Here is a 576,716-nt window from a genome sequence, read left to right on the forward strand (position 1 = left end):
GTATGTAGTTTCCAACGTATCCAATATAATAAGATTATATGAAATTTTATCAAACTTTTTGCTAATTTGAAGCTAGTTCTTTTACAATTTTTAGTATCTTCTAGTTTATACATATATATATATATATATATATGTATATATATATATATGTATGTATATATATGAAAAAAAAATACAATGTACATATATATGTACACATTAAAATAATTAAAAAGAGCGACGAGTCTACTACAGAAACGTGATAAAGGAAGATTCCTTCGTATTCTTTAGATGGTAAAGCTTTATCAACAGAATCGTTATTCTATTCTTAATAAAGTGCAAAAGTAAGTTTACAGAGTGTGCAGTGGTTTCCCCATAAAAAAAAGGAAGCATAAAATCGGCGATTCCGAATTTTTTCTGAAATTAGAAAAAAGTTCCTTATTACCTAGAAATAATTGACATATATTTGATCTTTATTCTATTTCATCCTTGCGTTAGTTCTTTGATCGCGATTGTCGAAGATATATTTTAAATAGAGTATCGCACACGAGTGTATGTATTCTTATGCGGTAGTCAATGATGATAGACATCATTCTGCATCTTATATGCATGTGTTTTAACTACCGATGAGTCAATAGTTTTAACACCTAATATCAATGTACGTATGGTTCATCAGTTGTAGGAATAAAAGGAAGCGATAATATCAACACAGTCGTGAAACAAAGTTTCGCAACTTTTTAATCAAATTTCTGTTATGTTGCACATGTAACGATGAATCTTATAAATTATTCAATGTGTCGACATTGGAAATATTAAATACATCTTGTTATACTCTAAATACTACGATACCTCCAAAAATAATTTAAAACAATTTACAAAGATATAAGTACGTGTTTATCAATTTATTTCAATTAATTATCATCGCAAAACAATCTTAATCCTGTGATGAAATTTCTTTAATAGAAATTTTCATTTCTTTCCCGGAAACAAATACGATCTTTTACCAATCGATATTTTATCACGCGATATTTTTATTATAGTTACAACTGCATATGCAAATAAGATATCTGTAAAAACCAAATACATACGTATATGCTTGTACATGCATGATTAACGAGTAAATAATTTTAAAAATTTCATCAAAGCACTACTAATTTCCGAATCGATGCCCTTTCTCTCAGTCATGAACGGATCTAAATTTCTAATACTGTAATACGAGAGACAACCTGTCCTCTCTCTTGATACGTATGCGTCTTTCGCATTGCATGCCTGTGTTTGGCTCCTTTGTGTGGGTGTGACATGGAACGCGGTTACGAACGAACGAATGTTGTGCACACGCGCAAAATATGTAAGTACATATATGCATGTAGATAGTTTTCTCTGTTCAGGGCTCGCAATAAGGGTAGAAGCGTAGAGGGCAACGCAACGCTGGCGGAAGGTTGCTCTCAAAGGTGGGGGGCGTACCAGGGGCTGGAGGTGGAAAAGAAGGAACGATTGGTAAAGTTCTGTTGATACAAGTGCTAACGCGGCATGACTGATAGTGTGTGTGTGTGCGCGCGCGTGTGTCTCTCCAGTAACTCTCACTCGAGAGGAGGAGAGCCTGGGCAAATATATGTAGCGAAGTGCTAAGAAAAAGAGGGGAAAAAGGTGTGGTTGTCACTGTCACTATACTGTATAAACACACGCCACGATCAACGACCATTTCGATTTTGCGTGCATAATTCCAGTGGACGTCACAATATGGCTGATCAGGTCGTAGCAAGCCGTGCATGGGTATCTGTGCGTGTGTGTGTGCGCGCCGCGCGCGCTCGCGTGTCTACATACTTGATGCTTACATATACGTACACGTAGCGATCCCGAATTTGTCGTTAACGATGTTATTTCATTTATGACAATGGCTCTTACTGAAAACCATTAAGCAACTGATTACTCGTTTACCCTCGTGATTCATTGGAATAAGATACTAAAATTAAGAGCAATAGGATACCGATACCGAAATCCTAATTTCTTCATAAGGTGAAACCGTAGAAAGACCGACTGTCCTTCGATTTTCATGATTTTTGGATATATCGTGGAAATTAACATTTTGAACAACTTTTTCCTATACGTGTAAAGGCTGTACAGACATAGTTTCCGAGATATTGGCGATACAGTGGCGGTACCACTACAGCGAACTGTCTCTATAGTTGTACGCCTATGACATCGTATACGTATAGCGTTATTTGCTGCGGCCGTCGTGTGGCGGTCGGATAAAATAGTTCCAAACTCAGATCTAATTCTTATCTTTTGTTTATAGTTTACATAACTTTTTGAATCAGGTGTCGCTTTATTATTTATATATCAACGAATACATTGCCATAGATGCAAAGCTATAAGCAGAGTTCTCTGTAGTGGTACCGGTAGTTCTTCGCCGATATCTTGGAAACCAAGCGAGTTCAACCCTTATACGCGTAGGAGACAGTCGTTGAAAACATCGATTTTTACGACATGTTCAAAAATGATGGAAATCAGAGTCTGATCGATGTTTTGCAGTTTCACCGTGCATAGGAAAGCATATTCTGTCTATAACGTTAGGCTGTCGTATTTTTAAGTGAAATTCTTTCAAGGGCTTTTGATTTAGTTCGACGTTGATAGTAAAATTTAATTTTAGATGGAAATTTTTAATTTCCATGATTGTTATTTCTATCCGATATGATATTTTTAAAGGCTCTTTATTTCGATGATCGATAATTCTTAATTTTGTTGATTGTTACCTTTTGTTAATTAGAGAGCATTGATATATCGAAGAATACTTAATATTTCCTCCTCCCCCCTCTTCTTAAGGTACTAAATAATCGGTATACGCAATATACGTTGCATACATACGCAAAACTGTTGTACAGGTACCTACTTAACTAATTATTTAAGTATCGTTCAAATTTTTGTCTTATGGTAAGAAATACAAACAATATAGACAACTAATAGGTTGTTTTTTGTTTTATCTCTATAGATTCGACAACAAGTAATTTGTAAATTAATAAAAATTGAGTTAATTTGCGCAGTACATATAAAAAGAAAGGATCCAATCGATATCACAGAAATATCAATTAAAATCTTTAATATGAAAGTTCAAATAGCAGATGATCACGATTATTCCTTTGCAATGTTAGCTTTACCGATTCAGCTGCATGAATTTATACGTCTGCTTATTTTGTACTTAATTGTTCATCGGTAGATAAAAATTTCTCGTTTTTCTTTCGTGCGTTAATATTACAAATTCAGGTAATAGTATTTATATTCGTATTATAAAGTTATTCCGTTAACGTTTGCTTATATTATTGAAAAGCGATTCAACGAGGTGCCGTTAGTCCGTTTCCTTAGATCTATATTTAATGACGTGCAAATAAATTTAATAATCTTGTTACAGGCCAGTAATGAAACGGCGTATTTAAACATTAAGAATGTATCGTGTTGCAGCCTACCTCCATTAAAGTAACTTTCATTAAAATAAGGATGTAATACGATGTACTCAATAATATCTTGTTGTATGAAATTTAATAAAACGACAAAATGTACAATTCTTTAGAAATTTAAAGAACTTATACTTGAAACATTTTACACTTAAAAATCGATCCAACGATAACCGTGATTTTAGAGTTATATGCAAACAAACAAACAAACAAACAAACAAACAAACAAACAAACGATAAACTCAAGGAATCAGACGAAGCGTTTGAATTCTTTTATCAGGGAAGAAATATTACGACTGGGCAATACGCACGTCCTTATACGACAATATCATCGTCAATTTTAACTTGCTTATATCGTCGTATCTCCGTCGAATTCATCGCCATTAGTCGCTTGTCACAGAGAAGTATATTAGAAAGTAGAGGCTTTTAACTACGTCCCTGAGTTTTACACGTCTTATCCTTCGGTTATGTAAATATCAGGTAGGTTCTAAGTTCAAAGATAGCGAACGAAAGGTTTAGTTTTAAGAAGAAGCGAGAGTAACCGAGTTGCAAACAGGCAAAAGATCAAACGTAACTTGTATCGATAGAGACTATTTCTATAACGTAATATATGATTCGTTTCCAAGAATGTGACAATACGTACCGTGAAATGAACGATATTCGATAACTCGAAGAAGTCTACCAAAATCGTAAGATTTTAAAAACATTGGCGACATCTTTCTAATTTCGAACGTATTTCGCCGGTAACTATGTAAATACTTGATTATTCCACGATACTTAAAATACGAGTCGTCCAGTTTCACAGGAACACGTTGATCATCTTCGATAAACACTTTTCAATCCTAAACTCGTCATTTTTGTTATCAGAATGAAAGGAAAATCCAATAGCCGGGGAAAAAATTGCTTCTCTCGGTCTAAAAACGAAATCTAATTTCGAAAGCGAACGGTGGCACTCGACGAAAGATCGTGAAGCGAGTCGACGAACCCACGCAGTCGAAGAACCAAGTATCTGTTCGGCAAGCTACGTTCCTGGCTACTAGTCTATACGCATACAGGCGTACACGCATACACGACGAACTAACAGAGAAACGTTCTATTGGGATAGGTAGCGATGCGGCTCTAGTCGGAGGAACATAGAGCGAGCGAGGGAGGAAACTCGGAGCGGCGAACACGGACGGGGACGATGGCGGCGCGACGGTTCGTAGCAGCAGGGAATACAAAAGGTGGCGGTGGTGGGAGTACTAGGTTGGGGGCTCTAACTCGATGGTAGGGAAGGACGGAAAGCGGCGAATGGGTCGGGGGAGGGAGAGGGGAAACGTCGGTGGTGGTGGCGGCTGCGTCGGGTATCCGGCCGGGGCAGTAGTCGGCGGTGATTCGAACGATGGTGAGACGAACGAGCGAGAGCGAGGGGGAGAGAGAGAGAGCGAGAAAAACGGATGGAATGAAAAGGCAGTCAGGTTAGCCGTGCGACGGTGGGAGAGGCCAGGGACGAGGCAAGGCGAGCGATTTAGCTGCTGCTGGTTCGGCGAGCCCACGAGTTGGAGCGCCGTGAGAGTAGCCGAGGTCCTGTTGGCCGTGCCTGCAGCGGGAGAGGCGTCATGAAAGCGCGCCAGTCGACCGAGTGCACCTCAACTCGGACGAAATCGCGTATTCGTCGTCGTTGAAGCTACCTTGCCTCTCGATTTCTGCTTTCGTGGCGAGGATTCGACTCGTGGGCCTGCTGCTCCTGGCTGTCACGAGTCCCCTTCGCTCCGTACAGTCTCGTTTCACAGTGCGGAATCTCGTTTCGCTGGTTGCTAGTTCGTTTTCACGCAGCGAGAATCCGGGATACGGCGACGGATGCGCGTCGGTCGACGATGAAACGTATTCGATTTCGTTATTCCCGAGTCGTGTATACTGGTATCGCGGAGAATTTCACCGTTTAACAGTGTGTGGTGCGTGTTGTGCGCGACGGATTGATCACGTATGTTTTGGTCTACCTTTGACATCGACGGCCGTCGAGTCGTTGAAGCAGGACAACAGGTTCCTGTCCGACAAAGAAAAGAGCACGTACGTGCCATGGTTTTCGCGGTTTTCTCGTTTTCGTACGATATTCCTTGGATACCTATATCGAACGGTAGTTGTTATTGACATATCGATTTTGTTGGTACGGTGCGCTCGTGTTCTCTGACACGTCGTGAATCGAGTCGAATCGGAAAGAAATATGAAAACCCGTTTATATCAATCAGCAGACACGCCTATATCGGACGAAGGTATAAAACGTTCTTCGAGTTTCACATTTGATAACCACTCGACACCGTTCCCTAGCTGGCGTCTTTCACCTTGACGTTGAAACATTGAACGTACTGCCACGTTTCGGCTGATATTCTCATCATCGACCGGAATCCACAGTGACAACCGTGTGAAATTAACCAAACGATTTTGACGCACCACGTTCTTTCGTCGTTCCAACGATCGTATCTTCGATTACAGCAACATACGCGGAAACGTTACCTTTCGAATTTCGAAAAAGTTCCCATTTTTCGTCGTACGTCTCAACTCGATCAATCTCGTTTGGAAATACGATTCGACTGGAAATAGAAAAAGCGAGTGATAAGGAGAGAAACGAAGTCACGCTGGACTGGCTCGAAGATCCATTCAAATTCGTTCGGCGTTCTGTGACGTTCGTTATTTACATAATTGTACGACGTTAACGCAAGTTGTTTGATAGACGAGAAGGGAAACGCGATAGCACAAACGAGCTAAATAATTTTAGCCATTCGTATTTTCATATCGTTAGCATTTTCTTTTCACAAAGTGAAATTACCTCGTCGTACATTCCATTTACTTTTAAAAGAAAGTATTCGATAGAAGAAAGCGTAAAAATAAACATTCTGATTGAATAAAAATTCATAATCGAATAATACTTTTCGTCGTAAGAGAAAGAAAAGAAAACGGAGAAAGAGAGGAAGGAAAATATCGAAGGAAATTACAATTTGTTTCGAGCAACTAGATTGCTAGGGAATATCGAGACAATCTCGCGATTAATAACGACGTCACCTCAGATTTTGTAACGCTCGGTTCGTTACGTTGTCGTTGTCTCGGATGCAGAGGGTAGCATCCCTCCGGGTCGTTATTCCATTGCACGCGTTGAAGGGCTCGGAACTAGAAGCAATAGGAGCGCGGCGAGGAAGAAGAGGAGAAAGAAGAGGAGCAGGTGGAGGAGGAGGAGGAGGAGGAAGAGGAGGAGGAGCAGGAGAAGGAGGAAGAGAAGAAGAAGGATGAGGCGGAGTCTTATCTAGTTGGTACTGTTTCACGTTGCACGTTTCTCGAAGAGAAGAAACGATAATGCACGATCTCGTTATCGAACGTTACATGCCTGTTGTCGACCAAAGCATTTATCCGTGTGGTTGGTGCTAATTCGATCGGTCGTTTGATCGAAACGGCATGTCGTTGGTGCGATCGTGGTTCACCGATTTTCTATACTCGACGTTTCATTCTCTTGGATTTGTAAACAAATCAACGAATACAACTTGCCAAAGTAGGGAAGACAGAGACCTGGTTGCTGGTTGATCCAAAGTTATGTTCTATAGCGCGGAGAGACGAAGCAATCCGTTCGTAAGAGACAATCTCCTCGGACGTTGATTAGAAAAGATTCGGTTAACCGCGTAACGATCGTTGTAAAGCGAACGATAGAAAACGTATGGGAAGTAGCGGAGCCAAGAGGCAAGAGGCAAGAGGCAAGAGGCAAGAGGCAAGAGGCACGGATTCGTGACACACGGCGACACGTGGTTATCGTGTACCGTTTGCAACGTTCCTACGTAGAGCGTGTAGAGCGAGCTAGCCGGAACAACGACAGAGGGGCGAGGACAGAAGGAGTGGAGCGTTCCGGTTAGCCAAACTCGAGTCAGCTTGCCGATGGATATGGCAGCTGTCGTTCCCCTGGTTCTTTTTCCACGATTCCATCTCGCTCGACAAGCCTATCGTCGGCATCGTGCTACCCGCGAATCGAGCGAACAGGTATCGTCGCGAGGTGTTGTCCAGGCTGGGATACGCGATTCCTCGTGATAGCAGGTACGCGGCTTGCGAATCGCGGCAATCCACGGTGCGTCGTCGATCGATCGACGGACACCAGACGAGCGTTGCTCGCGCGCATTCTTAGTGACGGTCAAAGTGTTTGCCGACAGTGTGCGTGATATCGTGAGTTTCGGTGAATCGATCGTCGCGAGCAAGTAGGCCAGAGAAGAAGAGAAAGGGGGAGAATACCGTCGATCGAAAGAAGAAAGCTTCGAACTGCGAACAGAGGATCGAGAATCGCGCGTAACTCTGTATATCTTGATAACTGTGCTCTATGATTTCGTTAAGGATGAAGGACGTGGCCGTCGATTCTCCGCGACCGATTTCCAGGCTTCGCGGCAACCTTCTTCTGCTTCTGACGTTACTCGCAGAGGTGAGTAGGATGGGTAAAATTGGGGTTGGCCGATCGTACGAATCTAGGACGCGTCGTTCGAACGCCTTTCCGTCACAGAATCCGCGCGTACGGCACAGGTTCTGTACGTACACGAGATCAAAGTTCTTTGGAAGCGTAAACTTTTAGTCCGATTCCTTGACGAAGCAACTGCCTGCCGTGACTGTCGCAACCACGGAAACTCTACTTTTCCATCTTTTCCAATTTTCACGTTGCTATTCGTCGTACCGATCTGCGACGAATCGTTTTTGAGATTCTTTCTTTCCTCTTTGAAACTATATTCTATGAAATTATTCTTATTTTTCATCTAGAGTTTAAAGCTACCTTTGCAACGTATACATAGAAGCAGTATACGCGTAAGCACCATCGAAGTGATAATATCAGCGAAATTCTACGAGTCATCGATGGTAATAGGTTCTTCTTCCTGACCAGATAGAATGGCTAGATTCTGATGGAAATTTACGTATTACCAGTTATTCCATTACTTTGTTCGACTTGTTGTTTTCTTGTTGTTGTTTTCTTAAAGTATAAAAGTAAACGATCGATGAAAAATTGTGAAATTTATCTGAAAATTATTCGAATCTCTGTTATATTTATTATAAATTCTTCTTTTTTATTTCCTAATCATTGTACCGATTCGATCGTCGGTATCGAACTGTTAGTTTACTGTTATCTAATTTCCAATGAAGTAGGTCATAATCGTCTGCTAAATTTTCGTGCAGCATATGTAACAGTGTGGTAAAGTTAGCGTTATTCGAGCTATCCGAGTCAAGTAATTTTCCTTTATCTTTAAACTTTATTTTAAACTATTTAAATCTACGCAGTTTAAGAGTAGGTCGATTTTGGCTATAAAGAGCAAAGGGTGAAACTGCTTAACGTCGACGATCCCTCCTCGTCCAACGCAAACGAGTTTGTCTTGATAATATATATCATGAACATGATAATAAGAACAACAACGTCGACGATAATGGTAATAATAATAACAATAATAAATATTCTCGGCTGTTGTTATTATAATTCAGTAGCGCGTGCGTATTACTTAACTTCTCCAAGTGGTTTTCTCGTTTATTTCACTAGTTGTCTCGTATAACATCTTCTCGCTGTCTCGGATAAGCTAACCATAGCAGTTATCCGAATCGTTTTGTCGTTTTTCATATTTTTTTTTTATTTTAAGTTTGTTATATGTTTCGTTCGATCGTATCTATCCTCGTTGGATGTAAACCGCGCGTTATTTCCTCACGCCCTTTCGTTATTACATCGAAGTGTTTGCAATACGCAACGAATTTGATTATTCTGTGCGAACGTTGCAGACGTTGAATTTTAAGATGTCGAAGTTTAAGCGCATTCGTAGAAGGTTCGTCCGTGGCCAAGCGTTTCGATACTTTCGTCGGCTACCGTAGATGGACGCGCGCATCGCGTTTTCAGAAGAGAATAATGTTTTTGCTATCAAATAATTTCGACCAAATATTTTTCCACCGTTTTCCAGAACAAAATTAGCAGCGGATTTGTCGGTTGAAAAGTTGCCCAACTCGATAGTAGATTTCACGAGTTTCGCGATAGATGCGAATCGGATCTCGTCTCGAGCTGTGGTCAGCGAGATCGGTGAAGGGGAACGCACGGTCGGTATCTAGTCTTCTTTTGCTCGGCTGATTTGTGTCTCCGGGTTGCGAAACTCGGTTGACTTTCCCAACGTGAGAGAACGTCGCCTCGTATCCGGTGCGATGCCCACTGACCTTTGATTTTCAACGATCCGTTCGACCACGCGAACCTTGTTTATCCAAACGTTGATGTATGCGTTTCAACGTCTCGACACGCTGGATTTCCGCCGGTTTTGAAACGTTTCGTATCGCGGAAGTTGCGAATTGCGAAATTGCCACCGGAATAATTTTGCGTTTGCCGCGATTTTTAATTTTGCTTGGCGATTTTATTGAATGCTTCTTGTGCAAACTCGTGTGGCTCCCCATATCCAGGCATATTGCTTGCGACCGCTCGCTCGTATCAACGTAATTGCGATTCGTATCCGATCTTATCCGGTGGCATTCGATGTTTTAGAGTTTGATAAGGCTGCGGGTTTCGTTTATGGTTTGGCTAAGCGAGTTCCGCGAGTTGTTCGATTTAAAAAGATCGAGATAAGAATAGGAAAGCGCGTGGCTTTTGGAGGGCTTGTTACATGATTATTCTTCTTTTTCATTTATTTATAGTTGCGTCAATTAGTGGCTTTCGGTCATTAACGACACGAAAGAATGAAAACTTACGATTACATATTACCGTACAATTTAATTGCATTTTACGTAATTTACTAGTTTTTGTATTCGTTTAACTCGCTTTTTTTTGTATTAAATTGTTGTTTATAAGCAGAATATTCCTGTTTCGAAGGTAACGCACCGAAAGTAGCTTTTATTTCGTCTTACGATGAAATAGGTCGCTTTCAACTAATTTCTATTTTACTTGTCTGTTTTAAGCAAATAATAAATACCTTGGATTTTACATCTCGTGCTTTGAATATATCTCAGTTGTAAACGATATAACCGAATTATCTTAGAACGTAATATTTGTTTCAATATCGTATATGCGTATCGTTGTCACATCGAACAAACGAACAAACGAACAAACGAACAAATAATATTTGTTCTTAGAATCGTTTTAATTTTCATTATTTTTCCATTGTACGTGTCTGAATTTGCATGCACGACGCGATGCACGACGATAACGTACATATTCGTAAGACTGTAAAGAAATCGGTATTTCTGACGCAGTTCGTATAATAGTAATCGGAATTTACTCGAAGATATCAGGATATCAACGTCAGAAAACTTTTATTCAAGTGCCTTAAATATCTCGAGTGATCATTTTTATCGACTTACCCTCTACGTATACGTATCTCTTATTATCGATAATAGGGAAAATTTAGTCTAGAAGGGTAAATACGATGGTGAACGTGACGTGTTTCTCAAAGTCATGCGTTTCCAGATTTCGAGCTCATCCATGTCTTTTTAAACCGGACTCTACGTACGCTGTTATTTATCATCACGGCGTTATATCGTAGCTAAGGTTTAGAGCAACTCAAAGATTTATTTATAATACCGTGATATTCACGTGACGTTGAATACGAAGAACTCGGAAACGTTTGATAATAGCTGCGAATAATTCGATGACTACGATAGGCAGATGGAGGAAGGAAAACTTATTTCGACGAACGTTCGAAACGATGATCATCCACTTTTCCTGTAACTTGCAGTTTTAACGCGTTCTCGAATATTTTCAAACGTTGTAGAAATATCATGATAAACTGTTTGTTCGATTACGCTGCTCGGAAACAGACTTAAAGTTGTAAGATCAGGCAAACGCGCAGCCTATCGAATAACAGACCGATCCGACGTTTTCCGAGTTTCTAACATTTTGGTATCGAAGATCACGCGAATATCATCTTATTACGAACTTGTGCCAACCTCGGCTATACCTGTATAACCTAAGCACGATGATAAAAGTATACAGGCTCTCGTGCTTAAAGGCTTAAAAGAATCATCGTCGACCTTGAAATAACGAAAAATACGACTTTGAGGATAATTTCACGATTACTATCGTATTTGCGATGTTAATCGAACGCCATGTCAAATAACGCTCTTCCTCTGACATTTCTTCACGTGCTCGATAATGAGTCGGATATTTAAGGTACTCGAGCCGGCTAGGGGCCCCTGCGCGTGTCCAGGTGTCTGCATACATACATACATACGTACATGCATGCATACAAACATACTAAGGCATTAGCAGTATCTAGGGACCTATATATATATATGTTCGTTAAATTATTCTTAATACCTCGAGACATTGCAAGACATTAAAGAGTTGTTTGAAGTATATTTCTTGGAATTATTTTCTTGCGATTAGCAAATAATATATATATAGGAAAGTAGAAAAATGCAAAATAATATTGTGCAAACGCTTTTATTTACCGATTAACGAGTACCGTGAAAACGAACAAAGTACGTAGAATATCGTTGGAATAAATGAAAGTTCAAGCACGAAGGATTACTAGGTGTCTCACGGTTTATCGACTAAAGGAAAGTTTCTTCAGCGAAAGTACTGTTCTGCGAGACTCGTGGCGAATGAAATCGCCATTCGTTCGATCGGACAACGCCCATTTCGATTGTTTTTAAACACCAAGATATTGTTTATCGTTTTCGAATGTCGTTTCGTGTAGAAAATCGATGGTTGAGCGCCGAGCTGCTGGAAACTACTCTAGGTTATTCGCGTATGCTGGTGCACGGTAACTAGGCTAAGTGAAAGTGAATAAAGCAACGATCGGCATAAACGCGATGCAAAGCGAATACCCGGGGTGCGGACAGTGCGCGTCGAAGGGCAGAAAAAATAGTAGAATTTTCGTCGGTTTTACAGTATATCGAAACGTTAGAACGCTGTTACTATTGCGAGAGATAGAGGTAGATTCGTGATATTTAACGTAATAGAACTTTACCAAATTTATATGCTACACGACAAAGTCGATAGTCATTTTACCGTATAGTGTATTATTCGTTGAACGTTATCTTTACACCACTTTAACATTCTATTATAAACTATAGCAGGATGTACATTAGCAGTGAAAATGTGCGAGGTAAATGTGTCCTTTCAATTATTATACCTTTTATAATTACCTGCCAGATCAAAGAAAGGTTATCTTAGTGATTGTTAAATATTCGGACAATCGTAAATATTCGAAACGTAATCGACTTGATCGTGTATTTGGTCCGGCTTTCAGTTTGAAGATTTAAATATTTCGGCGAAATAATGGACGAAAAGTTACATCTCCGAACTACTTCCTCATCGTAACATCGTTCTTTGAACGTAAATTTTGTTCGTAGTCGTCATAAACGTTTATACTTTCTTTTAATTTTGTTTCGACGAATCAGGCGCATATTTTCGATTTGCTTGAAAATAAAGTTAAAAAATTTAATCATCCCCTTTTTACTTCTGTTGTACAAAGTGAATAGACTTCACGTTCTTTTACTTGCCATATTTAAGATAAATTTATTTAATTTATTAGTTATTATTACGTTTTTGCGCGTGTGAAATACCATCGATGTACTGCAATAACATAAATAACATAGATGAAAGATTTATAAGCTTTAATAGGAAAATGTAGATTTTGAACGAAGAAAACGATCCATGGTGGTCTGGAATGCAAGTAATAAAATAATAATTAACTCGAGACTATGCGATAAAACCGATAAAGCAAAGGCCATCTGTTTCAATTTATTGGAACGAGTTGGCCTTATGGACAAACGAGTAACTTCTTTCTGTTTTTCTCGTTCATACGTAATTAAATACGACTCTAACGATTTTCATATATAAATCGATCTTTAGATCGATCGCGATAATTAACGATCGGAAACGTTCATAACTGTGATACTTTCGAATCGTGTACGAAAATGTTATAAAATTGGAAAATTTCTAATATTTTGCGTCGATGGTATTTCGAAAGGACCGCTTTCGTTAATTTTCCATTGAATTCGTGAAATCGAATGGCAAAACGATATGGATCGAATGGAACGCAAATTGAAATGTTATTAAGCTTCGGTTAATTACGTACATGTTCTCTTATACGTATATAATGTTTATATAAAATAAAACGTCTATTATATAAACATAAATATGGACGTTGTATGATCGATATTAATATATTTTCTACTCTTTTAAACTTCAAAACTTGGCGATGAATCTCAACATCGAGAAATCTTTAAACAAGTAGATAAATTGAGAAACGAAAGGGAAGACCAAAGGGAAAGATCGTGATAAGCAATTTATTCGGTAGCGTAGTGACATTTTTCGATCGTCGATCGTTACGATATTATTTTTGTACTTTTATATACCTTATATACCTTTGGATCTAAAAAATTCCTTCGTCAAGCTAATTTGTCCTAAATCCTAATCACCGGTCGTAAATGAGCGACGTCGAAATAAAAAAATTAATAAAATCGTCGATTTTTACCTCATGCGTGCGCTTACAAATACTAGCGCGCGCTAAATACAATAAATCCAGAAAATGCATATTTACCGTTATTGAATCTGTTTTAAACAAACGCGAAGGATAATTTTCTTCGGCAAAAGGCAAGAAATACGCGTAGCGAAGAAGGATACGAGCTTTTCAGATTCTTTCGGCTAAATAAGGAAAGATTTATCGCATGGAAGTAGACGATCATGTGGAAGCAGAGGTGTATAATGGGATATCGTCTTGGCAGCGTTCTACACGAAGAAAGATCACGTTAGAAACGTATAATACCTCGCTGGACCATATATACATACTTTCTCTTGGAGTAACTTGCTGCATCTTAGAGCAGATGCTCGGAGAAGAACTACCTACAGGCTTCGAGCCGTGGATAAATGTTTTCTCTCGCCTTCTTTTCCTCGAAACGTCGCGTAGATCAAGATGTTGCGTCAGTTATTATTCGCATATTCGTTTCCTCTTCCACGGTGTCGTTTCGATATTTTTTCACGAACGGGGACAGGTTGGTCGATGCAAAAGCGATTCCGCTCATGTTCGCGAGCTAGCATGCGAATTGTTTGCGGTATTTTCGCTAGACGTGATGGGATTGAGAGAAAGCCGTGACATTATTGGCCCAGAATTCGGGGCTCATGACCGCGTGCTAATTTAAGTACTTGCTGCGAGGACCCTGTCCGTCCAATGGATGGCAAATAACTGTGACGTATCGAGTTGTCGGCTTCAAATTGTGCGCGTTGCGTTATATACGCTTACCGTTTGCTGCCCGTTGCTCGTTGCTCGCTGCTCGCTGCTTACTGCTTACGATGTGTTACGTCGCCGCGTGGACGTTTCGTTGGTTAATATACCGCGAAAGACTTCCGTCAGCACCGTGTTTCTCATCGATATCGACCCGTCATCGAGCTAACAATAAAATTGTGTCTTTGAAAACATCTTGAGAAAACTTTTCATTGATAATACGTGGCGTCACGATACTTTATTCCTACTGTTTTAGATCTACCAGGTTTCAACACCTACTTTCTCATCCAACGATGAATTTTTCGATAATGCGAACCCTTTGTCGCTCGCAGGTAGCTCGATCCTCGTTGAAGTAAAAACATGCTCGTTCCCTCGATGAATCGATCTGATTTATCGTAAACGTTGCTCGGGGGCGGAATGATGTCTTTTGCTGCTTGTGCATGATATTGTGACACGATACGAAGCTAGAATGCTTCGACAGATGAGTGACAGAGTACTTTGCAAGTCGGATGGAAATTTGTGAAACTATATGACAGTCTGTTTGTGACACGTAGTAGCAAGATAATTAGAAATAGACGTTTCTCAATTTAATGCGTTTATTAGCACTTTCGAGAAATTAGACGGCAATGTAAAATATCAAATAAACACTCGTTGGTAGAGATAGCGGTGGTGAAAAATAGGAAAAACTTTCAGAACGATATAACCTGAAAATAAGACTTGAAACAAAGTTATTTGAAAAGATATAAAAATTCCGTTAGTTTTCATGGTCATTGAGTAGACATGTATTTAGTTGGAAGAATAATCATCAAGATTAAAGTCGATACAAGACGAAACAATTATAGTCACGATCGTTTACGCTTTTACGATATTTATTTTACTTAATTTTGTTTTTCGATTCGCTTCCACGAGGCTTTTATACGGTTATGCGTATAAAAGCAATCAGTTGCGCTCTCATAATTTTCTAATGGTCAGAGACATTGTCTCTGAAGTAAATGAGAAGAATAACGACGCGAAAATTAGAAAGATAAACAAATAGATAAACGAAATATGTAGGTTATGCTTTGACGTAAAAATCGATTCTAATTTTCTTTGATAATTTGCGGAATATTATTATTTTTATAGGTTGTTATTTCACAGATATTGGCAGTTGAATCGTTATTTCGCTATTTTATCGTCGTTGTTTGCGCTTATTACCAAACTGCAAATTCTTACGAAAAACGTTCTGTTTGTAAAGGGAAAATAAAATATAATAAAATCGAACGTACAATGTGCGATAAACGAACGAAGCACGCGTGTCGAATTATTCGGTGAACGTTTGATAGGGAAACGGTTAATGCTTTAAAAGAGTGGTACAACGAGTGCTCTGATTTAGCCTGGCACGTTATCGGCTCGGAATTGTAACGATATCGAGATGGCCGTATTACGAGTAATGAGCGTGCACGTGACAAGCAATCAGTTTGCATTTAGTACGACGACAACGCGTGTACGCTGTGCTCTTTATTCGTTGGTTCGCGTGTCGTGTAAAAGTTTTGCAACCTGGCAGTTGGATAGCGATGCAGAAATTCACGCGTATGCGCGCTCGACGTTCGTCGTTCATCGTGCAACGTTAAATACGCATTGTTTTCCCATGTTATTCGATCGATACGTTACTGCATCCGAACGAATAAAAATTACATTTTTACGAAATTGTATATTAAATTCTTCTTAACTGTACGTGCGTATAAGATATTAAAAGAACAAAAAGAACAGAAGCGTTTAGAAGCGATATTTTAAACATTTATCGTATCGTAAGTAGGACGATTTTTCATGGAATTTTTTATATTCGTATTCTCTCTCTCTCTTTGATTACTACGGAAAGGCAGAGATTTAAATCGTCGTATCTGTCGTTTAGAAATCTTAGGAAATTATCGAAAGAAAAAGGAAGGGCAAGTTTTTCGTTATCGTTTTACATTATACTTACTCGCAATTATCGTGTTTACAATATCGGCAATAATATCCGAAATATCCGTTTCCTTTTCTCAGTATGACCTTATATCGTTAATCGTTATTACTTTATTGTCATTATTATCATCATTATTATCGTCGTTATTACTGTACCTAGGTAGGATTTTGTTGGCGATTATAGGAGGAGGACGTTGTAATTCAGCAAAATTGTTCACTCTTCTTCGAAACGTAAGAATCGATCGTTGGTACAAAGATATCGTGATAAAGCAACTGAGGAAATATGCTGGCCGTAAGTCGAGCTCGGCCAAGCACCGGAACTTGGGTCGGGCAGCATAGCGGCGCTCGAAAACGCGTGCAAGGGCAAGTGCAGAGGCAAGTGCAGAGGCTGCGTGCGGTTGCCTGTGATCGCTCGTCGCTCTGCTACGTGTGTCTTGCATCCGGATGCGAGCTCGGAGTACATCCTGGTCTAGCCAGAGAGGATGCGGCCGCGTGCACAACGAAAATAGAGCAGACGGGAGAAATAAACGAGCAAACTACTCGACGCACCGCGTCGTACCGGGACCTCGCGCGTATCGCGTTGTCACGAGATCGAGCTACTTACGTGCCACGCGAATAACTTTCGAGGAAAAGAAACGCGCGATCTCGAAAGAAACTCGAACGGCGCGAAGCAAAATTTTAATCGCAAATTGTACGCGTTTCCTTCGATGCGAATCGAGTTTTCTCCGTGTAGGTGTCGTGTGTGAGATTCGAGTACCAGCGAAATAAAAAGCGATTCTTTAGCGACGGAGAATATCAATTTCAATGTAAATTTCAACGAATACGGTGAAAAACGTTATATTTAGTATTTTATATTTGTTTTATAAGATAGAGCTACGATTAAGTAAATTCCAACTATTGGCCCGTTCCGTACGTAATACGGTCCAGATATCGATCGATATCGAATTGGTTTTCACGTACTGGATAATAACGACCACATCTTTTTTTATCTTTTTACCTCGAGTTCCCCATTTGAATTTCATGAAATTTCGACGCTAACAATTTTCGTTGTTTCGAACTCGACACACCGGATAACCCAAGAGTAGTTTATCGTACAAATAAATTTCAAGTAATTTTTTGTCATTTATTCTCGCTGTGATTCTGTAAAGCAAATGGTAAACCGTGAAAGTGCATACCGTACGAGTGACAAACGTTGTTCGATAATTGGATGGTAAAATTAACGATTAACCGCGTTCTTTGTTCCGTCTATGCTTGTGCCACTTACATCGTCGTTCACGAGTCGATCGGGACGTCTGCTAGTTTCGTATGGAACGTAGTAACGGATCTAGATGGTGAAAGGAAAGATTTATCGATCGAGATTATTTCGCGATAACGATCCAAAATACGTGCTAAAGATATCGAAGAGTCAAAATAACGAACAACGAATTCAGGCCTCTATGTTGACGAAGCGCGCGGTGAAAGTACGCGCACACACGGGCGAATATTTGCGCACGTTTCGTTCGTTCTTCGATCCAAGTACCACGACTAAGGAAACTTTTAACCGATTAGTTACGAAATTCAGAGGAATTTCCCAAAATTTGAATCTCGTGGAATCATTTATTACGGACGATAATAATGACGTCGAAGCAATGGAAAATCAGTTTTACCGCTTGTATGTTTCTCATCGTACTCTATCTTTTGAAACGTCTACAAAGCTAATAATTTCGAGCGAAACGTTTTAAAGAGTACGTAAAATTCCTATCCGAGATATTTTTTGGTTAATGATTCCACGTCGAATAATTTAAACGATATAAATCGAGTTTAAGCAACTGAAATAATTTAAACAGAATCGATGAAACGTTTATTGGATTAGGAAAATTAGAAATCCAGCGCTGAATGAGACGCATCCTAGTCGTTCCAAGTGGATGATAAAAGAGTCGTTTAAACGTGGATACATAACGCAGGCGTGAGAAAAAAGAACGATTAAAAGATCTCTGGTTCGGACCACCAGTCGGCTACTTTTCTTTTACACCCTGTGACATCAGAGTTCCGGGATCCTTTTGACGCACGTGGTGCATCATTTGCATTTTTATCGCTCGTCGTTTGATATCTACTTTTGCGCGCGGAATACCCGCACGAGTGAAAAAAATTGGACGATTTTCCACGCGTGGGAATATTCTGCAATGGGAATTTCTAATTGCAGATTTTTAAGAAGCGGTCGTCGATCTGAACGATAACGCGGAACATGTTTGCGTTGAAACGAGACAATATCGAAATCGAAAAATGGAGAAGCTACGCGAGTAGACAAATGCAATGGAAAGCTTTGTAGAGATATTCGATTCGATTTCATTGGAGCGTATGCGATATCGAGCGCGAAAAGAAAACTCGACGGGTACGAAGCTAACATTTTTCGATAGAAAAAGCCGATGGATCTTAATTTAGATAGCATGTATTCCATCTATGTATTCGAAATTCAAATTTTACTTGTAGCGTTTCGTCGGCGTAATTTTTCATTTTGAAAAGCGCAAACTTTTTCGGTGATCGAGATAGGCGGTTGCATCCTGTTCCTGGAACTGGACGTTCGAAACGGTTTACCAATGCAACGTGCATCGCAATCGAACTTTGGTCGAACATCGGTCCTTTACTGTTTGGCCATTCGTTCGACGGTGTCGTGGATCGTGCGATAGAAACTTTAATATTTCATTGGTATTTCAATCTAATACGCGTCGGTCTATCGACGCGTTGACTTTCGTGTCTCTGCTTTAATCGGATATAAATCACCTTTCGATCACGGAGACGCGGAAAAACTGACGGAGATATCAGCTTCGTAAATGTTCTAACGAATGTAACGTAACTAAAGTGAAGAAGAATCTTTTTTCTACTCTATCGTAATTTAATGCCTACGTTTCTCTCTACGTACGATGCATTCGCACTCGTACGATCGGTACTCTCGCCAGTCCAGAAAGGTTAAGACGTTGTTCGACGTTTCTGGTCGTCTGCGCGCGTTCCTTTGTTACGAACAGCTTGCTCGGTTCTCAAGGGGACTGCCTTTCACTAATCTGCATCTGACGTGTCGGCAGACGATTTTTGTTTTTAAAGCCACGACGTTTGACGTCAAACGTCAAGCGTAAAATTGTCAAACGGAAAAGGGTAAATTTCAACGCACCGCGTACGATCTCTGGTCGCGTACGACAGAAAAATGGCGTTTCGATGTTTGGTGTTTGCGTGGATTAAAAGCGTTTTATGACTGGTCGAAGAACCGTTCTCCGCCGCCTCCGCTCTTTCGAGATATGTGTGCGTGTGTGTCTGCAAAGTTCCGTTACGCTGCGCATAATTACGCGAGTCCAACTCAGACATCTAGAAACGCGTTTTGCGTGGGTACAATAGCTAGAAACATCGAGCTAACTATGTAGCCAGCGATATCGAATCTAACGACGTCTATCGGAAGAGACGCGAGGGAACGCGGGTACCTTGCACGGCGATCTCTTGAAACCGATACTTGCACGTTCAGGTGAAAATCGTATTGGCGTTTCTTATTTGACGCGTGTACGACGGGAGACGGAGAAAAGTTTGCAGCAAAGGCTGAAACTTTGCATGGAAACTTTTGAAAGAAGATAGCCGAACGTTAAGGTGAAAATTGCATGGATATTTTTACGTGTGTGCGAAAGGAAAATGCGAGATACGAAATATGGATACATACGTTGCACGAAAACCTTTTATAAAAGATACTGGAACGTTGAAGCGAAAATTTCGCTCGTATTATTTGTTTAGCGCGTACTTGCGAAAGAGAGAAAAAGGGTAAAAAATTTGCGAGAAATACGAATGCTTTATACGTTTATACCTTGAAAAAGAGGAGAAACGAAAACAAAGGGAACAGAACGAAATTGATGAAAAATAGAAATAATAGGAGTGAGAAAATCCTAAAACGCGTATATTTTACACGGGTAGCGTTCACAGAAAACGTCCTTAAACGTTGATATTCAAATTTCCTGGCTATCGAATAAAAGAAAATACGAACGTTGATCCGAAATCGACGAAGATACTCGCTTCCAAAAGAGCTTGCAGAAATGGAAGAGAAACGAATAATGGTGCAGATTTGTTGGATAGAACTGTATTCGAGGCGACTATTACGACTATTACGTAGAAACGCAAATTTATACGTTTAGCGAGGTGAACGAAGAAATGGAAATCCTAAATAATTCACTCGTTTTACCGACCTTTTGTTCGTTTTTCCAATCGGTTGTGAAAGAGGTACGAAGAGAGATTAATTTATTGTAAAATCGAACAACAACTTCCGCTTATCGTATGTATTCGATGTTTTAACCACAGAGTCGACTAGCAACCATAAAATGTGATAACCTAAGCGAAGGTGCGAGAAAAAAGTTGGGAAGGGACGGTCATCCGTAAACGAGCAAATTTCACGCGATCTTTTGCAAATAGCACTTTGGTCGAACGTAATTATCGTTCGCGTATAAGTTGGATTTCCCAAGAACGTAGATACGTCTGTCGTTGGCGCTGTTTCCGGGAGGTAGAGCGCATCCAGGATCTTTCATCGATGACTTATATTCTTATAAATACTTATAAATACTCTCGTATTTTCTCGCATCTAATATTATCGAATGGACAAATTAAAAAGTATCCATCCAGTAATACGAATAGAAAATAATTTAGTTACAAGAGACTTTATATTTTACAAGTTACATTACGAACAATGGGTTCCAGTCTAGATTTAATATTATTTTCTCTTAGACACGTACGTTTTCGATAAATACACGCAGATAGAACAGACGATGGAATATGCAGTGAATTTTTCAATTTTCACGCTTGGTCCTTTCTAATATAACGATACTAATAATAACGATACTTAATTACTTATTTCCTACTCTACCATACATGCTTTAAACATCCTTTGAGTCTAATAATAATAATAATAACAATTTTTCGTTGTTTCCACTTGCTCTTCTCTTTAAAAAAAAATTTCGATATATGTAAGTTGTTTCGAAACCACAATTACATATCAAAAATATGATGTTGCTGCAACTACGAATATCTTACGATCTTAGGATCTTACGAATAACCGAAATATCTTTGTTTGGAAATCAATTAACCAACTACTGTGAAAAATTTTCGCAGTTGGTGCGCTTGGAGAGTTGCATGCTCGTAGGGGCGATTACGTAAATCTTTAATTACGCATAGCCAAAAGTTACAGGAGCGCGCGCGCGCACGCACATACCGTCATCGGTCAAAGTGGAACGCGCGGTGTACCAAACGCGTTTGGAAACCGTTTGCTTCTTGCATCGCGTTGCTCCTTTTCCGATTAATTATGTCACGGTTTCGTCACGGTTTCTATTTTTCGCTCAAGTAAATCGCTTTCGTCTCACGAATCGACGTGAATTTTCCTGCTTTTTCTTTTCTCTTTTGTAACGTAATTGCTCACTGTACAGCGATGTGTAAATAATTTCTAACGATAATAATTCGATATTCGGTTAAACGAGAAAATTTTGAACTAATAACGCTTGGTAGGAAGAAAATAGCGATACCGTGTGTATGAAACATTTATGACGATCGATCGCCGTTTTTGAATTTCCGTTCTTTTATTCAAACGTATATAAATAAGATCGTTCGATTGCTCCTTTTTTCTCCATATATCAACGTTTCTAGTTAATTTATTAAAACGTTAAATTATTTTTTATTTCGATAAGACGATCGGACTTTGCAAACTATGTATTTTCTATATATTTTTCATCGAGTTTTAAAGGAAATTCTCTATTTTTTCCGTGTTAATCAACGCCTACTTAACGAAATATCTAAATCTTGCCTGACCTTCCTCTTCCAGGGCTCGCAAATGGCTTGCGAACTTTCGTTCGAAACGCTGTTACTGGCATACACCCCACCGTTCCGATAAATATCCACACGCTTTGATATATCGCGGCACGAAACGTAAACTCTGCCACCGTACATAATAATTAATTAATTATCAATGGCTGGAATAAAGCGATTGGTGGAACGAAAAGATGATAAATTCAAAGAAATAATAAACCAAATAAAATAAATCCATGTAACGTCTATTTCAAATACCACGTAGCTACTATTTCTTACAGCGCTTAAGGAAAAATCTTCTTTACCGATGATTTGAAAATTACACGATCTCGAGATAAAGAGTTTCCCACGCAACAAGGTACCGAGGCATCGTGATTTTATTATCTCATATTATCTCATAGCTTGCAAAATAATGGCCGTTTAAAATGGCTGCAGATCCTTCTTATTCGTAATTTCGTTATTAAATTAATAGATTGCGAACGGAGCAGGTATCGTACCGAGCTGTATAATTAAAAACTAGAAATCGATTCGCATAGTAATAATAATACAGTAATACGGTAATAATAACTCAAAGGATAGGCAAATTGTCAGTTGCCTAAAATTTAAAGCTTCGACCCTGTTCGAAAAATAACAGACGACGTGGAAAAAGCGATTTGGAACGTGACTAATAAACTCGAATAAATGGAGATTTCCCGCAGTTTTAGTTCGATCGTTTCTCTTTTGTTCTTTCTTTTTTTCCTGTTTCCTTTTTTGCAGAATTCATCGATTGCGTAAAACGTCGTATTACACAAGTTAGCAGAAACGTATCGAGCATCTGGTAAACAGGAAGTCGGATCGTTAAGCACACGCAGATCTTATCCGACGATTACCGGTTGGATTCAGCTATTGTCAGGATATTGCATCGTCGGATTAGATCGTTTCGCGGAAGGATGGTCGTTGCTGGCAGTTTCGCGGATAGTCTCTTGTGCATTAAATCGATCGAAGCTGCGATTTTCTTTTATTTGCGAGTGTTGCGATTTTGGTTACCTGGAATCGCTATGTTATTACGCATATGCCTTTGCATATGCCTGTACGGTATAACGATAAAATCTTAAGAAACTTTAACTTAAAGATAATTGTACATGTACGTTTTTTATACAGATGCATGCAGGTCTTTCCATGCAGAAGGACAAAACTTTCCTTCGTAATATTTCATTGCGGGGATATGGATTATTTTAATTATTTTACTTATTATTTAAATTATCGCGGGGATATGAATTTTCATTTTAACTTTAGTCCTAATTTTGCTCGAAATTTCAGCGTTATTTATCGGATGTTGAAGAGTATACTTTTATTAAGCCCCAATTACGTACGCAAGTGATTTACCGTAAAAATAATTCTTCGTTTTTAACAAGAACGATTATCATTATCTAATTCTCTACGCGTAAACTATTGTAACTGTCGTTACCTGGTTTCGATGCTTTTAATCTCAAAGCACTTGAATTATTCGTATTTTGCACATATAGTAGTATCGTGAAACGAATGCTCGTTTATTTTATTTAGCTATATATAAATGTTAACGGTTACTTTTTCTATTTACTATTTTCGTTAACTGAATCGTTAAATTAATAATACAGATACATCGACTCTTTTGGTTGGGTCGATCGTAACTCGAATATAGTTTGTATCTTTGAAACAAACGAAACAACACCTAAAGAAATCTCTAAGCGTTCCTAAGAAAAGGAACAGTTACATTCTATGTTCGAGAGACTGGCGATTAAGCGATTAAACGACGATGTAACTCGTCTTTGTCGGTTAACAGATCGAAGAATGAATTTTGGTTTAATCGTTTCCAATGGAACGGTAATAGCTAGTGATACTATTTAAGAAAAGCGGTTAATCTATTATTTTTCTTATTCCTACGATCGATCGGTAGAAATTATTTCTTTCGTGCGTAGTCACATAAAAAGACGCGCACGCACGCACGTATACAGAGTGTTTTATAGTTAAGCCAACATTTAGTCAAGCCAATAATAGAAATACATGCTTGAAATTCTAAATGTTTCTTGTTGGAGATACCTTATCGAACATACTGTAGCATTTTAGTCGTTTAACGTACGCATATTCCACGAGTTAAGTGACAAATTACAGTGAATGAGCGAACGTTATCTCATTTTGTTTGATTTCTATGTTAGCTGCACCATTCGTACGACAAGAACGTTTACGACAGGTATTTAAAAATTATACCTGTTGCTTAATAACCAACATTTGTGACACGAGCGTTTACGTGAAAAATAAATAAAGAAAAGTTTTAAAAGTTTCATTTACATTTTTTATTACTATTTCTTTCTTTATCTAGATTCTACGATTACGTAACATTTAAAGAGATATTTATAGCGCTATGATAAACCATTTTCCTAGAAACAAGAAATCTTTTTTATGTTTCGGATTCGCGTAGCGATCCCTTTTCGAATATCTGTTATTTCGATACGTATTTTATACTTTAAAACGATATATTTTATCTGTACTTTCCAATATTCTACTTTCGTATCGCATTTATATGTTATTTTCCTGCATATTTCTCGATGGATCAATAAAATTTATAAAATGAAAGAGATACAATTTGATATATCTCGGAATAAAGATAACGTATGTTAATTTTCTTCAATTTAAACAAGGTATCTTATGAGATAACCGAATGAAAGTAACTCTTCGTATTTTTTCTTCGTCGAATTCATAAGGTTCGTAGCAGATTCGTAACACGGCTATGACCAATGAACGATCGATAGTACCGAGGAGTGTTTGTCACGGGAAATGCGCGTGACAACGATCTTAACGATTATTTAGGATCGCCGTCCAATTCGTTACAAATTTTAACTTTCTTACGATTTTTACGATTAAGATTTTAACGGGCGATTTTTGTAAATTTTCCTGAGCCACGACGATCTATATCGTTTGATCCGGAAAAATGCACAAAAATTTTCCGCGTCGATTAAAACGTGTCGATTTGCAATATTTTTCAAAATTGATCTTTCAAAAATTAGAAAAAGAAAAGAAAAGAAAGGATACGCATCGCCCAGCGAAGATCGCAAAATTATAAAAAGTGACTTTCTTTTTCTTTCTATTTTTTCTTTCTTTCTTTTTTTTTGTTTTTTCGTCCTTTCGACGAGAACGAGAAAGAAGGAGGAACAATCGAGTTGGTCGCGTACACTTTTTCCATTCGATTAGTAAAATTTTCACGAAGGTAAGGACTTTCTCTCTGAAATTCGATTCAAAGGGACCGTGCTGCTCGTTTTTCTCGAGAATGTTTGTCTTTGACAAACCCAAGACCTTTCGGTTTACGCCATTAGGTATTCCACGCAGGGACGCCACGTATAGTTTATTTAGAGATTCGGGACTCATCCGTGAACGGAAAACCGGAGCGGAACAAAACGAGTATACACGGAATTCCTGTAACGGCGACGAATATTCGTTCGTGAAACTAGAGTCTGAGCGAATTAGAGTCTATCGGTAGAATTTGTTTGATTAAAATATCGATGATAGTTGGGAATCGTAGCAGCCTCGCCGATCGTCGATCATTTTCCGATACGTTGTAGAGATTAACGTTTCGAGTTACGTTTCCTTTACGCGTAACTGCCTCGCTTTCGCCTTAGCCTTCGAGATACATGCTCGAAAAACATTGTCGGCGTTACTTTATCCGGCCGTCGTAAGCGTGCTGGCAAACAACGCGAATTATAAACAGAATTCAGCGTAACGATATCGACGGTTTTTCGCGAATATCCGGCAAACTAAGGCCGAGCGGCGGTTATACGTATAGGAAAAAGTTGCCACTGAATCATGCCCCCGATGGCATATTCGAAAGTCGTCGAAATCGAACGATTACCACTCGCAGAAGCGGTGGATGTCGTACGATTTTTCAATCGAGTCGTAAAATAAATCCGTGCATCGATTGCGCAACGTGGATCGGCGAGCGTGACCTTCGTTCGGCCAAACGATGTACGTATGTAACATACCTGTGACTTACGTAACTCGTTAACGATATATAGAAACGACGCCGAGCGTTATATACGCAAAGCGTTGTTACGAGTACGTCGCTTCCTGCCTGCAGGCGTACGAAGAAGAAAACGAGAAGAAAACGCGTTGTACTCGGGCCACGTGTTTGCGATCGAAAGCGTGTAAGTCGAACGGCGACAAAAACCGCGACCGATTCGGCCGCGTTAATACGGACTTGCCCATGGCAGACGCTCTTCTTCGCTGGTCGTGGACATTGAAAGCGAACACGGAGAAAGCCTACGTGTACGTTGCACATAGGTTAAAAGTAAACGGGCCTTGATAGATCGTTTCATCGATCAGCCGATAATATCTGTCTCGTTGGATCTAATAGTTTCTCAAAACGATCGTTCGTTCGTTCTCGCGATTTCTCTTATCTCTGCTGTTTCTATCAAATATTTCATATTACACGATATAAACTATAAATTGTTTCGATAGTTTCGAGAATATGTAGCAAGGAGTTGTCTTAGTTACTCGCTGTCCTTTGGTAGAACAAGATTAATTTATATCGGTTTTATGTGGAAACGTTGTTAAAGTCGGAAGGAAGAGAACTTTGATCGCACCACTGTTCCACGAGGGTTATTTGCGCTTGAGTTTACAGGTGCTGTTCCACGTTATTGGAACTTGTGTCAAAGTCTCGAGAACTAGTTGGTGCGAGTTAAGAGGTAATCGTTCGAAGCGAGCGTTCTCGCGTGCCTTGGCATTCCTTTCACGATAATCGCGCTAGATATTTTCCGAATATGTACCGCGAAAATATCCTACGCTATAGAGTTAGATCATACGTAGGTGGAATACAGAAAAACGCCGGACGGCGGATTTTGCAAAGAAAGAGTGATAATCGATAAGTAAAAGGGATCTAACGAAAAAACGTTGCTGGAGAGGGTGAAGAATTTCTATTTCGACGACAGTGGAATGTACGTTACCTGCTCCACGAGAGTACTAGGCGTACGCGAGCCTTCTCGATCGTGACTTCTTTAATGGGTGAATCGTTGAAATTGTTGGAAAACGTGAAACGATTTTCTGAATAATTCTCTCGACGTTATACGTGGGACTTTTATGTACGTACGTACGTGTGATACGCTGTCAGGGATACGGTATTTTTTTCAACGTTTAATTTCGAAAGTGAAAGTTTTGATTTTAGCATTGTAATAAATCGTAGAATTGGAAATTTGTCGTTCATATAACGATAATAATTACATTGGTCGCAGAAAATTGTACAAAGGAACTAAAAGATGCACTTTGGTAAAATTGAAAAATGGCAAATCAAGAACGATTACGCGAAATAGGAACATTCCGTTTAGATATCGATTGAAATATATCGAAGGAAAGGCAAAAGGAGATCGAAAAAAACAGTCAGAATCAACGATACTCGAAACTTACAAATAAGAAATAGAAATAAAGGGCTATCGTAAACGTTAACGGTATGCCTCGATGGTAAACGTCGATTCGAATACAGAGAAAGCAGTAAAATATATCGACGAGACGTCAATAGAGATGTACGAGGATTCTTGCAGAGATATTCTCACGTTTTTACGTCTCGTACGAGTCCACGAGTCAGAATCAGAATCAATGACATTCGGTACCGATGGTGGTGGCGATACTTACGCCTGACGGAATACGAACGTGAATTCTCGTGGTATTTTTAGTACTCGCCGACTGGTGAGCTGGCAGCTAACGTATAGATTGTTGCACCCCTGCTCCATTATGATTTATCTCGTTAAACGGCACGGCGAACGCGTCTCTATTTACGCCGAGTCGTCGCATCGTGCTCGGTCGCGAGTTGCGACGACCGTCTATCCGTCTGTCTCTCTTTCTGTACAGGACAAGATAGACGGTGTACGAGCTGCTTTGGAATTTCGCGCGACACATCGCATCGGTATACACGTAACGTTCGCTGCACCATCTAATCCTCGTACTCCAGCGTGTTCGGTGTTGGAGGCATTCGTGCGCGTTAGACACCACTCGCCAACTCATCCCTGAGAATAAACGACTCGCGGTTTTTTTAACGAATCGAACGAATCGAACGAATCGGAGACTGACGGAGAAAAGAAAATTCCGCTAGGTCGTCGAGAACGTAATTTATCCTTTTCGTTGGTACCGTTCCATCGATATTGGGAAAATTGAGCAGCTCGTAACGAAGACGGTCTCGGTGAAATTTTTCAGGCTTTTTGGATACTAACGTATTCCGCTAACCAGAGGAGAGGCTTATAACGCGATAGGATCGATACCGTGAGAATCATCTTAGGCTTAGCAGAAGGAATCTGCATAAACATTTCCCACTACTGGGTAAATACGAACGAAATACGACGAATACTTTGTTAGAAAAGACCGAAAAAAGGTTTTTCTAATTTTCGTTAGAATGCCGACGATCGAAATTCCAGTTTATTCGTAGGTGATATTTTATTTGCTAGGAACGCGTACATCTTCGTCTTAAGCGTTGTAACTCTATACGTTCGTTAAACTCCGAAACATCCCTCTCATTTACCTCTTAGAATTCAGCAATTTACATACGCGCGAGATGTCGCGCGTTGATTCGTACAGTTAGTATTCGTTAAGCACGACACGAGTCACGCGCGCTACGTCACGTTTGCTTGCGATTCTAAATCAATACAGGGTCGTCTAAATTCCTAATGTAATCGTGTTGTTGCATCGCGACAAGCGAACCGATACACGTAAAACGACGTTAGCCTGCTTTTGTGCTACTCGAACGTATTTGAAATATTTGATACATCGACAAAGTCAAGTCGATTCGCTTAATTCGAATTCACATTGTAGAACAATGCCTTTCGTCTGTCCGCTTTTGAAAGCGTCGAGACGAGCGATGGCTACGTCGTAGCGGTGGTTTTCGCATTAAACGAGCTTGACGTTTAATTTCAAAATAAGAGAGTACAGTACCTAATAAATTTTCCTTAAACCTAGTAAATAGATCAACAGAGAGAGATTTTTTTATATCAAATTCGATGTAGGTGCATTCGCTTTTGCATATAAGATTTGGATAAAACTTATCGAGTTTCGGTGATAAAAAGATTTGGAGTTTACGCGTACTCGATAATTTCCATTTCATCCGATACGGTGCAAAAACACGTTCCTCCTGTTTAGAATAGAGTAACGATATCTTCTATAGCGTGACGATATCGTAGACTAATCGCAAGTCGCGTCGATTGTTTCGAGGGAGAATCAAAATATTTTACTTTTCGAGGATTTAACGAGGAAATACGAATTCATCGACGTTGATCTTAGATATGGAGATCGATCGTATTGTATATCTTAATTTTTGCTCGATCAGCAAATCGCTGTTACGTCGCGTCCTCTTTGCATCCGTTCGATATTTCATTTTACTACAGTTTAATGCCATATTCGTTCAAGAGGGCGGCATACACTCGACGATATCTTTGACGAGGTGGCGAAATCCGATCAATTTCGTTCACGGGCACCCTATTTATCGATTATCGTTACGATTAAATATTTATCGTGCGTTACAGTTAAATTTACAATATCGTTACGTTTAGACCCATTTCTCTTTCTAAAAACCAGAGATTGGCATCTAATTTATCAAATGGTAACGCGACGACTTACGTTGAAATAATTATTACGCACGACTATTGTGATGTTGTGATCGCGTGTTACATAAGGCGAAATCGTAGCATTTCTGTGTCGCGATATTGCGTATCTGGATCGTGATACAGAGACACCCGACCAGACGAGGCCACCAGTCAATGGCAAAGAGGCATAAACCTTTGTGGTATTTATAGTATACATTTATAGTATCATAGTGAACGCTCATATTCTTTGCTACTGGATAAGTTATACAGCAGAAGTCTGATTATTATCCGAGTTTCATTCTATTCATAGCAGGACGATCCCGGGTAGCCGAGGCCGTTCCAAGAATCGAATCGTACCGTCGAAATCTCGTTAACGAAAGAATCGAGTATGGTGCTTACATACACACATATAGGTTTTTTTTTTATATTTTCATCCGCATTTTGGAAAGCAATATCGATCCTAACCTTTTCTTTTAAATTCGACTCTGAAAGATCTGGAAATAATGCTAGAAATCTTTGGATCGATCGGAGCCACGAGATAATAATTTGATCGAACCGAGAGAGGACCGGTGATAGCTAAATCTACGTTGGCGTCGCGTTTCAACGACAAACACCCCCATAATCAGCGGCAACGTACGCGCGTAAAATAATTCCCGGCAAATTCCGTTCCAACCCTGTCCGAATGAAATTCTCCGTCGGTTTCCCACGCGCGTATATACACGCGCACGTACACACACGTACGTACAGACGCCATATGCCGTTGTACATCCCGATTCATAAGTACCAGCACATTCGCGAAAAATTGGGTGAAACCAGAGTATCGGCACAGTTATAAACAGATTGTACAAACGTTTGAAAATGTACGGTGTACGTTGTACTTGTTGTCGTTGTAGCATTTCGTACTTTTGTACGACTAGAAAAAAATTCGTACTACGAGATTAAATAGGCTTAAAAGTACTGCGAAATATCGTGGGATGTTGCCGATAGGATACCGATGCAATCTAAAACGTTTTGCGTACATACGGTATAATATAAAACGAAGGTACAAAGTATTTCTCGTACAATATTATTTACCGTATAACGCGCATAATATATCGATGAAAAATGTCTATAAGCGCGCAAATACTAGCACGAATTATCGCGCCGTGTATATTTTCTAACTCGTGTATACATCTTTTTTTTTCGGATTCATTTCAAATTTTACCAACACAATACGAAATGTTTTACATCACGCGTTGTTACACTTTGCGTAATACACGCGTAAAAGTTATACCGATACGTGTAGCTGGTTTCGTTCAAAGCGGTAAACCTTCTTCTACGGTATTTATGAACGGGAGTGTACATATGGCACGACCCAGCGATGGGTTATTTCGCTGTTCTTCGTACAATTAGGAATTCCTGTCGTCGTTGGCGACGACGCGTTCGTCGACGCGCGCCCAAGCGCCAGATGAAAAGACCTACGACGAGGAAAAGGGAGCGCGCGAGCTGGCGGATTCTGTGGGAAACGGAGAGGCGAAGCGAAGGAGGGATCGATATGTAGCGACCTGAACGTCGCGGCTGGATCTAGGAAAAGCGGCTCGAGATTTGCACGCGCGCCATCGTCGCGACGGAGACAATTTTTCGAAATTGGTAAAGAAGAACTTGGAAAACTTGTTGCGCCAATAGGCGATAATTTATCGGAGCAGGCTGTCGGAATCGGTGAATCCCGATAAGTTAGAAAATTGAAATTACCGATATGGTTGAGAATGTTGCGTTGATGCTGTTCGAACGATGACGACAACTTGAACGGTAGAACGTTGGAGACGAGTCGATAGAGTGAGAGAGACAAGGACCGTTTATATCGTTTCTCAGAAATCTCGAAGGGAAGAGGAATCTCGATTGCTTGTCGTGTGCAAACTCGTACGTCAAACGACGAACTCAGGACCTATCCTACCACGAAATTTTCGGCTTTTCGTTTCATATATAAGCAGCCGAGATTACGAAAATCTCAACCCAATAACCAAACGACGCTATGAGAGTTGCTCGAACGAACGAATCGCTCCCTGTGACGTTGAAATACGGTACAGTTTCCTTTCGTTCCTTCGCTGAAACGGAGGAGGTACCGACGACGGATAGAACGATCAAATCGATATCGTTTTTCTTTTATATATATATATATATTATTCGCTGTCCGCTGTAAGCTGTCGCGTTACGGTTGAGTAACGGCATTATAAATTTGCGGTGCGCCTCTTTCCCACGTCTGTTTCACCGCTTCCGGCATACCGTGAACACTGTACAGTATACACTGTACATCGTAAGTATGTACCAGCGATAGCACTCTATCGAAATTCATAGTTACGAGCATCGTCGAGCATTTTTAAATTATTATTAGGTCGTCCGAAAAGTTTCTTTCGTTTTATAAGGAAATAATGGATGCACAACATTTTCCCTTCTATATTATTTTATCGAATTACGTACGATCCATTCTATCGAGATAAAGATTACAACGTTCGACAGATTAGTTTTCATGTTTGTACGAAAATGTACGTCGTTGTAAAAGACGCGTCTGTAAAAGAAAGACACTTTTCGAACAACCTAATAGGTAAGAGAATTTCGTTTCTACGATCGATCTTTATCGATCCGTACGTACAACTATCGATTACCCTCTTTAACGCATTACAGACCAAATTGCCACCCGCTATTACCGATTTTTCTTATTTATAGTAATTTTCGATTTTTCATTTTCTCGGCCGTTCGTACAAATACGTACGATTGTCAAAGGTGTTGATCGATTCTTTTTAGGTCACGTATTCGGCGGATCTCGCGATCGAGATACCAGGAAACTTGAGTCAAGGCGGTTCCTGGTATCGTTTAGACTACAGTCCTGCCGTTGGTTATCCGCCACCGAATACCACCATAGCCGCTACCGACATCGGTGATGTGATCAAATTCAAGGACGGACTTCCAGGCACTAGATACGAATTTTGGTTATACTATAGTAATAGTACGCTTCACGATTGGCTGACATGGACTGCGTCGATAACTACAGGTATCGTAAATTTTACTCGCGATACGCGTTTCAGACGAAACCTATCGTTCGAGTTGTTCGGACCAGGCGGAGTCTACTTTCACTGAAACTGCAGAAAACTTATCTCCTCCCTGATTTCGATGACTTTGAAGTACATTATAAAAATCGACGTAACGAACGAGTTGTTCTTATATTAATCTATATTATTTATATATAATCCTACGAATAATCGGCGGTCGGAATTAGTTTCCGGGATATTCAGAAAAAACTGTCGATATCGTTATAGCAAATTCCGAACGCGAACATTTTTCCTTCCTTCTTACTCACCTCTCTCTCTCTCTCTCTTTCTCCCTCTCTCGGGTCTCCTATGCTATGTCTCTATGCTTCCCCCGGGATTCCATTACCGCTGTCTTTTTTTTTTCTCTCTTTTCTTTAATTTACTTTACTCTATCGAAATTCCCTCGTCCGTCAACTCCTTCTCCGTACGCTGTTTCTCTCTTTTCCTTCCTTACTCTTTCTTCGTAATTTCGTAATTGTAAAGTGTTTGTATGATCTAATTTAATCCGATCCAATCTGATGTAATCTAACGTAATGTAACGATAATTAGTCGATAGAGCGTAAACATTTTTCAATACTTGAAATTAGTCTGGTCTACTTCTGGAATTCTATAATTCTCGTATAAAATTATCTAAATAGACGTTGCATCGAAAGTATCATGGGATATCGATTAAAACTCCTAACGAGATCGACTTTTAATCGCGTTCTTACTTTGCCCTCTGCTCGGTGTCGCGAATTACTCGCGATAACCGGAGAGGGCAGGAGGTATCGAGTGAAAACGAATACCGTTTTTGTTGAGAAACGTTTGTTTTGCAGCCCCGGATCCGCCATCGAACCTGACGGTCTCGGTGCGAAACGGAAAGACGGCGATAGTTTATTGGGCGCCACCAGCCCAAGGCAATTATTCCGGTTTTCGGTTAAGGGTGCAAAGTTTCAGCGATACCGGAAATCCAAAAACCAGCGTCATTCCTGCGGACGCGGTTCCCTACGTGCTACGTGATCTCATTCCTGGGGCTACGTATTCTCTGCAGCTTTTCACCGTATTAGACACCAAAGAAAGCGTGGCGTACACCAGCAGGAATTTCACCACTAGTGAGTCGATCAAATTACACGCGCGCGCTTCGTTACGCTTCCGCTCCGCGAGATTACAAATTATTTCCATGCGATCATTTCCTTACGAAACAACCAACGACAGTTTCGCCTATAGATAACATGTTTCTTTTATTCTTATAGAACCCAACACACCGGGCAAGTTTATCGTGTGGTTCAGGAACGAGACGACTTTGCTAGTCCTCTGGCAACCGCCCTATCCTGCTGGCATTTACACCCATTACAAAGTTAGTATAGATCCCGCCGATGCCATAGAATCCGTTCTTTACGTGGAGAAAGAGGGAGAACCTCCTGGACCTGCACAGGCTGCTTTCAAAGGACTCGTGCCTGGTAAGATATTTACTCAAATAATTTAACGTAGCGCGAAGAAAATTTGTTCGTAATGTCGCGATTAAATCGTTTTCGAGGCAACGAAATGCGTTCACGTAATTCGCGTTATAAAATATTTCACTCGCACGTTTCAATGGATCGTCGTGTACCATACTTGCCCAGAATTCGCGAATATCGGAATTTCTAGTTTCTCGAATATCTGTCAAATAGTTGTTTCGTTGCTGTTCGATTTTCTGTCTTTCGCTTCGCGCTTACGTCTCTAATTTCAAACTAACGTTACGGATCGTAACTTGTCGTTTTCACATGCTATTTCTGGTCATCGCAGGCAGAGCTTACAATATCTCCGTTCAAACGGTGTCAGAGGACGAAACCTCCGCTCCCACGACTGCACAGTATCGAACGGTGCCATTACGTCCTCTCAACGTTACGTTCGACAAGTCTTCCATAACGTCCACCTCCTTTCGCGTTTTCTGGAATCGCCCCGAAGGAAACTCCGAATTTGACAAGTATCAGATATCTTTGGGAGGCAACAGAAGACTAGCGCCGGTCACCAGGAACAGAGACGACGAGAGCAAATGGGAATTCAAAGACTTGGAGCCGGGCAAAACTTACCAGGTGGTTGTGAAGACGGTCTCGGGCAAGGTTACCAGTTGGCCAGCTAACGGAGACGTTACTTTAAGTAAGTTTTCCTACTTTCTATTTCGTTGTCGACAACTTTCTTCCTATTTCGTTCTGAATTTGCACGAAATTACGAAAAGTTTCCCATATAAATAAGTTTCTATTTCATCTTTTCCCAATCCTCTGTATAGATGTACAGACGTACAGAGTGTATACGCGTACGTGTACAGTCGGTGTTCGAGTAGGAAATAATTTATAAGTATCATTTGAAAATTAAGATGCGTGTTGCTAGTGAGAAAAGTTATTCAACGCCTTGGTATCGAACCTTTTGTACATTTTCCAATTTTTTTTTTAACCCTACCCATACGAACGTGATAGTCGTGTTATATCGTACGCTGTAGAAATTGTTTATATAACACGCACGATACACTTGGCGAATGCGTTTCTCTAAGCGTTGAAATATTTTTCAGAGTCGTTATAGATTTTGTTACGTTCGATGGAGCGTAAAGTGTAAAATACGTAGGCGACGATACGCGGTGTCGAGTCGGGCGGCTACGGACTAAGTGGTCGACTAAGTGGTCGACCGACGAAAAATTTTAACAAGTCGCTTTGCGTGGATGCAAATTTGCTCAACCGATGATCGATTGGCGAGAAGTAGAACTCGGTTCACCCGTTCGTAGTCGTTCTTAAGACGCAACGCGCAAGTGACAACGTGCGACCTATAGTACGACCTATCGTAGATAAAACGCTATAAAACGTTATTACGGCACTGATATGCAATTACGGTTGAAAATAATTTTGTTGGTGGGTGAGCAGATAGATAGCCTAATTTCCACGTACCCGTACGGACCTTCTCGTAGGACCGTTTTAACTTTCTGGGCGTTCGATGTCAAAGGCAAAGGAGAAAAAATTAACCAGATGTATATCGTAATTCTAAAGCGAATTATAACGGATCGGACGGCGACTCGATGAAATTTCTATTATTAGTAATCTAGCGTAGAGTTTATAGCGACTTGCTCTCTTGGTTACCAATCCTTGTTTATTTCGTTGCCGCACAAATGCATTGTCTCGTTGCTGTCGATAATAATCATCGTACGGTCGAACGGTCTTCGCTTTTCATTATTTTGCAAACAGCGAATGACAGGATTTTTCTTAAATAAATCGACAAATGCAGTAGATTCCTCGATATATCGGTCTTTAAAATATTTCAACTTTAATATCTCTAGAACCGTTGCCCGTACGGGATCTTCGCACTGTCATCGACGAAAAAACTGGCATGGTCGAAGTTTCTTGGCATCCTGAAAATTCAAGTACTCAGGATAGCTATAAGCTTCAGTATCACGAAGTGGAAACTACGATCGGCGGCGATAGCAATATGTTAACAACTGATAAGACCAAGGCAAGTATTTATCTTACTTTTATTTTAACAAATGTACGATTCGATGAATTAAGATTTCGTTTATCGCATAGGAACGTACGTTTCCATAATTTACAATGTGACTCGTATCTTAAATATTTTGCGATGATATTGGAAGAATGTTAAAGGAAACAAACGTGTCTATCGAGTCAGGGTTGCGTTTCGTTGTATGCATAGTGATGGATTCCTATGAAAAGGATGTCGTCATTCGTTAGGGTATCGACAGAGAGGCATAACGGCACTAATGGTTTCTCGTGTTTATCGAAAACCGTCGGAAATTTGAAAAACGTCGGCATTTTGACGAATTGATCGATAAGCTCGATGATCTCGATGATTCGTTTTAACAATAATCAACGTTTCGAACAACTTTCTCTTCTGCACGTTACCGCTTTCGTGTTTCGAGATATTTGGAAAAATATGTCGGTGCCAATACGGCGAATTCCGTCTGTAATTTTATCGTGCGGCCGTAACAGCGTACGCGTCGGTATTGATTGCCAGCCGCCTAAGACCGCGATCATAGAGAAGCGCGAAAGCGGCAGAGCGGTAGAGGAAGCGACGGCTGACCGACAGAAAATAAAATCAAACCTATAGATTAAGAAGCGACGAGCGGCGGTTACGTGTCGAAGAAAAAGTAGTCTAAAATCATATAGCCGACGACGCATCTCGTAAATCATCGAAATCCAAGATGATTGGATCTTTCGAAACGACTAGCGAAAATATTCACGATATACGCGCTACGAAGTATCGCGCTGTATAATTTTTTGCATGTACGTCATGCAAATATATACGTGTTAAAAGACTTGAAAGGCATTTGAAGTTTAAAAATAAAAAACTGTAATTTCAAGCTGATACCGATTTACGTACGTACATATACGTAGATACGTAACAAAGTATTAAATATCTTTATTTTATAAAATATGAGGGAATTTGAAATTCAAATTGCTTTAATTCTTTTTTTCAATTTCTTTAATTTCCAATCTTCCAACGATACTTTCGTATCGAAGGATAAAACCGTGGTAACTAAAACTCAATCGATTAAAAGACGGCCCATTCAACAAGTTAATAGTTGATTGGTAATTTTGTATATTTGTTTCAACTAATATTCACGTAATATCGTATAATTATTTGTTTTCAGGTTACGTTAGAAGCTTTATTACCCGGCAGAAACTATTCGATAATCGTTCAGGCGATTAGCAACAAAATCGAGTCAAACGAGACTGTGTTATACCAAGTCACACGACCCTCGAGTCCCATAATCGAGGATTTGAGGCCAACCGAGATGGGATTGAATATCTCGTGGAAGAGCGACGTTAATTCGAGACAGGAGAAATTTGAAGTAACGCACAATAGGAACGATACCGGGGAGAGCGCGACTACGTTAACCACGGAATCTCATATAGTCCTGGAAGACCTTTATCCTGGTGCAGCGTACGAAGTTAAAGTTTTCGCCATTAGCCATGGTCTGAGGAGCGAACCACACGATTATCTTCAAGCCGTTTGTAAATATGATATCACGTGAAAATTCTCACCTAAATTGAAATTCTCGAAATCGTTAAATTTAAATAATTAATAATTTTAAAAATTATAAAATCGGGTTATGCAACAAGCATTAAGACGCTAATGAGCAAGATTTTAAGATTTTACGATTCGTTGCATTTTTTTTCCAATATTCCAACAAATTTTAACGCGTTTAACGTTTCACGCTACAAGAATATGGAATAAAAAAATATAAATCGCGTTTAAAATTATAAAGCTCGCCTTCATAGCGTTTTCCAAGGTTATTGCAAGATGAAATAAATATCGGTACAACGTTTGTTTCAAATATTTTTACGTATCGTTCGTACTCTTCGACATATTTACACGTTTCCAGATAAAACCGACGCACGCTATACGAATATTTACATTTCTCAAATTATTTAACGATTACCCGTGAAAACAAATTTTCACATATTGGAACGATTAATATCGTACTAGTAAAGCCTGTACGATATCCCGCGAAACTTAACATCGAAAAACGAGCAAGCTTATTGCGTAACCTGATATATGCGTTAAGCGTAAAAATAAGTTAAACTTTTGTTTTATTCGTAGAAAGAAGTTACACAGAGATTCGTTCCGTTTACGAAATATTCCTTATCGATGCATAGAGCATTCCGTTTTTAACGCCATGACGATCGACTAGCTTCAACATTTATTCAAAAAATCGGCAAGATATAGTTTTTGTTACGGTGTTCTGCTATGATTAGAAAGAACGTCGAGTCTCGTTATATCCTCGTGCAATAATAGATTGCGAAACATTCTTATGTTCGTGTATAAAGAGATTATACGGATAGATTATATATATAGATTTATATAAGTATAAGATACTATACAGTGATGATCAAAAGTATTGTCACGCGGACTAGTTTATCGCGTAAAGCTCCGAGAGTTCGTAAAGCACACGATACTTTAAACTTTTGTTTTCGTCAAATATACGATGTAGGGGATAAAAAGAGGTAGACGTCTGTTTTGCTTCTTAAACTTAAATTTCTGTTCTTTTCTCTCTATCGATCGCAAAGCTGCTCTGCGATCGATTCTTTCGAGAATTTGATGTTTTGACAGAGATAGTGTATTGTAATGATATTTTGCAGAAACGTTGTATACGCGATCGTAAGCTTTTCAACTTTGCAGAAGATTTTGTAGGAAAATACAGTACCTGCCGATATTTTTGTTCATCGCTGTACATCTCTAAAAGATGTACAATACTCGAATGTTACTTTTCTCTTGTGGTAATTGACACGATTGTTCGATCGCAGTGCCCCACCCACCAAAGAATTTAAGTATCGAGAAGGTAACGAGCAACACGGTTGTCGTGCATTGGGAGGCACCAACCGATTCGTTGTATTCCGAATTTTCGATACGATATCGAACGGAGGATGATCCGAGATGGGTAAAATTGCCCAGCGTTCGAGAAACGGAAGCGGAAGTGGCGGACATGACCCCAGGAGAGAAATACACGATTCAAGTGAATACCGTGAGTTACGGAGTCGAAAGTCTCTATCCCCTTCAAGTGAATCATACAGTTCGTAAGTAAATAACAAAATTGTACATTAACTTTATATTAAATAACTTTAATACCGTTGAATTTTGTTCTTGAATTTATGTTTTCTGTTTTCTCTCGCGAGTCGATAAAATTTAAATAGTTGCGATTCTATCGCAATCATTGCCATCGTTGAATTGTACAATTTTTAAACTACGAAGATTTGAATAAACTACGCGTTTCGAAACATTATTCGTGTTATTAATCTTTTTTGCAAATAAAGTAAGAAGTTATATGTTTGAAGAGATTGAGATTGAAATATCCATCGAAGAAAAGAGTTGTTCGAACAAAGAATCGTCGTATGCGTTAATAGAAGCAAACAACCTTTACTTAGTCTTATTTGGTAAAAGCAAAGAAACGTTGTACGAAACGTTCTGGAATTTCATCGATAGTATAACGAGACACGACTATCGCGATTGCATCGACAAAATTTGAAACAGACCCGAAAATATATATAAAGGTAAGTAATTTATCGCGGACGTATACCTGGTGAAACGTTAGTACGCTGCAAAAAATAGTGGTCTTAAAGGCGTAATTAGCGCCAAAGATAGTCTGGCCAGATATTATTGTAAATACCCTTTACCGATACGATCGAATACGACGATTCGTGATTTTTTGCCAAGTACACGTTTACGACAAATATGTTGAAACTTTGACGTATATTTTCAAATTCTATTGAAATTGTAACGATACGGTCGTGATAGTCGTGTTTCGCTACAGCGTTTACAACGCAACGATTTACGCGATCAAAAGTTTTCAATATGTTGAAATACTTTGACGAGCCGCTACATCATATTTCTTTTCTGTAATCCGCAAACGCTTCGATCGGAAGCGTTAATTTTCTTGTTTCTCTGATAATTGAAAAACTATATCCTGTTTCAGGACCCAATCCGGTACTTAACGTCACACCGATCATCGATTCAACGAACGTGACTCTAGAATGGCCAAGACCGGAGGGTAGAATCGAAACTTACGTGATAAGATGGTGGCCAGTCGAAAACCCTCAAGACATACGTAGCAAAAACGTGACAGAGAGCAACGACGTGACTAGCGTTCTTTTCGAAGAAAATTCAGTGCAAAGGGTGCTTGTTAGCGATCTGATGCCAGGTGTTCAATATTCCTTTGTAATCTACACGGTCTCTTATAATCTATTCAGTGATATCACCAATCTAACGACTAGAACAAGTAAGTCTTATTATTCGTTTGTTCTCACAGCGATCCTCGTGTAATTTAACTAATGGCTACGTTTCTCTTTTTCGATGGATTGTCCAACTATTTCACCGAAATAGTAAAAATTTGCTTTATCACGAGTACTAACCCTATACTTGAATCAATACCATTCATGGTTATTTCGTTACTAATCGCGTGTGTGCCGCGTGATACAGTGACACCTTTAAATCCATTTGTCACACATGCAAACACCTTGGAAACAATCTTATTCCGTAAAATGATTTATCATCGTTGACATAACGCGTACATATAATTTCGTGTAATTGGAAAATGCATTGTTTTATCTCTGTTTAACCGAAATCCTACGATATATAACACGTTTAAATTACTTTATCTGTTTTAATTTGAAGCATTTAATTAAAAACCTATCGTACATAACGATCTAATTTTACAACATTTCGAACATAGATATCGTAAATACAGTAAGAAATTCTGATTACGCGTATAAGAGAAAGATGGAAAGATCTTGTATCTGTTGTGGTTGACTTCGTTCAATTTGTCTTTCGTTGAGAAAAACCAATCGTATATATTTCAAATATAAGAAGGAAATTTAAAATGTTTGGGAATTGTATTGAAAATGTAAAAGAGTAAATCTGTTCGAAGTCGATCTAAATAAAGAGAAACGTGATTAAAACTGCGGTAAAAAAGAAAGTTCCCTATAAAAGAAAACAGAAAAAAGAAAAGAAAAGAAAAAAAAAAAAAAGAAAAAAACACGAGTCTATCGAATTCAGTGCCGCTGATCCAATCGGAAGTCGTTGTGGTGGTCGATCAGGATCAGCCCGACTCGTTAACATTGAGATACACACGGACCCCCGTTCAGTCATCCAAGTTCGATTTGTATCGATTTCGGATTAGCGACGAGAACAACACTACGAAGGAGCGGATGGTCGACGACATCGACACCAAGGTGACGTTCACGGGCCTTATACCTGGTAAACTATACAACGTCACAGTTTGGACTGTCAGCGATAACGTGGAGAGCAGACCTTTGCTTAGGCAGGATCGACTTTGTGAGTATTTTGCCTGTGGAGAAGCATCTTCATGTATTTCACTGTGATTAGACTTTTTCGATGCACGAGCGTAAAAGTAAATTCAGGCAGTGGTGAATACGCGAGATTTAAAAATTGGAAAAGTTAATTGCGATTCGAAAAGCGACCAGGGTCAAGAAGTTTAGCTGTAGTGGCAAATGTAATTATAAAATTAAAAAAGAAAAAAAAAAAGAAAAGAAAACGACGATTCACTGATTTTTATTCGAAAACGACCAAAGTCGAACAATTTCGTTTCATTTCAAATAAAATTGTAAAATTGAACATTTTTTTATGAAAATTAACATTTGTGATTATATTTTGTATTGTAGGAAGAAGAGGTTTAGTATTAATTTGCCGATAGGTACGTTTAAACGCCAAGGTTTGAATCAATTTACCCAGTTAACACAGGTTAATTGCGTGAAGCCTCTACTTATCGTTTCGTAACGGAACTCGATATTAAGATACTATATTCGTTTGAAACGTTCATTGCGCAGCTTGTGTTAATAATGCTTATTGAAGCGTACATCGAGACGGTACGAGCTCCAATGAAACTCCACTTAAGAACGTGGTGCTTTTCTCTTCGTCGAAGTTCAACTTGCCGATAATGCTCGAAATCATACGCGAGTGTAATTAACCAACGAGAGTAAAGAAATAACGATTTAAACGAACTTCTTCGAAGTAACTGTGTTATCTTCCTCGTAAGTCGTTTCAAGCGCACTTTACTCTGAAAATGTGTTGGCAAAGTAGTATTTCGGCATTGTATTCTTCAATGGTTAAGTCGTTGCGATGCAAAGATAAGAACCCGAAGAATTAATGGTAATTGTTCGAGAATAATCTCCTTTCCTTATGAAAGATAACAAAATCAGAGAGGCGAATCGTTGTTAAGAAATCGAGATGGACCGCGTTTTAAAGATGTACGACGCGTCGTCAACTTAAACGTACAATATTTCTTTCATCCTGGATAATTCACGATTCGTTGTCCAACGAATTTATGGTTTAAAGAACACCGTACGGAGTAAAAGTTTCGCTACGTACGCGATGGAAAAATTAATAGAAAGTAAGAATTTAAAAAAAAGTCAGCTTCGACTCTTGTTATCTTAGAAAATCTATCGATAGTTGTAGCCTTGAAATTAGCAAACTCGTCATAGAGTTAATAGTAAGCGAGTTAGCGAGAGATATGCCTAACGGCGCCTATCGCGATATCGTACAAAGTAAAAGAAAAGTTTCGAGATTATCGTCTATTTGTCGTCTGTTTATTTTAGGCGATTAAAGAAAACAATTACCATTGTTTGTATCGTAAAGTACCGATCTTACTTGTAGTTTACGTCTCTCCAAAACACTTGAAATTCCGTTTTGCGCGTAATATAAATGGGTAAATTACTGACAAACATGGTTGCTTTTGTTGGTAACTTGGCGAAATCTATTTTCAGATCCCGAACCAGTCACATCCATTCAAGCGATAGAGGTGAATGATACAAGAATTACGTTAACCTGGGATATTCCGCGTGGACAGTACGACGCTTTCGAAGTTCAATATATAAACACGGAGGAAAATTATATTCAAAATGTGACGAGCACCAATTTAATAACCATCTCCGATTTGAAGCCGCACAGAAATTATACTTTTACGTTGGTAGTACGTTCCGGTACGGCGTCCTCTTATTTGAGAATATCGAATCCTGTGAGCGCAAGTTTTACAACGAGCGAATCTTATCCTGGCAAGGTGGAAAAGTTTCATCCTACGGATATTCAGCCTAGCGACATTAGTTTCGAGTGGTCGTTACCTAGTCAGGAACAAAATGGAATCATTAGAAAATATACGATCACGTATGGGCTGGAGGTAAGCATATTTTTGTTATCGATATAAATATTTTAACGATACGCTCTAGCGTCGATACTACGCGTGCTTTGCGTCAACAAATGGTAAATAGATCGTGAAACATCGTATACCGCGCTTATTATCCGTATGTAGGATGCCTCGTACGAACGGGACAAATTGTAACTGCGAAACAGTGAAAGATAGAAAAAGAACTTTATTATAATATAATTGATCCGATAATTAAAATTTAGTAGGCGGGAACAAGTCATCGGACGCTTTTTCCTAAGATATAGACATAATAATTCCATTTTTCTTATAATACGAGTAGTCGATAATTACCAATTTTCTTTTATAATTACGATATACCTACGCTAAATGTGCTAATCGTAAATGTAAGTGTCAAAGGATTTACGAATAACGGAATTAATTATCGTCTACTCTTACATCTCCACTCTATCTTTCGATTAGTTTGATCGAACCACCGGGCAAAAACTACCTTGCACGTTATAAATTTCTATTATCGGATAAATCAAAATAAAGCAACTGTAACAAAACGAAGATTTACTTTGTCGCAACTGCGAAGTAGGATTCGCGAGAACGTGGCGTTTCGGGTAATTTACATTACACAAGAACGAGTATTAGCATCGAGTTAATCGTGATTCACGCACTTTCCCCACCACGCGTTCGACATATGGCGCACATAAACGAGAACGTCTGGTAATATTTAAAATTTAAAAAGGAAACGAAGGAAACAAGATTCGATTGAAATTAGATGCGGCATTTTAAAACAGTATTTTAATTAGCTCGCGCGAAGAATAGCGATCGAATTAAATTAACACGTTGTTTCTTATTACTGTCATTAGGGTTCGACTCATACTCAAATGCAGGACTTCAGGCCAAACGAATATCGCGGCATCGTTAAGTCTCTCATACCTGGAAAAACGTACATCTTTCGGATTCAAGCGCAAACGAGGATCGGCTTTGGTCCCGAAGCGGTGTGGAAGCAGAAAATGCCGATTCTGGCACCGCCGAAACCGTCCACCCAAGTAGTGCCAACCGAAGTTTGCAGGAGCAGTACCACGATACAAATACGGTTCCGAAAGAACTATTTCAGCGAGCAGAACGGTGCGGTTACGTCTTACACGATCATCGTGGCTGAAGATGACAGCAAGAACGCCTCTGGTTTGGAAATGCCCAGCTGGAGAGACGTCCAGGCGTACAGCATCTGGCCACCGTATCAGGTAAGAATATTCGAGTAATTTTCCGATATTTAAGAATATCTCTATTCTAGGTACAGATATTATTCCGTTAGGTTTCGTCGAATCGACGTTCGAAAGTCTATAATAATTTCTGTGGAAACGAATTATCGAACGGTGACCAAAGTAACGACCTAATTAATAAGTTGCGTATTTTGTACGTACACGAATATAAATTCCAACAGTTTAGAGCTCCGTATTCGACTGGTCCGTGGTCAGATCCTTTGGACAACCATCCAACGTCTCTGTTCCTTGGCAAAGCGACGTCTGCTCGTTTGTCATCTGTAAGCTATGTCCTCTAAGCAGTCGTATAATCAACGTCTCGTAGCTCGGCGTCTTCCACTCCACCGGCTATCTACTTTCCGAACGATCGGTCAAGCACCCTGCCCTTGATCGTGAGCCCTCGGCCCAGTAGTAAATTACGCTAAGGCTAAATAACGGCCGGTTACTATCGTACATAATACGGATTATATATGCCGTAATATCGTTGAGCAAACGCGTTGTCGTTAACTTACGTATTTACCTTATTCGGGTCGAACGTACGGATTGCTTCGATCTGTAATTAACTAGAAATGCTTTTAATCGCTTTGTCTACGATTTTTCTACGTTAAACGAAGCAATTGGAAACGGTAAAGACGTAAATAATAAACGAAAGCGATAGGAATATCGTATCATTTTCTAACGCGGTTCTTCGATCCAAGTACCGCGCAAACGAATATCAACGTAATAGAAGGAAATGCAAATGCCATCGAGAAGACATATACTCGTCGGTTACGTCAAGCTTTTTTCATTGCAAATCGAACGACGAGATGCGATGCGTCATCGACACGGCGAATGATATTGCAATCGAGATGTAAAATAATTAATGCAGCGCGTTACAACTCGTTGGCTTGCAAGATCACGAACAAACAACGCGAACGACCAAGAAATACGTAGACTCAAGACCACGCATAAACAATTAGCGTTTCTGCGATCGTTGCATTATGTGTTATACGTATATGTGTCGTATGTGCGTCTTGGCGTGCAACAGTCGATGGGCGAGCGTGCGTGTTTCTAGTTGTCGTTAAAGAGACGAAGAGTTAACGAGGCCGAAACAAATTGCGCCGAAACGAAATATTCGAACGTTGTAATGGTGAAACGCGTAGGAATGAAATAGGTAGCATCTTTGTGCTACGTAGAAATCAGGGAAATACAATCGTAAGAAATATCGTGCGAATTGACTTTATTTGACAGTTGAGTTCTACCGATAGCGATCGTCGTATAATCGTCGTATAATCGTTGTAAATAAGATGAAAAACGCGGTTGTTAATAACAAGTCTGATCTCGAACACGACGTTAATCCTGAAAAGTATAGTTCATTCGTAAAAGTTTCTCAGATTAAACGTTTCCGCGTGAAAAAAGATTTCAACTAAAAATGCAACTTTTTTCTTTGACACGATATACGTCCCATATTACGTATAGTCGAGTTTTACTTACGATGGAGTTGAAGCATTTTTCTTTCGGTTTGTGCGTTTGTCGAATGTGTCTTTTTCCTTTTTGATGGAATACGGATAAATGAACGTTGACGTACGATTACTCCAGTTATACTATGGATGTTCTAAAAAATTTGATCGTGAACACAAGAAAAATAATTACGCAGGTAATAATCGTTCTTTTGCCGTCAGTCGTTACATAGGGCGTGTAATTATATCGTTATACGGTATACAGGGTGGACAGGGGAATCGTACAAGTAATGTCTCCGCCTAAATGTCTCTTCTTCCTAAATTCCACCTAAATGTTCTTTCCGGGACTTTTGTAGTTATCCGTGTTCAGATATGTAAAATAACACGATGTTGAAACGATTTTGAACTTTGAAAATTAAAGTTTTACGCGAAAGCTATATCTAGTAGCTGTAGGGATACTTTATGGATAGTGATTGCTGTCGCGATACCGACGATCCCTGAGAATCCGAAGTCCTGATCGTTTCCGATGTCGACGAATCGTTTACGATTAACTGCTAAACTTCGTTTCGGAGCACTACTCTCCTTACTTTTTTGCAGTACCTGATAGTAGTCGGGATTCGTTGGCTCAAAATCTACCATAGAAGATAGACCGTTAGAACGTTAGTCCTTGTTGACGCTATGAACGTTATCGCTGTAGTATTGGTATATTTCTCTGGCCACGATCTATCCGGCGTTCGTAAATCAGAATCACGATAAACGTGATCGAATTAGCAAGACGTTTACGCGATTCGATGCTTGTTTGATTCGCAGGTGATGGAACCTTACTATCCTTTCAAAAACGGTTCCGTGGAGGATTTCACGATCGGTAGCGAGAATTGCGACAACAAGATCGGATACTGTAACGGGCCATTGAAGTCAGGATCCACGTACAGAGTAAAAGTTCGAGCGTTCACCGCGCCGGACAAATTCACGGACACCAGTTACAGTTTTCCAATTCAAACAGGTGAGAATGTTAGGAGATTCTTTTAATTTACGGAACGACAACGCGTCAAAGACACAGTCTTTACGCTTCGCAAGCATTCCGGATACGTCATTTTGCCTCCTTCGTTAAGAACGTATTTTTCTTCCACTTTGTCTCGCGTACAGTCTTGTTTCAAATTCGACATCTAGATTAAAAGTCCTTTCCATGGGACCCTGCTCGTTATAACATAGCTATATAGGAAGCTCGCTAAATTCATGCCTCGCTATTTCATGCGCATGTCTGCTCAAGGATTGCTGCTGGCAGGTAAAGTAATAGAGATAAACAAGGTTATTACGAATAATTAATTATAAATTTACGATCCATTACAATTCTAAATTAACAATCTAAATTAATAAGACGCGGTTCCTTTATTACCTTTTATTAATTTCTGTTAATTCACACGCCTTCTATTTCGCCATATTGATTTTGCCATTTCCATTTCTAAATCTCTTTAGAATGGTTAACGTATTTGATATTTTGATTACGAAAACGTAGAAACAATGGTATTGTATTTTCTGTAGTACGCGATTCAAATTCCGCACGATAAAAACCAAACGTACATCGTGCAATTATAAGCACTTATACACGGCACTTATAAACTTAACGTGTTAGACCGAAACCATTCGATAAACAGAGTTTTCGATTGATATTTTGTCGTATTCGAAACAGATAAGGACAATACGGCCATCATAGTTGGGGTCACGGTTCCGATAGTACTCTTATTGACCTTATTGGGCATTGGACTGCTGGTGAGGCGAAGAAGAAGTCAAGGACGTAAAACGACTGAAACGAGGACCACCGACAACTTGTCTTTGCCGGATAGCGTGATCGATACTAGGCAAGTAGGATCGCAAGTTTTAGGTATTTCGATGAAATCGGTCGTCAATTACGAGCAAAGATTCGTTTTAAATTTCTATATTTTCTATATGCGAATTAGAGGGATAATGTCCTGTCGAGCTTAATACAAATTGATATGTATCGTTTGTACCGTACCACGTAATAACGATCGACTTCTCGATTTAATTTTATCGATGATAAAGGAAAGAACAAAGGCAGGAAGCGAGGATACGAGTTAAAATATATCGGCAAACTGGCCAATTCTAATTCTGTAATCGAGCAGTTGCGGCGTACGAAACTTAAGACGATCCTCGACATTTTACGAAAACTACTATTTATCTGGACTATCGAAAACCGTTTGTTCCAGTGTTTCGTAATGTATCTCGATCGGAGAAGAAAAAAAAAGATCGAGTTAATTTGAAGAGCGTTTCATGTTCGATTTATGGAATTTATTCGTTAAATTGTCAAGCGAAAGTAACGCGAATCGATCATAAGCGATAATTGAATCTCTTCCTTACAGTCGGCCGATTAAGATAGAAGATTTTTCGGAACATTATCGCACGATGTCGGCGGATTCTGATTTCCGTTTTTCGGAAGAATTCGAAGAACTGAAGCACGTCGGAAGAGATCAACCGTGCACAGCTGCAGATTTACCGTGCAACAGGCCAAAGAATCGTTTCACAAATATTTTACCTTACGACCACAGCAGATTTAAGCTGCAACCTGTAGACGACGAAGAGGGTTCTGATTATATTAACGCCAATTACGTTCCCGTAAGTTTGAACTTTTCTGTCGCATTTGGAATTTTCAAATTTTAAGGATTCGCGTGCTTGGGAAGATTATCGATGAAAATTGTATTTAAAATCACGATGGCTTGTAAATAGCTATATCGATACTTGCGACGTTACGACTGGAGTGAACAAAGACTCAGGATCTAGTGGATAAAACGAAACCAACGCAATGAAAACAAAGAACGAACGATATGTCGACTTTCGGTATATCATGGCTCATTTTTCAACGACCAGCAAACTCATCGCGCCCGGCCTAAGGATTCATCGATATCTTTGTCGTTTTCCTATCTTGTATTTTCATATTAAAAATAGATAGTATATCTTAGCGTTACTCTTTGAAAAATCGATAAAGTTGAGCGAAAATATAAGATTTGAAGTAATATAGGTATATTTTGTGCACCAGGGTCACAATTCTCCAAGAGAATTTATCGTCACGCAAGGACCTTTACACTCGACTCGCGACGATTTCTGGAGAATGGTGTGGGAAAGTAACAGCAGAGCCATCGTGATGTTAACAAGGTGTATCGAAAAGGGCAGAGAAAAATGTGATCACTATTGGCCTATGGATACCCATCCTGTTTATTACGGAGACATTTGCGTCACGATATTAAACGAAACGCACTACCCTGATTGGAGTATCACGGAATTCATGTTGTGCAGAGTAAGGAAACATCTGTTATTCCTATAAAATTCTGTCTATATCACATCGCGTATGAAAATAGAAAAGAAGAAAGGATCGCGTATATTTTTACAAAGATATACCATTATGCCTGTTTAGTATCTTCGACTCTTCGTGCTTGCTTGCTTCATCCTTGTGAAAACACGCAAAGTTACGCGTTTCTAGGTTTTGCGATATTCTTGCCGATTCTTATCTAGGCTAAAAATAAAAAGACTATCCAAGACCGTATTATCGTTCCACGTTCCTCAAAGATAATGTTTTTACAACGATATGTAATTTGTAAAACGAAAGCGATCGACTCGTTAAAATAGGACGAAATGATATTATACGTACATGTATATAGGCGATTCCTTGCGAGATAAAATAAATATTTGTTAAAAAATGATAGTCCCGCTACGGAAACCTAAGAAAAATAAGAAATACAAGATGTATGTGTTTCATCGAGGTACACATCCGTATACTTTTTAAGCGATCGATATAGTTACCGAATCTACGGACAAGTAACGTGAAAATGTCGTAATCGTGTACCCGGTTTGATCATCGCAACGACGATTAAAACACGTATATCTTGCTTTCTTTATCTCTTTAGCTTTGCGTAGTCGGTTATTATTTTTGTCAAATGTCTATTTTGTTTGCTTCTTTTTAGAAAAATAACGCTTTTCGATACTGTACGAATACCTATAGAAAAAAGGGAAAGAGAAAAAAGGAGGAAAAGAAAAATAGGTAAACGTTTCTTCGACAGGGAGACGTGAAGAGGGTCATTCAGCACTTCCATTTCACAACGTGGCCAGACTTCGGTGTTCCAAGTCCGCCTCAAACGTTAGCCAGATTCGTTCGGGCGTTCAGAGAGAGAGTTAGGCCGGATCAAAGGCCTATCGTCGTCCACTGCAGCGCAGGGGTTGGTCGCAGTGGCACGTTCATCACGTTGGACAGAATACTTCAACAGATCTTGGTATCGAAGTACGTCGATATCTTTGGAATAGTCTGGGCAATGAGAAAGGAGCGTGTTTGGATGGTCCAAACGGAACAACAGTACATTTGCATACATCAGTGTCTTCTGGCAGTGCTGGAAGGTCAAGATATGACAGGACCACCACGGGAGATTCACGACAACCAAGGTTTCGAAGGTGAGTTTCGATTTTTCGGTTTCATAATTTAGTAATCTTAGCGAATTCGAGGAAGAAGCTTCGTTCTTTGCGAGATAAGCAGGGATGTGCGCGTGTTGACGACTCTTCGACACTCGTGATTAACGTAAATCAGTTGTGAATCGACTGGAATAAAGTTCGCGTATGCCTACGAACATTAGCTACGAATCAACTGAAAAAGATTCATACGTATATACCGTCGGTTTAGATCAACTCTCTAAAGCGTTACAAATATTTTCTATGACGAAGAGCGTTCGGAATCCTAACAGAATTTGGAGAATAAGCGTACACACATCCCTAGCCACAATACGATATACTTCGAGCATCGAGTATACCACGTGTTCGTGTTATATTTTATACGTTAATGGAAACGATGCTCGAAGATCCGCGAAGTAAAGAGTTACTTCTTAGAATGGAAATTTAAGTTAACGATGTTCGAATCAGGGAAAAATGCGAGAATGTTGATGATAAAAGTTTGCTCGTCCTATCTCCTAAATATAATTCACCTTTGTAAATGCTATTTACTTTATGAGTACATTTTTTCATATATATAATGAATAAAAGTACGAGATTTTTTAATATATGTACATGGTATATATGTATGTTAAAAACTCAGGTACATTTTATCTTAAAGTATCACAAGTAAATGTGCAGGAGAGAAATTCATTGAAACGTAACTTTGGATATTTCTTACTTTACTTTTTTGTTGGACAACCGATGCATTTTTCTCTTTTGCGTGAGTTAAATCGTTACAAACGGAGAACAGTAGTGCATGAGTGATTCGCAATGGACGAAACATCTACCAAAGTGCGAGATACGCGCTTTGGGGGAGAAAGTGAATCCATAATTTTAAAATTCCCATCGTAATTCTTCGTCTCTTAATCTCGGTAATTTACGAACTCGAGTTTTCATCGATTTTTAATATTTTTAATGTCAGAAATTACTGAAATTACATTAGCCACGAATATGTTCGCTGCCGCTCGTAAGTATGTGGACGCTGCTTGAACGGTCGATTTCTACTAATATAGATAGACGAATATTACTAAAGTATATGATTTAATGGCGAACTAACGATCAAAAGTAATATTTATGGCCGTGCAAGCGAATTACGAGTTCAGTATGTACGTTTCAACTTGCATCTAAAGAAAATATTCGTTATATCGCGTAGGATTTAATTTGGAACAGGCTTCTTTATCTTGTATACAGCCGAGGATAATGAATCGTTTAAATAAGAGAACCGCGTAACCGTGTAACAACAATGTGTAATCAGAGAAGTTAAGTTACAGATACCAGTTTTTTAATTAACGTTACCCTGTCGTAATGTTCTACGACAGCTTTAACAAACGATTAGATCGTTCTTAATCTTATAATTAAATTAGATTTTAGCGAATGCAAGCAAGCGTTCGCAAACTTTTGAGCGGTAGCTCGAATTAGCATATAAATAGTATTTTAGTGACAAACAAGATATAAAAAGAAGGAAATTGTTAACGATTCGGGTATGAATCGTAAGAGGCTTGGTGGTGGTGACGGTGACGGTGTAGTAGTGGTTTTGACTTTTATGGTTTCTTTAACGTTGGAGAACAAAAAGAAAAAAGAAGAAAAAAAGAAAAAAAGGAAAAGAAAAGATATATTCGGTTTTGTGTCACGTGCAAAAGTGTTTGTTGCTTTTGGTAAATCGTATCACATCCGTACGTAGTGAATCACTTCCCTTCTCCAACCTCGTAATCCCTTTGAATCCAGGCAAGAATCGAAGCTCCGTTGAAAACACAAAGAGTTCTGCTGAGGATGAAAAGGAAAGGTGACCCTCGAACTGCGATTCCGGCGTCGATGGTAATTTCGATCCTCGCTTATTTCATTTTCGACCTGTTTTCTATTTCTTTGTTGTACAGCGTGTTGCATGCGATGACTAGTCTTACCCATGCACGTGGCATGAAAGCTAATCGATAGAAAGTGGCACGTACGTTTCGAAGGTACAGACAACAACGACGTCGATCGATATACGATCCATTTCAAGAGTAAACATCATAGACTAGTTGATACGAAAGCGTCGATGTATCGACGTAAATTCATAGCGAAAGCATGTAACCAGAGATCTTTTTTATATTTCGTAGACTTTAAAAAATTGCATCTGCTATAGTTTCGATTTCTAATAATCGTGAGCTTGAATAGCAAACAACAAAATCGTTTTGTTTTATTCCTTTACAGTTTCACCAAATTCACAAAAGACAATCTAATCTTCTTTCTTCGCGCAGTTTGATTTCGATCGACGCTATTCCTTGCCATCTTTTTCTTCAATTTGTAATCGCGATTTTATCCTATTAGCTTTAATCGGTTTCATTGGACCGTTTCCTTTTAAATTATAAAAAAAAATTATACGAAAGCTACCTCGTGCGAAATAAAATGGCGACAACGATCGAGCTTTGGAAATTTTCTTCGATTCGTTGAATCATGGAAATTCTTTTCAATGTTCGAAATTATCGTTTCGTGCGCGTCATATAAATTTATCACGTTTCGCTGACAGACAGATAATTTGTAACGTTGAACAGTTGATTTCAAGTCTGAAGAAAAAAAAATCTATTCGTAAACGACTTATTATTCGTAAAGGAACGGATCTTTTACGTTTTCTCGGGGATCTGTATCGTGTAAAGAGAAAAATAGCGAATAGAATCGCTAAAACGTCTACGAGTTAAATATTTGTTGCGACGTAAAATTTTTACGGAGAAGAAACTGTAAAATTATCTGTCGACCTAGCAAACAAGCAGAATTTTTTCCATCAATGACCAAAGCGTTCAACGGTGAGAAATAAGCTTGCTGTTTTCAAATTTCCAATAATTGGTACGTATAATCATCATTTAACGATATTACGGACGATCGCTGTAGCAAATTGTACGTGACTAATAAATCGGTAATGAAACGTAGCGCGATGGAAGGAGCTAACGTTATCTCTCATTTGTGTAACAAAGCCCACTCCCCCCTGTCACGATATTACATTAATTTGCTTTATTATTCGATTAAACAGCTTTACGATTTGTTTCTATGATCGCAAACAGCATGATCTTTTATTCGATTTAAGCATTTAAGCATTTAAGTTTGGAATCGAGTAAAATTAATCAAACGTTTCATTCTCGTTCTCGTGTATTTTTACAGACGACGAAGGAATAGCGGAATCAGGAATGTGATGTTCGGATACCTCGTCTCATGCAGGAACACGAGGATATTTTAGAGGTATTTTGAAGAGGTGCAGCGCACCGTACGAAGAATAGTATTACGATGATACGTACGTAACGTGTTGTCTAAAGCGTGACGATGGTAACGAAAGCGAGGGTGTAAAAGCGAAGAATAATCGTCGACCGGATGGTTTTCGTTCGGTTCGTTTCGATCGATGGTTGATAGTTATGAAAGTAATGCGACCGCACGAAGCCATACGGTGCTTGTAAACGTGCTCCAAAGGAGAAATCTGATTAATCAGCGCTGGACGTTAAAAGAAGGACGATGCGTGTTTCCTTCTTTAGCGACGACTCGCGACTTTGCTCGGTAAAAGCGTGGTCGAAGATGTTTCGCGCGAATGGCAAATCCGTTTATATCGCGTAAACGGATAATAATCGCCTGTTTACGTCGAACTTTCACGGTGAGAACGTTGGTCGACCGAGCGAAAGTATCAACGATTCGATGTCGCTGATGTTTCACGAACCACCGTCCAAACATCGGAGCGATGGATGCGTCTTAATCGATCGATGCGAAGGAAAACGCGATCCCTATTTTTCGCGTGGTAGACGACGATGTGGTTTACCTTTGTCCGATCGTACTCGACACGTTCGTTTCGCGAGCCACGTGAAAAGAGGAATTTCGTTTCTTCGGCAAGACGTTGGAAGACGTTGAAAGCAACTAGCCGAGGAATCGAATTACGACGACCGAGGTCGAAAATGGACAAGGACGCTGAAAGGGCCGCTCCAACGAACGACGATGGAATTCTCTGAAATTTTTCACACGTAGAGATCTATTCGTAACGCGCATAGGAGATTCGATCGAAAGCAGCTGTACACGTATAGCTTTAAAAATGGATCGTTTTATCGAAACATACTAAATCGAAAGTAGACTAAAAGAGAATAGGAAATGCGGCAACGACGGTGTTATTTTTCAAGGATTGTTTCAAAGACGGTATGTTTCGGCAACAAGTATTCGCAACGAGAGAACGTACGGCGAAGTAGCATCGTAACGAATTCTTACAGATCGCCACGTACGTTCGATCGTTGATCTGTCTCACCGTGTAAATATAAATCGATGTTTTATTTTCCACTCGATTAGACGATTTTGGCGTATTCGATCTCGATGTCTCGCCGAGAGAACGTTTCTGCCTCGATTTTCATGTCGATGCGATCGATGCTCGTGTTTAAAGTACCTATCGCGATGTAGATAAGTCCAGGTTGCATATCTTAAGGATTGTAAGATGCGTATCCCGCATTGGGTTGCCACCGTTTCGATCGAGACGTTCGGTTCGCAACAAATCGATTTTCCTAAGAAAAGTGACAAATGCTGGAAAACACCGAGAAATCCTACGTTCTTTTCGTTTATGCGTTTTATAGATGGATTCCGCTTATTATTCAATTTTATTTTTATCTTATTCCGCGTATAATTAAACAAATTAGACGCAACTTTCTCTAATGTAATTATCGCTTTTATAGAAACACGTAGATTCGTCATTTAGTTCGAGTCGTAAGATATAATCGAAAAATCAATTTTTCCAAAATATTTTTACGGATTTTCAATCTTATTTTCAAACGAACCTTTATTTAACATTTAGATATTCTCTCATTTTGTTTTTTCGTTTTTTTTTGTTTTTTTTTTCGTTTTCGTTTGTTTCCACTTGTATAAATTATTCTCCGTTGATCAATAAACTTTTACTATTATTTATCTACACACGCTTTACGACGATCCGTGAAACTATGATAAATACGTGGCATCTATCATCGAATCTTTTGCTCGTTTCTCCAACACTAAAACAAAATTCTAAAGTTACGTTGTAAATTGAAATATGACTTGTTGGGAACCCGACGAGAATTGGCTCTGCGAACAACGACTGCCGATTCAAATCGTGAGTGGCAACTATCCGTCCAAGGGCTGTAGTAGAGACGCAAATTAAACCTAAAACATTACCTAGAATGAAAAAAAAAGGGAAGGTCGGAAACGCGAGAGAGAAGAAGGATTTCCTTTTTTTTTTCATGATAGGAAAAAGACACGTCAGTGGGAACAAGAAACTCGCATCTTCGTAGAAATCATATCACTTTTCACAAGAATCATTCGACGATCCGTATAATATACATATTTACATATTAACAGTCGATTCGAAACGACGATAGCGTAGATCGTTCGTTCTTTGACATCGTCGTCAACGTCTCGTGCCGTTTATTATTAATGTGAGACTAATTTGTTGAAGGAAAAGAAGGAAAAGAATGAAAAGAATGAAAAGAATAAAAAGAAAGAAAAGAAAAGGAAAGAAGGTAAACCAAACGACCATCGAACTGTGAACAAGTCTCTTCTATGCGAGAGTTTCAAGAACAAAACTTTATACGATTTAGACGATTGATAGCGCTACGATTTAGAGAATATCAACAGCCAAACGTCCGAGGAAAAACGTCAAATCTATGACTCGTTATTAATTTCACTTACCATCGAACCGAATGGAAATGTGTACGCATTAGGCGTAGTGACAAGTACATTTACTTACTTATTTCTAAAAGGATCGCCAAGTATTACTAGTTTTATACGAAATTCATCTGATCAAAGACTAACCTATTTATCCTGTTTCTTTATACATATACGTATACCTTTCATTACACGTCAATTCAAATACACGTATTTCGTATCTTTTTTTAACGATTCTTACGATATTTTTCGATATTAGCGATAGAAAATCCTTAGTTACCAGTAACGATCGAGTAAGTAGGAAACGTTGAACGACGACGCGTTTAAAGGTAGAGTACTTAGAGTGGGATTCGCTCGATGCTACAAAGTCGTGTACTTAATTTTCTATTTACAGGTGAGGCAAAAGGTAGGCGTGATCGGTAAATTTTTAGATGTTTAAGAGCAACGGGAAAGTCGATTACCTGCTTTCCCCGTAGTTAACGATTTCCCCGTAATGGCTTCCCCGTAACGATTTCCCCGTGATGGTTTCCCCGTAACGGGGAAAGAAAAGAACCGACAAAGGGATTGAAATTCACTGCCCATATGTATTTTTGGAGAAACATTTTTATATCGCTTAAGCACGTATGTAGAACGATTCGTAAAACACGCGATCGTACTCGTATCAGAGAGAAAAATGTCCGATCGACTCCATGTTCTTTTATCGATCGTTCGGTGTGCCCTCGATGTTTTACATCTTTCGCGTGCACGCGTTTCTCTATCTTTCGATTTCGCGTAAATGCCTGTGGCTTAAACGCTATCCAAATTCTTTATCGCCTAAACGGAATACAAATTGTAAGGAAGTAGTTTAAAATGATATAATTTAATTCAACTTGCACGATAACTTATCGACTGATAATATCGATGAACCGTTGTAAACAACAACGAGTAAATGAATTACCATTCGAGCTGCTTTATTAGTAAATATTAGGAAATTTAACGAGTTACGCGTTGCAGATTATAGACTCGTTTTCTACGATCTTACGATTTACGTCGCATAGAATAAGAGCGTAATAGCGTAAAATTTCGTTTCTCTTTTTATCAAATTTGTCATTACCGTAACGAAAGAGGCTTTTTATCGGTTCCGATCATTTGTAACCTTTGACTCGTTAAATTTCGTTAATAGCGTCGCTTGAATCGCGCAAGAAGCTCCTGAATCGCAAGTCGCGTACTATACAACGATATCGGTTGATCGATAATTAAGAAAATTGCCAATTGATTGCCAAATGCGTTAGAGTATTACAAAGCGACAAGACCGACGTGTACGTATATAGTCGAATCTTATTCCGAGCTTGTCTCCTTTGTAACAAACGTTTCGTCGCTTCGAATATCCTAAGATGTGGTAAATATAACTATACTCGCTTATATTTAGCAGACTCACGCGCATAGGCTAACAGATCGATAAGGAAGAGATCGATCGGACAACTGCAGTTTCCAATCCATCGAACTTACTTCTTTGCTATACGTATCGTATATGTATAACGCTATGCTGTACATTTGCGCGCATATATTATCAACCGTATCATCGATGTTTCTCGTGTAAGTGAATAATCGTCGAGTATCGATTAGATCGGTTTTTCAGTTTCAACGTTTCGATCGACGGATCTTGTTAATACGATCACGGGAATAGGAAATAATTCTACGATTTATATGTCTTTTCTTTCCTTAAATCTGGAAACCGATGCAATTTTGTTGATCGTGAGACGCAGGTTCTATAACGCGTTTCAATTGGTTTCCTCGTTGAAAAAGTACTTGGATAGTTTTAACAGGATGCTCGTAATGTCGTCGATTTACGACGATCGTGGATAATTTTCAGTAAAATTTATCGATCAATGTTTAAACGAACCTTTCCCATTTTTATAAGTATGCTGTCGTTAAATTTCGCTCTCTGTCTGTTTCTCTCTCTCTCTCTCTCTCTCTCTCTTATTAGGCTCGTTTCTTATGGGAACATCGTAATTTTCACATTTCGGTAAAATTTTAATGTGATAACATTATCGATATACAGAGCAATCTTCGTGTAAATATGGTAAGATAAAAGTCGAAGCAAAGGATGTTATTTTGTTTTTTCTTAGGATATCGGAAAATCTGTAGCGTAATAATTATTTCTATGTATTAAACTAAATACATTTACATTACATTACATGTGCTAAAAATTAATTAGGCAATTATTTGAAAAATAAATTTGATTAACTTGTACAGTAATTATTATACGCAATCTTTTATTAAAGATTATTGGCTATATGTATGTATGTATGTATGTATGTACATATATATATATTTGCACTCCGACTCAAAGGAGATATCGTATCGCTTGTGAAAAAGATTACGCGCTTCGTTACTGTTAACAATTTCAAACTAAATGTCGGTGTATTGCTTTCGTTGTATCAGCTTCGGAAAAGTTGTGAATCGGTTTCGTCCGTTCGGGTTGTCAGTATATTTGCAACGAGTATAATGCACGAGCAATTGAAAAATTCGGTCATTGTCCTTGCAAATGTGTAGATACCACCGTCGCGATGTAATGTAAGAACGATCTATGTATATGTGGTAAGCTCTCGATTACTCCATACTAAAGCGTTTAGCGTTTCGTTGTTATATTGCGTTATATCGTATTATTTTTGTACGAGAGAAAGAAGGAAAAATCGTTGGATAAATTTTGTCCGTTTAATTGGACAAGCTTTACCGTTTCAAAAGTATCAAAATGTAAATACCGCGCTTGCGTGAATTCTAGAAATATGCAACTTAATTTTTATTTATCCTAATTGATATTTTCACTTAAATAGATTTACTTGTAAAAGGGCAAAATTTATCGAACGACTCGACGAAAATAAATAAGAATTTCATTGGAACAAAATTCATAGACCCGTCAAATATTTCTATATACTGAGATTGATCAGAGGATCGACGCTACGAGATGTAAGTTTTTCGAAACATCTCGTAACGATATTTCCAAGACATATCACGACAGGTAAGAAAGGAGAGCGGTACTGGCCATCAATCGAATTGAAATTATTTTCGTTTTTACGGTGCTCGATACCAATGGTATTGTAATCTACGTCGGAAGAAAACATCTTTCTCGATATATTTAACATGTTGGTAGAGAATCGGTCAAGGGACACCGGCTAACCATTGAGAAGATCGAGCACAGGGATATCCGGTGTGAAAATTGCGTTGTCATTCGATACAATGAATGTGTTATTCTGTGATAAATCGTAACTGTCGGCCGAGTATGCAAGATTCTATGCACGTGAGTTGGAAAGATGTTTTGGTTTACACGGATGATCAATTAGAAATAATGTTCGATCGATCATCGATTCGTGCCAATTACTTTTTAGTCGATCGATAAATATCCAAGTGTGTACGGTGTAAGAGAACGACGCGGTTGTATAATAAATATGATACGATAACGCGCATTATCGCTGCTGTACATAGTATGATAATTAAGGATGGAAAGATATATATATATATATGTACGTTTATATTTTTTAAACGGCGCGCACAAATCACAGATCCGTTAGATACCATGAAACGTGCTTAAATAACGGTGTCCGCGATCAAGTCGAAGGTGTTAGACGATGTATAGCTAGTCTATTGAAATTACGTTACCATTCAAGACGAAACTGTAAAAGAATCGCTAAAATTTCTCAGACAAACCGATCTTTTCGAACGAAGATCATAAAAGGCAAGCTAAAAACAGATCCCTTATGGTTGTAACTAAACTTATTATTGACGAATCGATATTATAAACGAATTAAAGGATTCACACGATGCTCGAGTATCGGCTTTCATGGTAATAACGTTGTCTTTCTTTCGAATTTATCGTTTCTAGAACGCAGCTGCATCCAAGTAAATTTATATTTTATTCTTGAATGGGTGATTCGTCGTTAAATCGTCGAAACGAACGATTTGCTTGTACAGAAATATTGGTTAAAAACGTATACCTTGGTAATATACTAATTCTATTTTGTCGTAATATGTATTTTTATACATATTATAACATAAACCTATTAAACTCTTTGCCTTATCGCATTTTAAGTCACGCACGATCCAATTCGTACTTTTAATCTGGAATCCGTTGTCGCGTCTATTTACTAATTAGCGCGACATCGACTAATTATTTTCCACGATTAGTTATCGATTAATTAATAATTAACGATAAATGTATTTATTTTCGATAAAACTGTACATTATTACGTCGTTGTCGATATTATGGCAGCGAATAGCTGAGACTCGCGTAAGTAGCTACTAAGAAATCGTAAGGCAAGGGGTTAAATAAGAAAGGAATACAGGTTAAATAAAAGTTTGATCGAAGCAACGTACGAAATATGAAACTTTTGTTGCGTGGGAACGAAGTATATGTTTAGATATGAAAATTCGCAGAGTTTCATCGAGCACGTGCCGCTATAACGTTTTCCTTTTGAAGCAGTAGTGGCGAGATTCGCGTGCGCAAAAAGGAAATTACCTAAGCTACGTAGGTCTACGTTTTTTCTTTTGTAAATATAGAATTTTGTACCAGCTGCCAGAACAGCCGATCCTTAGGGATGATTTTACGAATCATCGACCCGTGCGATTTCTTTTGAGATTCGTAAAACTATCTCGCGATAATTTCGTCGTAATGCTACCAGCAAAACGCGTTAATCCGTATCTAAAAAATGGTACAGCGTGCGGAGTACGAAGGGACACCGGTTGTCTCGCAGAAACAAAACGAAAGACGAAATATGCGTACGTAATAAATATGGTTCTTCCAATAAACCAAAGTTTCTTTCTTTCCTTAGTTTTTCCAATAAATATACATGGTCGTTCCGCGAGTGGACGATAAAAGTCGTTTCTCCGAAATGATTTTCCGATTCTAAGTCTCTCTTTAAACTCATTTTAAGCTTAAATATGCTTTAAATGCGCTTGCTTTCGTGCTTTCGAGAGGGTCACTGCAGGGCCGATTATCGTAAGATAATTTCGCTTTGCCGATCTTTGCCGATCTATTTGGACGTCGTTGTTCTTAGTATGTCGCGTTTATCGTTACTCTTTCTTTAGAGCGATAACCGGAAACGGAGGAATTTCCTCGATTTGGACTGTGAAAGAGAAACCGAAAGAGAACATTTTTTGATGCGTTAATTTGAAATCGTATTAGTTACAAAGGGACGTTGCTGAATGTTATTACGTCGCTAAGCAAAAAATTTGCACAGCTGTTCTTAAAATTCAACGACCTGCCGAGACCGATACGAACCTGAATTCGGAAATTTAGGTTCGATCGATGGGAACGTTGATAGGGAAAGCTATTTTCTTTCGATGAAATTACACGAATTTGGAACGTGTTGGAATTCTTTGATCGACTCGTTGGTCGGACGATCTTGGTCTTGTTCTAAACATGTAACGAGATGAAAGAATATGCGCGATAAACGCACGCTCGAGTAATTTCGATGCAAAGATAAGAATGAAAACTTCGGTCTACATCGGTCTGAATTAATACCGATATGCTAAAAAATGCTACGTGTTGAAATACGAGTAAAGTAAACTTCGTTCTATCGTTTTCTTTTCTTTTCTTTATTCTACAGTCACGTTCACGCGTATCGAAACGATTTCCATAATATATAATGCATTCGCAACGTGCCGATTGATTTTCAATAACGCTAAAGCTCGAACACCGAACGAGAACAAAAATTTTTACTCGTCGATTCTGTGTTACGATTATACGGATAAATGAATTCGTCTTTTTTCTTCCTTTTTCTAAATGCACCATACTCGATCGTTTCGTTTCACGCGCCGTCGTATCTGAAAAATACGAACGAAAGTGAATTCCGTTACTGTACGAGTTAAATAGGACGACGCTGCAACGAATCTAGAAACGTTTAACGTCGATTGTAATTACTACCGCGTAATCGTAATATAACGAACGAAGCGTTAATTACCATCATTTTTTATCGCGTATCGATACTTCGAAGGCGGCGACTTAAATCGAATATTCGAAATTTGACAATTTTTGCGGCGATTCGGTGACTCGCGTCTGTGGCGATGAAGAGGACGTTGACGAAGATAAATTAACCGTTCTTGAATTTAATGGCACTTTTGGAGGTAACGAGCTTATTTTCTCCCGTGTCTTCAAGTTAGGCTCCAGCGTGGCATTTCCACTTTGCGGTCGTCCTGAACATCGAAAATCTACGTAAATACCGCGTAGATAGGCGTGATTTACGATTTTTACCGCGAATTTTTACATTTCTTATATTTTTACGAATATATGTTAAAAGTTTGCGGCTCTTCTTTTACTTTCCTCTCAACTGATTCAGCATCCTTGAAAAAATGCCCGGTGCGTTTTCATCTATATGCTTTTTGTCATCGTTGTCCTCGTTGTTAGGATTGCGACGCAGGATGCGGCTCAGAGAGCCAGCTCGAGGATGGAACATTTTTTTCGGCGAGCCATCTTTATCCACCAGCTTCAGCATTCTACCTAAAGAGTTGCTCTTCTCTTTTTTTGCTGCGTCCTCGCTTTCCATAGTTTTAGCCGGATTCTGAGAAAAAACATTTGAAATATCATTTAAAATCACTCGATCGTTTTATATGTTAACGGATAAACAAATACATAATGAGCGATATTTGTGATCGGAAGTGCGTTATAAAAAAGAGGATTTAAGGAAGTTGTAGAGACGACGGCTTTGATTTTACGATAGCTATTTTTATACGCGTAAACTGCAACGTTATTTCTGAAAATCGCTCGTTTACTTCGTATTTGTTGTACTTGTAGTTTTATAACTACGACGACGAGTCTCGTGTTAATAGTCTCGTTGTTACACTCGAATCGATCATTCGGCTCGTTAAAAAAAAGTCGAGGCCCGTCTTCGATAGGGAACTAGGAACGAACGATTTTCTAGTACGAATTTACGTCAAATTTCCAAACATGTAACTCCTTTTCTGCCCAATTATTTTTCACCGTTCCCCTTTCGTTAAATTTCTATCTGCTCCTTTCTATCCGATATTTTTTTGCAGCGTCGAGTTGCTTACGATATCGCTGTCGATATCGAGGCATGGTTTATCCATGGTCACAGGTGTTTGGGAGCGCTGCTTAAACATTTTCCCCATTCGATTAAGCGTAGCAGTCTTCAATTTTCTGGCATCTTGTCTGACAGTCTCGGTCCTTGACAGTCTTTGCGTCAACTCCGCAGACCCATCCTTCTTTTTCGAAACGCTTTTGTCTTCGTCCGAACCTAAGCAAACAAATTAAACCGGTCAAGTTGATTTACTTTCAGATTTTCCAACGGATACGTGTTTTTTCCTCGACAGGCCGTACAACCTGCTGGGCACGCTTAATTTTAAGGTACGCTCAGCCACCTCGGAAGGCGAGTTAACGCTCCCGCTAAAAGTAAAGTATTTCGTACTTTGCTTTGCATCGTTGAAATTTTTTTGTTACCGTACGTTGGAACGAATCACTGATAGATTTTACCACGCCGGATAAAGTATATACAATTTAACCACTCGATATTAAACGAGCGAAGATAAACTGGTGTACTACGAGACAAATCACTCGATACGTTTTGCTCGTTTCCTTCGTCGGAGTGTTAAACTCCTCGTCGTGCTTAGAACCCTTACGAGGCTGATTCTTAGCCGAGCTCGTCGATTGTTTGGATCAATGGTTAAGATTAATTCAAAGTTAACGCTCAACGTCAAACTTTTCACTTCGATCTCGCTATCACCACGTTTGTTCGATTATCTATTTACACCTGCTGATTTTCCCTTTCACGCGTAATCGTTCTTTTCTTGAAAAGCCTAACGTTCTCCTTTCGCGATAAACGATTGACAGCTACTTCCGTGTAAATTAGTTTACTTACTCGATGTGGCCCGCAACACGATCGATCGCGAATCCTTAATTGCATCCTGTTGCGTGGAAGAACGATTCGTCGAACCGTGAGATTCATCCAAACCAGTTGCTCCTGCCGTAGCCTGTTAAATTAAGCCTCGTCTTTTTATTTCGTTTCTTAGTTGCGCGGTCACACGATAAAAATTTTTATCATTTTAAACGACCTTCGAAATTCTTTTAACGAATCTTTCAATGATTCAGGTTTTATCTCTATACCGGCAAATGGAAGCCACGGTAGTTCTCTTGCAACCGGCACGATTGAAAGTTAAATTACGATAGTTTCGAAAGATAGTATCGTAAAGTAGCGTTATAGAAACGAATAGGAATAAATTGAAAGTCTGTAGCTCGTGATGTTTAACGCGATGAAAATACAAGATGGAGACATAGTTGATATTACGGCGTTGAGATTTGTACTGTTTGATAACGAGAGTGGAAGAGGAGAAAAAAGCAAGATGAAGGCGCGATCGACGTGGAGAAAGAAACGACTTACCGATTTCTGTGCTTTTACTCCTTTCTGAGCACCGTCGTTCATTTTTCGTTCGTTTCTTTAACCAACGAACAGAACGCGAATCCGTGAAAGTAATCGAAAAGGATTGAAACGTGGTTGCGTTTGTTTTTTCCTCGCTTGACTTTTTGATTGACGATGCGCGTCGTTCATGCCTCCGCTTCCGTCTCTCCGATCTTGGTTTTCAACCTCGAGATTTTCTTCAGAGCTTAAACATTCGCCAACAATACGTTAACGTTTCCATTCTCTCAGTGCAAATTCACGAAACGTGCACGAAAACGTGGTTCAACGTTGTCGTCTCACGACATTCTATCGGTAAAAAGTAATTATACCTCGTCAGAATCGATGTACGAGCGTTTTCCTTTTTCATCCCTGACCAGCAATGGCGGAATGACCGTTCGTTGTTTCGCGAGCTGAAAACGTAGTAGATGCTATTGAATATATTTGCATTATTAAGGCTTTTTCGCGTCAAGAATATTTATATTGCTCGGATCGCAAGAACTTTCGTTACCGTATCTAAGCTACATTCCCGTCCATGTGAATTAACATTTTTTATTTTATTCCTGTGTACACGAAATAGCAGATTAGATGGAATTGTATTTAAGAAAGGGGAATTTTTATAGAAATAATTCGCTAGTAGTCGGAATACTAGTCCTCCTCTTACATCGTTTCCAGAGTAACTAATCTTTCTTGTCTCTCGATCAGCCGATGGAACACGTTTTTGCCATTTGTTTCCAAAATATCTCTCTGTACACGGCAATACGCTTTGTTCGATACTCGAAGAATGAAATTAGAAATCAAGTTACCATCACCACCTCTATGAGTACTGCCGTAAGACGGGTTCACTTGCCAAAGCGAATATACTTGCGTGAAATTGTCTCTTATCGTTCGTCAAAAATGTGGGGTGAAATATTAATGTATAAAATAAGGTGTTCAAATATTTGAAAGCTTCGATACATAAAAAATAAAATTAGATAATATATTATTCGGCAAATAATATATATCCTGGAATGGAGGCGCCGGGTATCGATCCCGGTACCTCTCGCATGCTAAGCGAGCGCTCTACCATCTGAGCTACGCCCCCCATGGAGATATAATTTTTATTTTATAATTTTCTGATCATTATTTTCTTTTATACAAGTTATAAAGCTCAGAGTCGCGTAACCGTAATTTATCAAAGGTTTCGATATATCTATGCCGGTATTCAACGGCAAGACACGAGATCAAGCAACCGCAAGAAGACGCTTTCATCTTACATCGCTACGTTCGTTTGTAGCTGTAACGCACGGTTCGCTACTGTTCCTTAGACAGGTTCACGTTATTTTAAAACGAACGCTGCATGGACGCTTACCGTCAGTTCTCGGCAGTTCTATTCCTAATACGCGTCACAATGTAGGTATAATGTGGACAGTGAGTCCTAGATTGCATCGTTCCTATATTTACGATCATGCAAGCATTAGCAATGTCATGTTTGATCTTGATAGAACGGTGACTTTTAGAATATGTGTATGCCGAAGAGTATACAAATCTCAACGATAACTGTAAAAGCAAAGTATACAGGCATTTGAACAACTATGAAAATTCATTGACATTGGTCGATGCTTCCGTGATTCGCCCAGCAACAACTTGTTTACGGCGAGACGAACGACAATTTCGGTAATTTCTTCGTCGATATAAATTTTAATTCCGCTAAAATATTAACAAGCCCGGTATTAATAAGTATCCGTCGCAATATTGTCAAAATAATAACGTACATATAGTACAATCGGTTGTTACGAATTTTTAGACGTAATTTTTCCGAAAACGAAATATCTTTGATTTATCTTTTCACAAGTAATTCACCGTTGTCGTTCTATACTGTCTGTTCCGAAACACATTCTATAGTGGAACAAATGAATCGTCCATAGATGTAATTTTGTTACCATTCAATTATTGTTTTATTATCATGTATTTATTAAATTACTTTTGTTAGTTTTTGTAATCCACATCGAGGAAAAACAACTTTTGTATGTTATCCCCTATATAAATATTAAACGATCGAAATTATTTTATTTCAAACAATTTTCCCATGAACGAATCTGTTTATATATGTAAAAAAATCTTTCAAATAGAACATAGATACTTTGAAGCAATACGCTTTCATGGAAATTTCTAAGAATAAACGTATATAGTATAGTAAATAAATAAATACTTGACAAAGTTTTTAATGTTTCGACGAATTAGTATGGCGTAAATGCACTAAATTCTCACCAGGGGGATACGTTTCTCGCTTGCGAAAAGGGCACTGGCGTACGATAAATTTCAACGTAACAACAGTATCTATACTTCTGTTCCCCTTCAAATAACGCATAAATCTTTCGCCTTTTACTAAAGATTTCCGTGGAGGGGAACACTCGATAAGTTTATAACTTAATTTTTGTTATACCCGACATTCGTCGGGTAATTATTAATTCAAAGCATAATTAGTTAAATGATTGTTAGTGCAAAAAGTGTATATACATATATATACATGATTTTCTGCGCAGATAAACAATTTAGTACAAATGTAGTCAAAAGAGACTCGTGTATATATTTTTGAATATTTTGAGTATTTTGAATTTTGGCTATAGAAAGTGACGGCTTTGCTTAAGGATACAGCGAAGATAAGGAAACCAGTAAATAGGAAATACGTAATTGTTATTTTAATCGTACCCACTGTTAGTCAGGAGAGAGTTTTTTCGAGTAAAAACTTATCAATCGCATAGGGAAAATAATTAAAATTTATAACGACAATTACATAAAAAAAAAAAAAAAACGGGCTCGTCCGGGATTTGAACCCGGGACCTCTCGCACCCTAAGCGAGAATCATACCCCTAGACCAACGAGCCGTTATGTACACAGGTTGATCGATTAAATATTATAAGCGTCAACGGATATATTGCAATATTAATAATAATGAAATAGTTGCACAATTAATTGTAAATTCGGTTTGACTTCGGAGCTGACTTCGTGTCGTCGAACATATCATTATTGGCTTTCTTGTTTGTCATCTGATAGTTTTAGGTTCAATAGTTTTAATATATATATATATATATAAATATATAATATATATTAATATATTAATATATTATTATATATTAATATATTATATATTAATATATATATATTAATATATTAATATATATATATATATATATATATATATATATATATATATATATATATATATATATATATATAATTTTCCTTAGATAAACAAAATTGACTCTCGTATATCGTCCACCGTGGCATCTACCTAAAAAAATCGCACCCTTTAAATCACGTTAAATTACGTCCGCTTCGAAACCATCCAATTTTTATTTGAAACATTTAGCGGTAAAAACATTACTCGCGTAATAATCGGAGCGATTACAGTTACGGGCTCGAAAATGCTGCATTCGTGTTCGTATCGTTGGAACATTTGTAATGCAACGACGAAACCTTTTTATTTCAAACCTTTTGGTGATCAAAATTTTATTGACACATTTGTGAGATTTTCCTGATTAAAGTGAAACTAAACACGCATATGTGTATGATATTGTTATAAAATTTTATAGCGAATTTTATATAAATGTACGTAGATATACCGTCGCATCGCCCAATTTTATCTCTGTATTTTGTGAAAGTTTCACCTCTAAATGTTAAGGTTCAGTACAGCTACAGCGACGTTCTGAAAAAATATTCTCATTGATAAATGTCTCGGTTGATAATTGATATGGATTAAAAATCTTTCTCTGTACGTTCGTATATAAATAACGGTCTTTATGCCGATTCGCTACGATAGAAATTAGAGGAATTGTTTCATCTTCCTTGAAAGAAAGAACGTATCTATTCTGCGGAGTCGTTTTCCCACGATAATTTTAAAGAGATTACTTCGTTCCAAAGTGTGGATGACGGAGTAAAATTCTCAAAGAATAGGAAGAGCACCCTCGCTTGCTGCTCGAAGCTTGTTGCTCAACTTGTCAAAGCTGTAGAGATTATCTTCTACGGATAAACTTTTGGAATAAATAAATAGCTTTATGCAAAAACTAACAAAAGCTTTGAGCTGAAATTTATCAGGCTCTTTTATCACTACGAAGACCATATTTTACCAAAATTTTAAAGTCACAAAGTTGTTTAAATATCTATGAACAACAAAGAAACGGAAAAAGGTTTATTTCGATGGTTTTCATATTTTTCTTTTTTTACATGTCAACATGTGGTCCGATTTTAACTTTACAGGACTCGTTTTATAGATATTTCTATGTGCGAAAAATCCGCTTTTCAAACCTGTATGTTTTTTTTTTTTAACAATGCTGCTCAACTTTTCAACAAAGTTTCAAACGCGTACGTTTCATTTTTAACGATCTTTCAAATCATTTTGTGCACAAGAGTCGCTGTTTACAAAAACCAACACCAGAACGAAAACACAAAAAATTGTAAAAACCACGACACACGATACAGTATGGCTACGTCGTACCGTCGCGTATCGGTACCTTTGCCCAACACACCTTACTCTAATTCATTGTTTATTGTGAATTTCAAAAGTGTATCAAAACAAAAAAAAAACAAATCTTGGCAAAATAAACGATTATAAAAAAAAAAAAACGTCGCTGTTTACAATTCTTTCCGACACGCCGCGGCACACAAAGGGTCTTGTCCCTAAGCGTAAACCCCATCAGGTAGATTTATAAATACTTTTTTTTTAGACAGTTGTGATATATTTGAGTCGATATATTTTTTAAATGTTGCTATTTATAGTGATTAAAATATTAAAAAAGTGTGAAAACAAGTGGCGCCGTGGCTTAGTTGGTTAAAGCGCCTGTCTAGTAAACAGGAGATCGAGGGTTCGAATCCCTCCGGAGCCTAAATCAACAAAACCCTGATCCTCGCATAGAGTTTTAAGAGGGGGGTTGGGTTTATTTTTTTTTTTTGTTAACGTAACATCGAAACTGTCAATATTTACGTAATTACATATTTTAGAAATATCGATGAACTTTAAGCGAAATACATCATCGTAACTAAGAAATTTCTAGACGTATAAATGTAGGAAAGAAACGAAATTCCAATAACAACCATATTCAAACGTCATTGGAGATGAAATAAATTCGAGATAATAATATGTGATAAATTTGTATTTTCATGTGTACACGGACAGTGGACAATCTCCTGGTCTCGACGGTGCTTAAAAGACTAGATTGCGTGCCGAAAGCACGATGTATGGCGTAACCATATTGCAAAAGCAATAACGAAACGTATCGTTTACCGATGGCAGTTTAATTTTGTTCCGTCCTATAATTCCAAAGCTGTTCGTTTCAATTCATACGATTATTGCATTCGAAGTTGAAATAAAATTCCTTCGAAGCAGATTCCTTATAAAACGAAAGAACGGTTTTAGCGTTTTAGCGTCGTTCACCGTTCTACTTTAACGCGTGGACGTTTGAAAATCATGTTTATTTCTTATAATTCTGATATTCTTCGTGTACCTATGTTTATAAATAACGTTATATACGACGAAGGCATATATAGTCACGCCACTACCTATTGTTAGCAGGGAAAATGCAGCCTATCTGTACACTCTGTATAATGTATTACATTTCTTTTCGTCTATACTCGTCGAACTTAATCTCTTCGTACATAGTATACTATACTTAAGGTCTACTTACAAGCATTCGCACGACTCGCTTCATCTCTCACAGTTATATTCGACTTTCGCGTTACTCAATTACATCGATCATTCAACATCGATTGGAATGGTATCTACAATGCGGATGATACAAAAGTATGTGGTACTCTGCGCACAATTGTTCGCATTATGTATCGTTAGATTAAACGTTACATGCGCTAGGTACGATTTACAAATGTTCAAACGGAACGGAAAATTTAATTGCAACTAATTTGCGTTGCGATTTCAGACTCGAAGAATCTATACGATACGCGCTAAAGAATGTTCGATTAATGTGGAACCTAAAATTAATTTTCCCCGAGAATAGAATAGAATGTAATTTCATATTTGTATGTTAAAAATTTACTTCGACGACGTATTAAATCAACGTACGAGATATAATATCGTTACATCACGTCAATTAAGATTATGTAAGGCGTAAAACTTTATTTCAAGCATCATCCTCTCTGGATATAATGTTCACATTTGCGAATCACGAATTCATCAATATGCAAGTACATTTTCCTTATTCGGCAGTTATCCAACATACGTATATCTTTCGATTACTTTCGTAATTCAACCGTACCGTTTAAGCATTATACACAGGCAAATAAAAAATTAGATCTTCACACCGAAAATATTGGTTTTAGTACGAGGGTGACTCAAATATAAACGAGACTTTTGTTTCTGAGCGCGTAAATTTAAAGGGAGCGAGCGGCCGCTTCTAGTGTGCATTGGTTGGGATGTCAGGAGTGGGGAGAGCAGGCCGTTGTCCAGTTCAGACACGTTTGGCGGTAGTATTCAAGATGTCAGAGCAACAAGTACACCTCTCAGTTGCGCAACGCATTATTATTAAATTTCTCACACATGAAGGCGTCAAACCAATAGAAATTCTGCAAAGATTGACTGCACAGTTCGGGGATCAGACACTGTCAAGGGCTCGCGTGTTTGCCTGGCATAAGAAGTTCAAGGAAGGACGTGAACTGGTTGAAAATGTGGAACATGATCGTCGTCCTCGAACCAGCATTACGGAGGAGAACATTCGCACAATAAATGCTGCTTATTACTGTGAGCTTTTGAGGGAGGCAAAGGTTGCTTATCGTTCGAAAAGGCGTAACCAACCGATTCGAGACGTCATTCTCCTCCACGACAACGCCAGGCCTCATACAGCAGCTCTAACCTGCACAACATTAGAGGAAATAAGGTGGACTCCACTTGATCATCCTCCCTACAGTCCTGACCTATCGCCCTGCGATTTCCATCTCTTCGGACCGCTTAAAGAAGCACTAGGAGGACAACGATTCCAAGACGACGCGGCGGTGGAGGCCTTTGTGCGCAATTGGCTTCTGACACAGCACTCTTCTTTTTACGATGCTGGGATCAAAAATCTCCCAATCCGCTGGGAAAAATGCATTTCCAAAGCAGGAGACTATGTTGAAAAATAATATGTGCTTGGCTATGTTATTTCACTGAATAAAATTATTTTAAAAATAAAGTCTCGTTTATATTTGAGTCACCCTCGTATCTATATCGATCGAACGTATTTTATTCCTTTTAGTTTGCATTACGAACGTTTACAGTTCCGTAGCTTGCTTAAACGTCTTGTATATTTAATCGATCGTTGTTAGTTCTACTAATGCACGTTTATGCGATATAAAATAGACGTTTTTTGGTCGTCGCGACAGATCGATTCAATTTTTTCTACGATGTATCTTGCAATTGGTACGAGGAATAAATCGTGGAATAAGTTTCGACATATTTAAACGTATGGCCAATTATTTGCTAGATATGTATGACGTCAAGTAACTTTTTACATAATTTACATTATTACACCGTCAAAGCAAACTATTTGAAAGGTGGAACTGCACGAATGCCTACTGGTCAACACGTAACGAAAGACAGACGATAATTGACTTTTCTAACAACGGTTCTTTACGATCAAACAAGAACGCGGACATTTGATATGTTCTGGTGGACATTCTTCGTTAAAATCTGTTACTCGAACGTTAAATGCTATACAATTGGGCAACGAATCGTGTCTAAGTGCTTAATATCGTGATTTTTCACAGATAATTATCCGTCGGACGTCTTGAATATTTACACAGAAGAGATACAAATATTTCTTAACAGAATTTCACATTAGAGATTAATTACGAATAAAAGTGGTACGATAAATTAGAATTTAATGAAATATTTTATCTAACGTTCCGTAATAATTCTTACTCTCACAATTGGTCAATGTCACGTAATTAGTTTAGTCGTCTAGCACGTTTCACACCGTATTCGCTGTTGGCAAAATTTACTCGTTTATTCGATCGTCGAATCGTATTCTGATTTAAAGTTACGTTTGAAGATTAACTCGAACCAAACAAACGAGAAAACTAAACTAAAAACACGTTAATTATTTTGAATAGGAAATTTTAACGCAGAACTTAGAATTGTCAAGCGATAATTATATTAAGCGCGCAGCCGATAAAGAAGCGTTAATGATATTTATCGATATCTCCGTAAGGATGAAAATAACGTATTGTTCGAGAATTATCGAATAAACGGTAATAGTTTTAAAGAAACATTCGCGCGCTCGGATATGTTTCGCGTCGTTGGATAATAAAAAGATCGTAAATTCGTTTCCCCTCGGTTCTTTCACGATCGCTGTAGAATGCGTGTGCGGAGAATCTGAAATCGGACTACCACATTGTCCGTGACATTATCAACGATCCTTTCATCCTGTCTCGCGATCCTTGCGATATTATTTCTTACGTTGATCGCTAAAATCCCATAAACGGCTTTATTTTTGTCCCCCTCCTCCTTTTTGAGTACGTCGCGTTTACGAATTGACGCATCGAACGCGAAACGATCCATCATCCGATTCATAAACACGTGGTCGCTCGATGAGTGAAAATCGTATGTACATAATATGTGAAACGTAGAACCGTTATGTCGACATCTTTATGAAAAACTATAAACCTTTGTTTCAATCGTCTAAAAGTATGCAGTTTAAGCGACGATAAACGATTACTTGCCAAAGTTGAAGTGTTTCTATGTCTGAACAGGCTCGACACATGGAACTCGTGTACGTAGAGAGGCTCACGAAAGTATTTGTAGGCTCATAGAATCCTTTCATCGATGTATTATGTATTACGTAGGTGAAGATGTAGGAGGAAAATATTTGGAAATTTCATTAGCGATGTAACGAGGCTCGACCGTCGTGACCGCGATTAATATGATATAATAGCGATTACAAGATATTTAATGCAAGCGTACGACGCTTCGTAAAGATCGGCAAAGTGTCTGAACACGGTCAATTATTCATTGTATCAATATCGGGCAACGTTCGATGAGATCATTTTTAGCGTTAATTACACGTTTCAGACGGTTTATTTATGCTATTATTTCCTACTAATTATTTACTAAGCGTACGCTCGCGATAAACTTCTTGTAGCTCTTATCCACACGGCAATAGTTGTCACGGTAACGATGTCTCGTTGCGGTACTAATGAAACTTCGAAAAGTTTTCTACAATGCCTATAACGTGTTTATACCTTCGCGAGCAACTCTATATTTTTCAACTGGCGTCGTTGAAACATTAAAACACTATTTCTTTCGGAAAATTGATCAATTTTCATGCTACTGTCGCATTAATTCGCAAATAAAATTGCAGATATACAAAGATAACGACGATTGCTTTTCCACGTAACAACGAATTTTCACGTAAGTTGTCGGTCGTTGAACGATACGTTGTTACGAAACGAAACGAACGATACGAAAGTTACGAATAAATTAGAGTTGATAGGTTTTTTTAACTCGTCAGATCGAATTTTAGTCGGTACGTTCGGTTTACGGTTATTTTGAACGATAAGCTTCGTTATACATTCGAAATACGACAAAACCGATAAGTGCGCGGAGCGAAAATTCCACTTTGTAATTTATTTATGCGATATGATCGAGTTCGAAATAAAGGATAAAAGAAATCTTGTATTTGGCATTAAGAAATATTGGTTTTAAAATTGCCATAAACCTTTGGTCCTTGAGCTACGACAAACGTATAGTAAATAATCGAAGTCTAGTATTGTCGAAGGACTTTTTAAACGTGTTTCGTATTTCATCGAAAGAAACAATTCTTTTTATTTCCGAAACACGTTGCGCATTTCCATAAACAGGGAACAAATTTTCCTGATTTTACAAATATTTTTCGACGTTATTCCGTCATATTACGTAACGGATAAACTTTCTCAAATATCTATCGACGTTTCACGATGCGTGAATATAAACAAACTTTTCTATTTACGCACTGATGTAATCATTATACCGGTATATGCGTTCAATTTCGACGTATTCTAAGTACATACATCTATAATCTTTGTATTTAAATGTGTTTTAATTCTAAAGCCTATAAGCTTCACGCTCTTTCGTACATTTTAATAAAATCTCTATGTTAGTGTATCGCTTGATTAAATCTATAAGTTTCAATTTACATTCCACTCGTATTAGATTTATAGACTATATAGTAAAGTTAATGGCGTTTCTTTTTTGTTATTTGAGACTGCTTAATGTCCCCGTTATTACAAAACTTTCACGTAGTTATGTATACGTGTATAGTGTATATCCTTGAAATTGTTCAAATCTGTTTTTTCACCTGACATCGAACGTTTCAAATTTTAGTTAGTTGATCCTTCCTAACTGTAAAGAAATTTCTTTCCTTCGCGAAGAAAGATTAATCGTTATCTTGGAAAACACTAGCGTAATTTTCACGGATAGCTTACGGAGAAATTACAATCGAGGGACTGTACAGTTTTTCCTGCGCGCTGTTTCACACGGAGATTCCATCTTCGATTGATCCATGATTTTTATGGGCCACGCGAGGTGTGATTCAGTTTCGGCCATCTTTCGTTATTCGATTATTTAATGCAGTTCAAGAGCGTCGAAACGATGCTCTCAGTCTTTGGATAATACTATATCTAACGTACTACGTACAGCTATATTATATACATATATACGAATATACGATTACCTATACAAATACATATATATATATATATATATATAATCATATATAATATGCGGTCGTATATGCATATGCATATGTATATGTATATGTATATGTATATATACACGAATGCATATCGATAATCGTTTTGTTCGATACACATTGTCCTTGGTATAAATACGAATCACTGGAGGCTTCCACCGAGGCTGTTGGTGCTAGTTGTCGAGCGCTCGTTACTACGTATTCGCAAAATCGGTTACACCAGATTTCTATATCTTGTCGATCTTCCTCGAAACTAAAACGATCGAAACGAAAAGTTTGATCTATCGTAACTTAACGTTCTTTTTTTTTTTAATTACGCAGCAATAAACAGTTTGCAATATCGTTGTCACGAGAGATATAACTTTAAGCAACAGATAGAGGTAAAAATTAGATATTCGTAAATAAGAGTAAGAGTAAAGCGCTATATATGTTGTAATTCCTTCTTTCGAAATATAATCGTGGTAGATAGTTTCGAAATTTTAGACGAAATCTTTGCCCTTTGCCATCTTACACACGCTCTGCGAGAAAATCTATGTGACTCCGTGTATCTCTTACTTTATTATTATCTTCGTTTTCCTTTGTTCGATTATCTTTACCGCGTCTGTCTACACTGCGACGAATATAAGAAAGAGCAAGCGAAATATAAAGATAAATTAAACAAAGTTTTCTAATTTAACGCGAATTAACGTGAAACACGGCGAACGAAGAACGGCTACCGCGATCTTAATCTCGTTGTAAAACGTTAACGCAACTGACTACGCGAAGATTAAGAACGAAATTTGACATTGACTACTATCTCGAAGTATAGCGTACCATTGAGCACGATCCAGGCTCGCTACATAACGCACCTGTAAATTCAATCGCAGCACAGGATCTTCTCGTGTTCCCTTACTTATTGCTCGCTACGTGACGTTCTCCGCGATAAAAGAATCTTTCCATCCGCTTAATCTACGCGATTACGGTTTACGAACAACTTACGACAGCTAATATCGTTACACAATAATAATGGTACTAATCGTAATAGAGTATGTCGTCTTATAATACAGGTATGATGGGTGGTCAGCGCGATTTAATTTATCGTGATTTAATTTATCCTCGGTATGGAGTCCCTGAGCGATGGATTTTTAAGTGGATTTACAAATTGTCGATGGGTCGCGATCGAAAGAAGGATTTGATGATAATGTGCTGGCACGGTGGGGGCCGCTCTTCAAGCCGGATGTAGCGTTCTTAACTGCGGACGATGGTAGAGGTAAACGGTGAATGTGACCAAAGCGAAAATCAAGCTGAAAGAGTCCTTGTTCGACGCCGCGGCGGAATCTTCGTAATCATCCTCTTCGTTTCCGCTGGTTTCTTTGCGTCCTCGTAACTTTAGATCTGCAAGAGGAAATCACGATATCGTTACGGCGGCGTGTACAAATCGATTCGACGAAAATAGTTTAACGCAAGGTGTTTCTTCGTTTATTTCCGATTCAGTGAAGAGAACGGAGGAACGAGAGAGAAAGCAAGAGTAGATTTAGCGAGTAATACGATAACAAGAAATTTAGTTATGCGCACGCAGTGACCTAGTGGCCAAGTTTCTGGGCGAAACGCGAAATATCGTATCGAAACGCGCCTTTGCTTCAAAAATGAGAAAATTCGAAAATATTCGAGAGAACGCGCAGAGGAGAGTCTTTGAATACGACGTAATTGCCAGCAATATAACGACACGTTATTTTCTTAATTGGATTCATTAACATTAACGAAAAGAACAACGTTTATTTGTAGAACCGAATGAAACGTCGTTTTTCTCATTTCTCTCAATGTAAAAAGAGAAACACGTATTTCGACTGTTATTAGTTTTATAGCAGATACGAACGAGATACGAGTATATACACGTGTACATGTATATTCCATTCGATATATCGTATAATATCAAACGTACGTAATTAATAATGATAATCGTTATAGAGATGGATTTTATACGAAATATTTGAGACAATTTACCTCTTTCTTTCAGCATGTCTTGGTTTCCTTCGAAAATATCGTTTCTCGAATTGTGCCTTAATTTCCCTGTAACAATATCGATGTTTATCAGATAAATCGTATGGAATCGTGACATCTTATCGAGATACGAGAATTTAAACGATCCTGTAAACACGGCACGGCATTTACCGTTACAGATCGTAATATAAATACTTGACAGGGGAAAAAACTTGAAATATCTTTTCCAACTTTTTTTCTCCGCAATTGCTTCCTTTATCGTCTTATCATCTTTCTGTCTTTTTCAACCTTTCAACATATTCTGCGTTCCATACTCTAGTTTGTCGTCCATTTCTCCTCGAAGAAGAACAAATAGGCGAAAGAGAAAAAGGAATCGTTGCATTTTTATCCGGTTTTTTTCAAGTAAACAGCTTGAACCAGAGTTGACGTTAAATACGAATGAAAATGGAAAATGGAAAACCGTGGTTGCCTTTTCGCTGCAACCGGAAAATCGATCGGACGTTTTGTCGAAGTTCAAATCTAAGTTCGTTTGTCACTGTGAAAAATGCATCTTAGAGCTGTGTATTTTCTCGAGTAACGAGGGAAGAAGTTAAGAACAGGAGGTCGTTGCGAAACGACAGGATAAACTAACGTAGATCGACGCAACGATCGAGAAATAATTGGCAGGTTCCTTTGTGCCTTGATAAAGATTCTCGCTAAATTCTCACTCATCCCTGTTTAAAACTTTCGTGTATTCTCTTTCATCTTGTTCGATTCACTCGTATTTCTTTTCGTTCGTTTTAATATCTTTATCCGCGCGAGTCGAATAAAATAAAGTCGAATAAAAGAAGGTCGAAGAATAAAGAAAATACAAGTTCGTTGGCATTTTCCAAAAAAGATACGCTTTGCCTTAAATTTTACCACTTTTCTGTTCTAAACGCTAAACAAAATGATCGGCCATGTTTTTGTGCGAAAAATCAGTAAACGCTATAGAGTATCCGAACGAAAAGCAGTTAAATGTCTCTATTGTGTCTCTAACGATATCGCAAACGTTTAAACCGCAACGCGAATAATTTTGCAGGAGGAAAGAAAATTTATTTTTTATATTAATCCATTTTATCCATCGGATGTACGTATCGATTATGATTTTCAGATGATGTTGAATATAAAAATTGGAAACGGTGGTAGGACCATGCGCGCTGTTTTTGTTTGTAATTTATCTCTTTATAAATACTCAAAGCGATAGCTATCGGCACCGATACAACGTTTTAAAGCGAGCAATCGCCGATCGCTATTCTCTTCCAATTGCTTCTGGCATCAGCAGAAATTCTAATTGGGAGATTTCATTGTCTCGTGGCAAGAGCTAACGCGATTAACCTTTTCGAGGGCTTCATCTATGCGCGAGTACGTTTTTCATGTTTTTATAAAGATGGTGAACGAATAGCGCAGAAATAATCTTAAAAAACTGGCCTCTGCACGACTACCTCCGCCACGTTTCAGCTCCATCGATTTTTTGGGTTTTATACGAGAAAAGCAAAAAGCAACTTTTATCGCCTTTATAAGTCTTTTCACATATGCATGTTGACGAAAAGTGTATCGCAAAAGATACAGGTATATTCATCCACTGTTTCATCTAGTCTCGTTATTCGTATCGCTGGTTTTTCCTATCGCGTCTAATGCCAAACATCCCTATAAATAGATTCAGATTCAGGATTCAGGATTCAGAATTCGCAATTCAGATTTCAGGCCTAATTATATAGAATTATTTTTAGGCCGTTATCTTTCAGAAATCTAAAATTTTTCACGTTTTCCAAATTATCTAACTATCTAAATCGATCTTCATGTTTTCTATAAAACCAGCGAGTGTTCCGGCGCTTAGGAATCCAATCTAAATAAAGTAAAATGGTAAACGAAATATTCCATTTTTCAATTCCAAGAAAGAGATTCTACCACAAAGCATATTTTTATCGAAAGAAAATAATTGCAAGCGTCGAATGTACATAGGCTACGTTTGTGTTACGCAACGATTGACTTTTTCCCCGTCTATATATATATATATCTTCGTAGGCCAAAGAGATATGGTAAAATGTATTTAACGCCTATAGACGTTCATAGAATAAGGATTTTTTAGTCTTTGCTTTGCGGAAGAAGCTACCAAAAGACGTTTACCGACGATAGTCTAGCATCGATCGCGGAATCGAAGCTCGGCTTAGACATCGAACGTTTAATAGTTGAATACCAGCGCGTCACATTTCATTCTCGTGATTTTGTTCGTTGGTAATACTGCGATATTTGCTCTAAATCCCGAAGCAGGTACTCGCGCAGAGAAGAGTGGACAGAGTTCAATAAAGTTGACCTATGGCTCGAAACGGCTCTATAAATCTTCCATCGAACGCAACGTCGCCTCTCAATCTGTTAGCATCAAAATATTTTGCATATATCGATTTCCGGCCTTCGAGTGTACACGCAAATGTGGCTGGACACTGAGCCAATAATAAATCCTGGATTTTTCATTACAATAGAACAGAGAGAGAGAGAGAGAGTATTCGTGAAATGGAAAAGTGAATGGCGCCCCTTGTTAAGAAACATGCCTATCAAGTATTAAATTCAAATCGATCGAAGAAATTAATAGAGACGTCGACGCTAAAATTATTTTATGCGTTTTCCGTTCGATGAAATTAATCATCCGAATATTAATAAAAGAATTTCAATCTTAACGAGTGATCGATCGATCAAGTATAAATATCCAAAAAATATTCGTAATTAGTAACATTACATTTTTTCGATCGATATACATAAATATATACGCGTATATACCCTTAGATAGTACGTAATTTACAGATAAATGGACGACGTTGACTAAATATAATAATTTAGTAATAAATTTACATCGATTTACGATGGATTACAACTTGAATATTAACTAGGAAAAACAATGAGCTTTTACTCCCTGTGTAATTATATCAAATAGCGTTCTCAAGAGGTTATTTAAACATACCCGAATTATAAATCATCCAGCAGGTACGAGATTATGAAAATGAAGAAATCCTTCCATTGTTCATTTTTCAAAGAAAATCCCTGAGAAAATGTAAATGTGGTATAAATGAAAAGAAGCTCCGTACGGAACTGGTTCAAAGGGAAAGAAGATAATAGACGTAAAGGTATATCGGATGATATAGCTGAGGGAGGTTGCATATGTGTGTGTATATATATATATATATATATGATGTAATATTATAAATTTATGTAAATTTAAATGTACAAAAATGCACAGAATGCACAATAATATACAATTATATATAAAGTATCCAAGGTAAGATTTTTTATAATATTTAGAGACTGAAACTAATCTGTGTTTGGATTTTACTATTTTTTAATCGATCGCGTTTGTAAAAATATGTATTTGCGCGAACATCCGCAGCCTAGTAATTCTACATTAAGATACGATTAACTGCAAAGTATTTTGATACAACGTTCGTACGTACTCCTCCGTATTTAAAATTTTTACCAATAAAATATGACTTCGACTATGATGGAACGTACGATGAAAAGTTGAAGCACGCGCAAACTATTTTAACGAGTCGGAAATTTTTGTGTTCGCGTTATATACAAAATAAAAATTCCAAAATATTTTAATTTCAAATATTTAATACGGGCTATTACCATTATATGTACAGTGATTATTTCTACATCTTTCAGTTAGAACTATTTTTCTCGATGTTTTCGATATTAGTTGGAACGATATTCGAAATATTTGAAAATCAAACTTAAAAGTATAATTTTCAATACCGTATAGTATTTCTTTGTACGATCAAAATTTTATGCAGTCATGCTTCCTCGTATTTGCGCATATTTATATTTCTTTCGAATATTCCAGTATTATGAAGTGCTGAAAAAAATATTCTCTGCAGGAGGTAGTTTAAAAAACACGGCCGAATTTAGTTGCTCCGGATAGAAATCGCGAATAATGTTGTCCAAAGTTGTTCAGAAACTAGAATGATATATTATATATGAAACATATATGAAACTAGAATGATACTGAATGGCATTCATCAACTAGAAGATAGAATGGGCAACTATTCGTACGCACTGTTCAAGCTGATGACTATTGACACTATTGACGATAATTTGTTGCAAATACCAAAACCATCGATTTACGAATATTTCAGTTACACGAGAGTGCAGTTCATCCGTTACACAAGTTTTATTATTATCGAGAAACGAACGAACACCTTTCACTAAAATTTTCGATATTAGTTGAAACGGTATATTTGAAATATTTCAAACCGAAGCTTAAAAATTGATTTGGCAAGTTTTATTACTATTTAATACAGCTACGTGGTAGCTATATGTTATCTTCGGGCAAGGTACACGTATAAAAAGTTATTGTTAGATTTTTCTAAAAGAACGCTACGGATAGAAATATACGGAAATATACCACGGATACGTTAAAAAAGCGAAAGAAAGAAATTTTTCCATCGAATATTTTATTCTTCGTTTACGATTTACCTTCCGCCATCGTACTAAATTAATCCAATTTTTCCTCTATCCCATGAATTTCGAACATTAGATAGCATTTTATTTTGAACGCTGCGCGAATTCTGGCAATAGCTTTGGAATTATTTATTAGAGGGAAAATTGAGAAGATTGATTATATCATAACTTTTTCAACATCGAATATCCACAAGATATATTTTAAATGTAAATATAAAAAGGTATAACGGAGAGAATCGACGTTTTATCGAAGAGTATAAAATTTGGATGAAGAAGCTATTATAAACCACGTAAGAATTTATAATTCATATAAGATAGAACGTTGAATATTCGTAGGATTTTCGGAAATTTGCTCGTGTATTGAAAAACGAACTGGAAGTTTAGCAAAAGCCTGGCATTCTGCTCGTAGGGAAAAGGGTTTGATGAACAAGGTGTAAGTTCAAAATGGCATTCAACCGTGGCTTTTTATAGAGGCGTTCTTCTAAACGTCTAGCTTCTCTGAAACGGGTTCTATCGACTTTTGTACGTCTTTTTCGCAACCAGCTGCCTGTCGAAAGCAAATGAGATGGTGAGCTTGTAAATCTGACACGGCGGTTCCTATTCATTCACGATTTCACACAGAAATGGTTCCGTCTCGACTTGAAAAACGAGCGTCGTGATCATGTTGAACCTGAACTGTCCTTGGAGAGACTTTCAAGAGTTACACGTATAGATCTCTGTGAATTTTTCGCAGCAAAATCCGACTTTGCCAACGTTTGTATTTCAGAGAAACTTAACGCGTAAACATCAAGTAAAATAATTTTTAAGCTCGGACGAACCGTTTTATACTAGGTTCGTCAAAGTGTCCTGTCACTTTTATTCCCTTAAAGTCTGTATCTCTACGGATTGATCTATCAAAGTATCGAATATATTTCCTCAAAATTTCGTCACATAGTTTCGTAAGGATTTTCTTGTCTCCAATTGCAAATACAACGTGCGCTTCGTCATAGAACGGTTGAGCGATGAAATTTCAACAACGGATGATTTGTTCAGCGATATTAGGTGCTTCGCTTTTATCTATAGCTTGTACTTTCATCGTTAAGATAGGGATACAGACTTGACTGCGATTTGTGGAAATCTCCTAACAGAAACGTAAATATAATAAGGTAATAGAATTTTTCGATCGATCTAATATATGAAAGAAGCGTTATATTTTGACGCGTCCTCTCCAAGGTTTTACGATATCGCTGATATTTGCCTCGGTTTGGTTCAAGTGTTACAACGCCGTACATTTGGAACGAAATAGGCGTATATCTGCAAAGTCGCGCTTCGTGGCTTTAAAGCAAACAATAGGGTCAGGAGATACAGCGATAGAGTGACCAAACAATATCGTGGGATTTATCCTTCGATAGCCTTAAACGGCCAATTCAATTTACACAGAGGATACTAGTACGTTTTATACAGGTACGAAGGATACTGACATCGGACTGTATACCAACGGTTAACAAAATCGATATCGAAGGTGACGCCAGTGGAGTACACGTTGGACGGATATAAAAGTGTCGATTTGTTTACCAGAAATCGACAAAGCTTAGTAACACGACTGCTAACTGACAAACGATCGTCGATCGGCATCTGACTATGGTCGAATAACCTCGTTCCTTTGCTTCCACGATAAACGAATCGGACGTAGTCGAAACATATTTTAGTATTAAATCGGTAAGCGATGCGAATTAGGTAAATAGAAGCGCGTTTCCGCTGAGTTTGACAGTTACGCAACGTGAAACGAAACGTAGCTATAACTGCTTCGCGCGAATATTTTATTCTATATCATAATCATATTGTTACGTGCGAAATAAGTAGTTTCACGCGAGTTACGAAAAAGATGTTGGTAATATTTATACATACTGTCGTATGTTCGTCGCTGTATATCATTCTGTATATCATGAACTGTATATCATCAAAAAACGCGTGAAAAGTTCGAAATGTTCGAGAAACTTGTAATAAAAATGTATTTAGACTGTAAATGTATACTGGTATTTTATCCAACGAAGTTGTCACTGTGATATTACGCGAGACAAATACGAACGCTGAAATTCCTTTGATATCTTTGTTCTTCCGCAAGCGTTCGATCAACGTCAAACGCGAAGAAATAAACAAACAGAAAAAAGAAATTTAACCGAGTTGCTCGGTTCATTGGAGTTGGCGAAAAAACGAAATGTTACCGCGCCCGTGCATGGTAAACGTAATAAAGTTGGGTCGACAAAGTTCGGACAATTTCGGACCAGTTATTACCTTACAAAACTAATCCACGTGGATTCGATCCACATTACCGCTGGTGATGCTATCCTGTGGCTCATCAGAGGAAAGGCAATTTTATTTTCGAAACTGACACGCGATTATCCCAGGGCGAAATAAGCTTTGATGGGGGCCACGTCGGTGAAAGCAAGGGACTCGTGTCTAGCTTTTGTAGAGGTTGTGATTCAAGAGAATATCCGTTGAGTGGATTGGCATGCACAAACCAGACACTCGATCTAATTAATCAGCGACCCGTTATTTCATCGCAAGTACGTTACGCTGCATCATTCGGAAAGTACTACTCGACACAAAGCGAGCAATAACACAGCCAGCGATTTCTGGCTTGCGTGTCGAGCATAAAAAATAAAGCACCACCGCGGACGATCTGGATTCCCTGAGACTGAAAAAAAAAAAAAAAAAAAAAAAAAAGAAAAAAAAAGGAAAAAATAACACGGAAGGAAGGAAGAAAAAAAAAAGCAAAATACCGAACGGAATAACAAATAGATTTCGAAATCGTTAATCCACCGAGTGTTGCCTTCCGTGATAAAAATGCAATATTATTTGGGAAATGTATCGCGCGTGGAAGGTCGTGCGACAAAAGGGATATCGAGGTATAAGATATACGTACGTGTCTTTTTTATTACAACAAAATTGCAAACCTCCGCATTTTTAAGACTGGTAGTTCCATGTCCGAAGCAAATTTTAACGAAGTAAATAACTGTATAATATTCTGTACCAATAAATATCGTTTAAAGCAACATTTCGAACCAATTATATATTTTAATCAATCGTAACGTGAGAACGGTAAAATTACTGCAATCGAGGTAAAAATTATCGAGCTTGTCGAAAGAGTTCGCAAAGTAACAATTTATTGGAATTTGAATATTATCAGAGATTGGTGATAAGAAATCCCATTTGCGTTTCAAATTGTGTCGTGATTATGTTTGAACCAACTAATGCATTAACACCACTCCAAATTGATTCTATTCCCTAACCAACTATTTGGATTACTGATAATTTGTTCCTGATTTAAAGGCATGTTTGTACGTGTACATGTATTAATACAGCGAGCCTAATGCTCGGAAATAGTTCGAGTAATTAATAAACGTAACGTTTAGTGGTACGTTTATTAAGTTATATAAACTTTGAATAAAATTTCGCTGAGATAAATTTTTCTAAATCGATTTAGTGGCAAATTTGCAGCAAGGATAATTTCTAAATCTATGTCACATACATTTGGAATTGGCCCTGGATCTGTGTAAAAAAACTACTTTGATCTTATTATCGTACCATCTTACAAACTATGATTCTCAAATAAATAATATTCGTGGCGAAGAAAAATAAAATGTAAACTAGGGATTTACCTTTGTATTTTGTATTACTACCAGTAGAGTTCGAAGATGTTATTGCTAAAACATATGGAAAAGATACATTATAATTACTTATTTTATACTAAAAAAAAAAATATATATATATATATATATATATATATATATATATATATATATACAGCCAGATACGATGATTGGATCAGACGAAACGTCTTATTGTTAGACACATATATGGCTATATATTGGTTATTTAGAATATGTACGTTAAGATATTCGGGTCCTAATATTTTAAGGCGTAACGAGTATAAACAACAACGGAGAATTTTCTAAAAACATACAAGATTGAATTTTAGAGAATAGAATTTTGTTGTATAAACGTTATACGTTTCGTTGTATAAATAAATTCAGAAGATTTTATCTCTTTTCGTAGAATTTAAAGGTCTCGTGTAACTATGACTTTAAATAAAAAGAGCTATTTGTCGCGATAGGATACGAATATTATAAAATAACGATATAAAATATGAAAGATCATATAATATTCTTCGATATCAACTGACTAAACGATGTGTACTGGATGATCGAAAACTAAGTTTCACGACCGCCGGATCGACGGAGAATACTTTCGACGGTATAATTCTGTAATTTCTAATAAAAAGCACGATAACTTTAAAATTGTAGTAAAAAAAGATAAAATTTGTTATCGTGATATTCCGGTGAAGCAACGAAATCTGCTTTTTAGAAGAAACGTGTTGAGAACACGGAGAGATTATTCTGATAAAATTTTATATCACGACAAAGCTACCGTTACGAGGTATTTAAAGAGTTTAACAAAAGGCTTCAACTAGGAAGTAATTTTCGATGAGTTTCCTTAAGCGTGGTTGTTTTAACGAGACGAGCCGTCCGCTCGTCTTACTATAGGCTGAAAAATCGCCTGCAAAATCCAGAAAAGTGTATCGACATTTTTTATTCATATACCGTTTAATATTGAAATAATTTTCTACTTTATTAGCAATAAAATCGCTTCTATTCGTAGAAATAACGCGATCCTTTCGTCGTTTTAAAAAATATAGTTGTCGAAAGAAAATTAAAGCGCCGTTGAGACGATACATACTTTTAAGTAAAGATTTGTCGCAAGTTTCGTAAAATTTTCTTTCTGTATACAGGCAGCGTTGTACGAACGTTGGAAAAATACTCGATTATACTCACGATAAACTTTGATGGTGCCATCGGTGTCTCCTAATGCATTTCTAGAGACACACTTGTACGATCCAAAATCGGATGGACTGACGGAACTTATCGTTAATTTCATATGAACTTTATACGCGTTGTCCAATAGTATAGGCTCGTATTTCCCTCCTGAAAGAAATTACAATCCTGTCAATTCGTGAATCGATGTCGACGTTAATTACTATTGAAATTATATCGCTTTATTATTTTGACACGTTATTAAAATAGAGGTCTACATACACCTGACGCGGATAATATTTTTCATTCGGCATTAAATAAAGAATATATTAATAAATTTTATTCGAAGGAATATTTATTCGGTACTTATGCAAAACTTTATTGCAGTTTAATGAAACATATTTCCCGAAGTATTATATTAAAATTTGAAATTGCAGTATTTTGCGAATCGTATAAAATATTTTACAAAATATTACATAAATATCGAAATTCCGATTACGACCACTATTACATTTAAAATTATTAAATCGAATAGGTAATTTTATTACATATAAATCGATATATCGATTAGGATGAAGCAAAGTAGGGTAACAATTACATATATGTAGAAGACGTTATGACGTTAAATGTGTACGCATCAACGAAACACGATTAAATGGAATAAAATTTGTAATTTGCTTTAACGAGATAACTATCACGCGTCGGAAACGAATTTAGTAAAATATCGATAATATTGTAAATTTTATTAATACTATGGATAAAAAGAAAAGGAACTTTGTAATCTTAACAAGGTGCAAATTCACGTATCCTCTCAAAGGGATTCAAATTGCCTTCGATAACATAGTACGTTAGACGATCAAAATCAAATTTTTAATAAGCAAAATCTAGCGTATCGTCTTCTGGAATGGCGAGTGTCGTGCGTGTTACGGTTTCGTATCTAACGAGTATTTCGTCGCTGTGTATCAAACATGTTCGGTTGCAATTAAAAGCTTTCGTTTTTTTGCGAAACAACCCGTTTAGATTTCTAGACGGTCATGAAATAAAACATCTACACATCGTAATTTACAGAGAAAAGTTCAGTTCTTTAATTGGTGGGCGTTAAAACTATGGAAAAGCGAAATGTATTTAAACGACTGATATTTTTTGCCGCTTGGCACCGCTTATAAAAACTGTTTACAGGATAGTTATCTCGCACATTTACGGCATAGCAGTTTCTTTAAGTCGCGAAAACAGCATAGTAAAATGTTGATTCTGCGTTGAAAGAAATTTAGTAGCAAATTATGCTTTGTACATTTCATTCGTTACTCTACATTTTCCTTAATTTGCGCTTTCATTCTCATTCTACGCAGTTCGGCGCGACCGTGCGTTCCTTTTCCTTATGTTATTACGTTCGATAGTAAATATCGAGTCAATTTACGAATCGAATATGATCGATCATCATCGGCAAATTATAATCATAAAATCGGCAGGTTAGTTCCATTTCTAACAAAACAGTGGCGCCTCGTAGCCACGTCGTCGTTTTAAAACGACGACAAGTCCTGACGATCGATCTGATAGATAATAAATAACTCTTCGTTCGCCGTTTTTTTACGGAAATGGTCGTGTACCGTGCAAAACGAGTATAGAAATTTCAGCGTCTTTCGAACGAACGTCACAATAGTTCAATCAGTTTGAAAGATGGGCCAGCTTATTTTAGTATTCGTCGTGCAGCAGTCTAAGTTAACGTGATTTCTGTTTAGATCGACACCATTCAGAGACGTTTCCGTTCTCCGACTCGTAAGATTCGAGATTCTATCGAACGATGGTAGCTATCTTACGCGAATAGAAAGGCTACGTGGATGCAAAGCGAAATAATGAAAGGAAAGTACGATTGCGAGGTGAATAACTACCGGGAATGTCCACGATTCAGTTTCGAATGGTTAAAAACAGTTTGCTATTTGCGAATCTCTTTGAGAATCTTGAATGAATCTTACGTTTACCGAGCCGGATAACCGAATCCTACAATCGCGATGACGATGCCTCGATCCATGCTTCGATAAGCACGAACGATCATTTTCCGAGAATAAGCTAAATATTTTCTGCTAAGTAATGATTATTATCATCGTTCGCGTTCGAATTATCGTAGCAGCGTCAATTTTCGTCCGTATAAAGAATAAATAAAGCGAAAATCGACGAGATGCTACGGAAAAATTACGTGGAAAGCCGTAGATAAAAATTTTAAAGCGCAAGTAATAGAAAGAAAAGGAAAGAGACGAATTTCTTATTCGTTCCAATGGTAAGTTCCAAGGTAAAATATCGATTGAATTACTGTAATAGCTGTAATTACAGCGAGAGGCATTTAGGCTTTTGGAATATTTCGATTTTTGAATTATTCGATATACGATTCCTATGTTCCTATGTTTGAAATTCACATTTACGCAAGAAAATATTAAGCAAGGAGTAAATGTACATTGACAAAAATTGCTCGTACTTGTATTGAATCGAATTCACTTAACAAGGAGATTAGTTCAACGCTGTTAGCGTTATCGGTACCTGGCAAATTAAAATGTATCGTGCTTAAATCTCTCGATCTTTTATCCTCGGTTCTTCGTCGACTTTAAAAAATGCGCAGTAAAAAAAAAAAAAAAAAAAGAAAATGCGACGCATCATCGAGCATAACGACGGTGGAAATTATGTAGCAACCAGATTGTGGCATCGAAATTCACGTTGCAAGTACTATTATTGCCTTCGATACAGATGCAAATATCAACAAGGTTATCGACGTAATAACGACAGCGGAAAAGGCCACACGTTGACGCTTCGGTCTTCGTATACATACACGCATCCTCGACTCTTCTCATAAATGCCAGATGAAATCACGTTATACTTCTAACGTTCTGCTTCGATTCTCATGCATTATTCAAAAGCTAATTCTGTTCGAACAACCGACTGAAAGCTAAATCAGACGAAACATTTGGTTAGGCGCGTGATGTATCAATCGGATAAACGCATTAGACGGTCGATTCGGTTTTTCGATCGACGCATCGATCCATATACATGTAAAGAGCTTTCCAAGTCGATTGTAAAGTCGCAGAGAATATTTCAAAGTATTGGGAAATTATATGCGACGTAAAGTGTCCGTCTAGAGCGAAGATGGAATTAAACGATAATTATCGCGTAACAATCTACTAATAATATCTAATAATATCTATTCGGTTACAATTTTCTAATTCTATATCGATGATCAAATTTCTGCTAATTCGTAGAATTTAATTTCCTTTATTATTAAATTTATCGTCGTTATAGAACAAGATTCATCGATACTGATAGTTTGTAACTGGCTAATTGTAAATTTACGCCGATAATATTATTTCAATTGTGCAAGTTAGGGTCCACATACATATCTGCATATACAGTAAATAAGAAAAACATAGACCGACGATCATTTATCCAAATTTTTTTCATCGAAAACCATGACGTTAACATATTTTTTGAAGTCGACACATTTGTATGATTCGGTTTTTATTTCATAATACTTGTCTCGTGTTTATCGTAGCCGACATAGATCGACTCTCGTTAATACCGAAATTCTAGCAAAACCAACGGTTCAAAACATTCAGAGTATACTGGAAAAATACAAAAAATTGGCGTAATTCAAATGGACGAGCGGAAAATCGATCGAGTATCCGACGATGGAAGTGGCAATTGAAAGAAAATAAATTTCGGCCAGCATGGAGGTTGCTGACGCATGACCTTACACACAGTTAGGAAAGGATGGACTTGCAAAATGTATTTGACGGAAACCACTAAACGAGCGGAGATCGTGATACGAGGAAAATACGAGGATCTGAAAGGAAAGGTGGATCGATGAAGAGTACTAAAGCTGCCTTTTATAGCTGCCCTGACATAAAGCGGAGTCGAACGTTTATATTCGCGCTTCCTTCCACGCGTGTTTATGCGTTTGGTACGAAGCTTTCGTTATTCAAAGGTCTCGTTACAACCAATTACTCTCTTTTCCTTCTTTTTCTTCTTTTGCTTCTTCTTCTTCTTCCTCTTCCTCTTCCTCTTCCTCTTGGAAGATAAATGCAAGAAGAGTGTACGCGGATACGCTATTACACCTTGGAAAGACCAGGTTGAAGGCTATCGGAAGTTTTGCATAAACGACCGTTGGAGAAAATAAACGGTGAATCATTGTTTTAATCTACCTTGCGGAACTATCTCGTCCTTATCCCTTGTCCAATAATTGATGGATTTAGGATAAGCCTCCGAGTGGCACTCCAGAGTCAACTGTTGTCCCTCCTGAGCGCCCACCAATTGATTCTGCACCGAAATCATGGGTGGAACTGGAAGAAGAAAGACAGATCTCGCCATCGCGTAAATAAACGTTTGCTTTTCCCTTCGTGTTCGCTTGGCTTTTGCATTTTATCGCTGTGGCTGATAAATTGCCGTCGAATAATAGAAAGCACGATATAACGATAAAACGACATGATTCAAGATTTTTTGCTAGTTAATCGTGTCCAAAATAGAGAATAAGAATTTGGGAAAGTCCCTTTTAAATTTTTTCGCTATGGTAGTTTTAAAATAAGAGAGATCTTTTGATATCGAAATTAATAATCCGTTAAGCGGACTGTCCTTTTCATATATACATGCTTAATCGTGGAATTAAAAGATAACGAAGTCAGATTAATTTCGATCAAGTCGGTCTTAATCCTTGCAAATATATATATGGAACGAGTTAATTTTACGTGAAAGACACGTAAAAAGATAAATGGTTTCCAAGCAAAGAAATTATTGTATCCAAGAATTTCGGAATCTCAGTGACGAGTTAACGCGTCTTATCGGATTATTAGACTAATAAGATATGCAGTTGAACAGCTAAATGCTTTGCCTACTTTAATCATTAAATATATTTTTCTTCTAATATGAGTATGATAATATTAATTACGATATTGCATGATATATATTGCACAAGTGGAGATAAAGATAGTTTTATATTATATGGCACGTGTTTTTTAGCAAATAATTACTTGTCTTATATTATATTGTATTGATGTACGTTGCTCGATGTACGTACAGTAGCGGACAAAAGTTTAAGACGATGATTTGTAAACCGGATTACAAACATCTTATACGCATATTGTTCTTCTATTCGGTTTGTCTCTTTGGAATAACGTAGCTGTATGTTTGACCTTCGTAACCTCAGACAGTCAGTTGTTAAATACAAACAATGTAGGAGTTACAACAGTTAGTTACCGCCTAGCACTTGGAAACAGTGGACATTAGTTTAAGACGATCTGTGTAAAACGTGAGTACGAGTACAGTTTTTGAACATTTTGATTCTGGAATGTCAAAATCATTGTTTAGTGTACCTTTTATTGCTTAAAATTCATTTAGGTAGGAAGAGACTATGGGTAAATCAAAGAATTTACTTGAAAACGAAAGGGAACAAATCGTAAGGCTGCGAAAGCAAAGTAAAACCTTCACCGAAATAGCAAATATAGTGAACAGGTCAGAAACAGCTTGTAAACAAGCTTGGTATAAATGTTTAAAGACAGGCATGTATTGCGATCAACCGAAAAACGGAAGACCACGGAAAACAACACCGAAAATGGATCGCCGGATTCATCGATTGAGCGAAAAGGATCGTTTTCGTAGTGCAAATAATATTGCTGCGGAGATAAACTATGAAAACGATACACAAATTAGTGCTAGAACTGTTAGGAGAAGATTAGAAGACTTTAACTTAAGAGGACGAAAACCCCAAAAGAAACCACTGCTGAGTTCTAGGAATCGAAAAAGACGACTTGCATTTGCTAAAGCTCATAAGCATTGGACAAGTGAAGATTGGCAAAAGGTATTGTTTTCTGACGAATCGAAATTCAATCGCGTCTGTTCTGACGGGATACGGTACGTTAGACGTCGAATTGGCGAAAGTTTGAAAACACAGTGCGTTTTAAAAACTCTTAAACATGGTGGTGGCAACGTTATGGTGTGGGCGTGTTTTTCTCGAAGCGGCCCTGGTCCGATATGTCGTATCAATGGAATTATGGACCGTTTTCAATACAAGGACATACTCAAGAACACAATGTTACCTTTTGCACGCAACAATATGAGTGATGATTTTATTTTTCAAAATGATAATGATCCGAAGCACACGGCTCGGGTTGTGAAACAGTTTTTTCAAGAAGAAAATATCACCGTGCTGCCGTGGCCGTCGCAATCACCAGACATTAACCCAATCGAGAATTTGTGAAGCATCATAAAAAAGACAGTACAAGGTTATAAACCGAAAAATTTAAATGAACTTTACTCTACGATTGAAACAGCCTGGAATAATATTACGGTAGATTAATATAAAAAATTAATAGATTCTATGCCAAGAAGATGTACCGAAGGGATAAGAAATAACGGATATTGAACAAAATATTGAATTTAAACAAAAATTGTGTATATTTTTTAACCAAAAATTAATATTTTTTGTATAGTCTTAAACTTTTGACCGACGAAATATTATACAGATTTCGTTCCTTTTTTATAACTTAGCTATTGAGCAAAATATCAAAATGAAATTTTTTTTCTAAGTGTACAAACAAATGTACAATTAGTTAATACCAAAAGTAGAACACCGTATTTATATTTTTTATGGAAAGTAAATCAATTATTTATTTCTTCCATTTCGTCTTAAACTTTTGTCCGCTACTGTATATACGTCTTACGATAGCGAAAGAATCAAAGGAGATTTTAATTGGCTATTGATAATATTAGTACTTAGTAATATAGTACTTACATTGAACAGTCAGCATAATTCTTTTACTAACTGATGGTGGCACGCCATTGGACGCGATGCAAAGGTAGAAGCCCATATGTAACCGATTTACTTTAGAAATATTAAAATTTGGTCCTTCGACACTCTGCACTGTAAAATAAATTTTAACGATAGTTAAGCTTAACTCGTTCAAGCTCACGCTTGGTAAACGGTGTAAATCTAATCTTTATATGCAAATTGTCCATTTTACAATATAACGTTTTCTAACGTTACTTAAAATTCAAATATTTTAAGATAAGCTGTCGTATAAAATTATATTTTATCCAATAAAAGTCAACGTTGCTTTCGTCATAAGTATTCGCACGTTTTTGCGTTTTACTTTATACAATAAATTTGATAAAATGTTACTAATACGATTTCTTTTGTTCTTATCGCATAAAAAAAGAACCGAAACCGGCAATGCCCTATTCCCTGTGAGTTGGACATTAAAAAATAATAAGTATTCCGGAAGCGAAAGGGCTGAAGCACGGAAAAGGGAGAAAGAAGTCGTCGATATCGGTAGAGATGAAATTATCCATGAAAATGTAGTAATATGGAAGTAGTGGCGGATGGTATTGCGAGCTAACTGCAAAAATTTCCAATTAAAAGAAAAGTCATCCGAAGAGACAATCATACCACACAAAAACTGCGTAAAGTACCTAGGCATAAACATAGATGACAAACTAAATTACAAACAACACATAGAAACCCAACTCGCCAAGGCCAATAAAGCATTCTGGAGAGCAAAGAGACTATTTTACTCGAAACACCTCAAGAATAATGTAAAAACATTATGCTACCAAGCTCTAATTAGACCAATTATAACATACGGTTGCCCAATCTGGTACAACATACCAGCATCGCTAATGGAGAGAATCCGCGTTTTCGAAAGAAAATGCATTAGAGCTTGCCAAAATGCGTACAGATCCGAACAGAGCGGATACAAAAAATATATAAAAAACAAAAAAATCTACGACCTAGCCAACATTCACCGCATTGACTGTCACATACTAAAACTAGCAAGAAATCATTTCGCACAAGCGTCAAAAATAAAAGAAAACAGCCTAATCTTCAGCGGCTTATACCCAAACGTACTATATTACAAAAACACAATGAAAACAGGCTACATCCCCCCAGAAGCATTCCTATACCTAGACGAAAAAAATTACCTCCAAGACCAAAACAATATCCCGATAATTTTCCACATAAAAAGAAAAATAGGGATAAAAACGATACTCTACGAGGAAAACCTAAACGGACTGACTGCAGACACCAGGTGGAGGTACAACATGGCCCTCCCCCAAAAAGACACTAAAGACAAACACAGAAGAAACACAAAAAAATATTGGTGGATTCCAAACCCATAAGAAAATATAAGTGAAAACTACCAATTCGGCAAAAAAAAAAAAAAACCATTACTACCACCGTATAACCTAGATGTAAGTACTGTAAATATGTAAATACTATAATCATTGTAAATAATATAATTTAACACCCCCCTCCCCTTCCCACTCATCCCCCCCCCCCAAAATCCCACAACGCATAAAAGTAATACACCGAGGAGTCCTGTTTTGCGGCCAAGTTTCAGGACAAAATACAACACACACAAGAATACACAAAAATCACGCACCAATGCGACTTAAACCCAAAAAAACAAAAAAATAAACGCAAAAACCTAAAACCCACGACACATATTAGACCATGGCTACGTCGTACCGACGCGTATCGGTACTTTTGCCTAATCCACCCTACAACCGAAATTCATTGTTTATTGTGAATAACATACACATGTAATACTCATCTTCTTGGACAATAAACGTTATAAAAAAAAAAAAAAAAAAAATATTGCGAGCTAAAGTACCACTCCCTTGATATTTTTTTTTATTCTTACTACAGTGTCTCGTTAGTAGAACATTTTGGAAAAATTTGATCAGAAAATGCTGGAACACAGTGTACACGGCAAAAGAAACGAATATTTACATATAACGTATCTCTTCTTGAAATTGATATTTACGTACGCTATTTTCGATTAAACAGATTTCACATATAGAGTGGCGTGATACTGCTCGTTGAAGCTTCCTGAATGTACGCCTTTTTTTCCGGGAAGTTTCGGTGAAGTTACACTTTCAGACAGTTTGGTATACGAGCATGAAGTTTTTGAAATGGGCTAGAACAACTTTTTCAGCGTCAGTATATTTCCCGGCAGTACTACCTGCAATACGATGAAAACTACGTCGAAATTTTCTCCTATAATTTGTTTTGCAAAGTAATCAAAAGCATAGCTGAGTTCACAAATTTTCTCCCCAATTTTAATATAATTTTTAAAGTCACATTTTTTTTTTTTTGCAATTTCACAGAGTATTAATTTTTATTCAAGGCGATAGATTACATTGAAAAGTGTAAACTGTATCGTGAATAATATACATATATACACATATCAAATGTCAAATGTTTTTAACGGAACGTCATCGAACGTAAAGTAGCGCAAAACTTCAAATTCGCAATCGAACACTGAAAGGTTTTGGAAAATTCGTCTGTTTGAAAAAACAATCTTTTCTCTTAACTTTTTTTTTCTCTTGCTTTACATATCGTACAAATAGAATATATTATATACATTTATCGTATAAAATCTAATTTAACGATATCTTGTGGATTATACGATTTTGATAAACTTTCATTCGTGTACAGAAGACATAAAAAAATAATAATTCAAATGTTTTTTCTTACGTTTATCATCTAATACCTGATTACTTGATCTTTTTATTTAACGTTAGTCTTTGTTCGTTTATCGATTTATATCGAATATATTATATCGTATAAAATTAATTTATTTCTTTGTTTTGCTATTTCTGCGTTCGGCAAAGTTGTTCCTCTGACGGAACGCGAACAATCGTTTAAAGTCTAAATCTCGCGTGTTGCGCTACTAGAAAATTAGTTTCGACAGCTATATAAAATGAAATTTTTCGTTCATATGGTCAAAGGCCAAACGGATATTTGCAGGAAACAGACAACCGGCAGTAACACAGTTTTGGTGTTGTCTTGTCCAGCTACAGGTCGGCAAATTCAGTTTACTTATCCGAAAGTCTGGGTAGTCTACGTACGTCGTGTAACCACGATTAAATCTAGTGGAATATTTGTGCCCGGCTAACAAACTGAACGACGTCAAATACGAAAGAACGAAAACTGCCCGAAACCTAACGAGTAACCAGTTACCAGCCCTTCGTTACATCTCTTACAAAACAAATGGCAATTAATCGGTCACGCGGCCTACACGTTTAAAACGTTTTATCATCGAATTTCGTTACGACGAAATTTTCAGAGCGATATCCGAGTACGGTTTCCGAATTTGATTCGTCCGAATTCGATTCATTCGAATTTATCGACGACTCGAAGACAGACAGTTTACATGATTGCGATTCATACAGTAAAAGTTGGCCGACTTTCTTCGCTGCTTATCGTTTTTCGTTTACATGACAGGAGCTCACGTTCAGATAAGTGAATTAACCGGCATAAAATTTCAATTAATCTGGTATTAACTAAAATTTTGTTGCGACAAATGTCGTTCAAACGGATAGAGTTCTACTGTAAACACGCGTTATAATACGATATCGGATTTATTTAAACATTGTAACGTCCGAAATTTTCTGCAACGATAGGTATGTGTTCGCTATCGTCCCATGTATCTGGAAATATGATGGCGATGTTATTGTTGGCAGATTATGAAATGTGGTGGAATATGGAACAAAGTGAAACAACAAAATAAAATAACAAAAAGGATAAAAGGGACAGAAGCAGGAGAAGTTTTTTAAAATCTAAAAGCGCACGAAACAATATAAAAACTTCTTTACTATAAAACTTGATTAAGTATTTGTTCAAAAAATTTGTTGTAACAACGTTTCTCTGTTGGTGAGGTAAAAGTAAAGTAAACGTTAACGAATTAAACGTAAAATATAAAATGCAAAATGCAAAGTGTAAAACGGAAAGTAAATTATAAAGTAAATAAGATGGAGGAAAATTACTTTTATTAAATTATTTTTATGAAACGAAAGCTTACGAACAATATATCCAAACTTATTCGCGAGAAAATTAAAAATAACGTATTCTTTCTTCCGCTCTGTATGATATCGTCCGTATGACGATAATGAGTTGAGAAAGAATGCCATTTATGTACATTTATATTGATGAAGCGTCAATTATCCAAAAATAAAATGGATACGTGAAATGTTTAAATTTTCAATAAAAACTCTAAAGACTTTATATCACAAACACAAATATAATGTCGCGAATAATATTGGATTCTTTTTGCGAAGTATCTATTAGTGCTAGCAGCGTGTAGAAAACGATATTTCACTTTGCCTCGGTGTTTCCCTTTGTCCCGGTTCTGTCTACTTTAGTTTTGAGCTAAATAAATAGTATTTTCAAACAACATTTACAGACCGACGTAAATAGCAAACAGCGTAAATATTGCGATAAAAGCTTTAACACGATATGCGTATTTACTTTACTTTTTACGAGGAACCTTATTTCAATCGTCTTCCAATTAAATAGATCATAATTCTCGAAAATCATTTCTCCAATCGAAACAAATCCTTCGTATAGCCAAATAATCTATTGAAATCTTGAAGAATAAAACAATAGTATACAGCCTTGATCCTTGATCTTGTTGATAGCGGGCGATCTATTGTACGACGATCGAGATGGATCTTGCGAGCAGAGAGAACATAAGTCGTAGATAATAAAATAAAATTAGGGGACGAGTCATCGATAGCTACGATCGAATACATACTTATCGCGTAATCTCTGATCGCCGTATCGGTCGCGGACAGGAGTTGGAAAGGAGAAGAAACGACGAGGTCCTACTAAATATACGTTATACTAGGTAAACATTATTGTCTTAATTTATCTCGTAAGTTACTAGTACTTGTCTCATATTTTTATTTGAATAATTGAAATTATAGAAGCGAGCGTTTTGTTGCTTTGTATTTGATTAACGAAAGTGAAACGTTTAAGAATTTCGCTTCTGACAGAAACGTATCGCCGATCGCTCGTTGATCGTCGTTTAAGACACGAAAGATGAAATTACATAGCGGGCAAGGTGGTCGCGTTTAAACAAACGTCGGTCTCAACCCGTTCGGTGTTTCATTGTCGGACGCAAAAGTCAGCCACGCGAAACTCAGTACGCATAGCAATCTGCCGGTGTTTGCCAATTTCAATGCAAATATAGCAGATCTTCCCCACCTATGCAAACGTATCACCAGCCTCTAACCTATTGGCCTTGCTCGAACGCGGTGTGTTTGCTCTCACTGGAGATTACAAGACTCGGTTACAGCGAATCTGGCGAATATGCTTCTGCAGCTTAACACCGATACTTGAAAATCTTCGGTTTGCTCATACGAAGTGAAAGTTGTTACATGATTGCACGATTACACGATCACACGATTACACGAAACGTAATGTTTGTGACGCATACCGATACTCGTGGATAAACGTTCGAGTATAATACACGATATCGCTGTCGTGCATACTTTGATCATTTTTGTACGCGATGTAATTGAACGCGCAACTAAGTCGCAAAAATGTTGGCTTTCAAATAATTAAATCGAATGGAATAGCCGACGATAGATAATGAGTTTTATCGTTAACGATAAATTCTCACTTTTGTCGCATTCTTCCTTTTTCTTTACCCGAGAGTCAATTTGATTCTCCACCGAGAGATTACTTTGCAGAGCACTGTGCATTCTTTGTTACGACTTTTCGAAACTTTGTTTCAACGGTTTTAAAAAAATTAATAAACGATAGAGTAGAGAAAGTAAAGTAAAGCAGAGTAGAGAAGGAATTATGAAAATTGTTAGAAATTGTGAGCTTTTAAACAATCAAGATCATCGATGTTACGAAGAAACAGAGAAAACTGTATCGATCTTGCATTTGTTGCGTCGTTTGCGATATTACTTTTGTTCGTGGATGAATTTGAAACTATTTAAAATGTATTTTTTGAATTATTGGTAAACACAAACTCTGATAAGGATTAAGACCGACCTTTTCGTCCATTTGCCAAGGGTATTAATTGGCCATCCTCGCGTCGCCAGGTGATGTTAGGTCCCGGTGATCCCGTCGCTTCGCAGTGCAAAGTCACTTTGCTGCCTTCTGGTACCACCATGTCCGTGCTCGTCGAATAGTCCAGAATATTTGGAGGAACTTGAAAAAATAAAGTTAGATAGAACTGTCACGCGTGTACTATTGTATCTGCATCGTATAATAGAAATTAAAATAGTTTATCGAATATTGAAAGGAACGTGGCGAATGCGAAGAAAAATCCTCGGCTGAGAGCGATATATAACGATACATGCAATTATTGGAAGAAGCAATTTAGAACGTTCATCCATTTAATACGTTGCGCGTTAGAACTAATACTAGGAATTTACAAACTGAAATATAGAGATAATAGCACTTTTGTTATCCTTTCCGATTTATATCGATAATGATTATTTAAAGAAAACTTTTGACTCTTTTCTTCGACTCTTTAAACGAATAATTTACTTTTGGACAGAAAAATGACGCGACGTAAAGAGTAAATTAATAGTTGCTCATAAATTAATAGTTAATAATTGCTTTTGTAAACCCTTCCGGAGAGCTACAAATGTTACATTAAAAATAATTAAATTCTCTGGATCGATGCACTATTTTTAATAATAATACGCGCGTTAAATGCGACGATAACTTGGAAATCTTTTGACTTTGAAATAGCTGCCGCGCTTATAATATCGTAGCTTCTCTCTAGTTGCAAAATACGTCTGACAATAAACGATCCGTTTCCCTTTGCGACCTATTTCTCACTGCTATGCATTATATCCCTCTTTTCCACTCTGACAACTTACACGTTGCCAAGTCATATCCTGTTTTCAGTGCGCGTCATATCACAAATTGCGTTGAAGAAAAAATTTCCCCGATTAACCGAAGATTATAGTTTTATCGCTAATTTTGTTTCAGCCCCTTGAATTATATATGACAATCTATTTCCTCTGAAAAGATAAAAGACTAACTTTTCTTACAAAAATGTATTCGTTATCCGAATATGGCAATAAAGTAATTTTATATGTAGAAGATGATATAAAAGTTGCAAGTTTACTTGATATAAACCAAACCAAATAACGTTTAACCGAGTATCTTACGAATTTCAATACGTTTGCTTCACATTGCATTAAACAACGACGAAATTCCTGCACAGCAAGAGTCAAGTTTCAGGAATTTTAATTTCCATATCATTTTCCGTAACAGTCGCGCGATCTGTTCACGCGATTGGGATATTTTACAGAATGCACGACTTTATTACGTATTTATTACTTTATCACGTAAATTAAAATTGGTTATATGTATATTTTTAACGCGAAAAGGTTGTTAGATTTTTGACACGGTTTACGATGTAGTCGGGATCGTGATGTACGGGATAGATATTTCTGATCGTGTTGTTTTGATACCGTGCGTGGACGGCGCTTGGTATCGTTTAGGGATTTTTTTTAGAGTTTCGCGCCTAGCTCTTAATCCCCTGATTACGTATGCATCGTAAAGCGGAAATTCCAAAGGGTCAGTTTGTAACGGTGAAAGTTTGGAGAATTTCTCCGCCGCGATATCTCTAAAAAGTAGCCGCTACTCATCACCGCGGAAAATCGCCTCCCTCTCTCTCACCCCTAGATAGAAGCTCGTGGGAAGGGAGAAAGCGACCTATACAAGACACGCTGATTGGTAATTTGATTTCATGAAAACTAGCCAATCAACGTGTATTAATAATTAATAAGGCAACGTCAAGCGGAACGAGGACTTGCCGGGACAGAGAGAAACAAAGTTGTGCGATATAAAACATTTACGTAAAATTCTCCGTGATAATATCGTTTAACGAAGATATTAAGAAAAATAAATTTTTCCACGTGTATATAGACTTGTATCGACGATAACATTGCACGAAAAACATTTATCTTCTTGTACAAGATAATCCGTGGAAAAAATACATTTACGTCGTGATAAAAAGTTTTAATAAAAATGTATAATTAATTTCTAATAATTAATACCAGAAGTTTCATCCAAATTTAAAAGCAACGATTGTCTCTAACAAACGTGTATGTTTGAAGAGGTTAATAATTAAAAGTTACGTTCGACCGATAAAAGTAAATGTATCGTATTTATCCTGGTTATGTTAAAATTTTTAAAAGTTTAAAAAGATCCCTGCAATAATTTAGAACAACTAGTTAAAAATGTCGCGTTTAAAATTATTTTGTTTATTCGCAGCGAGTATTCTTTGTATGTTCGTGGAACAGAAAATTGTCATCTCTGTGATATTCACGACAAAAGAAATCGGAATTTCGGTCAAAGAGTAAGCGCACAACGCGTGCGCGCGCGCACAGAAGGCTTCTTGGAATATTCGTGCCATTCAGACTGACGTATCCTTTTAAATCTACGTGCAGACATATATCCAAGATAAGAAGTACGAACTTGCGATTACGTTTGCTTCGTAATTCGGTTTCCAATAGTTACGATACCTATAGAAACGTAGCGAGTTTCATTTAGAATCGTACGAGTCGATCTATGGAACAGCTGCGAGTTTATCACTTAAACGAATAAATTTCTTTCATATTACGGAAAGCTTCTTTTGTCTCGATGCTCGTAATTTCGCCTACAGAGAATTCAGATTTATTAGCATCGCTATCTTAATTTCAAGCAGTCGTAAATTATTCTTTATAATTCCGAGCCACGATTCTACCATCGCATTCCACGTCTCCACCTTTGTCGAGTACCGACATTGTGCCGGGGAGAACGTTTGATACTTTTACAAGCGCAGTTTCTGGCTTTGTATTGTACATTTTGTATCGTTTCTCGTAACGGGGTCAGCAGGTGTTTTGCGGAAATAAAATTGCAACCTGTTTTCAGTTTACGAAACATAAATTCAGATTTATCAGTGGTAATGATCTGTTACGTCGGATCATAAACATCCGTGTCTACGTGATTCGTTTTACGATATTGGACGATGTATCGTCGGTAAAACGTTTAGCATTATCGCGATAATAGTAACGGTACTTCTGTATTTTACCAATTTATCTCATCGTTAAATAGATGACAATTTTTAGAATAATAGGACTCGTTTCGTGCACGAAGAAATTAGCCTTTTATAAACTGAATTCTTTTTACGCGACTGTATAAAAATATATATGAGGTAAAACCAGTAAATACGAATCTCTAGATATATGCGTATAAACGATAAATTCGCAATTTTCAAAGATCGTATAACGAAAGAAACGGTCGCCAAATGTACAAAGTCGTCCGGTCCACGTTTATTTCTGCAAGTTGACATCACGCTGACCTCGTGCCATCCAACATCGCATTAGGTCATGCGTGACGTTCCGCATACAAGGGGATCTGAATCTCCATCGCCTCTGTTCTTGCGTGACTACGTGTTCGTATTTAATCGAGAATTATTAATTAATACAGGAGAGAATGTTTTCTTTCCGCGTTTGAAGAGCCATACAAACGAGTTCATAAAATCGTAACACCTTTCAGCCTTGTATCTACGTAATCATCGTACACGCGGAGATTTGCTTGCTATTACGTAAATTTATGTGATTCGTGTATGTATCGCGTAAGGAGCGGGCTTAACCAAAAAAACAAAAAAAGAAAGAAAAGAAAATATAGGAACGTAGAACTAGTAACCTGATACAGCACATTCCGAGGGAAGAGTAAATTTGAAAGTATAGAAACGCGTAAAACTAGCAACTTGATACGGCACATGTCAAGGGAAGAATAAATCTAAAAATATAGAAGCGCGTAGAACTAGTAAGCTAATACGGCGAATTTCCGGAATAAGTTAGAAAAATAAATTGAAAGGATAAATTAAAATAAATATAAAGTATATGTATATATTGTACATTAAAGATTAATTATTTATAAAAATTTAATATTATTCCGTGGTATTTATAATTTATAATATCGAAACGTTCGTACAAGTAAGAAAGACGTCGTACAGAATAGTAAAATAGATTTTTATGAATTATTTGTCAATTATATCTGGCGTCCATACAGACTCGTTGACGTTAATAATTATAATATTACAGCTATTATAATACAGTTTGATAATTTTAGTTATTTACGTAATATTTAAACGAATAAACACGTTTCTGGTTATACAGTGATTACTATACATTACTGTACTATATGCTGTACGATATATACGTACATATAAGGTATTACGTATGAGATGTATCATGTAAGCGTATTATATAGAGTAAAAACGAAAATTGTAAAGTCAATATCGCGTTGAAATACTATGATAAAGCGTAATCTTCGCTTTCTCGTTTCTTTTCATCGTCCACGTTATTATCGTGTCGTACTACTTGGCCAGACATCAATTTTGTTATCACCCAGCGGTACTGTTTAGCACCGGAGCGTCATAAGCTTGGAGCGAACACGTGTCAGCCTCGCTACGTAAAACGAAACACAACGAGATTCATAAAATGACAAACGGGGAAATCAATCGGTGTTCCATTCGGTGGCCGGAAATTCGTGTTCGCGTGTACATACGGTCGACGTTGCCGTATTTTCGAAGCAATAAATCTATCCCTCTCTCATTCGCATTCCGTTTACGGAACGAGTTTCACCGGTTGTCGTAACACTTAACGCAACAATAACGTGCCCCCGAGTTACACTCAACGCCGTCCACGCCGGCTAAGTATATCTGTTCAGCCATAAATTCTACTACGTCGTACGCGCATTCGTTCATACAGCACGTATATTACACGGACGGGAGTAAAATACACGGCGGATAACTCGGTGCATTCGCGTAAGCGAAGAGACCGTACGATACGCGTAATAAAGAGGGGAACGGTAACGGTAACCGACGCAGCTACGACATCAACGGAAACAAAATCGTAACGGATCCCGGTGAATCTCCTCTGGCCCCGAGACTTCCAGTTGGAACAATTAAAATCCGGCTCTTTTAACTTGACCTCCGTGTGTCTCCTGTACAACAAGGTGACTCTTCAAACCCCAAACGCACCGCCGTTTACTTTTGTCGACGACAGAAACGGGCTTCGCATTTAGGTTGCCATTTGCGCAACCGAGAGTTTCTACGTTGGATCGTTTCCATGTACAGAACTTGTTCATAGACAGACAAGTCCTTTATGTCCTACCGTTCTTTTTTTTTTTTTTCTTTACATTTCTACGGAATTTGTAGGATTCGGCGGTTCGTATTTTTTGCTGGCGATTAACCGCCGTGGTTAAATTAAACGAGATGCGTTTAAATTCTTTGGTGTACTTTACGAAGAAATATTTTTCTTTACTTTTATATCGCGTTATATACATATAGAGTAGCATATAGAGCAGCATCTAGATAAAAATAGGAAGCCGAATAGGTGGCTGTTATTAGTAGGCCGCAGTTATTTATGCAAATTCATATTTTTACGACTGCAGCTAAACGGATGGAATCTAACTAATGTAATTAGAGATTTGTTTGATATATTAGATATAGCGATATAACGACGAGTAATTCGCTTTGGATGTTTCATACGTACATACGTTCTTCTATATCGTGTGTGCCGATAGATCTTTATGCGCCGAAGATTAGTTTTCGTTTAACGCAGAATGCTTCGACGGGTTATAATTTACTTACGCGAGGCATTTAAATACTTTTAACGATCGAATAGCAACTTGAAACTGGTAGTAGTTAGCGAACGATCGTTTCCGAGGAATTTAGAGGAAAACAAAACACGCTTTGTCTATTATTATCGATTAAGCCGTATAGCTAGACGGTTCGAGACAAAGAAACAAGAACGAATTAACGTAAAAGTGAATTCACCGATTTGAACAATTTGAAAGCGGATTCAGCATTAAAAATGTAATAGGTCGGAAGGCAATTTTCTCTGGGATCCATCTAAAGCGAAAGCGCACGCTCGCGTATCATAGACGGATATACGATATTATAAATACACATGCATCGAGCAACTAGATATCTCGCTATCTTTCATTCGCCTATGTCGATTACAGGCGCGCTGACTCTCTCCTCCGTTCTTTCTTTCCAGCTTGTTTTTCCTCCCACAGCGTCGAATAAACGCGTCCCTGGCGAGTAATGTCTTACCGGATTCGCCTACATGCGAATCGGCCGGAAGCTAGTGTGGTTAGCAGGGAAAGGAGAGAACAGGTGGAGGGCGAAGGGTTGTTCGGGGGATGAAGTCGATTTTATTCCGCCCTACGGCCGGAACTCGATTTGCGGTTGAGTACCCGTATGGGTGATGCTGAATTGGCGGGTCAAAGCCACCCGGTTAGTCTATCGATGCCCTCCCCCACTTGTACGCTATCCCCGTTCACTCTGCCGTTCTACCACTCTCTTCTTCCCCGCTTTCGTTTCCCTCGCAGTGCTCACGAAACGTCCATACGCTCGTTTCAGCTCGCACGCTTACCCTCTAACCTTACGGTGACGTACACGCGCTGTTTGAAACCCGGTGGCTACCTAACACCTGCTAACTCGATGCGATCGAATTAGATACGGAGACACGCGGTACTCCGTCGAAATGACGAAAGCCAACGCGCGAAGGAAGCGTGTTCGAGATTAATGTACAGCTTCGCGTTTAGTTTCCTGATACTACCTCTGATCCCGCCATGCCAGTCGTAACGACAGCTTCGTGATATTTACTCGCAGTTTGAACCTTCTATTTAGATCCCGGCAGCGAGATTGGTTTTTCGAGATGGTGTGATGCTTTCATCGTCAAAGATTAAGCGAGAATGACGTTTACAAGTCGTTGCTTTGGCACACGGAAGTCCGCGTTTTCAACTACTGGAAATAGCACGATGGTATACTTTGTGTTCACTTTTTTTCGCGTCTCTAGCTTGTATTTAGGTGGACTTATGTGAATCCATGGCCGATTATCGAGCCAATTTCGTTTAATAATAATTTTAACAAAAGTATTGGTTAATATACAGTTTTTTTAGTTTAATATAATATCGAAAAATTTAAATCCTGATTATTTACCACCGTTTACACCTCGAACGACTTTGACTATGATAATTCCCTATTTCCACTATTTAAATTTAGTCGCGAAATGCTATTGTTTTAGAAGCGACAAAATTGGTTAGCCAGTTGGATAGAACGATAACAGGAAAATATAGCGTAGCTACAATTTCGGACTGTAAATATGAAATATTCGCATAGTCCAGTATTGATACAGATGATGAAGCATTTGAAAGCTAAAGCGTTAATTTCGAAGGAGGTTAAAGCGGGATGTAACGGCAAAATGTAACTAAAAAATTAGAATTTACTTCCCTCTTAAATATTTCCGCAGCATTATTAACGAAGATAAGCGTGTAATCGATTAATTAAGTACAAACGATTTAAATAGAAAATCGAAAATTTTATTTATCAGAGCTTTTATTTATTTAGCAGACAGAATGTAGAACATAGACATTCTACGGCAAGCTAAACGATAAATAGCTTTTATCGAAAAAGATCAACCAACTGAATCGATCTGAATCTGTTTCGTTTATTTCATTTCTCTTTCGTTTTCGATATGACGGTACGTACAGTCGTTTCGCCGAAGACACTTTATATTCCATTTTCGCTATGGATTAAAGTGAATTCGATGGAGAGTGAAAAGGTAGACGAGATACGACACCAAAAGTGCCATCGATATGGTATTTTTGGCTATATTTGGCTTCGCGATAGTTTTATTAACATCAAGCGAAGTAGCTACATAACGTTAAGATTCTTATTTGCTTTTTATCAACCGAGTATTAGACGTAGCGGTATGGTGATTACGCTGCCCTGTTAGAAATGAAATTAAAAAAAAAACAAAGTGATTTGTTTATAAAGTTTCAAAGAGAGATCGAGCGATTCGATTACGATAAACTAGTTGAGCAGACCACTTGCGAGACTTGATTCGTAATGGCGAAGTAAGATTCGCGATAAAGATAGACTCCAGGGAAATTAGACTATCTGCTCTAAACAAAAACGTAAATCAGAATCTGTGTTGCCCTATATTCGATCGTTATTCGACGATCGAAAGAAACATAATACAGCGATACTTAACTTTGCAAAAAAATGTTTGAAATTCGTTACGTTGGCGTGGTGCTAGAATACGTCAAACGGTTTAATACGTACAAGCATCGAGTAACGTACAGTCGTAGATGTAAAATCTTTAATTACGCGTGCGATAAATTACCGTATGTCTCAGAGTCGAATAATCCAAGTTCGTCGATACGATGTACGAGTAAAACTAACCAAAAGACGTAACTATTGTACGTGTAACATCTAAGAAGTTTAGAACTGCTTGTACGTAATCCATATTTGACGACCTCTCTTTCTCTTGGGACTTAATGTAACGTTTTATATGCATCGTAATATCGGGACTGTTCTCGAATTTAATTAACAGTTGATGGAATTTTCTTTGAGAAGGATTTGCTCGATATATCTCACGAAGGAACATCTTTGAAACTGTGCTGTATCCTTGAAACGAAGCTGATGACAAGGGCGAAAAGCAGAGCACGATCCGCGTATAATTTATAATCGTTAACAAGGGAATTTTTCTCCGGCCATTATCCCTTTTGTCTAGGGGGCGAGGTAGGTCTGTTAGTTCGAAAGCAACTTCTTGCATCCTGCATCAATCTGAATCTGGCTCGTTTATTCTGTGCCGTGCTTCCATCGCTTCTACACTCGCCGGAATTCACCCTTTTCCAGCGTAACCGAGGCGGTAGCTTCGTGAAACGTCCTTCCTACCGATCACACTGACATTTCGTGCCAGCCCGGCTACGATTGAAACCAGATGGTTGAAAAAGAGCCGTTCACCGAACGATCACCGCACCCCGAGCCTGGCTTAATTTCGATGCGTAAAGCGAACGATCGTTCGATACTTTCGCGTGCGCCACTGGACATGGCATGTACAAAAATAAAGGATTCGTTATTGAGTCCGAACGATATTGTAACCTGTGCAGCGGACTAGCACGCGGGACAGCGTCTAATAAATTTCCCTCGAATAAAGGGTCCGAGTTAAGTTCCGTTCACGAGGAAGCTAGCAACGACGCAAGAAAAAAGTAATAGCTTTTTATAGAACAGCCGTTTCTTTCCATTATCAAAATTAGACGGTTGGTGTACATACGACTGATTAGCTTGATTGCACGCGATAACAGAAAATTTGACAAGTTATTACTCACCGATAAAAGTTTGGTAGCTTTTACTGGATGGTATCGTTCGCATGTGATATTCCTTTTCGTAATTACCTAATTGATTATGTTTGGCTAAAAGTATATGTACACGATCTTTTTCCACGGTATATTCAACATGTCCGTTTCTCATATTTTAAAATATCTAATATGGAAAAAACTCTTCTCTTCGATTTGACTAAATCGTTAACTGCAAATTTCATGTATCTTACTGTTGCTGTTGCTGTTGTTGTTGTTATCGTTATTCGAAGCCGCATCAACTGCAAGGTTATTAATCGCAGACACGCGAGACTTATAGTTTTCGGTGGATTCCGAATCGCTGGAAACCAGTAGAAACCGTGCTGAAATAAACACGATACAACTACGAATATAAATGAAGTCGCAGAGATGCCGACTGAAAGCCGACTGAGACTAGGAATTCGGATGAAAGACCCTCCGGTAATTATTAAAATGGTATTTGTAAAATGTTAGCTTTTAGTTTCATTCTCTTTTGCGTCTCTTATTGAAATAGATAAATCTATGTACGTTTGATTCTCTACCCAATTTCCATATACATACAGATATAACGTAGTAAAATATAAATTTAAGTAAAACACGAGTGTCTCGAGATACGAATGAGACGATATGAGACGTATAGAAGAGAGCCATTTAGTCGTAGATTATGAACATAGTGACATAAATAACCGTCATGTGGAAGGAATGCTTCGGCCGTAAATAAAGCTTCGTTACGTAAAGAGCGACGTGTTCGATTTTTATTTATGAGCAAATATAACATTTGGATAAAACATTATTACGGTTGGATCTAAATCTTGATACAAGAACAAAAAACGTGACTCTTGGTTAATTTGAAAAGATATTTCTAAACGTCGTTGGTAAAAATTCGTTCGGTCGAAAACTATGTGTAATCGTCTTTTCTTTTATAAACGTAGAACAACGGAATATTTGTAATTGCACGCGATAGCGCGATAGTTGGCCGAATTTTTTATTTCTGTCATAAAGGTAAGAAAGGTTCTTTGACAATTTGAACGCAGTATGACGTGAATAATATTCGTCGTAATATTAAAATTAACAAATTACCATCCAGTTTTGAATTTTCAAACGAAAAATCGTTTCTTTCTATTTGCTGTTACTTACCTGTATACCTATGCGAGAACCACTTGCAATCACGGAAAAAGGAACTACATTCTCGGCAGAGCTAAACTCTATTGCGGGCAGAATACAGAAACGAAGCACTTTATCACATATAAAATATGCAACTTACAAGTTTGATGCTACCAGCAAGCTGGATATTCCCACAAGAAGATTACAAAAGTGACAAGAGCAAGTTAGTAGTTTCTATATTTCGCGAACAACTAGTTTGTAAAAAAATTTCGCACAACGTGAAATTTGCATCTATTATGGAACTAAATTAATTGTTTTTAAGGGAACTTGAAAGATTAATCAACCGCGTTATAAATCGTAAATGAATGAAATAAAATTCACCGTGCTAAATAATCGTACGATATTTTAGATCGTTTCTCCGTTTTCCGTAATTCCGTAATTTATCATTTCTAGTGTAATCTGAATTTTCACAGCGTGTTTCGAAATCATGGAATAATTACTCTAAAATTCGTCGAAAATTTTTCGCTGAACATTGTGCTTCCACAAACAAAACTGTTGCTGCTTTTAATCAGAACTTTGTTGTCTCGACACTTGCAATTTCATATCCAGCCTGAATATTCATAAACTTAAATTCGTTACGCGGCGCAAAAAGGCGTTTTACGTGTTATTTCTTTGTCGAAACGTTAAAACGAAAATAAAAATTCAATGACGCGTTTTCAAGAACAATACGCGAAGCTCTTTCTTTGCAGCGTTATCAGTTTGCGTTGCATTAAATCTGCGAATCGATACGACGGTATAATACGACGTGTAACTCAACGTTAGCTTTGATTTTAAACAGCTTAATTATACCCTCTGCGATATTATGAATAATTCTGGATGTTAAGAGTTAATGGTAATTAGCTGTTAATAATTATAAATAAAATAACAAACTGGATGATAATGTGTGATTAAATATACAATAAAGAAGAAAAATACGGCATTAGCTGTCAGCAAAGGATGATATAAATACACTAGGTGGCGAAAAGTGATCAAAGTTTGCGGCAGAATTATAAATATTTGGAAATATCGGAGCCATACGTTTAATACGATAATGGAGGTTTTATACGATTGGAGAGCAGCAAACGATCGTAATATTCTAAAATAAACTGTGATTTAAAAGTAGACGTTACGAATTAAAAGCCACCCTCTTTTATACGAAATACCGATAATCGTCTTTTATTCGTTTAAATGGAAAGAATGGAGAATTTACTTTGGAAGGAGTATCAAGCAATCCGTGTGATTAATTTTCGGTATATCGCTTAGTTAGCAACGATGAAAACATTCGATCACGTTCGCTGAAAATGTTGGGTAGCCACGCGTTCTTCCTTTACCCTGATCTCAAGCACTCGCACCGCTTCTTTCGCGTATCTTTAACAGGCAGGACTACCCGCTGGAAGAGAAAGAATATACCGATCAGAGTGGCAGACAATTAACATTTTCCGGTATTTTTTCACGCGCGTAGCTGTATTCATCGAATATCTCGATTCAATTTTGCAACGTGTTTTAACACACTGCCTCTAGAATAGGTTATTTATCTTGATAGAGCGATGTGAGTCAACGATCTCGAATGTTGCGACTACATAGAGCAGAACTGAATATCCATCAGGAAACAAACAGTATATATACGATGTAAGTTCGCATAGTAGTAGTTCACTGATTTTCCCTGTCACTACGATTATACGTTTATACGTGTGTAGTAGGTAATAATACGTTCAGGCAAATGAATTCAATTGGCAGAACTTTAATCGGCCGCTAATTTAAATTTCGTTGCAATAAACGGTGCTCTGTCGTAATTGACTTAGCTAAAAGATATTACTAATTTTTACGTCAATGTGCGGTTGCAACGATCGATATGTCGCAACCTTTATATCGTTCGATACATTAGCATTAGCACGATCGTTCGATCAATCTGACCGTCATATCGAAAGTATTAACGAATCTTTTTTTATATTTTCGATAAAAACGTTCGAGCGCGCATGAATTGCTCGATTTTCGATCGCGCATCTATCAAACAAAAAGATAACGTTTACAAAAAAGTGATCGAAGCTACGCATCGTTCAAAGGGTCATTATAAAATCGGTCACTGACCGTTTTAGTCGTGACAACTTTGGAAATTTTGTCCATCTTCGAAATCGATCTCTTGCACGGTCGATTCGTAGGAGCAAATAAACGCACAAAGGATTATCGGCGCAACGCGATGTATCGATGTTAAACGTTACATCGCAGAGAGAAATACTGGGACTGGGGACTGGGGACAGTGATTTTGTGTGGATACGCGTGCGTGTCGGGCCGCGCGTATATCCAATCAGCGCGGACTCGCTCGTTGAAAAATATTGAAACCTATGGCCGCAGAGAGAAAGCTCCTTTCTCACGTGTCGTAGAACAAATTGGATTTATAAATAAATCGTAGCCCATTTATTTTCGCCGCACAAAAGCTTCGATGCTTGCGTACCGGTACGCCAAATAAACGATTAAAACGTACGTATGACCGCTTGAACGTAGCGTTTGCGGATTACCCCGACACGTGTAAGCTAGTGTCTCTCTGTGGCTAGGCTATATTCGGAAAAGCAGACACCGCAGTTCATCGCGATTAACGCGCGTATCATGCTGGCACGCACGCACATAATGACTCATACACGCCGCTCGTCATACACTTGTTCTAACGGTGATAAAAAACGCTTTATTCACCGACAACTCGCTTTGACCTCCTTTGTTCTTCTACTTTTTTCGTCACAACTCTCTTTCATTTAACGTCACGAACAATACAGTCGCTTTGTACTTCGCAACGAAGTCATCCCTGAATTTCAATCGCTTTCGTTCGCCAGACGAGCTTCGATATTACGATTTCCCGATTAATTCGTCACAGGGGTTCGAAGTATTTCGAATGCCGAGTTACATCTTCGATAAATATAAGACGCACCTATATGTATATGAAGAGTTAAAAACACGTGGAAGCGAAGACATTATATATGTGAAAATGAATTTTCATCCTTACGGGCTGCTGGGTCATGCGACTGCGTAGAATTCTTTATTAACGATTGGGAATAGGCTGACGATCTCGCCACTCTCTCAATGCGTTGCTGATATACTTAATTGATAAATGACTAGCAAAATAAATCGACCGATAAAACGGCTTGATTTCGACGTTCGACAAACGCGATCGAACAATTATTGTACAAACGTTATCTCTGTACCAGCAGATTATTCTTAACAACGTACTATTGTCATCAATGATTAACAAAGGATCAGATATTAAAAATGTTGATGTGAAATGCGAATGTAAATGACGATACCAGGTAGTACGTTTCTGATTCGTATCAAAAAGTGTGATCTAGAAATTCTCTGCAATAGCGAAAGGCTAATCTGATTTGTCGCGTGATCATGCAGGCACGCGCGTCATAGGCAGATGAATGGTATTTTCGCGATATACGGATATAGAATGAGAGTTATTTCAACGTAAACGAAGCATTGTGTTTATAGATAATATTACAAATTTCCAATCATCGATACGAATGCAATTTCCAATCGTATTATCGAATTACCAAGTAGTTGCCACTTCATAATTCGATTCTACAACGGTTATTCGTACAATCGATCATCCTGCCTTTTCAAAATTCATTCTGCAGGTATATGGCGTTCTTTAGACTATGATCTCCCCACCGAATCTATGAAACGTGCAGAGAGTGGAGTTTTTCAAAATGGAATAGTTTGATTTATATTAATTTCCGGTATACGGTCGCGTCGAAAGGTAAGTTAACGCTGCCGCTAAAAGTTGCAACGTAAGATCGTCGAGTGACTTTCCAAGACGATCGTAGTAGCATGAAAAATTGTCAAACTCGATTTTTGCGAGAACGAAATCTCGAAGCGAACAAATTTTATTCTATATTTTCGACTTATTCGTTCACGTCGAATTACCTTCTACTCGGTTGTACAACCGGCTACGAAACACCCTGTATATCGTTGTTTATTCGTTGATTGGTTAATTTTTTACTCATTCCAGCGGACGAGTAGCTTAAAAAGATAAAAAGAATCGAAAACATTATTTTTCGATCTTTTCGAATTTGAATCGCTGTGAATGCTTATCGTTTAAACTCGTTTGCTTTCATTAATCAACGTCGATCCCAATTAATTATCTATTTAATTAACCCGTAGGACATATGTCCAACCAAGGATTTTATTAATACAAGTCGAAGACAGCTTATATCGCCGATTGATTACTCGGTTGTGTACGTGTATACGTGATGTCTATTTTGACGTTTAATTTCCTGGTTAAGGAGAAACCTTACGTGACAACGGACTGTCGGTTAATTAGCACGTTCGAGCTTACCGTGACTTCGTGAATAATTCAAAGTGTCTTGCGTTGCATTCGCGGCCTATCGAGTGTGCCGATAGGTTACTCACGACGTCTACATCTTGCGCGTTCGAATAAGCTCGTTTGAGCGACTATTACCTGCTAGAATAGATCAGTTTATAGAGTCGTCAAAAGGTTGGATCGATTTCGACGTGTACACCTGCGGTACGTCGTGCTCCCTAATCATCGTTGTTGTATTTGGCGAATACAGAATACTGTGTCAGTTTTACACAGAGTACGGGATACCGCGTCATCCAGTGCTTAATTAGATGCGACGATGAAGCGTGAATTGGTCGTAACTGGGAGTTTAATAACGAGATACAAGGCGAAAATAAGACGAAACGAAGCGAAGAGAAGGAAAAGATGGCCGAGATAATGGATTATTGTTATGCATGGTAAGTTGCTTGCTGGACAGAAAGGGAATAAAATGGATCGCATGTGAAAGATAGATTCGACAAGTGCGATTTATATTATATTAAATCATCTTCTAACAGCGTCGAGCAAACCTGTACACGCTTTATCAAACTTTCAAGAATATTCACGTTGATTCAGGTACACTTAAAAGACAACGTCGTATGTTTTTGCGCTCCGTTATCTCCAAGGATATAAAAACTGTAAAAGGCTGTTTGCAGGATTTCGAAAAATAACGTACAACGTTAACTCCCACGTATCGTCCTCGTATTGGTTGTAACGCAATATTACGCGTATCCGAATCAACGCGAACGCTCTTGAAAATTTGTTCATGTACGTGCTTTAAGCAGATACAGTACAGTAGATCGCATTCGATTATTGTCTTTCTAATACAAAACTAAATCAGAGAGTGAATATGCATAAAAATGGTGCAACTTGGTTTCTTTTACGAATTACAAAAGTTTGCAATTTTCTCGATTCGATAAGTTAGAATAAATATTCAGTTGCGATACTAAATGTCTCCGTGTATTTCATATATGCAGGTTTTTCGAATTCTTCGAACAGGGAGTGCTGGAACAAATCAGTTACAAGCGCAATGGAAAACTTTCGATTCTTGATTTTTTGATTGAAGCGTTTCTGATTCGTTAGATGACACGATGACACGAATACAAAAAAATCCACCATGGTTTTAACCGAGTAAGCTGTACGGTCATTTTGGTTATTTTGGTTTCCCTGGTGTCTGTCAGTTCCATGGAATTTTTATGGAAATAGACAGTGACTCTGTGAAATAAATCAAATCTATCAAGCAAAATGGGTGAAACCGAAGCACTTCCGAAATTTATACGCCCTTATACTATGATATGGTTCGACGAGTTTCCCGCCCAACAGACTAACGAGTCTACTCTTATTAGTAATCCAGTGCTGTGACTAGAAGTATCCCACATCACCGTGTTGCGAACTTCATCGTCGCACACTCGTACTAACACACTTATACCTCATGATATACTGAGATTTTTGATTTTTGAATTGGGAACATGCCATCGAAATTACGAAGAACATCATTCAATGGCTATAGAATTGCGTCGATTAATGCGGAGATGGAAATATTAATTAAAACCCAACGTTTGAAATATCACCGAAATTACCGAGTCGGTAAATTGGATAATTTATTCTTCGAATAAAGTCTTGTCATAAATTACAAGCTTATATGTTTTGTAGAATTAATTATTTCGATATGAAATAATATTTGGATACTTAAATACGAATGTTCCCACACAATATTATGGTGTAATACGTGTAATAATTAGGAAAGTTCATACTAGATTCCGACATATGAAATGTCTCATCGTGTTATAACAATTTTTTAATTAATTATTACTTATCGTGAATACGTAGCGATGACGTTTATTTATCTGGAAACTCGTTCCTGCTTTCTGTACCGTGAGGTGCATTTTACCGCGAATTGTATATTCAAGCAGTTTCTTCACTGGCCAGACAAGTAGAACGAAGAGATCTGCCATTTTTTCGAAGAGAGAGGGAAGAGGAAGACGTAGACCGTTTTATTATGTACAGTAGCGGACAAAAGTTTAAGACGAAATGGAAGAAATAAATAATTGATTTACTTTCCATAAAAAATATAAATACGGTGTTCTACTTTTGGTATTAACTAATTGTACATTTGTTTGTACACTTAGAAAAAAAATTTCATTTTGATATTTTGCTCAATAGCTAAGTTATAAAAAAGGAACGAAATCTGTATAATATTTCGTCGGTCAAAAGTTTAAGACTATACAAAAAATATTAATTTTTGGTTAAAAAATATACACAATTTTTGTTTAAATTCAATATTTTGTTCAATATCCGTTATTTCTTATCCCTTCGGTACATCTTCTTGGCATAGAATCTATTAATTTTTTATATTAATCTACCGTAATATTATTCCAGGCTGTTTCAATCGTAGAGTAAAGTTCATTTAAATTTTTCGGTTTATAACCTTGTACTGTCTTTTTTATGATGCTTCACAAATTCTCGATTGGGTTAATGTCTGGTGATTGCGACGGCCACGGCAGCACGGTGATATTTTCTTCTTGAAAAAACTGTTTCACAACCCGAGCCGTGTGCTTCGGATCATTATCATTTTGAAAAATAAAATCATCACTCATATTGTTGCGTGCAAAAGGTAACATTGTGTTCTTGAGTATGTCCTTGTATTGAAAACGGTCCATAATTCCATTGATACGACATATCGGACCAGGGCCGCTTCGAGAAAAACACGCCCACACCATAACGTTGCCACCACCATGTTTAAGAGTTTTTAAAACGCACTGTGTTTTCAAACTTTCGCCAATTCGACGTCTAACGTACCGTACCCCGTCAGAAGAGACGCGACTGAATTTCGATTCGTCAGAAAACAATACCTTTTGCCAATCTTCACTTGTCCAATGCTTATGAGCTTTAGCAAATGCAAGTCGTCTTTTTCGATTCCTAGAACTCAGCAGTGGTTTCTTTTGGGGTTTTCGTCCTCTTAAGTTAAAGTCTTCTAATCTTCTCCTAACAGTTCTAGCACTAATTTGTGTATCGTTTTCATAGTTTATCTCCGCAGCAATATTATTTGCACTACGAAAACGATCCTTTTCGCTCAATCGATGAATCCGGCGATCCATTTTCGGTGTTGTTTTCCGTGGTCTTCCGTTTTTCGGTTGATCGCAATACATGCCTGTCTTTAAACATTTATACCAAGCTTGTTTACAAGCTGTTTCTGACCTGTTCACTATATTTGCTATTTCGGTGAAGGTTTTACTTTGCTTTCGCAGCCTTACGATTTGTTCCCTTTCGTTTTCAAGTAAATTCTTTGATTTACCCATAGTCTCTTCCTACCTAAATGAATTTTAAGCAATAAAAGGTACACTAAACAATGATTTTGACATTCCAGAATCAAAATGTTCAAAAACTGTACTCGTACTCACGTTTTACACAGATCGTCTTAAACTAATGTCCACTGTTTCCAAGTGCTAGGCGGTAACTAACTGTTGTAACTCCTACATTGTTTGTATTTAACAACTGACTGTCTGAGGTTACGAAGGTCAAACATACAGCTACGTTATTCCAAAGAGACAAACCGAATAGAAGAACAATATGCGTATAAGATGTTTGTAATCCGGTTTACAAATCATCGTCTTAAACTTTTGTCCGCTACTGTATTTGGTGGTATGTATATTTCGTTGCTGTGGGTTGTGGCTGGATAACGAGGAAAATCTCTCCCCCCCCTCCCGCCATCACTCTCTCTCTCTCTCTCTCTCTCTCTCTCTCTAGTTACTCCTCGGTTCCCATTCGTTTTTTCGTTCTTTCTTTCGTTTTTTGCTCTCAGACATTGCTTGTGTTTTCTGTGACGACTTCTGGACAATTTTCTCCACCGGAAGATATTTTCCGTCACGGTCCGTTGCTATCTTGTTATCTGCTAAGGAAGCAGACGAAAAATGGAGAAACACGAAAATAAGAAGGCGGAGGGGAAGGCAAAAGGCCAACGGAAAAAGGGGGAGGAAAAGCAGTTAGAAAAGAATACAAAGGAAGGAAAAGCAGTCAGGAAAAGGGACGGGTGACGGTGGAGAGGTAAAAATGCGATTGGAACGGCGATGTGGCGGAGGAAACGCGAAAAGTTCGACACCCAAAACGAGCATCGAGTTCAGGGAACGATATATCACTTCGCTGAGACACACGATCTGCAGGACAATTCAACGACCCAATCGAAATTGTTCGACTGCTGGCAATACGTAGCCAGGATGCATGGGGTTCCGAGTGTGTTTACTTACTTGGTACATAAAGCACAAGCTTGACTGCCTCTCGTATAGATCACTAAATGCGTCATATCCCTGCAGGCTACGTAGGAACGTTCGAAACAACCATAAGATCTCGACAGCTCGATAAAATTGACCTAGTACGGTAACATAGATTTATAACTTTGTTAATACCACAAGATTATTGCACATTCTTAATGTTCCTTTTCATAGTTTTGTTTAAGAACGTTAATTTGCATTATAACGGGTAAACAGGTATACGTACGTAACTGTGCAGATTGTTAGAAACGAGTGCTGGAAATTATTCCTCGAAACGATAAATGAAACGTAATGTCTGTATCTAGATAAAATCTTTAATTCGTATAATTTTGAGTTGTGTAATGGTTGGAATTCTAAAATAAGGTATCATCTTGTATACGTGAAGGGTAAAGACGTTTACAGGAATATTTTACTCGCTTTTAGAAACTGTTATCCTGCTTCGCGTATTCGCGTATATTATTTTAAATATTATTTTCAAGCTATATCATATATAATATCGCGTAAAAAGATCGATAAATTATGCCGGTATGCGTATCTTTTTACTTAATCTTATCGTAGTAGGTACGTTTAAACGCGGATTTTGACTTGACTGTGAAATTTGAAGTTGGCTGTTAAAAATTACAAAAATTATAAGAATTAGACATCTTTTATAATACACGCGCAAAGATTAATAGCATGTTTTCCCAATTACCATGTAACTAATAAAACGAGATAAGATAACGCGTTAGATAGATGCTAAATTCTTCAAACTTTGTATTTCGCGGTATGCGTTATACGGTACAAGAGCGACACAAATGCGTAACTATTATTTTAATTAGATTCGTTGGTATATATAGAATTTTTTGTCCGGTGAATAGTCGGATTACATTTTTGCGTAAAATGCTTAACTTGGAACCGGCGCTAGCGAGTACACTTTGCTCTATATAAAAAAGCTATTAATTATACTTGACAATGAAAGAGTTGTTTTCTTTCAAACTGTAGGTAGTGTTAGGCGTTGTTTTATCTATCCTTTTTGTCTATCTATACGCAACGCTACGATCAAAGAAAGTTTATCGCGATATATTAGTCCGTTTAGAAGCGACGAGGGAACATCGTTTGGCAAACGTATTAGCAGGAAATTCAAGAGAAAAGAAGCAGATACACAAAGAGCGTAGTTTAAGCGCGTCAGGTAGCACAGGCTCCATTGAGTACGCGAAGAAATCTCGAAGATAGGGTTCACGGTGGATTTACGGCGTGACGGTCGCTGGCGAAGCGTGATATTTGCACCTTTAAAACGAGTAATCCACGGGTTCTTCACGGCTGATTACTTGGCCGTACGGCGGAGAATCGGATGGTTTTCTTGGTTGCTCTAGTAGCGTTCCAGATTGCGCGCATTTCGCGATATTAGAGGAAAAGTAATGGCACTGAGTGGCAACGCGGAAGGAGGCTGCCTTCTCTGGCTAAAAGTACCACGGGAAGAGGTTGGATCAACAGCTCGAAAGATGAGAAGAAGTGGTTAACGTGCAGCTTAACCCTCCCCGAGCCACGTAATGAATAACAACGGCATGAAGTGTTTGCCACGGGCAACAAGGAAGAACTTTCCAGCAAACTCTCTTCTCTCTCTCTCTCTTTCTCCTCTGTTTACAACGTTTAATTAGGGTGTTTCAATTGGGACAAGCACGATGCCCACTACAGCACAATGTGTAGAATAATTCGTTTAATAATGCGCTTTGCGCTTTGACCCTCGGCTTCTCGTAGTACGAAAACGCTCTTCTACGGTACTGTCTAGCTAATATAACTCAGAAAACTAAGGAACTATAATTACTGCACATTGATCGTCGAATATTTTGGGATATCGATGGGAAGGTTTTTTGCTTTGACACGTAGAATAACGATTATTTTTCTATTGTACCAACTACATGAATAGGTTGTTTAAAGCAGTAAGGTACGTTCGCGACCTGAATAAGTTTTTGGTCTCTTTACGATGATTGTGAGCAAGCAACGCAAAAATAAACTTCAAAAGATTCTTTGTTTACTATATACATGCAATAAACATATTCGAACATAGTAGGTACTCGGCTAAGAATACGAGGCAAGGTAGCAATTACGACGTAAATTTATCAAGTAACAAAAATACATTTAGCTTGATAATTGTAAAGCAAATTCAGCTACAGCGCGAATTTTTGTAATGTTCTCCGTCGAGCGCGTATAAACGTTCGTAGATCTTGGCGCATACGTGTATGTTTGCAGGTCTGAAATACAGTTAACGGTAATTGCGTTGTTACGTTCGATTGATATTTTACTTGTGGTTCTTTGGGTAGGCGATGAAACTCCGGTATAAGCAGTTCGATATAATTCACCTGCACGACAGTTTCAAGTTACAACGATGATCGTTTAATTTTGTTTCTTAACATTATCCTATACAATTAACACGCGTAGGTATGATACGATACGAAGGTATGAAATTTACGATGTTATACATATTTGACAGTTTCTATGAGTGTTTTTTTGCTACATCATGCAACGGTTATAATATATCTTATCGAACAAACGCATACGCGATACTGGTCATTATGAAATTAACATCGAAGAATTACCCTAGAAAATACGTTCTCCTATGTATCCGATAAAAAGTAAAAATATAGAGAAACCAATAATCTCGGTCTGAAAAGAGAGCAAGTGCCATAAACGTTATTCTATGTTCCGTGTGTAAAAGAATGTTGTTATAAATTATGCAGAAGTATGGATATTTAATATTTTTGCTGTAGAGAAATTCACTGGTTTGCCTTTGGTGATCGAGCCGATACTTCAAAGAACGGATACTTTGTGCAATTTTAATGGTTCATTTCACTGTATCGTATGTGAGAGGCATATGTAATATTTACATGGCACGATATAGCGTACTTGCAATAAAATCAGTTCGACAGTCTCGCTTTTGCACACTTTATATTCGCGGGTAAAGATACTGACGAAACTAGAATGGACTTGCAAAGCGTACAGCGGAAAGTTGCGAACTTCTTTACCAAATAGGTTACAGGGGGTAAGAAATTCCGCTAACTTAAGATCATTTGAACTCTCGTGTGTAAAATTCAACGAGACGTTTCACGTGAAAGAAATTTTAATGCGCAATTTGTTTCGAGAGAAAGTCAAGCGTTTCGGTGAAAATACATATACATATGGAAACTACGACGCTCCTTTAATCGTATACAAAATAAGTTTACTCTGTTTACCTTGCTTTATATGAAATTTCTTCGCCGACAATTCCGCGCAAAATATTTTCAAACGATCTTGTCAGCGATTACAGCTTTTAACAGAAATTCTTAATACGCGACATATGACGCGACTTTCTAGCGAAACGTATCCAGTATACCTTATAAAACTATTTTTATAAATTTTACGTTGCCAGATCATGCTATGAATTGTGTTAGAGTACTAGAAAATAAAATTATAATATCGTGAAATACGTATTTGTTATATCTGTGTTAACCGTTAAAGTAATTATTAATACGCGTTATAGTAATTGTTTATACGATATTACAATTCCACGCATCAAGTTATATCAATCGTAATGTTGCGTCGCGAATCCGAACGTTAGTCGTTTGGTAGTTTACGACTTTAAGGTAGGAAAAAATTACTTTTCGTGGACTGTACGATTACCAAAGATGTTTAGGTACAACGGAGGATCGTGCGTTGTTGTGAATTAAGTTGAACGAACACTACCAAATACAAAGTGTCTTGAATCTAAACTCTTATTCCCCTTCGCACGAGAGTAAAATGCACGAAAATTCTTTCCTCCGTAGAAAGATCAAAGGCAGATCGAAACTCCGAATTGTTCGTAAGTTCTAGAAAATTAGTAGTTCTTTTGGCAAGTTTTTTGTTTCATCTTTTTGGTCAAAGATATCTAAAGTATACAAATTAAAGTTACGACATTTAATAACCGAAAGAAATCTGAAATATTTAGATGCGATTTCTTCAACTATATTCGTGCAAATATGAAATTGTATAAACATCCTTAGTCAAGAGATAATGATAATAGTTAACAATTGTGCAAAGTTGCGTGGCAAGTGGCAGAAGCGTAATTAACTATGTTACCGATGCGTCCGCCTGAAAGTGTTAATTTTCCAACAAATATTTTAATGAGTAAAGTTGGCGACTCGATGGTTTAGCGTATTATTTTAAAGGAATCCGCACGCGAATTGGAAACAAGTGCTTGAACACGAATCTACAAATTTTGCTGATAAACCGGTGAGAGTCACAAGGTGAGTGGAGGCGAGTGGAGGCGAGCGGAGAACAGGGCACCCCGTTCGAAACTCAAAGCCAAGTTTCTTTAACGATGAAACCAATGAAAGCAGTACCTGTTAGCATTATAATCTGTTCGTGAGTGCAGTCGAGCAGCAATACATCGTCGAATCTTTGCGCGTCTACGAGCGTCTATACGCGCACAGCACGGTGAATTATCTCGATAGCGAAAAGCGCTGGAAGAAGAAGTAGTTTGTTTCTCCATTGGCGTAATATGTTATGGCAAATAACATGTTATTATCAGAACCTACGATTGAATCGTTTTGTCATAAATGAAGATTCCTAGAGAAAAACACGAACGAGAAGATACACGTTTCTTGACTTCGATGTCACCTTACCATTAAAAACAAGACAATTTCAATATGGCATATAGATTGGAAAAGAAAACAAAAAGAATGTGGTATGGAAGCCAAATGTATAATAATCCAGCAGTATTTTAATACCTTCGATATTCTAATATTATGATGTAACATATCTTAACAATCTCGAAGAGAATAAAAAAGCACGTGTTTATCTCGAAAATCATATGTAAAGACAATTTTGTAATGTGAATGTTAAAGCTACTTTGCTGTGATAAGTAGCAAAATGATTATCTCCGTTTCACGAAATTTTTTAAATCTTCGCATCGATAAAGTCCAGCAGTAATTTTAGCATCGGTAAAATCCGTCAACGCACGAACGTGTTATAAAATTTTAGCGTTCTTTTAATAGTTTATCGATTCTCTCCACAACTTTGATTTCTATAATTTCTCGTTCAAATAATACGAGTTCAACTTTCATTGTCTACCATGCTATATGTTGAAAGAAAATTAATAGCAGACTATACTCTGCTCACTTACCCTGACATTTGTCGTTCCATGTTTGGTCTTGGTTCTTTCTCCGTTCTACGTAATTTTACGGTTACGTGTTTTTCCTTTGTATCGTTAAAATTATATTTTATCGAGTAATTTTCATATAAAACACAAGCAATAATTAAGTATTTGAACGATCGAAAAATAGAAGTAAATTTTATTCGACTATTACAAAAGTACGAACAGACGATAATTTCCCTCGAAAACGGTTCTAGTATATATAAAATATAAAACGTTACGGATACCAATAATTGCGTGAAATTGATTAGAACATGTTCGCATCTAGTATAATATTTACATAACGACTTGATCGATTTACGGGTTACTATACTTATACCGTGAAAGTTGCGGTTGGAAAATTACCGCTTGGAAAGCAACCAACTCGCATATACCATACGCGATATACGTATGTAGGTGTTAACAACGCATTAAATGAGTTAGAAACATTTATCGGTACTTGTCAAATTATATCGCGACTAGTTACAACAATTATTGATTGCGCGAACATTATCCGAATAAAAGAATTTCAAGTATAATTTATAAATATCTTCGAGTCAGATTTATTTAAGTTAGATATTTCAAACTTTTATACGAAGTATCCCTAGCTATAATTAAAGATATCTCACGAATCGTTCATGTTCTTTTTTTTTTATATATTTTACCTTAACATCTTTCGACGTAGAACGTTCCGAAGAATCCACATATTTAAAAAAGATATATATCGTTTCATTAAAAAGAACAAAGTTCGTCTCCGTATGTCCTCTACTCCTCTGATAAAAAAGCTAATCACTTGAAATTATGTTCTCCCTCGGAACGATCCAAATTTTATTTGAAATATATCTCGTTAAATCACTGTTTGCGCGATAACCGAAATGGCTGCAATTACGTGACCCACCCTGTATACGATGGGTCCGCTCGTAGTTGCATCCGATTATTGTCAACAGCACAATAGCAATGTCGTCTTTGGTCTCGTTTTGATCAGGAAAATCGCATCGATGCGTCATTGGAATCTTTGTTCACGAAAGATTTCAAATAAAGAAGTTTCGTCGTTGCATTAATGTCGTTGTCTCACCGATACGAAAGCGAAAGGGGAAGCGGAATACACTGTGTGGTTACTGGGTAACTGGAAATACTTTTGAAAGAAATTTCTTTAACGAGTATGCGCTGATTATTGCCACGATCATCGAACAACATTATACATACGAGGGTGACTCAAATATAAACGAGACTTTATTTTTAAAATAATTTTATTCAGTGAAATAACATAGCCAAGCACATATTATTTTTCAACATAGTCTCCTGCTTTGGAAATGCATTTTTCCCAGCGGATTGGGAGATTTTTGATCCCAGCATCGTAAAAAGAAGAGTGCTGTGTCAGAAGCCAATTGCGCACAAAGGCCTCCACCGCCGCGTCGTCTTGGAATCGTTGTCCTCCTAGTGCTTCTTTAAGCGGTCCGAAGAGATGGAAATCGCAGGGCGATAGGTCAGGACTGTAGGGAGGATGATCAAGTGGAGTCCACCTTATTTCCTCTAATGTTGTGCAGGTTAGAGCTGCTGTATGAGGCCTGGCGTTGTCGTGGAGGAGAATGACGTCTCGAATCGGTTGGTTACGCCTTTTCGAACGATAAGCAACCTTTGCCTCCCTCAAAAGCTCACAGTAATAAGCAGCATTTATTGTGCGAATGTTCTCCTCCGTAATGCTGGTTCGAGGACGACGATCATGTTCCACATTTTCAACCAGTTCACGTCCTTCCTTGAACTTCTTATGCCAGGCAAACACGCGAGCCCTTGACAGTGTCTGATCCCCGAACTGTGCAGTCAATCTTTGCAGAATTTCTATTGGTTTGACGCCTTCATGTGTGAGAAATTTAATAATAATGCGTTGCGCAACTGAGAGGTGTACTTGTTGCTCTGACATCTTGAATACTACCGCCAAACGTGTCTGAACTGGACAACGGCCTGCTCTCCCCACTCCTGACATCCCAACCAATGCACACTAGAAGCGGCCGCTCGCTCCCTTTAAATTTACGCGCTCAGAAACAAAAGTCTCGTTTATATTTGATTCACCCTCGTACTTGTACGAAAGAATACGAAAACTTAGATTTCGAAAATTCAGAACGATCATTCGATTCTTGATAATTTATCGTTCGGTGCACGTTTAAGTGCACGCTACCGTTCTTCGTGACCTACTAAACAAGAAACTTGATAATTTGTTAGAACGTTTCGATTATTATGATTATTATTTGAAAAATGAAAACGAATAGAGCGAAAACGGTTGAATACAACACTGGAAAAATGATTTCACGAAATTGTAGTTTGTCACGATGAGGTAAAATTAAATAAAATGCTCTCGGTTGACTGGGGTTCGGATTCGTGGCCAAAGGTCTCGCGGCATGGTTCAAGTTCCGGTTGATTATCGGCCGGCATTTCTGCAACTCGATTTATTCGCAGTTACGTTGTGCTTATTTCAACGTGGTTCTGGTGGTTCGGTATCTACCTAGAGCTGTAGCTCCCACATGTTTAACCATTTACAAACTCGTCTTTACTCGCTCCGCGTGTGAACGTTTACATTCATACTGGGATATTAAAGTGGCTAAAATCTCTAGAGCGAAAATAAAAGTATGCGTGTACAAGTTGCAAAAAGCGGACGCAAATAACCCTGACGGTTGACGCGTCTTTAGATAATTTAAGAGAAACTAAGATATTCGCGATACTGACAATGACGTCTTTGTCAATTTATATTTTATACGGTTAATGAATTGAATATCAATAAATTCCATCAGTGACAAGCCGGTGGTACTTTACGATCGCTTAATCAACCAGAAGAGAAAGTAAAATTTCGTTCCGTTTACGACACGTAGTTGACCCAAAGCAAACATTGTTGAAACAAACGTTCAAATTACAATTATATCACTTCCCTCTCTATCCGTTGATATTATGCACGACTACCCATCAACGAAGAGAAAACGATGGTTAATTCTCCCTATTCCTTACAAACCAAACTAAATCTACGCGAACCGTGCAAGATCAAGCTGCGAAACCAACGTCAAATCAGGAAACAGCCAAAGGGAGTCTCGTGAAAAAATCCGATGGCACATTCGATGATTACACTAGTCCCGTTACGTAGACGATTTATTAAGCTGCTGCGGCAAGGTTGCTCGAATCTCGGTTTATTTCTTATCATACGAATCGTACAGTTTCACGAAAAGCAGTTTAAGCGATGTACACGACATGACGTGGACGATTTCACGAGGAAGATAAAGTTCTATAAGTAGTTGGGTCCGTCGTAGCCAGCACGCAGACGATTTCGTAGCTCGAATAAGGCTCGCATTTCCGAAGAAGGAACCGACTAAAAGGAGGAGAGAAAGAAAGAGAAAGAGAGAGAGAGAGAGCAAAAGACTCGTAGAATTATATTGCCGTAGATAGGATGCAAGAGACCGCCGCATCTCGAGAATACCAATTTGATTTCGCTAGGAACGCCGGAAACGCAGCCGGAAGCTCGTAAAGTATACAACCAACGTGGTCAACGAACCTTACGTCTTGCCGTTGCAGACTACCGGAAGTACTGTCCGTTACGAAAGGGTCGAGCCGGAGGCGAAGGTACTTAAGGAACGAACGATGACGCATCCCGAGTCCTTTTTCAGCCACTGATGTGGTCGTAAGAAGGATCATGCACGTTGCTCGACTTTTTGTCTCGACTCGACCATTTTACTAGAATTCGCTAATGAATGCTGACCTTATTACCAACTTATACAAGGTTCTCTTTGTCTACCAAGTAATAGTTCGGTCGATTTTGGAATTCAGCAACTTTTGTGCTCGTTGGTTCGATTAGTTGTAATTTGAGAGTAATTAATACAGAGTTAGTTTAGTTCCGAACTTACAAGTTTGATTATTATTGGCAAATGTTACAACATCGAATTGCTTGTGCGAGAGCCTTTCAGAAGTCAGACTATAAATTAACTTTACTTTTCGTTAATTTCGTTACACGAAAAAAAAGCCAATTGACGCATATAATACTACAAGGTTCGAGAAACAAACGACTTAATTCCGCAAGTCCATTTATCGCACAGAAATGACAACATATATAATAGTAAATTTTGAGGTAAGCATTTGGACGAATAGAATCGTTCAAAATGGTCCCTGAACGGCTCGTATTATAGCGATATAATGGATTTTGTAATACATACACTTTCGAGAATAGAAATTTTGTTTAAGAATAAATATATCTTTATAATTGCGTAGCACTTCCTTTAGTGAATTTTTATATGTTTCATATTAAATCGATATAAGAACGAATAGCTCGTCGAGTTCTTTACGTTAAACGGAAGATAAGCGTGTATGTGTATTTCTCTTCAGCAACCAACCTCGGTCCCTGTTCCTCGAGAAACACGTACAACACTCGAAATTTTTCATTTTCGTAACATTCGTATTTTTGACTCGTAAGATGCGTGGCAAACAAATATCTTGAATCGAGTTTACCTAATCGAATCGTATTCACCCCGGTTATGCAATCATTCGTAAGTCTAAAGGCAAATATCGGGTAATTTGTTTAAATTTCTCTCGCGTCTCGTTGTTCGTTTAAAGATAAAAATAACGACGTTGGCGGCAAATGTTTGACCAAAAATCGTGTTACGCGTGTACGGGTCATTAACTTTATTCGCTTCAAATATCTTGCTCTCTAGCCATAACAAAATCATTAGCGTTGCATCGCAGCCTCCTTTATGGGATAGAATTCTGCAAAAAGAAAACAACCTTTTAGCGAAACAATGTTCAAACGTTAGTACGTCCAGGATCCTCGTTATCCATCGAGTCGTCTATTAATCTGACGGTGTTATACGCTGAGATTCGCAAATGATAAATGTCAAATGTTCTCTCCACGCAGCTATAACGTTATGACATCGTTCGTTACATACGGTGTACCTTAAGAACGGAAATTTCTATCTGTATAAATAACGTCGAAAACGGCGCGTGCGGAGAATTTAGATCAACGATCCGAAGGAGCCACGCGACCGGACCTTTTCGTCGCATCCATTTTCCACCGAGAGTTCGATTTAAATGCTTCCCGAGTATACTTAAAACCACATTCGTAACGTTTCGCTGAAACTCGTTATACGCGATAGACAGAAGTAAGTCATTTACATTAGTGAAACAGAAAATCGGTTTCCACTTTAACGGAATTGATTTGCAGTTTGACGTTGGTCGAGCGTTTTTAAGTCGTTTCGTTTAATGCTACGAATCTAAACGTTTGCGCGTTTTAAATACAAGAATTTGGTACATTCAATTTTTCCAGTTGGATTACATTTTAATTTATGTGCTTTATACGAACGCCTGTTTTCATACTCGGTTAGTAGTTATTTGAAAAGATTGAAATTCGAGAAACTATAGCGTTCTTTTTATAGTAAATATATGTATACAATTACAATTGTCATTCGCTACTATTTCAAAGTATTTTATATTTTCATTGAACAACGAAGTATTCTATGCTCTACTACCTCCGTTCTTTTTTTTTTTTTTTTCTTTGGTATTTCGAACATCGCACAATGTACAAAAACAAACGTGATATATTAAACGGTAATTTAAAGTAATCCGTATCTATCGTAAGAAAACGCGAAGCTTGGAACGCTCGGTGCGATCGTCTGGTTTTCGTCATTCCCGATTCTAGCAAATTTAAGGTCGGTGTTACACCAGCGATGTATCACGACGCTGCGTCGCGTGGTTTGCGTTTTAGAAATGCAGTCGCGCACGAGCGTCGTGGCACCATTTGGCGTTGCGTGAAATGGTCAACTAAAATTCCGTCTTACGTTTCTTTCTTATCCACGTTAACATAATGATACAAACGCGATTAAACTTAATCGATTTTTATCGAAATTATTACATTTTTATGACCAATTTCAACGGAAGAATCAACGGAAACTTAAAAATGAAAAAATTCACGGCTCAGTTAGGAATGGGAAGACGTTACCGTCGAAGTGAACAGAGTATCGATTATGATTCGATAATTCTTTACGATCTGCCAATAGTAAGAATGGTACGTGTTTATGTCAGCAGAATTAACTGAATCGCGTTTAATTAAGGTACGTCTGCCAACAACGTCGATAACTCGATGACTCACCGGAAAATGTTTTCAAATTCCAATTATTGAATCTCGTTGAAGTTCTGTTTACGAGCACACGCTTAACATTATGTACTCGAATTCGTGTATAATCTGCGACTTCATAGACATATCCAACCCCCGTGATTGCAATTTCCCGTAAATGCTCTTAAACCATTTAATTTGTGGCTTTTCACTTTTCGAATAGGAGTTGTAACATAGAGACGTTATTGTATTATTTTAGACAGTTTGTTCTCTATTACGATAACTTGCGTCTATGTTGTTTAAGTTGCTTTTGAACGAATTAAACTTTGAACGAATTCTCGAAGACAGAAGGTATAACATTTGAGAATTTTCTGCATAATTTTCTAATTTTATGCGAATGAGAGATCGTAATCGAAATACTCGAATCGATGGTAAAACGAAAACAATTGAAACGATCTCTCGGTAGATGGTTAAAAATAGTTAAAAATAGTCGGATAGAAATTGCGCGCCTAAATATATTTTCTCGAGAAGACGAATTAACGAAACGTAGCAAGGCTTTTACAATTAGTAATGATACTGAATTGTAATAAAAAATATATATATAATTTAGCTACAGTGACCAATATACATAGTTACCGTGAAGATTTAGACCGCTTAGAAGCACGATTTATGGAAGATAAGCGACGATAATTAATTTTTCAACGATAATTATTTCTTCTTCTATCGTGTCGCAAGGACAGAATTCGAATAAATTCATATTCTAAATAAAAAGAAATCATCTTGTACAGATCGGTGTGATAAATCTCGTTTATCATATATTGTATTATTAGGAAACATATTTTTCAAACCGTTAAGTACCACGCTCTACAAGTACTTCAAGTACACGTGTATAATGAGCGATTGAAAAGAAAGTTTCTTTTATAATTCGACAAACTTCGATCCTGATGGTTAAAGAAGATACACATACATATATGTATAGAAACTATTTATTAGATGACATAATACGCATAACGTAGAAAAACATAGGTAAAAGATATGCAAAATAGAGCACTCGTATTACCGATACTTGGAAAACGAGTCTAACATTTAAATGTAATTTAATTCTTAGTTGTATTCGGCATTACCTAATTCTTCCTTTCACAAATGTATTTATCTTACGATATTGGAGCACGCTGTTCGTACTTTTACGATACTTTTACAGTACAGAAGAGTCATTATATTTATAATAACATGCATATCGTAACCCACATATACGACGCGAACAAAAAAGGTAAAGAGAGCGCGGCATGGAACACGTTTACGACTGCGACTATAAAATAAGTTTTCATACTACTATGCAACGTTCTTCTGTATAAATTATCTATGTAAACCCTTCGCGTGGCCGGATTTTTCATGTGAAGTTTGAAAACTTTTTAGCTAATCGAATTGGTCATTCTGGAAAGAGCATCGTGTGCGTTTATAGGGTAAAAATGAAAGAGTCGGGGCAAGGGTGCCGATACGAGGGCCGAGGGAATTAAAAGAACGAAACATACGGAGGAAGAAGGGAGAGCGCTCGTATTGGCGAAAGGGCGTACACGAGGTTTCATTTCCGAGAAGGGCTGTAAAGATTGCTCGCGTGCAACCTTCTATATTATAGAGAGTTACATATTTCTCGCAAACTCGCGACTATATTGCTCCATAATAATAAGGTTAATGTCTTGCAAATTAAGTAGAGAAGCGAAAGGTCTTTTACGTGGCTTTACGTCCGTTTAAACTGCCGAAGCCTGATGTTTGTCGACGATGCACGATTAGCGCGATACGGCATCGAGACGACGCTCGTTTAATTTTAGCCAAACGAGATTCATAGATTACGATATACATAGGTGTGTAGATATATTCTATATATGTTATTCCGGTAGAAATCGCAGGAAATCCCGTGTTTCTTTAAATGCTTGAATTTGTAAATTTTATTAGATTCGTAAACGCGCAACGTTGTTCAGCTTCTTTAGCGTTAAATTAAATTTGTTCCTTATTAGAAATTCTTGCAGCGAGTATCCACCAAATATAGAGCTTCTAAGTAATAATCGTTAAACGGTGGTTTCGAATTTTATCGTATAATTTAAACGTTTAACGTAGAACGCTGAGATTTCTTGCGTATATTTTGTTGTGTCCAAATTAAATTTTCAATACGTTAAGGAATAGGTGAAAAAGTGGTGTTAAACAACGGGTTAAAAGATCGTTTACTAAAAAAGATTATAATAAAACGTCCGAATGTCGTTTCACTAGTCAATTACGTACGAATATGTATTAATGAAGCGCAACTGATTCATCGTACACGAGCGACAAATCATTCCTGTAAAGAGATGGGAATAGGGTTTGCCACAGAACGAGATTCTCACGGCTTGTCAGACTTGATTAAGATATTGCGAATTACATCCGTATATCGCTGTGTAACGTTCGCGTGACATAATCGTTGTAATAGCTGTTCCGGATACGACTGATAAGTGCGTGATACACTCTCCTTTCGATAGAAATTCATACGCGTACAGAAGATGATCGGCGAGAACGAACAGACGATTGTTAATTTCCCCGCTAAATTTGAACTTGCTGTATATCAAGTCTACCAGCTACCATGAATCGTTACGTATAATATTAGTTATTTGTTTTGTCACTCTGTGATATAATCCATTCTATGCACTACGGTTTGGTCTTTCTATAAAAAAAAAGGTCACTGTTAAGAATTATTTTATTCTTTGATTTTAACCTTTCACTGCTTGCAATTTCACTCTCGGATTTCACTGTTTTACTTTAAAAATATTACGCTTTTTGATATATAAAAAAAAAGGAAACAAATAAATAAAGGCGATAAAAGTACGAGTAAATTTTTGAAACAAAGTTCGCCGTGTGATAAATATTTCTCAGATAAAGATTTATTTGGGTATAATATTGTTTTGTATTTTTTCTGTAGTAATGATGGCAAATAAATCAATAATGGAAATGAAAGCAATTTATCACGATGAGATTGATCTACCGTCATGTCGCTCGTACAAATTGTCATAATACGATATCACGGTGAAAAAAGAATTATTAGCCAAAACCAGAGAGAAGAATATGCTTCTCGTGTTTCAATGGAAATTAATAAAAGTGGAAAGAATTAAAGGATCGTGTGTTACTTACCGACAACTTGCAGGTAACCGGTTTGACTTTTCATTGGATCCGTATTAATCTGACACATGTACCAACCCCTGTCAGATTCTTTTACCTCTCGTATGTGGAGAAACCACGTGCGATGATCGCTATGAGAAACGGCTATTCGATGGTTTTTCGTGATAACGTGACTAGCTATCGTTAATATCGTTTGGGTATCTACCCGCAGCCATGCTACCTGTAACAAATTGAAAGTTTTCGCTACAGTATCCAACAGGATAATCGTATTTCTAATTTTCAATTTAACATCGCAAACAAGCTGTATAATAGATGAGTTTAACGCCATATTACTCAACTTAGTTTGAAATAAAAATATAGATACGCAGGTATATGTTCTTTAATCACACAATGCCATAGAAAGTTGAAACGCTTGCGACGTAGAAAGGTATTTCGTTACGAATCGAATTGCGGATATTTACGCATCTATGCGAAATTTCAAGTAACTACGATGCACGAAAATGTAACAATAAATATAACTATCTAATTTTATGAAATGCGACGCGATAAATATAACCAGGTATTTAATTCCGATCTCCGACAAAAATTGGTAAATTAAACGAGAAATTTCAATTAAATTTTGACATTTTTACGTAATTACTTTTCGCTAAACTGCGAATGTTTATAATTGATGGAATATTTAATTGCACAAAAGTGTAAAGAATGTGCATAATATACGAAAAATGTACAGAATTTCAATAACGAAGTTCGAGATTCGATTATATTATAATAATATTTCGAGCGCGAAATAAATCTCTATTTAGGTTCCGTTTCTCTAGGTGTATTTAGAAAAAATATAAATTTAGATAAACATCGATACGATACATTAAAAATTCCATCGTATTTTTTACCACCACCGTTATATCTATAAACTATAGATCCATAGATAACGCCACAGTTACTTTAAACATATACCTAAGTATTTCTACACCTGCATTCTACGATGATCTAATGCGTCAAGGACCCTACGTTATATTTTTCCGTCGCTGATATATCGATTTCATGAGCGGTAATTTGAGAAGAACGTGATTCTAGAATGTCCCTGGATACGTTTTCGGTCGAAGGAACTTCCGGTAGACTCGCGGTCTAGTCAGGCGAAAAAAATTGCAGCAGCAAAGAAAAGTAAATATTCTGCTTGTTGGCTGCACTTTGGCGCTGGTCGGCAAAGAAACGGCGAAAAAGGAGAGAGGGGCGGGGAATGGGAACGCTAAAAAGGCTACGCGAGAGCGCATGCAGCTGCAAAAGCGTAACCGTTGGCTTGCAGTAAATCAACCTGTTAAGAAAATGTGATCTGTTTGTAAAAAAGCGCAAGATACGGGAAGACTATTCACAACGGGGACCAACACCCCATTGAAGTTATATTCCGGCTGCGAAACGTTGAATCGTCCGTACGCGTACCTGTATTTTCGATTCACCCCTTTGTGCTACGATTACCAACATGTGATCACGCTTATTTCCACGCTTATGTGCACACGAGCTTTACTATTGGCTCGGGCAATATTTTCGTTTACGGCGCGTTCATTCGCCTTCAAAGGCGAAGGATAATGGAATTGCTGTTTCGTCGGGTAAACATTTATCCGGTGGGATATCTCTTAGTCCTGTAATTTTTACAGCGACGTGCCTCTGACTTTTGCCTATGGCACGCAACTGCGAGGCTTGGCAACTCTTTCTGTTTTCCTCCGGAAATATCGCGACTTTCTTACCTCCAGTGTAATGTTTGTTCGAGAATGAGCCGTTTCTATGGTAATTTTGCGAATATTAAATAGTCACAATTTTTTAAAAGCGGAGTAACGAGTACTGTATAATTTTTACAAATCTTGTTAAGTAAATATAATTATCGTTGATCGACAGATAAACAAAGAATTGAAATAAACGATAAACGATAACGTCGCGCGTAAAGCAACTATTTTTTCGGCTAAAACTTCGCTCTACACGTTTATTGAAAATTTGACATATCGTTTCGATACATTTTATATCAGATGCCTATGAAAATACGTAGAATATAAAGAAAGACGTTAAACGGTAATCTGGAGCGTATATGTTCCTTGCCTTGCATTTCTAAGTTTTACAAAAATTGCAGTTAGAATACTTTTTAAATGAATTAGCTTCAGTCTCAAACGCGTAATATGCACGAGTGGAAAGTTGGCTAACGAAACGGTCAACGAGAGACGGACCGTTATACATACTATAAACCAATTATATCTGAATTTAGCAAATTTTCGAACCTCGGTGATCAAGTACTCGCTTTAGTACTTTTTTTTTTTTATGAAGAAGAAAGAAAAAAGAAGAAACGCATCGATCGATATTAGTATATAAAGAAACATACATGCTTTTTAAATTAAATTGCACGTATATCTCTTTACGTACATCTCGTATACTGTTTAATTTAAAAAAAGAAGAAAAACAGAGGTCACCGTTAAACGTTTCCACTGCCATAACAGCCTCATAATACCATAATACGGTACGATGCACTACGCGAAACCACTCAATTTTGCCTCATAAAATTTTCCTCCATCTATCATTTTGAAGCTATGGTTTGGCCCAGTTGTGAGAAACGCTGTATATTTGACTGCATTGAAAGAGAATTATTTATTTTAAATTTCTGTTGAATAATGGAATGCTGAATTCATTATCTGGACAATTATTGCTCTTAGTCGGACATTAATTGCAGCAATTGAATGGAACATCCGTAAATGGTCAATAAAGAAAGGTATCGTTCTTCGATAAAACAGTATTAGCCCTCGTGTATCGACAAAGAGTCTGCAGACACTATTGGTCTTTAACTGGAACATTCTGTTCCATCTGTTTCATTCAGTGGACACAGTATCGTTCAATTATCATTTCTGCTAGTACTTAACAAAATCGTTTAACACGATCATTGCTAATCGAACGTTCATCGTTTATTGTACGTTAATCGCTAAATAATTTTCATGCGAAATTAATTACGAGGAGTCCTTTCAAAATTTTGCGATCCATTTAATAAATTTTCCATTTATTAGGATTCAGCGAATAAATATCTTGATTTTAAAAAATTTTTAATTATATGGATATACGAAACAAGTTACACTCGTTGATAACGTTTATCCTGAAACGATATCCAATTACACAACGAATTAATAAAAAGTGGGTGGTATTCACGTCGGAACGCAAGTAACTTTATTAAAAAGAATTGATAGTTTCAAATTAGCTTCGAATGAATTGCTAATAACGTCTAATAATAATCAGATTTTTAATAAATGGAAAATTTCCTTTTAGCTTTGGATACATGTGCGAGATTCGCAACGGTAATCTTAAACGTGATGAATGACATTAAACGTTCAAAGAGACTATTCCGTGTCGAATATTGCGCGAATACTTTATCCCGAATATCTCTAAATACGCGTTGAAAGTTTCATCGATCAAACGAAGCGAACAAGGCGAACAAAGCAAATCGATTTTAATTTTTCATTTCATTTGTTTATATCCGTCGAAGAATAAACTTTATTTCTATAACTGAAATTTATATAATAGTTGGCTAATTCTTCGTACTGACTAGAATTTCTCGTTCATATAATAGGAGTTCGCGTTCAGATTAGTAGATTCAATTGGCAGAAGCACAGTTAATCAAGCATTAATTAGAATTTCGTAATAAATAGAGATTAGATAAATGGAATTCTATCGTATCTCTGATGCTTTTGCTCGGTATGTTCGTGTATTATGATTCTACGTGAAGTACTTGTAATATTCATTTACGAAAGTATCGTTTAAGAATTACTTTTTATTAAACCTATTCGAAACGAAACCTATTTAAAACCTTAAAAAATTGTTATGTATCTTCAAAGATAAACCTCAAAGATATTACGCAAACATTAATGGCAATTTTTTCTTAAAGCGTTACGTACATGCGCCATCCTCTACTGTATCTTAAATAATACATCTCCATCCATCGTGTCAATATTTTATGCTTCTACGTGAAATATTTAACGCTTCGACGTAGGGCTCCCATTTCGTTCGAATTGTACATTTACTTGATAACGCTTGTAATAACACGTGTCATTCGCTCAATTCGTTTCTTGACTCGTCGATGTAAAATGGAAATATCGACGTGTTCGAAGCGTCGTTTCATTTTGAGAAAGAATTTGTCGTTGATTCGCTATTCGTAAAACCTGCTATTCTCGATAAATACGTAAAATTTGTATAGTAACAGGCATTAAAGGTTCGAGATATCCGATAGTCGTTGCGCATATGGCGAGAATCTGTTTTGCACGATAGCGTACCTAGACGAAGAGGATGCAGGAGTCGGACACTTTCCGAACATACATTGGCAAAGAAATGCCCGATTCTCTACAAACGTCTTTGAATACTATTAAATTGGCGAAATAAACGTTCGGTTTCTCGTCGCTCGACTTCAACGGTGTCTGCGTTATTTGCAGGGGCGGAGACCGCGTCGGAAAGAGACTGCAGCAAGTGCCGAGCATTAAAAATAACAATGACGCATAGTTGTGGACGGTCGAGGACGGTTGTCTCCGTAAATTACAGAAATTCGCAAGAGAAGCCGTAAATACTTGGTTATCATACTTGGCGGAAGCATGGAGGGGTATTATACCTACATTCGCGTACATCGTGGCCAGAGATGGCGCCAAGCGTGGATATGGCTTCACCGTTTCCATTCATCGGACTGGATATCAAATGCAATAGTTCATGCCGCGCTTCCGACTAGGTGGTCGACCAGTCCTCGACCTCTACCTCCTAATCCAACCACCCACCGTTTCACACCGGTCTCTGGCAGATTTACAGGCGGAGAGGTTTGATATCTGCATCCGAGAGTCCCGGACTAGTTCCACCTGTCCTGGATCTCTGTATACTTTCCGTCAACTTGCGCTTCCGTGAGGGCACCTTCCAAGATGAATCAACCGAGTAAGTCCCTCCGCTAATCGGACGGATCTTTCGTCCCGTGTTTTCGCTTCTATAACGTGCTGTGGTACGTTTGACGAACGATATCCTGTTCGACTTTGTCGAAGCGCGGTATCTTGACACGTAAATAAGCAAACGAGTAACGATACCAACGATACAGTCTTGACATTACTCGTTCGTGGACAGGTTGTAACAACGAGTTATTTAATATTTCTTACTATTATTAGAAACAGGCGTCGCTGCTGAAATTAATGCTAACTTTTATCGAATTTACGTAATAATATTCTCTTGTCCATATGTTTATGATACCGCTTTAATCCTAGTTATTCGTATATGCTATACTTAGTTAAAAAGCAGGGTGGTTCTGTTATAGTTCTGTCAATAGCAGTGCTTTCAATAATACGCTTCCACCAGTGTTCAATTCGCTTATTATACGAATTTTCATACGCGTAAATATATTTTAAGGTAAACGCTACTCGAAGTTAGTTTTACAATCGTACAACACGTACGTACGACGAAGAAGGAGAAATAAAAAGAGAAAATTCTCTGTCAGAACATAGTTAGGACGTACAGGACAAGTTTCCGAACTTTCGTGACGTTTACAACTTTAAGAGAACGACGTACCTTCGTTACCAGATTATAACTTAGACATTGTCTAAAATCTGTTTTAATATAGATATTCGATACGCGTAGATGCCATAGCTGCATAAATTCGATTTTACAACTCGCACGGAACATCAATCCTTGACTTATAGAGATTCGTATTTTTAATATCGTCACGGACAATTGCGATCCTTTAAATTCCTTGATATTCTATTTATCGAATCAAATAATTTATTATTATTAGTTATAAAAGTTAATTTAATTATTTTATTCGCGGAGTTTATTTGTTCACGATAGAAGATACACAAATACCGAAGCTTATAATATTCTCGATTACATTATGGCAGTGAAATAAGAATTCAAACTCTGCTCACGAACGATCACAAGGATTTTCGGTAATTTTCGTTCACGTCGTTACACTTGTAAAATAATCGAATATAAAGTAATTTTCTCTATAATATAATACAATAAGTAACATCTGACAAGCGTTGCAAAATAAATATTGTTAACACTCGACCATTTCTTGCCTTGTTACACCGATAAAATATACGGGCAATGCGTGGCTGTTAAACCCCGGGACAGCCTCCATACAGGTTCATAACGTAAGATATCAGATGGAATAAAATTTGTTAAAGATTCGCGGTAAATGTAGCGAATAACGAGCGTTCTAATACGATGTTAATCGTCGACTGTGTAGGCACTAAAATTAATCGAGATGCGCCGTTCGTTCGTATCGAAGATCTTTAATTCTGCCGGTTACATCGTTTACCATTTCAACTACTCATTTCCACGGGACACAGAAGCGTGTCGTAGCCGACGACTTCCACTCCGCGAGTCTTTCGAGCTTTCTCGGCGTCCGGAACACAGATCACCAGACATTCGCCTCAATTTCCACTTCTCAATTTCCGTTTCTCGTTCGAACTTCTTGACAGGTCACTTGGCCGTCGATAGATAAGTAACAGCGGTGGAAGACAAGGGCCAACTTCGATCGACGGCCAGATAACAGCTTCGAATTTCTCTGCCTTCGTGATTATGCCCTATCCCTTAACCCTCCAACATCGGGCTAGCTTCGTAAGACTAATTTTTTGAAAACGTGGCCGACTAGTTTTAGAACTGTGGCTTCGATCGCTTCAACGCGAGTCGTATCTTTTGTTCGAAGGGAATTCGACAAATTCGTGTATCAGGGAATGAAAGATATAAAACATAGATCGAGAATGTGACGTATATCTGGTAAATTCGTAGGTTACCGTGAGCAATCTTAAAGACACCTCGAGTATCAAAGGAACGATAGACCGAGTACCAAAAGTTTGATATAAACGGATACGTCAAAGAATACAGGAAATTTTGAAAAGTAATGATGTTTTGGAATACTTTGAAGAATATCTCGATACTTTACTGTAACGCTAGTTGACGTTTTATGTAAAATAATTATGCAACGATTACACGTTATAACGTGTAAACATTTATAACGTACTACGTCTTGTTACTTCTCGACTACTTGGGTAAATGAAACAAAGTAAAACAAAATTGATAAAGTAATTTCAATCTCGAAGCAACTTTAGAGCATTTATTATCGTACAGTGAACTAGAAAATTATTCGCAAATTCAGGTTACAAAAGTATCGATATATTTTACGAAAGGTATCGTTCTCGCTTTGTTACTTCAGCATAGTTCTAGTACAATTCGTTGCTTCGTAAGTACAAATCATCGTTTTCTTTATAATTTAGTTAGTTCGGAATCTTAATTATCTATTTCTAAATAACAAGTATTGAAAAGTCCTTTGCGTCGTTTTATCATTTAAACAATTTCTAATATATCTTTGAAAATGATTCTGCGCAAATAATTTCGTAACTCAATGTACATATATCGCGCTGCATATCGCTATACAGTACCGTAATTGTTACTCTTATCGCGTCGTAATTTTCGCTGTGCGACGATTTCTTCCTTTCGTATTCTCGAGTAACGTTTCGAGTGCGAGCTATTTGTTTACATGTCCGTTCGACATGAGTAAGAAAATCGAGTCGACGTTTAAGATTGAAACGTCCTGTGCATCGAAACAGCAGTTTGAGTGGCAGAAACGAATTTTGAATCGAAGCTTTCATCAGACTAGTAAACGTTTCACTTCGTTCCGTCTGTATTGAAATAAAGTTAGCAAAACCCTAACCGCCGAGCGAGCTGTCCCAGCCTTCCCGCCCTCAACTTTTCCAGGGTCGATTCGCGTTCACGGGAACCACTCTTAAGTTGTTCGATAACTATACCGAGCTACTTTGAAACTTGCCGCTGCCGTAACTTCATTAACGACAGGTAAATGCTTCGTATTGCCTGGTTACATTTTCAAATATTAAAAGGAAAACGGAGGGAAAAAGGGGGAAGAAAATATGAAATTTCTCTTCCTTAGATCCTGCGGAGATTAAAATACGTGTTTTTAATCCCTACGGCCGTCAATTTGTCTCTATCGATTCAATCGGCTTTAGTTCGTGGAATCGATAATGGTCGAAATAACGCTGTCGATGGAATAAAATTTCTGCCGGTAAGGGAAAAGCGAAGAAGAAAGTATCCGTTCTAATTTACGTGTAATTTCACGTGTTAACATGTTATAATATCGATATGTTCGCTATGTCTGTGATAAACGTAGCATCTCTTATATTACGCACGATCAGTTCGATCGTATAAACAGAATCACTGGAGATCGTAAAACACGAATGAAAATTTGGAGAGCGGTAAAAGGAAGAGTGGTGGCATTGCAAATGTTTGTCGTGCAATTAATCAGAATGGATAATACGCGAGATCCGCTGTAACTTGTCATAATGACGAGCATATTAAGTTAATTATGGTCTTCAAAGTAATCTACGGCTGGCAGAGCATTAACCACGATCCCGGGGGAATCTCCCGAAATGTCAGTACGAAATGTCATACAAGTGTGGCGTTGGTAATCCTCGTCACCGCTTATCCTTTGCCTCTTCAACAAACCCCGAGTCAAAGGTTCCTTTACGTATTCCCGTTCCAGTTATGCACAAAACGATGAAGATCAAATAGAGACGATGTACCGATTCATGATCAGAACGTACGACATTTACGTTACACGAATCCATGTCGAAATTATAATTTCATTTATATTATATTTAAAATATGACCTGATTAAACGTATATTATAAAATTGCGATCGCCAAGTAGATCGTTGAATAAAAGCAGCGAAATTTAATGATATTGTTAGATCGATGAATTTATTAAAACGTGATTACAGAATCTGTATCTTATTTTTATCTTTATATCGTAATTAACATAGTTATCGTAATTCTACTACCGTTAAATTCGTCTAGGTTCGATAATTATTCGGGAATTGAAAAAATTACCGATAAAATTTACAGCTTCGTTAGAATCTCCATTCTCCTGGTAGATTCGGCACCAAAGTTTCCTTCGCATTCTCTTCCTCCAATTGTGCACAAAGGAATAGAGATCGAACTTGGTCCGCTATATAAATACTAGCATACTGAAACGTAGAATTCTAGAGAACTACGTTTCAAACAAATTTATTATCAGCGGCTGAAGATCTCCGTTCCGAATGATGAACGAACGTTTACTTTGAAATTCATTTCTCGGGACGTGGTTCAAATCAAATATATTTTATGCGTGCAGCACGCTAGATATTCCAACGTACGTGGTACACAATGAATGAAGGTAATTCTTCTCCGAAAGCTAAATAAAAGAGGCAGAGAGGCAAAAATTTCTGCGCGAACCGTCGTCTCGAAGAAGATCAATTTTTAAGATTTATAGAAGACGCAGTATTCTATCTTTAACTTTGCAGACTGTCGTGCGCGTTTTCGCGTTCTACGTAAAAATTACGGAATTATAATGCGAATGTTTTTAAGCTAAGTGTACGATAGAATATCTTAGAAACTTTTATCGATTTTAGCGTAAGACTTTTTCAATCTTTTCAAACTGTTTGGAAAAATTAAAAAAAAAGAGAAAAAAAAGAAAACTACAAAATTTACGTAGAAGCATATTTACCGTATAAAAATTTACCTTACGCTTAAAGAGATGTAGATATATTTAAAATATATTCAAAAAGAATGTATAAGCAAAAGCTCTTTCATTATTACCGTCTTACTATGCGTTATTATGCATAAAACAATGTATCTATATCGAGCAAAGTAATTTTTCTTCCCCCGAGCCATTCGTGTTTTACTTTAAAAAAAATTTCCCGTTAGTTTACTCTTTGTTCGGAAATCTGTTAAAATATATCTTTTACTACTGTTTCTGTATTTAATTTGATCCGTGGTTGCGAATATTTTACTTTTAACGCAAGATACAGTTCCTGGTCTTTGAGATTGTCGGTAATCGCATTTACGATCGATGATGAAACGTTCCCAGGAATGCACACTAAAAATCCAAGTAAGTAAGAAAGTGATTCGAGTGCATCGTACGAGCCAATATTCTGTCCAGTTTGTACCGTCTTATGCGCGGTAATGTGCACGTCTTGGATCTACGGCTTAACTGCTGTACGTACAAAGAAAGTCGTAAAAAATGTTATCTCGGTAAACGAGATAGTAAAGCACTACCGTCGTGTATTTAATGTTTTCGTTACTTTACATCATCTTTACGTCCCTCTCCCCTTAACTTTACGTCTCCTAACTGCTTCGTTTCTTTGAATAGAAAGAATCGTTCGCACGAGAGCAAGTAATTTTTGATCGAACCGAGCCGGTCACCAGGCTCCAACGCGCGACGAGACAATAAACAAGCTGCTTCGAGTTTTGTATTAAATTTTTTGTCACTTTTGTGGTAGCGTACTATTTTTTATCATTATTATTTATTGTTATTCCTGATAACAGATTGTAATTTAACAGTGTACGACGTTAAAAACAAAAATTTTGTCCTATAAAAATGAAACGTACGGCCTGATAGTTTTTCCAATCATCGTACGCCACTTTTGTACTTTAGAAGTCGACGAGCTATGACTTCTATCACGAAAGTATGCATTCTGAACAAGCAAGAAATACGACGTTGTCGCATCACGCGTGTACCCCGCTTTAGGACGCGGCTATACATCACGGCTTGTTTGTTTGGTGTGCCGTCGATCGGTTTTGTCGCTGTACGACATGCAGCTAGGCCGTAGCTTGCACAACGAAGAACCGGTACAAAAGACGGGGTTAAATTGCGAAGATCGATAAAATTGCGAGTATACTATTATCACTGGTATTAGATCGATGAGAGAGATATAGTTGAGGCGCGATCGTTTTGATTAAATTAGTAAATCTTTTGCCGCGAATGCGCGTACAGGTACGTGTAGGCATTGGCACTTTACACCGTATTCGTTAAGTGTTCGCAACGATATAATATTATTTTATCTCTTTATTTGGTATTTAAACTGCATCCTTGTTCGGAAGAAAAATTTGCCTCGTTCTAGAGAGTTTAATTAACTCGCCTTTATTTCATGTAATAAAATACGCAGACAAGTACATATACTTTTCTTGATGAGATTATCATATTAGAGTTATTTTTCAACCTCCTAGTGTAAAAATTTTATATCAGGTTGCTTATTTAGTTCGTATTTACTATGTACCGCTAAATATCTCTCCCAACGTAGAAATATCGTTTAACGGTTCGTACCGTTTACAGTCGAATTTCCCAGTGCTCGGTAATTGCATCGTGCATTATTTATTATTATTTGTATGCAAACACGTATATATATATCAGTGTAACAATATTTATGTATTTTAATTTTAGTACATTTTTCTAAATTCTATATTTTACGTAATTGCTTAGCTTTATATGCATTTTCATACAGCGCTCCGTTCCAAGGAACAAAAACGCCAGGTTTTCCGTAGGTAGCTTTATAACGCTCGCGTTTGTAACACACAAGAAGATGGTAGGTGGGAGTCGTGGGATTTTATCATTAAGGACGATTTTACTCATCGCCTGTAATAATGCCCTTTTTATTTTCTTTATTCACCGCGCTCTCGATAAATTTATCGCGAACAAGTTACTCCGAGTTAACTCGGACGAGAACAAAGTACAGTATAATTGCCTAACACATCGCAAACGCGTTCAGTGGATAGAAACTTGTTACGTACACGAAACATTGCGAAATCTTATCGGTACCGTAACAAGACGCGATCGTCTTGATTATATTGGCAAAGTTTAAAACAAATCTGAAAAAAAATATATATATACAAGTTATAAAATATTCATCGGAAGCATACACTTGGCAAGATCACCAAATTACTTCAACGGACAATTATTTATTATTTATTATCACTGACTATCGATCGTTGGCAGACACGTGTCACAGACAGTGCGCATTTGTCTTCCGTGGAAAATCTGTAGACAACGCAAGACAAAATCCCCGATTCCACACTCCGCGGATGAAAACCTAATCCTGCACTGACGGACAATTGTCCGTAGACGTATATCCGCGGTTAATGGAAAGACATCCAAGGATGGAAAATAAGAGACAACGTCTGGGGATATACGTTGGAAGAACGTGCGATCGGACAACACGCGCAGTTCGATTTAATCTTTAATAGTTTTTACGCTGACAAGCTTGCCGACCCTTTTTTTCGGCAACGATCTAATAAAATTTCCAAATCACTTTTCACCATCCTTACAAAGTTTCTAAATCCTCTTCCAGATTTATCTTAAGACTGTCTTCTAGATTTATTTCTCATAGCATCACGGCACACTTTCACGAGTACGTACTAGACTAAACGACATTGTTTTCGAATAACCTGCGTACGTTGTCCATAGACTGTCGACGTACAACGCTATACGTAGACTGTCTAATGACAATGTCCGTCGGCGTAGAGGAGACTCGAGGCTTTAGGTTACGGTTATACTTGATGCGTATTATCTTGGAAATTACAGCCGAACGATGGTAACACGTATAGGTAAAAGTTGTTCAAAGTGTTAGTGACGATATGTTCAAGGTTATTGAAATCCCCTTTCTCTATAATTATTGCCGAATAAATAATTATTGCCGACGAATAGCGTACTAAGATATAAGAATAACAAGTTCGTATAGCCGATATCGTATATCATATCGTATTATATCATACCTTAGTACGCAGCCATAGAATAACTGTTAAGCATTTAATCTTGTTATGGGTTTCCGTTGCAAATAAATAAAGTAAAAATAACTTGTACGGTCTCGTACATTTTACGCGACGACGTGCGTACGCGTCTTCATCTTCTAGAAACTCAAGGTAAAAAGCAAAATAAGAAGGAAATGACGAATCAAATGATCAAACGGAAGACGATAAATATTTCTGAGAACGTTGTCCCATTATTGCCACGCCGTTTTTAATATAAATATTATTATTATTAAACGCTACGAAACGAATGACATTGTCGTTAGCATAGGAGAAAGAAAGTGAAACTATTCGATCTTTTACCTACTTTATAAGTAGCTTCTTTCTTCATTCGCTTTCGATAAACTCCTCTTCGATAAACATTCGCGTTATTTCGCTTATACGCCATTCTAGGAAGGATAAGGATCAGCTGATTTCTCCGCTAATGTTCGATCTAAATGCATATTTGTCCCACGAGACTCGAAACAAAATTCCATTGTATTCGTAATTACCGCTACTACGGAATATATCCTTTTTCTGTATTTCTACGATAACTACGGTTTGATTAAACATGCTGTACGACGACAAACGAACAAAGCGAAACGATTTTCGTCGTTTCTTCCTTTTTCCTTAATTTGCATTTTTGCGAAAAAGAAGAGAAAAGGAAGAAAGCGGATAGAAATTGAACGATAGAAGGAAAACAAAGATTTAGCTGGTAGATTCGAAATTTTGGAGGTCTCTAACGAAACACTGTTTACGCGTAACGTCTATTATTGGAGAAAAAGTTTAACGTTTTAAATTTATACGCGGTATTTTTATTCGATCAACTACGTAAAACTGTTCGAGGATCGTTTTCGCTGTCGTTTAAACGCTTTACATTTTTTTTTAATAATTATCTAAAAATCTCATTGCTCTACGAGCAATTTTTATTGCGATATCGTACGAATCATATGTACTTGCACAGCTATAATTTTTATCGGGTAAAATTGCTCAGGACGTTCTTCTTTGTCCTTATAGCAGCTGCGCTCTAGAAAAGTTTGTCGCGCGTTAACTCGTTGGTTCCCTCTTCCTTCTTCCTTCTTTCTTTCCTTCTTTCTTATCGTCGTTTAATCGAAAGAAAGATCATAAATAATTTCTATAAAAGTCACTTTTAACGCTAGATTTGTCCCAATCCAGTTAACTACCGTTACTTGAATATTTTCAAAAATTTCTATTCCTATGGGGCACGATCGCTTCGCAAAAACGCAGAATGCGAGATTTCTCAAGTTTCCATTAATTATTACACGAGTTTTAATTACACTAAGTGAATCGTGACACTGAGGTTCCAAGTATCTTTCGCTCGATATTCGCCAGGACGACTTTTACAGCGACGGGTAAAGGCGATATTCTGCGAGTATTAGACGTTTCAAATATTTACTTTTCTGGCCGCCAGTGGAGCGTGCCACGATTACGGTATTAATCTTCCGTTTATCGCGTGGCACGTCAAAGCGTTCAACGAATTCTCGGTAATTTTTTTGTTTCGCCTGGCTGCGCCTCAATCGCTTGGAAATTAGCGAGTTGAATTACGCGTTCACGAGGCGAACCTCTCGACGTTACGTAAAACTCGCGTTAGTCCGATGGAGCTTACTCGTCCCAAAGAAACTCGTTGCGGAAAACTTTCGAGTTCGTTAGCAACCGACTAGCCGGCATCCCGGTTACATTCTAGCAGTTTGCATAGTTTATGTCTTAACATCCCGTTAACGACCATAATATTGATACATTTTTTCTTATTTCTCGATGAAATAGTTTAAAACGCAAGAAAGTTTCCACCTCATTGTCGATGCTCGTAGTTCCGCGAATCTGAGAAATGTTTGACGTCGAAGTAAAAATTTGCACGATTCTACGCCAACTATAGATACTTCTTCAACTTTCTCGGAGAATCAATCTCGCGAACAAAGAGAGATACGCGTACTACCAGTCGACAGTGTACGTGCTCTACTCGAAACATTCTAAATTTATTTCCAAGTGTTTTTCCTTTTATAAGAAATAACAAACTTGGTAAATAGTTAATCGATTCGAAATACGCGGTAGATTTATGGAATCGTGATGTAGAATATCTAATAGATATAACTATAGCGAAGGATTCAATGATATTTAAATATTAACTTAAAACAATAAGTAAGTTGTACGACAAATACAAACCGAAGGAACATTTTTTCTTATATAATCGACGAGATCTTTATCACGATATTGTACGTATAAATTCTTTATATGTGGAGATCTAGTCTAAGGTCCCGAACAAAAAGATCGATAATTTCACTTTATTTCGCTTTTCTTCAAATATTTTATATTTACGTACGAACGGAGATACAAATAGAAGTGCGTCGCACTTGATCCGTTAATTATCTCTCAGACCGGATGAAAAATTTAAATTAATTTTCGGCTCGACGGAACTTTTCTGCCGCTTTTACCGTAACCGAATCGATTTTGCAAAACGGAAATTGTTTCAAAGCGATCTTGAATCAACGAGCTGCGAGAGTCGAGACGCGTTGGATAACAAGCAGTGTTTTCTTCGATGTTTCGGGTACATGTATGTATTACGGCGGAGTAAGTACCGGTATTGTCAGACCAAGGAGACTTTGTACCTACTGCGAGGTAGAACGGGCAACCGGTTGGTCATAGGTTCTCCCAGGGTTTACGTTTCTGCCAGAGAGGTATCGTCGTGCTTTGAATTTTAATTGCCAAGCGTAGGGCTGTCCGTGGGCCCGGACGTTCAGCGAACAGAGAGCGTTAACTACGATCTTGCTTAATTCAGGAACGTTCAGCGATTCTATTCCGTAGAAGTTGGTTCCTTGGTTGTCGTTTGCTTATCGTTTGCTAATCGTTCGCCGTTCAAAGTTGTTTCGTCCCGAGACTTTTCAATGGATTTAGTTCGCTCCAACGACGCTCTCTTCCGATCATGACTATCAAGTCGATAGAAGCAATTTTTGTTACTCTTCCTCTCCGGAACCCTTTCAAGTACTGGTTTTTCTAGTTCATGTTTTTAATATTTATTTATATTTATTTATATGTCGGGTAATCGTTAGGGGCGTTTAATGAATCTTCACCAGTGTTGTTCATGGTTGTCGCACAGATATTTATTACACAAGTATGGCTGATACAAGATTGACAATCGGACGCGGTAGCTGGACGCTAATGACAATGGCCCTAGGTTCGATATAGCGAATCCACGGTCAACGGGATAACGAATATACTTTGCTTCAAAGTCTAAGTCGGACTCAACTTACTACTCGTGATACTAGGAACGCTTGATTGACTCTTAGCTAATCGGATTGCCAGAAAAGAATGACTTTCCGTCGCGACGACACTGCAGAGGAAAACTATGATGGGGTGTGCCTAAGGGCACGAGATCATCGGATTCGTCAAAGAAAGCCTCCACTCGGAGGGTGAGGGAAATAGGCGCTGCTGTTAATTGGTCAATTTCTATGTTGGCGGTTGGAAAAGGATGCTAGCCGCCCTAGAGAGAGAGTTCCTAGCAGGCAACGTCGTACGTGACCAAATCAGGCTTTCCCATAACTTCCCGCAATAGGTGACAGATTTACAGGCTGATAGAATAAAGACTGTTTGTCAATCTGAAGGACTTTAGTTAACTAGGTCCTAAGATTTGTAACGGTTCCTCAGGCTATCTGAACATAAACTGTAAACGATGCATCGGCATCTGGCGATCATCTGGCCCAAAGAATGGGGTCTGTGTGTGGCGAGCTGCGGGGCTGTTGGAAAGTCTTATTATCAAGTGTTTGTACTGCCAATTCTTTAAAGGAAAGCTATGTTACTTTATATCTCTGTTAGGTGGAACGTTCATCCCGTGACCGTGGCTACGCTCGGCGACCGGTTGTCGCCTCGAGCCTAAACTCATTGTCTCAAGTTACGAATGACTGTGTCTGGGTTATTTCGTAAATGCTACAGTATTGAGGCTTTTCCAAATAATTCCAACGGGGGGGCCCGGTGTCCTTTCATCTCCGACATATATATATGTTCGTAGGGCATCCAGCATATTCATTGTCTTTTAGCTATGACACTTTTAAGTTATTTCAGTTGGTTTTGCGTGATTTTTGGCAGCGATCAATACAGAAGAAGATAAATAACCTATGGACGAGTATTTGACGATCGTTGTATTTATGGTAGTTATCTGTAACTTGTTTTAAAGTTTTATCGAATTTACGTTTATTGTTACATGCGGCGTAAATGATGAAACTGAAATGATCTACGCGAAACGCTTGACCGTTATCGCGATACATCGAAGGATTTAAAAATTAAACAAGAATTTAGTCGATTTACCGTTATTTATCGTTCTTATATCGTTTCAATTATTTTATTTTTCTAATAAAGTCTAAAGAGCGAGCGTTTTTTTTATGTTTTTAATTGTTTCTCGTATAACCTGTTTTAACCTGAATTAACCTTGAAGAAGTTCTACCATTAAAACGACATTTAAGCTGGTGGAAAATTTATAGTTGCGGTTAATGGAAATATATCGAGCGAAACGATTAAAAATCAGTCTAATGGGAGAATCGATGCAAGGAACGTACGTTGAAAAGCGATATTTATAACCGTGATCTAAAAAAAGTGAAAAGTCAAGCGGGAAGAAAATAAGTTGGAGAGCTTTCATAAAATAATCGAGGCTATATTTAAAAGTTGTGCGTACGTTTACGATTGAAAGGAATTTGATATTTAAGATACTTCGCTTGAAATTCAACTGACTCGATAAATCCTTTTCCTTGGCAACGATTTCGCGCAAACGAACGCTTCGGTAGAGAATTTAAATAAATTTTCAATTAAAATTCGCAAATACGATTCATTTGTTTTTCCATTTTTATTCGGTCGAATCACTACCGTGTATATAATCAAATTGTCGCAAGGAATCGCATTTCCTTTTACAATTGCGCGTAACGTTTGTGCAACGGTCGTGGTGCGCGGTTTTTTTTTTCAATGTTTGGTTAATTCCATTGTAATCGATTCAGAACTAGATTTGTACCGTAGATTCTATTGTCGGTTTACGACGCATCAGATTGCCCCAAATCAATCCCTATTTGCAAACATCGTCTTCGTTCTAGCTCACCCCGAAGGCCATTCGATTCATTGGTTTTCGGGCCACGGATTAATCATGGCTCTCTGTAAGCAGTGATGCATCTGTTAATCCGAGACCCTCTCACTCGATTCAATCATTTCTCTAGCTCGATCTATCGTGCCGTTATATAATGACACTCCTCCGCCTCTGCTGGATTAAACGCACAAACTGTTAAACCGGATAACCGTTTAAAATAGTTTCCGGTCAACTTGAACGCATATTTCCCGATTTCGATTATAGCATCCGTATTTGATAGAAATGGCGCACTAACGAAATAATCGACTTTCATTTTAATCGCGTTTTCAATTTTCATTTAACGGTTGTTGTATTTCTGAGTTATCCCGACTCTGTGTACATATTTATACACCTATCGTATTCTTTTCTCTCATTTTCTCTCATTTTCAAACGTTTGAAAACAACGGGTATATAAATAGGAGAATATCAGATTCGATCTCATTGAATTTTTAGTCATGTATCGATCGAAATAAAAATTTGGAAGCCTGTTGTAATCGTTAACAAGCTATTTTCTAAGAGAAGCATAGCTATAGACTCTGTTGTCGAAAGAAGACCTTACTGTACGAAGCCGAATTAGACGATAACGATAAGAAACAAAGCAACTCTTAGCGTATGAGAGTATATGTCACACGATGTTCGATCGCGTACGACGAAGCAAACACATCGATTATCGTATTTGATAATTTTGTTTCCCCACGTAATAAACATTTCTGGCAGAAAATGGTATGGAAATGCTTTTTCGATTTGACAAAAAAGTAATCGAATTGTAGAGTTTTCATTGTCGACGGATGATATTTCCGCTGTCATTAAATAGTATAAAGAATTGGGAAAAATATGATTTTCGTTGATTTCCGACGTTGATTTTTCCGTCACCTGTTGGCTGAAGCGAAGTGAATTTAATACGAAATAGTTGAAGAAGAAAATAAGCGATAGATACAGACATAAATCTTTACTTAATGTTAGTTTAGACTTGGATTTTATGTTGATTTAACTAACACGTTGGTCTGTATAATCGATGTTGTTGATCTATTTGTAATGTTCAAAACACATATTTAATAGTAATGTCAAACGCAAAGACGGTCTCGGTATGCAACTGATCGACGACGTATGGAATTTCGGAATTGTTCTTCCACGAAAAACGGGAAAGGAGATTTATCGTGCGTTTCTTACCTAGGTGGTACGTACTAGGTTTCGATAAGGTATTTATTAATATAAATTTCTATAATTCAAAAGGAAAGCAAAAATAAATTGTTCGAAGAAACAATTCGATAAATACATTTATACGCTATGCAAATGTTATTGGAGCGGAATCTCTGACGACATTTACCATGTTAAATGTTTCGAAATTGAAAATGTCGGATTACGATTGAATGTGTGCCGATATTTTCCAATTTTCACACGGACGTGACTTTAAACGGACATAGTTTTTAAATTTCAGATAAAAATAGAGAATGAAATCGTGCTTGCTTGCGAGCGTACACTTACACGGAAACAAGATATTCGCGGCACAGTATCGTTGCCTTAATTTATATTTTTGGTGCGTTAAAGTTTATTTGCACACATCGACTGTGCGATACTAAATGCACCACTGTTGATTAATAATAATCGAGAGAGAAAGAAGGGCTTGACCGATAGCTGTCGTAGTAGCAGCTTACACATATACGTACAGTAACGTACAAAGTACACAAGAACGCTAAATTTTCTAAATAATATTTGTAACATCGTCGTCTTCTTCCGTTTTTTGATTTACAGAATTGACATTTATTTGAGACAATTACGACGTTTGAATTTTCTAAATCCGACGTAGTATCGTATAACTTATTCGAACGCGGAAACGAATAATATCGATATCGATTTCCGAATCGTTCTTCGATATATTTCGAATAATTTGAAGACTATTTGTAGAAGGACGATTACACAGGCTGCTACGAGGTTCCATCGTACACCGTGTTCCGTCGATAAATGACTGCTTATGAGCGAACCATTCGGGAACCTGGTGTTAGAGAAAAAGAGTAGTTTGGTCTGTATGCATCGAAGCTCTTTCGTTAGATGAAATAAAAATTTTTTCCATTTCAAAGGCATGAATTGCGCTCGAACCACTGTGCGAATGCATTTTCACGTGATTGGGGAGAAAAATGTAGGTAGAATCCAATCTGAAACGTATTCTGCTGCATCGAAGAGTGAAAAGTTAAAAAATCACGCAGCATTGACACCGAGAACATTTAAAAGCAATTATCTCTCGAATAGAGAAATTACGATAAAATAATTTGTAAAAAATGACACCTCGTTATACGAATATGTATATGGTCGTTCACCAAATAGCGAGTCACCTAAGAGTTGAAATATTGTAATTTCAGTTGAAATATTTTCGATACCGTTAATCCTATCGGGAAATGTTCCAGTCGAATAAAAGTTGAATGGGTCGAGGGCGGGGAGAAGGGGCTGCAGTCATATTTCCACGTTGTTAGTTTTTCTGTAAGCGAGCGCGTAAAGATCGCTCTTTGTCTTTTTTTAATGGAATAATATATTTTTTAATACGTTGACCGATGCAACTCGAGATCCTCTATAAAACGAAGAAGAGAATGTTAAATCCGCGCTATTATTTGTTTCATTCCGAAGATGATGTACGGCGATTGTTTATGAAAATCGATAAATCTTAATATCATGGAAATGGGAATGTACGATTTAAAGCTTAAATTCGGTGCGGTAGATTTTGACAATTTTATAACGATAGCGTGTAGGCGATTAACTTGTGTCGAAAACTTTGTGTTCGAGTTACGTACGATGCTCTGACGAATAGCTATCGCAAATGCGATGTAAACTAGTTAAAATGTTAACATTTCCAATACTTTAGTTTCTGATTTGCGATATCGATTAGAGACGATCGCTATCGATGTTTAACCGAAATTGCTAACATTTTCACCGCGTATTGCACCTATATATATGGACGAAATGATACTAGAGAGGCGTTGTTATCTGTAGATCGTGATGCTGCCAGATTTCCGGCATAGTTGCAACCGTTATCCGTCATCTTAATGCATAACCGGAAGACCGAGGGACGCACCGGCGCGGCTTATAAACGGCGCGATTATTCCAACCTAGCTACTCCTCCTTCTCTTCCCCTTTACAATGTCTCATCCCTTAGCCACGATAACCTATTCCTCTCGTCCAGAAGAATGTAACGCCGTTTGCAGGTTAGACCGTCGACCTTTCTAAATACATCCATTTGAATTTCATGGAACGCGACTCGATCGGACGAATACCCTTCGATATCTTTCCCTCTTACTATAATCTACCAAATGAAATCGACGTTGAAATGTAAAATATCACGTACTCTTCTATCGTGAAAATAGAATTTACTTTGCTGCGCGTACATTTCTTTCGCCGTCTCATTCTGTCGTCTTTGAAAAAGGGAAAATTCCGCGGAAAGATCGTGCGAATTCTGCGAAGATGGTGTCGACGGTTGTTCCTCGAAATTAACTTGCTGGTCAAGTGGAATTAATTATTTTTATCAATTAATTAGAAAAGATAACGTACACGAAACGAGTTTATTCGTGCGCTCGAATACCACGATAGAAACTGAACTCGCTAGACGGAATAGTTCGTAACGAGTTATTCGATTCAAATGCAACTATCGGTTGCGATCTATACTGACGATTAAGCAAGTATCAGCCACTGTGCAAGCATATCGAGACAGCGTCCGAAATATTCAGGATAACGCAATGATCGTACGTGATAAAATGCGATAGATAATGCGGAAGAAAAGGAAAATGTTGCAACTGTAGTGGAAACTTATTCGTCTCATTCTGTGTCAGATTTTCGCTTTCTTTCGATTACCGAGAAACGCTATTTACACGGAACGCCAGAAAACGCCTAAACTATTTCGAAATTGTACCGAATGCGAGAAAATTGCTTTGCCGTTTTTAATAATATATTGAAAAATTTATTCGAAGAGACGTGCAACGACTTCTATATACGTTGCAAAGTATAGTACTTTACGAAGGAAGATAATACATCGTTTGGAAGAATAGAAGCTGTTTTCAAAAAGCGAATTTGTGCAAGACTCGTTTCGTACCACGAATTTAACGTGTCCGCTTTAAACGTGGAAACGCGATGATGGAGCTTTCGTACAATATGTGAAACTAGTTGAAACAGCTGGAGATCGTATTAGTCGGCTTTATGGCATCTGGTGTAAAAGGCAAGTTAGTTACAGCGAATGTCCGATTGTACGAAAGAGACTCGCGTGAATATTTTAGGTAATTTTCGTTTTACAGTGGAATTTTATAATAACTTTGTTATATCTGTATTAAATGGAATATGAAATTGTTTGAAATCACGGAGAACCGTGTGCCAGATCAAAAACATTTGAGAGAAAATCGGACGATAACAGCGTTTAAGAGAAATACACACCTCTGGGCAACGGTGTCGCAGCGTTTCAAATTTCAAACATACGTATATAAAAAAACAGCGGATTTTCCATGTGCAAATTTAAATCGTGGTTGGCCTCTTACTTTGCGCGACCAAGCAAAGAAAAACGTGATAAAAAAAAGAGGTATTCAACGGGTCAAACATTTCTTGGAACGGAGTTTTCCTTAAATTAACTGAACCTCTTTTACAGCATGCCCGGCGTGTCCGACGCTTTATAGCGTTACCAAAGGAAGCCAAGCATTCGTAATTTTCCATCCGGACTCTCCTTTTGCCGAACGAGATTCATCGCAAGGAAACTTTTTCTTGTCCCCTTTAAAATAAAGCCAATTAACGTTTTACACTGAAAGTCGATGTCATTTTTAAAAATAAACGTTCCGACTCTTTATGAAACGTAATTGTTTCTGGAAGCAACTCCACCGGTGTCCATCGGGGAAAGGAATCGGCCAAGAGCCAAGACAAGAAATCGAGAAGACTTCACGGTAACGGATCTTCGCCGTTTCCTTGATATTTCATCTCGCTTGAATCGAAGTCCGTTACTTAAAACCGACTGCTGATATTTTCAAACGTAGTCGGGACTCGTCTGGCGGCCAGCGGATGGTCGAGATAGGTATTACTAAAAGTACTCGGAAGCAAAAAGCAATCTAGAGCATAGACATCCAGAAAGGTTGTTTAACCCGTTGACCTCGTTAAACGGCCACGAAAAAGTTAAGTGAATTTCTCTCTGTTTCTTCGTCGCTTTTTCCACCTTCTCCCCCCTCCCCCCCTCTTTCCATTTCTTTCTCCTCTCTTGTCCTTCTATCTCCGACTATCTTTCAAGCTTCAAGGGCTGCCTCTTGCTCGCCAAAGCGAAGCAGTTAGTTAATTAATTAACAAAATTACGTGGACGGATAAAAACGAATACTCGTCGTTGTCGTCGTCGCCGTCGCCGTCGCTTGGAAAGTTGCAAGTAGACAGGCAGACGTCGATCTCGCTCGGTCTATATCGTATGGAATTTCGAGGGCCGATCGAATCGAGTCGAGTGGCTCGAACGAAAATGTTCGTCGGCAGTAACGGCTGCTAATTGTAAGATGGGATACGAAAGGGCAAGAATATCGTCTCGATGGAATCCGATAAGATTCGAGTGTTTGCCGTTTCGGGAACACAACTAGTCGATCTTAGTTAACCCGAGCCTGGCTGAGACTGCCAATCCGGATTAACGGCCATCTATAAATTACGGATCTTCGAATATCTTTGGCAATGATAGGTTGGCGCCGCCATTAACGCAAACGGGCCGACGGTTCAGCTCGACGGAGTTGCGGTTCCCGCTTGATTTCCATGGCCGCTTGAAACTTGGATTGCTCTTTGCTAGATTACGGAAGTTTAGCTGCATTGTTGCACCGTTCCTTCTTATTTTAGCTCGCGCTACAAATTTCCCCCCCAAACAATACGGTATGTATAAGTTAGACACTGACAGAAATTTAATTTTCCTAAGTAGTCGATCGAAATTCATCGAACGGCTAAAGTTTCTTTTATTATCTAAAAGAACCATGGATCGATGATCATTACCAAAATGAAGAAAGAAATGTGAAAAAAATTAGACTTTTTTTTATTGTTAAATTAATGGTTGTCAAGCTAGTTAGGTACGTCTTGACCAAGAACGTAGTGACAGTTTTTAGCCTCGTTGACAATTTTTCAAGCGGCATTTGGTTGATAAAAGGCATTATCAGCGCCGAAACTATGCTGCCATTTAAGGTAACTTAAAGCAATTTAGATATCCGTTATCTCGAAGGACATACGCGGAGACAAAACGGCCAACCAGAAATTTCACGGTAATTTTTTCCGTACTTATTCGTGAGTCGTTCGTCCAAGCTTGCCATAAGATGTGCGTGCATGCAACGAGAAACAAAGCAGCATTCTGAACAAATTCTAGTAAATTTTACTAAATTTTAGTATCGATTTGCTATCAAATTCAAAAGATGGAAAAGTTGTAACGTTATGTTATAGAAAATTAAGTAAATTTCCTTTCTGTCGATAATCGATATTGTTCTGAATGTGCTAGCTTAAAAAAAAAAAAAAAATTTCGTCATCGACGACACTTTAATAATTAACATTACGATACGCTAGAGAATAAGTTTGATAAATTTCTTAAAACAATCTTCAAAACGATTGTCTTGTTTAGTAAAAATTCGTTATAAAGTAATATAAGAATACGTAGAATCAATTGTATTCGGAGACTCACTTTGTATTCTGCTAAATCTTGAACCACGCAAGATAAAATTGCTTCCCTTCCAACCGGTGCAGTTACGTTGGTAATTGGTTCCTTGAAATTTGGATCTAAAAAATAAGAAAAGTCGAAGGATTAACGTTTCGCTAAAGCAACAATTAGAATAAAATATAGATCAAAATTACCAGAAATTACTGATATATCGATACTTGTTATTAGCCACCCGACATTCTCATTCTGATAAGCTACGTGTTCGTCGCATTTTTCGGCAAACTAATTATATTTTCCACTAAAAACTAAATAGGTATTTAGCTGGAAAATTTTTATACAAAATGGGTTATTTAACAATTAACCTGCTACCACAATCGTCCGGAGAATAAGGCTCTAACATCTATTATCCAAGGAAATGTAGTACGAAAACAACTGCAAAATCTTACTTGCGTGTACCTGAATTTTAAGAACAAAGCCGCTCATCTTATGAAATAGTTTAGTGTTCGCTTAACTTGTATATTAGTCGAATATGTTGTCGAATATGGTCTCTTGCAATCGTTACTCGATATTTAAGGGGTTTCGTGTAAGATCGTGTTAAAACTTTTTATTTAAAATATTTATCGAGTAAATATAAGATCATCCAGAATTTCTTCCATAAAGGAAATAAACACGACGAAGATAAAATTGGACCGCGAGGTTTCCAATTTTGGTGCAGAAATTCTGTTCGATTTACGCAGAATCTTCATCTGGTTATGACTGGTTACTTGACACCCACAAGGTTTTCTTTAGCAAAATAAGAAAAAGAAAAACAAAAAAATGTGTCGAGTTCGACTTTATGTCTACCATTTTCTGATATCTATGCTATAATTATAACTTATAATTCGTTCGACGATATAGGTGTAATATTCGACGTACTACGAAATAATTTCCTCGTGGCCGTTCGGATCGCCTCGAATCGCGTGAAAAAAGAAATCAAAATTACGATATGCTATCCTCATTTATGCGAGGTGAAATTACTGAAAAAAATAAAATTATATACGCGATCCGACAAAGGTACGTCATGAATGTAATGGAGAAAATATATGGATCAGAAATAACCCGGTCATCGCTGCTCGGTTAGTTTGCCATTCGATACCTACCTAAACATGCAAAGCTTTTCAGTTAAGTACTGCTTGAAAATCGATCGTTGTCGTCGATCTATGCGAGCATGCGACAGACGTGAAATATAATGCAAAAAATCAGTGAGCAACCTTCGGTCAAAATAGAATGGTCAAAGATGCAATAAGCTTTCATAAAGGTAATGCGACTACCCGTTCTAAACTTACTGCTGGATTGTTTCCAGAGAATATGAAATAGGACAGTCTGTCATGTTCTTCCGTCAATTAATCTTAAAGCCTTCATTAGAATTTCATGGAAACACAAATATCAGGCCGTGCGTCTACAACCTAGTTGTACAATTTGCAAATTACGTTCCACGGTATGATATTAACGATTTTTGTGGCATCAATCATATTACGGTTAGATTTAGTTTAAACCTAAGACTATATATGTTTTAATTATAAACTCGTCAATAATACATTTCGCTACATCGCGTTTCAGCTTGAGTATATCCAGTTTAAATATCGTTTAAATGTTTTTATTCGATACTCGAACTTTAGTTACGAGGAACATTCGAGTCGATTAATTAAATATAACTACTATAAAATTGACGTATTTTCTTCCAAATATCTACCTAGATCAAAATCGACCGATATTCCTGATTACGTGCGATCAAGGATCTAGCTAAACCAACCACACGTTTATCAATAAATATCGCATTGACGGTACATATCTTAGTTGAGAAATTGATCAAGCTTGAAATTTCAACGGTAGGTATATTGTAGCGACGATCGCAGGACGCCCTTAGATATCATAATGTTTCTACTTGAAAATCCCCTATTCTTTTACGCGTTTTCTTCTTTTTGCTAAGGATAAAGTATCACATTTACATTGGCAAGGATCAAATTGACATCAATTTCCTTTTCTTAACTCTTTTTTCGTTAATTCAATGATGGTGAAAATTTTTAGTTGACATACAGTAATGACCAATGGTGTTGAAATTTTTCTTTAAATCGAATTTTCTTGAAATCAATCGAAATGCCTGTACAAAGCGAACACTATGAAGTTAATACGAAGTTAATAAGGATTCGGAATAATGCCAACAAAATGGGCTGTAAAGCCGAGTACGCCCTACGCGATTCATTGGTATCGTGCATTAGGAGGAAATATCGTCGATCAAAGGTCATTCGCTCCCTAGGCGGATACACGGCCAGTTACACGGAGATTATTTGCCAAGGGCATAAAACAGCGAAGGGCGTCGTTAAGGGCATCGAAAGGAGAGCAACCACAACCATAGAACGCATAACGTAGATGGCATAGTAATGGGAACATAGGGGAACCATAATTCCATTGTACGTGCCTATCCATCCAAGCTGCTTGCGGGGGGTAACTCTCGCGGGAAATTCGAGCGTATTAAAAGTCTCGATCTAGGCCGGTTTGATAGATCGGCTGTCTCGAAATGGTTACCGATGCCAGCGTCGTTTTAGATCGCATCCCCTAAAGAATACGTTCATGTAGTTGGAAATCCGCTCTTTTTCTTGCTTTTCACTTATTTTTATCAATCAGGTTATTTCCTTTATAGAGACTACTTGGAATTCTGCTTTTTCCATTAGGTAGAGCATGGAACACGAGTAAACATCGAGTAATCACGTAGAATAAAGTAGACTTTATGAGTTTGCTGGTGATCCAGAAAACTATTTGTCAAGAACAATGTCTCGAGTAATTTCATACATTTTCGTCCACGAGTCGATCGATACAACGAAACATACGTTCAATAAAATAGGATAGTAATAAAATATTGCAAACGTAATACGATTTTTCTCTATTTTCCTTACAATACGGACAATTGATAAGTACCAATATCCTAGGTGCGCTAAGAAGAAGCCTCCAATGACGTATGGACAGTAGTGTAAAAAATATTAGCGATATTACCTTTAACGCTATACTAGATACTTTCTCGTAACGTGGCAAAGTCATACTCTTGAAACGATGAGAAATACAGGAAAATTTTATTTAATAAAATTCGATGGCTTTGAGTGGCGCATCGTGTGGTATGAAAGTAGGGGGAGCGTTATAAACATTTCGCTTGTATCGTTTTACGTTCCAAACGTTCTTTTTCATCCGTGTAAAAAGGTACTCACGGTCTTTAGTTAATATTTAATACACAGATATTTAACAAAAAGATATCAATGTCAATTAAATTTTGTTTCGTAAACAATTTCTTATTCGGAAAATTGGATATTACTGTATCAATAAATTCAACAAAGAGATCTCGGTGGTTTTCTATAAAATAGCGAATATGGCCGCATCGATTCGAACGAACTACCGCTACGTGTCACGTGTGTCAAGTAATTTAACATATTTTCGGTGCCAGTGATGTACGGACTTTGTTAACTGACAAGTGAATAAGTGTTCTCGTTAAAGTGCAGAAAATGTAATAAACTAGCTTCGTATATCTCACGGGAGAAACGTTTTTGCCTATATCAGAGCGAAACAATGAAAGCTTTTAACGTGTCAAAATATGCAAAATTATTGTTAAAGATACGATATCTCGTTCAAAACATACGATATTTTATACAATAAATTTCAATTTTACACGTCACTTTATTTAAAACCAAAGAATTTCCAAAAATTAATTTTCGATTACGTTTGGCCATGCAATTTGCGATATGAAAGATATAAAGCAAAAATATCTAACATAAACGACTTTTACTAAATATTTTAACAAATTTTATTTTGAAAATTACTCGGTTCGTTCATTTCTAGAACAAGAATATTTGATTTAATATCGCGCAATGAAGTTTACATTCTCGATATCAATATAATTTAATTGTAATTTGATAAAACATACATCGATTATGTTTATAATAATAGTAGCGCTTCAAGTCAATTTTCACGATCAAAACGATGCAAAATCCAGTTGTCATTTTTTATAGAATTTTCATTCTCACTGAACGAAATATTAATGAAACGCTTGTACGTTTATTGGACGTGGGAAAAAGAAGCGGAACACGGCGACGGTAGTAACTGATAATAAAAGTGCTATTTAAAACGCCATCAATGCTATGAATCGTTTACGTTACTTTCGAACCGTGCATTTCGTTTTCTAATTCGTATTACATTTAAAGCGTTAATCGAATAAAAGTGGTGCAGCGTGTTCGTTGCAAATGACGTTTCTTCCCCTTCGTCGTTCTCTTCTGCAAAGTCATCAACGGTTGCTTGTTCGTACGAAAAGATTTACGTAATTTGCACACACGTTGATGTTCCCTTTGCAATTACGGAAGATGTCGTTTTCCATCCGTGTTTACGTCCCTATACATATTTCTATACGTACACGTATACAAAGAAGTCGATGAATTTTTAAAAATCTAAGATTCACGGTACGTACACGGCAATCGCATCTTAACATACACAAGCTGAAATAGAAAGCATCAGATTTCACGGAAACAAGATGTTATTAACCCCTTCAGACTCTTTCGGAAGTTTCCGCAAACAGTTCACGTAACGTTAATTGCGTAAGAAACATTTCCATTGCCGGTTGTGTTTAGTCAATGGCTTTTCGCTTAATTGGAAAACGTACTTCCGAGTGAAGCAATTAATGCCCGTAAATGGGAAAAGTAATCGACCGAGCGAAGGTCGACGTTAAATATTCGTCACTTATTCAATCCCATTGGCTTTCGCATTCTTGCTCGTTCTTTCCCGTTTTTGCCCGTCCTTGCCCGTTCTTGCCCGTTCTTGCCCGTTCTTGCCCGTTCTTCCCCTTCTTTCTCTTCTTTCCCTTCGGTGCAATGAACTTTGCCATGTAAATTGAGAGAAACAGATATGAAATAAAAATAAACTTCCCCTTTTGCCAAAAGTATATGCAAAGATTTATGGTCGAAGGTGATTTATCTCGAAATGTACTCTAGGTCCATGGATTAATTTTTGGTAAATTATTTTTAAGTGGTCCAATCGGAGGTCGTACTGATCGATTCCATGAACCGAAAGGCAGAGAAAAAAGCGACGATGAATGTTTCATTTAATACCTAGCGCGAAAAAGAACGTGTGGTGAATTATTAATAAAACTAATCGTATAAATTACTTCACATCTAAAAATAAAAAATCGAACATTAACGGACTGATAATTTGATAAAACGTTTCCTATTCGATTTTTCACGATTAACAGTAAAAATAACAGAAGCTAACGGAGTAAAGTTAACGGAAAGAATTTCAGTTTTTTATTAGTTAAATTAATTTATACGAAATTAACTTATATTCGTATTATCGATAATTACTTCATAATCACTCGATAAAATATCCAAATATTACTACAACGATATTTAACGCTACGATAAAAATTAATTTCTTGGTAAAATAAAATCTATGTTTGATTTGAAATTTGAAAAATTTCGTTTACAGGAGTTATACGTTAGAAAACTAATTACAATTGCTCTAATAAGGTTAAAAAATAACGTGAAACTAAACGACAGGCTAAATTCTTGCGAAACGTTTAATAGACGTTCGTATGAATCGGTAAATATGTTGGATCTCGCGTTAACGAGCGAAATAAACCAAGAGAAGATAAGGAGAAAGCTCGGAAATTTTAGGGAAGGGAATGCAAGAAAATCAGATTTGCGTGCTTCCGCGAGATTATTTTCGTGGGAATGGGTAGAAATCAGCGGAGTGCCGACGTCGACGTCGACGTCGCGCTTCCTTCCCCTTTATAATGCCGCAAAATAATAAGAATTTCGTCTGCTTAGTCCCGTGGGTGCTTACATTCCTATTTATGACGACAGTATCTCGGCCTCTTTATGCCAGCTGCTAGCAAATATGCACGGCTCGATCCCCGAGTTGCCGAGTATTTTCTTCTTCGGACTTCCTCGCCCAACCCTGCGGCAGAGCAACGATAATGGAGACAAAGTTACGCATTCTCCAGTCGACTCGCCCATTCTCATCTTTTTCATTTTCCGCTTAGCAATGATAGAGGCGCAAACTGCGTAATCACTCGGGCCGATTTCCTCGGCAAATCACCCTAAAATACCCAGTCTTTTAAAGTTTCAATGGTCTTTAAAAGATATTTCGAAAGGTATCTATATACATTTTGCACGCGTTGGTACATACACAGCTACGATATATCGCGCGCTCGCTTCGCAAATAATATTTCTTTCAAAAAGGAAAGCAGTCGTCGAGCTTTCGTTCTTCCATTCTGAATTTATTTGCGACGTTATCGCGTACTCGATAGATATATAAATATCATTAGTAGTAGGAGTATACTTTTAATAGATCGTAAATCGATATAACGTCGTTTCACGCATACTCTAATTTCCATCGCGTATATAAATTTCGTTCGAGACTCGTAAGGTTGAATAACGTATACGTATAGTCGAAGAACTAAACTATTGTGGTAAATATTGGATATTCCAAAGGCGAAGAGGCTTTCCACCAGAGATAAAAAAAAGCTACATTTGCGTTGATATCAACACTTTGGTCGTTTATCATTTTTGATATTATGTTTTTTCAATTGCAATCGTGTTTTGTTCGCACGGTACTTATACAGTTAACCGTTTCAACTCGTTCGATTTTATTCAATCTGTACTTCGATAAATTCCCTGTTACGTCTCGTTGTCACGTGGCTTGAACAGCGTTTAAAGCTTCGTTTGGTTGGCCGTATCGCAACAACAGCGTCCCTTTCATCCTCGCATTTATCTTCCTTGCTCGTAAGTTCGCCGGGGAGCTGCGCGCCGCACCGCGTCGTCTCTCTTCACATTTCCATTACGACAAGGACCTTAGTAGCTGCGAGGACATGGCATATAGCATAATAACGAGCCATGAACAGCACAACACGCGGCCGCTTTATTTCACCGTTCCTGCAGCCTGAAATATCTCGACCCTCTGAAATCACTTCACGCTCGCTTCCAGTAACTCGCGTCCCTCCGGCTTCTCTCTTCACCGGCGGTTCTCCAGCCGCCTCTCTCCTATTCGTAGTGGGCTTAATGCGCGTAACGGTAACTCATTCGAAACTCGTTCCGTCCGGAGAATGGCTTGCCGGATCGTACAGCCAAACATGAAAATAGAATCTCTGCTCGATTTGTTGTCAACGAGACAACCCAGGACACGTGCGTGTTACCGTAAGGTAACGATCGGCGTGAGTTACGCGGCTAGCAACGGATGAGCGTGGTAGGCTCGTGAAATTTTTACAATCACCATGTTCCATATCCAAACTTTTGCTTACCAGCTTAACAACCATAATCGTTTACACGCTGAAATATCTGCTTCAAATGTTATAAATATACGTTATATCTCGATTAATATAGAACGCTGGATGCCTTAGTCGTACGGTAAACACGAAAGCGTAAGATCGGCTTGGGACCAACGTTTTTTTTTCTCTTTTCGTTCGCTCTTTCATGTTCGCTTAACATATGACACGCGTACTCTATCTTTATGTCTCTATGTTTACAAACGATCCGCGCAACGTTTAATCGATGTAGCAGCGTGCAGCAAATACAAACTGCGACTTCTGTTTAACGATAGTAGCGGAAACGACGCGATTCACAATCTGATCGAATTCACCGAAGAAAGTAAAACACACGATTGACAAAGTAATACAACGCTCTTAATAATCGAGCAGTCGACACGGCGTTAACTCTCATTTTAAATATAATACGAATCTTCGATTAGATTGAGGTAATTGTAACTCGTAAATAGTTTAAGCTTAGATTCTTTATGAAAGTATTTGAAAATCTCGGCATAGATTCCATTAATGTATTTCCATTCCAGTTTAATAGTTAAGTCGAAGGTTAACGGGTCCTCGACCCAATTGCGCTCTTTCGAGGGGAAAAGAACTAATATCGAGAAAAATAACGCGGAAGGAGATAACGCGTGGAATTAAAAATTTCCTTCTGTTGTTTCAAAAATTGGAAAATCTTCCGAAGAAACGCTGTGTCGGAAGGGACTCAAAGGTGGTAACTAGGTTAAGTGAAACACTTTGAGGCAAACCGTTTACCGTAGACTAGACCTGGCCAAACTGTGGTCTCCAAAACGATTTTTAGAAACTGGTATGCGAGCAAAATACGAATTTACAAAAATTCAACGATAATACCAAAAATAGATACCTTAAATTAAAGTAAATTGAGCGACTATTATGGTTATATTTTAAACATCGTTTTATTTGAAGCGAGACTAATGAAAAATCAGAAATTTTCTTCGATGATCCTCGTACTAAGTATAAATAGTAGGTGAAAGCAAACTCACGTATCGAAATTTCATCTGTTATTCGACGCGTTTTAGGTATAGTTACGTTAAATATTAATTTTTGAACAGAGAAGAAACATTCCGTTGAAAAGAATACTGTTACCATAATATTTCGCGTCCTTTTTATTTTCAAGCTACGTAAATTTCAATTACGTGTTATTTCGCTTTTCGCGTTAAAAACAAAAATTAACATTAGAAGAGACAGGATAGGTATGTTAGGTAGGATAAAAAATTACTTAAACCATAAGCAACGAGAGAATTTCGTTTTATTTCAAGGAACATTATACGTACTGTTACAGGCCAGATATATATTAGTTCAAATACGACTTGTACAATTACTAGCAGGTTGAATACATTAGATAAGTAAAAAGAACGATAAGTAAAGAGAACGATAAGGAAAAATACATCGGGCTAATAGGTGAATTACAGAAATGCGTTCTATATTCTAGAGTACGGAAAGAGAAACATTGTCGACGATAAGTAAAAAACTAATTGCACGAGTTTCGTGTGTGCGATTGTGACTCGTTGAAAACTCGTTGTACCTGGAAAAGAGAAACGGGAAAACAAAGAGCTTTGTTTGTCTCTCTGAAACATGTGTGCGACACAATTATTCCCTAACACTGCTAACGCCGCTACCAAATATGTGCTTTGTAATTTTCTAAATCGACGATATTTCAAATCTTCGATCGATCGGTCGTTGCGCTATAGTTGGAGAAGTTTAACAAAATTTTGAAACGTAATATTAATTTATCGAGCATCGCTGAAAACAGAAAACGATAGAAAATGCTTGTTCCTTAAAAAATTTCTCGTAATTTTCGATCGTTAGTTTTTCGTGTTGTATAATATTCTCCGATTTGGTGAAACGTTTAACCGATTCGCCATTCCGCTCCAGGGGCGAAATTTAACGGCCCTCAAATAGACGAATGCGATTCGAATTTTTATACTAATAAATTCCGATTGTTAAAAACAGCAAACGACGAAAGACTAATTCGATCGAAAAATTCCTCGTGATTCTCAATTGTTGGATAATTTCTGTTAATGTTTTACGATTCGATTGGAACGAGGAAAGACGAGTTTCAGAATCGTTGAAAATTCAACGAACAAAAGATGCTTTAGAATAGCGATATCCAAAATGAAATTTTTCAAATAGAAAGAATTCTACACACATAGTTTTATCTGCAACTTTTTATTCCGCGATATAACATTTAGCAATTCGCATGTAAAAAATAAAATCGCAATTCAAATTTTTCTATTTGTCAAGTTTCAAAACAATCGGTTATCTACTTTGCGATGGTTCTATTGATATTCTATCCAAACGCAGTGCACGCGAACAAAGCTAAAAAAAATCTAACGGACGTTGGGAAAAAATATAAAGCTCTCTATTTCCATGGGAAAACAGAGACGCAAAATCCGTAAGCAAAATACAATCGTAACGTGCGCGCGGGTCGAGATTTGCTAATTCTGAACGGGGAATACGAAGAATCCGAGAAAACTAGCGTAACGTCGGATAAAATAATAGGATGAAACCTGGAGTCGATCGATTATCTGTGATATCGCGTCTAATGCGGAAGAACACGCGTATAAACGATATTCACTTGTCACCGCGTTTCTCGTTTATTGCTGGCAGGATGTGTTGGCAAAGAAACAGCATGTGATACTTGTAACAGATTGCATTTCGTGCCGAGACACACTTTGTTACCTGGGTTTACACTTTCATGCACCAGAAACGACCTCACGTTTCCCGGCCCTTGTCGGTCTATTTATTTTGGCCACTTGGGTTTTCAAGGCGCTGTCACCTGGTTCGTGACAGCGGGCCCTTTTCAAGTTCAGCGATCCGACTCGAAAAGCGTTAGAAAATAGACATTTGATGCATAAACCGCGGCCTCAATTTCCTTTTTCACACCGCCTATGTTTTCTAAATTATTTACTATCCGATGTACATACGTACACGTATAATGTAAACACACAGGTACGCATCATATGGACGATAATTTTTAAACAAGAGATAAGAGAATATGTGTACGTATGATGTAATTCTTGGGGAATTTTACAAGATTATGATACATCATACACACGTGTAATACGATTTTCGACATTTTTCGAGATAAGATGATATTCAGAAGCAGAATGCTGTAAGTCAAGATTTTGAATCGTTAAAAACATTATTCCTTTAATTTCACAATCGATTAAGTTATAATTTTCTTCTCTGTGGCAATACACTTTTGTGGTTTAAACAAATGAATCTTTTATGACAATAAACGCAAAGCGTTATTTCATGAAACGGAACAGCGAACTGATTGATAACAACATTATGATTCTCAGCCCTTCAAATATACCTACATACGTACATATGCGTATAACACTAATCTGAGAAATAATCTGAGAAAATAATCTTCTGTATCATTTTTTTATTAATTACATTGGATTCACAGATTATATCGAAACATCCTGCAAACAAAACGAGAACGACGAATAGTAATTAGGTGAGTAAAATCATCGTAATAATTTGTATTTCAGTTGTTTACAACCATAGAGGTAACGCTTCTTTATCATTTCTCCCTTACAAATTCCCTCGCACAAATTATCCATTAGTCCCTGATTTAAAAGAATTTCTCAATCCGAATAACTATAGAAATTCGTTCGATTGTTAACATTGTCCCTTTCATCCCTCGGCTATATGACACAAGGAATTCGTATAAAATCTTGCGGGATAGAATTAAATCGATTTGAGTGCGTTTTGCCCCGATCCTTTTGGCAATCGTCGGGCATACATAGCCACAGGATTTCTTTCTGCCGTTAAGTACGTGAGCAGACCGAACACGCGGAACGCTACACGTGACACGTTATGTACTCCCGCGTTTCTTCAGCGCACATTCGTACAATACGTTGTACGTTCCTCGCTAGCAAATCCGGCTCGGTCGAACGATTTTCATATCAAGGGAAATCGCTTCTTCCACGAATTCCTTTCCGGCCGATGCACCTTTTACAGCTTAAGGGACGACGCGGTGCAGTTAAAGTTCACGACCGAAGCACCTATTCGAGGGTGGCTTCTGCGTGAAACCGAAATCATTAACGGTTAATCGAGCAATATTTCTCTGGACGGCGATTTTCCATCGATCGCATTCAATTTCGTCGCAACCGATAGAATTCTTTTCTCTTTTACCACTCTTCTTCCGCTTTCCCCAAGGCCAGCCCCCCCTCTTCGCCCCTCTTTTCTCTCTTTCAGAGTGATACACGAAGCGATTTTGGGAAGGGAGACGTGACAAAAATTTTTAGCTCTGAAAACTGACGCTATATGTATCGGTGAGTGACTATTATAGTTTTCAGTTGAATTAATCGCGAGTTAATTTTAGCGATACTATATTTTAGCTGGAAAGCATTAATTCTTGGTATTACGAAAAGCATAACTTGCGTTCGAAAAAGATATTTCGATTGGAATTTTTAAAATTCTATCGTACGAAAGACAAAGAAATCGTAAATAGGGCATTAATCGATGAGTTTTGATATTCGTGGCGTGTCAGTCGTTTTTTTTAACCGAAGTAGATGTATATTTGTAATACAAGCGCGATAAAGCACGAGGCACGTGAAATTAGAAGGATATAGATCGTCGTTTTGCTAGTTTCGTGATGTTTTGAAAAATACGGAGTTGCGAAATCACGAAATCGTGAACTGTATTTATGAATTTTGATCTCACAGTTGCGTACTATCTGTCAGATTCGGTTCATTCGTGTTGTCGTTAATATTATTTCAATACAGAAGATTTCATTCGTTCTATTTTTGCGTTTATGCGGGTATTGATTTGCATTTTGTATTTGGCAAGATAAATGTTAAGACCGAATTGCTCGGATAAAATAAATAGAGGCAAAGACTTTATTGTATACGCAAACAGTATTTAATTCCAGACTGAACAAACGCTAGACACAAATATACACGTATAAATGTGAAAACACGATAAGAAAATAATGTCACTGAGGACAAAATTTAAAGTATGATAAAAATCAATGTCTAGTTATATGTATACGTAATTTTGACTTGAGAACTAGGCGAGATTATGCGGTGGAATTTTGGTCTTGCAGAAATAGGTAATGGAATAGGGATATGGTATATGTATATACGTGCATGCCTAGGTAGATATTACATGATCGATACAGCAGAGTGGGAACTAGTAGTAAGAGGAAAATCTTGTAAGACGTAGCACATTTCAGAAAAAAAGAGACGAAAATGTAAAAACCGAAGAATCTATAACGTAATTTTAAAAATTAGAATCTCTAATAACTTACTATCGATCATTGAATGTGCAGTAATTATTGGCAAGATCAGGATGATACTATTACTTTCGCTAAGAAAGAAACAAACGTCTGCTAGAACATATAAATATTATATAGTTGCAAGCTTCGATCGACGAAACGAACGATGTACTCGTGTATTTATTAATTTCTACGGCAAAAGCACAAATGCTTTGTGTCGCTTAATACGGATCATTTGCTTTGAAAGGGAGCTTTTATTATTAAAATAGAGCAAATAATTACTTGAAAATTAGCAGAACATTTCTGTACAATGATACTTCAATTCCTTAAATTGTCTATGAAATCTTGCGACTGTAATTATTAAAGATATTAAAAATATTAAAAATATTTGAAGCTTATACGCGGATAACGCCAATTATTCAGCTATACCACTTACAAAGATATAAGATATAGGATATAAGATATAAGATCGATAGATGAATCTACTTGAAAATTTTCTACTCGTTCTATTAATCTTCGTATATCTTATTGGAAATCATTCCATTTCTGAATCGCATTAAAAATTCTCCGACTTTCGTGTCAGATATAAAGTTCTTAAACGTTTGCGTCGGACAAGTATCTGGCATATGAATTTTTTATCGTATTCGTTCATAATTTATCCAACAGCGCGTTAATTTTTCAATGACACGGCTGCTATACTCGTATGCTGATTATAGAGAAAATGCCGACAGACTGAAATTCGTTCGCTAAGTAACGAGGCTAACTCAAATTTTCCGGAAAGCTCACAGCTCTGACACAGAGTAACAAGATCGAGTGTAACCAAGTCGAAATCTCTTCATCTGCCGTGTCGACACGCGCTGTCAGTCGTTCCGTTTCGATGCCTCGCCGCTGTATATGGAACGAGAAGTTGCCAGACTATCACCAACCCCATCACCTACATCCTCTTCGCGTAGTAAGGATCCTCTTAATTGCATGCGGTAATTATTGTTTACGTGGCAAATACATCAGTGAACGTCTATATCACAGATGCTTCGCGTAGAATCTTCCTAACTAGTTTTGCCTTTTAATCTCGCCAACAGCCATCTTTCAAATTCTAACCAATTCGATTTTCGCGTAAATCAAATTGCGAAATATGAGGAAATAATGAACGTTAAACGATCGTATGTACGTATAGCGTGAGTCTCGTAAGAATAGGACCTAAAAATATGTTGATTTCTTTCAATGACACAGGAAAAATGCCTTCATTAAAGAATTGATGGTATAATTATGAAGTTTAGTTGGCTTCTTTTACTCTGGAATTTACTTCGAAAGTTGGACGAATCGCATTTTAACTAATCAAATCTTGAACCAGACAGTAACCGAATTTCATTAATATTTTTTAGATTTTCAGCTTACGTTTAGATAAATCGCATCTTCAAATTAAACAACCGGCTTAGCCGAGATTAATTGCAACTTGGTTAGATATTAAATGACATTTGGTCGTATGAGAGTATATATAAATTACATCTATATTTCGTAAGCCTTGTTTAAATAGCGTATACAGTAGAACTTTGAACACCAATTTTTTCTAATTACCTATGATTCTTCGTTTATAATAGTTCGGATAAATGAACTCGGTTGACAGGAATTCGTTTAATTCTGTTAATTAATTACTAGCTAACATTTCGTCCAAATGAATGGAATTCGTATAGACGGAGTTGTAACGCGATAAGAAACAAAGAAAAGAGATCCTCTAGACCAGCAAATAGCAGACTATAAAAAGTGAAAAAGCTCGCTCTCTAAAATAATAATAGTTTTGAAATATCCGAGCGATGTACGTGAAAGCATCGTTTATCGGTGGACATTAAACGATACATAAACGCGAAAAAAAAAAAAAGAAAGAAAGAAAGAAAGAAATAGCGCGATAGGTAAGGTAAGTAGCGATATGGGGATAGCTGCGTCAACGGGAAGAAAAGACACAGAGCCACGTAGAGTAATAAAACGTGCGCCGGAACGACCCCTGGGCTTTCAGCAACACATCTTCATCGGTCTCGCTGGCCGTTCGTGTTCCTTATTCCATCGGTGTTGGCTCGGTTAGCATCATTAGTGACGTTAGTGTCTGTTTTGTTGACGCAGTCGGTGTTGGTATTGGCGTACACCTGACGGTTGTGTTTCGAAGCGACGAGTGACCTGTGCAGGTTCGCGGCAATGTAATGGAATAAAAGTGGTGGACGAAACGAGATACGACGCGTCCAGGAAGGGAAGAAATTCCAAGCGAAACGACTGCTTTCCAACGATCTACCGGCAATGTTAAAAGAGTAGCTATCCTTGACTTATGAGAACGCCATTTCCTTCGTCTTACAAAGTTATCGGAGAAATTGAAAGTGCCATATTTTCATCGGTATCCATGGCTTTTTGACAGAAAGCTTCGAGATCCGGGTACGAAAGAAATATATTTAGAATGTCGAGGAATTTCTTGTATCGATCGCACATTGCTAGATAAGAAACAGTTACTGTCATGGTTCGATAGCGGAGGCATTTGTTGTACCGTTCGATTTCTTTGAGAAAATTTATGCAGCTGATATTTTATGTATTCTATTTGATAAACGCACGGCTTCGGTCTATTTAATGATCGAACGGTTTATTAATCGATATATGTATAGCGAAAACGTTAGATCCCTATTTTTGACATTTTTTACATAAAGGAAAACGATAAAGAAATTAAACAATCGATAGAGTAGCCATAGAAATGGCGTTGACGTTTAAGAAGTCGCTTTCGATATTAAACGGCAAATCGAAAATTTGTCTCCGTTAATAAACACGTTTGAAGATTAATACAGAAACAGAATTGCAGGCGTCCGATAACGAAATAAAGTTAAAACACCAGAAATCGTATTTTCTTAGAGCACTGACAGCAAAAGTCAAAGAAACTTGCGATAAATCTATGACAGTTCTGTTAGAAAAAGGATGTTGTTACATGGTTGTAGAAACTTTTAGACCTTGCCATCGTTCTGGTGCCTGTGCGAGGTAAGGAGAGGCGAAAAACGAAAGGAGTGAAAATACGAACGCTTTCAAAATCGATAAGCGCAAATTGCTAAAATTTCGCATCAACGATTGCGTCTCGAGTTATAGAAAAGCGACGGTATCGTGTTATAATAAGTGATTTCACATTTTTCCTCTTTACCGTATATTCTTCTACGTATAGAAACGTTACGTTACGTATAAATTGGATCGTTAAGAAGTTGGCATGTCAGTTGGCATGAAACCACTGTTTCTTTAGAATCTATAATTTTGTCATCAACATACATACATATACACAATGGCTTGAGTACAGTTTTCAAAAAATATTTTTGTTGCGGATTTTATAAAATATTTATAGATGTATTCCGTTCTTGGCTGACTCACAGCCTCGCAATTACGTAATATTTCCTAGCGATATAATTGTACGAACGATAGATGGTATCATGGATGTAGAACACTGTTCGATAACGTATAAAGTGGCACTTATCAAATTCTATAATCGGATATAATCCAAATCAATTACATAAAATTGCATGCCATTTCTTCCAACAGATTTTATTCCAACTAAGAAATCAATCTGATTTCGAAGATAATATGCCACTGTACGATTTTCAATATGACGGATAATGTTCCATCCTACTTTGAATTCCGTCGTTCGACTGTCGCTCTATATTACGATTTAACGTCAATCGTCGCGTTTAAAAACAGCATTCAGATTATAGAACGATACGGCATATTTATTCCTAGCTGTTCGGTAACGTCGTCTCTGAAATACAACGAAAGGGTACGACACTAAACGCTTCGAACTTCGATTAATACGGTATAAACCAAGGTACTGCTATCGCTTGTTTATACGAATCGAGTATCGTTAACGATGCTGTAAATTCGTAATGTGTTGATATACGATGTATGTAAATTTATGAAAACGATACAAACGGTGAGTTAATCGCTTGTAATTGGGATTTATAAATAATTATAGTTTTTTAGTCTGCGACTTGAAAGTGGAAAAGCAATATTCGCAAAATAGTCGCAGAAAGGAAAATCATCCGAACGAATTTAAAAATTATTTGCCAGGAAAATAAATGATTTGAAATGAGAATGTAGAACAATTGTCATAAGGGCCGAATATACATTTTAATATAGGACAAATAAACGAACAATCGAGTCACGTATAATTATAGGTAGTTCAAACGTTATAACGAAATGAATAAAGTTATGATTTCTAAAGCTTGGACGTAGAAACGCGAACAAGTTAGTTTCTGACGAATAATCGGGAAAATAAGTGTGAAAATAACAACGGCGAGGTACCGGAAAAAGCGCATGGAAAAAATTTGAAACGTAAGGCCATAAAGTTTTGAGACGTTATAATACGTGCGTTGAGCATTACTGTTAAAGAGCTATAAGGCAGCTCGTCCTGCACCTGCTATGTTGAACGTTATACTTTGTACCATCCTCCCAGTAGTTGACAGGTTATTACACCTACGTTGTATACAAAGTATTATCTCGTATCGTACTTGTAAAATATGGCCTTCCATTATATTAAGAATTTTCCAGGAAGCACTGCTATATACTTGTTTCCCAGTTTGCTGAAATAAAACAATTTAAGTCAGCGAAGAAGACCGAGCTATCGTAGGCTTTCGCGAAATTTATTGCGTAACCATCGACAAAATTTCATGGAATCTCAGTGTCCTAACTGATGCTAACGATGATGGAAGACCTAAACGATGCTAACGTAAATTTAACTATCAGAAAACGTACAAAGATTCGCTGTCCAATAATCAAGAATAGATCAATAAATTCTAATAAATATATAGCGTTGTTGGTAGTAAAATGTCATTTTAACTTTCCAAGATCGTCTGCTCAAAGTTGATGTACAAAATTCGAACAAATTTTGTTTGTTCGATATAATAAGATAACGGGTAAAATATTTGCATCTTGAAATATAGCGTTTAACGAATATCTAATGACACTTTTAATATTGCGAAGATTTAATCCTAAATAACGATACATGAATAAAGAAAAGCTAATTCTTTATAAGATATATGTCGTAGGAATTTATACCACGTATGTATATGCTTTCTAGACTAATTTAAATTTAAATTAGCAATGAAACTAAACAAGTTTTGGGCACGAGGAAAACGTAAGCCAGGTATAAATTTCTTTGAAAATATTCTTGTAAGATGTTTTTTTACGAGAAGATGGAATTAAATATTCGTACGTGATTGTAAAGATTAAATGAATATTATATAGACCCCCCTCCCCATAATACTCTTATAGTACTCTTACGACACAAATTCACCCTCTGACGATAGTTTGAAAATTGGAGAAATTTCCTATACAAGAAGGCGTCTGATGAGAATTTTTAGATCAGATTCAGTGTTTTTTCTACAGTCAAAAGCTCGGAGCTTAGACCGGCGAGCAAAGAATTCTGAAAAAATTTGAACAAGAAAAATAAATGGTGAAACTGTAGAAACATTGTATCCACGGATTCGATAATTTTTGCGTATGTTATAGAATTCGATATTTTGAACGATCTTTCCTATACACACAGAGAAACATGCCTATAGCTTGTGCGCGTGTGATAGCATATATACGTCAGTATTGGTGGCCGATGATAAACGAATAATAAAAACTTGAATACATTATCTTATCGTTTAAACGTCGAATTTTATATTATACAATTGATTATAAAATAAAAAAATAATTCGTATACATTTGCTCTCTTCCATAATATCAGTTTCCGGTTAAAGCTTTATGTATTATTTCCAGCCAATTTAACTGCCAAATTTTCGCAGTTGTATCGAGTCAAGATTTGTAAATTAGTATAAACTAACGTAAAGTAAAATAATATCATTTACGATATATGATTTTAGTAGAAACGAAAAATAATTTCACGCGTGACCATTATATCTTTAGAATAATCGTGATAGCTATGTTCAGCTTAATGCATTAATTTTCACTACAATTTAACAACAATAAAATATCGAGCTACGTAAAATGTAAATGTGCTTTTTTTTTAAAGAAAATAGTAGATATATTACGCCTTGTACGAGTCAAGGTATTTATCTATGTTATTTCAACAATTGAATTCAGATAATCGCTTAAGCACGCTGGGGAAAGGTCTGTTAACTTGGACGGTTTGATCGATGAAAAGAGTTAATTGAAAAGATCCTAGAACGAACTTCATTTTAGCAAGCGATATATTTTCTAGCATATATCTTTTATTAAAACAATTGTTCCATCAAAACAAAAAAATGTTACATAGTTTCCTAGAAATCCCACACATACGTATGTACGTATATCTGTACATTGGTGAAATACAACGTAAAATTTTTTTATTTGCTGATCGATCGTTGAGAAAAGATCGCTTGCGGTAAATTAACGAACGAACGAATTGAAAGATAAACATATGCGAGATGGCGTATAATGGTTTATTTAAAAAATAAAAACGAGCGCTATATATCTGTTTTTGCTTCTTTCAAATGTTCATTGTTGTAGATTACGAAACTTTTCGATCCGGCTGGAACGATATCAGTTCTGGAACAAGCAACGCGTCGTTTCAAACGAACCCGTTGCAATCCCACGAACGATTTCTCTGTTTCAATTTATGAAAAGCAAAAATGATCCAACAGATTCAAAGAAACAGAATTTTACATCTTTTTACGCTTCGCTTTTCTTACTTGATCGTAGATAAAAGACACCTGTTAATAAATTTTATATTAAACAGAAAAAACAAAGACGGGAAGCGGATCGTGGGAAATTTCAATCTGATCTTCCCTATAAAAATTAAATCGTTTAATTGAATTTAATTAAATTTCGTAGCTTTCAAAGATGAATAAAGAAATTGGTTTTCAAGTTGGCATATTTACGACCGAGAGAAATCTGCCGGAAATACAAAGCGTCGTCGCGACTATCCACTTTTCATCGGATAATGGTAAACATAAAACTAATAAACATCGGCGAGTACGAGGTGGATCAGTTTACGGCTTTCAGAGATGCAATGCATAGCGCAAAAGTCATGCACACGGGATTGCTTGCGGGCTATTGTGTCATACAAGGTGACGTTAACCAGCTTCGTGATTTCCTTGAATATTCATTCGTTCCATACCAAACTAAGCTAGGTACAATGCTTTGATGAATATTGTAAGTGTTTATGCTTTCGCTTCAATATTTAAACGATACTGTAACATTTTAGCACCAGTATAAATTCATCGATGGTGACAAAAGTTACCTTTCAAGTGCAAGAGCGTGTATCGCTTATGTATAAATTAATATTACAATAGGCTGTGTATTTTTATCTCGGTGCGTGCGTGTCGAGTGATTTTCGATATTGGATACTTTGTTCTTATTCGGCATTCAATCAGCTAAGTGTTTTATAATCGATATTTTGAAAGTAAGATAAAACTAAGATAACTAAGTGCAAAAATTTGTAAAAACCGCTTGCGAGGATCAGAAAAAGGGAACACGATCGATCGCGCATTTAATCTTCTCTCTTAAGATGCATAACTCGGAATCAAGATCTGGAATTAGATAGGAATAAATATAATAAAAAAAAGGAACACTGGTATCATAATTTGTGAAGGCGATATAGATAGAACGTTGTTATACAGGAAGATAAGACAACTAAGATAACTACGATCTCTATAGGTTCCAAATCAAACGATAATTTTCAAAGATTTTAATAATTTCCCAATCGTTCCTCAGATTTGCCGCATTTTATGTAGATGTATTAATACTTATAAATAGAAGTGTAATAAAAAGATAATAGCAAAAAAACGGTATACAAGCAGGTGATTAGATACGTTTGAAAAAATGTAAAATCGCTTAATATGCAAAGACGAATGGCTTAATATCGCAAAGAAATTGCAATCTCAGCTACGACAATTTTAAGCTACGGAACGTAACAAATTGTTACGAATTGTTATTTTTTCAACCGAGTTCGACGCTGCTTTCATCAGAGATAAAAATGAATGAATTTTTATTTATTTGAAACGTGTCTGTCATCTATGCACCTTCTAAATTTATCTGTTAAAATTGAAAATTGCCTGTAGTCATCGGTCTGTAAAACATCGCGAGATAAATTACCATACAACGTATAAATATCAAAAAAAAGTGTATTTCATAGCCATCGATTGATATGAATTTCACATAATAAATTCTCAACCGTCGATCGCAAATATTTAATGCTACGATTAAGCACGGAGGAAGTTACTTATTTAGTTATTTGGGCGATATAGGGAGGATATTGGCGGTGGATTATAATGGCAATTGATAGCTTTGAAATCTCATTATCAACGTAATAGAATAGCTGTTCGAGGGAAGAATGGTGGATCGTAGACGTCAAGGTGAGGGAGAAAGGAATCCGATAGAAGGATTTCATCTATGAGTATCTGTGAAAATAGATATTTTAACTATTTAATCGCACGTGGCGATTTTCAACGTTATATACGTTTTTGTATATTAGAATCGAAAGAATCTATGATCAGATTGAACGATTAACGATAACAAAATAAAAGATTTCGATAAAATAATACGAGACTGAATTATTAATCGCTGCCGGTTTTACTATATCGTTATTGTAATGAATAATTTGATTGTGTCACTTTCTTCGAATATACAAGGAACAATAACAGCTCATACTTTTCTAAAAAATATAATAAGACACAAAATATACAAAATCCGAGTAATATACGTAAAATGTATCGATAAGACAAAATATATTTGTAACAGCGAAAGTAAAAGTAGAAAGGAAGAAAAGAAATAGGATACGAAATTTCTCGCATCGAGATACGTACTTACTCGGAACGAACAAGAAGTTGTTGTTGTTAGGAGCACGCAGAATGAATCGTCACGAAACACAGTATGCATGCAGAAACGCAATATAACGCAGTTTTCTACCGCGACGCTCGGTAAGGGAACGCGAAGGTAAGAAATGGAGAAGATTATCTTGCGGTTGCGATTACTTTGGCTTCCTTCCGACGTATCGTGTTGTACGTACGGGACACGAAGGAGATGCGACTGTTCATCGATCAATGCAAAACGTTCTGCGTCGTTTCAAACATTATTGCCAGCCTTTCAAAAATTAATGTCTCTCTAGGGAGAATGTTCGAGTGAGAAATGCATCTTCATCCATACCAAATTATCGATCTGTTTCGTTCTTTTGCATCGCCGTTTATTTAAAGGACTCGAAGAAAATATGATGCTTCAACGTGATATATTAGTAAGAATTTTTTAGCTTAAAAGAAACATTATGTAATAAATATGGCGCATTTATTATTCCGAAGCGTGTTTTCTTATTAAGTCGTTTTCTAGAGATTTAGGTTCGTGTATTTTTCTCGTTACCTTAGTTTTTACAAAACAGAGAAGAATACATCTACTGCAATTTTTCAATAAAAGAGGCGTCCCCTTTTTTTTGTCAATAACACATTTTCTTCTTCAAGTAAAATTGACTACGACGAAAAATTCAAACATCGACCATATAACAAAGTATGTAATTTACTGCGAAATAATGGAGTTTCTAAATGATCAAATAACTCGATAGTATATGTAATAATAATTTCGCACGATTTGCAAATAAAGTTGAAAGATGCTATTGAAAATTGAAAACAATTTTTATTTGAATCCTTTGCTTTTTCGGTACACGTATATACGTATACGTTTAGCGATCTATGAAACGGTCAGAAACGTGGTTTGATGGCATTTTACGGATTTCTTAGAACTTGATCTTAGCGTCTTTTCTAGACTTTTAAGTTTTAGATATACATACGTATGCCTTTGAACCGAAATAGTCCGAGTTCCGAACTGATCTTTTCCAATCTCTTCGAGTTGCCTGTTTGTCTCAAATTCAGTATCGCGTAGAAACCGCTTTAAACGTGCAAAAAGGAAACGCGAATGAAATCGCATTTTCTGTTATTTCGAATATGCTTTTCCCATCTATTATAAATAACGAAATACGTTTCTCTGATGAACGAGGAATATTCCACTAAATAAATATTCTATCGATAACCGTATTTCACGGTGTTATTTTGTACAATACAGGAATCACATTGCATTATCGGTACTTGTTAATATTTGTTAAAATTTCTCCTTCGAGAATATTTAACTCTTTACGCTTGAAATTCTATCCACTTGAGAAAGAAGATCGTAATCGATTATAATTTCTCAATGAAATTTGAAGATCGGTAACTAACAATTCGTATAGATTATTTACGTTACGATGAGATACAAATAAAACTATACGAATAAAAGGAAAATAAAAATGTACACGTGTAACTTTTAAATAATACAACGTAAAAGAGCGTGAAAACTGTTTTATTTCTAGCCACACTGTTGGAATACTAGATGCAAAAGTCCCATCAACCGATACCTACATACACGTACAACCTGCTAAAAGCGTACTACGTATTCCGAGTATAAAGAGATAAACATCCGTGCTCTCGGCCAGCGAACGAAACTTTTACAATAATTGTATGGAGAATTAGTCGTCAAAGAGTCGCGCTACGTTTCCAGGACTATCGCCTTTACTTAACGTACGTATCTTTGGTAACCCTGCTGCCACATCCCGCTCCTTGGTACTTCCGCCGACTGTACGCTACACATCCGTTTCCTCGGCCTCGTACGTACGTACGTCCGCCGCCCTCACCGGAACCAATGGCAGATAACTACGACGTTGCGTTACGATCGCGTGCTTAATCGAAAATTTAATTAGATGGCACGGCGATCGGCGATATTCGCGTGGCCGAGTATTCAAATTGAAACGTAGGTTGAAGCGTTGCCATCGAACTTATATTCGACGTTCGCTTTTTTCCCACGGAGCGCGAAGGATCCGCAAACACAAAGCAGCAACGGCTGCAGAAAACGTGGAAGCGACGGCCGGTAATGCCAGAGCCGCACTTATTTGTCGGTTTAATTAAACGCACTTCTTTCTCGTTCGTCGAGTATTTTCGTTTTCGTTCGACGTTCGTTCCCCTCCTCCTTCTCTCGCTTGGCTTTCGCTGCCTCGTTATCCTTCCTACCCTATTTCATCTCTCCGCCTTCTTACCGTTCGACCCTCTCAAATTCTCCGCCCGTACTGGATTTATATCCCCGTCGGTCGCGGTATTCGTTAGAAGCATTAAGCTTTAATTTCGCTGAGAACTCGTGCCTTCTTTGCTCTTTCTATCTCCTTCCTTCTTTCTCCTCTGCTTTTTCTCTTCGTCATTTTTCTCACTCGTTACCACTCGCGGAATCTACTCGTACCGTATTTTCTTTCCAACGTACATAATCATTTCAGCGTCGCTGTCTACGATATGGCACCCGTTTGACCAAAGTTTGGTTTCCACCTATGTATTCCTAAGTTAACGATAAAACTCGGTTACGAGTAAAGCGTTGCGGTAGACGTTCGAAACGACATAAATCGTGATATATACAAGTATACGACGAATTTGAGAAAATTATTTCTCAAACAGCTACGAGTTGAAACGTTGATCGAGCTTTAAATTTTCCATCGCTTTGTTCCTAAATACGTACTATCTGTTATTACTTGAAACGATAGAATACAATACAATACGATACTTTGATTTCATATGTATAACACATGACTTTGGTCAAACTTTACAGTTACGTAATGACTCGAAAATGTTCGATATGTATTTTTTTTCATCGATCGTCGTTCACATTTACGGGGCGAAAATAGCCCTCGAAGGTCAGTATTTTTCAGGTCAGGTCTTACTTTTTCGAATCTCTCGGAAACTATAGGAGATAGAGGAAGTAATGCCGTCGATGAACAAATTTCGTGCTTTTGAGCGAGAGATATAACCGTGTAAGCAGATATTAAAAAACACACCACTTGTTCGAATAACGTATTAAAAATTCGTCATCCACGAGCCATCCACGTTTTCTAAAAAATCACGTATTTTTTCTACCTGCCATATAAATTCCATAATGTCCTTTGTCCTCTCCCCCTTTTATGTCCGATCAGAATATAAACTTAATGTCGTTAAGAATACAATTCAATTCGGCAAATTGTGTCTCCTTATTGGTCGACTAAAGTACACCGAAGAATAAATTTCTTTATAAAACTATCTCGTGATACGTACTTCATTCGCCCTCTTCCTGTACTGTACTGTACTATACTGTACTGTACTGCTGTACCGTAAGCATGCTTCATCTGCATGCAGATTAAAAACCTGAAGCGAAACAACGTGGTGATGATTCTAATTTTGTCATCTGTAAGGACGCCGCATCAGAAAATGGGAAGGAAGAGTTGGATTTGTTTCGCGAAGAGGGTGAAAATTTCAAGAATGTCGAAAAGAGAGAACAAGGAAATTAAGTAACTGGGTCAAACCCGATAGCGAATGCGTCGTTAACGAGCAGCCAATCGATAACAAGGAAATGTCAAAAGGGTGAAAACGTCTGTCACTTAGTTCTGCACAGGCTGTCATTACTTTTCAGCTGGATAATCCTACGCAATTACTGGCGACGCGGCGGTTCTTCGAAAATACTCGATTGGGAGCGTATCAGTAACTAATTGCATCGAACGATATATCTGATAAAAATAGAAAGCTGACAGGCTGCAGTTTGTACAAATCTGAAAAGCCAGATTTATACGTTATTTTCGTATTGGGTTAAGTGTTTTAATATTTAATTGATACAACGACGAAAGGAAATAAATAAATAAATATTTAAATAAACCGACTAATTATTATTTATTAATTACTTGTTTATAGTTACACAAACCATTAGGATGGATTATTATATCGCGATTGACGAAACAGTTGTAACAATTGATCAACGATTAATATAGCATAAATTATTTAATTATAAATTGTCGATCGGTATTCTTGATATTATTATCGAATGATCGTTTATCGAACAGCATAATTTGATTTAAACATGTCAGGATTTACAACTGTATTTTGTAAAGAAGAAAATCCAAGTATAATCTGTCAGCGGTGATTCGTTGGAATGCGTAATAAGTCCACGACGACTATATCGTATTCGTGTATTCGTTGATCTAATAATTAGGTGTTGGGAGGAGAATCGAAGAAAAAAAACGTCGGCACATTTGTAACACTGTGATTACGGTAAAGATGGAATGGGAAAAGAGAAGGGCCAGGGAAGGTAGAGAGGGAAAACGAAGAAGAGCAGGTAGGTAAGTAGTTATCACGGTTCCGTGATAAGTGGCAGTCGTCAGACTGCACGGTGCTCGCGCTTTCATAATAATCAAGTCTCTAGAAATGAAAGTACCAACTGCGTTTTCTCGATGCGTCGTACATTTTTGTCACTTTCTCACGAGATCTCACGAGAGAGCTACAGGCAGTCGTATGTACGTCTTTCCTCTTTCTCCGTTAATTTTTGGTTGATCGTATTAACTATATAACGACTTGATTTCCCTGACACGTTTTAAATACGTAAAATAATCTGATAAATTAATTTCTGCGTAGTCCGAATATCAACAAATATATACGCGAAGATAAATAAAAATTTATAGATGATAAATAAAAAATTAGCTATTTAAAACGAAGAGTTGCTTCACTTTGACGAATAGCGAATACCGTTGAGACGAAGGTGTTCTGATGCTTTATAGATTTTATCGAATTAAATCGGCTATGAGTATCTTTAATATTTCAATCGTTTTATATCGTTGTAATAACAATTACTATTATTATTATAGTAAAAATTACTTTAGAATTTGTACTTTAGCCTTTTAAAAGAAGAATAAAATATTCTCTCAGGGCAGATAGTCGCACCTTTCTTGTGAAAGACAGTTTTATAATTCTGTTAAGACGAAATTAAGAAAGAATTCAATGCAGAAACGTTGTCAACGAAATTATCGATATCCTCGTGTCGGATCGAAATATTTTTCTAAAAATTTATGCACGGACGCGGCGCATCGAAATAGCAAACGTACTTTCTTCTCAATTACTCGAAACTATAAATTAAAGTATTAAATATAGTATTTAATAAGTAAATAGAAAATAGTACCGAAGAATGTACGATAAAATATCCAAAGCATAGTAGTAACGATATCTAGTGATGTAAAATATATCGTTATTACGTAAACACGAACTGCGTATTCCGAATATTTAACATACAATTAGGGTCTTCGAAAATGTGCTATAGAATTGTACTATATATGAAAAAACATATCGAGTAAATAGGAAATTCCATTGTAAGCAGTCTAATGATAATAATGTCGAGGATCTTTATTAGTTCAACTATTCTTCGTCGTAACGACGAAAAATGAACTTAATATTAGTATCGATGCGATGTTCACATATCGAATATAAGTTGATTTTACGATAATCCTATTTGCCGCTAGTATACTGTTAATGCAATTACAGGCTCGCGGTGCACTCGACGTATTATATAATTATGTCGATTGCTGATTCTTATACGGACTGACCACAATTTGCAACTATCGATGGTGAAATCGATAAAGCGTGAAATTGAAATTTCAATTCGACCCGATGTCGAACATCCCTGTACAGATCAGTGCATCGAGAAACTGCGTGAAATTATACACGAGGTTTTTACGACGGGACTCTGACCCGGCTAGAAAGAAAAAATTAATCTTCTTCTAAGTTGTAAAAATAAAATAGCTCGGCGATCGGCGAGGCAACTGACTAATTTGAAAGTGTAACAGCGACGGTGCCAGAACTTTTGTCGGAATCGTAAGATAATTGGGCAGGTTTTCTACACTTTGGCAAATGAAAATTTCACTCCCGTTCCATGGAAGAATAAAGGCTAACTTTAATTCCCGTAAAAGCGCGTGTGTATAGGCCGCTTAATTATAGCTTGATTAACGTAATCAAAATTGTCGAAGAAAATTCACGTTGAACGATATTTAAAGTAAAATCGAATGTTGATTAATATTCGATATTTATTAATATTATGTAATTAAAATAAAGCTACCACACGTGTGCGACACGTAATACCGTTCTTTATGATGGGCATAACGAACATTGACGATTTAAGACTCGCACGAGCACCGATTTTAGTTCACGTCATACAATTACACTGCACTTCTCCGGGAGAGTTTAAAGATACAGTTCAATTAATTAAACCAAGTCTAATTTAGCTTGATTAAGCTAACGATGTCTAATGTAGTTTAACGTAATTGCTCGAGCAAGGGAGACTTCGTTGTCTTTTATTCTATCGATCTTTCATCTCGCACCTCGACCTCCTTCATGCCAGTCTTCGAACGGTTCCCTAGTAAAATGCGAAAGCCTTATTTGAATATGTATTATCACATTAGCGATGTAGGTCTTCGAAACCCGAATATAATATGTTAATTGACGTTTAAGTGATCTCCGGAACACTACTACTTTGTTCGACCCTCCTTAAACGCTACCAGACTTCTTTCATTTCCTTCAGATGCCACAGGTCTTGGTTACAAATTATAACCTTACTTTAATTGCTTTAATTACTTTAATCATCTGCTCTCGTAGTCGGAGCACATGTCTACTTTTAAACATCATTTAGTTCCTTCTCAAACGTTTCTCGCGTATTCGTATGATAACGAAATGCTCGAAAATTGACTACGAAATAATTCCCAGGACTGGAAATGTTGCTATACACGATTCAAAGATGAACATAGCGGTACACGAAAGTTATGTAACAACTTTATACGTTTGATGCTAACATTTTAACGGCGGTATACATCAGCTGGAATCCTATTTATCCTATCTATCGTATCTATCGAATTATCCGATCTACGAACTTAAAATGGAAGCACTTTTTGATAACACGTGCAAAAGGGATATTAACGAGCTTGACCGAATGCAGGTCAACCTATCGCGCGCGCCTAGATAGATATCCGTATCAATCTATATGCATAGATCGTATAAGTACTTCTTCCGTGGAAAACAGTACGCGAATACTCCACAGCTGTGCTCTTCGTATTCGAAGAATATTTTTAATCCGAACGAGTTATGAAATTTTTAACGCACATGCTAATAAAACATAGATATTTTTTCTGAATTTTAACTATATACTATTTCCAGTTGATTTGTGACCCATCAAACGAGAAGTTTCCTTTAATTGGTAAAAACATGATGCAACGTTAAGTGAGCTAAATTGTAATATCGAATCGAGTAACCTCGTTAGGTTTAAAGGCTTAAAGGTTTAAAGGTTAAAAGGTTTTATTAAAAGCCACATGTATAACGCAGAAGATGAAATAAAATGGCCGAGACGTGATATAAAATCTATATATAAAATTGTAGGAAATGTGACACGAGTCCAGAAATAAAAAGAATTTGGAGCCTGAAAAGTTGAAGAAAGGTAATGGTAGATACGCTACGCGTGCTACTTACGCTTCGCTAGGTTTCTGCTTTTCGATTCGGTAGACTTTCGGTGTATTATACGGTTTGTATCCAGTATCTAAGCAAACCTAATCATTTTATAAAATGTCGCATACCGCCTGTATAGTAAACACACGAAATGTGAAGTTCACGAGACATACGACAAAGAGATTAGAGCAAGAGATTGAAATTTATGCTGTCTTTGGTTGGGTAAAATTATAGAACATCTGACCCACTTTCCATTCTCGCTATCGTTATCGGTAGTTATTCGACTATCTAATTCAATTTACTTGTATCAATATTAGCGCATTTAATGCATTTGATTCAAAGGATAGCATTAATAAAATAGCGAAATTATTGAATGATTACTAGTTGTGTCGTACGTAATGAAAAATGTAATTGAAGAATACAGAAGTTAAAATGTATACAGTGTGGTATAAAAAATTCAATGTGATCTTAACTCAGCATTGAAGATCGATTCGATGACTATATATTTTATACTTCTTCGTACTTTGAATTTATTCGGAAAACTGAAAACTTTTCTACTATTAAGAAATATAGCTACCTTCCTTTGGACGAAACGATAATTTTTCGTCCGCCTTAATGGCAATTACGCTTATATTAATGGCAAAAAGGAGATGCCATATGTGTGTGTAATAAAAATTGAACGAAAGAGTAGAGAATGGGGTGGCATGTTGTATCGATGGACTATATCGAATGTACGCCTGCAAGCTGTAGGAAATGAATGGCGAAACGCGAATACAAGATGAATTTCGAAAGATTCGGTCTTAAAAATTGATAGGTTTCAATCACGTACTGTATTTCACAGAGTGTTCTGTCGCTATTGGAGATTGCTTCGCTCGACTACACAGTAACAAAAGATACAGTTATAAAATTTTATTTCTCTGAATATTGGAGAGTGGAGCTATCGAGATAGGAAAATTCCGATGAAAATACTCGATCTTTAAAATCTAATAGATCGATAATTAAGTCAATCAAACGTCCTGTTTTATGTTTTATATTTATTCCATCCTATAAACTCTTTGACCATTTTAAGTATCTTGCAACGAATCTAAATTATCGAAAGAGAATATAAACTAACGATAAGATCGGTTGCCGATAAATGCCATTAACTTTTTGGGATAAAATAATAAGAGGATTCTTACGTTTCGCTCGGTTCGAAAGTTTTTCCGTAGAACTGCTCAACGAAACCGTTTAATTAGCTTCAAATGCGCGTTTCTTTCAAGGAGAGAGCAAAGAAAATCATAATCGTTTCCTTGCTAATCAATATAGTATACTCGACACTCTCTCGCTAACCAATCGCGAGTAATTATTTTCGTTGCAATTAAAATCGCTTGCCCCGCTGAAATCCAACGTGACTGGTTCTGACAACAACTATTTCGCTGAAACAATATCGATAACTCGCTTAGATCGGTAGAGCGCGAAAGGGAAACGTATTGTTGAAATTTAATTAAAACCAATTTCGAGCACCACTCAAAGACGAGTGGTCTTACATTGACTCTAACCATCTTCGGCCAAGAGTCTCTGTTGTCCGCTAACGATGGCAAAAAACGAGATCTAGTGGCTAATTAGCAGACCTTCGGTCGTTCGGAAAAAAGCGATGTATAAGCCGGATTTCTCGTGTAAACTTTAATATTTCCCCAGGTCAAGAAGAATAAAACCGATATTCTCTCTGAAAAATTATAGGGAACGTCGAATATTTCATTTAACGCGATCTTCCATTTAATACGTGTCGCTTAAAATATTATTTGCTGCGCGCTACTAATTAACCGCTAACCGAATTAATGGAAATAATTTAGGGTAAGCGAAATTTCGAAGTACAATTATACCGATGCTGACACGAGAAATGCGATTAAATAGAAATAGATAGAAAAATAATAGACACGAATTCAATAGGTACAGTAATCGTTTTACGCGAATTTCGTCTATAGCGCATTGTGCTTTACAGCTTTGTCTTTAAAATAATGGAGCTCGCAGCAGCCACGTAAGAAATCTTCCAATTAGTTTGAGTGGTACGTGTAGGCCTAAATTCTCGACGATCGAAGGTGAAGGACTAATTCGACGAAAATAAAGATAAATCTTTCCGTTGTTATTTTTTCGAAAAGAAAAATTAAGCTTCCTAAAAGACTTTCCCACAAATTTCTAAATATTTTCTCCAAAGTACTGCTTCTTTTATTATATAATATATATATATACACAATGGTATATTATTAATAATAAATAAAAAATTATTTGAAATAATTTATTTGAATGTGAAACACGATGAAGTAACATTCTCTATGTTATCGTTAAAATAAGAATAATCGATTGATTGAAATAATTCGATTCGTATTATTTTCAACAATTATATGAACATTGACGTTCTCGTTAGAAATGCAGCTGATTCAACTGCAACGGTATAAATAATGTATAAAAGTTCAAACATACGTTTCTATCGTTTCCACGAAAAAGATCCTAAACTTTAGAGTCACAGTGTATACGTATAATACCGCGAGAAATTAACTCACGAAGCTCCTACGATATTTTCAGCGAACTAACAAACAGCGAGCTTAAACCGAAATCGAAACAAATCATTCGCCAATTTGTATCGACGTTCGACCATGAAACGCCAATTTTCGTGGTTACGCAAGTAGTTACTTGCTCGCGTCTAAGCTACACACGAATGCGTGTCATGCGCCTGTACGGGAGAATTTCGGTGAACAGCGATTTTTTTTTTTTTTTTTTTTTTTGTTGGAAAGTATTAGCAACGGCCTGTTTTTCGAACGACCATCGATCCGGGGCGTCGAAGCTGCGTCGAAGCTGCGTCGAACAGAATGAGGCAGGCACAGTCTTGCGTAACGAACTGAGCCACGCCGGCACAAATAATGGAGGTTTTGTTTGGCGAACGGGGTAATTCGTTTATCTCCTTTTTCCAGCAATCCAGCGGCCGAACAACGCTGGGCTCCGGTACAGAAACAGAGCAGGGGGATTGTCCAGCTTCGAATCAAACGGAATTACGTGCATTCGTTTCATCTGATCGTAAACAGTTACGTGTTAACAACGCATGTTTGTCGGGAGCGGCGGAAGAGAAAAAGATAAAGATGAAAGAAGGGATCCGGAGAATCGATAGATAGTTGAGCCAATTGAACAAAGAAATGAACGATCGACGAAGAGAATCGTTTGCGAGAAGGGAAAAAGTAATGGATTGATAAAGCAAAGATAGAAACGTTGGAAGGAAAAATGAAGTAGAGATATATCGTATAAATTGTTGCGAGCAGCCGCGTGACGATTCAATTGGGATACGATTAGAGTTTTGTTTTAAATAAATCTTTTACGCAGCGATCGTTTCAACCGGAAGTTAAATATACAGTCACGTTCGTTCAGGTCTTCGTACACTTAAAAAAAGAGTCACTTTTTATTTAAATAAAGAATACGTAACATCGTACAATAATATGTTTATTTCCTAACGTATAAAGGAATAATAAAGTCTAAAGACTCCAACAACTCCTACATATTTTATTTAATATCATTGCCTTTTATCCGTATATCCTATTTTATAATAAAACGATGAAAGAATAATAATACACGCCATAAAATCATTTTGCTAGACAAAGTTAATGCTTTTATTTCTGTTTTGTGATAGTAACAAACATATAGCATATATTTGTAATTACGTTATACTTTAAAATATAATCTTCGTTGTAATATATATAATTTTGTATACAACGGAAACAAACGATATATAATCTCGTCGTGTTATTTATGATTTCTTGAAAATTAAATAAAATTATCGAAAAAGAATAGTTAAAATGTAAATTTATAGCGTCGTCTAAAATAAAATTTTGCTTTAGCCCAGAAATATCTTGGAATAACATTGTAAATTAAATTTTCCATAGAAATTTCTTTGAGTCTTGCATCGTATATTAACGAGTTTCCATCTTGAATCAACAAGCGAACCTTCACGGCGTGCTACATATTAACGTGTTCGATATTATACGTAAGTGCTCCAACTATTCGCAACCATCAAAGATGCTATCAAAGTTATTGGTATTCTATTATGGTCGTGACAGCAGTTTCGTTACAAAGCTTACCAAACTCGAATATTTCCATTAATATTAGCGATTGTTACACAAACTTAGCTTTAAATTACATATATTTTGCATCGGTATATTTCACGCACATTTTGGCGTAATTATTTCATAAAGCTAAGATTATATTAATAAAACACAGGCTCGTGAACGTGTTCGGACACTTGTTCCGAAATACCTTCAAAGAATGATCCGCATAACGTCCGATAACGAGGAAAATAGTAATTAAACGACAGAAAATCACGAAACACAGAAACGTTTACACGCACAACATCTAAGATATTCGCAATCGTTCGTCGCATCGTATCATCCACCGCGTACGTCGTAATTTCATAGGAATAAAGTGCTTGACTTACGAGGACGGTTACGAAGCGATAAGGCTATCGCAAATCTTTTTATTCCGAAGAAGACCGTTCTATATTATAATCTGTATTCGTTTCACTATGTAGTCGACGGTGCTTCACAAAATGTCACTCTGGAGCTGTGATTAATATGCGGCTTATTGGTGAATCGTAGTCATGTGTGCGCCCTTGGTAGCATATTCATGCACCCGTGACTGTGAGGTAGTTGCAAAGCGGTTCGAATTTCTCTCTCCGTCTCTCTCCCTTTCGTTTTGTCCGTGGCTCCTTCCTCGCTCTGTCATTCGACTGTCTCTCTTTCCGTTTTCTACATACACGGTGAGAGCACCGGTGTGTGTACGCGTACGTCGCGTCGTATCGTTTTGGACGTAGCACGGACATTTGCTGACTGGCGTTTGGTCGAGATTACCCGGTCCAAACCCACGGTTTTCCTCTTTCTCTCTCTCTCTTTCTCTCTCTGAATTACAGCAAGTCCAATTTACAAGCATCGGTACGAAACGAATGCAAAAATGAATTGGACGTCATGAGCGACTGACCAGCCGAGGACCGATGCGAAAAAAGGGACACAATGCGGCGCGCGAGCAGACGAAGAGAAAATCCTAGCCACGTACCAGCCACTAGTTTCTAGATTGGCATATGTATATCGTTAACGTCTTCTTCGCTTTAGTACTGTTCGAGAGAAAATATTGTTGCTTACACGTTATTACATCATCTTTCTTGAAGAATGTTGGAAACGATTATTATCGCAGTAACTAAGACATTTATGCTACATACGAAGGAGGAGATAATTGAGATACGTTGATTGCTAAAATGGCATTAAATTCGGATCTTTTAACAATGTCGTCTTGTTTCGTTGATAATGAACTATTAGGAGATACTGTGAAATTTATGAGTTCATATTGGTAAGAGTTAGTAGCGACTGTTGAGTGTGGTATCTGGAAACTCGGAGGGTTTCGTTTATGCCACGGTCGAGAATAGTCGCTATTTTTGAGAAATAAAATTTTAACTCGGACGGTACGTGAGGAATTTAACCTATTTTCAACAGTATGTTATTTCAACTTCTTCGCCTCGCTCCGTCCATAGTTTAATAGCCGAAACCTTGTCATAACAGCCCGTTTCATTAACTCTGTAAAGCTGTTTTTTCGTAGCGAGCGTGTCCTCTTATACTCGTTTCAAGATAACATCTTTGGCCGAAATCATTAAAGAAGACATTTCCTTTTTATGAATTACGAACACCGTGAAATGTGCGGAAAAGGCGGGCTGCTGTCTTATCCGCGAGACAAAATAGGTCTGCAAGCCATTCGAAAGGATGGATACGTTAGCGCGTCGCGAATTACGAGCGCTATGAACAGCGTGTCGAATTCTTTCTAATTTAGAGTCTACAGCTATTATATGGATCTCGAGGATCGAAACTTTATAATATTTTATTTCGATCAGTTGCATAGGAATTTGTTGCCTATTTGAATATAGATTTATTCCTTATTTAGCAATTAGTTCTTTGTCTTGCGTTTGAAGGATTGTACGTAATTCACACTCTGTTTCAATTGTCTCAAATTTTCAGCGAAAATGATTTCATTTTCTTTCTTTAATGAAATTTATATCCGACATTTTGTACTATGCACGAGGAAAGTTTCTCTTATACCTGCTTTTAATTAAAATTATACTTATAGTCTATCCAAGTGTGTATAATAACATAACAGGCTCCTTTTTCGACATTTATATGAAATGTAACATGTACATATATATATATATATATATAAAATAAAAAATGAAAAATAGTTGTGGCTTGTTAGCGGAATTAATTCACTTTACAGAAATAGACGCGCGTTATAGCAGTCGAACGGATCGAATTTGTTTTGACAACATAGCTAATGTTCAAGTGCTTGTGATCGTGATCCACTCGTGTAACAATGTTGTTGCGACCTATCAACTAAGTGGCGATCAGTCAGGTTGCAACTGTTCGATTGAGATCGCGTACCTTGAACGATATTAACGTTCAAGGTGGAGGTAGATTAAAGATGTCCGTTCAGCTGGTGTTTAGTAGGTTTGTTTGAACTGTTTATTTGGTATAAACGGAAGATATACCGATGGCACGGAAATCCTAGCTCCCAACGTTGATCCAGCGAAGTCTCGGACAAATTACAATCACGGCTTAACGAAACAGCAGTCTTGTTGAGAACATGGAAAGTTGAAGTTAATGTCGCCAGTTAATGATGTCAGTACATATTACAATTTACAATCCCAACTAGAATTTGTCTGGCAGCTATTTGTTATTTGTATAAATTTTTATTACATAAAGCGAATGCGTTGAAACAAAACCTGAACGTACGTGCGCCCTATATGAAGAATGACGCGTGACTCAAATTTAAAGATTATTGAAAAATGGCAGAACACGATAGCAGGACGAATCTTAAACGCAGTCTGGTATATACGGAACATTGCCTGTTAAAGAAATAACAGGCTCGGCGAACGCTGCGACAAAAGGCCCGAATCCCATACGAACTGCCTGGCAACGAACCTGATAGATCTTCGTAACGAAGACTACCAACTAGGTTTAATTAAAATAACAAATTAATATACAATATATCTGCATCGCTTCGTGACACGCCACTGGGCGTTGTACACATTTAGTGCCACGTGTCGTATATTAAAGTTGATGATTAATATCTTCGCTTGATAGATTGCACAGGAAGGAAGTGAACGAAAAAAGAAACTTTACACAAACGTTACGAACATGTTGTTACACTCAAAACGAAATTGCTTGCCCTATATCTATTATCTATTTTCTATTAATAGACGTTCCTTTATATCTGTTAGTATTTGCGTAAATTTTCTTAGAATCGTTCAGATCGTTAAATAAGGATTAACATATGCGTTACTTTATACGGACTATGTGTTTTGTGAGTAACGATGATATTTCTATATTTACATATTTTGGATCGTACGTACACGCGATAATAGATGGTAATAGTAAATGGAAACTATAAAATACATACGCGCATATCGAATTTTAATAAACGAACGCAAATAACTCTTCCGCTGTTTTTACAGCTACGACACGTACATTTTCGTACGAAACATAGAAGAGGCAATTCGGGACAATTAGTAAGGAACGAGGGCAGATGTAAATTGGATATCGTGAGTGACCGATCAATTAGGAATGGATTACGGAACGCTAAAAGAGGAAGCAATAGCGCAACTAAAATGTGGACAAAGAACGTATCAAATTATTTAACCGTGTCTCGGAAATGACCACTAGATTACCAAACACCTAAAATAAAAATCTAAAATGAAACGAATTAGGATAAGATCGAACGGAATAAAATCAGTACAATAGGATAGAATCATCGAACAAGGACTAGAAAGGGAAAGTTCGTAAGTCATATTGATGCATGCGTATTAAATAAATGAACATAATAATAACAATAAAAATAACAACAACAACGATAATAACAATAATAATAATAATAATAAGTCATATTTCCACATTTCCAGTTTCAAAGTTCATTACGTTGTTAATTAATCGTCGTAACGATTATAACGTTCGTTTGTATATTTGGTTTTGAAATTAAACATGTTTCTTTGTTCTTTTCAAAGTCTGACAAATATTGTTCGTAATAATATCATGGTATTGGAAGCACTAAAACATTGCTTATCCTAATAATTATATCTTTGGTTTTCGTAAAATTTCGTCAATTTGTCAGCTATTTTTAGAGAAAGAGTTATAGATTTGGTCCTAACAGGTTGTCTTCGGTTTCGATCATATCGTACTAAAATCGTTTCGTTTAGCGATAAAGCGTGCACACGTATCATGATTTTCTCCTCTGATCTGCAAATATAATTAAATACGATTTAAGCGACAAGTTTAAGGCAAATTTGAAACTTCCCTGCTGAAACGTTCAAATTCAAAGGTAACTGTAGTAACTATCAAGCTCATAAACGCGAAACGCGTAACATCGTTTCTCCTTTGTTGTTTCTATTTGTTATGTTGAACGAATTAATCTTGCAATGGTACACGAGTTTGGTGAAAATTTAAAGGGAATAACGATACGAGTAGGTTAAATACAGAGGAAAAGCTGTACAGCACGCAACGACGCACATACCAAGGAAATTGCATGCATTCGATATTCTAATGTTCCGTAATGTCGACGACGCGACGATTCGAATCCGTGTATATTTTCCGCCGGCTGTACTTTCATAGGTATTTGGTATATGGAACTGGAACGATTCTGACTCACCAAGAATCGACACGAAACAAACGCGAAGGTAAGTTGGCGGCGGAAATGAATTTGCAACGAATTGCGATAGAAACGATCGTAATAATAACGATCGTCCGATTACCTCGTAGCACGACGGAGAAAGAATACCAGACGGTAGATGTATATTCTCGAAGATGAAGGTGTGTTTGTGAACAAACAGAATCCGAACACGATAGCCTATTTAATTTGCATATTTACGTATGTCATGCGCAGGTGGTTACAAGGATGAATCAAATTACATGGTGTTGCACTTGAAATAACGATAATCGCATTAAATAATTTCGCAGCATCAAATTAAACAGGAGGAATTCAAATTAATTACCGCCGATGGCCGTGCGTTGAGTGTCACGCGATGAATGTAATAAATAAAATGTACGCCAGTGAAATTTATAGATGATATCAAGAAATGTATTGTTATAACATTATGTAGATGGTATTAAGTGGTAATGAAATACGGTGAATATAATTATCGCTAAGAATACGATCGACGCCATCAATTATAATTTTTCTCCTTTCTTTGTTATTTACAATCGCATCGAACATTGTCATAGATTATTGACAACGTAATAGAATGCAAAATTTATGTTGAATCACAAGTTATTGCGAAATTTGAAATATTTCAAATAATGTTTATTTGAATTATGTCTCATAATGTTTACGTTGTTTTATTATCTTTTAAATCGTTCTTTATTAACGTAGCGTCAGCGTTGCACGATTCAAAAGATGGCGAACCTTCCCTTTTAAAAAAGTAATAACGAGTAATTTCTGTATCTAGATTCTTCATACGTGAAAACCATATAGACGAACATTTTTATTAATTTTCATATTACTCGGTGACTGAAAGCGAGGTTTGCGATATAACGATCGATATAACGATATAACGAGTAGTCTGTTAGGTCCAAAAGTACGATTCTTTTGACGATAGGTAAGAAATCCAGAAAGTTTTGTAAGAAACCGATAGAATGATCAGCGTGACGTATATGTTTATTGTACGTTTAACTCGTTCACAATTATTGTACGATTATTAATTAACTAAACGATAAATGTATAGTTTTCGGTGAAATTGGTGTCAAACTTTAGTTCGATACCTATACATGGAAAGCGATAAAGATGCAAAGCGTACGTCTTTAAAATAATTACATAAATTTTAAATTGATGCTGTTTCCATGATATTAAAAAATCAACGTTACATAGTAAAATACGAAAGATCGAACGAGTTCGCAAAAATAGAGATAACACATCGTATTATATCAGAGTAAAGGGATATTTTATCGCTGTCAGAAATACATACAACGTAGAAAATATGTTATAATGTATAAATACGATTAATTTCGACATTCGCAGAATTCAATAATCATAAAATCACCAACAGATTTTCAAACCAAGTCAAAGGCAATACGAACAATGCAACGATGTTATAGAACGATAATACCGAATTCCAATGAAACAATGCCGAAAATTTGCCCACTAATCGTCGTTTATACCCCATATTTGTAGCCTGTGTGGTTTATGCTTCCATATATGTACACGTGTACGTGTATAACTCATTATTTTGCATTTCAGCAATAATTATTAGTATACAAAACGGTACTCTGGAAATATACGTACATACACGCGGTTCTGTAACCTACATGTTATAAAATTATAAGAACGAAGAGAGCGTGATTATAAAAATAATAACGAATAATGTTCAAACATTGAGTACAACTATAAAAGTCGATGATATATCGACTATGCTCTTTCAATCAAACCTTAAAAAATAACTTCATTATCTAAACTTTCTCAAGAACATATACAAACTTTTCAATATTAGGGTAAATATATTCGCAGATAATATTTTACTAACAACGGTATATAGGCACTATTACGAAATTCTCGTCTCTTTCTCTACATTTCTTATCGACTGAATCGTTCAGTCACGAAATCAATTATTTGTTTCATTTCGTCGAGACGCAAGCTGTATCCATAAAAATTTGTATAAACTGTTCAAATACTCGTATACTATACTATATCGTACGTATATATATATACATATGCATACAGATCTGTATTATCATTTCGATGCACGCGCTTTTTTAAAACAGTTTGATATAATTAAAAAACAGTTTCACGAGAACCGTGAGTACCTTTGACTCTTGTAAACCGTCTTTTCTAACACGAATATTCCAGGTTGTACTTAAGTCACGCATCGCCAGAGTTCGAGACGTGATAAGTTTGCAAGAGGGAATTTCTCCAACTGATGTGCAAGTTATGGTACTTTGCCGACTGGTAAACTTGGCAGATTATACAATAACTTTATGATTACTATTACGTAGATTATTAATCAATTTCCCTGCCTCGAGTAACCAAATTCTCCTACCATTAATTTCATCCAGAAAATGTTTATCGAGGAAATACAAATATCCATTAAATTCGTAAAGTTTACAAACCGCTGCTGACAAAAAATAAATTCATGTATTACTGTTTATTTTAAATACTCTTATAGATCTCTCTTTAACGTTTAGTAACGTTGTAGTTTCAAAATATTTGAGACAGAGAGCGAGGTAATATCGATTATGAGATAAACGTTCTTTATACAAGTTGTACGTATAGTGGACCTTCCATTGCACGAGCTAATTGGGAAACGGAAGAATTTTCGCGTAATGGTACAAGAAGCGTTTAGCACTGAATTTTGTATACAATAATCGAGATAGCGAAACGTGAAACGAAATATAACTGTATAAAGTAAATATAAAATCAAAAACAATCTATTTTGCTCGATTCTACTTATTTTTTATGGAATATAAAAAGCATCGAAATGGATTGCAAATTTTTGTGGCAGCTAAATTACAATTTCTTCGGTGCCGTTAATTTCGCTGTTACATTCCTTTCGTAAGTATACGAGCGCGTGTTCGTTGTCGATCGACGCCGAATTAATCTTGGCTAATTAATTCACGAATGAGACAGTGGATGTTCCGACCAACGAACTATCAGCGATATAAAGGAGCGTTCTCCGAACGATGCCAAGTTTTCGAACATTTCCTGTCGCCGACAGGACAAGACTGCTGCAAGAACAAGCATTTACTATCGCATGGTAATATTAGCCCGTTTTCTCGTTTCGTTTCGCTTTTTTTACTGTGACGTTTAGAGCAAAATTTGAAACTTAGCTGTATGATTTTTATGATACTTTGCTCGTGATACGAAAAAAATGTAATGAACTGTTTGTAATAATAAACGCAGAGCACCATTTTACGAAAACTAGCAGTGATCTGTTTTACACCATTATGAATCTCAACCTTTCGATATTATCCCGGCAACCTTCTGCATATTCAAAGTATTAAAAAAGGACGGCAATGTACGCGTTAGAAGCTTTACTCTTTCCGTTCTTTCTTCGTTCTCTTTCCTGCAGTACCTAAACAATTTTATGCGACGCTTCGCAGGTCAAGGAACCCTTTATTGCGACAGAACGGTATGAAAATAGATAGGTGTGGCTGTCAATAAATCGAAATACTATATTACGCAGCACACTGTAACGCGCATTAAAGTTTAGCCAATGACGCGTTACGAATTTGTTTGTTGATATTTAGTTAAAGAAATGGAGGAAGAGCTGTTTAGCGAGGGTTTGGTACGATGGGAGGAGCAGAGGGTGAGCATCGGTTTAGCAGAGTCGCCGCGACGTACAACTCTCATTTGGCTTCTATTGTCCGGGTATTGCTGAGCCCGGATATCGGCTACGAAACATACCGGTTGATTGTAACATAAAAATCTACATTTTTCTTCATTGCCGATATTGTTTCCACTCGAAAAAAATATAGTCGTAATGCTTTTCCATCTACTCCAGCTTATTGGCAACTTATTTTGCAAACTAGTTGGAAAAAAATGTTGCCTTCGACGTTTATCACTTTGTAGCCGATCAACGCATCATCGAAATTCTCGAATAACGTAGTTCTCCGTAACATTGTTATAATTCAAAAGTTATTTCCCACGTATTTATTTATAACAGCTACGCACTGACCATCTACTTACAACGATTATTAGTTTGTTATATGTTTTAGATTAATATATTTATTCGCGTACGTCCGAGATCCAAGTCATACGAATCTCTAAAACACAAATTAAACGTTACGAAATTCTGAAAAATTTGTCTTCAATTTTTCAACTTTTAGCTCTAAACGTTACGTTTCTAAGAATATTCGTATAAGATATTCGTGTTTCGAGAACACGATACGAAACAATAATCATATTTGTCAGTATCGCTAAATTATTAGATTAGTTGATCTTATATTAGAAACGTACGAGATAACACGGGAAAAAATGAAACGGTATTTTAGGTAAATCAAACGATTTTAACAGTATATTATTTAACTGTTTAGTTTGCGTGGCATCTTAAATGCTGTCTACCTCGTGTTCTTAAAATTCTTGTGTTCCACCTTTCCAATTTAATACGTTTCCAACGATACATGCAGTTAAAACGGAACTGCTCTACTACATGTATTATATAAGATCATGCATGCTTATATAGCGAGACTAATATACAATGAAGCGCATCTCGTGGCTCGTAAATCAATTAATCACTGTAGCCGAGAACTATTTTTCTTTCTACTGAAATTTCCTTACGAGATTTATGAGCACTGCCACCCGTACCAGTATTATCTACATATAAGGTCAGCCAGAGCTAGCGGGGGTTAGTTGATTTAAATCACTCTATTCGAACGTCCACTCTGCTTCATCTGCATTTAAACAGTTATGCAGAAGTTTGCATGCGTGTATTCACGTACGCCACAATTTTCATCCTATTTTACAATATGCATGGTATTTCATATTCCCCGGACCGTTTATAAAAATATTCCCAACTAATTTCCAACCACGGAACTAGAATAACGTCGAATTGAAATTCAAAGGCCAGTTTAATATTTCGCTGCATGCTTTCAGAAGAGTTGATAAGCTGACAAATTGCGAAAAAATGTTGGTCGATATTCTTGGCTCGATTATTGAATCTTGTTTTGTCTGTAGTACGAAAACGAATTAACTATGCATTATATTTTTATGAAAATTTGATTATTTAATTCTAGTTAATAGTTCCGAATAAAGTAAGTATTCTAATCATATTGTATAATTATAACGAATCAGCGTTTTTAGACAGTAACTAAAAAAGAGGCATTTAAATATCCAGTTGCTTTTCAAACATGCAATAAATTTGTAATCGGCTAATACAGTAACAGTAAAATCTTCCATTTAACGTTACACTTACATTTCCTTTCCATTTATGATAAATGCAACTTGAATATCGTTAGTCTTGTTCCCATTTTACGTCGAAGGAGCGTAAAATTACCGATAACTTATAGATGCTTGTCGTACACGAGGAATTTTTCCGCCCTTATGAAATTTCCTTTTCCGATTTTTTAACGCGCAAAATACAAAAAAGGCCAAGGACATTTCAGAGTATAGAATATTTGTTAACTTTCAAAATATTCTTTTTCATTCCGGTTTACGTTATGACCACTCTCATACTCGTATCGAGAATCGTATCGTTTTTTCGAATCGGACAAGCAAAATGACCGAAACATCGGAGAACTGTCTTTTTAAAAGACTATTACAAATTGAAACGTAAATAAATGTTTGGTGTAAAAAGTCTATATCAACAAAATTTTACTTTGCATTCCGGATTACGATATCCTTTGATACCTTTGATAAAAGCATCCTTTTCGGCAATCACATATTCAGCCGTGAATCGATAGCGAACAATTTTAGTACGTAAACCAATCGGTTAGTATCATCCTCGATGATGCACTAATTCCCTAGACACGTGGTTCAGCTCTGATCGAAACAGAAAGGACCCAGGCAGTATTCATCGACCGATCAACCGTTAACGATCAGATCGAATGCTCGAATTTCCAGAAGGTAACTAACCGTAAAAAAGAGAGAAACCCTACCACTAACCATACCCGAAATTAGTTGAAAATTTGAGATACGTCAATTTTAAAGGAGCAACGGTGCTTGATAGAATATTAATGTCTAAACTGGAAAATTTCAAGATGCAAAAACGTATAGAACGATGGTAGTAGTATATTCCTTCTTCCTTTTTTTAGGTATTTTGACGTTTTTGCCAATTTCTCTCTATTCCTTTCTATCTTCGATTATATTTTGATTTTTGTTTCTTACTGCACAGCCACTGCCTTTGTAGTTTTATTTCTCTCTTCTCGCCTATTTTACTCTCTAAAGCATCCCTTCTTCTTTCTACTTCTGTTGTTGATAGGTCATTTCTTTGGTAAAATTCTCTCCTTTCTTCTTGTCACTTCGTCATCGTGCTACTCTCTCTTTCTATCTCTTTCAGACGTTCCTTTAATATTTCACTATCTGACTCTTCCACTCTAATTTTGTTTCATCTTACGACTAAAAAGAAATATTTTAATATAAAATAGTCAAAAGATGAAAGAAATTATGCCTGTTAGGCATAAAGATATAATTAACGAAGTTTTATAGGAGCCAAAGATACATACTTTCTATACTATGTGGAGGGTGCAGAAGGAACAGATAATTCTTTAATCTCAAAATCACACGAGGAAATAATTTTGATGACATGAGATTAATCGACATCGTGTTTAATTTTTAAACGATTTCACTGTAAAAAGTGAAGTCTGCTTTTTTGTACATTTCGTTAAATTAATAATAAAAATTTATTATGCCCACGAAACCACATTTAATAGATAATCTTCGTTGTCGTAAGATTACAATATTTCATTTATCTGTGTTGTTATAGAGAAACCTCTCTCTCTCTCTCTCTCTTTTATGTTATAATATTGTTAGACAGTCGGTCCTCGACGATATCGATCGAGTATTTGAGAACGTTTTTTGATGTTGTATAATCAGAAAACTGTATTGTATAAAGGTGTGCAGATCCGGTACTCTGGAAGTTAGCGAAGAAACTCTAGTGCCCGATAGAGAAGCACTTTAGACACGCTGGGAAGAACAGCGTCGGTTGCAATAAGAGTGGTAGGTGGCCGTGGACGTTGCTCGTTCGGAGGCACGAACGTCGATGGATGAGAAAAAGATCGAGGATAGAAATCACGAGATTGAAACCTGTTGGACGCCTGTTGGAAGTCGAGACAGCTGCAGAAGGATTGCTGGAAAAGGGAAAAGGTCCAGGGACACGGGAAGAGGACGACGTAGCGGATACACGTACAATTTCGTCAACTGCTACCTCGGTTGTCAAACTCGTTTCGAACCGCGGGAACCGTCGTGTATGATTCGAAAGAAGAACTCGTTTTAATCCACGAGAGCGAAGGTCGGTCGAAAGATGTCGATGCGACGAACGCTGACAAAGAATGGGAAAATCGTGTCATCCGAAGAGTGGTATCGGCGAACCTCGAAAGGAGAAAGTTGGGACTCTGAAATCGGTGAATGTCAGGGGCGCTGGAACGTGGATTCGCTTCGGAGCTCCGGGGCCACTTGCGAGTACGAACGAGCTCTGATTGAGGCGGTCTTATGAAGAAGCTTGAATAATACAGAAGCAAATCCCCTTCCGGGTCAACGCGATCACGAAGAACGCGCCTGTAGAACGTTGCTCTGAGCAAGACGCGAGCAGAATGTAAGAGTGCTTGCGGGGAAAATACACGTTCTCAGACCGACTGTTGCACAGAGGGAAAGGTCTCGACCAAAAAGAGGGCGTCTCGTTGGAAAAGGCTAGACTAAGCAGAGGGTGGCCGATCAACCGGTGTTCCATAATTGCACCACCGATGGGATTCTGGTACCGGTTTGCTAGGGAAAGAAGGTTTCAGGAAACAAAAAGTTCGAGACTGAAAAAGCAAAGCGAAGGCGAGAATGCAAATTAATCGTCCAGAGGATAGGGAAATTTCGGATACGGATACCGATGTCTTACTGGGGATTTTTACGTGGTTTCCCCCTGGGACTTTGGACGAATTTCGAGGCGTTGGTTGTCTGTAAAAAGCCACGCAGATAAAGAAATATTCGTTGCGTCTGGTCGCTGAGACGCAAAGTTGTCGATAGACAGAATAAAGTCGCCCGCCTTTTGCCCACGAGAGGGGGCAATGATTCCAGCATGTGACAGCCACAGTGTGGAACGCGAGTATTTGACAGTCGCAGTGTGAAACGTCATTGTCAACGCGAACCGCGGTGAAATAGGAGAGAAAACGATTCTCGGTCGGAGAAAACGATATCGATTAAATATTCGAGGATGCGAATCGCTTGCGAAAGTTCGAATCGCGCGGACGTGTTTCGATCTCGTCTTAATCGGAGAACTGCATGAACGTTAATCCATTGTACAAAGATGCGAATAAAGCAAGTTATGCCACGGGCACGCAACAATATAAATGTAGTTTATGTACCATGATACGAACAATGAAAACCAATATCGCTGGTCATAAAGTTTCGTTGCTGACTACTTAATAATAAAGCTAATCCGCTTTGTGTACACAGCTGACCACCTTTATCCTAGTTAGTTACTCAGTTTTATGAATACCGCAGATTTATTATCTATTCATCGACCTTGATTTAGATTTTCTTTCATCTAATAATCAATTCGTTTTTCAATCGGAGTATTCTATTCTTACCAATTTTCGTTAATTGTAATTTTGGTAAATTGTAATAAATCACATCGCCTAATCGCACAATTAAAACACGTATTATTTTTATATTAATAATTCGATTCGTTTCGATTTGAGTAAAAGACATTAACTTTTTTCAAATACCGTTAAGTCGAGAGCATCATTGGTTTATAAGAATACGACAAGACCCGTTCTTGCGATAAGATGAAACAATGCGCTCGAAGACGTAAGTGGACGACGAAGCGATATCGATATTAATGGTTCGGAGACACCTTAGGATTGATTCGTGTTCACTGATCAGGTAGCTCGCGTTCGGTATCAAAGAAAAATCTAACGAACATCTATATCGATATAATTTTCCGCAGCGAATCTCTTATCGTAAAAAATTTAGAAGGAATATCGTTCCGATCTTATCGGATATTTTTATTCTATTCATTTTCTTTTTCATTGTCATTGCAAAGTATAAATAAAGGAAGATTATATAATATAATAATGGATGAGATCAATAATTCCAAAAATGAAACTCATTTATGTCTGCATCTATTTTTTGATAGATTTAATTACGTAATTAAAATCAGTTGCTTCTTTTTATACCTTTTGTCTTTTAAATAAATTTGATAATTTATAAGTGGAGGTAAAATAACGGAAATTTTATATTAATTCCAACGTAATGGTTTGTGAGTAATTTCTTACTAATAACTGGGAAATAATCCTTTCAAAGACAATTTAAAAAACGTAAATGAATATCATAAAGGGGAGAAAACGGAGAAGGTTAATTAATCATTTTTATCGCTCTTTTACAATCACTGCTTGATTCTTCCTCTTATCTTGTCCTTATTCGATACTTTATCTATCCAATTTCCATAAGTAGATCTTTTCCAGAGGAAAAATGGGATCCGCATAAATTATGAAATAAAAGTAAAAAATGTACATCGATGGATTAATTCAGACTCGAATCTATTTTCGATTCGTTCTATCAACCCGATTAAATTCCTACGTTTAATTCTCAGATCACATTATTAATGGCATATTTATCCTCGTGTATTTACTGTATAAATTCTTAGAATATATTATTAATTCGATATAACAAAACTTATTTCCCGTATCCCTATACGAAAAGAAGATAAGAACACTTTTGTGTGAGAATCTATAGAGAAATATTCAGCGTTCGATAAATCGCTAATTGCCAATTAATTAGTAATCTATTATCCATACGCTAGCACGATTGATTCTGTTTCCACGATTCATACGAGTCGTATTCTCTTCTTTTCCAGAATCAAAGGTTAATTAACCTTTATCGTTGACAATATCGCTACTAATTCCACTCTTCGATTTCATATTGTGCCCGATATCGTCTATCTGGCATTGTTCTTAAATACGGTATCAAGTGCAGAGAGGCGTGACGGTGAATTCGATCGAGCTTTCAGGCGCAAATTGTTAAATTTTCACTCGATCATCGAGCCTATTGTCAAACATCGGGCAAGCGGATGTAAGCATATAAAGCGTCATTGACTGGACATTGTTTAGACACTGACAAAAACTGTCACGGCGCAAAACAGAATATCGGAAAATGTAATTCGAATATTAGCGAACAGCTTTCGTTTCTTATTTTCAAATGATATTTTTCATTCGTGAAATAGTATGAAACGAATGAATAGTAGAAAACGAATATATTATATGTTTTCTACTCAATTTGGCGATTTACTTACTTCGGGTATTGAAATAATTGTTTCGGAAAATCGCGGAATATTTCTGCTTGTTCGATCGTACAGCATGCGTGTAATCTTTAATTAACTGCGAATAATAGTAACTGTGGCATTACTAATGGTTCCACTCTTTGATTTCGCTTGTATCGTGTACAACGTTATATCGCGTAACGCATTTTGCGAAATCAACATTTAAAGCGGCACAATTAGAACCATTATTATTATTATTATTATTATTATTATTATTATTATTGTTGTTGTTGTTGTTGTTGTTGTTATTATTATGTAACGCAAAGTTACAGAATGAGCATTGATCGATGTAACTGTGGGAAAGATAGGGGGATTACGGTAGTATTCCCATATTGAAGATATAATTGGAGAAGTAATTGGAATTCTGCAATGTGTATTGTAACAATGTATTTAATAAAATAAGCATTATTTAAAAATTGATTTGAATGCGGATAATGATGATTTCCAGATACATGTTACTTGAAATTCAGAGGAAATGGAGTCAAGGAAAAATTCGCTGAATTCACTTTATAAAATGACTTTATTCTATGGAGCTATTCTAGAGATATTTGACGAGATTTCGATTGAAATACCCGGTCTAGTTTTTAATGACGATTTCACGTTAAATTGCAATATACGTAGATAACGTGCGTGTTGCATTTGTACGCGTGTATAATCGATTGGGAAAGACGCTACTTCCCGAACGAAAGTACGTGTACTGTCAGCATAGAAGACACGTTGATAGCTAGATATTTTGTAGAATAAGGAATAGATTATATATTTCAGACGACGCAAAGTTGCTAACTACTAATTTTTCTTTTTTAATTAGGAAGCATCGAGATTATTGCGAAAAAGATGGTGAACGTAGCGAATATGATACAGAATTCTTTCAAGAAGGAAAATCTAGTAAAAATAATATATAAAATCCTTTACTAACGGTAAGAACTAAGTAGATATTTACAATTACCATATAATATACGATGACAAAACCATTGCTTCGTCAAATTCGTTTTCATTAAATTTCTTAATAACTGTTAATAATTTTCCAAATAATCGCGAACGGTACTACTTAAATTTGAAAAATCCTACAAACAGAAGATCATAGAAAAGATAATGCAAAAGAAATTGTAAAATATTAAAAATCGCAACGACGTGAAATGAAAAAAAAAAATCAAGAAGAAATCGTTAAATTGATACTTGGTTTCTCTTTCATCGTTTCCTTTTCCAAATGGAAAGATCGATTGGCTCTATTCGAGTGGATATCCGAAAGATTTAGGACATGTTTGAAACGCAGCTCGCACAAAGTTTCCTTTTTCGCTGGGACATAATCTCGGAAGCCCAAGGGAACTTCATGGAGAAAACGCCCTGCCCTAAGTGATGGAGTGGCGCAACAGACCGGGGTCAGTAAATACTCCTATACAGATAACCCAATTGCGGCTGCTTGCTACGAGAAAATCTATCATTATCCTTCAATAATCCTTCTTGCCGTCCACGACTCAATTAAATTGGATAAACGATGATGGGCTTGCAAGTTTTATACTTGTTTAGCATATCATCGAGCGTGATCGTACGCGATACGAACATCCTTTACATCTTATTTTTACTCTTGCGTTAACGTGTTACGAATAATATTGCCAATATCGATCATTAATTTACTATATCGTAATTAGATTTGATGAGTTTTCTTATCGAATGAATCGAACTGATTATTACTAAACTACTGCGTAGGTAAACCTTGTGGAACAATCTTCAAGTAAGTTAAATAAAGTTCTTTGAAATCAGCGTAAATACTTCCGCCGACTTGATTCAAGCAGCGATATTTAAAATCGACGCGAGGTTTTAGCGAACAAAGCTAAGCCACGTGTACTTTTAACAGGCCATTCAGACATATTACGATAAATTTTGCTACTAGTCGTTCGGTTTGTCTCGTGATTCGTATACTTTGGTAAAATTCAACCGGGCTTCAGTCATTTTACACGGTAATTTACCTACGAACAATATTAATAAATTGACAAGTTACACGTCGTAGGTTATAGACTTCTTATTTGTAATTCTGCAATTTTTCATCAAACGAGACGATCAAATAATTTATAATTTGTAAAATTTACTTATGAAATTTCATTTATTTCGTTATTAAACTTGTGAACGCGTAATGCAGGATATTTGTCATATCGATATTAGCGACTTGTAACTTGCGATTTCGAAACTTTCCATTAACAATATTAATTCGATCGTGCGAGAGGACTCTGCTGACGTATACCACAAATTCGATGCTTTTCATCGCCGCTTTTATCCTCTGTATATTATTTCATGCGCGTCGTACGTGTCTTATAATAACGTATAAAGTTTCAAATAAAATAAAATGTGTGAAAGTTTGCTAATAGATTACCGATCTTTATGTCGAAAAGTGTACTTATGAGTACCATAGTCTATATATTTTTAACCGATGTCGATAAGAAAGCTTTTGCGAAAGTTTTCGATTTTTATATCGAATTAATTATATCGAAACGTTGTATACGGCGCTCATATCGTAACTTGCCTGCTTCGTTTTTTCGCAAATAGCCTACATATGACAAATAATGGAATGTTCGATGGTTGTTGAGTTTCCAGAGGTTCGCTACTACGCAATTATCGTTTATTAATTTGAGAAACAAAGTAACAAGACTGGTTACAGAGGAAAAAGGAAGTTAAGTTCGTAAGGAGCATTAGCGCTAGAAAATAATTACTAGCCTTCGTTTATATTTTATACAAAGTGTCTCAAAGTTTCACGCAGCACTAAGGTATCGTGTTACCAATTATACTGTGCTATCATAGTTACTAATGATATCATTACCACCAACGCAGAAAAACGCAAGGAAATGTTTTTTATGGCGTTAGAACATCCTTTACGCTGCCTCGATCTACAACTTTCTTGCAAACTGCAAATTTATGTACTCGTTCCCCTTTAAGAGGTTGAAATTTTATAACTTTCATACCGCACAGTATGTATTATGCGCAACCTTATACGAGTAGACATAAATAATTCGACGAAAACAGCGAGATTGTTTGAACTCGCCTTAAACGTTCAATTAAAAATAAATAATAATCGCTAGCTGTTACTCGCGAAGGACCGTGCAAATAATTAAACGAATAGTGAAATAGATAATTTTGTATCGTGGAATAATCGTAAAAGATAAATACGATCATTTGGAATCTCGGATATCTACTCGCATACGTTTTACTGCGTAAAATGTATTAGTTGTATCGATCTTCGAAATTGAAAATGTCAACCGAGTGTCTAAAACTTATAATACGTATTATTTGTATAAATTGGAAAATCGTTAACAATGGTTTTAATCAAAGCATAACCAAAACATCGTTTATAAAAACTCGTCGCTTGTAGAATCTGCGTATTAATAAGAAAAGCGCGTAATAAATGTGGCACGATCGATTAATTATACGGACTTAATTATACTAAATACAGATATTCCAAGTAATTTCGTTGTTAACTATTGCAACAGGCAAACTGTTATCCTAGTCGTCTGAAGATTAATCTGGAAACCAAGATCCTTCTCAAAGGATTTAATTACAGATGTAACACCTAAGGATAATCGTTTAACGCGTGGTTATATTTGGAAATTTCTGTACGACGGTATTCCTTCGCGTTACACCAACGTAAATACGAAACGACTCTTTATCTATCGTTTACGAGATTTCACGATAAAATCGAATTAATTACAAATATATGTCGCTCTTTACCGCGCGAAAATGAAGAAAAATATAAAAAAAATATCAAAAGTTTTAAACTTTCCCAACAATCCGATACTTTGCTACTAAGAAATGATTACCGTTGTCGTTGCGTTTTTCATACCGTTTTGCGGAATAACACGCAATCCTGTTGCATTTGTCAATATCGTACTAACAACAGATTTATTACGGAAAGTTGCGCTTAAAAGGCAGGGATGTTTAAAAAGCACTCGCAATTTCCTGTCCGCGTGAAAAATTCAATGTTTCATTTTCTTCTTTGTCTCTCAAGTATGGATCGATCGAAGCGGATCGGTCCCGTCAGGAAACATTACGTGGCTTGTGTCAGACAGAGAGACGCGATACGGTCCTGAGAACGCATCGGCCCCGTGCATATCTCCGTTAACGACGCTTTTCTCTTTCTGTCTTTTGTTACGATATTCGCGAAGCGGGGTTACAAAAATTAATGATCCGGCGTAGCGCTTAAAAAATTTTACAAGCCGTAACTAAAACGAACGTGAATGCATGCGAAGAGACGTACGAACGATTCGAACGGTCGGCTATTTATTCACCGATACGTGCTCCCACTTTAATTCGATATGCTGCTGCAAGCTTTAATTTCATAGATGAAGATTCTGATTAAAGAACGGAAAAGGGATGAAACTGACGGCGGTCGCTCTTGCCTTTCGCTCGTTGCTCGATCGAGACTAATAAAATCGAAATGTAGTTGGTTAAGGTCGTTAATTAAGTAACGAGTACTCTGTCGTTAATAGTAGGAGACATTGAAATTGATATTCAAACGAACGGCGTTCGTTATTTTTATGTTAGAACAGTGGAATTATGTGCTCGCGAGAAAAGATGAAATAACATGTGATAATACTATTGATTAAATTTTGCTGTTAAGTCTGCTGGTTGAATTAAATCGCTATTTAGCGTTAAAATGTTATAAATTTTTAGTTTACCTATTGCCATGCTGTACTATCAATTTTTACTATTTACCGTATAGAATAGAGTTATTTGCATTTTTTAAGAATTGCACAGGAATCGCGGATTCTATAATTAACAATTTCATGGATTTCTAAAATTCAAGACTTTCGCGTATTATGTACGTAGGACACTCGAGCTCTCAACTCGAAGAACTCGAATAACAGAGAAAACTTTGAGATATAAGGATTATTAGAAATTTTGTAGAATCGCTGTAGATAAAACAACGTTGTCACTTTTATCAAATACGTTTTGTTATTGGCGAGTAAGCAAATAAAATCAAAAAGTAAAATAAAAAAGGAGCTATTAGAACTGCGTGAGAACTTCGATATTTACCAAAATGGTTTTCGTAAAGTACGAGCATGCACCCGCGGTAATACCGTGTCACACTCGAGAATAGCCAGATCCTTATAAAGTATATCAGTCGATAGAGAGACTTTTTATTCGTACGTTTTAATGCTCTTTTGATGCCGGCAAGGGCGGACTTTCTTCAAAGGACGAACAAAGGAATTCGTAATTCACGTTGGCTAGCTCGCGCTATGCCACTGACTTCCGGACACTCCCACCTATCATTCAAACAGAAGTTTTACGCGGGGTGTGGGCATCCGTTTTAAAAGCAACTATACTTCCGAGTTTCGATACAAGGTATACGATTTTACGTGCCATATATTAAAACACCGTTCCTTAGGATGATTGGCACGATAACCATTCTGCTCGGCGTTAACATCCTTTATTTATACTCGTATTGGTCTTACTTAACGCTACTTTTAATTTATCTAATCGCTTCCCATGCTTCCTAATAATTCGCTATTCCTCGCAAATATAATTTTAGTCTAAAACATATGTGAGAGTATTATCGACGTTATCATCGAAATTATAATCGACCGTTCGAGATCATTAGAATGCGGTTCACGCAAATTCACACTTTCATGATCGCAATCGAGGAAAGGGTACGTGAGCAGAGATTTGTTCCATTCTCTAAATCTTAAAATTTTGGATATTTTCTGTAGATCTTACGTAGACTAAGTCTTTATCTAAATATAGTTGTATGGAATAACAGTATCGACGTAAAACTTATTTCGTTCAAATGCAACGTTATTCATTAATAGTACACTATAATAATAGCGATGATACGTTTTCGTGTAATTTTTAATTATATACAAAATATTCAAGGAGACGTAGGAGGAGGACATTCTGTACATGTTTATCGTATAAGGATAATAAAGGAAATTGAACGTTAGTTAGCCGGTACAAAAATAGGTATAATTACGAAGCCGGTATAACGAGCTTAAAAACTGAAATATTTTCCATATTTTTTTAGGTAACTAACTGAAACGGTTTTTTCCTTACGGAGGCTAATTACGAGTGTAGCGTATTTATCTAGTAAGGATTTAGTATCAGAAAGCTTGAAAGCTTGAAACAAGATTTTATTACTTTCTAGAAGGAAAACGTATATTCGCCCAACATACATAGGTGCGATTGCGTGCTGTATGAAACGTCTATTTACGTATAATAATTAACGAGTCACGTTATCAACGGATTACTAGTTAATAATCGTTAAGTATAAAAGCTACTATTTTCCTATCTTTTTTCTATATATCTTCTATAATTACCTTCGGTTATTCTACTACTATTTTGTTATTGAAAACTGTTCTTCTATAAAAACCGAGAATCGTGACTTGTGCTTTTCATATTTTAAAATATTTCAATTGATATTTCAAAATTCATATTTTAATTGGTAATAGCAAAAGAACGACGTTCTCTATACACTTCAATTCTACGTTGTACGTTGAAAATGTTAGCTGCTATTTATCCGATTTGGCAAGAACGAAACGACAGTTTGGCCTGGAATCAAAGCCGAGCATCCAACGTGAGATATAAATATTTTAGGCACGAGTTGTTCCGCTAGAAAATGGCGATTGTGAATTAACAGGTCGGTAATCGAGAAAAGTCCTTTTGATATTGAGACGCAACGTGCATTTAGACTCACGGCGCGGTAGCTAACGACGTTTAACGGTAAACTCGTAGTTATGCAGTTGATTTCGCGTAATGCCACGTTAGCCGCAATATGGAAATCCGCGCTGCGTGAGGATAATACCCTGTCATATTGTGAGTGCCGCATAATATCATATTGCAAAACATTACAACGCAGGTGTGTAGACGCGGGTGTATGTGGGTGAAACACGTTGTCGGGCTATTCGACCGATCTCTCCGCTATCCTTCTCTCTTCCTCTCTCTTATTTCCTTCCGTCGGAATTTTTGCTTTCCCCTTATTAATCGCGGCAAGCTTCTTGCCGTCGCGTTAATAATTACCAGCTGGCTGACCACGTGGTTTTGTTTCGGATTCTACTTAGCTTTTCCTTTGAAACTCGAATTACGATTCGAAAAGGGAAAGAGAGAAGGTAAAACACAGAGCTGAAGAAGCGACGCTCCGGCCGGGCCGTGAAATAAAAGGATCTCTTTTGAACAATTAGCTTCCGGCAGATATAAATATTGAGACAGCATTAACCGGAGAACTTTCTTTAGCATCGCGCGAAATATAATCAAAGGAAGGGAAATTGAAGGAGACTCGCGCCAGGGATGAATACTGCTTTTTGTCGTTTCCATGTAAATAAAAGATAAATTAGCTTCCGATCTCGTTATAGTTATAACGTTAATTAAAGAACTTGAATGGATAACGTTCGCTTTTTTTCTGATATTTTACATTCGTCTCGAATCGAACGGATAACACGATACAAAATTTGCGCGATAAAAGTAGAATTAGAATTACGAATAAAACTTTATCTCTTCGACGTTCGAAAACACCGGTTGTTTCCAAATTCGTTTCGAAGTTGAGAAAATTTGAGAAAAAGATATGGTTGATTAAAAGAATAACGTTGTCGCAGCATTCGATTTTAATTACCATTGAGATATGACTTTTAATCGCACGTATTTCTTATTGTCCTTTATTCTATTTATATCGCTATTTCGTTGTTCGTCTCTATGGTCTCTATCGTCACTACTCGGTGATTGAAATTTCTAGCGCTCTAATCGATACGAATGTACTATGTATTTGATTGATTTGTTGTAGCAGATACAAAAGGAAGCAGTATCAGTTACGGTCCGGTTAAATTAATTCTGATAATCCTACGCATGTAACGTGCTCTAATTACTACAAATAATATTATTAGAACAGATTATTAAATGGTCCAAATTAATTAACTTATTGACAGATTTAACAATCACATTTAAACACTGCTGACGCGATTTAACGATGTAATATCGCATTAATCGAGCGATTCGAACAATGAAAATTCATGGAATCGTCAAATCGTTACGTGTTGTACGTTTTTTTTTCTTTTTTTTCTTTTTTTTTTAATTTTAATCTACTGCACGCGTATATATCATGTTGGAAATTCGATATCCAATCCGACTCCAATAACTCCGATGTGACCGAATATCAGGGCTTCGTGTTACGCAAAGAATATTTTCGATAAACCTAAATATCGTTCGCTGCTGAATCTATTACCAGTAATTCTTAATAGGTTCCTGGTCAGAATTCCCTTTCCTTCGAAGTTTGTCGTATAAAATACATATATATCTGCCGAGTAGTATAGTCTGCTTCTCCTTATAGTATAATACAAAATATTTATTTATCGGAATGAGAAGAGTCGAAAAGAATTTTTTCTTCTTACGAATTACATTGTAATTTACGTTAGATGAATAGATCACTTTAAGTCTATTTAGTTTTGACGCAAGTTGATTCGACGATTTTTTAATTTATAGATAAAAATGGATAAAACAGTCGCGAAACATAGTCACGTAATTCGTTAATGTTCAGTGACAGTAATTCGATATAGGTAAGAACGCGATTCGTCTATTTAGAAACTATTTTCTCCTGTTTTGTCGATAAATATATCGAATACGCTTTATCCATTCTTTTAAATTTAGCTTCAAATATTTTTTCGTTTCTAATGGCTACACAGGACGTCTATTTTATATCTTTGCTTTATTTAAAAGCTGAACATTTAAAATCCAATTTGAAACGTTGAAGTCAATTTGAATGCAATTAATTTCATTTTTCTCATTGTTTCCAACATTTCACAAAAATATCTCGAATCTATACGAGTGAACAAAATTCAATCGTTCGTTAAGATTCGATAACATTCTTCGAAATTTGAAACGGAGCAGGAAATCACGAAGAGAATACAACAAAAAGAACTCTATCGATAGCATGGGCATCGACACTTTGCAAAGATTGGAAAAATATCGTATAAGGATTGGAAAATGAATTCTGTATGACCTGTCGATAAAGAGTTGCATATCGTACATGCTTTATTGCAAAATTGGTGAAACGACTACTCTTTAATCGTATTGGAATGCGAGTTCGAAGATGAATTCTCTGTAATAGGAGGAAAAAATGAAACGCCTCTTACGTCCAAAAATTGGTTCAACCTTAATGTAAACCGAATTCTAAGGTATTTGTAGTTTTTCCATCGTGTTTGTTAATAGCATCGTAGACATCGCGCGAAGAGCGTAGAATCATATTGTAAACAAATGTTTAGCGAATATCGCGGTTTGGTTCTTCGAAGCTGGTCAGGACATGGTCGGTACCGTTAAAAACATCGTGAAAAGTTTCAAGCGTAAAATTATTTAAATTCCACGAATACTTGTAAGCTTATCGAAAATAACGATGTTAATAATTACCTAAATGAAAACTAAATATTTTATTTTCTACAACAATTAAATTTATAAAAAGTGGAAGATATTTGTGGAAAATATTTCGTACAATTAATATATCGGTGTCGAAAACGAATACGAACCAAATATTAATCTGTTAAAATACCTGGAACTAATTTGAAACGTTACATCACATAAAATAATGCGGTAGGTACTACGGTATAGTAAGTGCGAGCTAACGAGTTTTAACAGGTGGTTTTCTCCCTTGAAGACGTAGCATGTTGTATTCGGAGTAACCTCTGTCTAGGACTGTGTATACATATCCATACATGTTACTGAAACTCGTCAAACTTTAAATCTAGTCGGACAAGGCTGTAAAGAGAGCGAGAACTGGTACCCATGAACTTCTACCTATTATCTCGCAAATACTAAATTTTGAACGAAATTCGATTAAGGTGAGCAATATGTGTACGTACAACAATATGTTTTAATATTTAAAATCATATGGATCTGTTTATCAGAACTTAACTTTATCTCCATTCTACTTGAACTATAGATCCTCTCACTTACGATACTTTTCTTTCGTTCGTTCATTTATAATACGTTTTTGTGTAATTAATAATTTTACGATTGTTATTTATTGTCTGATTAATACACGGCATACGTAATCACAAAATCTAAGCAAACTTTGAAGCAATTTAAGATAGAGAAAAATAATATTAAATTTCATTTGGCATCGTCGATTCGTACGTGACTACTCCGACCACAAAACGTTTTATCGCACTTGAGCTGGTTTATTCCATTTTAAGGTATTTCTTTCTGATTTGCATTCCACATATTATGAGATGAATACAACTGAGAAGCTTTTTTTTTGTTGCAAAACGCTGCACGTATTCGAACCTGAGCGTCGTACTGAAACGCATAATTTATGATATAAATTTCGGATGTATATTTATTTAAAAAATATCGAGAATATTTGTTACGCGATTCGTTTAAAAGTTTTCTTCGATGCAAGTGAGAGACTGAATCGAGCAAGACGCATTGTTAATTTATCAAAGAATACGATGTTTTTAACAAAACACAACACGGATATAAAATTGTTAACAGAGTTATTCAAAGACAAGAAGTACGTCGTCCGTGTCCCAAACTATTAACGAATGAAATTAATATCAAATGGAAATTATTAAGAATGTGCTAGTAGACTTAGAAGGAAATGCAATAATGTATTCATAATTGATGGAACATTAACCATGACGTACCTTTTATTAGAAACGTCAGAAAAGTATTCGAATTTCAGAATGAATTATCTCTGTATTAATTTATGCCGGTACTTGTGCTAATAATAAATCGAGGTACCGCACTTTCTTTCCTTCAAACGTTTATTACCAAATTGTCTTTCATTCTAATTATACGTTACATAGCTTAATATCTACTGCAACGCGTAAACAGTTTAAAAACAAATTTGTTTTTAATCCAACGACTCTATAAATTGCGCAGTCGTAGACTATCGCGAAGAAAATTTTTCGAAAGATAATACATCGACGTGCGTGTATAAATTGCCAGTTACGCAGACTTTTAGATCGTAGACAGCACTTTGAATTTTGTCTTATTACCACTTTTGGCAATAATTACTTCTTGTCGCAATCGATATTCCATGCTATGCAAAAGCGTGTCTAATGTATTTTCTTCTGTAAAACCGAATGTTTTCGTTTCGTAACTTTTAAGTCTTCTTGCTATCTTGGCTCGTAAGTATCGTATAGGATTGACATCTGGTCTCTACGAAGGAATTTTTAACGTATAAAGCGTATTTTGCAACGACAATTCCTGAACAATCCGAGCGAAACGCTTTGAATCGTTATCTTGTTGGAAATAAAAATCTTTCGTCAACCCAAATTTATTCGCACTTTTCTTTAAATTTGTTCGAAATGTATAGATACTTAGGTAAATTTGTTTAAAATTCCATTATCGCAGACCAGATTTCCAGTTCTATTCGTCGCATATACATCCCCATGCCACAATGGAGTCGTCTGCGTGTTTTACAGTCGGAAATAAATTTTGCTCTTATAGCTCGGTATTTCACTTTCTCCGTATACGTATAATGCTGACCATCCGAGAAGATGATTTTATTCCAGAATGTATTGTCTCTGTTAATATTGTATCTCGGAAAAGCTAATCTTTCCTTTGTATTTACTTTGCTGATATACGACCTTTCTCGCGGTATTCTTCCGTGATAATCATCGTCCCGCGAAATTCTGCGACGCAATTCGGCTTGGATATTCTTTCCGAAATTACTAGCAATTACCCTAACAAGTTTTGGCAACAGAAATCCCAGGGTTATCCTATATATCCCATATACGTAATACGTTTCTCTTCTCCGGAAGATAATCTTTTCGGTCGTCCTGTACCAGCTATTTGCGACGAGCTTCTCATTTCTTTTTTGACTTCTCAAATACCCGTGAAATATATAGTCAATTTGCTTCTATTTGTTGGAAATTTCGCAATTTCTTCGTAAGATTTTCCATCTTTATGCAGTCTCGCTATCGACTCACGCTCACATTTACCGACTGTATTTCAAAACTGTTTCGAAGCTCGCGACTGACTTAATCGGGTTTCCTCCGTTCTTCGCGATTCATCGTTAAAACAGAGATGTCTCGATATCGTCTAATTAAACTCAATTTGCTAATAAAGCGCGTTCATGGTCGAAAAGTCAGAAAAACGAAATCTTGACGTCGTAATTCATTAAAAGCTACAGAAGAAAATTGCATGTGTACCTGTACGTATACACGTGGAAGAAAAAGGGCAAGTACAACACGGTGATAACGCATTTTCTACTTTTTTTCCCGAAAATGATCGGAAACTTGAAATTACGGTTCGTGAGTGGAAACAAGGGGACTGCGCTTAAGCATTTCTTCGAAGCGAGCACGACTTTATGAGACTTAATATCGGTGTTTCGACGATAATTTCACCTCGCTAGCATTCGTTCCCCCTTTCAAAGCATTTCCACGTATACCTAAAAATCCAAAGCCTCGATAAGGGCAATTTCATGCGCGGGCATGTAGACGTGTCGTGACAAATCGTGATCCGCGCGAAACGTGGTACCAGATCTTAAAGATCGGCCGCTCGACTCCGCAGGAATGAAGTGTTAATCTTCCACAAAGAGTTTCGATCGTTTCGAGACACGAAGCGACGTTTTATTTTGATCAACGATTGCCGTGTCGACGCGTTAGAAACACACAAGGGAAGAGTGATTCCGACTGAAGGTACGCTAATATTTATTTAATCAACTAGGTTAATATTTGTCCACGTTTTTCCTCTATATTTCTGCTACTTCGGTTTCGTACAATTTGAGGAGATTTCACCGTTTATAAACTGTGTTAGGGATCCTGATAAATCTTATAACTCAACGAATCGAATAGTCATCTTTCTCTCGATGCTTTAAGATTTCCATAATTTTTGACCGTAGAATACGAGAGTTGTTCGATCTTCGTTTTAATACGAACGTTGGTAAAACAACTTCTCTTTATCTTTACGACACTTTGTGTAGATAATTTATCTATTTATTTATTTATTTATATTTATGGATAACGATTTAACAGATTTTTTAGATACGAGTAGAATTATCCTTATTCGTGAATTTCTATACTTGATAACGTGAACAAATAGATAAATAGGTATGATAACAGCGAGAATAAAAAGTAGGACGGAACAAAGTACGAATAAAAAAGGAATCGCATGAGAAACTTTGAGACGTCTGCCGTAAGTGTGAATAACGATTTCGTCATACTAATTGCAAGAGTTTATCCTCTAGCGGTCGACGATAAAACCAAGAAGAATACTACGCACGAGCCAGCGAAAACCAAAAGGAAGAAAACAAGTCGCTGCCCTGCTCTAACCGGAGTAAAAACCACCCCAGCATAAGCTGAACACACACTCCCGAGGGTGCGATATTCATATGAATGAGCGGCCAGTCAAAGTGATAAGATATAAGTCGACGGCTGGTGGCCATCCATGGCTATTTGCATAATGTAGGCCCTTCTCGTTATGTACGCCCATTAACCTCCGCGCCCCTCGTGCCCCGTCGTCTTCAACGGCACCCACTCTGCCGATCATTTTCCACACGCGGGCCACTCGAACAAGGAATTTACAGCTATCCTTCTGAATCAACCTTCGATATAATAACGTTTTATAGTCTGTTAAGAACGCTGATGCAAACCATGTTTTATGACTTGATTAAATCGTTCCTGATGGACGCGTTATCCGCTCATCTGCAATGAAACGTTCGTCTTTCCAAGGGTAGTAAAATTAATTCGATTTGATATTCTACGTGCTAGAAATAATATGTAAATGCGATAGTTTTAGTCCGTAGAAAATTCTGTAACAAAGTATTTAATCGTCCGACGTGTGTACGATGTACCTACATACGGTTGCTCGCGAAGGTATTTGGACACTTGCAGAAATTTGTCGTGATTATGTTATTTTCGTCGTACTACATTTTGGCAAAGATTTCTATCGTAACTTTGCGGAATATTTTCGTTTGAGCGAGTGTTCTATATATCGATGAGGTTTAAATAAATATATTACATAAATATAAAATTTTAAGAGAAGTTGAGCGTGAAAATTAATTTGTAACGAGAAAATAATTAAAAGTAATTAATCGAATTTACTCAATTCATGCGACGACAAGACAAAGAATAAACATTATCACGGTCTAATTACGTTTCACGAATTTAACAAGTACATATGCTGAATTTTATACTACGGTATTTTATTACGGTAGAATAAATGCGAATGTCAAGGAAATTAAAACAACAAATATAAAAATGTAGTTTGCTTGTAAGCATTTATCGTGTACAAAGTTAAACTAGAAGGTGAGCGATATAATGTTAATCTTTATGCCTCTATACGTTGTATTTAATTTATTCCGCGATATATTCGGCTAAAATAGTCGGTTAATACAGTTCGATCGAAATAAACCGTCGTATTACGGTTTATTCTGTCTCGTCTAGCGTTAGAAGTGTCAGCATGGAAAACGCGTTAATATAAATACTTTGTACAAAGTGGTTTCGCTTTTAGTCATTTTAGATTCGTTTCGCTTTCAGAATTTCGTCTTTATCTTATATTTTTGAAGTATCGAGTATTCACTGTTGCGTAATACCGAAAGATCATAAATCTTTCTCGAATAATTTAATAACTCTAACGCTCTACTCTTTCTTTCTCCTACGATCTCCATGGAAATGTCTACAGATATAGTCGCTTATAGCGACATGTACATTAAAATAAATAAAGAATATTTATACGCGTTATTTCACATTTAGAAAACTGTATTTATACAGTCGTTGTTTGTTCGTACGGGCATTTAGATAAACTAATTTATAAAATCCAAAATAATTCTTTACGAATAAAAATGTATGTTTTGTTTTATTCTCGTGTGCCTTCCTTTCAGACCGAATTGTTGCACTCGTATTTATTTAATACTTCAAAAGCTCTCAACGTTGTCGTATCTTCTCAAATATTTGTTTCCATTCCAATTTCATTTTCCACGGTTCATTCGTATTTGACAAATGATTGTAACATTTGCCATCATCTTATCGAAAATATCGATTTCACCTTACCATCTTGACCCAGTTCGCATTTACCTGCATTGCCTCTTGGCTACAAAATTCCATAGATCTATTCAAATTTTTACTCAATTTGTAGCCGTAGTATGTAGATTTCACCAAGATGTTCAAATGAATAATGGATTAATAATTAGAGACAACGCTCGTCTTTCTAATTAGAAACTACTGTATACGTATCTGCTATTACAATATTAAAATATCCATCTCGGAGATTTTCACAACTTCTTGATGATGTCTTTTCGGTTTATCTTGATTTTCTAAGTATCCCAGTATCTAAGTAACTAAGTATCACGCGGATAGCAGTGTATCCGTTATGATAAAATTTAAGAATAAACACTGTGCAATTATTTACAAAATCTCCGTAATTCGATATTAACGCGCTCTTAATTTTAAAATAAACCTTACATTTTCACGAAACTTATGTATTATCTTACTTTCGATCGATAGGAAAACGTCGCTTCTGTCAATTTAATTAGAGAGTAAATAAAATTCGAAAGAATGCTGCTTGCAAGGAGCAATTAATGGAGAGCCAGCTGCATATTTCTACGTATAATGCAAGAAATACGCTGTAATGCCTGAAAGTCGTCGTATGAATGCGTAGTTTAGAGGCAGAGATAATGTCCGAGTTGTGCGCAACGTCCTCGGGGAAACAATCGCCACGATACGATCTAATTTCTGAGCACAGAACTTTGCTTTAATCTCAAAATTTCCGCCACGGAGAAACAATATTTTCCTCGTGGCACCATCTAATAGACGTTTTATCTGTCCTCGGACCGACGGTCGTTCGTATCTGGATGCATCGCAATGAGCATACGCGTGTATTTTCTTTTTGCTTTTGTTTTTACAATAAATCAACACGACGAAACGTAACATTTGCTTTTAAAATGAAAACGATGATAATGGAATCTGGGAATATCTGATAAAATTTGTTTTTTTCGCGCGTCAATTAAAAGTACGTTATGAACTGAGTTAATAGCATTTTAAACATTCATTTTATATCGGCTGTATATCAGGTTCTTATATGTACATTTTATGTTTAAGATAATTAATCGGATCACTTTCTACGAGTCGATATAATAAAATTATACGATAAAATTCTATAAATTTAGAATAATATCGCTGTATTTATAATAGAAAATTATAGCACCTATATCTCTAACTAGCATGTTCTTAGAAATTAATGTATTTCATAGAAAGAAGACGGAAATACATACTGTGCTCTTTAATGCGTACCAAGCACATCTATAGTTTGAATCTCGCGTATAATGCTCTTTGACGTTCTTTCAAAATCGAGAATCAGTGGAAAATATCGTAAACCGATTTTCGCGATGTTCGTACGTTGCAATTTCAACGTGAAATTATTTCAGATGCGTGTGTCATGCACATTTATATCGACTAAACATGGACGAACATTATTTGCTGTAACGAAGGAAAATCTAAGAAATTCTTTATATATCTGTATTCTGGCCACTATTTTATCGTTGCAACAGGAATGTACCAAAAGTTTCAGAAATCTTCTTTAATCGCTTATTAGAGAAATCGTAAAAGAAAGTCTGCGCGTTAAAAAAGAACGCACAAGCCAAACTACAAAGTGAGCTTTTCCATTGGTCTTTGACGCATCATTTGCATTCATACTCGGAGCGTTAGCAAATGCAATGAAAGATATAAAACACCTGAGAGATGTGTTCGCAACATTGACGTCACAACGAACGTCGAAGCGTGTGCTTACACGCATCTGCTTTCATAAACAGATTCTTTGCCTTCGCTCGTACAACGTACAGGTAAAAAATTTACTTGCGAGGAAAAAAAGAAGGAAATACGTAGATGAAACGTTCGAAGAGCTATCGATACACAATAAGGAACGTTTGTTTGGACAAAGTAACGAAGTATCGGACGATCGCCTCTCTCTTGGCTATGATTCGCCAACCACGCCAACCAGATTAATCGTGTAAATGCTACAACAAATACAACGATACTATACTTTTCGTAGCCACTATGTATGTATATACGAATCGTGTGCTTCGCATTGTCTGCCGGTTTCCGACACAAGTATTTCGTCGTCAACTCCGCGAGCGATCAAATTTTTCTCACTCGTGCCACGATTATTCCCTTTGAGGATTAAACGTGATTGCTCTAAATTGCACCTTTGGTATTTCCGTCGTAGCGTGCACCTTAACGAACATCGAGTAAAATCGAAAGAAAGCTCGTAAGCGGATCGTAGCGCGCGTTTAATTCGTCGCGGCGAACCGACGACGCGACGTTCGCGGATAGATCTTCGTCTCGAGCGTTCTCTTTAATTAGTAGGCTCGTCGCTCTCGTCCCAAGTATTGTTTCTCGTAACTGGTTTTTCAGTGGGGGAGGAGAGGGGCAAAGTAGCAAGGGGAAAGACGATAAAAGAAGGAGCGAGAGAGCGACGCCGCGACAGAGGAGCGAGGAAAATTCAAAGAGAGACGCGCAAAAGAGAGCTCAGAAAGCAGATAAATAATAAAGCCGTTGACTTCATAACTCTACTCATTTTTGCGGGCTTCGACCCTCGCACTCCCTTCGCCCTCTCCCATCTCAGCCTGCCTTGCCCACAGGATTCTCCTGTTATGTTGAACAATACTGAAAAGAAGTCTGCGAGTGGTGGAAATGGACGACGAGGGGGCGAGAGGATGATACGAACGACCGAAGACTGGAGTTTTAAGCGACGAGACAACCATGTCCGATTAATTGTGCCCGGAGGATTTGCGCATTCAAAGAGGATAATTCACCCATGCTATTTTATTCCTATTAACGCAAGCTTTTGCGCTCGCGTTCGGCCAACGCGGAGGTCAGCCGGCAGTTTTTTTCTTCCGAATTCCGATCGCATGCCGGTCCCGGATTTACCGAATCGAAGTAATTGTGATCGACGTGCAGCGTGAAAGGTCATGGTAATCTTTTAGCGGGTTGCAATATTTATTTTCGTTAGAGTCGGACCGATTAACGCGCGTCTAGATTCTCTTTCCATAAACAACCGTAAATAACGATCGTGACAAGAGACAATGTCAACGGCGGTAATATCGATAGCGGCGTATGGTGAAACGAATTAATCCCTCGGATAAACAGGTGCGTAGATTTCGTTCGTGCGAGTCTGTTGGAGCGACATTGAAAACAAGACGTGATTCGATTTATGATAATTCCTACGATGTAATATATTACTTTTCATTCTAAAAATATTAATGTACAAATTATACGAATTATAGGAGATACCGTAGCGTCTAATGTATCAAGCGAGACACGAAAAACGATCGGCTTCGATTATTCCTTTATTAGTGGGTCGATCGAAAACTTTTTTGTCGATTCTTCTTTTCCCAGGCTTTTAAGATCATTTGGCAGATATTGAAACGAATTCGGCAAGTATCAAATATTTGCCTGCCATCTGAACCGAAGAAGAAACACCTAAAAAAACCGACGGTATAAATTTATAATAAGCCAGTCGTTAATTTGCCGTCTGCGCAAATAGTAGCTTAATTAAGGTAAAGAATATTTTTTTGTGATGCTCGTCGAATTCGTTCCAACCTGCTAAAAGATAGATGTAAAAAAAGGTATAGCTTTACCTATAAAAAGCAAGAAGATGACTTTTTGAAAGTCCGAGAAAAAAGTGGAAAAGAAATTTACTATAATCGTATTAAAGATCTTCTTAAAGCACGTTATATAGGACAAATTTCCGATCGATCCACTAACCACAAAATGACGAAGTAAAATCTGTTCTTGTAATTAAAATATTCTATTAAAAGCTCGTTGCTATCCAAAATACGCTATTTTACGTACGCTATCTACTAAAACGATATCCAAGTATCTACAAAGATACGAACACCAAAAATGCTTATAAAGGGTGGTCTTTGGCCTGCAATAAATGTATTTTATCAAGAATATTTTTGTACGTTCAAAGATGTTTAGTTGAACCAATCTTCGGATGCGTAGCTTTTCTAAATATAATAAATTCATCTTAATATTATCACTTTTTAGCCGCGAAAAGATTTTCCGCTAAATGGCTATGATATCCGCGGAACGTACAAACGAATCGCAAACTAACAGTACATTGTACTCTGCAAGCTGTTTTAAACCTTAGCACTTCGACGATAGTGATATTTGATCAACAATTCGAATCCACCTTTGCGACGAATCTTGTTGAAACCAAAAGTTTTATCCGCTTTATGGAAGGGAGATTGTAGAGGTCTAGTTTACAGTTTTGCATTTTTGCATTTTTGCATCGATGAAAAAGAAATTAGATAAGAACTTCTACGCTATCGATGTCATCGTAACCGTCCCAATGGAAAACCAAAGGATCAACATATAACGACATATTGATAAAACGAAACGGAATATTAATGCAAAAGAATTTCGCGATAAATCAGACTATTTGAGAAAGTTCTGTTTGAGGTTCCCGCAGCCCGAGTTAACGGGCGTTAAACGCGAAGGTGCGATTGACATTGATTTACATTCGTTTCGTATTGCTATCCGGAAAGTTCCCACGATCAGGTGGAAGTACTAACTGCTTGTCTGCCGAGGACAAAGATAGAACCGAAGAACGCGGGATCAGCACTTTTCTGCAAGCTCTCAAACGTCATACCATTTCCCAAGAATTTCGATCGGTTACAGTTCATTCGATTCTGACGTATCCTTTTGGATTTTTAAATGGCCCGACGTTCGTTCGACTTTCATTCCGGCGAATGCTGTGACAAGAACGAGAATGAAAGTGATATCGCGATCGAGATTCCTTTCAGGACTCGTTCTTGATAATTCCTCGATGGTACGAATGCAGATACATATAATACGACAGTTTTCCTGGCGAAATATCGAGTTTTATTTTTCGTATCTCATATCGTTAATTATTAAACCGTTTAAATATTTACGCAGATCAAACGCTTATTTTTCATGCTTCTACGCGTTGCTCACCGAATTGCTCGTATACCGGATATTCTGTTTCACCTATTTAATTTCTCATGGACTTTAGAAATATTTCGCTACTTCCGTGAGAATCGGCATGACAAATTACTTTTATCGTACACGATATGAGATTTTTCATTTTATCGTCGTACAATGTCGAACAAGGTCTTTGCGTTTTGCCATTTTTACGTGAATTCTAGCAATATACTTGGCATTTTTAAAGTCTATGTGCATAAAAGTTGTAAGATATTTACTGCTAATATATACAATAACTATGAAGACTATTGGCATTGTACTTATTACGCCATTGTACTTATTACAGCATCCACATATCAATTAATTAGGTGCAAGTATCATTTGTTACGTACTACTGTGACACGATTAAAAAAATTTGATACCATGAAAATGAAGCCTGATTTAAAAAATGCTTCAATGTAAAATAAACGTAAGCGTAGACACTTTTTGTGGACAGTGTATTTAATAACTAAAGACTTATTAATATAATTCGCTGTTTAATCTTCGCGGGACACGTATACGTTCATATCAAGTAACTTCCGATTGATCAACTACGATAAACGAACGATAAGAATTAATGTAAAAGCGCAAAATAAACTACGAGAGTATGATAATAAGATATTCGATAATAAAGTTATTCTTTTGTACAAGAATACTATCTTGATTTAAATTTATTAATTAAAAACTTACTTATCGATAAATTTGCTATTATAAAGGTTGCTTCAATTGCAGAAAGAAGTAAATTATCGCTTGTTTTGAAAACAAATTCAGTGAAAGTACAAGTGTACTGACAATGTAATTTCCTCGAACTTATCAACCCTCTTGTATAGCGTGGCATAAGTAACAACAGTGGGACTGGGGATATACGAACTTGAATTATTTAAAAAATAAGCGAAGGAAACAGATTGACGTCTAAGGCGATAGAAACACGTTGAGTCATTGACGGATATAATATGCATACACATAGCATACGTACGTAGAATTATTTTAATCACAGGAATTCTTTTCTCTTAGTCGAATCTCTACCAATCACAATCGCGTTGACACCATTTTTTAACAATACTTACGAATTATATCTTTGCGACATTGTCTCGTACTTGAAATTAATTGGTACACTCACCTGGAAAAGAAAATTCGATATTAGCATCTCTGTAAGAAAGAGAAAATTATTTCAAAGATTAAAAATTGTTCCGAGATATGAGAAGAAAATTTTAATCCGTCTTAACCTTTTATAGAGCATCGCAAAATCTGTAGCGCCTATTAAAGAACTCGAAATCTCCTGACAAATTTTAATTCTAAAGCGTTGATCAATTTCCACGCGTCGCTAGATATTTTACAATTGCTCGTTCGAAATAAAATGCGATTTTTAACTGATCGAATCGCATTTGCAATACGCAGTACCAGAATTACTACGTTGAACTTGCGTGTATATAAAACTCTGTACGATTCAGTTTATTCTGTAAGTCGGTCAGAATTATTGATATTAAAAAATTATTCGTTGACGCTAGATTTATCGATCGATGATGTGTATTTAAATATACCGCAGATACATTATATCTAATTACCTACGGATAGTCTAAAATTTGTAACTTTCATAGATATACCTATGGATATGTTCACTTTGCAAATTTAGTACCTAAACGATAAAGGCAGAAGTAGAAACAATTTCTAACTTTTTAAGTCGATCGATAAGAACATTCTTCAAAGGGGATATTGAATTCAAAATCGATGGAACAACTTGCAGGAATCGCTAGGACAATGAAAACCAACGAGGACATGGAAAAACGGCGGTAAACGACCAGACGGACAATCGAGTGGTTGAACGATACGTAATTCAAGATTTCGTGGATAAGAACGCAAACCCGACACTCGATAACGATGCCCATGAGAATGAGTCAACCGTTAAGGGGTAGACATCGACATGAAGGATTAAAGAGGAGCCATTCGAGTTCAAGCTGGCCGCCAACGTTCAATCAACGAACCAATGGTCCAAAAAACGTAGACATCGATTAAACGTATGGTGTATTAAATTTATTTAACATATCTCGACAGAAACACAAATACGAGAGTTAATAACGTTTCTCGTATTTGTTACATTTTATTACCATGCTTCTCCACGCTAATTGCTACACGTTGTGTAATTAAAAGTTGAAATCTGAGCTTGAAATGGTTTTAAAACGGATAAATTCACCATTGAATATCGATGGAAATATCGGTTGGGAAAGGTTCGTGTTTCTGATTGCGAAATACACATATGTTAGGAGAATTTTCTTCTCTTTTTATATAGTGGAAACGGGACACTAGGCGATTCTTTGAGAAATATTATTAAACTTTCTATATATTTTATATATACAATACAATTGTATATATTTTATTTGCAAAGACCGCGAAGCAAAAGTAAAACTGGAGAAAGTACTTCTTTTACAAAATCGGTGAAACGATAGTTGTAACGTGAAAAAGTCCACGTTCCCTTTGATCGAATAAGCGATCCGATAATGCACCCGATAACGCGTCTTCATCGATAATACAGCCAGTCTCGATCGCGCAAGATCCCCTATATGCGATACGATTATATTAATAAGAAAGATTTCTCGCTATGGAAAATTTTTACTTCGTGTACCATGCGGAGTGTTGGCCGTGTAGCGGAGGAACAAGCAAAGGTATACAACTATAGACATGCAACACGTGTCGGTAAGTATCCAACGTACAGATAGACTAGGCAGTAAATAATTTAACATCCCTTGCCGCCCGGCAGTCTGCCGCCCTGTCTGTAAATCCGCAATAGAGCTTCTCTGCCGTTCGTCGCTGCCCCTTTTACCCTTTCTCGTTACAGAATGTGAATCAATTACGGCTCCCGGACATACTTGCACACGCGGTCGATCGACATCTGCCCGCGTGCTGTCGCTGATCCGACAGCTGAAGCTTGTTGTTGGCACTAGAAAAATGAGCGACCGCCTATCTGCCTTTGTACTTTCTTCCTCTTTTTATCGAAATCGAAACTCGCACTAACAGCCAACTTGTAATTCCTTTCAATTCGCAAATTCAAACGAAAATTTGGCTCGCAGACACTCTTGTAAAATCATTATTCTATACCGCAAAAGTATTACTATTTTTAAAAGAATTACTATTTTTGAAAAGTCTTTTCAGTTCCTTTCCCGGGCTTGCAGTTCTTCTTTAGCGTTCCCTTGTTCTCCATTGGAACCGCAAATATTTAGGAGGAATAACGATTAGCAAAAGGATTAACTTAATAAGAAACGATCACAATGGGATTAAGGTATAAAGACGTATTAAGATAATAAGATAGAAACTACACGAAGCAGAAATATAAATAAAAACTTTCGTGATTCGTATTAAATTTGCGCTAAATAATAATAGGTGTGTCGATACTTACGGTCGGTAACGCAAGTTAAGTTTTTCGAAAGACATTAAAAATCTCTTGGCTCGTTGAGAGAAGAGCGAGGCTGGGCATACAAGATCAAGAACTGGAGTAGGGTTAAGTGCGAGAGACGATAGAAATTTGGAATTAACGATCAGCAAAAGAGAAAAGGTAAAGAAATAATCGTTTAATATGATAAAATTTTATAAGATTTATAGCGTACGAGATTAAAGTTCGTTAAGATTTTAATAGATTGGAAGTTGCAGGTATGACGGATGATAAATTGAAGCGCCTTGTAATTTTAATTCTCAAAGAGTAACAGTAAATATACAATATAATAAATGATATCGTATAAATACATACAATCTATCATACGTTGCGTATACGTGAGTATCGAGACCATCGAGTTTCTATAAAATTTATCACGTGTACGGAATCGAAGAAAATTTTGATAGATCATAAATCGTATAAACTATCTAAATCCAAATCTTTTATCATTCGTAATTATAGTATACGTATATGTAGCTTATACGATGTATTATTAAGCAAACGTGATATAATAAATAATTCTCTGCAAGTATTCTATTGCCTGTATGACGTATTGATATCAACATCGGTGAGCTTTTATCCAAAGTAGAATTTAGAGAAGCGAAACGACATTTATTTAGATTGGAAGAGAATATATTAGTTTTCCAAATATAGGCGCTTACAAATAAATAAATGTGAACGAAGTAATAAAGCAAGTGGAATATTAAACGCAGGAAGCAAAACGATGTTTCGTTTGTGTTTGAACGAAGAGTTCCCGTTTCTATCACGGGAAACGTCGACTACGACGTTTAAATTACATTATGAGTTTAACGCTTTTGTCGTCAGATTTTGCATGTTCGTCCCGAAGTAAGCGAGAAAGTAAAACTTTAGTTCGCCGTGTTACAGAGCGACCCAAGTTTGTATTTGGTCACCTAAAATGTAACGACTCTTGGCAAGTGTACTGAGAACGTTGTAATTTTATATTTGCATGCTCGTGTTTTATCCTGTTTTGGTATGTTCTTTTTTTAGGATAACAGCTGTTTATCAAAATTATACCACTCGGTATACTTTACGTTGCTATTTCCAATTAAGTTTATAAGGAGATTTCGCTTTTTCGACGTTCTTCGTTCCGTGACCAGATTTTTAGACAAAGACTCTATTCTTTGGCAATGGGACTTTGAATCGCCGACTATCCACTTTCCAAACATTCGCTCAACCATCCTGCCGAGGTCATTACCGATTGTGAGCCGTCCACCCAGTCATAAATTACGTTAAGGCTAAATAACAGCGGACTATCTGCCGTAATATCGTTAAAAAATGCGTTGTCGCTAACGTACCAACGATCGTTGCGATCGTATTTCTGAAATATAAAATTAAAAAAGATAAAACAGATATCGACTACAGCATTTTCGCATAGATATTTCGAGCTTCGTTTTATTATATTTTAGCCGAATAGCGACCCAATTAATCGTTACTTCGGATATAATTTTTCACCGTACATCGTTGAAACCTTTTCTAATAAGAATTCCTCAGAATGGGGAAAGAGGAAAGGAGAAATATCTCTCGAGCAATATCGTTCAAAATCGCCCCTTTTACGGAACAGAGCAAGAACCACGGGAATATCGAACAGATATGTTTCGTGATTTAATGCAATGATATTAAGGTCGGACTTCCTATAAGCTCTCGTGCACTCGGTACTCATGCACGCAAGTTTCGGATACTTATAGACACCGTTTACGAATACATATATTAGTTGCTCGCATTGATATTCCGATACAGCACTATCTCCGTATTTGTTGGTCTGTACAAGAGCAGATGTTTTAAATGTCGTGTTTTATTCCAAGAGATATTCTTTCCAACGATGGCATTTAACTGTACGATAGATTTTTAACAAACAATCGTCTTATTTTCACGTCAGGCTGATGTTTGAACGCTTGTTTACGATTTACGGTCTAGCAATTTTTATAGACAGCTCCGATACACCGAGAAGTTTGACGTGTCACGAAAAAAAAAAGAACGCTAGTTTCGATAAAAGTCAACTTGCAATTCGTCATAGAGAAGAGGGTATAAAGATTATCGTGAAATTGTACAATAACCGGTATTACTATTTATACAAAATGTGCTCCGATTTATGCGAAATTTTGAAAATACGTTCCTTTTAGATAAAAACGATGTTTAGGAAAAGGATTTTTGTCGATTCGACCGATCGATTTTGATAATAAGTTTTCATTGCCGCAACGTTAATCGTTCCACGGTTCGCTGTGACCATTGAGACCACAAAATATCGATTAAAACAGAAGAGGAAATTACAACGAAACATAAAAGTAATGCTTCTTTCAAACACGCTGTAGAAAACAAGAGTTGCGCATCCGAAGGTTGTGTCCAATGGAATGGAAGCAGACGTACGGACGCACACGTTCGAACCTTGCGTCGGTCGCTCATAGGAAATCTCACTTTTAAAGCATCTGGTTTGCAGGATCGTTCTTGTGTTCCTGGACGCAGTTTAACAACTAATCTAATTCAACTTGATTTCCGATAAACCGGAATAAAGTAGTTCGTGGGCATCGGGCATCAACGCACGACGTGCGAACAACGCAGATGCATTAGCAGGAATTCCCGTTGAAAAGTTCACGGCGAGATCAAGAAGTTTCTCGCATTTGGATACAACTTTCGGAGAAGCTTAATCTATACCGTCCGAAACCGCTCCGCGAAACGCTTTGGATTTACACGCTCGTAATTTATGGCACGTTCTTTTCCCTCGCGTGAATACCCCGCGCTTCTTTCCTTTCTTGCATCGTACCTGTACGCCGTCCGATATACTCCACCGTTATTCCGCTCTTCCTCCGCGTTACTTGTATCTCGTTACGCCAAGTAAAATGTGATTTACAAATTTAGGAACGTGAAACGACAAATTTAGTGGACATTAAATTTAGCGAAGTACCGTTTCTTAGGCGACCTTTTCACGTCGTTTGTTACATTACATAATTAGGTATCGTAAGTATTCGTAAATATTCGTGTATACCGTTTCGTCTTAAACAGCGAATCTAACGTTATTTTAGTGAACCATAAAATCTTAATACACTTTTAATTTCATCGAAAGTACAAACTTTCTAGTTTTCGTATCGCAACATTCTCGAAAGTTTTAACGACGCGTTATTAGAATTTATGGTAACAATCGCGTTGACAGATTTGCGTTTTTCGATAAGACGCGAGTGAAGAAGCAATACCGGTAACGGATTGCTCTTAACGCGACTGCAAGTAGATGATACTTCGAAGCTTATTTCTAATCTTGCTAAGTGTTGGATGAATCTAGTTAGATCCAGGTTCGATTCGAATTTATCTTTGCAGTTCGCAATAACCACAGCCTTTCGGGACATCAATCTGATATGAAATATGAAATTCTGGAAACATCGTACGCCAAACGTATGAAGATGACGTCGCCGTTTCTATTCGTGGCAATGAATCGAATGGAATTTGAAATTTACAACTCGGTCATTCATCGCGCAACGTACACCACTGATTATGATACCGAGCCTCGTGCGTGTTATATAAAACATTTTAGAATTTCATTGGCGCTATATGCGCTATATTGGCGAGACACGACCGTATATTTGCAAATGTAAGTAGGACTTACAAGATATTCGCGTATTCGCTGCAAATATATATTTACTAAAAAATTAGTATCCGATATGAGCAACTATTTGAAGCGTGCAATAAATATTAGAGAAATATCGAATATCGAGGCTTATTACCTCGATATATCGAATATATAGTGAATATTATCCAATATCTATAACATATACCGAACATTGCTATTTAAATATAAAAAATTAAGATAACATAATAGCTAAACAAAAAATTATAAACTTGTCATCTACTTTCCAAAGGCTTACAGGTATTCGGATTCTGAGACAAATTTGTAAAAAATCAGTATCCGTAACACGATGGATTTTTTCTACTATCCAATTTGCGGTGTAGATCGGAAAACTTCCAAACGGTTCGTACGACATACCATATATTGAAAACGAGCTTGTCGTAAGTTTTATTCTATGATTCGTATCTGTGAAATCTGTGAACCTAGCTAACACCGTGCTAATCCCTCCCTTTATTACGCTAATCACGTTCCCGTGGCAAATACGATTTCCCCTCTCAGTGATCGCTTTATCATCTCATTTCGAAGCGCCGTTTAAATTTACAGCCGCGCAATTCGCAAAGACGACAATGCTGTTGACACGTGTGCTCCCCTGGTATTAATCTGATTACGAGTATATGCGAAGTACGATCGAACGATTGAAAGCAAATGCCGCTGGCTATCGTGTCGTCGTCGATGGGTAGTGGAATAACAGAGTTGGAAAACGGCGAATGGAAGACGATCTTTGCGGGGGCAAGGGCATCGTCATCCTGGTTTCACGACGAACCTACCCGTGGATAGGTAGGGGTACACGGGGTTGGCGTTAAAAAGAATTCTGGGAAACGATCATGGGATTTCGTTCTAATCTGTTCGACGGATAACGATCGGTCTGCTACCGTTGGATATGGTAAAAGAGGTAAAGCGCGCGGCAAGGGGTGGTTACACCGGTTGGTTGAGGTGGCCCTAGCACGAGACGATGGGGTGGGTTTCAAGCAGATTGGCTTGCATGGCAGAAACTCCCGAAGTCGGAAGCTCGTTATGTGCAGCACGCAAACACACGACTCGAAATTATCTTCGTAATTAACTGCACTTCTTAACATAACGCATGGCGTGCCAACCGGGCCAGACGGCGAGAATACGTATTTGGTGGAATCTACCAAGACGATATGTAACCCGAAACTGGCACCAGCTGCTAGCCGCCTTTCTGGACGCTGGTGTGTACATATTACACGTACTTATGTATCCGACCTGCACCACGTACAACCAGCATGTCCCATAACTCGCGATACCACACATCGTATCACAGAAAAGTATTCCCCGCGTTTGTGCACGGCGATGTAGGTGGAGCGCAGCCGCTCGGATAACATAAAGTTTCGTGTGCGCTAAACTGATCTTTGGTACGCGCGTCTTCTCGCTCGCAGTTTCCAGCGATAGCTAATCGCAAAAAGCGAGGAGGAAAGTGAAACGACCATTACCAGCTTCTTTGCTTCGATCTTTCTCATTTTCTGCTTCTAATTCCGACACCTTCGTACGCGTCGAGTATTTTAACGCGGAAACCGTGGCTGCGTTTCGAAAATATATCGAAGATACGTGGATTTTCAATACACGTATTACTTCATTTTCAAAAATAAAATATTTTATACTCGAAAGTATGTATCAAATATTTTTATAGTCGAAGCTACGATTTATATCTAGGTAAAAGATACGTGCAAATACCTTTTGTACCACTGTATATCATCCTCCGTCTAATTCGTTAATTACGATCTTAAACAGTTTACATTATTTTAGCAAAGTAACACGTAGGTTATTTTATCTGTGTATTTTTACCAAAAAGTTATATATACATATATACACTATACACGTAAGTCTTGTACGATCGAAATTTAGATACAACGTATATAAGAACAAGCGAAGTCGTTGAAAATATAAAAAAAGTAATAAGTACGCGACTACATCCTTTCTCATCGTTATAATGCAAACTTTTCACGAATATAATATCGAAAACTATTCTTTAACGCGCATCCTACGCATAAATAAGGACAAGGAAGAAACACAAACATTGTTCGACTATTTCCTTGGTAAATTTTAAATTACGTGACTAAAGGAATTATTTACGATTTTACAACTTCGATCTACTTTAATAGCCGTTTATTGGAATCAATATAAAACATCTAAATACCCTTGTCTCGCAAAACTTTTAATTTCCAACTATATCGAGAGTGCCATGGTAAGTATGTTTTGATTCTGAACATCTTGTTGCTCGAATTACTTAAAGAAGGTAACAATTTCAACTCGTTAATACGGTTTCGAGTACGCTAAATTTCCATCCATTACATGCAAAAAGAGACAACTCTGGTGGAAAAAAAGTTTCAAATTGTCACAATGGTTGTTTACCAGAGCTGTAAATTGTTTACCAAAAACCGATTTTCATTCCGGCTATTGTTTTCCTCACCTACGATCGGGCACGACCCGCTACAACGACGTCCATTGATTTTCGTTGTTGTGTTGCTTGAAAATTTCGCGTATATGCAACATGATTTCGTTGGACGTTGTTAATTGGCGGCTTAAACGAGCCGCTTCGTTTCGTTGCGTGATACCAAAATACCTTTGTAATTAGAATAATTGGTGTACGCTTTCGCAAAGGATTATTCTTTTCACTTCGTGTGAATAATTTTAAGATCTCTATGCGTGTAAATTGTGTGACAATTTCTGCTACTATAAAAATGGCTATAAAAGATATTAGCACACCACGTGGCAGAGTTTCTATGAAGCGTTACATTTATTTAATAAGCGATTCCGCTTTAACGAACAAACTCGCGTTTCATAAGTAATGGATTACGTATCGCACGTAGGTACCGTTTTAAATTGTCGAGGGAAGAAAATGCAGTTTGCGGAATAGCATTGGACGTTCAAAGATGACGTTCGAAGTAGTACACCTTACAAAAACGTGAACTCGGCGAAAGAGACTCCTAAAGGCCGCGTAAGATACGAATTACGAAAAGACACACGAACGAGAAGGAAATGCGGTTACTTCGCTCACGCGTTAATTCAACGATACCTTTTCGCTTTTTACTACGAAGACGTTGATGGTATTTAGTTTTTATTGATTTGAACGAAACTTATTATCTACTGTGCGATCTTACTATCAGAGAGATGCACAAATTCCATGCGATTCTATGTGACGCAACGCGATAGGTCGTTCCACGCGCTTGATGTCGGTTACAACGCGATAACTATAAAATTATATGCATTTACTTCGAAAATATTGACATTTTAAAATTGTTTCGAGTAAATATTTCATTCGTACACATATTTCATGCCAACAAAAACTACACAAAAAGTTTAGCGAATCCAAATTCAGCCTTTCTCAAAATTAATAAAGATCCAGAGAATGTAAGCAGATAAGATTGTTTCGTCGTTTATTTTCTATTTGTGTAACTACTATTTCAGAAAGGAGCATTCTTAAAACTCTATTGTCAGTTTCCACGTTACTTTATTTCGAGGTTGAGCACGTATTTCTCTTCGCCTACTCTATAATTTTAGAAATACTGCCCGTTTGATATTAAAATATTGAAAATAGTTAAATATATTGTTCGCGATGGCAGCTACATCTTTGCTTCTACAAAACATAGTCAATCGTACGTTTGGACATAAAGGTTTATTTTTAGCAATTTATTTTATATTAAAATGTTCCCGTTTGATCATAATGCGATATTAAAATTTAAAAAAGTCAAGGGAAACGTACTTGTTACGGTTTTTCTATGACCTTCGAATATACTATAACGTTTCCAATGCATTTTACAATTGAAAACAAAACGATAAAGATTTAAATTAAAGTTATCAGTACCTTCATAAGTAATCGAGATAACAAAGTAAAATCAAAAGTACTTTACTAGTACAATCACTCTTTGAAATGACTTTTTATGTAAATAATTCTTTGGTAAAAGTTTTATGGATATAACCATAAAATAATAGAAAGGGAACAGAGATAACGTAATTGAAGAAATATATTTTTCCGTTCTTCTCTTTGCGGAATTTCCTCAACCGTGCTCGTCCACGCTTTTTCCAAATGTCGCTTTTTAAGCATCATCGTGCTCTGTCGGTACACTAGAAGCCAGCGTAGTACGTCAAAGGCAGTCGAGTCGCGCGCGAATACATTTTTCAACCTGTCTAATTATCTGACTCTTGAAAGTCCGACAGCATTCAATTGGGCTGAAATTTATTCGGTAGACAGAATGCTCCGGTAATTTTTGATAATAAAAATGAAATTCGCTTAAAAGAATCGTCCCTACACCTCTGCAACGATAAGTAAAATTAACGATACGCGCTATTGAAATTTATATATAGATTCAGACATTTTTAACGCGATATATTAACATTCGCAACTTCGTATAAATAACTTTGATATATATTCTCATCTCGCATATACTCTCGCCGGCATAATATTCGTTGCAATATTATTTTATTCCGTTTTTATTTTATAATGTATTATAATGAAATTAGTTTTCACATAAATGTACTCTTTTCCAGATTCATGTATTGGTTGTAAGGAGAATAGTGTTGTCAAATTGATTTCTATGGAATTATAGACACTTCGTTAATGAATTATTATTATACCGTATTACTTCCATGGACTAATCAGTGATTTGCATTAGAGCTCGATCTTGATAGTAGAATAATATAAATTTTTTAAAAACACATTTGATAAATTGCAAATCACGAACGTTAAATGTCTCGACAAATAGATTTAATTATTAACGATATAAAAATTAATATTATAATTAAATAAAATATTTCCTTTTTTAACGTTATTCTTTCATTTATTCACCGTGTTTGATAAATAAAAAGTGGGTCGGCGAAGATTGAAACACGACCTCCGATGCTTTTGTACAGTTTCTATGTTTTACCTTTCTTCGTCCATATCTTTTTTTATTCCTTCGTTAAATTGTTACGTATCTATCAAATTCCAACGTTTGATAATAAATTCTATCATAATAGGTATCACTTTCTTTTTATTAATAAATATATCTAAAGCAAAAAATATGTTACACGTTTATTTCCGTCATGGGAAATCGAATCTTACGTGTGAATAGTTTTGTAGATTTTGACACAAAATATTAAGTAATTCTACTTTATTGTATAGAATTTTCTAGTACGTGTCCTAGATTCCTTCTTCTATTTACGCGGTTGTGCGAAACTCGATCGGTTTAAAGATCCCCAAAGAAATCTTCGGAAACGTCGGTATTGAATATAAACTACCTTGACGCGTGAGCTTTCTCGATTTACGTTTCAATTCAGACACCTTCGATTCAATTTACGTAAATTATTGTTATTATTGTTATTAACATGTAAATTTTATACGCTTTATATAATATCGTATAACTTTAAAATTACCTATATGTGAATTAAGCTACGATACGGTAAAGTTGTTTCTTCGGTTCATAGTCTGAACAAAAATACTCTGCGCATTAACCACATTTCCTATATCATATAGAAATATATATACATGTTTATTCATTAATGTGAATAAAAATGATACATTATATTAATAAAACGGCACAAAATGTTTCTTCCAAAATAACTCACTGTATCTGTATTTATAATTAAAAGTTAATTAATTGGAAGAATCAGAGTACGTTCGTTTAATTACAAATATTCCATTAGCGTCTTTGCGACAAAATTTCTAGACAAATTTCTCGATAACTTTAGCAGGTAAAAATACGTTAGAAAATATTCTATCGTATTTTCTATTACAATTACGATGTAATGAAATAAATTAGAAATATCAATAGATTTTAAAGAAGTTTACCTTTCTTTAACTCGACGTTGTATCTAATATATCGATAACAAGTTTGAGAGTTAATTTACATAATATATATGTATAATTAATATTTGGTAGAGTAACGACGTAAGTAGATCATAAAATTCTTATATGAAAAATTTAGGAGACTTATGTAAGGAGAATCTTCTGAAAGATTTAAGGCATCACAGTTCGTGCATAACGACTCGCAAATTTGTCGTTTACTCGACCGTCTAGAAACTTTTGCCAAGTTTTTACATAGAGTGTAACTTCTTTCTTGCAGCTGCGGCACATTCACGCATTCGCACGTTCTCGTGCTACGTCCGTTGTTCTTCGCTGCAGACTCGCCGGATCGGATGGATAAATTAGCCGTTTAATTTGCGTTTAATTAAAGTACCACCCTATTACCCTCTCCAATAGCTATCGTAACTAATTCCGCGATACCTTGTTAATTCTTAATACGATTATTCCACGAGTGAATATATGATCGATCAAGTTCACAATCGCTTTTCTTTTCTGAATTTTAATATTATTTCTTATTTTTGTATTTAAGTTGTTTCCACTAAAATATACGTACGTACGTATTCAACTGAAATTATTAAATTAACAATTTGCGAGTCTACAAATTGTTCGACGAAATAAATATTTTGTAAATAAATATAATACGCTATTCTTTGACACAAAGATCTAGAAATAGATGAACGCTAAAGTACAAGTAAATACATAGATAATATAGGTAATAAGATGGTTTTAAGATCGTTTCAGACTTTGGTAATTCAAAGATGAGATCTCTGTTCCCATTAAAGGACTTAATAGCTAAACTTATACATGTCCCTCTGCCCCTATATATTCTTAATTATACGTCATAAACTCGGTTAACTTTAGCGAGTCAATTCAAATATTCTATATAAGGTTTACATGGTTATTCGTTAAACCTGAAATAATGACATGCAGGGAATAATCTCTGATTGAAAATACATTGAACGAACTTTGCAAGCTTTGCATTGATTTTTTATTTTACGTACCGTTCTCTGTAATATATTCTGCGAATAAAATGCAGGGAGATCTTCATTAAATTCCATGTAAAAGTTGATCCGATAATAATAATTATTATTTCAATCATTATAAAACAATGTTCCTCTTCGGAAGTAGCAAAATTTAAAGCATAGACTACATGTATATGGTACGTAATTATGTTTAAAAAGTACAATGGATATTTTTTAACCATTGTAACGAAAGATGAATCTTCGTCGAAAATTACCGCGATATCCTGTATTTAAATCGATATTAATATGCAGTAAAATTAAAATATAGAGCGTCTACGATACACGATTACGTTTGAAAAAAAAGCAACCGACATTTTCAGATATCGCAATAAAAATGAACTTCCATAGATTACTATGCAGTCCCTACATTTGAATTAATATATCATTGCTCAACATTCAGAACGTAATCGAAAACTAATTTAACCGACCACAATGGTCAATATCAATCCTGGCCAATTCAAACGTAAACGCACGACCGTTCCGCACGATTCAGTTTCGTTACCAACATTACCATCGAATAATATTTCACAAGTACGATCCATAGAACAATACGAACGATCGCGAATTAAGTGGGTAATTCGCGACTATTTCAATTAAAACACGCGTAGTCGTCGCAAAGGAGACGCGATAGACACGCAGAGGGACCGGGTGCCTGTCCAACACTTTGGACTTTCACCGGTGTTGATTACAAATTCAGATAACATAACGAGCTAACGAGCGATAATTATCGCGCTCTCCCGGCCGAATCTCGCCAAGCGATTTAATCAACTTCGTACACCTATGTAACACGCGTGTACACAAGTCAAGCGAGCGGACACACGTTAAACAATGACGTCCTTTAATGCTGTTAACCCGATTGGAGGATTATTACGGAACTGGTCTTATACCGAACTGGAGCTATATCCTCTAAATGGAAAAAATCTTGAATAGACGTCGCTATACGTTGCTACGTTTTCAGATTAGTTTCAAACCTTATCGACGTGATCGTGTCAGTTGTGTCCCATCGCAGTGCTAAGGAAGTTTTAGACCGTTTGACGTAATGTGCGCGATATACGCGTGAAAGTTTTCTCTGCTAAGTGTTTGGATGCTTTCGTGGGCCACTGTATGTCTGCTTAATATTTCAATGATCGCTTATCCGTCAGACATATCGACGAAAACGGTGGATAAAGTTAATTCTTATTGGACGACTTCTCAAATTATGACTTTATATTATTCTTGACATTATTACTACAAATTGCATAATTTGAAATAAATGAAAATTTGCGAAACGAGTATTTAAAGAATTTGCATATTTAATATTATAGGATATACACATACAGTATATATCATCAAACAACGAACATATACACACATAATTTGCATGTTCAATATAATATACATATCTACTGTTCGGTTTGAATAATTAGCAGTGCAATGACTCGCACTACTACTATACTGTAATTCAACCGTAATTTATTATTATCAACGAATCTATATAAATGCGAGGATAGATTGTCAAGTTTTCGGAATTGTCGTTAAAAGTCGCTTTACTAGTTATTGTTAGTGTCATTTCGGAAACTTTGCGATCTGCTCTTGTACTCGCATACTAATATATTATACATATAGAATTCATACATGTACAAATAAATACATAAGAAATCCATGTTCGTATCCTGATTGTTTAATTATTAGTATAAAATCTGTACAAGTTTTCATTCTAATACCTCATATAAATAGGACGCATACATCCATTGTTTAAACTGTTTACAGTAACTCTATACCATAGCTTTGTAATTAAAACACATTACACTATCTTTTAACAAAAATCAAATCGAGCTCTGCCATTTGCGTTGTGATATAATACAAAACGACAGGACGTGATGTATTTATACGACAACGTGTGCATATATATATATATATTTTTTTTTTTTTTTACTTTTAAGCGTTAATGTAAATATTTGAGAATTTCTTAGCGGAAGACTGGGCTGTCAATTTGTAGCAATTTTCAGAAATTAAAAAATTTAATCTTTTCTTAAAACTTTTCAACGTGTAAAACTGTTTGCAGCTGAGAGAACACGGCTAAACAATATTCGAGTTCGAAATTTTTACGAGCTATCCCTGGGGATGCAGCATGCGAGCAGGACACAGTTCTATTCTAACGATAAGCGCGCAGCTGTGCACTACTCGAAGGTTATACAAATGTTTTTTATACTACACAGCGAAGAGAATACCTGTTATTGAATTTCTTTGAATTCATTGTATCGATAAATATATTTGTAAAGTCCTTGTATACGTTGTTGCTAAATAAATCTTTCTTTTTTACGAGAAAACGAAGAATTGCTAATGGAAACGAGAAACGTATTTACAGAACGTTAAATCAAAGTATGCGTTTGAATTTTCGAAACAGTTACATTACCTGTATGAAGCGTTTGCTTCGGATTAAAATTCAAAGAAAGGTGGATTAGAAAAAATACATTGGAAGTTACGCGATCAAATTATAGAAATTTTTAAGAAAGTTAATTTTCCTCTAATTCGCAATTGTTGTATTACGGAATTAATTTTTAATAAATTAAATTGAGAAAATTAAGATAAGGATGGTCTTAGGAACCATCTGTTTGAATCTATTTCTTATCCGTCATCGAATAAAATGTCTGAAAATGAAAATTACCTACTGAACAAACCCATCCGTCACTAACCTGTATTTATAACTGCTCATTTGTTTCAATAAAATACAGATTCCTTTTAACCGAGCATGCAATAATTTCATTCCATTAAGGATTGACTGAAATCTTCCTTCCTAATCAGAACCAAGAGATATTGATCATCCTTGGTTTAAAAGTATAGTAAGTAAAATTTTAAAAGAAAAGATTCAAATTTATCAATTAAAATCAGCGATATATAACGAAACAACTTGACTAAACAAAAATACTAACACGTTTACGTTTAAAAAATTGTTCCATAAAAAACGTATCTTATTTCGCACTTGCATATAAGCAAAGATTTAACGCATACTTGTTGAGTACTGAGTTGCCTTAGGAAGCTGAGTGTCAAGAATTGCATTGTGAACGTATTAAAGTCGAACCTCGGTACTCGAACCCCAAGGTTCGCGTTCTAAGAGGAACGTTGAGCGTTCCGGTCTTTAAAGTTTTGTTCTGGGTTGATCCTGCAGTGTAAGTACGTGTTCCAAAAACAGCACCCTTTACTCGTATATTATCGCTGTTAAGACGAAGAGAAACGTCCATCGTCTTACGGACAGAACTGTTTCAAATTATTTCCTACGTCAAATATGATACTGAAATAATACTTTGGAACGTAGAATGCGTAGAACAATTGGAACAGTCCGAAAGAACTTTCAAGTGTTCGGTTTTTAAAAAAAGAGGGGGATTAGTCAGAAAATCGCTTTTTAGCGTTTCTGGAAGCTTTCGAAATAAACGATTGTTTGCTTGGAACGACATGAAACAGACGTAGAACAAAGATAAAAGAATTCGAGATTATTTACGAGTTACGAGCAATTAGTAGGAAATTTCATTGACCGTACGAGAAAGAAATTTCAATAAAATTTATTTGATCACACTCGATGACGTATGGATGACGCTTTCTCGATAAATATCAACCATAGGTATTTATATCTCGCAATCATTGGGATATTACGTTAGATTTTCGGAATGAATTTCACAATAAATTAATATGCAAAAAGTATTCAGGCGAAATAGGTCGATTTGGAATTTACATAAACATTCGCTAATTTCCAAGCATTATACATACTTATTCCGCGACACTATGTTAGAAAGAAACGTCATGAAAATTTAATACGCGATCTTATAAGTGAATTTCATACGAATCGATTTCAGGCGATGCCAGATAAGCAGGTACATTATAGCGAAATAACGTTCCAGTTGCATGCATTAATGGGCCTGAAATTACTCTTTCGTATCATGCAAATTGTTTTGGATAGAGTACTTTGGAATAATCGAAATTAACGCCATGAATGCACTATAGTGTATTCCTTTGAATAATTGAAACTGTACCGTTGGCCGCATCATGAATTGTAAATATTATCTGTGACCCTTCGAGGCATCTTGCGCTCTATCAAGTACGGTTAACTAGTGTTTCGAGCAGAAGTGTACTATTAACTACAACTTAGTTGGAAATGGCACTTGAGCGAACTAGAGACAAGAAACGACGTCTACATTCCCACTCAAAAATTTTGAGACTCTTTCATTTTTGATAAAACTGTAACATTTCGTGACTATAAATTTTAAATTGCATCCATATTTTTGGTAAAATCATTATTATATTAGTCAGTGTCGTACACTTTGCGCGTCGTGTAATAACGTTGCAGTAATAATGATTCCAATGTTGCAGCTAATACAGTGATTCGTTAAAAGTATCTGATCGTGTATCATAGAAAACTTCAATACGTACGCTATATTATGCGTGTTATAATTATTACGCGTGCGTTTTGAAAGTTAATTATCACTGTTAAAATTCGATAATAAGTTAGTAAAATTATACCATCGAGTTTCCAATTACATTTTGAAACAGAAGTACCCGTTAATATGCAATTACACGATTTCAACGTAAACCAATTAATCGATCGATAGTTAAACAAAGAACTGCAGGCATAATAATGTAGCGTTCTGGCTAGAATTTTACAACTGGCGTCATATGCGCGTCGTTCGAGTTAGTTACAGGATATACACATCTACTGCACGCACATATTGCGTTTCAGAAAGTAGTCGTAAGTTGCAGACAATATTCTGTTAGCTTGTGATCACTCTTATCGCGGTCTGAAACGAAGAAAACGTATAAAGAGATAGACAGAAGAAAGGAAAGAAAGCACAGCACAGGGTGAAAGAAACACCAACGATACAAGAAGAGGATAGGAGATAGTAATAAACAGGACAACGGGCAGATGAGGAAGGAGAAAATGAAAGAACGAGAGGCCATAATACGTAATAAAGGAAGTGGCCACGAAATAAGGGAAAATTGTGTACGAGTTACATCCTTCCGGGCCGGTGTTATTCGTACGTTCGTTCTGCTGATATTTTCTGTCATCCTCCGTGAACCAACAAATGGAGTAATAATTTCAATAAAACGAATTATTGTACCAGAGTAATTAATAAACCTGAGAAACGGTCGTTGGTTCGATCACTTTTCAGTTCACGTTTTAAATGGTAATTTACATTGTACGATCTATTATGGAAGCGTTGGAGATATTTTGAAATAAAAGTTGTAACAAATCGGAATATCAGAATCGGAACAGAATATAAATTACATCGATAAAATTTGATGGAAGATTTTCTTTGTTCGTAACATCATTTGATACGCGTGTTATTATTAAAACTTAAAAGCTACCATAATATTCAATCTCAGCGAGTTATCCTTCAATTGTATTTATTTTTCATGCGGTATCTTATACGATGCAATGCGATGCAATGCACGATAAGATTATACGCGTATAAGATTATTACAATCACGACAAATACGTTATAAATAATTTTCTATTTCAAGATGGTTCAAAAAAGTATATTTTTTCTAGTTTGTCTAAATAAATAAATTAAATAAATAAATAAATAAATAAATAAGACAAATACTAACGGACGTTTCAGGCTTATATGGTGAAAATGACGAAACCCACTAATTCCTGTATATTGATCGGTATGTGTATGTAAATAAATGTTGGCAACGATATTTGATCCCCAACGTAGAGCGCATTTAATCGCATTTACATTGTTCCGAGCAAAGGACATAGTGGTTTCGCGAGTATATTGTTCAAGTAAATTACTATTTCCTCGTGATATTAGACAAGAAACAGAGATAGAAAGGAAGAGGTTGGTTAAAAAAAGTTTCAGCAGCGATAACAAAATTTCGAAATTACGTGTCGGTAAGACGCGGAAAATGAAGCTACGTCAACTCGGTAAAATTGAATTGGTTTCGCGTGGAGTAAATGAGTATTCTTTTCATTAGTATAAATACCCATTAGGTTTCAACGCGTGAAAGTTCAATTTAAACCTTCTAGATTCTGTACAATTAGACTGTATCAAGGATAACTTGCTTGTAATATTCGAGCTTTATTATAAAATTGCTTATCGTGCGTATCTTATTTGAAACATCATTGTATAATTACATTTATCATTATGCATTTAATGTTTAAATAGCACGTCTATTTCGTCGTATCGGTTGTTATATTAACAGTTGTACAGTAATTGGTATGTTAGTATGTACATAGAAGTAGTAGCTTTTTGCAACTATGTAACGAATATACACGAAATTCGAGACATTTTCCCTCTGAGTTTAATCCCTATGTAGCACTCTCGTTCTGAACGACTGCTATAAGTTAAATTAGATTTCACCCCCTTTTTTCCAGAATGGATAAGTATTTGTTCAACATTCACAGTCTTTATCGTATAAAATACAAAATATAAATTAAAATGTACTTTGAAATTAAGTTGTTAACTCAACGATTGGTTCGAACTTTTATAGCTCGTCCATAACCCAATAACCGTTGATGATAAAATTAAAGCCAAAACACTACGTAACATTGATATTGTTTATCATATTGGTATTATCAGTTACATATTATACAACGGTAATAACTTTTTCTAACGATATCATCCTTCGAAACTGAGAACGGTAGATTCGTGAAAATTGCATAAAATTCAGGATAGAATAGAAATTTTTCAAAGATACTATCATCTTTACTGTATCTTGATCGCGATATACTTGAATTAATAAACTTATTCCGATGAAAAACAAAAGCACAGTTATTTAATCGAGCAAAACTAATATTTCAGCTTACGTTGTTCCCACCCGATAGTTCCAAGAGCAAAGATAAACGAAACTGCACAAGAATACATCGTGTTTCATATTCGCCATAATTCCATATTATTGCGAAGATACGAAAGTTGCTGTACATCGCACTGGAGATGTCCTCGGAAACGAGTCGTTTCGCTAGTAACCGCGAATACTTAAAAAGATAGACGCTCGCCGACCTTTGAGGAGCGCGGACTCGTGTTGTTTTATATGGAAGCGCATATGGATCGTGTTGTCGAGTTCATTACTCTATTCATATTAGAGTTTTGTTAAAAGCTGCAAATAAATAGTGTGCGAAGAGCATGTGTGAACGCAACGATATGTTATCATCCGATAATTCCAATTGTACAGAAACATACACTAAATTTCACAAGAATATATAACGTTTCACGTGCATATATAATCGTATAAATTGCGATTATGATTGTTAAATTAGCCATAGGTGGTTGTTGCATAATAAACAATCTTACGACTGAAAGTTTTGTAAATTATTTTCTATATGGTTTACTATTTTGTTAATATCTTACAACTGAAAGTTTTGTACGTTATTTTCTATATAATTTACTATTTTTTTAATATCTTCAGCTTTTGCGCTATAGTGTAGCATTATTTATTTAAATAATTATATCATTTATTTGATAGTAGGAAGTTATCTAAATAATTCTATTTAATATCGTAATAATCTTCATTTTCTGTATGTGCGTGACTATAAACTAGATTTGCCTAATGTTACTGAATTATTCGTGTTTACAAATACGAGAATAATATTTCAACATCTGCCTATTATTATTGCATTATGCATGCAATAATTATTTACGAATAGAAAGGTAATATGGCAAGTCGCATACATGACGCATGCACGAGTAAATAACAATGCGTTGCCAAAATAAACAATTGCGGTTGATCCAAGACATTATTGTCGATCGTTTAGTTTAACCAGATTATTATTCGATCTTACTTCTATCACGTTAGATCGTAGATAACTTCTTCTATTACACCGAGTTCATTGAAATAAAACGTTGATTTTCTTTTTACAAAATTCCTCGCAATTGTGTAATCCAATTAACGTTTGTAAATTATAACCAAACAATGTTTATTAGGTTTTAGTTGGTAGTATCATCTTCTTCTTATTTTTTTTTTTTTCATTAAAGTTAATTTAGATCTATTACGCATTTAGTCACGATCGAAAGAAACACGTTCAACGATACGGTTATTTAATATTTAGCCAGTTGATGTCGTATCGATAAATATCGCCAAGGTAAATTAATTCTATACAGTATGAACATCGGAATAAGCAAAAGTCAGAAGATTAATCGAACGTCTAGTATAGTAAATAACCAGATAGAATCACACGCAGTATCAACAATAAGATAATTAGTCCGATACAATACCAATAGTAAATTAGTATAATAGATAGGCAAACGTAATCGTATACGAAATAATTAAAGACGGAACGAACAAAGAAAAAATGAAATTAATCGAACGTATACTATAAAATAAATAATAATCAGATATAAGCGCACAATGTTTTTTATGAGACGAGAGAAATATTTCGCGAAATATTGACGAATAAAGAGCGAGAGATTTAAAATTAGGACGAATTACGTCAGAATTATTAACCGGTCTTTTAATGCGAGCCGTTGAGGGTTCGTCAGACGGCGAAGCAATTCAACAGAGAATTCAGAATTTTAAATATAACGTTCGCGTTGTATTTCCGTGATCGAATATAATGAGTGTTCGTGGCGACAACGGTGGTTTACAAAGAAATCGTCGACCAGATCGTGCACCCGTTCGTCGCAACACCTATGATTTGCGACGGAACAACCTCCCGCTAGCTCGCCCGTTTCATACAACGATGAAGGTGTTCGCGACAGTGTGCGCTAACTATACGTTCACGTATCAAGCATGCAGACTCGAATACAGGGTGGATCAAAATTAAGATCGCGCTTTTAGAGAGCTCTATCGAGAAATCCTCGAATTCTTTCGCTTTTGAAATTTTTGATAATTCTATTTTTCGTAAATTATTGCTCGTAAATGTTTTCTCTTTGATTCAACTATACACGCTTGAACGTATGAAAGCAGAGTCAAGATTATAAGGTTAAACTTTAGAAGCACGACGTGTCCATCAGAAAATGTTTCTGCTTTGAACGAAGCTAATTTTGAAGTTTTCTATTTTTCTTTTTTCTACCCGCTACTTCTCCTACTTTTTCGCTACTTGTATTCGCTATTTTTGTTTGTAATATTTTCAAATATTCTAAAATTTCCTGCGTGATATGATAGCACTGCTCTTTAAGCGTTTGATAATTTTCGTCTCACTATGATCGATATTAATTCATTGGTACGTAAATATTCGCAAAAAGTTCTTAATACGTTGTTTGGCTCGTCACTCTCAGAGTCGCTCGTCAGAGTCGCTGTTTATGGAAAAGTTATTATCAGAAAAGTTTTAATATTATCAAGCATTATCTGAAAGGTTTCGGATCTTCTCCTGTACTCCTATCCAGAGAAAAATCTAACCTGACCTAATCGAAACCTAGTTTCAAAATAGTCAGAATCGAATTTAGGTTACTTAAGTTTGAGTTACCTGAGTTACGTAGAAAAAAGGTCTCGGTTATCCGCACTCTATTAAATGTAGGTACTATTATCGGAAAACCATGTACTATTTCCTAAACATTTTTCGATAACGTTTTAATAAACGACGACCGGCATACTAAGACCATCACCGACGCTACTCGAGATGGTAATCTTGACATCGCATTAAAAAGTTATCGAAATCGGACGTGGCTCCCCTTTTGCGAATATTTTCCAATTCGTGTAATTTACATGCACGTGTTTCGTACCCGTTATACACAATTCTAACGGGAATTGAAAGTAATGTTTGAGAATAAACACTGTCGGGCAAGTCAACGGCAACCACTGACAACGAGTTCAAGCGGCGAGCAATCAAGTATGTATATCGAACTAAATTAATGTAATAATATAAAGCGTTCACGCGACGAGCAACTTTCTCGTAGACCACGCATAATTTTACTCTTATTTTTGAAACTCGTTCTCAGCGAGCCTTTTGCATTTCCCTTTCATTGGTATTGCCGGTATTTTAACGATACCGATCAAGATATGGATCGGCTAAATCGGGCCAGAAGAATTCGAAACATACTATAGGATGATCGGAGGCGTTGATTTTAGAAATTTTGAATCAAAATGTATATTAATACGAATTCAAAAAAAAAAAAAAAAAAAAAAAGAAAAACATAGCAATTCGAAACTACTATAGCGTTGCAGGAAAACTTAATTCTAACAATTTCATTTCTTCAACGTTTAAATTGTATATGTCGGATTACGAGATTTCGAGATCACCCTGTACGAAGCGAAGGATCTAAGCGTTCTCGGACAATTGAACGTAGAGAGGCGTGTAGACGCGGAGGCGCGTAGAAAGGCGTAAAGCGGCGGTGTGCTGCACGAGATTTTTGTGGTCGCGTGCGCCATTGCATGACGTCCGTATTGCACACGGCATGCCATCGTCCTTTTCTTACCTAACCGAGCACACGCCGATCTTCCCTTTCCATCGTAGGACCGATATTAACTCGACGATTTCTGACCGCTTCTCGGAATTATGCCGTTTTTCGGGCTAACGACGCCGACCCTTGGATGAATTTAATAACGCACGCGTCACGCGCCTGATACCATCTCGATCGATCGAACACCCGTCCTTATTTAAGGATTTTGCGAGTTTCCAAAACAAACACGATGATGTTTCACGTGATCGGTGAAAAGAAACGCGTGACGTTAATAACCTGAATGCGGATGACGAGTTGAACGAATTGGGTCTTGTTCGAAATTTACGTGGTTTTCGGAAGTTATTCTAAGAAAGGGAGATTGAGATCGAGCAGGAAGACAGGTGTATACGTACAGCGCTTTTCGGCCACCTAGGATAATTAGGTTACGAGAAATACTTCCTTTTTGCTTGTCATTCAGGCTTTTATGAACAAATAGGGATAATAAGCGCAAATACGTTCCTACGAATTATCGATCGCTTTTACTCGATATTATCTTTTCTCTTTGATAGATAATTGAAATTTCACGATTGTTTAACCAGCGATTCCACGAGAAGACAAAGACTACGCTTTTCGACGTTAGTTAATTTACAAAAAATGCAGTCGACCGATTTAGCTTCCGAGAGGCTCAATTATGGAAATCTTCGTGGAAACTTGGAGATTAGAACTTTTCATGAAGATAAGTTTTAGCGGAATTGTCACGCGTTAATCGCCAAACGTTTCACGAGTGATCGCCTTTCCAGCACGTGTAACTTACGTGTTACAACGTGGTCTCTGGAGTACTAGAGGAACTGAGATATTTCAGTTATGTGTTACGAAATGTATCAGGAGAGCTACTTATTTCCCGCTAATTTATTAGAATAATTTGTCGTCATAGAGTAAATCTAACGAAAAGATCAAATTCTATGGAAATACAAGTATAAAGATAAAACCACAGAAATAAGTAGACGTTTGATAAATTCAAGTTTGAGTTTGTATTTTGAAATGAAATTAATGCGGGAAAGTAATTATATCTATCTATCTAATAACCATGTACAAGTGTTCTATGTATTTGCTAAGAGAAATAGGTTATTAACTCCGACTCGATATCGATCTTAACACCGTGTATATCTACTCGATCGAAATACCATGGAATTTTTGGTATGCAGATTAATTTTGACTTGGTAATTTTCGGGTTCTCGAATACCGTGACTATATCGAATTTAGTTAAATAAAACATTCGTGAAATTCACGTTTAAGTGACGAAGCCTGTTGATCGATCGACGTTATTGGCTTCGCGTAATTTTTATTTTTACTTTGTACTTTTATTGATTTCCGAATAACGATACACCGTAAGATGAATCTTAATGTCAATTTTTCGAATTCCCAATTACGACGATTATATCGAATTACATGAAACAGATAATAATCCCACGAATCGACGAATGAAAGAAATTGTCGATTTACTCGTTCTTACGTGGTAAATTTTGCAACGATCTATCCCGTTGTTAGAATCTCGCAACCCTCTTGTTCGTTTCTCAACGAACGTTGCTTTCAAATTTAGCGTTGTTAAAAAGGAAACGAGGAAGAGTCGCGTTAAATCTTCGTTACTCCGCTCCTGTCGATATCGTTATCATTATCGTTGATTACGCAAAACGTTGAAACGCGATCTGCTGCGGCGAGGCTACGGTATATCGTAAAACTTTCGAACGTATTACGTGTAGCCAGAGTATCGGGCACGATCCTCCAAGTGGAGTACATGGAATTAAAGTAATCCAGGATGATTCGACGAGAGCGGCTATCATATGTCAGGTGTACGTGTATACCTGGACTTCTACGAAGGACTAGCTGTGAACTAGCCTAGTTTACAGACACTTGTGCGCGCGAGTATGCGTCGAATGTGGGTGCATGACTAATGGAAGTATGTGATTAAAACTTTCGTCGCAATTTCTAGCACGTAAAACTTCCACCAGCCAAAACGTAGGAAAATTTAAGCACGTTTGTATATATACACACTCTGTTCCAGGGAATTGTGTTCGACGGTAAGTCGAGCGACGAAACACGTCCACGAGGATTCTCCGATTGTCCTTTTCGCTCCGCTGGCTTTATATTCAACCCGTAAAAATGCTACGGGATAATTAGAAGCTTTTTTTCGCTTCTCCTTCAGTTTCCGCGACACAGGCATCCGTGTCCCTCGCTGGAAATATTTCACGCACCTCGAGACATCGTTGCGCGGACTCGTGCAATGGTTCAATTAGCTATTATACCGGACTGTTTCCGTAACGATAACGAAACCATGGAGATGTTTTTAAAGGAGCAAGGTAAAGGAAAGAAAATTTTCATGGTGCATCGGATCGCCACTGATCCCATTTTCATTAGCTACGATGTTCTGTGATACAATATAATTTTCATGGCAAAGTTATTTCTATATTGTGACTTTTGTGACTTTATAAAAGTACATACAAATGCAACGTACGTACTTGTATTATCGTACTATTTTCGTTACGATATCATAAAACTTGGGTAAAATTTATTAAAACAAAATTCACGCGATGGAAAGTCATCCAGGATAGCCTTTCGAGATTGAATCTTCTGAAAAAAAAAGACAGAGATAAATTCACGACACTCGACCCTTTAAAAGCAAGAATATCGCGAACGTTCCTAAAACCAGAGATAGTATCTTAGTCAATTAACGTTGTAACGATCGTTGTGTTTGCACGTTTGTAATTAATTTCAGCTATGGAAAATTAATAATTCTAAAAAGCGAGACAGCAGTTCGAAATTTCAACGGCACATTACATACATCGTTTCAAGGAGAAAACCGTGAATCGCTCGCAATTTTTCTTCGATACTACGCTCTTACGGAGACACAAATCGAAGTTGTCGAGAAACGCGAACAGTAATTAATTTACTACAGAAAGCTACGCGCACGTATGAATCGCGTACGCGTGTTTAATTGCTTTGAAATACAAATTCCACGTTTCGAACGGCGTACTAGAATGAAACAGAATGGTGTGAGGTATTTGCGTAGAGAATTTCGCGCGATGTCGTTGCAATTACGTTTCGCTCCGCTCTTTCTCCTTCCATCTCGTTTTCGCCCAATTTTCTCAAGCTTCCTCCAGTTCGAAAAAATAATTAGTTGCTCGCACTTTTTCTCCTCGTTCGTTTTCCTAACGCGTTACCTCGGCCGGAAATAACAGTCCTCGAAGATGCTAGATCTTCGCGAGATCTTGAAGAGATTTTCAAAGCGACGACGGTAGAAAGCCTAAACAACGCGCGCTAACTCCGCTATGAGAACGAAAACAAGTCAAATATCGGCACAGATTGGCAAGCTTATGGCTGTCTCAACCTTGAAATACGTGGTGTTGCGCTACACACTGCGCTATATTCTTATCGTCCAAGTATAAGGTATTTCTAGAAAATGCAATTGACGTACACGGATTTAGAAGAGGGAAATGAAAACGAGACGTTAACCGAGAAGTCGGTGCAACGTAAAACACGAACTAAAGGGAAAAGAATCGATCGTTTGTTGTCCGATCGTTATCGTTGCATGCTATAGGGGGTAATTTATAAATACATGAACGGGGATGAATCTAAACATTGAAATATGCAAAAAAAAAAAGGTCAGATAAACACGCGTCCTACATACCTTACTTTTCGAGTTATATGGATGACTAAAGAAAGCGTTCCGAGTGTTTGCCTCGTGCTCGACACACGCTACTCTATGCTTTTGGCGTGTCTTGAGACCTATAGCTTGCGAACGATATCAATTGATACGAATCAGGCAGAAATAGAATTTCAGGCAGCCAGTATTTTATTATTTCGAGTTCGTTATCGAGTTCGTTCTACAAGCGAAAAAATAAATCCTTTCTTCGAACAAAAACATTAACAACAAACGAGAAGAGCTTCTCATATTTTTTCTATTTATTATATCTATTATATCTTTTCTATTTCTCTGTGATTTGCCGGCAACCGTCACAATATTATATAAATTTTCAATTTTTAACTCTGTCGGTTTACCGACAGAGCTAGCTTAAGGAAAATACATTTTTGACAAATTGCAAAGATACGTGTCTATAATAATTAGTACTTTTAAAGTAAAATTGTATCGTACATGAAATATATGTCAAGGTGTTAGATTAGATAGGTTTGGATAGAGAATGATTTATACTGTGTTTCGATGACGATACATGTCCCAGTTAAACGAAACATTACTATAGTAGTGCATTTTATTTACGAAATAAAAGGAAAGTAAGATTTACTCGAATACGAATATTAATAGGACGTATTTAAGTAATCGGTGTAATTTTGATAAACTCAAACTGATAAAAGCGATCAGTTTCGAGTAAACAATTTCTCGTTACAGAGAAAGTGCAAGAAGACGGAAAATTCATTCTTCATACCGATTATGCTGAACTATATGTTTGCAGAAGAAATTGATAAGAAAAGAAAGGAAGAGCTATACGATGCGTTATTGTGAAATAATTTCGCTGTAAGCAGGATGAAATTATACGAACGAATCTCTACGTTCTTCGACACGATACTACCATATACAAAATTTCATCGAATGAAACGTAGCGAACTTCCAATCAAGGAATACATCCCGCCCAATAAATTCTTCTCCGAGTGTCAATCAATTTTCGTATAACCGCAGACCAAACTGGAACGATATTCCTTCGGTTCTCCAATAATGTTTAGTCAAAGTAATATTTATTTAAACCTTTCGAACATATTTCATATTTTAAACGAACAGCGTCCTAAATATCTTAGAAAATATAAAAGTTGGTAATTATTACGATTTAATATCTCTCTTGCAAAATACAAATATAAATCAACCGCGTTTGTTTCAGCGAAACATAGAGCAAAAAGGATTGACACCGCATATTTGTAAGTTACTTCTTTTTTGTTTGTTTTCTCGAATAGCTTCGAGGAAAGTTTTCGTTTCTTATAAGTAAGGAAACATCTGACATTGAATAAAAGAATGCTATAGCGTTTCACCAAGCTTATGGCAAACAGTTATGGAAATCGAAATGTACGAAAATTTGCTCTGATATTATTTACTAAGTTTACTGACTAAGTTTATAACAGATATCTAAAATGTAAAACAAGGAATAAAATATTTTTCCAACCGTTGTGTGTAATTTGTCGGTGCAAAAGTTATATCCGTCGAAAAGATTAACATCTCGTTGAATCAATATTACAAGGGTTCGATATAAAACGCCAGATACGTTATCGATATTAATACAGGTCTTGGAAATTTCAACGCTATTTTATTTGAAAATTATTCATAAAATCTACTACGGTATAAACAAGCGAAGGAACGCGTTTAATAGAAAGTAGATGCTCTACCGTAAGCTAGAAAATTCTAACGTTCCTCTTTTCGTTATGTCGCGTAATTTTCACATCGTAGAAAGAAACGAAATTCTAAAAAGAATATAATTCTTTAGAGCTTGTACGAGTGTATAAAATGAAATGAAATCCAAGCAAAATAATTTTTCTGCGTTTTTCCTATTCTCTATTCTCTTATCTTCTCTGTGCTCTTAGAGAGGAATAAGGAAACTTGTAATTGTAAAAAAGCGAGTAAAAGTAATTTTTATTAAACCAAACGATTAATTTTCTTTGTCAGCGACGCGTATATAAATAGAATTATTAAATATTTTTTTATAGCAAAATTTTACTCATCCAATTATGTAACTATGATAAAATTACGTCATACTCAAAGTGTGGAACTATGCTGAAACACGATGTCATGAGAGTATTATGTAACCTTTCTGTTTCTATGGTATAATACTTAAATGGCCACATTATATAAATTATATGTCGCTCAGACAGCTGAACTGGTTACTCCATTTCTTGAAAATTTCTTAATTCTATCGAAAAGAAAATAACTAACGTTTAATTTTTTCGAAATAAACACAATTATTCCCAACGAGGGAATTCATTACTTTGGCTTGTACATGGTTCTCCCGAGAGAAACTAACGATATAAAATCGCAAATAAATTTTCATCCATTTCCATTACTATCTATAGCTCTTATAATAGTTTTCGTTAAACAAACTGTGTTTTATATATAGAGAGCGCAACCTCTTTTTCCTCGCTGCTGTGCTCGCTTTTATCACTCGCTGTAACCGTTTGAAGTTGCAATAGAACCTAGAAGCGTCAAATGATTCTAGTTAGCAAACGCAAAGCAGACATCGAACTGTGAGCAATCAAACGGGGAATGCGAGAGACGCTTCGTTGAACACACTTTCCGGTTCGAATGAAGTTAATGAACCTTAAAAATAATCTTCCTGTCGATGCGAACAGAACGTAAATGAGTTAATAAGCATTTAATAATTTTTATATGTACGTGACCATACGTCGCTGGATATTTTTATTTTACGTTTTACTTACTCTTTGATCAAATTTCGATCCGTATAAAATGCACCATTATTTTTAACGTTTAATCGTCTTTTCAAACGTCCCGCTCGATTTTAGATATTAGAGTAATCTTTATTTGTTAGTTTAAACATCGTTAGATGCACAAAATTTTATAGTATCTGTAGATATTACGATTAATTTATCAAATGGAAGAAGCAAACTATTTAAATATTTGTGCGAAGGCTGGAAACAAATTGTACGATGCTAAATCGATTAAATAATAGACCATGGATAACGTCACGACTATGTAGCCGCTGTTTACGAATGTATATCTACTCAGACACCGATCGTTAATCCATTATCGAGAAACAATTTGACAAGATAACGTACTCGAGTTCTCGTATCATTACCGATTACTCTGCGATAAATATGCTTGTAGAACAGATACGTGAAATTTCTATTGTATCCATTTACTTCTAGCAATTTCACATTGTGCGTGTTTCGATATTTTTAGCGTTAAATAAACATATTTTTTATCCAGCGGCACCGGGAACTGCACCAATTTTTCTCATACAAGAATCGAACCTGTTTTATCGTATCCTGCAAGATACGGTAGAAGATATGATTTGTTCGTAATGTCGTAATGCCCGAATTTACCGAACACGTTGCACGACTCCTATTATTACTCGATCCTAGGTTACGCGAAATCTTTGCCTTACAATTAGTATTTACAAATTTCACCTAGTTTTTCCGTTTGTATATAAACGGATGACAAGCAAAATCCAGTTGTATGAAAATGAAGTCCGGTTATAAGAACGAAGAAAACGCGAAGGAAGGGAGAGCTGATGGACTTCTATTATCCGGCTGATCCAGTTACCCGGAACGTCTTTTATCCCGACTGTGATAAATGGAATATTTTACCGTATACGTGACGATAAATAAATAAATGAAATACATAAAATATGTAAGCGAGCTGTATGTTTGAAGTTCTACGCCCCGGTAGAGAGATTAACGCACGTGAATCGCGTTAAATGGCGAGCCAGAGCGCGAATGGAAATAAGTATGGCGATAAGCAAAGCGACGATGTGCGTGCAAGATCGCTTCGTCAAGATCGCACTTGCCGGTGTCCGAATCAAAATAATTATTTTTCCGCCCAAGCAACTAAGATACGAGCGAATTAACAATACCGGCTACAGACAGCCATCTGCATCGATGCACGTATGGACAGAAAAAGCAACGAATCCTGAAGCGCGTGATCGAACGAAACAACTCTTCGCTGTGTTTCTCTCTGAACTTGAAGCACGCAGAGAAAAAGGAAGCGTTCCCGCGGTATAATTGCTAAATTGATCGCCTGTAGAAAGCGCGAACGAAACCTTTGGTCGTGTCACGTAGGAGACACAAGAAATCACGAAATTGACGGATCATCGGTGATCTCCTCGGGTCGTAGTTCGAACGTTTCACAAATAAGGTAACAAAATTTGAACTTTAGATACGGTAGTAAAATGTATTGTACCAATTCGACAGAGAGGCGGTTCAGAGTGTTATAACGAAAAAGGTGTTTCGAGTGGCGATTTGGGAGGGTTGTTATACTAAGGTTTTGTCCCTGGAGGGGTTATCGTCGGGTGTGCATCAGACGCGGCTATTCTGTTACTATCTGGTTATTGTTTCGATAGCTGTGACATGCAAAATACTTTGTCTACCCTATTACTGCTTCTGAGCGTGTGACAGTGGCGACGCGAAACACGAAAGATTCGCCGTTAAAATTTCTTCGAATTAATTCTGCCTTCTGCGTTAAGAAAGAGATCTGTAAGCGATGAAAAAATTTGCAATTTATGGAAAATTCTTTCTTCGAAAAGCCCGTAAAATTTTGTCGATACGATCCAGTTACGATTACTACTATATTATAAAATAATAATAATAATACACATCAAACAAAAAATAATACGAAAGAAGCATTTAATGTCTTGCTGTAAACTAAAGATACTTTACGAGATGATTGAAAATTCGTTACATATAGTTTATTTCATAGTGTGTATATAGCGTGTATTTGCATTAATATAGGTAATGCGATAATCGCACTAATAATACGTGTTTGTATTGATATAATGCGCTGATCTTAATGCAACGCAGGCGACACTTCGAAATAAATTGAATCGCCAGCGGTTGAACAATTCTCGACTGATTGAATCTGCGTGAAAATCTTCAGGTTGTTACGGATAGAATTAGTAAATACAATTAGGTAGATGGAAACGCAACTGTAGCCTGTGGCCAAGCGCACTTCCTCGCAATTATTACCGAGATTAATTTTCCACGACTTATCTAGTTTAACTTTGAGCTCGTCTTATTTTTCTCGGCGACTTTTAGCAATTGCTAAACACCGAGTATCAGTTAATCGGATATCAGCTATTAAACACTCCAACGATTAACTCCGCGTAATTTGAATAACTTTGTCAATGTTCTTATCGAGCTTTACTATTAAATTGTATAACATAAATTGGGCTAAACGACGTCTCGTTTCACAACCGACTTAAAAACGTAAAATATTCGATAATTATTTTTATTTGTATATAATTGTTACGTTTGGAACACCTCAAACTGTTATTTCTTTATAAGTATGTTGTAGAATGGCACCGATTATTTTACATGCAAATGACTACCTGCCATTGAAATATTATATTCTACATTTAGGTGAAAAGAAATTCATTTTTCTATATAAAAGAAGTTTTATTGGAATACGTTGAACTCTTTAGAGCGAAACGAGAAAGAAGCAGTTAATCTGAATCAGATAAGTAGTTTCCGACATAAAAATTCGCAAGTGCGGTCCGTTTACGCGAGAATGGACAAAAATTGCAAAATTTAGAGCTTCGTATCCCTAACAAATTCGAAATCGATAGAATAACGACTTAAATCCAATTTTCAAATCTAATTTCGCGTGGATTAGATGATATTCCGCTTTGAAAAAATTCGTAATGTCAACACCAAAGAACGATCGACTTGCTATGGAACGTCCCTACAATATTTTAGTCGATAATTTCATTCTCTTTACAAAGTTAACGATAGTTTATCTCATTTTTACTGAAATTTACTTTTAAAGGGGCATTAATTTTGCAATGGCCAGAATGTATCCTATATTTGAAGTCCCTTCTTAATTAGTTTGACGTATTCCACTTCTTTCAAAGTGTAATATATCGAGAAACAAAGATGTACGCAATTTCTTCTTATCTATATAGCTAAACTTAGCGAAATTGAACCAAGACGAAAGAACGTTGGTACGAAATTAAAATTAATATACGCAATTGTAGGGAAAGGAATGTATCTATTCATGCGTTATTTGTAATTGGTACTTTGATCGAACATTTTCATTTTAAAAGAAATTATATTTATCAAACGATTTAATTATACGAATTTCGATTTTTTTTTATTAAATTTCTATTTTTCAGAAGAAAATTTATTCATCTGGTAGTTCTTATCTATTTTGTAAGATTCGATCCGACCAAAAGAATTAAACGGTTTCGTTAAAAAGTTACTGCGATCTCGATAAAGTTGGTGGGTTTAAATGTTTTGGTAGAAACGGAATGTTCCTTTGCCATAGGTATTCCCTTAATTTTCCTTTTCTCTTTCGATTCGTACAAAAGTTTCGCTTTTACTTAACTACTAACCACTTCTGACAAGCATCGCTCGATTCTCGTACAATTTTTCCCTATTTTAAATCTAACGAAATGTCAATTAAATCTTCGGTTCTCTAATAGTAGTAAGAATGGAACCGATTACAATTTCTATCAAGCAATTTCTCTGGTCTGTGATATTTTTACTTCTATTCCACCGATTCTAATATACATATGTATAGCTGGCATTATTGAACTGTCGTACACGAAACGGTACACGTAATAGGAATATCATGATTTCTTGGTAAGAAGTATGGAAACCAGTTAACTATAGTCGGAACGACCTAGATCATCTTCTTGGAATGTAACCTACTGGATCCACATAAATGTAATAGTTCACAGTTCTGTGTAATGTCGACCCAGCTTCGTAAATGTGGGATATGCATGACGATCAAATTCAATGGTACGTCGTTTCCGTTTTTTAGTATATTTAGTTGCTACACCTACGCAGGATCGTACGCTTTCGATAGAACATTGCAATTAATAGGGTAGAGACTTAATTATCCGAAGTAATAATACACGTTGCTAGGGTATTTGAACTTTCCGTATAACTTTACCGCTACATTCGATTACTTCGTCTTACGAGTTAAATTATTATCGCAGATAAAATAATACACTAAACGATATTTTACAAATTAAATATAAATCCTTCGAACGTGTTACAAAGTACGAATGTACGAAGATACGTGACTAAATACGTATTAAGTACCGCTGTCGAGCGTAAAACGAAAAGTACAGTCGTTCTTCGGTGTTCTGATAATTGACGTTTTACCGCATAATGTTTTAATGGAACGTTACAATTAGGATAAAATAGGCCGCTATGAATTGCTCGATACAGTCAACCAATTTATGCGTTTCTTTGTCAAAGTCAATTTTATTTTCTTTCTCTTGTTCATTTATTTCTTGAGAATTATTACAGCGTATACTCGGACATTTACTGATTTGTTACTATGACTATTACATACTTCTATAATAATTTTAGAGTAATTGCTTTAGAGTAATTCCGATGTTTTTTCTATTGGAGTTTTAAAATAAGGTATATACATTTTATTCATTTTTCTATCTTTTAAAGTACGAATGATAAAGTAAAACCGATAGTAAAGCGATATAATATTTATTAAAAAATGAATTATGCCAAAGTTGTCATAGTTTTATCTAAAGCTACATGTGTTTCGATAAGCTGCGTTAATGCAGACTATATAAACCGAAAAAATCAGTTAAAATTTGGAATCGTAACAGCTAGATGAAAGATCGTATTTAAAATATCGGAAACTTTTTCATTGCGCTGCTACGAGTATTTCAACAGAAAATATTTAAAAGTTTATAACTTTTTAGAAAGGTAAATGAAAAAATTTTATCGATGAAATTCTATTCGTAGAGTATTCCTCGATTTATTTTTAGCTACAAGTGTCCCGTAAAAGTATTACTCGGATAAAAAATCTACGTTGTTCTAAACTGATCGTAAATGTAAGATATACATCTCGTGGCACTTTTACCCTATACGATCGATTATCTATTCGCAATAATTTTATCGATACTGAAATTTTAGCTGCGATAATCTATTTCATGCCATCCATGCGAACGTAGGAAAGCTCGTCATTTCGTATAGAGCAAATGATAATGATCGAGTACACTTGTATCAAACCTCGTTGCTAAATCGCAGACAGCCTGAATAGATGATGCAATATTTAGTGGAGCTTATTATCGCCTCTCTCGGTTAAACGCGGATATCGTTCAGATTATGCGAGACTGAAATTGATCAGCGTCCTCGATTTATCAGAAAATGTTCTACGAACATTACAAGCGGAGTAGAAGAAGATCGCACAGGAAAACAATTTGCTAAATCGAATAAAAGAATGTTAGGTTAAAGATGGGGAATCGTTTTCTGCGCGAAAATGCGATTTGAAATGAAATTTGAATTGATTTCACGAATCTTCTATTAATCGTGAATTTGAGAAAAGAAAGAAAAACAGAATACAAACTCATTTTTTAAATAGTTTCCAATGAACGAGTCGATTACCTTAATCTCGACTGGAATTCAATCGTAGAGATTGTTCGAACTGTACGATTGGGGCCGTAACTTTAGAAAGACCGCAAATGAAGTAGAAACTTCTTAACAAAATACGATCGCAATCAAGACGATAAACCGCGTCGTGTTTCTAACCCAGCAAGTGTAATACGCTCCTGATACAAATCTGTATTTGTTTATCGTTATCGTATACTTGATTATTTCGTTTTTATGTACTTTATAATTTTTTTAACAGAATAAATAAGACAGTACTTGAAACGACTAACAATGATATTTACATTCAGCGAAAATATATCTTTACACGAGGAGATACGTCGAAGAATTAATATGTGAGATCGCGTAAGATTTCTATTCTTTATGATTCCTATTTAAACTTATGAAAATTAACCAGATGAAAACTATATGCGAAATATAGAAATTATAATTTTGTAAATGGAAGAGAAATGATACGTTTCGTTTTCGCTTATTGACGCAAGCATATATTTTATTCGCGCGTCTCTTACCATAGATGTTATGTGTTAGGTATTTTGTCATATTTTATGGATATGGATGGAACCTAACCCGTCTCTCTGGAAAATATCGTTAGTAACTTGCAAGACTGCGAATGCATCTGGCTCGTGATATTATACGCAATTATAGGTCAATCTCTATCAACAGTGTCGTTTCAAAACTTTTTGAAAATATTCTCAGCGAAAAACTTTATCTAACGCTTTCTCGTTCAATTTGCGACGAGCAACATGAATTTCCGCACGATAGATATACTTCCACCGATTCAACGATCTTCTGCAAGTATGTCGCCATTAATCTGAACGTAAATCCGAGGTCGACTCTACCTACATCGATATCAGGAAAGCTTTTCACACTGTAGATCGTTTAATTCTATTGACTAAGCTTTGGTCAATAGCCGTTACAGGTAACTTGCTACCTTAGCTTAAAAGTTATTTATCGGACCGCTACCAGAATGTTCGCATCAGCGATACGTTTTCATCATCTATAGCAGCTACGTCCGATATCTCCCAAGATTCGCTCCTTAACCGGTTTCTTTGCGATATTTTTACAAACGATATCGCGGAAGTTTTCTCGCGTAACAAGTTTCGAGATAAAACAAAATACATATAATGCGAATCGACTTCGCATCTCTTTTTGAACAAATTTGCCCGGAAAGACACGATGTAACGTATTAGGAACATAACGTTTTTGCCGTCAACCACCAAACTACGCTATGATTCGTAAATTAGCAGATTGGTACGCGGAATACGTCGACCGTTACTCCGGACGCTTACACAGATAATTGTTTTATATCGTTAATATTACTTTCCATATTATTTACATATAGAAGATATTTTTAAATAACAATCAAAGTGGGCCTGCAACGTAACAACTAACGATTCATGATCGAAAAAAGTCCAAAAGAGCAAAAAGACCATCGATGAATCATGGTTGACGAGATAAAAATTCAATACTGTCCACGATTCTCTCACTAAATAATCACAAAGTCTGGATTAACGTCCCTTACACGCTCTCCAGTTTCAGATCCGAAAATCCTGTGTTCTCGGACCACGTACCAAAAATTTGATCGCACGATCACGGTAACAGGAGAAATCGGGCCATGGAAACTTAACGGAACGCGATAATAATCAAGGCGAGCGTCGAAGCGCGACGTGGCGCTAGCACGTGCACGCCGCCATGCCTGGTCGATGATAAAAATCCTGCGAGTCGTCGTCATCGTCGTCGTCGTCGTCGTCGTCGTCGTTGTCGTTGTCGGAGGGTTAAAATCAAAAGGCATGCGCTGGCAATCGGAGCACAAAGTGTGCCATTGAGATTTGTAACGCCTGACGGCGCAGCCAGACACGTCGAGGGCGCTGTTGCGGTAGCCTCTTTTTTCCCCGGTTTCCCCATCCCTCCTCTCCTTCGCTCTCTCTCGCTCTCTCTCTCTCTCTGCACCCTGCGAATCACCATCTACATCCCTGGGATCCAGCACCGCGTACGTCACACCAACCAGCCAAGCCAGCCAGTGACTCCATAAATATGCATTCCATTTAATGAGACGGGCATAGCACGTGGAAGCACAGTTTCGTAGGCGGATGCAGTTACGTTCCGCGGACAAGCGGGTGTGCACACGAGAACGCGACATAAAGCCATTGAATTCGCGCATCGTGGCATGCGCGCATTGTTGCGCTACTACCGAGTGTAACAGTCGAGTGTCTTGAGTGTCATCGAGATCCTTCTGTCTCCCAACCCGCGCGCCCACGTGCGACACTCACGCGACCGCCAACGATCATCATTCAGCTCTAGTGCTCTGTTACAAGGAAAAGACCCATTGTGATATTTCCCTGTTACAATTCCCAACTTCCGTCGCGTATGCGCGAATCTCGACACTGCCGTTTCTACCAGTCTCATCCCCTAAATCTTTACGCGAGCTATGGAGCGCCGTAGAAGACCGTCACGGAGAACCAGAGGGACGTTGTCACGCGCGTACGCCTCGCGATACGCGCGAATCTCTTTGTACGGGCCCACCGAGTTTTTAAACGTTGCCTCGAAATGCCCTCCTTCGTCAAGGAAAAGCATCGATTTCTAAGCTGAGAGAATCTGTTGGTTTTACGTTACGCTTCAAATATAATTCGTATCGTCGCGATTCTTGATTCTGTACAAACAAACGACACAGGGGAAGAAACAAAGCACATTTTCTACTTTTGACAGAAAAGTTGTTTCGAAATATACTACGTAGTCGATCAATCTCGTATCGACGATTTTGGAGTTAAACGCGCGTCTTTCCATTCGACTCCCTTCGAAATATTTTCAAGTATTAGTCGTTATAGTATCGAAGATATCGAAATATTGGTCGCCTTAATTAAATCTCCGGACGCCACAAAACTTGACCGATTTATCTAAAAGGTTTCGATCTTTTCCAGTCTTAAGACAGGTTGTCTTCATTTTCGATTGCTAAAATCCTCTGTTTCAGTTATAAAGCGACGTAAGGAAAACGAATAAGAACGTTACGAGAAATCGCTAAAAACCTTCAGTGATTTTTAGACGGAAAAATTAAAATTTTACTTCCATAGCAATTATGTTGCCCGTCTACGAAGTAACAAAATCAAAATTGGATAAAACACAATTTTGCGCATTTGATTTGTACGAGCGACACATACGCATACGTACATGTTTATTTAGACAAGAATCGTATATTCCGCAAATAAAACTAACGATAAAATATCAAACTCCGTAACGCGACGCGGTCTACCGTTTGATTACAATTTTGCTGGCTCTCGTTTCCCACAAGCTTGCATTTCGTACTGGCACGGATATAATAGGAACCAATAATCTGACATAATTAACGCGTGAAAAACACAAAGACTCGACTGGAACTTTGTCCAATTAAAATGATTCCACACTCGATATAATTAGTATACCGTTCAATGGGAACACTACTTAATACTCTGTGTGCCTTTACGCGAGATTGGAACATGTGGAAAGTGGCATTGTACGTACCATTCCGTCGAGCTAAAATGATTCGAGTGCCATTCACAAGCTTTCGATTGTCGAAGGTACGGACAGAATAATAAGGATTGCCTTTAATTATGAATTTCCACTTTAAGCCACAATCGATGCGTTCGAAAGAAACGTACCATTAAAGTTGACACAATTCTCTGAGATATAGACCACCGCCGCTCAACAGATCGAGATCGCTTTCAATATTCATGGCTTATGCGAGAAAACAAAATTAAGATACAATGTAATTCGTTGTCCCGATATTTATTTCTAAACGTAGATAAATATTATGTATTTTTATAAACGAAATTTTTATTTAAAAAAAAAATAGATATAATTTCGATCGTTCAAATATCTTGCATCGATATTAGTAAATAATTTCTATTCATTTTTCAGACATATCGATCTATTTGTTATCGATGTTTCTAGAATTCCAACTTCCCCATCTCTCATCGTCTACTTATTTGTAATTTATTGTTTTATTTCATAATCTTTAAAGTTTCGTTGCAGGTTACGTTCGTTTATGAAGTATAAATAAAACAATGAAAGTATGGCACGGCGGCTGTAAGAATTTTAATAGAAACTTGAGAAGATTCTACGAGTTTGCCACAAAGCATTCTCACGAGAAATCTACATTTTCTTCTTCGAATAATATATTTTATTATTTTTTAACGATCACTTTTTGTCTCAAGCTGCTGGACAACGTTAAAACATCGATAATTTAGGAGAATGAATTAAATACCACGAGTAGAAACATTTATATCGAATGTTTAAATAAAATCAAACGCAACTAAAGAGTATAATTCAATGGAAGAATAAAATATTAATTCGTTTTTATATTTTAACAACTGAGAATAGAGAAGAACGTCTAAATTTGAATTTTATCGTTTCGTCTTATCGCATTTCTATTAATATATACAATGAGTAATATGAACGTGACGAGTAGTATAAACGTAACTATTCCATTTTTAAATACGAGATCGCAGCAAAGCATTAATAATTTCATTTCATCCTCACAGGCATTCGTTAATTTACGAAGACATACGATATTATTAATTATCTTATGAAAAGAGGTTAACGTTTAAGTCGTTATATCATTTAGTTATTTATTCAAGAATCACGTCGAAAAGGAGTCAGCTCGAAAGTTACGTGACTCAAGTTTTTAACATAGCACAATGTTCCAACATCATTTGTCACTTGAATATCTATATAAAAATAACTAGACGGAGTAGTCGTTGTGATCTATAAATCAACCGATTTAGCTACATCTTTGAGAAGCGATTTCAAAGTCTCGTGACTCCCGTTTTTACTATACGCCGCATTAAATCTTCTTGTAATCACGCGCGTGCATTGCAGCTTTATAAAAATATATTTTATCAGCTTTGTACGATTTTAGATTATCTATGTAATAATAATGATAATTGCAAATAAATAATATAGACGATATTTAATAAAAGTCGTTTGGTAGTTGTATTTTTATATCGACATCGTACCTATCAAATAGCGAAAGTAAGTCGAAGACGTAAAATTAAATTTTTCGACTTAAGGCGTGATTTTCAGAAAAACGAGATTTGGACGCCTTTAGCTAAAGACCTGTCTGATACGTACGTACGATACATTTCCAAATCTATTTTTCTCGCGAACAAAACATCTTATGAAAAGATTATACTTTATACTTTCTATCTACTGTTTCGCGTGGAATCTACCTCTGCCCGATTGTACCACTCGATAGCCCGCACTCTATTTAAGATATCGAATGGCAGAAGAATTTTTATTTACTGTAAATACAATTTTATTGGCAATTCCGTAATTCTCTTCTCTAAAATTTTAGGAATAAGTTTTCGGATTTAAAATGTTATTCGTTTATTTCTAAGTTTTTCTAATTGAAACTTTTTAATTGAAAAATTTGATTAAGACTGCTCTGGTCGTCAATCGCATACAGATATTGGATGTCAAGAAGATTTAAGGTAGAAATATTATTTATTTAGCATCGCGAATAATAATTAATCTTTCGTATAAATTTAATTTTAGGAAAAGTGTTGAAAAACTGGTTGAAAGCGTAAGTTTAAAACTTGGGAAAGATTATGAAAATTTTAGAATCGTTCAGCGTTCGTAAAATTTAAATCTGCTGATCTTTCGTTAAAAAATGAATTAAGAGAGAAAAGCTGGAAGGTGTCATTAACAATGATATTTGAAGAAATATTACCTGGAACGATCTATTATCATTATTCGTCAGTTAGGTTAAATAGGATAACGAAGAAAATGGACAAATGGGTTCTTCTCGTGGATTAATCAATGTACTACTACGTGTATATAGAAGATTAAACGAGTGGAGGTAATTACCTCGTTATGTTAGGGAACAAAAAATAGGATCAATTTTTAAATCGTACCATAATTTTTAACACAAAATACGTACCGATTTCGTAAAAACGAACATATAAAATAATCGTCGTAACGTGGAATCGGTACCCGCTTCGTTCGAACGACAAAATGGTGACTGGCGATGAACATAGTTGTCATACATAAGCATATACGTAATTATGAAAAAAAAGCAACATTTCACATCCATCAACCTGATACGTTTCCCGTTATTCTTCCGCCCAGTTATCAAAGAGCGATACCAAGCTTGATCCCTGCCGCAATACGACCTATTTAAAACGACATAAACATCCTGCCTGGATAGCTGAATTTACAGTATAAAATCCAAGGTTAAAAGATCATATTATGCAAAACCGAGCTGGATGAGCCACGATTATAGGAGATAGCAAAGTTTGCTTCGTTGATAGAGATCGAAACGAAGTTGCCTGACGCGCACCTTGGAACCCGATAAAACGCGTAATCAGTTTTCCCTCATGTAGGTACGTCGACACGTTAAAGTACGTCCTCGTATCGGGCTAACTTTCTTCGTAAACTTCCGCCATTTTTCCACCGCGTCCACCCTTTGCTGCCTGCCTTTCCACCCTCTTCCTCCTCTCTCTTTCTCTCTCTTTCAAACCAGCGTCACGACGTTCCACGGGTGTTGATATTATTGGCATCGTACACAATAATTACAAGATGAGTTGTGGGTTTACTTGGTCTTCGGTGGTGATCGATCGACCCACGATCCTCTTGCGTTGCACAGAAATTATTTCGAAGGAAAATCGAGCCTCTGCCAATTTCAACTTTTAACAAACTACCACGCCGCTCACGTTTCTTAGAGCAACTCAACGAATGAAACTTTCTTGCCAGGAATCGGCGTGTGACCCGCGCGAACAACGTCCTCTTCGTTATTAAATGAAATTTTAAATCTATAATTTCATTTATTCTCTTTTCTTGTTTGTTTGTTAAACGTGTTTCCATACAGCTGAATGTTTACGACGAAATTCGCGATGCTATGTATGTTCGACGAAGGTATTAGGAATGTACGATTATGCGAGTTACGGGGTATACAGTTTGGTTGAAAAGTATAAAAATATTTGTTCGAATATGAGAAATTTCTGCGAAATGTTAATCACGAAAGTTCAAAGCGAACGTTTTGTCATAATCGAATCTAAATATATAAATATATGTAAATGGAATAATCACAATGGAGTTTGTTAAAGAAAGAGGCGATTTAATATCGATAATTGCAAAGTGAGATACGATTAAAAACGTTACGTGGCATACTTTTAAACGTCGATGCACGTTGATTATAATCTTTCCTCGTGTTAGACACCGCGCAATTACTTTCTGAAATTTTAATCTCTGCTTGTGTACGTAGCTATCTATGCGGACGTAATTTTATTGTCGTTTTGATATTGCGATTCAAGATTAATCTGTTCGTATTGCGATTAAACGAAATGAATGTTGTTATTGAAGGTAGCACGATAACTAAAAGTATGAAATTATCTATGATAAATATTCTAAATGTTTATTTTTCCTTGGTATTTTATCGAATACCGATGAATTATACGCGAAGAATACACATTTGTCGTTAATTTATTTACAAATTTCACGTCAATTTATACGTCCCTCGTTGCTGTTTCGCAACATTCCATTCACTTGCTTTACTACGTTTCGTGTTATTAATTTAGTTATACTCTCCTCGCTTTTTAGTTGTTTAATTAGATCTTGCGTAATTTTTTTAAATTAGAGTTGCACATATCCGTTTTTGCAAAGTTACGATATGAAAGCGTACATCATTGCAATTTATATTAAAGCGTTATGAATAGAGTGACGCTGAATATTTATTTTATGTAAAACGTAACACAGCGATACGATTAAAAATGTAATACTTTCAACTGACAAAACCCGTTACAATCGGAAAATATTTTAGCAAATTAAACGTCTAATTTATCTAAGGTTAAAATGCATTGTCGTAATTTGCAATCTATCGAAATAATCACTTTATCCATGGTTTTACAAGAAACAGAAACAATTAAAGAATTAAACGTTGCACTATCAAAGATTCACACACGGTTTGTTATCATTATTTCAAAGCATAATTCAGGAAATTCTCACTCGGAGAGAATTTCGCCGTTTAAGAGCTACTTCGTTTGATATTTAGCTTTAGTTACATCGGACAATGAGCACCTCTTATAATCTCGAACGGATTATTCGGAAACGGGATCTTTATTAAAATTTACATAATAGAGATAACAATGGGTAATGTATTAAAAAATTTCTCGGCCGTGAGATACCGCTAGAACGCGTATAAGCAGCAATTTAATTGCGTAACAACGAACTGTTTAAACAGAATTTAATTACATCTGTTACTTCGTTGATTACTCCGATCTTTTGTTTCCATTAAAACTCTGCCTAACGTTTCACGGTTGAACAAAATGATTCTCACTTTCAAAGTTTTTAATTAAAACACCCGCGCCAGCCCCTTGCAGACATTAATTAATACATTTTTTTATTTTTCAATTATTCCTCGGGGACACGGTGCATCTTTCGTCACCTGTAGAACAACTTTCCTCTCGCTGTTACGAAATTTATAACGAAGTATTCGGCGTAGAAACCTAGCGACTCGAAATCGGAAGCACGACGAACATCCTCCAGACATCTAATATTATACGTACATACATACATACATATTACGTATTAATCCATTCGTTGTTTCTGAAACACGCCAGTGTCCCGCTCGTATCTCTTTCGTCGGAAAGTCCTTTGTTTTAAGCAACGCGTATGTAATTTTTATTTCAACACGTCTCTCGCTATTTCGCCGTTATTCTTAAATCCTTTTTCAGAGACGCAGAAACTCGCAATAGTTTTGTAAAAATATATTATAAAAATATTCTACGATAACAATATGTAAGCGAATAGGTTAATGTTAATAGGTTAATCGTGGACCAGATATTTTGTCATTCTTATACATTCTTATACCGAGGGTCTTATTTTTAATTCATTCGCGGAATTGTTTGTCAAACTATTCGTTGTCCGAAAAGATGTTTCAAATAGACGTCGTTCTGGTTATGATTTCACGTTTTGTTTAGCCAAGTTCTTCTCGATAAATTTCTTCTTCTGCAAAATATCACAGGAAAAACGTTTAAATATGTCGAGAATTCTACTTCTTATATTAAGGTCGTATGTACTCCCTTCCGAGTGAAATCTTTCCAACCCCCTATTCTGCATATATGTATAATTACTTACTTTAAAGTTTTTCTCCGAGTACAATCGCTCGCAAAAGCGTAGCAAAGGCGCGAGAGAGTGCACGTCAGCACATGCGGGTGGAAAAGAAACTTTACATTCATCCAGACCTTCATCGAATGACATACTTTGTACTTCTTTACCTCAAAAACGGTACCGCTAGGCCTCTCCTGTCTTTTAACCTAAGATTTCTAACACAGTTTCGCGCGGCACGTTAGCTTTTTAAAAAAATACCGCGATAATTTTCGCTGTAATAAATAAAAATATCATCTTGGCGACGACTTAGTATAAGGGGATTACGCGTTAAATATGAAAACTCCGAGGTTCAATATCTCGACTTTGATACCGCTAGGCTTCCATAAATTTTAACCGCATGTACAGGGTGGGCCAAAATTCAGAGTAGAATTTTTCTATTTTATATCATATTTGTACGATATTGTTAAATATTTAATGTTTATAGTACGCGGTTTATGTACGGAGAATAACATCTTTTGAACGGCTTCCACTCACTGCCTGGCACAGTCGGCTGTCTTTCGACGGCATGTTTCGAAACAAAGTTAAATGTCCAAGGTCCTAATATTCGAATTTCCGCGCAAACGTTTTCCTTCGGCTCTTCGAATGTACGTGATTTATTTACATATATCCGTTCCTTCTAGATAAACCCCGAAAGAACATGGCGGTCAGCAACGGACTTGCTACTTCGATAATAAAACTCTACTGTTTTTACGCGTCGTTCCTTAGTGTAACTCGTTGTAATAAATTTCCCAAGTCTCGGCTCTGACACAAATGGACATAAAACGAAGTGAAACAAACAAGAAAGTTATTGCTCTCTCAAATCTTACTCTGAATTTTGGCACACTGTACGTTCTATCTTTTTTAACGCGCAGCTAAAATTCGAAGGAATTCCTAAGAAACTCGTTTTATCGGAGAAATATCTTGAACAGATATACAGGGTGCGCCGTTAGAATCCGGACAAAAGAAGTTTTGTGCAGAAAGTTGTTTATTTAAGTCAATACACAAAAACACATGAAAATGTTGTTATATCTCATTTAAAGGGTCCTTGCTGAGAACTTTTATTCTATGTAACCACCCTCTGCCTCTATGACCTGCTCTATTCTTGCTCTAAAGCGCGAGCACGCTGACTTCAACTGGTCGCGTTTAATTGTCGCGAATTCTGACTCGATAGCAGCTCGTAGGGAGTTGACGTTGGGGTGCCTGCATTTATTAGTTTGTCTCTCGATAACGCCCCACACGTAATAGTCCAATGGGTTTAGGTCGGGACTGTTAGGAGGCCAGAAATCTTTCGACCAAAACATGTCCACATTGTCAGAGAGCCAATTTTGAACAAGATGACTTGTGTGAGCAGGTGCGCCATCTTGTTGAAATAAATACGGCCTTCCAGAAGCCGTAATTTCCATCCACGGCTTTATTACTGTCTTCAGGACCTCCAAATAAACCTCCTTTGTGATTCTTTCGCCTTTTTGGAAGAAGTGCGGAGGCATGACGTCGCCCTCACTTGAGACAACGCTCAAAACGTGAACACTTGCTGGAAATTTGGTTTTGCCCACAACAAAATTAAATTACCGTCGATCTTGGGTAGCTAAAGAATTTTATAATTTCGACCGGCGTTCTCCCGGCGCGAAGACTTTCTATAATCGCCGCTCTTCTATCGTATTCCGGGTTTTGCTTAACGAGTTCTGTCATTTTGAGGTTATAGAAGACTTATTGACATATTTAACTAACTTCAGAGTCAATCAGCACAAACATCTGAATTCTAATATGGTGGGAACTACAAATTGAATTCTGTCCGAATTCTAACGGCGCACCCTGTAGATACGTTATAGATTCGTTAGTGGCTAGAGATCATTAACTAAACGCTGATACCAAACGATCGATTCAGAAAAACGTCGATAAATATTAAATTAAAAATCTACTTCTATCTGGTTTATTCTTTACCTTCAAAATTTGCCTAATTCGGTTGAACGTCTTTCGTCGATTTCATCAGTCGCCGCTTGAAAAATTATAATTATAACGGTACATACTTCGTTCATAGTCATAATCGCTCTCGCATGTTTGCCATTTGCCACTTTCAACAAATTGTTCGCTAGTATTTCTGCAACATCGTTAATTTTCATGCCACTATTTTCACTGGGTTGGAAAGTCGATACAAGTAACAAATTGCTGAAAAAAACTTCTAATTATTATCACTTGTACCGAGTGAACTATAATTTTCCTTGATTGATAATGTAAAATGCGAGATATCTCGTTAACGCCCTCTAACGATAGAACACGAAGGACGACATATGTATCTCGTTATACAGTCGCGATGTATTAACTCTCTCTTGTTCGAGTACAGACAATTGCCGGAGGGTTATTTCCGACATGTGTGCTCTTTAGATCATGTCGGAGAATATATACAATTTTATTATTTAAAGTAAATTCATCGTTGAAAACGAATACAAAAAATAAGAAATTATAAATTTTGTTCGATAAATATATATACGCGTCGTTACCGTCTTTTTTCATTGAAAACTTAAACTACGAAATAGAGAATTGCTTCAATATCGTTGAATATTGTTTCTGAAGTATTGTGCGAATATTATTAGTATCGTAACGAGATACGATTATCGTAAAATTGAAAAATAATCTTAAAATATATATAAAGATTACAAATATCATGTATCTCATACGATTTTTTTATCTGTCTTTTATCCACTGTCGGATGTGTCAGATATTAAACTAACAAAATCGCATCTTTTTGGTGACACGTATTTTCTGTTACGGAGTATCAAAGATACATTCCTTTGCTTCGTTCGACGCTTGAAGGACGCACTTGCAGTTAGATAGCAGATAACAACGCTCGATCGAGACTTACAAGGACGAATTGCGCATAACAAACTAACGGAACAATATCGGTACAAAAGTAACGCAAAGAATGCGAGAGGAGGCGAAAAATCTCCGAACAGCGTTGGAACTTTTAATCGAACGAAACTCTTGTTACGCTGGTTTGGCCTGATTAAACGAGTCAACGAGCGATTTAATTAAACAAAATGCGACAATTATCGTAGACCGAACGGGTTTACGATGCATCGATGTTTCTCCGCGTGTCGTTCATTCATCGACAACGAATTATGTAAAATTCAACAACGAATTGCTGGAATTCCTCGTACACCGCGATAAACCCTAAACACCTGTAAATTAATGAATCGCTGTACAACTGATCGCAGTTATCGATGAAACGTCGCCAATTTAATATGTCGCCGATTAAATGGAAACCTTGTCGCGAATCAAAGATCAATTTTCAATTAGTCCGTTCCGGTTGACTATAGCAAGATAAAACATCCTGCGAGCCGTTATACCGGAGCGAAAACTCGGTAAATTATCCTTACAATATTAGCTGAAAGAAATAACGAAGCGCGTAATGAGTGCTGCTCCGTGCCGTTCTCCCCGCGTTATTGCTTCATTTCATAAATATTATCCGTATGCGTTAATTGCGTTTTGCCTAAGAAGATACCGAGCAGGAAAGCATTAAAGATTTTAGATTAACATCATTGCTACAATTTAAACCGCCATAGGAAACGCGCGGTATAACACGAAAGACCTGCTTGCATGGCTTACTACGGACAAATAACGCGAAACGATTTTTTATGGTGGTTAAGGCGAGTTTCGCGAATTTAATATAATTTTTAATTAACGGATATCGTTTACGAGTTGTATCGGAATACCGAAGAAGAATGACCCGTACGGAATTAAATTTCTTAGAATTCATTTCCAGACTTAACTGATTTAAGATCTTAAGTAACGAGTTTCGGTAAGATAAAAATTGCCAACTTAAAGAATCGAGATTTGAAAAATATTAAAAAACTCGATAGCAGAGAAGAGAGAGAGAGAGAGAATCGATATAAATATGATTCGCATGTTGAATTCCATTGTTACATACGCCTGTTGAATTCTTAATAACAGATACACGAGACTATTACGCAGCCATGCAGTAACGATCGGCTCTACGACAATTACATAACTACAGCGATGAACTTACGAGATAGTTCTTTATAGGTGTACCACGGCTTTGATTTATTACTATGACATTTATTACTATATTTAAAGGTAACATCGCCCACTTGTAACATTCTATCGATCTATCAAAGCATATACAAGAAGATAGTTGCGTTAATTAATTACAAATATACTAAAGAAAATATTGATTTCTGATACTTTAAAGAACATGTTACTTTCAAGGATCTGAAAGTCTAGTTATACGCATAGTAACCTTTTAACAAAACTCGCTTCGAAACCTTCGAGCTTTTAATTGATTTTCTCTTTCAATTTCTAAAACGAAGTCTTACTCTTTGAATTCTATATCGGATTGAACCGGCACTCTATAATTTTTCCATCGATTCACCGTTGAAAACTGAGGAAATCGATTCTTTCTGCTCTATCGCGAGTCCGTCTTGTAATTCATCACATTCGAATACGCGGTTCAATGGGTTTAAATTTTTCTTTTCGAAACGCGAAAGTCAGTTCTCTACTGGTCAATAATAAAGTGATCTTCGGGTATTGTTTTCGCCTCTTTCATAGTATCTCATTCAATCGCGTATGCGAATGTCCGTTTTATCGCAATTCCCAATGAGATTAATCATTCGATCGTAGAAACGCGAAGGCCTATTTTTAAGACGTTCGATTAACCCATATAATTTTGTTTTCGTGTAATAACCTTGTAACAATACCACCGCAAGGTTCTAATTTGTATATATATATATTGTATTATTGTAGTTTCGACGTTAAATAAGCGAACAATGTCGTACGTATATCTTTGTAACGAGTAACCTTTGCAAGCAAATCCGCCATGATTCACGAGATTGACCGACGGCCGAGAAGATCCGACAGCAGCTCCGACTACTAGCGCTTCGCGGGCCAATAAATCTCAATGCATTATCGATCGATATCCGCAATGTGGCTCGTGTACACGTAATAGAGAGAGAAAGAGAGAGGGAGAGAGAGAGAGAGAGAGAAAACGCACGTATGCCTCCATGGCGTTGATTTAGGTAGGATAATATCAAATTACGATTGTAGCCAGTTGTCGGAAGGTCCGCACGCTTGTCTTTGTTTGCTGGCAAGAATCACTTTTAGAGTGGATTACACCAACGTGTCTCGTCAAGTTATTAACTTCCCGTTCCGACCATTCTCTCAGGGATTCCATTTGCCAGATTTATTTATTCGCCAGTTAAAGGCCGTGAAAAATCATGGATACGTAACATCGTGTTATCTTTCATCTATACACAGAAATCTAGGATTGTACGTACGAGCAACTCGGGCTTGACACGTTTAGACCATAATCTGCCATCATCACCGACGTGACTGGATAGAGTTAAAAGCAACAAGGGTTCACGATCGAACTCTCGATGCTCCCGTTTTTCCCTGTTTCGTTTGCGAGTTCTACTCCTTCAAACTTTGCAAAATATGAAACAAAAAGTAAAAACTGACATCCGTATACGTAATTGCTTTTAACTTTCCGTCTCATCGTTCTTGTATCAATTATCCGCTTAATAGAAATTAAATTTATAGATTTCTATTCTTATATAGAATTATAGTACTAAAGGTATCTGTACAATTTGACCAACTTTTATTAACGACACGCGAATATATCAAAATATACGAACTAGTAGGAAACTAATAATCAAAAGCGATACTTACAATTTCTTTGCAGAAATAATACAGCATGATCATACACGAGTATGATTATACGTAATGATAGAGATAATGTATGATACGAAATTTAAGTCGTTTATTTAAGCTTTTATCAATAGCATATTAAAATGAAATACACAAATTATCGGATATATTTTATATGTTTGTCGGTCCTTTAACTATGATTGCTAGGATCAATCGTAATTAGACCTTGGATCATGGGAAATTTGAGAATGCAAAACTCTATAGAATACACTCTATAGAATATGCAAGAACATATAAAATATCCAAACTGCATTACTCGTTATAATACGATCTTAATACGATCTAAATTGAAAAATTTCATTGTCTCGGTAAAGATACAAATTTGCATAAATACCCGCGGTCTGATCATGACGGTATATCAATTACGGAAGAACTTTCCCTATTTTATCTGTAGCTCGACAATGAAACGAAAGTTGAAGATAATAAACTCTTTACGCGATAAACCTGTTTCATGATGTAAGGTGTGATTTTTAAGAATAAATTTTATTTTTAATTCTGTCTAAAATAAGCATTTAATCAAGTATTAAATCAATATACTTTGACTTTTGGCTAGACTAAATCCTTTTTGCATACATGCTTCTTTACGCTGCAGCGCGATGTATTCTGCAAAATTTGTTAAACACAATACCTATTATTCGAACAACGCTTAGTCCGTGTAGGATAATTTTCAACTCCATCGATTTGTTATCGATGGTCTATAACTACCATGCACGCGAGTGTTTTCACCTAAACCAGCCTGTGAATACCCAATATAAAAACTCTTCTCCGCACGCGCTGCAGCATCCGCAAGATATCATCCGACCACCGCGTTAACAATCTAGCCAATTGTATCCCGGGTACAATACAAAACACAGAAGCTAAATTGCAGCTGGGGAACAAACCGCTGCCAGGGATTACAAAAGCCACGAATCTCGCGGGAATCTATCATCGTCCAGTCAGCCCCGTAATTGTGAAAATTATCGTGACTGGCCTGGACCGGTGTTCGGTAGATAGAAAGATGAATAGACGAGTCCAAGAGTCGGAATGAAAAGAAGAGACGGCAGAGATATCGAAAAGAGAAAAAGGAGGAGGAGCAAGAGGGAGGGTGATACGAAAAGCTGGTTCGGTTACTACGTTCGCTCTCTCGGCGTTGATTTACGTCGGATAATATCAAATTACGATCATGGAAGATTGCCGGTGGTTCCACGTGGTCGACCGCGCTCTTTTACCCCTTGGGACCACCACGGCAGGAAAGCCCATTTTGGAAGGAGTTGGCGAGTTAAGGAGCAGACGGCAGGGCGAAGGGGTGGTGCAGCATGCGAATAGGGAGAGTCATTTGTACCATGAAGCGCGAGGTCGCCTCATGACGATTGCGTGCGCCGCCGCTAGTTTCGAGCCTGTCGTTCACACGCTCGCTACACCATCGTCCCCTCTCCCTCCTCTCTCTCTCTCTCTCTCTCTCTTTCCACTTGCATAGATAACTTTTATCCCCCGATTGTCGACCTCCGATTGAATCCTCGTTGTCCGGGACGACCGATTGTTTGACTCTGCTATTTCGCCACTCGAGCCTACGATCTCGCCTTATTTACGAGACTACCAACGTTCGTCGATTTGTTCCACGATGCTTTTTCCATCCATCCTATTAAATCGTTCCGGCAACTTCGTGCCGTTTCCACGGTGCCAAGCATAAACGTTTTTATATCACTATAGATTTTTCTTCGACATTTCGGCCGAGAACACGCAATTGTCTTACGACATCTGCTTCCTTTCTAAGAAAGTAATTCGAAGCTACTTTAGCTTGAATGGAACTTTATACTTGTGGGTTTTTTGACCTATAGTTTTGGAAATTACACTTGCAACGATACGGCAAATCAGGGTTTAAAAGCGATAAGAAGTAAGACGAAATTTATTGAGCGAAACGAAGCCACAGTAGTACTAGCGTTTGCGATTTAGTTCCTTTTCTTGTTGCTAATTGTATTATAGAATGAAAATTAAATATAATTGTTTTCAAACGCGAATATCTTAATAGCTTCTTGTTCAAAATGAAGAAACTAACGTTTCCTTACGGATGACTTTCACATTTTTGAAACAGATAGCTATTTATACGGTGTGATGCATCGTGTAAAACTAGTTCGCTTTAATTTATCAAATTTTATCTATCTCCTATAAACTGTACGTAAAAATTAAGATTAGCAATGAAAAATGGCAGAAATCCAGAACGAAGTTTCGTAGGTACCTATATATCGTTAGAGAAATTTCTATCGGTCTTTTATTTCTGTGTCATTTTTCATTGCTTACGACTTTTCGTTGAAACGTTCGATAACGACTAATATTTGATGAAAAATGCGTAAATTTGTACGGATAACCAAGTATCGAAGGAAAACTATTTCGTTTCATCTCGTTACCAATTTACATTAACGTCCAAAATATTGTATTGTTTTAGCTATTCAAAAATATGGTTCTAGAATTAACTTAAGCGTAATAATAACGATCGCGAAGTAGAATCAAGTTCCTCGTTCGATTCGAGTAAACTCTTGCGCAGCAGCAGCAGCATTTATTCTCTCTGCCAATTTGTTCCTACAGATCTCGATAAAACGGTAATCGATCGAATAAAAGCAAATCTATGAGCAACTCCCTCATCCGTCCAGGGGATTTACCAATTTAATATTTTATATCCTTTCAACTTCCTGGGATAGATGCCTTTTATACTCGGTTACCAACCCTTCATTAAATCCTCGTTTTCCAAACCCTCGTTATTCTGCGCGATGAACCGTTTAGGGTCTCTTCATTCACCTTGGCCGCCCTTCTTTCGCGTTTCGTGTTCATCGTTTCCCACTGTCCTCGTAAACCAGTAACCACGCAGCTAACTGAAACGAGTTCGAAAGCGATACAAATTTAAGGTAGAAATATTTTCTTTACTTCCTGAACCGTCCGATACTGTCATCTTTAAAACTTTTAATATAATCCTTTAGTGTCGTCCTTTTATACCTAATGGATATGTGCATGCTGTTAAAGAAGAGAGTCGATACGATAAATGCTACGTAATTTTAGAATCGAAAAAATTAACTTTATTTCGAATCTTTAAATTTGTTTAGCGAACATGTATTTCTTTTCTCATAGCAAATACCTTTTCACCGTATTTCATTTTCATTGTTCCAGTAAAATTGTCACGAGAACATCGTACGGTATTCGTCTCTTGGGCTGAACTTTACTTTACGGCACTGAAGATAATTGACTCTTTTTTCTTTTTTGCGATCTTGTAATTTTCGACCGTTTTCGATCTAAAAAGACATTTTAAAGCACATTTTAAGACGCGGAATTTACCGATTCCAGAGTTGCGCGTATATAAGATCGAGCATTTTTAACGTATTTGACAGATCAATTTGACGCCATATCGGCTTCGTATCGGTACCTCAAATATACTTGGAATTAGAAAAATTAAGTTTATCCGGAATCTGTGATATTTTTCAATAAACGTGAATTTCTTTCTTTACGGTCAACAACTTTTCGTTTACCGTTGCAACTTTTCAATTGTTATTATCGTATCTACGTAGATGCGTACATATCCAGGTATATCGCTTCGTCATACTTTATAGCCATGTAGGTAATATGTACACCGCTTCGTCTTACGTTGACACATTCCACTTGTCGTGTAAAGCGTAAATATACATTTTCATGTTTGTTTACAAGACTGTATCGCCAGAAAATTAAAAATTATTTATTACCGTGACCCCGTATGTTATAGAGACGCGTTATCAACGTTTCTTTTGAAAATACACGATATAATGACTTATATGAAATATAATTGAAATAATGCTTTATCGTTGTTCGAGAAATTGCTTTCGCAATAAATGCATAATCATCTCTTCCGGTGAACGGAGATGTTGTTAAAAGTTTCATTAATAAAAATTTTCAGGAACAACGCCACATTTCCGCGCTTTTGTCTATCCGCGAATACTTTCTTCGCATCTCGCGCGAGAATAATACATCTCTCCTATCCTGTGAACAATCACTTAAAGGCTTTACATTCGAAAGCAGGCTCACTTTTTCACAGCCGCGAAACTTTTCTTATAATATTTATGATTTATGAAACAACCCCGAACCACTTTTATAGAATTAGTTGGCTAACAGTATAGGCAATCTTTCTTCCATTTACGCAAGGATCCTATGAATAGCGCTCACGTGTAATGAAAACCGCCAACTTCCTAAAACTACGCTACTTTGATGTTGATTCTGAGATACCATCTTTGTTATAGCATTCGTTTTAAAGCACCACTAAATTGCTTTGTGAAACAGCCTTTGAAAGTGAACCTTTTCTACGATCTTTTGTCTCGTTTGGCTAGTCTTGCTACGGGTTATAGTTTATGCTTACTTCACCATTATCGTGGCCAAGAAATTGAGACGAGAAGGAAGCAGAAAGATATTTAAATCGATGCTATTCTATTTTAAAATTCTAATCGATTTGAAAGAAAAATTGTTACTTCGACGTATCGACGAGATAGAAAATTAATTTGATTGACTTAGTTGTAAATTTATGAGATTATGATCGCAACATGAAATTTATAAGATCGTACATCTCTGACGTAGTTGGTCCTCGATTATAAATATTTTATATTTTACCTAAAACTGCATCGAAATGTAATTCTAAACTAGAATCTTCACTGTCGTCACATTTTTGTCAATTTGCACGATGGTTTCTCCTTTCTCGATATCGATATTACTTAATACGATAAATATACTTCTACCAAGGACTTGGAAAATCCTTCCGAAATGGTATACCTACTACGTATATAAATGTGAAATATATTTGACTTCTTAGAACGACTCTAAGTTTCTTTCTCTTCCATTTGAATTTATTTTTCCTCGTAAACGCGTGTATTTTTACTTAAATATCGGGATAACGTCTTCGCATGAAATGCGCGAGGTTTCGGTATAACTACAATACTTGGGGCTACACCATCTTGACCGAAAAAGGTTCATCGAAATAATCGCTATATTAAAATATTAACTATAGTTCGAGAAGATGGTCAAATAAATTATACATGTATTAGATCGTTTGAAAGATGTATAGCGTTTTCGAGACTCGGTATCGTCTGCTCTAAATTTGATAGGGTTAGAAAATTAAGTAGAATAATTTTGTCTCGAAGAGTGAAATGCCGAGTTCGAACAAGTATTGGATACTAAAGAGAATTAAAAGGCAACTTTCCGGAATAAGAGGAGGTTTCGTTTTTCAGCGAAACGACGTGACGTTAGATTTCGGGATATCGGTGAAGAACAGATAAAATCTTTTAAATGGACGAAAGTGGAGGAAAAATATCTTTGATCGTGGGTTCGTGACGTTGTACGTGGGAAAATGTTACTTTAAAAAATAACGCGCATACGATTTGAGGATTTTCAGGTCGATAAAATTTAAAAAATAGTTTAAATCGCATAAATGTTGCCTTATTGAATACATTTAAAAGTAGATTCAACATATTCGAATTTCGAAGCGACTAAAATAACTTTTACATGACTAATAACCGAGCAGTCTGCATAATAAATTCGCTAGCTACGGCATAAATTTCGACTTTCGGTCGAAACGAAGTGAAACACATTTTCATGCTACTGTGATCGTTTCAGTGGGTAACGAAACTTGCCAGGCTGTTCCGTTCGTCGAAACAATCATGAGGAAGCAATTCCACGGTTCCTTTACTGAATCGTCGTTTGCTGTTACACGTTTCTAAAAGTCTTAGTTTTAGTATCCGTTCACGAGAACACTTTGACTCCCTTCTTATTTCGTTCTATGAAAGGGAGGACGTAACACACCAAGCTTTAAAAAACTTTCATCCTTAACTCGTTAAAGTCGATACTCCTTCTCGAATCGACTTTCGAGACTTCCATAAAAAAGCTTTGAAAATCGTATTACCTATCGTAATCGGCGAAGAAAACGTGGAAACGATTCATCGTTTTTGATAAGAATTATTTCCTTTATATAGGAATTCCGTGAAATTTCAATTTTAACTTTGGCAATGACCAGCGTTACGTTCACAATCTTTTACGTCGATCGTACAAGTCATTTTCTTTGCTCGCATACGTGCAACGGATGTGATACGTTTAACGATTGATCTGTACAACGTAAAGTGCATTGCAGATAATGTAAACTAAATTAACGATTTGTTAGAATAGCAGCATTTTAAACTCGGTAAAACTTTCTTTTTTATCGTCCTTTTCTGTTCAATTTTATTTTGTGCGTCGTACACGATAAATTATACGCAAATAAGTAGAATTTATTTTAATTTTTCAAGTTTTCTTTAGCCATATTTTTCATGCCGTTGCGCAATTTCTTCTCGTTATACACGTTTATGTTACGACGATTGTCGTGTTAATTTTGACTGTATAAACTCATAATGCGAGCGTCTACATCCAATGAATACAGCATTTTCGGTACGTATCTACTGAATTTTGTATTCGAACCAATCTATCGTTGACACGTTGCCGATAATCTATCAATTTATAATTAGTTCACAAATGAGATCCTAAAATTCCGTGTACGAAATAAACTTGTTACAATACATGTAATAGGACAAGTAACGCACTGACAACGAATGTCTAGTAAATTATGACCAGTTGGTCGAATGTGGAGGTTTCTTACGGTACATCCCAAAATGGTAATTGATAAAAATAAAGATGACGAACTGTTCTTTTAGCCTTTTGAGAGTAGTTGAGATCGTAACGTTCTATTAATCATTAAAGCTTGCTCGTCTCCTTGTACGCGCCTTTCTCTATACTTTCCATTTCGATTTACTCGATACGAGCTGCATATTTTCGTCATCGGTTAGTTCAGACATTAGCTACGACTGTCCTAATTATGCGAAATCTTCTTCGTCCACTCGACGGAGAATTATCCCCGTGTTAACAAAGGCTATTCGGGCAAAAGGGCATTTCTGGTGTTCGAAGAGGTACCCATAAGCGGTGGACGATTCGCAAAATCCGTGTAGAGCAACGACGTCGAACGTGTCGCCTCGTGACATCTCTATTCGCGACGTTATCCTTAAAGCCTCCCTTCCGACGTCCCTCGCCCATTCTATCCTCGCTTCGTCCATGATATTTCCTCGGTGTTCCACGAATCCCGCCTGCGCTCCGCCAACCGCAAGTTTAATTACCAACAAAGCGTTTCGAGCCACGTGCCGTAATTATCCGGCGGATAACTGCCAGAAGACGCTTAAACGATTTACTTTATGGACGTCCCCAGCCGATTCCCATCCAATCGAAAGTAAAGAGAACCGAAATAGATTGGAAACATTCTGATCGACTTAATTATCAGCGTTCGTGTTTCTTGCGAAGTTTCATCGAGGGTTTAAAAATCACGTTTTCATTACCAGAGCTGGTCTCTATGGTGTCGAGCGCGTTTTCCGCAATAATTATAACGATGTTAATTTTACAGGATGTGTCGTGTAACACGGACAAGCTATACCTCTGAAACGGTAGAAGATAGGAAAATATTAAATGGTTAAATACGAAACCAACGAATAATAATTTGTAAAATTATATAGAACTTGAGAAAAAAATAACTCCAAGATGTTTTATTTGCAACGAACTTTTGAGATCAAATATGACAAAAAAACGTTATATTTCGATAAAATAGATAGCTTCTATGTTTATAGCACCCCGCGAGTATTCTGTAATAAAAGTACATGTTTTCGCTTTAGAGCGTAATTTGTGAGCCATAAACGTCACATATATTTGGCTCACATTTAACACTCAGATGCAATAATTCTAATATTAAAGACGTTATAAACGCACTAGCAGTCGTTTAATCGTAAATTGTCGAACGTAGCTTGTAAAAAATTATGGAACTGCCACTTAAATCACGATGAACAGATAGATGGAATCCAATAGAAGGAAGCACGAACGGAACGGAAGATATTTACAGCTCGTATTTAAATTATTAAGCGACTCGATGGTTTGACGAAAAACTCTAATTAGAAGAAGAAAGAAAACGAAAAGTTCCCGTTATAATAAAAGTTACGTAGGTGTGGGTATAATATCGAAAACACGATTATTAAACAAATTGCAAAAGGAATATATATATATATTATATATATATATATCGTTAATTTTAAAGTTTACATTTATCCTCCACTCTCTTCGTTCTTTCGTTTCTTTGTACTAACCCCTAACGTTCCACTTTCCACTAGGCGGCTTCTTCCGATAATCATTTGCACCGAAATTCCCGAAAAAATTAAATTGACGACGAGAAACCCGTAGATGCGTCGATAAAAATATATCCGTGTTTGAAAGGGACGATGAATCTTTAATCGATCGTTGCGTCCGCTGGTTGAATATTCGAATCTTATTTCTCCTTATTGACGTAGGAAGAACAATTTAAAACGACCAACCGGTCAAACAATGAATTCTCCCCTGTTGACTAAATTTTCAGCGCGCGCGCACGGCCCCTACGAGAACTGTAGCTTCGTAACCGGCCGGTTTTTTCGCCGCCGTTCCGTTCGTCGGATATTTGCAGGTTTTTTTCCGCCTGCCGGAAGTGCGAAAAGTGCAACCGACGTGAACAAACTTAATACCTGTTCTCGTAGCGAGCTGCAACTCGTAGTTCGTAGAACTACCAGCCGCGCGTTCGCACGTACTATCAATTTAGAAATTTACCGAGTTACGTCTCGCTTGAACGTTCGATCGAATAACAATCTCTTTTGAGAGACCTTTTGTTCTTTCGTCTGTCTACTTTAGCAGCAAACGAAAGAAGATGGTGGAACGCGAGAGTGGTCATAGCCTCGGGTAGATATGACTCGCAGCAGCGCCGCGTCAACAGATTCGATAACAATACCAGGAGGATAACAATGGCGGCAAGATGAAACCCGCTTGCGTTCTACGCGAGGAACATTGCATACCGAGTTGACATAATAACGCTCTATGGCCCGTTTTCAGCCGCTACCAGCAGCGCACACAGTGCTACATTTTGATTTATTATGATTAAAGTTCTGGAAATAAATTTACTTTTACTTGCGCCGGCCGGCTAATGTTACGTATGGGCTGTTTTCGCCAACTTGTTCGTCCGGTATATTCTCGTTCTACTTTTCGATGATGCGGAGGAACGTCCATTTCGAACGATGCTTCGCGTCCGTTTCGTCTAAGATCGTGATATTTTAACGCGCGAATCGCATCGACGTTTGACTGTGTAAAACGGATTATGCGTTTTCATTATTCGAATTTGCCTGCGAGTAGAGGCAATAAAGCGGCAGTTTCAAACTCGAGTCAACGTTATACCTCTAATTATACTCGTGCTCGTGTATCTTTTGTGTCGAATACGATTTCATTAAGAAGAGCGTGTGTCACGAGATTTATAGATGAAAATATCATCTCGCGAAAGAGAAACTTAATGTAAATTGAAATTGCGCTTGGTTCCGTGAAATCAAAGGATTCATCGCTTCATGTCAGAATACAGGAAGCCATCTTTCGAGGAGAAATCAGATACAGAAGAAGCTTGTTGCGCGCACGGCCAATACTTTTAATATATTGTAAATAACCATGATAATTTAATTAAACTTAGTAGTCGTACAAGTTAAACATTTGTTTCGTCGAAACTGCGGCTGAATTTCTCTATTTCATTACGAAATATGAATTCGCTGTATCGTGGTAACTGTTTATACGTACTTAACGTAACTACAACGATATTAATATAGTATCGTATTTTCTAAAGGACGCGATTCCACAAACATTAGTTTAACGAGGAAAATTCACGAACAAAGATATCGTTTGTGACATTTTTCCAATAACAAACAATTTAATTTTGCGCTGGAAATGTACTGCCAGCACTCGAAGTCAATGAATCAGCTAATGAACCTTTCTTAAATATATTATTTTTAACGAACTAAACCGTGCAAAGGATGATACATTACATTTTTACCAAATACACGAGATCCCGTTAAATTCTCTGAAATTAAACATAGAATAATTTTGAATATCATCTTTATACGCTCGTACGTTTGTAGAATGTAATTGTATCGTTTTTTCGTCGATCCTTCTGCCACTGTTATTTCGGTAGATCGAAAAGAACGAGTCAGACATTACAACTGTACATAGAGGTCCAATTATTTGCGTTTATATTTGCCACTACACGGAGAGAGTTCGGAGTTTATGCGTAGGTTGATACACCGTCACGTAGGGGTACGATGGTTTTAAAAAAACAGAGGAAAACGAAAAAGTTCATACGAAAAAGTGACCCAAATTGCCGCGACTGAAGAGCAAACAACGTTTACGCTGGCGTCGTGTTCGGTTTTGCAGTATACATAAGAAAGGAACACAAACTGGTATAAATGGATACCCTCTTTTTTCTAAACACGCTTGTTTTTAACCAGATTCGGCATGATATACCGTTTTAATTTTCATACGGTGACGATTGCCGTGTACAAACATTTACCACGGTCCGTTTGATTTATATCGGCGAGCAGAAAACCGGCGGACCAGTTCGGTACGATATCGTTGCGCTTTCCCAGCTGAATCAAGATATCTCCGATCGACGAGTTATGACTTTTTCGAGCCTCGATCACGCTCGCATCGCGATATATTCTCGATCGATTAGAAATGTTTGCGCTCTGACGACAGGTAAATTACGGATTCGCATCCGATATCATAATGCGGACAACGAATTCACTTTCTGCCGTAAATACGCTACCATCCATAGGTATTTCGGCATCTGGCGCAATTCGGTTAAAAGGGTGTAATTTTTATCATTATATATTTATCATTATATTTTAACATTGTTAGCGTTTAACAGAATGATGTTCATCTAACATCGACTCTTTACCTCTTGTCATATACGAGATCAAATAACCTAACCTCTTACGCTTACCTATAAACCAATGAACCGATATAGATGTTAGATGTTTTTATAGAGAAACTTTGCTCTGTCAAAGTGCTCCGGTCAAGTGCCGTGCGGTACCTCACGATCGCTTGCCAAAAAACGCATCGATGACTTCTCCGCTCCGTGACCAGATCCTTTAAACAAAGACCCTATTCTTTGGCAACGCGACGTATCGGGTCGCTTACCACCTGTAAACTACCTCGTTCTAACTCAGTCGTATCATCGACGGTTCGTAGCTCGGCGATTTTCAGTCGACTTTTCAACCAATCGCTCGAGCACCCTACCGAGGTTCTTACTAATTGCGAGCTCTTGGCCTAGTCGCAAATTACGCTAAGGCTAAATAGCTAAACAGCGGGCTATTTGACGCGATATCCTTAAAAAAATGCGTTCTTGCTAACATACGCGACTACAATTACATTACCACTATTATATAATACGTTTTACAAACAAATCTATATCTACATCTTTAAAACATTTTCTCCTGTTTTATAATCTTTTTTGTTCGAGATAGAAAGTCACGAATGAAATGCTTATGTTAATTTTACATAGAAATGAAATAAATTCAACGAAATATGAGACGTTCCGAATCAACGATGAGTTATAATCGAGTAAAAGTTGTAATTTACCAGAACTCTAAGGAACGATATCTCAAGATTAAACGATTAAAGTAATATTTTATTATCGGATATCAAATTCATTTTAATCTAATTCGAACTCTCAGCGAATCCAACTATATATTCCATCGAACGTTCGTATAATAAATCGGCTGAAAATGGCTTATTACAAATCATCTTTCATGTCACGCTATTACTTTTCTAGACAATTTCAAAAGTTTCACGGCATTTGATTTTTATCGAACTCTTACTATTTCGTCTGCATATTACCGTGATAGATTGATATGACCGTCGTAGAATCCCAGTCATAGAATTTCCAATCAAAATTGACAAGAAAGATCTTTTCCTGTGTTCTATTTAATTTTACGGTTATTTTATCAACCCTTTTATATTTAATATTGGAACAATAAAACGTTTTCCTTTATTTTATAACTTTGCTATTATTTTTTCCAAAATTGTTAGCTAAACAATAAGAATAAAGAGGATAACTAAAAAGAAATCGCGTTTTTGTATTATTAATAACAGATGAAAGAGAATTTTCCGCGGAGAAAGAAAAAGAATTTTTGACAACGAATACTTTTACATCTATGGAAAATTTAAAGACGCGGAGATGCATACGACGCGTATAATATACAAAACTGTATAAAACACTCAAAATATAATACATATTCTATATTCTTTAGTTCTATTTGTAAGACTATGAAATTGCACGAAATAAAATAATAAATATTCGCATAGAAATACAGCATTAAATAATGATGCGAGAGTTATGAAATAATCGAATAGACGTTATTACGTACATATTTACTCGCGAAATCGAATATGTAAAATAGCGTTCGTACGGTAACGACGTGCTATATAGAGATAGGCTACAAGAGCATTGTAGTCGCATAAAAGCCACCCTCTGAAAAGTCAGAGTCGTAAGTTCTTCACCGCGTATAATATATGGAACGTACATTTGCGAATCATTTATGAAAACCGTGTATGATCGTTGCAGTCTGATCGCATTAGGCACGAGTTTCTGACAGTTTATTTTTAAGTGATTCGCCGGGAGTTTTCGATTTCCGTAGTACGATTGAAAGCTCGTTTATCTTGTCTGGGAAATGTGCCGTATTTATCTTCGCGACTACTCTTCGAATTACCTTTGATATCATATCGTGCCTGTGCCGCTCGCTGAAAGCTATAATAAACAACGAAAATATTAGATAATTCCACGAGTAATCTTACGTAACAAATTATCCAATCAACTCGTAAAACTTGTTTTAACGTGGAACGTTTAACACGTTTGTTAACGAATAATGTATCATCTTTGATACATTGTGTCATCGTTCTATAGGACTAAGGTCCAACTTTTTGGTAATTTTCAAATTCTCCTTTTGAGAAATTCTTAAGAAAAATTGTTTCGACGCAGTGTGTACGTATATAGTAAAAGTAAGGCCGAACGAAGCGTTTATAATTGAAAATCGTTACGTTATTCCATCTACTCTCTAGACTTACAATTGGCAACCACAAATTTTCTTTTATATCTCGTTTACTATGAAATTGTTATAAAAGTAATATATTACATTGTTTTATTGTAATTCGTTTACAATATATATATCTTGTTTCTGCCATTTTGTTTTATTCACGGTACGTTTATAGTACGAAGGGTAAAATATTTAATATAACAGGAGATTTCAAAAGTTGCAGCAACAGTGTGACGATACGATAATAATAATACAACGATGTAATCTTCATAGAAATCTTCGAAACTACGCAATTATAGCGGCAAAGGAAGTAAGCGCTAAATAAAAGAGAAGATTTTCGATAGAAACAGGAAACGCATTTCTCTGCTGATTTTGGCATTTGCATTATTTATCGTGAACGTTACTTTCAGTTCGGTATATCACGTTTATAGATTTAAACCAGAGAAGAATAAACGATGAAAATGTGTCGGGATAAAATTATTTATTCGCACACTGCACAACTTCACTATCTTCGACATTCGAGTCTAGTCGATACGTACGATCACAGTATCATCCTGTGATTGCTCCAAAAGCTAAAATAACCCTTCTCGTACTTCTAACTTTTTCGCTATATTTCGTAAGTCCCCTTTACGTCCTTAAAAGTTATATTTTCCTTCGCTAAAAAGAATCGTTTTATATATTTTTCTCACTTACATCGTTTACCATTTTAACTCCTTAATTTCGTTGTACCATTTTTCTTTAAGCGTTTCGAAAATAATATTATCGATTGTAATATTTTGAGCAAGTTTAGTTCCATTTTTGTTACACCATTTTTCTTTGAAGGTAACGAAAATGATGATGTACAGTTCCAACGTTCTATGGTTGATAGAACAAACAATTTTTCCATAAAATACGATAGATCAGCCTCTTCTATATAACTGCAAACCGAGTTTTATTTTGTCAAATAGTTGAACTTTGCGCGTAAAACTTTACGCTTCTGAACGGTTCGTGTCGGATATTTGGCAAAAATGTTTTTCTCTTTCGATAGTCGACAAGATCGACGGAATCAGCTACGTATAAACGTTTAAGTTAAAATAAAACAGGAAATTGGGATACACGTATGTATTTAATAAAAGTAATTAAACGGATAAAATATTTGGAACGCATATTGGCGAATTAAAGCGTCCGAATAAGTAGATACTTCAATTTGTACCAACAGTTAGTCGATCAATTGTATCACCAAATAATTTCATTCGAACAATTTCGCTAAATATCAACGATATTTCATATTCGAGCTTATATTCGTCTATCGGATGCTTTGTCGACTGAATAGAGTATTCGAACATGTTTGAAAAAGTTGGAAATATAAAAAGATTATACGCAGCAAAATGTTGTTCGAATACTTTCGTACGCCTCTGTCAACGGATCTTCTCAACAGATTTTATTACGAAGAATGGTTGCGGTAGAATCTTGCCTGGAAAGAGGGTATCTACGAAATCCTATTGATCCTTCATATTCGTACGAATTGATTCTACGCGTGTATACAAAGTCAGATCAAACATATAGATTTCTATCAACCAGAGGTCGTACATAAATACCGATTTACGTATTGTACGTGCGTACGTATCGCGCGCGTATCAGCTCGAGGGAGCTTACCGCGAGTTGCGAGCACGCGAAACAGGAACGAACAGCATTGTATCGGTCGTAAGCATACGCGCGAATGAATTTAAATCTGGCAAATTGAAATTCGCAGAGACGCGGCAATCGTCTGCGAGAGCGTAGATCAAAGTCTTGGCGCTGCTAAAGGATCGTTTTCAATTAGGAAACCTATAATTACAAAGGGAGTGTGTAATTACAGCCCCGGGGCATTTTGCTCGCGGCGAAAATCGCGATACATTGCTGCGACAAAAGGATAGCCACTTCACGTGAAATATCGCCGTGAAAAATCGATCCTTGAGCTACGAACGCTCACAGTCGAGGGTCGCGTCCTATGGATGGTAGACGTCGTCGCATCGACGTCTGATCGAAACTTGAAAAAAGTACAACTCTCGTTTGCTGTATGAATTAGTAAAATATCGTTTGGCACAAATTTTGAATGTTTATTTTAAGAAACGATCGTATTAAATCGACTGCTCTGCTAAATCGCGATGCTTCGTTTCGAATAACGCGCATGAAATACATATGAAACATATCGAATACAGACTATCTGTATCCAATTGTTGATTTCAAACAATGCGTGATTTCAAACTTCTTAGAATACGTCGAGTCAAAGAATCGAGAAAAATCAAGTAGAAAAGCGAGTAACATCTACCATTACGTGAATGTTACGATTCTTCGATAAAATTAATTTCAATATCTGGAATTTGTCAGTAATACACACGATATAGGCAATTGTTTTTTATGTAATTACATCTTGCTTTAAAAGCAAAATTTTGTTACCTTTGCCAACAAAACATGTACCATAGATCGTTAAATTTCTAATTTTTTGTTACTTACTTTCGGAGATCCTGTACATTTTTGCAACTTCCGAGTCTTCACGATGGAATTTGAAAGAAAAACGGTCTCGCTTTTCATTTTTCTTCGAAAGAGTACAAATGCTTTGCAAATAGCAAATTTACTTTCATATATTTTAGATAACAAAATGCAGTGCTTCGATTGGCAAGTTTCCAGACACGTTTGCGTCAAACCGATGATGCTTTGTTTCCTCGACGCTTTTGTTTTATTCATACCGAACCGCAGGTCAGATCACCGACTTCTTGACTTTTTCTTCCAAATAAATTGGAATGACAGATCTACAGAGGTGTATACACCATCGCGACATTCACAGACTTTGGCACCACGGACATATTGCAACGTTCCATAGAATAATTTTCAAAATATCATAAAAATTGATACGGCGTTAGTTTGGAAAGAACCGTTGTTCGATCGAAAACACATAAACACGTACACGATTGTACGTACGTTAATTTCAGAAATGTTAGCCGCGACGAACGAACGGATTTATTTAATAAAATATGCTTCGTGAAGAGAGAAAAGTGAAACGTTCTTTTAACGTAATTTTAACAAGTATACTATATGTACACGTAACGTTTAACCCATATCGTCAACCAAGAAAAACAAGGGAAAAGAAGAATATATTATTTAATGTACTCGTTAGTTCTAGGTCTTACGATCAATTTCTCGAATAAAACTAAATCGTGCACGTCCAACATCGAAATGATCCTGGGGGAAAAGGGATAAAGTGTTGCCACTAGTAGGCAGCTCCTTAGACCCTCGGGGCAACCGTTACGTTATTATACAAGGAAGCAGGTTGTACGGTTCGCGGGGAACACCGTAATTGGGGAGAATTTGCTCTCGACCGTGTAGAACGCCGCGGTGCTTCCCGCGCTCCCCTTTTATCTCCCCATCCGCGATTGTTATTCCCTCATTTACAAGCCCCACGGCGATACACGTTGCTCGCCACGACTGCTTCCGCACCTTCGGTCTCTCGCAAGGTGTCGATGACGCGTTGCCGTGTAATTTATTTATACACTCTACTTTGACAGTAACACGTTATCCGTAACGTAAGAGCCTTGCCTCTTTTCGTCCTCTACCTGGTCTAATCACAGAGATAAGCAACCATAAGTGCCGTGTCGCGGACACTTACGAAAGGGTTCTGTAATTTTCTAGTCATCGCGTATAAATTTGCGTGTATTTAATAAGGGCTTTCTGTTTTTAATGACCTTGCTTATGTTTCGTCTTCTTTTTTTTTTTTTTTTTTTTTTTTTGCGAAAGTCTGTAGGAATAAATAAATATAGCGAAACGTATTTTGCTCGAGAGTCGTTTAATTTTTTTGTAAAATAAAATTTACGTTGTCATCCAAATTCTTATTTTTATCGGTTCGATATTTATTATATATATATTAAAATTGTGCGTGAAAAGCGAACGATCAAACGGTAAGGTTTGACACATTACTACGCTGTCTGACTTCGCGTCGAGTTCGCGTCGAGTTCGCTCGTGCGTCTCAACATCCGAAAGGAAACTTCTGGTCTAGAAGCGATAAAAGTTTTACCAGGCCTACGCTTCCTGTTTCGCTAGCTTAGAAATTTGCTATTCTCGAAAATTATTATTACACTCTTTACCTAATCGAATCTAATCAACTGTGGCTTTCCTTTTTACTCAAGCGCGTGATAACTTTTAAACTTTATAAATTGTTTCCTCGCGTTAGTTTGTTTATTTCGAAATGAGGATACAAGGAATCATAAATTTCAAAAAGAACCGTAAATTCTACAAAACAACGTTATAGCCCGGTTAATTTTCTTTACTTTTTAGTACGTAGATTAGGTGGAATTGATCGGTATGATTTTTAAAAAGCTCAATTGATAGAGCCGATCATCTTCTCTTAACGATAAGATCTCCTTTAAAACCTTTCTTCCGTATCTATTTATTAGTTGCGTATTTATTAACACTGTTCTAAATACGTGAATTCTCGAGAAAATTCGCACCATTTTTACAATTTACAAACATATCGATACTCGTACTAATTCACCGTCCATATCAATTTACCGAAATGCATCTTTCTACGATGAACAGAGCAACGACATTAACAACGACTCTCGGCAACCTTTCCTTCGTGTCCGTTTATCGGCTTCCTGTTCGCGGGAGCTCGAGAAGTAGTTAGCCGAGGCACGTAAAATCGGCCCGGCAAGGATACAGCCGATGGTGCCAGCGTGTGATATATTCACGCGACGTTCTGTGACAATGAGATGTTATCTGTAACGGCGTGTGGCACACCGCGGCTCCCTTTAGGCGACGAAACCGCCTCTTCCTACCTCCCAGACCTTCCTTCAACGATGCCTGCAGCCCTCGTAATATATTATAACGCAGACGCCTTAGCAGCCTCGCCGACTGTATAGGCCCGCTTGGCTAGTTTATAGGTACCACCTTGGCTTGCACGCTATTTCGCCTAACCGAGATTGTGCGAGCAAAATGCATTACGGACGAATACCAGCCGACTACCAACGGCTAACCAATAGCATTATAAACGCAAATGTAACAAACCGTTAGATTTATGCCGTGTCTTAGACTCTGCGTTCCTTCTTCGGCATTGTGCTATATCCCTTTATACGGAGGATGAATAATTCCTCGAGAAATATGAAAATTATACGTTATATGTATCTCTTTACCCACTGTACACCAGTGCTACATCAACATTGTTCCGCGCTATACGTACCAACCTTATCGATAAAACTCGATGTTCCTTTTTTAGATTTTCGAACGATACCAGCTCGAAGAAGCTTTCTGCGAAACGAAATAACCGAAACGAGAGCGTTATGAACCATCGAATCTTACGGTCGTATGGAAAGAATAGCTGTTGCTCGTTAGTCGGTCGTGTCTCGTTCCTGCCAACTCGATATTTGGTCGATATCGCATTATCCGTACAAATGGGAACACAACAACGAACGAGCATTCTTACTCTCCATGTATCATCTTCGTCTCGTTAATTGCTCGATCGAGATTCGCAACACTCCGTACCAGAGTAGTTTCTATCGCACCATTCGTAGCTTCATCGATGAATTATCGACGAGACGGATGTTTTTAAATTGACGTGCAACCAATCACCTGTAACATCACTGACGTACGCTTTTTGTTCGTTTCGATGCGAACCACGTTGAAAGAAAACAGTCTGATCTTTTCTACGTCAATTACAAAGTTTTTTCCTTTCCTCTATCCCTTTTCTCTCTTCGTTTTTCTACTTTTTCGAAGAAACCTTTTTTCCCACGCATATTCAATTGTAAAACGTATAATTATTCATAGGGAACGACAATCGAGACGAACAGGGAAGAAATATATTTTGAACGTTACGTAAAGCTGTATCTATAAACGTTAAGTATGACTATTATACCAACTATCTGTATAACTTGTATCGTACATGCGTCGTATGGGAGTATTCGTGTGGATTATTGGAAAGTAAATATCAATGGTACTTTACAAAGTAAGTTACTATATTAATAATTGCATTAATATAAATTACGAAAAACAAAGATTCCAAGTAAATATCGTTTAAAATAAGAAAATATAAATATTAATCAACGTATATATTCCAACATATTCATTGAAAAATAATAAAAGATCATGAATCATGAAAATTTCTAATTTTCTCATTATTCAAAAGCTATTTAAGACAGATATATTATTTTATATTTACGTTTATTTCAATGGAAACGTCGATTTGGACATCTCTCTTTACGTCAAAAAAGAAATAGAAATATATACAATGCACGTGTTATACGTACCATGTTAGGCAAAGAATATCATTATGTCGAAGAGATTACGTATTATATCGTGCTCGTGTACTAAAGCGAGAGGGTACACTTTGAAAGCTTCTTCCCAGAAGTACGATGAACTTGAAACACAAATTACGATATCGTAGATAGAAGCACTAGGTCACGTTCTACGAAGTATAATCCAGGTTATCCTGGTTTTAGTTAACTGCTTTATCAATGTATTATTAGCGAACCCCGTTTCCCGATGTATGGAATGCGATCGTTTAATAAATTCATTAACAAGAACCGTAACCATGTACCGCCTGTTATTTCTTAGATATCGTGGAAATATAACGTAACAATCGCGTGTTTTATTATCGAATGTTGAGAGTTTGGTAAACTTTTTGTAATTTCGAGAAATACAAATTTAGCAGTTTTACTATTTATGGAAATGATCACTAGGAAATGATCTCTGTTATTTTAAAGCGGTGTGCGATATTGTTCTCATACCTAATATCTAATATGCCTAATACGTGTATTATTATTTTAATTAACTCAAGCACTCGGCTATACGTTTCAAGTTAATATTATTGAATTATACGAGAAACTTGGATACATGTTCTATAATTATACATCTCTCTAATAATTTAGAAACTTGAAAATATTTTTTAAATGAACACATTGAAATATATACGTTTCAATCTGAGCATTCGAGACAATAGCCTACTTCGTAGACGGGAATTCTTGAAAAAATAAATCAGGAAGAGCTGCTTCGCTACATTTTTCCGTCCGAAGAGCACCGTGTTCGATAAGATTTCCATATTTTCATAGACAATATCTTTATTTAGATTTCCCTTTACGCGTACATATGTACGTCTCTACATATGCAATAAATATCTTATCCCTGTCTTTATATTTCACTCACCCATCCATTTTGCGGGGTTGATGCTTCTTACATTAAGAGCCCGATATACGGAATCTCGTTTTTTCGTTATCCCGATTCACGATCTATAAACTACAAAAAGATAAAAAAGATACATATATATATATATATATGATCTCTTATGCTGAAGCATCTCATACAGACTGTGTAAAAGCTGGACCATTGCCGAGGTAAGCGAGCTACTTCTGGCCTCTTCCGCCACCAGTTTGCCCAATGAAATTCAAAATCTCCGGTGCCATTTGGATTGCAGCTGGTTGAGATAAGGCTACTTTATTGCACCTGGCAATGGTTTTTAGCCGGTAGGCAGATGGCAAAGGCCAAAAGATGCGGACACCCACTGTGACGTAATCGTGAAAAGTCTATGCTTGCATGATTCTTACCTCTCTTAGTTACGATACGTGTTCATTGTAACTCGCAAAAGCTACTACATTCATAGATGCGTACCTACGCTAGGGTGGGTGGGGCGGAGGGTAGCAATGTAATAATTTGTTAAAGTTGAGAACACAGGGAAGAGAAGAATTTTTATGGCAGCCAGATTACGAGGAACCGAGGAATCTTTATAGAAGTTAAGACGAAAAGAAAGTATTAATTTTGGGGAAGGCGAGAGTATGAGAAAAATAGAAAATTTCGTACGAGCCAGGCTAAAATAAATGTATGAATTTTCAGCGAAGAAAATACAAAAGACGTGGATGTTTTTTGAGGGAAACGCGGATGCCAGAAATGTGAAAATTTTTGAAAAAATAAAGATACAAAAATATAAATACTCTGTAGAAATTTATTTATGAAAATATACAGCATAAAAATAACCACAAAAAATAAAATATTAAATATTAAAAACTTTAATATCGTGTACTTGGACAAACCACATAATTTCCATATGGTTCGGTGAATTTCTCCAATAACTATGTATTTTTTGTGCAGGATTTATAAGATTATCAGTTCTAGAATTAAAAAATTTTTGGGTTGAAACTGTTGGTTCTTCCATTCGTAATTTCCTTTAAAATAATTTATGAGATAAAGATTATTTAGGTGAATTTGGTTAAAAGATCCTTATGGTCGTTACATTTCTAACAATTTTCATATTGATTTCTTCAAATTTATGTCGATAGAAAAAAGTTACGCGAATATTCATGACGACTAATAGCGGTTTGCTTTCTTTATCATAAATCTTTTTCGCATTCGATGTAACATTTATAGCAGATCTATTTCCTTAATATAGTTGATCATGTATTAAGAATAAGATAACATTGAATTAATTATATCGCGTTGAACTTCAGAGACATGACATTTCCATGCATCGATCTAACGAAAGATAGAAAAATATAGAGAAACGTTTGTAGAGAAAAGATGTTCCCTCAATCAGATATTTGATTCTAAAGCTTTAGCTGCCAGTAAACGTACACGTGTATGTACATGTATAGATGAGAGCTACTTATGCATAGAAGACGTTTTAATGGAACGTTGATTTCCGTAAGACTGTGTGAGCAGTTATTCAACTACACAACATTTGAACTACTAAATAGGAAATATGCTTATACGTAGATATCTGTGTACATGTTAAATGAATCTATTATAGACGTACTTTAATAGCGATTGATAAAATTATACGAAACTTTACGATGCATATAAATTTTGATAAGGCTACAGATTTTATACAACTCGCTCGTAGAAATAAACGAAATCTTTAAATTGATGATTTTTTATATAGCAATAATTAAGTAATAATTGAAAAAATTACGACGTCATAGGTCGATATAAGTGTGATTAATATTTTAAAGGATATGAAAATACTTGAAAAGTATTATGAGATAAAACTGGTTTGATAACATATTTTCTCGTACAATTTTATAAGGATTTTTCAACGGTTATACTTTTCAACGTTTACGATCAGAAGCATCCTCGTGGAGTTGTTAATTACGTAAAAAGTACTTCGATCGAGCAACGTCGAAGTTTATTAGGTAAACTCGATATCGGCATAGTAACGATGGATGTTACGTGTAAGAATTTAAAAGTTCGTAAATAAATATACGTACGACGATGTCGTTAGTTTTTTACGTTTATAATATCTGTTGAAGGATACGATAAACGTATATTTTAAGATATTCAGATTTAAAATTAACGTTCGACCGATTACGTACAATTTCCGTTATACCGCTTATACTTTGTTCCTACGCAGGAAGATATTAGATATTAAATAAGCCTGGAACGCTTGACTATCCAAACCGATCATGACGCACGCTGATGAAATAATCCACCTTCTCGTATAATACCAGTATTAGCAAGCGTATTAGCAGAAACGACAATGATAAGACGGAGCATAATTAAAATTTCATACAATTGATATACGTAAATGCTGTTGCCGCTCGATTTTGTTAAAACTATAATCGTCAGTTTTTGTATACCTTCTTACGAAGATAAGAAACGAACCGTGCAAAAAGACTTTCAAGTTACCGACTTTACGATGAATAAACCAACATGAGGAACTGGCAGCAACAACAGCAAGAAATAGATGAAGGTACGACAAGAAAAGGTTGAAAGATAAGTCCAGAAGAAGCGTTTAAATCAGCACGGTCCGGCCATGATGTGGGCAAGCTTCGTGAGACGCCTCCAGCAGTCACGCTAAAACGAGACGCGACGTTTCGCTTGGCTGCGATCTCGTATTGCACCCATGAGTTCTTTAATGACCCCAGGACTACGTGTGCAATCGTTATTTTTACGAGAACGCTTTAAACGAGCAACCTAGAGGAAGGTTCGCGTTCGTGCTACGAGTACACCGAACGATCTCGTTTTGCGGAGCTAATCGAGATCGCTAATCGATACCGAGACTCGTTGATAACACGTTGTTCATGGTTATGCTAAAAAATCAAATCCAATGCTTAGCTTTGCCTAATTATATTTTCTACGATACTTTACGGATATACCGTCTATTTTTAAAAGGTTTATATCTTCGAACCTAATTTCTTTTCGAGCATATCTAAATATATATGTACATACGTATGTATATATAGGCTGTCTCGGTATCGATGGTACAACTTGGATGTATATAGAATATTTAGCGCTTAGCGTTTGTACATTTGGCTAGAATATTAAGTGGGGAGGAGGAGGCGGAGGCAAGCGAATAAACGTTATCCTCCATTGTATTTGAAGAGTTACTACGCTACAGTAGATCCTGTAGATGAGAAATCCTGTGATATACAATCGATGAAGCAAAGTTACATTTCCACGATAATTAATCCACGATTTGTTTACGTGTTCTACGTAATAACCAATTTGCGCTAAGCCTTTTCTTGAATTAATTCTTTAAATTATCTTCCCATCTTTCTGTTATACGTAAAAAGCTAATTTCCGAATGTTTTACTATATTTTAAAGCCATAAAATTCGGGAGGCTTTTCATATTTCTCACGTGTAATCTCACCTGTTATCTTTTCAGCGTATTCAGTTACAAAATGAGACGCAAAACGATATTCCACAATTTGCTTTTCCTGTAAAATACAACACGGAACGAATGAAGAATTTGCTTTTTAGCTAAAAAAAAGAAAAAACGAAAAAGAAGCAAACAAGTCATTTCCTTAAAAAAGAAATACATATAAACGATATACGCTAGCTTTTTTTATAATTTCTCTGGAAAATAACTATCTGCCATTTGCTTCGATAAACAGTCTTATCAACGATCTAACAATACGTATGTTTATCTGAACTATAAAAGTTAACTTATAAAAGTTATATTACGATCGATTCTACTTATCATTAATGGAATAGTAGGAAAACTGTTGCGCTACTCGGTGAACAACAAATAACAACAACGAGGTAACTGAGGATCGTAATTTGTATTTGCGATTCAAGATTTGAACGAATTCTATCAATCCAGCATCGCAAGTTGGTTGCAATGGCAGGTGCGTCGAATTGCACTGTCCGTGTAGAAGCTCCGAAATTGTCGAGACCACAAGGCTTTGGTTTCCGTTCCGCGTTTGTTCGCTTGTGTACACTCGCGTTGCGAGTCCTGAACGCGTACAGCCGAGGAAACGGACGTGTCGCTTCCACGCCCGTTCACAAGTTTTCACTCATGAATCGCGGTGGCCAGCTTGAGCCACCGATCAACGAGCCACGATCAAACCTATTAAATCGAATTCTTTTATGATAAAAAAAATTACGCGATCGATATGCCATTCCAATTGTAAAACGATATATACGCATGTTCAAATAGCGAATAAGTATATCAAATGGAATACTCTGGATAATATAGAGACTGGTCGTGGTTCATCGGTCGTACCAAACAGAAAGCAATATGTCCGATAAAATCAGTGGAAAATTTATTTATAAAAAGAAACAATCTATTATATAATGACAACTTTTCGACATTTTCATATACTATTGATTTCCATATCATAAATTTAAAAGTACAAAAAATTCTAGTATCCAATCAAAAGGTATTATTTGAAACTAAATATCTCGAAATACGATCGGTTTTTATTCACGAAACGGATGTATTATTGACAAAATTCTCAATAGAAAACTTGAAAAGGTTTAACCGAGCGTGATATATACAAAACTATCGGAAACAATTTTATTTCACGAATCAAAATGTAATACCCAGAGTTCTCTCGATCAATTGCGATAATATTAATCGAAAAATTGTTAGCATAAATTTCCCGCATAACGTTTGCCTTTATCGCAAGATTAAAACGAAAGTAAAAATTCGTTTCAAAATTTTCACACGACTTTTAATTAAAATGTTCGATCCAATCGAAAAATTAGATGCAAATTAAACTTAAATTTTAACAATATCGTTAAACTGTTATTTTATGTATGTAAGGTCGTACACGCTATTCCATTTCGCGTAATTTTTCGCTTTTCTTTTCGAAATGATCGATTCAAATGATCGTTTATTTACTACGTTTTATAAGTTTTGTGAAAATTTAATCGTAAATAAATCAACACAGAAATCTTTTACGTCGTACAGATATTCTATGATATTTTTAGTTCACTTAGACTCTATAGTATTCTTAAAACAGTTGTGTCAAAGTAAATGAAATGTTTTCTATATTTATGTAACGATCGTTACATTCAACGAAATAATTATTTCATAGAAAATATTAGTACCTGGCCGATACCGCTCTGCGCGTTAATTTTCAGAAATCATACTCGTGTCCGACACAGACAACGGTATCAACTTTACGTAAATCACGATAGATACACCTACGTATGTAGGAACGGAACCAAAGGTTCTCGCGGGATGGCATTAGGTCTCTTATTTTTTCCAGAAAATATATAAAAATAAGCGATACCGAGTTTCCCGTTTGATCGCAAAATCTATTTATAAAGTAGATAATTATAGTTGCGTAAAAGGATGGACTGGAGTCGACGAGATCAACAAGCAACTTTGTAATAATTTCGAAAGCATACCTTGACGTCGAGACACTCTGTTCTCCTTGAAGCACGATACTCCTTAATTACTACTGTTACTATTAATTAAAACGATGGCATAATTAGTTGCACGAAATAAACGACACATAGAGAAAATTTAAAAGCAAATGTTTCGACAAACAAGGCACACGAAAGTCGAACTAATCGACTTTGTCCAACTACGACTAAAACTACAACATTTGCAGAAAATGTTAAATAGCCCGACTTTTGAATGATATCCGAATATTAACAATCATTTTGTGTATGAAAGTGCTTGACAAAGTTGACCGATATTAAACGCTATGTAACACCATCCAAAATGTCAATGAAGTTGCTCCTTTCAACAGCCACTTCTTCGATCGCTAATTAGAATGACGCGCGGCAAACTGCGAGTCCTTTCGTTTTAATTAGCAAATTTAGTTAACTACGCAAATTAACAGTCACAAAGTGACTGGCGGTGCAGGTGGAAAATCGTATTCGCAGTAAACTCGATGACGAATAGGAGGGGACAATGATGGACCCGTAACGAGCTTAGCGGCTTTCGCGGCTCGCGCGTTAAGTCTGCAAGTTCTTCGGTATGTTTACACCGGGTATAATCGAATTTCGTGCAACTTCTGGACCTGTTATTATAGAAGTTCCCGAACCGAATCGTACCGAACCGAACCGAACCGCGGCACTGGCAATTCAAAGGTCTCTAGAGGTTGTCGACCGACCTGAACTATCGTGACAGTTAAGTAACTGGAACGAGCTGCGTTTACAATCGCATATTATCAATGGACCAATCTCACCAACTTTGTCTCTGCATTATCTATCTTGTTCCTTATTAATGTTATCCTTTTAACCCTTTTGCGATCCTCCCATATCTTCGCGTCTCCGTGTCGCTTGGTTAGTTTCAACCGCGTAGTCTTTAACGAGTGAACTGCGCTTCCATTTAGATGGGAAGGTATCGATGATTTATTAAATATAATTCACAACGAACGAGACGCGATATATCGACGATCTTTTCATAGAAGCGGCGGGGATACCATCATCTTCGGGAGACTTGCTCGGGTGATCGATCGGCAGTCAAGACATCGTTTATACTAATCTAAATCTTCGATAGGGCGTGGGCGAAGGTGGAAGGATGAGTACAACGATTTAAAAAATGTGGCGAGTAAATCTGCAGTCGCTTGATCAGATTCGGCAGCTTTGTCCTCCTATCGGAGCTAACGAATTTCCAGAAAGATTTTCGCTTCACAGAGACAAAGTATTTCCAATATTACGAAGAAAATCCGAGTAATTCGCCTTTGATAGGCGTTTACACCGAGATCCGAGGTTAGAGAATTTAAAAGCCTCGCGGCAACTAGCAAGTAATACAACTACGTACTATAGCAGTGAGAAAGAGAGTATGAAATTCATCTGCAACGGTATGGCTTTGTATAATTAACTTTGAAAACAGCTATTCAACGATCACGGTTCTTCGCTTGCTTGTGCGTTAGAAACGCGGAGAGACGAGAGTTTAATCAAAAACTGTTTCAAAAAAAAAAAAAAAAAAAAAATACAAGCCCTACTAACGCGCACTGCTCGCGCCTCGTCTCACTTCGTACATCAGCAAATCGTTGAAATAGCTGAAACAATAGGGATAATCCTGTGTAGCGACATTTTACGCTCGAGAAAGGTTAGACCAGCCAAAGAAAGACAGGGACACTGCTTCGGACTTTGCCAGAGAATGGGTGTCGACGTTGTCTCAAAAGAATCATACTTTTGCAATATTTAATGTACCGCCTTGTACATTTCGAAGCGATCCTCCCGCTGTGCTGCTCACAGAGAACTATGTTAATTACCACTGTTATTTTCTTTCAGAAACGATTCTCTCTTTTTCGTTCTCCGTATCTTCCCAACCCTCTATTCGTCCTTTTATCCGAGCAAAGCGAAACCATACGATCTATAACGTTCTTTGTACTTTGCTCGTTCCTGCGGGTCATATTGTTTATGTAGAAAAGGGAGTCGAGAATGCCAGAGGTCGATAACGATCGAAGTGATTTGCATACCACCGATTTGCATACCGAACGAAACACACGATGAAAGAGCGACAATGAGAGGACGAAATAGAAACGCAGGTTCTCGATCGTTACAAGTACAACTTAATCATATCGAATAACGCGTCAATTTGTAACTTTCGATCGGAATCGTCCTTTGCTCCTTTTCAATCCGATTTCGTTTCCTACTGTGACTGGTATTTTTTCGAGAGAGATCGATAGATATATAAACAGAGAGAGATGGGGGGGGGTAAAATCGTTCGATTTACAGGTTCGGTACAAATATTACAACTTTTACGTAGTAGATAAATCATTTTATCACTGTTTTAAATGAACGAAATTTTCTCTATGTTTATTCAAATAATATTCTGAATAATCCACAGTGTTTTTTTATTCGTGTTATTTGAATTGTACAAATTAAGTATTCACTTAGATAGGTAAACTATTCAATTGAAAGAGCTGAAACTTTATTGATTCGATACATAAGTTATTTCTAAAAGAGTCGTATTTATGTTCGTCAGAATCGAAGAAAAATATTCTCAGTCGATATTTGTAGGATAGGACGACAACTTGCAAATTGTTGACAATTAAGTAAATTTACGAAGAAATTTCACTAGGTAAAATGTGAAAACTAAATACAAAGTCGTCGCATATGAAAATGATATTAATCAAGCAATCCATGACGTTTGATACATTTGGACCAGTGTTATCGCAACGTTACGAAATATTTTGAAGTAACACTCGAAGCATTCATCCTTCTCCTTTGATATTTTGCTGTAATTGCACTGGTAACGGAGTTACAATCCGACGCAATTGCATGGACCATCCTGCATATGTATATATTGTCTAATTAATGAAACTTTAACATGAATTTCCAAGGGAACAGTTGGGTCGCGATCCATACTTCGTTCGAGACCTTTTACCTCAGTAGGCTTTTACCCGAGTGGAATACGATGCAATAAAAAAACCATGATCTTGAATTTCCAGGTCAATTTCGCGTGGACTCCTTTTTCCAAATGTCCATCGATCCAAAGACGTAGAATCTAACTGTGACCGTTTTTGCGCTTACTCTTTCTTTACAAATTTCATATTGAACCATGGTATCGTTTGGTTTAAATTCCTGTATAAAAATACGATTTGACGATACATTTTGCCACTAAATTCTGAAAGACTTTACACGTTCCTAAAGATGACCACTTTGTACGCAACAGCTTTACGATCCATTTAAGATTTACTATTTACAATATGAGATAATCAGATTTAAATCGAGAGGTTGGTAGAAAAGCGATAGAATCGTAGAATTTGTCGACCTTTTGGATAACTCCAGTAGTCGGAAGCGAGACTCGTAGCGTAGTGAAGTAAATATTACAAAATACGATTAATATCTTGACTCATCGTCGTATCAAAATTAATCAGTTTTGTAAAATCAACCTTTGTCCCGATGTGTACAGCTTCGTGAATTAATTAAATACGGTTCTTTCGCGATATAATTACAGATTTACCAATAGCAATAAAATAGCATAATGAGTATTCCGTTGTGAAAAGATGAAATGTATTCTACGCTAAAGAAGGTAAAGACGTCCGAGTATACCAGAAAAGTTAAAAATGGATAATGGTCGGTTTCGTTACAAGTCCGTCGATTGTTTAAACGAAAGATAGCCTGAATAAAAATATTATCGTATATAAATAATAATATAAATAGTAGAGAATAAAAATTAAGTTAAGAAGAAGAATTTTTCGCTCGTGAAATCAGTAACTATCGTTCAGCGAACTATGATTACACCGGAGGCCGCATTTTCCTGGAAAAATTTCCAGAGGACGGGAAATTATACTACAAGAATTTTATTGTTACGCGAAGGGAAGCAGAGGGGCAACCAAGGTGTCTATCTAAATGGAAGAAACACGTGTAACGTACACAATTAACCCGGAAAATAATTCTTTGCTGCCCCCCTCCCCCCCCGGGCTGCATCCCTCGTAACCTGACGAAGCGGCGACCGGCCATATTCCTGCGTTTAATTAACTCCAAGAAACATCTTTTAATTATAAGACTATTTCGTACGCTGGACAGGTATAGCGTCACATTCCAACGTTATAATTGTTCGCAAAAATTTACATTTCTTTCGTACTTCTCGTTTCATCACCAAACTGGACGATGAAAGCGAGAGAGCAACGTTCAATGGCGGGCAGGAAAATCGACGGCCGGCATATTTTTCCCGTCTCTCGAAAACATACATGTCTCATTTCGTAGGAATTAGTTCGTTTATCCTTTCTGTTTCGAGTCGGCTCGACTAGTGTGACGCGTTTGTTACGAAACGTTGGTACTAAAAACGCTTAACAAATAAAACGAAGAAGAGAAGTAGACGAAGAAGAAACGAGAAACAATTTAACGCTTCCATCCGAAAAAGAAAAGAAGAAAGAAGTCTATTACAATCGGACCGGTCTCACCGTTCTATCCCACTTTCTCTCTGGCTTTCGCCTTCCTCGTTACAATTTTCTGGCTGCTATGACACTGCTTATTTCCTTACCCTTTTTTCACCGTTGTGCAATAAACACATAAAAAGACGTTTGCCTTTATATACCGACTAACAAGCTTTCCTGACGAAAAGCCGACGAGCGTTTCTCCCTTATGGAAAATTTAAAAATTTAAACAACTTCCACCCGTTTCACTGCCGCTACCTATATTTTCTTCCCAATTATGTCAACCAACTTGTTTTAATAGGTCAACCTCTATTCATGCGTCCGAATTAAACACATAACTTTCTCCTCATTCGGTCTTCGTTTTATGAAATTAATGCCATCACATCCGCAGGATTTTATGGAAAAAAAATAAAGATCCTTGAACTTGAATTCCTCTTTAATTTACTTTCTCTATTTTTATGCTTCCAATTTAGGCTATTCGAGAAGCAGAATTTTATAAGAGTTTAGTGCAGCTAGATGAGGATTAGATTCAAGTGAAATATAATCAATTTTTTATAGTTAATAATATCTAAGAACAGCATAAAGGTTTACATAAATACCAATCTAAAAATGTGTATACATATATACAAGTTACAACATGTTAACTACAAACATGAATTTGATAAAAAATTTTGATTATTGTTAAAGTTTTATCAACGTGTAACGAGGCACGAATTATCACGATTAGACCGCACTGATAGAATCCAAAACCATTCCGAACGTGTACACCATATAAAAATTATAAATCGTTTGCTCTTCGTACGTAGTTGATAGGCAATGATTAGATATACAGCGTGAATAATTTTACATTAAACGAATTTATTAAAAAAGCTAGTGCCGCAAAATATGGAAGCCGATTAGTATCACGGATATAATCGACAGTTCCTATGCATCTGTGATATCTGGGAAGTTCATATTGGCGATAAACGAGCCTGTCAGAAGCCGAACTAATTAACTTCGTTCTTTATTAATTTTTTAATTTCATTATTTTGTTTTTAATACGTAATTTTAATTGCAAATGAACAAATAAAACAAATAACTTATTTCCACGATGTCATTTGTGACAAGAAAATAACATTGATAATGATAAGTTCAAAGGTAAATTTAAAAAACGGTGTTTGAACGGTAACAACATCGATGTTCTTTTGAAACGCTCACGTATTTTATAGCTCGTAGTGTAACGCATTTCATTTCTCGCTCAGTTTCAAACTTTTTTAATATAATCGTAATATATTATTCTCTTTTCTTGTTCAATTATGTATTTGTTATGTATTACACGACAAACTGCAATTACGAGCTATATTCGATTGAAATTCTCGCAATTTCTATATTTATATCGAAGAAATAGCTAGCTATTCCGCTCTTTCGATGAAAGATACATCGCGTATCGTTGCATTTAGAAAACAAGCATAGTACTCGAATCCCTTGTGTATGTTGAATAAATGGTGTAACTCCGCTAACGGAAATAGCTGTATATACGTTATATTCATAGTCGAATTTCCTTCCTTATATGCGTATGGCACAATATGGTTGAATATCGTTGGAGCCTATGAAAGTCTCGATGACAAATTTCATGCTCCGATGGTTGCTAGTTCTAGCGAATTTCACGGTTCATCGAAACTGCCGTTTCGATCGAAAAGTCTCTGCTTGCTCTATTTAATAAAGAATTAAGTCTGACAGATGTACGTCGTTCATAGACGTTGACGATCGTGAACAAATATCGTACGATTCTCTACGTTTCTATTATTTTTCCTTTTCTTTAATTACTTACAACGAGCGAAATATTTGAAAAATCGTCGATATATCGGAAGTCACTGACCATACAAATTGAACGATTTGTTACAAATGTTTTAACACGTTCCAACTGTTTTATTTAATAAAATAAATATCTATAGGATTATTAGGATATATTTTTTTCAGATATTTTCAAAGAAAATAAAGTTCTCCGTGAAACTTAAGTAGGATTATAAGGTGTCTTGCTTTTATACTTGCAACAATAGATAAACAGTTATTGGTATTAATAGGTTTCTGTTAATAAAAATGCTTAAAAAATTCCAAATATTTTACAATGAAACGAGAAATCCTGTAGCGTGCGAATTTTCTAATTTTTGTAAAAATCCATTTGATGCACCTTTGTCCATTACCGATCTATCGACAAGTAAGTATATTGTTATAAATAATAAAAAAATAAAATAAAAAGAAATATCGCTTACCAATAAATCTATTACGTATTGATAAATTCTTCCGGCAATTGCAAATTTGCGCATACAATTTCACTTAGAAATTTCCATTTGAACAAATCTACTTTCATACTCGATCGGGAGCATTATCCTTGAAATATACGTTCGAAATTTAAGAAGCGAGTAAAGCGTTAAAGTGAAATAAATTTACGTTAAATCGCTCAAACAGCAATCCCGTTATATCTAATTTTTCTACGATTTCATCGAATGACAAAAAATTATTCGAGCCGGAGTAAAATTGTTAGTACGATCGAATCGAAGGGTCTTCCATGATGACAGTTTCGACACACGCAGCCTGTCAGATAGTATATATGTACGTGTATATTGTACAATAGCCGTTCGCACGAGTATATACGTCTTCGTCCATTCAGACCGAAGCGTACCACGTGGCAAGCGCATATTTTCTACTAATTGCGGTACGCACGTGCGGACCTAGTTTAAGGATGCATAAAAGACCCTCTGCGTTTAACGAGCAGCACGCGTGTCTCCGAGTAACAATTGTAGCAGACATCTGGCACTATGTTCTATATATACCTACTACAGAACATCGTGCTCAAAATTGCTAGATTGTTAGATTAATAATAAATCAAATAAGATTAAGACAGTCTAGGAAAATTCAACGATTGCAGGAAAATGGGATCTGCCACGGATAAGGACCAATCTATCTTTCTAATTTCACGTTCGAAGACCAGCTTATTGATTCGAATGAACAATTTACATCGGCCAACTGAAAATAGCGTAGCGATGTAACTTGAGATTGGGTTATATGTTTCGTTGGATCGAATATTTCCAGTTTCCGATAATTCGATCGTTACTGTTGTTACATTAACATACAAAGAGAGCCTTGAGACGAATTACACGATCGGATAGAAGCTTATTCAACGTACAAAAGTAAAGAATAAGAAAAGAAAGAATAGGTTTTTCATTTGAGATGTTATCTTCGAGATTTAATTTTGCCTGTGACACACATTCGACTTATAATTAGCACAGAATCTTCTCATAGTTAAAACGCGACATAAACGAAGAAACGCAAGGATTTAGATCGAACGATATTTAAAAAAACGTTAAAAGGTTGGATGACAAAGTTTTTCAAGTTATCGTACTTCTCGCTACTTGTTGCGTGTTATTACGTAGACGTATTTTCTATACGAGATATCGTCCCGTATCGTTTAAATACGTTTTGTGCTTCAAATAATATACAAATGCCACCTTCCCTTTCTTTATATATTTTATGCGCCTCATACCTCTTTCCATTTTTTCTACTTTCTACGTTCTATACTAGCATCGTTCTAATCGATTAACTTGGAAAAACAAGATAACCGGAGTTTTAATTTCATTTAATTTATATCACTTTATTAGAAAAGTTACATTTACAATAACTAATAAGTAGGTTTATCCGATTTCATTAAACTTTAACTGTATTAAAGATTATAGAACGATGCAATTAATGGGATACATCTTATGGATATAGCAGAAAGTACATATATATATATATTCATTTATATATACGATATGTACATTATTCATGCGTATTGTATATTTTCCGTTACATGTAACGCAAATATGTAGAACAAATTAGGAAAATGTAAATTTCGCTGCGACATAGCAAAGTCTAACTTCACCTTCAAACGAAATCGCAAAAAGATAATAATCCTCGCTGTTATTCCAGAAATTACGATAAAACTTACGTAGAAAGGAATAAACGTAACGGTAATCTGCCTTAAGTACGAGAGAGACGTATCGTAATGGACTCGGAAAATCTCTCCCGTAACAACCGGTTACCGAAATACCAGTTCGATATTTCGATGCGCTATACACACGAGGAAGAAGAACGTATTCGTGTAGTTGACAGTGTATGTACAAGTTAGGTTCGCAGGAACAGCGAAGGAAGGACGCAAGAAGTGGAACGCGAGAATGCAGTCTGTGTATGCATTGTACAATGTACACAGGGTAGACATTACCTCTCCGAAGTCGACATTACGGCTTTATACCACGCGAGAATTGGGGAATGCAAAGGTGGCTGGGTGAAAGAAAAAGGACGGAGCGAGGGACGAGGAGGGTGGGGGTGAACCGCTTAAATCGAGCCACGTCGATGTACTCGAAATTAGGAAATCGGTGACCGATTTTCTCACTACCTCGAAAAATTAAACTTTTTTTTTCGTCGCGCGCCGATATATCTTTGCGAGCTTCTCGCGACGAGCAAAGAGAAAGGAAACGACATTGCTCGTCGAATGAAAACGCTCGTGGTTAAAAGCTTCGTCTTGAAAAACTATTTCTCGTATCTTCGTATACATCCGAAAATTATTTGAAATAGTTTTTCCGCTGATGTAAAGTAAATTGATATTTCCTATTTAGAGATTATCTCGTACAAATTTGCAACAATTTCACCTGGACATTGTTAATTCGATGAATATCGTGGCACGTACTCGTGCGAAACAAAATAACCATGCTCGTAATAATGGTCGATAATGTTGAAAATATATCGAAATCCCCGCGTTCTTCATTTTACAATTAGCTACCGATCCGAACATTAGTTATCTAAATTTGCTTGATAAAGAGAAGTTTGAAATACAAATGGAAATGTTACAGGACGTGACTGCAGATATGCAAATGGATATGCGGTTTGTGTAATTCCACGCGCAAATATATTCATTCAATTACATCCAGTTACGTATTTCTATTAGTCTTTCTCCTATTTTTCGATTCCCCAGACTTTTTTCACTTGCGTACGTTGAGCGGCAGGTATACCTAATTCCAAAGGTTCTACTCGTGATGCGACCGACACTACGACGTCGTTAAAGAAAACGTATTATTATTACCATATTCCCTAATTAAATCTTTTCCCGCGATCTTAAAAGGAAAGAAACGCAGGATTCGATTATAAAATTTTGAGTGTTATAGCGGTAACCAGTTGTAAAACTACATTCGACTTTTTTTAAAACGAAAGATAGAAACACGTTAAATTATTCTATTCGTGTAACATTAAAATTCTACATGAAGTATGAAACAACGAAGCTTGTTAATTCAACCGATGGAAACGTATCCAAATTTGACTAATCAAATACTGATATTTACAAACTGTATTGCCATCGACAGAAGTTATAATCTTCATGTTCCTTTGTAATATCTACGAATAAAAAGATTTAAACGATTCGTTTAAACGCCATATTCTATCAATGTATTATTAAAGATACACGTCGTATTTAACAATGCAGCACTTTAGATAATTAATTCAAACATAAATTAATTTAAACTCTACAGTCTGCCCACGCTTGATCTTTCGTACTTTGGCTGATTTAATTATTTGCGTTATTCCACTCACGAATATTAAAGCAGCGTAAATAAGCGTAAATTAGACGCTTAATGGAAGCCAGAAAATTCTTTCATATACTTATATATCCTTATACCTAACGTTATTATCGCGTGACAATTACTAATTACTATGATATTATTATCGGTCTGAATTGCATGCTACTTGTATTACCGTTTCAAGTTACTTCTCTTCGTTTACCAGACAGGCCGTTAAATTTGATCATTGTACCTTATAAAAAAAAATTGTAAACGATACGTTCTGCGTGAAAATATTTTGTAAAGAAATCGCCTAATCTCCACGGGATATAGATATAAATCGCTGAAACAGATCTTTTCAGATAAATTATTAAACAAATGTAAAGCAAAAATATAAAAGAAAAAATTTGTTTGTACGAGATCTTGTTCCTCCAGAAAAATGATCCGTTAACAACTTTGCCTCGGTATTATATCGACTTGTTTTTCGTACAACTTGTTCCTTAAAAATTATTCCGTTATCGATTTTTCTCTCGATGCTATAACACGATATATTCCAAATTATTTTGCGATTAAAGCTATGTCGAAGTTGGAATTAAAAGCTACTTAAATTTCGTGGTATATTTTCACAAGTTCTGTTATTTTACAGTAAAAAGCTTAAAAAGCATTTAGCTTCTTAATAAAGAAATTTTTCGAAAAATCATCTTCGTATGCGGAAAATTAACCTACTGACATCTGAAAATTGAAAATGACTAAAAACCAATCTCCCTTTTCCCATTCACAATTGAACGGCAATACCATTCAAGCAAATCGACCAATAGTCCCTCTCGTACGTTTTTGTTTCAGGGGAATTTTTGAATCGTTGTAACTCGTGACGCGTTGATTGCAAACGGTAATTCCTGACCGCGGTCTGTGTACCGCACACCGCACACCGCTCACCGCACACATTTAAATATTACGCACAGGTGCAGACCAACAGAAGCGCGGAGCTGGACGTTTATTTTCATTCAATCTTTTGATAATGTATTCTTGTCAGACAATCAACGGTTCAACTGTCAATTATCAGGCTGCTGCGACACGTAAAATATTTTCCGAATTACTGACGTTGCGAACCGTACACGCAATCGAATAAAAGGAGAGGGGTGGCAGTGCATGGCAAAGTGGTCGTGTGTTGGACGGTGAGGGGAGGGGGATGATTTATCGATTCATCTTCGTTGGCTCGCGCAAATCAAATAAAACTGTGGATAACAATTATGCCATAATTGTGTAAATAGTCGATCCAATCGGAAAGCCCCCGGCGTAACGACTGGTATAAGCTAAGGATAAAATTGATGTTAGCTTTTTGCATGGGAATCCCAGTTAACCTTTAATAATTTGCTTTGTGGCAACTTTAGCTGCGGCCATGTTTAATGAAAACGTCATAAGTACCCTTTCGATAATCAACAATTAAATAAGATTACGTCGATCGTGTCTGCTACTTTACGGCTAACGATCTCTTATTCGATTGCAAGGACGAGAAGGCGATCGTGATAATTTGCTTTTTATTATCAGCTCGTAATTTGAAAGATGTGGAATTTCTCGTACACGAAACCCACCAATGGTCTCTTAATTCGTTCGTTCGTTTGGATTTATCTACGTATATATGGGATTTTACATGGGTCGAACAAGATATCAAAAATCGTCGGAAAATAGTTCATTTTACGTCCCGATATCCTTAAAAGCTTCGGCGCAGTAAACTATAATTCAACGTAACAACACGCCAAAGTGTAATTTTATTAAATATCTTTATCTTTTCGTACATTTCGCATTTATTTATTAAGAACGTAATCTCTTCATTTTTATACATAAAATGAATAATGCTGGCGACAGCATTAAATTAAACGATATTTTTATCATTTAAGTGCTTATAATAATCGAAAGTAGTAAAAAATATCTACTACGGTATTTTTATGGCAACCTGCTTATAACTGCTTTATGTTTAACAATTGTTTCTTATACGATATATTTTACATATGCTTTGTAGACTGCATAAACTTTCATCGGTGTGAACAATAATATGTATCTAATTTTTTTATAATTTTGTTCCCAACTACGTGTTCACTTTACTCATTATATAGACATAATTATTTGTTCGTTACAACGTATCGTTCGAATATCTCAACTTTTACTCGAATCGTTTATCGCAAGTAGATAGATGCGTTAAATTGATCTCTCGAAAGTTTAATCGAGATAACGATTACATCTTATGATTTTAGTATCTAGAAGTAATTACACTACCGTCGACTGTAAAATATTTGCTTGTTATTTCATAACAGAAAATAATAAAAAACCACAGAGAAATATGCTTAGAAATTTTATACGAATATGTTCCACACAAAGTAATGAAATAAGTCAATCAACTAACGAGGAGAGCATACTACTTCAAAAAAAATTCGAAACTCTCTAGTTCGTTTCATTTAAAAAATAAAAATTCATAAAGCTGCGGAACAATTTCCATCGTTTTTCGTATCGTTTGCTTTCATCTTCGGTCAAAGAAGAAACAAGAAAAAAAAGAAGAAAAATTCACCCAATGGAGTAGAAACACGTACACATAATTAATACGCGCAGCAGAGACAAATGCCGCGTTCGGATGTCAACGAGTCTTCCAATTTCACGCATTAATATACCGATTGAATCGGATACCAATGAAACGAGAATTTTTTACCACTAGAGAATCTGTAAACGGACAAAAGTTCTTAAGCCACGAACGTTGTCCTCAAGATCTTTCTTTAAGATCTTTAAGCCGCGAATCTGACGTCCGTCCTCACGTCGCGACTCTGTTTCTCCCCTGGCAAACCTGTATTTTTCTTCTTCGTTTTCTTTTCTCTTGCTTTTCGTTCCTTCTTTCTTTCAGCGTTCTCTAGAATTATGATACGTACACCCCGGCTGGATACTTAAGCCACTGTTAACTTTTGAAAAAATTTTCAGGTTAACAGTCCTTCGTCTGTGAAACTAACTCGACAAAAATTTCAAGATTATAGCGTCGTTGACTTGTGAACACCCGAGTTTAAGAAGCATACGTATTCATAGCCTACGAATATGTTATTACGCTTGTTTACGTTTTAATAGCACAGAAGGTTAATAGTAGTGTAATTAATTTCGTTGCGTGTTCTAAACAGTCTATGCCGAGTTTCTAACTAGGTTGTATAGTGAATTTTCGTATTTGATTTGCATGTGTTTATCAAAAGATGTTTAAAACGTAGAAAAGTCATCGAGCTTTAAAACTCTGTGTTATTAATAATTAAACAATATCTAATATATGACAGATACGATTAGCGATATATTTCTTTCCATCTTTTATATCGAACACACAAATAAACGAAAATCTTTATATGAAATTCTACATAGTTTAATTTACAATTATTACCCTTATTAAAAATATTTATAATACTTCGAAGTATGAGGAAATCATTCTAAAATTTTATATTATAGAAAAGAGATGGAAATAATATCTTTCGTGATACGATCGGTTGAACTTGCCGGTATGAGTGTTAAACTAAAACACGATAAAAATACGTAAAGTCGAAAATGAAGCAAAATTTCTTTACATTTTAAAATTTTTGCGGATCTTGGACTGTAATATAAAAATATCGTTTCTTTAAATTTGAGTTGCTTCGTTTATTAATAATACTAATAATTCGACAATTCCTGTACTTTATAAAGATGCCGATGTCGTGCTTGAATCTTTTAATACTTTTTTATATATCTGGAATAATAATTGAATTAGTTTGTAGAGCGAAATCGGAATGTATTGTATTTCGTTCCACTAAAATATGCGTTTATCGACATGAAAAGATCGATAATTTTTTTTAGAGAATGTCAATCCGGTTCGATCAGTGGATTCGATATTATACGATTCCAATTAATCTCCGTGTGACCATTTTCAAAAAAAAAAAAAAAAATCTAATTACACCAGATTACGTCCCCCTCGGAACCATTCCATTTTTGTCTGAACATTTTCTTTATACGGCGAATTTTATACAGCTTACCAGCAATTCTCATTTATCGATTGAAATTCGACATCCTATATTTTGTATCAACGAATAGAACTTGAAAGTTATCTTAAGATTAACAAATAAATTTAAAATATAAAAAGCGCTGCTTCGATCAGCGTGCAATCTATCGGTACTGTTATTTCCAATACATCGTTAAATTATTTTATTCAATAATGGCAAGCAATAATTTTGTAATATTTGAAATAAAATCTAAAGATATTTAATTTATGCACGTTTAGAGCAATCGGAAGATTATTCGAATTAGAACGACTGACTTGTCATCGATAAATCTTTCTATACGATATTCTTATCGACATATCGGTGGCTCGATGGCAAGGAGAAACTTCAAAGTAGCAGCCAAACCTACTCTCATTGATTTTGATTACTTACTGTCTGTTAGCTTGACACTGATGCCGTAAGAGTGGTTCCGGTATCACCAACAATCGATGGTATTCAATAATTTCTATTCCGGTTTCGGGGAACAATATCTAAAACACACCGAGTCACGGTATTTTCTGGGAATGAAAGAGCTACGGCGCACAGGAATGGAAGATCTGGTGAAATAATATCGCTGATGGAAGTGAATCCGTGCAGTCCAATCGAGATTGGACAAAGCAAACGAGCAAAATTGAATGAAAGAGTACTCTAACGTTTTCGTGGTTCGAGTACTTATTGTATCTATTCCCGTCTTTTCTCTATTTTCTGCGCATACATATTCAACCTGTTATTTGACGAGTTAAATAAAACATCGAACAAATAAACCGTATCGTAAATCATCCATCGAAATTTCGATGCGAACTACCTTTTAAGCCAACGGACTTTCCGAACACGTTCTTTATCCTTCCAGTCAATAAAAAGAAACATAATCTCAAAAATTTGAGAGAAGAGAGAGAGAGAGAGAGAGAGAGCAATTAACTTTAAACTTGGAAGGTGAAGAAAAGGAAGGTAATATACCCGGAAACTTTTATTTTCGAAGAATTTTTCCCTATGTACCTTCGGTGTATACTCGAGGAAGAAAGGATTCCAGCGAAACTTAACGCCGACGTCCCTGACCACGAATTTCCACTAAAACTTTAAAAACACGATTCAGCCACGCCATTACGTTCAACTGATTAAGACAAACGAATAGGAAAAAGAACGGTGAAGAACAGAGGAGGAAAAAAAGTGGAACGAAATACCTTATACAAGCCTGGTCTCCAGGAACTTCTCGATCGTTGAAATTGAATCTGACGAAGCCGAAGAAGATAGCCAGAAGAAAATCCATCGGATATCCCTGGGGGCTATTTCAAATCTAAAATACCGGACTGAATCATCCGTGATCGTCGGTAGGGATAACGAAGAATAAGAGACCAAGGAAAAGGAAAAAGAGTTCCTCGACGATAAGTCGAATACATATAGAACGATTTAATAAGGGAAGGAGCCAAGGGTTTCCTCGGCTTTAACATGCAAACTGACACCACGTTTTCCCTTCCATATCATATGGTACGTTGTATTCTGCTCTCGGGATAACGATGGAAACGATGGAAACGATGGGGATGCTGTTGATTTGAAATCGACGTTCTGTTTATCCCAAGAGGATTCTGATCCAAGAGTAAAACTGATCCAATCATCGTCTTCGCGACGTTTCAACGCGAAGGTGTAAAGACGAACTAGCTGTGAATGGTCAGGCTTGATCCTTTCGGACCATCTCGCTATATACGAATCAAGATACATAGCGTACACACTCGTACGCATACGTCTGTGTATATTTCACCCCTCGAAGGAGATAACCCGCGAAATCACCGAACCGAGCCATGGAGAGTTCTAGCCACAACTTTCCAACGTATGCAAATTCACGTAGTCACCTTTCGGCTCTCTCTAGTGGACTCTTGTGTGTGATATTTAACAGACAGGTCCGGGTAAGAAGACAAATATCCGATTGATTCTTATTAAATTCGATTGACGTTTTCTTTTACTTTTTTTTTCTTTTATCTCTTTCGCGGTTCTCTTTCCATTCTTTACTTTTAGTTATTACGAGCTTTTTATCTCTGATAAAATGCTCGTGAAATTTTCTCTATTTTCCGATACACTTCCATAGCTGCCTCGTTATTTCGCGAATCAGTTTCAACGCCGGTTATCTAAATTTGGCCACGATATCACAATGATCGATACCCGATTCTCATCACAGAAAGTACTTACGTATATGTGATTCATAGGACGAAACTGCAGCGCGATAAGTACAAGTCGGCAACTCGGTTTCAGCTTGTCTCTTGAAAAATAGATCACGTCGTTTCTTCGCGCACCTCTCAAAGCAACTTCTCAAGCAAAGTAATAAAGGATTTATATTTTTAATTTTTGTTAGCTGCGTTTCTACTTATTTATGCGATATCTATCTCTTTTGAAAATATCGCACTTTGATAATCGGAAAATAGTTACTATTTTATTTACTATTTCGTTTGAGGAGTATGCGAGGTCAACGCGACAAATCCATATTTCTTGATTTTCTGATATTTCTGTCAGTCGTTGGTAGAAAGGAAGTACATTGGTACGAGGTTGAAACAGGAATAACTTGTATTATCGATACACGAAATTTTAATTAAACAACTAATTAAAACTGTTAACGGTGCAATTAGTTTCGTAACGATTAATTTTTTGAAATATTCAGAAAAATGACGAAAATAAATATTTAATCTAAAATAATGTTTAATAATACAGAATCGAATTCGAAAATTGCTTTCATATCGAAATCGAAAAGTATGGCTTCAGATGTTTTTCTCCCGTGATCTCTATTTGTATTTCTAAATGATAAATGATACGATAGATCTACGATTCTTTTTGCAAGTATATCAAAACGAACGAAACAATTGATTAAAAAATCTCTTTTCTTTATATTTGTTCGATACGTTTGCTCTTCTTCGATAACGCAAGTAATTTATTGTTATTGAATTTTTTTTAACTCGAATAATTTATTTCTACGCGAATATTTATTATTATACTTTGTGTTTTATTCCTTTCAAACTTTTATCTTCTTTCTTATTTTTCACGCTTTAATATCTTTCACCGTGCATTTAATATAATACGTTTACTTTGATCTATCGTTTGACGTTAAACGTTATTTTTATAAAAGTCGAGTAAATAAATCTTACATCATTAAATTATTATCCATGTCGTATCTTTGTCATCGTTCTATCGCGGAACAAAGAGAACAAGAGACATAAAAAAACAATTACTAAATAGGGCTTTTGCGCGAGTACGAATTAACGAAGTAAGAAAAAGTAGAAATAAAAGTAAAAATTCCTACGTGTATATCGCTATTAAAAGAGATACGGTAGAACCGATTATCCGATTTCTCTATGATCCGAACGTTCTGTTATCCAAACGTTCCATTATCCGAACACGTTTCGCATGTAAAAACTTCGCTCCTCTCCAACAATTTCTGTTAACGATCAACGAGACTACTGGCGGGAAGGTGATACAACTTTACAAGCAATTAAAACGATTGCTGTTATATGGTGGCATATAGTCGGCTGGCTGTTAAATATATGGTACTACGAAAAAAGTGAACTAGCGAACTACTTTGCGGATACTATATAGGACGAAGTGGAAGATTATATTACGACAGATGTAGACAACATTTTTTCTGCATTGCACACAGCATATACAACGTAGGATTCGACGGTGCTTGTAATAAAGCCGACGCGACGTGATACAATGGTTTCAAGCTGATGAATCTTCTGCAATTCACCATCGTACTAACGTTACGTGTGCTTCGAATAACGAACGATCGAAACGCAGATATAACGAGGCTTTATCGAATTAAATCTATTAAAAAGGTTGTGTGACTTAGCAGCTATAAAGATTCTTTAACCGAATCGTTTAATCGCATTATTCGTATGGCTGTTATTAATATTTGTGTTCTTTTCTTAAATTCATACAAGAAGATGAACATCAGGAAAGTAACCGTTCTATCATCTAGTATCTTTATCTCCGATTAATTCGAATAACCGAGATTCTACTATATTAATGTATCTACAGTTTTCTAATGACAGAGGAAGAAGGAAGAGGGAAATTATTCCATCGAGGCTATTCTGTGTTTCGCAAGTTTTCGCCATAGTCAAACGAAACTGCACAGATAGATGAGCTGCAATTTCTGATTTGCAAGTATATCGCTTAAATACGACTGGCAAAGAAAGACAGCAATAAAACTAGAAGGAGCGTTCGCCCTTTGAAAGGTGCATCTCATTTTGGTTGCAAAGCAAACATAATCAAGCCACTTTCACCCGGGCTTTGCGACCCACGATAAATGATACAAAATTATATTTATCACAAGATATGAAGGATTCACAAGATGAGGTTTCCTCGCCCTCTCGAGCCTTCGTTCCCCAGCGTTGCCTGAGTAACATCCAGTTCCATCAGCTTCGACTTAAGTATTTATACTATCGTATACTGGCGCGAGGAATCGCTGTACGAATTTTCAAAACAGCTTCTTCATTAACTGTTCTTGTTTATTGTCGCAGCGACGTGTAGCGGGTATAAACTTTGAAGCAAAGTAATCAAAGGCGACCTATTTTCGCTCAAAGGACCAAAGGAAAAGGCTATTCATACTAATAATCGTAATTATTGGATTAAACATTTTTCTTCTTTCTTTCATTTTTAATAAAGTCTCTCTACCGACTGCTTTTTACAGTACACATATACGTTGTAACATAACAATTGCATGTATGTATATTTCGAGCTTCTTGGAATAGTTAACTTTTGCAAAGGTAAAATAAATTTCCAAACGACAATTGGAACAAAAGAACAATTTCTCACGAAAAGATATTATTGATTTCTAATTTTATTTAAATCATTTTTACTCTCGATCGAATTCATTCCGTCGAGACAAGTATCTATTACCTTTATAAAATTTTTCAATGCTTTTTCGATCTATTCTTCGACTTTATTGTCTTGCAGGAGTAGAGATGAACGAGTAATTGAACGAAACGCGTTTCGAATTAACGAAAAATTGAAGTTCATTAGCGAACAAACGAAAGTTGATTTTTCTCGTTCAAGGATGAAATGATATAGAATCTCGTATATCAAAGGTAATTAAATCGATAATTTTAATCAGCCATCAAGCATTATCGCTTTTTTAATCGATCTATCGGGGCCTTCGTATTTCTTTTCTACGCAATTGTTACGTATCTATCGAAGAATATCGGGGAGAAAAAAGAAATATACAAAAGAAGTCGCTAAAAGCTGTAATAATAGTTTCGCGATCAATCGTTCGTAGTTTAAAAAAGAAACGTAATTCGCGAAACGTGATTTTACATCCGTTGCGATTTGGCGCTTTTTAAAATAATAAACATGTAACAAGACGAAAAGGAAAGGACGGAAAAATAATGACGTCAGATAACGGTAACCTAACATAATCTCTATAAAATAATCCTTAGGATCTTTGCAAGTCTCTCCAAGTCGATAATCTTTTAAATCTCGAAAAATTATCGCTCCGAGGAAAATGATCAGAGAGGCAGAGTTACTAGGTTGAGGGTACGTGATTGCTTTACCTTCTACATGTTATCAGAGCGGACAGTATAGATTAGCGGAATCGCTTAGTCGATGCACTGGTTGTATTAGCAGATGCGGTTTGGCACGATTACCTCCCTTAGTTCACCCCTATAACTTCTACCTCGCTGTGCCTCCTTCGCTATCGGAATGGCTTAAAAGCAGAAACTGCAAAAGTTCGTTAATGGGAGGTAAAACGGTTGCTATCGAGCTGGATTCGTTAACATCGAATCATCATAGGTAGCGAGAGTTTTCGCTAAAACGTAAAACCGATTGTTGTTTACGATAGAAAACACTTGTGTCTGTATGTTTGACGAGTAATAATGATATATACATCCCCCTTCACGAGTATTACATCTTCAACAGGAATTTAAATAATTTGAAATATTATTACGAAATCGTTAAAACTTTTGACAATTATTATCTCGATTGGAACGTCAGACCATAAGGAAGTCGTATTGAACGTTATAGTAGCGATCTGATCGACTTGATATAATAAAATTATTATTGTCGCTATTAACGATTATATAACACGAATTTGAATTTTTTATATAGGATCTAAAGTAGGAAGCTGTAGATATTTTAATACTTGCGAAGGGGAATGCACGTATGTAAATGTCACGTACTTTTTATAGGACGAATACCGCTTTTTTAACTAACTCGTACAAGTTGTAGGTTTCGTGTATTTTCAATCGATGATGACGTTTTTAATTCTCTGACAGTATCTAATAAAATACTACCGAACAGAAGGATAAAAGGTGAAAATTATTTCTCTCTTGTATTTAAAGAGGCAAATGAAAAGTTTAGGGTACAAATGGGAAAATTTGTAGTTTGCAGAGACTCTGGACAAGATTAAACAAAGTTTGATAGAAAAATCCGTATACTATGGAACATCCGTCGCATTACTATTTTTGTGTATGTGCCATTTTTGTAGATAAACACGGATCTTGTGTACTGTTTCCTTTCGTTTTATTTATTTCGTTTTATACACATAAATATACATATATAAATATACTTGAAAATTAAAAGAGTCGAAACAAGTATATCTTTTATAATAATTCGCGAAAGCAAGGAATTTTTGGTATTTTAAACGTCTTTAAGATCACGTATATGTTGATTAACGATATTCGCGTAATGACAACGAACACCTCGCTGTTTCATTGCACTGCAAACAGCTGGAAGGAAAAATTCGCTGATAAAAGTTCTTCTAACTTGTTCGAAGCTAAAATTTACTTGAATTCGTAATCCGTTCTACTCCTCTATACCGAGTCTATACACTTTTCGTCATAGATATTTATAAAATTTTTAACGACGAGTAAATTTTACTTGGTAAGATTATAACGAGTACAGCGATACGTGTAGAACAAGATCATTTTAGCCCGTCTACCCTCTTCGTTCTTATCCACCGTTATCAAAGTTGCTAAGCAGAATGTACGCAAGTTTAGAAGCGAAAAGTGAAACAATAGCCGTAAAAGTTTGCTCTTTCAGAGATTCTGGATTGTCACCGAAAAGTGATTTTCTGAATTTGAATTCCAAACTACTAATGCTTCGTTTTCAATGATATTTGACAAACTTTCGTATAACGTCGATCGTTCGTTATTTCCTGTGACTTTTTAAACAAATTCTTAGCCTTAAGAATAAACGAAGACCTGCGTGAAAACGCTTCGAAAACTCGCTTTCAACCGCAACATCTGGATAATAAAAATTTAAGAAATTATAATTAATACTATCCACAACGAAACTTGATAACCGTTAACCTTTATAATATGTTAATAAGTTACTTTCCAACGATTATTCGTCACGGTCTTGACAGGCGATTTTACACCTTCGAATCGGCAGAGACGTGTTAAAAAACATTACCGCGAGATCGAGCTTCGCCTTGAAATTCAGTGTCAGATTAAAATACATCGTACTCTACTCATCGCGAAGATCTAAAGCCTCGAAGGAACCTCGGATCGCGACTCAACCGATTACAAAAGAGACGACAGAGTCTCGTTAATTCTATACATGCGTATAAAAGTGATTTTCTCTACAATATCATTAAATAAATGGCATTTCTTGTCACGCTGAATATATATTCCAAACACACCATTAGATATCTCATTTCTCCCTTTCTTTCTTTTGAGGAAAAGTTGACCAAAGTTGCCGACAAATCCACGTAAGCTGTTCGAACAACTTCGACGATCTACGATGCGATGCATTTGCGCTTGCATCGGATCTGGTCACCTCGAGCTATCTCTCGGAAAGTAGGTAAGCAACTGACAAAGCCGTAAGAAATAGTTTTTAAACCTAACCTATAAACAAACAAACCTAAAGCTAAACATAAAAACTGGCTATCTACTTTTAGAAAATCTCTAAAAATTATCTCCTCTCCGAAGATAGTGGTTAAGGAAGGATAGGAATGCAAGTAGAGCGTAAAATAGCGTAAGTTAGCGGATTAACGTGGTTGCGAGAATATGACGAACGATAAATAAAATAATTTAAAGATTTAACGAATAACGTCTCGATTAACGATAAGCAAACAAAACTTGAAATAAATAATAATGTACATCGAAGTGAAAGGGTTTCTTTTCTTTTAAATAATCTTACATTCCTGCTTTCTCGTTCAATTATAAAAGGAATCGCACGAGGAAGTAAATCAATACCTTTCTAGAAAGTTCATAAAAATTTATCGCTAAGTCCTACCGCCTGTCTGGACTCAGCCTCCTCATGCAAATTCACCGACAAATTTATGCTCATCTTGTTTTATCGCGCATAGAATATCACTTTATCCTGCGTGCGTTTTTCACCTAAGATACTTTTTTTCAGTTCTACAATTTCTTACAACGCTACATCGTTTAAAGTTTGCAAACCCGTGTCTTAAGTTCCTTTGGAAAGTCGATAAAAAATACGATCTTTGACGAGTTAGGTGGTAACTTTGCTTTCTTCCAACAGCGATCATGCGAGTTTTTAATTATTTTAATCAAGGTATCGTCGAATATCGTATCGATTACTTTTATGCGTGTATCTCGTCTTATCTCCTCTTACGATAACGTTTGTCCTACCTTGTCTACAATAAAATTGTATAATCCGAACGATAAGTTTATCTAGAACAATGCACGAGAAAATATGTGCATTCAGATCGTTTATGTTAATTATGCTATAATCGCTCGAAGATGAATTGCGTTACAGAATATAAATGAAAATTAATTATAGGAAATGATATGATAAACTCTATCATAAAGACGCGTGTATTCTTTTATAATAATAATGATAGCAATAAATAGCACAGTCAATTAATTGTGCGTCTAGATTAAACAAAATTATGAGGTAAAAATAAATTCTGACCGTGCAAATGTTAATTTAGTAAATTCTACTTTTTCTTTATATTTTCTACGCTTATTCTTGTTAATATCGCGTCCAGGGAACATTTCGGAAGATCATCGGAAAAATCGCAGTAATAAAAAAATACTCGTCGTGGTAGCGAGTCGTTAATAATCTGTATAAGAGAACCATTTTAAATTCAGCATAACTCTTGGTAACCGTGACTATTCACTCGAGAGAAACACATCGATGCTATATTCCGATGATTACGAGAGGAAAGCTTACGCTCGATACGGTCGTCTCATGATCTAGGAAACTGTCCGTCGTCCGTTGTCAGTTTATCCACGTTTGTACGGGAATAAAATTTTATGTCTTTCTTCGCATCTTTCGCTAGCTGTATTTTCTCTCTCTTCACCGTCCTCTTTCTTTTTCGATCAAGCCACATAGAGTTATGTATACCCTACGACGTGCATATAAACCCGCCAAGTTGTGGCTTCAATACCAGCGGCACATATTTTATACCGGCCGCACAAGGATCCGCGTTTCATCTATGAATTATTCTCCCGTTCACCGAGCACATGCTGAAATCACTCGACGTGCCTCTGCTTACCATCACCGATGAATTACACGTTGTTTGTTCTATTTTCTCTTTACCGTACGTGTCATTATCGGAAATATTCATCTTCGGAAAAAAGTATAGATAACCGCGTTATCCGACAATGAGTGACACGCTTCCTCGCGTTATTTCCACGTAATCAAACTTTATTACGTTGGACACTCCTGTTCCAACGATCGTGTCCTCTGAAAACCGGTTAGAATTATTAATTTATCGTGTTTGTATGTTTTTACAAACGATAATAATTCCATATAAATCGTATGCTACGTACGTATATATGTAAAGGATAGTTTGACGGTCACGGAGATTCAAGCTACGCCCAAACATTTTCGGAATGTTTCTTTAAATAAATATAACGAATTAAAGTTTCATGCTAGAGTTAGTTGTTTAAGAAAACTATAGCTGTCGATATAGAAGAATGTCGAAAAATATGGAAACTGGTACAACGAATTAACATTAATAATTTTTTAATCGATCGAAAAACTGCTATTTCACTTCCAATAATCTACGTATTACGATCTTCAAGTAGCAATCGCGAATCGTAAATCGTTTAACTCGCCGCGAATAACTACTCCAGGATCCATTAACCGATTCCAAAGGAACTTTCAAATTTTCATCTTTCTGACATTTAAGACTAGCTGATTTTCTGCTATTTTGTATGGAAAATCCTCCTTTTCGGCGACGAAGCTACGTTAAAATCGACGAAAATATACTTATCGCTAAATATACTTTTCTGTCATCTTTGTATATCGATTTGCATTTATAAATATTCGTAGGGCTTTTATACTTTTAACAAATAAGCTCTAAACGAAACAAGCGGCGCGGAAGGCGGTTCGCGTTAACGATAACGATATTCAGCTTACAAATACGACGAAAATTCTAACGAGCAGCCACGAACAAATAAAGTATCGACATGGATCGGAACCAGTCCCGCATCCGATCGTGATATAATTAACTCGATCAGGTGGAAAAAAAAAACGACGCGATAAACAGAAACGCCCCGAAGCGCCGATACCAATGATTAATTCGGTTTTCTCGTCTACTTTGCATTACTCTGTCAGAAGCCGAATCACTGGCTGCGAAGAATCAACAATAATGAATCCCGAGGCTGTTTCCAAACGTCATTAATTATAACGCATCGCGCAACGTACGCAGGTTTTAATTCATCGTTGTATCTCGTTCGGATTTCGTATCGTTTTAATTCTTCCAAATGAAAATGAAGTTGGATCGTTCCAAGTGGACGTGGAATCGTTCGAACGAGCCGAGTTAAATATTTCGAATATTCTCCATCGTGAACGAAAAGAGGAAAAAGCATAAACGTGGAAACAATGCGGAAAAAGAAGAACGTAAAGAATTTCATTCCATAAATATTTTTACTCAAAAATGCGTATCTACCGATTCGACGTTTGGCAAAAGCTAAATGTTTCGAATAAAAGCAAACCTGTTGCCGGAATTTCACTGATACTTTGACCACTGTGTTCAAACTTATTCCTTTTAATTTATATTTCGTCGTTTATTCGCCGCGTTTCCCTGCTATTTAAATATTCGTTTATTCCTGGAATTCTCTAGATTCGCAAATCGCTGAATCGCATTGCTTCGATAGTGGCACTACTCAAAAAATGTGAAATTTGCTTCTATCGAATAGAGAAGGTCTGCGCGTTATGTTTTCGCTTTTATCAATCGTGTGAAACGATATATTAACAATCTCATCGGTTTTGCTTCGGAGAGCAAAATTATATACTCATACCGTTGCTAATTTGGCCTTAGTCTTACAACAGACTAGCTCGTATGGTAGGTTGTACTCCTTTCGTCGTACTGCTTTGTAATATCGTTGAAACGACTGACGAAAATTTGTTTGTAAATTTCAAAACATCTCCCCTCTAAAGTTTACCCTTTTCGAGTTCTGTCGTTATCGCATACCAGTGGTATGGTTCCTTAATTAGTTATATCATATTCCGGGCTCTGTCTTAATCTGTATGTACTCCTTGGTTAAACAAGACTTTAATTAAATTACGACGAATTAATTATTAACTTTTCACCTATGGTTATCGGTAATTTTCAGATCGGTATTGCGTGTGGTACAAAAGCCGTATTGTTAAATATTACGATTGCTACAAAATCCATGATACCGATTGGACATAGGGTCGTAATAATCATAAAATACATTAGATAAAAATGATGTTTTTATACGATGTAATCGTATGCGAAGTGAAATTGGGAAAAGAATACGATAGCCCAGATCGATGAAGAGAATGCAAAGAATGGGATTCGACGACAGGGATGTACTATAAAATTTAATCGCGGGACATGGAAAAGAAATTAGAAGGAAAAATATGAGAAAGATTAGCTTCAAAATGTTATAAAACTTCGCGTTTCTGAGTTTTCCTATTTCCAAACTTTACTTTCTCGTAATTATAATTGTTCGCCAGATTTATGAATAACACTTGGAAAAAGTACTTTATAAATAATCCCCGCTAAACAAAAGTTACACCACGCATTCGATACATTTTTACGAAGAAAATTCGCTTCCTGAGGCTCGCTATCCGCTATACGACACTCTGTATAAAATTAAGTATAAAATTATACTTTTGATACTTTTCACGCTTTATTAAACGTCAAGATTACGAATTCTCCCTAACTACGTTATATCATAATATATATTTTTTTCTCTATGCTTTGCTGCAGGAATTATTAGGATTTGCAAAATAGTTACAACTTAACAAAGTTAGAAATATTTTCTTGCGTTAGACGTTAGATAAAGGATAACTTTTTACTCGATAGAAATGTATTCTTTTAATTTAGAAAAAACATTGGTTACGAGAGAACAATATTCTTTCGGTCGGGTAACGAATTAAGCGATCACGAAAACGTCGCAACGTAAGAACATAAAGCGGCTGTCGTATGGTAGGCAGTAGGCAGATGCGTGGTGTTATTTTCTACCTATTAAAATCGTCTGAAATTTCAGAAGTAACATCGCATCGTTCTTGCCTTCTGCAACAAGTTGTATCTGAACGCTGACTGCCATACCGATTATGGTCAAAGTATTAAACTATACGCGTAATACGTAATTAATATTTCCCGAATTAAATAATCTAAAATTGCATATTTCGTGTTAAAAATAACTGTTTTCAGAATTTATTTTCTCGCGCGTTTAACGCGTTAATTTACAACGGGTATTTGTCGAGATATCGATTTGACGAATAGAATTTAGCGAAACAAATGATTTACCGTGTGATTCTTTCAGTTTCTTTTTGTAGTATTCATCTTCTCGAGAAACGTTTATCAAAATAGTTTTCGTCGTATAACATAGCAACGAATCGATCAAAAGAATATTACTTTTGCGAGAAACATAAGACGAGTAAATCTTTGGCGCCTGCTTGAGCAAAGCGAAGTACGCGATATTTCTTTCGCTTTTGTCCAGATTTTAAGGGAAAAGATAAACGAAGCGACCAGGTCTCTGTTACACAAAGTCACCAAGCACCGATCTTCAGGTAACTCGACTTCTCGTAAAAGTTATACAGAGAAGGGATAAAAAACGACGTGCACAATGGAAAACGCGGAAAAGAAGCAACATCGATGTAGCAACTGGTAAAAAGTATATTAACATTTAATACGCGAATGACTTTTGCCAAAGCTAATCGATAAATGAGTTTCGCTAAAAGTAATTTCGTACGATAAAGACGATCGATATACAATTTTCAAATTTCATATTTTTTCGCGTATCGCGTACTACTTAAGTATGAACAAATTCATAGAAGTATTAATTAACGTTACTACGAAAATTTTACCCGATGCAAGCTGTTCGGGTCTTACAGAGATTCGGTCAGACAGAGTGAAAGCTTAGAAATACTGAAAAGCGAGCTATTACGAGGTCGTAGGTGTATCATGCGATGTTCTATATTTAGAAAGAAAAATTGTTGGTATCGAGTTATACAACAAATCGGCAACGCGAAATAAGAAACCTCGAAACGGCAATTGTTCGGTAAGATAACCGATAAAGCGATGAAATTCTATCGTATCGAGCAGCCATTTTGCTTCAAATTATACAGCACGGATGAAAAACCGTTTCTGACAAATGTGCCTTAATTCTATCTCGACCGATGATACAAAGCGAAGCTTCTTAATAGAAATTATACATAAGATGTTTTATACGAGGTAGCTTTAATAAGTTGCGCTACTGTACGTGTCGTTAACATTCCTTTTTTATCATCGTGTTTAATTTCAATGAAATTTAGACTCAAACGTATTATCCGCATTACGTATGCGCTGAATATGCACTGAATATGCACTGAATATGCACTGAAAATCACATCACACGAGAAACAATTAATCATTATGATTAATTGTACGTTGTAAATATCATAAAATACACTTTGACGGTAAATGCGAAATAATGGAATTTCTGTAGAAAACTGCCGAAAATCCCGAGTCATCGTCATCTAATATGACTTCGCAATATGTTTGACTTTCATGTTAATTTACAATCTGAATGAATTATACCGGGCACAAATTGATAGGAGAGACCAGGTTTGACAGCGAATCGCGTTACAGAATTCGATCGCGTGCACAGCGGTCCCTTAACCTAGGATCGATATCACTGCTGGTTACTGCGAACTTGCGGATATTCAAATCTTACTGGGCCATAGCTCGTATTATCCTCGCGAAATTACAGTCAGGCCACTGAGTACAAGTACATAATTCACGTACAAGTAAGTGTCGTATTAGTTATGATTTGCACCTCTGCGACAACGAAATACGTTTATGCCCAAGAAAACTGGCGTTGAATACATTAGCCGATGATAGTCTGCCAGTAGATGTACCATATAACATGCTAATAGCTTAAGAACCTGAACGTGATATGTAACGACGAGTGAAATTACCAACACTGATTAAAAAACATTTATAATCGACGATGCAAATTATAAGATTACCGCCAAGAGTTACAACAACAGCGAAAGATCGTTCAATCGCGATATTTCCTTCCCTTTCTTTCGATGATCGTGTACTTATTACTCTATGTATTTACCGTACGTATTTGTTACTATTAGCGTTACAAGTTGATACCGAAGACTGTCACTTTGACCAAATTTTTTGGATAAGCGAAAATCAAAAAGAAGACGTCGATAGAGAGAATAAAGAAGTAGATGTTCAAAAGATATCGAATAGCGTAGAAAGGAAAGGAAGAAACGGATATCGAATCACGATATTCCAGTGACGAATGTTTTTATCGTATAAGAGATGCATTTTCTTTTATCCAAACTTTGTTAGCAAGGAAAAATTCTTCTTCGATAACGAGAGACTAGGTATAACTTTGTCGCGATATAATTCATACAGAATGCGCAAATTCGAACGAATCCGAAGGGGCACGAAACACGGGTTGATAGTCAATGTGACGAATAATTGCACATTTGGGAATTACCACTTCGAAACTTTCCAGCTAACAGAATTCTCGTAATAGCCGATGATAGGCATGGATGGGGGTAAGTTTAAGGGCACAGAGCACTTCTCTTGTACTGGAAACTATTACTGCAGTTTGCCATCGATTGGGAGCTTCGTGGAAATCGTGGGAAATCGTGCAAAGAATGTCGATGTCATCGTGGAAAGGAAATCTTGATAAACGATTTTACAAGCTGAGCTAACTTTCTTTAAATCGTTTTCCCTCGACGTCATAAACAAAACAATACCATGGAATTTAATGTTTTTGCATCGACAGAATTCGGCCATCTTCTATACATTCGTTTTATACGTATATTACGTGGTTACTACGAGCAAGACAATCTCGTTCACAGACGCCGAACCAAATAGCATGGCGCGTTGAAAAATTTGAAATAAAAGTTTTTATTGTAATTATTTAATTAAGTTTTACGAAGGTAAAATTTCTCCCAAAAGAATTAATATCTCGAGGAATATTGGGCACGTACCGCACCTTTGTTAGAAACGTGACACAAACGTGTTTTTCGAGTTATGACTAGGAGGAAATTCTTTATGGTTCCTTAGGGTTATAAACTAAAAATAGAAGAAAAAATACAACAGTTTATCCTGTTTTACGAGTATTATTCTCCTTACAGACAAATTTCGTTAACGAAGTAACGCGTTACTATGTTTAACGAAACGGTTCATTGTAATTAAAAAAAAACAAAAAAAAAACGCATGTTTTTAACCCGCGTCGCTTCATCGTGTTCGTTTCGTCTCAAAAGATTCAAAGATACAATGAACAGAAACAAACAGAAACAAAAATATAGTTGAGTAGTAATAACGCGTTGTTATTTTAAAAATACTTTTCGGTACGTCACTCGTCTTGTCACTTACATGTTTCGAACGAACGAATACAACTAGAAAATGGAAGACGATAATTACCATCCCTACGTTAACAAAGTCTCGCCTTAAAGATGTTAAACAGTCGATAAGGAATGAAACAGGAAGCAAACTCTCGGTAAAACGTTTATACGTAAAATACAGCGACAGGTATCCAAATGATTTTCGCCAAGTTGTCGGTCGTTGTAGAGTCGAGTTTGTTTAGTTAGTGTTTAAGCGCTGAACTAACGAACCACGACTAGAATTCGCTTTTGAAAACGAAATAAAACAGATAGCATTGTAGCGATATCGATCGCACGTTGAACAAGAAAAAACAAAGGTCTCTTACGGAAAAATGCCTTAATATTTTATTGGAATAAATGATTGCGCGATATATTAATTTTTACTTTGATCGTTCAACCGTCGTTACAATTAAACAGAGACATTCGGAGCTAACAAAGACACCTTAATGAGAGAATTCGAGAACAGCAGAAAAATAATATTTTACAAACAAATTATTATCAAAAAGTTTTACGTCAAACGCTTTTAAACGAAAATGTATATCGTTCAGCGATTCGTTGAATTTGTTCGTATTTGCAAGAAGTGCCAACTTTGAAACTTTGTCCTTAGCGTGTCGCGATACGAATATGGAAAGTAATTGCAATGCGAATATACATATTAATCCGATATATTTTAGTAAATACGAATAATACGTATTTTTCACGAAAATAATATAATTTGTCCGATAGAATATTCTCTCTACGTTCAATTTGCTTTTCCCTGTGATCCTGGAGAAGAGCGCCGATTTTTTATTTATGTATTTGCTCTCCTCGCGTAAGCAAGATGAATTTGCAACACGTAACACTTGTACGCAGCAGATTCAATATTTTCACCAAGCGAGTACGTTCGTACAAAGATACGCGTAATTAACGTATGGTAATTTTGAGCACATGTACCCTGCTGAATTGTATTTTTAATATCGATCCACCGATAATAGTATTCTGTAAAATATTTATAATCGTAAATTTCAAGCGAACGAACAAATCACTGTGAAATATTACTGCCATAAACTCCTTTGTTGATAATCAGAAAAATACGAGGAAACGACAAATAACGTTTAATATAATCACATCGATATATATATATATCTGTGTATTTACAATATAAATACAACAGAACGGTAATTTCGTGAAATAATTTCACAATTGATAATTAGGTAAATATAAATAATTTATAAGTAAACTTGTATACAGACGAAACCAATACATAATTTAAATTATCATAAATACCTGTGTGTCTACACTATACTATACGTATCACTGAATTGTCAGTTGCAAAATTTTAAGGATACAAAATTCGCGTTGTTCGTAAAATGATATTTAGGAAACATCTGACGCTATACAGATCCCTACAAACCTGTTATCGTGCATTAAAAGTAAATGGCAATTGAAAAACTTTTGGGAAAAGGTCTCGTGAGATAAAGCGACAAATCGAACCGAAGGTTTCGGTTCTTCTTTTAATCGACAACTGTGTCTTTAAACGAAAAAGTCCTTACAAATCCTTAAAAATTTGTCCTGTTTCCATAAAATGTAAAACATAAATTTGTTACTTATAACGATACCATCGTATAAATAAACTAACGTATTGTAAAGGTACAACGTGTGTGTTTCTTCTTCTACGTAAATTAGGAAAAACGGAGTGATTCGACAAGAACCCCTTTATTAATAACGAGCTATACGTATATGTACGCGTAATAAATAAAAATGCAGTTGGTTGAAATTTGAAAATGCAAAAATGCGCAGAACGCACACGATTTGAAAATTTTAAGCAAAGTATTTAAGGTATAGCGCTTTCTATGACGTTCGATGGGTGAAAGAATTTTCTATCGAGCTTTTACTTTTTCAAATACATTCGCAAAAATATGAATTTTCATAAAAATCCGTAGTATACTTACGAACGAAAACTATAAATTACGAAAGAAGTGGCCTCAAGAAGCGACGGAACTTTTCGCGCAAACTGATAAAATTATTTATCGAGAAAGGGCCCATAAATCTATAAAAAAATGTCTCGGTTCAAAAAACTTCAACGCGCAGGTTTCGCGAGACATCCGGCCCATATACAGATGGTACTCGATTTCAAAAGAGGTTAATGTCACGACATTCTCTGTTGTAATGAAAGTTAAGAAACGTCGACGCAGCGGCGTCACGTCCTTGCACTGTTCCTCGCCATGAAATCTAAGGAAACAGACACCGGGGAAGAAAATCGAGGGAAGAAGAGAAAGAGAGAAAAAAGATAGAGATAGAGAGTAGCATCGAGGGTTAAAGACAAGCGAGTTGAAACGAAAGAGGGAAGAGAACGAAAGCAAGAAGAAAAAAATGGATACGAGATGGCAAAGAGAAGAGAGTGAGAGAGAGAGAGAGAGAGAGAGAGAGAGAAAACGTTTCCTCGTCACCCCTAGAATTCAATCACACCGTGTTTACAGCTCAGTACACTTAATCCTCTTTATTGGATTCAAAGCGTTTGCCGGTACACCGTATCTCAGAATTTGATCAATTTTATGGGCAAAGGATCTCGATGATACTTGCGGACCGAACCATCTGTCTATTGACCTTCAATGAAATTATACCGTCATCGAGATAGCGTTATTAACTGCAACCCTTGCTCCTTGACCTACCCCATTCACTACTTTAATTCGGCAAAGAGAGCACTTCTAAATAGCTAAAGGGTTGTCACAGCCGATTTTTATACGTATGGAACGTAGAGGTCGTTCCAACTGATAAAACTGACGCTAATAAGTTAATAACGACTAGACTGCGAATATTTATTCAAATTCGTATCTCTGTGAACTGAATTTAAAGAAATGGAATCTAAACAGAGATTCGTTTCACCTATTAAATACGTTATTACGAGTTAAACGCACTTTATGTATTTTTGTGTAAAAAAAACGCATAAGAATCCACGGTCGAGCGATAATTCCTTCAAATTTCCATTATTCTATATTTAGTCAACCTTTAAAACGTTGCTTTAAAATATCAAACATTATCGTTTGATAGCATAATCTGTACTTGTTGATACATCAAAATTATAACATTTATCGCCCGATGTTTCCCAGTACTTTTATTTGTACTAATAAGCGTTTTATCATTTTTATAGCATGAATATTTTATTGTTATCCTATTCTATTTGTTTTATTCTATTTGAAAAAGCCATGCATTCGATGCAGTACTCGTTGCACGTGTAGATAATTTCATAAATTACTTTGTCGAACTTGTTTTCCTGTTTTTGCGAGGATCGCTTCTTTAAAAACGTGTTTTGTTCGAAGACTTCGTATACGGTTCAATCGCTGGCATTTTATAAAAAAAAGTCAATACCGTGAAATAAAATGACCGCAATATTGTACTTACGTCGTAACTGAACTTTCTATTTGTAATTGAAACAAGGCTGAATTTCGTACGAATGGTACTTAAAAATCCTTCTTACGTGTATATCACGAATCTGCTACATACCTGTAAGCAGAAAGATATTGCACATTGAAATAATCTGTGAATGAATATATTTATAAAAAAATTATTGTTTTCGATTTTATGTTTATATACGTAACGTTTAAATGGGAGAATAATACCGAAATAGTTAGGAGAATATTGTAAAAATATTTTTAAATGACCAACGCAATCAAAAATGGGAAATAAAGAGTTTGAAATATTCGACAATGGGATTAATTACACAAGATTACTTTATAATTGAAGTTGTTGAAACACAAAGGTCCCGCGAAAGTTGTAAGCGAAATTACGTAGAACTAGCTGGCATTTATACAAATGACGTGTATCATCACTTTTGTACGTTGGATGTTCCTTTGAAGTCCAAGCCGCGTTTCGCGGTAGGCTTCATATGATAACTCTATTATACGTACTAATTATGCAGAGTTTCAAAATTACGAGTATAAATAGAGCTTTCAAAAAAATCACGAGTGTTAAAGAAAATTCGAAATGAAAAGTACTTTTAAGTCGTATCAAATGTACACAAGCATTTCGCAAATGTCGTCTTTCTTAGTAAAAATAACAATTCGTACAATTTTTTTCATAAGCAGGTAATTAGTAGTTTAAATCAGTATCGATTTAAATCCTAGCTTAGCTATGTTGCTAAAAATCATTTTATTACTTTTCACGCCTCTACCAAGCATGTAATCAAGATCAAGCCACAATAAAGCAAAGTTAAACGAAGTTAATCCGAGATAGCGTTAATTATTTACACGCTAAATTCCGAAGGTATTAAGCATCTTATGGTAGAATACTTGGTATCGCTTAAAGAGCAGAAAAATTTGAAACGGCAAAAATACTGTAGTTTGAGAAGTATCGAATATATTCTACTTCTAATTACGATCTTTACTTTATTATTTTTAACTAAATTTTCATTTCACTCGCTAAGAAGAACGTTGACAAATTTAGATACGTGCTTTCTGCGCGTAATGTTTTCCGTTTTCTATACATCATGATACACTGCGTTTCGTAATATCGTAATAAGCCGCATTCATAGAATTATTTGCATAATACGCATCATATGCATAAATATTAATATTAGATAATACTTCCCACCACCCTAGTACGCATATTATGCTATATTACCTCGTATATTACACAAGTATAAACGAATATTGAATATTTATAATGCAATCCAAATTTTCGAGTGAAAATCCTGCGTAGAATATTTATATACTTGGCAAATTGAACCGGCTCTCATCGTCAATATTTCATAGGATTTCCTATTCTAACCTAATTGATCTACAATTTCGCGCTGTATTTTGCTATAATTGATAGTTTAAATCAATTTTGTCGGTAAAGAGAATTTATTAAGGCGACGTTTATCATCTAGCGACACTCTTCCATTTCCCATTTTCCCAATTCGTTGCGTTTTATTTGCTTTAACTTGTCAGAACGATACCCAAATGAGTAATAAATTTGAACGTAACGGCCAAGATGTTCCCGGGCTGAAATTTTGCTACGTGCCCCAGTCACGGAAGTTACGAAACGTTAATGCAAAATGATCAAGTTTTTATGCCGACGTATCTCGTCGTAGAAAGAACAATGGAAAAGCTAAGAATACGACGATTCGTTTTTTAAATTAATAGAACGAAGCAAGCTGAATAGTTAATAAATTGAATTATTACTGCTATCTATAAAGACATGCGTGTATATCCTGAATCATATTTTAGTAATTGTAGCTACGAATTCCAACGGCATAAATTTACCGATAAATATCTCGAAAAAATCAGTCGTTTCGTGTATCTTTTTAAATTTGTTATCAATTTTTCCTGCCTAGTTTTCAGTATCGTTCATATATACATCTTCGTTAATTTCGTATTTCTGACATTGTTAAACAATCACCTTTTTTTTGTAAATAGAACCGTAGAGCCTGAACTTGTGCTATTTTGCAAATCGTTGGATATTTTTAACGAAAGAACGATATTTCATCAAACCGTTTATTAAGCCGAAATGTTTATTATGGTTATTCGTTGAATCAATTTTCATTCTCGTAGTTATCGTACACAGGTTTTTCAGAGCGATCAACGTATCTCTACGTTAAATTTTCAAAGCGTAGATAATCATCGAATCAACGAATTACGAATGCTTTTTTAGGTCGTGACAGTTTGCAGTGTTTAGTAATATTTTGGACTGAATACACACTGGGATTGACCTTTCCCTTCGATTAAAATTAGTATATGATTAATTGTTTCAAAACGACGATTACTGCAACGGTACATTTTATACAACTGTGACGTTTTGTCTATCATTGTCGTTAAAAAATACGTAAAAGATGAAACTGACAATTCTCATTTTACAGTCATTTTAAACGTTATTACACCGATACGAATAAGCTGGGAACGGTTGAACCATCGACCGATATAACGTGAAAAAGTGGACTTGAAATTCGTGGCTTCGGTTTCGTCTAATAATTTCTATAGAATTTTTTCATCGACGTTAGTAATTATCTTACATCTTATTCGATCGAGTTTTAAATTATCGTATCCAGCGAACGAATCGTATCGAAAAATACCATTATACGAATACGAACGTATCTGCTTTGCATGAACGTAGCGATTGAAAGCGACTGAACGAATGGTAGTTACGAGAATAAAATGATTGAAAAGCATAGAAACAACAGTCGAAGAATATGAAAAGTGAGTGTAATTGAGCAAAGCTGCGTTAAATAAATCTATAATAGTCTGTAATTTTATTCTGTTGTAACGAAATATCTTTCTTTGCTTGCAAATATTCTTGCGTTGCGAGGCTAATCAGCGCTGTTCCTTTTTGCTCCAGATTATTTCACGCTATATCGATGAAACAAATATTCGACGAAAGCGGAATACTTCGTTGCTTGAAAACGTATAACTGCATAAAATTGTTCGATGAGTTAAAAAATGAACGACAAATACTTTAAAAAGCTGCTTTCATAACTATTATGTTTGTTAGTTCCTTAGAGTTCTATTTAACGATTTAACAAATTCTTCCAGCGGTAAAATCGAAAATAGAAACTCTCGTGATAAAAAATATTTAATGGTATGTTCCTAAATATGTCTTATAACGGTCTTTTGAAATAGCGTATATTCAGATGTTTTGAAAATCTCGACCTGTCGATTTCCAATAGCAGATTCTGCTTCTTATCAGACATTCGTATTCTATGTAAATTTTAACATCTCGGATCTAATTAGTTTCCAATTCAATTCTTCAGGAAAATATTGATTCTTAGACGTTCGTTAATAAAATTGATTATATGTACAGGTCGCTAAATGTCAAAAAGTTTAATTTAACTGATAACCTTATAGCTAAAAATATACTTTTTATCTTTAAACGGTAAATTCTTCAAAATGCGATTGTCGATAAATAAGAGATTGTAAAAATTAAAAATTATTATTGATATTGTATCAAATTATATACAACTATTACAGCTACTATACGCTGTACAACAGCCATCTATCGAATGGCTGAAAACGATAAAGAAACTTTCAAATCGTATCATTATATTCGTATTCCACATATAACTGAATTATGTTTAAAGCACAAACTCCTTTCTGTCGCTTCAATGAAATCGGTAAATAAAAAGAACCAATCGACGTCGATTGAAATTTATGTTTTCAAAAATATAGAACGTAAAGTTGCGTAAGAATATTTCCAAGGAAATTCTATAACACTTTCAACGAAATTCTATTCTATACCGCGTAATCATCGACGTTTCGCCATAGGTCGAGTAATTAAACCAGCCGATAATTATAAAGAGTTTCCTCCGTGTAATAAATGTGTCCGGTCAAACACTGATCCTGAACAAACAAATTGGTTTTCCGACTTCGCTTCGACTTCATCGACATCGAGTAATTTTCAATCATACGAAACAAATCTGCGCTACCGAAATCCGTTAACAGAAAATCGTAAAGATTTATTACCAGTCTCTCTCTTCTCTTCTTCGTCTTTACTTCTTCTTTAACGAGATTACCTATTTAACGATTGCTATAATAGCCGTCGTCCCTCTATAACGTAGTATAACTTCAAACTTATACGCAACAATGTATACCAGCTACATATATATTTTTTAATCGTCTTTTAAATTTTATCGATCAGCGTCTTATTTGATGTTATCGCTATGTCGTTACGTTAACACCAAATAATTTATTTATCGCAGTTTAACGTTTTATATTTTTCGACTCGAAGCGAGAAACTGCGAAAGTCGAAACTCGACGTACAATTTCGAGAGAATCGTTGATAACCTGCTGTAGCGATTGATACGACCATAAGCGATCAATTAAAACAAAAATTTCAATCATAGACGGTGATACCTTCGTGACGTTACGTAAAGTGAAAATGACACGCCTTGCGGCTACGAATATATTTTGAAAATGTCGTTTTCCTCGCGTTTGCTCGCTTGCCGCTGTGACATTTTATCTTATCCGTGATTATATCGACGACACCAAATCACACCGATTTGTCTACGATGTAACGATTACCGATTTCAAAGTTTCATATGAAATTAAAAAACTGTGATCGCGTTTTCGAGTCCCATACTAGCTACTAACTACAAGCTTGTAACGTTTACGTAAATATATTGTGCATACATACATACATGATTACGGTACAATAAACCTGAATCAACATAACACGTACGAAGGATACGCAAAGAGAAAATCATACAAGCGAAAATATGCTGAGTTGGCGAAAGCACTGGATAAAGATAAATTTTGATAAAAAAATCTGTATACTTCCAAAAATTAAGACACGTACGTGAATACGTATCTTTATGAATAAAGATTTGGAAAATAATAGAAATTATTAGGTCTAAATAGAAATATCGTACGCTTTTGTATTCATCCTGTATCTATGTTAGTTTCAAAAAAAAATGTGCTTGGACCATTTTTCTACTTCGCTCGTCGTTTTTGTCTCGATAAAAATGTCCATCGGTATTGACAAAGAGACTTTTACGTTTTAAATAACTATGCAAACAAGAACTGGAAATTCGAACAAACAAGAGAAAAGCGTCATTGTGATAATTTTAGCGTTACCAGATTCGATTTGTAACGCGATATTTGACGATGCGAGCTTAATTTGCTTCTATTTCGCGTTTCAAGGTCGATAGAATTAACACGACGGATAAGAGGAAAGAAACACGGAAGCGAACGTTGCACCATAAATTGTCGTAAAAGAAAGAAGGAAAATGGAAGGGAAAAAATTAACGAGAGTTGCAGAGCGATCGTTCATAACCGTGCCACGCGCTTCGAATGAAACTTTCCTTCTTAATTCTAATTAATTTGGCTTTAGTACTCGCCAAGTTAAACGTCACGTTGCTGTAAACACACAGTCACTACTACGCCACAATAAATAATAAGAAAGCGAACGCGTGCAAATGAAAAACTAAAGTACCCGATGAAAGAGGGTGAGATTTTGCTAATTAAAACGTCCTAATTTTGGCGACGCGAATTGATCTTTTGTCGTGTTAATTTCCATTACTTTTTGCCGCTGAACCAGAAATATAAGAATAAAAATATTTGCAAAAGGAAAGGTCTTTTTTAACATTTAACATCGTGTTTAACGTTAGAACGACCAGAGTGATCAAAATAGCTTTCGTATCGAAATAAATTTGACAACTCTTCGTAGAAACTTTTCATAAAAATAACGCACTAGACAGTTGCTAAATTTAAACAAAGTATTCATCGAGGTAATAACAAGGTTTTACAAATTCCGTGGAATAATTGAATTTCCCTCGCAATGTAAACAGTTAACAAGTATCAACTTGATTTTGCAAGTGTAAAATTAATTTACCATTATTCTACGTCTGCCAACTAAATGCTCGGTAATTTATGGACGAGGATGTACCTACTATGTTCCATCAAAATCGTAACAAGTTATGCCGCAAGTTCTTTGGCATGAATTTTCTTCTACCGAAACTTTCGAATCTTTGTTAGCTTCTTCGCGGATTTAAGCTCTTCATTTTCAAGATTGGTATCGTTAAGAGAAAATGAAAAAAAAAAATTTATTTAAACCAACGACAAGTAACTTGAAGCGTAAAACGAATAATACGAATATATTCGGCGTACCGTGGGAAAAAAGAAGATATTAAAGAACTTGAAATACTATCTGAAAGATACGGGAAAGAGGAAGTGCATATATCGAGGTTCAATTTTATGAAATCGTACGGATAAATCGGACAGGTAAACGCGACATTACCTATGGAAGTTGATCGAAGTAAAAATAATACACAGAAAAAAGAGATTATTGTTAACAAATTTTTCAAAAAATTTCGTTTCGTATTTAACTCGATTATTCGCGATATTTCATAAACAATCGATCGATGTTACGTTTCCCAACCGGTTCGGTGCCTATTGAAAATCCAGCGCGTCGAACTCGCTGAAAAAAATAAAATTTTATTTATAAAAATAAAGATAAAATAAAATTGTCGGAAAGGTGCGAATTTGGACAAAAAAATCCAATTTTAGTGACATATTTTCCTCTATCGACCCCGAACTAAACGATTTTTGTTCGAATAATTCTTTTTTCCTGTATTTCACCATTTTTAATAGGCTAAGAAACGAGCGAGCGTGTACGTTTAAGTAAAATATTCTATCGAAAAAAAGGGAAAAGAAGGAAGGAAAATGTAAAAGAGTAAGAAACAAGAAACCTGTAGGCAAACTATCGAATAACGATGACAAGCGAGCTTTCATCGCGATAATTTTTACAAATTTCGCGGGATAACGGCGCCATTGCGAGAGCGCGACGCGTACAAATTGACCTGCTCGATATTTCGACATTATGCCTCCACGTGTTTTCGCATTTTATCCGGCGAAACCAAACGGAGTAGCTACGTGACACGGCAATATTTGCGAAATCGCAACTTTACTATATACCGCGTAACGCATCTGTCAAACTTCGTACAATGGATTGGACTACGCCACGATGGACGTCATAAAGCGAATAAAATTTCAAACGAGTGCGAATTGAACTTACGATTTATACGACTCCCGTAGCCGCGTCAACAAGAAAGTAAATCGTCCACGATGTTAAATAAAAACCGATCCTTCCTATCGCTTTATACCTCTGTTACAACCAATTTCTGCGTGTCCACCTTCTCTTTACGGCGTATACTTCTTTCTCTTTCATGTTTGTAAAATAACGAAATTGATAAAGGAAGAGCTTCTCTCTCGACCACAAAGCGATTTTCCCTTTAAAATACTTTTGTTAGAAATAGAATCTTTTTCCATCGTGTATTAGCCATGTATTAGACGTAACAAATTTTCTGCTTTTAAGTTTATTATTAAGTTAAGTTTATTAAGTTTATTAAGTTTAAGTCTTGAAAAATGTGGTGAAAATGAGAAAAATGATCGTAAATGGGTAGATCCACGGTCGATTATCCTTGCAGCCGATGAAACTTTTAGTTCTGTCATTAATAACGATAGTTTCGTTTTTAACGATACGATTCGTGAAAAAGAGTTGATAGAAGAGAAAAACAGAATCTTTTTTCTATATCTAATATTTGTATTTCTGTGAAATTCTCTAAAATCATACCGTTAATCGAAACGCGAATGAAATATTCCAGTTGGAGAAAAGTAAATTCCCGTTAAATATAAATAACTGCATATTGCTATTGAAATGTCAGGTCAGTTAAATTTTCGTATCAAGATTCGTATCAATGTTATTGTGAATGGACGTTACGTAGGTAAGCAAGATTGTGCGCTTCGATCGCATGGACCAGATTAAGATTCAATTTTGTAGATAATTGAGAAATACGTGGCACCATCAAGATTGAAACGGACTCTCTCTCTCTCTTTATATCGAGCAAAAAATTGGAGTATAATTTTGACACTCGGAAAAAGAGACACGGAAAACGAATTTATGAAAGGATTTTTTGCCTCGCTCTTATCCCAGCTATTTGCCAAGCAATTTCTCTTCCCCTCTCGGATTTCCGGATAATGTTTATTCTGTTTCAAACGATGGCCTCGAGAAACTATAAACGATATTAATCCATTAAACGTTGATTAGACGCAATCTACGTCCGGAGAAAATGAAGTTGCCGGCAAAGAAATATAACAAAGCAAGCTTGCGTAAAAATCGTAAATTTCGACAAATATTTTACAAATTAAGAATATTTAATCGAACGATATTGCACTCTTTTGTTTAAACATACGAATATCGCAGAGAAAGAAATATCACGTTTGTCGTTTCCTACGGAGAAACAATTTAAAAATTCAATACGCAGTCGATCGAGTCCATACTACTAAAATCCTAACCTTTTATTCGCTTTGCAAATTAAATGTTCGTTTTGTCACGCTCTTGCGCATTCGAACAATATTAGTTGTCGTAGGATTTTTTACCAAACTTGGTAACTTTATATCTTTGGATTTAACAACTTGTCATTATTATTTTCAATGTTACGTCGTATCGAACAAACGCAATTTAGCCAACAAACAAGTATAAAAATTAGTTTCTTCCGTGCGTTCTTCGACCGCGTTTGTCTTATCGAAATAAACGCTCGAAATGACACCGCAAAATCGCAAACGCAATAGGGTACGATCATAAAATCATCTTTTACATTTTCACGTACATTGTCTGTAAATAACCGTTTGAAGCAAAAAAAGAAATTCGTAGCTGTTTCTACCTCACAGTTCGACATTCGATAGTTCATATACGATGAGATATATAATTTTAAGCGCGATTAATCGCTTTCGGTATTCGGAATATTTTACGTTACGTTGCGTTTAAGCCTTCGTTCGAATCAACGTCCGAACCTTCGGCGTTAAACGATGCACGAACATAATTAAGCAGAATTAAAGTTTCCGATTCACGATTCCGTCAATACGTATTGCAAGAAAAGGAACGAAGACGATATGCTTGCTTCGTAATCGGCAAAGCATCCTAGAGAATTTCGAAACTTGTCGAAAGCGTCACGTCGACGACCTTCCGCCGATCCGAACGACGAAACAATATGCACATTTTTCTCCTATTTTAGTCGGCGTGTACCGTTCGCGATAGGATTCGTAGAGAAAAGATCCGTCGTGCGAAGTAACGACAGCGAAGTAAATTTAACCCTTTGCACCTCAAGGCTTTTTTCCGCGTGATCCACTTCGATAACTCTGAAGAGAGTAACACTCGAGCGGTAATATAGCTTTTTGAAACGAAAAATTTTGATTGCCAAAGGAAGACGGTTATATTTTCGAAAATACCTTGGCTATATTTTCTACCTTTCAGTTGGTATAATCGTTAAGTACGATAGAATAAAATTGGGCTGCTAGTGTAGCAAAACTGGGGTAGATGTGCCAAGATGGAGATTTCGAAACGATAGACAGGACGTTTTAACTAAGAAGATCGGCCGAGATATTCGTTGTTAGGAACGAAAGGAAGATGAGAGGACAATTGACGCGCGAAGGATGCCGTGAAAGCGACGATAGTGCCAGAGTACTAAGGGCTAACTTTTATTAACGCTGACCGACACACTGGGAAGAGCGGAAGGATGGAGGACGCGTGCACGATGATCGGCGGTACCGTCGCGTCGCGGGCAAAAGAAAACGGATTGGCACGTGAATCGTTTTCCATACTCACCGACTATTTCCGGGCGCACGCCAACTAACAAAGTAGTCACTACTAGAAGAGGCACCTGTCGTCTACTCGTGCACATACCACGTTTCTCGCACATGATTTCACTTTAACGCGAAACACGCGCAACGAACGTAACGCTCGTCGCGTCCAGACTGAAGTTCCGAGTTCGTGGGGTTCTCTGTATATCCTAAGCGCACGAGGATCCCCCTCCCTCGGCAACGGTTCAACCCCAGTCGAGCAAGAGTGCTCTCTCCCCGACACGGGGCGACCTGTTCATCCCCACTTGGCCACCATGCTTCATCCCCTTCCGACAACGTGCTCGAAGAAACTGCTGTCAATCGGCTCGTGTCCTATGTATACCCGTCACCTTTGCGAATCGCGCGTTTCTAATTATCCCATTACACGATAGACGATGTTTGCTGAATAAAAAGGAACGGCTCTCGTATTAGCGTGCACGTTTTATGTTTTTAACTCTTTAAAAGATTTTTCATCGATTCGCTAGCGAGAACGATTCAATTTCTTTGTAATAACGAAACGAAAACGAAGCTGAGCGTATGATATATTATCGCTCGTAATAGTATGTACGAACACATTTTAAAAACAAGATATCGTAACTCGAATTTATAAAGATCGATGATTAAACCGATCTGTGTCTGTATACGTTACGAATAGGTTGAGTAATTTAACGATTTATCGTGACAATTTCGTTCTACACCAGCGAGTTCAATTTTTATATAAAAGGACACTCTGACCCTATAGTTATGAAACAGAAGAGTGAGCTAGATTTCTAGCGTTCTTCTTTATAGTACGATCTATTCTCTTTTCTCTTTTTTCTTATAATTTCAAATATTACATATTTCGTTCCTTATTAATACATACGTATTAACCTCGACATATAAGAACTGAAAATTTTTGGACGATCTGCTCTCGATAAGAAGAAAGTTCCTTGGAACGATTGATCGCTAGATCGCATTTACGTAAATATTACTCAAATTCGTATCTTCGTGAAAATAATAATTAAAAGAACAGGACTTGGAGAAAATTCTATTTTACCTATTAAACGTTATAACGAATACTATACTTTGGACGTTTTGGATATTTCCGTATATTGTGCGCGTTCTATGCATTTTTGCGTTCTCAAATATCCTACGAACGAAGAAAAATCCCCCGTTATTACGGGTTAGAATTTCGTTTGTACGAACTCAAGTTTTTTGAATAGAATTTTAGTTTGTGCTTGATCTAATCAACTACTGTCGATCGAGTTCACGTATTTGAATGTGAATTGCCATTAAATGAACCAAAAATCATAGGTATCGGAGAGAAGCGGTGAACTCCTATTACACGAATTTCGAGGTATAAATTGCTCGATCTCCGATAAGTCTATGTAAATGGATGTTCCACTATACGTACGAATCGAGAGGTTGAAATCGTAAACGATGTACATCTTCGTTTATAAGTATTTATGCATTTATCAACGCTTACGAAAGGTACGCTACGATTAGACACTTGTGAAAAATTGGAATAATTAAAAAAGACAAAAAGACGATGCTCTTATGTTTATGTTTTCCTTGTCTTTCGTACGATAAGTTTCACAACGTTAAAATTAAAATATCTTTGAAACCAATCGTTTCTCAACGCAAATCTCTCGATACCTTTGCTGATCTGCTGATGGAGGAGATTAAAATGTCTACCGAATGGTATATGAAAAAATGTATAATTTCATTTAAAAGAACGAAGGCGCGTCCACCTAGATAAGATTTGTAATAATTACGAAATTTCCCCCTCGAAACAGGATAAGTTTCACTAGAAACATTTTTTTCGAACGATAAACAGTTCCGAATTTAGGAAATAATTGCGTGGATAGATCAAAACCAGACGTCCTGTACGTAGATGATTTATATCGTGGATGATTCGATATCTACAACGCGTCGCAAATACTAAAACGATCGTCAAAATAGGCGAAAATCGGCAAAACACGAAGCGAATAAAATAATTTTCGTACTTACGACTTAATACTTTCCAAATCTCTTAAAAAGAAAGAAACAGAAAAATAACAGAGGCACGTTCGATCCTTTCGATGTACGCTCTTTGGATCGAGATTGAAACGAAGAACATTGTACGCCTGTAGAATTCGTACGTTCGATAATTCTTTAGACATTAGTCTCAGATGCAAATCTTTATAATAGGTATAATACAAACACGAGCAGAAACAAAAGTTTCATACTTTGAAACTTGCAGTTAATACACGACCACGCACGGTTTTTCAAACTCACTTTTTTGGGGGAAACAAAGCCTTCGATGAAAAAATGTTAATTTCCTTTTTCGACTTATTTTTACATGTACAATGACCGTTTGACCGTTTCTGTACCACGATTGACTCGTATTTGAACAGTCTATAACGAAAATGTAGAAAGATGCGTTCGTTGCAAAATTAAAGAAACCTGTTTCTTTTATTAACTTATTTAAAGAAAGTAGTCACGGACAATTAGTACGCGAGACGTTATTGAGAAACAAATCAGTGTCAATCAGTTTAATGTAAAACACGTACTCGGAATTAACATTGCCAGAGAACTATTCTAGAGATTCTCATAAAATATAACGACAATCGAAAACCGGATCTACAATTAGATCTTGTAAATTAGATCTCCTAAGAAATTATCCATTTAAATCGGTGTAGGAAATCGTTCAAGCTCGAGACTTGGTTATGCTTTAAACAACTGGAACACGAATTTAATAGATAATATACATAGAAGGTATTTCGTAACATGTGAAACCTATTTCTTGCGGAAAATATGATCTATCGAACTTTGTTTCCAAATTATGGCTATTCTTATATTCCAGTAATTTTTCTTTCTTTACTGTTATTTAAAACTTGCTTCGATTACGCATAAAAGTTTTTAACGACAAAAAAATTATATCGATTTAAAACGTATGTGTCAATATACTCTACGTTATTTAATAATTGTGATTTAAATATTCTATCAATTTATTGTTCTTTATTTTCGATGAGTAACTGATCCTACTAAATTGCTCTATAACACGGTGACTAGACCCTTGCATTCTGTTTGAACAACCGTGAATTTAATTAACTCTCCTTTCTCTCGTTCGTACTCTACGTTGAATTTACACGCGCTTGTCTTATTACTGCCCTATTCTAACGTTATTACAAGTAGCATGATATTTATCGAAACGGCGATTTTGTAAGTAGCCTAGTCAGAAGCGTTTAAAAATCCAAACGAATAAAGTTGAAGCGATCCCTCAACGACGTAGAGAGAGTCAGCCATACATTCTATAACGAACGATTAGATCTCCCTTGTTATTGCTCGAGTATAGGATAGAATTTAAAAAGGAGGTGCAGTTGTATTTTTCAAATACCCCGATGCGCAAAAATACATGAAAAATACGCTCCGTTTCGAATCGTTTAATATCCGCTTATACAATTTTTTAAATCTATATACCGCGATATAAACAAGTGATTAACGCGGTAAAAGATATCCGATGCAAAGGTTACCAATATTCATATACTGTACAGAAATATTAAAGTTTGAAAATTTCTCTATCTTTCTTATCTAATCTTATATATCTTAATTAACCCGTGCGTTTACATACTTGGAGCTTTATTTTTCTCTTTGTTCGATCGACTGCCGTGAACTCTCGTTCTACAACATATACGCATACGTACTTTGAATTGTCGAAATCTATATTCGTGAAATAAATTCACAGAACGGACGACGTCTTCCGTTATTTCTCTTGCATTCTCTTGGCCTTCAAAGAATCCAATCTCAGTCCGATTTCAACGGCGCAAGCTACTTTAAACCTGCTCTCTATTTCCCTTTGTAGTAAAATTAACATTTCACACATTCAAACTGAAGGTATCTACATTGAGCACCTCTTATAGCGTAGTACCTACCTCTGTATTACTGTAGTACGGAAATGGCTACAACTTGAAATCAAAGTCAAATAGAACGTACATTCTTTTTTATTTTTTTTTTTTTTTTTTTTTTTTATTAACCCATATAATTTCCTTGCAATTTATTCGATGGACGTTCGGCAGATGGATATGATATTGGATGGGTAACGTTCAGATGCTATTTTTTTTTTTTTTTTAAATATGGCGTTCTTCGGTTGGTGTTATTTTAATACGGAGTGTTGGCTAAAGGATTTCCGTGGTATGTTGTTCTTATTTCGTAGCTCTCGGACAGTCTTTGCACCTCTGCGTGAAGCGTTTAATACCTAAATATCTATATCGCGTAAGCTCAGTGTTCGTTGTTCGCGACTTTTTGCGGTTATTTTCCGTTATTTGCAGTTTGCGAGATATCACGGTATTTAAAATTTTGAGTTCATAAAGAATTACTTTGAAACGTTGGAATACCACGAGATTAACATCAAGTATCGACGATTATCAACAAAATTACTAATTGCAGTGAAATGTACAAAAATAATTACGCGATGCGTTGCGTAGAAACGACGTTGTATTTAATCGAATTAAAAATATTGCGTTAATTAACGCAACTCATATTCGTAAGCTAAAATTCTCCGGCTTTGTGACCATACCATACTGCGATTTATAAGATATAAAATAACGAAAATACTCCCTCTGACGCATCTAGAATTAAACGAAATTAATAAAAAATTAATTATACAAGCGACGTATTTTAGTCTTATTTGATAAAGCAAGTGTTATTGAGAAACATTGATTATTTGAAAACCTATCGAAAAATATAATATCGCGGAGCAAATTAAAAATTTCCATCTTTCAAACTTTGTTTTAACGTATTATTTATTCACTCAACTTAATTTGCAATTTAATAGATATCCTATTAATTGCGCGTGGCTTTCTGTCTGTTTTTTTTTTTGTGCATATTACTTGAAAAATGTTCGTGTAAGTAATGAATAAAACACGACAGTTTACTTAAAAAAATCATTACTGTACCGAAGAATACCGAGCTTAAAAAATGAAAAATAAAAAATGAAATGAATATTTCTTCTTATAAAATGAATAATCTATATACGATTGATACGTCTGTTATTAGAAAAACGATATTTTATTTAATCGTTTTTCCAAAATATAGATATATCTATGGTAGAAAATTTGCGCTCTGTAAACTGAAAACTGGAAAATTTCAAACGATAAAATTTGAAAAATAAATTTCACCTTTAGTAATTTCGTCAATTCCGTATTACCCAGCAAACCAAAAGAACAGTTAGTGTGATTTTGTCAATTTATACGATACTTGTGGAATACTTGAATTTATGTTTATTTAAACATTCCCATTTCCATCGTGACGCTCAATATCGTCGAAATATCAATCTCAATAAAACTTTGAAATCACGCGTCAATTTGAAATAACGTGTCAAAATTTGATTCGCATATAGTAATTAAATAAAAAGTACAAGTTGCTTGACCTCGTTACTTAACATTTTATCCTTCTCTGATAGGCCCAACATTGATAAAGGGAATCCTGGCAGCGAGCCCATTCACTACGTTGCTATAACTAACCACGCGTGTTGGTAGAGATTTACTTTCAGATTATTCTCTGATACACAACGATGTATACGTATACTTAGTTGGCATCTATGCTGGAATTAATAAAATTATATCGCGTATTTTCTAATATCAATTTAATATCATAATTGAAGACTCGAAATCTTTTCGTATTCTCTCTATAGCGATCTTTCTACAATTGGCCACAACTTTTTGCAGATAGGGTAGTTTTTCCAAATATCTGCTTTGTTCGAATTCATAATTAGAATGGCTCTTAAAGAATTTCTTTTCTTTTTATGTTCGCGAAACGAATAAGAATTTCATAATTCGATTATTTGACTATAAAACACACTCAAAGCTCTTTAATTGAAAAGTTAAAATGGTAATCAAAACAGAAAAAATACATCTCTGTTCGGTTTGAAACTTACATTTAGAAAGAGAAATAAATGGTAAAAATAACCATTACCGTATTCAATTTTTATTTACATATTCTTTGCCGTTAAGAAATAGAATACGACTCATTCTGTACAAATAGACTTTTATGAAACAATCGTCGGCCTTGACATCTATATAGCGATTTAAATTATGGTAAAATCGTCAAATTTCAAAATAGAGAATCAACGTTGAAACCGTTTTTAAACCAATATAAAGTCCACATGTAACAAAAGCAATTCTAGAGCTAATACGAATAGGAAGAAAAAGAAGTATCCATTTTTAGTGGTTTTACCTCGCATAGTCCATTTTATCGAAAGCAACTAAAACTACAGAACTGTCGAATTGGAAAAAGTTACAAAGCAAACGTGTCTGCATCGATTAACGTTAAAAACTTGCGATATACTGGTTAAAAAAAGATACGGGAAATGTCCACCCACTACTGGAACGAAACGAGAAACATCCCCGTTCTTTCTACTACCACTATTTCTGATCAGCGTAATTTTGCACGATGTCAGGAGCAACAGAGCATGATGCGAGCGACGAACAAAGTATCTAGCATTGATAAAGTTGTTGGACACATCTAGTTTTAATAACGATGGAAATGGGTAATTTCTATTTTACTTCCAGTATTTTACAGCGTTTGTAATACGTTACAATTACTATTTTTTCGTTTATTCTTCTCTTATACTCGATAGGCTTCGCGTTATAAACGATATCGTTACGTTCATTGAATATCGTTTCCTTACCGATGTACTAAAATATTGAAAGTTAATTTCCTTTCCAATTATTACAATTTTTATTTTAAATCGAGATCTAGCAAGAAATATCGTGGTATTACAACGAAATAAAACCGAATAGCCGAAATATGTATCTTCGAGCCACGTAGCGTCGTAAATATCTTTCATGCGAGTCTCGAAAGTAGATCAAATTTATTCTGATCTTTACTCGAAAATAACAAGATACGTGATTTTAATTTCCCGCCCACTTTTAATTAGCAAGACTAAACGTGCAAGAAGCGAACGTCGATCGAAGACACGTCGTTGAAGCAAAGTTAAAATTCAATCGTCTTTAATGCAATTTAATATAATTATTATTTTCTTGGCGATAATCCGAGTATCTGCGAGACTCGATCCGAATCAAAGAATGCAACCCTCGCCGAAATAATTGCACGAGCTTGATACGAAATGGAAAGTACGAACTGCTAATCTTCGCTAACAACAACGACGCATCCCCCTTTTCGCGTGGTAGTACTATGATCAAAGGGAGTTTTACCCACGTGCACGCCTATGCCCGACTACGCAGTTTGTCATTTGCTTCGACATTTTCTGTAGGGTGTAGAGTCTCATTATATTTACTCGATATGTATTTGGATTACGAACGAACAACTCCGACCTATGTAAACGACTGTGTTCGGATATATTCAAATGTCGTGACACCGTGTCAGCAGTTGCTAGCTTCCTTTAATAGCGTTCGTATCTTTAAACGACGCACACCGTCGCAAATAGAACCCGCTCCTCCTGCTCATCAACATCTTTGAGACACAACCCACGGCTTTATATTTACGTAAAAACTTCTAATCTCCACTGAACTTTTCATTAGAACCACTAAAACCTTCGAAAATGACGGGCTTCGGTTTTCTCTTTGTACGTAGATTCGGTTCTTTCACTTTTTCATTTATAATACAAAAATTCTTTCTGTTTACTTAAGTAACGGGGAAATTGCAGCGTAAAAGGTCGAGATTCGTAACAAAATTTACTGCAACGATTCGATATTTCATTTCGAAAAATTAATTAAAAACGAAGATCTCTATTTGAGATTAATCTTAAGCTTTTTACTACTTCGTTTACGTTCAACTTACGAAAATTTATTGACATCGTATCCCGATAGTACTCTGAATTAAAATTAAAATTGAAGCATCGAAAATGAGAATAAAATTGTATTCTTCTCAAAGAGTCGATAAAACGAATAATATATACTATGTACTCTTGTCTAAAAATTTCATTTGTTTTATCTAAAATCTTCGTTCGACCGTTAAATAAATTTGAATAATTGAAAACCTTGCAACGTTCTCTGGAATAATTTAAAAGAAAAAGAAAACCTAGTACAGAGGAAGGAAATGTGAAAATTGTATGCAACGATGCAACAATCTAATAAATTAAATAAAATGCATGCACTTTCCTGTTTCGAATTCTAGCAATCCTTTTCCGTTGAATATGCTACACATATCAATGAAGAGATTGTTGTCAATTGTCACACGTCGCGTGCAATTGTGGTTAACCACGCACGTTCCTGGTTTGCCGGTGATTAGCTTCAACCAAGTTAGGTGAGAATTTAACTTCGCTAAAGGCGAAGAAGATTTTCACGTGACATGCAATCGTAACTGTCCTTCTTTGTCATGGCAAATACTCATTAGAGATAATAAACCGTCAAAGAAAGAAAGTAGTAATCTTAAGAAATATACTGCAAATCTATATATACATGCAGAAAGAAATTGGCTGTATCTACCGGAAATTAATATTATAGCTATATGGAAATAATTTCACGCGTACGGACTAAGCATTCAAGGGGTTAAATATAAATTATTTGTTATTTTTCTTCCACGCTTCTTGTTTAGACTATCCCCTATACACTATATATATAATGCTATATTACCAATAGTAGTGGTAATAAAGTTACAGTTAAAATTGTCAACATCGTTAAAATTGTCAGTGTAGGTGAATATTAGTAACCTTTATATCAGATATCTTTTCTTACATCAGTAGCAATCATTTATCGCGGAGCATATCAAACTATATTAATTTGTAACTCTTATCAACTGTAATCTCCTTTCGCAAAATTATTTATCTTTTACGCGTTCTTTCCCTCGCCATTGTCTGTATTAGCGAAACAAGGTTTATCAGATGTTGATCGAGGATTGAAAAATAAAAGAATACAGTGGTTGATACGATTGGATGTAAAAAGTTAATTGCGAGAAAGATTGCCAAACCAATAACAAAAGTATGAGATCAATGAAAAGAAACGGTGCAAACTGTTAGGAAACGATCAGAAAATATCGTATTATATTAATATTCTTATATTTTATATCATTGATTTATATTTATACATGAAATATCTGGGGGTTGCATAAACTTTTTTAAATCTTAATGATTCGACAAATTGGTGCACGTTATACGCGGCCTTTGACTCGAGAATCCCGATAGTGGTTTATGGCGAAAAATTGAAGTGCCGCGAAATAATTGGTCGATTAGGGACGATCGAAATTCTTGATAAAGATAGCGACCGATGGTGCCACGCGATAGAAATCGTTCAAAGGTTATTGCGTGCCACCCTGAACCACCATACGGAAGTAAAAGGACTCACGAAACTATTGTACAACCGAGCTAATGATTTCGATACCTAAACTATGCTGCCCACGTGCTTTTTCTTATACTTTCTATTAAAAACTTACAAAATTAGCAAAGCATTATTAATCTTCGATAAATCAAACAACAAAGTAGTATTGTAATTTTTTAAATAAAAATATTCGACGAAATATATTAAGTAAAAATATTTAAATATTTGGGCAAAGATACTAACTCTAAGGGTAACCTCGATACTCAAGAAATTAGCAATCTTGTCTTACTTAAGCAATTTGAATCCTCATAAGCAGACTATCGATTCCTTGTGTAAAACAAGTATGAGCAAAAAGTATTCAACGCAACAACTAATTTCGTCGCGTTACATAGGCGCATATCCGGATTCAATTTGAAAAAAATGTTTTTTCCAGATTAAATCTCTACTTCTCTATAATTAATACACATTGTTGAAACGAACGAATATTAATCGTAAACTCACGTTCGCAGAAAAAAACTGTGGCTCGGTCCACCCTTGCCCTCGATGTCTTATTCGTCTTATATCATCATCTGTTATATATACCATAGTGTATGTAATCGCGGTATATGTAACAATAAATACCAAGCAGGAGTAAAACTATGATTAAACTTGGGAACAAGTAGTATTAAGTAGACTTAAGATCGGACGCAGTAGACTAATACACTTTCACTTAATCTCTAAGTAAGCTAAACTATCCAACGTACAATACATGTAACTGTCTAATAACGATCAAACACCTCATCCTCGACACCTTTTCCAACTACTATACACGACATCGTAACGATAGATTACACAACGGAAAATAGGAAATTTTAAGAAAGAGAAAGTTTAATCGTTGCGAATTACCACAAGATATACAGGTTCTCAGGAATTCAACGCTCTTTGATAGATAATAAATTGCAAACAACCCACGTGCAAAGATAATTATTAATAATCGCAAAGACGTAAAACTTGCGATTTAAATAAATAAATATGAAGAAAGACAGGTAAGACAATTTGTTCGATATCGAATAAAATAAAAATTCAGAAATAAGACTAAAGATGTATATTAACGAAATATCATTTGATCGAATATATAGATTGGTAATTGATCGAGCAAAGATTAATTTCACTATTTCTACAAATACGTTATGAATTACTCGATGATATCTCGCGAATCGATAAAATTTTATCGTACCTGTAGGTGTCGTATTCTGTGTGCGGTAAAAAAGCTACTCCGTAAGGTGTCAAGATGTAGCAGAGATCAAACTTTAATGACTTCACGAGACATCGCTACTGATGATTTATCGCGTCATAAAGGGGATATTATGAAATTGTTCCTTTCTACTGCTTCACCGATGAACCTTACGGTTCTTACGACGCGATCATCGAACGGTGTCAACGCGTTTGCCTTCTGCTTCTTCGTGCGTTATTACGGCCATCGACCTTACTACGGAAGCGTGTTTTACCGCTTTATAACAACCTCTTTATGTTAATACTCCTTACTAGTGTAAAGAATACCTCGACTTTAACCGATACAACAAAAACGGAAGTACAACGAAGCGTCAATGAAATTTAGGATCGGGTGAAGAGAGATAGTCGACTGAAGAACCGAGAAAGCGTCGATTCTACGGAATATATCGTTACGACATTACATCAACAAAGTTGTATATTCTATAAATTTTGAAATACTTTCGTAATCCGCTGTATATCCAAATAAACGAATTTATCGAGTGTCAAGAGCTTATAACGACACCGTGATTACAGACATAATTGTAAGCGATATCGTTGCCTCGAAAGGTTCTTTCCACAAGTACGATCAGGCCAATAACAACGGAAGTTACTAACGCTAGGAGTCCGTGCAAATGCACGCAATGGCAAGCTTCCGTTCTACGATACTTTCGTTCGTATGCTTTCTACGATTTGTCGGAGTAACTCTCGTGCTACGAGCCGCTATGTCAATCAGTCCCCTTTCCAAGCGAGAGTTATTTGGTTCATGGAAAACGAACATTAACGTTGTACCCTTAGAGCTTACCATGGCAATTGGCAATCATGATTCCTTCAAATAGTTGCGTCTTTATTGCCCCTGATTGCATAACCACACAATGGAAGAAAGAGCGGCGTGGAAGAATAAAGCAGTAACGTCGAACGCTAACTTTTCTCATGACTCTATATCATTACGGTTATCGTTTGAGCTGCATGTTTCTCATCGGATTATTTTTAGTAATAGCACGTGTCAACAAATGGACAGGTTTCCGTAAGGTAGAAAAGCTAATCTCATAGAAACTATTGGCGATAGAACGGATCTTTTTTCTTTTAACGTAAATTGCATTTCTTCCTTAGAAATTAACGAATCTACGTAATATCGTGTATCGTTTGATTTTATTGAACTCGGATTGTTAGAATTTAATCTTGAAGTTAAGATTAATAATCTGTGGAAGACACGATGCTTGAGTGGAAATAATATTCGGTGATGTTTATTAAACGGAACTGCAGAACCTGATGTATTTTTTTTTTTTTTTTTTTAAATAGTTTATTTAGCCAATATTTGATTTTTTTGTACATTTTTGAGATTCACAATAAACAATGAATTGAGTATAGTGTGTTTAGGCAAAAGTACCGATACGCGTCGGTACAACGTAGCCATGGTCTAATATGTGTCGTGGATTTTCGGTTTTTGCGTTTATTTTTTTGTTTTTTTGGGTTTAAGTCGCATTGGTGCGTGATTTTTGTGTATTCTTGTGTGTGTTGTATTTTGTCCTGAAACTTGGCCGCAAAACAGGACTCCTCGGTGTATTACTTTTATGCGTTGTGGGATTTTTTTGGGGGGGGGGGGGATGAGAGGGAAGGGGAGGGGGGTGTTAAATTATATTATTTACAATGATTATAGTATTTACATATTTACAGTACTTACATCTAGGTTATACGGTGGTAGAAAGAACCTGATGTATATAAGGAGATTGTTGATCGTTGGCCAGTTACTCTTAGACTAGACTTAGGTAGTGACCCATGATCCTTAAATATTTTGAGCCTCACTCTCTATACAGTAACGAGTATGACCTGTGTAAGTGTCCTGTTCAAATGCCTGTTAGGTGACTGTGTAAGGGTATTGTGCCTATGCGTGAAATATCGTCGTATTCCAACACGGGTGATATAGGTATAAACGATACAAAGCAACTATAAGAAAACAAAATATATTGTGTCGTGTATCGTTATCAAATTCATATTATATAGCTATTAATAATGTTTATCGTATGGGTAAAATATTAAATCTATATACTGGATTTATACGTATCGTCGTAGTAATATATAGTTATTTATATGTATACGACGAGAGACAAAAATAACTGGAATAGATAATGGAAGTGGATAACGATAAAGTTCGATCGACCTAGTGTTTGTTTACTATATATTCTTATAGTACATAGATTAGTTCGTGAATGACTGAAAATAATATTTACCTTACCGCGTAGACGGGCGAACTTGGCTTTAACGAAACTTCATTGGCAATTATTTCCACTGCCCGTTGCGTTTATTTCTTTTTTTCGACCTTATGCAACGACGTATTTTTAAGCTACTACGATACGCTGTTTAAAAGTTGAAACGGAATACAACATATACTTTGTGAAAATACGCCGAAAAAACAAAAACCTAAGTTACTAAGATCTGTTAAAACGGCACATCGTTCGAATTCCAAAACTTCAATGTATAGGTATGGCGCGCGTTCCGTGTACGTATTTCTAAACCTTTCGTGAATTTTACGTATCGAAAAAGTAAATTACATTCCGATGCTGGATACCGCGCTACTTGTATAAGAACGGAAATTAAAGTAATCTCAAAGAATTTCCATTGAAAAGAAATCGAAAAGACTTTGAAACTCGATACTCTTGATTTGCAGAAATTTCATTCGATCGCACGCTAAAGGAAATCGCAGCGCGTTAAATAACAACTTTGCGCGTGCAACATTACACGGTGTATTTGTTTCAATGTACACGTTGTACGCGTATAATCGTTTCTCTGACTATCGAAGGTATAACAAAAATGTAGCGCGTGACTATATCGTAGGTTGGAGTCGTTCGTTTGCAGCGATCCTTGCATAATAGGAGGAGGGTTAGGCGAGGATGGCGGTAGACGGTAGTGTTATCGGAACAATGAGGAGTAAAAACGGTTGAGCGATCATTCGGCATCAGTCAGAAACGATTCTGGCAGAGTTTCTATGCGCTCTTAGTTAGTCGACGGACGAGTCAGACAAACGATAGCTCGCCCCTTTAAAGGGGAAGCAGCATGGGGAAAACGCGATATGTAAGCGACGAGAGTAAGAAGGAGTAACGCCAGGCGAGTTTAGTTTGGCTGGTCTTGTTTACTCAAAATCCTTTGGAGAAAGGGCGCCGGCGTGCGGAGAAGAGATGTCCCCTTCCGTGAGCTACCAACCACCTAACTTGTTTTTCGCGTTTCATCCCCGAGTTTCGCGCCCTGCCTCGTGCCGATAACACGGTGAAAACAGCCGTCGAATAATCGAATCGATAACGATCGCCGCAGAACGACCACTTGAAAGCTACGGAATTACAATTTCGTAACTCCCTCCGACACGACTGGAAACGGCTACATTTTACCCGGTTCCTCCGGCGCTCTCCGACGATCGTGCCTGCACGAGTAATATTATTCGAGTCTCGATAGACCGAAAAACAGGTCACTGTTTTCCCTTCCTATATTTTCGCGTTACTCGTTATGAATCCGTGGCGATGCCGCGCGCGAAAATATTATTTGACAAATTCTGATTAGTTGCACTGCGTTTAAAGCGGTAGAAAAGTAATTGCCACGGTAGTAATACGGTCGTGTATGAGTTTTGTTTTGACCGAATAATCGTTATCGTAAGTTAGACCATCCGATAATAGAGGGCTCGCTTTGAAGAACACACCGATGCTTTAATCACGAATATGAATATACCGACGAGTGGAACCTCCGTTGATAGAACTTACAGTTCATTTTCGTTATAACCGCATTTGGTTTTTGAATATAGAAACTAAATGCGTTTCCATGGGAGAAGATAATGCGAATAACGTTATACAGAATGTTAAGAATGACATTACGAGTTTATAAAAGAGAATAAAGTAAAAAAAATATTTAATAACGTTCGTACGTCAGTTTGTAATTTTACATTTAAATAAAAGAAAACACGCTAGACCAGTAACGCTTACGACGAGTGAAACAAAATTTGGTATCTTAAGACGACGTTTTATCCATATTAATGACAATTTTTTACCTTTTATTATTTTCACTCGGATTTCTTTCATCGATACGTTTCAAAAAATATATCTCTCCTCTTTTTCTATATTTCATGACTTAAACGTGATTTTATTTTTTAACATTTTGCACAAGGGATCGAAGAGAAGTAAGATTTATTACACAATCTATACACATAAAAAATCTATAAGTGAACGAATGATATCGAATTTATTTCCTTTACCTTGCATTATTCGTCTCAGGAAACTATCGAAGAAATGCGATTCGATAGACCACGAGCCACACATTCCATTTATGAATCGAAGATATTTCAAAGGTTTGCTTTATAATAGCACTAACCAATACCTTAAGACTATAAGTGTATGGAATGAAAAGAAAAGAATCTGGAATTTTATTATTAATTTATATCGCCATCGTTATTCTATAATTATTTAAGTTATCGTTCCTTTTATTTTTCTTATAAACATAAAATTTTAATTTCAAAATACCTTTGCATCTCAAATACCTATTCCTCCGTTCTTATTTTTATCGCAACGAATAAATTGCAAATAAAATTCTCGCTTTAGTATGGTAATAAATAACCCAGTGACTAGTTGATTGCCGAGTAATTTGAATGGAATAATCTAAAATTAAAAAATCATTACAAATTTATCACTTACTCGAATCATATATAATATTCCACTGCTAACGAAAGAACGTAGAGCCCACAGATGCCATTTTCAATGATACGTATATAGAAAATAATTCTCGGAAAAATATTGGCTCATCGACCTAGCAGAAAGGGTGAAAACAGTCTTTAGAATTGCGGGGGTTGAATTTATATCTTTTGCGATATCTTAGGTAATAGAAGCACCAACAGTTAATCCAGCAAACACCAAGAAACGAATAATTGGTAACCAGAGGGACCAACCACATAAATTCAATTCTTTCGTGATTCTCTGTTGCGCGATAAAGGATCCAAACACACACAAAAATTTAATAAAATATTATTTAAAAAATGAAAATATCTTTTGGTAATCTTTGTTATTTCTTCTTCCTCGCAGAAATCTCTGTATACAAGATATGTATCAAAATAGTAGATACGTATTTGCACTTTTCCATTACTTTCGATTAAAGTTACATACGTATTTGTATCTACGATGACTCACGAGAGCGTTATACGGAAGATTTTGAAATTTCACTGTAACAACGCCCGTTCAAGTAAAGTCGACTATTTTTGCTTGAGAAATTTTCAAACTCGAAACGATTTTATCGAAAACTAAGTTTCGGGCGAAGAAACGTTCTTCCTTTGTTTCGACTTACTTTTTCCGTTGTGCTGTTATATGCGACTGTACAAAGGGTATACAATATACGTACCTATATGTTTAAAATTTTCCTACGCGTTAGATACTTTCGCGAGCGAAATACTATCGCTTAGCTCGTAAATATTTATTATCTTAACGGTGACGTTAAATATTAACATTCGCCGTGACTCCGATAAAAATAGCATTAACGAGAGATCGAATAGACGGAACAAGGTATCCGAGTGGCCAAATAAGTTACTGTTTACACTCTTATGAAAGAGGAGGAAGCGCACCAGACATGTATGTAAATATACAAGTAACGTATATTCCGTGATACGTTTCACCGGTTCCCTTTTCTTTCGTTCAAACTGTAGCCTGACGTCTTTATTTCTTGATTTCTCAAAGGCACCGATCAACTATGGAAATTTCGTAACTACTACTTGAAACCAGCTAGAGCAGACATACGTGTGTTTCAGAAGTACGGATTTTATTGGATCCTGCTCTACATAGTTTTATTGGCTTCGTACGAAGCTACCGGTGACATCCCCTTTGAAGTTATTTACATATTTATAAGTACACTGTATGGCTATGTATAGTGATGCTGACATAGCCATGCGGATACATAAAACGTATAATCAAACCAATGTTAATTCGGTGCAAATATTATTAGATACAAACGATCATTTTGATCGATGCGTTCGATCGTCATTCCCATTTAATTGGTTCCTCTTTAATTAATATTAATGACGCGGCATAAGTCGTCATAGACAATATCGTAGTTGATATTTGTAGATAATTTATTGTACAAAGATAATGGATCGTAGATAATGGAACGTTTAAAGATAAAAAATAGTAACTTTTTCCGTTAAATCGATCTCTTTTAAAGACAAAAACGTATTGAAACATCAGATCTCCTTTGTATCCTTTCGATAACAAAGATTAAAATCACGCAAAAATGCGTTTTCCAACTTTCTTAATTCATACCACGTTTTCTTTCAAAATGTTCGGTAATTCCTAAAAAGATCGTAATTCGGACGATTCGATCGAGTTGTTAAAACTTGACAAGTATCGAATTATCTGGTCGTTTATATTACGATTGTTTTCTACGGAGCGGTAACGAAGTAACTCGATGGGTATTCGTCGAATGGACGAAATTTTTCTTAGACCGTTATTATGATTCCATAGAAAGAAACTTTTAAAGAAAATGCTTTATTCCGCTAATAGCACCATTTCTTTCGAACGGTTCATAGCGTATCGCATCGAGATGCTCTGCTCGTCCTGAGGCGGTCTACCCCTTCCTCGATTCTAGAAATACTAAAGTTTAATAGCCTTGCATTTTGCCACGCGTTATCAAGCCGCGGTCTCCTCGGCGCAATTTTATTTGTCATCTTGGAGATTAATTGACTAATAACCCTCCTCCTGGAAATCAGGAGAAGAAAGGCGTAAAAAGTACCCGTTTAATTGGAATAATTATTTATGTATGCATAAAGCAACCTACAATTATACAGATAACATAACTGAATTTAAAAATTAATTTCAACAAATAATTGCAAATTAATTTTATGTCTTCGTATCGTGCCGTCCGATCGCGAGCAAAATAACAAAATGATAGACGCGATACGTGTCGATGAGCGCAAACCTGCCATATAAACAGAAATATTTAGTTCGTAGGAAAGAATATAGCATAAACTCAACTATAATTACTCGTATTAATTATTCGTAATCATAAAACAGATAATACAGGACGATATTTCATGTTTTTAAATAAATACAAAAGCTCAAGCGAAGCTGATTAAAATTTTAATATCGCTGATTACCAACAACCGGGTTTAATAAAGTTTTCGTTTCGCTGTCTATTCGCGAGAGCTATATTTGAAGAATTAAGTAAATATAATTTTATATCTCTAGCAATAAGTAAAACTAAATGCAAAAGCGATAGCGATAACATATTTTGGTGAAAATAATACATAAACGACGAAAATTATAGGTAAAAATAGAGATAAAATCTAAAATAATCCGAAAAATTTCGATCCAAAATTCGATTCAAATTTCGATAGAAATTCTAATTCAAACTAAACGAACATTCAACGTTCGGGAAATCTATTCGATGAAAACAATATTATATTTATTTTGGTACACGATCCGAAAGGAAACGGGTCGAAAACACGAGCGAAACGATAATTCTGCGCCGAAATTACATAGTACGAGGGCAAAAAATATAAAAGTGGAAAAGGAAGAAAAGATGCGGCAATATCGATTGAATATTAGAATCTGAGAGCATGCAAAATCAACGAGCACGCATTAGCCCCTTTGACTTGCTAAATAGGTTAATTTGAATGTTTAAATTCCGGGCCCGTTCAACTCAATTTGCGAGGACTCTGCGTCTGTTTAATTCCTTTCCTTCGTGCCGCTATCCAAACCGTACCTGCATCAACCACCACTAAACCAGACCAGCTGGCCTGTTAACTTCCAACACGTTTCGAGCGGCCGACATACGGAAACGTCCGACAGCCCCTCACACGGATGCTTAAACGGGCCATGTGCTTCCCATATCGTTTAACTAGAGACTGCCACCTGTGCTTTACACTGTGATCTTACGTTTCGTACCCCCTTCTAATTATCTTCCTAATGAGAAGTCTAAATACTTGTTACAGGTTACATCGCAGTTTAATCACAAGTCGATGATTACATAATTGTTATACGAACGATCGTATTAATCCAATCCTTCCTTATAAGCAAGTCGCAACTCACGAAATTTTACGTCTATATACATATCCTTAATTCTGTTCGTTTATTGTATCTTTGGAGTTATTCGGATATTGTAATCGCATTGGGATTGAACGATCTTGTTATAAAAATTCCTATCTTTAAATTTTCAGCGTGAGAAGTCTGTAATTAAAAATTTATGTTCGGAAAGGAATTTCCAAATTTTGTTTCTATGTATACGTCGAAGCTATAATATCTCATAATTTAGAAATCATACAAAACGAATGTCATTTTGTCATAATATACAGAATGTAAGAAGGGACACGTAAGCTATTTTTCCATTATTACAATATGTTATTTCTAAGATCCATATACACACCCATAACACATTTTACGAACACAACTACTTTGCGACTCACGAAGAATAGTCTCTCTTGTTATATAAACAAGAAACTGAACAAAGTCTGCTAAATCAAATCTATTTTTGAAAATTAATTATCCGGGATAGCGCGAACGCAGTCCCGACTACCAAAAATTGTACGTCCGAGATACCCACATTAGGGGTATTCGCAGAGGTCAGCTCGACCGTAGTGCAATGGAAGAGCCTCACCCTGGAGGAACCGCCTTCATGATCACGGTAGCCTCTACGCCAGGTAAGTATGCTTTCTTCCGGCTCTTCCAGTCACTTAAATCCATAGGGTGTAACTACAACTGCGAGAAATTATGTTCACAGCTAGCACTACGTAACGGTGATATTTGGAACTAACGTGTAATTCGACCTTATGACTCGTGCAACTATCCGGTGCAGTCTTTAACATAATCTGAAGAAACAATTATCGATGACAAGTACCAGGCAAAATTCAACTTTACTTTGAACATTAGATTTAATTAACTTTCTTTGTGTAATATATGTTAATAGACTTGTTATAAATTATTATAATGTTTTTATTATACATGTACAGAATTTATTTGAAAATGAAAATATTGGCATTTATTTATAAAATTAAATGTTCGAACGAAACATTTTTATATAATTGTAACAAATTTGACTTTTGTGTAGAATGAAAACGAAACAATGAATTTCGATAAAATTACCGCAGCTTTGTTAAAAATACACAGAGTGCAAATACACTTCATAAATAAAATATGATATATTCCTCTTTTTTTAATCGAACTAAACTTCGTTCAAGCTCTCCAAGTAGCGGAAAACTTTTAAAATTATTTCGACTAATTTCCTTCGACTGCATGTCGCATTACAAGCTATGGAGTATGAATTTCTTGGAAGTTGTACTCTGCTGTCTATAATTTGGGTCGCTATTATTGTTGGCACAAATACGTGAATTAACATTCAAAATGTTCATTTGAATGTGGAATTATTATTAGGCATATGCACGTGTTCGGATGTTGTGTACGAAAACCAGACACGAAGGTAATGTTTAATCACTTTGTATATTGGCATAGTAATTATAGAACATTATTAGACCGGTAAGTAGTTTGAATGAGATAATGATTACGAGACACGAAATATAAAAAGCTAAGAACATATAACTGAAACATTCGATTTCAAAAATAGATCCTACTATTTATATTTTTTAGAACTACGAACATAGAGTTGCGAAGCTGTTATTTGTGATACTCACGCAGACTTATACTTAGAAACTCTTTTAAATTTTTACTTCTATTTTTAATATGTAACAAACATATGATGTACAATTTTGTGAAATAATAAATAAAATTTTTCACGGGAAGAATCTTCGTTGTTTGAGTCGATCGAACGTTCTCGATTATTTCTTCTTTCAATTTCATAGTTTCGTTATATGATCCTGCTTACAACGCTATACAACATTGAAATATTAAATAAGTTACTTACGTATGTAAAGAAAATATCCTAGTTCTAACAGAATCGTAAAACAAAGAATTATAAGAATACAGTACAAAAAGCAGCTTCTCGGAAACAAAAGGAATTAAATACATATTCGTAAGAAGGAATGAAAGCAACCACTTCAATAAGGAAAGGAAAATTAAAACATTCACGTATAAGCTCGTCACAAATTACTTGTAAAATCACACAAGAAAGTACCAAAAACAGACATGAACAACTGTATAACGAAAAATGCATATAAACAGTATGATCGTAGGTTGATTATTAAGTTCATTACTAACCGATTATCATAACAATACTACTTATAATAAATAATAATAAAACTTACTGTAATATGTATATTGTAAGATTCTACCCATCTTATGTATGTAAATTGCTTATTTAAAATGTGACTTTTAACGATAAAATCCAAATATTGTACATTATACGAGATATCCATGTCAGAAATATTTATATAAATCAGCTCAAGCCAAATGGCAGTGCAACGTAACAACTTTAATCCTGGAATAACTTTGTTTCTCGCAATAACCATCTTTACATTTAGAAAAAACTTTTTGTTTGTGTCGTTTCAAAACAACGCCAGCTTACCGATGGTTATCAGCGACGAACTACTCGTTCAAAGTGAATTCCGAGTCAACCCGAAAAATAAGAATTTTTGTTTTCATCGACATCGAACGACGTTTATCGTTAACTTTGGATCTACGGTTAAAGATGTAATTCCAAACCATCGTAAAATTGAAAATGATTTTATATCCTTCTCCGAGTTGCTTAAAGCTACGTAATTCACGATACAGGCACAAGGATATCGGCAAACATGAGGCAATTCCTTATAAGAAAAAAGTAAGAGGATAATATAGAATACCTTTTTTTATTCCAGTCATAGTTTTCAAGAAAATAGAGCTTGAAAATTTATCGAGTATTTAAACTTGACTAATATCATCGATCGTATATGAGTAAACAATCGGCAGGTGCTTATTCCACGAGCGAGAATAGGTAAAGGATAAAGTTTTTCCGTTTAAAGATGCGTAATTTTCGAGAAAACAGAGTTTGAATATGTTTCGTTAAGAATTAATCTAATATACACCTATAATAGGGGCGCACAATTATAAGTAGGATTCACTGCAGTAGCAACGACAGATTTTTATTAATAATTTTTAATAACCTATGAGCGACGGCTAAATTCTTTTAGAGGTTACTCAGGAGAGTGAGAGCTGCCTCTTCTAAAGCCAGCATTTATAGTTTTCTTTGTATTTTTCTATCGTCTTTCTAATGCGTATATACGCATAGTAACTAAAAAGGGTTGAAGAAGATAAAAGTGAAATAAATGTTGTTAAACAACAAAAAAACAATTACTAACAGAGTAACAACTAATGAACGTTCATGCTACTTTACAAAAAAAAAAGAATTAAACTTATTTCATAGAATAAATATGAATAGATAAACTTCTACTACTGAATAATTGTGTAATAAAAACTATAACTGTTATTCATATGACTTTTCCAAATTTGTCTTTATTGGTAAAAGTATATTTTGTTCACTGAAGTTGGTTACAGATTTTAATTTGAACTTCCACATCACAATTTAGTAGCGAAAAGTAGAATATTCTTAAATAAACTCCAGTAGAGAAGAGTAAGTGAAAATTTCTTATTCCACAATCTACGAGTTTTTACAACTGTACAAAAAGATTATTTTTCTCAATAATATTATCCGGGATAGCGCGAACGCAGTCCCGACTACCAAAAATTGTACGTCCGAGATACCCACATTAGGGGTATTCGCAGAGGTCAGCTCAACCGTAGTGCAATGGAAGAGCCTCACCCTGGAGGAACCGCCTTCTTGATCACGGTAACCTCTACGCCAGGTAAGTATGCTTTCGACCCGTTTTTCGAGTTACTTATGCCCATACAGTCCGAACGTAACTGCGAGAAACCGTACGCGTAGCTAGCACTGCATAACGGCAATTTTTGGAACTAAAAGGCTGATCCGACTTGGAACCATCTATAAGACTATCTATACATAATAATTCTCAATTTTTACGTACTCTCTCAAAATGTGGTTGTAAATTTCGACTTTGTATATCTTTAAATTTCTATGTTTAATATAAATTACATATTCCTACATACGTATTAACAAATTAATTCGTAGGTCGTAATTTTAAATTTTATGATATTGTAGGACCTACATATGTGCCAAAAAAAAATAATGATAATGCTACTTGACTGAAAGAAAACGGTAAATAAAGCACGCTGAAGATTCAGAGAAAATATATATTTAATAATTAAAAAGAATTTAATGATTTGTATGTGCGATATAGCGTGGTTTTATACATTACTAATATTGGTACTTTTGAACTTTCTGAACGATATTTTAACTCATTAGTTGTTAACGTGTTATACTTAATTTAATTTTACTATTAAATTACTTTGTAAATATTTCTCCAAAAGTTATCTACGAATTAACTGCAACTTTAAAGATAAGAGTATATTTTGCGTACACGATAGAAATTTGACTACTTTTTATTACACAAACAGTAATATTTATATACACAGCTAGAATACACACTACTTTCATACTAGCCTGGCCTCCCCTTTCAATTCAATTTTCAACTATAGGTTAGTAAATTATGCAACTTCGAGAAAGATAACTTACACTTCCCGTAAATCTCGTTTGCAAGAAATTATTGTAAGGAATTGTATAAAGACCTAAAAGTTTATTAATTTTAAAAATTAATTATCCGGGATAGCGCGAACGCAGTCCCGACTATCAAAAATTGTACGTCCGAGATACCCACATTAGGGGTATTCGCAGAGGTCAGCTCAACCGTAGTGCAATGGAAGAGCCTCACCCTGGAGAAACCACCTTCTTGATCATGGTAATCTCTACGCCAGGTAAGTATGCTTTCTTGTTGCGTTCCATGGTATTTACTATAGCTACATTTTGTTTTCATAAGCGAGAATAGACGGTCGTTCAAAACGCACCATAGCGACCGATTCAGGAACTATGTTCTACCTTTTGAGACAAGCTGTGTTTCTTTCTGAGAGATATGTAACATATAATCTATATATTTTAAATAATGTACAATACATCTAATGTAATAAATACTTTCTGTTAGAATATATATAAAAATATAATATATAAATATTTCAGAAAATATGTTGAATGGAAAAAGATGTTTTGCGTTATTATACGTATAATATATTTTTCGAAATATTTGCAATAATAGGCTGAAATGGAACACTCTGTGTATCTACGCATTAATTTTAGTTTCTTTGGTAAAACTACTGTATATAAATGAGACGAGGCAATATCGTTAAACTGGTAAAACGTGAAAAAACCATGTACCATCTGTTTATTAACATGGAATAATTTTTAATCTATATTATACAAAATTAAGCTCACATAGAATATTTGTCAATACTAATATATATTTATGGGTGTATAATGTGCATGTGTTAACACTATCTTGTATAACAGTATACTCATATATTATGGATAAAAATTACTAAGTGTAACAGGTAATTTTTATATATCAAAATATTTAAAGAAAAGGATAAAATATTTTGGTCATTGCCAGTTAAAAATATCATTTACCTAAAATATATTATTCGCTATAATCTCGTATACGTATAACTTTTTTCTTACTACTTATTGTACAATAATCAAAGAATATTGCTATTCGAGTTACAATATTACATTCCCGGTAATCGTTCGTAACATAGGCAATACATGTTTCGTCGTTTTACTTTTAATTTATTTAGTATTCACATTCAAATATATCTATTATTTTTTGTATAAAGTATACATATGGTAATTTCAAGTACAAAATTGTTTACATATCGACGCTTACTAAACTGCGAAGAATTTACTAACCTCGTGGTACTGCCAATTAACGTCATGACGTCACAGCGTAGTTCCATGGAACCCTTCAGCATTCACCGTCCCGTAGTTTGTAGTAATCTATGGATCGATAAAACACATTGATCAAATTACGTACTGAGTGATTCATTATTATTACTTACTGTTTCTATATGCAAGCACGACATATTTCTTCGTGTCACTTACTGTGACAGTAGAAAGTCGCAGTACGAGACATCGATTGTAACATAACATATGACAAACGCTTGGGAAGGTACGGTCATTGAAATCGCGACTTCGAGCGCAAATAGTACGATTGCCATCGCCATCGCTGTCTTCTTTATATAACAATTTCGTCGTCGATAATACATTTTCATTTTCCTCCTTTACATCAGTTTTTACTTCGTTATCGCAATGATCGCAACTACAAGACGGTTGATTTTCTGGACGTGCATAAGTGTACACCGTGACAACTACAAGTACTAAATATACCACATTTTCATGTAAATTGTATTGCTATATTTATCTCTATTGAGAATGAAACTTTGAAGCGAGAGAATGGTGGTGGTACTGATTGTTAGAATAAAATATTAACAGAGACATATATTTACTACATTATACTTGTTATACCGACAGTTACGCTTTCTATGTTTCATATTTAAATGGCACTTTAAAGATGAATGGCAGTAATGTCGACTGTTAGTTACAATACTTTTAATTATGTGTATTCATTATGTTATACTGGGTAATTATGGCTCTTATAGCATGAAAATCGTGAAATACATGTATTTGATACGTAAACCTGCATACATACATATTATAATTGCTCTATACAACGACAGCATGGCAGGAGATTGAGCGAAGGAAACTGGAATTACGTATACAAAAACCAAAGTCACCAAAATCGATGAATGAACGAGCTTGCAAACGTTGCCAGTTCAAACTGAAACTATTCGATGATTGTACGATGTTGTATTTAACGTATTGCAGTGCCGTGCCAAATTTATTTTTATCATTTTTATTCAAACATTATTTCACCAACGGCGAACGTTAAAATAACGTTAACTATAAACAAAATCTAATAAATTCAAGAATAGAAAAATGAATTTCAGCATTTATAATGCAGTATATGAATAAGGTGAAATTTATTACAATAGATTCGAGCAGAGATTACAAACACATGAAATGTTTGCATTAGACAAGGCGATTAAAATATACGAAATTATACGATGCACATATATGTATATTATATGTAGAATTACGACCCGAACGTTAAACTTTACACACGTGTAGAAGATGTATGAAAAACATTAAATGCAAGTAAGTACGTTACTGTTTTATTATGTGTCAAAGATATCGACACGTGACCTTTGCTATCAACGCAGCAAAAAATTCAATGCGTATCAGTGTTACAGTGACATACATTTAGTCGGCTAACAAAAAAGACTTGATGTTTGATCATTAAGTGTTGACAAAATGGGGCTATATTAATAAACTAAAATCGCAAATTGCTTAAACTTTTTATTCTATCGTTATTTTATCGAACCAATGGCAATATTATTTTTCAATAAAATTCTTTGGCGTAACTGCGCGAATACTTCTTTGTTAAAACTTGCAACAATCATCGATGCCAATCTCGATGTAAATATTATAAAAGAATTTTTCGTTACCTCACGAAGAACTAATTTGTCTTCTTAGAGCTAATTTCTTTCGACGCTCGGATCGTGATTTATTTACAATATTTCTGTCAGTATTATACACTTTTATCATGTAGTGAATCGTTCGTTTAATTCTGTATAGAAAAGCTACGATTGCTCTATGCAATTTTCCTTCCGTGTGTAATCTAATAATAATTTTTCATTCCAGTTTACTTGTTTCCAATTTCTTCCCATTCAGCATTCCCGACTACAGACGTTAACTTTTCGTTTCCATTTGCTCTCGAGTAGGTATTGTTAGAAGCATTGAGAAAACTATTTGTTCATAGTCAGGCCTTTTTAAGTAAATACGTACATGCTTATAAATTACGAACTCTTAAAGCACAGCGCTCGAAACCTTTTGCTACGTGTTCTTTGTATTCACAATTAATTGTAATAAATATTGTTTATGTGTTGCAGAATTTTTTTACAAATTTTATGTACATATGGTAGTATAAATATAAGTTGTTTCAACAAATCGCAATCCATTGTACAATTTCTACATGACGAATTATTTTCTATCACGCCGTTCGAGTACCTTCGTTATTCGCTATATGAATTAATATGTTCATTAATTTCAGGTATAATACGGTCTTTTTGGAAACAAGGTCAGATTATTAGAGTCTGATTCGTTATACGCTGTATATACCGTATAGAAGGTTAAGAAGTTTTTCAATCATAGGGACGATAAAGATAAATAATATCATATTTCAGATAATGATAACATTTGTAAAATTATTGAAGAGTAAAAATATTTCCTCCGATTATTTTCATCTTTTCGACTTGCATGTTGTAAATTTTCTAAAGCGTTCTTAGGAGCATAGATATAATCGATTGAACGGTGCAACTATTTATAGTACATACATATTATTCAACAACATGAATGTACGCCCCCTTTTCATTCAAATTTTCAGTAGTAGGTACATTTAAGCGTATCTTTATTTAAAACCTTTTGAATTTTTGCTTCTTTTTATAAGGAAATATTTGTCGTTAGCTTCCCCACGGTGTTATTATCTTTATGCTAATTGTTTGCGGATAGCGACGCTCAAGGTGATATAGTTATGGGTCCAGGGACACAGAAGCAATAACACTGAGCTCTGCGCTCGTTTCCACCTTGACCCGAAAGGAAAATAATGAACGCTAAAGTTCCCACTTTATTTCCATGAATTAACTGGTAAATCGCTGGCGTCGCGTATATGCATGTTAAAATAATATCTCCTTAATGAATGCGGAATTATTTGCCGGAAGCTTTCAGCAACAGAATTACAAGAATCAGAAGTTATACGTTATTACGAAACTGAAACGTAAAAGTAACATAATGGAAAGAACTCATTACCGATTCTTTTTCTAACTTATTGGATTTAGTAAATAGGCGAGCAGTGAGCTAATGCAGCAAAAACGTGTCATTTATGGATCCTAATAATAATAATTCTGTTCCACTATACATAGATATGGCCTTTGAAAAAGATGATATTTTAATTTTTACCTTTACATTTTTCAAACAATCGTTCTGATACATAATCGTATCAGTATCATAGTTAAATAACAAATTAACAATAAACGAAATTTTTGATTATATAACTAGTCTATGGATATAAATAACCTTTTTCGTTAATATTTTTAGTTTTGTGACAAATTGATAATATAGTTAGAGAAAATATGTTAATAAAAAATGCTTCTCAGTTTCTTCTGGAATAACGAAACTGTTACGAATTATTTAGCAAGACGTTTGGAATATTTCATAACTTTAGAGTATGTCGTGGCGTATAATAAAACGACATTCTTTCATTTAGGCCATTAAGCTTATGAGAGTAATAAGGTTGCTTCACGAAGAAAGTAATTCAATAACAACTTCGCATACACCCATGATTATTGTAGGAAATTAAGCTCGTACCATAACGTCTAGAAATGTCGATAAAAGTGGAAAGCCTTTCCGACTTGTAATTTAATGCTCGAATCTTTGAAGTTTATTGGCATAACAATGGGTATTTCGTGGCGGCTGACAATTGCATAATGTTGTGACTTATGAACTAATTTACATCTTAATCCGAGTGGCCATTGTTTGACGCTATTGTTACTCAAGAGCTCACTTGTGTCTAAGGTGGCAAACTTCGAAGGGCTGTAAAAACACGTCGTATTTACACTCGTCGATTCGCAGTTCTATCAATGGCTCCGAATACGAAATACGTGTATAAAATATTTCTATTATAGTAGGATGAAAAGCGATTAATAAAAAGTAACATAAATATTCCGTTCTTTCGCAACAATTTATATTGAAAATTTTTGAACGATAAGGAGTTAAGATACTTGTAAGAATTTGTCGAAAAACAAATTCCAACTTCTGTCCCTTCTCTCTCTCTCTCTCTCTCTCTCTCTCGTTAGTAATTTCTTGTAATTTAATTTAGTTTCGTATCAAATCAAGAGACTACCTGTTTTCGATATGTCGTATAAAAATGGACGCCACCGTTAATTAATTTCGTCATATTTAATCTTCTCTTCAGAACATGAAACGTCCGATTGTACACCAATCTCTAAACGAATATAAACGAACGTAGTAAGCGGGGTTGCCATCGAGCAAACGAATATTCCAATTTTCAGATGACATAGCGCGTCTTTTTCTTTTTTATTCGTTCTTTCTCGTCCAGCACTTGACTCCATTAAGCCGCTTCCAGACCCTATCGTTCTGCCTTTACATTTTCATTTTCGATAAATTCATTATAAAGGAAGTCAAGTGTAATCAATATTAGGTATCTCATAGATATTCTTCTAATTACAAAATTTTTCATCGATCGTTCCTGACTGATGCTTGCTACGTTGAAACTAACTTTTCTTCTACTTTAAATAGCACAACTATTTTTTTAAACGAGTGTACATTTTTATGACATTAAGACGACGATATATAACGCAACAATGGTATTCTAGAGAATTATCGAAGTAAAAATTATGTACGTAGTTTTTAAAAGTGAAATCTATTAAAAAATAAATACATTTGCTTATACGTATACACTCTTTGGCCTACAAATTGAACTCTATTAACTTTGTTTATTTTCAATTACTTTCGATATTTATTTCAAGGGCTTGCAGAACCTGTTTCTGATCAATTTGTTTATTGCCTTTCGTTTACCGAACGGGCTTTTAAAATATTCCATCGTTTTCAGCGTAAGTAATTCCCTTAACTGCTGTATGGACTTCGTTTATTCGATTAACATCGATTCGAACGAAGCTGCACAATTCTGATTAATCCGAATAACAATTTTCGCATATCCGTAATAATCAGTACGAACGCGGCTTTATATGCAACAGAAACGAAACGCGATTTCAAAAGAGGGGTATTGAAGTGATGGATAGTGTGAGGAGTGGTGATGGTAGAAAAGGGTATTGGAGGGTGAAGAGGTCATGGAAAATTGTCAATCAGTACGAACCATCTAGACTTGATTACAACTCCAGCATTGGACTTGCAGTTTGTTTCGATGTTTCAGAGGTGGATGAATTTTTATGCTGAGATAGCGAGGTTCAGTTACCCTTATATCAGTAATAAATATTTGCGGTTTTATCGTTTACCCTTTCTAGAGATTTCCTTTGTCATTTTAGCCTACTTTATGTTAGGTGGTATAGTTCGTAACATTTCTTTAATATATATCTAGAATATTGTTTCTCGTATCTCATGTTTCTTTTTTTTTTTTTTTTATATTTCATTTTCTAATAATTCACAAACTATAGTCATTCGTGAATATTGGTTATTTTATTTGTTTGTCTTAATAATCATTTTTTTTCTTTGGGTCAATTAACTTTCTAACACTATGCTGTATAACTTTCGCGCGAATGTTGTTGTCTAAAATAATAAAATGTTAAATACCTATTTCCTATAACCTAGAACAAGTATAGGTATTTCCCTTTTTACATTATATCGTCTTAATAAACGAAGGAATGGAATCTTATTAATAAACGTTATTAAAGCAAACGTGTTAATTAGATTATCGTATTAATAAACGGAAGAATATTATTTTATAAAAATAACATATATGTATACGTTTCTCAATATTTATTAGAAATAGGATATAAGTATAGTAATAGTTCAGTGTTTTAATACAATCAAGGATATTACAGATTATCGTACATTTTATCTATTTCTTTACGAGATTTGGTATTATAGATAAAAACGATAACTTTCAAGGTTAATGCGGGGCATTATTTATATTCTTACAACGTAAACAAATTAAGTCCGAGAGCTAACCTCTGTGCTATATTACAATATCGAAAAGATGTAGGCCAAAGGAAAAATACTGTATCGAATAAATAGCCCTTTGTAAGTAGATCATGAAGAAAATTGAAGAAAAGTTCATTGGCAGGTTATAGGAACATTACTACATGGATGTAAGAGTATCAGAAATTTATATTTAACGTTATTGCATTTAATTTTCGTTTCTTATTAAATTTAATTATGAGGAATAAATTTTACGTAATCTTTTTCATGGGATAAACCGATACTTTGCTGCGATATCGAGAAATGTGAAATTATAGAATAAATACATCATCTTAAAAATAAAAAGCTTGTTTTACATATGTATATAAACAAATATTTGTAATGTTATACTCTCACTTAAGAATTTTCAATATTTTACAAACACGTATGTACATAGTTGTTTCCGATGAAATGGAATTTAGTCGTAGTCCGTATGTGAATATGCATACTCATACATCACATCCATACATATACACGTTTCTAGACAATTCTAACTCTTGATTTCACATTCAATCGGCTCTCTGACTTTCAATCCCCTTTTGGTTTATTTTGCTATCTGCATTGATATGCGATCAAAACAATTTCGACCAATGCCATGCCTCCATGTAACAGTTCGAAGGTAGTTAAATATATTTAATAATTGTAAATTCAAATCAAGCATTCTAAATGATATGTAGAGTTAATTATAATTATAATCGTATTTGCGAAGAAAAAATTTATCGTTTTTGTAATTTATAAAATCTATTAAAAATTATTACAGATTTTACGATATTTTGAAATCTTCGTGTTATTTTAATGCTAATGTACGGTGGATATTGCAAGATCAAATTTGCTATAAAACCATAGCATAAGAACAAATTTTATGTAGAAACATACACTTAAATAAATATCCAAGACCTTCAGGGCGTATCCTAAATTCAATGTTTAACGTGGAATATGTTGTCTTAAATATTTATTTAAACATGTTACTTCTATGTAAAATTGATTGTTACGTTACGGTCTTACGACAATTTCGATTTTGCAATGTATACATATTAACGTTAACGTAAAATTTATAATAATGCTTAATAAAAAGTTATTAAACTTAAAAATTTGACTTGTACGTTAAAATTTCCTATGATTCTAAAAATTGTGAATATATCGAACAGAAAATTCCATAGTTATTACACGAAGATATTATACTCCTAATATAAAATTCTCGACTGCGAATATTTATATTTTTATTGGAAATTTAAATATGCAAAAATACGTAATGCGCATGATATATGCAAGGATATGCAAGCTACCCAAAGCGAAGCGGCTGTTACAACATCGAAGAGGTGAAACAAAGCTCTATTTAGGTATCGTCTCTAATTGTATTCACGCACTTTACACGTTTCAATATGAAATTCAAAACTCAACTAAGAATAATCGAAACATAATATCTATCTATCCAAAGACGGTTCTATCACGCTATTAACTATCTTTGTTGTTCGTTGTTGAAATTAGGAAAACCATTGTGAGAATCAAACGTAATATAAAGAATAGAGTGCAATCAAGAGAATCGATTGATAAGAGCATACGCGTCACTTCCAGACACGTGACTACCAACGTTCATCCCCGTTTGTCAACCTATTCACCCCTGATCTATTCTCGTGTCAATAATAACAGTTAGTCGATGCAAGCGTGTCCCATGTACCATGGAACAGTCGCTGTACGTGTGTCTCACCATCCATGTCGCACGTGCTTATATGATTACAGAGGAGTAAGAGTTCACACGGCACAAGATACATGAATGAACCAACGTACACACGTGTATGTGTGTATGTACATACGTAGGCGTCGACCATCCTTCATTCACCCCTAAGTGACTCGTAGTTTCGATTGAAGAGAGTGAAAGTAAGATTGTTCCTCAGTGTGTACAGAAGCTTAGAAGGGAGTTAAGAAAATCTCTTTAAGAGAAGATCAGATAAAAGAGCGATGTCTGCCTATCCTGTCGAGGAAAGTTTGTAATTCATACAGTTCATCCGGAAATTCATTATATGCAATTAATCCAATTTCTCGTCGTTATTTCCGATTGAGTTATCTTTGAATTTTTGTTACAACATAATTTATTTCAAGCACTTCGTTCGTAGAATTATTCTTAAACGTAATTATATTCTATTTTAAATACACCGACTACTCGTCAAAGTTTAATTTTTCTGTTAAAAAGCTCTTTAACGCGAATCATGAATTCTTTGGGATTAAGTTTTTAATAAATTTATTAATTTAAGTTCGTTGATATAGATTTTATTGAATAAAGAATAAATTGCTTCCTTTATAGGAAACGAACAACAAGATTATAGAAAATAATAGATTTTAATGTTAAAAGATGAGATTACAACGTGGATATTTAAAATTCGTAGAATAATAAATCTGTTATTATTACCGAAGACTAAAAGGAACGCATAGCAATTCTTGTGAATTTATTTCCTACAACCAATGAATTTGTTCTGATTTGCGAGCATTCTGAAAGCACGTGCTCAAGATCAACGGAAGCAATTTCCGAAAGAATTTTCAGATAATACAATTTATCCAGTAACAGTTGCGCACGTGCAATGTGTCAAATAAAAGATTACGACACGTGTTGGACATTATGTGGCATAAAAGATCACATAAACTTGGAAACGATTTTATTCGTACAACGAACCTATACATATATAGATACGTATAGGAATATATAGATAAAATATAAAATATATAAAGAATAAATCGAGCAATTAATAATCATTCTTTTCGTTATAATTCAAAATAATATAATATATGAAAAAATAAATAAATAATGTACGAAAAATGTGAAGCTTCCAATTATTATTCTGTAATTGTAGAATAATTGTAAAATTATAATTATAAAAATAAAAGTTTCAAACACGATTTGAATAGACATCGAGTATTAATACCGTAGCTGGTATTCTGATCGATGTTCACGCTTACGGGGCGTATCAGATATATCAGTCAAGCAATTAAATGCAAGAAATTTTACTGGTCTCGACGTTAATGGTACTACTGGCCTACCGGAGAAGAGAAGAGAAAGATAAAAAAACTTAATTAACTGTTCGCGCAAAGGAGAAGCTAATTTTGTCGCATTTCCAAGGAATCGCAAAGAAAGTCTGCGAAGAGTGGTGACATTGGACATTTCTCCGAGCATACAAGATCCAAGAAGTGACTGGCAGAGGTCTTTCCTCCCTTAAAATCTACAGTTAAAACGGTACGAAGGTAACATAGACGGCTATAACATTAATGGATTGAATTTTCCAATTTTCGAAAGTACTTTCTATTAATGTTGGAATCATTATTGAATTGAAATTTCAATCATAGTTTGGAATCCTACTGATGAATTAACTGTATTGCGATAAATTGCACCGATACTTGGCTGATTTTATTTAAAAAAGTACATTGAGTTTATTATTTATTCAGGTGGTTACTAGTTTGATATAATTCGTAGAAAAAAGTGAAAATAGTACTCGATACGTTATATAATGATTGAAAAGAATTTGCCATTTTGAAACGAAGTGTTCGTTAACGTATATGTATGTAATATATGTACTTGTAGATTTTAAAGGCACGTAATTATCTAAATCGAAATTGAAATCAAGCTACAGGTAGATGGATATACGAGGTCATATATACCACTTAAACAAAATGCTTGCAATAAATAATGAATGGTCTCCTTCACAAATTAAATATGGTTACGGCATTACTTTAATATCTTTTTTAATTCATGTTAAGCTCGAGTCTATCTTTAGTATAGTGATTTAATTTTAATACTAATAGTAATAAAATTAAAAGTTTAATAACACCTCGCATTAATCGCGAATAATATATCACAATGAGAACGATTGTGATATATTACTATAAAAGTAATATTCTATGGGATTGAATAGTTTAAACGCCATAGAAACTTTCACGATAATCCAATAATAACATCATTTTCTATTTAGATGACATTTAGTAAATATTATTAATTCATAGTGCAATTTATAATAGTAAAATATTCCTGAGTACGTATATCCTGTGAATATATATTTCATAAATAATTATATTCTACTAAAATCTATTGTTGTTTCAATTTAATGCAATTAAAAGTATACATAAAAATTGTTACACAATAATAAACTTGTAATAATACAATATTAATTAGTTTAAAAAATTAACGCAACAGTTTTAAAGAATTTAATGTGCCGAAACAGTCGTTTTATAATACAGTACATAACGTATAAATCTTTTAAAATATCTACTTAGATATTAAATTGGTTATTCGTACTCGTATATTAATTCGAAGATATTAACCAAAATATTTTCGCAACGTAAGTCTGTTGGATACTAATGGGTAACGTTCATTACTGGAGTATTATGTACATGGGATAACATGTAAGGATACCGGTTAATCCTACGTTGATATGCTGAAATTCTCGTTTCCACGAGATAAATATGGCGATCCTGAATTTTGCAAACTCAACATTTCTCCTGCAGCCTTGTGCAAAGATACACTCAGAAATGTCTCGCTAACGTTGAAAAGGCATATTTTCTTTCATATTAACAGTTAAAACATGTTAAAAATATTCTCAAATAAAATTTTCCTAATGTCATATAATAACCTTTAGGAAAAATTACATCGTTTAATTTTATCGTTGGTTTATTCATTCTTTGAAAAATTGTATGCAGCGCTTTACGTTAATTTATCTTTTTTCTCCATGAATATGCATTTCGTGTTATACATCTGTCAACGATACGTATTTAATTCATGAAGTAAAATGCATGCAAAGAGTGTCAAGAAATCGTATTCGATGAAAATGTAACAAATACAACGTAATATAATTTACAAGATCTACTTGATTTTAGTGGTCATAAATTAAAAATATGTTATAGAAGAGATATATCAAATTATTCGCTGATGCATGTATAAACAAATATTCAAGGTGTTCACAGGAATATAGCGAATAAAATATGCTTTTCCTTCCTAGAATATACTCGGCCATAGCAAAGCGTAATTACCGTAATATCACCAAGATGCGAATAAAGCGCATTTCGCACTTGAAATATTAAGATATTATCTATACGTAAATATGATGCAATCGGTATACATACGTAATGTAATCAAATGTATAGACAGCAGACATAGTAGGTAAAAAATCGTAATTATCGCAATAAGCATTCATCGTTCGGTCTACCAGCTATGTTTACGATATACGCATTTACCGAATCTCTTAGCTCGACTGTTTCAATTTGATGCGTTATTAATCAAAAATTCGTCATGGTTCTCCTCTGTACGCTTTCATTAATCTTTGATACACGCGAAAAGTACATCGCATTAACGTGTCGAGCCGATAACATCGAAAAAAAAAAAATATTACCTATCTGACGTACAGCATACCGTGGAAATTAGTATTCAAAGGACCGATAATATCGCGTTAACGGGCCTTTCGTATTAGGAAACTTACGGAGTATTGATTTTACCGAACCTTTAGGTAAACTGCGTTGTGCATACGAGGCTCGTTTGATCGACGAATTAGCGCCGATAAACTTTTCTAACCATTTTCCACGTTGTTCAACTCTATTTCGTTCTCTTTACGATTCCAGTTAAATAAATGCCTATCAAGTCAAATACATATTCTGATGAAGATTCATAAATTTTAATATGCGAACTTGAATAAAAATATTTGCTTCGATTATGAACAGTGAGCAAATTAAATTATACGAGATATTTTTCGAAAGTAACTTTCATTTGAGAGAAAATAGATATTTCTATCGTTTGTTGGCATTATTTAACATAACTCTATACACGAAACACAGTGTCTCGAGCAAGTATTCCAACATTCGTAGAAATTTTTTACGCGTTATGTGCGAAAGAAATTTTGAAATTTCGTTAGCGTTGTTACGAGACCCGACTATTATGATTATATTGGTAAAATTTGAAATAAATCTGAAGATGTGTACGTGTAAAAGTTACAAGATCGTAAAAATATTTAAACAACCAGTCAGATACTATTATTATTTTATTTTTTTTTTATTTTATTTTAAAGTGACTATTCATGTCATGTACTAACTTTTTATTAAGTATATGTTTGCTATAAATATTTTGTAACGTCTACGTACATTTTCAAATCGGTTGCAAATTTTACCAATACGATCGTGTCAGTCGCGCCTCCTTAAAGTGACAATAAAAGTTTTTTATGATAAACGGTCAAGTACTTTGGCGAGCCATCGTACGGACAAATTTTTGCTACGTTAAATACCTACTAATGGGAAAATTTCATGAGGATGGAATTTGAAATTGCCAGAAAATACGTAAATTAATGTTGCATGAAATGAAAGACGAAATTCTCTAACTCGTCTCATCGCGTGGATGTATTTAGAGAAACAGATAGAAGGAATATCACGTTGATGAAATTTTTAAAGATGAACTGTAACTCGTTGTTTATACCACAACGTATTAACTAGGCGAACAACTCGTTGGTTAAAAGCATTATATGTAGTATGAAAGCTACGGGTAGAAACGAGGACAGGTAATGAAGTAACTAAGGTAGATGAAACGAGGTACGTTGTTGTAACTTTGCTTTCTAGCTCTCAGGACTAGTGTAGATCCGCTAGGTGGTTCATCAGTTCAGTCTGTGGCAAATGTGAGGTTACTTCCATCCTCTTTCATCCCTTCGTTCACCCGTACTTTCTCTCGAGGCCATCAACTCCCTGTCCCCTTGCTGATCTATAGAGAATCCCACACTTTCCCTCTTCCTACACCCCTAGCCTGAAAACCAGACAAGACTGACCTTTACTCGTTTGACCAGAGAGGTCAGAGATCCGCTTACGCTGCTACGAATTTGAGATTCCGTAAATCCACCAAAAGTTTGACCTACGTCACTGGCTTTCCACTTATCTGGCAAACATACAAGGTTCGTGGGAACATACGAGACTATATAGTTTCCGACACGATGAACAGAAATTGCGACGTAACGACGAAAGGAAATCCATGTAAATTCCAGTTTCCTTTTCCTGAAAAGCGATATTCGGCTATCTACCATTACTGTCGGACCAGCGAAATATTAGCGGGATATTCGATTCCTGCGGGACACGTAATAGGTACAGTCAACAACGTGTATTCATAACACTATGGATCCGACAAATCGCCGAATTTGAGCTAATACAGATGAAATAGGAAAATCTAGAGAAGCAGTTAATTTCCCGATACAATATAAATGATATATGTATTCGTATGTAATTAATCGTATGTAAAAATTTATATCGAAGGGAAGTCAAACAAATTTTCATTAAATAAATAATTATTATCTAGCGATTGTAAGTATATCATTTCATTTTCTCATTCGTTGACGCTATCGTAAATTCTTATTTTAACGAATCGCATTCTTATTTCCGTTTATCCCGATAACACTCAAAATACTTGATTCAAAAAATCAAATATGGCAAATAACTATTTCATACATTGACTATCGGACGTAACGCGAACACAATGTTTATAACCAGTATCTAGCATCCAAATTTCATTTATACGTCGTGGTTTATGTATATCGATAAATCTTTATTTGTGTTCTCCAAACACCGTTCATTTAAATTATGTATATATCGAAAATATCAATCAGCATAATCAAATCAATATCGAACTATAAACTAAACTCAAGATGAGTTTCGAATTCGAATTGCAGCTATGTTTTATTTAAATGGAAACGTAATTTGCTTCATTGTTTTATCTAATTACTCGATAATTTTATGTATTTATTGATAACACTTTTAAAACATTGATTTATCAGTGTGAAGACTACGTGACATTTTAATTCTCTATAGAATTATCGTTACTCGAGTAATTTCTTTCGAACTTTTGACAAACAATAATCCAACAACCTTTTAATAGAAGGCCATATACGCGTAAAGTTATTGAAAATATATTTAACTTTCTAAAAACTTCTAATTCGTTATAATTTCCAATTACGGTTAAAAATTTCACGACTAATAATAGGTTATTGTACGGTACTGTAAGAAATAAATAAAATACGAATGAAAAAGAACGAATGAAAATCACGTACATGATTTCTAGAAATAATTATGGCATTATAACGGATTAATTAAACATTGATATTGAAATTTTCTATTCTCGAGTGTCGCATATATAAACGAAATATGGATATATATTAAAATGGATATTTATATTATTTATGTGGATTATATGTATTATCTATCAAAAATAACTCTGTACATACCTTTTTCCTACTGAAAATATCGTATGTAATTAAATGACCGCTTGGTAAATTAGTATTAAAATAAGTGAGATAGTGTGGGGATCCTAATAGTACCAGGTCTAAAATACCAGAAAGTGACTGACAATCAGACGTTTTATCGTGAATCTAATTATTGACGAAAATAACGAAGTCGAAGTGGGTAACAAGATATAAAAGAAGGGAAAATGCACTATCTTATTCGCTTTTGTGAGCGATATAGCAGCCGGTATACACTTGATTCAACAAAGCAAATCAGAGTTCGACACGCGAAGTCGGTATGAAGCATCACGCGAGCTATGGCCTCCCCTTGGCCAATCTTTTCCCTGGTTTCTTAGCCTTGCCCGTGCTTCCTTGTGAAATTAGTGTCAAGCTAATTTCGCGGCTGAATTTAGAAAACTTCTTTGATCGTGTGTCTCAATGCTACCCAACTAACTCTCCATGATCAACCTTCTCCCTTATTCTTTTCTTTCCCTTCCTGTTACTACGCTATTTCCTTGAAATAGCAATTGCTTTGTAACGTCGAGTACATTACGGAACTTCTTACCGAGTTACTTTTCGACTTTCACGCTTTTGCGAAAAGGAATATGCATGCGATTCTTTAAGCAGTCCAACTTTCGCTGATATCGAATATGTACTTTTTATTTGTTTCTTTTTCTTTTTTCCTGTCTTACGATAAATTATGAACCGTTGAATTTTGTCTCGCCAAGTGATATTCGCTAGGCAGTCTATTATATCGAATAAGAATATACAGGCAATAAGAATAGCGATGAACAACGGTATTGACACAGACCAGCTAACGTAGTAAATTCCTGTGTGGATTTGTAAAAAACGTGATTCTTTATTCTCAATCTTTTTGTGAAATATAAAAAATATGGAATTGTGCGCGAAAATTGTTTTGATATTGACTTTGGTTTTTAAAACAATTGCGTTTAAACTTTATTTTGGATAATTGATCCAGAATCGATTCTTACAGGTGTTTATTATAGGAATTCTAGGAATAAGAGGAATTTTTTACGGGAAATTTAAATTTGCTTTTCTCAAAAATGAAGCAGCAAATAAAAAGTCGTTATTCTGTATTTTCGAACTACTTTTTCATAAGAAATTCACCCATATCCGATTGTATTACCCGTATCGAAATATCCTGTATAAGATAATATTACCAATATTGCGACAAGAATCGAATTATCAAAACATTTAAAATAAGTATAAATTAATATATGATTTAACATTTTACATCACCTACATGTGCATCATACATTGTACATTCACAAATTTCAAATTTTTGTTTCATTCTCATCAAGTATATATATATACATAATATACATATTATAGTATCAAACCAAAAAACATTATTGTTTATATTTACACATTGCTATACTTTAGTACTTAAAAATACTATTTAAAAACTTTACTTTATCGATTCAGTGCCTATTCGATAGTTAGAATTATTTATATACTGTTCGATATTTGAATTTGGCGCCTATATTCAATGCTCATATATTACAACACATACTTGTATATATTTATGATATGTAATACAACATATACGTAAATATATATGAAATTTAACGTATGAAAAAAAGAAAAAGACGCAGAGCAGTATTCTTATGTTTACGTTTACGTATGTTTACGTTTTCTCGTCTTTTATGCGCTCAATTTGACAAATTAAAGTTAATCTATCTACCAAACTGATAGTTTTTCGACACAAATAGATTAATACTTTTTTGTAGAGAATACTCTACAAAATACTCTACTGTATCGATTAATGTATTAAAAGTACATCAATGACACTTACTTGCTTATGATGCCTAATGAAAACTTCGTTAAATGAGCAGAAAAAAGAAAAACGATCACTATTTTGAATACACACACACACGACGCGTTCAAATTAAACTCGTAAACTATTTTGATTCTATTCCTACCGCAAGAGTGCGCAAAGGGCAATATGAATCATAAAATCAAATGTATACATTATACATGAACATACATATATGTATATACATATGTGTATATGTATCTCAACATTAACGTTTATTTTTTCTTGCTAAATACAAGAATAATTTTATAAAATACAGATACATATATATAGTGGCCCATAGAAGATTTCTTTACTGCCATCTATCGAAAACATTTATAAATTACATATATGGACATGCAGGAAATCGTATCGAGTATTCCGTTAGTACTTAGTACCAAACATTGATACCGTGGTGCTGTTGTTGCAATGCAAAAGGTTTGCATGTCGGGCGGGTCGATTAGATGATGTAGAAATCGAAACTACGATCATTTTTGGCATTCGTACCTGTGAAATACGTTGCACGATAAAAGGTGAATGTATTCTATGTTTTTCTAACTAAAATGGAAAGTTTCGAATTAATTCATTGCGTAAATATTATTACATGACAGATGGACATTCTTCGTTGAATTCAGTGCAGAACGTTGTAACATGAATATTAATTATTGTGTTACTCATATCTATACCACATTTCTCACTTTTTAAATCGTTTGCTTTTTCATATCTGCGAATATTTATTATTTATATATATATTTATCACGGGACAAAAATTGACCTAAAACTGACGTCACAGAACAGAAATCAATAATCGCAGTAAATCCGGTTGAAGTTCCGTTAATAAATTTCGTGAAACCTGTCAAGGATTTTACAATCCTGATAATGATCAAAATCCCTTCGTATAGTCTCAAAGTCTTTTATTAATGTTATATTGTCGAATATTGTTTAGGTGTTAAGAAAGTAGCACAATGATGTCTGACAGAAAAGCAGAACTTGAAAGAAAAAAAGCCAAACTTCAGGCTATTAGAGAAGAAAAGGAAAGACGTAGAAGAGAAAAAGAACAGAAAGATGTAAGAAATTTTTATACAAAATTTAATGTTCTTAATCATTTTACTTGTTTATGTATCTCTTAAAATTTTGTATTAAAGGTTGAGGAAGCTACAGTTCGTGCTGCAGGAACGGATAAAGATCATCGGAAAGAATTAGATGCTATGCTTTCATCCTTGGGGGTAGCACCGGTGTCAGGTAAATAATTAAATTTTAATGTTATGTTTATTTTAGTTTCATAGATATTACTTTGATACAATTTATTTTGTTCTCAGATGTCTTATCCAGTTTATCTAGTATGAATTCTTTGACTCCAGAACAAAGTACTAATGCTACTCCCGATGCTAGTTTACAGCCATCTAGTATAAATTCTGCTCAGAGGTATTTATATTATATTGGATAATTCTTTGTATGTATTATATAAAGATATATTTGGATTATTTAAGTTCTATCTTTTTTTCATAGCAGCAGTGCCAGGAAGAAGAATCGGGAACTAACGATTGTTTCTGTGGCACATACCAATATTCCTCCAAAAGAACCAGTTGTTTATACCAAACAAACACAAACTATTCAAACATCGCACACATCTCACGACGGTGAGTCACTATATTCAATTTTTAAATAATTGCACTTTTGTGTTGCTCTTAATTGTGAATTTAGAACTATATATAATCATTTAAAACATTTTAATATTTGTGTTACACTAATGTTAATTTAATCGAATTAAAATATCACACGAATATAAGAAAATATAATCTTTTTGACGTTTATAAAGGATGAATTAATTATAATGAAATATATGTTATTATTATATACTTTTTATTTAGTCACATTTATATGTTTATTTATTTATTGCATCGATTGTTAATCCTTTGTATTCTAAAATTCTCAATTTCATAATAGATTCATTTAAATGTAAATTTATATTTCCCCATAGTAAAGTATTAAAACGCAAAGAAAATTAGTAGTTGAATTACAAAAGGAGTAGATCTTTATATAAAAAATTTTTCTCACAGGTTTTTGTAGAAAAAAATTACCTTTTAGTAGTTACTTGATCACGTATGATTACATTTATTTACAATGTAAGACATTTAATATATTTTTACAATTGTTATAGTTCAATAAAATTCTCTATTACTATAGTTTGATGCATCGATGAATAGATGTAATCCGATGACACAAGTAAGAACGTTATCAAGCTTGTAAAATAACAATAAGGATTAGAATTATTTTGGTCTCATAATACTTAGATGTAGATAAAGATAGTGGGTTACACAATGATAAGTGCAGATCAATTATTTGATTTCAGTTAAATTTTCAATCCGTTTGTGTTCTAAGAAAGCAAATACTTTTATAAAAATGTTTTTCTATAAAAAATTAGCTATTCTGTGACCAAGATTTTGGTCGGATCGGTATATTCATCGATAAATTCAAATCAATATATATTTGTTTATTGATAAAATAGGTAAAGTCAGTAAAGTTAGTAAAAAAAATCTTACACAATAAAATTTTTGTAAATAAGGATAATTTTTTCATACTAACTTGTAGCTTGTTTTCCTCTATGCATTATTAAAGATTGAAAATCATTATAGTTGAATTTTGAAAATTAAAAGATATTAATATCTAAATTTATGAATTATGTTTACAGAAGAATACAAAGGATTATAAAATTTTTGATACCTTTTTAGTATTTTAAAAAATGCTATCACTTTCACATATGCCTATATATGGTTGAATATGGTAAAGTGGGTGGTGTATATAAGAATGTATATTTTTAAAACATATATGCCATTACTGACAATATTAATAGGTACCTAATACCATAGCCAGATGTAATAATACATACATTGTGTAATAACACAGAACCAGTCACATTATTTTACTTGTGATCTTGATTTTGTTGTGATAATAATGAGAATTGGTTTACTCATTTATGTTGTATTTTATGATTAATTTTAACTAATGAGGAAACTTACATATTCTTAAAGTTTGTTCATATTTAAAAATAGCATGTCACATATTTGTAGTGATATTGGTATTTTATTTATTTATTTTTTTATTGTGTGTATTAGCTTTTATTGAACTAAGTTTCCAGCAGTTTTCAACACTTAAAAAAGAATAACTATAATCACGAATATAAGATATCTGCTTGAACAGTTTTTGCATATATTAACAAGTGAATTCATTTATCTTTAATAATGTTTTGTTGTTACCATTAATAAGAATAATAACAAAGAAGATTGTGCTTTTAATGTAAATTTAATGTTATCGAGGAAATAATAAGTCTATCGTGATATTTAAGTATATTATGCAAGGGTATTCTAACAATTACATAGCGTATGTTGTAATGTTTTTATTTGTACACTTTTACATACTTCGTAGAAGAAGTATTAGTAGAAATGGATAACACTTAACAAAATCGGGTTATGGAAACAAATATTATTTTTCTTGGTGATGGAAACTATTTCCTTTTTTTATTTTCACTTTCGTTTTATTAAACCGCAATTTCAGTTGGTTATGATTCTTAATTTTTTATTTACCTTGGAATTTTCTTCTTAATTATATAAACATTTATAAAAACTATCAAAAAGTTGAGGTTTTTTTTAATAATTCCACTTCTTATACCACCTACTTTACTACAAATTTTTTGAATTATTCAAATACTAAACATTAATGTTTTTGAATACATCATTTTTAAAATAAAACATAATTCATTCATATATATTTTTTAAAATAAAATTTACTTTTTTAGTGTTTCTAATAAAAAAGTATTATTTTATTTATGATTGTTAAACTTAAGAAAGATATTTGGTATAAAAATGTGGGATATATTACGTGTTACATGCGTGTCCCGTTACCTAACTGAACTTGCGGCATTATTAAACATACGCGTATTCCATTGTCTTGCGATACAAACGGTCAAATCAACTGGTGTTGGACATAAGGACTGTCCGCATCTTCTTCTGCATACACCATCTACTCCTCCTGTTCAACAACAACACCAACTCACTCTTACTCCGCAGGCTACTTTGAGACTGACTGGTGGCGTCCCAGGAAAGGTGGGTCTGCACCAAACTACCTATGTATGTTCTGTCTTCTTTTTATTACCTTTCCTATAATTGTTGTACAACAATATATAATAGAGGTAGATACACAGATATCTATATTTGCAACAGAGGAGTGTAGAATCAAAACTGATAATAGTTTCTATTTATATTAACTTTTATCAACTTTTCTATTCGTATTTCTATGTAGTATCGAATATTATCAAAATTGAACTGAACGATGATTACGTTTGATTGATTCTACAATCTCAGTTAAGTTACAAATATTGTATATGGAGATAGATATACAAGATATATAGATATATTGAAATATTAAGAATTTAGAAATTTCTCATTTCAATCTCTGAATTGAATACGATAGAGAGTAAAGTTGAGTTAAGTAAAAATATTTTCAGCTGTATTAAGTAGAAGAAAGGAATTTTTAAAGAATATTAAAAATTTTAGTTTTCTAACATTATGCAGTTGTAATATATATATTTTATCTATCGCTACCATATACAACGTTCACTTGTTTGCATAAATAGGCTTCTAACATGCTTTATATAATTTAATTTAATAATATACTAACAGTCTATTAAAGTTATACAATATATTAACATTAGGCGTCCTGTTTGTTGGGAAAATTTAAAGTTTATTACAACAATAAGTTAGTATACCTTGATTCATGTGTGCTAGCATTAAATTTATTATAGCAAACAGATAGATGATTATTATTGATGCTTTAATAATTTGTGAATATGAATATTCGTAGAAAGCAACATTGTTTTAATTGTAACGATTATTATAACATATTAGCAATCCAGTTACTTAGTATTTTGTTTAGTACTTAAAAAGGGATATTATGTTCAAAAATGTTTGTATGTTATGTCCATTGTTTTTTATCTATTATAGTGTGCAAAATGTAGTGCATTATAAACTTGTCCAGTACTCTAACAAAACTTTTATTTTGAACAATTTATAGCAAAATTTATTTCTGAGAAACTTAGGGGGGTGAAAATAAGTGTGACAAGGAATGTAAGTGAGATATTGAATATTGCTTGTTAAAAGCATCCATTGGTAGTCACATTCGATAAGAAATGTTTTATAACTTCTTGTTAAACATAGTCAGTACAAAATTTAAGAGGTGTTGAATTACGGCAAAGATTGAAATTATACTGTTTGAATCGTGCTTCAATAATGCAAGAAGTATTGAATATGTATGTTTCCTCTTACGTGTAGGAACCGCAGCACAGCACAATATAAAAATTTACAAATCTATACCCACCTAACTACATTCAGCGTATAAAATTCTTTTTTTGTTTTTTTGTTTTTTTCTTTTTTTCCTTAGTACGATTAAAACTTCAGTTCTATTTAGTATCTAACAAACGATTATAAGAAATAACTTATTTTTATAAAGGCAAATGTATTTTTACCGAGCACGTGCAATATAAATTTTAATAAGAAAAAATGCTACAAATGCTATGAAATAAGTTAGTAAGAACGAAACAGATTATTTAAAATTCGAATTATAGACATTTGGCGCAAAAGTATCGTATATTGTTTTCTTTTTATTTGATTTTTTCTAGATATTTTATTATCGAAACTTTTTTCTATTAAAATGCTTATAGTCTGAGTGTAGAGAGGTGCTATTAGTGTAGTGCATTCTTAAAAGATTGTAACTAAGTGCAATTTTTTTCCCTCCTCTTCTCAGCTCATGCATTCGACTATTACGGTAAGTTATGATTTCTCTTGGTTTTCAACAAGTTTTAGGTTCAGATTTAGGTTTAGATATATTCCATTTATTCTCTTAGAATTGACAATATGTAAAATGTAAACGAGATACAAATTTAAAGCATTAGGACGAAATAGATATGTAAAAGATGAATTCCATATGCGAAAATCTAAATTTTTTAAATTATAATAAATTTTAAAGGTAAGAGAACCATTACGTGGATTAGCTAGTAAGCTAGAGAATGCACTCTCTCTCTCTCTCTTTCTTTCTCTCTCTCTCTCTCTCTCTCTCTCTCTCTGCCTCTTTCTTTCTACCTTTCTCTTCAGCTCAAGTACTCGTGTAAAAGTTTAATAGCAAAGTGAGCTATATTTGAATAAAATTTATCAGTATTGTAGACATACAAAATGACTCTCCACCCAGAATCTAGAATATCTTCGCTACCTTATATCTTGCTTTGGACTTTTTGGCTCTTTTACTTCTTATATCAATATTTTTTTTTTTTTTTTTTATTGGTGTATTCTACCTTTAGTTTATGTATTTTTAATTTTTTGAAAATTTATCTGACATCCCGATTCCGAAACGGATATATTTTAACGTTTATACATTTATGAAAGCATGTACTATAAATATTTAAACGAATAAGAAGAAATAAACACGCATAAATGTATAAATTTTACAATTCGAGGTACAATAATACTAAATACTTGTTAAAAATTGGAAACCAATTTATATGCAAAACACAATGTACAGAGCACATACAAAAGATTATTGTACAGAAGTTGAATTGCAAAATGTAATTCCATGTTTTCGATTAAATACATAGTAAAAATATTTAGCCTTTATATTCGTTAGCATTAAATAAATATATTTGGAAAATTTGTAGACTACCTTTGGAGTACTTAACTATCCGTTTACAGACAGAGTTAAAAAATTCTATCATAAAAAATTTAAATTTTGTGCTTTATTTATATGTCTATTACACTTAATGATATCTTTTCTATTAACCGAAATATTTCTCGAAATATAACGTATATTATAGTATAGAGTAATTCTTACAGAATAAAATCATATTTGCTGATAAAACTTTATAAAAGTGATATGGCCGATCTGTATTAAGTAATCCTTACCAATTTTTTTATTAATAAAAATTTTTCGCACTATGAAAGTTTATAAAGTAAGCTATAGATGTTTCAACATTCTGATATTTGATAAGATTTTATAATAAAAAGTACATTTAAATAATTTATCGAATTATTCGATATTGTTTGAAACTGGGATTGTCTGAAACAAAAAAACATTTTATCGTATGAATATCCATTGACAAATCTTGTCACAACTTAACGCACCTTCCAGAGTTCTCGGCGCGATTTCACGGTTATAGTTTTCGTAGTTACTTGGGTTACTACAGTATACTAACATGGGAGCGGATATTATGGTGTTAGAGTTGGTGAATATTGTATAAACAAAGTTTTCTTTTTTTAAATAGAAGAAAAGAACACACAGCAACGAGTTCTGTGGCTTGAGCTTTTAGTGTCGCAAAAGTTCGATTTGCAGATGTTGCTTTTTAACAGCACGGTTTCGTTTTTTGTGAAAATGATATAGCAAGAAAGTTCATTGAATTAGTAAAAATTAGAAATTGTTTGTTCACATAGAAATACATTTTGTGAAAATAATACGTATTTCAAATGTTATTAATATTTTTCTTCCGATAAAACGTCTCTTCGTATTATTTAAACTTTGTGATAATACTTTTCTTTTAACAAAAGCTATTTTTATTTCATATCTTTCAAACGGATTGGAATATGGTGAATTTATTCATGTAAATTAATAGTCGGAGATGTCAGTCTATTATGTTAAAATATTTAAATTTTGTCAATTTTTCTTCGTCTTCGTTTCTTCTTCCTTTTTTTTTTTTTTTTTTTTTTTGTTGTTGTTATTGTTCTACAAAAACTTATTTCCCAAATTTTGTAATAATGTGTTTTACGATGGGATTGATTTATTAAAAAATTACTACTCCCTTAGATCGTTAAATTAGCGACGTAGTTGTAAATGAATAAAGAGATTACAGTATACATATATATGATGATTTTTAACTGAAGTTTGTTCAAAAGCCTAAAGGGATTGCAATTTCGTAAGATGTACGTGTATCATTGATTTAATTTGCAGAAATCAATATTAGAAAAAAATGTTATAAGAAATGTATTTATTAATTCAGTATGTATATATTGCGAAGATGAGAAATTTCGTTAGAAAATAAAAATTTTAAAGTATATAATAGGTATTTTATACAAAGATCAGAAAACATTTTATATTCTTTATCGATCCCTTTAGAGCATAATCTTGTTAACAAATATGATGATGTTTATAGGGTATATTACTATACTATTTGCATGTATATAAATATATTTATAATTAATATTATCGTCTCCAATCCAATATTACCATTTCAATCTTTCTAGCTAATTGTTGATGTATCTTGCATGATCAAGGAGAAAACATTAACGAATAGATCTTATACGTAAATTGTAACTGTTTTCGATCAAAATGCTATTGATCAAAATTCCAAATTAATCGATAGGCTATTTATAGCGTATATTTCGCGTGCTATTTTTGAGAATAATTAACAGGTTTTGTTATATCCATGAAGGATATCGTAAATATATTTTCGTGGCATACATCAATAATTTTCTATGAGAGACGTGAAATTAGATACAAACATAACTAACATGATAAAACACGTGATTGATTGACATTTTCTTTTCCCTCCTTCAAGACGAGTACAATCTAAATCCTGGTTTAGAATGGGAGGACGAATTTACAGGTAGGTAATCCTCTCTAGAGACGATTCACTCTACCTAATTAATATCACCGATACAAGGATTATATTCATTTTCACAAAATTGCATTCGACCAATAATTTTTTGTTCGTTTTTTTTCTTCTATTCGGTTATTGTATTTGTATGCACTGAAAGGAGGGAACTTGTACTATCAAATTACACTCGAACTTGCTTGATAAATCATCAGATTGTTAAGTAGTTTTCTATGGTTTTGTTTCATAACTGTAAAAACTTGCTTCATTCGTCCTGCATGCGTAGATGTCATACATACAATTTTATGGTTTTGTTCAATCATTCGTCATATTTCACTACGCATGATCGAAGTACGATATAATAATAAATCATCATTATCATTTTCATTTCGTTTCTCACTTAGGCAATTCTTTTTTCTTTTTTTTTTTTTTCTTTTTTCAAGTATAGATATGAACTAGAAAATTTTTTTAAACATTTTTTTTTTTTTTTTGTTCTTATATAAATTACATACTCTCTAGCTGCTGCATGAGACTTGGGAAGTTGCGTTAACATATCACAATTTTTGTATTTTTCTTTTTTGATTCTGTATAATCTTCGATGTTCAAAAGTTGACGAGAAAAAAGAGAGCTCTATTCGTTAATGGGTACTGATATTGAAAGCATTTATGAATCGATGTTTTATATACGTAGAGTATAACGTAACGTATACTTCACTTAAAAAATCATCGATCGATCTTTCATTTACTTCGGCTCATTCTTCCATTTCATCTGCATTTATGCTAAAACGAAGGGTGGAGAGATATGTTTTCGGATGATTTTCATGTCAATCGTAAAATATCTCAGATTAAAATCCAATTTTTATTTACGTAATCCACCAACAAGCAGTCCACCTTCTTATACATACGTGACTAATGTCAATGCATGTGATTCAACCTAGTCGCCTCTCCTAATGTCTGTATAATTTTTCATCTTTCAATCAGTTATTATTCTTATATTATTTTTTGTATACACATATGTAACTTTTATACGCTTTTACGAAAACTTTTGAAAGAGAGTTGCATCCCTTAAACTCGACGCTTTCACAGTTTCTTTATTTGCAAAAAGTTTATTTTATTTTTTGTGACGTTTCAATTACATGGTAGCTAATACATTTCAAAGTTAAACGTAATAATCAATATAAGAGTTGCACAACTTGCACAAATATACGAATGCATCGCGGTTTTGCTCTTTACTTTTATGCATTTCTGTCCTAGTTCGGATTTTAACGCGATAGGTTCTTGCAATTATTATTTTACGTAGAATATCTTGTAGGAGATGCCAATGACGTTTATTACGTAGCGTTACGAGATAGTATAGCTATCTTTTTCTTCTTTTTTTTTCAACGTAGAGCATTCGAATTCTTAAAGTAGGGCATTTGCCAGAGGTAGATAGATATATCCAAGTTAGGGTACTCGTGGCGGAACCAGCTTATTCACCACAGTTTTGACATTTGATGATGGCCAAGCCGAAGACGAAGAGAACAGTTTGCCGCATATGGATGGTTTCCAAAGCAAGCTTCCTCCTGGAATTCTTCCCCATGGTTTACCACAGGTTAAGGAAGTGCAGCCAGCGGTTACACAAGTGGAGCAAGAAAAGGAAAAAGAAAAACCTAAAGAAGGTGATTTTTCTTTTGTCCGAATCTTCTTTCAATCTTCGTTGAAAGTAATCAAAATAGTTTTTACTGCCATCAAAATATATGTAATTAATTATATAAATACTAATTTATAGTACAAGAACTCAGCGAAGAAGAGAAACAAATGATCATACTATCTGAAGATTTTCAACGATTCCTTGATCGTACTAGTAGAATTGTGGAAAGGGCATTAGGAGAATCTGTCAATATTTATAGCGATTATACCGGTACCATGGATGGTGAAGATGGAATGTGAGTAAAGATAAACGTTATTTAACGTTAGGCTTCAATTATTCTTATTACTATACGCCAATCATTCGCCCATTCTTCGTAAATAAATTAAATAAGATAAAAGTAAATATGGATTAATACACGAAAATGTTCGTCGATTTTATAGGGACGAAAAGAGTCATCAGCGTTTGTGGTTAAATCGATGGTTCTTCTGCGATCGATGGTCTCGTAATCGTTGTGTGACCTCGATGGATTGGTCACCTCAGTTTCCAGAACTTCTTGCAGCCTCCTATAACAATAACGACGACACTCCAAACGATCCCGATGGAGTGTGTTTGGTTTGGAACACAAAGTTTAAGAAAACAACACCGGAATTTATTTTCCATTGTCAGTCTCCGGTTATGTCGACCACGTTCGCAAGATTTCATCCTAATTTAATCTTAGGGGGTACTTATTCCGGACAAATCGTTCTCTGGGACAATAGAGTACAAAAGAGAACTCCTATTCAACGAACTCCACTATCAGCAAGCGCACATACTGTAAGTCGTTTGATAAGAAGTCACTTTACCATCGTCGGTGAAATTTCAGCTCAGACGAATTTTGTTTGAATATCGTTGTCCTGTAATAATACTAAATAATAATTATTTTCAGCATCCTGTATATTGTCTAAACGTTGTTGGGGCACAAAACGCGCACAATTTGATAAGCATATCAACCGATGGCAAACTGTGCTCCTGGAGTTTAGACATGTTGTCACAACCGCAAGAGACATTGGAGCTTCACACTAAACAGTCGAAAGCAATTGCTGCCACTTGTTTGGCGTTCCCTCATGGCGATGTTAATAATTTCGTTGTAGGCAGCGAAGAAGGAACTGTATATTCCGGTAAACGAATTTTGTGAAAAGAAATTAAATCAATAATTAACCTACAAACCGTTCTAACTCGCTGCATTTGTTCGATAGCTTGTCGTCATGGTACAAAAGCTGGTGTATTAGATTCTTACGAAGGTCATCAAGGACCAGTTACAGGAATTAGTACACACGCCGTACAAGGTGGAATAGATTTCTCACATCTATTCTTAACATCGTCCATCGATTGGACGATCAAGCTCTGGAGTCTTAAAGAGAGCAAACCTCTATATTCTTTCGAGCACAACGGTGATTACGTTTATGACGTTGCGTGGTCACCGACCCATCCAGCTCTCTTTGCCGCGGTAGACGATTCAGGACGATTAGATTTATGGAATTTGAATCAAGATACCGAAGTACCCACCGCTAGTATCGTGATCAATGGTTCTCCGGCTCTTAACAGAGTTTCATGGACACCGAGCGGTTTACACGTAACCGTTGGTGATGATACTGGAAAGATTTGGGTGTACGATGTTGCCGAGGTAATATCGCTTTTTATTAATCTAATATTTGACTAATTTTAGCTTTATAAATAATTATTTTAAATTATTGATATATCGTTTAATTCGCTTTCTAATTATTCTTCAACGCTGAAAATTGTAAATATACATATTTCTGTAAATATAGCATCTGGCACATCCAAGAATCGACGAGTGGAACAAATTCTTGTACACTCAGCAAGAGCTGAAACACAACAAAGCGGACGAAGAACTGCATAAACTTAATTTAAGAGAACCTACTTCGTTAACTTCCATGCCTCCGCTGCTAGCGACGTGTCCCCTCAGATAATTTTCTTTAGAAATTATTGATAAGATCGGCTTGAATACTTTAAATTTAAAAATCAAATGAATTTATAAAATATCTATAATCCTAAAAAAGAAATTACGAGAAGCAAAAGAAAAGTGTATTGCACTAATTATAATTTATAGGTGTATTCTTAATTAAGACACCTTTATTCTGTATAAATTATTCAACGACAAAACTAACGTATTAGTACTTCGTTCATTCGTAATTGCTGTGTATCGAAACGATTACAGAGTCCACGTGTCCAATAGAAATACCTACCTATACAGAGCAACTTTAGCTCAGAATCAGTAGCTTATTAAGGATGTGTAGAACATATCTGTGCATGTAAATAATAAAACGCTATTAAGCACGATTTAAAACGACAAATTAAGGAAAACGAGAACGTAATTAAGAGAAGAGACTTGACACTATCGGATAAATTGTAATATGATATTTTATTCTTCTGAGCTTTTTTTTCAAAATATACATGTATTGTTTTCAGAATTAATTTTCAAAAATGTAAATTCTTTACGCGCTAACGTTCTTACCACTAACACGTGGAAAATAACACCAATATTTAAACATTAAAAAAATTCTAAACATTCATCTAATTTAGTACGATAACTTTTAAATAATTATATTATTATTTATATTCTTATAAAAAGTTTGACGTAATACAAATCTCATCATTTTTTTTGTAACGTGTAATTTATAGCATAGCAAGAATAGTAAAATTTATCGAACGAAGATTATCGTCGATTAAAAATGTAAATATAATATTATCCTTGCGTTATAATAAACTGCTGGGCTTTATCTAAAATGTGATATCGTTGTATAGTGATATATCCAAATGTGTACTTCAGCTCAAGTCAAGCATATTCTAAAGTATAAATTTTTTTTACAAAGGAATTATTTAGCTTACAATTCTTTACACACTCGGTAATATTCTAGATGCAATCTGATATAACTTTGTTAAATGTGTTTTGTAATGCGTATTTTTAAATTTAAGTTATAATAAATAATAATAATTATGGTAGTAGATAAGTTAATTATTTTTTTCAGTGATACAAATAAAATTTTATTTAAAAAATTCACACGTTAAAATTAATCCTCGTATTTTCAGATATAAAGTTAACCCTTTCAGATATTTCCTGTTTCAACAAAAATATAGAATATATAGCATATAGAATAATAATAAATTTTATTATCAGTAACAATAATTCATTTACCAATTGAACGAACGACCTAAAAATATAACAAAGCACAAAATTACGTACTTTTACAAACAATTAAAATTATAAAAATTTTGATCGTTAGGTTGTTCTCAAGTATATCTTTTAGACCTACTAAAACACGTCTATAACGAAACTAATTAAACGACATATTACTTTCATAAAGTATCATTTTGCGAGTAAGTAAATTTTATTAGTTGCCAGCTGTAAAATATAATCCATATGTATATTATTATATGTGATTTGCACTTGGAACATTATTTTTAGTTACATTCGAAGATTGAAATTTTAACGAACTCTTCGATTTTCTCTCTAATTATGATTCTAAAAACAACAAAATCCTAAATAATAAAAATCAAACATATTCGATAATATTATTCGATAATATCAATTCCTATTGCTTGTGATTAACAACTAGCATACACGGTACTAATATTCCACTTGATTTTGATCGTGCAGAAGTAAGTTTATGTACAACGCGTACTCTATCGTAGTCAAACAAATTCGTTGAACGTACATATGTACAGTGATTAGAAAAAGTATTTGCACAACACTCTGTTTAATTAGGTTTTGTAAGAGGAGGAGTGAAATGAGAGGAGAAAACAAGGAAAAAAGAACAAAAAATTATAAAAAACACGACGTAACAATAACCAACAGACAGACAAAAATTCCAAAAATTAGTTTCTTGGACTTTATAGCTGAGGGGCTGTTCCTGGATGATCGTTTTTTTTTTTTCAATATACAAACAATTTTTTAAATATTTCAATATACAAACATAATTCTTCTACCGTTTTTTGTTTTTTATACGTATAGATTAATAATAGCTGAATGGAGAATTAAGACAGTCCCATCTGCATCACACCGAGGCCTACTCTTACAAACAAAATATATTTCGTATTATTTAGTAGTACTTTCGTACGAGGATAAAAGTTCGATACGTATTATGAAAATGAGACGTAAAATCCGATAAAAAGAAAAATACTTTATTGGAAAAAGAAGCAAATACTTTTTGTAGCCACTAAACTTGTCGAACGTTATTCTCTGACCGCTTTGTTACCCGTTTCTGTTCGTCCAAGCACGATTTGTTTCGTACATCGACGATATAAATAAAAAGATGAAATCACAGATACGGTCGAAGAAAAGAGAAAGATTAAAGAGGAATATGTAGGTGATCGTCGAATGTTTGCCAAACCCATGCTATTGCAATCGATATACATCAAACTATTCTTCAGGTAATTAGAACGAAAACTTTGGTCTATAGTATCAAACGATTAGAAATCCTATGCTACGAGGCGATTTACGCGATTACTCGCTGCCGCTGTTGGCGATTACTCACCTAAATATGAATCCAATACTATTCGTTAATCGTTAAAAATACGATCGTATTACTATTATAGCTAGATATTTATTCTATTCTTGCCGACTTCTCGTCGTTATCGTTACTGAGCAAAACGTATTGGTCTCGTGTAATTAATAACTTGTGCTGTCCATTTACTAACAACGTGGAACCTCTTCTTATGGTTCGTTTGCCTAGTTCGATCGCTTCGTGCGTAAACATCACGTTGTTGTAAGCTTTCACGAAAACCGCGAATACGATTGTTATACCGACTAGAATTAATCCATACGAGGTACAAGGGGCAGCAACGTCGCTAAATGTTGTTGCTAAATAAATCCATCTGCGGATAGAAGGTGTCAGTTCTTCGATACCCTCTTCGATCCACATAATAGGAAATACTATGTCGGGAAAATTCGACACCACACCGATGTATGGTTGGTGTTCCACCTTTAGGTTTAACTGAACGCGCACTTTTCCTTCCAACGGCACGCCAAGTTTCTAGAAATCAAACAAGTTGCGTTTTAGTATATGTCTTATAGATATCGATTATATTAACGTCACGTGGCTTATAAGCTACACACATTCATATGTTATTTTTTAAATTTTATTTTATTTCATCATCGATTCGTTCCTGATGATTAACAGTTTATAGATTTTGGATCGAAGCAAAAAATTACAATCAGTCGTAATCTTTTCCTCGTTCTCTTATAAGTAAACAAGAGATTTCGATCACGGAGAATTAAATTGCATTTAGCATGTAATTACAGATCTGATATTATTCGTCTTCTTATACGATATATTTATTTTATTTTTTTTATTTTTTTTTTTTTTGTTTTTTTAAAAATTACTTACCGGTTGAATTTTAAAGTAAGTTTCATGTATGTCCCGATTTGGTTTTAATCCGTGTACTGCGTCTAATAACTTGGGATCAGCTTTGTAGAAATGCGGAAAGGAAAGGTAGACAGGTGCAGCTGAAATTTTAAGAGTAGTTTAAGTAATAATAAAAAGAAAGTTTGCTGCGTGTTATATAGATACGTTCTTAGAAAATATTTTACTTTTAATTTTTACACGCTCGTAAAAATATAGATATATTCTACCGAATTAATCAAATTTAACAAAAAACTGTTTTCAGTTTATTTGGTATTACAGTTACACGCGTAGTACAGTTTAGCTGATACTTACTGTACTGACAAGGACTGATATTTTGCAATCCGTTAAAAGGACAGGTGGACATGTCGTCCGAACAGAAGCATTCGTTTTCCGGGCTAGTTTCATTGGGACGTCCAAACACAGAATCAGGCGGTGTATATAAATCTGCTTTGATTCCAGATTTTTTAACTGGACCACGATATTTCAAAGGTAAAACGCGACAAAGATCTTTGTCCCAAATGTGTACGATATCTGAACCAGTTTTATCACGGGGTGGAAAAAACGATCCTATGGGTAATAAATATGTTATTATAATGTAACATACGAATTTATTATACGTCATATTAGAAAAAAGATATTAATTGCAGCAATTAGTATTTTTTCGTTATAATTTTTATAAATTGAACACTTAAACGTATTACGTTTAGAATTGAATTGTTTAGAGGTGCGCTTAAATTTATCAAATGTAATAACAAATAATTCACCTATAGGGTAAGTAATGATCGAATTAGTTAAATCTACCTTCCGAAGCTCGAATGGAATTGCAAGGTGAGTTTGGCCAATATGGCAAACGATCTAATCCATTTAAACGATTTATTAATCCAAACTCTTTCATGTCTGTATGCCCCGTAAAAATAGTGGACACTTCTTCTAACGTGCCGTTCCTCTGCAATTAAAGTTCAATCGTCATTATGCCTATTACAAAAGTAAAAAAAATTCATTTCGTTTCTTTTATACGATACTTACAGAATATGGATACGTAAAAATAATCAATTAATCATATTTAAAAATAAAGGATTAATCTTTTACTTTTATATCCTTTATCTGTACTTTAATTGCATACACTACATTGATCGCATATTTTTGTAATTACCCCAAGAAGAAGCCCCATTTGACTCATGGGACGTCTCGCTTTCGGAAAAAATTGATGCGCGATGCTAACTAGCGGATCGTCGTATCCAAAGACAAGTTGTTGAGCAGTTACCGGAACAAACGGTGTCATGTGCATTCCTCCCAAGAACATGTGTAATCCCAAATTAATAATTCGAGGTAGTGCCTTGCTTTGTGTCGACAACGTCTGAAAAATAATGTAACGCACGCGAGTATCAGATAAAAAATTCTTTCGTAGAAATCGTTTAGATTTTGAAACGTATTCTCGACTGTGTCGATATTTGCATAGAAGCTATCGTATAAAAAATAGAAAAATATTTTAGTAAAGTAAAGTTAACGACGTGGCGTATTTTTATATTTTACGATATCATCGATAATTAACATTGATATATATTTAAAGCGTAATTATAAAATTCCAGAATAAATCTTTCCACTATTCTCAAATTCGTATATTATAAGAAAAATTTACTTACTAATAACGGAATGTTTGGTACTATTACTTTAAGGTTCTTGTCTTTCGACATTTCTGGTACAAAGTTTAATATCTTCTTGTGTTGATAACTTACAGTACCATTATTATGGAAAACGATATTTACCTTTTCCATATCTTCTCTGTAAATTATAAGTTTGAAATACTTTAATAAAATATTTTCTTCGGTCGAACAAGCCTAAAGATATATAATAGTCTAAATTTCGAATCTTAACATACTTAATTCGATATATATAGAGAGAGAGAACGAATTGCCTTTAGACTTCTTACAAGAAAACTTACAAATAGATCGATCAAAATTATTTTCCGTAAAAAAATATTCCAAACGTTCTAAAATAATTACTAATTAGGCAATTTAAAATTCATCGAACTGCGATTACTATACGGAAGTATCGATCAAAATATTGAACTGAAATACCACGAGGATTCAAAGCGTGCAATTCAGTTTCTTAAATTGTGAGAACTACAAATATTTTGTGATTTAAAACTACAAATACTTGTACATTTATAAAAATAAAAAAGAAATATAAAAGCAATCGTACTTTCTAAATTAATTATTTACAGTTACATAAATCATAGTGGGTTATTACTGATTCAGTTGGAATTATAAATGAAATTTTATGATATTTTGAAAAGATCGGATAAGATTTCAGATTTTAGAGAAAAATAAAATAAAAAATAAAGTATCGTCGGGATATTAGTTTTGATGTTACTTCATCGACGTACTTACTTATATACGAATGGACCAATTTCTTGCAATTTTGGCTTCTCGTTATATTGCAGAAAGTTTTCTGCGTTAGTTACGTTGAATATGTATACTTTTGTCAGTCTAACTACTCCCGGCTTCTGCCAGTATTGAAACGAAAGAGAACCATTCCATAGTCGCAGTTGCTAAACGAAAAACACAAGAATGTTGTACACAGAATAAATGTCAAAACAAGTCGATAAAATCTAAAGCTAAAACATATACGCTAAACACGTACAATTAATTTATGAAGTTAATTTTAAGTAATTGTACGTATATTGGGAAAAAATCATTATGTTTTGAGCTTAAATTTAATTCCAAATTTACATTCCTACCTTATTTTTCTAAACAGTCTATTTTATTTTCGTTTCGCAAATCTTTTTTAGACTCGCATAGACAACGGAAAAGAATTTCAAATTTGAATTTCAAATTGCAAAATTGAAAAATTCCAAATAAATTGTAAGTTGTAAATTCAAAATACGAAAATATGAAAACAAAGTAGAGAAGACAGAAACAATCGATACCATAATGCGATAAATATAGAAACTAATTGGAAATTAATATTGTCAGCGGAAGTTATAAATTCTATGTATATATACATGGCTTGTTCTTCGTGAAAGCGCAAGGCCGGCTACGAAATAAATTCCATTTCTTGTTGACACCAGTAATTCAAGATTTGTACACATTCGAACCGTTCTATTAGACGTTAGACATTAGTATTATTTTAACTTTACTTGTTCTTTCTTCTATCTAATGCCGATACTAACTGCAAACGTAAACTTGAAATGAAATTAAACAATGTTTTCAATGTCTCAGGATCTTGAGAGGATATTATTATTGGATATCACGCGACAGAATAAATATTAATAAACGTTATTGAGTCGCGTATCTTGTTAAGTAGATAACAGTACTCGTTCGATTCGACGAAGTTGCGAGTTTAGCGAAATGATTAATCTTTTTTTTAAATTTTTCAAATAAAATTATAAAGTAGTTAGACTCGATATGTAGCTCTAACAAATACGACTGTTCCGTAGGATATCTATAACGTTATCCGTTGCGCTGACTCGCAGAACCGATCGGTGCAAAAACTAATGTAACAATAAAAGTAACGATTTTGTATTTGTTATGTTACTTTATAGTAGGTTGTACTCAATAATAAATCATAAATGAAAAAAATCTGTGATTACTTACTTTTAATATGATATAATCCACCCAAGGAATGCTGCTCAGTATGATACCGATCACAAGCGTTAAAATTCCTATGAAAATCGCTGACAATCTACCTGCAAAGTACAAACAAGTAGAATAAACGAATTAAAAAATAATTTTATCGAAATATCGGTATCAGTATGAAAAACATTAATATGTCTTAGGCATTATATTACAATTCACGTGAATTTTACTTTTTTTTTTTTGTCGCTTGTATATATCATCGTTTTCCCACTTTAAGAAATGTAAAATAATAATGTAAAGTAGCTTCCGAAGAGTTTCAATGACATAACATTCTGAGTCATAGTAACTATCTCGTTAAAGCGATGTATTATTAGATAATCCTGTTACATTTAGCCTACTCTGAAAATACTACTTCGTGACATTCAAACGAGTGTCAATTATTTAATGACACGATAAAAAGGATTTTGTTAAGGAGAAAGTTTTGTAAAGTTTACGTAAACGTTTAAATATGAAATGTGTATTATAAGAATTAAATGTATCTATGTCTTCATAAAGTACATTGCGTGTCATTTTGTACATCAAGATTTACCGATAATGTCACCTCGCTTTATGCACTCCTGCAGTTTCTACGATTGCGTTTAATAAAGTAGAAACAGGTTAAAATTACGACTAACCATTTCGTAATTTTATGTCGCAATTAGAACAAGATGACTCGAACGTTTAGGAACTGAGTACTTTCAACGATATTTCATTTTGCGTATACTCAAAACAGGCAAAATGATCAAAGACAATAAATATTACGTATAAATGGAACAAACATTTCTGGGACATTAAATTTCAGTTATGCGAACAAAAATAGAGAAAACTGATAGTTTGTTTAAACATTTAAGGGTCCTATTTTTTTTGCCTGTTGAATTACGTAAACATTTTAATATAAAATATAAGCAACTCTGCAAAGTTATATACTTCTCGTACCTCGAACTTTCGAATCTCAACATTTCGTTTGCCGCTTCACTTTGTGTAGTAAAATTGCTGTCTAGCATAGTGTACATGTTCGTCGTTTATGAAATAAACATTCATCTATCGCGGAATGAAATATAATGTCTTATACGTTGAATCGAATCGATTGGTTTCTTAGTAAAACTTTATGTTTCGTATTTTAGTAAGATGTTTTGCAGGTATGAGAACCACACCGTACGCATAATACTATCTATAACAGAAAAATGCATCTCTTAGTAACAGATATTACGTTGAGAAAGTAGAACGTTTGGATGTTGTGGCGATTTGATATAACGAGTAGATATGGATAATAAAGTTTTAGCGACGGAAGATTCTACTGTATGTAATTATAAAATTAAATGGTTCGATTTTACTCTTCTATAAACGTACCACTATGCTTCCTATGTTATTATAGTTTATGTTTTTAATTAAATTACATGGTATAGAGATAATAAAATTTAATTTATTTTACTTGTTTGCTATGTACGCCATAGTTTGTACACCTCCTTTACTTTATTAAACGATAAGCATCGCGACATTTCCGACGATTCCACTTTTCCCAACCGTTGTGAAATTATTAAAACGACAAAACAAGGTTTGCTTCGTCCTTCCTTGTATATTTAAGGTACAAGCTGGTTGACAGACCATTAGCGTTGCCCTGATAACCTTGACAAGCAAAGTTTCCTCAATATGTTCTTAGAACTTCTCTTTGGTCACGTCTTTTCCCGAGTCTCATTATCCTTCACCTTTCTCGCCTATTCCTCGCCTTTCTCATCCTCTCCACTCTCTCTTTCTTCGAACCTGTCCCGAAACGAAGTTAAACGCACTGCGTTTTTGGGTCATTCTCATCCGCATGCGATACAATGCAATAAAATTCGTTCGAAACATTTTTCGATAGGTAACTAAATAGCATTATTTTGGACAGTACTGCTTATTGAGCCACCCTATATACGTAATAATTACGTATAATTTGTAGTTCCGCTGGATAATTATCATAAAAGATATCACCGATATTTTCCATGAACGAACATTTTCCTTGCGATAGCTCGATATTTAATAGAAGAATTATATAAATGGTTAACTTGTGCCGAAATATTAATTCGCATTTAGTCGCTGGAATATCCGAAAGGAAAGCTGGGATATCATCGAAGCAGAATGGACTTGCGTTAGAGTGAAAGGTTACTCTGGGAACGAGTATATGATAGTTATTCACATAATACTTTAAAATCAACGTATATCGTTAGGAAAGTAGGATAAACGTAGTTGAAAATGCACGGTCAACTTCCGTCCATTTAATTTCTTCGACCTGGTGTGCTCGTTTACAATTTACAGATGCAGATTTGTAATATCGAATATATGTCAATGTGAAATTAAAACTCATCGTAAGATCGCTGGTTTTCTTAAAGTGAGGACGTTTCAGTTACGAAACTAACGTGAAGTTTTGAAATTGTTAGATCGAGACAGCGAATACGACACCAATATGAAACATGAATGATCTCGTGGAACAAAATTTAATTTCAAAAGCTTGTAATTAATCGTTTCTCTGGCATCGTGAATAGAAATTGGCAAGAAAAGAACAAAGAATAGTCCAGTCTCCAAGATAATCACGTTTTACCGTTTATGAATTGCGAAGCTCGTTCTCGGAGATGTTAAAAATTGTTGAATTTTCCAGTTTTAGAATAGACTAGTAAGTAGTATGTATGTAACTTTATGTTACTATAAAGTGAAAAATTTGAAAGCGAATAAAACCAAGAACGCGTCGTTTCCGCGCCTGAATATCTAATCGTTATTTAGATAATCAACGTATATACGTAGGTGGCAGTCATCGTGACTTTAAAGAGTTCGATGCATAACGAAAACGATGTTTCTATCATATACGCTCTAAACGTGTAGGTAGCAGTATATTACTGCTACACGTATGTGTAACGTTTCTAATATAACCATTAACTCCGTGGATTTTTACGGGAACGTGATTTAAACCCAAGGTTAATACCGACGAACTCGTCCTTCGATTTGCCTTCGAAAAATTTCACTCTCACTTCAAGTACGTTTCTTCTTCGAGCATAAGATACGTTTCTTGTCGATCTTTTGAAATTCGTCTTCCTTTCTTTCTTTCTCGATATTCGATAACATTGTGCTTCAAAATATTGGGTGGGTAGTACACGTATATCGATAGAGATTCCATATCGAGAGTGGATCTATACGCTGTTCCAAGGACATTTTCTTAAATCAGGCTTCCCTGGGAATCCCCATTTTTAGATACTTGGTGACTTATTTGATGGAATTCCTGTTATGTCATATCTTTTTCTGCATAAATATATATACATGTATATAAGACTGTACCACGGTTTTTCAGACACTTTCGATAATTTAACAAAAGAATTTTTTTTTTCTTTCTTTTTATTTGTCTTGAAGGACATTTTGTAAAGTGTTATATCTTATTGGTGAAAAAAAATAAAATAAAAATAAATATAGCATGAGGGTGGCTACCCCCAGCGGGGTGTCATCTTCGTGTTTGCTAGGTTGTATCTTTTACGAGGTAAAGAATATTTTGAGCGAAAGTTAATCTTTCTCTTTCGAGAAAGCTTTCGATCGATATCGAGGAATAATTGTATAAGAAATTAAATTACAAATGGTGAGCATAAACAAGAAAAGCCTTGATCATACGCGCATTACAAGAGAAGCGCAAACAGCATATGTAGTATTATAATACCTATATTTGCAGCTGTTGTACCAGTATTTAATTATTGCCATTAGAAGCATGTTATAACGCCACAAATGCTTGCACTTGAATTTTTGTAAATATTATTGGTAATTTACTTATTTCACTTTATGTAATTGTGAGTTGCACAACTTCGACAAGACTTTTGACAACGTAAACACAAACGCTATAGCGTGCAACGCGTTCATCGGAGACTTCAATGCCAGAAAGACGCGGCAGTATGTATTACGTTCTACGATCGAAGAGTTTCCAACGTTCTTATTTTCTTACCCGGTAACTGAAACCGTGATAACTTTCCGACAATCCTACGTGTTATACAGGCAAGTGGCACGCAGTTTAGCGCAATCGCGAGTTCATAGATCAATCGTGCCCCTCGGCTGAATGTTGTGGGATACTCGTTTTCTAGGTCTTGATCGTAAAAATAGCATCATCTATAAATAGAATACCATAATCTTCCTATACATTCAAGAGCAGAGAATAAGAGATAGTGGACTTTGTTAAATTTTTGAAAGAAATTAAACTGCCGAAGAAACCAATATCGTATCTGACACGATTCCATCTAATCTTCGTTCTATTCTTATTTATACTCGACGCTAGAAATATCTGAATGATCGGTACCAGATTTTTTCACATTCGTAAGTTTTGTCGTTCTTTGTCGATGGATATGAAATTCTAGTAAAGTATCGTGAATTCAATTATCAAGGTTTTCTCCTCGTTTCCTATCGAGTCTTACCCATTTAGAAATTAACTTTTCCATGTTTAGCTTATAAAACCTTGCGGAATTTGTTTACAACTTTTTCGTTAAATCCTGCTTCTCACGACATTGGGAACTATGCAAATTAACGACATGTCGAAATATGCGTATACTCTTATTTCTAATTATTACGACATCTATCCGTCTGAGTCATCTCATAAAAAATATGATTTCCCAAATGAACGAGCGACCGATTAACTCAACAGAACTGTGTATTCGCGTAAAATGATCATCCAAAGTACGGTAAAAACAAGGACTATTTGCGAGACCTACAAGGGCAATTAAAAATGTTTATTAAAATTATATAACGCGCAGTCACGTAAAGTACAAAAATCTAAATACGATCGACGGGGTAGTCTATATCTACGTCTACAAACAATGGATGCGTTATACGTTAAAAAAGAATTTCGTTTTATCATGTACGGACGATTGATAAAATTTTTATTATTTAGCTCAAAATGTTTGGCGGCTTAAACGACACTGTAAAGTAACTTATCGCTCGTAAACCATGAGCGATATAAATTATCAAAGTCATTGCATAATTTTACGATCTCTTCCTTCTCCACCGCCGCTGCTGACTAACTAATTCGCTTTGTTTGTGTCCTCGAAAAGCTGACAACCTGGAGATGAAGATCTGTTGACGCGTCATGATAACACGCGCCTCGGTTAGCCGTATTTCGATCTTCGATAGCCTTGCCTATTCGGCTGTTCGAAGCACGTCTAGTGTTACTCTTCTATATTATGGTAGAAGGTCGATCGTCGTAACAGAACGTTGATTGGTGGAAAATTTTAAAATGTTTCTTGAAAAATTTCTTGCAGGAGACTGTAATTACAAAACATGAATAGAGACTTAAAGAAATTGTTACATTTTTATTCAGACACTTTATTCCTGTTTAATATTTATAAAACAGTTTAGAATACTGCGTACTGTCTCGTATGATTACTTGAAAATGATTATCTGAAAACCAAGGTTCTACTCCTGTATTAAATTGCATCATTAAATTTAAAATTGCACAATGTATGAATAAAAAATGACTTTGTGAAATTTATCGACAAGCGTTACACGTATCTGTTACTATTTTTTTGATTCGCAATGAAACTAAGTGTTTGAAGCTGAATAACTGTCTTAAAGTAAAGTTTCGATCTGACCAATAGCGACAAAAATCAATTTCAAGTTTATCAAAAAATAGGTATTTCGATAGCCTATCGTTTTGTAATATGTTTTGTAGCGTTGACAGAAAGCTAAATTTCCATTGCTATTCGATAACTATAATACTACCTACTATAAAATATTAATTTACAGTATTTTGTGATATTTCCCTTAATCGCTGACATTTATTTTCTAATTTATACTATAAGTTAACTAGAATTATCACGTACGATTATCACGTACCTAATCATGTTTCTAATCTTCATCAGGCCGTGCTGCGCTTAGTTTTTATATTCTTCTAGATATGCTATTAGCTATTACGTTCTAATTTATCATTTAAATGCTAGACACTAAACTACGACTATAGATGAATATCAGATTGAAATATGGCATCGTTTCTTTTTGTTTTCCAATTTTACGATTATTATTTTCAGTTCTTTTAGTTAAAAAGTTAGAAATCGTATCCATCTTGTAGAAAGTTTTTCGATCCGTTTCAGGATTGTTCACCAAAGATTTAGCAAGCATTAAATTTAATCTCGTTGAAGTTAAAAATATTTTTTCCTTGAAATGCCTCTTACCTATCATTGTTGTTAATCCATCAATAAATAATCTAATCCTGATAAAATCACTATTTCCTGTTTTGCAATATCCATACATAGTCGAAACCTATTTCATAATATTCGATCGTAAATATTATTCTAAGCTAGCCCTTGACCGTATCGAACTTTTTAAATGTCAATTCTATCGAAATTATACAAATGATAAATTTCCCTCCTCTAAATGTATAAATATCGTAAAATATTTTAAACTACTCGACACATTTTGTCATATTATCAGGATACTTTCAACATCAGTTACATTTCTGCTAAATATTTAATGATATTACATGATTTACGACGTAAATTCGCTTTTAATCGCCCCTGCTGTGTAAACTTATATATTCTGTATGAAAAAGCTATATTACTCCTGCTAACACCTATAATAATTCCTACGGTTTCGCATTCTTAACTATCATCATCGTTAGAGTACTGTAATGCAAGAACTCTCACAATTATCGACAATCACCGGGTGTACACTGTTAGCAAGAAGTACTATTTATTCACGAGTCTATTCATGACTATTCGTTGCTTGCCTACTTGAAGCGTTTTCCTATTTATACAAATTTTTCAAACATATTTTTGTAAGTTAATAGACGCGAGTTTACGAATTTATTTAATTATTTTACATTTAACTTATTCTTACTTGTTGTAGGTTTAATTTATAACCATTTATCGATATTTTATAAATTATTCAATAATTTTCAATCAATTCGAATCGTAAATATTTATCAGTTTTAATGCATCCGTAGATACGATATTAATTTTATTAATTTGCACGTTCTTTCTCTTCAATTTAGTTGTTATAATTTAATTATTAATAATTTCATTATACGCAGATTTCTAAACGAATTGGTTAATAAAATGTACTTTTTACTAAGAGAAGAACGGAGCATTGCTATTATGTACATGAAACGAACCAATCAAGTACACTCGATCACCTTGCTTTCCACTTTATAAATAATTCGATCACTAATCCTATTTTAATTAGATGTTAAATGTGATTTATAATTCAACAAATATCAAAGCGATTTACTAAGTTCGAATATTTATTCAATGACGCGAATTTATTTCTTTGACAAGATACTTTTGCATAAAATATAAATATCGAAAGTATAAATGAAGCAAATATAATTCAATCTATTATCGTTTTATTAGTGTTTAACGCTCGAAAATTATTTTATTTGCTTATAATTTTTTAAATATTTATATTTATGGTAGTTAATATCGTTCTTTTTAAATATGGATTTCTATTATCGACGTTACATAATGATTCTTAATCGAAAATATTAAATTTAGTCAATTTTTAAAATACTGATGGAGACAAGGAGATACGAGTAGGTATTTACGTGAAGCTTTAATTACTTACGATTTAGGTAAAAACAGACGAAAGAAGTCGATGGTAGTCGTACGAAACGGAATTTAAAAATCTCCCTTAAGTCGAATATAATCACGGTGCTTTGCAAAAATTGCTTGCTTGTCAAGAATTTCTGAACGGAAGCTACGTTTGCACTATTTCTTGCACCATATAAGGCCAACGATCTCTCAGGAATGAAATTTACGGTTCATTCGTGTTTTATGGTATCTTTCCTTCAGGTCCACCAAACTAGATGCGTTTGTACGCTTTATTATAATTCGTACAATCCCTCCATATCGAGCGTTCAAATCGATCGATACGATTTTCTACCATTCGCTAATTATATTACTGATAAAATAAATCGTATCAATCTATTAGAATAATTCTAACATAATGGTCAGTTTCTTAGTAGTGGTGAGTAAGACTATTATATCTAACAGATTTACCGATAATATCGTGTCGTACGTCCGCTTTTTACTATGCTGCACTTGATGTCGAAAATAACTTATTTAGCATGCATAAGTAATAGAAAAGTAAACGGAATAAAAAAATAGGGGAAAAAAAGGACAAACGAGCTTGACAGGGAGAACCTCTATAGCTGCTACGACATTGATACGAGTACATACAGTCAGTGTGACAAGTGTAACTTTTTAACTGTGTATAAATTTACAATTTTTTTCGCGATCCCGACGAATTGCAATTTTTCCAAAATATTTTTACGCGTCATTTCGTAGACCATTTTTAACTAAAACTAAAAAAAGATTCAAGTCGTTCGATACACTTTTGAAAAAGTTATACTGTTTTAAAGGATACGTGGATATTTCTAACACTACCTGTATATGCAAATGTATCAGAATGACATTAAATAGTCGGTCTAGTAGAATAATGTAACGTAATGACGATTTATATATGTTTTTTATTTATCCATTGAATTATTTATCAATGATATCGTATTATTAAAATTTATGGCTTTGTTAAACGAGTATTTAATACTAATAAATAGACCGCGGATTTGTATGTCGCGACGGTGCAAAACACACGCGGAACGAATGTAATAAATAAATATATAAAGTACAATAATCGTTATAATTTTTAACAGGTAAGCCGAGTCTTTATTTCGGGTTCCATCTCTTTAGCCGCGTTCGTAAAAATATTTGCATAAAAATCCACAGCGTAATAACATCTGTATATTTCTCCATACGTGTATCAGCATTAAGTATCTTCGTCTATATGCGTACAATAAAACTTCAGAAGGGTTGTACCTGGACATTGAACAAAACAAATAAAAGTCCACCAATTCGACAATGGACGTTTCAATGTTAAATCGATGATTCTAATAATTTTCATCCGGTAGAACAAACACCATGGCTCTAGGTTGCACAAAGTTCCCAAAAAAAATGCAAGTGTTACGTACGATCGTGAGTAGACGAAGGTCTTAACTTCATTTTGCTTTGAACGTTGCGACAATCGATTCCCGGACTATTATTAGGAAAATATGTGAAAGGTTTTCAAAAGTAGCACGCGAACTAAAACATGCTCGGCTTGATTTTCCATTTTCTTTTTCTTTTAAGTTAGGAAATCTGGAACAGATGTAATTCTACGCCAAGGTCATTGACGAGATTAGGCTTAAGCTGTTAATTCGTTTTAATTTCCCACGCTGACCAAAGAATTTCATTAAAGATTGACAATCGTTGCTTTTCGTTCATCGAAGACCCGAAATAACTCGGATAAGTCCTAAAAGATTACAATTTTAGATGTTCGACAAAGTTTTATTCGGACAAAAGAATTTCCCATTCTTAACTTATCCCAGATTTTATTTAAACATTTGAACTCCTTCGTAACTGAAAAATCAGACTCGAAACTGAAAATCTATAATGTTTGTTGTAAATAATACAAAATGTGTGCTATATACAGCTGTCACACTCAATGTGCGAGCATCGTACGGTGAGTATCTGCCTTCTATCGAAGAAACTCCAAGCGTTTAAACTCCCCGGGGAGCTCGTCGCCTGCTATTACCTCCGACGAGCCCAAACGTGGATAACACGAAGTTCTCGTAACTCGGAACTCGGGTCAATTCTGTGGAGACGGAAGGACGATCGGACGCCGATGGTGACGTTTCTGAAGAGGCAAGAGCGATCCTCTGGGACAGGAACGACTATCTCCCGAAAAACGATATTTTCCACAGCGTCGGCGTGTAAGCAGAGACGCTAACGGGTGCAGGGACATTCCCGTTTCACGATTATCAAACAATCGAGAGCGTAGTACGAAACGACGACGTCGCTACCACTTGAGGAAACTGAATCGAAATTATCGGAGTACCTTGCAAGTCGGATTTATGCGTCCTGAACTCTCCATGAATGTCTATGAATGTCCGTGCCACGGAACGTTGATTCCGCTAAGAAGAACTCGTCCGAGGGAGAGGCATATCCTACATGCAAGAATCCAAGAAGGTAGCGGCAAGAAATCCGCGGTACCTTGCCATCCTGGGAAATGCGTATGATCTACGACTCCCAGGATGTCTGAGCCGCTACATCGACGAGGTGCCAGCATCAACATCGATCCATAAAGACCACCGGTGGAAAGACGCAGCGTCCGTAACGCCTCGACGTCGGATCAAACAAAACGCGCGTCATCCCGGTATGGGCCGAGTGCCAGCAGTTGTTGCCTCCCGCGAGGAACAATTAGGAGATAGTGAGATCAAAGAGAATCGCATTAAGGATGAAGGAACTCGACAGACCCGGTATCGCATCCAAGGCTGCGCAAACGAACCTCAGGGAAGCGCCTTCGTCGATCTCCATCTCGATACGTTCGACAGCAAATCCTGGAAGCAATTCCGGCAATTTGATGCTGGTGCGTGTTACGAAAAGACGACAAAAGTAAAGAGAAGAACGAAGCTCATTTTCAGTTACCCTTCTGGTCGTCGTAGCGGGGCACGAACGTTAGGCTAAGATCGAGACCGATCCTTTTGGAGCGGAAATTATCACGCGCGAAATAGTCAACAAGTACCAGATTTTAAGGCGGAAAGACAACGCAATACTTTTTTTTTCTTTATCCTCTCCTTGCCTTTCGTACGATAAATTTTACGACGTTAAATCAATTAGACTTTGGATCCAAGTACGTTAATACATTTTGTAGAGAATTAAACATCCAACGTATGGCGTATAAAAGAGATAGATAGTTCCATTTAAAAAGATCGAGGTGACCTTGAAATCTATGAAACGTTTCCACTTTCGAAGAAGATACATGTATCGCGTGATGCATCGTTCGAAAGCATTTCGTTTTTCCTAACGATCGCTTTTTCTATCCTCTACCGCTTTAATGCTGCGGCTTGCCCTAATTGCGTGTGACATCCTGCATACATAGTAGACGTACCTCGTAAAGAGACGAATAAATATACACATGTCCTACAGGTATTTACGTTGTTTTTTAAACAAAGTCGTGCGATGACACGCATATATGTTTTATATGCATGTGTATAATTTAAAAGTTACGAATAAATATTTTTATTCCTCGCGTCATGTAACTATCGCATCTCCAAAAGTCTTAAAATATCTTTCAAAAACCATAGTCTGTTCGTATTTTCTATCAATAGACGAAAATATAAATTTTTATACTATTCAACTTTTTATTGTAGTTATAATGAAAAGCGAAATTAAATTTACTCTTCCGAAGAAGCTATATAGAATTAAGTTATTTTAAGAGCTGTCATCTTCTAATCTTTCCGAACACTTTAGTTTTTTTACACATTTTTAAGGAAATAGTACGTGTAGCAGTGACGCTAAATGTCAATCATTTATTTGTTATCGTCGATCTTAGCGTATTTAACGGTTAGTAAACACTTCCACGAAGTAAATGCACTTAATGCATTTGTCACCGGCACGAAACGGAAGAACGTTATTTATAAAGACGCACGAGACGAATAGCAAACATATAGCCGCGCAACTTTGATATTTTGTTGTCGATGTTAATGTTAACAGCTCTTTATAGGAAAGTAAATGTAACGAGGAATATCCTTAAAGTAATTGTACGTCACATCTTGTACGCCAAAGTAGAAATATAGTTGTAGAGTTGTCTTTAGATCGTTAATGAAAAGAATTTTATATTTTTTAATACATTTTGCGTTAGCTTCGATCGAATATATATTTTTATATTTCTAACAAAATTACAAATTATTTTAAGACGTTAATAGCGTTTTACAAATTTCATTATTTACCTGTTAAATATCGTTTTTACTAATATCATTTAAAAGAAAGGCAGTTTCCCTTCCTCGTTACTGTTATAGCAATACATTATCACAAACTGAGGTATTGAATCATTTTTATGCTGAAATTTGCTGTCGATGAGTTTAAGAACGAGCGACTCACAGTACAGGGAAACGGTTAACTCGTTTCATTTACCAATTCCCGTTTAAACATAAGCAATTTAGCACAAAATATTGGCAAACCAACAATCGTAGAAAGTGTATATTCTGAAAGTAGGATAACGGGCAATATCCGAGGAATTCTTGTAGAATAAATTCGCTCGTATTTCGTTTTTACGCGCACCATCTATTCCGAATCGTTTTACATTTCCTGTGACGTAAATGTAAATGACGCACTATGGCGAAATATCTTGATCCGTTATAGATCATTGATATAATTTTTATTTCTCAAACTTTTAAAAAGCAAAATGATAAGCAACCGCAATAATATAATAAATTGTGCAAATTCCTTTGTACATTTTATTGCGCTTATTTCTCTATATCTATATTTAATATTACATGTTATTATCTTTTATAATAGCGTTACCATAGAGTGGCAATATATCGCGTTCTTGCTTTAAAAGTAGTACAACTTAAAGACATTGATTCCTCGAAAGATACAGAGAATAGTTTTCGATCGTAACACACTACCTATTTCGTTAATCGAGAAGAATAATTCTGATGGACTTTGTTGCTGATGGAACCTAATCTTGATCAGGTGCCGTTTTTATGCGTACTTTTGCATCTTGGAATTTCCCAAAAATACGTAAAAATCCAAAGTCTAGTAGTAAGTCGTAACATTTATGCATCATTGTCACGTACGAACGATAGAGATATAAATAAAGAAAGCTATACATATTCCTTGAGAAATGAAAAGTAAAAAAAAATGCTTCGCGTCTGACGGATATGGAAATATTAACGATCAAGATAACGATCAAGAAGGAGAAGGAAACGTCAGGGGCTGAAGCTAAATCTTTGTTCGGTCAAAAGGAAAACATTTCACTGAACTGGCATCGAGGAAGCGATCGTAAATATCGACTTCTCGAGATAGATGTTCGGATCGAACATTCTTGTGCGTACACTGTGCAAACATTAAAATAAGGATGAAACGAGTATTTCACGGATTACCTTCGTATGGGAATAAGATATGTATACCGCTGGCCAACAAACACGTTACGACACGTACTCGTTTCATCTATTGGAAAATTTCAACTTTTACTTTATTTTCTTTTTCGATGTAAAATACTTTTTATATTTTAAGACACGTATAAAGATCCGGCACCGGCACGACAGAACATTGAAACATGCGTTTGATATAAGGCCGTTCATACTATTCGTCACTCGTTTAGATGCCGAGACGCAACAACTCGTGCCGTATTGTATAAATTAACCACAATACGAATGAAATAACAGATTTATAATAAAATAATTGGAAAATAAAAACGGGGAAGAGTATCCAATTTGTACAAAATATCGATAGGAGTCATTTATACGCGTATAAGCATGCTGGACATTTTATCGAAATCGGTTGATATTGTAACAAGCGACAGTTATCGAAAGCTATCGGTTATTGTTGGAATATATATATACACGATATATCTAACTGGAATAAATCTCCAAAATGTGTTGTTTAAATTTTAATTACGAAACATTACACATAAAGGGTGACCTTTACCTTTTTCAAACGAATCCTAACTTTCCAATGTATGTATTGCTACATACAAAATCTGAAATATCCCGTGAAACGTAGTGTTTAAAAGCTTTACAATAATTCCACGTATAAAATATCAAAGTCGTTAAAATGTCCTAGATTTCATACGGCATTCCAATAAATACACAGGTTCTAACAGACTTGTACGTTATTATTTCATAAGTATAGCAGCGCTTGCATATAATTATCTTTATACGTAGCGACGATATTTCATTCTGATATGCTAGAACAATTTATTACTAATTACACAGATGAAATATCAGGATGTAATTAACTATATAACCACTTTACTTCACTGAAGCAAACTTTACTTCCCTTTGATCGAATACCGTTGTTATTATAGTACTTCGTAACTATACAATGCTATTGCTCATTTTACGAGCATAATGAAGTAAAGGAACATCCATTTTCTACGGAAACTAAATTTTCCACGGTTCTGAACGATATTTACACATACTTCGATTTTCAAATGAAGCACTTTTTCATCAAGTTGTACGTATCATTTTCTCGATATCAAATTTTTATAGCCGTACGAAAGTTCATATACTTGTTGCCAAATGCTATAATATAGACAAAATGGTATGCAAATACTTTCTCTAACCATTTTTCTTTCTTGACGTGTATACCATAGCGAGTTAATCGGTTTCGCTATAATGCTATTTAACACTGCAAATACCGGAGTTTCTTCCTCCTTCTTCCCTTTCAAACGCGTCTCAACAACAATCGTTGAAAAATAATCTACCAGTAACGGAAGAACCAAATAAATATACAAAAATATTGATCTTCTTTTGAAAATCAAAAGCTTGCTGGAAGGAATCATTTTATTCGTTAAGGAAAGTAATAATTTTCTCTGATTCGTCGAATCAGTTTGCTTGTCCTGTTCTTTTTTAATTTGTTTTTCATTTTTTATTCCTTTTGTTAAGCTCCAAAAACTCCTCATAATCAGTTAATACGACTCTACATTGGCTTAGTAAATTCTTTCGGTCGTCAATGGTCAGTTGTGATAGAAATATAAAGAGCTTGCGTTACTACTCGAAACGGATTCCATAGAAACGAAATAACCCGACGCGTCGTCAGTACGAAGTAGGTTATAACGCTGGGAGGACCATCGGCAAGTTGTTATAGATGTTATGTACTTTTATCTCATCAGTACGGTTACTTAATAGCCTATGAATCACGTAATATCGAATACGTGACGGAGCCGGTCGAGCAAGTCAAAAATGTCCGCGTTACTGTGGACCGTACTTCTTCCAGAGTTTCTCTGAACGGCCGAGAGTGAAAGTAATCTCAAAATTACCAAGACCACGAATACGTGCGTATCTCTCTTGCTTTCGATCGCTACAAGCGCCTTACATCTCTCTCTCTCTCCAGCTCTCCGGCTTATGCTTCGGAAACGCGCTAGCCCTGGTACATATATTTTGCAACCCACCGTGTAAAAATGTTTGGACAGGTGCGGTTTTGTAACCCTGACTGCATTCCAGCGCAAGGGACTAATCGTTAATCGAGTTTACGCTGCGAGAAGAACCGACGCGTTACGAATAACCGTGCATGATATTTTCCCGGCCAAGGAAATTTTCCGTCTGCTATCGACTATTGAAACAGATTTAGATCGGAGATGTATATGATGGTTTGGATGGGGATATAGCGACGATCGTTCGAAAAATCGTTCTTTGATAAAATTGTGAAGCTTTCGCATTTTCCAATGGTACACGTTAAACGTTGATTTTTAAACACGTTGGTTTTAAACCGCGGATTCTTAATATAAACTCGCATTTTTACGAACGTAGAAGCTAAGGAAATAAAAGTTAAATAGAAGCTTGCTTCATCCGCCAAACGTTATAGCGGGCACCATACTATGAATATGTATTTTATATATCTTTGCATACTAGATGCATTCTGTACGTTTGTGCGTCTAAAACTTTCAATAAATGCACAAGCATTCGCAATCTTTATACTCGTTAAATCGTTTATTTCAATATAAGGCGGTTCATTAACGATCTTCTATCCTCCAAAATCTTTTGTTACGAGTTCGGACGTAGCATCGTTTTTCCAGAATGTGCGGCATCCTATATTAACTTTCATCGAGGTTTCTCGAATAAAAAAAAAGTTTAAGAAGACCTGGCCGTTCCGTATGTAATTTCGATCAATTCTATTTTAATAAATTAAGGAAGATATAGACCGTATCGATGGCCGACTTGTGCCATCATCTTTGTGATTCATCTTTGACGTATCCATTTAGAAATTTCATTAACCCGATTGCGCTATTTTCGTTTTTTTTTTTTTATTTCGTAAGATATATCGTACTTTCTTCCTTCCTTTATGATATTTAACGACGTCTATTTGCTTATATAACGCGTCTCATTTATTTAATTATTCCCCGGTTGGAGTGGGCTGTAAAAGAATGAAGTAATCTTATAACGATAAACATCAGCGTTTACAGTTGCGACAGAAAACAATTGTAATTGTTCTGGTTACTGTGATATTCCTTTACTTTGATTTTTTCTACCAATTACATTTCAACGATAATCTCAAATATACATATATGTATAGGCGTGTGTATTTTACATTATTCCTATCAGTAAACCGAATACCATTAAGTTATTCAACTTACGATATCACGATTACTACACATGCTCGTCTTCGGAAGCAGAACAGTGAACGCATTATCGATTGATATTGCCATGTAGCGACGATTTTATAGTACTCTGCTTGTACTTAACTTATAGTACAAACTTCGACCGATTTGTCAGCCGATTTTTTCACTAATTACTTTGAAAATGATTCAATATCCGAAAAAGAAGAGTAACGAGTTAGGTGAGTTCGCTCATTATCATATTCCCATGCCTGGATTCATTTTTAACATTTTTTGTTTTACCGATATATAATTCTAACCTCGAGGATTACAGAATGGTTTCTTGGTTTATAACTTCCCTATCAATTTTCGGGAACGGGATAAGGAGTTTTCTCCTTCCTCGGCGGACGCTCTCACAGATCCTGCACGAATCTTTCGATTCAATTTTTTTAACACGTTATAATTAATATTTAGCTAGCCGAGTGAGAGTTGAAACAAGAAGCTACGGTTTTTAGGTAAAATTCATTATGCTACCTATTTTTACTGAAAAACGATTTATAATTTAAATAGAAAATAGAACGCGCTACCAACTCGTGTAATTTACCGCTGTACCCAAACGCTCGTTTCGAACAGTATTTCACAATTGCGTTGCAGAAACCGTGATTCCGTCGTTCGTCGTTCAAGAAGTAAAACTGCGCTACAAAAACTAAGACTACACTACAAAAACGAACAGCATTCTAACAAGTACAAGATCGAAGTTTATATGTATATGTACATTCTCGTAAGACGTTACTTTCAATAATCTCTCGCGTATGTCAAATGCGTTACCTGCTTTTAATATCGTGGTCGATGAAAGAGTAAAAATGAAACCTCTGATTTTGTAATTAAAAAGATAGTACACTGTATCGTTCGCGATATCGATGTTATAGCAACGAAACCAGCTTCTAATTCTTCAAATGCCAAACAACATTAGCCATCAACGTCAAACGATAAGATAAAAACAAAGAAAAAAACAAATCAAAAGACATTAAGACAATTCTACCAAAAACACTTTCACGTTCCTGGGATTGATAATGGGACGAGATGTCTGGAAAAAGAGTCTATAAGTCTATGAAAAATGTATCGAGGGTATCGATCAACGAATAGTTGAATCGTTATGAAATATATATTTATTTCGAACATATAAAAAAGAAAAAAAAGTTCTGTAAGAGAACCGTTATAATTGGCAGCTTAACCGTAGTTAATATTAGAAAGTTAGAATTAAAGCTTCTTCGCCAAGAAGATTGCTTGATTCGCAACTTTTTCTTATAGGTTCCTTCTCCCAGAGAGCTCGTCAATGAGTAATTGCAAAGACAAAAAATCTTTAATAACATTGCTAAACTCGTGCCAAAGAAATCGAAATTAAACTACGAAATCCATAAGAGCAACGATGAGATGTCATTCTGACGATTCTCTTAATTCGGTGGTGTTTAAGAAGACGTTGCTTTCACCTTATTAGAGCGGAAGATAAAAACTGAGAAAAACTGGTTCGGAATGAAAGGCACATCCTGAAATGATACACCACTTGGAAAGTGTGATCCCATAAAAGCAAGCAACGCGATTTGTAGAAACAACTGCCTGGTTTCCCTGTAGCGTTTGCTAAAAGCGAAGATACAGGACACGATATCGATACGACAATAGCCCGTGAAGAAACTATTTCCAATATCGGAGGTCGAGGTGCAGTAGGCTAGTAGAACAGTTGTCCTACTATCGCGTATGTTACGCATCCTTCCGATTATGTTCGACTATACCAACATGCTTTACAGTCACGAGCGTCGGTGCATGGCTTGGTCAGAATCCGATCTGAACGCTGCAGCGCGACGCGACGTCCCGTTCTCTTCTCGGAAACTTTTCAATCGAGTGGAATTCCCGGCAATAGCCACTGGCCAATTGCATGGATAGTTTGAAAAAGTAGAAAAAATCCAATGAACTTAAAGAAATAACTTAAATCGCCGTACATCCATTTACATTCTTACATTTATGCAAACGACGATATAGGTTTGATCCTTGTGGTATCGAATATTTATAAGATACTTCTTTAAAGGCATAATCGTGAACGTTCGTAAATTTTGCAATCGTCGAAACGTTCGTTCGTTACAAAGAAAATATACTCGTTTATTCGTTAATAACGTTATCAAATTTTTATAATCGAAGGTAAAATACATAATACTGTATTATGAAGATAATTTACACAAAACTATAAATATTAATTTCAACTATTTAGTAAATAATCTGTAGAAGAATATATGATAAATAAAATTTGAGCATATTATATATATGTAATAAACTTTATCGGCACGTACTTGCACCAGTTTACGTACCTACTTACAGTCCAGTTATTTTTGTCTCTAGTTGCATTCTTTTTAGTTAATAGTATTCGTATCGGAAGATTCCTTGCAAGAAATTTTTTCCAAATAAGATAAAATATCGATTTCAAGTTCATTGAAACAACGTCGTGCAGCGAGTGCATTTGGTGAACTAAAGTTAAGTTGAAAACGACTAGCAAACGCATTCCTTACGATACATGGAGAAAACGAGAACCTCTTATGATAATTCAAGTTTCTCTGGTAACGTTAAGAATTTCTTCCTGATTTTCAGGTGGAAGCAGGAAAACTCTCGAATCTGTTACACATCTTCGAAGGAAGTTTAACTTTCAGAGTAACATGCCTTTTAAGGATTTTTATAGCAACTTTTTTCATCCCTTTTAATATCGCGACGTGTCGTTTTAAATTTATTTATTACGCGAAAATATAAAACTGAAACTATCGTGAAAAGTTTACTACGCGTAATACGTAACTTTTATATCGATATTATAATAAAACACGAAGATCTTATAATTATGCATTTGCTTCCAATAATCGCTATTATGTTACTTGCAAAAACATTGAAAAATTTTCTTATACAAAATAATGGACTAAGACGGCAGCTAACTAAGTATTTAGGTATAATTGCATAGATTTAAAAGAACATAGTATTTGTAGAAATACTCAGATTTGTACCTGAAGGAAGCCATAACCAGCGATAATATCAGAATTTAAATACCAGAAAAACAATTTTCAATGTTTGCCAACTTCAAAAAAGATCTGCTGATTCTAGTCTGTCGTTTCATCAAAGCTTGGCAAGAATTACGATTACCGCCGTATTTAAATTTGGAAAAAAATTCAACCGCATTATCTCACGGAATTGAGATTCTAATCGTCATACTTTCGCGGTACAATACACGCGCTAATGCTTTTGAACGCCGGATCGTTTCATCACGATCTAACGGAACCGTACAGAAAATCATAGAGCAGCTGCGATATGCTTACCGTGCTTGAGTTTCCCGTTCTTTGAAATGAGGAAGGACAAAGGTCGTGGAACCTTGTCCGTGCACAGGCCATCGTGTTGACTCGTTCTTTGTCCGAATAGAGCGTTTCTTCCTACTTTCATGTATTCTTTCCCCATCTTCTTTGGCGAACTGATCCCTAACAATGACCCCAAGAACTTCATTTTGAGCTATCGCGCAATCAGATTTCACGATAATCATAGAAATTTCACAATTTTCTTGAAACTTGTTCTAACTTTGCTTTTCTAACGCTATACCGATCAGGCTTCGGGACGTTATTCTTCGTCAAAGTTTCTCGATATTAAGCACGATGTAATATACTATGAGAAACGTCGAAGAGATCGCGAAAGCGATAAATACCGTTGCTAGAGTTAGTTTACTGTTAATCGTCTCACTATTAAGATTCACGGTAATTCGAGTAATTGGATAATTCGTGCTCTGTTTATCGCCACTATACCGTAGAAATTTTGTTTCGGTTAATCTACGATTTGTTACGTTTTGAAAGTATCGTTTCACGTCACTTCTCCGAACATTGTTCCCGGGGATGTACGCGATCTCTTCTTAAAACATCGTTAACAGCAATCGTTTGCTTTTTTCTTCGCGATCGGGATCGATTCTTCCTTGCTCAAACTTATTTCCCGCTATATCTCTCTTCTTTACTGTTACTTAATAGCTCGAATTACGCTTTCACGATCGTTTACGAGATGCTATTCTCCATCTTTAACCTCAACGATCCTCCGCGACTTTCGTTCAGGTATCGCACGCTTCTATCTTTGTAGGGTCGTCTTCTGAAATAGAAAAAAGGGTCAATGTTAGTAAAGTGAGTTAATTTAAATTGTTAAGTTTTCTGTCCACGATGCATCAAAGACACGTAAAAGGGAGAAAAGCAGTATCCGAAGAAGTAATATAGAGAGGAAAAGATCTATCGATGATAGCGAGGAAAGATTTTAATAAATAAATTTAATAATTTTAATAAAATTTTAATAAAAACAAAATTGAAGAAGCGTAGATATAAGTAACTATAATTATAAGTATTATTTGAATATTAATTAGATACGTTATTCCGACACATACAGTATATATTTATAACTCTAAAAAAAGTAAAACTACTTGGAACTTGTAAGTTTTTCATATTGAAATTTTCAGTATACTTTATGACAAATGTTCTTTGGTTTAATTTTTAAACGTATTAAATACATCGTTCTGTCTCTTTGTATTTTTGCGCTTCTTACTTTCCTATATTTCTGTATAAAAACGAATCGCAAACCCGCATTTTTACTTATACGCAAATAATTTTTAATAAATATATACTATAAACGAAACCTCGATAAAAATATAACAACATCATAGAAAGTGTAAATAGTTTCGTCATGGAATACGAAAGTTATTTCGGTCTCTATACGTACAATAGTAACAGGGTTAAAGGTTAAAGAAAACGAAATTTCGAACAACACAAAGAATTCCTCATAGTACTTGCACTTTCACTACTAGTTAGCACAAGTACTTAGTATTTACTCGTGTGCTATATACGATGGTTATATATGATCGGGAAAGTAGTAGAGAATATCTCTCTCGTTATAATATAACACCGCATTATGTTACATAAAATATAATCGTGTTTTAAAGGAAAAATATTGTCTCGGGATAAAAAAGGTACTACTACTTTGTCAGAGTTTGTAGATATGCGTATAGTTTATTAAAAATTGGGGAAAGATTTAAATCTTTTAACTAAATACGACTGACTTTCGATCGAACGAATCGATGAACTTCATAAATTTTAGAGTTCTTTCTTCGTTAAAATTAGAGTTCTTTCGTTCGAGTCGGAGGTATGCAGCTACTCGTTGATCCATTACGAGAGAACCTGGAGAAAGCTATTTCAATCAGCTGTTATTTACTTTTGAATTTTTAATGAAATCTATCTTAAAATATCTTAATTTTTAACACGTACATGCAAAAAATAGAAAGCGCCGATTGGAAAAAACTGTTAATCTGTCCAACATACGTTACGAAACATACGAATATATGTAATTCGCGTTGAGTAAATTCTACTTTAAGCATGACTGAAGCATCTTATTACTGTTACAGTTTATTCCCTTACGTATACAATATTTCATAATTTTCGTACCATTGTATATTTACAATGTAAGAACTATTTACATATATTAAACCTTATATCGTCTTACTGTTTATAAGACACAATTATTTCGAAAACGACTTTATGATTTTATGACGCAACATTATTTGTATTTTCATTCTTATTCTTTATATGCATCGCGATACAACGGCATATTTTGTTCCAATTACACGTATGAAGATAAATATATCCCTAGTAGGGGGCCCGCTGCGATATAAAGTTTCATCTAATTTCATTAGTCTTCGATGCTTTCCACTTTTAAACTTCCTTTTGAACCAAATATGGTTTAATTAAAAATATCTACATTCCTTGGTATATAATTATCGACTGTGTAAACGTAAACTTCCCTGATTTACTAAACTAATATTTGCGTAACAGGATCATAACGGGATATTTTGCAAGATATTAGAGATAACATTCTGTAAATATCGAATTCCGGAAAGGTATCAGAGAGTAATTGGCTTAACTGTATTCTTGTTTTCACGAGCAATTTGTCTCCGACGATAGTCGTCGCACGAATACGTATTTCACTTCGATACAAGTATTATGACAATTTCCATGTTATTTTCACTTCCCATATTTTTTATACCGATTCGTTAATATGTACTTTAAGTAATTTGTCTGATTATTACGTTAAAAAATAGTATTATTTTATTACACATACTTCGCTTATCTGCTTTAGTCCACGAATTTGTTGATAAAATATTTTGGATAAAAATTTTCTAATTATATACCTATATGTGTATAAATACTCTCGTATACGTAGTCACTTAACCCCGCGGAGCTTTTTCTTTGTAAAAATTCCTTCAGACTCGGTGCAGGCGAGCAACGCTTCGTCGTTGCGGTGTCCTTGTGCGATTCGGCAGGATAATATTTTTAATTGTGCAATGCACACGATCCCCCTACGATATCGCAAGTGCGACGTCTCGGTGTCGTTGCGATCTCGTCAGCGACGTTGTGCGATTTATTTGTAGTTATGCAATGTATACAAGTCTGCGATGTCACAACCGAACAAACGATACTGCAGTGATTGCACGTCATTTGCCAAATCGCAAAATTGTCGCACAGCATAACAACCAAATATAATATCGATATTTTTGTTTTAACGTTACCGTGCATCGTTAATTACCTTTCTCCATCGAATGGATTCTTTTGACATCGTGTTGTTAGCGGAAGAAATTCGGAAATATACCGAAATACGGAACGTAACGCGTGATAACTATCGCGATGAAAATAGAAACAACCTAGCTCGGATAAAAATCATAAAAATCTATGAACAGCTCTATACAAATTTTACAGAAATGTCTAACACCGGAAACACCGCCGTTAGTAAGCCCTTCTCTTTTTAAAAGAAATTATACATATACACGTATGGTGTAGCAAACACCTATTTACCATTACTTTCGAATATTCTAATATGTCTGTAAAAGATTATACACGAATACGACTGGAATGCTCGATATGTATATTTTATTCATTTTCGATCACACATTGAAAGAGCAAGTCGTCGAATATGGCAAGTCGCGTTACAGTACCGGTATCCTTTAGCTGAATTCCGCTGCCGATTCATCGAACGACTCGACACTCGTACGAAAGTAATTAAAGAGTTTGCTTCATCCTCCTTCAACTCCTAAGCATCGTGGCGATGGCACCTTTCGGAACATTACCATTGTATAGTATTTTCTACCATTTCCTGTAATAAAATATTTGTATACTAAATACGCAAGGCACTGCTTCGTGTATAGCTACGTTCTATCCATAGCTAGTTTGAAATCGCAGCAACGTCGTATCGGTTGTCCGCGACAATCGCATAGCGGCACCGCAACGGGATCGCAACCGGTGTCGTGCCGCTCGTGTGCATCTCAGAGATCGCGGTGCATCTGACAGATACAGTAGCTTAAAGTCTAACTATGCTGTAGCGCTTATTTTTGCGAAAGATACGAAAAGTCTTTGATTGTACTAAAATTAATGCAAACTGTAATATACCAGCCAACGATCATATACCGCGTTGCAATCACTCGTTCCCGATCAGCAAAACATAAAATATAGATATACTCGAGGTATATATAAACTACATAATTACCAATTGAAGTATAAAGAACGAACAATTACGAACTTAAAGATATCTAGAATTAGATTTTACGCGTGCCTGCCGGATGAACCGCGATCTTAACCGTGACATGTAAATGTAGAAATATACATACTATACTATACGTGTAGTAGCGTTTAGGCTATATAGAGTGAAAGCGTAGGTGGAGAAGGACGAAGGAAGAGGAGATAAGAAGCCGTCAGACGAGAACTATACACGATAAATAAAACAAATTCCAAATAAATATTGATCGCAAAATAGTAAACAAATTACAAAACTGATAAAAAAGCTAGCTATAAGATCGTATTAATAGTTTAAGCCAATTATAGCTTACGTTGATATACTGTGAAAAGTCCCGAGCCGAGGAAAAAACTCGAACAACAAAGAAATAGCCTTGTCAGATGACTAGAGCTGTTATGCATAACGAAAATAGGATTTGTCCGACGATAGACACGCAATGAAACCGTTACATCCCCGAAGAGACAAGATAATGGTTCTATAGCCCTGAGAACTGAGAATTTCCTCGACAAGAATACGAGATACTTAATAGATCATTGCACGATATTTCGACTCGTAACCAATTATTCATTTTATTGAAACAATTGCCAACTTTATTACAAAAACTTGACAACTACTTCGATCATTAAACCATTAATATCTGGACTTGTATATTCTTCGCTTGCGTTCATAAAAATGTGAATTTACATAAACATCTGCACTCAGTCTACCAATCGCGAGTTAGATTGTTAATAAATGAAATCGTTTTATATTGCGATGATACGTTAACGAAAAGTTTATAAATTTTTCTAATTTCGTGGTATGTAAGCATCGTAACCAAGTGCATATTTTGACAGCAAATGCAGAAGTTATCTTGCGTAAAAATTGCACGGACTTTGTGAAAAATTCGATATTTCATGGCAGTGATTCAACGACGAACCGATTTCACCGACGTACGCGCTATAGAAATGAACGAGTGTTAGAAGTGAAAACTATTTCAAACTTTCAGTGCCTAGATTTCGAAAAATGACGAAATGAATATAATATCCTTGGAAAGCTTGTTGGTAATTTAAATTTCTGTACAAATATCTTACAATTATTGAGAAATTATATATGAATACAGTGGACTTGCTATGTACTTATCTATGTACATATGTACGTTACTCGTTACTGAAACATTAATCGAGCGATTACTTAAACACATAGAATAATTGGTTGTTTCTACAGGTAGTTTCACTTATCCATATTGATAATCTTTTAAGATTTGATTTTCAAAGGCGAAAATATGCCTAATATTAGTATTTTGAAACGTTTAATAATACAAAATGGAATACGTTATTGCTCGTCAAACAAAGTAATTACAGACAGAATCATACTCTTTGGACAATCGACTAACTCTTCGTATGAGATGTTTGTTTTGAACTATTTTATAAATATTCGACAAATAAACATTAAACACATCAATGGTTTGTAACTGGAGATTTACTTTTTACATACATACTTCTTATTTATACAAATATTAGTTTAGTTAAATACTCCTTTTCCAAACAAATATAATAAATACTTGCATAGCTGAATTAAGTCTGATTCGAGGATCCAAATGCTAAATACAAAAAATTTGAACAACGATTGACTTTTGAATAGAAATATAATAACAGATATTTTTATTATGTATATACAAGTAAATTATTTAATAATACATATTTACATGTTAATAGTACAAGAAGAGATACAATTAACGTAATCGAGATATTGTAATATTTACGAGAAGTATCTCGTAGAACAAGTAAATAGTTCTTAATGGATATTAATACCGAAACCGAACTTTTTTCATGTAAATATGGTACAAGTGCATCGTAATCTGTTATGGTTTCTTCATATTTCCCTGAATAAATTATATGGCACGAATGATCAACGAAAAATGGCATAATCATACAATCGTAACTAGGAAGAAATAATTGTACATTCGAGTCACAGAAAATATCAAGTTTCAACTGTCTAATTTACAAAACACGTATACATACACATACATATATGTTACGATACATTGTCTTCGTATAGAGGTTACTTCTGACGTTAGCATTGCGTTAATATTCCACGATACATTCCATCAGCGTCAAACACGCCGAACGTCGATGTTTTCAAAGATCTGTCAGTGATAACAATTTGGGATTACTACGTATTCCATTGAAAATCAAAGGAGTAGCAAATGAAACAATTAAAACTCTATTGTCTTAGAAAATCTGTTAATGACAAATTTTAATAGACGTTAATATCGATACTCGCTGCATTAACGTATCGATAATAAAATTAGCAGATGATCGAACGTGAGTAGAGTTGGAAAAATGATTTCAAATTTGTGACGAGAGCGTATAGCGTTCTGTACAATTGGAACAAGTTGAAACTGTTTCGAGTTATTAGAACGAAATACGCTCCGGATAGATGTAATTTTATGCGTTTTATTATATGTATATCTAATTAACATTTACGTTAGAAATTTGTTTGAAATGAAATTCTAGGATTATAGCTGCACTAAACGTCATGTGGTTTTCTACTCTCTACAAAGATGTATTTAATACTTAGGTGTTAAATACCGGAAGTCTTAAATACTTTCTTTCCTAGAAATTATCTCTATACAACTTTCATTTCCATATATTTTTAATGAAGCGTGTTATGACAGATTATATCAATGAGAGAGTATACCAATATAGTCCTTACGTAGCTGATATACTTGTTAAAAATGATCGACGTAATTAGAGAAAAATATAGTCTTTTATAAAATTTGTATAATCTTCCAAAAAATATAACAATATCTTTACGATCAAATGCTCCATAAATAACATCGTAGATCAATTATAACGTAACAGTGTTCTATCTATTTGTGCAAACAATGGATCTATGTACTTGCACTAATCCTCTGTTTTTCTGTAAATACTAATTTTCTCCGAATACTAATTTGTACGACAGCAAATACGAAACTGAAAAAGTTACGTATAAGTTAGGAAAATGCTGTTGTATTTTTCAGAAATTTTCAATAATCCTTTTTAAAATGTACCGTTTTGGAAATGGTCGTTTTAATCTATATTTCGTAAAATGAATTTGTTAACCCACGTTAAAAATTCAAATATTAAATTACCGATTAGAATCAAACCATCCAAGTATATTATAACATTACTGCTTTTTGATATCCTGAAAAGACAGATCTATTTTGTAAAAATCTGTTTAGTAAACGTAACGAAACGTAAATGTTACAGCAGCTCGCGATTGCATTAAAGTTTGTAAGACTCGATAAATTAAGAAAGAATTACGTTGGGTTGCTCCAGGGCCTTAAGAAATGTTTAACGATCATGTGTATTCGCTACAAATGCAAATCGAAGTACATGAAGATGCGTAGATACATATGTATGTAAGTACATTGTACATGTACATTTTACACGCATTTGAAATTTTCAACGCTTATATCGCAATCCTATATTGCCTTTCCTTGCTCTCGCTATCGTTCTTTCTTTTTCTTCTCCTCTTGGCTGGTAGAGTAAGCTTTGATCGAGATTAACGTCGAAGCGCGTTCGTTGCTTTCTTTTCTTTTTTTTTTTTTTTTTTGTATTTCCATAATTATGTATTTTATGATTACTACGTGAACAGAAAGGATAAACATTTTAAACGCAACGCATTTCTTCGATAACAAGGTTCTCGGTGCTACCGATCTTAGAAATTTTGTGTCGTGTTTTCGCGAAAGGAAAGTTCATACATAAAGATTAGGATGTTGTTTTAGAAAATAGTTTATACAATGGAGAGAAGAATTTTTGGTAATTATTGGGAATATGGACGATCTCTCCGATTTCAATAACGTTGAAATATATTGTCAAGGTCAATATTTTGAACAACTCTTTTATACTTTTCAATTTATGTTTGATACTATATATATTATTGAACAATTTTTGCGAACATCTTGAAAATTAAGACCGAGCGACGATTGCCAAGTATAAAAAGGGCGAGCGATTATACGACGTATAAAAAATAATTGTTCAGAATGTTAATCTCGCTATGATATATATATATATATATATTTGAAGATCACTAAAATCGGTGATGTCATTTCTATTCCCAATAATTACCAAATTTTTTAAACAAAATCGTCATACGAAGTCAAGCAAAGTCTCGCTAAGATTTATATATTTTATATACTTCTTATAAAGATATTCGATTTATAAAAATCAGCCTGAGCCAAGTGGAGAGATGTCGAAAAATCGTCGGATGTTGTCAGTTACCAAAAGCTAGTGCGTACCAAGTTCGATTTTACGTTTCGTCTGGTAAACTAGTCTTTCTAATTCCTCGAAGAAACACAAACTGATTGGCCCAATTAAAAAAAAATTACTCTGTTTTCAAGGACGTTCGAACACTTTCGTGAGTTACTTTATGTATCGCACGAAAAGTGTTGAAATCTATAAAAATATGGATTTGATGTTTCTGGTACCTGTTACGATTTCTCCATTGAATGATCATAAAAGTTATTCAATGATGTATCACGATAATACCGTTGGTATTATTGCGATTCGATCGTATCGAACGTTTTAGAGAAAGCGGCAATGCATGGTCGCGTCTGATTCCTACTGTTTCGTTTCGTATTTGGAGCGTAAACCATTTCTGAAATTTGGTATAGCAATGATTCTGTATAATGTTTCAAGCTACATTTACTTTCATCGATATGCTACACCTTACTTTCGATTTTTTATATCATGTTGCAAAACTGTGCGAGCTTACAGTAATCGTTATATTCTATAAGGACGTCGTATTGTATACTTTTGGAAAGATCTATTCGAAATATTTTTCTAAAACTAAACGTTAACCTTAGAGTAAAGTAATGATAGTCATCGTTATTATAAAAGCGTATCCAAAATAGAATTTGTATTATATACGTTACGTTTGTTTCGTAGTAAAGATGCAACGATTTTACATTTTTACATCTTCTTTACAAATGTATATAAATAAAGAGATATTAAGAAACATTAAGGAATTTTTATTACTTTTTCATTATATTTATTATTTTTATTTTTTTCATTATTTTTATTACTATTTCATTTATACGTTTCAATGAAGGTATTTAAAACAGCCCTGTTAAAATTTATGAGGACGCACGTTAAGATATTATAAGATTTAACACGCGGACAGCTCCACGCGGCGTACGTGATACCGGTCGTATGTCCTGTGTGCCGCTTGAAAACTAAAACCGACCACCCATTATATGTATAAGAAAAAATTGTTCAAAACGAAGACCTTGACAACGTATTTCAAGGTAACTATTCGACACCTTAAAACTTTAGACGTTAATAACGTATCAACGATTTAACATTTCAAACGGTTTCTCAAGGATTCTTTCCATACAATTGTTTCATCGAAGGATTATTTTCTAACGCTCGCTAACTCGGTGACAACGCCGAACCTTCTTCCAATTATCGATAATTTAAATATGAATTTCGATTTAATTACGAATCAAACGTCGACCAATTGTCGTAATTTACATCGAATGTACTTGGATGCGTCATCTAGCGACAATTCAAATAAAAAGATAATAAAAGTTACTCAAAGTTAATTCGCTCTGTTATATCTCTGTTATATCTTTCATCGACGAACTCGATATGTATATTTTTCTCTTTAAACACAGGAAAATAACAGTAAACGATTATCTGCGATGTCCTAATTGCTATTACATTAGTAGTGGGTATGTCAATATTGACTGAGTTTTTTCTATTTAACTTGTCAAATGCTACGAGAGTGGTAGACGTATCATAGAAAGTATTTTCTCAAATATTTGAAAAATTAAATTTCATTACGGCCAATGCAAAATTTGCAATTCGTTAAGATCCAAAAAGGAGAGAAGCGAAATTTAATTCGAAGGTGGAATTTAACAAATTCTGAGTATGTTCGATCGATAACGATGGTACGATGTACTTTGTATCCGCTGACTATATAGAAATACGTAGATATAATGACCGCAAGGACGAATGGTGTGCCCGACGGAGTTCACTTGCCGTCTATTTGCGAAGGAGGAACTGCGATTCCTGACTTTCTATTTGCGTCCACGAGGAGGGACAGAAACAAGCGTGACGCACATTTCCTACCGTTATTGCACCGAGAACCTACAACCAGATCGGGCTTTCACAACCTTTCGATATTTCCAAAGAAAGCAAAGTCACAATATCAAGGATATACGTACGATCTAACGATAATTAGAGATCGAAAGGAAAATCGAGTTTTATAATAATTTTGTTAAATCGTTGATATGCAAATATATAAATAATACGAATAAAAAATAGGACTGTATACGTCGTATGAAATAAGAACACGTTCTATAAATGGAAACCATTTCATCAAATTACATATCGCCACGCATTCCACGCTCGAGCATTGCCTCCATCAAACGTATTTGCTCCGTACATCGGCAATAAATAATCAGCATTTGTCTATGGTGCTATCTTACGAGAGATTGTACATTACGTTGCAGTGATAATCCGACTTGATGCAAACACGACAAGGCGATGTACGACGTGCTTAGTACTAGAATAAACAAATGCGAAGAAAACGATGGTGGTTATGGATGATTTACGGTAAAGCTACGGTATCTATCACCTTCGATAGCTATCGAACCTTGAAATCTTTTCCGATCGAGTTGGTGTACGTTAAGGACTACTTAATTTCCTTTTTCTAAAACGGTCACTTATATACAAATGTCGATTAATTCCACGGTTTCTTGTTATTTATAGAAAATATATAGAAATAGTTTCGAACGCAACCGTTTTTGTCAGAAGTACGATATTACGAGCTTATTACTACGGTAGACGTTATACTCATCGATATAGATCGACAACGATCGAATAGATATTGTACTCGTATATATTACGTTATAAATATAACGAAATCCTAAATAACAGGCTCCAAGTTGAACTAGTAACGGGTTTGTCGATCGATTTGCGTGTGCTAAATAAAATAGAATAGCTAAAGAGATACGACTTAAAGACAGATTTGTTTCATCCATCAAATATGGTAACGAGCGTTCCATTTCGGATATTTTACATATTTTTGCATCTTGTATCTCGCTCTATAAATTCTACTTGGAAATCTGTTTCTACTGCTCGTTCAGAAATGAGACTACATGCAAAGAAAATCGAATATTCTATTTCTTTCGTTTAGATTAGATCATCGTCCCAATACCGCAGCCAATACTTCCCAATGCTACTACCCATCCGGTACCAACAGGACTACGAAGAAAACGCTCGATCGATCTTCCACTCTGATTATCTGCGAATTCTTCGCAATTCCCATAAAACGAACACAACGCAATCGCATTTATACAGTTATTTCCGACGTTTCTTCGGTGACACGGACGTTTACGTACTACAACCGCGACATCGTTAAACCAATTTACCGAAAGTCCACATCTGGACAAATCGTAAAGAATATATTTATGTGTGTAAGAATATGCAAAGATAATATGTATAAAAGAAAGAATTCTTTTTGTTATCAAGTTTTCAGCAAAAGTTGTAATTCTTTTGATCGAAGATTTTGAAAACGCTTTCTCTTTGTACAACCGATGCTACTGTTACAGAAAAATCCTGGTAAGCGAAGGGACAGACGGTTCGAAGTAAACATTCCAGATATCGTGGAGAAGATACAGGGAAGCATTTATGCCGAGCTTGCGGTTTCCATTTGAAACCGCAATTCTCGATATTTTTACGATATTCTACGTGAATCGTGATAAAAGTTTATATCGTTTGTACCATTAGCTTGCATTCAGTCCCTTATTTCGCCTGGATAAAATTATTAGTGACAGCTTATAAAAATTACCTCATCGCGTACGGTCGCGTCTCGTTTTATAAATATCAATTTCCACAAATCATAGATTTTTCAGTTTCCAAGCTATCTTCAAGAACGCGGAAAATGTATTTATTGCAAAATTTATTACATTCTGCGATGTATTGAACTTTATTTAGTTTTCCTTCCCTTTTCTCCCTCTGCGTTCATTTACGTTTTCTCCCTTTACGCTTTCTTCGTCATTGTCTTAAATCAGTTAGATCTCATCGAAAGATCGATGACAGCAACGTATCGCGGTTGTAATCAATTACGTCACACTATTCGCGAAAGGTGAAAGAAAAAATTGTTGGTCGAACGATTTCACCTTCCGAGAACGTATAACAGTGGAATAAATACATTTTCAAAAGCGTTAGGTAATTTTCACCGAATGATTCGGCGATATTACGAAGAAGATCGATGTCTTCCTCGTTATGCTGTGAACTATTGGACAATTACGAGAAATCTAGCTTGGCGATGTTGAAACGCGAATCGTCGATACGTCGCCGGTGAGATAAAATATTCAAGTTCAATAGTCCTTCGTTCACCTGTGAAGCACGACTGCGTTTCGTTCGTGTTTTTGCAACAGTAAATTAGCAACGATATCGTCTACTAGATTGTCGAATTCGAAATTTAAATAACCAACTTTCTGCACTTGTGTAACGATAATTAATTTTTAAGTCATTAAAAGAGTTGTGTTACGTTAATTTTATATTTATAAGATTATGAATATTTAAGCAAAGGAGTATACCTCGACGTGTAAAATCCATTTTGTCTCAAAACGGGAAAGATCCAAAAATACGTTGCTATATCAAGGTCTTTAAAAATAAAGGGAAAGTCGACTTTGTCACTTTTTACCGAGTATTGCTTTATCTTAGCTTTATGTAATAGCATGTTAATGCAGACGATCTTTGTAAAATTTCGACAAAATACCCAAGAAATTACTCGAACGTTAAACATTTAAAAATCCTCTACGCTATTTGCTGTTAGTTAAATTTATTTAAACAATTACATAAAGGTTTACGTTTACGGTTAGGTTTGTCGTAATTTGGCAAATTTTGACTTGTTTTCGAGGATATGCCGAGTCTCGACTTGCCAAAGATGTTAAAAAAAAGGTAAATTCTTCCAATTTACTTTCGAAAGGCTCTGGATAAGTATACTTATTTGAATGGTCAAAAAATTGATGCGATCATAAAGAGAAAGTGATATCTTTGCGAAAGCCTGTTCAGAGTGGACCACGTAATTTTTACGCATTTACTATTTCCAAATGCGTTTTTTTTTTTTTTTTTCATTAAGAACGATTCCATGTGAAATTGTTACATGCCGAAGTTATATAAAAATATAGAAATTATACTTAACGTTTTTACAGAAACGTTTGCTCGAAACTTTTACTCGAGATAAGATAAAACGTGATTTTCTGTATCAATAAAATTACATGTTCCTGTATATATTTGAGAAATACGTATTTATTTACAGAAGCAAGCGAATACAGAGTTATTTCCGTTTTAAAACGAACAAGCGTGTTTGCAGCGACATTTAAACGTTTTGACAGTGACTGATCAACGTTGCGAGGCAGCTGAACTTGCCCTAAATATCAAATAATAGTTCGAGTAGTTCCAGTAGTTCCAGTCAACGTACCGTGTAATAATACAGCGAAACATGCCTACAGGTGAAACGATACAAAGAAAAGTTCAGGTTAATGGTTCTGTGTAAGATCGATCGGACAGATATCGTTCGTTACAAAAGAAAGTTATATGTAAATTACGAATTATTTAATCTCGATTTCTAAGTAATATAAATGACCTGTTTGTTTAATTGCGTTTTAAAGGGGTGAAATAGTATTGTAGAAAAATACGGTATAATTATTAAATCAAATAAAATCATCCGCGAGTTCCTGTCCTGTTAACAATGATCCGACGAATACCAAGTCGTCGCAATGATATTTAAGTTAAGACGTTTATTTGAATTCACGAGGACGTGCCGTAACGACGGTTTAACGACATTGCGAGAAAGAAACTAAACGCCTCGTAAACGGAAAGAAACGTTACCCGAACCTTGCGGTAATCGTTAAGGTGAAAGGTCATACCTCGATGTCCTGTTGCATCCAACGCGCACATAGCGCAATATTTAAATTTATGCCGAAATTGCAGTGCCAACGAGACTCTATCGATGATCGGGTTAGTAAAACGAAGATAATACGTAGTCTATATAATTATCGGATTGACTAGAGATTTTTGCGCAGTTTTGCAAAATCGAACGATACAGAAATACAGAGGACGCGTATCTAATGTACAAAAATGGATAAAATATCCAAAGGAGAATGCTAGTTAGAATTTTCAAAATTTTAATCGTGCCGATAAAAATATAAATTCGCGCAAGAATCTGCAGCCTGATTACCAGGGCAATATCGTCTAGCGAAGAAAGCTTCGTCGAGTTGTTTTTTACAAAAAATTCAATTTACGTGAAAACGATTTACGTGAAAACGCGATCGCAGATGGTTTGATACTTGTCGAGAAGAAAATATTCTCCGTGAACGCAGAATCATCCTATCGTCAAACTTCAAAATTTACCATTTTATTGTTTTTACGAAAATTAGCTGATCGAGTACACGGTACATTTTCTATTTCACCTCAGGATCAAATGTTATTTGAAAAAATTTTATGTAGGTTACTCTTTAATTATTGCATTTAATTGGGTAAACAATACGTGATCGTTGAACATGTTCGTAGCTGTTTTTAAAATTGCACGTATGAATACGTACATATCGATATATATGTATATACGATATACACATCGAAATATTTCTCTTATCGGTGGTTTAACAAAATTCGCAGCTTATTTGATCCACGGATACTCGGATACAGAAATATTTCACGAATCTATTCTATCAACGCGAAAAATTTGATCAGCCTTTAGAAGGCTGGAGCGCGACGAGTTCGATCAAATTCTTCGCCATCCGCTGTAATTCGCGTACACGATCGATGTTTCGCATGCTTTCTTCGTTTATCGTGTAAAATAATAAAAAATATTAATTCACGAATTAGCAGATAATTTTCCGATTCTGTATCCGTTCATTGACCTTTAAATACCAACAATTTTCTCGTTACAGGATCGACCAGTGAGCCGCGCGTCATTTACGGAAAACGCGACTTTTATCAACGAACGAGACGATCCCTCTTTTCGACGACTCCTCTGAAACTTTCCAATAAAATTATCGCGAGACAAGGCTATCACCGATAGATCATGGTATTAGACTCGTGACCGTATTCTTTGCTCTGTCGTAGATGATAGAATGCGTAACATCCACGTTCTTCGCCACTTTCAGATAAGAAATTATTCATATTTACTTACGTAAAGTAGCCGACAGACGTTCCCTATATGCGCGCACAACCAGGTTCGTTAACTGGTCGGTAAAATCCCTCTTTATGTAACGCACAACAGTTTCGTGGAGGTAAGCGATTGGAAGGAACAAAACCATACGAGGCAGGTTTCTCTATCAGCAAGGTGCTACACGCGCATATTTGTCGGTCGTACTCATTTAGACCGTGATCGCCGTTTCCCTTGCTCACGATATCCCTCGTAGGATTTCCTCTTCAACCTACTTTCCACCTTGCAACCAAGCCTGCTTGTCACCTTATCGTTTGATCGTTTCTCCACTGACCGACCATCACCGTCGGATTCGTCCCTTTCATCGATTTTCCGTATCTTCCTCGCGCGTATCGTCTATCCAAAGAGATCAGGCATCGGTGATTTTTTTTGAAAATTTGTCGAGCGATGGTGAAAAACTCGAGTACCAAAGGCGAAGCTTCCAGCGGGGTAGTATACGACTAATCGCGACCGTCGAAGTAGCGATGGCACGTGATTTTTCAGGAGCGATCAGCGACCGAAGAAAGAGAGGCGGTCGAGTTTTCTATCGCAAACTCTTATCCTTTATTTTTACCGTTCAAAATTTGATATCTTACTCTCTACATTTGCTTGTGCGAGACCACGGTAGAGATATCAAAATCCAAAAGAACGAACGTATCTCTTTCTGTGCGTAGCAACGTCGAACAGGCAGACTTTCGCCGAATCCATCACTTTGGCGGGACGAAATTTGAAAAATTCTGAGAACGGTTCGACCTCTTTCTCGACGAAGATTCGCCGCACGAACGTGAAAAGGTATAGAATCGAACAAAGGATCGTTGGTTTCCGAAAGTTTGACAGCTCGAAGACGAATGTTCGAAAGATACGCGCGCGTGCTGTTCGATCCTGTCGAATCGCGAAGTGAATGAGGAGATAGCGAAACGGTATTGCAGCGTGGACCACGGTAACGAGAACGCGGTGCCCACCAACCGGCCAAAGAAAGTGGTAGGGACAGCAGGTAAAGGTACGTCCCGAGAACTGTCTATACGCCACTCATCGAACCTCGCTCTCTTGTCGGATTCTCTTTAACGAAAATTTGCTCGCTTTACCAGTCCGATGCGAAGTGAAAATCTCTCTTGTCGCGCGAACGCCGTGGAAAACTATGCGGCTAATGTTACAGCGTGTCGCACGGATTACTTTCGACCGCGTTTCAACCCTTGGAAGGTCGCGTCACGATTCCACGGATAATATTCGTCGCCTATTCGATGTTGAAACTATTTCGCGCGCTTCGAACAATCGTTTCCAGAATGTCGATAAAGCAACGAACGTAAAAAAATTAATATTTACTATAAAAATCTATGCGATGCGTGTAATATGCAAAGAAAATAGGAATTTTCGACGTACCGTAATTGCAACTATGTATAGAGTTACAGCACGTTGGTCATGAAATTAATCCGTTTAACTTCTCCGTGGTCGGCATAAATATTAAATAAATAATAAATTAATATATTAATATATTTTCGTAAAACGCTTCGTCTCGTATATTTTTTATGTCAGAATCCTAGAAAGTTGCAAGACGGGATTGTAAAACACGGATAGAGAGAATGGGCACGATGAAGGATAAGCTTTAAAGCTTTATTTCGTATAAATACATCGCGGCGATGCATGTAGTGGCACAATTCGATAATTAATTAGCGATAATGGATACGAGGTTGTATAACACGAGAGAATTCACAAACTAATTTGCTTTGAATTATTCCAAGTAAAATAAGTATTTTATACGCTATGTAGGGCATAATAAATTAAATTTATTCTTAATCGTAATTTTAATTATTCTTTATCGTAAATTTAATATACGATAATATATAATAAATCATTTGTCCATGTATTTGGAGTAACTAACATGCAATTCTAATTAAATATAATTAAAATTACAGCGAAATTGGCTCTGTTGCATAGAACGATCTTCGACAACCTTATTTTTAAACTTATTGTAACAATCTTGCAGAGTATACGTATAATCTCGTACGACAAACAATTCCATTAACTTTTCTACTATTAATAATGAAAGATTTATATTCTGGTCAAACTAATTTGTATATCCTTTTATATATATATATATATATATATATATATATATATATATATATAAATGAACACAAAATTATTATAAAGCATTTTTATTTTAACAATAGTTTCTAACTATTTTTTACGGGCCGTTAAAACGTACACTGACAGATACAAACAGATAATTAGGTATAATAAGTTAATCGTGAATTCATACTTCTGATAATATTCGGATTTGGACCGACCTAGTTTATCAACTGAATAGAAAAATAGTACATATGCGCATAACGAATAATGTATAAGGTATTCTACGTCTTTCAACTACGCTCAAAATTAATGACGCTATGATCAAATGAATACAATTTTCCGCGCTATTTTGTTCGACTCTTTCCAATCTCGGTTTACATCGTTTGAATTCCTATTAAACGTTTGCAGAATATATACGTATTCTTTCCCATATTTCATAGATTTTCATAGATTTTCATAGATTCTCATAGATTCTCATAGATTCTCATAGATTCTCATAGATTCTCATAGATTCTCATAGATTCTCATAGATTCTCATAGATTCTCATAGATTCTCATAGATTCTCATAGATTCTCGTAGATTCTCATAGATTCTCGTAGATGTAAAGGAGAATTTTCAAACATTATTTTATTGAAATAATGTTTATGAAATAAGATATTTAATTATTTGAGTATCCGTTAACAAAATGTTGACCATTCGTGGAACATTCGTTTAAATTTTATTCCAAGCATGAGGTTCAATATGTATTTGCAGCCAGAAGACGTCCAACCTGAAAAAATATACGAATTTTAGCCGAAAAGAACATACGTCAGACTTGTGTAATTAGAAAATATGTCAATATTGGCGCAAAAATCTAAAATTCACGTCGCGATACTTTTTCGCAATACCAATGTCAGTCATTTGGAAAACGTTTCTTCGAAAATAAATGACCTGTCGTTGGCTAAAACAATTGATTTGAACAACGCGCTTTACGTATGTAGGTAATATTTTTGACTGTAAAACAAATTTCTCAACATCCTTAAAACTTCTATTCGTTTTTTAATAACCATACCGATATAAAATATTTTCTTTCTGTTCCAATCAAAAATATTTATCGATGAAATATTTTTATCCTTTTACGCTATATCTCGAATAACAGATACCTTAAATATTGAAATATCATTTTGAATTATCAAATAATATTTATTTTCATAGAAGAAATATAATGTGCAAATTTATCGTTTCATAATATGGTAGGCACGTAAAATTAGAAATTTCATAATTTGACGTAATTTAATAATCGTATAATCGTAAAGAGAAAATATCGTTTAAAGATGGTTCGGGTAAGATACAAAGAAATATTGCAAAATTTGAAAGAATGCAAAATTGGGAAACAGGCAACGTTTCTAACCAACAAAAACGAATTGGTTAACCCCATGACTTTCTTGTTTCGCGTGTTTCACGTTAAGTAACCAATTAAACGTATAAGCTTCAGCTACTCAAATTTACTTGCGCGTCGTGATCGTTTCTTGTGCAAAATGACATTATACGTGAAAGGGAAATCGTTACGATTATTTTTCTTTGACAAGTTCATAAATCACAGCTAACCCATTGTGTTTACAATTACTAAACTTAAGTTATCACTGACTATAGTTAGAAAACGCGAACGAAGGTATACAAACAGAGCAATGCTATATGTAATATGCAATAAGCCAGATTGTAGCTCCTGTTTAAGTAATGGGACCAATTTTATCCTTCTAAAATCTTTTTCTTTCCATAAATTAAGCAATGCACTTACGAATGCGATTTTTTAAATGGAATCATAGATATGTATTTCTCAAATATATTTATTTTACCTTACCATTGTTTTATTTACATCTGAAGTTCTGCGGTTAATATTACTACTACATACAAGGGTGTAACATAAGACATAATTTATATTACATAAAATCGTATTGTCAATTATTAATCATATCTATGTAGGATCGTTACCTCCGTAACTAAAAGACACAATCTTGTAATAGGAACATGTACCAACGTGATCAAATGTACGCTTATTGCTACGATCAAAACGTGTGGCGTCATCTCCGAGTTGTTACTAAAACTAGAATTAGTTATAGGCGAGAACACAGAGGAAGTTTGATGTCATCGGACTTGTTTACACGATCATATTCCTCGCTCAAAAAAGCCTGTCTATCGACATCGTTCCTTGATCTTGAATAGTTTCCAAGATATTTCAGAAAATATTTTAAAGTTTAGCTGTGCGAATAACTTATAAATGAATTTTATAAAACGTCTTGACGTGTCACTTCCTTTGCTTCCTTTTTTATACTTGCACTCGATGTATTTATAGCCGAGCAATCAAAATCAGATAGTAGCGATCAATTTATAAAGAATAATCGTTAACAAACTTTTTAAATTACGATGTCAAAGAAAATGTTCGAATCGTTAAGAATGAAAAATACCGAACGAAGTAGAATGGGTCATAATGTTTGTAAGAACGCAAATATGTAGTGATATCGTAGTACATGATTATTTTTCAAATAAATGTAAAACACCACGCGCCGTAGTGACCGGTGATACCAAACTTCCTCTGTGTTCTAATCTGTAACTAACTCTACTTCTACCAATAACTTATAGATGGCGAGTCATGTTTTGTTTGTAACTGATTGTAGTAATAAGAGTACACGTAACTATACTGCCAAATTCTCGCGAGTGCGGATTCCCGCTTCGGTAGATAATCCTATATATTGGATGTTTGTCGAGAATTGACCTATGTAGTCTACGTGTGATATGCTATGATACCCTCTAACATACGTCTAAAAATTTAGCAACGCTGAAAATATCGTTTTTGCTGATCAAAAAATTAAAAAAAAATAGATCCGACTGGTCCTCATGAGCCTCCTATCTTCTGCTGAAACACTGAAAAGAATTCTACATTTTCTGCGGGATGCGACGCGATAATGAAACATCTAGCGATCATTTACACTTTTGTATCAGCGTTTTATTCTTTTTCTTCGTGTTCTCTAGCTATTTGTTCAGTGGTGATTGTATTTGTGCTACGTGCACAAAAAAGGCTCTTTTGTATTCTATTCTAGCAACTACTTCCTCCGGTAACCTGGCTCCAGTAATCTGGTTCCCTCTCTTTCTCTATTAAACCCAGATATTGTACTTTTTCTACACCGAAAACGCATTTATCCACGTTAATGGAGATGCCCGTATTCTTTCACTTCTACCTATTCTAAACTTAACTGCTTCTCGTGCTCTTCTACGCTGACAAGTGTTATCGGCATGACATCTATGTAACAAAAAACAAAATCCAATGTACAGAGTATGGAAAGTTTTTTCATACAAGAATAAATAAGGTAGACACTTAGGTGATTCCATTTAACTAGACTACTCTGTATATACGTTAAAAGAGATGACATAATATATCGTAATAATTATTTGTCTTTAAATTGTTACTTATATCATATCCTTCGGTTGCATTAGTTTTTTCACCGTTTCATATCATTTCATTCATTGTACATTCCAATTGAAAAAATTTTATTCTCATAGATTCATTAATCGGTTGATAAAACAAAATATACAGAATATAATAAAAACAAAATACATTTGTTTTATTTATTAATCATAATATTTTATGATATACAAATTTAATTCATGTAAAGGAAATCCGATATTATTATAAACTATAATTATCTTTCTTGATTTGTATCTTGATCAGAAAAAACTTTCTTCAACACCCGATAACATACATCTATCTGCTCGGGATTTTCTTCTTGCTTTAAATCCCTTATGTATTGCTCCAATGTAGATTGTAAGTCCAGTTCTGGGCGCCGACATTCTTTTAAAGCAGGCAGAAAATTATCGTTGGTCAAACCATCGAGAATATTTAACAATTGATCTCTGAAACACGAAGGATCGTTTTAGTTTGTTTCGGTTGTATAAAAAATGATGAAAATTATATACTACCTTATCTCTGGAAGCAGATCACCGATGACCAGTAAACCTATCGCTTGCTCGATCAAACCCATATTTACCAAGGTTAATTTTAAATTATTTACATTTTCCTTGTTACAAAGAGACGATAAGAGAAACGCAGATTTAATTTGCAACTTCTTTATCGAACTTTGCATAGCTCTCAAGAGGACAGAATATCCATCGTTTATGTCCATATATTTCAGGGATATTGGATGCCCTCGAACAATGCCTATATTTAGTGTATAAATAATTTATATCGTCAATTATAAATGAATGTAAATATGACATAGGTGTAATGAATAATGAACAAAGTATAAATCGATACAACTGCTATTTGAATAAAAGTCTTTTACTTACAGGAAATTGCATATAGAGCTTTGATCTTAACAGTTTCTGCAGGATCTGTATCTATCATATTCAATAATATGGGAAATAGGCCAGTTTCTAGAAATCTTTCTTGGCAAAAGGGATTATTTTGAGCTAGTTCGGCAATTATATCTGCTGCTCTCCATCTAATACTGCTATGAGGACAGTTTAAACATGGACCAAATATTGTAAAACCTCCTATTTTAAAAAAATCATTAGCAATATCTATATTATCTACAAAATCTGCAATCCTTTCTAATGCAGCTTCGTGTTCTGCTGTGTCATCGTCTGGCCGCAGGTCAACTACATTTGACAACAATTTAATAGCTTTCTGTAGTTCTTCAGTTACGTTACACGATAATGAGCTGAGTGTTTGTTTCAGAAATTCACGCCTCTGTAAATACGGTTTAATTTTAATCAATTTCCAATGGATATTCTATAATGTTAAAATACATTTATGTTACCAACTTCTTCATCCATAGGTTGTAATTGGATATTACTGTTTCTATTCTGAGAATTGCCTGCTTCTACAGCAAATCTAAGCAATCCTTGTACAGTTGTTGGTTGCCTAGGTTGATTTGGTAATGGTTCAAATACTTGCGGATCAGTGTTATTCATGTTAGATGGTCCTTCAATTGATAGTGGCCTCGCGTTGCTGTTTACGCGAGGTTGTTCTTCTGTTTTTTCTCGACTGTTTGGATGTTGAGAACTGAAATATGTGGTATCCGAAAACGGATAACCTATAATTACTTTCAGATATCAATCATAAATAAATATGACATTATAAAAAATCAGTTTTACTTCTCCATTTTTTCTGTAGCTTTAGTCGTCTGCGCTGCACCCATTAATCAATTAAATCAATCTCGCGTAAACGTTTCTCTAATAAAATAAAGACAAGAGAGCATTATAGAGTTCAATCTGTATCACTGCTAATGACCTTCTACATGCAAATTCCAGAAACGAAGAGAATTTCCAGATAGCGTGTTTTTCTTATTGGAAACAATTTTGAGACTAGACAAAATTGGTTAAAGGCGTAAATAACTTTGTCACGCGTGCGCGAAAGTACTTGGAAACTTCAAAAAAAATTTAAATCCATCAATTATCAGCTTTAGATTATAACTGTAGATTATTGAAGAATTTTATATTTTACCATTAAATACATGTATTTATTAAAATTTGATACAATATCATATATATATATACACACATTTTACAATTAAGTATATCAATAAGAAAACAAAACATTTATATATTTTATTACATTTTTTATACGTATTCTACATTATAAAAATACAGATTTTCAATATGTACAAACTATTCGTAAAACTTCATTCTGTCCACCTATGAGAACAATGCTGGTTAGTACACACATAATATAATCTCATTTCTTCTTCTGCTCGTCTTGTTTGTGCTTGAAAGAATACTGCTTCTCTGTGGTTACACTTTGGACATGGATGCTCTTCGGTTCTTGGTAAAGTAGGGTCTGATATGACATCCGCAACAATGTGTGTCAACTCGCTGAAATCATAAAAATTATAGTAAGATGGAATAGTAGTAAATGTATTAAATAAATCCTTTTTTAAGAGCCCTTAAGTATATGCTTAAAAAGAAAGTACTCTTGTACAAGTTTTTGTCAAAATTTCATAAATGTTGTTGTGAATCTATGAATATACAAGTTATTACTTTCACTTACTCTATTTCGTGCATAATTTTATTTACGTAGATACAATTGCTATCAGCAAGTTGTTTGAAATCACAATTTCTACACTAAAAAAAAAATTGATTAAATTAAACAAATTTCAATGTATTGATTCAAAAAACAACGTACGTTTCATATATATATATATATATATATATATATATATATATATATATATATATAATTCATATCATATATATATAATACTTACTGCGTACATTAGTACTTTATTCTCCTTATCTTCTTTTGGATATAACATGTTATTACATTCTTGACAAAATCTAATGCCGACGAAACCTGGACCATCATCGTGCGTATCATAACCACCTATTTTAGACATATTGCGTGCTCGCGCCTCCTTTTGCAGTAAAATATAATATAGATATATATAGATAGATAGATAGATATAAAATGCAATGAAATCAATGTTTATCTAATACCATGCACAAAAAAAGATAGTTACCTTTTAATCATGGTATACATAGATTTAAGATTATACAATGAATCAAAGTATTAGAGATTAATGACAATTTCGTATATATGTATATTTCATGAAATTACATCTCGTCATAATTAATTATAGAAACACTTCGAATCGTATCAAATAATAATTATTTGTTAATAAAAGAAAAAGAGATACATAAGTATTTTATTTTGTAATATTTTTCTAAACCAATTAAATTCACGAATAAAATTAACCAAACAGCAATTTATTTTCATTGGTTGCGATACAATCGATAATTTTAATAGAAGATATGTCTGATTTGGTTACATAGGTGAAAATTATATAATATAGGAATCTATAAATTATATAGTGAAAAAAGAGAAAATTTAAAAACATAGAGGTATAAAGTTGTTAATATAAAAATAACCGCTTTAACCAATTGTCGTCTGAGTAGTGTTTTAATATTTTGGTGCTATACGTTGGAAGCTTGAATCGATGAAGATGTTGATAACCTAATTTCGTTAAAATTTGTGGCGCGTTCTCATGTAATGGCGCGAATGTGCATAGAATATAGAATTCAGTTTGAAGAAACAGCGTCTTATTTTAATTAACAAGTATGCAACATAATTAGATTTGTCGAGATTCGTAAAAATTTTGGCATTAAGGAAAAATGGAGAGGCGTTAACAAAGAAACGAATTTTCAGAAATTATTATTTTCAAACTATTCAACCGGCAAAAACATGAAGTATGTGTCGTTAGTGTAGTTATTCGATAGAAGATGAGATTTGATATAAAATGAGAAATAATCCATTAGTATAATAGAAGATTAGTATGATAAAAAGCGTGGAATAGAAATATTTTGATTGAAATATTAATTTGCTAATAGAGATTGTATAAAACGGTGAAATTATTGTACTAAAAGAGCAAGAAATTTGTACGACGTATAGTAAAAATGTATAGGTAGATAAATAATGCATAAGTATAGATAGAAGAATTTTAGAGTGAGGCTCAGGGAGTTGAACGTTCGTAAGAGTTTTCACAGGAAAGGCAAGAGGTGCGCTAGTGTTCCACTAAGCTACCCCCAGCCTTACTACCCCCACCCTTTCGTTCCAGCTCCCCTAGCTAGTGCAAATCTCGGCGGATGAATGTTTTCTTAAGGGATTCTTCCCGAAAGCGACGCGAAAATCTGAGAGGAGTTGATCGAGCTGGAAATTCGTGAGTGAAATCATTTATTAGGAAATTCATGTTATATTTCGTTGTCTACATTCGGAAAGTTCATAGGATTTGATATCGGAAATTAAAAAGAAAGACGAAACTTGTGTTCAAGGCGTTCCTGGGGGGTGATGGCACTCACGCCGACAGCGTCTCCCACAAAGATTTCACCATTTTTCTATTGACAAAAAAATCTTATACTTGATCGCGTACATTGAATATTTTTTGGTTAACCTGTCGGCTAGTACGCTTTGAGCACGTGATTACGATAAACGCCGCGTAACTAAAGTTTGTATTTAAACATTTTTCCCGAGGAATTCGTTTATGTGTTTCCGACGACAGATTTGTTTTGTTGCACATTCGTTCTCGGCTAGTGCCATGGAATTTCTTTAAAAGTTTCTCGATGTTGGCCTCCTCGTTTCTAATTCTACTAAGCTACGATAGAATTACTAATTCGAATATCCGATCGTAATTATATCTTTTACATTTTCCAATGGTATATTATGTATTTATATATAATTACTTATGGCAGTAGTCGAACGCGTATAACTGATACTAAAGTTTCTTTGGTAATACAGCCATATTGTACATTGTATTAAACAAATTTTCTTAAGTAACTCTATCTCCTATGTTTATATTTGGTTTTTTCATATTTTACATTTAGCAAGCATATATTTCTTATTTTTATGAATGGACTCAATTGTCAAATTTATTGTTTAATCAGCTTACCAAATTACAGTGATCTAGTAAAAAAAATTTGATAATCTATTTGCCTATCGAATCTTTGTATGTAGTTTTTATTTATTGCTATTTATGTTAGGTTTGAAGTTCAATGAATTTGCCTTAATGATTTTCTTTGAAATGCATCAAATATTCTTAACATCACATACCTTGATGTAAATGAAGGTAGAAGATAACATCGTTTAGTAGATACAGGGAAAGAGAAAATTTGATAATAATATCAACACGAGCAATATCTATGATAAGATAGAAAGTATTTGGAATAATATATAAAGTGATGTCATAAATTTCACAACGATACAGAAATTCTGGAATTATTCATGATATTCATTTCATAACGATTGAAATTGTGCTTTATGTATTGTTCAATGTTAGATTGCTTGCAGCATTTCACTGATAATATAAAAAATATTTTTTGGGTTGTTAAAGTATAAAATAAGTAATATGTAAAAGGATATCTGTTATTGACAGGAAGATTGCTCTAAAGCTGCAGAATAATGGAAAGCGGGAGCAATTTACATAACCCGGGTAATTATCCCGGTGGGGACCGCCAACAATTTTGTGTTTCATGGAACTCTCATCAGTCAAATATGCACAGTGCATTTCCAAAACTTTTAAGTTCTGAACAATTTGTCGATGTCACTTTAGCATGCGACGGAGGCTCTATAAAATGTCACAAAGTGGTACTGTCCGCTTGTAGTGATTATTTGGAACGTTTGCTATTAGAAATACCATGCACTCATCCTATTATATTTTTGAGAGATATGAGAATGTGGGAACTTCAAGCTTTAGTGGAGTTTATGTATCGTGGTGAAGTATACGTGGAGCAACAGCAGCTAGGTAAATTAATGCAAGCTGCTGAAGTTTTACAGGTAAGTGGATAACAATACAGTTCAAGTACCGATTTACTATTTATCTTTGTAAATTATATTTTAGAACAAGTACATTTTGATTCAATTAATCCTTATGGCACTAATATCATTACTAGGTTCGTGGCTTATCCACTCAAGGAAATGATAATTCTTCGAGTGAAAGTAGTTCTCAACAATGTGACTCTAACGCCGCTGTTGTACCATCTACGGCTGCACAGCAGGATGGATCTGATTATAAAGGCGAGGAAACTCCATCTGATGACGGAACTTCGAGTGCTACCTTTTTAGAGACTACGTCAATTGCTGCGACTAGTACAGCAAGCGCTCCATCACACAGTACTACACCAGTTCCGCAGAATCCGAATTCATCAAATTTTATGAATATGGAACATAGCGAGGCATTACAGCATTTGGAAAAAGCCCTTAGCGCTTGTGAAGCGACATTAACTGAAACGCCGGGAATGGTTAAAATGGAGCCGGATGAGCAGTTTACCCAACAGCATGATGTCAAACCATACTCTATTAGTATGGTTCCAAGCAGTAATTGTAATCCTAGTAGTCCGTTTCCCGCGATCGAAGGTAAGAAATGAAAGTAGAGTGGAAGAAAAAAAGAATGAACAAATAATAAAAAAAGAATTGATAAAAAAGGCCAGGGACTTTATTGTTTTACAATTAAAATTTATATAAAATAATGTATGTTCTTCTTTTCGTAACATTTCGATATTGAATATAAACATTGGACACTGAACGATAATTATCGAGAAATAATTATGTAGTCATCGTGTACATTAGGCATTATATTTATATAAAAAAGTTAAAGTTTCATCGGATCAAGCGATAACAGGATAAAATCGTTTCTCCGCTTCATTGCTTTTTATGTAATTTTCATTATCATTATTTAATGTTTAGGTTATCAGAGACGACAAAGACGTTCGGAAGAAGAATTGAAGCAAGCTTCGGATATGGTAGCACGTGGTATGACATTTCAAGTTGCTTCGGAAAAGTACAAAATTCCGATAAGTACGATTCGATTCTATATGGTTAGAAAAGGTATATTGCAAAGGCGAAAACGTGGTCGTGGTTCAAGTAATCTTGGTATGAATAGTCAACCGGGAAGTCCTGCAAGTCCGCCATATCATATGATGAACTATCGTTTGCCAGAAAGCCTAAACTCCAGCCTACCGTAGTGCTGTACGAAAAGTAGCCAGTTTTTAGACTTGAGTTGAATCGAACAAATTTTTTATTGCCACGTCGGAGCTGTTCCAGACTGTCATTCTTCCCATCTTTATTGACTCACACTGAGTTATCTGTTTCTCGTTTATACATTCACGATTCACGTGATCACGTATGTCCAATCGAGTGCGTTTTCGCCAAACTCGTTATACTATACACATTCATTGCATTTACAGAAGATAGTAATTTAATAGAAAATAATTAACAAAGTGTACGTATCGTACACAGTAGACACGATTTTAGTCTCGAACAGCTCGGTTCTGTGTACATATGCATCATATGTGAGTTTTCGAACGCAGCATCAAAATGAAAAGATCAGAGTGATGGAAAAAAGGGAAGAAAGATCATCTAAAAGTTATGTAAGAGCATTTAGTTCATTTAATGATTGAATTTTCGCTCATTTCATACGATTCAGTTGGAAATAATTTAACATTTATTGTAAATAATACTAGTTTTCTTCTTTTCTGGTTTTCCATACTATATTGTAATACTGTAATCAAATGAAGTAACGCGTCTCGATGCAGCGTTCGAAGACCATCCGTACGGTTCAGTTTTGGGCCGTGTTCCGTTCTTCTACTTAGTGACACATACACCTTGCGTACATGGATAACGTAAGAGGTATTTTTTTGAGTCCTATACACAGATTGCTACAACAGATTTACAAAATACGGTTCATGGAAAAGTTTGAACGTGTCACGCAAATCATATTTTTACGATCACTCGAAATCTTTTGATAATACGTATCTGTAGAATAGGTTATTTTTTATTACGTCCTATTTATACATATATATATGTATATGTGTGTGTATATACGTAGGCGTGCGCGCACGTCATGTTCGGCCTGCCTGTCTGTCCGTCTCTATCTGTCTGCCTAGTGTAAGTCTGTGTCTGCGCCTGTGTTTGAGTGTATGCGCGCGTGCGTACGTACATGTGTACATACGTACATAGATATGTATGTATATATATATATATATAAAAAAAGTGTATGTATATATATATCTATATTATAGTATTATATAATATATTATAATATATATAATGTAAATATTTATATTATATAAATATAAATATTTATAATGTAAATATTTATATTGTATGTATTATATATTATATATATATATACACTTGAATAAAATGTATGCGTACTCAGTTAAGTTGCTTCTTTCGAATCCGAACAACAATCGGAATTAATCCGATATTCTAGAAATTGAATTTTGGCCCTATTGAAACGAACAAAATGTTCAACAAATTGAACAAATTAACAGGTCCGTGAATGTTGTTTATTTTCTTGCTTTCATTTAGCGCGAAATTAAATCTGTAACAATGGGATCGAAGCTCGCGGTTCAAAAAGACGTACGATATATCGTAGTTGTTACAAGATCATTAGCTTCGTCCATGAACGAATTAGTCACTACGTTCAAGACTGGTAACACGTGGCTGATTCGCAACCACGTCGAATCTTCTTATACCGAAAATCTGGATCTACTATACAAATATTTTTGTAGACACTTTGCGCGTGGAAGGTGTCTTCTTTCTGCCTTTGTATATGCGTGTGTTTATATATTTATATATGAATATATATATACACATACATGTACACACACAAGCACATATATACATATACCTATAAATATACAGTTACAAGAACAGAAGTTGTTGCATCGATAATTATACATGAGCATATGAACATGTATACATAAATCGATAGCTATACACATTCAAATGCTCGATGAACCGGTATTCGTTGGAAGAGTTTATAATTTAACTTCGTCTAGGAAAGAAGAAAAAAAAAGAAACTGAAAATGAACGATCATGACATACGTAGCATAATGCTTTTTACATGCTAGTGTACAAATAACATTTATAATTTGTTGTCAAAATCCAGCAGTTTTCATAGAGGTGATCGAATATACATTGTACGATCCTTTTATGAATACTGGATCTGCCTTTTCGAAAGATTACATACACTTGAAGTTGTGCATACACAACCAGCGCGCGTGCACGTATATCTTAACGTAGAATACACGTATGTGCACACGCGCGCGCGCAGATATACACACACACACACACACACAGACTATAATCGTACAGTGTATTGCCTTTGTTAAATAGCATTCGGATAAAGCCATATTTTTCCATGCAATGCAATAATCCAGCAAAGTAAATTACCGTAAATGTGAAACAGCCTAAATAGAAGAGTGCCAGATACGAGAAAAAAGAAAAGAAAATATTATGACGATAATGATGACGGTGATGATGATGATATGATAATGATGATGATGATGACGATGGTGACGATAACGAAGATAAAGGAGAAGAGTAATGATGATATTGACGATAATAATTGATGTTGAGTATGGTGATGATGATGGTGATGATGATAATGATGATGATGATGATATGGTGATGATGATGATGATAACGACGAGGACGACAACCATGATGATGACGTTGATAATGATATTGATGATGGCGACAATGATGCTACTGCTGATGATGATAAAGAGAAAAAATGAAAAAAAGGGGGGAAATAAGAAAAGTATTTCAGAGTAAAACGCTATACAATTTCCTAACATTCAGAACGTATCTGCCTTTTATTCTGGCCTCGTGATAAATCCTGACTTTATTTATACTTGACAATATACGGAATACCGTGTAAAAAAAAACAACTAAAAATTAGGTTAGGAAACTTTGTGAACATTTGGTTACTCGCGATACATGGCAAGACCTGATATTCAATCTCGTTCGCGCAAAATCGAGTTGGAAACGAATTGGGAAAATCTGTTATATACGGGAAATTCTTTTTTCCCTCCTCTCCTTCCATCTTTCCCTCCCTTACCCTCGCTCTTTTTCAATCTGTTTAATTTTGTATTGTAGCTGGATAAAATCTTTCGAATTGCACAAAGGAGGGAAGGGAGGAAGAGAGAGAGAGAGAGTGAGAGAGAGAAAGAGAGGAGGGAGAAACGTTTGCGACATTCTATAATTTTTATGTTTTTATCTATCCTTTCTCTTGCTCTTCCTTTTTAAAATGGATCCGGTTTCGTTTCCTTCTCTTAAGCCTAATGATTTATGTTTCGTTTCATACTGTTTGGTCGTTGACATTCAATTCGATCCAAGATCTTCGTCGAATAAGAACAAAGGAAGGGATAAAGGGTACAGCGTATGTGCGAGTGTTGTACGGTTAAAATCGGATGTTGGAATAACGAATAAGTAACGGAGAGTAGTTTTTTATTAAGATACATAGTATCGTCGCTTGAGGTTTCGTATCGCGCGAATCATCGTTCAAAGAGTTCCAGTTGACAAAGGTTTTATACAGATCTATTAAAAACCAGTATTTCAAACCAATGAAAAATAATTAGTTTTCTAATAATAACGATACATTTTACGTAAATTTAGTACAGTGCTTAAGTCAGTAATGCTCAGCGTATCTAACAAATATTTTTAGTGGAAAGCCGTGTCATACTCACGTGTATTATAATGCCCTTAAAATATGTAACTAAACAACAATCAAAGAAGCGTGAACGATAATTGATGACTATTGTTATTATTATTACTACTACTACGATTATTATTAATTATTATTAATTATTATTATTATTATTATTATTATTATTATTACTATTACTACTATTATTACTATTATTACTACTACTACTACTACTACTACTACTACTATTACTACTACTACTACTACTACTACTACTATTATTACTACTACTACTCTTATTATTATTATAGTCATTTCCTTAGCAGTACGTAGATCGTAGCCATTTCGAGGCAGTTTACGTTATATTTAATTAGGTTATCGCTTCGGAATACGTTTTTATGACGGTATTATTATTTGTAGATAGAATTTGCTATTATATTTCGTACGATAATCAATCGATTGCTATATTAAGATTTTATTTTACAGTTACCGTGATCAATATCCTGTGAATAGCGGAGAATACGATCGATCGGTCTTTGCATTGGTCTTATTATACACCCATTGTTTCTTCTCTTTTGTCACATTTTGCTTGATCCATATTTACATAAATACATATACTTATATACATATATTTTGTATTATATCTTCCATTAAAATGCTAAAGTATTGAACTTATACCGTGAGAAACATGTTTTCCGAGATATGGTATTATACGAGGGAGAGAATAAAGTGGGTGAGTGAAAGAAAGAACGAGTGAGAAAGAATAGAAGACAAAGAGTGAGGGAGAGGTGGCGATGGTGGAAAATTGCACTTTCCGAACTCCGCTTGAACAATGAGTACTTTATTAGAAGATTTGTCCATTTGGTAAAACTCTCGGTCGATCTTCCCGTCCCGAAGTATAACAGACCGATCGATCGATTCCTTGCTCGAATTACAATCGTGAAGAACGTTCTATAGATATTTTTCGAAGAAAACACAAGCCTATAAAAAGTCCAATTTTCTAAACGTAGGTTCCTTAAGAATAACAAATTTAGTGTAACCGTTAAGAAAGTGTAGCGTGTATACGTATTAAACGTAACGTCGCGTCGTATCGAGCGAGGTCCGTCTTGGAACGTTTATCGTTCGGAAGGAAATGAAATGCGATCGGGCGATAATTTGTTCCCGATGAAAAGACGGGATCGTCCGATGTGACACGTGTTTTCGGGAGGCACGCACGCGCGTTTGGAACGCGAGTACGCGTCGCAAATAGACGGATAAATTAGCGATTAGCGGCAAATATAGATACATAATATGGAAATGTCGCGCAAAGCCCTGCGCTATTAAGTTGGACCGCGTGAAAGTGTGTTGCACTCGTCAGTCCGAGTCTCTTATTGTGAAAAATTGAAATTTAAAAGATTACCAAGAAGAAGAGGAAGTAAAAGGAGAGAAGTATAGAGGGCGTGGGAGAAGGAGAAAGTATCGAATTGTATTTCTTTTTCTTCCTTGTTTCTAGAATTTCTGTCGTGGCCCTTAAAGGATATGAAAACGCATGGAATGGTGTGTATGACGAGGCAGAGAGACGGTAAAAGGGCAACGGCATCGTTCGCACGATTACCGAACTGATTTCGAGAGAGGAAACTTCCGATAAATCGGTCCTCCAGCATAACGATCGATATCGTGGCTCGTATAAATATCTATTATTCATTAATAAGAACATTAAAATCGCAGCAACGATAACGAATTTGAAGTTTCCTCGAATCGCAACACATAGGCACTTCTGTACAGAATTTTTCGTAGGTTGCGAAGATTTCCATTGAAAACTCTGCACTTGTCGGCTTCGTGAAATTAAAGTATTGTTGTTTGATTTACGCATAAGCTGTACGTTAAGGACAAAAAAAAATTGCTTATAATTTAGGGTCGTGTAACGTGTGTTAGCGAAGCATGCTTCTAAGTAGAAAGATAGGACAACGCTATAACAATAATTATTATAATTAAAATGAATTAAGAATATAAGGCATTTAATAAGTGCAAAGTATTTCTTAATAAAAGTACTTCCAAAAATGAGATTGCGTTCAGTTATTTCGTTAAATCGTAAATTGTGTTTCACTTATTTTCGTTGCCACGGTCCCATGTACGATATTAACGATAAATCGCGTTGTTTCGTCGTTAAAATCCGATAGTTAGATAGTTAATATCTATGCTAGTAGAGGAATATCAATATCGATCTTTCCGAAAATTCTACGGGGATGTTATTGCGTTTCGTCGAGTTGCGATAATTAGAGCGTATTTGGCAGACGAGGCAAATGCGAAACACTCAAGTACTTTGGTTGTTTTTCACGAACCGTAGTCTTCTCTTGTAAAAACGGTCTTTCGCGAATTTTCCCTTTTCGGCTTGCCTAAACAAACGATTCTATACGCACCGTGTAAATGAAAAAGGTATTGATATATCGTGATTCTTCGTATATTTGCGAATTCCCAAGTTCGCGAGGGATTTTGCTAGGAGAGAGAGAGGCCCGCAAATACGCCGATGAATCTCGCACGATTGGAACTCGTGTGCTGTCGATTCGATTTAGCATCGAGTCACAGTCGAGAAGAGATGCTCAGTGAACGGACCGAGACGGTTAGAGCGATAATGACTGGACAGTTTATCTCGATGTACGGACACGAATGCCGATTCGCCAAAGACGCGTGCATCGATTTTGATTTCGATGGGCGAAAACTCGAGAGGATGCGAAGCAAGCTGCGAAGAAAAAGAATAGAGGAAGGAAGGGAGAGAGAGAGAAAAGTCGATGATGATACATTGGGAAAATTTGAAAGAAATGGGATTGTAAAACGGAGGATCGAAGAAAGAGGCAAGAACAAGAGTACTCGACTTCGAATCGAGTTCTTCGAAACGAAAATTGCGTAGTTGTCGCGAACAGATGATTTGGTGCGCACACTCCCGCGCGTTCCCTTTGTGTTATTTTCGGGCGGAATCACCGTTCGAAGCTTTAAATAGGACCGACTTTCCGACAAAGAAGACAGTTTACAACATCGATTCTACATGCTGGAGCATCGCAGAGTATTCACCGTGAGTAAATAACCATGAACGAGATTTGCGAAAGAAACGTCAAACGCGATATTTTCTGCAATCACGCGTAATTTAGAAAGACTGTCGCACGAACGTTTTTCTCTTTCACCTCGAATCGTCGCGTGGCGTCGCGTCGCATCATCGTGTCATGCTGTGTCTCGCAAGTAGTTGCGTTGCATCGCATCTTCGCGTAGTGTCATTTAACGGGCCATCGCATTCTATCTTGCCTAAAAATCGACGAATCAACAATTCCATTCTACGTACGTTTCGAGGCGTGTGAGCCAAGGCGAAAGAAAAGAATAAACGAGCGGCAAAAAGATGCGCGTTCGAGAGACAAAGTAATAAGATCGTGTGCGAGGACACAAAATGGTGTAAGAAAGAAGAGTAAATGGTAGTAGAGTGGTTCCCGAAGAAAAATAGGCTAAGAGATGTTTCTCGATCGGCTCGATCGACGCGCTTCCGATATCATCGCCAAAATTGTATCACCACTTTGGCACGGTCTCGACGCGGCGACGTTCGAAACAGACGAGATCTCGATCGTTCCGTCGGAGAGCAAATCGTATCTGTTGCGGTTGGTTCAGTGATTCATGCGCGCGAGAATCAAGCGACGCTGCGCGTCGACTCGAGGTTCAACGAGCAATAAACGCGGCGACCTTAGAATCGGGAATTGGAGAAGTACCAGATGAAAGCGATGTGACCATAAAATGGTTCTTTTGCGGCTAAAAAATTATAGCGATAAGGAGAATCTGCAACTGTACAGTTAATCCTTGTTTTTTTTTCGATTCGTATACGCACAACAGATGCCTTCGGAATGCATCGCCAATCCATTGCAGCGAGAGCTAGCCGATGCTATAATTCGATTGCAATCGCTCGACGAGATTCGAATCCTGCTGGCCTGCGGAGCAAAGGCGAACGAGCCTGTAACGCAGGGTTTGAGACCGTTGCATTACGCCGTGTGGCAAAGGTACACGGAAGCGGCTCAGTTGTTGCTGGTACGTGGCGCGGACATCGATGCGACCGACGAATGTGGCTATTCGGCGTTGCATCTTGCTGCTGAACATGGTTATTTGGATTTAGTAAAAGTATTGCTCGAGCATGGTGCCAAAGTCGATCATAGACCGGAAACTGGAGAACTTTTTCCAAGGTACGATGATCCCTTTCTGTCTTCTCCTTTTTTCTTCCATCTCCTTACTATCCACTCTTTTCTCTCTCTCTCTCTCTCTCTCTCTCTCTCTCTCTCTCACGCACGCTCTCTCTTCCTCTCTTCGCCCTTTGTGGAGTCTTTCTTCTCTCTGCTAATTACTCTAATCTGTTTATCAATGTTTATCCGTCCTACGTTAGTCACGATCTTAATCTTGATCGACAAATACCAACCGTAATTATACAGATAGCATAGCTGACGTCGATGCGTGATCTTTTGATGAGAAATTAATTGTCTTAACGACCTTGGAGCAGGAGCCAAAGATTAGCCGCTTTCCATACTATGAATTCCTATCGCTAGATTTAATTACATCTCTCTGTATACGCGCATAAAATTGTCGTCATTTATTTTTGTCGATGTTAAGAAACGATGGATGGTAGAGGGAGACTAAGAGATGGAGCGGGAGGGAGGGAAAGCGGGAAACGATCGAGAAAGGAGAAGCATGGCTAAAAAAAGGGAAGAAAACGGACTGGATAATATTAAAATTAGGGGATAGAGAGAATAGAACAGATAACTGTAAGATCTACGATGATCTGCGCAGGACAACTTTGTGCGACGAACCGCTGCGGCTCGCTTTGAGAAATCGTCACGTAGAGGTGGCCAGAGTTCTGCTGGAAGCTGGCGCGAATCCGAATAAGAGATACTTTTTCGGATCGGAAATTAATCTGGTCTCTCCGTTGGATCTGCAATGTATGGAGTTGTTGTTAGCGTTCGGGGCTCAACCGAATACGCGGGATCGCGCTGGACTCACACCGTTGATGAAAGCGGCGAGACTGCCACAGGTAAATGATCGAGATGGCGAAAACCGAGAGCTATATTTATTGGATGAGAACGTGGTGTTCGTGTCAGGGTATAGCTTCGGTGCTGCTTCTGCTGAGCTATGGAGCTGACGTTAATTCGATGGCCGATTCGCGACACGACTACCGGACTGTTCTGCATTACGCGATCCTCGGCGGCGATCCGACGGTGATCGATCTGCTGCTAAAGCAAGGCGCTCGTCTCGATCTCGGACCCGAGTATCAGAAACCCACGGCTCTCGACCTGGCCATTTTGAAAGGAGATCCCTCGATAGTACAAATGCTGTTGAAATCGGGTAAGTTCACGCGTTCGTGCCTGTCTCCACTCACTATCTAAAATTCCTCGAATTTCTCGCTTAATCGCTCGATAACTCCATCCTATGGCACAAGTAGAATATATCTAATGTTGTTTTAAACGATCTCTAGATAACGTTGCGACTAAACGATTTCGAATTTAGGTGCTGACGTAAACGCTACCTCGCCGATCATCGGATCGCCTCTACACGTTGCCTGCGCGGACAACATTCCGAATAGACTGGAAATCCTATCGATGTTGCTGGAACGAGGAGCGGACCCGAACTTGGTGATACGCAGCGACGAAGGTCCTGCGTTGAGACCGGTTCTCGCAGAATACGTCGCTTCGAACGAGAATCCTTCGGTCGAGGTGGTAGCCCTTTTACTCAAATACGGGGCAAGAGTTGTCATCAAGACTCAGTTCCGCGACCCTCACGGCATATTGAACTCTCTTCAGAACACGGCGGATAAGCCACGATTGCTGAAGGCGTTGTTGGAAGCGGCAGAAAGTTTCGATCCTTGCATGATAAGAAGATCGAGTAGTTTGACAGATGCACAAAAAGCACTTGTGATGGAAGCAGCACGGACTCCATTGCCCTTGACTCATCAAGCCAGGCTAATAGTTCGCAAACTTTGCGGTACTAAATTGCCGAAAATTGTTCGTACGCTACAATTACCTCAGTCGCTGCATCGCTATCTCCTTTACGATTTTCACTGATCGTCGTCGGATCCAATCGACGTTTCGTTGCGGCTTTCTGTTCGCAACACGATCGTATCGTATCGCACATGGCGCAAGCGTGCTATTGTTTCTTCTCCTTCTTCGTTGCGCTCGGTCACCATCGCTGCCTCTCTCGTCGACTCTTTCGTCGCTGCGTTGTTCTCGCTATTCTTGTCTAGTCGTTGATACGATTCGTTTGAAATTATCGGTTCGCATGTCATGCCTAGCATGTTTAAGGAATATATGCATTTCGTTCGAACGTATTTCTGACCGTGCTTCACGAATATAGCGATCGATGTCAACCGGCGCATCTTTTCATTCTGAGCCTGAGCGTTCCTCGATGTGCTATCCATTTGACCGGAATTACGAAAAAAGATACAGAGTCGAATTCTATTCCCATGAGGGTATATATTTTCATTTCGGATAGATCTTTCATTTGCGTCATGATTGAAAATCGTGTTCGTGATTTTTACGTACACGCCGCTATTCCCTTTCCTATCACCGACTTGTCCATTAAACTTTTGTATATTTATCTAGCACGCGCCCTAATATTTGTAAATTTGTATATCCGCGTAAATAAAATAAGGGCCTGAATAGCGCGGATGTGTGTGTACGTTTGTCGTATACGTAGCCGTTCTTATACATATACTTACACGTGTCATTGTATATACATGTTTTGCACACTTGTGGTGCTGCATAAGATTTACGAGGTGAAATAAAATAAACGATATCTCCGTGTTATATTGTATATCATGATTAAAGAAACCGTCTCGTTTCACGAACGCTGAACATGTGATTCTTTGTACAAAGTGTTTCGAATAATTCGAAAAATATGTAAAACGGAACGGAACGAAACGATCGAAATTGAATGGAATGGGGGACGGACGGCAGACGAAAAATGGTTGGAGAGAGGAAAACAAGGTATCGCGTGTAAATCTGGAAAAGAAAACATATATAGATATAGAAAAAGCGTAATGTGCGTGTGTACAACAGGCACAAATATACGTAGCTGGGTTGCCCACGAAATGCAACGCGTGGAATGTTGGCCAGTGATAGTGTGACGTCGATTCATTCTCAACTACCTCATCTTACCCTTTCTTATTCCATCCTCGAAATAGCAACCCCGATACGGTGACCCGCGTCAAAGCATTGGCAATCGGTTGCATCAGCGTAGAAATTGCGAGTAAGAACATGCGCAATTGATCGCTTATACGAATCTCGAGATGTATAACAATTCTCTTTTCCTTCTTTAATCTTTTTCTAGTACAACGAACATAACGATAAATTTATTTCTTTTTCTGATGTATGTACTTATCGTGTATACATGTACTTACACAAGTACGCACGTTTCTTTCCTAAACGCAGCTCATCGACAGATTGCAATTGCAATAATTTTTCCCCCCATTAAATATCTTGAATTAAAAGAAAAATAAAAAAAGAACGATATGTATAATACGTATATACAAATAAATATGTATATGTACATAATACATATATTGGTTAGGAAATGTCGTAAGACGTGAAAAGATAGACGGGATGAAATGATACATACGAGTGTACACGAGTTTAGCTAATTTTCCTCCATATCGATCAAATGAATTACTCGAGTTTATTCGCGGTTTGAACAAATAATCATACCGATAATCAGAATCAAATTGAAAAGAAGGCGTAGGAATGTCGCTGTTTCGACGAATCGCGTGACTCTTGCATCCAAACTCGTAATTCTAATTCTGCGATTTCTCGATGTTTCTTCGTACCTGATATTCTCATTACGTTTCCTCGGCAAAATATTTCCATATTGTTGTAGCGGTAGATGTTCTGTCTCAACTTTGTATAGTTTTCAGCTTCTGCTTGCTTACTCGATATCGATATGATCAACTAAATATTTAAAAAATATGAACATATGTATGTACATACGATATATGTATAATATTTTCAGATAAAATGGAACAGATGATCGCTGTTTAAACGATAAAACGTTTATGCGTAATTCTTTCTCTTTTTTCCTACGTGTATTCTGAATTCGTAGGAATACGGTGACTAAGCTCTTCCGTACGAATATTACGACGATAGACGATATTTCTAGCAGACTATTTAATATACCGAACAGACACGTTTAGTTACATAATATAAATACACAGATCGTTCAATACATTGTTACAATTATCATCATCGTACAAACAAGAATGGGGACGATGCATTTATGTACATATGCATAAACAGGTAGGTATAAGGTAAACGAAGAAATTGTGGTAAGATGTGCTGCGGCAATAGCGGTATTTACGCTGTCGTACGAAGACATGATTTTATCGAATCGAGATATAGCCGATTATCGATTCACAGCCGATCGAGAGTAGGGTTGCTTCGAGTCAAGTCGATTTAAAGCGCTACGAAATGAAAACGCTATAGAGGATGCTGACAGGGAGGTGGTGGCAAACAATAGGTAATCATATTAATAGGAAGAATAATATTATATGTAAGGGAAAACGTAAGAGAGAAGGTGAGGAGGAACAAGGAATAGAGAAGTGTATAATTTGAACGATACACTGAAGCAATACCACTTGAAGCGACAATGGCTGTCAAGGCGTTTGGATCTTTTCTACGTTTTAATAGGTTATCGAGTGGAATATGGAACCAGAAAGGAAATATTCTTGCCAAGAAGCTGGAAGCGTTGGTTAATGTTGAAAGGTAAGCTTAGCGTAAATAGCTTCCAATTTTCACCAAAGTCGTTTATATGTTTGGTTATGTAACGATATTATAACCTATAAGAAACAGTTATGTATTCTAACGCAAAGTTATGAACCAAGTATTGAAAATATTGCAGCCAACGACGAGGCGTGCATCAGTGGTTTCCAGGGCAAGAGGAGTACGAAAGTTTCTTAAGAGAACAAAGTAGCAAAGTGTATGTACCTGAAGGCTTGTTGCCTGGAAAAAGACCAATTTGGAACGAGATGCCCCAGAGCTCATCGAACGTGCCATCAACGGACTATCGAAACGTTGTAATCAATTTTGGTCCTCAGCATCCAGCAGCACACGGAGTATTACGGTTAATCCTTGAAATGGATTCCGAGTATATACTACGTGCAGATCCTCATATAGGTCTTTTACACCGGGGTACAGAGAAATTGATCGAATATAAAACATACATGCAAGCTTTACCTTATTTCGATCGTTTAGACTATGTTTCAATGATGTGCAACGAACAGTGCTTCTCCATGGCTATCGAGAAATTATTGAATATCGAAGTACCCTTACGAGCAAAATATATCAGAAGTAAGTGACTGACATTTGTGAAATATAGTATTGACGAGGGGTGAGAGAAGGAGAGAGAAAGAGGCATATAGAGAGGTAAATAAAAGTTGGTTTGGTTAAAGTCGTTTGTGTGCTTTAGCTCTGTTCGCAGAGATCACAAGAATCCTGAATCACCTTATGAATATTGGAACACACGCTCTTGATATAGGAGCTATGACACCGTTTTTCTGGCTGTTCGAAGAACGAGAAAAACTGATGGAATTTTACGAACGCGTAAGTGGCGCTCGTATGCACGCGGCTTACATTCGTCCTGGTGGTGTTGCTTTGGATATGCCGTTGGGTTTAATGGATGACATATACGAATGGGCCATGAAGTTCGGAGAACGATTAGACGAAGTGGAGGATATGTTATCGGAAAACAGAATATGGGTCGGACGTACGAAGGACATTGGAACGGTAACGATGCAGCAGGCGTTGGATTGGGGCTTCAGTGGTGTGATGCTAAGAGGTTCCGGAATAAAGTGGGATATAAGGAAAAAAGCACCGTACGATGCGTACGATTTAGTCGAATTTGACGTTCCAATTGGTGTAAACGGAGATTGTCTCGATCGGTAATAAAAGGATGAAAATGGAAAAAAAGATAAAGATCACCTATCGTATCTCGCGATAAATCGTTAATCGAACCTTTCCGCCGTATTTTTTTAGATATCTGTGCCGCATGGAGGAGATGCGTCAATCATTACGAATCATTTATCAGTGCTTGAATCAAATGCCGGAAGGTGAAGTGAAAGTCGACGATGCAAAGATCGTACCTCCTAGAAGGGAAGAAATGAAAACTAGCATGGAAGCGTTGATACATCATTTTAAGTTGTTCACTCAAGGATTCCAAGTGCCTCCTGGAGCTACGTATACTGCGATCGAAGCGCCAAAGGGAGAATTTGGCGTTTACCTTGTGAGCGATGGTAGTAGCAGACCTTACAGATGCAAAATCAAAGCACCGGGATTTGCCCATTTGGCAGCTATGCGTCACATGGGTCCTGGATGCTTCCTTGCCGATATTGTGGCAATTATCGGTACCTTGGATGTGGTATTCGGTGAAATCGATAGATAAAACTGTTCATTTTGTTTCTTCGTTAAATATATCTCTTCGGTAGAAAATTTCGTAGGTACCATTACGTTATTGTTCACTCTCGTCTGTGTACGTGGTACATGGATGAGAGGAAAATAAGAAAAATAAAATGTATTCATTATCGTTTAGGTCAAAATGTCTGATGATATGTTGATCCCTTATCCTTACCTATAATGTAACTCATGTTGCAGATGTTTGATTTTAGTCGAAAAGAATCAAAGAATAAGAACGGAAATGACGAAAGACGGGAAGGAAGGGGGAGGTGGGTTGGTTGGTTGGAAAAAGCAGGAAGGAGGAAAATCTACTCGTGGTATGCGCACGTGGATGAAATAATAATGCCGCGTTACCTGTAGCGCGAACAATGTCATGCGTCATTTACGTAATATATTTGAACAAACACGATTGTACGAATAATCTAACATTATCACGATGGTTTCCGGGTCGTCCGAGATGTCCGGAAATGTCTTTCCATTTCCACGAAATTACAGGGATTAGTTTCCAACCGAAGGGTCAAGGTGTTCGTTCTCCGTGATCCCGGCATGTATCGGACAAAGGCAGGACGTTCGTTACACAATTATTCGATGGCAATTATGTACTCGTTCGCACCAACGAACGCTCCGTTTCGTCTGTTCCCTTGCACGCGCCTTATTCATCCTTCCTCCCTGTTACCAGCTTGCAATCGCCTAGATTATAGAGCAAAATTTTACACGTTTTTTTCCATTGAATTATACAATCAAGTATATTAATTCCGCGAATTATCATTTTCAGCGGTGTCATTTTCGCATTAAAAGCGATAAATGCGTTCATGAACGTTCCCGCGATCTTTCCGCTACATCCGTTTGTATGATTATTCTACTATGCTAAACGTTTTGACGCGCGAGTTGATGCAAACACGACAACTCGATGGAAAAGTAACAGACGTAAGGAACAAAAAGTCAGGAAAGAGCGATGTAGAGAATGCAAATTGCAAGGAAACAAGGTAATGGAAGATCGTAGAGAAGGTAAAGAGAGGCGATAAGGACGAGTGGTCGGCATTGCGTACGATGGGGTGTGACGACGGTACGTCAAAGTAGATCTAGTAGGTAGAAGTGGAAAAGTAAGTGGTATAGGTGGGTAGAAGAACAGCGGCGAAAAGTGAACTAGCAAAACGAGAGAGAAAAGGGATGACACGATGTAGGAGGTAGAACGCGAAAACGAGATGAGGCGAGACAAGAGAAGGAGAGGAATTAGCTGGTAAGAAATCGTAGGAGGGGTGAGGGTATGTAGGCATAATGTAAAAGTGGAAACAGCGACAGAGAGAGAGAGAGAGAGAGAGAGAGAGCGGACAGGCAAAGGTGATGGCGGCAGCGCGACGCCAGGAAGAGTACAACGGAACGAAGAAACGAAGGAAAGAGCGGATGAATGGAGACGAAACGAAGAAGGAAGAGCGGAGAAGTGGAAAAGGAGTGGGGCAATGATAAATCGTTCACCTGAACCGCATGCTCGCCGTTCAGGATCCAGTGGAACGGTAAGAGAGTAGTAACGCTCTTTGGGTTGTCCGTCGAGCAGTGTATCGGCTGACCTCGCAGCGAACGTTTCGCCCAGCGACGTAACACAGATTTCCGCTCGATTTCCCTCGAGATCCTGCGTAGTTTTAGTTTCGTTCGCGATCACCGCACGAGCGTAAGTCGGTCGCGATTATTTGAAAGATCGAAGCTCAATCGTGCCCGCGTTCGGTCGTTTTGATTTCGAGCGCGCGCGCGCGCGCACGAACGCACGCACGCGCTCCCCCGCGTTCAACATACGTATATCAGGAGCGGATAAAAGCAGTTCCGTCGTGGTACAAAAGAAGAAATCATCGTCGTTTTACCGTTGGTCGTGCGGTGGTCCTGCGTATCGGTGTAAAAAGGCGGTTTAACTGGTTGACTAGAGAGAGAGAGAGGTGAATCGTACTTTGGCCGCGTTATAACGCGTATTTGGCGTAGATCGTCTACCGTACAACGGAGCGGTATCGTTGGTTCGTTGGCGACGTGACGTACCGCCAGTGGCACACTTGTCGCTTGGAAAGGAGAATAGACTTTCTCCTTCTCGTCGTTCTTCGTACCACCGCCGCCTTTCCTCTCGTTCTTGTATAGGAAGCATCGCGGTCAAAGGCTTGGACGTCGACGACGACAACCGTAACCATAACGACGACGAAGACGACAACGGGAGCGACAGTGACGACGGCGAGGACGAGGGCGAGGACGAGTACGAGGAGCGAAGCTAGAAGGAAGATCCGAACTAGAAGCGCAGAACGAAGAAGCGAAAAGGAACGTGGCGGCGCGTCTGATGAAGAAAAGAAGAGAACTTGTATTAAAATCGAATAAGAAAGGCGTGCAGTGAGCGTTTGATCGTTAGAGAGACGGTAATCGAGGGATAGCATTGAGCCGAAAGGAAGAAAGGAAGAAAGGAAAAAAGAAGGAAGAGAGTAGGAAGAACAGATCGAGAGAGAAAGAGAGAAGGATCGGTCGATCAAGATGAGAGTACATCGTGGGATTTGCGCGAAACTCCAAGGAGGATTCCTTAGGCGATGGTGTAAGTAATCGTGAGGATGTAACGTTTTAAAGCAAGCTAAAGTTGAAAATAGAGGAGAAACGGTTTGTCCGTTGTGATGTAGTCGGCTAGATCGCGCATCGTTGTTTCATAGGCCCCGAGGGGCCAAAATTAACGAGACAGTTAAAGACGTTGTTACCGGCGCTACACAGGCATCGCGCTCGCTGCGTTTTTAATTCAATTTAACGAACGTGTCATCTCGTACGCTTAGCTCGCGATGATTCACCGTGCGTTGCGCCGTATTCGTCGTGTTCGTACCTCGAATCGGATCGGGTCGAGCTGAATCGGATCGGATCGTGTCAGGTTGCGATTTTCAACGAAATTTCGAAGGAAAATCGATCGCGACGATGAAAATCCGCCGAGCGTGAGCGCGAATCGAAGTCTCGCTTACTTTCACTCGAAGACCGGGAGTTTCGAACGCGAATGCCGTGTGCAACGGTTCGCTCTCGTTCGAATACATATTATGCATATCGACCGAGCGACGAACATCTATGATTTGCTAGAAAAAGATCGAAAGTTGGCGGAAATCGGCGTAAAGAATGAGAAAAGTTGAGCGACGAAGAAGAAATTGACGTATAAACTGGTGCGATCGACTCGCGTTCCATAGAGCTTACGGGTATTGTTTTCATCTCGGAAAATGAATAATATCGAGGGAGTGGGGTTGGGGCGAACAAGTCGAGGGGAAGATGCAGAGGGAACTCGTTATGTCCGCGCGTACGATTCCGGGAACTCGTTTGGTTTGTCTCTGACGTCCATCGTCTAGTTATGCAATTTTCTGGCTCGATATCCATTTACCGTGCCTTCAACGGAATTCTCCGACGTCTCGGCGACCCGTCAACGATGACAGAAAACCGGCGCAAAAGACGGAACGATAATTCAGGTTGAATCGGTCCGATCGTAGTTGGTTTCGTCCGTTGAGCGTGAAACCTTCCGAGTAAGAGCAGGAAGCGTACGAGCTTATATAATCGCGAGTAATTGCCGGTTTGTACGCGTAGGTAGGTATATAGGTTCGGCATTTCAAAATCGAAGAGGGTTACGTGCATTCCGAGGAGGATGATACTCGCGCGACGCTCGACTCGTTGTTTCGAGTGAACAAATTCGCGATCACTCGGCTGCGTCGTTTCCATAGCTTGTCACTGTCGAGCTTGTTTCGTTGATCTCCGATGAATCGATTTGCTCGCGATCGAACGTAACGCGACACGATACCTTGATACTGGAACGAGCGACAGAGAATCGAATGGTATGGAAAGGAACGGAACGGAATGCAACGAAGGGGAAGACAGAGGAAAGGGAGAATCGCGCGGTAGCTACGAGCTCTCTCTCGTTGCAAGTCGTACGTGTCGCGATTACACCGACTAGTCGATAGAGCGAACGCGTTACATTCCTTTCGAGTTAATATCGTCGGCTCTGGCGGCAAGGGAGAGAGCGAGGCGTTGGACGCGAACGCGGTTAATCGATGTCGGATAACGCGGTTGGTCGTTGGTCGATGGTCGTTGGTCGATGGTCGTTGGTCGATGGTCGACGAGAACGTTCGCTCGACAGAGGAGACCATAAGGTCGCGAAAGACGATTGGAAAATTTGGAGGTCGCGACGCAGCGATATTTCGTGTTAGCGATCGGTTGAAAGGAGAGCGGTGCAAGGAATCCGCGCTCGATCGAGAAAAGAAGTTGCTCGTTGGGGACTGGTGTCGGCAACTTACTCGGTCCGTTTACTCGCGCCGAAGGTGAACCGCTCTCGCGGAACGCGACCTACGAAATTCCATTCTCGCCTCGATTTTGCCAGTTGCGTAAACGAACGGTCGAGCGTGCGCGTGCACTGCGGTGCACGCACACCCGTTGACCGGCGCTTCGCGTGATCGCGCTTTCACCTAGGTGTAATTTCTTCGGTGCTGCGCGCAATTCGCGCGCGACCTCCACCTCCCCCTTCTCCGACGAAAGAGTAATCGAATACAAATAAAAGCGATACCGATGATCCTAACTCGTACGATTAGACTTAGCGTGAAAGAATCGTGCAAGAAACTGTACGTTTTACGAGATTTTACCAAGCTTTACGACGCGACGGCCAAACGTGGCTTTCTCTCTTTTGTAGTCCATTCGATCGGAACGTCATTTTTCCTCGTCGGTGGTGTCTGTCCACCAGCGAATCGATAGTTGCGCAAGAAGATTCGTAACGCGGGAACCTGAAACGTAGGCTCGTTTTTTCCGCCGACTCGATGGTCCCGTCGATGTCATCGATGATATTTGCCAATTTGGTATTTCGGCTGATCGGGCGGTTCTGCGTTGCATCGTACGGTCGAGCACGGCCACCGAGCAAACAACGTACAAAACGCGACGTCGTACGTGTACCACGAAGGCGATCGAACGTTGCGCGCGCTTAGACGGACGGATGTTGGTGGCCGCGACCTTCGTCGCTGGGTCGCTACGAGCGACGTTTAACAACGAGACGATGCGCATCACGTATGTATAAGCGAGCGATTTCGCTTCGGACCGATCTTACTACGGTCTATCGATCTCGACCGCCAGTTAGTTATCCCAGATAAAACCGGTGGCTCGATGGTTGTCCGTCGCGATCGTAGCTGAACTCGAAGGCTGAGCACCGCAAGGTCGTCGATGTGGAAAACGCGCACGACCCACGATCGGTCGTGTTCGAGAGAAGCGTTTGCCGTACGAGACGGTGCAAACTTGGTGGACGATTCGTTGCGACCTCCGAGCGCGCGTCGGCTTTTGAAATCGCCGGAGCTTCGCGTCGAAAAGTAGAACACGGTAAGCAAAGTCGTTACGTCGAGCGTCGTAACGTGTCGTGGCGATCTTTCGAAAGTTCGATCGCGAGGTCACGATGCTACACGCGACGACTCCAAGGATTTTGTAAGGTCGGACGCGTGACGTCCGCGACTCGGTAAGCCGTGCCTCGCATGTCCGATGCGTGCTTCTTCTCGGCAGTGCGTTTCTTTTCGTTCCGTTTTACAAGCCTGACTTCGCCGTTTCTTTGCTCGCGGATGGACGAATCGATCGAGTTTCGATCGGTCGGTCGAGCTGGTCGAGGTTAGCCACGCGATCCAAACTTTGTGCTTCGTTTATGGAAATTGAAAAGGTAGGACCGTTCGTTTCGAAGGTCACCGCTCGTAAGTGTCTTTCGCGTTACGTGATTAGAAAATCAAGCGACGTGACGTTGGCTCGGTGCGTTAACGCGCACCATCCACCGATCGATCGATTTAAACGTTGCGCTATCGACTCGTTTCGTAATCGTTTCGAAAATCGTTTCGAAAATCGTTTCGAAAATCGTTTCGAAAATCGTTTCGAGTTCTCCAACGAAACGAACGAACCCGACTAGTTTCAGCGCGATGAAAAGTTTACCGAGAAATCTACGGTGATACTCGTTTCTCGATTCCTGTTTGGATTCGTTTGAATAAATTATCGTCCGAATCGAGGATATAGCGGAATGGCGAGCGGTAAGTTGACGCGACATCGTGACGCTGTAGCCGTCGGTATCGGTATCGTCGGCTCTTCGACTTTTGGTCGCAACTCCGATTCCCAATGGTTTGTATCCGATGAACGTGAACACGAATACGGAAATTGACCGAGAAACGGTAAAATAGCCGTGTAGCGAGATGGAAACGCGACGATTCCGACGAGAAGCGGGGCATGGTGTGAGGGACAGGGACAGGGGGAGGGGGAGGGGAGCCTGGGGACGACCGAGATTGCGAGGCGACTCGCGACCCGACCAACTTTCTTTCCTTTTCCTCGAGCATACGCAACGCGCGACTAACGCGTCTACTTTGATCGCAGGGGCAGCGGTGGCTGTCGGGGCATTGATGATCATCGTTGCCGCGATTTTGGCCGCGGTCTTTCCAAAATTGGTCGACGTTTTGCTGAACAGAGAGATCGCCCTTCGAGATGGTGGCCGCACGTTCAACTGGTGGAGGGAACCTCCGGTGTCACCTCGATTGAGCGTCTACATTTACAATGTGACGAACGCCGATGAATTTTTAAACGATGGCGAGAAACCAGCATTGGTGGAACTCGGGCCGTACGTGTACACGCAACACTGGGAAAAGGTCGACGTAAAATTCAACGATAACGATACGCTGTCGTACAAAATGAAGAAGGAGTTTGTTTTCGTACCGGTGAGCCTGCCGATCTTTATCCATACCTAATCGCGTTCCCTCTCGCGACGATAAAAGTAACAGCAAAAAGATTTCAGCAGTCTGAGACTGAGAAGCAGAGAGAGAGAGAGAGAGAGAGAGAAAAGGGGGGGAGAGAGAGAGGAGATACATTAGGTTTGAATTGTGGCTGGGGTGTAAGAGGAGAGCATAGCAGAGAGCGGGCGAGGTAGTTTCTCGTTTCGTAGGAGACGGCTACAGAGAGTAAGTTTGTTCGCGCGGTGTGACGTAACGCTCTATGTGTTGGTAACGATCAACGCGAGTTGAGTAAGATCGTAATAGCGGAGCAACGCGCTTCCGCGAATTAAAAGCAAAGGTGTACGGCAACGACGAGGTGCGTTCGGTCGACGTGGCACGATTCTCTCCGAGAGGTGTGCGTCGCACGCGTTACACCTTCTTTCCCAGGATTGTTACTTTTGCGGGCAGCGATAACAATATGGGTCGCTAGCGAGTGCGAACGATCGAACGCGCAATATGTTTGTCGACGGTGTACACGCTGTGGCGTACACGCGGTAGAAGGGGAATCGTAACGCTATCCCTTCGGGAGAACCGTGAAAACGTGGTTTCGTTCGTTTTCAATGGAAGAGGGAAGGCGATCGATATTGGCGATCGATCGCGTCGACGAATAACGACCGCGTGGAAAACGAATCTTATCGGAGGAAAATTTGCAGGAACTGTCGGTCGGCTCGGAAGAGGATTTGGTCGTGGTGCCGAACATACCGATGCTTTCGGCCACCACCCAGTCCAGGAATGCAGCGCGTTTCTTGAGGCTGGCGATAGCCTCGATCATGGACATACTGAACATAAAGCCGTTCGTCGAGGTTTCGATCGGTCAACTGCTCTGGGGCTACGAGGACCCGTTGCTCAAGTTGGCCAAGGACGTGGTTTCGAAGGATCAAAAGTTGCCGTACGATCAGTTCGGTTTGTTGTACGGGAAGAACGGGACAACGCCCGACTGGTATACCATCTACACCGGCCAAGGAGACATCGGTAAATACGGAATTCTGGACAAATGGAACGGAAAGAGCAGCCTGGGCCATTGGACCACGGCGGAGTGCGACAGCGTCGCTGGCAGCGACGGAAGCATCTTTCCGCCACGCATCACCAAACAGACGGTGCTGAAAGTGTTCGACAAGGATCTTTGCAGGGCATTGCCCCTGGTGTTTAAGGTAACGCGTGGTCGCAACAGTAAAAGTAGGGGCATCCCCTCTTCCAGCATCGAATCGCTCGTTCGCACGTGGTCGTTTGACCGATTCGTTTCAGGAGGAGGTGACCATCGCTGGCGGAGTACCCGGGTATAGGTTCGTGCCCGCGAACGGCGCGTTCGCTTCTCCGAACAGATTGGAAACACAGCGATGTTTCTGCCCAGCGGGACCACCTTGCGCTCCCGAGGGAACCTTCAACGTCTCGCTCTGCCAGTACGATTCGCCGGTGTTGCTCAGTTTTCCGCATTTTTACCTTGGTAAGATGGCCGATCTACGATACTCGGCGTTAACATACGTATATCCGTGCTCGTTACGTCCGCGTCCGTTATCTCCGTTGTATCTACTGCCTCCGCTCCGGCTCGTCGTACCTCTCTCGCTCTGGCAAACACGAATTCACAGACGAATTCGGTGGGCGCGGGGCCGGCGGAACGCGCGTGAGAACTTTTCTCGCTTGGGGAAATCGTCGGCGGTACGTACGTTGAATACGGTTTTGAATACGGTTGATGAAATCGAGCAGGTTTCGCGAGCTGCGGCCGAAGAACCACGGCTGAGAACTCGCGGTCCGTGCACGATCGGCCTTTTTTCCCCAAAACTAACTTTCACAAATGTCGTTCGAACGACGATTTTCAGCGGATCCGTCGCTTCGAGAATCGGTAAGCGGAATATCGCCGCCGGTCGAGGAGAAGCATCAATTCTACATCGACGTTCAACCGATGATGGGCACATCTTTGAGAGCGAAAGCAAGAATTCAGATAAATCTGGCGGTGAAGCAGGTGCGGGACATTAAACACGTCGCCTCGTTCCCGGATATCGTTTTCCCGATCATGTGGTTCGAAGACGTGAGTATATCGATCGCATACCGCGTTCGATCGTTTCGTTGTTTGTATCGGTCGGGACGAATCGATCGCGTGAAAAGGAGCTACGATGGGGAAGCGATTAGCGACGACGACGGTGACGGTGACGGTGACGGTGACAATGGCTGAAGCGATAATGCCGAAACTCATTACGCGGCCAAGTATTCGTGACGATAATATGGAAGAAGTATGCGCGGTCGCGTCGTTCGACGCCTCTACGCGTGATTCATTTCGATGGAATGACCGTTCGTGTCGATAATTCAGTATGTACGCACGGTTGCGGTTGTCGCCTCTAACCATGCTCATCGTCGTTGCTTTGTCGTAGCTATAGCGTCCTTTTATCGACGGTTTATTGCCGCTACGTTATCACGCTTTCGGTCGAAACGACGGCCTCCCGGCCATAATCGATCGCGCCGCGCTAACGATGTTATTCTGCATTCTTTCGTTACGCAGGGTATCGACGAACTTCCGGCAGAGATGCGAAACCTGATGAAGATGGCCATGGACGTGCCACCGATAGCTCGAGCAGCGGTATCCGGAGCTCTGGCAGCGATAGGAGCGATCGTTTTGATAGGAGCGCTCCTGTGCCTGGCGCGCGCCGCCAAACGACAAGAGAAGCTGCACCTCACCAATCCGTTGCCGTCGAACGCGACCGCGGGCAAAACCGGTCAGCTGAACCCGGCTTTCCAGAATTCATCCAGTTCCAAGTAGATCGTCCGGTTGCTCGGTCGACCGTTTCTACGTCCTGCGATCTCGATCGTGTACGCGTTATGTTTTCACCCTGGCAATTTTCCAAGGGATACGCAACGATCGAGAGAGCGAGAGACGTATAGAGAGATATATAAATGAGAAACAGAGAGAGAGAGAGAAACAATTAGGATCGCTGCGTAAGAATCGTTTCGGTCTCGAATCGCTGTCGTTGTCGTTACCGTTGTCGTTTTCGTTGTCGTTGTCGTTGTCGTTGTCGTTGTCGTCGTTCGTATTCCCTCTCGGAGAAAAGAGGAGAGGACAATCACGTTGTTTCGCGTAACGATAACGTTTACCTTTTACGAGGACTTTCGCCGGATGGTATAACGACGGCCGGCCGTTTCTCGCTTTACGTCGTTCACGCGTATATTCCGCTCGAGCGATACACCTCGGTTTCCACCGAATCGTTCGCGTCTTTGTAGATTCGTGCGAATTAAAGCGAACGAGGTAGGAAAGCGAAGGCGGAAGGGACGGAAGTACGCGTCGAAGATTCAACGTGTTGCGTGTCGTGGTCGTGTACGTGTACGTGTGTGCGCGCATGCATACGCGCGTACAGTAAAAGAGGAGAGCAATTACGAGAGCGTGCGAAGAGGAGAAAGGAATTAGGAACAGAGGTGGGGTGGAAAAGTAATAGGAAGAAAGTACGGACGAATTTCTATCATGGAACGAGCTCCATCGTCCGGACGAATCATCGTCATCGATGGTCGATTTATCGAAGACCGTTTGCGTCAGCGATCGATAAAGATTCTCGTCTCTCGTTACCGTACAAGAGAAAATCCTTCCGTCCAACGTACACTCGATCGAGCGTGCGAGATCAGACGCGAGCCAAGTCGTCGTCCTCGGACTTTGACTAACCTGGTGGCCGTCGAGATCTAATTGTTATTCATTTACCTTCGTTTATTTGTATTTCGTTGTAAACACGTTATTCGAGATAGACTACGGTTAGATTTCTAGATGAATTTAGTTTTTTACGATGCAGTAAAGGGGGTGGAGAGGAGGTGCGGGAGAGGTAGTGAAAGAGAGAGGGAAAGGGGAAGAAGAGGGAGAAATTGGAGGAGGAAGAGGGGGAGGAGGAGGAGGAGGAGGTGGAGGAAGACAGAAAAATAAAGTAGCCAAATAGTTTTGAAATCGGATCGATTGGAGACGATTTCGAACGACGTCGTGGAAATTTACAATAAAACCGCGTGCGGACAAGTATTTGTTTACCGGTTGATTTGTCGGATAAAAGTCGGTCGATACGGTCGCGAAAGCTATCGCAGATGTTGCGATAGATGGTTAAAGGTTCGCACGAACGTTCGCGATTGTAGGAGACGGAAAAGACGACGAAAACGTTTATCTGGTTTCTTCCAAGTTGTCGTTGGATGCGACCTAGGTTATCGGTGCGCCGAAACGCGCACAGGCATCGAAGCGAAACGCGCGTGGTACTCGCGGCTGCAACCGGCCTTTGTTTGTTTTTTCGAAGCGATTTTCCTTGGATAATCGACGAACGCGCTGACAAGCACACGCACGTGAATTCGCGTGTATAGTTGTTACGATACGATCGCGGGGAGAGTATGGGAGTAGACGGAGGATAATGATTGGACTGTAGCGACGATCGCGCGATCCGAGCGCGCAAGAGCGACCTCTTTGCACGATCGCGCGATCGATCTTTATTTGAACTGACGCGAATTAGTCGGGGCCCAAGGTTGGAGCCGAGACAAGGGATCGGTGGTATATATTAGCCGAACACGGACAAGGTAAGTAGCTAAACTGTCAAAGCCGATCGAGTTCGGTTCGATCGACGACCGGTTTCGCGTCGTTCGATTCGTCTTCTCTCTTCAAAGCGACGAGAAAAGCACCGAACGAGATGACGACGCCGACCAGGCTGCACCATTGAAATCCGGCCTCGATGGCGTTCACCAGGTAGTGGCCGCGATAAAAAATCTGGCGAATCGATTCCGGCAGATCGTCCATTCTGGTGTCGACCCAGATCAACGGCAGGATCGAGCCGTCTTCGAGATTTCCCGAGAACGGCATGCCAACCGCTTTTCGTACTTCTAGATTCAGCTGAAATCTCATTCTGGTAGCCACTGTAACGCCCAAACGCTGAAACGAATAAGCTCGCGTAAGCCGGGAAACGAGTTTCCACGTAAACGATTGGTAAGGACGCGCGTAGCGTCGCAGATCGAAATACCTACCGAATGCAGATCCACGTAGCTATCGTGATGTTCCTCTCGGGGTTTCAGTCCTTCGATCTTCCTGAACAAGGACTCGTCGCCCGAGTAAAAATGTGGAAAGGAGACGATCAACGGTGATCCGAAATTGCACGCGGAAACGTTCAACGTTCCAGCTGGAGGGCATATTCTGTTGATCGAATCGTACGATTCCTTCGGGCAGAAACACGAGTCTTTGTCGCGGTTCGACGTGAAAACGTCGTTGGGTAATTTGTACCTATGGTAATTCGATCGATGAAACGTTTAGAGCGACCACACTTTTGCTTTCGGATCGGTAAGTAAGGGTTTTTCATTCGACTAGGAAGGAACGGAAGAATGGAACGGCACGTAGACGAGGGGTAAGAACTCACCTTAAAGTGGGAATACCGTTGGAGAAGCTGCGACCCTCGTAACGAAACGGCAATTGCCTGCAAAACTCTTTCGCGTAGATGTAAAGCGTGGCGTTCGGCTGTTCGATCCAGTCCGGTGGAAACATGCTGCCGTCGGTACCGTAGATTCGGTCGCATTTCTCGTCATCCCACACTCGATGACTTTCGCGTCCATTGATTCGCTGGATCAGTCCGAGATTGTCGATCCCCGTGTGCATCGTGATGCGATCCCCGTTCAAGCCGCTTCTCTGCAACACGTCACGGATACACACGCATTCGAACAGCGTATCGAACTGCGTATCGAACTGCGTATCGAACTGCGGCTGTGCCGCATAAACGTAAATATATACGTACGAATGCCAGAATTCCAAATTTATCGTAGGGTAGGACCTTTCGCGACGGTAGAAACCGTTTGCCCATTTCGAACAGTTCGTCCTCGTAGCCCCAAAAGAATTCGCCGACCGGCAATTCGAGAAACGGTTTCGCGCGTAACTTCAATCCAGCCAGAAGCATCGTGAAGCCGATTTGCAGCAGGTAGTTGAGATCTCGGGAATACGCGAGCGTCGACATGAGCAACACGTTCGGTACGATCACCTTCTGACTTTCCGATTTCCCGGCGATCCATTGAAAGCTCCTCTGCTCCTGATACGTGACCGTTCGATTCTCGTCGAGGCGGACGTTCGCACGGCTGAAATTTTCTTGATAGACGAACGGGCCAACCTCTTGCACCTTCAGCTTGCTCGCGTTACCGCTTTCGAACTCGTGCACGTTCGTATAATTGAAAACGTAAACGTTGACACGAAGGCCGACCGGCGGCCGTTGCCACATGAGAAACGTCGGCGTACCGTTGCGTAGCTCGAGATTCGAGAGAATCGCATCGCGAAACACGTTCGTGCACCAAAACAGAACGAACGTCGCGAGGCTGATCAACGCGGCGAATCCGTATACCAATCTGGCTCGCCGTTTTTGCGATCCTCCGTTCAAGTTTTTTCGAATCGCCCACGCTATACTCTTCTCTCCCATGGTGTCACGTTCGCCGCGTTCTTTCGATCGTTTCTACTCGATTCGAAGTTGGCGCGCTCGCGCTTTCAAATCGACCCAGCGTCCCGCTCTCGATTCCGTCTCTAGCCTTTGCTGTCCTCCGATCTCAAAATCGCGCACCCTTTCTCTAGCCGAACGACGAACGCCAGCAGCCAGCACCACCGACCTTTCTTTCCGATGCGAGACGCCGCGTTCCGTTGATTTTCGACGCGTTTTCCACGCTTTACTGAGCTTTACTTCCACGTTTCCGCGGAACGTTCACGACGACGTACAAAAATCTCCCCACCTTTCTTCGATTCATCGATAACCTCCTCGTAGCGGCGATGACCCCCGTTCGCCACCAAACTTGGGATATTCTTTGAATCCGTGCACAGACCATCGAAAAACATCCTCTCTGCCTTGCCCCGCGTTTTACATACCCAAACCTATCGCGCCTATCGCGCGTTTCCTTCTTTCCTTCCTTTCCCTTCTCTCCCTTCTCTCCCTTCTTTCCCTTCTTTCCCTTCTTTCCATTCGATTATTTTCTTTCTTTTATCTCTCCCTCCCGACCCTTCCTCTCTTCCTCTCTTCCTTTTTCCCGAGCGCGACAGCGTCCGCGTATTCGCGCGCGCTTATTTTTCCGCATCCCCCGTTTCCCCAACCCTGCGCTGCCTGCGTAACAACGGTGGTTGTGCCGAATTAGGATCAGATCCAGCGTGCTTCGTCCGCCGAATCGACTCGCGTCCACTCAGCTACCGTTTATCGCTCGTAGACGAAAAAAGGCTCGGATGACGATCGACGATAACAGCCAACTACCGTCGCGAGTTGCGACGCGACCCGCCGGCCCACGTTTCTCGTCTGACGCCTGTAGCCTGATCGCCGCCGTTCCAACGGCAACCGCACAGATCTAAAAATTCGTTCAAGGGAACGAGATATCAGGCTGTCGGGTCGCGTTCCATCCGATCGATCGAAACGCGCCGCCAACTCTCTCCGCTTCCACGCAAATCGATTTCAAATACGTCAATACGTTGAAGCAATGCGACGCAAACGATTCGAATTTATCACGAGTGTTTGGCATGTTGTGACTGGCAGATGCCCTTTTCACCCGCTTCTGCCGCGATGTCTCGTGTAATATTGTCTTTAGCATTCGCCTTTTAAGCGCGAACGTAACGATACTCGTACGTACGGTAGCTGCGACCCGCGCTCCAAACCACGATTTTTATCCTCCGATCCTCTTCGTGCGAACACGATTACGTAAGAAACTGGCGAACGCGTTACTCGACTCGGTAAAACGACGACGAGTTTACAGAAACGGCGATCGTCTTACAAACGTCTCTCGCTCGTCGCGCTTCCATTTCACAGTTGCAACAAAGTATCGGTCGACTGCAATCGCGTTATACCATCCCTTACCACGCGTTCCTCTCTATCTATGCTCGTACGACACGCTATTCGCGAAATCGTTTATCGTTCCTCTTCCTTCCTGCGATACGTTCGAACGATATGAAACACGCGCCGAGAACACGTACCGATACCAACGGTACGTATTCGTCGCGAACGTACGTAATAAATAAGGATCGAAAGTTTGCGCGATCTCGAATATCGAAAGAGAGGGGAAGATAAAAATCGCTTGGAATTGGAGAAACGGACGTAGAAACTGAAAAAAAAAGAAAACGCTCGATAATCGAATCGTCGTGGTGCAGATTTCCGCACGACAGCGATATTCGAAAAAGCCCAAGCTGGATTGATCATTTTCGCTTTTGTCTACGTTCGGCTGTTGGAATTTTTTTGCTTGTTCTTTTGGAATCTTTCGCCAAGTACGATCGTTGTCGTCGCGCGAACAAATTTTGCGCGCCATCTAATCAGCACGGAACGATTTCCCGTCGCTCGGCGCACGACGCGCTTCCCTATGCAAACGCGTATCTAACACGCAAGCACGGTGTACTTGTTCGTATTAACCGTCGATACGCGCGTATACGGATAGATGGAGCGAAAGCTTTCTGTAGTTCTCGATAGATGGCGGTAAACGCCCGTCGTTAACTCGAAGTGTATGTATGCAGTAAGAAGGTATCGTTTTTCGGTGTCAAAGAAGACGAATGTCTCGAGAAGAAAATATTTGCTCGTTTTCCAGAAGACGTACTTGTTTGCCGTCCGTGTGTCGCGTAATCGATTCTCGTAAGAGCGCACGCGTGGCGCGATAAATTTCGCCTCTCGGTAATTTCTGGCCGATTGTATCGCGCGAGTTTGTCTCACCTAACCTCAAAGTTTGCCGTGTCTTTGCGACGAAACCGGTCGATCGGCGGCATATCGTACGTGTTTCGTTAGGAACGCGACGGTGCGTTCGTAGCCGGACGAGGAAGACGTAAATAAGGAAGAAGGAAGGAATCGATCGATCACAGGGATAACGGTCGTGCCGTGAAAGATTTGGCCCGCGAAAGACCAATGACGAAAATGAGTTCGCAGCAAAGTCCAGCCGCGTTGCAGTCGACGGTGGATCGCGAGAAAGTTTACATCTGGATAATCGAATTGTCGAATTCGGAGACGAGAGAGAACGCGTTGCTTGAACTTAGCAAGAAACGGGAGGTCGTGCCCGATTTGGCTCCGATGCTTTGGCATTCGTTCGGAACGATCGCGTCGCTGCTTCAAGAGATAATAAACATATATCCCGCTATCAATCCAGCCACTCTAACCGCGTATCAGAGCAATCGAGTGTGCAACGCGTTGGCTCTGCTGCAGTGCGTTGCCAGTCACCCGGAAACCAGATCCTCGTTTCTGCAGGTGAGTTTACGGGCGTGCTAATATATACTTGCGCACGCTCCACTCTTGGACCATTTCCATTCTTTCTTTTTCAGGCTCACGTGCCGCTCTTCCTATATCCGTTTCTGCACACGGTCAGCAAGACCCGTCCGTTCGAGTATCTACGATTGACCAGTTTGGGAGTGATAGGAGCTTTGGTAAAGACCGACGAGCAAGAGGTGATTACGTTCTTGCTCACTACGGAAATTATCCCGCTTTGCTTACGCATCATGGAAAGCGGCTCGGAATTAAGCAAGACGGTGGCTACGTTCATTCTGCAGAAGATTTTGCTCGACGATAGCGGTCTTTCCTACATCTGCCAAACGTACGATCGATTCAGTCACGTTGCCATGATTTTAGGAAAGATGGTCTTATCCTTGGCCAAAGATCCTTCCGCCAGGTTGTTGAAGCACGTGGTCAGATGTTACCTCAGACTGTCGGACAATCCAAGGTAAGGAGACGAACGAAGCGACGAACCAACGACGAAAACTATCTGTTTATCGTTCGATAGGGCATTGCTGGCGCTCAGACAGTGTTTACCCGATCAGCTGAGGGACAGCACGTTCGCCACCTGTCTGCAAGAGGACGCGTCTACGAAACACTGGTTGAATCAGCTTCTAAAGAATTTAGAGACCGGCCCTCAACCCGTGCCTCCGACGCAACCGGGTCAACAGGATCCTAGAACCATCGGCTTGTCGCCCCTTGCTTCTTAAACCGTGGTCGCCTTCCAGAGTCGAGACGAAACACGGATACGCCATCGTCGGTTACGCGACCGCAGTCTGTCGGATGGCATAGTGTCGGGCGAGCGATAGATCCGAATACGAAATGGATTGTCGTCCCATGTCGTCCCGTGGGACACGATGCGAGATTACCACCGCGACGAGTGGCGGGAAATTCGATGCAACGGTGAAATCTAAACACAGACGGAGAAACGACGAAACGTTGCCATTGATGGAAGAAGAGGGATCGTGGCCTTCGAGATACGAAATCGATAGTCTCCGATCGAAACGATAGGAGAATCCGTGGCCGTATTCTTCTTCCGCATATTCTTTTCCTTCTCTACTTTCCCCTTTCGCTTTCCCCTTGCGTACCTTTTAACCCTATCTCGACGAACACCCTCTACGCTTGTAATTATTCTTTGTACGAAGGTTGTAAATGGAAAATACAAAAAAAAAATATATACGTGTGTATGTATGCTTGCGCTTGTGTATGTATGCATACATAAATACACACGCGTCTGTACATTTCTATTTTGCGTTTATTTTGTCTGTTTTTTAATTGCGAAAGTCGTAACGGTTCCTGCAGCCGAGGATACCCGTTTCATCGAACGCTGCTTCAAGCTGTGGTCGCGCGACAGCTTCCGTCCATTTTCTCGAGTTCCGTGACCACGTCCTCCTGGAAAATACCGAGAGAACGGAGAAAATGAGGTGTATCGGATACGAGAACCGCGACCAGGTCGTACCTGTTGCCGTTTGGCGGCGATCGCGACCGAATCGCGCAACAGACCGTGAATAACGGGCGTGTAGAGCTTCTCGTCGCCCGGCGTGCGTTTGTTCGGCCCGGTGATCCACGAGACGAGTAGTCCGACGACTATCGCCGTTACACAGCCGAGCCACGTGTACCAAAGATACGATATTCTGTAGAGGAAGAAGGGCGGTTCCCTGGAAATAGGTAGAAGGGGAGAATCGCTGCAAGCGGCTGGCCGTACCCGGCCGACCAACGAATCGACTATTTTCTCACTTGATCGCGGTTTCGACGATCAGCGTAAAATTGGTAACCTGACTCTTGAGCGATTCCGGACATCCGTCGATGGACACTGGCTTGGTCGGGAAACGAATATTTCCGCTGGATATGGCTGCCTGAGTGCCGAACGAGATCCAAGCGATCAAGTTCAAACTAACGAACCCGCCGACCAACGCTCCCTGCGACGTTATCGATTCGGGTAAAGACGGAACGTTGCGCGAACGGAGGAAACGTTTCGAGGTTTTTTTCTTACCGTGGAATTTGCGAGCGGGAAAAACATGCCCAGCGTAAAGACTCCGAGCAACGGTCCCGCTGTGATCCCCGACAAGCTTTTGCCAGCCTGACAACGAAACGAGAACACGTGTACCTGCGACGAATAGAAACGCGGCGCGCGTCGATCCGCCGATCCCTACCTGAATCAGTCCGCTGAGTTTCTCCACGAGGTAAACGAGCGTCACGCAAATGGTCCCCATCAACAGCACCGTCAGCTTCATCACTCGACTGGCCGCCACTTCCGACAGAGATATTCGCAGCCACGGTTTTATCATGTCCTCGTAGATGACGCCAGACATGGAGTTCAATCCGGTTGACATGGTGCTAAAAGGAAACAGAGACGACGATCTCGCGTTTCTCTTCCTCTTCCCCTTCTCTATTCTCTTTTCTTTTCTCTCGTTTTCTCAACACGTTCAAACGATATCTGCGAATATACCTGAGCGCCGCGCTAAACACCCCCGCGACGAATAGTCCAGGCAGTCCTGGAATCGACTCGGTCATCTCCATCACGAAAAACGGTAGGAGTTGGTCCGATTTTTTTATTCGCTGTAACGCACGAATTCGTTTCGCTGTATTTGATGGAAGAAGAAAGAAGGGGCAAGAGATGGATGCTGTACCTTGGTCTTGATAGGGTCGCAATCGTAGAACGCCGCAAAGATGACGATGCCGGTGTAGCAGCTGAGCGAAACGATGCTGATTATACCGATCGCCATGATCGCGATCGTTCTAAAGAATGGAAGATTACGGATCTCAGCGAACGCGAGATAGATAGGAGAAAGGATAGAGACGACTCACGCGTTGGCCCTCTTCAAGTTGGACATGGCCAAGCATCGTTGCACCATCGATTGATTCACGGAACAGCTGGCCAACCAGTTGAAGTAGTTGCCGACCACGACGGTCCAGAAGGTGTGTCTCGTCGTTGGATCAAAGTCCATACTGTCGATCGGGCAATAGGAAAAGTAAAAAAAGGAAGGAGCAGTCGTACGATAGAGACGAGAGTAAATTGCTTACTCGAAAAATTCGATTCGGTCGGTGTCGCGATTTCTCCTCCAAACTTGTTCGAATCCGCCTACTTGGTTCGTACCGATTATCGCGATCGCTATCACTCCGCCAAACATGACGATCGTCTGAATCGCGTCGGTCCAAACAACCGCTTTCAAGCCACCCTGAAAGAACACAGAGACACGCTCGTCCACGTTTTTCTCTCCAGTCTGTTGATCGTTGATCGAATCGTCCTTGTCGACGATTAAATGCCACGATCCTCGTCCTTACCAAAGTGGTATAAAATATGCAAACAACGCAGACTAGGACCGCGATCGCGTGCAGGTTTATTCCAGTGACTTGATTGAACGCCACCGCGGGAACGTATATCACGAGGGGGATATACAGCAACTGTAACGAAACGTCAAACGTTTCGCTTTAATTCGTCCTTCCTCTCTCGCGTACGCACGCACGTACGCACGCACGCACTTGCACGACTCTTGCTCGGTCTTACCATTTTTATGACAAACATGACGGAACCCATGAGTCGAACGGCGCCGTTGAACCTCAGCTTGAGATACTGCGAATCAGCGAAATTAAAAGAAAAGAATCAGCGAACGACGTTTGGGTAGAGGACGAGCAGTGGTGTCCGCGTTACCTCGTAAGACGAAGTGATGCCGAGACCGTAAAACACCGGTAGATAGACCATGGTCATCGTAAGCGAGACGAACAAATCGGCGATCACCACGCACCAGTACTGCGTTCCGTAGACGTACATCTCGGCTGGTAGACCGAGGATCGTTATTCCCGATATGTAGCTGAAAGGATGAAAGAAAATTGATGGTCGAAGAAGAAGAGACGAAGAGGAGCGGTGGTGGATCGTTCGTTCCTATTACCTGGCTATCAGCGACATCGTTATGGGGAAGATGGACATGTTTTGCCCGCCCACCAAGTACTCGCGAACCGCGTCCTCGTTCTTTCGCGACTTGTACGCCTGATATACGCCGATGATAACCGAGACCGCCAACATTCCGGCAAACACCACACAATCGATCGTATCGAACGACCTCTGCTTCGAACCGCCGCTACCGTCCATCGCTGCCGGCTCTTCGCTTTCCTTTCGCGGTCGATCTCGGTGTTTCGCTACCGATTTCTCCGGTATCGCTCGACGATTCACACAGCGACTTTCGAAGCGAAGAAGAGAACGAAGGAAATGGAGCGAGAAGCACGTGGCCGAAGAGAACGGTCGCTGCTTCGCTTCTAAGTCGGGAAACGGACGAGGAACGCGTCGCTTAAACGGACCAGCTCGGAGACACGATTGAATAATTGGAGATTCTATCGTTATCGTTCCCACTCCGCTTCCTCCGTTACCTATGCTGACTTCCTCTTCTCTCCCTCTTCATCGTGCTCGTGTACCGCCGAGTGCGCGGCCCAGCCACGAGACGGCAACGCATTTAACGAAATTGCTGTCCGCCCGCTCTTCTCTGTTTACTCGCCCGATTCCGTTTACCTTCTCTCGCGTGTCGTTGTTTTCCCGCCTGCGACTCGCGTCTTTCCCCTCGCGATCGATCTCCGTTTTTCCGCAACGACCTCGCGTTCTCGCCGCGATCGGCCACTCCCTACGTCCACCGGCCGTATATCCTGCGGGTCAGACGCTTTCGTTCGTCGAATCGCGTTCGTCGCACGCAGGCTGCTTGCCTCGCTGGCTGATTCTCCGACGGTCGACGCACAGCGGAACGGTGGAAGGACGCGCGACAACGACGATGACGATGACGATGACGATCGTGATTCGCGCGCTATGCACGATCAGCCTGTTCGCCGGCGTTCTGTCCAATTCCGTCGAACGTTCTCCGCGTACGACTATCGGGGACGGTCGGGTCCGGTACGCCAACGTGACGGGCGAGCTGCTGCTGGGAGGTCTGTTTCCCGTGCATCGTAAAGGGAACAACGGCAAGAGTTGCGGCGAGATACAGGTGAGATACGTGGGCGAATCGCGGGCCGCTGGTGTCACCCGGTTCGAACGTTTATTCGCAGGGGGAAGACGGCGTTCAACCGTTGGAAGCGATGCTGTACACGATCGAACGTATCAACGAGAATCCGCGGATACTTCCGGGTGTGCGGCTCGGCGCGTTGGCCTTCGACACCTGCGATCACCCGATCTACGCTCTGGAGCAAGCGTTCTACTTCGTGAAGGGTAAGCGAGGCGCGCGATCTCGCGATCCACCCCACTCGAGAGCGTTCATGTTCGTAGGTTTCATGGCGCGTGAGAACCGGTCCAGCGAGGAGGGATACCGATGCGCGGATCGCAGCGTGGCAAAGTTCTTAAACGGGGAGTTCGAACGCGTGGTCGCGGTGCTCGGCGCTCAATCGAGCTCCGTCACCATCCAGGTTGGTAGCATCGGCCGTCGATGAACGCGCGCTCCAGCCACTCGAGATCCAACGGTTCGCAGGTAGCGTCGGTGCTGGCTCTGTTCCCGGTGCCGCAGATCTCGTACATGGCCACGTCGCCGTTTCTCAGCAGCAAGGAGAGATTCCCGCGGTTCTTCCGCACGGTTCCGAGCGACGTGAACCAGGCGCGAGCGATGCTGGAAGTTCTTCGGTGAGTCGGCATCCACGCTCCTCCTCCTCCGTCCGACTTACCTCGATTCGTTCGATTAATCCGTTCGACGACGTTTTCGCAAGCCGGTTCAATTGGTCGTACGTGTCGGTCGTTTACACGGACTCGGAGTACGGAGATCACGGATACGAGACGCTGGCTTCCTTCGCCTCGGAGTACTCCATATGCTTCAGCGCGCCGCATCGGATCAGCGAAGATCGTTTCACCGACGACGATTACGACAACGTGGTGCGCACGATCGCCGAGAAGACGGACGTCCGAGGTACGTATCTCGAGTCTGTGCTCTAAACGAGAGCGATGTAGCGAGTCGGAGATGGAAAGAGTATCCAAGTACGAGGTACACGTACGACGGAATGTCGCAGTGGTGGTATTGTTCGCGGAAAAGTCGACGACTCTGCGGGTGTTGGAGGCGGCGAGACGCGTCGGCGTCGGCTCGCGATTCGTTTGGCTAGGCAGCGACTCGTGGCCGGATAATCGCGACGTGGAGACTCGAGAAACCGCGGTGTTGGAGGGTGCTCTCGCGGTTCAACCGCTGTACGCGCCGCTCTCCGGCTTCGACGAATACTTTACGGGGTTGACGCTCGACCACGAGCGCAGCAATCCTTGGTTCCGAGAGTTTTGGCGAACCTACCACAACTGCACGGACGAGTTCGAGGCAACGACGATCGCTGCCACTCTGCCCGGCAGGGTAAGTCTTTGTATCGACCAGGTAAACGAGACGGAGGTAAACTAAACCGAGAGAAAGAGAGAGTGGTGCCGTTCGAACGTTTTCTAGCGACACGTCGACTGCCAAGATCCGAGATTGAGGATCGAGCGCAGCACCGGCTACAAGCAGCGGAGATTTCTGCATTTCGTTCGAGACGCTGTATACGCGGTGGCTCACGCTCTTCACAACATGCGAACGGAGGTTTGCGGCCAAGGTTCGATCGGACTTTGCGACGAGATGCGTCCTCCGAACATGGACGCGTTCTTCGAATATCTAACCAACGTGTCTTTCAAAGGTAAGATTATCCTTATTCTCCTTCCTTCTTTATTCTTCATCTTATTATTATTATTACTATTATAATTATAATTATAACTATTACATTGTATTTGCGGGCTGTACGCTCTACGGTATACATCGTTTGTTACAATATGAAAAGTAGTTTTATCTTCGGAGATGGGAGGGCGAGGGCAAACGTAATGGGTAAACGTAAAGTTCCATACGAGCTACAATTTCAGACGAAGCTGGCAACGCATTCGAATTCGTGGATGCGGTCGACGGACCTCCGAGATACTCCATCCTGAATTATCAGCGCAAGGCAAACGGTTTCTATCACTGGGCGGTCATCGGCAACTACACGCGTAAGACTACTCTCTGTCTCTCTCTCTCTCTCCCTCTCTTCTCCGTGAAACCACGAGTAGAATCAGAAGGTGAGAGAGAGGGGGGCGGGAGAAAGAGACGAATAAACGGAAAGACGCGTACGGGGTTGCACGCAGTGAACGAAGACGGGCAAGCGGTGTTGCGGCTGGATCGGGACAAGTTGTGGTTTCGAGACGAACGGCCCGGCGATTTTCCGACGTCGACGTGTTCCCGGCCGTGCGGCTGGAATCGAATCATGGTGAGAAGCAAAGAGGACCCGTGCTGCTGGAGGTGTCAAAGCTGCGGTTTCTATCGGTACAAGGTGGACGAGCTGAGATGCGAAGAGTGCGAGCCGGGCACGATTCCGACGAAGAACGGATCCGGCTGCGAACCTATCCCCGAACAGTTCGTCGACTACTCGAATCCGTGGGCGATCGTCGCGATGACGGTAGCCGTTTTCGGTAATCTCCGTTCGTCGGCCAATCGCCGCGTCCACGATCAAAGGACGAGAACGATGACGGGTCTCGCGTTCCGTTCGCAGGTATGGCATTGACCGCGTTCGTCTGCTCGGTGTTTTGGATCTATCGGCATACGCCGATGATCAAAGCGTCCGGCCGAGAGCTGTCGTTTCTGCTGCTGGTCGGTGCGTTCGGCTGCTTCTCGATGACGTTCGCCGTGGTGTCCAAGCCCAGCGTGGAAAGTTGCGCCGTGGTCCGATTCGGCATCGGATTCTGCTACACCATCTGCTACGCCGCGCTCTCCACCAAGATCAATCGAATCCACAGGATATTCAACGATCCCGGCCGCAGTCCCCGCAAACGACGGTAAATTTCGATGGTAACGCGCGATGATAAGCCGTAGTAACGCGACTCCCCGCGTGTCCGCAGGTTTACCAGCCCGAGATCTCAGCTGACGATCGCGTCGATTCTCGTTCTGGTGGAGATCGCGTTCGACGTCGGCTGGCTGCTCAAGGAACCACCGGCGATCCAGCGCTCGTATCCCAGCAGGGACGCGAACGTAAGAGTGTGTCGGGGCTCCGAAGACGGCTCCTACGTGATCGGTTTGATCTATCCGTTCCTGTTGACCGTCGCGTCCACGTTCTACGCGATCAAGACGAGAAAGTGCCCGGAGGGATTCAACGAGACCCGACGCATCGCGTTCGCCAATTACGCGACGATCGTGCTGTGGCTGGCGTTCGTGCCCCTCTACTTGGCCTCCACGAGCAACGTCGTCAGGGTGATTACTCTGGCGTTGTCGTTGTCGCTGAACGGATTGGTCCAGCTGCTCTGCCTGTTTCTCCCCAAGGTCTACGTGGTGTTGATCAAACCGGAGAAGAACACGAGGGAGCTGGTGATGGCCAGGCACTCGTCTCACCCGACGACGCCCGGTACGCCGATCACGCCGGAGCTCGTGTCCGCCTCGCCGTCGTTCGTCGGCGATCGATCGAAACCGACCGTCGCCGACTCTCTCCGGTTCGAGCAAATTTCCGTCTAACGCGCCGCTAGATCTTTCGATCATCTCGTTCCAACATACACGATGATTTCTGTGCATCGACGAGAACGTTGCGTTCTTTTCTTTTCTTCTCTCACGCCAAAAATTCTCGCCCCTTCCTCATTCCCACCTCCGGCCCGATATCCTGCCCGTGCGGAAATGCACAGGGACGAAAGGAACGCGCAAAAGCGGGAACGTCGCGCGTTATCGCGTTTATTGCTTACTCCGACGCAAACTACCCGATCGATAACGAAAAACGTCTTAAAACTAGGAATACTTGCGAACGAGCGACAAACTTTTTCTCTTCGTTTCTTTCCTTATGTTCGCGGCTCGAGCAACCGCGACGTTTCGTTCGCTGGAAGACATCGGATTCCTGGTCGTCGACGGCCACCAGTACGGTGATCGTTCACGACGAGGAACATCGGACGAACGCTGGACGAAGAAAGATCGCGACCATTCGAATCGCTGTCTTACGACTTATTAAACTAAGATCAGCAAGGTTCGCGTGAACAGCCCAACGCGAACGATTTCTCTCTCTCTCTCTTTCTCCCTTTGTCTCTGCCCCGGGTCTCGGCGTCGATATCGCAGGAGGAGAAGAAAGAGGGAAAGAGAGAGAGAGAGAGAGAAGAGCGCGATCGTGAAAAAGAGTAAAACTCGACGGTTGAGCATTCGAATTGAGCGTGAAGCGCGCGCTTCTCCATCGATCGGTCGGCGGGTTACGCGCCGTCGCTGACCTATGCGAAGCTCGACCCCGTTACCGTAAGTCGGGCAAACTTCGCTCGAAAGGCCTTTCGTGGACGGAATGGCTGATAAGGACCCGCGGAAGGTCGCGCGCGGACGAGCGCGATTAAGTACGATGCTTAGAATTAACCTATGTACAGTGGCGAATCGATCGGAATATCCCGTTTAAAACGAGCTCTCGCGCTTCGTTCTGTGTTGGACGGTTTCCGGGCTGGGCGTCATCGCTGGATTGTCGTAAGCGTAATCGAGAGTGGTGTCCTCGCTGGGATGCCTTCTCGACAGCGAAGTGGTGGTCGTGTTCGGCGTGGCGTTACCGGTTCCGCTTCCGTTAGCGCTGCCGCTTCCGCTCGCGCTTCCGGTACCGTTCCCACCATGTCCGTTTTCGTTTTCCAAGAATCGGGAAGGAGCCACGCTCGCGCTTATCGTTGGCATCGTCAGCTTCAATCCGTTGTGCCTGGACGTGCCCGATTCCGCGTCTCGAAGCGTCGATTTACCGCGATCGTTGTTGTTGTCGTTGTCGTCGCCGCCACCGCCGCCGCCGCCGCCGCCGCCACTGCCGTTCGACGTTCTCTGAGGAACAAGATATCGGTTGGTGCGGTCGACGCGGCGCGCTCCTTCGATCGTGCTCACCTTTGCTCGTTTGCCGGCGATAGCTCGACTCAGGGTGGTTCGCATCTTTTCCCATCGTGGACACTTTTGCACGTACAGGTACAGGCTCGACACGAGAGACGTAAAGGCTACCGCGATAGATATCGCCGCCAGTATCCACAATCGCTGCATCTCCCCTGCGGATCGTCAACGTTTCTTTTTTTCTTTTTCTTTTTTCCCTTCTTTTCTCACGACTAGGACGACGCGATCACCGTCGTTTACTTACCTCGTAAATCCTCGTATTGCTCCAGAAGAACGTATCGTTTGTCGTGCAGGTATTCTGAAACGGAAAGGCAAAGGATGAAAAGCTATTGGCCGCAGCGTTATTTTCCAAGGGAGAGGTTCGACGGTTGGCTTGGGCCGGGGAAGGGAAGGTTGTTGTTGGGATGGTAGCGGGGCGAGAGGCGGCTAACGGCCTAAGACGGAGAAGGAGAAGGAGATAGCGGGCGAAAGGAGCCGAGAGGAAGCAAGAGCGAGGAAAGAAAAGAAGGCAAGCAGGCTGGCAGGCGAATAGGAGGTCGGTAGGATGAGTCATCGTACACGGTCGCGTGTGTGGGAAGTGGACGGAGGGACGGTGGTCAGGTGTAAAGTCAACGGACTCGAACCCCCTTCGGGTTCAGGTGCACGACGCTCGGAAACGCTCGGCCCGCGCTACCTGGCTTTTCTTCCGATCGATCTGGAAACGTCGATGCTCGGTGTCCTCGGCTCGCTCGGCCAATCGACCGAGAAAGACGAGAAAGACGCCGACCGCTCCGACAACCGTTCCACGGAACAGCGAAAATTACGCCAGTCGCTCACCTTGACAATCCTTGATGCACTCGTTTTGCTGATAGTTGCGACCCGTGGCGTCGCAGATGGAGGAGCACGGTTTGCAACGCTTGTCGTAGGGGCTGCAATATTCGACGGTGGAGCAGCGTTGCTCGCCGCAATCGGCCCCCCCTGGATTCAAGCCGGCGATCGCGGTGCCGATCGCCAGCACTGCCACCGTCAACAGTCCGATCCACGGGTTCATCTCGCAGCCGTCGCGACGTTCGATCAGCGTCTTTGATGGAACGCGACCTTCTGCATCGCGGTCATACCGATTCTGGAAAAGAAAGCGCACGCGCTCGCGATCCAACGCCGGACAAAAAGATATCGAACGAAGGTTCGACGAGGCTCGATGCGTCGATCACGCGAAGGAAAACGCGGCAAAGCTATGGCCGCGAGAGATGACGCGATGCGAGCAAAACGAGCGAAACGCGGAGACGTGACTCATCGCACGCGGTGGTATCGTACGCGCGGAGAACGAACGACGACGACGACGACCAATTGGTTCGAACCGATTCGACCTCGTCGAGCTTCGATCCGAACGACAGGCAAAACCTTCGATCGCCGCGCTATGGAAATTCCGACGCGTCACTTTGCCGAATCTCCTTCGGCGCCCGTATGCCGACCGAACGGAACTCGTGGATCGTCGCGCGACTTTGGGACTATGGCGTATCGAAGAACGCCGGACGCGACAGAGGAAGACAAAAAGAGAGAGAGAGAGAGAGAGAGAGCAGGCAAGAAAGAAAGGAGGAGCGAGGAGGGAGAGAGAACCGGTCGGTCGTACCTGGTACCGCAACACGGATAAACGGGGCCCCGTCGTAGCGTCTATCGAAAAGCGGAATCCGCGCGATGGAAACGCGAAACGACGGAACAACGAAGGATCGCGTAGTTGGGAAACCAACAGGACCGCGAAGACTGGCACTCGTAGCTGCGCCGACGATCGACGAGTACGTCACCGAACCGGTTTCGAGCGCGGCGTATCGCGTACAACGTTGTGAGTTTACCCGACGACTCGCGAGTTCGATCGAACGACGAAAATCGCTTTCCCGTCGATTCCAACTAGCCGTGTTCGTTGCCCGGTGAGAACGGCTGTTCCATCTTCGGAGTCTGTCCTCGTACGACGAATCGCGCGATACGACAGCAAGGTCGATCGGTGGACGCGCGTTCGCCGTAACAGGTTGTGACTTACTCGGCTGTGACTTACTCGTTGCGGATGCGTGGAATTCGTTGGTCCGAGAAGGGATCGATTCGCATCTCGTCGATCGCGAGGAACGAAAACACCACCAAGAGGAACGCGATGACGTAAGAGGAGAAAACGCGAGAAGAAAGGAACGAGACGCGGGAAAACGAGGGTCAAAGATCGGACTGCGTCGCGTCGACTGGTCGCGGTAAACTGAGGATCGCCGAGCCAACTACGACTCGCACCTGAATTCCACCTCTCCGCCGGAACGTTCCATCGATCCCCCTTCTCCTCTCCTCTCGTAGACCGAACGCGACGACGATGCTCCTCCTCCGTTTGCGACCGTTACCTGCCGGAATACCTTTTCTCGGGCGTCGTAGCCGCGCGCCGCTTACCTGTTGCGACGGCCGTCGCGCCATCGGGACACGATGGGTCGTCTACGCCAAGGCGTTTCCCGCCAAAACGAGGAAGGATCAGAGAAAAACAAGCCAACCGTTTTCCATTGCTCATTAACTTTTTATTATTGTTCACCCGAACGTCGAGATCTCACGGAACGCGACTCGATCGTCCCTTTTACAACCCTTGTCGTATAAAATATATATTTTATCGTAATTTGCATCGATAATGATCATCTTAATATTAACGTGGTTTCGCGTACCGAGCGCCAATTCTGGCGGCTATTTTCCCCTTTGCCCGTCGTCGCGTCGCTGGCTACGCGTTCGCTGTCCGTTACTCGACGACTGACGAGCTCGCGCGCGTCGACGAATCGATTCGCGACAACGCGACAGACGCGTCTGTCGGTGCAACCGTCGAGGCGCCGGCTCGAAACATCGGGATTGATCAACCGCTATCAAAACCGATTTTCGAAAAACCGGCAATCCTCGACGAACGAATCCGTTCGCCGAGAGCGACGAGTCGCGCGGCGAGAACTGACAGAGAAGCGCGACGCCGCGTCTCTTTCTCGTATCTTCGAACGCTGTCTCTTTCCGCCGGATGGTTATCGACGCGTTTCGCGCTACGGATTCCACTTGCTGTAACTGCAGAGGCACAAACTCCAGCAACCCGAGCGATCAGATCGAACGTTCGCGTCGCCGGAGCGATATCCGTTCGCGATTCCGTTTGGTCGAGAGGCGTAATCCAGCGAACAGTGGGTGGCGGCCAAGCGCTTGTCGACGCTGACGGGCCGCAGGAGTTCCTATCCTCAGATGCTCCTGTAGCTGACGGTGCAGGACGAGGCGGCGGCCGCGGTTCCTTCGGTCATCGTGCTCTCGGTCGCGACACCGAGTCGTCGGCGATTGAGCTCGGTCGGCGACGCCGGTGAACCACCGCCATCCTCCGCCTGCTGCGTCAACGTCATCGGAACCGGAAGCGGCAACACTTCCGGCACGCCGTTCTGCACGTAGTGGGTCAATCGCGTGGGCAAGCAGCCCGCGTTCAACTGATAAAATTCGATCAGCTGCAGCAAATCGTAGAACCGGGTTACGCCTCTGTCGAGGGTGTACAGCCAGCAGTTGCATCGTTCGTCGAAAACCTGTAACAAGCGAAGATGTAAGCCACGTCGATCGCCAAACATTCGCTCGCCACGGTTCTACTTACGGGTTGAATTTGCGCGTGAAAAATCTTCTCGCTGTACTTGTAGGTGAGCACGTAAGCGCCCAAATTGCTCTTGCTCTCCCTTACCAGGAACACGCTGAAAGAACACGCGAGACGATAAGACAGAGTTTCGCGTCGTTTGGAAACGAACGACTCGGAAGCGGAGACTCGACTTACCCGTCCGCCGAACCCTGGTCTCTAATGATCGCCGCGGCGATCTCTCTCTTCAGCCCTCTGTGAAACCACGGTTGCAAAACGTGGATACCGTCGTCGAGTCCGTGCAGTCTCACCACCGTGCAGCCCGGCGGCGGTCTGGAGAACGGCCTCCAGGTTCGTCGCCAGTTCATACCCTCGCTTTCCGCGATGTTCTTCGCTTCCTTCGGGTCGTCCACGATTCTTCCAACACTGCCCGTGAAATCCATGGCCACGCGAGATCGCACCGATTCCTGCGAACGCGTTACAACTCCGTCTTACAACTTTGGATCGTTCGATCGAAACCGGAACGAGATGCTAAAGACTCGAGACCGCGAGCGATCCCTCCGGCATCGTCGCCCTCTCGTCGTGCAGCGAGAAGGAACGAGCGCGTAAACGCGTCACGGGGTGATTACCGACGAGGAAAAGTCGGAGAGCGAGACAGGCGGGAAAAGATCGCGTCCACGGTCGCGAACAACAACGATTCGAAGAACGACTTAAAAAGCGGAAGGAGGAATCGCAAGACGAAGAGGGGATGATAACCCCTGACGCCTGTTGCTAGGCGAGCATCGAGCGGTGCGGCATGGGACGAGGCGAGACGATAGGGGACCAGACCAGACGTCGAGCCACGCGCGGATTTCGTTCGCAATCGGAATATCAGGTTTCGACTCGGTCTCGTTTTTCGCTCGGGGATGCCGGTACGTTCGAACGATCGAGCAGTTCGCGATTCCTACCGATCCGAGACTCGACTTTCCATCGGTTCCGAGTAGCCGAGAGAGAGAGAGAGACGAGCGACAGTACGGTCAAAGCACCGCGCGTTCTTTATACCTCGAAATAATCGAAAGAAACGTTACCTATGATCTACACGAAAAATAATAATAATACAAAATTGGAATAACAGGTTGTCCACTCGATCGTAACGGAAAAGAAAAAGCCCTTGACACGAACAAGAGATGTACGCGCCGCCGTTCGGTTCTTTCGGCTACTCGACTCGGTGTTTCCGAGTGCTCGACAACGGTGTTCCTTCCCGTTGCGCTATCGTCCTCCTATTGCGCGCGACTATTCGCCGCGTTCCCCCAAGGTACGTCCTCGTCGATACTAGACGATGTTCGTCACAGGGGGACGACGCGAGAGGCGGTACCAGCTTATGTAACGATGCCGCACCTGCGCCCAATGCCGTTACGATATTTCCTCCGAACGGAAATACACGAGAGTCGAATGTAGGTCAACCGTGCGTTTTCGTCGACGGACACTCGCGAACGGCTGCGACGCGAACGACGACGGAACCGACAGCACGACGATTCCTTCGGCAAAGAAAGACGCGATCTTACGAAACGAGACACCGCTGTTCGATCTCGTAATCGGCGACGACGTTGACGAGAGATCGCCTCTTTTTTCCAGCTGCGATACGCAACGAGCTACGTACTTCCACCATGACCGTGTCGAGAGGAGAGCGAACACGACACGAAACGAAACAACGATTTGCCAAATGAGAGAAACGAATTGCGTAGGATTAGTCGAGTCGCGCGAAAACGAGAACGGGATCGGTCGCGAGTAATCCCCGTGGCGAGAGGGTCGTCCAGCCGACTAGCTGGAAACCGGGTGACACAGCGCGACGATGCCTTGGCGGCGACGGCAGTCAGAGGCGGTCGGTCGACAGGGGAAAGCAGTGGAGAGGGATGATGCGCGCGAGCGTGTCTCGGTGGTTCGGTGGGGAGGGAGAAAGAGCGAGGAACGTGGAGATGCCGAGAAGAAGAGGCAGCGGCGGCAACGGCCAACTTCCGGATCTACTCGGCACCGGCAAACGATCGATCAACGTCAGGCAGTCGATACGGTTGTCGCGGTGGACAGAGAGACGACTAGTCGTCGAACGTTGGCGGTATCGATCGCGCGACGCGTGACGCGTGCACGGCACGGCCATCGGTCGACGAGCGAAAGACGCTGCACGCGATACTCGCCGTACCCGGGTCCGTGGTCGAAGAGACGCACCACCACGACGTACCCGTTCTCGTTCGCGTCTACCTCCTAGATGATCGATAGTCGCCGCGTAGCAACAACTAACCGCCTCGGGCTTTTTGCTCGATTTTCGAAACTCTGTTTCGACGCGACCCGCTCTCGGCCACTCTGCCGCCTCCCACCCTTTCTCTCCTCTCCTCTCTCCTCCGCGCTGTTCTTCGCTGGTCCCATCGCGCCCCGCTCCGCCTCGTCACGCCTCGCCGCCACCTCTCTACCCCGCCCGCTCTTTTCGCTGCATTTTTTTCCCCCTGGTCGAAGATGGAATCGCGGATCGCGAGAGCCGCGACTAACCGCGCGTCGCGATGCAACCTCGATCCGAGATGATTCGCCGATCGTTTTTTGCGGATGCGCGCGCGATCGGCGAAAGCCTGCGGCCAGCGAAAAACTTCGACTCACATTGGATACGTTGTAGTTGACGTATCGATCCTTCGGGCCGTCGGTTTGCTCGCACTGTTTGTTCTTGAATGCTCTGTAGTTTTCCCTGAGTTGCTTGCCGTACTGTAACCAAACCAAACGAAACGGGTTAATGTCAGCCAGATTTGTTTCGATGCGCGGCTCGCTCTCGTCACCGTGGCGAAGAGAAACGGCCGCGACTTCTCGCGTCTTGGTCGAAATTAGCCGCGAAAGGAAACACGATTCGGCATCGACCAACGGTAACCGCGCGGCTTGAAACAAGCGGCGGCTTTCTCGATGGTGACGAGCGTGAAAAGAGGCAAAGGAGTCTCCGCGTGGAAGCAACGGGACGAAGAAGGGGCGGCGGATCGGACGGACGAGAAAGGAAACGGAGGAGGAAGATTGGAAAAACGGTGAAAGAACGTTCGATTACCTTGGCGAGCCTCATGGCCATTAGCCAACAGGTGCGAGATTTTTCACTGTGAAAAACGATGACCTTGAGTCCGGCTTCTCCACGCTCCGCGGTGGTTTTAGATTTACGGGCGGTGCTGGTTGACCTGAGACAGATACCCCAGGGGAAGGGCGCACTGTATATCTTCCTGGCGTTCGTGATCTTGTAGATCGCGTAATCCGACAAGTGGACGAACCGAAACGCTCGTTCGCTTATCTGAAATCGAAATCGAAATCGTTACGTCATCGCTGGTGTCATCGTTGCCGCAACATCGATCACTCTGGTCTACCGCGGGGCGAACGTGTCCTCTATCTCGACCGATCGATCCTCGATTCGACCACCGGTTCGTTCGTAATTTACGATCGTCCGAGAGACGAAGGCGAATGCGTTTCGCCGATTCGAGGGGAAGAACGACGATGATCGAAAGGCATCGGACGGCAAAGACGTAGCCGGGATCAAATTGAAACCGGTTTGCTGGAAAGGGTAACGCCAGAAGCGCGCGAGCACTCGCGATTACAGAGATAGAGAGACGACGAGCGACAAGATTCGCGTTTCGTGCGGATAATGTTCCGTTGGGTCTCCCTGTTGGTCACGTGCGCCGACGTGCAACCGTCGCATCGTGTCGAACGCGAAGGAAAAAGATAACAGCTTATCCGAACCAACGAACGGTGGCAACTGGAAATTACGGCCAACGATCTGCCAAGTTTCAGTTTTTAGATACTCGGATCGCGAAAGATGAAACGCGTCACGGACGAAGGTGGGAAAGAGAGAGTTTTGCGGATAATACGAACGAACGAACGCGAATCGGGTGTATGTGGGCCACGCCGCCGTATTACGATTACGATAATAACGCGAGAACGTGTAACGGTAGAAGTTCGTGAAAGGGGAAACAACGGCGAAACGGAGTAGCGAAACGCGGCACCGAGAAAAGAAAACCGTGAGTGTAACGTGTAGGCGGCTGGCCGATTAATCGGAGCCGAGTTAATTTTCCAATTTTTTCGAGATTTTCACGCGTCTTTCGTTGCCGTTACCCGCGTCGTTCTCCGCGTATAGTATATTTCGAACAAGATTCGATCGGCGCGAGACGGCGAATTCGAAAGAAAAAAAGAAAAAAAGATACTCGAACGTAATTGCTGGAATTGAATTTTGCGAAACGTGCGTTGCAAAATAAACGCGCGATCGGTCGCTCGTTTGCCACTTTTGACGCTCGAAGGATGGCTCGCGAGGACGATCGGACCGCCAGACCGCTCAATTTCGATTAGGTAAACAAGTATCGCGGTGCGATAGGCGCGACGTTAACTCTATTCACCGCGATTCGCGCGAACCTTGCGTTTCAACGGACTAAAGGAATTTGCAAAAATGGCTTATCCGAATCTTACCGGCTATGGTGGCGAGCGACCACTAGGATTACGACGACGAAAGCGAAGACGATACCGACCGGCGCCACTGCCGATGCCGATATCGATTTCGAAATCGATGATCGTCGATGGAGAGGCTTCGAATCAGAGAATGGAAAAATAGACCAACAGGCGCATAGGTAGGAAGAAAATTGGACGAGGCGATCTCCATAGAAAGTGAATCGTAACGGCCGAATAACGCGGTGAGTCTCGGATCGCGCTATTGTCAGTTTGCAAATACAGTTTCGAAGCTGTGCGTGGTGTTTCAAAACGAGGGGATTTCGGCACTGGCTCTGGTCCGATCGGTCGTTAACGGGGTCCGCCGTAAATTATCATCGGAACCTACCCTCCGCTCGATACTTTCTCCTACGTATATATGTACGCTCGCTTCAGCTCTTTTTCCCTAACCAGAGCTACGAACCAAACTACGATGATATCCGATTCGATTCATCGTTCGTACGCAAATCCCAACGGACTTTGGTTTATCGTTGACATTCGAGATTCTCGATAAATCGCGTGTCCGCGAATCGAGCGTCGATGGTCTCGTTTTCTAGCGGGTCGCTATCCAAACTACTAGCAAACGATCGTAGTTGATCGTTCTGTATGGAGTAGCTGGTCGTATCGAGTTATCGTCGATCGACCGACAACGAGCAAGCAAGAGCGTAGACTCACCGAAAAATTTCATTTTCGCATCACCGTCTGGTCGCGCAGCGTTTTCACTTACCACCCGAGCAACGTCGAGCCACGGCAATTCGGCTTTCACGCTCGAAATCTTCGCGTAAATCCAAATGCCAAGGGAACTGGATTTCCGATCCGGCCGGTGGAAAACGAAGATTTCGACGGTGAATTGGCGATACGTGTGTGTCGCGCGAACCAGCTATCCGTTACGCGATACCACCGTGTCCTTTCCGCTCGGAAATACCGACCTATCGTACCGATCGGATTTCATAGCGCTTCGCTTACAGTCGTTTCTCCTTCTTTTTCTTCTTCCCTTCTTTCCTTCCTTCCTTCTCCTCTTCCTCCCCTTTTCTTTCGTCGTCCTCTCTAGCCGTACTTTTTCCTCCGCTTTCCTTTGTTTTAAAACACAAGATCCGCTTTTTTTCCTTGGATCGCAACCGCGAGAATTGCTCGTCGTCACGACCGAGCAGACGAACACGGAACCAAAATCACACTCTCATTCCACAAAATTCGTATCCTTGCCAACGATTTCTCTCGCGTCTTCTCCTCCGACTACGCGACAACGACGCGAACGAGGAGGCCTGCGAGAAAAGCGAGAAGCGGAAAATCAGATGGATAGACAGAGACCGGATAGCCGACGGGCAAAATAAAGGAAGAGTGAGAGAGAGAGAGGAGTGGGGGAGGACAGGGAGAGAATGAGAGAGAGAGAGAGAGAGACAAGAGGGATGTAGGATGGGTAGGTGGGTGTAAGAACTGGACGGGGAGGAACGAGCGATGGAGGGGTGGCACACAGAGACTGAAGCGACTACCGGTAACGAGTAGACTGCGCGACGACGCTAATCGCGTTCTTTCGTTCTCTCTTGTATGTCTCGGAACGACGAGCGATCGTCGTTCTGATCGACCGTCTACGGTCGACCGATGCGGTAACGAGATGGCCGATCGCGCGATTCAAGCAACCAAGGTAACGCTGATCGTGTCAAAGAGGTAATAGACACACGCGCACATTACCCTTCGACAGTGTCGAAACGGCGACTGACGACTGACGGAAAGGTTTGTCGCTTGCCGGTAGCCGCCTCGTGCACAGAGACGAACAAAGATCCGAAGACTGCCGAACGATTCGACGAACGCAACCGAACCGACCAGTCAGCTGGTTTCCCGGTGGTCGCGGCAGACTGCATCGGACGTGCGCTGCTGCGCTACCTCGCCTCTTTCGTTCCCTCGCGTTTCGATTACGGTCGTTCACGAACTCTCCCGAATCAGCTGGCTGCTGCCCACCCCCGTCTTCTTCGACCCCGATCTTGTGTTCCAACGAATAAGCAGTTCTCTCTTTCTCTCTCTCTCTCTCTCTCTCTCTCTCTCTCTCTCTCTCTCTCTCTCTCCCTTTATCCGCTCCCTCCCTGCCCTGCCCCGCCGATTTGCCTACGCAGCCGACCGTTTGGATGCTCGCCTTTACACGTTCGACGACGTGTTACGTGTTTAAAATCTCGCGATCGTTCGTCGAGCGAACCTCGAATCGGCAATTTATGGCATCGTCGCAAACCGTCTCGAAAATGCGACGGTTTCTGGAGGACAGGATTTCGCAGCCTCGCGAAACCTTACGGATGAGAAACCGTCGAATGGTAAGGGCGTCGAGGAGGGGAAGCAGGAAGAAGACACGAGTGTCGACCGTGGCAAACAAATCATAGCGTGCGAAATGACAGAGTCCAAACTTTCTACCGTCTTCGAACCGAATCGACGAACGCTCCACGTCTTTCGTTTTTTCCTTATCTTGTTATACGTATACGTGGCATACCTTCGGAGAAGGAAATCAAAAGTATGCCTAATCGTCCAATACGAAACTTCGTGATCGACCATCGCTTTCGATTCGTCGAAGAAGAAAGAACTTTGAAAAAGAGAAATGATATTTTTCCTTTGCGAGTTATGATTTTCTTTCTATAGTATCGCGATCGTGGGCGATTCGTACGAAAGAAGCAAAGCTTTTGCAACTTTACCAAGACGAATCGTTACGGTAGCTTGGTAAACCGAACTGGTAAACTAACGTTTGGTTCGCGAGAATGCCGGCGGCTACGAGAAACTTTGAGCAAATCGATCGATCGACGGTTGACCAAATGGATATGTGGCAGCCGCGTGCCATCGTTTGCCCGTTCCTTCCTTCTCGTTCGCATCTTTTCGTTTCGTCGATGACGATTGGTAATCATCGATTTTTGTTGCGGCCGTCGAGCTTGTCGAAAAGATCCGCTTTTTAACGAAAACCGGTAAAAGGAAATAGGGACGAGAGAAGGAAGGAGGAAGACGCAAGGGTCGCGTATTTCGACCGATGACACTAAAAACGACGGTTACGCGGTTGGAAAATCCACACCTTTCGGCCGCGTGCCAGAAGACGACGCTCGTTTTACCTCGAGTACACCTTAACCCAGAAAATTCGTTGAAATACCCGAGTCTCGCGAACAGCAACAAGATCGATAATGTTCGTCTTTGGATTCGCGATCGAATTCGTTGCTTCGGAAGGCGTAATAGGCGCGACCTTTCGCTGAATTCGACGAAACAGCCGCCGATACGATGGGTGTTGAGGCGAACATCCCGTTTCGGTCTCGAACGGTAGACGAGAAAGGAGGAATCGAGCGTGACATGAATCGGTTTGGGTTAATCCGAATTTACGCTGTTTCGTTTTGGAGCAACAGCGTAATCTCCGGTCTACCAGTTTTGTCAAATTAATCTTCGACGTGACAAACAGTGGTGGAGAATCCTGTATGTTTGCTGCTTGAGATTTCGTCGCAAAGTTGCTGAAAACAGATTTGAAACGCGCGACAACGAACGTAATAACGCGTTGCGTTGACCGGATAGCCGAGCGGCGACAACAGCTACAGCGCAAAGAATCGATCTCGCGCGTTCAAAACGGATCAGCGTTCGTTATCTCGCTCAACGACCGATGGTCGAAATCGGACGTTCTAATTTCAGGTAGCTGATCGGGGCATTTACAAGTTCTCGAACATACTTTAAAAATAAATCGATTCGAGAAACGAAAACGTTCTATTTGTTTACATTTCGTTCGTTACTTTCGTCGTTAACGTTAGTCGTCGATCGTAATCGTTGGCTTCTGTATCCTTTTGTGACGAACATTAAGAAAAATATAATTGTTATTTCGTTACTAGATAATTAAACATTTCGAACGATCGTCACTGTTACAATTACATGCGGTTATTTCAGGCTCTGTATCGTCGAATTCTGACACCTTGGAAACTTTTAAAGCTTTTCGCAGCACCTGCAACAACTTTGCAGATTGTTTACAAACTTTCTTTTTCTCTCTCTTTTTCTTTTTACAAGCAACATTTACGAATAAACGTCATGTGCTAAACATATAAGACTCGTGATCGAGCGTGGTTCCAACAAGTTTGCGCGATAAAGTCTGCAGTGTATAGGTTGGAGGGACATAGACGTTCGATCGAGCTGGCGTTGTTTTCTCGCAAAGATCGTCACCTTTGGAATCGACTGGTTTTCGCCTGGCGACAACAGTAGGGTAGAGTTTGCAACGGAGGATCGAGCGACGATCGCGTGTCAGACGACGAAGAGAAGGATGGAAACGAAAAACCACGAACCACTCTCGTGGTGCGTTACGCATCGCGAACGCGAACAATGACGTGGATGCAACGGACATCGTAATATCGCGCGCGCATTGCGAAAACGTATTGTGTTTGGGCAACACCCTGAACGAGGAAACGGTGTAGCAAGTACGACGTGCCGGACGCCGAGGAAGAGGAAGAGAAGGAAAAGGAGGGAGGGAGAGAGAAGCGGACACGGACGAAAGGAGAAGAAGAGCGTAGCGCGAACAACATGGAATTAGAAACGCGCGCTGGCAATTTTTTGAACGCGGATGCGATACCCATCTTGGACGAAAGAGACTCGTACGATATTCGAGGTCCGTCGTTGGACACCGATATCGTCGCGAAACTCTTGATTCCGGAACCGCGAACGGATTGCGCTCGAATCCGATTTCCGACTAGGGTTGTGGACGCGTCGATCACGTCGGACAGACGCCGCAGAGGATGAAAACGTGTTTTCCCGTCCGATCCGGAAGGAAGACGTTGCGCGATTCGCCTCGATCTTGAAATCGTCGTTCGTTTCGCTTCGGAATTGCTGCAGCGCGAACGACCGAACGGATCGATCGGCGGAAGAAACTAGAATCGCGGAGATCGGAGAGAAGCGGAAGAGAGCAGAGTGCGATGTAGCAGGACGGAGAAGCGGTGGATCGAGCCGAAGCGGAAAAAAAGCCGGCAAAGGACGAGGCCGGCCAACACCGCGCGACAAAAGAGAAAGGAGGGAAACGCGTGGAAAATAAGAAAAGAACCGAGGAGCGTGGAGGAAACGCGCGGAGAGGAGGCGGAGAGGAGAGGAGAGGAAAGCGTAGAGCGGCGTAGAAGAGAAAGGAGAGTGGAGGAGGTGGAAGAGGAAGCAACAGAAGGCAGGTCGACGACCCAGGGAGCAGCGTTCATAGCAGAATAGCTCTTTTGCCAGGGCGAATGTGTGTCAGCCCCGACCGATTCGCCGCCGTGCCACGGCGAACTCGACCAACGGTTTCGAATCAGCGACGCGCGGTTCAAACCGTGCCGTACCGTCTCTTGCCATCCGTCTCGTCTCCGTGCTCGTTCTCTGGCTAGTGTCGGCTAGTGTCGTATTTCGAGCGTGCGAAACGACACGAAAAGCAAAGAAATAAAAGGAACCGAAAAAAGCAGGAGAACCGATAGGGAGAGAGGATCGCGGTGGCGAGAGTAGCGAGACGACGATTCGGCGTGCGTCGTCGGTGAAAGCAACTAGGAAAGCGGAAAGCATCCTAGAAAGGCGTACGTACCGCCGCGTATCGCGTATCGCGTATCGCGTATCGCGTCGGGCGCGTTTCAGCAACGAGTTTGGTTCTGCGTCGGACGGAGGTGGTATCGTAGCTTTCAGGAACCGATGTTTCTGTTCGCGCGAATTTGGACGCTGGACGCGTAGTTCGGAGACTGATGTCACCCGAGACGAAAGTCGATGCCGTATAGACACAGCTGCGAACGAAGGCGCGTCAAGACTCCGAGCATCGAGCGCCGTAAGATCGACGTCCTCGACAGCCCGGCAAGATACTCGCGAAGCGCGAATGAGACAGCCGTGATCGGCATAGCAATGATCGACCGCCGTTGTAGATGTAGCAGCGGTTGCGTTTTAGAGTAAACTTTCTATTCGCTGAAATTCACTCGCATGGAATTGCGTCGCGCGTGCACGTTCCCGCCTATCGTGCTGCGTTCGCCGTTTCGTGGAACGCTTCTATCCAGCTTCCTCCTGCCTCGTCGGTTTAACGTTCGCGCGTCGACGCGTTATGACGCCGGGACGACATATCGAACCCTGCGGAAACCAGACGTGGAACGCGCGAGGCGAGTCGTTCCGTCTGTCGATTCATCGGCCCCTTGACGTTTCCCCTTGACCTTCTTTCGCGACACTCTCTTCTCGCAGTCCCTTTCGATACGATCGCCACGGTCGTTGATCCACGACTCTGGCGAGCGACGATCTGGCGAGAGTCGTGGAAAGAGAAAATCGAATTAAAACGGGCGGCGAGAAACGATCGTCGAAATACGTAAACGCGCGTACGTATTCCCGTGGGAAAGACAGAAGCGACGTTTTACCGCGCGATCCGCGTACGCGTCTGCCTTTGCGTTGTTCTTAATAGGAAAAGAAACAACAGGCTCGGGGTCGATTTCTTCCGTCTCGTTTAAAGAGCACGTTTCGCGTATTTCGTCGTGCCGATGCCGTCCGCAACGACGGATAAGCTACGCCATATACAAACACCCCTATGTTATCAGCGGCAAGAACGTTTGTCGTATTCGTGCCGTATCGCGCGGGATAATATAAACGCTGCTTTACGCGAACGCTGTCGCTGTCAGCTGTTCGCTCGGTAAACCGGCGAAACGGGTTTTCGATGACTCGCGCCGGTTCCATCCGTTCGCAGTTATTCCGTCGTTACTGTCGTGCGAGTCCGTCGACGTTTCAACGGTGTCCGGTGGTGGTTGCTCGATATGGAGCGAACGGCATAACCGCGTGGCGGTAGCACGTGCACCACGCGTTCGCCGCGTTTCGATCGCGCGTCGCGAATCCAACAATCCGACGATCCGATAATCTAAGAGTACAGCTAAGAAGAAGGTAGCAGCGTAGTGAGAAACGTTTCGTTGTTGACCAACGATCCGCGAACGCGTTTCGCCTTTCGGCGGACTTACTTTTTTCGCCTGGTAGAGCTCTTGATCTCGAAGACGCAAACAGATCTGCCTCCAAATGTTCAAGCGTCTGTCCTGTATCCACGCTAAACCGAATATCTCTGGACATTCCGTAATCTCTTCGTTCTCCAGATAGTTCTGAAACATCGAAAGGGAATCGTTGATTAAAGAATTACGAGGGAAATGCGCGCGACAAAGTGCGTCGACTGGAAGATCGATCGAATTTCCACTCACTCGTAATGCCGCTTTCGTTTTGTCCAAGGCGTGCCAGTCTTCGGCGAAAACGGTGGGAACGTCAATCATCTCGGTGGAAAGGAAGAGCTGCAACGTGATACTCGTTTACGTCGTCGTTCGTATTTTGCTAACGGATACGCGAATCGTGAGCACGTGGCACGAGCAAAGGCACGCGTCTAAGCGTGTTACGTTTCCGCCGAGGGATAAGAACGGCTCTCGGAGGCAGCGACGTGACCGCTGTCGGTAATAGTCGGTAATAGTAGGTCGAAAGCCGTCGAGCAACTACTGGTCGAGTTATCGATGAAATTGGCGCTACAGCGGACGGCCGAGGCAGAACGCGCAAGGAAGCGCGCAAACTTTGCAATTTCGAAACGCGTGATGCGATTCTACGAAAGCCACGGTGTTTATCGTTTCCGCGTCGATAGATCGATTTGTTGAGATAAGTATAATCTTTCGTGCTGGACTAGGCTAAATGCGTGTTAGAGTTACTTGTATGTGAGTATCAGTGTGTGGATACATGTGTGTGTAGCGTTAGAGCGCGTCCAGGCCTGAGTTGAGACAAAGGACGATTGGCAGTTGTTAAGAAGCATCCAGAAGAGTCGGTTAGCAGTCGTCGAGTGTAAAAAAAGTGAGGAGACGCGTCCAAGTATGTATCGAAGAATATGTGAGAAATCCTTTTTGTAATAAATGTATTATTATTTAAATATTACATCCCAGTGTATAGTCAATGTTCCTTCAACATTATTTCGGCACCAAAGATCCACAATTCTTAACATGGTTACTAAGCAGATAGTGGTTACTGAGATTTAAGGGTAAGGTGCCACGTGTAACCGGGAGTGAATGTGTAAATCATGTGTAAATTAAAATCATAGTATAACGAATGAACAATTAGAATTTGTTGGTGATCAGAACACTGCTTTAAAAATAATGAAAAAATTTGATGAGATGTATATGAAGGAATCAACAGCATTGCAAATCTGTATAAGAAGTAGACTAGACATGATGAGGCTGAAAGACTTTGAAGAATCAAATTCATTTTTCACGGAATTTGAAAAAACGATAAATGAATTAAAGAGTGCTAGTGCAAACATAAGTGAACGTGAAAAACTCGACTACATGTTGAAAGCACTACCAGAATTATTGAGCTATATTGGTGACTTAATCGACTCAGTGAAAGAAAGTGATCGAACGTGTGAATTTTTAAAAAATAAAATTACAATGTGAGAAACGCATAGCAAGAAGGATAATGATAGGACGAGGTCAAATGTATTCACAGCTGAAAAAAGGGACATAAAGTGCTATGGCTGTGGAAAGTACGGCCACGTGGCAAGAAATTGTACAAACACGTGCAGAAGCGGGAACAATGGCGGAAACAACGGAGCAGCGCAACGGCAAGGAGGTGCGTATCAGCCGGAGCAGAACAGAGGTCGCGATATGGTCAACGAGGACAAGGCAGAGGCTGGCAACAACGCTACAATGGGGCAAGTCAATACAACGCAAATTATTCACACAACGAAGGCTACGACAACCATAAAATTTTGGATCTTTCCTAACGAGAGTAGAGCGAGAAAATAGTAAGAATGAAATTACGGTATGTACTAGCGATACGCGAAAAATAGATTGGATATTAGATAGTGGATGTTCAGATCACATTGTAAATGACGACTCTTATTTTGTTGAATACGAAAATTTAAAAAAACCGATAAATGTAAAGTTAGGAGGCGGTAGAATTCTAAAAGGAACAAAAGTCGGAAAAATTCTAACTTACTTTGAAGTAAACAAAAGGATGATTAAAATCATAATGTCTAACGTGTTTTATGTGAATGAAATGGATAATAACTTGGTTAGCTATGCGAGAGTAACGAATGAAAATAAGGTAGTCTCAGCAGGAAATACCTCAAAGATATATAACAAATAGGGAAAGTTGATAGGGATGGCATTCAAAGACCATGGTTTATATAAAATAAGTAGTTACATTGAAAGGCAAGAATCTCATGCTAAAAATGTAGGAAGAATGACAAATAAGGAAAAATTTCATAGGATCTTAGGGCATGTAAACTTTAATTATTTAGATACAATGTGTAGAAAAAAACTAGTTGAGGGAATGCCAGAAAATTTTGAGCAAGTAAAGATAAAATCCGGTACTTGTATCCAAAATAAAATGCATAATTTATCATTCCAAAATTCGTATTGATTTATACTTTGAAATCAAAAGACAAAGTTTAAAATTGTTTCCTTGATTATATAAATAAAGTTGAAAATCTTACTGGTAAAAAGATAAAGAGATTAAGATGTGATAATGGAAAAGAGTATATAAACAAAAACATGTATAATTTAACTAGAGAAAAGGGAATTGTTGTAGAACCATGTCCACCTTATGTTCACAAGTTAAATGGAACAGCTGAGTGTTACAATAGAACAATCATGAATTCTGTTAGATGCTTATTATATGATTCAAAGCTGAATATTAAATATTGGCGGGAAATAGTTAGAGTCGCGACACACTTAAAAGATAGAACAATAACGAAAACGATAAAAAAACAAATTTGAGATATTTTTTAAGAGGAAACCGAATATAAATAATTTAAAATTATACGGAAGTAGAGTTTTTGTAAGAATATCTGAAATTAAAAGAAATTCGAAATGAGACAAAAAAGCAGACACTGGGATACTCATAGGTTATGAAAACAATGGATATAGGATTCTAGTTAATAATAAAATTATAATTGCAAGACACGTAGAATTTGTAGGTGAAGATGATAATTTAGTAGGATTTCAAGGAGAAGATGGACCAGACAATGAAACAGAAAAGGATTCAAAGAAAGTTCATGAAAATGAAACAAATGGCGAAGAGGTCGAGCAGGTTACAATAAAAGAGAAACAGGAAAAAATTTGAGAAGGTCAGGGCGTGAAAGAAAGAAACCTCAAAGATATAGCCAAACGAGCTCATATTTCAGTTATGTGAATGTAGTTAGCGCAGACAGTCCCCAAACCTATGAAGAAGCTTTAAGTGGAGATGACGGCGTTTCATGGAAAGAAGCAATGGATCGTTTCATGGAAAGAAGCAAAGGATGGAGAGAAGCAAAGGATGGAGAGATGAATAGTCTAATGAAAAATAAGACCTGGCAGTTAGTGGAGAAACCAAAAGGGAAAAGGATAGTAGACCTGAAATGGATATGTACAAAGAAATCTGATAACGGTAAGGAAGCGCGGCTAGTTGTTAGAGGCTTCCAAGAAAAGGAAATACCAGAAGATTTATACTCTCCCGCGGCAAAAATGCAAACGTTGAAGTTGCTATTATCTTATTGTTGTCAATATGGTTTAATGATTATGCAAATGGATGTAGAAACAGCGTTCCTAAACAGAACTATAAAATCGGAAGTATTTGTAAAACAATCTATAGGTTACGACGATAAAAGCGGGAAAATATGTAAATTATTAAAAGCATTGTATGGATTGCGTGAAATTTCAAGAGCTTGGTATGAATATTTCGACGAGTATATGAGAAAATTAGGATTTCAAAGAACTAAAAGCGATTATTGTCTATATACGAAATATGAGAGCGGTATCATATATCCAATACTATTCGTAGACGACTTATTAATATGTGGAAGAAACAAAACAAAAATCGATGAAATTAAAAACAAATTGTCAAACAAATTTGCGATGAAGGACTTAGGTGAGGTAAGGACTTATTTAGGAATAAACATTGAGCATGATAATGAGAAGGGTGAAATGAAATTAGATCAAAGTAATTACATAGAGTCATTAGCGAAACATTATAATATAGAAAATGGTAAACTATATTCCACACCAATGGAACAAAACTTAAGTTTAGAACCGGCACAATCAGCCTCAGACGATATATGATATAGAAATCTGATAGGAGCTTTATTATGTATTAGTACTGGAACAAGATTAGACGTTAGCTATAGTGTAAACTATTCAAGTCGATTCCAAAACAATTATAACGAGACCCACTACAAGTATGCATTGAGAATTTTGAAATACTTATATTTGACTAGCAAATTAAAACTAACTTATAAAAGAAATTTGAATGCTGAAGTTATTGATTGCTTTGTTATTGAAAGTAGTAAGGCTCTAGGAAGAAATAAATTTGAGAATTTTAGATTAATTTTAAGAATGGTTTGATTGACTTATAAAAGGGAAATGAATATACAGCAGCACGAAAAATTAAGGAGGTGTGTTGAGATATGTATAATCTTTCGTGCTGGACTGGGTTAAATGCGCGTAGAGTTACTTGTATATGAGTATCAGTGCGTGGATACATGTGCGTGTAGTGTCAGAGCTCGTCCAGGCCTGAGTTGAGACAAAGGACGATCGACAGTTGTTAAGAAGCATCCAGAAGAGTCTGTTGTTAGCAGTCGTCGAGTGTAGAAAAAGTGAGGAGACGCGTCCAAGTATGCATCGAAGAATATGTGAGAAATTCTTCTTGTAATAAATGTATTATTATTTAAATATTACATCCCAGGGTATAGTTAATGTTCCTTCAACATTATTTCGGCACCAAAGATCCATAATTCTTAAGACGATTAACGCGAACTGGTGCAAAACCGATGAAATACGGACGCGCGACACGACTGGCAGCTTCGATCTTCATACTGACCTCCGGATCGTGGAAGAACTTGTACTTGAGGCAATCCTCGCGAAAGATAAATTTCCGTGCGCGCTCCGCGGAAAACGTTTTCATCTCCTTGTGCACAGCCAAAACGTCCTCGTGGTCCTCCAACACGCGCTCTGTAACGGTTTCGTAACTCGTGAAAGTCGTTAGGACGGCTTCAAGGAGAAACGGTAAACGACAGATACTGACCTATTCCTAGCTCTGGCCATGTCTCCACGATCGACCAGTTGGTTCCCACCATACTTCTTTTCGCTTTCAGAACTTTGCACAAGTCGATGGCACGGAGTTCGTGCTCGACGATCACGTCGTAGCAAACGTCGTCGTCGCAGTAAAAACGTAATTCCTCCGTCTACGCGTTACCGGTGAAAAAAAAAACTGTCGTCAGTGGTTTTTCGACGCCACTTTCGTTGTTCGATCGGTACGCGACGCGTCCATTTACCTGTTTCTTGTCTTTCTCGCTTTCGTCCGGTCGCGCGAATCTTTTCGCCGTACGATTTCTGTTCATCGAACGGTAGGCGAACTCGAACAGATTCCTCCTGGGACTGAGTCGTTGATACCTACTGCACGTGGATGGACCGAGAAACTGCGTGTCGTCGGTGTCCAGGCAGGAACACATCCTTGGCAGCCAATCTGTTACGAACGCACGCGAAACACGTTTCTTGAATTGAACCGAGAGAATCGGACGGAAGTTTGAAAAAGTTTTTTCCGTTTCTCTCGACAGAGTTCTTCGAGGCGTTAGGAAAAATGGCGGTCGACAAGAAACGTAATCCGAAACGAAAGAGATCGGTAATCCGTGGGAAGGCGAACCGATGGAAATCGTTCAACTTACCGCGAATGCTGGAACATCGTCGACGAACTAGAGAGAACCAAGTGGTAGAGGCATAGCGTTGTCTGTCGCAGATGGGATCGTTACGAGTGACGAGACCCGTGCATCGGTCTAGCAAGGCGACGTTGTAAATGCTTTGCTGGTTGTTCGTCTCGACACGCAAGCTATCCGACGAGGTGGTCGCCGTGGTGGTTAGGGCCGATTCGAGCGTCGGCGTGTTTCCGATAGAGGATATAGCGGTTAGCGGCGAGTCGATGGAAACGTGGTGGATTTCGACGGTGGATTCCATAGCGTCGGGAACTGGGCGTTTCGGGACGATGGGCGATGGATCATGGTGCGGAAAACGACGACAAAGGGGTCGGCCGGTGACGGAATCGCGGTGGCCAGCTTGCAACATCGTACTCGAGAACGCGACTTTTACTATCGTATCACCGATTCTGAAACAAACGAACGAATCGTAGCGGGTTAGTCCACGTTGTGGTGAAAACGTGGGGCAAATTTCGTGTTCGATTACCGTTAAGATAAGCGCGCGGTCGAAGACGAAGCGACTCGAGGTCAACATATACATACGTGGCATTCATTCCGATTCGCCTTGTGCGTCATTGTTCGGCTCGCGTTACGTCACGATTCCTGATATTCGAAAGAAAGATCGATTCAGTCTCTAGTTGCCGTATGGTTACACGAACCTTGTATGTAGGATCGTGACACGACGGAAAGCGGCGCAGCGCGACCGGCACGGGGCCGACGATCGTTCGGATCCTCGTACTGGCGTGACGAACGCGTGCACGTCGCGAGCTAATGCACCGAACATTTCGTCCAACGGATCGCACCGCTGTTTCGAAGGTACGGGTACTTGTCCAGCGTTTACCGACATAAAACTACGTATCGCGAGAGGTCGGTTGCGATCACGCGATCGTTCTCGCGACCTATCGATCGAACAAGGAAACAGAAGTAGAGCGAACGAGAGAGAGAAAGAGAGTTTAGCAGCGAGAGCCGAAGCAAAGGTGCAAGATCCGCGATACGAAATCGAGAAGAGCACGATCGGTCGGAGGATAGGGTCGGACGAACGTATAGGAACGCGATCGATCGACATTTATACTCCAGGGATTGTTCATCGGTCGTGCATTTTCGTACATTTGCTGTCGAGACGCAGCAAGGCTAACGAGGGTTAACTCGACTCTCAATTGACAGTGCGTGTCTAAATTGGCAGGTCGATGGTAAGCGCACGCGTTCGATCTCGGTTTCCACTCGGAGAGAGTGAGACGTGCGTACACCTATGCGGCACGTTCGAACGCGAAAACAGAAGAGAGGAACGAGAAGAATGAGAAGAACGAGGGGAAAGGGAAGAAGGAGAAAAGAACGATTCTCCGTGGAAATTCCGTTGGCGTAACACGCGACGATGCAAATTCCTCTCTCGTTTTCTCGACTTTGGAGCCTATCGGTTTCGCGGTCGTGGTTAAGCTCGCGCGCTAGTTACCTTCTCTCTCGGCGACTCCCGAACTCGTGTGAACGGATTCGAAGAAATGTATCGTTGCGATGAGCGCGTTCCTCTCGAGCGAAGGAGGAAGAAAGGAGGCGCGAGACGATACGCGCGTTCGACGTCCATAGAAAAGAGAAGCGATAAAGAAGGAGAGGCGTCGTAAAGCGGATGGCGAAGGAGAGGGGGCGGGTGGGCGCACGGCGACGATCGTTTCGAGTGGAAATTGTCGAAATCGCGGTGCGCGCGTGATAAAATCCGCGTTCCGTTGGCCGACGAGAAAAGGAGGCGTTCGCGGGTCGACTTATCGACTTACGTCATACGAAGATACTCGGAGCCAGCCGCGTTTCGACGAACTCGCCTTTTTTTCTCTATCGTTATCGCCGTTCCCACGGCTTATCTCGTTAAATCGTAGCTCTGGTCCGCGTCGCAGCGTCGCATCGGCGCTTCTCTCGATCGAACCTCGTTTCGTCTCCGTTTCCGTTTCCGTTTCCGATTTCGTCTCCGTCTCGTCGTTTCGACACCGAGAATATCAGCCTCCAGCGCGGAAATCTCCGTCGCGGATTCACCGCGGATGCGGCCGGGCCGCGAAATACCAGCCAAGCGAACGCCAATGGCCGTGATCGCGGTCGTGGTCGCGATATTTCGACGCGTAACGTTCGCGATTTCAGACGCGCGACTGACGATCTGAGAATCGGTCGCGAGCTTGACGAAGCAAACTCGCGGCGTTCGCTAACCGGCCGAAACGCGACGCGCGCGGAACGGGCCTCGCGAGTCGTCTTCCATGCCACATTGGCCGCTCTTTCCTCCATGAGGCGAAATCTTTCGATTTCTGATAGAAACGAGTAGGTGAGGAGGACGCGCAAGATGGTGCAATAGCGGCGGCGGCGGCGGCGGCGACAGCTACGATAGACGTCGACGGAGACACGCTGGCAGAAGCGTGGCGCACTCGCGCGAGAATTCGAGACGGAAATAGCAAGGTCGACTTTGTCTAAAATTATTCTATCGGTTGGCGAAAGGGTCGCAACGGCTATAACGAAATTACATTCGCCATTCGTTCTCCTGGATCGTTCGCGACACGATCTTGCCGTTTTTCTCGCTCGTAAACGCGCTATCTCAATCGTATCTATCGAAATTCTGTCGAAATTCACCGATTTCGAGGGCGAGCGTTCGCGGAGATCCAAGCGAGTTGGAAATGCGGCGAATTAACGCGATCGACGAGGCGCGAGCGGACCCGTCTTACAGGGATCTGTGCTCCCTGGAGACTCTCAGATCCGGAAAGAAGGGATTCTTCCGAGATTTCAGCGAAAACGTGACGCGAATCGCCGGAGAGCGGTGGATCTGCCAGGTTTTCGGACGGCTGACCAGCGACGAGCAAAGGATTCGAGCCATCTTCACCGATGCCAAGGTGAAGGACACGGTGTTGGAAACGTTAAACCGAACGGAGATTCTGTACCGCGGGAAAGACGCCAACGTGTCGAGAGCGAGGAGGCTCGAGGGATTCGAGGCGGCGGCCGCGGCCGAACGACGGAAAGCTCTGTTGCTCTTCGGTCAGGCCGTTCTTCGCGCTCCCCTTCCAGGTTTGTTTCTCTCTTTGCGAGTAGACTCGCGACGATCGATCCGTCGATCGATCCCCCGATAGGCTTCCTTCCCTCCTCTCTCGTTCGCTCTCTCTCTCTCTCTTCTCCCCTTGCCCCGTTTCAGGAAAATGTCGCACGGTCGATCGAGGTCTCGGATTACCGCTCGCGTTCCTAGCCAGAGCCGAAACGTTTCTTGCCTGCAACGAGCACGAGCTCGCTCTTCGTGATTTGAGTTTCGTCGAGGAAATGCACGCCGATCTGCCCAACGAGTTACGGTGAGCCTGGACGAGTCGAGACGACGAAGCGAAAGATAAAACCCGGCTGAAAGGAAACGTGCTGTTTCAGGGCGACGTTTGCTCGGACGAAGGAGGCGTGCGAGACGTTCGTACGAGCGAACGGAAAGAAGCTGTTGCCTGCGAGAACACCGTCGCAAGGTAAAGGTGAGTCGCGATTCGTGGCTGTTACCAACGGAGAACGTACGTTTGCTCCGTCGATAGAAAGAATATCGCGAAAAGACGATAGGTTCGCTTTCGATTCGCTCGTAGCTTCGATCCGATTGACCAGCGACGAGAATCCGCGGCTGCCGGGCGCCTCCAGCCTGCTCGACATCGAGGAAACGGAGAACGCGGGCAAACGAGCGATCGCCGCGAAACCGATCGAACCGGGGGACAGGTTGGTCGTGGAGGCGCCGTTTGCGGCTACTCTGCTGCCGGAATTCTTCGGTACGCATTGTCAACATTGTTTCTCGAGGTGAGTCACGCACGCTCTGTATCGACAGCTTCCTACAGACCCCCGTCGTCCTTTCAGATTCGTAGCACCGATAGGATGTCCGGACTGCAGCAGCGTCGCCTTCTGCGGCAGAGAGTGCAGAGACGTCGCGATGGCCAGCTATCATAAGTACGAGTGCAAAGTTCTCGCGCTACTGATAGGTAGTACATAAGGAGCGATTCTCGAGTTAATCCATATAGGCCGTGTTTCGCAACGAAAGGCAATCGCTTCTGTCGTTTCGTCAGGTTCGGGTATGAGCGTTTTGAGCATGCTCGCTCTGCGAATGATCACTCAGAGCGGACTGGCCGGCTGCGTCGAGATTTGCCGCGCGTTAAGTTGCAACGAGAAGGAACAGGACGCACGACCGTCCACGCAAGCACAGGCGAAACTCAGCAAGTCGGCGAAACGTCGTTCGCGAAGGAAGAAATTGCGTGATTCGAGGCGCGAGCAACCCGCGGAGCAAGTCTCCGGTGGAACGGAGCGAGAGAAACTCGTGGAAGGAGACGCGGTCGATCTGCGGGTGTACGATCTCGTTACGCACGAGAAACACCGAACGGCTAAGGATTTTTTCGAGAGATCGCTGATGGCAGCGTTTCTTCTCAAGTGTTTGCAGAGAGCCGGCTTCTTCGAGACAGCGACGAGGGACGGAGGTACTTGAGCGCGGACCGTGTCGCGATCGATCGGCAATTTCAGCATCGTGCTGTTCGCGTTTCAGAGACGCCCAACGATCGAGAGATCGCGGTGGCCGGCCTGCTACTGAGACATCTTCAGCTGCTGCAGTTCAACGCTCACGAGGTGTTTGAGACACGACTCGGAAATGAACATCGGTTCCGCGGTAGCAGGCCTCTTTACATCGGGGTGGCCATCTATCCGACCGTTGCACGCTTCAATCACGACTGTTATCCCGCGGTAACCAGGTACCCTACAGCTTTAGTAGCTATACCGACCGACCGTTCACTGTATAGCTGACACGGTACACGTAGCTTAAACTCGATAAATCGTGCTCTCTTCCCACAGATACTTTGTCGGTCGATCTATCGTGATACGGGCGATTCGCAGTCTCCGAGTCGGAGACGTGGTGGCTGAAAACTACGGGCCGATTTTCACCAAACGAAGCCTGGAGGATCGACGGAGAACTCTGGCCGCGAGATACTGGTTTCGTTGCGAGTGTACCGCTTGCCGCGAAGATTGGCCACGCTTCGAGACTTTGACCAACGACATGGTCAGACTGAGGTGTGAACTTGTTTCTTCAACGTATAGTACACCGCCATGTATCCGCGTCTGCATTCGCAAAGCGTGGCAGAAAGAGAGAGCGAGCGAGGGAGAGAGAATTGATTTTCGATCGCAGGTGTCCGACCGAGGGATGCTCCGAGCTACACCCGCGTCCCCGAGATCCCAACAGATCCATCGAATGTTCGTGCTGTGGACGAAGAATCAACCTGCGAGAACCGCTGGACCGGGTGCGCGAGTGCGAGCACCTGTACGCCGAGGGATTCGCCGCGATGGAAGAGGAACAACCCGAGAGAGCGTCGAAGGCGTTCTTCGAGGCAGCGAGCAAATTTCACAGAGTGGCTGTACCGCCTCACAAGGATACTCACCTGGCTGAAATCGCAGCTAGTGCCTGTATGGCGGACGAAGGCAACGTCTATCGGCCCGATTCCTTGCCGATTGCTTTCCGTGAATGAATCACCGGAGCCAACCGATTCCTAAACCAACAGGAAATCCAACGACCGTCGTACACTCGTTCCAGGCAGCTTTCTCTCGTCTCGGAGGTCGTTCGAATAAAACTGTCAAAACGTTGAGGAGCGCAGCTTCTTTTGCTGAAATCGGGCGCGAAAGGATCGGGGAAAAGGGAGAAGAAAATGAGATCGATGCAAACGTAAGAAACTTCACCTTCGGTTCGTGAGTTTTGCGATTTTTTTGGCATTTATTTTTTATAATGCACATGTTTCGTGAAAAAATTAAATTCCGTATATGAAAGTAGCTTTTCAAAGTTTCGCATTTCGGTACAAAATTCACTGGGGGTTCGAGGAAATGAGAATATGAAAGATGCGGATCGGAAACCGGACAAGGAAAGGGTAAGGATAAGGGTAAGGATAAGGACAAGGGTAAAGGTGAAAGCGAAGACAGGGATAATGGGGAAGGTAAAGATGAAGGTAAGGGGCAAGGACGAGGAGAGCAGGATGGATCGCCGGGGTGGTTTCGATCGAGCGGCGACACGTGGGACGCGCGCGGCAAACGCGGCGCATCCGTGTCGCGTCCGGCAACAATTACGTCTCCTCCTTTACGTGTAATTAGATGACTACCCTTTCTTCTTCGAGACACATTCGAGGCAGCGTTCTCTCGATTCTCCCATTTCTTTCGCTCCTTTCTTTTTTCATCATCCGTTCCGTCCCGCGCGATCCGGGACGACTCCCTCATCATCGAGATCGCTCCTCGCGAAAAGCTGAATTAAAACTAATTGACTGTCGCAGCGAGTGGTACGCGAATCGTGACGCGCCATCTTCTCGTTCTCGTTCCTCGTCGAGAAACGAGCGCCATTTCAAAGACACGCGCCGCGCTAGAGGGAACGATACGAGAGTATCGAGAACGCCGAGTACGATTCCTACTCGACGCATTTCCACAGGCCTTCGAAACGCGAACGAGCCGACGTTACAATTCGTTCGAGGGATCACCGTTCGCGACCGTGCGCGTTCCGTGCTCGCCGTTCACTTCAAACGCGGTTCATGTTCGACGTTGCGGTTGCCTGCTAGCATACTGGTCCGCGCACGACTCCTCTTTTTTCTTTTTTTTTTTTTCCTCTTTGCTTCTATTTCTTTTTTAATTCCGATATTCACTTCCAACACATGCATCGTTCTTTTTTCCGCATACAATTACAACGTTCTGCGTCTAGGAGTCGTTTACCTTACTTTCTTTCACGCTCTTCGTCTCCTCTTCCTCGTCGCTAGCTCGCGTCCCGCGGCAACACATCCTTCTGTATGGATCGCGTACAAAAAAACGCGAAACGTCAAGCAGCGCGCGTTCGACGACGAATCGACGACGAACCGACGCCACTACTTGTCTTCCCTGTTCCCGCTTTCATTTCAATCGACCGCGGAGGAACACGAGGATCAGCAGTTGTTATTCCTCATTTTACGCTATATTTGTACGCATGCACGCACACACACTCTCCACTCTGTCTTCACCTCGTCGCTCTTTTCTCCCGATCGTGTTTCTCACCGTTCCAGGCTCTATCGCATAAAGCACTCGAGGCACAAGCCTTTTTACCCAAGATCGCAAAATAGTCTTACGATAGAACGATAGCGACCGTAAAGATTATGATGACGACACAGACACATATTGAGACAGAGACAAAAAAACTAAAAGATATCTTGTTCGCTTGAAATGAAATAAAATCTGATGCAACGAATTTGCGCGCTCAACATCGAAGCGTTTGGAAAGAAAATTGTACATTTTATTTTCCGACGATAGAACTACAAACTAAAATTTAAAAAATTGTTCCGTTTTCATGCAAAAGTGTATAAATCTTTCGTCCTCTCTTATTCTCTCTCTCTCTCTCTCTGTATATATATATATATATTTCTCTCTCTCTCACACACATCTATCTCTCTATCTCATTCTCTCTATCCCACTCGTTCGCGCATTCGCTTGCTCGCCCGCACGCTCGCTCATTTACTCACTGACAAATCGCAGGTTCGCATTGTCAATCGAGAGGAAATTTCTGATATCTCCGAGGATCGATAGGTTTGAGCAACGACGGCAAAGTTCTTCCATCGTGATCGAACGTTATCGACTCGTTGTACCGAAAATTACGGCAAAAATTGATCGGATTCTCGGTTAACGCCTTAGGCGTGACATCTCGTTGCTTATCGTCGGATAATACGTTTCGTGCCCTCCTGGGGCATCGATCGCGTCATTTGATACGAGCGATCGTAAAAGGTACCGCGCCAATTTGTTTCGCGTCACTAAATTACGCGATCAGACAGAAAATTCAATGAGATTTATAATTGCATTTAGTCGCTGATCATCGAACGAATCTTCTCGTTGCGATTTTACAAAGCATATAAAGCCACGAACCAACGAGGACCGAAGAGACAAAAGCGACACGACGGACGACTGATTTTCGGAACGAATCGAACATTGCATTTCAATGAAGGGGGGGGGGGCAAAAAAAAGAACGGATTAATTTCGAGAGAACTGAAACGATTAAGCTGGCTGGCACAATGACAGGTAAGCGCGCGTAGTAACGTATTCCTATGATTTCAGGGGCGCGCGCGCGCATTTACCGATTACATGTACACGGACAAGAGAAAAACTCTGCGAGCATCGCGTTAAACTCAAAGACATATATATATGCGTAAAACGATCGAATGCGTTTCGTTGAAGAAAAATTAAAACGTATGAAACAATAAATACGCAAAAACAAGAACAAAAATACCACTTTCGCCTATTCGAATTCGTATTGTGTAGCCCATCACCGTGTTTCTTCTCTTCTCTCTCTTCGTTGTTTCTTCCACGATCGAGATTACCTAACTTTCGTAACTTGACGCAGAACGAAATTCGTTGCGTTACAATCGCGCATTTTCTTTACCATTTTCACCGCCGTCGTCGGACGAAATACTCCAAAATACACGACTTACCGCCGTTTCGTCCTAATTCGCGGAATAAAACCGTCATTCATCGGCTACGTTTCTTTTCCGCGTCTCTTCCGATCGCTTTTTCTTAGAATCTTTAGAATTTCGACGAGTGACAGATTTACACGATCGAAAATCTGTAAATTTTCACAGAAATATAATGGAAAACCGTGGTCGCACGGCGGTAAGTCCAACTCGAGAGTTTGTTCGCTCGTAGTCGATACGTGTCGTGGATCGTGTTTCTTCTTCGCGACGAGGCTTTCCAGCGTATTCTATCAACTAATTCCGGCAGCATATCGGACACGCTTCTTAATCTTCTTCTTCTGCCGGGGAGAGTGTGGAGCGATGTTTCGCAATTTCCTTCCATTTCTTGCTTTTTTTTGTTTCGCTTTTTTTTTTTAACTTTTTTCATTTGTTATAATGTTTTGCTGCTGCGGTTGCTGTTGTCGTTGCTGTTGCTTCGGTGTATAACGGGTGTTGGTGTTATATATTAAAAGGAGTGTTTTTGTTGTAGTGGTACCATTACTCTTGGTTAAGCGGTGCTTTCGGTGGTGGTGTTCTGAACCGGCTGACTTTCCTGCAAGTCAAACGAACAAAGTTCAACGATCGTTTATATTCGAATTAGAAGCTATGATGCTTTGCTGATTCGCAAAACAGACGGCAAAACGGAAATAATTTGACGATAAGAAAGATGCACGACACGAAAGAGCGATGAAAAGCATCGAGGCGCGGAAACAGGACGTCCACGCTGAAAAGGATCGAGGCTAACGAGATACCGGGTGAAACCGACCCCAAGGTGTGAAGTGCAGAAAGAAAGAAGCGTATAAATGGTAAGTCGAGAATAGTTACAGCATAGGAGAACGTAGAGCGATGGATGTACAATCGGAGGGATACGAAGCGAGGATCAGAGAAAAATAAAGCCACGTTACCTGTGGAGCAGGGACAGCGACAGGTGCATCCTTATCTTTAGGTGCATCCGACTTCTGCTCCGACTGAAAAGAGTACAAAAAGATACGTGCAATAGTGTGTGCTAAGCGCTACGCCAAAGATTCGTCAACGGACCGAACAGTCACGATTTCTGTGATCACCGTGATAACACAATACGACAGGGAACTAACCAAAGAGAGAGAGTGTGTGCGTGTGTGTGTGTGTGCGCGCGTGTGTGTAAATATAATGTATATAAACACACGCACATATATATACATACATAGATAGACATAAATAAACAAATGAATTAACGAATCGATGGATGGGTGGTGGGTGGTGGGTGGATGGATGGATGGATAGATTAACAGATAGATATACATAGATGAATAAACAAGTAGAGATAAAAAAAAAGAAATTGAAGAAATGTACAAACGATCAAACTTAGAATAGAATAAAAAAGAAATGAGAGTACAACGTAAGAACAGAATAGACACGTAATATGTGCGATCCGTTGATTACGATGTGAGTATTTACAAGTGTATCGTACAAAGAAGAACCAAAGATTTGAAAACGAACAATGCGAAATCTCCGGGCTAGCTTTCTAATCGATCCATATAACCGAGTTCATACTGGAGTTATCGCTTTTTAAAGTCGTTTCGAAATAACGACTCGATAAACGAAAAATCGTATAGGAAAAATTTCGAGCTGAAAATAATTCTTGATGTATAATTAATGAGAATGATAACGATAGCGCATCGAATGATTTTCAAAGTATATAGAATGACTCTAAATCTATCACGAATTTTTCACGTGATATCTAACAGGGAGATTGAAAGGTTTTTATCGAATCGACAACGACGACGACGACGACAAACGACAACGACCACGTTGCCGGGATCGAAGTCGAAATCGATAACGGAATCTACCATGCAGGATTATCGAATTACTAAGCTGAGTGAAACGCTAGACGATGATTTTCGTGGCGTCGCGTTATTCCTCGGCCGATTCTCCGATAATCGACGTTCGAAACGTACGACGATAGAACGAGCGAGAGCTAGATCGAGTAGACTAGAGGAGTTAAGAAACGATTCAACGAGAAACAATGATAATTTCACGCTAAATGGAGCGATAGAAAGCAAAGACCGAAGGATAGATTCGATATCGGAAAAGTCGCTAGAAAAACAGATTAGGTAAGAAGGTAATCGTTACGGACTTTTACTTGGCCGTCCTGGCTACGAGGACGACGCGGTGGTCCGCCACCTCTTCCCCCGCGGAAATTACGACGGAAGTAACGACGAGAGGGTCCTCCGCGTCCACGTCCGCCACCACGTGGCACGCCTCCGTCCCCGCCAGTCTCGCCACCTTGTTCGCCACCGTCGCCGGTGTTATCTCCTTGTTGTTGCGCCGATGGGCCAGAACGGCGCGATCCACGATAGTAACCATCGTATTGTCGTCGAACCCTGTAACGTCGTTGCTGACCGCCTCCCTCGCCGACATTCGCTTCGTCCCCGGTCTTACCCTCACCTGGAACCAACAGTGAGCAAACACGTTTTTTCTCCTACCTTCCTTCGTTCCATTTGAAACTCAACAACAAAAGACAACATTATTATCCGCCTTTTACTCACCGGTTTCGTAACCGTCTTGACCTTCTCGAGGTCTACGTTGAGGTCGAGTGTTTCCACGTCTTTGACTGATGTACCAATGACCTCCGCGATACCCACGTCGCCTATCGGCAGCATAAGGCGAACCTTTTACTGCTTCCCCGGATGGACCGGTAACGTTGGCCGCTTCATGACCCTTCTCACCTATTACCACGTCAAATTCGACCACTTCACCGTCGCCGACACTGCGCACAGCCTTCCTTGGGTTGTTCTTCACGATGGCTGACTATAAGAGCAGAAAATTATCATCGTGATCAACCATTTGCATATTCCAAATCCAATCGTGGCTCGTTCCTTTCAACCACTAGCAAGATAAATGTACTACTCACTTGATGAACAAATACATCCTCCTTGGTGTCGTTCCTGAAACAAATCAAACGGTTCGTCGTTAAACGATCGAATTGTCGAAGAGGAGACGAGTTTGTTCGCGATTCGACGAAAATGTGTTGTGCGTCTGAGAACATGGATCAAACGGAAAGCATTTCCATGTGTGGTCCAATGGGTATCCAGACAGTCGTTTTCTCTACCACCGTGTAATTGAAACGATACCATCGAATCCGCGCAAACGGCGCGAACAACGGTGCGAATGAGCGGTGGTGATTCGATCGGGAAAAAAATGTCCGACTATTTACTTTTCTCTGACCTACGGTAAACTCGCGTCACAACGAAAATCGGTGCGTTGCGCGAAAACCAACGATGCTTTGGCCACTGTGCAAAGGCATAGCGCGTCCGATAGCTACTTATATACATACACGCGTACGCACATGTGTATATGGTATATGTATAGTGGCGCGAAGAAGGGAAAGGAAGAGAATGAAAAGGAACTAGAAAAGAAGTAGCATAGAGTGGGGTGGAGTGCCATGGACTAAGGTGGGGATGAGGATAGGAAAATGCTAGAAATAGCCAAAGATAAAGGAGGAACCGTGGACGAACGAATGTGATTTGGCGATGCACGTGTCGAAGCAAGCGTCTATTTCGCCAATGTTAGAACGTTTGGATCGAGCTTGAGAACGAACCCGCGCTGGGGAAGCTTCGCCAACCATTCCGAGTTCGGAAATTTAGAAATTCAAATCTTCTCGATACGATCGATCAAAAAGAGAAAAAAAACAAAAACAAAAATGAAAAACGGTAAATCGTTACTACTAACCTGTTGATGAATCCGTACCCACTCTTCACGTTAAACCACTTTACAGTCCCGGTCACTTTGTTAGCTGAAACCCGACAAAAACAAAATAGTATTAATTAAATATCTAGCACAGAACCTTACGCGTCGCGTTAGTCGATAAACAAATCAATCAAGCCATTTCTCGGAAATCCGGCGATTCGGTTTGTTCGAAAAGACGGAAACCGGAGCAGACGGTACGTGTTAAATATCGAAATTGATAAAACGACAGCGTGAAAATCAAAATCAATGGCGATATATTAAAAATGCCTGGTCCGCTCCGAATAAACGCACCACTGATCTAATGGTAAAATCGAGGCACGTATACTGTTCAGCTTGTATCCTCTTTGCAACAAGTATTTACCATTCGCGAGAAATATTTATATTTACTAACTGTTGCGACGTGTTCGTAATCAAAAGCCAATTATTCTTAGGATAATTCCATGTTTATATAGCAAACAGCCCGCGTTACCGATCGTTCGCAGCAGGGTAAACAATACGTTGGAATTTTGGAATTTCCTTGGGTAACAGTTTCTTGGACTTTTGCCCGTTAACATTTCAATTTTCCTTCGAATCGTATCAACGAACGAGAATATCCAGTTCTAAATGGAAACGAACAGCGATCTGTAAAGAGCCGACGTTTCTAAACTTCAACTGAAAATGCAGTTTCGCTCCTATTTCGTTTTTCATTCGAAGAAAATAAGTTTCCGCGAAGCGAATCTAAAGTGGAAGCTGACGATGGCAGCGCGCTCAAGTCCGTTCCGAAAACGAATCGTTCGAACGGAAGCGAACATTAACGAATAGGTATACCGAAACTTACGTAACCCAACTAGTGTTTAGGTCGATTTACGAAAAAAACGTTGAAAACGTACGAGAAAGGCAGTAGGGAAATTTCCAGAAATTACCACTGCATGTAACTATGACGTAACTACGAACTACGAATTATACATTATATATTTTATTTGTTCGATACACGGGTTAAGGTTATGATGTGAACGTAAATCGCAGGGTGAAATAAAGAGGGATAACGAACCGAAGTAAGATGGAGTAAAGAAAAACAAGAAAACGGAAAGAAAAAGAAAAAAAATGCAGGCATTCTAACCTGCACGTTTCTATACTACTCCGTTTTTTTTTTTTTCATCGTGTTTGAATTGAAGAGAAATTTCATAAAACTCGATGTTCGATAAGCGCGTGTAAGCTATTCCGTTTCGGAAAGAAAGAAAGAGAGGGAGAGAGAGAGAGAGAGAAGGAGGGAAGAACTATAGAAAGAGGGAGCGAGGAGGGACGAAAGAGAAATAAACGTATTGAAAATTCGATAATCTTCTATGGAAAAAATTGGAGAAAATGTGGATAAGATAAAGAGGAACGGTAACCGGCTTGCCGGACGCATGCCACATGGCTGAACGTCTGCTGCTCTCATAGACGCCATTATTACATGCGAGCGATCGTCGCAGAAACCAACACGCTCTCGTTCTAGTTGATTATCATACCGGTAAACTAAACGCGACACGATATTTAAGGTACATGCACGACTCGCTTACCGATGATCAGCTTCTGCTGGCCAGCCTTTGGTTGTTCGGGCTGTTTTTCCGGGTCAGCCATGGTGGTGGTGTTAAGGTGTTAAGACACGCCGCTGCCGAACCTAGATGTTCCCGTCTTTCTGGTTGTGGTGTTGGTTCCCTTCTAATGTTCCCAACATGGCTGCGCCTCCAGGCGACCGTACAAACATCCTTCCCGTCTAACGAGCTCTATGATAGGTTGGCTCGCAAACAAACCCGCTCGTTTGACCAATCCTGGCTAGAGTTTCACGGAACGCGCGTGACGTAACTCACGCGTTACTTCCTCGGTTTCTTCCTCGCACGCTCGCTCTCCACCATGCTTTCTTCCTCGTTCGACCGCGCGCGCCTTTACTTTTCTGTTCGATCTTTTTTACCGATCGCTAACCATTTAACGATATCGATACAATTTACGATACTCGACGTTTCTTCCTTTCGTGTCTCTTCTCCCTTCGTCGTTCCTTTCTTCTTCTTCTTTTTTCAATTGCTCTTTCATTCCGAATTTCTGCCCCTCTCTGTCTCCCCCCCCCCTCCTCACCCTACTTCTCTTCGTTAAGTACCAATGAAATTCGATTAGACTTTTTCACCGCTTTGGCTTACCACCAAATCTAAAACGACATTTCCAACGGAATTTGTATGGGCGATACAATTTCGCGTCGGAACGCTCTTAATATTAGCCGCGAATAACATTGCTACTAAATTCTTGTACTAGAATTATTATTTGTTTTTGTAATACAAACGTAGAGCAGTTATTGGGATATCGTGACAAGCATCGACGTACCGTTCGTACTTATAATAATTTTAACGACATTATCGGATAGATTTTATGTTACCTTATTTTGAAACATATACCAGAGGCACAAGATACAGGTCATAGGCATATATCGGCACGATTTTTAACGAACGAACCTTTTACAGTGAAATTCGACTAACGCTATAAACTACGAAACCGAAACGTAGCGAATACACAGTGGAATTATGTATCGGTATACATACATATGTACATATAAACAACCAAGGACAAAGGGAAAACCACATCGCAAGTGTAAAATGTATTTCTCCAGCACTATTGGTATTCGTATTTCTGACAATTTTCAAAGTTTACAACGTTTCCTTACGGAGATGATATATCTGACTGAAAATGTAGAAAAAAATAATTACGCATTTCTTACATGGCATAGAGAGCCGCGCCTGTGTGTTCCGTTGCCTCCCTATCGCGTTACTTTCACATATCGATCGAGTATTTTGTTCTCCTCGATCGTAAGATACAATCGTTCGATCATAAACGTCTTGGACGTTTCACTTACTTTTTTATTCGACGTACTTACACCAATTTGTCGGCGAGCGTTAATACTCTTTGTTGCCCTTTTACTTCTTCTTCGCCCATTCTCTTCTACGATTGTTTTACTTTTTCCTTTGTATCGAATAAAGAAGACGAAAATGATCTCCGTTTACACACCTATAAGTCTTATTTCTGTATCTCCGAAGTAGCTATCGTATCAAGAAAAAAGGAAAAGGGACAAAAGTATTATGAGAAATAAAAACGAAATAAACTATTGCGATTAACGATGTCGTCACGTACAAAACAAAAAATATGTTTATCGAAATGTTGGATATCTGGAAATTGGTAACTTATTTTGAAACACGAAGCGTTTTCGTCACACGAATCTTTTTGTTTGTGTAAAAAAACAAAAATACAAAAGAAAATGTTTAAAAAGAAAAGAACAGAACAAAAAGCAAGAAAATTTACAATATTTAAATATCGTATGTCCAAAACATTTTGGTAGCCGGATATAGTATAAATGCCACTCGTATAAATTTGAAGAACCTTTAACGTTTATCAAAACTCGATTCTTGGTAAGAAGTTAGCAGATAAAGAGTAATTAGCTCGACGATTTATAAATCGATGAACGTTAAAAGTTAAATATACAATGTTCCATGAGCAAACACGCTTGTAATAGGTATTCGATTTTCCTTAATAAAACAATCACGCATTTTATTCTTCTATATATCTGTACGTGTATATATATATATGTATATACATATATATATATATATATGCATGTGCATTACACGTAATGTAACTTAAGCAGACTTTAACACAGTGACACATAAAGACCCGCTTTAACATTTTTCGTATGTACAAGATGGATAAGATCAACGATGGTGAAAACTGTAACGTTAAAATGTCGATTCTATTCTATAATTCTGTCGTCAGTGTAATAGAGTTGCATGAATTTGAGGGACATCGTTTTTTGACAAGATTCTGTCGAATTACGATGCTAGAATTACAGAATAACGGTATTAAAAAATCAAATGACGCTATATATATATATATATTTCGACGAAGAATATCCGGAAAGATGCTAGAGAGATTTACATTCTCCATCATCTTAGTTTTCTAGTCCGTGAATTTCTGGATCTTGAGGCGGTAGAGCCGCTTCCGATACTGAACATACCAGGTGTCGAAGCATTGAACGTCGTTGTGGAATTAGTTGTGCCAAAGTTGATGGATGGAGTTGTCGTTGGAGCGGAGAAATTAAATCCTGTACCTGAATCGTTTAAAACGTATTAATCGAAACGTATAACCGAGTATACGGCAAGATATTAGCGTAATCAAAGTAGTAAGAAAGATGGAAAATCGTTTTCACCTGAATTCGAAGTTGCCGTGCCAAACTGGAAAGGTGCAGAAGCGGAAGTATTGCTATTGCTGCCAAAGGCAAACGTGGTAGCGTTCTGTTGCGGTGGTGTTTGGCTTGCTCCAAAGGTGAATAATCCAGGCGTGTTGCTTTTGTTTATATTAGCATTTCCAAATGTGGGAGTAGAGGACACGTTGGGAGACCCAAAGGTGGAAGAAGCTTGTGCTCCGAACGGTGATACCTTGTTGCTGTCGCTAAAGGCTGGTGGACCGTTTGCTGTGGGTGCGGTTCCCATGGCGAACGTAGGGTTCGACGAGATAGGGACGTTTTGCCCGGCGAACGTGTTATTCGACACGGGAGAATTAAAATGACTGGCAGCACCGTTCGCGGCTCCAAACACGGGAGTACCACCGGTATTGTCGCCTCTGAATATCGAGGTTATACCAAAGCTTTGCGAGGTAGAAGTTTGCGCTCCTGGATTCTCCTTATTTTGATTTTGCGAGGCAAAGTCGGGGGTACCGGTAGTTGTAGCGCCAAAAACTGGGACGGATGCGTTGCTCACGGGAATGTTGGTAGAACCAAAGGTGGGAGCGGTCGAATTGCTGGGAACATTTGCAGCGCTGAACGTCGATGACGTAGTTGTTTGCGTGGAACCGAATAACGTCGAACCGCTGTTGTTTCCAAACACTCCCGTACTGCTTTTGAAACTCGTACCTGTTGCCGAATTCGCCTGGCCAAAGATATTGCTCGTCGTAGAAAACATAGATATCGAGGTGGTCAAATTCGCGCTCGAGAACAAGTTACTACCGACGTTGCTTGTTCCGCTGGTGTTTATTCCGGATGTGGATGTACTCGCGCTAGAACCGAACATCGGAATGGAAGTTGTGCTTATCGCTCCCATGGATGATCCACCGGGTATGCCCGAGAAGATTGGCATCGAATTCGTGGATGCGAATCCAGCGGAAGTAGTGGCAACGTTAGAACCAAAAACTGACGTGGTCGTGCTCTTCGGCAGAGTGAAGGTAGCTGTGCTGGCGCTTAAGTTAGAAGACGTACCAAAAACTGGCTGATTACTCACTGTCGTTGTCCCGAAGATCGACGGAGCGGACGACGAGTTAGTAAATATCGAGCCGGTATTCGGAGCGATCTGAGCCATACTACTATTGATCGTCGACGCCGTCGACGTCGACGACGTAGCTCCAAAGCTCGAAGGCAAATTATTGTTCGCAACGGCGAATGGACCTACGTTCGAGGTACCGGTCGCTGTATTTGTAGTCATCGATGCTTTACCGAAAGAAAAGCCAGCTTTGTTATCGTTTACGGACGAACTGGACGAAGGATGCGACGCAAAGGTCGAGCTTGTCGATGATCCAAAAGTAGGTAAGCTAACTTTTGCGTTTGCTTCGAAACCGGTATTGGCCGAGCTTGCATTTGTAACGCTATTAGCTTGCGTGCCAATATTACCATTGATCGAAGACGTCGCTGCGTTAGGAATCATCGAAGCCTGCCGAGACGTACTCGTCGAAGCTCCAAACTTTTCGCTATTTTCCGACGCATTCCCTGCTGACCCAAATACGAATCCTTCGGTCTTGGTGGACGTTGTCGGTGGATTGTTGGTTTTGCTTCCAAATATGAACATCGGCGTCGATACGTTCGCGTTCGATTTTTTACTCAATGCGTCGTTCGAGCCAGTAATATTCGCGACACTCGTGAATGGCATAACGTTTGCTTTCGTGTCGATCGATGTAAATCCCGTATTCTGTTCTCTCTTTCCCGCGACACTGCTCGAATTTATTAGATTTGTGTGCGGCGATGTGAAGATCATACCGCCTTTCGTATTTCCGATCGATACGTTCACACTCGACGAACAAATTGTTGCAACTTGCGAAACGTTTGTCCTTGAGTTGCTTTCGCTCGGCTCGTTCTTAGCGTTTACCGCAGTCGTAGTCGTACTCATGGAAATTCCCGAAGGTATTGGCGCAGCAGTGGTAACTGTCCCAAAAATGCTAGTTGTTGCGGGAACAGCGAGTAACGGGGTTTTATTATTGGCAGACACGGTATCGAACATGAACGTGGTACTCATCGACGAAGTACTTGTTGTCGATGCGATCGTAGTCGATTTGTTAGAATCGAAATTTTGTACGTTCAAACTTGTCGAACTAGTCGTGCTTGAGACCGAAACAACAGGTTGAGATACGATTTCAGATTTCGTAGTCGAAAACGTAACCCCAGGAGTAGAATCGATCGTTTTATCTGTCACGGAAGTTAAAACGTTTTCGATTTTCCTCTCAGACGTATCGGCAAACTGAACGTTCGCATTCGAGGAAGTATTTTTGGCTGGTAAATTAAAAGCCACGTACTTTGGTGACTTTGTATTTGATTCGCTGCTACCAAGACTAGGTGCCACAGCCGATGTGGAAATGGGTGTGGTATTGACATTCGTAGTGGTAGTTGAAGAATTAAGGGTCGCACAAGTGACAGTACATGCAACAGATTTGATGGCATTTACTTCTTCCGCTTGAATCACCACGTCTGGATTAATCCGACTGGCGGCTGGAAACAAGAACGAATATTCGTAAATTAAAAATTCTAACTTAAAAACTTAAGAATTTCCTTACCTTTACCAGATATGGCATCGAACATGCTTTGAAGTCTTGCTTTCATGCTCGTTTGCCTCATGTCTGTAATATCTTCCTTCTTTATCTCTTCCACATCGTCGGTAGTAAACTTTGCTCGTATATTACCCTGCTCTTCGACTAACATCCGTAATTTCTCGTTTCTTGCCGGTTCTGCCCTCATAAATAACTTGTGCGTTAACTTGGCCGATTCGATAGACTCGATCGATTCTACCGAAAAATCTTTATCGCTATTCTGCGCGTTCAAAGGTTTTCCGTGTTTGTGGTCTGGTTCATTTTCTACGCTTCTATCATTAAAATGTCCTTTTGCTTTTAAAATTCCCTTCAAGGGTGAATGCTCTTGTGGCTTATCGACAGAGTTACACGCATTTGAATTATTTCTTCTCTCCGTTAACTCGTAGTCAGGATATTTTGGGCTTGTGCTTGGAACTTGTGCTATCGTTTCCGTACTAGCACTTTGAACACATTCCAAAGATTTAAAATGCTTTTCAAAATCTGGGGTTCCGCTTCGTGAAAAATCTCCTAAAATAAACAAGCCAAATGTAAAACAAATCCAAGTATTTTATCGTTGTCGTTATCGTTACCATTACAAGATTGCAAATTATTTCGACCTACTACTTACTAGCTTTCCTTTTGACGCCGGAAACAACGTGCTTGCTAGAACTGAGTGAATTTATAATATCGTAACACGACGGTGTTTTAGTACGTTTCGTGGGTCGAACAATTTTATTACTTTGGGGAGAAATATCTTCTTCGGATTTCATGAATTCATCTCTGCTCCTTTTCTGTTTTGTTTCATTCTGTACCTCAAATTCCTTACTAGCAACGATGTCTCTTCGTTGTTTCTTTGCCGGGTCGAAAGCGACATCTTCCCTCGAAGCGTGTCTTTTTAGCGATATCTCTCTTAGAGCTTGGGCGACGCTAGGCGAGGAATAACTATTGTCAGAGTGACGCACATTCGACAAAATATTTTGCTTCGACGGTGGAGAATATCGTATGGTATGAGACGGTGCTACTCTAACTGTCGCCTGTGTCCTTGTTTTCATAGACTTCACGTTTATCAATGGAACTGAACTAGCATGGAGATTTACTTTTGGAAATTGTCCTACCCGATATTTGGATTGATGAGCCAATTTGTTGCTTGCTTCGGTAGCATATTTGGTCAATCGAGCCGTAAGTCCTGGAGAGGTTACGTCATTGTATACTCTGCAATTATATTACAAATTTCTGTACTCCCATAGAGCTGCCGATATCTACGATCGATTAAGGTAATTTAGGCTACTTACTTAGGATCGATGTTGTATCTAGTCGATGCTAAGAGAGGCCCGGTAGCTGTTTGAATATCTTTTCTTTCTCCTACTTTTGTATCTACTTTGGAATCCCACGAAGAACCTTCGGCATCAAAATACGTTGAATTTTCTACCTGCATCAAAACCTGATTCTGTCCATACAGAGGAGACGGTCTCTTCGATAATACTTGACCAGCAGGTGACAACTTGTACATTTCATTTTCTAATTCCTCTTTATTTCTTGACAACATTGGTGTCGAAGTACGTTTGGCAACAAAGGAATCGTGATCGTACGACGAATGTTCGGAATTAGGATAAAAATAAATTTTCGAACTGATATCGTTTGACACATTGGCTTTTTGTAAATTCTTTGGAATCGGGCTAAGCTGCGTGATCGATACAAAATGGGAAGAACTTTTCCTAGTTGGATAAGGATCGGTACTAAGCTGATAATTCGATCCTCGTCGTCTTTCCATCCTAGAGTAGGGTCGTCTTTGGGTTAGATATCGTTTTCGAAAACGGCGAATAGCAGCCTCAAAAAATTGTCGGATGTACCGGTATACGTGATCGATGACGGTTCCGAAACTCGTACGAACTTCGAAAGAAATGTGTTTGCAGTAATCCAGTAAAAGGAACGCGTGCGGCGACAATAAGCTGTCGTTGATAATTAAAAAATAGCACGCATAAATCGTAAGAAACAATGAAATGGTAAGAATAAAAATCGGTCCCCAAACGCTGTATAGAAACACGCACCCACTCAACACACTTACTAAAATGATTACACTCCGATTTCTTAATTCCCACATATTATTTCAAACAAATAACCTCTCCATGTTTGAAAAGAGCACATTCACTGGATTACCGGAACCTTGCTGCGTTATAGTCGACGACATTATCGACGTAGCAACTACTACGTAATACATATTAATTATCGTCTTCCGAGTTATTTACATATTTTTTAATTTATTAGAGAAAAATTTCGACTAAAACTTTACATTTTCTTATTAAATCGCCGATCAAACGATTTCTATAAAATATTTTACAACCTTTATTACGATCAACCTTCCACTATTGTAGTACGACGGACATACTATCGTATGGCGGTCAAAAATCCAAGCTTTCGACGTTCCTTTAACCAAATTGATTCATACACGGAGCACGGAGCAGAATCTTTTCTTTCGAAAATTTAATGTTACATCGGTTTAGCAGTTACATACACGCTTCCGTTTCAAATTCAAATAACTATAACCTAATAAAAAGAATGTGAACTTTATAATTTCCGAATAGAATTTATATGTTTATTTATTTATTAATAATAATGCAATTTTAATTGATTCTAGCTATACCATTTGATAAGAAAAAAAACCCTATAATATGTATCTTGCATGAAAAACAATTCAAAGCAATAAGCAATGGGCAAATTATTATATTATAATATACTAAATTAGATTATATACGTACTTGGAATAACAATAAGATTGGAATTCGGAATACATACGCATGTATAATATACATAACATGATATTATTATTTGAATTATATATGATTATTTTTGAATAACGAGTGTTTCTAGTTTGAAATAAAATTGGAAGAATATATATCAATTATTATGAAATGCGTTGCAGTAGAAAATAACAAAGATATAAATAATATTCTTAAATATCCAAATTTCTACTTTTGAATTTTTTAGCTACTTTTAAATGTCATTTATTTATTTATCGTTCGTTATTATACAGATTATCATATAGAAACAAATTTACTCAAAATATGTAAACTGATGTGATGTAAGGTACATATAATTTGGACTTTCCATTTCCGTCCGTTTCATTGTTCAGATAAGGTTTTAAGAAAGATAAATGGGTCCACAATCCACTTGTTTCAGTTTTCACGCTGGCAGCGCACGTGGGAATTCCTCGTGATAGTAAAAACAGGAAGGTTAATAGACACGAGTACCATCGACTTAGTCGGCTAACTGTTATAACAGCACTTTGAAGTACAGTAAACCATGTCGTGGCTTTTTGGGTACCGTAATGCACAACCGCAAGACTTTTCGCAATTTGTACAACCACCGGCATCCGATGGGGCTGGAGGTGGAGATGATCGTGCACCACCGCCTAGAATTTCTCAAATGGAACCGTATCGATTTGACTCGAGTGCTTTAGAAAGAGCAGCAACAGCTGCCAAGGAGCTCGAAAAATCTTGTACGATCGGTTACTTTCATTTTTTCTTTCGATTAAATATTGTTACGCGAGGTTACGTAAGCAAACAACGATTTCCTAGGTTAAGGACCTCATGTTCTGTATAACATGATACTCCGATAATAGTCTAATTCTATGATGATGCAATGATTCATTATCGAATACCGTCTTCAGAAATTATTTTCATCAATGAAAATAGTTACGAAGCGGTAAAATTTTACGCAACTCGCAATGCTTTTATTAATAATTTTTCATTTCTCAATCATTCTATAATTTCTTTCCTTTATTTTTTTTATTTTTCTAATAATTACGTTACATTGATGCGTAAAATAAAAAATTTTGTAACGTAAGTTATTTGAGTTTTTGCATTTTGTTTAGCGTATCTCGAACGAAATTCTTATTCTCTTCTTGTTTTTATAGTGCATGCCAAAGAGGCTTTAGAGCTATCTAAACTGCAAGAAACTACCAAACAAATGGAAAGACAAGCGGAAGTAAAAAAGTATGAAGCTAGCATAGAGCAAATGAAAGTAGAACAAAAACGTATTGATGGGGAGGAAAGGAGAAAAGTCTTGCAAGAAGAAACTAAACAACATCAAATGAGAGCTCAATATCAAGATCAATTAGCGAGAAAGCGATACGATGACCAACTGATACAACAACAGAGAATGAATGACGAAAATTTGAGGAGGCAGGAAGAATCAGTGGCGAAACAAGAAGCAATGAGGAAAGCCACGATAGAACATGAAATGGAATTGAGACACAGAAATGAAATGAAAAAGTTGGAAGCAGAGGTTAAAGCAAAAGCAAAAATAGACAGAGAAAATCAAGATCTGAATATAGAGCAAATTAGGGTGAAAGCGTCCGAAAAACGAGTAACAGTTTTGGAGTCGATAAAGTGAGTGAAAAAACAATTTGGGCGTCGATACGATAGCGGAGTTGAATGTATCGAATGATATTTATTGAATATTAATTTCAGAACCGCCGGTTCGGTATTAGGCACTGGGCTCACAGCTTTTCTTCAAGACTGGGATAAAGTTATCGCTGCAGCTGGTGGCTTGTCTTTGTTGGCTTTCGGAGTATATACCGCGAAAGGTACAACGGGCGTCGCTGCGCGATACATAGAATCGCGGCTAGGAAAACCGTCTCTCGTTCGAGAAACTTCTAGATTTACAGTATTGGATACGTTGCAGCATCCTATCCAAGCGACAAAGAGATTAAAAGCTAAGCAAACCGATGCTTTATCCGGTGTTGTTTTAGCACCAAAGCTCGAAGAAAGATTACGCGATATCGCGATAGCTACGAAGAATACGAAACAAAATCGCGGGATGTATAGAAATATATTGATGCATGGCCCTCCTGGGACGGGTAAAACAATGTTCGCAAAGAAGTTAGCGGAACACTCGGGTATGGACTACGCGATCGTGACTGGTGGTGATTTGGCACCATTGGGTCGAGATGGTGTTACCGCTATTCATAAAGTTTTCGACTGGGCAGCAACATCCAGGAAAGGTCTTTTGCTTTTCATCGACGAAGCGGATGCCTTTTTAAGGAAGCGATCGAGTGAGCATATTTCAGAAGATTTGAGAGCCATGTTAAACGCGTTCCTCTACAGAACTGGTGAGCAGAGCAACAAATTCATGTTGATTCTCGCTTCAAACACTCCAGAACAATTCGATTGGGCTGTAAACGATAGATTAGATGAAATGGTAGAGTTTCACCTACCAGGTCGGGCAGAACGTGAACGTCTAGTTCGACTTTATTTCGACAAATTCGTTCTTCAACCAGCGATCGAGGGCAATAAAAGATTAAAAGTTGCACAATTTGATTATAACGCGCTTTGTAGTAAAATAGCCGAAATAACCGAAGGAATGTCTGGAAGGGAACTAGCGAAATTAGGCGTCACCTGGCAAGCAGCAGCTTATGCTTCCGAAGATGGTGTATTAACGGAACAAATGGTTATAGATAAGTGTAATGAGGCTGTTAAGCAACACAAGCAAAAGGTGATATATAATTACTTTTCACCGTTCTCACTTTTTTATAATGTTTAGAAATTATTTATAATATTTGTTTCTATTTGGGATTTGTATAGGTTCAATGGCAGAGCGAACAAGAAAAGCAAGAGGCGAAATCGATTTACGCCACTGAAAAAGAAATAGAGATTCAGCCTATAAAATCCAAGACGGCAGTCGAATCATCATCGGACACAACTACCATAGCGACGGCTTAATTAATTACCGTAATTGCATAAAATGTTGCAAGCGATATTTTATTGAGAAATCAATTATTAGTAAACGACAGTGGAGAAGGTGTAAATGATATTGTTACGAGAGGAAGTAATTAATACTGACTTTTTGTTTTCTATACAAAATATACGTGTATAAATATTTTAAGGTAGAAGTATATTTGTTGTAAATTCCTAGCTGGATTAAACATTACGTACACTTCTATATAATATATATATATATATATATATTTGTGTGTGCGTGTGTACGTGTATTTGTATATAAGAGTGCTTGACTGACAGCGAATATGCTCTAAAACGTACTTCGGTTACAATTTAATGGAGACAGAAGTCTTACAAATCCTAAAAAACTTACACGAATCATTAAAATTAAAATATGTACTTTAATATTTTACTACCAGTTTTGTTTTTTTTTTTGCTTATTTCTAAGTAGTAAGTTTCTTGAGCTGTACTGTATATTGTCAATTTCGTATTAGCGAATTTATCGGATTAAATAAATAGTAATTGAAAATTCTCAGGAATCCAGACTAGTAGGTTTTAAATTGATAAGAAATTGTGGAAAATAGGATGCAGATTTAATCGATATCATTCAACAGTACTACTAAAGAGTTCATGTACATGTATCCTGTCTTATAAGATTCTGTATCTACATTACAATAATCATATTTACATACACATTAAAATAATTCGATATAAACATTTAAGGAACGTTCAAGTGTACTCTTATAATTATTAAAATAAATATTTAATATCTTTTTATTGTTATTTATTTAAAAAATTAAATTCTTTTAAATTAATTACTTATTGTTTGAAAAATAAATGTTCTTTATTACCAACATCGACATTATAAAAGAAATTACAAGCACTAAAATATAAATTTGATTTGAAAAGAAATATTAATTAACATGTTAACACGAGATGTAGCATCTGTAATAAAATGAATAGCAAGGAAAGAAAGAGTAAGATAGTGCTAAAAATATAAACTTTTACGTATCAAATGAAAAAAATTATTTTTTCATTAGAAGTATTATTTATTCAAAAAATACCGCTGGTGAGATTAAAATTAAGCTGATACTGTCATATTTAACTTTATATACACATGCAACATTTGCATAGTTAACTCTTTCAATAAATTATATACACTCCCATCTACAAGTTACTTGACGCTTGCATGCTTTGAACAAAATTAATGTATTGTACATGTTCTTGACATAATGTAATTTTAACATTTGATATAAATGCTAACTTTATTTTATAATATAGGTCATAGTATAAAATCATGCATATCTTGATTTAATTGAGTAACTTATGGGTAAACAATAAGTATCAATACAGAAAGAACGTATTTACATTCAAACAATCACTGTGGTCAAAATAAGCAAGTGTCTGGTGGCTTACGGGCAGGAGTGCATGTAATTCTTTCGATCTCTATGTAGTATACAATCGTGCTTAATACATTTACATTTTTCACGCTATGCAAATCGAGTTACGTGAATTTTACGAGTTCATTGATACAGAAGACGCGCAAGTCTTCAAATATACATATACTCTCTCAACTTCCTTTCTCAGCATTCAATTATTTTTACCCACTCTACGTAAATACTAGCAAAGAAACGAATTTAAAATGTATTTAATTTAGAAGAAGAAAAAAGAAAGAACGAAAGACAAAGATAATGATATAGAAGAAGCATATTGTTTTAATTTTATTTCAATAGGATTGTAAAATCAGTCTCTTCTTAAGAAGATATTTTGTAAAAAGGCACGCACGTACATTTCAGGTTCCCTTTGGTATTTAGTTGGTCTTTACCACTATTTGTGTACAAAATCAATTAGTTACAATAATTACGTTCAATCTCTAACGCGAAGCCCCCAAATACTTGTTCTTCGGACACCAGTGGTTGGTCTTGCAATGGAACTGTATATGAACTTATTAAGTTGGGTTTCGCCACAGGTAACTTGTAATGATTTCAGTACTGGTTCGGGTATTACACCAAAAACATCCAAATATAACAAAGATGGCATATACGCCAATGTTACGTACGTCGACGGAGGTATACCATAACAACGACTTAGCGACAGATGCTCTAATTTTGACAAATCAAGTAAATTACGGACAGTATTCATTGTAAGCATAGTACAATCGCTCAAATCTAATTCTATTATATTTGGGCAACTTTTCACTAAATCCTTAACATCTGAAACCAGGGAAAAGAAGAAAAATACTGTCATTCGAACTAGCATGACGGATAACAAGATTTAACATAAATTTTCGAAACCACGAAACTTGTACTTACTATCATCTGTAATGGTTTTTCTGCATCCAGCTATATTTAAACGTATAACGGATGAAGGTAACGATTTACAAAGTAACGTCATAGTATCGGTATCTAAACCGCACCAAGCCATATTGACAGCATTGAGACTGAAAATATTAAAATAACACGTTAAAAAACATTTCTCGCTAACCAACGACGCTATTGCAAATAATTTTTCTTACTTTGTAAGCTTCGTCAAATCCTTGATACATTCCATGTCCATACCCTCGCACATCGTTAAATTTAACATTTCTAAGTCATTATTATCACTGATAGCTTTGCAACATGATCTATTCACTATACACTTTTCTAGAGATAATTTTTTAAGGTATTTACACTTAGATAATAACATAGCCAATCCATCTGGAGAAATCACTGCCATCGAAAGGTCAAAGTACTGCAGTTTACTAATATAACCGTCTATAAGAACTTCACTGTTTTCAAGAAATACAGGATCTGCAATTTCTGCTTGTGCAAGTCGAAGTATTTGAACACCTCGTGGCAATATATGACCCAGTGTACCTCCATTCAAGACTTTACTGCCTAAATCCAACCTGCTCCATAACGCTTCGTCTCGCGCTATTTGACACCATCGTTTACAGACCAACATGGAACGTACCTAACAAAAAAAAGAAAAAAAGAAAAAAAGAAAAAAAGAAAAAAAGAAAAGAAGAAAAAAGGAAAAGAAGACAAAAAATAGGAAAAAAAAGAAAGGCGAACAGGACATAAAATATTTGATGTTACTCATATGCTTCGTCCATTAATTATTTGTGTTATTTATTTCTATTAATTTGTAATCTTACCAGACATTTCTTTGGAAGCCATTTTAATATCATTAAAATCATCTCATCAGATAATTTGTTAAACTTATCTTCGCCAAGGATCAAAGGTTTTCTTTTTCTCCTACATAGATAAAACTGTTCAAGACTACTTTCTCTGGTTGGAACATTAAGATTGTCTTTAGGAAAAGTTTCTTTCGTATCGATAAAATTATCTATTTCCACCCTAGGTGAATAACCAGATTCGTTTCCAATCGTTGAATACGGTGCAAATTCATCCAGTTCGTACGGATTGGAATCCAATCTTCTAGTAGCTTCCAAACTTTTGAAAAATACGTTTGAGAAATGTATGAACGCGTAAGCAATCCGATGAAAAGAATTTTTACAGTTAAAATACCGACCTGTCTACACTAGTGGTATCCAAGCTGGAAGCTCTATAAATGCACTCTTGACTTTGAGAGTCATTCGTCTTTTTACATTGCCCATTGTTATCCAAGATAGTAGGCGAGATTGTTTGTTCCAAAGAATGAGATTTTTTCATACTTTCACAATTCGATGCTTCATCTTCTAACATACTGACACCCATTTCTTCTAAGATTTCAGGTTCTACAAGGCTCGTATCACCAGAGTACGACCATTTTGCGCTATGTTTGGAGATACCGTTCAAACTGTCGTTTAAGTTGTTATTACAGCTGTCATCTAAGCGTAGTTGTTTGCTGTCAAATATATTTGCATATACAAAATTAATTACCAACAAGCTTACATTTGCATAGTACGATCAAATAAAAAAGAGAGTAGAAAAAGGGCAACCTGTTCCACCAGGGTGAAGGAGGTGATCTTTTGGACATAGCAAATTCTAAGTCTTCCTTAAGACTAGTATGTTTTGTCACGCAGAAGTGCACAGATTGTGTAGAAACCTACAGATTGGCATATAGGAAAAATTATGTTTGACTTAGATCGTAAATAGCTTGATATTTGTAGGTCAAAGATCACTGTCAAACTGAACATAAATAGAATTTCTAATTACAAATAGATAAAAAAAAAAAAAAAAAAAAAAAAAAAAAAAAACAGGTAATCCATATCGACTACAATATACACTAAGCAGTTTTTAGTAAACATCTGTATTTGGATCTAATTAGTATAAATAATCATACAAGTAATTGAACATGATTAACACAACTCACAGTTACTGAAAATCACTAAAGGAGAACAATTTAAAAGATATGGTGCGGTAACAACGGAATTAGTATAGCTATTAACTGGATATTTTTAACGAAATATTTGTGAGTTTGATAATTTAGTAATTATACTTATAAATCAAAGAACACGATCTTCCCACTATCTTACTAAAAAAAAAACTACAAAGAATCGAAACATAGAAGAAATTACGTTGATTCAACTAATTCCCCGACCGACAGTTTATTAATTTTCCGAATGAAGAGAAAAAATAGTTTTTTGTGGTAGAGCAACCGGTCGAAGAACGTAATTGGGAAAAAAAGTGATTTCGATATTTTTCGTTGGTGATTTTGTCATTTATGGACTTGGAGTACTGGAGTGACAAACAAACCATGAACGAATTTTGATCTTTTCGATGAAAAGGAAGAAAATTTGTTATATCTTGCGAATAGATTTCGCAAGAATTATTCACTGGGAAAGGTTCTTAACCTTACCTGTGGGCGCGAAATATGCACCTGCTTCACCCTGAGCAACAGGTAAGAGAGACGTATACGATGATTACGAAAAACTGGGTAGTTTTGTTTCGAAGGCGGGGAATTGCAGTAAAATAAGATTACCTTTCGGGAGGCGAAAATTCTTTGGAATCCTCGAGACAGTGTTCGTTGAGCCTCGTGTGTTCCGCCACGACAGAATTCATTTTTGGCGGAATCCGGTCACCGTAACCTTTTTTCAATCGCCACTGGTTCCACGCATGGAAAACAATCGTTAGCGACGAATCCCAATTGCTCGAATCATTCGCGACCATTCGATCTATTCCCTTGGTCTCTTATCCGATTGGTTGACGGTTCAATGATCTCGAGACGGCGGGAAATTGAGGGATCGATCGTGCGCGCCAACTGTTTAACATTACTTACTTAAATTCTAAACCATCCAATCGGCGCTGCTATGCTTTTCCCAATTGTTATTGTTTTAAAATTTTGCGTAACCACAACTGCTTCCTTAGAGACTTCAATCCGGTCGATTCCAAGCCGGAAAATTTATTTTCATTTCTACTCACCCTGTTTCTATTTATTACAAGTTGTTTCGTTTACGTTTTAACGAATGTACGTACGTATAGCTTTTAACTAAAAAAATCTAATAAATAAACAAAGGAATTTGTCTCTGGCAATATTTATATGCATACGTCACTACTTCGACTCTCTTAATTTTCGATCTTCCGTTTCTCGTTTCGCACGTTTGTCCCGAAATTGACTAAATCGGACGTTTTTTTATGGAAATCGAATCGAGATCGAAGCGGCTGCAATCCTCGTTCGTGCCACCAGCCGTACCTGAAATCGGAATCATTGATCGATTAAAATAGAATAAAGAGAAACGAAGAGCCTTGTTTTCATAAGATTTAAATTACGCGTTGCTGCTAAGTAAAACTGGTGGCCGTCTACTACAATTGCCACCGTTTTCCTGCTCTTCCGTACTTTTCTCGAACGTACGAACCGTGTTGAAATTGTTCGCTCCATTTTCGTATTCCTTCGAGTAAAATTTTGGTGTGATCGATTCTCCTGTAATTTTAACACACTATCTAATCGATATCATAGTTTTTATAATAATAAATAATAATTTGTTAGTAAATAGATTTTTTTTGCTCCACGCGATAGGAAAGCGATACGTTTTAAAAATCGTATAAACTATACCGTTGATTTTCGATACACGTATGTTCGATTTGCCAATTAATCTATCTTTGGAAAAGCATAATTTAAAAGGTGGTAGTTTTTCTAATTGTTTGCCCATCGCGGATGGGTTGGAACCGTGAGAACTCGTTCGATCCATAGTTGTCCTCCTCGACCTACGGCGACGACGACAGTTACGTTTATCGAAGATCAGCTGTATCGTGTTAACACGGATGACAATCTATACAACGAAGGGGATAGAGGTGGGGATGTATTTGGTCGATACGCTCCGGAGCAATAATACGTGCACATTATAAATGAAAGGAAACAGGGATGGGGGTTGTTTCACCTGACCGCGTCTTGCGTTGCTTGCGTTCACCGATCGTCACATTCATTCACATACATCCTAATTTATTTTCCTCGAATTGCCACATCAGTCAGTTATTTTCGACCCAAGTCACTTCGAGGTCATGGGACGTGGGGCGCGGTACATGTTTATTTAAATTTAAGGAAACATTGCTATTAGCAAGTTTCACAGAGATAATCATCCTGACAATCGAATTTTCACCTTGAAATATCGTAACATTTTTCCGAGACATTTCTGTGTATCGTGACAAATCAAAAAATATTCAAGCGCGGAAGAGTTAGGTGGACACTCTGTATATTTAAGCTATGCAATTTCGAAGACGCTGAAAATCGAATTTCCAATTTTATAATCCAAAATGAACTTCTTCTTTTGCAGTTCAGTTGCATGTACTTGGAATTCAAATGGAGCACATTTTGATCAAAATTACAGAATCAAACCTTGACTTACGATTGAGTTTGAAATAAATTCCAAGGAATTAATCGGGAGAATCGTCGTACCGTGTGTCTTTTGTTCGACAACGATCGTGCCAACAAATCGAAGAAAGTATTCTCGTGGCAAGCAACAATACGTTCGTAGGCGAAGCTAAAAGGGTATAGCTATTAAACAGAAATGAGAAACATATGCGTATACGTGCTAGTTTATCGATTAAATGCTATTTTATTAGGAAGCTTACAAAGTTTTCATAAGACTTGCTCGCTTTTACACAGAAAAAACAATGCCGTTCGCAACTCGGACAATTCCAAGCGTTGAAAATGTTTCTCTTCCTCTCCCTCATTCTTTCTTTCACTACCCTCTCTCTCTCTTTATCTCGTGTCTTGAGTTCAAATTCCAGCCAAAATTACTTTGTAAGAGATTGTGTATTTCGGAAACTGTTTCTATTCGTACGATCGAAAAAACCATACATACATATGTATAGAGTTAGCAATAATGCTTCACACTTACAATATTTTCGTATGGTAAAATGCATTCTCTCCATTCTTACCATCATCGTTATCAGTTTTCTCTTTCTCGGTTGTTTGGTCGGTTTCCGTGCGGAAGAGAATCCTAAAATTTCGCGGTTTTTTTTTTCACAGAAAAAATGGACGAGCATCGTCCACACGGTCAATTTGTTACCTTTGACTCGATATAGCTGATAGGTAATGCAAAAATCGACGAAGGAGAGCAACGACGGGCTTCTTCGCGAATATTGATAAAACATAAAGGAATCGCAACACGCGCCCTCAGGCTTGCGAATAGCTAAAATAAGAAGCAGACGAGGAAAAAAAGAAAAAGAAAAGGAACTGACGTTCGTTTAAAAAACATTCGTAATATTCTTTATTCGTCTTTTAAGGGCCTTTTTTCTTTTTTCCTCTCTCTCCCCCTCTCCCCCTCTTTTTATACTGCTCTTTTGTATAATATAAAAAAGAACGTAACAAAAATGCTGCTTCTTCCGGGACATACAACAGCATACAACGCGCTTCTTTTTTCTTTCGTTTAAGATTAGGAACCGTAGTTCGAAGATGCAAGGGCGGTAACGCGAAACAAGATGGCTCTGCTGTGTATTGCCAGGAAGAAACTCACAAGTAACGTTGCGCATCTCATGCGTATACTGTGTTAGCATACCATTGGGATATGTTCGCAGTACTCTTTCACCGGTTCTTATAATTTTCGATCGATCGAAGATCGTCAACGTGCTGATTGTACGATCTATTAGAAAGTTACGCGCCGTTTAAATTTTAAGCGGGAATCGTTCAACTTCGAGAATGGGGAATATGCATGCGATATCTTAGTTTTTTCTTTATTGGAATAGTATACGCTTTAAATCGTTATATATCGCTCTGTTCGATGAACGAGCAAATGAAATTCTACGCTACAGATGCGTTTGCGTATACATCGTCCTAACACAAATACGAAACAATTATGAGACGCGCGAGTTTTTTTCACGATTTTTTTCGAAGAAAGACTCGTTGGTAGAGTAGCGCAGCAATATCTTACCTTAACTGTTAATTTTACAAACCTATACAAAGGTGTTTACCACTTCGCTTATAGGCTAAATATTGTTTCATCGTTCGAGCTTGCAATGACACACACGCATACGCATACGCATTAACGCACATACAAATATATACATACATTCGTACACGCATACAAAATACACATGCTCTCCAGCATGTACACTTTCGCACTCGGACGCAAATTCATTCGCGCTATTACAATTTATAGATCTATATTATTATGGCCATGGATCCTTAGTGCGATTCGGTTGCTTTCCTTACGCAAGACTTGTCGCTGCTCGTCCTTTACTCTACGTACTCTCTTCTTGCATTTCAATGTTCCTTCGACAAATTATTATCGATATATATCGCTAACATACCGATGATACACGTTTGTTACGACGCACGCTCGATCGATATCGAGATTTTATCGAGATGATTATCGAGATTTTATCGAGATGATGGCAATTTGAGGGAACGCTGATTGAACGAAATACTCTGTAAGAAAAACATACCGTGTGAAAAATGGATATCGGTCGAGAATGCATTCAGTTTTCATGAAAATATTGTATTACCAAGGCTGTGGTTGGTTACGCCATACGTTATTGTAATCGAACAAACGAAACGAGTAACAAAAATGCATCGCTAGAAAATCGAAAAAGAAAGATGCGTAGATCCTAAAGAAAGGCGTCCATTGATAACACATGACAATAATGCTGAGAAATATGTAACTTGAAAGATACGATCCCGCGCAAATGGTAACGTATTCTTTCGGTCGTCGTTATTCTCTTGTTCGCGCGCATACTCCTTCGGTCACGCGTCATCGTATTTTCCAATTTGTGAAAAAATTTAGGGGAAAAAAAAAAAGAAAAAGGAAGAAAAGGCCAAGAACTCGCGGTATATTCGTATTTCTTAATGGCTTTCGTGATTAAAATGTCACGGATGTAATTAACGTGTAATGCTTTTTTTCGTTTCTACGTCGTAAGCACATGCAACAACGATGCATGCGTATTCTTACATATCACTACGAGAAATCGCTAACGCTACTTTCCGCTAACAAATGTTCTCATTTTCAAGGGAATTGCCAATTTTCCTTGGAACTCGAAACATTTGGATGGACGAATTTGATGGTGTAACCATAACCAAACATTTGTTAACGATCGCTTATACACATTAGTCTCTGCGGCGTCTGTTGTCCATGGGATTCGAATAAAGTATGTACGTGTGTATGTATGTATGATGTATATGGCAAAATGATATCTGCTATAGGAGAGTTCTGTTTTACGATCCTCCATCGTCCTCGGGAGGAAAGTCTAACAATGCTGCTGTCGAGATATTTTCGTCGACCATTAGTCTGTGTATATGCAATGTATATTGTAATGTCATTGGACAAAGCTTTTCAGGGTTAATTCGTAAGAAGAAAGAACAAGTAACGATTAATTTTCAACCCTGGATGGACTTCGATCGCATACAGACATCATAAGCTCTTTTTCCTCGTTCTTTTCTTCAAACACGATAACGTGTATGTAATTTGTAACAAATTGCGCAGCTCATCGTAACTGCCCTGAGTAAAGAGTCTCCCCACCGTACAACGCGACTCTATGCGACTACGATACGTAAAATAAATCGTAGTCGAAACGAGTTGTTCGTTTACCGTTCGAAGAAAGATGTTCGTAATTTTTCATCGCTTCGTTCTTCATTATTATTTGCTTACGATATCGATCCGAGAGAACACGCAAAATTTTATCCATAAAAATGTTCCTTAGACGAGACAAAAGTTCTGCCAAACTTGACGATACACGACATTGGAAATTTGTAGCGTCGCGATCTTCTCTGCATCGTGTACCGCGAGGTAATGGGAATGCAAGATATTTACATTTCATGACAACGAAAATCATCAGACGGAACAAAAGAGATCGATCTTAATCGACAGAGTAGACGCGTAGTAGGTGGGCAGACGATAGAACGACGTTTCGTCGATAAAACTCTACAAAAATACGTAACAGTAATTAATTGGATGTGATATTCGTGTAATCTAGGTTCTTTAAGAAAGTTTGTCCGTTAACGTGCGTACGCACGCGCACGTTATCGTACGTCACTCTCTCTCCCTCTTCCTCACCTCTCTTTCTTTCATATTCCTGTACCATGTACTTTCCCTTCTCTCTCTTTCGCTCCGTATACTCTTAATCACTTACGACGCAGGTACAATTTTTTTCTGTATTTTTTTTTTTCTTTTTTTTTCCTTTTTGTTAAACTAATCTTTTAATCTTCCTTACGTACTAACTCTCTATGAAGGTGCTTAAGAGAAAATTACAAAAAATGGCCGTAGTTGTCGTCCCCTTTTTCCCTTCGATACAAATGCGCGTTGTTCCTTCCTTGGAATTTGCTTTACAGTATTTTCGAACTTACACTCTACTACGTTCTTAGAAACCTACTGAGCAAACTATTTGTAACATGCACCAAGATGCGCGGTTTACTCTTCTTACCGCTGTTCTTTTTTTTTTTTTTTCTTTTTCGTCCGAAGATGCGTTGCTGTTGCTGCTTTTCATAATTCTCGAACAAGTTATCGTTAAAAAAAGAAAAGAGAAACGTAACTCGGAGATATTTTGTTGAATAATAGCTATAGTTGCAAAAATATTTAAGGCCGAACTAAAAAGAAATTGATTTAATTAAAAGAAACGAAGCAAATATACGCGTATACGATCGATAAAAATATTCATCAAAATTACTTTTTATTTTTTTTATTTTTTCTTTTGCGTCTCTGTATATCCGTTTCGATAAATTGATATGAACGAGCATATACTATGTACTTTTCTAGATATCGTATAATAGCGAAAGTACAGAAACGTTGTATATCTAACGCGACTTATTTTTTATATTATGCTACATGTTCTCATCTAACAGATACCGACGGTGGAATGTACATATTACAAATTTGTTCATTTCTTTACGTTCCTTCGAGTTCTGTACTGAATGTAATCTGAACCAAAATTAAAAGACGCGCGATCGTTCAATTTTTCATATGTACATATGTACGTGTATCGAATCTGTGCTGCCTCTGCTTATGTTCGTTCATACTATTTAACGAATGTATCGTACGAAACAACATTCAACGAATAAACCGAACGAATAGCTTGTATCGATTTAAAACATTCGTAGCGCAAAGACGAGGAGCATATTGGACAGACTCGTCGAAACGAAACAGGAGCACAAAAGAAAAATGGAGATAAACATAAAGTTAAAGATATATTCGGACACGATATTTCTCTGAATTCTGTAGGAAATATAGAAATTCAGGAAAAATTATTGTCTGATCGAGTGTTGTGTATCGTTGGCGTCGCGCGTGGTTAATCGTGTATCGGAGCAAAGACACGTCGTTTTATGTCGTCGCTCCATGCGTTGCTGTATAGATATGCTCATGCGTGTAATAACCGTCGATCGTTGCGCGAATCATTGTAACGCAGCTCTTGTTATTTTTAATGAAACACAACCTTCGCTTAGCCAATCGTAATGTCGCACTTATGTCATTGTTACTCTTTGTCGATTAACGATAGATAACGTTACCGTACACGCTTTCTTCGTATCCGTGTAAACGTGAATTATACGCGCTACCAAGAAAGGAGACTATCGTTTCGTTCGTAGGAATGTCACCATTCAGCCACTAACGGACTCGATAACTGTTTTGTTGGTCTGACGATCGAGTAGATCGGAACGAGCTTTTAAACGGCGCTGCATCAGACGACTCTCGCTCGGCGGTGACAAACCAAACAGCTGAGGTACCGACGCGTCCTTGTACATCAATCGATTCTTTCCCGTGCTCTTCGAATCGGTCAGATCCGTACTCGAATGAATCGAACAAGATTTCAAGCGCGAGTTTACGTCAAATTCGTTCGAGGAATGAGTCGCGCAAACCTTACTGTGTTCCGATAATTCACTGTTCGAGTCGGACATGTGCCCGTAAGGATGGTTATCATCGTCCGTTGACGAAGTGGATAATCTTGGTTCCCTCTTCTCCGCCAAATTTTCCAAATTTACGGAAAAATGTTGAAGTATCACTCGATTAGCAGCCATCGCCGATTCGGCAAACGCTGACAGTTCTCTAGCAGAATTATTCCTCCTACAAAGAGAAACGTATGTGTTAATTTTATTTCTTACGTTTATTACGCATATTAGAGCATTACATCGAACTGATTCGCGACTGAAATTTCTTACGTCGATCGTTACAACTAGGTAAGATTGATCGATCGGTAAATGCCAAGAATAACTAACCTGATAATACTAGGAGTTGTGAGAGACTTTTCTTTATTTTCAACGGAGCTTGGGCCGGGATTGATCCACGGATGTTTCAGAATACTATCGGCGCTGAGCCTTTGATGGGCTTCTTTCACCAGCAAACCCCTGATCAAATCTTTCGCATCTTCCGAAATACACCTCCATTCGTTATCCGGAAATTCGTACCTGCCTTCTTGAATACTGGTAAATAGAAGTTTTTGGCAATCCTCGCAATTTTCTCCTCTCTCCCAACCACAATCGGATCCGCAATTCCCATAAAAGGGTGGATAACCGCAAAGGAGTATATACATAATCACGCCAAGACTCCAGAGATCGCAACGCTTATCGTAATAATTCGCTTCCCCGGTGAAAGCTCCCACAACTTCTGGAGCCATGAAGTCGGCGCTGCCGACTGGAGTTAAGAGTTGCGGTGTAGCTATAGGACTCGACAATGTATTGTTGAACTTGATACCCGAACCAAGATCGAAGTCGCATAATTTAATCGGTATGAGCTTATCCGGACACACGCACAAAATGTTTTCGGGTTTCAGATCCCTGTGGGCGATACCTGATAAAAGCAAAGATAACGCATTCGTTAAGAGGATAAACTCGGAGGTGCTGCATGTAGATACCGTAATCACATACCGGATATGTACTTAATTAAAATAATTCAAACAAGAGTGACTTTACCTTTCTTGTGAAGGAAATTTAACGCGCTTGCGAGTTCTTGAATTATTTCACTGGCTTCCCGTTCGCTGAAATGAACTCTTTCTTGTATCCGGCTCAACAGTTGACCACCGTTTATTTTCTCGAATACCAGATAAAACTTTTCTTCGTCTTCGAAAAACTCGATCAATTGAATGATATTTGGATGGCCCTGGCAATGATGAAACGTTTCCACTTCTTTGAACACACGTGCTCGTGCGTGACCGGGAATCTTGTCGATAATTTTAACAGCATAATCCAGATCGGTATAAAGCGACCTACAAGTTTGAACTGAAGCGTAAGCTCCTTCTCCAAGAACCTCGCCAGTCAATTTGTACAGTTCTGAAACAAACACACGGTCGTATTTTAATACTAATTTTATAACTGCAGTGATATAACGATAAATTAAACGTAATAGAATAATTTCTAGAACAGAGAGAAATATAGAAAGGAATATAACATAAGAGGGGAGAAGGGGATGGAAACGAACAGGGAAGGAGAGGCTGGATCAGAGAGAGAGAGAGAGAGAAAGAGAGGAGCGAGGTTGACCAAAAATAATCGCATCGCGTCACGTACGCCAAAACGAACAGAGTTTCGTAGTAAGCACAACATCCTTTATTATCGCGTTTATCGGAGTAACTCGTGCTTTATTCGAAGCAAAGATCGCCAGTACAGCTTTCGGAAAATGCCCGACTTAAAATTAAAATTCGGATCGCGTCTATTCTTCTCCATTTGTTCTATAGTGTAATTAACATTACGATGCGTTATCGGAGTTCGAAGAAACAAAAGATGCCGTTAGATAATGATTCTAAAAAGGATCGATCATAGCCGAGCTCCGCGATATAGCGCGATCGATCGTCTAATCGGAAGAGTATCAACGAACGAAGGAAGCATCGTTAAGAGTTTCGTACGCGTATTATAATTGATATATTCTTTCTGTTTTTTTTTTCCTGACCGAGAACTTTCGATCTCCGTTAGCCGTTGGCCGACCCTCTCTCGTCGCGTGTCCGCTTGCTTCTTGCTTCCCCAATAACGCAATAACACGACGCTTCCGTTTCATTCTATACGGTTGCTCGTTCGTTTGTTCATTGGCTGGTTTCAACGTTACAACGTTACGTCGCTTCGGTGTGTATCGTAAGCTGCTATCAACTCTCTTTTTACCTTTCCTTTTCTGTTCCCTAATCAACAGTTTTGCTCTCCCCTTAGTTCCCACCCATTTGCCTCTCGCGCCAAAGATACGATTCTCTCTCTGCTTGGCAACACCGCCGACGAATACCTAGCAACCAGAAGCCGATAATACATTTTCATGCCTCCACCGTCTCTTCACTGCCTTTCCTTCTCCCCCTCTATGTTAAATTGCACCGCCGCACCGATTCTATTGTACACATACACATGGCATATATTCTTCGATCCGACGTCGTGATGCATAACCTATGCGTCTTATTTGATTCTCGTAACATACACTTAACATGTAATGTGTATTTACCAGTGATATTTCTATGATCCTTGTTAACTAGTTTCCTATTACGAGTAAATATAATCGACGATACAGGGAAACGGAACACTTTGTAAGTTTGCAAATTTTAGCATATTTAACGAGTACGCGTTAGAATACACGTGACTGTTGATCACACAAGCATTTGATCTGCCTACGATAACGAACAAGGGACCGCCTGAGACAAGAAGCTGCGAGTTACGAGACTCCCCCGACTGGGAAATATCAACAAAGCGAGAGTGTATCCAGGACCGAGTAACACAGAGATATAAAATTTTTACGCGAAGGAAAAATCAAAGTATTTCGTAGGAAGAAGATTATTTCGTAACAATAAAATTGTGAAAACTACGAAAGAATTACGGTTAGAAGATGCGTGTGTACGCGAGAGTAAACGGCGGAAAGAATGGGGAGAAAGGATAACAAAGATTAGAAAGAGAAGGTAGAAATCTGAAGAGGCGATGGAGGAGCTTGAGACTCGAGACGTATCGACGAGTTAACCCGTGGCCCAGATTTGAACGTATACGGGTGCGCTCATGCCTAGTTTACCACTAGCAATACGAAACGGAAGCTTCTCGAACACTGTGAAATTCTACTACTCTACCGAACTGTACAAAATCGATCGTATAGCGTGACATAATAGTTTCGACTAATCGACTCTGCTAGTAATTTTTCAAAAGGAGGTTGTATTCGTTCGATCCAATTCTAGAATACACGGTAGACGAACTAAAAACCGAATTAAACGACGCATCGTCCAAACAATCCAATAAAATAAATACGTTTTGTTATTCGCGTTTTAGTTTGTCCGATATCTTGTTCTTCGCGACTATTCTCCGATCTTAAACCGTCCGAAGCCTTACGTCGCTTCTACATCGACGTTTAAAGCTCGATTTAATTTTTACTTGTAAGGTACTTGGTGGCCCTTGCGAGTGGCCCCGAAATTACGTCGCAATTCAATTCATGGATACATCGATCCTCTATCAGGCGTTGTCTTTTTGTTAGATAGGAATCGCACCGTACTCTTTACAGGCAACAAAATTGTCTAAATAAGCTTATTATAAACGTTAATGATCTTTACTGCGAATAAATCAACTTTTTCTGTACTTCCTACGCGTTCGGACGTGCTTTACTTTCTATTCCCCCGAGCTAACTACTTTTCATATTGCAGCGAGCAACGTATTTACTATAGGCAGCACAGTCCGTATATATTATTATTATTATTATTACGAGGAAAAAATTGAGATTGCGCGCATAATCGATTAATATATTCGTTTCGCATGAATTTCTCCAAGATTCTAAATTTGTATAGGATAACATACCTGCGTGAGGTGAGTCATCGAAGCACGAGTGACAGATCGTTAACACAAACACGTGCCCGCAGTCAAACAACGAATCGACTGTTTACTATTATTTGCATTTCTACCTTGCCGTAACCCACCTTCATCAATCTTTGCACTCTTTTCCTTTTTTTTCTTTTTTTCCCGTTGATTTTCGTACTATACGATAACATAATGGTACGTGTTGGAAACATCTTTATATCGTACTTATATCGCTCGACCGAAGTAGCCGAATTAAAACTACGTACATGCGATCTTTGATAGGTATGTACATCGAATCTCGAGATCAACCAATGAGAAATTTTTCAAAAATATATACGTTTATGAGAAGAATTACTCAATAATCGCTATGCGATAAATGCGCGATAAACTATGCGTATGTTGTCGTTGGTCGAACGACGCGCACGCTATTCGATCAAGTCGACCAGGAAGAAATTCTTTACTGCTCAGCCAACGACGCAAGAACGGTACCGAATATTCGATTAACCATCCACCATTATCGATATTTATCACAGCGCAAGAGTCTACGAGGTTTTTCATTTTCTCGCAGTGTGTCACGAATCTTTCCGTAGATGAAATTTTACCTTGAAAACAAGCTGACATCAAAGACGATCCAGAGCGTTTCTTCTTGCGTCTTTTGCGCCTAGCTTCCTCTTGTCGAGCTTGCACGGCGCTCATTGCTTCTCCCGTAGTATTCACAGTCTCTCTACAACTTGCTTCTTCTAAAACAAAAAAAAATTGTTAATCTATGTTCGATTAATTGCAAGATATTCCAAGACTAAACACATATAAACGTATATGGTTAAACGTTCATACGAGAATGTATATATAATATCGTGATATAGTAATAACTAAATTATAGTATAGATATAAATAATATGGAAATCATGTGGGAAAACGAATAGAAAGTGTTGCTGTTCTTCGTTCGTTATTTTCTCGTTTTATAGAGTACATGAAAAAACATAGTCGCAAAATTAAGCGATGAATATCTGTTCGAAATGAACTATGTGTAAATTGTTATAGAATTAGAAACGAGCCGTGTCTCGTGTTTTATAGCTACAGTAGTAATTATCAGGGGCAAACGAAGAATAATAAAAACAGAAAGAAAAACTGACAGAGAGTATAGAAAAGTAATATGTAGACAAATTTTGCAAAGTCTCGATATACGATAATATGCGGGAATTAGGCAATTCTTGTTTATCCGTGAAAACAATTTTTCGAGAATCAACCGATCAAGTACATACATACATACGCGTGTACATAGATACATACAGGCGACAATCCCACGCGTTCATTAACGCTGTATCAAACGCGACACGGCTTGTTTATTCGTGCACGTATTTAAGTGCACGAAAATATTAAGAATCTGAAAAAAATACAAGTTCGCAAACACCAGTACATTACGCATTTCGCTCGATACATATTAATAATATTTTGGATGATTACGTTATTTGATTCATTCCTATAACTGAATATATAAATACATCTTTACGGTCGAGTTAACACGACTTCTATCTACTGCCATACAGTCTCTCGAAGGAAATTATAAAATGTCGATAGAGTCTTCGTTGGCCGTGATATACACGTGCAAGCGAAGAAGGCACGACGAATTTTGTAAATAATCCGACACGTTGAAACACGAAGCTAGTTTAAAAAAAATTTTTTTTTTAACACGGCTTTCCGATTTAGGTGCACAACGAGTTAGCGAGAACCATGTAAAACTATCTGTCGTTACGCTAGAAAAACTAGGATTAAAAATTAAGCGGGGCGTCGAAAATTAGCATAAAAGATGTTTAAAAGGTCAAGATCAAGTTGACTAGACGCACGAAGCTGTTCGATGAAATATGAGGAATCGCGCGTGATCACCATATTTGCCGACAACGCGTGGGTCATCGAGTAACACCGCGTGTGCAAATATGTATTTAATGAATCGATAAAGTGCGGCGATCTTTGTTCCGATTTCAAACTCACGAGTCTAATTTAAACGAACCGATCAACGCGCCTTTGAATCTGTCACGAACAAAAGTTGCGTTTATTGGCGGAAAGATCCGACCGAAAGATACATTTACTTTCAATATGCGATCGAATAAAGGTTATCGCGTTCCGATATCGTAAATTTTCTCGCTACGAAGATAATCGCAATCTCAACGTGCCAAAAAATGATTTAGCCCCGGTCAAATACAACGGACATCGTGTAGTTAATCGCTAATGCTGAACCGAATCGCAATTTGGCCAAGAGCGAACGCGTATACTCTTCTGTTGTCTGTATCAACGATGCGATGCAACGCAATGAAACTCGATGCAAGAAGAAACACAACCAAGCACGGCAAGTACTAAGAGCTCAGGGTTCAATGACTGGCACAGAAAAGGAACGCCGCCATCTTACGCGAGATATACACACGTACGATAATGTTGCTGTATCCGCAAAACCAGCGACGATCGTCGATTCAATATAAAAAATCTAAACGTAAATCTATATATATACCTATGTATATATAGAGAACGAGGTATATTTTCTTTCTCGTCTATGAATTTTCACGAGGAAAGAAAAGAAAAGTGGAAAATAGAAAAAACGCCTTCTTTACGAAATGAGTTTCACTCTTGAACGTTTGTCTAATGTCATTTCACGCTTGACAATGTGTACATGTAATATACACGAACACTGTATTCTAACTTTAACGCATTTCAAGGTTAAAAATTCTCCGATGCTTGCTCTTCGACGGGTGTAGCAACAACTAATTCTCTTTTCCTTTGCGGTAATATGTTTGGTGTTTTCTGCGAAAATTTTCAAAACGACCAATTATGGCGTACGCGATATCAATTAGAAAATTTTTACCTTACGATTACGTTTCGCATTTCGAAAGAAACCATTCTCTTTAAAACGAAGAGTATTTACTAACGAATTTGACATGCGCGCGAGGATCTCTCCTCTTCTCTCTCCCTCTCTCTCCCTTCTTCCATTCTTTGTTTGGGTTACCCTTACCGACACCCTTTGCGATTTGCGTCCAACTCGAACGCGAACCGACTAACCCACTTCGACCCTCAAAAATAATTCAACGATGCACGTTGCGTCTTAGCGTCATGTCGCGCTTTGATCCGGCTATGCTTCGTTTTCTTTCATAATACGTATCAACTTTTGCACCCTTCGCTGCACTTTGTCTCGCTGTACATTTTCGTTTCTTATTCCTTCTTACCGATATTCCAAATTTACATATTTTTATACGTTATAATTTGTTCGATTTCGACGTACGAGAAACGATTTTACAACGAAACATCGAAACAAACGATCGAAACGATGAAAAAATACGAACAAAGTACACATAAGCGAAATGCTAAGAATAACCTATTACACGCGTCAAAATAACGAGATAAAATACGTATGATATAGTGCGATCCATGTGTGTATATGTGTCCATTTTGATACTGTCAAGTTTTTCAATTGGCATTTTTAGGCGTAGACATATACGTACATACATGAAGTAGTTAAAAGGAGAGTTGGAACGGTACAGTTTAAAAAAGAAAAAAACGAGAAATGTAAAATTGTATGTAATATAAATTAAGTAGAATTATTGTAAATGTTTAATGACCGTTGGAATTATATGGTCGTAACTTATACAAAAATATACAATACTACAAGCCCTAACCTACAAGACTAAGTATGCGATAGAGATTTTATTTCGAGTTTTAATTTTCGCGATAGGAACAAATTTAGAACGAATTTAAACGAAAGGTTCTAAGATAGAAAACTCGAAGCGGAGAACACTGGGAACACGGTGCACCGGCTTCGAGAAAGTTCTTCCGTCAACCGACTTCGATTGTCACGTCCCGCGTTTCTCTACGCCGATTGAACTTGAAAATTTCTATCACCTCGCGCGATTGCTTATTTTACACGTTTTCTTTCCTTTCTATCCAAATCGTATATAGTCGATTAATTTAACAGTTAACGATCGAAATATTTTTTCTTTTTCTTCGACCAATGATAAAGCTCGCACGAAACGAAAACGGATATCGCGATGAAATTTATTCGAAACAAAGTGTCGCGTATCGAAAAGTACAGAGGAAAAGTTCAATACAAACGGATGTTCGTCCATTTCGCCGCATTGTTTTGGTTGGTTCGTGACATTACCAGCAATGTTAAAATTGCCTCGAATGATTTTGGTATGTCATATCGTTGCGATCGCGCGTTTGGTTCGAAGTAAATATTTGGACAAGGAAAGATATTCTTACCTCTTGTAACTTCTTGACTCCCGTCTCCTCGTTCTTCCAAGATTTTCTCCACCATTTTTGCACGAAACAATTCCACTTAGCTTCGATGGTTTAATAACCCAAATAAAAGGGTAAAAGAGGAAAATGTATTTGTCGTTCGAAGCAAAATTTTATTCCGCTCCTTTATCGTCTTCTTCGAGTCTCCTTTCCGTTTCGTTTAGCGAACAGCAACGAAACTCTTTCTTCTCCTCCTATCTCTTAATCCGATATCAATAATTATAAAAAAGAGTCAGTCGTATATACAAAAACATGTAAATCCACTAAGTTACTGATATAATCTTCTTTCCCACTATTTCAATTTCCCAAACCACTGTACGTTGCTTTCTTCGATCCTTTCTCTTCTCCCTTTACCGACGTACTCCCGTTTTTGCTTTCGCTCTCTATCTAGCTCGTTCTCGATGTTTCTGTTCTCGGGATAATTCGATGTATATCAGTGTCGGTATCACAGATATAAATAAATATATAAAGACTATTTCTCTGTTTCTGTAGCTCTCGAGATTTACAGAAGCGACAAACGATGCTACCACTATGGTAGATGATACGCGTCGTAGCTGAATCGTTTGAATAAATACTATCACAGACTTAAACACTGCGCGCCTTTTCCTCCCTTTCTTCTATTTCTACCTCTTCACTGTCTTCAGAACTATAGGTATACGAATAAATAGTTCTATCGTCTTGCCTATCACTTTCCAACCGATGAGACGTTCTGTCAGCGGATAAATCTTCTCCGCTGGAACTAAACTCCTCTGCACAACAACTCCTCCTCGATCTCTTCTCTAACGTCGAAACGTTCGGCTACTTCTGTACCCTTGAATCTTCTGCTCGTACTCCGAGACTTTTCGCCGGATAAACTAAAGTTTTTCCGTATACGAAAACCTCGGCGGATGGTCGCTGTTCCGTTGTCGGTATCGCACAGCCTTTCGCACGTAGCGGTAGCCCGGCTCGGAAGCGCATTAAAAATCCTTCAGCTAACACATCGAGTCTTTCCTTTTACCTTCCCTCACTGCTCGGCAGTTGGTTTCCGACTGAACTCTGCAAGATGGCCACTTCGCTTACTAACAGCCTGTCCCCCACTCCAACCTCGCTGTTCTCGTCCCGGCACTCCCGGCAGCATCGATGTCCGCTGCTCCTACCACGCTCGCGCCCTTCTCTCTAACCTCCCCACTCCCGGGTCGTTTTACTTCTACGTAGGATCGGGCGACTTCGTCGACGCCCTCTGAAACGACGCCGCGTCACGTAGCTTCTAGCCAGGGGTTCTCGAACGCTTCCAACTACACTCGCGTAATTACCGAATCGTATGATGCAATCTTTACGTGATTTGCAATTCTATTTTCAATGAATTCATCATCGATATTTTATAATTGAATACTTACTTGACATTTGCTTGTTACCATGCAAATTTCGCTTAGAAAGTTGTCCTATGAATTACGAATCGCGATCGAAAGTAGTCGTAAGTTAGTTAATACTCGGGCTAACAATAGGAAAATTAAACGTTAAAAACACTTTCCGCCTTTCTTCCTCTCTTTCACTCGTCGACATTGCTTTTTCCTCTATTTCCTTGAATAATAAATCGCCGAAGAACGCTTGAGAATCACTGATTCGCTCTCGTATGTTTGGAATCGACTTGCCGGTAATAACGCCATTTCATACGTAATATTCATCGTAAACGTTTTTACTAAGAGCTTGGACACAACGCATTTTTGGAGTGAATGATGTGATTATATTCTCGAAATGTTTACGATCTAGCATCATTTATACCCACATTATATAGGATGAGTGCCAGATAAACGCAGGGGAACGGGAAATATCGGCGGGTGATTGCGACGTGCGTTGTTTTAGGAAGAGATGCGCGCGCACAATGGCCACGTATAACATCACGCGACATAGAAAAAGAATCGAGAGAGACGACCGAGAGAGAATACATACTCGGTTGTTCATAGCGTGTGTGTGTGTTTTTGTTGTCGTTGTTGTGTGTGTGTGTGTGTGTGTGCGTGCCCGCGCGAGGGAGCGTCACGGCGAGATGAAACACCAGGAAAGAAGACAAAGAAAGAGGTATGTATGGAAAAGAGAAACAGAAAGAGATGGACGCAACATCGTCGAGTTCTATAGTGGTTGAAACACACACACACACGCATAAGAGCGCTTATAATTTTTACGCTACGCGCAGACTCGTGTTGACTATCGAAGTTTGTTTTCAATCAGCCAGCATCGCGTGAACTTGTTGCCCGTATAATTGGTATAGTATTGCGTGGTAAGTTTATTAGCCGTATTCTTATATTACGTAAGGTTGTAAGGTCGATTGTTTACCTGGATGTTTCAGCCACCGTTTTACATATTTGACTCCAACTTCGATATTGTCTTGAAGAAAGTTTAATGAACAAAAGCACATCATCGTTGCATCATCCACATCATAGATGTGATAATCAACCAGATATCGATCGTATCACATCGAATTAACAAATCGAGAAAAATGTTCGATCGTAGAAGGAGCATATATACTTTACGTACATCTTTGTACAGCGCGTTTGTATAAAAGAATAGAAAATTCTTTTGGCTTTTTATACAATTTTATGAATTATCGCTTGAAAACAATGTGTAATTTGAACATCGAGGAGATTTAATCGTCGATCAGAATCAACAAATATTATTACGTAAAAATGGAATGCATCGAACGAGTTTTTACGCTCTTACCCTGAGAACGCGATTTCTTGTCTAAACAGAAAATTTAAAGGACAATGTTGTTCGGTCGCACAAAATAACAGCATAAACCGGTTTCTGCACGTGGCAAGAGTTGCTCGATCGTGCCCGGTGAACCGGCAGCACCCGACTACAATACCTACCACCATGCCATCGATTTACGTAACTTTCTTCCACTTTTGACACACATTCCTCCCTACGTTATTTTGACGTTTCACGATGACGAAACAGAAGATAAGGCCAAATGTGCGTTTGACTACAACGTGGAAAGGAGTTTAAGGGTTGCGGGTTATGTAAGTATATATGTACGTAACTTGAAGAGGCTTCGTAGCTATGAATAATAAACGAAGGAGGGCAATGTAAGCAGGTGCCAAAGGGGAAGGCGTAATCGCGAAGAAACCAAGGATGAAAAAAGATAACAAAAGTTAAATTTTCAAAATGGTCACTGCTAGTTTATAATCGTTTTTCGAGTTGTCTCGATTCTGGCACGCGATGTCGACTATTTTAGATAGAATCGATCGTTTAAATCGATTTGGAATACACGTATTTATAACGGCGACGTTAGGAAGCTCCATTGCTACAACTCATCGAACAATATCTGTAAAACCAAGGAGGTGACCACGAAACTGTACTGGTAAAAATTTATCTAATTACTTCAAGTTCTATGTATAACACGATGAAATCATCGAGAATTCATTAATTTTAACGAGTTTGTATCACTCTTCGGTAGCCAGTGACTCATCCAAATGGGATTATCGCTATACTCTATCTTTTATCGTCTAACGAAGCGAGAGAAACGCGCGTTGCAAACTTGTACTGCGAATTCACCTAGTGCCGTCTTTCAAAAATAAACGAAATTTTGGATAAATAGCAGCGATATTTGGTTCTTGAATAGCTGATCGAATTGGCAAGCTGTTATCGTTAGAATTCGATTTCGAATAATGGTTAAACAGGACATTTAGTCTAGCGGTGAGAGAAGAAAACAGATAATGTGAACGACGTGTGTATTACATATCCCGTGTTAATAAAGTTAAAGCAGAACAATTACGGTGTGATGCAAGACGCGCATACTGTGTTATGTAATTTGCCAAGCCGATCATCACTCGGAGCGAATTGTTCATCTCTCTAAAACTTTTATTCATAAGCTTATGGATGTTTTTGAATGAAGGTATGGCCTATTTATTAGAAGCAGGATCGTCTGACGGTTAAGAAATAGGTTATGACGATTCGAATTTGAATGTCTTGGCGTCTAATATAACCTTTAATAAGTCGAGGAACAACAACGACAATAGGTTATGAAAACCGATAAGATAGTTTAAACGAAGTAGATAGATTTTCAAAGTTTTACGTAATATAAATCGTTGGATAAAACAATCGATATTAATACGGGGAAAAAAAAAGAAGGTGATAAATACGATAGAGAGCGGAAAAGAATCGAATTTGTTGAAATTACGCTACTCGTTTAAAAGATTGCGACAAGTAATTGTGATTTTCTTGTTTTGAGTGTTCGCACATGGCTGTGCGAATTCGCGAAATATTTCGAAATATTTTCGAAAAGAAATTGCCGTCGAATAAATTTTCTCAAGAGCTAATTGATTCACAAGCAACGAAGATAAAAGGAGCGAGAACGATATACTCGACGAGCGTCGATTGTCGAGCGTCGAGCGTGAAGGCATGATTTCACGCAGCACGTGGATCCACGATTCAGGGTCAAATAATAGGACGCGCAAAAGTTTCTTTGTCCAAGGTCTTCCGCATGATATTCAGTTTTGGTTGACTGTTTTATCACACGAAATTTTACACAACACCTTCGACGCTTTGTATTTTTTGTTTAAATGGCAAACTTATTTATGCTTGAGAACCGATAAATTACGTACAGATTTATATCTGCCTATACCTACTCAAGAAGAGAGCGATGATTCTAGATATATGTTTGGTTATTACAACTAATCTAATTCTATTCGATATCATAGTAAAAAGATATCAACGCACAAAAATTCAGAACTCCTTTTTCAAAGTTTCATCCTTTTGATTCGCCAGGACAATGTATATACGCGCAATATTCGCACATTTCGTATCGTGTAAATACATAAATGTATGTATATGTAATTCATTACTTGTTATCTTAAGATCAAAGGGACGTGTATATATATATCGGTTGATAGATATTATCGAATGGTATCGAGAGCGAGAGAAAGAGGGAATGAGCACCTTGAATAGTGTAGAGTATAGAATGTAGAAAGCAGTATTACCAAGAGAGAGAGAGAGAGCGAGAGCGAGAGACGGAGAGAGAAAAGTATCGGACATCGAAAAAGATTTTTATTTGTAATTCCATTGTTAGGTATTGCTTAAAGTTCTCGCTAAATTTAGTAGATTCTTACGACGACGAATAAGACGCGGAAATAATTTAGTTCGTTCGTGACCGCATCGGTACAGTTAGTAGCAGAATTAATTGCAAATCCACGTTTTCGCGAGCAAATTAATCAAGGTCTTAGTTTATAAATCGAGCCGACATTTATAAACACTTAGTAAACTGTAAATTAAGCAGTGGATACGACAATTTCGATGATTAAGAGTGTACGGTTTGAAAAACGGACGAAACCATCCTGCGTGAAAAATGCCAACGAACTTGCTTGACCCGAGAGAAAGACCAGTGACCTGATCTGGTATCGATCACACATCAAATTTTCTACGATTCTGCGTTTCGTAGCTTTACTGTATTCCATGTTTTTCGCCGATCGGATCGCTAAAACATCAAACCGGTACTATCCAATGGCAACTTCGTATTTGCCAGTTTCTACGATCTACCCTGTAGGCTCTGTAGCCTTGACTTTATTGTAGCAAACGCGTACAGATTTACATACGTATGTGCCTAAGTACCTTTATTATGACTGTGTCGCGATATCGCTATCTCTTTCCCCTCCGCCCCCCCTTTTTTTTTGTAGCAACGACATGCAAATTATATTCATCAGCGAAACTTGTCGCACGTATCCGTCTCTTCTTCTTTTATCTTATTTCCCAGAAACGAACATCCTTATAGATTCGCCTTCGTAAGGATCCTTTTTGCGCTGACGCGTAATGTACGTACCACTTAGGTATGTGCATACGATCAACGATGTCTCGTGACAGTTCAACGCACACCAAATAAAAAATGGAAAATGGTAAATATTTTCTGCGGAACGGGCGTGATAAGATTAAGCAAGTGGTGTTTCTTTTTCGCCTCTTGCGATGTACAAAGCGCGATTCCTTGCGATAAAGACGAACTGTTGAACAATCGAATCGAAGGCAAATTCGCGAATAGATAATGAGAATATTAGGAGTGAATCAAAGGCGAATACCCGAATAGAAATGCAGCGAGGTCCGAATTGTCGGATAATTTTCAAAGATTCGACATTTTGGACGAATCGTATTACGTGTAATCTGACCTATTACGAGAAACGAGATAACGAGTTCGTTTCGCGCCATATATTCGTATACTTGCTGCGCGGCATTGACCAGAAATGTTTTTACAAAACAGATTTCCGAGAGAGAGAAGAGAATAACGTTGCTTGCGCGTTGGTATTCTTACGATAAAATTACACAATTTTGCACGACACGATAACGTCGTTATCGATAAGCTTGTAAATAAACAATAAGTTCTGTAATCTATAGCAAGTTTACGAAATTGTTGCATAAGCGTCCTACATAATCGAAAATTATTTCCAATAATACACCATAAACTGAAACGACGATTAGACGTTTCATCGGATATCTCTCTAGACCTTGATACGATTCGCTTTCCGGTGGAATCATTTGATAGATATGGAAACGATTGAAAGGATTGAATCGATACGATCGCTTGTAACCGAGCAGGCGGACTCAGAAATGCCGAATATCGCTGAATTTTATATTATATTATACTACGTACCTTTCGGACGGTCGAACGAGTCGCAACGAACACACCAGTTAGCATAAACGATATTTATAACGATATGTTAGGCACGGGACTCGTGCCAGACGCGTAAAAGCGATTTGGACCCGTTTTACTCTCGAAAACGAGCGTTTCCCGCGCATCGTCGAAAATTTGCTCGCGATCTGCACACCTGTTCGACTTTCCGTGTCAAAACTCGAACAAATACAAAGAAACGCGGCTGATCTTGTTCGAAAGCTATATCCTCTCGGATTTTCAAATATCTTCTAAAGCTCAACATCCTGAACAGCTTTTTCCTATACGTGTATATATATAACAGACGGTCGGCCATAGTTTCTGAATTATACACAAAAATATCTCGCCGCACGGTTTTAGTTTTCAAGCCGAGTTGGATCGGTAGTATCAGAGAGGAAATTACCTCTCTGGTAGTAGATGGTAGTAAGGGCCGCTGCGTTTAACCGCATTTAACCGGGCATCGTTTAACTCTTAATTAAGAATGAATCGTCACTCTGTTTCAATCGCGATACAGCCAAGTTCGTTGCTTTTTGAAGAAAAGGAATTGTTTACGAGTTTCAAACTTCCCGTGCCATGTGATTCCAAACATTAACGTTTTTTTCTCTTTTCTACATGTTTTTTATCTTTTTTCAACTTAGCGAGATTCAATGACTCGACTATTCGATCGTACCATGTACTACTAATAAAGTATAGCTTGAAAGCTAAGGCCCAGCGGCGATATATTTTTACATGTAACTGAAAAACTAAGGCCGATCGCCGATTATACGTATAGGAGAAAGTTGTTTAGAACGTTGAGCTTCACGACGTATTTGAAAATCATCGAAATCGAAGAGAAACTAGGTTTTAGACAAGTTCACCGAAACATGATTTCATGCGTTCGATATACATGTACATAATAAGAAAACTGTCGTTAGAAAGGAAAAGAGAAGCGTTCTTTTGTTGTACAGGTATCTTCTGTATTGTTACGTATACCCTAGTCGGCCTTTTTCGTTCTTTGGTGTAGATATACAATCGTCGTTTATTCCCCCGTTATTTATTCCATTCTAGCGAATGACAATGCCGAAATATTGGCACTGAATAAACGCGAACCAAATATTTTGCATGAATTTAAAATTAACGAATTGAAATTAATCAGAGACATTTTTCCGTTAAAACGGGCGACGGATGGAAAATGCTTGTCGTTGTTCGTACATCTCAAAACGTAAGTACATACATTGTATAATCGGACGCCAAACGCGTAGTTGCATAGTTATTTTCTGACACTAGCGTGGACAAGCAAATATACCGTGTGAGTGAGCGATGGAAGAACTTTGTACAATGCAGAGTCGAAGAAAATGTTAGCGTAAGGAATGCGGGCCTGATTAATTATTTCGTATAGACCCAATAAAGTTATAACGATGACGAGTACCGCGTGTTAGCCGAAACTATCGTATATGTATGTATATAAATAAAAGAATATAGCAACGCGTGACGGTGAACGATAGAAAGCACGTATCTATCTGTGTAAGCGTAAGACGGGAGGAAAATGATCCACGCAGAAAATTAGCTCGAGCGCGAGCAAATCCGAGCAGCCTCGATTCGATACGACCAGACACGACGACGAAATTTAAAATAAACGCTTATTCAAACTATTAGTGCACGTCGTTGTGTTCGCGATAGAGCAGTAGCATTCGCATTGTATGCGTGATGAGATGATCGCTATAATCAAAGACGGATTTCGATGGTTTTAAGATGAAAGCGAGATAACTCGGCATTGAGCGTCGGTATCTAAATTATTGAAACTAGGACATACGATTAACAAAATACACTCGCAAAACGAAGAACGATTCGTTGGAAAGGAACGTAGATACTGGATCGTATTCGAAAGCTTTCGGAATATATATTCCACCTTGCGTAATTAATCCTGGATACGTGACGCAGCTTACGGCAGTTCAAAGCGATTTGTTCTGTCGACGACCGATTCATATTGATCTCAAAGGAGGAAGAGTAGAAAAGCGAAAAGTTTAAGCGATCTTAACCAAAACCGAGCATGTAAGAAATATCGTGTTTCTGCTTGTTACGTATTTACGTTTCTTCTCCGATCGACCACGTTGTTTCTCATTCCGATCCGACTCTTCGCTCGCTATCGAGTCGTATTTACGGTTGAAATTCATACCTTCTTGGAAGGATTTATAGAGGCGGAGTGTTTAACGAACGCAGACTAATATTACAAGGCCCGTACACGTAACTCGAAGAACACACAAATTCGTGCTATCGAACTGTCCTGTTTTGTTTTCAGAACAAAAGAAGAAAGAAAATACAATATCGTATAAAAGTACCGGTTTTCAGCGACTTAAGCTCAGTTGTAAACTGTAATGTTCAAAATGTAAATCTGATAAAAATTGTATGGCTACGTCATATAGTCGCTACAAAACCATTTTCCAGAATGTAAATCCTATAGAAAATATTGTTTGATTAGGAAAGGAATTTACGCGAAGATACGACTGAACCATACAATACTTTCTGTCGAATTGTCTACAATTGAATTTAAGACAATAAAACGATACTTTTATTCCTCTTAAACTTACGGTACCTTTATAATTTTTGGAAAATTTTTATTATATGTATATACAAAGAAATTCATAATCCTCGAGATTTTGAATGAACCCTTGTTTATAACTCGAACCGTACATTTGTCTTTTCCCAAGTTGTAAACATTACGATGCGAGCCTCATAAAGAGGTTAACTGTCACCCTAAGCCTTTAATGAGTCAGATCCTACGTAAACAGCTGATATGAATCAGAAACGGCAGAAGATTGTGCGCTCACGAGGGTGAGAAGGAAATTCCAGGAGAGCTAGTAGGTAAGGACTAGACGAGGCTTCTTCGGAGATCCTTAAGCCAGTCTTCAAACGCAGTCATACTCTCCGTGTTGTACTAAACAATGCAAATAAATCAACCAAACATAACATTACTCGTAATATATAATAAAACCTAATTGATGCCATTTGCATAGTCTTAATTCTCGCGCGTATGCAATAAATTTAATTAGAAATTGAATTATGTTACGAGACACGGGAAAACTAGACTAGAAATAAAACGATGTAGAAACAACATTGAGGATATAAAAGTCACACTAAATTAATTAAGTTAAATGACCGAGGACCTGAACGGAATGAAACATTAATAACGCGTCTTCGTCAAGGTTTTCAGTTAGGAGGTTATTGGCTCGGTGGCACAACGATCACGCCGTTGATAGATCAAGAAGCGAAACTACGTCGTTACCGGTATTCGAGCGATCTCGTATCTGTGTACGCAGGCGAATCCATACGTCGTAGGTTCCAACTAGCTTATTGCATCACTCGCGCTTATACGCGTGGCCATGACCGTCCAGAGATAGAATCGTTTCGACCTTTGGGCTTTGAGCCGAATTTACCCAAATGAATGATCGTTTCTCGATAGATGCAACATCAAAATGGAATATTAAGTAATCGATTCGACGACAATAATTTTCTACCGCAACGCGTAAGACTGCGAGATGCAAATGGATTTGTTTATCCAGAGGTTAGAGTGTCAAAGTTAAATGCACGGTACAAGGACTCGTTCGATTACAGATTCCTGACGATGGAACGCGTCGCATTGATCGGCAGTTGTACTCTCTTTCTTTTCTCCTGTACTCTCTCGTTCCACGCGTCTCGCGTTTCTTCCTCAGGATGTTAACGCTAAATCGATCTCTGTATGGATTTAGATTTTTGCTCGATGATATCCTTTCGTCGTTAACCGTGACTTTGTTCAACTCAGTAAGACTATCGTACCGAGCAGTTTTGAGAAAGTCTATTTTAGACGTTTGAAATATCCAAGAACGACGGACGACGATTATCCAATCGGCACACTCGGAGTGTTTGTTCGTTGGGACAAATGCATATTTGGAAATTAAAATAATTCTATAAAAATACGCTTAATCGGTGACGACGAGCTGCTGAGTCAAACAATATTTCGGAATTTCTAAGCCGTTTGAAAATTGCTTACGATCCGGCGCGTTAAATTTCGTACCAAGTTCTTTGAAAGATTTATTTGTTAAAATATTTTCTATTTGATCGTGAATTAGCATCGGTACAAATCATTGGTTTATTAGTTTGAACATTTTTGGGATATTTTGATTATCGGCAATATTTACTTCGTTAACGCATAATTCTTGTCGCTCTCCTTCCGTCTCTGTTCTTCCTTTCCCGAGAATAACAATCGCGTGTAACGTGTCTGTGCACGATCTCGTTCGCTTTTATCTGTCTACTGCTTATTGCCTGCCTACCTACCTACCTACTTACCTACCTACATGCCTACATATTACCTATATACACATATACATATATGCGTACATATATCTTTTACGATCGAAGAACCGCCTTTTCCCGCGTCCGTGAAGCAAGCTTGATCAGTGGATGACTTCCGGTAAATTTGTCCTTCCTCCTAGTTCGATGAGCCCACCTAACGAAATTTAAATGATATTCTACGAGGGAAAGACAAAGATTGTCCCAATATCGTGAATTATACGTCGTCGTATCATAAATTAACGTTATTCGATACCACGAATAAGGATGGACGACCTCTATGCAGCTGACACGAGTTAAACTCGACGACCTCGTACGTGCATGTCACTAGTCACGTATGCTTTGTCGATAACTATTTATACGTATGTTTTCCTACGTTGAACTATTTTAATGTCAAAGCAATGAGAGAGAAACAAACACGCTACATGTGATAGAATCCCAAGATTCGCATTTTTCATTGACTTTTACTATTCGTATGCAAATTGTCGCAAGACACGTATATAAACATGCTTGCATATAACATCGAATGAATTTATTTTATAAGCATCGTAAGCTGCGTTCTTATATTACTTACGTTATCGCCTTTTGTCTCAATTTTATCTTCATTATCCCCTTACGGGAACACGTATAATATAATATTTGAACGAAATCGATGATCAAGTAATGGAGACGTTACTGCCATCTGTAGCTCACAGTATGTATGTATGTACATACGTGCAAGAACATCACGGAGATGAACATTATTTTACCCTTATCCTTGAAACGTTATACCTAATGCATTTCATGAAAATCGTAATGAACTGTATTTGAATTCGATAAACTGTCGTCTCATTCCTATTGGCATTCTTATAGATTCGAATATATATATATATATATATATATGTATGTATGTATGTATTATATACATAGGTATTCAATCATAGCAAATGTAAAATAACACTTACCTATGCTCGTATATACATATATATGTAGTAAAGAAATATCGTTGATGGAATTTTTTAAACAAGACCGTTAAAAATAAACCAATACGATTACAGGTACTATATGGAGTGCGGCAAATATGCAGAGATTCAGGTATTCAACCCTGACCGCCTTTCGTGTCTTCGACCGATATAGCTCGCACCGCACCCTTCCCCTACTATCGAAACATTTTTTCAATTTTTTTCTTTAGTTCTTAAATTTGTTATGGTAGAAACGACAATGGAAAGACTTTTGTGAGTTGCACACCGTTTACACAAAAATGACAGTTTTTATTTGCGAGCAAGTAACGAGCTAGAATAAATAAAACGTTGTATAATAACGTTGTATAATACCAGATAATATGTTATAAAGTGCCGCTACTCCTACGTATTTGTACAACTTTTTCATCAATTTAACAATGAAATATAAACGATAAATACAAACGTTGAAGCGTTTATCCCTAATATATTCTGTTAATCGATCGAACATGTTTTATAGTATTTACTGCTTGAGATATGCTTCAGATGTACAACAAATGTCGAACTCGATCGAGATATCGATCGATGGATACATCGCTTTTCAACGTTTCGCTAACATGGTAGCGTCGATTCATTCGACTCGTAACTTCATTCACGTGTGTTCGTCTTCAATGGGCCAGAAGTATTTTGAGGTTATGCACAATCTCACAAGGCGATATGTATTTCATTTTACCAAACTGGACGTAACGATTGATACGGTGCAACGATCTTGATAGATTTTTCGATCGTAAAATGTCAGACGTTACAAGTTTGAATAATATATCGATAGATTATAAGAGGAAGTATCTCTATAAAACGTGATATCGTTGATTATTGACATTGTATCTTCGCACGAATCATCGTACAAAACTCAGATATGAAATTTTGGTTGTTTCGATTACATAATTACGGTGTATGCCGTAATTTGAAATTACGGCACTTTGGGCATGCGACTTTGCATAGAAACGCCGAGTCGGTCAAAGCAGAAGTAGATTCGAGGGTTCTCGCTCTCCGAGATAAATTGCTGTATTGCGATTACTTGGATTCTGAAAAAGTGAAAATGGGATTTCGAAAGCGGAGAAGGTTGGAGAAATTGAAATTCGACTACGAGGAAAAGCAAAGATATGAAGAAATTGCTCATAAACCTGCTTTCAGTATACTGCTGAACGATCTAACGGAAGGTAAAAATAAGATCGTCTGTGGCCAAGAAGAAAAAAAAACGGAGGATAATGATTCTGAAAAGGAAACTGTAGTAAAACGAAAGCCTGTACATATGCCGTACGAGATGGTAGATTCGTATGAAATAATCGATTCGAGTATATCGGATGACACCGAAGAAACGAGTTCGATGACCGTGTCAAACGAAGAATACAAGAATTTGTACGAAAAGTATTTGGAGATGAAAAAGAGCGGTTTGAACGTGCTTAGTTTCGAAGATTTCGTAAAGTCCATGGAGGACGATGTCGATCGATCGGATACGGACGATCTGCCGAATGCAGAGTTGCAGAAAGTTTCAAATACTTGGATGACCGATTACGAACAATTCGACGACACTTTGCTCAACGTGAATTGTTACGGTACATCGGTTCCTAATTCGGAAGTAAGTTGTGTACCGTGCGGTGGTTGTGGTGCGTTATTGCACTGCAGGGATCCAGCGATCCCTGGATATTTACCGTCGGAATTGTTTTCGTTTAAAGACGACGTGGACTTGAAATCCATGACATGTCAAAGGTGTCATTTTTTAAAGTTCTACAACACGGCTTTAGAAGTGAAAGTATCGATCGAAGATTATCCCAACTTATTGAGAGTGATCAAAAGTAAAAAATGCGCCGTCATACTGATAATCGATCTGACCGATTTCCCTTGCAGTATTTGGCCCGATCTGAAGAGTGTTTTGCATCCTTTTACTCCTATTTTCCTGGTTGGGAACAAAGTCGACCTGCTGCCCACCGATAGCCCGTCATTCCTCGAGAACGTGAAACAATGTTTATTAGATTCCGTGATCAATGTAACCGGTGTAAAGAGGGAAAACATTACGCACGTGCAACTTGCCTCCGCGAAAACTGGCTACGGCATAGAGCATCTTATAAATAAGTTGCAGTACAAATGGCGTCACAAAGGTACGTACCATCTGTCGCGTCTCTTTCGTTCTAACGAGAGAAATCAAAGAGAAAGTTGTCAGCGTCCAAGATACGTGTTTATTTAAGAATTGCTAGTTTCGATGATTACGCATAATCGTCGATAAGTTCGTTTCAGGTGACGTTTATTTGGTTGGTTGTACAAACGTTGGCAAATCTTCCTTGTTCAATACTTTGGTAAATTCTGATTATTGTAAAGTACAAGCTATCGATCTGGTGCAACGCGCTACAGTGTCTGCTTGGCCAGGAACTACGTTGAACTTACTCAAGTTTCCAATTTTAAATCCGACCGACGAAAAACGTTGGTTAAGAACATTAAGGCTTACCAAGGAGAGATTTTATAGGATGCAAGAATCACATTACAAAAACTATCAGTTTAAAACGACGAAGGCTATGAAGTTTGCGACGTTAGAAGGTAGCAGAGCAATTTGAACGTATTATCGTAAATCTTGCTCGAGTTGTTCGACGTCTTACGTTCGTCCGAAAGATTTTTGATCGTTCGTTTGTTTGTAGAGCACGTTGGTAAATCGTTTATCTGGAAATCGTTGAAAGACGCGAGTGCGGATCCTTTTTCCGAAATATCGTACAAGGCCATGTCTAGAAAACCCGTTTTAGACGAATCTAGACCAGAGTACAAACAGAGCCGTTGGTGCTACGATACTCCCGGTACCATTCAGCAAGATCAAATACTAAACTTGTTAACGACCGACGAACTGTCGCTAACGTTACCGCAAGAAATTATCACACCGAGAACGTTTATGCTTAAACCGAAACAGACCGTGTTTGTGGCTGGTATGGGAAGGTTGGACTATCTCGAAGGAGAATACTTTATACGGTAATTGGTATATTCTCTGTATCTCGAAGATACGTATATGATACATATGAACGTTACGTAGAGTTATTAGCTGGTTGACAATCATTTAAACTTCTTAATTCCTTTGTTCTCTGCCTCTGGGATAGATGCACGCTGTTCACGAGCAAGCAACTGCCTATAACGATGTGTTGTACCACCGATGCGGACGAGGTCTACGATCGACTGTTGGGGACGAAAGCTTTCCTCGTACCTATCGGCGATTCGGAACGATTAAAAGTATGGCCAAAATTGAAGCCGAAAGAGATCGGAGGGATAACCGGTGTGAATGGCGAGGAATCCGTCGCTGACGTTGTATTGTCAAGTATAGGTAGATCGAACTGGTAAACGATAGTCGAGGCGGTGAATTTTGTCGCGTTTCGTTTAATCCATTATAATCGACAGGTTGGATCGCGATCACGCCCATGGAAAACGAAAGCGTCTCGTTAAGAGCGTGGACACCCGAAGGTCGTGGTATACACTTGAGATGTCCGGCATTGTTAAAGAAATCGGTGAGTCTTCGGGGTGCGAAGGTGCATGGTACTCCGATGTATTTGTTGGGTCAACGAGTATACGTTAAACGTTAAACAACAACGTTATCAGGATCATCCAGCGCTTTATTCTCACGTATGTTTACTCTGAATGTCTTGGTTCTGTGTAAGTACATAATTTTTTAAAATTATTGCGATCTTTTGCGAGAACTTTGCTCCTTTCCCCACTCCCACCTCCCTTTGTCATGCGATGTAATAAAGCGTCGTCTTCTTCGTTTTTCTTCTCTCTTGGTAATTTCATTTCGCTAACGAAAATGGTTAACAGGCAATGGTTTCACTTGCTATCTTTTGCCGTGCAACGCGGCTTTACCTTTCTCTCCGTAAGATGGACGAGACGTTGATCGTAATCCTCTGCAAAAATAAGCACAAAGAGAGGAAGAGAAAGAAGAAGAAAAGATTGGAAGTAGCTGTGGGAAACGTTGGAAAGACGATGGATCGCGCTACGCGCACGATAAACTTACGTAGAGATCCGCTGTTGCGACATCGAATGATCTCTTTGCGGATGAGCGGGATCGTCGGGAGAGATCCCGTCGCATTCGCTGGAAAAGTAACATTTGTACTTGAGACAGACGGGGCAGCTGTCGAAGATGTGTAGATTGCCACAAACGGAGGACACCCGGTAGCATCTTGGCGGCACATCGAATTCCGTGTCGATATCGGTATCGAGGTAAATATCGTTCCGACACTTTGATCCGTATTTCATCGGATGGTAACACCGATCGGTCCGGGCAAGTTCGCCTTCACACGAGTATTCCACGTGATTACACGGATCGTTTGGACACTGTGTGCTGTAAAAATTGGAATTTTACAAAGTCGAGATCGCAATAAGCATCGCAGGTAACAAATAAACAAGGTAGTATACTTACAGATGGCAAACTTGAGCTTTCGTCTTGGCTCGACTATGACAAACCTTTCTTTGCCTGATGATACCTTTGACGGGTCGTTTTCTGTGAGCGTGGGATTTTTGCTGAAAATTACGATCGGTGGAAAGGTGAAACGTAACGTAAATTAACGCGAATATAGCGTTTTACCTTGGAATCGATGGTTTTCGGATTGACGATGTACGGCCTGTCGAGGTCCCCGTCGTAAATCGTTTTCACCTCTTCTATCACCGTTTTCGTGGAAATTTCGATTTTAGGCGCTATAATACCCTGTCGAAACGGTGGTTCGCCTTGGAATTAGTCGAACGGAGAGCGCGAGTATCACAGTCGGAGAGAAGGGATACTAACGGGGAAATACTTGGTCGGGTCCATGAGCAGATCGACGTCGACTCCGGGCAGCAACCGTTTGCAATAAGTTACCGGATAGAGAAGATCGGCCAAACTGGTCTGAAACGTAGCCAAAAGGATGGGCTGGTTGCACGGACTAAGCCATTGTATCAATTCCGCGTAGAGAGATTGTTGGTGCAGAATCCGTTGCAAGTCTGTCAAAGCAGCCAGCCGTGTGAAAGTTTTCTTAAAGTTAAACTCGTTGTGAAATAATAGTGGAAAAATCGGTGATACTCTGTGAGATTCTAGGGTGGAACCAAAACTGTTTATTCGCAATGCTATTTTTCCGTTAGGACATAGCCATACACCGGGACACGTAACCTGAAAGAGGTTATTTTTCCAGTTAGTTCGATTCGAAGACCGATCGGACGTTGGACGACTCTCGGATCGCTACTTACGGCGTGTAACTCTAGTCGTATTTTCACACAGAAACCCTTGCCCGCCATGATCGCCGCTGAGATCGTTTGCTGCGGTAGCGTGCGCTACTATCGAAATATCCGATGGTACTTATCTGAAGATCATTTTCTTGGATGGCGGTTTCAGCAGACGGAGGGAATCCGTGAGATGGCGAATCGGCGGGATAAACGACGCGATCACCGTTTTATCGGTGTGTTTTTGGCAAAAGTATTCTCGAAAAACGAAGTGTACGGCGTGCAGAGTCGATGTGCTGGCGGTTGTGGTCGGCGGTGGTGGTGGCAGTAGTGGTGGTGGTGGTGGTTTATGGTAGTGGCCATGTCGGCGCGGGATCGGTGTGGCTCGTTCGTTGCCAGGAAACAGAGTTGGCACAACATCGATATTGAATTTTATCGACGATCGCGACAAACGATAGCATAGCCGCGTCGTTTAAACTTTGAAAGGTATTCCTAGAAACTTCTCTGTCGGTAAACCTCTCTGAACGTGTCGTATTCGAAGTTCGTTAGCGATAAAATCCGTTTGTTTTCGGGCAAACGACAACCTTGGATCCTTGGTCCGAGGTATCAAGGGTTCCGAGAACCAGCCATACCTATGAAATTGCGATCGTTTATATTTCCGGATGTATCATGTATCTCTAGGGCGTACTCCATATTGACCGTCGGTGGCTTGAACGCGTAAATATCCTTCGGTGAGAGGACCAGTCGTTTCGTGATCAAATCTACGTACTCTCGTCGAACCTCGGAAGCCGGGATCGCGTCGCGTTTCGCGTAAAACTTACCGGTTAGAGGTTTCGTACGCGCGATAGCTACGAACTTTTCTTGCAGGCGAAAGTACTTTTTCTCCTTCTCGTATCGCTCGGTATAAAATCGCAGTTTCACAGGGTTCATGTCGCTTTTATCCGTCCGTCAGACCGTGCGAATTTCGTCGAATTTCGTGGTGCGAAACGCGCTACTGGAATTTTTCACGCGGAAAATTGGTTGGCGAAACGGCGCGTGAGAAAAACAAACGAACGGACAAACGAACAATGAAACATCGGAGTTTAACAATGAGCAGGCGAACGATGCTCGTTCGAATAGCATGGTTTATTTTAAAATACGAGTAGAAAACGCATACATAAGAAGCGGAAGACCGTGGCTAGTCAGTCAGAGATTCGCAGCGAATACCTGCAACGTTTTCAAGGGATCTTGCAGAGATACGACCAAGATAAAACTTGCTCCGCGAGAATATAGAGGGGGAAGGCGAAACGCTGCTCGAGACGCGTTTCGGGATAACGAATCCCGTTAAATCGATCAACGAAAATGCGAAAACGTTGCGCGTGACGAAGCAACTCGCTCGTTACTCTCGTACGGCGTTCACGTTTTCGCGACAGTCCGATAGCTGGAGTATCAACAGCTACGTGTCTCGCGTCAGCCTTAAGCTTTAACTTAACTTACAATTTTAGAAATACTGCAGCCAAAACCGCTCGTAACCACATACACGCGTTTCGAGCAGATAACACGAAAAGAAGAGAAAGGAGAAACTAGAGAAACAGGAGAAAACGTATACGCGGTTCGTTGGATTATACGAACGTCGAGTTTCTCGGAAAAGATACAATTTACGTGGCAACAACATTTTTCAAGGCACACTTTTATATAATATAGTCGTAAAAATAAAAGCGACGACGATGATGTAACAATAACGATAACAATAATAACGACGATAGCTATGGTCATTGCGACGATGGCGACGATAATAGCGACAATAACGATAATGATAACAGCCATAGAAAACAACTATTGCAATGTCGCATTTTAAGATTTATTAAGTAAGGAAGAGAGAAAAACGTGAAGTTGGTAGAATGGACGAGACTATTTGCTATAACGAACATGGACCGAGCGTCCGACGTAACGTAACGTCGACGAAAACAGCGGGCAGGCAAAGAAGTACGTTTCGTCGGTTTCGAGGGAAGACGAGACGGGGTGGTTTTAGGCCGTTGGATCGTTTCGTAACGAAGACGAGACGAGACGAGCGTTCGGTACGAATCGAATAAATAGACTAGAACGAGGTCGTATCGAGATGGTGGGAGAAATACGATCTTGCGTCTGGCAACGCGGAATAAGAGAGTATCTTCTAAAACGAACTGTCGCGATCACTTGGATACGCGTATACCGTGACGCACGTTACCGATTACTCGGTCGAGACACGTGGACGATAACGCTGGAATCAATGCGTGCAACGAACAAAAGTAGCGGGACGTTGGGTGCGCGCGTGAAGCGTCGAAAACGAGATTAACTGTGGTCGTTGGCGCAACGGCTCGTCGTTTCAGCGGACGTAGGAAGCGAATGGGTCGTACGTTCGCCTTTGCTCCTGGAAAATCAAAGGAAACGCGATATTACAACCGTCGAGGAACTAAGGAGGAGGAGGAGGAGAGACGAGCGATTACCTCCTCTGTTCCGTGGATCGTTCGTCGCCGCAGGAAGCGGCTGACGAAGCAGGATCGGTATCTTCGTAAAGCTCCAGCGTTCTCGCGTTCTCCGTGCAAGTTTTCCGTTTCGCGGCGTTTGCGCGTAGATCTGAATTTCCGTTGTAGTAGCCGTTCTCGCACCTGGTCGGATACTCGCTGCACGTCGGCGACCTCCTAGACGGCGAGTAGTCCGCGGTGCTCGGAGATAGCAACTCCTCGTAGTACTGGACGGTTTTCGGTTCGGCAAGTCCGATCGCGTACTTTCTCGGCAGAGAGGAGTAGCCGAGGCTGACAGAGTCGTTGGACAAGCTGGAAGCAGAAGGTCTGTACACGGTGGCTAGATCCGGATCCGCGGTAAAGTCGACGCTGTGATATCTCGACCTGGAGGCGGACAGGTCGAAGGTCGGCGACCTGAGATACCTTCTGAGAGGATCGTAGGACGAGGAGAGTACGACCGGGTGCTCGGTCGGCGACTTGAGGTCGGTGACGTAGCCGGTGTCGGAGTAG

At 37.7% G+C, this 576,716-nt stretch overlaps 28 protein-coding genes, 3 long non-coding RNA genes and 7 other non-coding genes across 88 annotated transcripts in view; 13 read left to right on the top strand and 25 right to left on the bottom strand.

The window, feature by feature from the left end:
* Positions 1-6,386: 6,386 nt before the first annotated feature.
* Positions 6,387-57,838, top strand: LOC132910670 (tyrosine-protein phosphatase 10D). 4 transcript variants are annotated; one of them, XM_060966522.1, is made up of 20 exons: positions 6,387-7,857; positions 32,701-32,947; positions 33,800-34,075; positions 34,217-34,423; positions 34,749-35,102; positions 36,268-36,440; positions 37,594-37,957; positions 39,251-39,520; positions 40,417-40,719; positions 41,496-41,774; positions 43,223-43,632; positions 44,475-44,852; positions 47,120-47,312; positions 47,580-47,594; positions 48,000-48,168; positions 48,688-48,940; positions 49,362-49,619; positions 50,380-50,764; positions 52,523-52,612; positions 53,930-57,838. In XM_060966522.1, exons 1-19 carry the CDS (start codon positions 7,759-7,761, stop codon positions 52,582-52,584), a joined length of 4,695 nt encoding a protein of 1,564 aa, XP_060822505.1. In that variant the 5' UTR covers positions 6,387-7,758; the 3' UTR covers positions 52,585-52,612; positions 53,930-57,838. The 4 variants fall into 4 exon arrangements, with proteins under 4 accessions (XP_060822505.1, XP_060822524.1, XP_060822514.1 ...); XM_060966541.1 differs by lacking the exon at positions 52,523-52,612; XM_060966531.1 differs by lacking the exon at positions 47,580-47,594.
* Positions 57,839-62,252: 4,414 nt separating this feature from the next.
* LOC132914522 (uncharacterized) lies at positions 62,253-64,836 on the bottom strand. The gene is made up of 4 exons (XM_060973707.1): positions 64,795-64,836; positions 64,276-64,387; positions 63,427-63,654; positions 62,253-62,996 (listed from the first exon to the last, which is right to left on the bottom strand). Exons 1-4 carry the CDS (start codon positions 64,834-64,836, stop codon positions 62,716-62,718), a joined length of 663 nt encoding a protein of 220 aa, XP_060829690.1. The 3' UTR covers positions 62,253-62,715.
* Positions 64,837-65,820: 984 nt separating this feature from the next.
* On the bottom strand, positions 65,821-65,893 carry Trnaa-agc (transfer RNA alanine (anticodon AGC)). Its single transcript has one exon. It is a non-coding gene; the product is annotated as a tRNA-Ala (tRNA).
* A 1,237-nt stretch (positions 65,894-67,130) lies between these two features.
* Positions 67,131-67,252, top strand: LOC132916142 (U5 spliceosomal RNA). The gene has a single exon (XR_009660025.1). It is a non-coding gene; the product is annotated as a U5 spliceosomal RNA (small nuclear RNA).
* A 352-nt stretch (positions 67,253-67,604) lies between these two features.
* On the bottom strand, positions 67,605-67,676 carry Trnap-agg (transfer RNA proline (anticodon AGG)). Its single transcript has one exon. It is a non-coding gene; the product is annotated as a tRNA-Pro (tRNA).
* Positions 67,677-69,600: 1,924 nt separating this feature from the next.
* On the top strand, positions 69,601-69,674 carry Trnat-agu (transfer RNA threonine (anticodon AGU)). The gene has a single exon. It is a non-coding gene; the product is annotated as a tRNA-Thr (tRNA).
* A 4,910-nt stretch (positions 69,675-74,584) lies between these two features.
* Positions 74,585-344,447, bottom strand: LOC132910941 (lachesin-like). Of its 2 annotated transcripts, XM_060967152.1 has the most exons (10): positions 344,294-344,447; positions 157,167-157,261; positions 132,815-133,022; positions 99,567-99,725; positions 93,513-93,641; positions 90,931-91,068; positions 86,768-86,917; positions 85,595-85,639; positions 77,484-77,549; positions 74,585-76,874 (listed from the first exon to the last, which is right to left on the bottom strand). In XM_060967152.1, exons 1-10 carry the CDS (start codon positions 344,385-344,387, stop codon positions 76,708-76,710), a joined length of 1,251 nt encoding a protein of 416 aa, XP_060823135.1. In that variant the 5' UTR covers positions 344,388-344,447; the 3' UTR covers positions 74,585-76,707. The 2 variants fall into 2 exon arrangements, with proteins under 2 accessions (XP_060823135.1, XP_060823145.1); XM_060967162.1 differs by lacking the exon at positions 85,595-85,639.
* Positions 344,448-363,293: 18,846 nt separating this feature from the next.
* LOC132916139 (U1 spliceosomal RNA) lies at positions 363,294-363,455 on the bottom strand. Its single transcript, XR_009660022.1, has one exon. It is a non-coding gene; the product is annotated as a U1 spliceosomal RNA (small nuclear RNA).
* A 2,928-nt stretch (positions 363,456-366,383) lies between these two features.
* LOC132916137 (U1 spliceosomal RNA) lies at positions 366,384-366,545 on the bottom strand. The gene has a single exon (XR_009660020.1). It is a non-coding gene; the product is annotated as a U1 spliceosomal RNA (small nuclear RNA).
* An 865-nt stretch (positions 366,546-367,410) lies between these two features.
* On the bottom strand, positions 367,411-367,572 carry LOC132916138 (U1 spliceosomal RNA). Its single transcript, XR_009660021.1, has one exon. It is a non-coding gene; the product is annotated as a U1 spliceosomal RNA (small nuclear RNA).
* Positions 367,573-368,318: 746 nt separating this feature from the next.
* On the bottom strand, positions 368,319-369,526 carry LOC132916072 (uncharacterized). Its single transcript, XM_060975810.1, has 3 exons — positions 369,346-369,526; positions 368,696-369,013; positions 368,319-368,633 (listed from the first exon to the last, which is right to left on the bottom strand). The coding sequence occupies exons 1-3, from the start codon at positions 369,374-369,376 to the stop codon at positions 368,602-368,604; spliced, it is 381 nt and encodes a 126-aa protein (XP_060831793.1). The 5' UTR covers positions 369,377-369,526; the 3' UTR covers positions 368,319-368,601.
* A 15,366-nt stretch (positions 369,527-384,892) lies between these two features.
* On the top strand, positions 384,893-397,826 carry LOC132916073 (cytoplasmic dynein 1 intermediate chain). 31 transcript variants are annotated; one of them, XM_060975811.1, is made up of 14 exons: positions 384,893-385,042; positions 385,456-385,576; positions 385,655-385,751; positions 385,829-385,934; positions 386,019-386,149; positions 388,499-388,636; positions 390,309-390,329; positions 393,103-393,150; positions 394,619-394,795; positions 394,906-395,062; positions 395,208-395,580; positions 395,693-395,924; positions 396,003-396,430; positions 396,576-397,826. In XM_060975811.1, the coding sequence occupies exons 2-14, from the start codon at positions 385,475-385,477 to the stop codon at positions 396,735-396,737; spliced, it is 2,172 nt and encodes a 723-aa protein (XP_060831794.1). In that variant the 5' UTR covers positions 384,893-385,042; positions 385,456-385,474; the 3' UTR covers positions 396,738-397,826. The 31 variants fall into 31 exon arrangements, with proteins under 31 accessions (XP_060831794.1, XP_060831797.1, XP_060831799.1 ...); XM_060975814.1 differs by having other exon boundaries at positions 394,643-394,795; XM_060975816.1 differs by having other exon boundaries at positions 388,499-388,612.
* A 987-nt stretch (positions 397,827-398,813) lies between these two features.
* LOC132910864 (scavenger receptor class B member 1) lies at positions 398,814-423,463 on the bottom strand. Its single transcript, XM_060966963.1, has 9 exons — positions 423,199-423,463; positions 403,769-403,860; positions 402,563-402,723; positions 401,816-401,954; positions 401,326-401,529; positions 400,974-401,118; positions 400,485-400,739; positions 400,155-400,273; positions 398,814-399,800 (listed from the first exon to the last, which is right to left on the bottom strand). The coding sequence occupies exons 1-9, from the start codon at positions 423,377-423,379 to the stop codon at positions 399,372-399,374; spliced, it is 1,725 nt and encodes a 574-aa protein (XP_060822946.1). The 5' UTR covers positions 423,380-423,463; the 3' UTR covers positions 398,814-399,371.
* Positions 423,464-444,290: 20,827 nt separating this feature from the next.
* Positions 444,291-446,100, bottom strand: LOC132910983 (hsp70-binding protein 1). Of its 2 annotated transcripts, none has more exons than XM_060967224.1 (5): positions 445,848-446,100; positions 445,515-445,755; positions 445,038-445,440; positions 444,672-444,909; positions 444,291-444,605 (listed from the first exon to the last, which is right to left on the bottom strand). In XM_060967224.1, the coding sequence occupies exons 1-5, from the start codon at positions 445,889-445,891 to the stop codon at positions 444,395-444,397; spliced, it is 1,137 nt and encodes a 378-aa protein (XP_060823207.1). In that variant the 5' UTR covers positions 445,892-446,100; the 3' UTR covers positions 444,291-444,394. The 2 variants fall into 2 exon arrangements, with proteins under 2 accessions (XP_060823207.1, XP_060823217.1); XM_060967234.1 differs by having other exon boundaries at positions 445,515-445,786.
* A 177-nt stretch (positions 446,101-446,277) lies between these two features.
* Positions 446,278-447,120, bottom strand: LOC132911062 (DNA-directed RNA polymerase II subunit RPB9). Its single transcript, XM_060967422.1, has 3 exons — positions 446,957-447,120; positions 446,740-446,813; positions 446,278-446,564 (listed from the first exon to the last, which is right to left on the bottom strand). Exons 1-3 carry the CDS (start codon positions 447,083-447,085, stop codon positions 446,375-446,377), a joined length of 393 nt encoding a protein of 130 aa, XP_060823405.1. The 5' UTR covers positions 447,086-447,120; the 3' UTR covers positions 446,278-446,374.
* Positions 447,121-448,259: 1,139 nt separating this feature from the next.
* On the top strand, positions 448,260-455,391 carry LOC132910995 (broad-complex core protein isoforms 1/2/3/4/5). The gene is made up of 4 exons (XM_060967261.1): positions 448,260-448,405; positions 449,615-450,015; positions 450,132-450,594; positions 450,925-455,391. The coding sequence occupies exons 2-4, from the start codon at positions 449,641-449,643 to the stop codon at positions 451,200-451,202; spliced, it is 1,116 nt and encodes a 371-aa protein (XP_060823244.1). The 5' UTR covers positions 448,260-448,405; positions 449,615-449,640; the 3' UTR covers positions 451,203-455,391.
* Positions 455,392-457,476: 2,085 nt separating this feature from the next.
* LOC132910912 (ankyrin-3-like) lies at positions 457,477-461,475 on the top strand. Its single transcript, XM_060967106.1, has 5 exons — positions 457,477-457,724; positions 458,525-458,868; positions 459,467-459,707; positions 459,775-460,018; positions 460,181-461,475. Exons 1-5 carry the CDS (start codon positions 457,698-457,700, stop codon positions 460,732-460,734), a joined length of 1,410 nt encoding a protein of 469 aa, XP_060823089.1. The 5' UTR covers positions 457,477-457,697; the 3' UTR covers positions 460,735-461,475.
* A 1,615-nt stretch (positions 461,476-463,090) lies between these two features.
* LOC132910907 (NADH-ubiquinone oxidoreductase 49 kDa subunit) lies at positions 463,091-465,144 on the top strand. The gene is made up of 4 exons (XM_060967077.1): positions 463,091-463,422; positions 463,559-464,007; positions 464,126-464,597; positions 464,692-465,144. Exons 1-4 carry the CDS (start codon positions 463,307-463,309, stop codon positions 465,095-465,097), a joined length of 1,443 nt encoding a protein of 480 aa, XP_060823060.1. The 5' UTR covers positions 463,091-463,306; the 3' UTR covers positions 465,098-465,144.
* A 1,441-nt stretch (positions 465,145-466,585) lies between these two features.
* On the top strand, positions 466,586-475,840 carry LOC132910884 (scavenger receptor class B member 1). Of its 2 annotated transcripts, none has more exons than XM_060967030.1 (6): positions 466,586-467,668; positions 471,472-471,809; positions 472,517-473,014; positions 473,109-473,307; positions 473,681-473,889; positions 474,358-475,840. In XM_060967030.1, exons 1-6 carry the CDS (start codon positions 467,611-467,613, stop codon positions 474,613-474,615), a joined length of 1,560 nt encoding a protein of 519 aa, XP_060823013.1. In that variant the 5' UTR covers positions 466,586-467,610; the 3' UTR covers positions 474,616-475,840. The 2 variants fall into 2 exon arrangements, with proteins under 2 accessions (XP_060823013.1, XP_060823021.1); XM_060967038.1 differs by lacking the exon at positions 466,586-467,668 and adding an exon at positions 470,266-470,448.
* LOC132910899 (scavenger receptor class B member 1-like) lies at positions 475,769-478,764 on the bottom strand. Its single transcript, XM_060967047.1, has 4 exons — positions 477,587-478,764; positions 477,215-477,480; positions 476,829-477,081; positions 475,769-476,736 (listed from the first exon to the last, which is right to left on the bottom strand). Exons 1-4 carry the CDS (start codon positions 478,253-478,255, stop codon positions 476,404-476,406), a joined length of 1,521 nt encoding a protein of 506 aa, XP_060823030.1. The 5' UTR covers positions 478,256-478,764; the 3' UTR covers positions 475,769-476,403.
* Positions 478,765-480,541: 1,777 nt separating this feature from the next.
* On the top strand, positions 480,542-482,003 carry LOC132911010 (CCR4-NOT transcription complex subunit 9). Its single transcript, XM_060967299.1, has 3 exons — positions 480,542-481,027; positions 481,102-481,496; positions 481,557-482,003. Exons 1-3 carry the CDS (start codon positions 480,692-480,694, stop codon positions 481,756-481,758), a joined length of 933 nt encoding a protein of 310 aa, XP_060823282.1. The 5' UTR covers positions 480,542-480,691; the 3' UTR covers positions 481,759-482,003.
* A 279-nt stretch (positions 482,004-482,282) lies between these two features.
* On the bottom strand, positions 482,283-485,323 carry LOC132910904 (sodium-coupled monocarboxylate transporter 2-like). Its single transcript, XM_060967061.1, has 13 exons — positions 484,939-485,323; positions 484,701-484,860; positions 484,557-484,622; positions 484,334-484,453; positions 484,073-484,227; positions 483,857-483,997; positions 483,679-483,787; positions 483,498-483,607; positions 483,202-483,385; positions 483,042-483,128; positions 482,786-482,967; positions 482,508-482,706; positions 482,283-482,440 (listed from the first exon to the last, which is right to left on the bottom strand). Exons 1-13 carry the CDS (start codon positions 485,136-485,138, stop codon positions 482,381-482,383), a joined length of 1,773 nt encoding a protein of 590 aa, XP_060823044.1. The 5' UTR covers positions 485,139-485,323; the 3' UTR covers positions 482,283-482,380.
* LOC132911090 (metabotropic glutamate receptor 6-like) lies at positions 485,319-489,580 on the top strand. Its single transcript, XM_060967490.1, has 11 exons — positions 485,319-486,015; positions 486,077-486,236; positions 486,294-486,430; positions 486,493-486,641; positions 486,725-486,921; positions 487,022-487,347; positions 487,435-487,660; positions 487,881-488,003; positions 488,139-488,462; positions 488,543-488,825; positions 488,889-489,580. Exons 1-11 carry the CDS (start codon positions 485,416-485,418, stop codon positions 489,493-489,495), a joined length of 3,132 nt encoding a protein of 1,043 aa, XP_060823473.1. The 5' UTR covers positions 485,319-485,415; the 3' UTR covers positions 489,496-489,580.
* Positions 489,581-489,689: 109 nt separating this feature from the next.
* On the bottom strand, positions 489,690-493,462 carry LOC132911029 (uncharacterized). Its single transcript, XM_060967360.1, has 5 exons — positions 492,893-493,462; positions 491,680-491,965; positions 491,108-491,161; positions 490,864-491,018; positions 489,690-490,803 (listed from the first exon to the last, which is right to left on the bottom strand). Exons 2-5 carry the CDS (start codon positions 491,891-491,893, stop codon positions 490,399-490,401), a joined length of 828 nt encoding a protein of 275 aa, XP_060823343.1. The 5' UTR covers positions 491,894-491,965; positions 492,893-493,462; the 3' UTR covers positions 489,690-490,398.
* A 363-nt stretch (positions 493,463-493,825) lies between these two features.
* On the bottom strand, positions 493,826-513,414 carry LOC132910782 (growth factor receptor-bound protein 14-like). Of its 3 annotated transcripts, none has more exons than XM_060966768.1 (12): positions 513,320-513,414; positions 511,530-511,963; positions 511,140-511,330; positions 510,890-511,049; positions 510,686-510,816; positions 506,059-506,145; positions 505,828-505,962; positions 497,496-497,729; positions 497,066-497,167; positions 494,639-494,907; positions 494,465-494,558; positions 493,826-494,399 (listed from the first exon to the last, which is right to left on the bottom strand). In XM_060966768.1, exons 1-12 carry the CDS (start codon positions 513,322-513,324, stop codon positions 494,070-494,072), a joined length of 2,172 nt encoding a protein of 723 aa, XP_060822751.1. In that variant the 5' UTR covers positions 513,325-513,414; the 3' UTR covers positions 493,826-494,069. The 3 variants fall into 3 exon arrangements, with proteins under 3 accessions (XP_060822751.1, XP_060822761.1, XP_060822741.1); XM_060966778.1 differs by lacking the exon at positions 513,320-513,414 and adding an exon at positions 513,004-513,107; XM_060966758.1 differs by lacking the exon at positions 513,320-513,414 and adding an exon at positions 512,097-512,749.
* On the bottom strand, positions 500,113-501,150 carry LOC132911107 (uncharacterized). Its single transcript, XR_009658906.1, has 2 exons — positions 500,398-501,150; positions 500,113-500,169 (listed from the first exon to the last, which is right to left on the bottom strand). It is a non-coding gene; the product is annotated as an uncharacterized LOC132911107 (long non-coding RNA).
* Positions 513,415-514,198: 784 nt separating the features above from the next.
* LOC132910764 (SET and MYND domain-containing protein 4-like) lies at positions 514,199-518,267 on the top strand. Of its 2 annotated transcripts, XM_060966747.1 has the most exons (9): positions 514,199-514,583; positions 514,708-514,858; positions 514,929-515,023; positions 515,129-515,333; positions 515,391-515,512; positions 515,597-516,001; positions 516,067-516,268; positions 516,369-516,584; positions 516,700-518,267. In XM_060966747.1, exons 1-9 carry the CDS (start codon positions 514,199-514,201, stop codon positions 517,034-517,036), a joined length of 2,118 nt encoding a protein of 705 aa, XP_060822730.1. In that variant the 3' UTR covers positions 517,037-518,267. The 2 variants fall into 2 exon arrangements, with proteins under 2 accessions (XP_060822730.1, XP_060822725.1); XM_060966742.1 differs by having other exon boundaries at positions 514,929-515,333.
* On the bottom strand, positions 517,251-525,442 carry LOC132911020 (Y-box-binding protein 1). Of its 2 annotated transcripts, XM_060967338.1 has the most exons (7): positions 525,277-525,442; positions 523,721-523,784; positions 522,903-522,936; positions 522,538-522,799; positions 522,126-522,436; positions 520,915-520,977; positions 517,251-520,562 (listed from the first exon to the last, which is right to left on the bottom strand). In XM_060967338.1, exons 1-7 carry the CDS (start codon positions 525,335-525,337, stop codon positions 520,518-520,520), a joined length of 840 nt encoding a protein of 279 aa, XP_060823321.1. In that variant the 5' UTR covers positions 525,338-525,442; the 3' UTR covers positions 517,251-520,517. The 2 variants fall into 2 exon arrangements, with proteins under 2 accessions (XP_060823321.1, XP_060823330.1); XM_060967347.1 differs by lacking the exon at positions 520,915-520,977.
* A 549-nt stretch (positions 525,443-525,991) lies between these two features.
* LOC132910685 (nuclear pore complex protein DDB_G0274915-like) lies at positions 525,992-532,989 on the bottom strand. Of its 2 annotated transcripts, XM_060966572.1 has the most exons (6): positions 532,411-532,989; positions 531,853-532,332; positions 531,189-531,772; positions 530,549-531,088; positions 527,943-530,483; positions 525,992-527,843 (listed from the first exon to the last, which is right to left on the bottom strand). In XM_060966572.1, the coding sequence occupies exons 1-6, from the start codon at positions 532,659-532,661 to the stop codon at positions 527,680-527,682; spliced, it is 4,560 nt and encodes a 1,519-aa protein (XP_060822555.1). In that variant the 5' UTR covers positions 532,662-532,989; the 3' UTR covers positions 525,992-527,679. The 2 variants fall into 2 exon arrangements, with proteins under 2 accessions (XP_060822555.1, XP_060822546.1); XM_060966563.1 differs by having other exon boundaries at positions 531,853-532,989.
* A 752-nt stretch (positions 532,990-533,741) lies between these two features.
* On the top strand, positions 533,742-537,050 carry LOC132910814 (ATPase family AAA domain-containing protein 3A homolog). Its single transcript, XM_060966862.1, has 4 exons — positions 533,742-534,056; positions 534,474-534,948; positions 535,030-536,053; positions 536,143-537,050. Exons 1-4 carry the CDS (start codon positions 533,861-533,863, stop codon positions 536,278-536,280), a joined length of 1,833 nt encoding a protein of 610 aa, XP_060822845.1. The 5' UTR covers positions 533,742-533,860; the 3' UTR covers positions 536,281-537,050.
* Positions 537,051-537,306: 256 nt separating this feature from the next.
* On the bottom strand, positions 537,307-541,707 carry LOC132910801 (S-phase kinase-associated protein 2). 3 transcript variants are annotated; one of them, XM_060966829.1, is made up of 8 exons: positions 541,183-541,707; positions 541,060-541,090; positions 540,200-540,306; positions 539,791-540,105; positions 539,414-539,711; positions 538,793-539,229; positions 538,590-538,717; positions 537,307-538,490 (listed from the first exon to the last, which is right to left on the bottom strand). In XM_060966829.1, the coding sequence occupies exons 1-8, from the start codon at positions 541,368-541,370 to the stop codon at positions 538,144-538,146; spliced, it is 1,851 nt and encodes a 616-aa protein (XP_060822812.1). In that variant the 5' UTR covers positions 541,371-541,707; the 3' UTR covers positions 537,307-538,143. The 3 variants fall into 3 exon arrangements, with proteins under 3 accessions (XP_060822812.1, XP_060822830.1, XP_060822821.1); XM_060966847.1 differs by lacking the exon at positions 541,060-541,090 and having other exon boundaries at positions 541,183-541,704; XM_060966838.1 differs by lacking the exons at positions 540,200-540,306; positions 541,060-541,090 and having other exon boundaries at positions 541,183-541,705.
* A 1,526-nt stretch (positions 541,708-543,233) lies between these two features.
* LOC132910875 (MAP kinase-interacting serine/threonine-protein kinase 1-like) lies at positions 543,234-563,275 on the bottom strand. Of its 2 annotated transcripts, none has more exons than XM_060967017.1 (5): positions 563,246-563,275; positions 552,960-553,097; positions 549,532-549,888; positions 548,839-549,409; positions 543,234-548,686 (listed from the first exon to the last, which is right to left on the bottom strand). In XM_060967017.1, the coding sequence occupies exons 2-5, from the start codon at positions 553,051-553,053 to the stop codon at positions 548,224-548,226; spliced, it is 1,485 nt and encodes a 494-aa protein (XP_060823000.1). In that variant the 5' UTR covers positions 553,054-553,097; positions 563,246-563,275; the 3' UTR covers positions 543,234-548,223. The 2 variants fall into 2 exon arrangements, with proteins under 2 accessions (XP_060823000.1, XP_060822991.1); XM_060967008.1 differs by lacking the exon at positions 563,246-563,275 and adding an exon at positions 556,603-557,393.
* Positions 563,276-565,854: 2,579 nt separating this feature from the next.
* On the bottom strand, positions 565,855-567,672 carry LOC132911113 (uncharacterized). Its single transcript, XR_009658907.1, has 2 exons — positions 567,418-567,672; positions 565,855-566,177 (listed from the first exon to the last, which is right to left on the bottom strand). It is a non-coding gene; the product is annotated as an uncharacterized LOC132911113 (long non-coding RNA).
* Positions 567,673-567,994: 322 nt separating this feature from the next.
* Positions 567,995-568,617, bottom strand: LOC132911121 (uncharacterized). Its single transcript, XR_009658914.1, has 2 exons — positions 568,513-568,617; positions 567,995-568,413 (listed from the first exon to the last, which is right to left on the bottom strand). It is a non-coding gene; the product is annotated as an uncharacterized LOC132911121 (long non-coding RNA).
* A 467-nt stretch (positions 568,618-569,084) lies between these two features.
* Positions 569,085-576,716, top strand: part of LOC132910749 (nitric oxide-associated protein 1) — a 12,794-nt gene continuing 5,162 nt past the window's right edge. Inside the window, exons 1-5 of one of the 3 annotated variants that reach the window (XM_060966712.1) lie at positions 569,085-570,665; positions 570,802-571,098; positions 571,197-571,518; positions 571,644-571,877; positions 571,939-572,045. In XM_060966712.1, coding sequence (XP_060822695.1) covers positions 569,423-570,665; positions 570,802-571,098; positions 571,197-571,518; positions 571,644-571,877; positions 571,939-572,045 — 2,203 coding nt within the window. In that variant the 5' untranslated portion in view covers positions 569,085-569,422. Of the gene's footprint in view, positions 570,666-570,801; positions 571,099-571,196; positions 571,519-571,643; positions 571,878-571,938; positions 572,216-576,716 lie in introns of those variants that run through there. The other 2 variants (XM_060966730.1, XM_060966722.1) reach the window with 2 other exon arrangements.
* Positions 572,127-574,034, bottom strand: LOC132911002 (spermatogenesis-associated protein 6). Its single transcript, XM_060967275.1, has 6 exons — positions 573,751-574,034; positions 573,314-573,673; positions 573,116-573,235; positions 572,951-573,051; positions 572,546-572,872; positions 572,127-572,435 (listed from the first exon to the last, which is right to left on the bottom strand). Exons 1-6 carry the CDS (start codon positions 573,796-573,798, stop codon positions 572,366-572,368), a joined length of 1,026 nt encoding a protein of 341 aa, XP_060823258.1. The 5' UTR covers positions 573,799-574,034; the 3' UTR covers positions 572,127-572,365.
* Positions 574,196-574,688, bottom strand: LOC132911098 (uncharacterized). Its single transcript, XM_060967502.1, has 2 exons — positions 574,412-574,688; positions 574,196-574,355 (listed from the first exon to the last, which is right to left on the bottom strand). The coding sequence occupies exons 1-2, from the start codon at positions 574,651-574,653 to the stop codon at positions 574,196-574,198; spliced, it is 402 nt and encodes a 133-aa protein (XP_060823485.1). The 5' UTR covers positions 574,654-574,688.
* The window catches only part of LOC132910652 (uncharacterized), an 18,742-nt gene continuing 16,855 nt past the window's right edge, over positions 574,830-576,716 (bottom strand). For 4 of the 5 annotated variants that reach the window (XM_060966481.1, XM_060966491.1, XM_060966500.1 and 1 more), the window contains 2 exons: positions 576,189-576,716; positions 574,830-576,112 (listed from right to left, as the gene is read on the bottom strand). The exon at positions 576,189-576,716 is cut by the window's right edge and continues 3,646 nt beyond it. In XM_060966481.1, coding sequence (XP_060822464.1) covers positions 576,034-576,112; positions 576,189-576,716 — 607 coding nt within the window. In that variant the 3' untranslated portion in view covers positions 574,830-576,033. The remainder of the gene's footprint in view (positions 576,113-576,188) is intronic. The other variant, XM_060966510.1, reaches the window with a different exon arrangement.

The sequence above is a fragment of the Bombus pascuorum genome, chromosome 1 (assembly GCF_905332965.1).
Source record: "Bombus pascuorum chromosome 1, iyBomPasc1.1, whole genome shotgun sequence".
Taxonomy (NCBI): Eukaryota; Metazoa; Arthropoda; class Insecta; order Hymenoptera; family Apidae; genus Bombus; species Bombus pascuorum.

Excerpts from the sequence above, each read along its gene's own strand:
- LOC132910670 (XM_060966522.1), top strand. The coding sequence starts at position 7,759 with ATGATTTCGTTAAGGATGAAGGACGTGGCCGTCGATTCTCCGCGACCG. Across the intron at positions 32,948-33,799 it reads GACTGCGTCGATAACTACAG|CCCCGGATCCGCCATCGAAC; the intron begins GTATCGTAAATT and ends TTTGTTTTGCAG. Across the intron at positions 35,103-36,267 it reads TAACGGAGACGTTACTTTAA|AACCGTTGCCCGTACGGGAT; the intron begins GTAAGTTTTCCT and ends TAATATCTCTAG.
- LOC132914522 (XM_060973707.1), bottom strand. The coding sequence starts at position 64,836 with ATGAACGACGGTGCTCAGAAAGGAGTAAAAGCACAGAAATCG. Across the intron at positions 64,388-64,794 it reads GAGTAAAAGCACAGAAATCG|GCTACGGCAGGAGCAACTGG; the intron begins GTAAGTCGTTTC and ends TTAATTTAACAG. Across the intron at positions 63,655-64,275 it reads CGTGTTGCGGGCCACATCGA|GTTCGGACGAAGACAAAAGC; the intron begins GTAAGTAAACTA and ends TTGTTTGCTTAG.
- LOC132910941 (XM_060967152.1), bottom strand. The coding sequence starts at position 344,387 with ATGTGCGAGAAACGTGGTATGTGCACGAGTAGACGACAGGTGCCTCTT. Across the intron at positions 133,023-157,166 it reads AAGATTTAGCAGAATACAAA|GTAGCATGGCTGCGGGTAGA; the intron begins GTGAGTCTCCGA and ends AATTTGTTACAG. Across the intron at positions 85,640-86,767 it reads TGGCACCATCAAAGTTTATC|CAATAACATCTTCGAACTCT; the intron begins GTGAGTATAATC and ends CATATGTTTTAG.
- LOC132916072 (XM_060975810.1), bottom strand. The coding sequence starts at position 369,376 with ATGCTGTCGTTGTATAGAGCAATTATAATAT. Across the intron at positions 369,014-369,345 it reads GTATAGAGCAATTATAATAT|TACTTGTAGTTGTCACGGTG; the intron begins GTATGTATGCAG and ends TGGTATATTTAG. Across the intron at positions 368,634-368,695 it reads CGTGCTTGCATATAGAAACA|ATTACTACAAACTACGGGAC; the intron begins GTAAGTAATAAT and ends ATCGATCCATAG.
- LOC132916073 (XM_060975811.1), top strand. The coding sequence starts at position 385,475 with ATGATGTCTGACAGAAAAGCAGAACTTGAAAGAAAAAAAGCCAAACTT. Across the intron at positions 388,637-390,308 it reads GTCTGCACCAAACTACCTAT|CTCATGCATTCGACTATTAC; the intron begins GTATGTTCTGTC and ends TCCTCTTCTCAG. Across the intron at positions 394,796-394,905 it reads AAAAGAAAAACCTAAAGAAG|TACAAGAACTCAGCGAAGAA; the intron begins GTGATTTTTCTT and ends ACTAATTTATAG.
- LOC132910864 (XM_060966963.1), bottom strand. The coding sequence starts at position 423,379 with ATGAAGTTCTTGGGGTCATTGTTAGGGATCAGTTCGCCAAAGAAGATG. Across the intron at positions 401,119-401,325 it reads AAATGGGGCTTCTTCTTGGG|AGGAACGGCACGTTAGAAGA; the intron begins GTAATTACAAAA and ends CTTTAATTGCAG. Across the intron at positions 400,274-400,484 it reads TATCAGTCCTTGTCAGTACA|CTGCACCTGTCTACCTTTCC; the intron begins GTAAGTATCAGC and ends TTAAAATTTCAG.
- LOC132910983 (XM_060967224.1), bottom strand. The coding sequence starts at position 445,891 with ATGGGTGCAGCGCAGACGACTAAAGCTACAGAAAAAATGGAGAA. Across the intron at positions 445,756-445,847 it reads GCTACAGAAAAAATGGAGAA|TTCTCAACATCCAAACAGTC; the intron begins GTAAAACTGATT and ends CACATATTTCAG. Across the intron at positions 444,606-444,671 it reads GATCTGCTTCCAGAGATAAG|AGATCAATTGTTAAATATTC; the intron begins GTAGTATATAAT and ends TTCGTGTTTCAG.
- LOC132911062 (XM_060967422.1), bottom strand. The coding sequence starts at position 447,085 with ATGTCTAAAATAGGTGGTTATGATACGCACGATGATGGTCCAGGTTTC. Across the intron at positions 446,814-446,956 it reads ATAAAGTACTAATGTACGCA|TGTAGAAATTGTGATTTCAA; the intron begins GTAAGTATTATA and ends TTTTTTTTTTAG. Across the intron at positions 446,565-446,739 it reads AAAATTATGCACGAAATAGA|CGAGTTGACACACATTGTTG; the intron begins GTAAGTGAAAGT and ends TTATGATTTCAG.
- LOC132910995 (XM_060967261.1), top strand. The coding sequence starts at position 449,641 with ATGGAAAGCGGGAGCAATTTACATAACCCGGGTAATTATCCCGGTGGG. Across the intron at positions 450,016-450,131 it reads AAGCTGCTGAAGTTTTACAG|GTTCGTGGCTTATCCACTCA; the intron begins GTAAGTGGATAA and ends TATCATTACTAG. Across the intron at positions 450,595-450,924 it reads TCCGTTTCCCGCGATCGAAG|GTTATCAGAGACGACAAAGA; the intron begins GTAAGAAATGAA and ends TTTAATGTTTAG.
- LOC132910912 (XM_060967106.1), top strand. The coding sequence starts at position 457,698 with ATGCTGGAGCATCGCAGAGTATTCACC. Across the intron at positions 459,708-459,774 it reads AAGCGGCGAGACTGCCACAG|GGTATAGCTTCGGTGCTGCT; the intron begins GTAAATGATCGA and ends TGTTCGTGTCAG. Across the intron at positions 460,019-460,180 it reads ACAAATGCTGTTGAAATCGG|GTGCTGACGTAAACGCTACC; the intron begins GTAAGTTCACGC and ends TTTCGAATTTAG.
- LOC132910907 (XM_060967077.1), top strand. The coding sequence starts at position 463,307 with ATGGCTGTCAAGGCGTTTGGATCTTTTCTACGTTTTAATAGGTTATCG. Across the intron at positions 463,423-463,558 it reads GCGTTGGTTAATGTTGAAAG|CCAACGACGAGGCGTGCATC; the intron begins GTAAGCTTAGCG and ends AAAATATTGCAG. Across the intron at positions 464,598-464,691 it reads AACGGAGATTGTCTCGATCG|ATATCTGTGCCGCATGGAGG; the intron begins GTAATAAAAGGA and ends GTATTTTTTTAG.
- LOC132910884 (XM_060967030.1), top strand. The coding sequence starts at position 467,611 with ATGAGAGTACATCGTGGGATTTGCGCGAAACTCCAAGGAGGATTCCTT. Across the intron at positions 471,810-472,516 it reads AGGAGTTTGTTTTCGTACCG|GAACTGTCGGTCGGCTCGGA; the intron begins GTGAGCCTGCCG and ends GAAAATTTGCAG. Across the intron at positions 473,015-473,108 it reads CATTGCCCCTGGTGTTTAAG|GAGGAGGTGACCATCGCTGG; the intron begins GTAACGCGTGGT and ends GATTCGTTTCAG.
- LOC132910899 (XM_060967047.1), bottom strand. The coding sequence starts at position 478,255 with ATGGGAGAGAAGAGTATAGCGTGGGCGATTCGAAAAAACTTGAACGGA. Across the intron at positions 477,481-477,586 it reads AATTTGGAATTCTGGCATTC|AGAAGCGGCTTGAACGGGGA; the intron begins GTACGTATATAT and ends GACGTGTTGCAG. Across the intron at positions 476,737-476,828 it reads GCTACGTGGATCTGCATTCG|CGTTTGGGCGTTACAGTGGC; the intron begins GTAGGTATTTCG and ends TATTCGTTTCAG.
- LOC132911010 (XM_060967299.1), top strand. The coding sequence starts at position 480,692 with ATGACGAAAATGAGTTCGCAGCAAAGTCCAGCCGCGTTGCAGTCGACG. Across the intron at positions 481,028-481,101 it reads CCAGATCCTCGTTTCTGCAG|GCTCACGTGCCGCTCTTCCT; the intron begins GTGAGTTTACGG and ends TTTCTTTTTCAG. Across the intron at positions 481,497-481,556 it reads AGACTGTCGGACAATCCAAG|GGCATTGCTGGCGCTCAGAC; the intron begins GTAAGGAGACGA and ends ATCGTTCGATAG.
- LOC132910904 (XM_060967061.1), bottom strand. The coding sequence starts at position 485,138 with ATGGACGGTAGCGGCGGTTCGAAGCAGAGGTCGTTCGATACGATCGAT. Across the intron at positions 484,228-484,333 it reads GCATATTTTATACCACTTTG|GGTGGCTTGAAAGCGGTTGT; the intron begins GTAAGGACGAGG and ends GTGTTCTTTCAG. Across the intron at positions 483,386-483,497 it reads GTGTTTAGCGCGGCGCTCAG|CACCATGTCAACCGGATTGA; the intron begins GTATATTCGCAG and ends GTTTCCTTTTAG.
- LOC132911090 (XM_060967490.1), top strand. The coding sequence starts at position 485,416 with ATGCTGACTTCCTCTTCTCTCCCTCTTCATCGTGCTCGTGTACCGCCG. Across the intron at positions 486,431-486,492 it reads CGAGCTCCGTCACCATCCAG|GTAGCGTCGGTGCTGGCTCT; the intron begins GTTGGTAGCATC and ends AACGGTTCGCAG. Across the intron at positions 488,826-488,888 it reads CGCAGTCCCCGCAAACGACG|GTTTACCAGCCCGAGATCTC; the intron begins GTAAATTTCGAT and ends GCGTGTCCGCAG.
- LOC132911029 (XM_060967360.1), bottom strand. The coding sequence starts at position 491,893 with ATGAACCCGTGGATCGGACTGTTGACGGTGGCAGTGCTGGCGATCGGC. Across the intron at positions 491,019-491,107 it reads GCAATACGAGGATTTACGAG|GGGAGATGCAGCGATTGTGG; the intron begins GTAAGTAAACGA and ends GACGATCCGCAG. Across the intron at positions 490,804-490,863 it reads TCGCCGGCAAACGAGCAAAG|AGAACGTCGAACGGCAGTGG; the intron begins GTGAGCACGATC and ends CTTGTTCCTCAG.
- LOC132910782 (XM_060966758.1), bottom strand. Across the intron at positions 511,050-511,139 it reads GCGAGAAAGACAAGAAACAG|ACGGAGGAATTACGTTTTTA; the intron begins GTAAATGGACGC and ends GGTAACGCGTAG. Across the intron at positions 510,817-510,889 it reads ATGGCCAGAGCTAGGAATAG|AGCGCGTGTTGGAGGACCAC; the intron begins GTCAGTATCTGT and ends AAACCGTTACAG.
- LOC132910764 (XM_060966742.1), top strand. The coding sequence starts at position 514,199 with ATGCGGCGAATTAACGCGATCGACGAGGCGCGAGCGGACCCGTCTTAC. Across the intron at positions 514,584-514,707 it reads TCTTCGCGCTCCCCTTCCAG|GAAAATGTCGCACGGTCGAT; the intron begins GTTTGTTTCTCT and ends GCCCCGTTTCAG. Across the intron at positions 514,859-514,928 it reads GATCTGCCCAACGAGTTACG|GGCGACGTTTGCTCGGACGA; the intron begins GTGAGCCTGGAC and ends GTGCTGTTTCAG.
- LOC132911020 (XM_060967338.1), bottom strand. The coding sequence starts at position 525,337 with ATGGCTGACCCGGAAAAACAGCCCGAACAACCAAAGGCTGGCCAGCAG. Across the intron at positions 523,785-525,276 it reads CCAGCAGAAGCTGATCATCG|CTAACAAAGTGACCGGGACT; the intron begins GTAAGCGAGTCG and ends GTCGGGTTTCAG. Across the intron at positions 522,800-522,902 it reads AGGATGTATTTGTTCATCAA|TCAGCCATCGTGAAGAACAA; the intron begins GTGAGTAGTACA and ends CTGCTCTTATAG.
- LOC132910685 (XM_060966563.1), bottom strand. The coding sequence starts at position 532,661 with ATGTGGGAATTAAGAAATCGGAGTGTAATCATTTTAGTAAGTGTGTTG. Across the intron at positions 531,089-531,188 it reads CGGCGTCAAAAGGAAAGCTA|GAGATTTTTCACGAAGCGGA; the intron begins GTAAGTAGTAGG and ends TGTTTATTTTAG. Across the intron at positions 530,484-530,548 it reads CGATGCCATATCTGGTAAAG|CCGCCAGTCGGATTAATCCA; the intron begins GTAAGGAAATTC and ends TCTTGTTTCCAG.
- LOC132910814 (XM_060966862.1), top strand. The coding sequence starts at position 533,861 with ATGTCGTGGCTTTTTGGGTACCGTAATGCACAACCGCAAGACTTTTCG. Across the intron at positions 534,949-535,029 it reads ACAGTTTTGGAGTCGATAAA|AACCGCCGGTTCGGTATTAG; the intron begins GTGAGTGAAAAA and ends TATTAATTTCAG. Across the intron at positions 536,054-536,142 it reads TTAAGCAACACAAGCAAAAG|GTTCAATGGCAGAGCGAACA; the intron begins GTGATATATAAT and ends GGATTTGTATAG.
- LOC132910801 (XM_060966829.1), bottom strand. The coding sequence starts at position 541,370 with ATGGTCGCGAATGATTCGAGCAATTGGGATTCGTCGCTAACGATTGTT. Across the intron at positions 541,091-541,182 it reads GAATTTTCGCCTCCCGAAAG|GGTGAAGCAGGTGCATATTT; the intron begins GTAATCTTATTT and ends CCTGTTGCTCAG. Across the intron at positions 539,230-539,413 it reads GGCTTCCAAAGAAATGTCTG|GTACGTTCCATGTTGGTCTG; the intron begins GTAAGATTACAA and ends TTTTTTTGTTAG.
- LOC132910875 (XM_060967008.1), bottom strand. The coding sequence starts at position 556,657 with ATGGTGGAGAAAATCTTGGAAGAACGAGGAGACGGGAGTCAAGAAGTT. Across the intron at positions 553,098-556,602 it reads GAGTCAAGAAGTTACAAGAG|AAGAAGCAAGTTGTAGAGAG; the intron begins GTAAGAATATCT and ends TTTTTGTTTTAG. Across the intron at positions 548,687-548,838 it reads ACAACTCCTAGTATTATCAG|GAGGAATAATTCTGCTAGAG; the intron begins GTTAGTTATTCT and ends TTCTCTTTGTAG.
- LOC132911002 (XM_060967275.1), bottom strand. The coding sequence starts at position 573,798 with ATGGCGGGCAAGGGTTTCTGTGTGAAAATACGACTAGAGTTACACGCC. Across the intron at positions 573,674-573,750 it reads TACGACTAGAGTTACACGCC|GTTACGTGTCCCGGTGTATG; the intron begins GTAAGTAGCGAT and ends AACCTCTTTCAG. Across the intron at positions 572,873-572,950 it reads AAAGCTCAAGTTTGCCATCT|CACACAGTGTCCAAACGATC; the intron begins GTAAGTATACTA and ends CAATTTTTACAG.
- LOC132911098 (XM_060967502.1), bottom strand. The coding sequence starts at position 574,653 with ATGAACCCTGTGAAACTGCGATTTTATACCGAGCGATACGAGAAGGAG. Across the intron at positions 574,356-574,411 it reads CCACCGACGGTCAATATGGA|GTATGGCTGGTTCTCGGAAC; the intron begins GTACGCCCTAGA and ends GCAATTTCATAG.